At 37.9% G+C, this 576,716-nt stretch overlaps 1 protein-coding gene and 7 long non-coding RNA genes across 21 annotated transcripts, besides 9 other annotated features; 2 read left to right on the top strand and 6 right to left on the bottom strand.

The window, feature by feature from the left end:
- Nucleotides 53,437-53,975: an enhancer, noted in NCBI's record as "OCT4-NANOG hESC enhancer chr21:31387153-31387691 (GRCh37/hg19 assembly coordinates)". NCBI's record gives its function as "activates a minimal SCP1, AML or CMV promoter by ChIP-STARR-seq in naive H9 embryonic stem cells {active_cell/tissue: H9 hESC(naive)}" and the evidence as "EXISTENCE:reporter gene assay evidence [ECO:0000049][PMID:30033119]".
- On the top strand, nt 128,814-531,877 carry GRIK1 (glutamate ionotropic receptor kainate type subunit 1). Of its 13 annotated transcripts, NM_001330994.2 has the most exons (18): nt 128,814-129,427; nt 374,747-374,914; nt 378,825-379,082; nt 395,646-395,827; nt 413,947-414,000; nt 417,519-417,692; nt 425,841-425,984; nt 469,873-469,980; nt 472,240-472,284; nt 477,585-477,698; nt 479,768-479,971; nt 481,221-481,444; nt 487,267-487,385; nt 491,629-491,846; nt 506,961-507,186; nt 513,508-513,758; nt 530,926-531,012; nt 531,425-531,877. In NM_001330994.2, exons 1-18 carry the CDS (start codon nt 129,310-129,312, stop codon nt 531,578-531,580), a joined length of 2,850 nt encoding a protein of 949 aa, NP_001317923.1. In that variant the 5' UTR covers nt 128,814-129,309; the 3' UTR covers nt 531,581-531,877. The 13 variants fall into 13 exon arrangements, with proteins under 13 accessions (NP_001317923.1, NP_001317922.1, NP_001307545.1 ...); NM_001330993.2 differs by lacking the exon at nt 472,240-472,284; NM_001320616.2 differs by lacking the exon at nt 530,926-531,012.
- Nucleotides 129,027-129,528: an enhancer, noted in NCBI's record as "H3K4me1 hESC enhancer chr21:31311600-31312101 (GRCh37/hg19 assembly coordinates)". NCBI's record gives its function as "activates a minimal SCP1, AML or CMV promoter by ChIP-STARR-seq in primed H9 embryonic stem cells {active_cell/tissue: H9 hESC(primed)}" and the evidence as "EXISTENCE:reporter gene assay evidence [ECO:0000049][PMID:30033119]".
- Nucleotides 139,609-140,185: an enhancer, noted in NCBI's record as "OCT4-NANOG hESC enhancer chr21:31300943-31301519 (GRCh37/hg19 assembly coordinates)". NCBI's record gives its function as "activates a minimal SCP1, AML or CMV promoter by ChIP-STARR-seq in naive and primed H9 embryonic stem cells {active_cell/tissue: H9 hESC(naive and primed)}" and the evidence as "EXISTENCE:reporter gene assay evidence [ECO:0000049][PMID:30033119]".
- Nucleotides 235,062-235,262: a silencer, noted in NCBI's record as "peak4398 fragment used in MPRA reporter construct". NCBI's record gives its function as "represses an SCP1 promoter by STARR-seq MPRAs in K562 erythroleukemia cells {active_cell/tissue: K562}" and the evidence as "EXISTENCE:reporter gene assay evidence [ECO:0000049][PMID:32103011]".
- On the bottom strand, nt 304,804-320,635 carry GRIK1-AS1 (GRIK1 antisense RNA 1). The gene is made up of 5 exons (NR_027021.1): nt 320,510-320,635; nt 319,665-319,976; nt 309,800-309,979; nt 308,745-308,790; nt 304,804-305,232 (listed from the first exon to the last, which is right to left on the bottom strand). It is a non-coding gene; the product is annotated as a GRIK1 antisense RNA 1 (long non-coding RNA).
- Nucleotides 372,091-372,277: a silencer, noted in NCBI's record as "fragment chr21:31068852-31069038 (GRCh37/hg19 assembly coordinates)". NCBI's record gives its function as "represses an EF-1alpha promoter that drives an FKBP-Casp9 reporter gene in an ReSE screen in both phorbol 12-myristate 13-acetate-treated (for megakaryocytic differentiation) and untreated K562 erythroleukemia cells {active_cell/tissue: K562 | K562(+PMA)}" and the evidence as "EXISTENCE:reporter gene assay evidence [ECO:0000049][PMID:32094911]".
- GRIK1-AS3 (GRIK1 antisense RNA 3) lies at nt 410,980-411,404 on the bottom strand. Its single transcript, NR_199598.1, has one exon. It is a non-coding gene; the product is annotated as a GRIK1 antisense RNA 3 (long non-coding RNA).
- Nucleotides 411,634-411,783: an enhancer, noted in NCBI's record as "active region_18350". NCBI's record gives its function as "activates an Ori minimal core promoter by ATAC-STARR-seq in GM12878 lymphoblastoid cells {active_cell/tissue: GM12878}" and the evidence as "EXISTENCE:reporter gene assay evidence [ECO:0000049][PMID:35858748]".
- Nucleotides 417,390-418,589: an enhancer, noted in NCBI's record as "BRD4-independent group 4 enhancer chr21:31022541-31023740 (GRCh37/hg19 assembly coordinates)". NCBI's record gives its function as "activates an origin of replication core promoter dependent on BRD2, P300/CBP, MED14 and CDK7 cofactors, and independent of BRD4, by STARR-seq in HCT116 cells {active_cell/tissue: HCT116}" and the evidence as "EXISTENCE:reporter gene assay evidence [ECO:0000049][PMID:35650434]".
- Nucleotides 428,899-428,978: an enhancer, noted in NCBI's record as "active region_18349". NCBI's record gives its function as "activates an Ori minimal core promoter by ATAC-STARR-seq in GM12878 lymphoblastoid cells {active_cell/tissue: GM12878}" and the evidence as "EXISTENCE:reporter gene assay evidence [ECO:0000049][PMID:35858748]".
- GRIK1-AS2 (GRIK1 antisense RNA 2) lies at nt 438,063-472,770 on the bottom strand. Its single transcript, NR_033368.1, has 3 exons — nt 472,032-472,770; nt 471,116-471,240; nt 438,063-438,271 (listed from the first exon to the last, which is right to left on the bottom strand). It is a non-coding gene; the product is annotated as a GRIK1 antisense RNA 2 (long non-coding RNA).
- On the bottom strand, nt 491,481-507,160 carry LOC105372768 (uncharacterized). The gene is made up of 3 exons (XR_937647.3): nt 507,065-507,160; nt 506,902-506,977; nt 491,481-491,780 (listed from the first exon to the last, which is right to left on the bottom strand). It is a non-coding gene; the product is annotated as an uncharacterized LOC105372768 (long non-coding RNA).
- Nucleotides 494,455-494,655: a silencer, noted in NCBI's record as "peak4397 fragment used in MPRA reporter construct". NCBI's record gives its function as "represses an SCP1 promoter by STARR-seq MPRAs in K562 erythroleukemia cells {active_cell/tissue: K562}" and the evidence as "EXISTENCE:reporter gene assay evidence [ECO:0000049][PMID:32103011]".
- On the bottom strand, nt 508,469-513,513 carry LOC124905006 (uncharacterized). 2 transcript variants are annotated; one of them, XR_007067839.1, is made up of 3 exons: nt 511,919-513,513; nt 510,763-510,851; nt 508,469-508,981 (listed from the first exon to the last, which is right to left on the bottom strand). It is a non-coding gene; the product is annotated as an uncharacterized LOC124905006 (long non-coding RNA). The 2 variants fall into 2 exon arrangements; XR_007067838.1 differs by having other exon boundaries at nt 508,472-508,981; nt 510,763-511,779.
- Nucleotides 531,878-568,423: 36,546 nt separating the features above from the next.
- Nucleotides 568,424-572,763, bottom strand: BACH1-IT3 (BACH1 intronic transcript 3). Its single transcript, NR_146594.1, has 2 exons — nt 572,572-572,763; nt 568,424-568,637 (listed from the first exon to the last, which is right to left on the bottom strand). It is a non-coding gene; the product is annotated as a BACH1 intronic transcript 3 (long non-coding RNA).
- Nucleotides 572,764-572,888: 125 nt separating this feature from the next.
- LOC105372770 (uncharacterized) lies at nt 572,889-575,913 on the top strand. The gene is made up of 4 exons (XR_007067840.1): nt 572,889-572,975; nt 573,318-573,444; nt 573,540-573,636; nt 575,881-575,913. It is a non-coding gene; the product is annotated as an uncharacterized LOC105372770 (long non-coding RNA).
- Nucleotides 575,914-576,716: the final 803 nt, after the last annotated feature.

Below are 576,716 nucleotides of genomic sequence, written 5' to 3'. Positions count from 1 at the left end.
ATTTTTTATGTGACCATCTATAAGAAACCCTATTCTTCGTTGCATCTGTAAAGTGAAAGTGGCAAGTTCCTCTATGAGGTGAAGGTATAATGCCTCGTGCCTAGTTAAGCATTGCAAAGTATTTAAGTTGAGAATCAAGACTCAATTGTCTGATTTTCTGCCAATCCTGGGGATGTTATTGGGTCTGTTCTAAGCAGAACCTCATAGAAGAACTTAATTTAGTAGGAATTTATGTTTGTCTAATGATTTGCTGAAGTTATCCATCTACAATCTGATTCAAAACATCATTTCTTCCTAATTCAAGGAAGGGAAAGAAAAACAAATCTCTGCATCTATGAGGAAGTGACTCCCAGAGGCTATTGATTGTTATGCCAATGGCAGTTCCCCCCTTACTTATTCCTGATAATTTATAGGGAAAAAAATGTGCTTAAGGAAGTCATGCTCTTCCCCGCAACCCTAAGGATGAACCGTAATTGATGAAAGGAGGGACATGTGACAAAATTATAGACAGCTGCAAATAAAAAGTTGTCCACTAGAGCTTCTTACTTGATTGCTAATAGGCATAAGTTCCATTTATACTGTTGCCAATTAAATGCTGACTCCACTGGCCCTCTCACACACAGCAAATATTAACTCCAGACAAAATACCAAAAGGAATAGCCTGGAAGTCCCTGAAGTGTAAATAGAACAGGCAAAATCTGGAGGTAAATGGACACAGAGAAGAAGGAAACAACATTGTGTTAGCTCCAATTTTAGCCTTTAGCCTGCAAGCGTCAGTTACTATTGCCCATGGTGGCCAAAATTTCAATAGAAAATTCACAGAATTCCTGGCCTAAAGAACCAAAGGGCAGACTTCATGGCAACCTTAGCTTCTAGAATGTGAGGGAGATATCCAGGAAAGAAAAGAGGCATAGAGAACGGCAGACTCACATTTTGAGTATAAACTCTACCCAAATTTCCAGCTCATACCTAAACCACACATATGCACCTCATATTCAGAGGAATCCAGCTAAGAATAAAATAACTAAACTGAAATTTGACCTATTGCTGAAAAGACACAGCTTGCAGTTTGAGTCCAACAAAGTAAACTGAATACCAAAACAACAATAACAGCAAAAACAACAAAAACATTTTCTGGAGCAATATAAAAAGATCCAGAGCCTTCAAAATAATGTAAATCACAAATTCAGGACATGATCCAGAAGTGTGCAACATAAAAACAACGAGTAAAATGTCTACTTTCCAAAAGAAGAAACAATTAATATAGAACAATTCCAAGGTATCTCAGATATTGAATTGGCACGAAAAAAATGTTTGAATAGCTAGTATAACCAGTTCAATGAGATAAAGGAAATAAGTTTGTAATAAATGAATTAGCTGGGTGTGGTGGTGCACACCTGTAATCCCAGCTACTTGAGAGGCTGAAGCAGGATAATCACTTGAATCAGGGAGGCAGAGGTTGCAGTGAGCCAAGATCGTGCGACTGCACTCCAGCCTGGGCCACAGACTGAGTGAGACTTGATCTCAAAAATAAAATAAAATAAAATAAATGAAAGGATGGTAAATCTCAGCAGTGGAACAGAAAGTATTAAAAAATGAACCAAATAAAAAATTTAGAAATAAAATAGCCAATGTTTTAAGAAAAATACTAGATTTGCTGTATTTAAAAAGTTTTGAAGTCTAAAATTAAGTGAATTAAGATTTCATCTTAAGAAGGTAGGAAACAAAAGTAATTTCAAAGCAAGTGAAAGGTAGGAAATAACAAATAGCAAAAATCAATGAAATGAAAAAGAAATTTTAGAGAAAGCTAACAAAGGCAATTTTGATACTTTGTAAGATCAATACAATTAGAAACCTCTAGTTCTATTAATTTTTAAAAGTGGAATAAATAGAAATTACCAAAATCATTGACAAAAGAGGAGTAATTATTTCAGATCCTACCAACATTAAAAGGATTAAAAGAGAATATTAACATCAGCATTATACCAACAATTTTAATATCTATAATAAATGGCTAAACTCTTTGAAAAATAAAACTACAGAAACAACAAGAGATTTAAAATTCTCTAATTAGCCATATATCCAGTAATTAAATAAAATGGTTTAAATCAGTCTTCCCACAAAAAAATTATACACCCAGATGTTCCACTAAGTTATTATAAACCTTAAATGAGCAAGTGGCAATAATCTCACACTAACTCATTCAGAAAATGAAAGGAGGTCATATAAAGATTATTTTACTCCCACGCTCCTTCTCTCAGGCTTCTAGCAGGTGTACATAGGTGTGTTTTGGTGTTGAGTCCACCATCTTTCAAAGATGAGGGAGAATCTTAGAGAATGGGAGAGAAGTTGACCCTAAATCCCCACATCACTAAAACAAAATTATCCCAACCTGAAACTGCTTACTTCTGGACCTCTTATTTTGCATACATTAGTAAATCACAGTTCTTTAAGGCAAAATGTTATTTTGAACAAAATCATATTTTAGAAACACTTTTCTGTTGTTAAATATTACATAAATGCAGAAAGCTGCAAAAAACAAACCACTCAATGAATTATTATAAAATGATAACTGATATAACTACCACTCATCTCAGGAAATAAGAATATTGCAAGTCATCCCAAAGATATTCACATTTCTTCATCCAACTATGATCCCATTTGGTTAATCTCAAAGATTAACTACTAGCCTGACTTTTGTGGATATTACTTTCTTTATTGTTTTGCACTCAAATGCTATACATCTAAGTCAGACACAATAGTCTTGTTTGTCTTCGATTTTTCTTTAACTTATTGAAATTATTGCTGTTGTTATTTATTTTAAATGTTTTTTAACTTCTTCAAAATTTATTTGTTGACAAAATGGGATCCAAAGTTATTTTATGAAATGAAATATACTTAACATGGGAACTATAATATCGAGAGCTCATTTCCTTTCCCACTTCATATTTTAAGTTGAAATATATAGACACTTTAATAAATTACTATTTAAAAACATGGTAGTCTGGTACTGTTATTGTTTTGTTTTGTTTTGTAATTTTTGGAAAGAAAATGAGGCATCTTTTATTTGAAATACATATAAACAAGTTTGAGATTATGCTGAAGATCTGTTGTGGTTGCTAGTGATTTACAGGTCAGAACCACTGGAATGGTGATTAACCACCATCTGAATACCATAAGCATGAAGCCTAGTACCATAAGCACGAAGCCTAGTACCATAAGCATGAAGCCTAGTACCATAAGCATGAAACCTAGTACCATAAGCATGAAGCCTAATACCATAAGCATGAAACTGAATCAAAAGCATGAAGCCTAATACCATAAGCATGAAGCCTAGTACCATAAGCACGAAGCCTAGTACCATAAGCATGAAACCTAGTACCATAAGCATGAAGCCTAATACCATAAGCATGAAGCCTAGTACCATAAGTATGAAGCTTAATACCATAAGCATGAAGCCTAGTACCATAAGCATGAAGCCTAGTACCATAAGTATAAGCCTAATATCATAAGCATGAAGCTGAATCATAAGCATGAAGCCTAATACCATAAGCACGAAGCCTAGTACCATAAGCATGAAGCCCAATACTATAAGCATGAAGCCCAATACCATAAGCATGAAGCCCAATACCATAAGCACGAAGCCTAGTACCATAAGCATGAAACCTAGTACCATAAGCATGAAGCCTAATACCATTAGCATGAAGCTGAATCATAAACTTGAAGCCTAGTACCATAAGCATGAAGCTGAATCATAAGCATGAAGCCTAGCAAAGAAGAAATAACCCTTGAAGAACAGAAAACTTAAATGTATAGCTTTAAATATCTAGTTATTCTTGTTTCACAAATAGAATATAATATTTTACTTAACCTTGTACTGAGTTGAAGTCAGCAAGGTTAGTGTTAGGCAAAATGCTGCCAGTTGAAAACACTGCTGCATGCATGTTCATGTATATGTGGCATAAAATAGTGTTTCACTTGATACCACACACCTATGAGTAGAATAGTAACTTTTCTCTGAAAATTTGTAGCAGTTACAGATTTTTCTGGTGATAGTTTAATTGAAGGAAAGTTGGAAATCACTATTGAAATAAAGTTGTTCTAAAGTAACTTTTGACATTTTCTGTAAAACTAGTAATAACATGGGTTCCTGACTTAGAAATTTGAAGTAGGTATAGTACACCATTTAGGCTTTCTTAAATTATATTAACGTAATAAACTGACACTTGTTGAAAGTTATGTGGAAAATGTAAAAATTCAGTATCATCACCTGGCCAATTCTTATGGGGGAAAAAACTGAATTTCTAAATAGTCAAGTTTCTTCAAGATTGGAGTATAAATTGAGAACTGAATTTATGAAATCATCTATACCACTACTCATTTGACATCAACTCTGGGACTTCACTAGAACCATAGTAAGTACCCCCTAAAACACTGATGTTCTTATTGGCTACCTTCTCCACTTCTATTCTCTCCACTCGTATTGAGCAAGTACTCATTTTCTGTTACTCCTACATTCATATTCCAAATGAGAGGCCTTGCTTGGTTTTAGCACTCACCATCCCACATAAGGTACCCTACAAAGGTTTCACCTTTGGCCACTTCATAGATCATTGGCTAATGTTGAGTCAGTTGTCTATCCGTGGTTCAATTGGTTATAACCGGAGGGGTAAAACCATGTGGGACAGAATATGATGTTCTAGGATAAGAGGCTGGCTGGGCTGCTTTTCTCAGCATGACAATATCTGAACATCAGCTTCCCAGGGTACAGTTGTATTATTCATAATTATAGTCAGATTTTTCATTTTATAAAGTTAGGAAAGCCTTGGTTACTTGAAACCATGATTAATAACAGCTAAAACTTAAATTATGAGGAAATACTCTGGCTGTGAATTTCAAAATATATACTTCCCAGAGTTTTGATCTAAATGGTAAACTTTTACAAAAGCATGTGAGTGCTGCAACTCAGGGATCCATTAACATTTACAGATCCTTTATTAATTTTATAACATTTAAAAAAGCAAGAAGAAAAACTACCACTTATATAACAAAGATATTTTTATTTAACTATATATTACTAGGCCTACAAAAAGAACTCAATAAATATTTATATTAATAGTAAACAAATGAATGGCTAAATGAACAATTATGGCTTTCCACATTTATTATATTATTTAGTCATCACAACCATCATTCATTTATTGTTAAATATCCATTGAGTACCCATTATCTGCCAGACACTTTGGAATAGACATTATTATCGCTGACTTGTTGTTGTGATGTTATTATTATGAGGGTTTTTATCCAGATTTGCAAAGGAAACTAGGAATTAGAGAAATCTCAAAGCATGCAAATGGAAAAGCTGGAATTTTATTTCTCAAACATTGAATCAATTCCCAGAATTTAGAAATAACTCTCCAGTGTGGTAATAGACCAGTGCCTCTTTCAGCTCCAAGGTATTATACGTGCTCATGCTTGTCTTTGTAAGATAGTATCCTTCCCTCACTTACTTAGCCATCTTACTTGGTTCATTACTATTCATCATTTCAGGAAAGTCTTCTCTGCTTCTCAAATTAAGTCCCATGTTGTACAGTTTCATTGCATTCTAAAACTCTTCTTCAAAGCACTTATCATAAATGCCGTAACTAACTCATTTTTGCTTTTTATTTATTTTTCTCAAATTATCCTAGTATAATGTAGGCCCCATGAAGGCAAAAATCTATATGTGTCTTACTCCTAACACAGTGCCTGGAAAATTCTAGATGCCCAATAAGTAGATGTGAGTTGGGCAAATGAATGTGTTAGAAAGGACAGAAATTGAGAGGTCAAATGGATGAGTTCAAATATGATCTTGAGCAAATTGCTCAGTCCATCTGGGTCTCATTTCCTTTGCCTGTATATTCGGGGGAAAAAATGAAGTCTACCTGATTATGAGAAAAATACAGAGTTGAATTCTTGATACATAGTTGGTAGTCAGTGAATATTTTATTTTCTGTAATAGGAAGTGTAAGTTTATCCTGTTTTTACTACTGAGATACAAGACAACAGGACCATTTATTTTAACAAAGCTATGAAAATCATAAGCATGAAGCCTAGAAAAGAAGAAATAACCCTTGAAGAACAGAAAGCCTAAATGTATAGCTTTAAATATCTAGTTATTCTTGTTTCACAGATAGAAAATAATGTTTTACTTAACCTTGTACTGAGCTTTTAAAATGATAAAAATAGTCAAAACACAAAAGTAAGAGAATAAGATTGAATAAAGAAGGCATCCTCCAGTCCCCACCCAAGTGTAGCTCTTCTAATTAAAACCAAAATCAGAATTGTTTACTAACTCTTAATTTTCTAGAAACCAGCAATTGCTTCAGGCAATTGTGTGTGTGTGGCACACATGATTGGCGTTGGGTGGGGAGGGGGTGGAGGGGTGCCTTAGGAAATACATACATGATATGATAGCAGTGCTTCTCAAACCTCTTTTTATTTTATTTTATTTTATTTTATTTTATTTTATTTTATTTTATTTTTATTTTTGAGACAGAGTTTCACTCTCGTTCCCCAGGCTGGAGTGCAGTGGCTCAATCTAGCCTCACCACAACCTCCACCTCCCGGGTTCAAGTGATTCTCCTGACTCAGCCTCCTGAATAGCTGGGATTACAGGCATGTGCCACCACGCCCAGCTAATTTTGTATTTTTAGTAGAGTCGGGGTTTCTTCATGTTGGTCAGGCTGGTCTTGAACTCCCGAACTCAGGTGGTTCACTTGCCTTGGCCTCCCAAAGTGCTGGGATTACAAGCATGAACCACCGCACCCGGCCTTCAAACTTACATATGAAAGCCACCTGGGTATCTTGATAAAATGTAGATTCTGGTTCAGTAGGTCTTGATTTGGCCTAAGATTTTGCATTTCTAACAAGTTCCTAGGTGGTGTTGTTGCTGTTGCTTCACAGGCCGCACTTAGAATATTGAGTTATTAATAAATGAGCCATCTGAGGAAAATTTGGGGAAAAATAAGATTCTACCCCCTTTCATTAGAGTGGATGGAAACTAGCTAGAAGAACAAATGAACAAATGAAACTAGCTAGATGAGAAAGAGTGAGGTCCCAAAATTTATTTTGACCCTAACGCTTTGACAAGCGATTTTGAGAATGTGATATCCAAAATTACTACAAAAGAAGTCAAAAGTATATTTAGCTTTTTAAATTATTTACCTTGTTCTTGAGGTTGAATGTAAGAGTAATTCAAATTTAAAAGTATTCTAAATTCAATGCAGTTTGTTTCAACACACACTTGTTTGTGGATACTATGTGCAGAGGATTATGCTGAGCATTTGGGGGTTTGACTGTATAAATTATACATGGTCCTTGACCTCTTATACTTCACCAAGAGAGAAGCTCTCATAAATAACTCAGTCTCAAGGAAGACTGTGATAAATACTAAATCAGAGAGATAAACAAAGTAGCATATTATTATGGGAAAGAGAGATTCATGCGCCCTTGGGTTGGTTGGGATGAAGTTTCTCGGCAGAGGCAGAATTTGAATTGATCTTTGCAGGACAGGTAGATATACAAAAAAGGCCTTCTGGCTTAGAAGTGAGAGAACACAGGGTTTATTCAACAACAGTAGGTGAAGAGTAGCCCTCCCATGAAGACTGTGTGGCAGAGGAACCATACTCACTGGCAAGGCTGGAATAAAGGAGGAGCCACGTTGCATTTGCTTTCATTACCACATTGAAATAGCCAAACATCTTCCTGTAGTGAAATATATTTGTTCATTGACATGATTGAAAGATAAACTGTGCCAATACTGTGAAGAAGAGCTGAGAGACTAGGTTAATGATTGGCAGAATTAATAGAGAACCACACTGGCATGAAGAGGGGAAGATGTCAAAGTAAAAAGGAAGGAAGATAAAAAGAAAGTTTGTATAACATGACAGCTGTTACTTTTAGACTCTTTTTGAAGAAGTGACCTCATTTTGAAAATAGAACAAAAAGGCCGGGCGCGGTGGCTCACGCCTGTAATCTCAGCACTTTGGGAGGCTGAGACGGGCGGATCACGAGGTCAGGAGATCAAGACCATCCTGGCTAACCCGGTGAAACCCTGTCTCTACTAAAAATACAAAAAATTAGCCGGGCGTGGTGGTGGGCGCCTGTAGTCCCAGCTACACAGGAGGCTGAGGAAGGAGAATGGCGTGAACCTGGGAGGCAGAGCTTGCAGTGAGCCAAGATTGCACCACCACACTCCAGCCTGGGCGACAGTCAGACACTGTCTCAAAAAAAAAAAAAAGAAAAAAAAAAGAAAAGAAAATAGAACAAAAACCAGGAATTAAATATAAGAAGTGAGTTTTCAAATAGCGCTGTCAACTCGTTCTAGATCTCCATTTGCCCTGTGTGCAGCATTGCAGCTATCATCTCCCGGAAAGGAGGGATGAGACTTGCAACCAAGCAAATTAGAATCTTCAGAGGCCGAGATGTAATTCAAGTGGCTTTTCCTTGTTTACTCCAGACCCATTTCTGTTACAGCCTAAATAGATAGTTAAGCTCAAAATTAATTTCAGGCAAAACTTGCTTGCACAACACTGAGGTTCATTTCCTTGCTGTATGCAAGAGCAAAACAGCCACATGACACTTTTAGTGGGATTGTGTTTTGTTCCTTTGAAAGAGGATCAAAGGCTTTTAACATGTTCTAGCCATGGAGAACGATTATTCGTGGGTTATTAATGTCATTTGGGGCTTTTCTCTGATCAAAATAAAAAATAAAAAGAACTTTTTGGGGGGCGGAGGAGATGTTTTGTTTTAACGTTGAGGACATTAAAAGAATGTTATCTTATAAAACAGATTATTTTAAGGACAAAACAGAAGTAAACAGGACAATTTTGGTGGACCAGAAGACAGAGCAGTCTCTGCTGAGCCTCTGTGATCCTTCAGTTCCCCCATCCTGGCTATTTTCAAAATTATTTTACTCTTCTATACTTAAAGCATCAGACTTTTTTTCTTCGGTGACCTTTACTGTGGCCTACATCAAACAGTTTCTGTCAGAAACTACACTATCCTTCTAGGGTAATTCTGGGGAATCAATTAGGTAGACTATGAAGAGCTCCTTACACGTGGTAAATTCTGTATAAATTTTAGCTTACTTCTCTTGCTTTCAGAACATTAAGAGGTGAGTTTGGAGCTTAACACTTTCTAAGTACTGGTTAATCTCCCTAGAAAGGATTAGGCTAATATGAAGAATTACATGTGGCTGTGCTCATCAGATGTCTTGTGTAGATAACACTCTCACACTTTGATCACCTAATTTTATCTTAATACAGACTAATTTGTTAGATTTTTGTAGGAAAATCCGTATCTGGGAATGAAAATTAGCTTTCAACTAGCTTACTAGTGAAGTACAAAAGATTATTAAGCTGGAACAATTCACTCATTTTATAGATGAAAAAAATAATAAAACAAAAAATGTATAATTATACATAAGAAGAAATATAGTATTAAGCTTAGAAGGCATTAGTCTTAGTATATATATATATATTAAGTACAGGAATAACTAATTTTTTCAAACATACTGAATTAAAAATGTATTCTTTACTATGCAGCCATTAAAAAAAAACAAGATCATGGCTTCTGCAGGAATGTGAATGGAGCTGGAGGTCATTATCCTTAGCAAGTCAACACAGGAACAGGAAACCAGATACCACATGTTCTCACTTATGAGTAGGAGCCAAATGATAAGAACTTACGAACACAAACAAGGAAACTGGGGTGCACTTGAGAGGGAGGGTGGGAGGAAGGAGAGGAGCAGAAAAGAGGCCTCTTGAGTACTGGGCTTAATACCTGGGTGATGAAATAATCTGTACAACAAACCCCCATGACACACATTTACCTATGTAACAAACTTTCACAAGTACCTCCAAACCTAAACTAACAATAAATAAATAAATAAAATATGTATTCTTAGGTTTTAAAAGTGTAATTCCATAATTTTGTAGTTATTCTCATGGAATATGCCTATTCAATATAATACAGTTAAAAAAATATATGGGCAACAAAAAATGAAATTTTTTTAGAACCCTGTAGTTACAAAGTATTTTCAAAGGTGATTCAGATATTATCTCTCTAGGTGATTGGCAACGACATTTAATGAGCCATGTTTTAATAACAAAGTTGAATGTTACGATTATTTTCAAACAGTAATTTGGCTTCTAGAAAACATAAAAGAAGGAAGCTCATCAACTCAATGGTATGGTTTGCTGAATACTTTTCCTTTTCTTTTTTTTTTTTTTTTTAAGATGGAGTCTTGCTCTGTCACCCATGCTGGAGTGCAGTGGCATGACCTCGGCTCACTGCAACCTCTGCCTCCCGAGTTCAAGTGATTCTCCTGCCTCAGCCTCCTGAGTAGCTGAGATTACAGGTGTGTGCCATCATGCCCAGCTAATTTTTGTATTTTGAGTAGAGATGGGATTTCACTATGTTGGCCAGGCTGGTGTCGAACTCCTGACCTTAAGTGATCCACCCACCTCAGCCTCCCAAAGTGCTGGGATTACAGGCATGAACAACTGCGCCCAGCCGTTAGTCATAATTTTGTTCTTAGGCTTAAGGCATCATCTTGTATTAATGTAAGCAGTGGTTAGGGGGGACAAGAGACAATTTTTTTTTTTGGTGATAAGATCTTCCTTTGTCACTCAGGCTGGAGTGCAGTGGCGTGATCTCAGCTCACCGCAACCTCCGCCTCCGGAGTTCAAGCGATTCTCCTCCCTCAGCCTCTTAGTAGCTGGGATTACAGGCGCCCCCTATCAAGCCCGGCTAATTTTTGTATTTTTAGTAGAGATGGGGTTTCACCATGTTGGCCATGCTGGTCTTGAACTCCTGACCTCGTGATTCGCCTGCCTCGGCCTCCCAAAAGTGCTGGGATTACAGGCGTGAGCCACCAGCCTGGCCCACTTTTTCTTTTCATGAGGGATGGGATCAATATACTAAAGTGATGATTCTAAATGTCATTCGTTTTGCCTATTTTATAATTCAAGATATTACTTTGCTTCCCAGGTATTAGAAAATTTGGAATAAATTAATGAATAATGACAGACATGTTGGAAGTTACAATCTACAATATTTTTGCTCAAATGATATTTTCACCCAAAACACATTTTAGCATTCACATATTTGTTTTCTTTCACAGTTTGACTGGAAATCAAATGTCACATGGCCTCTTCCAGTTTTAATCTGTGGTTAACAACAACAACAACAACAAAATACCACATGAAGTGACTGCACTTACTTTATAAGAAAACTGCTTCATAGAAAATTGTTTAATATGTTCAAGAAGGGGAGAACCTTAATAACTATGACTTAGATTAATTAAACTTCGTATTTTTTTCCTTTTTGGTCTGATTTTTCTTGTGGCATAATTAATTTTTTCACTGGACACAACATGGTGCTTAACATGGTTTGGCTATGTCTCCACTCAAATCTTATCTTGAATTGTAGTTCCCGTAATTCCCACGAGTGGTGGGAGGGCCCTGGAGGAAGGTAATTGAATCATGAGGGCAGTTACCTCCATGCTGTTCTTGTGAGAGGGAGCAAGTTCTCACAAGATCTGATGGTTTTATAAGGGGCTTCTCCCTCCCCCAGCCTTCACTCTGCACTTCTCCTTGCTGCCACCATGTGAAGAAGGATGTGTTTGCTTCCCCTTCCACCATGATTGTAAGTTTCCTGAGGCCTCCCCTGCCATGCTGAACTGTAAGTCAATTAAACCTTTTTCCTTTATAAATTACCCAGTCTCAGGTATGTTTTTATTAGCAGTGTGAGAATGGACTAATGCAGTGCCCTCCAAGGAGTCTCTAGTCAGCTGGGTATTGTTAGATGGAGCCATCTGCTCAAACAAGCTCCATTTTAAAGTTCAAAATATATTGGATTTCTTGTAACACAAAGGATAAATGCTAAGCAAGATGGATATCCCATTCTCCATAATGTGATTATTCCACATTGCATCTCAGGTATCCCATAAGTATATATACCTACTATGTACCCACAAAAATTAAAAATAAAAAAGTTCAAAATATTGTAGCTATCATCATTTATTTCTTTTCTTACATGATATTGATTTTAAAGTTTATATAAACCCTGAGATTTTTCCTTTGGTAGTTAGTAGACTAGCTTTTCTTCCCTAATAATGTGGCTGCAGCCAAATGGAAAATAAGAATGTATCCCTCAGTACCAGATGGGATGGTTTTGATTATAAGCAATAAGAAAACCAAAAAGGAAATTTACTAAATCCCAAAGCAAAACAATTTAAGTTATAATGGCCCTGAGGTTATTTATTTCAGTGGCTTCATACACCATCAAGGATCAAGTTTCTTGCTGCATCTTAAGCTTTTTGAAATTGCTTCTCTCAAGAAACAATAGAGCCCCAGCTGTTATGTACAGCAAATCACAGATACTGGGCCTGGGAAAAGACCTAACTAAAAATAAATACAAACATGCCATTCTCTTCATGGTGACTTCATCACAGACTAGTTTATCTATGTAGAGGGTGGCTGCCACAGTTCAAGGTACAGGTAATGGACAAATCCAAAAGAAGAAGTCTACCTCAGCCAATGTCTTTCTATGAGCAAGGCCATCTTTCCCAGAAAATTCATAGCATATGTCCTTTATATCTCACTGGCCAGAGTTGAATCTTACACCATTTACTGACTGGCCTATGAATGGGATATTCACAATTACCTTACACCAGAAGTTCACAGTGTGGGGTCTGCAGATACCTGGGTGTCCTCAAAACCATTCGGGGTCTTGGCAAAATGAAAACTATTATTCTAATAATCCCATGATGTTATTTGCCCTTTTTGCTTTGTTGAGATTTCCAGCGATAGTGAAAAGGCAATGGTGAGTAAAATGCTTCACACCAATAAAACGACACCAAATTGCATAAGCAGTCACTGTGTTCTTCACTACCACGTGTTTTTTTTAATTAAATTAGGCAAATAATTTAAAAGGTTGCTTTACTAGAAAAGACCTGATAAAGCACTAAAAATTATTAATTTATTAAACTTTGTCCCTTGATTCTGTCTTTTTATTATTTTATGTGAAAAAATAGAAAATGTATAACAAAACACTTCTGTTGCACACCCAGGAATGGTGATTCTGTTTAGGAAAGCCCTTCTGCAATTCTTTCAGTTAGAAGCTGAATCATCTACTATTTTCCTAGACCATTATTTTTCCTTGAATGAAAAACTGATGGACAAATTATGTGATTCAAACTTAAGTATTTGGCACATATTTTCTCACAAATGAACGAATTGAGCCCATGACTTTGAGGAAAACAACTGACATTATTTTTGACAATGATAAAATATGAGCTTTCAAGTAAAAATTTGAATTTGGGAAAGCTTTTCTTCTGCCACCATGAGCTGGACAGCTTCCCAATACTAACAGACTTTTCTGATGAGATTGATGATGACATTAATGAATGTGATTTCTTTTCACATTGTAAATGAAATATGTCAACATTTGGAAGATCTATGTCACTCATTGAGCCAGTATTTTCCAAATGATGAATGCCTATTGTTATAAAATTATGAACAGGTAAAATATCCAATACAGTGCAAGAGATTTTAATGTAACCAAGACTGAAATGTTCATCGAGATGTTTGTGGCTTTCACAACACTATTGTTAGGAAATGGTCACTGGTTAAATTTTGGTGTTCTGTCAGATAAGAATACTATAATTTTTTTTTTTTTTTTGAGATTGAGTCTCGCTCTGTCACCCAGGCTAGAGTGCAGTGGCGCGACTTAGCTCACTGCAACCTCCACCTCCAGGGTTCATGCCATTTCCCTGTCTCAGCCTCCCAAGTAGCTGGGCGTATAGGTGCCCACCACCATGCCTGGCAAATTTTTGTATTTTTGGTAGAGACGGGGTTTCACTATGTTGGTCAGGCTGGTCTCGAACTCCTGACCTCGTAATCCCCCACCTTGGCCTCTCAAAGTGCTGGGATTACAGGATTACAGGCGTAAGCCACTTACCTGGCCAAGAATACTATAATTATATTAAAAAGCTATTGAACTGTTTCTCCCTTTCCAATAACATAACTGTATAGGCCACAGTTGAGGGGTTTCTTTTCATATTCTTCAACCCAAACTACACAATACAGCAGATTGAATGCAAGGTAGATACAAGAATCTAGCTATCCTCTATTAAGGCTGCCACTAAAGAGATTTGCAAAAATAGAAAACAATGCCACTTTTTTAGTGGGCAAAGCACATGAACAGACACTTTTCAAAAGAAGACATGCGTGTGACCAACAAACGTGAAAAAAACAGCTCAACATCACTGATCGTTAGAGAAATGCAAATCAAAACCACAATGAGACACCCTCTCACACCAGTCACAATGGCCGTTATTGAAAAGTCAAAAAATAACAGATGCTAGTGAGGTTGTAAAGAAAAAGGAACACTACTACACTGTTGGTGGGAGTGTAAATTAGTTCAACCATTGTGGAAGTCACTGTGGTGATTCATCAAAGACCTAACAACAGAAATACCATTCAACTCAGTGATCCCATTGCTGGGTATATACCCAAGGGAATATAAATCATTCTGTTATAAAGACACATGCTCATGTCTATTCATCACAACACTATTTACAATAGTAAAGATGTGGAATTAAATGCTCATCAATAATAGACTGGCTAAAGAAAATGTGGTACATGTACAACATGGAATACTATGTAGCCATAAATAAGAATGAGGTCACATCCTTTGCAGAGACATGGAAGGAACTAGAGGCCATTATCCTCAGCAAACTAACACAGAAACCAAAAAACCAAATACCACATGTTCTCACTTATAAGTGGGAGCTTAATGATGAGAACACATGGACACATAGAGGAAACAATACCCACTGGGTTCTATTGAAGGGTGGAAGGTAGTTAGAGAGAGAGGATCTGGAAAAATAACTAACGGGTACTAGGCTTAATACCTGGGTTATGAAATAATCTGTATAACACACACCCATGACACAAGTTTGCCTAACAAACCTGAGCAAGTACTACTGAACTTAAAATGAAAATTAAAAGGAAGAGAAAACAATGCCACTTTTTAAACTAATTGTATTTGTTTTGGAAAATATGTCAGTTTTTATAAAATGTTATTTATGTTAATGTAATAATGGCCTTATTTTTGTTATTAAATGTTTAATGAATATTTTCAACATTTCTGTTTTCGTTTCAAATATGTTAAATATTAGATATAATCTAAAAGCTGTTTGGGGAGTCCTCAGTTTTTGTGAGTGGCAAGGAGTCTTAGGACAAAGAGTTTGAGAATCTATGGTTTAGTCCAATCAGGACTCACTTATCTGTTCTGGAGACAAAGCAGCCTCTCCTGAGACCCATGACCACCTGGAGGAGGAAGGACCTGAAGACCAGGCACTGTTAGAAAGGTGGAAGATGGCAGAGAGGATGCTAGGAAGGCAATCTGCAGTGTTTTCTGAAATTCTCTAGAGTATCACAGCATTTCTTCTGTGATGTCTTGAATTGTTAATGAAATCAGTGGTTTTCAAACTGTGCTTTTTGGAGGTTTTTCAAATGAAGGATGTTGGCAGGTGGAAATCAGACAGAGTTTCACCCCCTACTGCTCCAATCAGAACCACTGTAAATGTATCTCTTTTACTTATTAGGCTTTCTCTGAAGATCTTATTTGAGAAATAGTTCTAAGGAAGAAAAATATTTGAATGCCACTGATTTAACATTTCTATTGTGAAAAATCTAAACTTTGGATATCTAAATTCACAAACTAGGTTAAACTTCTTAAAACTTAGATTACAGTATTATTCATTATTCACCATCATATGTAAAACATCAGAGCATGGTGCTTTATACTTAATAACAATGCTGGTTAATTTTAAATAACTTTTAAAGTTACCATTTTCCCCTGTTTTTGCAGGTCATCCCCCATACATTGATGAACTCTATAGCGGAGATCTTTGTGTCTTAGATATGGGGAAGGATGTTGTCTGGTCAGTACATATTAGAGGGTCATGATTTTTATAATGAAGTGGCTGTAAGTCATAATAGTTTAGGGAAGTATTTCTGGGATTTCTAATAACAATACTGATTTTGAGAAAACATTTAATATTAAAAGATATTTCCAAAGGCAGTAGGTAATTGCTCTCCACAAGTCCATGGAAGTGGACAACTATCTGTATTTCTATTCTCCAGTAAGACTCTTGAGACTTTACAAGGCCACTAGGAAGAGGTCAATGTAAAATTCACTTAAATTCTTTTCAGGCTGTTTGTGGGGGAGATGACTGTTACACTAGTCTACAGGGCAGGCATGCATTAAGGCAAAAATGCCTGTGCTAAACAAATTAGATAGAAACATTGCATTAGCCCTGACAACAAGGACCAATAATACATCAGGGTTGAATAATTCACTTCTGTGCTAAATTATTTTCTTGGCAACTTGGTAGGACTCAGAGCTTTTCCAAAACATGATTCTGAGTCTGCCCCCATCCTTTCCCATCTCCCTGCTTTTTTTTTAAACCACAGCAGATAGCCAGATAACAGGATATTGAACTCTTTTGCCACCAAATGCTCATGCTCACTATATTATTATTTTCTAAACACTCATTTCCAAAAAGAAAGTGACTTTCAGCTTTGTAAATCATGATATAGATGCTAGAGAGAGAATATCAGTTATTTTTTAAAAATTCTAAATATCCCTTGGGGTAGGGACAATCTTTATGTACTCCACAGCGCCTAGGATCTTCACATAGTTTACACTCATCATGTCTAATATTCAAATGCTACTTACTGCGAGCCAGGCACTATTCTCAGAATGTTACAAGATATTAACTCATTCTATTCTTACAACAGCCAAATTCGGCCTACTGCTTCATTTGCATTTTATGAATACAGAAGCTGAGGCTAGGTCATTTTTCCAGGTCACACAGTTAGGAAGGGGCAGAGCAGGGACTCAAAGCCAAGCATTTTGGCTCCAAAGTCCACTAAATTATACCACTTTGAGTTACGTTTAGGATGGAAGCCGTCTGGGATAGTAAAAGGAAAATAAGATTTTGCTTTTGGTTGGTTGTTGTTCTATGCAGCTCTCACTTAATTAATAAAGCTTCTTTTTGTCCTCTCACCTCAAATCAAAGAACTATGAGAGCTATTCACTAGATGAACATCTGGCCCATGGATTCCATTTCTGTGTCCCAAGACAACCTTGATTCTTACTTAGATTTGCAAAACATTATTAATCCACATGCATGGTAATGTTAAAAGAGCTCTGGGTACCAAGACTCTTTTACCTGATTTATACAGAGGATTGCTCTCTGAGTATATGCTTCAAAATGCTTTCAGTATATGCTTCAAAATGCATTCTCATGTTGACATGAGAATGGTCTAGTTTTAAATGTCCTGCTTTATGACTGTGACCACTCTCTGCTACACTGATCTTTTCCATGCTTCAATAATGCAGAGATACGTGACTTTTGTAGTGGGGGGATGAAGATATCCAGCCACCACATGATCCCTGTGAAACATCTCTAATATTGTCACCACCACCACAGATAAGTTGAGATAGCTCTGAATATATTTCTCTTTAATCATTTTATGTTCAGATTTATGCCAACATGTGAACGATTTCTAAAGATTACACCATGAAGTGTCAAAAATAGCACACAAGGACAATTTCCAAAGTTTCAAAAAATTGATTAAGATTTTCTACAATTATGGCTTACCCATATCTTGCAGCTTGCAAGGATCTCAGGTCACAAGTATGAGACTGATGGTAGAGAGGCCTGTGTTTTTATTCTAATTCTCCTGCTCCTTGGCATAATGACCTTGTGCTATTGACTTAATATTCCTTCCCTTTAGTTTCTTAACTATGAAAACATAACACTGCTTACCTCTCAGGGGCGATATGGGCATATAATGAGAACATGAACTTAGAGTATCTAAAATATATTGCATTCTATTCACATTATTCAATTTCTAAAAAGAAAAAAAAATACTACCCTTCTGATAGTATAATCTTTTCTCCATCGAGACCATGCGCTATGATGGTAGATTTCAAAGGCATGGAGGATACCAGATGTGAATTTATATTAATACTAATCCTCCTCTATTCCCATCCCGCATTTTCAAGGGTTAATTAACATCATTATAATTATAGACAGGTTAGCTATTATCTCATTTGCCAGCTGTGAAATGGAGAAAATATCACTTTATTTAGTCCTCAGACCTAGTTTGCTATCAGAGTCTTCTAGGAAATGTTTTCTTTTGAAAAATAGAGCTTTATCAAGATCTGCTAATTGGAGCATGTGGCATAGGGTCCAGGCATCTGTATTTTTATGTGTCCCCAGATGATTATGACATAGCCACACCTTCCACGGTCCTCTTGTTCCCAGACCAAACTGAGGGTTGGGCTGCTTATTCTCACGGCCCAATAACGAGATGCAGATGAACCGCAGAAGAGAGTTTTTATTTCGGTAACCTGGTACAGAGAGAAGGCCTGGAAAATATCGCCAGACCAACTCAAAATTACAATGTTTTCCAGAGCTCATATACCTTCTAAGCTATATGCCTATGTGTAAATGTGCATTCATCTAAAGACATAAGCGATTCACTTCTTTCCATGTATAACTGAGATCTGAGTCCTGAAGACCTTCCTCCGGAGCCTCAATAAATGTACTTAATCTAAATGGGTCCAGGTGCTGGGGTGATTACCCTTATCTTGTCTCCTGTTAAATCATGGAGCTTTGGGGAGTTCCTCCAGACCCCCAATAAACTTGTTTGTGGAGGCCTAGGGAGTGTCTTCAGACTCTCAATAAAATTTGTTTAACCCTAAATGGGTCCTGTTAAGAATTCCTTTGTTATCTTGTCATGCTTCAAGACCCACAAAAGACCTAGGCAAAACTCTTGGTGGGCTTTTGTCACATTCCACCCTTTGTATGAGCGCTCTGGCTCTTTCAGCTTTTAATATTTAACTTAACCACTCAGTGCTGAATCAGTTGTCATGGAGCCCCACGTTAGTGAGACCTGGCCTGCCACACTCAGAAATTCTTTACCTTAGATTTTTGCTACCAAGGGTTGTCTATAGACTAATAGCATCAGCAGCACCTGGGAGCTTAATAGAAATGCATAATCTCGCGGGGCATGGTGGCTCACTACTGTAATCCCAGCACTTTCGGGGGCCAAGGCGGGCAGATCACAAGGTCAGGAGTTTGAGGCTAGCCTGGCCAACATGGTGAAACCCCGTCTCTACTAAAAATACAAAAATTAGCTGGGCATGGTGGTGCGCACCTGTAGTCCCAGCTACTAGGGAGGCTGAGGCAGGAGAATCACTTGAACGTGGGAGGCGGAGGTTACAGTGAGCCAAGATCACATCACTGCACTCCAGCCTGGGCAACAGAGCAAGACTCCATCTCAAAAAAAAAAAAAAAAAAAAAAAGAGAGAATCTCAGGCCATCCCACCCTTGACCAACTCAATCAGAACCTGCATTATAACAAGATCCTCAGGGATTTGTGTGCATGTTAACGTCTGAGAGTAGTACTTTCGATTTTGTTCTCTGACTTTTCCCTCCACAATCCTCACCCTATGCAATTTATCTTGGATCTAAAAACCTCAGAAAAGTTGCCAAATCCTGACAACGAATCTTGATTCTATAGGTTTTTATTTTAAATACTATTTATTTATTTTTAGGCTTTACAGTATAGGTTCTTCTTTCTGTTACCAGAAAGGGGGTGCTGATCCAGACTCTAAGATGGGGTTCTTGCATCTCACACAAGGGAGAATTTGGGGCAAGTCCACAGAGTGAAGTGAAAGCAGGTTTATTAAGAAAGTAAAGAAATTTAAAAAATGGCTACTCCATAGGCAGAGCAGCCCCTAGGGTGGCTGGTTGGCTATTTTTACAGTTATTTCTTGATTATATACTAAAGAAGGGGTGGATTATTCCTGAGTATTCCAGGAAAGGAGTGGCAATTCCAACAAATGAAGGTTCCTCCCCTTTTTAGACCATATAGGGTAACTTTCCAATGTTGCCGTGGCATTTGCAAATTGTCATGGCACTGGGGAGGGTGTTTTTTAGCATGCTAATGTATTATGATTAGCATATAATGAGCAGTGAGGATGACTAGAGGTCACTTTCATTGCCATCTTGGTTTTGGTGGGTTTTGGCCAGCTTCTTTGCTGCATCCTGTTTTATCATCAAGGTCCTTATGACCTGAATCTTGTGCCAGCCTCCTATTTTATTTTGTGACTTAGAATACTAACCTCCTGGGAATGCAACCCAGTAGGTCTTAGCCTTATTTTACCCAGCTGCTATTCAAGATGGAGTCACTCTGGTTTCAATTGCCTCTGACTCTTCAAGTATAAGATCTTACTGTTATGGACTTGCCTGTACGGATTTTTCACTCCTCCACAGTTGAGCCTTTTAATACTTGCTATTCTGGAGGAGGAATTTATTGATATTCCTCTTGGAGTTAATATTCCAGTGTGTCATAGCAAACATGGGTGAGAAAGATGCGTTTTGATAGCTTAGTGAGTTGAAAGTGGCAGCAAAAATATATATATTTCAAAACAGTTAAACTGTCACTTTAAGAAACTCTAGATAGTGTGTCAAAGAGGAAAGCACTTTACAAAAGTAGTTTAGTATTAGATGCATATGTCTGTAATTTGATTTGCAGCAAGTGGAGAATGAAATGCTATGGAAAGAGTGTTTTCCTACACTTTGTATTTATCGCTAGTACATTAGTATTGATTATATTTGAGTCCTTAATTGAGTGAGGGATTTTCCTGCATCTACGGTCTAATTTCTATACTTTCCTAAGACACTCTGGAGTTCTCATGTAAATGCATATAAGAGATCTAAACCAACTATAATAAACAACAAAGTTCTTTCAGCTCTGACATATGCCTCTATCTTGATTCAACTGAAAGTTTACATACACTTCAATATCCAAGCTAGTGCAGGTATCCAGTCTAAAGATATTCATTCTTTCAAACACATTCTTTCAAACAGTTTCTTTTCAGTGGTGAATTTTGTGTAATTGAAGAATAAGGTGGCTACTTAACCATGTAATAAGCAAATACGTGGTATGCATTCTTAATAAAAAGTTATGGCTAGAGCACTGGAAACCAAATGCCTATGTGTGTTTTGTAAGAGGGGCGCCCTTTGGTACCTCTGGTAATCCCAGACCCAGGTAAGTATAGATCTAGATTGAAATCACTTCACATGTTTCATTTCACACACCACTTTCCTATAACCTCCTAAACTGTCCTTATTAAATTTGCCCTTGAAAAGAAAGGCTGCCTGTAAACACAAACAACTGAGAAATTAAATGGAGGGACAGGGTTTCGTTCATTATGCATGGCTAAATTGATTTTCTTCATCTGGAAATTGAGTATGCATATGTTTTCATTTAAAATGATGGGAGGCACTTTAGATCTCTAAGATTAGCAAGCACCTTAACACAGCTTCTTTCATTTGAAAAGTAAAAAGAAAAAAGAAAGATCATCTTGTGTTTGACAAGTGTCAAGTTCTGAATTTAAATGAGAGGTAGTTGGATATGATGGTTGACTTCGTATAAAAGAACTGCCGTACTAGAAAACCTGTGTTTTTAGATTTTGATGAGTTATCCAAAGCTGATGACCTTTCACATTAAAATTAACCTTGTTCCCTAGTAGCTTATTCCCATAGCCCTCAGCAACACCCTCCTACCCCTATTAATTTTGTTCTTATAGCACAACACTGACATCAAATGGTAAGTAAACTTAACCTCAAAGATTAATTTCCTCTCTCTTAAGTTATACTGGACCTTGCAGGCAATGAGATAATATTAAAACTCCACTTACTCTTGAGTGGCATTCATAAATTTTTTTGAGGGAAGGATATAAGGCATTAAAAAGAAACACAAAGTAATGGTGGAATAATGTTTTTACTAAATTCTAATTACTTCAGACACACACATACACATACACATACACATACACATACACATACATACCCATACACACAGACATAGATGTCTTTGGGGCTATTTTGCTCTTTTGTTAATTAATTTCAGAAATGGTGAATGTATTTTAAAAATGCCTCCAAAGATGTAGAGACTTGAAAATATGGTCTAGGTCTAGATATTTGTCAAACAAACCACGTGTCACACTATGAATTAAGCAGTACCCTGAATAGAATAAATGCCATATGTGTTTCAAACAGCTGGACATAAAATATCTGCAGACTTCATAATTGGTTTTTGTGTTTTGGCTTGATGCAGAGAATTTGCCAACCTGCAATAGCAGGATGATCAGCTACCAAGGAGACCACTTTGATTCTCCCTACCCCTCCAGATGCTGCTAGGAAAACTCAAATGGGAAGCACAGATGACTGAAAAATAACAGATGTGGAACAGGTCTTTCGGATGCTCAGTAAAAAAAATATGTGGTAAAACAAATATGTACTCTTTCTTCACTTTTTTCCTACATATTCAAAAAACTATAAGTCAATATTATTCACAAAGCAGTTAAATGTTTCTTATTTTTCCGTTTAGAAATGTATATAAAGACATAAGTAGTCTTTAATAGTTTTATTAAAACTATCAATTCCATTGCCCCAAAGTGATATTACATTTTTCAAAAAGACTTACAAAAACAAAATGTCCAAAGGCAATCTATCAAATGATAGTGATTTCTAACTCACTCAGCCATAGATAATTTTCACCTTTCACTCATTGGCTCTATTTAGGAAAATGATCTTCTTTATTAACATACTAGCTGGTTGCTCAAGAAGCATCAATGATAGTGATTAAAATAGCTGTTTTAGAAAGCTACCATCCAATCGTTATGGACCAAGATAAAGGCATAAAATGAAAGGAAAAGACACCCAAAATTACATCTAATAAGCAAAATTTTAATATTACATTTGCTTTGCAGGATAATCTTGCAAGATGATGATATAGCTCTTTGCTCCTAGTAGTTAGAGAGTTATCAAATAGTCATAGATTCTGGTATTATCAGAATCCATTCAAAATTAAGGGATAGTGGCTTCCACCAAAATTCTTTGGGTGTAATATAAAAGCTACGAAGGCAATTCTGTGCCAGAGTTTACTTCTACTCTGCAATATTCGCTAAAAAAAAAAAATAGGCATTCTTCTTCTATAATCAATCCTGGTTATCTTCAAATTAGAATATTGCCTGATTTGACATTTATAATGTTTGTTCTCTTACCAGGCAGGCCAGGAAAATTCTCATAAAGTCAGAAAAATACATAGAGTTTCTAAGATGACTGAAGAGTACATGTCTCATCCTTTCAATACTCACTTCCCTACTCCATTTCTTACCCCCTCACATCAGGCTACATTTATAGAAAAACAAAACTATTTTAATCATCTCTAGTTGGATTAAGGTTTGCTCATCTACTTTCTAGTAGTAGCTGTATACTGTAATATTTTACATAATAAAAACAATGTGTCCATTTTTTTCTGCCATCTTAATTCCAGCAAATCAAATCTTTTCTTAATATGTTATCTACCTGTTATTCTGACAAAACTCAGGTATTGTTATTTATCATCTCTGTACAGTCATCTCAAGCATTCACCTATTTGAATTTTTTTTTCAGTTTTATTTTTTTCTAGTTTAATGATGATGATGATGATGATGATTTTTAATAGAGAGGGGATCTCACCATGTTGCCCAGTCTGGTCTCGAGCTCCTGGTCTCAAGTGATCCTCATGCCTTGGCCTCTCAAAATGCTGGATTAGGTATGAGCCACCACTCCCGGCCTAAGCTTTGTTTTTTTAAAAGTTTTACTTGCTTCATTTAGTTTGGAAATGATCGAATAGGCATATGAGATATTCCAGGTGCTTCGCCTTCTTTTCAGGAGTCATGTCTGCTAGCAGTCCAAAGCCTTCCCTGAGAAAGCAGGTGGAATTGTCATGGATAAAACACTGGTCTATCTCAATCTCTTCCTTTTCACCTTCTGATTTCTAGAACATATAAATCTTCAATGTTTCCAAGAAATTAACTACATTTATAAGTATATATGTATCTTCTTGGTTTTAGTGGAGGACTCTGGGATAGATCTGTCCTCAAAGTCCACTGTGGAAAACAAACAATATGAAAAAAGTGGGAAATTAGAATATCACAGAAAGAAAGCCATTTGAGTGCCCTCTTGTGGAATAAAGCAGCACTGCAGCTATTGAAATTAGTGACTTAGTACTCTTAGGTTAAAATATTATTGGGAAAGTAAACAAAGAATGCTGAGACAAAAGAGAGAGGGAAAACAAGAAGGATGGGGGATGTTTATTTTAGGCAACTACTGAAAAATAGCAAGAAGGTTTGCAACTTCTATAATGGTCAATTTAAGGAAAAGGGGCAAAAAAGCATACTGGTTTATAATAAACACTATAAACTACATTATTTGCACTTTACTTCAAGATTATGATGTCACATAAGCCTTTGGCTACTGGTTCAAAAATTAGTTTACTCCTGATTAACCACTGTCAATAATAAATAAGGCTGGAGAGTATTTTCCTTTGTAAATTAGTGGTGATGGCCATTTCTATGGAAATGGAAAAATAATGAAGCTCTCCCTGCAGTGTGAATTGTCAAGCATATATATGAAATGCAGCTTACATAACAAAATGTAACTGCTAATAGAGAAGTCAAAATAAAGGTGAATTTAAGACAACTGGGAGTTTGTCTTGTTCCCAAGAAGACCATGCCATTTTTGGATATTACTAGGAAAGGTAAGGATAGTTGGTATGAGCTCAATGAATAACGTAAAAAATAAGAAACTAAAGCTATTATGGCATCACAGTGGAAATATGTATAGATTCCAAGAACCACTGAACCCTAATTAATGAAGCAGCTATGCTTATTCGATTAAGTGAGCTGAATATGGTCAATGAAAAGCGATAAATACAAGGAACTAAAGAGTTGGTAGACATACAAGGAACTCCAAAAATCCACTGCATAAAAGCAAAAAGGTCACTATAAAACTTTATCAAAATCAAGTATTTGGGAGCTGTGGAAATTATCCAAATGTTTGCAACACTATGAGCAGCTTTATTCAAGAAAAACAGCTTAATGTTATAAATAACAATGAGCTCTGTGAGGTTTGCACTTGCTCTATTCCTCTTTTCCTAATTCCATGAAAGCCCTAAAAACCAGAATCCTCACAATCATGGTAGCTAGGAAAAATAACAGTAACAGGGTGAGTGCGAGTTAGAATGAGCTTGAAGCTCCCAAAAGCCCTATCTCCAGAAAATCAACACTATTTTCACGCTTTTTGCAAAGGTTGCATTCATGGAGTTGGTCTATACTTGACCTGAGCTTGTTCAGTGAGAAAAGTTTTATCTGAGGGAATTTGTTTAAAAAAAAAATCCATCAGCAATTGCTTAACATTGCAGCTGCCTAATGCAGTGATGCCAACTGGGCAAAGAGGCTGGACAAAGATTCTCTGTATTCCTGGAAATCTCAAAGCCCATGCACAGGTGCCCAGGAAATCATGTGCATTAATCTCCCACCTCTGGCTGATCTTGAGGCTCTGAACAAGTAGAAAGTAAAAATCAAGATAAAATTGAAAACTGATAAAGATGAAAATGTGTTCAAACACACTGTCAGCATATTGGTGCCTCAGCAATGGGTAGTAAACAGATTGGTTCAAGGCATTTGGAAAAATTCTATCTAATAAAATTATCTGACCTCTATGCTGAGCAGAGACCTCAGGGGCTGCACATGACAAGGAATACAGACTTTATAGAATTAGTCCTGGAAAATGACTAAACAAACAAGCAGCAACAACAGACAACCTTGGGTAGGGAGAAAAATTCGATTTCTAGTGTTATCATTTTATAATATTAAAAATGTTCAGCTTTTAACATGATAAAAACTTGTATGTGACTGGCGAAAAAACCCCAGGAAACTATAGTCCATAAATGAGTTTTAAAAAACAGATAATAGAAACTAACTTGAAGAAGTCCAGCTTCTGAAATTGATAAATAAAATCTTTAAATCAGATAGTACATGTTCCAAAAACTGCACCTAAAGAATTAAAGGAATGTATGAGCATAATGTCTCACGAAAAAGAGAATATCAATAAAAAGGCAAAATATAAAAAAGAACTGAATAGAAATTCTTGAGTTGAAAAGTACAATAAAGGAAATGGAAAATTCATTGAAGGGTCTCAACAACATATGTGAGCCAGCAAAGAATCAACAAAAGTGAACATATGTCAGTTGAAATTGTCTGGTGGGAGGTACAGAAAAAAAAGAATGAAGAAAAATGAAAAGACCTTTTGAGAGCTGTGAAACCCCATCAATTTTACCAAAATATGCATAATAGAAATAGAAATTTCAGAAGGGAAACAGAGAGCAAACAAGGGACACAAAGAATATTTAAAGAAATAATGACCAAAAACATCCCAACTTTGATGAAAAATATTAATCTATCCATTCAATGAATTCAAATTGGATGAATTCAAATCCATACCTAGACACATCATAGTCAAACTGATGAAAGACAAAGAGACAATCTTGAAAGAAACAAGGCAAAACTGATTCATCACATACAAGGAATCCTCAATAAGATTCCTTAACTTCTTCCACTGATTTCTTCCCACAAATGATGGAGGCCAAAAGACAGTGGGATGACATATTGAAAGGGCAGACCCCAAAATCCTGTCAATCATAGCCAGCAAAGCTATCCTTCAAAAATGAATGGAAAATAAGACATTACCAGAAAAACAAAAACTGAGAATTTGCTGCAAGCAGTCCTACCCAATAAGAAGTATGAAAACGAGTCCTTCAGTCTGAAATAAAAAGAGATTAGATAGTAAATCTAAACTACATAAAGAAATAAATAGCACTGATGAAAGCAACTATATAAGTACATATAAAACAGTATAAATATATGTTTGTCCTTTCTCAGGAAATCATTAAGAAAATAACTAAAAATATAATTTTTTAAAAAACAGAATTTAAAAAGCATACCAGAAGATATCTTCTTAATATGAAGAAGGAAATAAGGAAAGAATGGAACAACACAAAATGACTTAAGACATGGAAATCAACTAACAATATGGAAGATGTAAATCCTGTCTTATCAGCATTGACATTAAATATTAATGAGTTAAATGCTCTCATCATAAGGCAAAAATTATCAGAAAGTATTGAAAAATTGTTACCCAACTATAGGTAGCTTGCGGGGTTGGGGGTTGTGCTATCACTGCCTGTTATGCTATCTCTTCTCCTTGCCCACTCCCACCGATTTATGTATTATTGTGGGTCATTGATGGTGGAGCTGAGGACTGACTGAGTCTTCCCTGCCACCTCCTGTATCCAGTTCTCCTGTAATTAATAATTTCTAGTGGACGCATCAAAGAAGTTGACACAAGAATGAAGTTGAATCCCTACCTCATACCTTCTACAAAAATTAGTTCAAAAATATTATAGAGCTAAGTATAAAAGCCAACAACTATAATACTCCTTAGAAGAAAAAATAGGCATAAATTTCTGTAACCTTGGGTTAGGTGATGGTCTCTTCAAGATGACACCAAAACCACAAGTGACAAAAGAGAAAAGTTGATATATATGAGAATTTATCTTTTTTTTTTTTTTTTTTTTTTTTTTTTTGTGAGATGGAGTCTCTGTCGCCCAGGCTGGAGTGCAGTGGTGCTCCTTGGCTCACTGCAAGCTCCACCTTTCATGTGCGTCCGTGTGAAGAGACCACCAAACAGGCTTTGTGTGAGCAACATGGCTGTTTATTTCACCTGGGTGCAGGCGGGCTGAGTCCGAAAAGAGAGTCAGTAAAGGGTGGTGGATTATCATTAGTTCTTATAGGTTTTGAGATAGATGGTGAAGTTAAGAGCAATGTTTTACGGGCAGGGGTGGATCTCACAAAGTACATTCTCAAGGGTGGGGAGAATTACAAAGAACCTTCTTAAGGGTGGGGGAGATTACAAAGTACATTGATCAGTTAGGGTGGGGCAGGAACAAATCACAATGGTGGATTGTCATCAGTTAAGGCTATTTTTACTTCTTTTGTGGATCTTCAGTTACTTCAGGCCATCTGGATGTATATGTGCAAGTCACAGGGGATGTGATGGCTTGGCTTGGGCTCAGAGGCCTGACACCACCTCCCGGGTTCATGCCATTCTCCTGCCTCAGCCTCCCGAGTAGCTGGGACTACAGACACCCACCACCACACCTGGCTAATTTTTTGTACTTTTAGTAGAGACGGGGTTTCACCATGTTAGCCAGGACGGTCTCAATCTCCTGACCTCACGATCTGCCCACCTCGGCCTCCCAAAGTGCTGGGATTACAGGTGTGAGCCACTGAGAATTTATCAAAACTAAAAGCATTGTGCTTTCAAGGACATTATCAAGAAAGAAAAATATAGCCCACAGAATTTGGAGAAGATATTTGAAAAAGATACATCTGATACAGGACTCGTATGTGGAATGTATGAAGAACTCTCACAGTTCAACAATTAAAAAAAAAACAATTTAGCAATAAGCCATTTACATCATTAATTATCCCTACCTAAATATGTATTGAAAGGTATAAGTTAACATTAATAACTCCAATTCTAAATCAACTACAAAAGATTCATTTCTAACTTTCCCCATTTCTGTATTTTTAATCTATTCCCAACAGTGAAAAACTGGCTTCTGTTTAACTTCTAATATCAATTTACTATAAGAATTGTCTTTGGATGTAACCAATCTACCATTGATCTGTCATATACCTCCCAACAGGTGTCCTCTGGTCCTTACTCACAATCTCGACAACTTGCTAGGGACCACTATTGGCTCCCAAAGTGGAAGGGATATGCCACCCTTAATTCAGCATTCGATACTCTGCCCAAGCTCCTAACTACAGCTGCCCCCACCTAGCTTTGACCTGCCCCCTACACTTCACCACCTGCTGCAACCTCTTTCTCAAATGTCCCCCTTACCACAATCAGGCTCAAACCACCCTGATTTAGCTTTAGCTGTTCCTCCTTCTGTGGACCAAGCTACTCTGTCCTCACCTTCCTGCAGATGCTCTCTTCTTTCCACTTCTGATTGGCCACCTTCATTACCACACCCTGCACCCCAACTTTCCACAGGTGCCCTTCTTGTCATACTCATATCCTGCATCCCCAACAGACTGCTGTGCCTTCCTTCATCCTCCTGTGTCAATGGCCATTGTGTTCATTCCCATGCAATGGCTTTTCCACTGAATATTGAAGAAGAATTGAAGGAAGAAAGAGAAGAATGAAAGAAGAAAAAAAGGGAGAAGGAGAAGAAAAGGAAAATGGGAGAAGGAGGGACAGATAAAGAGAGCTAGGGAGCAGGAAGGAAAAGAGGGAGGGGATCATTTGAAATCAATAAACGTTTATAGCAAAGTCCTCACCTGCCTTCCTCTTCTCCTTTTCCTTCCATCATTTCAGTCACAAGAAACCATCCTATGACACATGTATTTAGCTTCTTTATCGTGGTTGTCTGGAGGTATAATTAGCAAATTCAAGGAAGTAAATGTTTTTCTTACTTGCTATCAGATTTTATCCTTTAAAAAAGGACTTAAATGAAGGAACTTTACTGCAGCCCTGGGAACAGTAAGGGTGATATTCTGCAGCGAAGGGGCATTCTGAATCTTTCAAATGCACCACATGAGTCACTGCCTTTGTGCTTTCACATGAGAAGGGTGTTGCTGGGGGGCTCCATGTAACTCCAACCCAGCAAGAACGGGCTCTGTTTCTGTCTATGGGGGCTCTGACTTCTTTAAACTGAGCTTTCATCTAAAAATGAGGACTAATTTCTTTTTATAAGTTAAGAAAGTATCTCTGAGCATGTTGAGGAGAAAGTACACAGATAACAAAAATTAAGACTATCTAAAGTATTTGGGAAATCGAAAATTATCCAAATAAAAATGCAAAATAAAAATTCATTATGCTTGCCAAAAGAGAAAATATTAACTATTTTGTAAAAATAAATTGTCCCTTTCTTGTCTTTTTTCTGTAAGTTCTGTTGTAGATGGTCTAGGTTGCTTTTCTCCCATCTTCTTCTCTTTATTTTTATTTTATCATGGACTCTTACTCTCCCTCTCTGCTAAAGTTCTTCAGTCCTCCAAGGATCAGAGGGTGACAGAACTACAAGTGTTGCAACACCTAACAAGTGGAGAGAAAGATCAGCTAACATTATCTTGTTTCCAAATCATATTTGGGAATGAGCAAAAGCAGGTGATTCTGCTTCCTATAAAAGGAAAAAGAGGCCAAGTGCAGTGGCTCATGCCTGTAATCCCAGCACTTTGGGAGGTCATGGCAGGCGGATCATGAGGTCAGGAGATTGAGACCATCCTGGCTAACACGGTGAAACCCCGTCTCTACTAAAAATACAAAAAAATTAGCCGGGTGTGGTGGCAGGTGCCCATAGTCCCAGTTACTCGGGAGGCTGAGGCAGGAGAATTGCTTGAACCCAGGAGGCAGAGCTTGCAGTGAGCTGAGATCGCTCCACTGCACTCCAGCCTGGGCAACAGAGTGAGACTCCATCTCAAAAAAAAAAAAAAAAAAAAAAAAAAAAAAGGAAAAAGAAGGAAAATCCATCAATTTCATCAACCAGTTCAGTAACTGGTGTTTTTTGTCCTGCTTCCCTATCTTTGTATCCCTCATTTCTATGTGCTTGTGTCTTTGATTTTGTGAATGGTTAATGGGAGATAATTGGCATCTTTTGGTCCATGGGAGAGGATTGCCACAAATCATTTCTATTCACCTTTTGACCACAGGAGAGTTAATTAATGAAGCTTTGGGTGAGTAACACATGGAAAGGTTATTTTTGTGAAACACTTGAAAAAGATTTAGATATTGCAGACCTCAAATCAAAGTAAGCAACAAGACATTCAAATGCTGAACTGAATAAGGAAGTTGTTTATTAAAATGCATTTCAGCCTGTGATTTACTAAATCACCCATTCTTCTTCACTCCATGGACAAACAAGCTCCACTTGTCAATTATTCTACACTCACCAGAAGTCTGGAAAAGTCACCAAAAGCTTTCCTGGACATAATAGAGTTTGAATTTTGCTTAAAGTGTTGTTTTTCCAAGTGAAATAAATTGTTTTGATATCTCTCATATTTTCTGGGTCTAACTAATCTGACCAATATAACATGTGGCCTTGGTCTTAGAATTAAATTTAGAAGGACAGGATAAGGATACCAGTGGGAAATTCTAAGAGCTTCCTGAATAAAGACGAATGAAGAGATCTGAGTGGCTGCTGATAAGAAAGGAGAAGTGACCCACCTCATATTGCTTTAGAGCAGGCACCAGCAACACTTGGCCGCATACTGACGACCTGGTTTCACTAAATCAACCTGTGATCTGCTTTGAGAAAGAGTCATTAGAAAGACACTTTATTTCAACTTCTCTAATAATCATAGATATTAGTCCTCTAGTGGCTGAGAGGCAGCGACTAGTTTCCACTAAATACAGTTCAAAACTCTAAGATCTATATGGTGGGAGAATTGCAGATGGCATTTCCTGTATTCATCACACATTTCTGTATTTTTAAAATGTTTTTATTCTAGTATTTACATAAAATATATGACAGGCAGGAAAGTTAAAATCATTTATAGATAGCAGAAACATTCTGTAAACGTTTTAACATGTATTATATATACATATATAATATGTGTATATATACATTATAAATACATATATATTAATCCTCTAGCAAAAAAAAAAAAAAACAACACTGAGGCAGACTCAGGGCTGCTGGAAGCTCTGAAGGGAATCCAGATAGAGAAATGCTCAATTAAGGGCGGCAATCGTGAATACTGGATGAAAAGAGGAATAAAAAGACATTCTGCAATGTTATGGGCAGAGCTAGAATTTGATGAATGTTTTCTGAATTACGGAATGAGCAAGTGTAAGAACAGTGATGGTTGGGGTTCTGGATTATAAGGTGCTTTCTTACTTAGTTATCCGCTTGCTCTGAAGAATATGCAATGTGTATGACATGACAAAGGGTAGCACAAGGATTTAAATCAAAGGTATGCAAACTATGGCCCGTAAGCCTGTTTTTAAAAACAGTGTATTAAAAAAAAAAAATTAGCTGGGCGTGGTGGCGGGCGCCTGTAGTCCCAGCTACTCGGGAGGCTGAGGCAGGAGAATGACGTGAACCCGGGAGGTGGAGCTTGCAGTGAGCCGACATGGCGCCACTGCACTCCAGCCTGGGCGACAGAGCGAGATTCCGTCTCAAAAAAAAAAAAAAAAAAAAAAAAATTGTATTAAAACACATGCTCGTGTGTTCACATATTGTCTATGATTACATTTGTGTTCCAACAGCAGAGCTCGGTAGTGGTCCTAGAGAAAGCAAGACCCATTAAACCTAAAACACTTACTGTCTGGCCCTTTACAGAAAAAATTCTCGGATTTAAGTGGAGGTGATTGAGGCATCCCCAAACTCAGTATTATTAAAAACTCTACTTTAGAGACTTTTTCCCCAATAGTCAGAAGAAATAATATTCTCTCCATGTATTTTTTTACATTATCTTTTTTTTTGTGGTTAAATATTAACAAGAAATAACATGGGTGAATTTTCTTAAGAAATAGCATTTAGCATACTGTGATTTTTAACACATTAAACAGATTTTATAATGTTCTTAGGGGAGAACAAATATTCCAGATAAGGGACCAGAGCAATATAGACTGAACTAAGAAGTTACCCTAGTTATGAGCCCTTATATGAGTTCTGATTCATAGTTGTATGCTGGTGGCTTTCAGTGGAAAATACAATATAACACATTGTAAGAAATTGTGAAAGAATTAGCTTTTGTGCACAAAAAGAGAAGGCAGTTGAAGGCAAAGGGTCCTCCAGCTTTCCCTGAATCTGCAATTTACCCCCTTGCCCATGAGACACACTCACTACGTTGACATCCATTTCTTCTACTCAGGGGTTTGTAGATTTATTTGATGACATTAATTTTTTAAAGATTTTATGTTTTAGGGCAGTTTTGGGTTCACAGCAAAATTGAGCAGAAAGTACAGAGGGTTACTACCATGGACTCCTTCCTCCCCCTACCCCCCCAGCCTCCCTCACAATCAACATTCTGCACCAGAGTGCTACATTTATTGCAATCGATGAACCTACATTGATACATAATTATTACCTTAGGTCCATAGCTTACATTAGGGTTCACTTTAGGTGTTGTACAACCTATGAGTTTTAACAAATATGTAATAACATGTATCCACCAAGTTACTGTTTTTGTTTTCATTTATTAGACCTAGCACAGAGTGCAATGCCTGGTCTTTTAAGGCAGTTTAATCTTGCTAAGTTTTCAATTGTGTTTTTCCTTGTTTGTTTGTTTTGTTACTAAGTTCAAGAAAGGTGATTAATGAAGCTTTTGTTGAACACTTTCAGAGAATCCAGATTTTTTGTATGTGTTTGTTCAGTTAGAGAGTTCTTACATTACTAAGAAGAGGTGGACATTATCTTTTTTTTACATTTGGAAAAGGGAAGGGAAGGAGAGGGGAGGGGAGGGGAGAGAAAGGAAGTGGAGGGAAGGGAAAGAGGAAGGAAGGAAGGAAGGAGAAGGGAAGGGAGGGGAGGGGAGGAGAAGAGAGGAGAGGAGAGGAGAGGAGAGAAGAGGAGAGGAGAGGAGAGGAGAAAGGAGATAGGAGAGGAGAGGAGAAGGGAGAGGAGAGGAGAAAGGAGAGGAGAAAGGAGAGGAGAGGAGAGAAGAAAGGAGAGGAGAAGAGGAGGGAAGGAGGGAAGATTCTGTGACTCACAAAAATAAAGCAACTTGTTCAAAATTCTGCTACTAGTTTGTTGCAGAGTCCAGAGGCAAACAGAAATGTATCACCCCCAAATCCTCTTCTCTCTCAAATCTACCAAACTGGTGATGTATAGGACAGGGCTTCCCAGCCCTGGGGTACAGCAAATGAGAAACACTGCCCTAAAGAAGAAGATCTTATACTTAGATTCAAGCTTAGTCCCAGAGTGAAGGCTGCAGCCAATGAAAACTAATAAGCACTGTACAGTAAGATGGGGCCTGGCAGTGCCATAGTTGAGAGATGGGCAAAAGAGGCAGGGAGCCGAAGTTAGTGGTGGGATCTATCCTTCCATCCTGCTCAGCCCTAAAGACATGAAAGGTTGGGAATTCAAGACACTACCGCACAGCAGGAAGTGATATGGTCAGGCCTTACTGGAGAGGCAAAAGAAGCCACACATCAGGGGTATTCTCTCTTGACAACTGAGATTCAGATGAGGCAGTTGACAAGTGATTAGTTTCCTACTGCTGGCAAAACAAATCACCACAAACTCAGTGGCTTAAAAACAACACAAATTGATTAACTTATAGAAGTATGGTATTGATAACTATATAAGTATACTTCAGTTTCAAGGTGTTCCCTCTGGAGGCTGTCAGGGAAATCCCCTTTCTTTGCCTTTCCCAGTGAAAGTCTAGCTTTACGTCAGTATGTTCAACACCAAACCAGTTCAATTTCTAACCTGGTCCAATAACAGTTTCCTTGTTTGCCTAAGTGAGAATTCCTTGGTTACTTGCCTAAGAAATTTAAGTCTAACATTTAAGTCTAACCTGCTATACAAATGTTGAACTTGTTGGCAATATGGAGATCAAAATAGAAAGAAGGTGAATAAATATTGATAGCAGCAGGAGGCAAACAAATCCCTAGGTAGATAGGAGCAGGTCCCTGGTGAAACTCTACCTTCAAACCAAAGACAGTTTATAGCCTGAAAGTCAAGCTACAAGTCCCAAGTAAAGCCCTGGACCAGATTGAGAACCTCCCTTCCTGTTTGGTCCGCCCTCCTCTGATTGATCCTCACCTTTCACCTATTTTATATATATCTACCCCTCCCACATTTGGTTTTTTACAATGTCATGCCCATCTTTGAGTGGTGCCTTTGTTTTAGCCTTTTTTGTATACTCACACACCAATCAGCATGCACTCCCCCATTCTGAGCCTTGAAAGCCCTGGATGCAGCCACACTATGGGAAAGACCACCCGACTTTGGGTGGGGGACCACCCTTGCATCCCCTCCCCACTGAGAGCTGTTCCATCGCTCAGTAAAATTCTTCTCCCCCATCTTCACTTTTTGATTGTCACCATAACCTCATTCTTCTTGGAGGCGGGACAAGAACGTGGGAACTTCCAAACTCAGGTACGAGCTGCAAACTGAGCGCGGACCCCGCGGTGAGTGTAGGATGCGGACCAGCGTGCAAGCCAGGCATAGCCCAGAAGGCTGAGTGGACAGGGTGCCTCCTGTGGCAGGCCTGTTGTAGAGCAAGGCTTAGGTGGAGACATCGCTGGCCATGGAGGTCCTCAACTGGCAAAGTGGCTGAGAAAAATCCTGCATGAATATGAATGTAGAAATACACTGACATTATTTGAGACTCTTTCAAATACAGGTGATAAAATCCTACTCAAATCAGCATAAGCAAAAGACTCAATTATTGGTCCACAACAATAATTTGGGAAAGGATGTCAAAGAGAAAGGAAGCTATAGGAAGGCAGGTTTCAGGAATTCCCTAAGATTCTTGTACATCTCTGCTTGACTTTCCTCCGAGTTATTTATTTCTTCTGTTGCAATAGATCCTCTCCACAAAGTAAACGATATTACTGCTAACAGCCCCATCTTGGAATCCCCAGCAGAGAAAGAAATTTCAGTCTCAGGGAAGCCTTGGGATTGGCTTTTCTCAAGTCACATGATCACTGATTGGCACAAATGCTGTTGCCAGGAAGATGACATACATTGGGAAGATGGTGAGGCCAGGATCACCTCCTCCCCTGACCTACAGTGAGTGGTCAGGGCTAGAACCAGAGAACTTGGAAAGAGTTATCATGCCAATCAGAAAAAAATAACCAATTACTGACACAAGACGACACTATATCAGTTACTTTGTGGTTTAGAGGTGGAGAGGAGGGTAGCTATGTGTGTGCAAGTACATAAATATGTATCTATTTTTCTATCTTTATATCTATATCTATATTCATCTGTATATACATGCAGTATATATCTATGAAAATGTCATAATCCATGAATATATATACAGTGTATACACACACACACACACACACACACGCACATACACACATATATATATATATATATAAAGAGAGAGAGAGATTTACCAAATGAAAATTGTGGAGTTTTATTTTTTCCCTCACCTTTGCAACTAAGATATTTTAAGCTTGATTGATCATACTTCACTACATAGTTTTAGAGGTAGAAAAGAAGTACTAAGATAAGAACAAGCTAAATATCTTTCCAGGAAGGGGAGCAAATAAGGAAGAGGAAAGTTCTATTAGAAATGACCTTACATTCTGGCCGTGCGTGGTGGCTCACGACTATAATGCCAGCACTTTGGGAGGCCAAGGTGGGTGGATCGCCTGAGATCAGGAGTTCAAGACCAGCCTGGCCAACATAGTGAAACCCCGTTTCTACTAAAAATACAAAACATTAGCCGGGTGTGGTGGCAGGCACCTGTAATCCCAGGTACTTGGGAGACTGAGGCAGGAGAATCGCTTGAACCTGGGAGGCAGAGGTTGCAGTGAGCCGAGATCGCATGACTGCACTCCAGCCTGGGTGACAGAGTGAGACTCTGTGTCCAAAAAAAAAAAAGAAAGAAATGACCTTACATTTTACTATTTAGGACAGAGCATTGCAAGTCTATATCTAATGCTTTTCTATATTTCACAAATTCAGGTAAATGATACTAAAAAAAAAATTAAAGGGAGCAAATGGCTGTCAAATGGAGAGGCTGATAGATTGGAGAAGCTCTGCCTAAAAGCAGGGTCAAGGTGAGCCATGCTAACGTTCAGGCCCATGCTGAAGAAAATAAAAGTATAATTGTTAACCCCTCAGTGGGAAGCATATTTGGTTGAGAAATCTGGATGAAAGAAAGAATGAAGGTGTGAAAAATATCTCATCAAAGGAAGCAGCAGGAATGAATTAGAACAGACCTGGAGTCTAATATAAAGAACTCTTACTTACCAGGAAGCTCACTCCAGTATGCTTTGACCCCAGTTGCTCTTTAAGGAAAAAGAAATCCCTTTTATTGGTTGCTTCAGAACAAAGATTCTTCAGCTGAGAGACGGTTGGAGGTCTGCAAGGTGTCTGCCACAGGCTTCAGCACACACAAGCTGAAATCCATGAAAATCAAAGAGCCCTTGGAATTAGTATGGACACTGAATATATCATGATTCAGTTTGTGACATATGTTCTGTAACTGACACTCAGCAAGGGCTTCTCAAATTTTAATGTGCACACTAACCACTTGGGGATCTTGTTAAAATGCAGAATCTGATTCAGCAGGTCTAGGCTGAGGCCTGAGAATGTGCATTTGTAACAAGCTTCCAGGAGATGCCCTTGTTTCTACTTCCCCCATCACACTTGAATAGTAAAGACTCTAAATGGTTTCAGAAGTTCAATGGAGTTTGTAATAAATTTGAGTGCCATCTCCCCAATGTTCCAAACAGGTGTGCATCATAATTAAATGCCCAACATGGACATATCCCTGCCATCCAATGTCATGTGAATGACACTAAAATTTACTTTGAAGTGACATCTGATTATGATGGAAGGGGTTTTTGGAAATTGGAAAGATGGTCCTCAACTGAGTTAAGAAAGGCAACTCACATCCACATTCACATCAACAGAAGAAAGTTCTTAGATTAACTTCCTGGGCAGGAAATTACAAAGGCTAAAATGGCTAATGTCCAATGCAATGGGAGGCAAAAAGAACGGGGAGTGTGCCTGCTGCAGTGGTGCTCAGCCTTTCCGGACTTAACAATCATATTGGTAGCTTTAAAGATACTAATGCTCTGGCCCCACCCCACACAAACTTATTTAATTGGTCTGAAGTTAGCCTGAATATTAGAATTTCTAAAACACAAGCAGTTGATTCCCAGGTTCACCCAAGGGTAAGAATCACTGCTGGAAAACAGAAGTCCACATGAACACAATGGCTTCAAGCTGTATTAGCAAATTTTCCATTAGAGAAGATCTTCTCATGGACTATACTATGGTTTGAATATGTTCACCAAATTTTATGTGTTGGAGACTTATTCTGCAAATTCATACGTTGATTGGAGGTGGGGTCTTTGGGAGGTCGTTAGGATGAGATAAGGTCATCAGTGTGGAGCCTCCATGATGACACTGGTAGTTTTATGAGAAGAGGGAAACAGACTTGAGCTGACACACGTGCTCTTGCCCTGTTGACATGTGATGCCCTCCAGCATGTTACAATGCATCAAGAAGGCCCTCGCTGGGTGCCAGTACCGTGCTCTGCTCTTGAACTTTCTAACCTCCAGAACTGTGAGATATAAATTTCTTTTCTTTATAATTTGCCCAGTCAATTGTATTATGTTATAGCAACAGAAAATGTCTGAGACAGACTGCATTAAAATAAACGAAACCAAAGAATAAACATGATCAAATACCTCTTTACCACCTGCATTAGAATTGCTACCGGGCTAGTGGTTTTGGAACACTTCTTTTTGTTGTTGATGTTGTTATTTGGCTATATGATTGGCTGTTTAAGATAACAAAGTTGATTCTAACAAAGTGAGGACAAATTGTAATACATCGAGCATACCAATCACTGTAAGAATGGCAGAAATGTTAGAGGCAATAAGCCTCACTTTTTCCAACCTCCCTTCTATTCTTCTTCACTGACCATCATTTGCAACAACTTCATTCTGATTCATAGTGATATGAATTGGAAAGAATATATTGGGGTTTTATGTGTGGAAATTATTCAAAGAGAAGACAGGTCCTGGTTTTAGTAAGATTATGTAGCATATGTTCATTGGTGAAAACTGCCTAATAAAATAGCAGAAAAGGGCTAACACTCTTAAATATCACCTGGAATCTGAGATTGTCCTAGATAATAGTACCCACTAGAATATAAACTTCGTAAGGGCAGAGATTTTTGTTTTTATTCACGACAACACCCCCAGCACCTGGCACCATGCCTAACAACTAACATATATTTATTAAATGTAGAATAAATGAATAATAAGTAGGAAACATCTGTCTAAATGACAGCCCATATTACAGAGAAAACATAGGGACAGATAGGTTCTGACAACCAGAACTGATAATCTACAGACTTCACTGCAGTACAGCAGCTACTGGACACATGTGGCTATTGAATACTTGAAATGTGCCTAGTCTGAATTGAGATATGCTGTAAATATAAAATGTATATTGTATTTTGAAGACTTTGTACAAAAGTAGAATGTAAAACAACATCTCAGAAACTATTTTATTGACATTTTAAAATAGTATTTTGGGTATATTGGGTTAAATATTGTATTAAAATTAATTCCACCTGCTTCCTCTTACTTTTTTTAAATGTGGCTACTGAAAAATTTCATATTCCGTAATGTGTCTCACCTTCAGGATTCACATCCTATTTTTATTGTACAGTACTGATCTAGATTTCTCTTACGTATTTCAGGCTTCGTCTAATAGAGGGCATAAATCTCAACACAAGTCACAAATTACTTTTACTTCATAATTTTGAAATCTTGAAATAAAAGATAAGTTATTTTCTCTACATGTTTATCTACCTGTGTATTTTCTTCATGCATACTTACCTACTCTATATTCCTGTCTCCTCCACTATTTTGCAGGTCTCTGGGGAGTAAAGACTATTCATTTATTACTACTGTCCTAGTACCTAGAACACTGCCTTAGCTTCTGCTAGGCATCAAACATTTCTTAAATGGGTAAATGAATAAATATTCATTTTTATTGTTCATCTACCAAGAAAATTTTCTATGACTCATCAAACTATCACCAAATCATTCTTGGAGTGCCAAGAACCCAAGAAGTGAGTGGTCTTGTTTTTCCTCCCACCCTCCTCTCTCCCCATCCCTTACTTCCCCACCTTCCCCCAACATGCCCCTCTCCACTCTAAACACATATTCTTTTTTAGTAAATAGAGGAAGAGCGAGGAATAAGAAGCTGCTTTAAAAATTGCAGATGTCTGCCTTTGTCTTTTCTTCCTTGGTAGCCTTGGGGTAAAATGTTTGGCTACAAAAGAAACAATAAGAAACCTTAATTAGTTCTTTGAAATGCAAGCTCATCATAATTAACACCTGGAAACTGTTACAAAATGTCACTTGTAATACAAGAAGGTACACCAATTTGATTATCAGCATTTCTCCAAATTGGACCAATTAGTCCTTTCCCTAATTAATGGTATTTTATTTACCTTACAGTCAAACACTGATAATCAGTTTGGAACAAAAAGAAACATAATAGGCATGTATGAAAAACACGTGAGACATAAAATGAAATGTTTTTATGGGGGTAAAATTAAGCTACTACTATAGGATATTCCTGGTGTCATTCCTGTTAGCATTTTGACAAACAGCAGAAATTCTTACACATGTTGAAGGCGGAACACAGTGGCATGTGGTCCTTGAGATACAGGAAAAGATCATTCGTGTTTTGCATCCCTGAAGTGAGAGCCAGTCTACAGTCAGAATTAAGGCTTAATTTACAACCGAAATATAAAATGTTCCAGATTGGGTGACTTGACTTTTCCTTGAGGAAGATAGCGTTTTGATTGACTCTTAAGCATTTAAAATGTTTGGCACAAACCACGGAGCAAACCATTGCAGATGGAATCAAAATAGCCAATAAATCACTGAGAAAAGACAAGGTCTGCAGTGTGGGATTTCTCAACTGACTTTGCTTCAGGAAAAAAAAAAAAGGCAAATCAGCTGTGGAACTTTGCTCAGATCGCAGTTAGAATTTCCAATTTCAGCTTCAAAGATATGGACGGACTCCAGAAGATAAGATTCCAAGCTTCAAGAATAAAATTATGAATTGAGGAAAATGCTGTAATCATACCCATGCAGAACCATTGCCTGAAGTGTTTAAACCAACAAACAATGGGGAGGTTACTGTAATTTATTTTAACGCGTCCATCCCTACTTCTGGCTCCAGGCACACAGATACTTCCTTCTCCTATTCCTGACCTCCATATTAATTGCTTCTCTGTGTCGTAAGTCTTCAAGGTCCTGTTATCTGCTGGTTGACAGCTTGTTTAGATTAATCTGTATTAAAATCTTATCTCACAAGTAACCCTAAAATATTTTAATTGATGCCTTTGAGATACATGACTTAGCTGCACAGGTACAGAGAGTTAGATCTGCAGGTTTGACAATCCACAGTGTAAATATAACAGATCTCTCTGGAGCATGAGCCTTGTCTGAATGATGCACCCCTTCGGCAAAAGTGGCTGCTTTGATCCAGGTAGTGGTTTAGGTACTTGTCGTGCATCCGTAAAACACCAATGACTACCTTTGCCCTTTAAAGTTCAAGTGCAGTTGGGAGTAGGGAGAGAAGAAAATAAATACTAAACAGGCATTTGTTCAGAAATGCTTTCAATGTAAAACTTATTCAATAGAATGTAAAGTTTAGATTGAAAAAAATAAAGCTGAACATTTTTTAAAGGAATCTGTTTATTTGAAGTGGATTTACTTCAAATAAGAAGTATGGGGTGTGTGCAGAGGGGCTTATTACATAATCCCTTTCTTTTGCTTTCTGAAGTGTTTTTAGAGCATTTTTGAAGAACTAAATGAAAAGAAGTGACATTCTTGGTAGAAATTTCCAGCTGGGTCAGTGAGGCTGTGTCACCCTCTACAACTGTAGCCAGCAGCTTTGATTCACTGCCTAGTTTATGCAGTAGTCCCCCTCTGCAAGGTGGTATTTAGAATAATGCCTTAGTCCAAAGGGGTCAAGCATCCAAGATAAATAGCTAAAGGAAAATATACGTAAGTAGAGCAAGTAAACAGGCATAATCGGTTAAATTTTTTATCAGAAAAAATAGGGGCATTTATTCTTTTCTCAGAATCCTGTAACTTTCTTGCTGTGGCTTCAACCCAGCACCCTGACCTTCCTTACATTGAATGTAAAGTGTAGAATCTATTCATTTAAAACACGCTCTTCCTAAGTGCCAAAGGCACAAGGACCTACCCTCTTACTTACAGTGAGATGAAAAGAAAGTTGAGAGAGCAGCAGAGGTAGCATCTTGAAAGAAATCCAGCTTGGGTTTAAACCTTAGAAACCCCTGTGACTAGAGCTTGTTGGGTATTTCTTACAATTGTTGTCACTGCAACACTTTCTGTCTGTCTAATTAGAACTGGTCCACACTGATCCTTGAAATATCACCTAATGTTGTTACTCAGATGGAAGCTGAAATCTAAAAGATGCAAGAATTTCGAGCTGAGGTGGATGTACCATGAAACAGTGAAGCTTATGTTCCAGGACCCTTCCCTTCCACTAACCCTAGCCAGGACCTGGGAGAAGCCCGAGCAATGTGTTCTCAAGATCACAAGTCTTCGTATATTTTGCAAAAGTGAGATATGTTAACTGCAATTCCTTAAGTTTGTCAATTTTATTCAATTCCAACTCTGTTGTATTATACTTCCCCTTGTGGTTGATGACTTTGGAATAGTAATCAACATTTTCATAGTTACACAATATGAAATTAATGTAGAAATACATTTAGGTTAGTGGGATATATTTTTGTGATTGGCAATAAAGAGACAGACAAGAAAGGGGTCCCCCGGGAACCTCTGACTGGTTTGTGCACTGGGAGGAGGACGTACTGGGGTGGAGCTAAGGAAGTTCACCCCATTCGCCGCTGCGAAGAGCCTGGCCCCTCCTCTTCCTTGGTGGAATCTGGGATTCAATCTGTGAGGCAGGAAGCGTGTATAGCAGGACCCTCATTCTGCTGAGAGTCCCTGTTTCCCTTTTTGACCAAAAAGTTCCATTTTTCTCACCCTTTAAAGTGTTTGCAAGCCTAATATTTCATGGCTGTGTGACAAGGACCTAGCTCTTGGCTCAACTACGGAGAAAGTCCTACAACAATAACATACATGTACAGTTATGTGATTGCTAATTTACCCAGAACAGAAGATAAGTCGCTTCTGGGAACATTCCTGCTGTCCACTGTGCTGATTCTCTTAGCATTCCTTCATGAACATCAGAACCAGAAGGTGTATTGTGATATTAATATGTCCTCTGACACACACCAGTGGTAGTATGTCAGCAGTAGAGGAAAAATAAGATTTTGAAATATGCGTAGCCAGAAAGTAGGATGTGGGCAATTCTTCCGCATCAGAAATATAAAATTGTTAACTGTAAGATTTGTTTCTTGTTGGTATCTAGTCATAATAGAAGTTCTCTCCCATCAGAAATATTATTAACAAACATGGCGGCATATACAATTACAAATGCACCATACTTTGTTTTTCTTTTTTGAACAGAAAAGCAACACTAAAATTTGTCAGAGTCTCCATGTTTGTAAGATGTAAACCTATGGAATACTAAAAAATTCAAATATAGCTGTAAGTAGAATCACATGTTTTATGCATTCTAAGAGTTTTGAATTATGTTTCAGAATCTCTGATGCTTCTTGTCCTGGAAAAATCTGGTAGTTCCTGGTAAAATCTGTCACTAAGACAATAAAATTGGCCAAAGAAACAAGTGTTAGAGCGACAAAGCTATTAATTATGTAAATAATCAGCAGTGTAAGTTGTGTAAAAATGATGAGTACACAACTATGTAACCTAACACAAGCAGTGGCAATTTAAAATCATTTAAATTTCTCTTGTGTATGCTTTAACTTCAGATTAATTTTACATTTTTTCAGAACTGTTGATTATTATCTCAAAATTCAGATATGGCAGGAAGAAAATATCCTAATGGAAGCTAAAAACATAACCTGAAAGAAAAAAGACTGGGTGAAACTTCTACATATTAAAGATCCTTCATACATAAGTACTGAAGATTAAAAACTCTGGTCAAAATCATAATAACCAGTAATAGAATTACAGTAATCTAGAAAATATAGATAATGAAAATGACAAGAAGAAACAGGATAATTAGAAGAATCAGGGCACTATCAAACAGGAAAAAACATGCAGAAGATAAAATTCTTATGAAGTAAATCAGTTTGTATGGACATCAGACATTAGCGCATACATGAGATCAACAAGTGCCTTAATTTTGATGAATTCATTGACTTAAATAAGAACCATGCCTGTTACAATGAAGAATAATTTCATTCAACACTGTTTAAAGAAAGTCAGATGGATTTCAATAATATCAAACAGATCTATCACTCAAACAGAACTTATAATGGCCAGAAGAGATGTTTCTCAAACAAAAAATTAAGAAAATTAAAAATAGCTAAACTCATTTATGATAGCCTAATCTAACTGGAGGTTGCATATATTATTTTATTATTATTATTATTATTTTTTTAAGTCAGAGTCTCGCTCTGTGGCCCAGGCTGGAGTGCAATGGTTGTGATCTCAGCTCACCTCCCGAGTTCAAGCGATTCTCCTGCCTCAGCCTCCCAAGTAGCTGGAATTACAGGCATGCACCATCATGCCCAGCTAATTTTTGTATTTTTAGTAGAGATGGGGTTTCACCATGTTGGCCAGGCTGGTTATTTTATTTTTAAATCACTCTTAGCAAGACCAACATTACTTAATAATGCATATTTTTCTGGAAGAATATGTTGAAAGCCCTCGAGACTACTTCACAAAGACTAAGCAGGTTGTTTATTTGAATGTCATGTAAATAAATAAAAATGCACCAGGACAATGTATTAAACACATAATAAAAATAATGTTTCTTTCAATTGCTTTAAAAAATACTTATAATTAGTGTATTTTTAAGCAAAAGAAGTTCGTCCTTCAAAATTCTTTGTCACTAAGTTACAATCTTAGAATAATAAAATTCATGGTTAACTTCAAACTGATTGCTGAACTGATTTGTTTTTGCACAAGAACTTGGGAAAATATCAAAATGGATAAAATGTAACTGATTTGCCCACAAAAGTTGATCAAAATAACCGGAAATATCTGTAAAATGAAATAACAAATAAAATAAATAATCCAGACATCAAATATCACTTCATTGCTGTAGATTCCACCATAGATGCATGCTATGACTGATACATTATAACTGATAAATTACAGAATATTGATATGTATTGGGTGTTCTATTATAGCAGAAAACCAAGCAAGTGACTTTTACCTTTTTCACCATTGTAAGACCATGTATCTGTGATGTTATTCAACAAAATGAAATTAGTTCTAGAGAGATGTAACCAGCCATTGAACAACATTTTAAAGTTTGTAGAACATGATCTATGAAGAAAGACTTCCCTCACGTGATCTTTGAAGAAAGACCTGCCTGAAGTTGTTGACTACTTCATGTTTTGCAACATTTATATGTTTTTTCTCAAGAGATCTAACTGTAAAATATCCTTGCCAGATCCTTGGAGTCTTTTTTCTTTTCTTTTCTTTTCTTCTTCTTTTTTTTTTTTTTTTTTTTGGAGGCGGAGTCTTGCTCTGTCACCCAGGCTGGAGTGCAGGAGCGTATCTTGGCTCACTGCCACCTCCGCTTCCCGGGTTCCAGCGATTCTCCTGCCTCAGCCTCCGGAGTAGCTGGGATTACAGGCACCCACCATCACGCCTGGTTAATATTTGTATTTTTAGTAGTGACAGAATTTCACCATGTTAACCAGGCTGGTCTTGAACTCCTGATCTCAGGCAATCCGCCAGGCTTGGCCTCCCAAAGTGCTGGGATTACAGGCATGAGTCACCGTGCCCGGCCTCTTTGGAATCTTTTTGTGTGTGGTTGGTTGGCTGATCTTTCGTTTTGCTCTGTTTTTGAGTCTAAATATAATAAAATGGTCTACCCTTTAAGGAGTTGTTGTAAAACTTAAAGGACTCTAAATATGTTCTGGATATTTGAAAGAAAGGCTTGAACAAACCAAGATGCAAAAGTTTATTCAAAAGTTGATAAAGTTCGAATACATTCTTTGCATTTGGAAAGTTATATTGGAATATTTCAGTTAAAAAGTGTGAAACGACAGATCCTTGAATTGGATGCATATGAAAAGTACTTTCTTTTGTCTTTTAAAATTTCTTTATTAAAGCACTGGGGAAAACTCATATAACATGAATCCAATATGAAATGAAAGCAGTAAGATGATTAATGTAAATTATGTTGACATAAAGAAAAACCTGAGCAAAAAAAAATGCTCAGATCATATCAAAGAAGTATTAATCAAAGTAATTAGAAGTTTTAAACAGAAGTAATGAATAATTCTTGAATTGTTTGATAAGCCAGGTAATGATGATTGTGGATTTGACATGAAATGTTGACACGTCAATGTCAGTATAAAACTCTTAATATGCCACTGCAATGAGGACATTGATGATGAACTATTTCATGTATATCATTGATTCAAAACACTAGTCAACGCAGAAGAGTACCTGAAATCATATATCTCATATACGAAGAAAACTAGACTGAGCTTTTTGCAAATTTGATCAAAATTCAAAAAATTTAAATAATGTTTCCCATAACAAGTTGTTAAAGTGAAATAAAATTTTCTAATAAAAGCTGGGCATGGTGGCTACATTTGTAATCCCAGCACTTTGGGAGGCCTAGGCGGGAGGATAGCTTCAGGCCAGGAATTCAAGACCAGCCTGGCCAACACAGAGATCCCATCTCTACCAAAAAAATGAAAATAAAAATAAAACAAATTTCAATCAGTTGTGCTATGTGAAGCAAAATTGTCTTTCTATTCTTTCCATAGAAAATGATATGGCAAGATCATTGTCATATACAAAGAGAATCAAAAAATATAGTAGCCAGATTATGTAGAGAGAAAGTATTAAGCATGTGAGTTGGGAAATTAATTAATAAATCATATTCTGCTTATTGGGGAGGAAATTTGCTATATTTTTGGTAGTTAGTAGCTTTTTATATTTGTAATTTGTCATAATTTACTTTATTATTCTAAGAAAGCACTTAATTCTATTCATAATTTTGTATTACTTTTCTTAAAGAGATCTTCTCATACCATAAATTTTTAGGCTTTACAAAAACTTGGATCTTATCTCAATTCTGAGAACTTTGGGAGCCTTAGTCTATGTTTGGGCATTTCAGATTATTATCCATTTTAGTTCCAAACTACAGGGAAACAGTTTTCAGTACTGAAGGTTTTTCTCAAGGGTGTTTTACATGGTGTCTTAGTTCATTCAAGGTACTTTAACAAAAAAACCCACAGATGGAGGACTTATAAAAAACAGACACTTATTTCTTATAGTTGTGGAAGCTGGAAAGTGCAAGATCCAGGTGCCAACAGATTTGGTGTCTGGTGAGGGTCCCCTCTCTGGATAGACAGCTGTCTTCTCATTACAATCTCACATGGCAGAAGAGGCAAGGGACCTTTCTGGGATCTCTTTTACAAGCACACTAATTCCATTCAAGAGGACTCTGGCCTCTGGAACTAATCCCCTCTCAAAGACCCCACCTCTTAATATCATCACTTTGGGGGTTAGGATTTTAACACATGAATTTTGAGGGAACTCAGACATTCAGGCCATAGCACATGGGAAAATGTGGAAGTCACTAATTGACAGATCAATCACTTCTTCAAGGTATGACCATGATCCTTGCCGACCACCTTCCCACAGTGGGTCAAGAGAGGTCATGGTTTTCTTTAATAGGAAGTTTGTGATGTTTCCACTTGGATAGAAGCACTATTTTTAATCTGTATGGTCTGCTGAACCTCCGCCTCAATTATGAAATGCCTGCCTTTATTCTTTCCTTCTTTTATTGTGCATCAGCCACAGGGTTCCTGAGTTCTCTACCCCTAGGGCAAATGGCTATTATCAGTATGAGTGCAAAAATAACATGAAGATAAAGTTAGAAAGCAGTGAGAAGACTTTGAAACCCAAATCCTCATTCATTCACTCATGAATTCATTCACCCAACCAATAGATGTATGTTAAGAACCTATTATATTCTAGGTCTCATCTAGGACAGATGTGAGACAACCAAAAATAGTATCAAGTTTTTAATCCTTGATAATAACCAATAACTGTAGTAGTGTATGGTTTAAAACTGGCCTACTGTGACTGACTGGTGAAAGTAAAACCAGGAGTTCTTTTTTTTTTTTTTCCTGTTTCCCCTCTTTTCATTCACCTGCCTACTTCAGTCCTTCGGAGACCACTATGGCCAATGACTCAGAATGACAATGTGCTGGATTGTACTAAAGTCAACTTGGATAATCTTGAACAACACTTTCCAATTTCTGCTTCTCTCTTCTGTGCTGTTTTCCAGATATTGATCTTGGCTGCTGTCTCAGCTGAGTAACACCAATTCTGAGATCACCATAAAATTTTTGGCTACAGACCCAGAGGCAACAGTCATATAGAGGCAATAGCTTTCCACAGACCCATCCATGAGCTCCCTTTCTGCAGTTACACCGTGGGTGCCCTACACTCTTAAAATGCATTTCAGCATCTCCTCCAACTCATCCCCGGTTCAGCATTTCAGGAGGAATGGCTAGTGGCTTTTGTGTGATTCTCCAACTTTCCTTTCTGGACTTTCACTTAACTGCTTTGTTCACAACTGTGGAAAGTCCACCTCACATAATAGATCCATATCTCATAATACTCATATGGCTCTGCTTCCCTTACTGAATTCTAACTGACACAGTGACTTGTACCAGAAGTGGTTTCAGGAAAATAGAACCTTAAAGATGGGAATCTGGTATTGATTCTCTCATCTGACTAGATATAAATTTCCTTATTGCCATGGTGAATAAGACACTGGCAGTCTGTAGCATGCAGTGGCAAACAATACCTAAATTATCACCTGTAGGCATCTAAGGTCAGGAGCAAGTGTTCTTGGAGGACAAGATGCTGGGTGATCAAGTGGCTGCGGATATAAAATATTTTAGAAAAACTGAAGGATATAAAGACTGTGGGTTTTCTTGGCAGCTTTCAAATATGCTAGAGACCTAATGAAAAGAAGTTGATTAGCTCAGGACTTTAACTGTCTATATCAAGGTCCAATTATAAACCATGAAATGTCTATGGCTACCCTGAGAGAAATCCCCATTTCCTGGTGCTACAAAGTCAAGAATTCTCAACACTAACCTTATGGAATCTTATCTATTAAATTTGGAAAGAAGTGAGACCATTAAAAATACGGGAATAGGGTCATATAGGCAGTTTCTTATGAGTTTAGAGACCTTAACTCCCAATCTGATCAAGTCTCCTTTGCCAGTGAAAGCAATTTTTTCTTCCCTTTCTGATGAGATTAGCCTCTCCTTGTCTGAGAAACCTGTAATGCCTTGCCAGGAAACTTCCTTAATACCCACCCTCACCGCCTTTTAAATGTAACAGCTTTATTAAGTTATAATTCACATACTATACAATTCACCCATTTAAAGTGTATTTCAGTGGCTTTTAATATATTCACAGGATTCTGCCATCATCACCACAATCAATTTTAAAATATTTCCATGACCCCATCTCTTAGCTATCACTCCTCTGATCCCTCCCTCCCTACCATCCTGCCTCCAGCCCCAGCATTGGACAACTGCTACTATTCTATTTCCGGTCTTTATAGGTTTTCCAATTATGGACATTTGATATAAATTCGATAATGAGTATGTGATTCTTTTCGACTGAATTCTTTCACTCAGCATAATGTTTTCACGACTGTTTCATGTTGCAGCATGTATCAGTCCTTTGTTTCTTTTTGTTGCTGAATGGTATTGCACTTACAGATATATCTCATTTTGTGTACCCATTTTTGCTCAGTTAACAGCCATTTCAATTGTTTCAACATATTGGCTATCATGAATAATGTTGTTATAAATATTTGTGTGTACAAGTACTTATATTGACCTATATTTCCATTTCTCTTGGAAATCTAAGAGATTTATAATAATGTTATAAATATTTGCATACAAGTTTTGTATGGATCTATATTTCTATTTCTCTTGAAAATGTATATGCCTAGAAATGGAATCTAATTCTAATCTAATTCCACTTCTAAGTATATATATATATATACACACACACACATACACACATACATATATGCCCTATACATAATACCTTATGTGTATGTGTGTGTGTGTGTATATATATCCTATATAAAGAAAGAATATATATATATCTAGAATGTATCATATATATATTTGGAATTGCTGGGTCACATGTTATCCAAAGGCTCCAAGAGATGAGAATACTGGAGTGGGCTTATTGTGAGAACTGCTCACCCATACCCTAATCTTGTTCTGGAGGATATTTCAGAGGACACTATCTTCACCACAACCTTAGGAAATACACTGGGAAGGGAGCACCAGCCTCCTTGAAAAGCTGCGTGATAACTATTCTTTATAAGCCAGGAATAAGAGGATAAATTGCTTCTATCAAACTAAGCTTTCTAAATTCAATGGAGATAACAGATCTTGGAATAGCAGAGGCCAAGTATTCCTACTCAATTGCCAAGGCCAAGATGGACATGGTTAATGGGTTGAGAAACAAACCAAAGTCAGTAATCAGAATATAAATAAAAGAAAATATATGAAAGTGAGCTGATTAATGGAGTTTTGGCTTGGTTATATTTCTTAGTATGCCAAATGGGTCCCCAACTCAACCCATAATTATATCCCAGTTCTGGAATCACAGTGATGTGACTTATAAAAAATGTTAATCTTAGTTATCATTGTGTCCCCAAGAAGAAATTGTAGTCAGATTATTTAACATTTTGCTTAATCTGAACACATTAAAAACTATAGTTCTGGCCCGGCCTGGTGGCTCATGCCTATAATTCCAGCACTTTGGGAGGCCAAGGAGTTGGCACTCAGCCTGGCCAACACAGTGAAACCATGTCTCTACTAAAACTGGAAAAAATTAGCTGGGCATGGTGGCACATGCTTGTAATCCCAGACACTCAGGAGGCTGAGGCATGAGAATCTCTTGAACCCAGGAGACAGAGGTTGCAGTGAGCTGAGATCGCACCACTGCACTCTAGACTGGGTGACAAAGACTCTGTCTCAGAAACAAAACAAAAACTATAGATCTGAGGGAAAGAGGACTGATACAAATCACCACAATAGAGTTGTGATTTATTCCAAGTCTTGAGTCAGTTCACAGTTCCAGAGTCCCTTAAACAAAGAGGAAACTGGGTTGTCCTAAGGAAGGATCCTATGGTATCAACAAAATCAATCCTATGCTACAGATCTTGCCTCTCGTGTTCCCCAGTGTTACCTGCACACATTCAGCAGAGTGACTGTGCATGGTGGGTGGGGAGGGGGACAAAATAACTAGAGTTTTGGTGATATTGGCCATTGGCTCTGAACCACTAATTCTTAGAGACCTAAAATCTCATGGTAATCTGCCAATCAGAAAGGGAATGTATGGAAGTGAGCTGATTAATGGAGTTTTGGCTTAGTTATATTTCTCAGTGTGCCAAATGGGTCCCCAACTCAACCAATAGTTACATTCCAGTTCTGGAATGCATAGTTCAAATAGACATACTCAGCAACTGGTAGAATGGCCACACTGATTTCTTGACTTATAGAGTGAGAGCTATTAAGATTAGAAAGGCCAAGTGTTCCTGTAATCACAGCTACTCAGAGGCTGAGGCAGGAGAATCGTTTGAACCCGGGAGGCAGAGGTTGCAGTGAGCCGAGATCGCGCCATTGCTCTCCAGCCTGGGTGACAGGGCGATACTCCTTCTAAAAAAAAAAAAAAAAAAAAGCCAAGTGGAAGCCACTGGAACTGACTCTACGTAAAGCATAGTAAATTGAAAGCAATCCTGCATTACCGGGGAAATTTTCAAGATTCAGGCCACTATCAAGAACTTGAAAGATTCAGAGGTGATGATTCCTATGCCATCCCTATTCAACTGCCTGTTTGGCTTAGGCAGAAGACTGATGGATTATTCTTGTAGAATATGATATGTTATTCTAAATGCAATCAGGTGGTGATTTCGATGCAATTTTTCTTCCAGATCTGGTTTTGCTGATGGAGCGAATGAACATTTCCTCTGGCACCTGATAGGGACGTATTGATTTAATGAATGATTTTTCTGTTTGTAAGAGACCAATGGAACAGTTTGCTTCCTTCCAGCAGGATCAGCAATACACCATCACCATCCTACCTCAGCTATACTCTCTCCAGCCTTCTGTTACAGCCTGTTGTACAGGAATTCCCTTTCTCTTTCACTGGACATCACTCCAGTCCCTCACACTAGACGTATGAATAGACCTGTTGAACAAGAAGCCGCCATTTCACTGGACAGCTTGGCATACTTATTTGCCTAGATGCCTGCTTAGTTTGGCAGTGGCAAGAGGTACTAATTTTACAAGACTCTTATATCAGAACACATGTTTTAGTTACTAGGTTAAATCAAAAGTTTCTGACCACAGCTCAGTGAAAGTACATTCTTCCCTAGTGTTTTATTTTACCAATATATTTTACACTGGAGATGCCAGAAGTTTTACTCTGACCACAGATTTACCCAAAATTTCCTCTTCAGCTTCAATTTTAATCTCAATGTTTGGAAAGTTCAAGAGCTTGATAGGTATTTTAATGACATTTCTGGTCTGTCTGAACTGATTTTTTCCGTGAATAATAATATATCACAGTATGCCTGATCACCAAATCTTTATCAGAAAAAAAGCATCATTTTATTTAGATTTACTAGTAATATCTATTTCCATGCAAATTTAATAAACATTTTAGTTATAACCTACAGTTTGAAAACTCCTGTTATTTGTTTTTTTGCATTGAGTCTCCCAGTATTAAAGTATAATGATCTTTTATTATTGTAAAAGAAAATTGATAATTATGGTGAACACTGATGTTTGAATAAACTACATTGAATAAAGTACATTCAAATCATTAAATATGGGGAAAAATGATAGTTATTACACAACTTAAAAATGAATTAGTAAATAATCTTAAGAATAATATATTTATAATTTTTTATTTAAAAAATTTAAAGAAAGAAAACATTATTTTTGAGCTAATAAATATATAAAATTTAAATAATAATACAAGATAGATAAATAAAGACTAGGCTTAATCATATTCTCATTTTATAAACTTGCTATACTAGTATAGCAAGGTTAAATAATATAAACTTTAAGAACTCTTTATTTTAAAAATTATTTTATGCTATTTAAATCTTTAAACTTAGGAGTCCTATGGAATTTTTTTTACATTTCATGAAGATGAATTAGAAGCATAATATCACCTTTTCCATATATAAAATTTATAAGCAGAAAAATCCTCCAAAATGATACCTAAACATCTTCCGTAAGTCATCTTTTAAATAAATAGCACTAAGACTACAAAGAATGTAAAAATACGTGAAATACCAAAAATCCATTTTATGCTCACTGATCCAACTTCAGAAACCAGATTTCATAAAAGCAGTTTATAAAGATAATTCGTCATAGTTTAGAGTCTGTGGAGGCCAAGTTTTCAAACAGAAAGCTAGCCAACATTATTGTCATCAGCTGCCAATAATTCAGTAATTGAAAAATTGAAAACTATTTCTTTTACATTTTCCTAAGCTAATAATTATAGGCACAATGTTCTTCCTAAAAAAGTATCTTACTCTGCAAAGATCCCATTCAGAATTTTTCAGTATTTCAGATTAGCTCTTTGTCTTCTTGCTATGCAGTTTGCCTCTCCAAGCAGCAAGTGATGATGTCTGCATAAGGACAGTTATCTGCAATGATAAATACTAAAAGTTGTAGGTCAAGTCCATTGTGCTAACTTTTCTTCTGCTGGGGACACTGAGATTTCCTCCTGCATCACAAATATGTGCACTGTTAGAAGTACTGCTTTCCCTGAATTGAGGCCAACTCCACATATGCCTTTGCCTATGAATGCCACAGCAGGAGAGTTTATTGTCCTCCTTGGCTCTTGCTAGGAAAATAATCTCTTCTCCACCAAGTCTAGCATCAGAACTTGCTGCCATTGCAGAAAAGCCCTTTTCTCTTTTGGTTATTTTCTATCTGACAGTATTAAAAGTCCCCCTGGCTACATCTCTTGTTAATAAAAGTTGTCCATTGATTGCAAGCAAAAAATAAAAAATAAAGAAAGTTCACCAATAATTTGACCTTAATTTTTGAATGAGTTATATATATATGTTTGCATTTAATTTTATATTTAATAGTAACAGCATGCCTATGTTCATTCAACATTCATTAATTCAACAAGTTCATTGAACACCTGCTATGTACCAACCATACTCCTATTTGCAGTGAGACAGGTTTGCTTTTCTCCTTATGACAGATAAAGAAACAGAGTCAAGAAATCTCACAGAACTATTTATTCCAGAGCACAGACTACAACCCAAACTTGGGCCTTGCTTTTTTATCCAGTTCAATGGTCCCCGCCTTTTAATTCGAGTGTCTCAGCCCTTTGCATCTAACATAATTATTGATATCATTGGTTTAAGTTTGCCAGATTGCTATTTGTTTTCTATTTACTCTATTGGTTCCTCATTCCCTAGGCTTTTATTTACAATTTTTAAAAATATTGCTCTAGGGATTTAAATACACATCATTACCTTCTCCTATTTGACCTTAAATTATTATAGTACCACTCCACAGTGTAATTCAACACTTCGGACTTCAACAGTGTAATTTCTTTCTCCCATTACTCAATTTTAACATATTTTACTATGTAGTGACTCCACACTATGTTATGTTAAGTGTCAGCTGTCTTTCAAATAAATTAAGAAAAGGAGTAGTTGCTTACCCACATAATGAACATTTCCAGTGAACTTAATTTTTCCCTATAGATTAGAGTTGAGGTATACTTCTCACTTACCTTGAAGAACTTCATTTAGTGCTTTCTGTAATGCAGGTATGCTGTTATTTTGAGAAGCTCTTTCTCTGGACACAGGATGAAATTCTGTGATAAAATCTTTTTTCTTTCTTTTTATTGACAAATATTGTATTCCATCATCTTTCAGTTTCCATAATTTCTGGTGAGATGTTCATGATATCTCTTGTAATTGCTTTACTTTCATTTTCTTTTTTCCTCCTTTCAGGCTGTTTTTATGATAGATAGCCTCTTTTTGTTTAACTTCAGAGGTCGGACTACAATATTGCCCATTATACTTTTCTTTGTAGTTATCCAGATTGCTGGTTGATGTCTTTCTTACACATATGGGTTGATTATTTTTCACCAAGTTTAGAAAAATGTTGACTGTAATTTCTTTATATTTTCCTGCCCTTTCATCTCTTTTTCTATGACTCCAATTATACATATGTTTACTCATTTGATATGGTACCACAGGTCACTGATACACTGATCATTTTTTTAGTTTTCCGTTGTTGTTTCTCTGTGCTTTTGTTCATAGCATTTCTGTTGATCCACCTTCAAATGTACAACCCTTTGTTTAACAATGTTCAAGTTTCTGTTAAGATGTTTAATGAATATTTTTATTTCATTTACTATATTTTTAAATTTCCAAATTTTTGCTTGGCTAATTTTAGAGCTTTATTTTTTTCTAAAGATTCATCTCTTCTCTTGTTATATGCATGTTTTCCCATTAATAACTTAGCATGTTTGTGATGAATATTTTAAATTATTTGTCTGATGGTCTTAATACACAAGTTATATGTGTATTTCCTTCTATTAACTCTCTTAACTCTTGATTATGGGTGATATTTTTCAGCCTGTCCACTTTTCCAAGTTTTCTTGTATTCCAGATTTTTACCCGTTTGTATTGTCTTCCCAAAAAATTCAAGCCTTTCTCTCGGTATATTGGGAAAGGTCAGGGAATTCTCATTTAGATTTCTCTCAGGTATGAGTAGAAATGGTGCTTGACTACAATTTTAATTACATTAATTTCACTAATCTGCCACAGTTTTCACTGGATTAAGTTCTTAATGCTGCCACTGAGGGACTGAAGTCTGATTTTCTGGGCTTTTGATCTGAGAGGAGTTTCAGATGGTTTTGGTTCAATTTTTTAAGTGAATTCTTTTAAGGATATGAAACCCCTGAATGAGGTGTAAAGTCAGTAATCGTGGTAATCTTATGTTTTTGCTTTCCTTTCCATTCTAATTTTTAATGTGAACCCAGGTCCTTCTAAATTTGAATTGATATTTTTTCTTTTCTAAGTACATTTGTCTTTTAGTCTTCCTGTGATAATATGTACATTTTTATAAAATTTGCATTTTTAAGCATACATGTGGATTTAATTAAAAGTGAACTAGAATAGTTTCATCTTTTAAAGAAGGCAAAATTTTAAAATACACAAAGATCAATAAAGGTGTCATTATTCAAACTGCCAGAATACTTATTATGTCTAATCATACTGATGGAAAAGACAACCGGATACATCAAATACTAATAACTTTAGAGTAACAGCAGCAAAAAATTAATTACAATGTACCAAGATAATTACAAATAAAATAATCCATACATAAAAAATCAATCTTATATGAAAAAAATCCACTAAGAAAGACTGATTCAATTCATAAAAATCTAGGAATTTTTGTAATAGGTTATTTTGATAATGAACACTCCTCTAAAATTTAGTTACATGAGAGAAGAAAAAAGAATTAACACTAACGGAAATGTATATGCATTATTAAGATTTAGAGAAAGAACCTCACAAATATGAAGAAGAGATGAGTCTTGAATTTTGCACTAAAGTGGATGTGTCACCTCAGTCATTTAGAGAACTAAATCTGTCCTCAAGCTTCTGACTATAGAAGTATACATATTTGCCATGATTCAAAACCAGAAGAACTATGAATAGCAGTCACCACTTTTAAAATTTATCAAAACATGAGTAAATAAGTAGAAATCCAAAATATAATAATGGAGATTGCTTTCTCAAGATCTATTATAATTGAGAAGTTATTATTTGTCAATATGAGAAAATATAAATATTTACATAAGACCTTATTAACAGTGACTCCAACAATACTTAGCTTTTATACAGTGGATTATGTACTGAAATAGGTAGAATGCAGATGAAATCCTTTAGAATGATGATGTTCAAATTGGAGGCTATGCGGTCTTTTTGGGTCAAAAGGCATGTACTGACAATAATATAAGCACAGAGAGAGGTAGTAGCAATGTCATAATTAAGGGCTTAAACTCAGGAGTCAGACTGCCTGGGTTCAAATAAAGGCCGAATTATTATTTTTATTTTATTTTGTTTTGTTTTATTTTTTGGAGACAGTTTTTCACTCTGTTGCCCAGGCTGGAGTCTACGTAGTGGTGTGATCTCAGCTCACTGCAACCTTCATCTTCTGGGCTCAAACAATCCTCCCTCCTCAGCCTCACGAGTAGCTGGAACTACAGGCATGTGCTTCCACACCTGTCTAATATTTTGTATTTTTTCATAGAGTCAGGGTTTTGCCATGTTGCCCAGGCTGGTCTCCAACTCCTGGGCTTAAGTGATCCACCCACCTCAGCCTCTCAAAGTGCTAGGATTATAGGAGTGAGCCACCATGACCAGGATGTATTATTTAATGAATGTGTGATTTGGGCACATTGCCTATCTGAGCTTCAGTTTCCTCATTTGTAAGTTAAAGATCAACCTCACAGAGTTATATTCAAGATTAAATAAGTTAATCTAGTATATGCAAAGCATTAGAAATAATGCCTGCAATACAAGAGGCACTACATGTTAATTATTACTATTATTACTATACTATACCTAAATCCCATATATAGCAAAATACATTATAAAGAAAGTTCTATTGCTTGTATTTTTGGTAAGTTCCAAAATTTCTTTACTCCATGGAAAAATAGAACTATTATGTTTATTCTAGTCAGGTACCTGGAACAGACACAATCTTTTATTAATTTTTAAGGTACTTCTGTAAGAAGTAGGTAAGAATTGTGAGTTCTCCACTTAGACGTCAAACTTATAAAGGGATGAGAAAGTTTCAAAGACCATATTGTATTATCAATTAAAGAAGCCAATCAGTGATACACATCCTTTGCTTTGAATTTTTACATCTTTCCAAGTAGATACGTAAGGCCTAATTTTTGGGGTATTTTTTAAATTAACATATTGATCTCAGATGGAGTAAGAAACAGAAAGGCTAAGGAAAGCCCCATCCTTAAGGGATTATGGGCAGAGAACTGCAAGATGCCTAGAGTCAAAGAAGCTGGAATCTCTCCTCTAGGGATAAAGAAGTGGGAGGCTGGGACAAGCTAATTCATTCTGTCTTCCCTGATGAAGTTGTTCTCACCACTGCTCTGATAAGGGGAAAGGAAGAAGGGTTTTGTCCAACTTTTATAATTGTTGGTCAAATAAAACATACTCTCCTGGAGAATCTTTAAGCTACCTTCTTGTCTTCTATCAGTTCTTTATCCAAGTCAACGATCGATTTTTCTCAAGTCACCAAAATCCAACAGGGTCTCTAAACTTACAAGTTATCCCAATATACCATCCCTGCCCCCACGCCTCTGCCACCCAAGGCAACTCTTACTAATAGAAGCAAATTCTGGCAAAGCTAACAATGACATTCTTTTTCTTGACGAGAAACTGTGAGAAACCCCTTCCTGACCACCTCTTCAATAAACAGCTATACTAGTTTAAAATGCAACACATATTCTCTCATTTATATTATGTAATAGGGAAAATACATGAAGTCTTGGGCTACTGTAGCCCAACAGAAAAAGTGGGTTTTAATTTATGGTCCTTCACTTGGAATGTTAAAAAGTATCTCTACCAGCCATGAGCCTGCTTTCTGTATTTCAGTCTTAATAGGTAGATTTGGTATTGGTAGAAGAAAGCCTGCTTTTTCTTTTTCTTTTTTTTTTTTTTTTTGAGAAAGGCAAACACAGTACATAGCCTGAGCATGCATATAGAAATTACATCTCATATTTGAAAAGAAAAATCAAAAACACCAATGTTGGCCACATTTACCTAAGCAATGTAAACCATGAAATGGAATTTGAGAATGCACAAAGTTTAATTCGATGGCCATTGATACAGACTACTTTTTTTTTTTTTTGCCTAATTAGTGTAAATAACTTACAGTCACTCACTATGTGTTAGAGATCTTCCAGACCATTTTGACTCCCTCCGTGTTACTGTATGAAGGAGAGGAAGGGATGGAGAGATCATGAGGGCATCTGAGGGCAGAATATTATTGCATTCTGTGTTTTCTTCCTCCTTTAATGTAACAGAGTATGTACATGGCTTTCATTTTGAAATTATCAGTACCTGGGAAGGAGAATTGCTCATGTAGATAAAGAAAGGAGTCCTCATTATAGACATGATTACATATCATACAGAATGCCAGTCAGAGAAACAGTTAAAATCTCAGCAGACTAATAATATTTTACTTTTTTCCACCCCCCCCGCCACCCCAACAAATACTATGACTCCTATGGCAAACATCGTGTCAGTCTTCTCATTTGTAACAAAGTTTTTGACTATCAGTACAAAGCTCCCCTTCTCCCTCTTGGCCGTTTCCATCCTTAAAAAATACAGCAAGGTCTTCCTTATTTGACCGTCATGAGGTCTCACAAGTCATGAGTGTCAGAAGTCTCTTCATCCCTGCTGACTACAAATTCTTGGAAAAGATCTTGGGTTGCTTTCATATATAAAAAGAAAAGTAAAATTCAGATGTGTAAAGAAGAAATGGAAGAACTTGAAGTTGTCTGCATTTGAGATGTGCTTCTCTTTTTCCTGAAGTCAGTTGTCAATAAACAAGGACATCATTTTAAAGTTCTGGGTTTGAATTTTCCATAAGAGTATATAACATATTAAGAAACAGTAGTTGATGCTTTCAAACATTAGTTTAAAACAGAAAAAATGGAACTTGAATACCTAAGATTTTATGTTTTTTTAAAAAAATTGCATTGATGAGTTTTCAGTTAAGTCTACATTTTTGTGAGATACATATTAGTAATGATTAACATGCCCTCAAATATTTTTTACTACTCCATAACGGTAATGTCACTTTTAAGTTATTTTCTTCCAAAGTCCACAATAAGGACATTGGCATAGGTAGGGTTCAAACTGGCTTCCGCTTATATCAACCCTCCCACTGAAGAGAAAACTGAAGTCCTGTTTGATAGCTCAAGCTAGATAGAAAGAAATCATTTGTATTTCTTATGCTGGCTTTTTTCTTTTTCTTTTTTTTTTTTTTTTTTGAGACGCAGTCTCACTCTGTCCCCAGGCTGGATTATAGTAGCGCGATCTCGGCTCACTGCAACCTCCGCCTCCCGGGTTCAAGCAATTCCCCTGCCTCAGCCTCCCAAGTACCTGGGACTACAGGCAAGCACCACCACAACCAGCTAATTTTTTGTATTTTAGTAGGGACAGGGTTTCACCACGTTGGCCAGGATGGTCTCTATCTCCTGACCTTGTGATCCACCCGTCTCGGCCTCCCAAAGTGCTGGGATTACAGGCCTGAGCCACTGCGCCCGGCCTTATGCTGATATTTTATTCCCAATAATGTTCATATTTTATTGGACTTTCTGAACAGAAAGAAATTTAGTTTGTAGGAAACCCCAGTTTATAAAAGAATCTCCCTCTTGTCATTTGTGTCCTACTGAATTGTCACTCCCACCTCCACTCATTCTTTCCTTTTTAATATTAAGAACTAAAATCATAGTTAATTTTGAGTTTATTGCAAGCCATACAGAGCCCTGGGGATTCCTCTTATTTATGGATAAAAAACATGTGCCATGCTTGTGGCTGCACTGCGGGACTCATGCAGAGATTTACAAAGGAGAGCTTTGGTCAGCAGACACCACGGCAGAGATGAGGCAATTATCTCCACACCATGTGGGCAGGGACCACATTTCTTTTAAGTGGCTTGAACCACTAAGCTTTTTTTGATAACTGTTATGGAAAATAAAGTTCATTTCCCAAGGCCCTGAATACTCTGGTTTAGAGCATTCTAAAGTGACAGGTCACCCTCTCTGCCCAAGGAGCTCTGATAGAGAATCTTACAATGAAAAGGTCTTTCCAACATGTGGAAAACATGGAACTCTAGGAGTGGAAACACAACAAAATGGGAGTCAGACACGATAGGCTTAAAGATGAAAAAGAAGGCCAGAAGGTGTAAAATCCGTCTTCTGTAACCTAGATATAAAACTGTAATACATATGTACCATACAAGTCACAAAATTTTCTAAGCACAAGATGCCTCAGTGATATTGGCAGAAGTAACCTGTAGCTACCCACTGTCTTCATGTTACTATGGGGTTTAGCTAGCCATCTTATAGAGAAGCATCTCCATAAAATACAATAGTGGTTGGTGATTAAGAATTCAATCCAGGGCTAGACATTTTTGATGACTGACAGCTATAGTCTGAATGTTTGTGACCCACCCAACCCCAAATTCATGTTAAAATTTTAACCCTCAAGGTGAGAATATTAGGAGGTGGGACTTTTGGGAGGTGATAAGGTCATGACATTAGAGTGTTCATAAATGGGATTAGTGACCTTATAAAAGAGGCTCACTGGAGTTCATTTGCCCCTTCTACCGTGTGATGACACAGTCAGAAGGCACCATCTATGAGGCAGGAAGCAAGTTTTCACCAGACACCACATCTGCTGGTGCCTTGATGCTGAGCTTCTCAGTCTTCAGAACTGTGAGAAATTAATTTCTGTTGTTTATAAACCACCCCCTCTAGGTTTATGTTATAAACACCCCCCTCAAAGTGTTATAGCACCTTCAATAGACTAAGACAGTCACTGTGGGCAAGTACTTCACCTCTCTGATCGTCTCTTCCCCTTACATAGGGCTGTTGTCAGAGTAAATGCATCAATATGCATTAGCTCTTAGAAGAGGGTCTAGCATAGAGTAAGTGCTTAAGAACAATACATGTTATGCTATATATAGAACATCTATTATTATGCTTAACACTTCTACAACTCATTATTGTGATTTTTCTCCATATTTCTTATTTTTATTTTTAATTTAGACAGAGTTTCACTCTTGTCGCCCAGGCTGGAGTGCAGTGGTGTGATCTTGGCTCACTGCAACCTCTGCCTCCCTGGTTCAAGCGATTCTCCGGCCTCAGCTTCCCGAGTAGCTGGGATTACAGGTGCCTGCCACCACTCCTGGCTATTTTTTTTTTTGTATTTTTAGTAGAGATGAGGTTTCACCATGTTGGACAGGCTGGTCTCGAACTCTTGACTTGAGATGATCCACCTGCCTCGGACTCCCAAAGTGCTGGGATTACAGGTGTGAGCCACCGTGTCCGACCATATTTCTTATTATTCCTTTTTTCAGTATCCTTTCTGCATAGGTAAATAAGCTCAATCCCTGAATCTTTCAATAGATTCCAGCAATCTCAACTGCAGAGTACACTGTAGGCCTCTGTAAATACGTATTATTCAACCCCTAAATACATCTTTCTTCTTAGTCTCTGTTTTCAGCTGTTAGTGGTTTAGATGACCTTTTTCACTTTAAGGCTGAAAACCTTGCATCTCATTCCCTTGGTTAATGAGCATTTATAATTTAATGCAAGAAGAATTGAGAAACTAGGAACACCTCATGAATATTACAATGTGAATTTGGGATTTGAAGTCTAATTACATCATCTTATTTTTATATTGTTGTCTCAAATTATTCTACAGAGGGGAAGGAGAAATAATTTTTGAAGTTTAGACTCCATTTAGAAATTGTGGATTTGGCTTTAGGGATCAAATCTGAACTAATTGATTTGTGTGAACATTTGCCTTTAGTAAATTTCACTTCCAATTAATTTTAAATGATCTTATTTCAAGAATTTTTTAGACATCAAAGAACTTTTTAAAAAACTGATCATTAACACCTTTCAAAACCTTATGCTCTGGCTATGAATAGAGTCAGTATGATTGCTTTAAAGAGAAATACTTAATGAAGTACATTTTGGGTTTTAGAATGAACCTTAATGCCAACGGAGTTTGATCCCTGACAGATGCACTCGTGGCAGGGTTTGCCAACTCTGATTTAAAAACATCTCATCCTCAAAGAAGTAATCAGAGTTTAATCTTGTCTGTTTCCAGCTCTTCATATCAGAACTGATTTGGGGCCATTGGGGAGGAGATGCTGACCTTCTAACTGTAATCCAACTGCACGCAACTATTCTAAAGAAGATGAAAGCATTTTTCACCCCTTTGTTGTGTAATAAATACAGTCTTTATATTTTGTTGCATTTTAAGTTTGATTTTATAATGATCTGTGAAACAAAATTGTTTTCAATAAACAGACTTAGTTGTTGGTTACTTTCTTAAATATTCTGCATCAATCAAACTTACAAACCATTTTCCAGCACTTAAATGTGAGAGATAAATTAAGATAATTTTCTATATAACCCATTTTTTGGCTTATGAAGGATCATTTGAAATAAAAGAGGAGGAAGGAGAAGAAGATGAAGAGGAAGAATGGAAGGTGAGGGAAGGGAAGGAGCAAAAGAGCAACCAATACTTTTTTAGTATATAATAAATGTGTCTTTTTCTTCCCCATTCTCATTCCTTTCCATTATTATTATTTTTTGTTTATTTGTTAACTACTTCACCTGATAGACCTGTAGGGCATTGTGAAATGAAAATGAGTAATTAAAAAAAACAGAATAAAACAATGTTAAAGGATTGCATACATTTATGGAAGCAAAAGATTTTTTTAATGCTTCACAAATATGTTCCTTATTTTCAGAAAAGACCAGTCCAGAAAGGTAAATTTAAACTCTCTGGGGAATATGGTCACTTTCATACTCTGTAGGTGACTGATTCCCTCTTTTTTTTTAAATAAAACATTTTAAAATTACTTATTTTGTATTGAAAACTATCTCATTAGTAAAGCTACTCAATGTTTCAACACTACCTTATCTGAGATTTTGAAAAAAAAACCATAGACTATTTATAAATGTCACAAAGATATTCTTTGTTGAAATCTGTTCAACGGTGAGAATACAGTAATATTCCTGCAGAATATTGCTTTGGAGCACAATATTCACATCTCAATATATTTTGCAGTTGTAGTTGAGCATGACAGAAGATTTAGTGGTGTTAGAATATAGCATTGTCTGGTCTATTTTATTCATATCCACATGTGCCTATGTATGTACGTGTATGAAGAGAAAAGACAGCTGTTTATTATTTTATTTATCTTCATTGTTTCCTATGGGATTTTTCTTCTGCTATTTTGTTCTGATTTTATTGTAGCATGTTAGATTTCTAATATTAGCCATTGTTCTATTGCTAAATCAAATCAAAATACTTAATATGTATCAGGATGTGTCTGACTGAAAAATGTTGTAGCATATGTTCACATTTGACTGTAAACACTTTTTAGAAGAGGGGCTTTATCTTATTCACCACTATTCTTCGTGATCTGCACAGTGCCTGATACATGGAAAGTATTCAATACATATTTGTTAAATGTGTGGTTGAATGGATTAGGAATATAAATAAGAGTTTGTATACATGCAGCCTATGGCTGGATGAGTTTTATAATGTTTTTAAAAACTGAAACAACTTCTAAAATTCAGGGGATTTTACATTTAAAAAGTCAACTTTCTTGTTTATTTACTTATAATACAAACATCTGGCAACAATGAGCCTTGCATTTCTACAGAACAATAATTGACTGGAGCTGAGAAATGGCTGCTCCTTGGCACATTCTGCAGGTGGCAACAGCTGCTCCCATTGTTGCAGTGTAGGCGTACTGCATTACAGTTGGCTGATTTAGTCACTAAATTACCAACCTGACCACCATGGACATTTGGATCTGCAATCCCTTGTGTAAATGCATAAAAAGACAATTAACAGCAATAGTTACATAACTCCAAAAAAAAATGTAGGTTAAACTATCTAATAGGTCGTTTGATATGAACTAGATTTCAGACATTATAGACAAGGAGCCAACATGGAAAGACTTTGACAGAGTTAAATGTGACTTGAACTAACTCTTTATAATAGATACGATTGGACTAGAATCCCTTATGGAAGCATTTCCAGGCATGGGAAATGACGTGAGCAAAGGCATAGCATTTGGACAAAAGCTTTTCAATAAACATTCTACTGGGGATGCATATTCATTGAGAGATGTCACGAAAGAAAGGAAAAATGCTCGGCTGTAGTCAGAATGGGAAACTTCATAACGGTCAGTCTTAGGAATGGAAATTTAACACCTCAATAGTGGATGAGTTATAGGAAAGAGCATTATAAAATCATATTTAAAAAAATAAGTTGATTACAAAATTCAGATATGCACACAAATTACTCTTGTGAAGCTCTGGCAATGGTTGAAAAGACAGAAATATGCGGAAACTAAAAAATCGAAAATAGGTTGAACAATTGAGCTGTAATTTTGTTTTCCTCGTTAATTAGTGACTCACATAGTAGACATTTATGTATTCTTCTTATAAATAGAGAAGCGTCTTAGAAGTCTTAATAATGTGTCCTGAGAAGAGCATTGTTTTCAGTCTAGATAACAACAAAAAAGTTAAAACAAAAATAAAAGGTTTACTTTGCTAAATACATATAATCAGCACTTAGAGTTATTGAAAATCTTACACATGGGTGCTAACTTCCAAATTTATTTTTCACCCATACTGTCTTCACCATACTGGAATTACCAGAGGAAAGATCTGCAGCTACCTCAATTCCTGCCTCTTCAGAAGAAAGAATTCGACTGAGGAGTATAAGGCAGAAGAAGAGACCCAGGTGAGTTTCAGAGCAGGAGTGGAAGTTTATTTAAAAAGGCTTTAGAACAGGAAAGAAAGGAAGATATGCTTGGAAAAGACCCAAGCAGGCATGTGAAGGTTAAGTGTCTGAAGGTCAAGTGCCTCGTTTAACTGTGATTCTAGGACTTTATAGGCTCTCCTGTTTCCCATGATTCTTCCCTTAGGCTGGGCTGCCCACATGTGCACTGCCCTTCTTACCATTGGGAAGTGACAGCATGCAAGTGAGAGCCTCCCAAGTAACTGGGATTACATGTGTGTGCCACGCTTGGCTATTTTATTTATTTATTTATTTGGTGTTTTCAGTAGAGACAGGGTTTCACCATGTTGGCCAGACTGGTCTGGAACTTCTGACCTCAAGTAATTCACCCACCTCCGCCTCCCAGAGTGCTGGGATAACAGATGTGAGCCACCGTTCCTGGCCGCCATTTTGTCTCCTAATGCACATGACCAGGAAGTTGCTTCTCTCTGGCATCTCTGTTCAATTAAGACTTTTATGTTTATAGCTGTGGATTATCAGGAGACTGTCTTTCCCTGGAGCCTTTGTGCCGGCTGCTGAATTATTATTTTTGGAGAGACAGTGTGATAATTGTCAAACCATCACCTGACATTCCTAGTGGGTAGGGGAGAAGAGCCTTCTCCTCCCCCTGCTCATGCCTATCTACCTACCTGTAACAATGCATTGGGGAGTATAGACACAGACTACCATAACATTAATGTCAGTTCTTTAACTTATTTGTAGGATACAATAATTGCAGCATTTGTCTCTATTTGATTTTCTACATTTAAAAAATGATGGCACTCTTCTTTAAGTGCTGGGCATGAAATATTTAATATTATGTTCCATTGCTCATATTTACGATTATGCTGAACAAAAACAGTGTATGTGGTAAGGCAGCATTAGATGCAGTTTATCTTGGAGATGTTACTAATAAGCAGGTCCATTCTTCTTACAGAGAAATTATCCATCTTAGGTAATAACAAAGCTGTGTTTTAGTAAAACTTGTGGGGGAAAAATACTTAGAAGTGCATTGGTATCTCAGACATATCATTATTGTAAACAACTCGGTGCATATCTCATTTAATGACACATTATAATCGTCTATAGTTTTGTATCTTTCTGTTGAGGTCTGAACACAATGTCCTGTGCCAAAGTAGAGGCTATGTAAGCTTGGGGACCCCGGTCCTTCCATCCTAATGTTAGTATAATACAGTATTACTATCATTACCGTATCTTCATCTCCCTCTCTTTTCAGATCCCTCCCCAGTATAATCTTTTAATCTTCTTTTTTTAATTTGCTTCTATCTGCAATTTTCTATAATTCCAAAATAAGCCTAAGTAGACAACTTTATTCAGAGGGGCTTAGGAAATTACTTTGGATAACATTGCTTAAAAGGAAAAAAATGAAACAAATTCAATTATTTTGAAAAATTATTCCATATTTCTTATTTAAAGCATCTTAAGTATAAGAGAAAGTAAGTGAATGTATATTAGTCAATATCTAAGTTTAAATAGAAAACATTAAAATGGGAAATGTTAAAATAATTAAAATCAATATGATTTAGACCTATGCATTACATAATCTATTAATCTACTTTGAAATAGCCATTTTGTAACATATGGCTTTAATAATATACAGAAAAGTTCTCATGCATAAAACTAGCTGAGAAAATTTGAAATATGTGCTTTTATTCAGTAACTAGAGGAAAGAGAATGTGAACTTCCTGTACCACAACTTATTTTAGAAGATAAGTGGCACTTGGAGATTTATCACGTAAATGTGTTTAACAAAGATTTCACATTAAACACTCAGATGGAGTAATAGAAGTCTATTAGAAGATGATTATATGTTAATCATCTAAGTTTAAAAATCTTATCAAGTTTAAAATCCATTTCTTATCTAGGCCAATAAATTGCTGTTTTGAAAAGCAGGCCATTCTTCACTTTTTTTGTTCTCATTACTTCTTAAAATGTGTCGCATCAAGTGCTTCCTCAAAGACTTGGGATTTTTTTTAAAAAAAGGTAATCGTTACTTTTCACAAACTTTAAAATAAGTTCAAAGGGCACTCTGATAACATAATAGACTTTTCTATTTGAATGCATTTCATAAAATGTGGTCTTAAATTTACTGGAATTCGCTTATAGTAATGTCAATGAAGCAAAACCAATTTGATTTATTCAGTAAACATCCATTCAAATTAGAGAGAAACATTTGCTAAAGAAAATATCTTAAAGGTGTATATAAAAATAAGTTGAAAATAAAAACTTTCTCACTTTTTTATAAGACATTTTATATTTTTGAAAAATTGTGAGAATATTTTATAATACTATTTGAATCTGTATGAATGTATACAGAATAATGTGAAAAATTTTAAAGTATACTAATTATTCACATTTTCAAAACCAAAGCTTTTCTTTGTGCTCTTTTAAGGTTATGCAGGGGGATAGTTTTTATTCTCTAGTTTTGGTTAAATGGGCTTTATTTCTTTTTGTAACAATCCCCCATTTAAAATAAATGTCCAAGGCCTTCCAGGAAAATATCTCTAAAAGAAAAATCTGAGGGAGGCTTAAACAGCAGATTTCTAACCCTATCTTTTTTTTTTTTCACATAATTTGCTAAGCATTTATGCGGTTTTTCAGGGATGCTCATAAGAAAAAATCTTAATGCTATTTAAAGAAAAGTGAGAAGCATTTACATGGGATTGTGTGTTTTCTTTCTACAAATGGAAAAGCGTAAAAGACAGAAGTTATGTATAAAGCAATGATAATAAATAAAGACATTTTTATTGAGAGCTCTTCTTTGAAGGAATTGTTGTGTAGCTGTTAGTAGAAACATTGTATGGGATGTGAAAGGGTAAACAAAAATAAGCATAGGAGAGGAAAATTATCAGAAGAGGAAACAAGATAGACTTCTACAAGAAGAGAGATAAATAATGAAGAGCAAACCAAGAAAGGTAACGAATAAAATCAAAGAGAGAGAGAGGTAAATAATTCACTTTACACGCAAGAATAACAGAATAGGTCACCACAAAATAGAAACTAGGATACTTTCTAATATTTAAAAGAGAGGTTGGCAGAGGATGAAAAAGAAACAATGAAAGAAAGGCTGATAGCCAAAGTGGAAAGTTATATGTGTTTTGACCACAAAATAAAAAATCTGAGAATGTGCAGTGCTTATAATAGGGGAGAATATGAGTATCTCGGACAAAAGGCAGGAATGATGAGCAAAACTATTAGGAGGTGTGACAGAATGCTGTTGGGAAAAGACGTGAGTAAGTAAAAGTGGGCACAAGAGAGTAGATTAGACAGAGATAACCAAAGTATGCTTTCCTTACAGGTTAAATACTGCCAGTTATTACATTTTTAAAGGATATTAAACAATTTTCCATTTAAGAAGACGAGAAAAGAGAAATAGAATAGAATACGCATGCCACAATAGAAAATGCTAGATTAGATAGAGATAACCAAAGTATGCTTTCCTTACAGGTTAAATACTGCCAGTTATTACATTTTTAAAGGATTTTAAACAATTTTCCTTTTAAGAAGACAAGAAAAGAGAAATAGAATAGAATATGCATGTCACAAAGTCTGTACTTGGCTTACACAGCTTAACATACTATCCGATTCTTTACAAAAAAATGTTTGCCAATCCTTGGACTAGCAGTGAAGGAAGTGGTGTTAAAAGCAGATGAGAAATAAAGTAAGGTTGTCAGGACGTGATTGCAGTTGATGAGTAGTCAGACAATGATTAGATATATGTTGTTCAAATGATTTTTATCTTGTAGGAGAACATTAAACTGGCTGTTTTGCCTTTTGAAAATGCAAAAGAAAATGGCTCATGCATACTACACACAGTTGAAAGCAAAGTTTCTTCTAGAATTGAACATTTTTATAAAATAAGTAAATTCTAATTAAATTACCACACTTTCCTCCATAAATACCCTGCACATTAGAAAGGAGGGAAGGAGGGTGTGGTTTTGTTTTTGTTTTTGTTTTGCTAATGTTCCTTTCTTTAGTTTTTAAAATTTTAAACACATTTATTACCTACCTCATTGTTCTGGAAAAATCAATGAACTACACCATGCCATATAGGGCATCTAATTATTCCAAAGTTGACAAGTCTATATATAAAATCAACTCTTCAGATTCCCACATGGATAGGTGTGTGACACAATCCTAAAAGAGCTAGTTATTTGTGATACGTCATTTCTTTCTTATAAAGGTGATTGTACTTGCTTTATATAATCAATCACTTATACATTCTCTGTATTTACCATGAATGGTTCAATTTTGAAAACTAGTCTAAGAAGCTTGGATTAGGGTTGTGGGACACTTATCTTTTTAAAAGCCATGATTTGTAACGGTTGCCAAACTCTACAGTGGTAATACTTCTACTACAACCAATATCAGGCATAGTGTCCCTGAATATAAAGTTGGGAAAAGATTTGCACAATCACTTTTGCAACCCAATAGGAACCAGCCCAGCGCGGTACTGGTTTAAGGTCTTGATACTTTTTTAAGCATTGATTTAAAAAAATCTGAGCCTATTCCTAGAAAGCAGTGGTTTGGTCTTCTTGTTTTTGTCAGAATGGAGTCGTTTCTATGGGATCAATTTGCCCCACCATGATATAGGCTTGAGGCTAACTACGTTGTATGGAGAAATTGAGTTAAAATGTGAAATAGTTTCCAAAAGAAATTTCAGTTTTCTGAGATATTAGATTGGGAGTTGAACTTCAAACACAAATAGCAAGCTTACTACTGGTCATTTAGACCCTGACAAATGTGATCATTGCACTCAGTTATCAATTCCTGTAAAGTTTCTCTTTGATCTGAATGAATATGCTCATCATAAATATGAATTTTGTATGTTTCATAAATATTCCATATTAAATTGAATAGTTCACAATATTTACACTCAATTTCACGTGTAGTAGGGGAACAACTTCACAGCAACAAAGGGTTCCAATACATTTATGTTTTCTTAAAATATAAAAATAGATGACAGGCACCATTTTACTGAAATTTGAACAGTTTAAAGTGCCTGTGTTCAAACAAGAACAACATATGATAGTAACAGAGCTATTGATATACATGCCGGGTAACATTTTGGATATCAAAACGATAAGAGAAAAATGAATCTTTGCTGTAGACAGCTGAACAAGTTTCGGATATATGTGATTTCTTGTGCAGAAACCTTGTAATATCATGAAATTTCTGTATTTAAATAAGTTGTTAATAAAAACAGTGGAAGCATTATATGGCATATATATAATAGTTAATTCAAATTATCTTCGTGGAAGCATTATATGGCGTATATATAATAGTTATTTCAAATTATCTTAGTAAAAAAATCCTTTTGCCAATATCACATTATCATGCACATATAAACTTTTACATCCAATGAGAGAAATTAAAGACATAGTTACTGTCCAGGGATGAAAAATACACTTGACAGGGAATATTACAGTTCCATGGAATAACAAAACTACAAGGAAAGCACTGTATATTTCTGATATTCAAAGATCAGCTCTATTGTTGAGTAGTACATAGTGTAACTAGAAACATAATACAAATTGGGTAGTTGTTCACTGCAAAAGTGATGAATTTTCACTGATATCTTGTATGCCTCAAATGTTTTCAGAAGAGAGAAAACTTATGGTGATTATCTGAGCTACATGTCAGGCCTAACTAATTATTGGAATTACAATACAAAAATTACTTGAGTTATCTATACAGTAGTACCTGATGAAGTACAGAGATTTAGGAATGGCCGATGATTTAGTTCAAGGCTGAAGGCAAGAAAACACTGATACTCCAGTTGAAAGGCAGTCTGGCAGCAGGGATTATCCTTACTTGGAGGAGGGTCAGCCTTTTTGTTCTATGCAGGCTTTCAACTGATTGTATGTGGCCCACTCAGATGAGCAAGAGCAATCTTCTTTATTAAGTTTATCAGTGTAAATGGTAATCTCATCCAAAACACACAGACACACCACCCAGAATAATGTTTTACAAATATCTGGGAACTCTGTAATTTTATGTGTCAAGTTGGCACATAAAATTAACAATCATAAATATTATCTTTTTTGTATATTTCTGGATTCTGTTTGCTAAAATTTTGTTTAGACTTTCTATGTATATATTAATTGGCAATTAGTCTGGTTTCTCTACTTGTAGTGGAGTTGTCTGGTTTTGATAACAAGATGATGATGGCCTTATAAAATGAGTTGGGAATTCCCCCCTTATGTGCAGAATAACGATTATTCATAATTTAAATGTTTGGCAGAGTTCACCTGTGAATCTACCTGTGTCTGTCCTTTTCTTTGATAGCTTTAAAGTATGAATGTAAGTTTTTTTATTTATTTAGGGCCATTCAAGTTATCTATTGTATTCGTCAGAGTTCTCTAGAGGGACAGAACTAACAGGATAGATGTATACACAAAGGGGAGTTTATTAAGGAGCATTGACTCACAGGATCACAAGGTGAGGTCCCACATTGGCCGTCTGCAAGCTGAGGAGCAGAGAAGCCAGTCCAAGTCCCAAAGATGAAGAACTTGGAGTCTGATGTTCGAGGGCAGGAGTCATCCAGCAGAGGAGAAAGATGTAGTCTGGGAGGCTAAGCCAGTCTAGTTTTTTAGTGTTCTTCTGCCTGCTTTTATTCTGGCCATGCTGGCAGCTGATTAGATTGTGCCCACCCAGATTGAGGACGGGTCTGCCTTTCCCAGTCCACTGACTCAAATGTTAATCTCCTTTGGCAACACCCTCATAGTCACACCCAGGGACAATACTTTGCATCCTTCAATCCACTCAAGTTGACACTCAATATTAACTATCACATCTGTGTTTTAGACATGCTTTCCCTTTTTGTGTATTTCAAGGAATATGTCTGTTTTATCTAAGCTGTCAAATTTATTGGCATGAAGTCTATACTATTCCTGAACCTTTTTGAAACAGATACTAAGACAAAATTAAACATGCAAAACAGTAGAGGGGAAATGCCTGTGAGAGAAAATGTAGTAGGAGCCAGGAGAGCTTGGTTGCTTCTGCTTCCTGCTCCTTAGAATTCAGCTACTATGTAAAGAATGACTATCAGGTGAAAAGCCCATGCTATATGAAGAGTCCTCAGAAGATGAGATGCTACATGGATAAAGAGAGAAGGAGCCCAAGGCACCAGATATGTGAGTGAGTGGCAACAATTTGCAAGTGAACACTCTAGTAACCACCATTTGAGTGAGAGGAGAATTGTCAAGCCTAGCCCTTTCTGAGTTCCTTACCCACACAATTGCAAGCAAAATAATGTTGGAAAGAGTAAGGGTAATAGCTAGATAAGCAGCAATAAATAACTGAAGTAGGTGAAGCTAAAGAATAAGAGAAATTTCCAGTTCATCGGCCTAGAGGCCAAACACATCTCACCTCCAAAGTTGGAATATGAAGAGGAAGGTGATGGAGAAGCTGTTACCTCTTTGAGTCCATGTTAAGAGTTTGGTAACCTGGAGTCACACATGGTCACCAGGGCTATCAGCCAGGAAAAAAAAAAAAAAAGAGCTGGACACAAAGCATAGGAGAATAAAGACAAGCACTTTTGTGTCTGTCTGTCCGTGCATTTCATTATGGTCACCTTCAGAAAGTAATGGCTGCTTGTTTGCTCCCATCTTTCAAATTTTGCATGCAATCCTCTTTTGGACAACTCAAACATGGAACCATACAGGGAAGGAGTCCTTGGGAAACATTTTTCCCAACATAAAGAAGGTAAGATTATCTTATTAAGTTCCAAGATAAACAGTCTGCTGGGATTTGGGTTGGAATTATATAATTATATCTAAGATATATTCGGGAGGACTTGCATTGCTAAGACGTGCACTGCTTGCTATGCAATGAACACTTGCCTAAGACTTGCATATGCCTACTATGCCTGCTCTGCCATGAAGATTTCTGTGATTTTAAATTTTCTTATTAATGAGCATAGTAATATATTTTTCTCTCTGATCAGTATTTATAGTGGGAATTCCACCTGAAGATTCTAATGTTTGCTCATTTCAAAAACACCCAAAATACTCCTTTTATAATTTTCAAAGTTAGCCTCCTGGCTAATCTCTCCATTCTCTTTTCCTAGAATTTTTCTTAGTACATCTTGGAAACACTAAATTTATTCTTCATTTTTAATCAATCATTCAATAGGCTGTTTAATTTTATTGACAATTTAAAATTGATTCTTTCTATGTTGATATGTAGTTATTTCATGTCTTTTTTTCTTTATTTTTTCTTGTTCTCTTATAATGCTCACTTTTTGTTCATTGATTATCCTGAATGTGCTTATTTCAAAGTCTACGTCAAACTCTTCCAAAAAAGTCACTTTTATCTGGAGTGAATTCATATTTTGAGTTTTCATTTTGTTGGCTGCCATTCTTAGCGATAGATGTTCTTTGGCTCTCAGGGTCATTTTGAGACAGAAGTTTCAGGGTTTCTTCTTTTGTTTTTTCCTTTGGGCTCTCCCTGCCTTCTTGTTTTGGCTTCAGCTCTGTAGTGACATTGGTGATAAAAATAAGTCAGATCAATTCACTGTAGAAGACTCCTTTTTCCTTTCACTTCCCTGAGCCCAGAGGACTCTATAAACTCTGTCTAGCCAACAACATAGTTCCATTTCTTTCAGCCTCAGCTTCCTCTCAGAGGTAACTTAGGCCTCTCTACAACCTGACTTCAGGCCATGGTTTTGTTTCTGGTCTCCGTCTTGCATGAAATACTTGCAAGGGAACACTAACTACAGGAGCATAGGTCTCAACCACAACTACCTGCCTTGGATTTTGGAGCCCACCATGCCCATAGGTTCAGCCCAATCCCTATTCTGTGCATCTTATTGAAGATGCCAAATTGGTTCTTTAAATCGTCTTTGGTTTCATGGAAGAGAACACTTTCAAAAATGTGTCCTTCCTCTGAAATCCAGCATTTTTATTTATTCTACTGTACTGTTTCTTAGGCTTCAGATTACGGTTACATATATTGGATCAATTGAACAATTTGTCGCTGCAGGTCAAATTCTTCCATTGATTCTTTAATTGGACAGTTTGTTCCTGTAGATTCTTATCCTTTTGTATTTTGCTTTGATTTTTTTATATGGTCACTCATTATCAAGCAAAAGGGAGATTTATCTATATGAATGTTTGCCAATAATCAGAATGTGTGTGGGTTACCATAAACACTACTCTTTCTCTACTTGAATATGAATATGTTTTCATATTTCACTGTCTACCAAGCTTTTAAGCAATATGAAACCACTTGTGTAAAATGATATCTGACATAAGTGTTTGGGAAATTACAATATTTGGAATGCATTGTTGATGTCATTTTTTCTATCTTACTCCAAACAACAAATCTTTTCTTTTCAGAGTGATGCCTCCTATTCTGTTGCAGTCACTTTTTTCCTCCTAATACCTAATTCTTGTTTCTGGAACAGATTATTACAGGAATATGCTGCCTTCAAACTAATGTATAAAGAAAGGAACTATGGTGAGAGGAGAGGAGAAATACTCTGATTCCCACTCACAAAACAGCATCGATGTAGTCATGGTACCCTGACCAATTTTCCTACTCAAAGGAGAAACCAGGGGGAAGAGTAAAATGAGGATGATCGACTCTCGTGTTTTGCATTCACTTTCATTACCTTTAATTAATTGGGCAATGCCTTACCCTTGAATTCATTACAATTCCTCTAAAATCTTAGCAATAAGTGAATATACAACCCTAGTTTATGCTGCTATGTGGCTAGTGAGGGGAGCTCTTCAGGGATATCTTGAACAAGTCAGGATAGAATATGCCAGGCATCACTAGTCATTTTAAAATGAAAGAACCCACAGGATTAAAGCAGAAATGGACAGAGCTAGTGCACAGTGACTCACGATGTGAACAAGGTATTCTGAGGAGGGCATGAGTATAAAGCACAACAGGGACAGTAAACCAATTGCCTTAATGAGAAGGGAGGCTTCACTGCGCACTTCTATGTGCAGTCTTGTTTTTCTGCTTCTCTAAAAACCTTTCATTCTTTTCTTCCTTAATTGAATTTCTATTTACTTCAACTGGTTCCTCTGACATCTTGTTACACATACTACTTTGTGAGTAATGAAAAAATCTTTACAACACATCACAAGAATTTCAGCTTTGTATGTTTTTCATGCTTTGGTCTTTCACGGAAGTTTGAAGAAACTGCTCAATCTTTCTCATTAATTTAGTCAACATGTTTTATAATAAAAGACTGAGATGAATTGATGGTATTTGTAAGATAACCAACGCACTCTGCACGTGTATATTTTGAGTTTGTTTCTTTCCTTCTCCTTGACCTCCCAATTAAACTTGAAATTGTGTATTCTACCCCAGAATACAACGGTTTCCCTTAACACTTTTTAAATAATTTTATTTCCATTCCTAACTTACGTGCAGAGTAAGCAGTTTGCTATGTTTCCTAGAGAGTTGACAAAACTTGAAATCCTCTAAGTGCTGTCTTTATTTTGGCATTGATTCAAACAAAGGTCTACAGGGGCTGAAACATCAAATGCTTTCTGCCAATCTGCTATCTTTCATGTGACTTAAAAAAGTGGCTTCTAATTTTTTAACTTAATTTCTTCCATCATCTTCTTTGCCCATGTGGTTTTGATCATGTAAAGTTTGTAAAGAAGAATTGAACGTTAGCATCAATGGTGACATTGTGATCATAATGTGGTCTAGGTGAGCTTGCAATGTAGCTAGCAAGCGCAAGCTGCAAGGTAGGCTTACAGCAAACATACCAGGGTTTCTGGCCATTTTATTTTCTTTCTACTTTTGCTACTTATTAAAAAATCTTTCTGAGCTCCCTCAAGCTCTACTGTCTGGGACAATAACTTATGCAAAGACAAGAAATTGGCTTCTATTATAATAATAGGTATTTTTAAAAATTAACTTAAAACATATCTTTTACCTTGAAATATTTTCCATATGTGTGAACTCAGTGAAAAGTAAAAAAGTTTAAAAACTGATGCGTATCTATTGAGTTAAAACAGAAATGAAATATAGGAGGGGGCGAGTCCCAATGTAGAAAGGAAGTGGGTGGAGAATAGGAATAAATCTCTGCAGTGTCTTTTTCTTGTCTAGGTAGTGAGGTGTCTCAATTGCAGACTGGAGAAATATAGCACTCACTAACCCCAACTGAGTGGGTATTGCCCTTTTATTATCTCTCCTTTTAATTCCTAGGTTATTGCCCAACTGTGCCAAGAATTGGCATTTAGCCATATTGTGAGGGTATCAAACTTACAGATGCTTCAATGTTTTGCATTCCTTCATGTGAATGCTGTGGAGGAAAGGCCCAGTGTGGAGATACAGAGATGCTTCTTCTCTCCCTGCTTTCACTGCCTACAGTTCCCCTTGCCACACTACCTGTTCCCTGCCTTTCCTTGGAGCCTTTAGCCCCGCGTCTTTACTCCTACGAAAAGCGGGGGTGGGGCCAAGAGCGGGGCTTCTTCCACCCTCCTCAATGCTCTTTTGTCTACTTCTTGGCCTGCCTCCTCTCCGAAATGCTCAGAGGCAGTCTCACTTACCCTGAATGGATTTCCTTCTAAGTAAGTAATCCCATCCCCTTTTCAATGGCCTTCAGAAGTTCTTATAATAAGTTACCAAACACACAGAATGTAGACACCTAGGATCTAGTTTTTCTGCTAAAATATAATTTTTTTCCAGCTTTATTGCAGTATAATTGACAGTTAAGGTATATATTTAAAGTATACGACTTGATTTGATGTATGTATAATTGTGAAATAATCACCACACTCAAGGTGATTAATATATCCACCACTTCACATAGTTACTGTCTTTGCGGGTGTGTTTGTATAGTTCAAACACTTAAGATCTTTGCTGTTAGCAAATTACAAGTGATACAACACAATATTGTTAACTATAGTCACAGTGCTGTATGTCAGGTTTCAGACTTTACTTCCCCATTATTTCCATACATCCACCCAGCATCCCCTCCCCTACAGCATCTCCCAGGTTCTGGAAACCACCATTCAACTCTCCAGTTTCTAGAAATTTAACTTTTTTCGAATCCACATACAAGCATAATTTCTTCCAGGTTCATCCATGTTGTTGCAGATGGCATGATTTCCCTCTTCTTCCTTTTTTTTTGAGATAGTGTCTGGCTTTGTCACCCAGGCTGGAGTTCAGTGACACAATCACAGCTCACTGCAGCCTTGAACTTCCGGGTCCTTCTTTTTAAAGGCTGAATAATATTCCATTATATGCATGGAAGTGATGTATGCCACCCATGTATTACTTACTTAGAAGGAAAATCCTTCCCTTTATTTCTGGGGACTGGAACACAGAGCAGTAATTCAGCTACAATCATACAAAGAACCGCACTCAAGGAACAGGTGGAGGAACAAGACTGAAGGAAATTGGGTCCCTGGTTCTTCATTTAGCTGAGCTGCTCCTCCTGACCTGGCCTGCCAAACTATCACAACAGAAAAAAAAAAAATTTTATTTAAGCTATTGTGTTTGGAATTTCTCTTATTAAAGCAATTTATTTGTTGTTGTTCTTAGTTCAGAGATGAACTTTTGGTGTAACACCTCAATATTGCAGTGCCCTAGTTAGCAGGAAGAAGAAAAGGTCTAGAAAGTAGAGAGAATGTTACTTAGAATGAACATACCTAGGTTACCGTATCAAAAATCATCCCAATATAGCAAACTTGAAAGTAATTGAGGGTGAAGGGAAGGAATTTCTCAAGAGCAGACAATGAGGGTGACACTCATGTGACCAGGAAGAGAAAGAGGTGTTATTCAATCTACCATCTTGCAATACGGCAACCAGCAGTAGAATTGGCTGCTGCTCACCTACATATGCCCAAATTACTGATCATTTACTTTGCCTCTATGGTTACTTATCCTTTTTTTAAAAATTTTTGAAATAATTATAAATACATAAAAAGTTGCAAATAAATGTACATGGAGGTCCTGTGTGCTCTCACTCAGTCTTTTCCAGTGCTAACATCTTAAATAACTATAGTACAATACTGAAATGAGGAAATAGACACTGGTACAAGCCATAGAGTGAATTCATATTTCACAAGTTTATATATACACTCAGTTGTGCATGTATGTATGTGTGTGCCAAGCTCTATGCAATTTTCTGATGTTTCGCTTCATGTAACCAATGCCCCAATCAAGATATTTATCTGCATCTGAAACACCAAATTCTCTTACGTCACCTCTCTATAGATTCATTCACTTTCTCACCTCCCATCTCCAACTCCCAACAAACACTAATCTCTCCATCACTATAATTATCTTACTTCACAAATGTTGCATAAATGGAATTATGTAGTCTGTATCCTTCTGAGATTGGCTTCTTTTAACTCCACAAATTTCCTCAAGGCTTAGCCAAGTTGTTTATGTCAATAGTTTTCTCCTTGTACATGGCTGAATAATATTACATGATGCAATATCCTATAACTTACGTAACCATTCACCCATTGACAGATGTTTGAATTGTCTTTAGTGTGTGGCTACCATGAATAAAGCTGCTGTGAACACTATTATACAAGTTTCTTTATGAAGATAAGTTGTCATTTCACTTGGATATATGCCCAGGAGTACAACTTCTGGATCATGTAAGTTCATTTTTGTTTTAAAAGCAACTGCCAAACTATTTTCCAGAGTGGCTGTACATTTTACATTCTACTACCAACGTATAAGAGACACACTTTCTCTGCATAATTACCAAAATTTGGTGTGTCACTTTTTTGTTGTTAACTTTAGCCATTTTGATAGATGTGTGGTGATATCACATTGCTTTTCATTTGCACCTTCTTAATGACTAATGTTCTTGAATATTTTTTCGTATGCTTGTCATCTGTACATTCTCTTCAGTGAAATGTATTTTCAAGTCTTTTGCCTATGTTCTAATTGTTGAATGTTGAGTTTTGAGAGCTAACTGTATATTCTAGATACAAGTCCTTTGTTAGACACATGATTTGCAAATGTTTTATCCCAACCTGTAATGTGTTTTCCGTTCTCCTTAAAGAGTCTTTCTGAGAACAAAAGATTTTAATTTTGTTGAAGTCCAGTTGATTTTTTTATTTTTATGAATCTTACTTTTTGTGCTAAGTTTAAGAATTCATTGCCAATTCTAGGTTGCAAAGATTTTATCCTATTTCTGTTCCTAGAAGTTTTATAGTTTTATGTGTTATCTTTAAACCCATGAGACATTTTGAGTTAGTTTTTTATGACATACGAAGCATAGGTTAAGGTTCATGATTTTGCCTATAGATGTCCAGTGCTTTTACACCATTTACTAAAAAGGCTATCACTGTTTCATTGAATTTCTTCTGCTCCTTTGTCAAAAATTAATTGGACATATTTTTGTGGCTCTATTTCTGGGTTCTCTATTCTGTTTCACTGATCTATGAGTCTGTACTTCCACTGGTATCACATTGTTTTTGTTACTGTAGCTGTATAGTAAGCCTTACTATTAGGAAGTGTGATTTCTTCTACTTTATTCTTTTTTTTTACAAAAAACAATATTTTGGCTATTTTAGGTCATTTCCCTTTCTGTACCCATTTTATAATAATCTTGTTTATGTCTACAAAAATCCTTGCTGAAATTTTGGCAGGAACTGTGTTATACCTATATATGATTTTAAGAATTGATAACTTGTAGACATTCCTTATGAGGCTGAGAAAGTTCCCTCCTATTCCTGCTGCTCTGAGAGTTTTTAGCATAAATCAGTGTTGCATTTGTCAAATGCTTCTCGGGTGTTAATTGATATGATCATATGGATTTTCTAATTTAGCCTGTTGATACGGTGGGTTATATTGATTGATTTTCAAGTAATGGGCAAGACTTGAATAACTGGAATAAATTCTGGTCATAGTATATCATTGATCTTATATATTGTCAGGTTCAATTTACTAAAATGTTGTTGATGATTTTTGCATCTAAGTTCCTGTATGCATTTCTCTCTTTTGCATGTAATGTTTGTCTAGTTTTGGTATCGGGGTGACACTGTCTTCCTAGAATGAGTTAGAGAGTATCCCCTCTTCTTCCATTTTCTGGAAGAAATTGTGTAAATTTGGTGTCCATTCTTCTTTGGTAAAATTCTCTAGTGCAATCACCTGGAATTTCTTTTCCGGGATCTTGTAAATTACAAATTCAAATTATTTAATCAGTATGGGACTATTCTGGTTATCTTCATCTTGGTCGAGTTTGGTAATTTTTGTTTTTAAAACATTCTTTTATTTCATGTAAGTTGCTGAGTTGATGAATGAAAAGTTGTTCCTAGTATTCCCTTATCAGCCTTATGCAGCTTTGAGGGCTGCAGGATATGTAGAGATATTCCATTTTATTTCCGACAGTGGCAAAATATGTCTTATCTGCTGCTAGTTTTATCGATAACAGTAAAAGTTTATCAATTTTCTTCATTTATTCAAAGTTCCATCTTTTTGTTTCAGTTTATTTTGTTGTTTTTATCCTTTCAACTTTATGAATTTCTGCTCTTTATTTTTTTCTTCCTTCTGCTTCTTTCGGGTTTATTTTGCTCCTCTTGTTTTCTAGTTTCTTATTGATGTGAGACTTTTCCTCTTTTTTAATGTAAACATTTAGTAACATAGATTTCTGTTTCAGTACTGTTTTAGCTGTATTACATAAATATTGATATGTTATATGATTTTCATTCCTTTTTATGCATTTTTAAACATTTTTTGAGGTTTCCTCATTGGCTTGCAGATTATTTAAAAGTATGTTATTTAGTTTTCAAGTATTTGAAGATTTTTAAATTGTCTTTTAGGTGTTGAAATCTACCATGATTCCACTATGTTCAAAGAACATACTGTGTATCATTTCAAGTCTTTTTTATTGCCTAAGACTCAAAATATGCTCTATCTTGGTAAATGTATATAAGCAGTTGAAAATATTGTGTATATTTTTGCTGCTGTGTGAAGTGTTCCATAAATGTCAGTCGCAACTTGTTGATTAATGTTGGCCCCCAGTTCTTCAATATCCTTGCTGACTTTCTTTCTAGTGGTTTTAAAATTGCTAAGAGTTGGGTATTAAAGTCTCCAATTACAATTATAGATTTATCTTTATTTTGAAACTCTCTGGCTTGGTAAATACGCATTTGCAATTGCTATATTTTCTTGATGAATAAATTTTTTTAAATCACTATAGTGCAACATTTTGTCCACAGTACTTTTCTTTACTATGAGGCCTACTTTATCTGGTATTATATAGTAACTCTTGATTTCTCTATTAATGTTTGTATGATACATCTATTTTTATCATTTTACTTTCAACCTGCTTATGTTTGTTATTTTTAAATTAACTTTCTTGTAGACAACATACAGTTGTTTTTATCCACCTTATCAATCTCTGCTGTTTTAATTGGTATATTTATACCATTTACATTTAAGGTAATTAATTATTTGTTATATTAGGGCTTATGTTTGCTATGTTATTATTCGTTTTTTGTTTCTTCCCTCCATTTCTCACCCTTTTGTTTCTTTTCTTTCCTTCCTGTGGGTTCCTTGAACAATATTTTAGTGTTTCACTTTGATTTATTTATGTTTTTTAGTATATTGCTTTATGTAGCTTTCTCAGTGTTTTCCTATGTATAACCATATACACATATCATTATCATGGCCTATTTGTTTCAACATGTTACCACTTTGAGTGAAATGTAAAAACCTTATTTGCATTTAAATCTCTTTATCCTACTGACCGTTTATATGCAGTTTTCTTAATTATTTCTTCTACATACATTGGGGACCACATAAAGTTTTTGTCTATAAATTTTATGATAAAAGTTATAACTTTTATTTTAACCATGAAATATGACTAAAGAAATTCATGAGGAGGATAGTCTATTTACTTTTATTTTTACCTATAGCATTGTTTTTCTTTCTTTTCTGAAATTTCCATTCAGTCTTCTGTTATCACTTGCATTGTATTTGGAGATCTTCCATCAGCCATTCTTTAAAGGAAATGTTGCGGCTTTTGTGTAGTTTGGCTTGTGAGAGGGAATGGCACCCAAGCAGCTTTTTTCACTCTTGTAGCTCAGCAATCAGGAGCAAGAGTTACAGTGTTACAGAATTCCTTTGGTGCTGCTTCCTCAACTGGAAATCTCTGGGGCCACCATGACCTCTGCCTGGGGCGTATTTCGGGCCCACCAGGCTCACTCTGCCCACTCGGCCCAGCAGACTGGGCTCAACTGGTGTCGCAGCCCAGATCCTGCGCTCACCATAGGATCTGTGCTCAACCCATGGCTGGAGTGGGCATGCTGCAAGCAACCTCTGGGTTGGGCACTGGCGTCTAGATGAGAGAATCGTGGTGATGCCTGAAAACTTGGAGATGCCAGCAACCACGTAGCCCCAAGGGGTGTTATGGCTCTCGCCTAGGGATTCCCGAGGTCCAAGCCCCCAAGAAATGCTACAATTCTTGCTTGTTCCTGCCACCTGCAGCTTGGTGAACAGAGGCATGTCATAGCTCGCTTGTTCCCACCACCCACAGCTTGGCAAACAGGAGTATGTCACAGCTCATTTGGTCCTGATGCCCACAGCTTAGTGAATGGGGAGTTATATTATAGTTCTTTTTGCACCTGCCATGTGGCAGGTTCCAGGTTCTTGTACCATGACCAAGAAGAATGAAATACATGGACACCAGAGTGTGAACCAGGCAGAGAAGAATTTCATTGAGTGACAGAAAAGCTCTGGGCACAAGAGGGGACCCAAAGTGGGTAGCTCTCCGCTGTGAGAGGGAGCCCGAAAGCAGGTAGCTTTCAGTCTGTGTGGCTGAGTCCAGGGATTTTTATGGGCTCAGAATGGGGGAGTGCATGCTGATTGGTCCATGGGCAGGGCCTGGAAAAAGCACCATTCGATTGGCTAAAAGTTCTCAAGGAAGTTGTCACTCCAATCCTAGACTCTACCTAGAAATGGCAGCTCAGTTTTCAGGCTTCAGGCTATCTCTTCTTGAAGGTCAGATTTTACTGGGGACCCATCCCTGTCTGCCTAGGAGTTTGTTGGTCTTCTGCCACTATCAGTAGGTCTGTGTATTAGTTCATTCTCACATTGTTATAAGGAAATACCCAAGACTGGATAAGTGATAAAGGAAAGAGGTTTAATTGACTCACAGTTCTGCATGGCTGGGGAGGCTTCAAAAAGCTTACAATCATGGCAGAAGGCACCTCTTCACAAGGCAGTGGGACAGAGTGAGTGCCAGCAGGGGAAATGCCAGACGCTTATAAAACAATCAGATCCCATGAGAACTCACTCATTATCATGAGAAAAGCATGGGGGAAACCGCCCCCATCATTCCATTACCTTCCACTGGGTCCCTCCCATAACACATGGGGATTATGGGGATTACAATTCAAGATGAAATTTGGGTGGAGACACAGCTAAACCATATCAGTCAGCTACCAAGAAATTCTTAGTTTTCTTTTGCCTGAGACTATATATATTTCCTTTTCACTCCTGAAGGATATTTGCCCTTGATATAGAATTTAGGGTTGACAGTTATTTCCTTTCAGTGCTTGTAAATACTCCATTTTCTTCTCTGGCATCCAGAAGTAATTTCTCATCCGGTTTTAGATGAGAAATCTGTTGTTACTTATCGTGGTATTCCTTTGTAAGATATACTTCATTCCTTTGGCTGTTTCTAAAAAATTTTTTGCTTTTAGTTTTCAGAAGTTTAGTTATGATTTGTCTTGGGGTGGATTTTCTTGAATTATACTCTTTGGGGTTCACTCAGCTTCTTGATTCAGTGGGTTAATGTTTCTTACCAATTTGAAGAAAGTTTTAGCCTTTATTTCTCCAAATACCTCTTTATTTCCACACTTTTTCTCATTCCCTGAAATTTCAGTGATACAAAATATTAGATATTTTGTCATTGCCAATAGATATTCTATTTATTTTTACCATATATTTTATCTCTGTTTCTCAGATTTAATAAATTAGATTTTTCTTTCTCCAAGTTCTATCAGTCTTCTATCATATCCTATACTATTGAGTTAATCTGGCAAGTTTTGATTTAGGGTATGATATTTCTCAGTTCCGTAACCTGCATTTGGTTCTTTTTATAACTTTTATTTATTTATTTCCTGAAATATTCTATTTTTCATTTGTCTGTATTTTGTAATTTATTATAAAAATTTATAAATTTATTATAGTAATCCATAATTAATTATTAAAACATTTGTAAATGTAATTTCTTGTTGAATAAATTACATTTGTAAATTTGTAATTTCTTTTTGAAGCATTTTTATAACAATTGCTTTACATTCCTTTTCAGACAATTCCAGCATCTGGTTTGTTTTAGTATTAGCGTCAACTGATTGTCTTTTTATTCAAATTGTGATTTTCCTAGTTCTTGATATGACAAATGATTTTTAATTTTGTCCTGAACACTTATTATGCTAGAAGACTCTATTTTTTGTAAATTTTCTATTTTAGAAAGCATTCAGCCTTGTTTAGGTTTAGAGGGTAGGTTTGTGCCTAGTTCTGTGGGATTTAGTTCCCATGAGAGTTCAGTTTTCTGAGCCCTTGCAGTGCCATTCTGGTTTGCTTCATTCTTTTTGCATTGTCTTTCTTCCCACTCAATCCTTGATGGCGCTGAGGGGGACAGAATGTGCTTTCTGGGGCTGTCTGTTCTTTCTGGGCAATCTTGTGTGGGAAGCAGTAGTTGCTGGGCTTGGATCTTCTTAATCCACAAGTGAGACCAGAAAGTCACATAACTACTGCCAATACCGTGGGCAGATTAAAGTGCCCACCAGTGTCCTAATTGTAGGGCAGAGGCTGGGATAGTCCAGGGCTTTGCTGCTGCTGCTGCTGCTGCCAACAGATAGAATCACCCTTTATTCTCAGAGTAGGAGTTAGGGCTCCCTACTAGGGGTCTGCTGGACTTCCCATCTCCAATTCTTTTGGACAGAAAAAATGGCTTTTCTTGAATTCTTTTGTCTATGCCCATTGGTGGTTCCTGGTTGCGGGCCTCTTCAGTGCCTGGTCTGGAGGTGTATAGGAGATTGAAATAAAACCCAGGGAACTTACTGCAGTATCCTTCCTAAAGTACGGAGGTTTGCTGTCAGTTTGTCTTCTTATTTCCAGATCTCAGAGTCCTTTTATCATTATCTGTTGAACAATTTCCAGGTTGTTAGTCACATTTAAAGGAAAGGAGGAGAAAGAGTGAGTCTCTGCTTTCTTGTTTCTGAACCAGGAGCTCCTTGAGTAGCTGTTAATTTGGTGAACAGAGAGGAAATTTCTGGCGATTGAATTGATTTAAAAAGGGAGCATTTGGGAACCTTGTTATGATTATATACTTTCTGCCCTGAATTGGATTACATTTAAGGTTGAATGAGTCAAACTCTAAGTAGCAAAAGCACCTGGTTATTAAAAGCACTAAGTGATCAAATGGTGGCCATTTTCAGATAAAAGGAAAGGGTCTGGTGGATAGTACTTTTCTTGTGTTTATCTTACCTTTCTATTCCCTCTGTGATATAATTCCTCTCAAATATTGTTTCTCAACCAGGGTTAATATGGGGTCAAGTGAACATTTGGCAATGTATGGAGATATTTTTGGTTGTCAAAATAGGCAAATAGATGCCAGAGATGCTCCTACATATCCTACAGTGCACAGGATAGCCCCGTACAACGAGTCACTTGGCTTAAAATGGCAATAATGAGAAATCTTGCTTTAAAACTGTAAAAAAACGGTTAAGAAATCTTGCTTTAAAACTGTGTAAAATGATCGCATAACATTGGTAATTTCTTCATGATTACTACTTGGAAGAATCATAAACCTCAAGTGTGAGATATGTTTACAGGGACCAGATATGTAAGTTCTATTTGGAAGAATCATAAACCTCAAGTTCCATTGGAAGAATCATTGTTGAAGTTCTATTTGGAAGAATCATAAACCTCAAGTGTGAGATATGTTTACAGGGACCAGATATGTAATACTATTCCCATTCAGAATCTAAGGGAAACAAATCCTTCTTCAAGGCATTTTGCAAGAGTGATTTACATTGCAGTCAAATTTCACAAGTACTCTGTAGGATACAACTGCCATTTTATTATGTAAAGAAGCTTATTACTGAAATGCAACTAAGAAAATATGACAGGCAGATAAAACATATTTTAATGGATATGTGTTCACCAATGTTTGCTTTTAACTTTTGGCACTGATTAGGTAGCTTTCTATTAACGTCTCAGTAATGATAGTATTAGGGGCCTCCACCTCCAAAATTTAAAGAAATGTACAAAGCAGATGAAAGCACTCTGAGGCTACGGTTCAGTAATAACCAGCCATCTCACAAACCTTTCCCTTAAATGTAATGTAAGTCATTCAGTCTTTAAGAAATTAAACTGCAAAAAAATAAAAGGACAGTTTAACTTAAAGAAATCCTAATGAGAATTTGCTAACTATAAGATTCATTACCAACATACAAATCCCCATAATAAAAATAATTTCCCTTGCACATTCATAATTTTATTGCTTTGTTGAATAACATTTAAATATTTTAGACTTCATAAAGTTCCATTCATAGCCATTTAGGTTTATAAGAGCTGCTGTTCATATAAGGGAGAGTAATACAGATGCATCATTTCTATAAAATAATTTTAATTCTTTCATGTCTATAAATAAATTATAAAAATTTACTTCTTTTAAAATTCTTTTTGGAAGAATTACATATGTTTCAACAATGCATTAATGCAATTTAATGGATTCAGCTGTAAGCCTATGAATTTTAGTTCTTTAAAGCAGGAACATTTAGTTTCACCATGTCCCAGTTTCCTTTTTGCTTAAATATAAGAAATGGCAATCAACAAACTTCTGGGGATGATTCACAAAGCACCTTGACATTTTAATGGCACAGATTGCCATATAGCTTATTATTTGGTAGCACAAGAGCTAAGATGGAAATTAGAATTATGTGAGCACTGAGATAATTCAACATAAATTCCTGATTATGAGGTGCAAAAAAGAGAAAAAAAGTTTGCTCACCATTAGTGGCGTCACCCAGGGCTAGCCTGGCTGACAGCATAGAAGCAATAGCTCACTGCAGTCTGTCCCAGCTAAAACACACGTTCTAAATAAATACTGTGCTTGCTCTGTAAATTTGGCTTCAAGGTCCAACTCCTCTAATGTGCATTACTCCAGCCACCAAAGGAAACCTCAAATTAACATAAACTCTAAGTAAAAATTGTATGCAAGTTCAAAGCAAAGTGTTTTGTATTCACTTCTCCACTGGGTTAATTACTCTTAAGTGTCCCTGACAAATTCTAGAGCCTCTTCCAGCAACACAATAATCTTATCTAATTAAAAAGATGCAAAGTAGTTATGTGGCTATTAATGTGTCCTTTGCAGACTGCCTGGCAGGGTATCTTATGCCCTTGACTAGTATGTCATCCCCTCATGACAGTGGAATGGCACAGAGCATCACTGTTTTAGTCTGTTTAGACTAAGGACTAAATAACAAATATAATCAAGTAAATCAAATAAATAAAGCTCTTTTTATTTAAATACAAAATACTTGAGACTGGATAATAGATAAAGAGAAGAAATTTATTTTTCACAGACCTGGAGACTGAGAAGTCAAAAATGAAGGTACTAACAGGTTTGGGTTTCTCCAGAGGGCTGCTGTCTGCTTCCAAGATGGTACCTTGTTGCTATTTCCTCCAAAAGGGAGAAACGTTGTGTCCTCACATGGCAAAGGGCAGAAGAACAAGAGCTGAACATTGTGTGAAACCACTTTTATAAGGGCCTTAATCCTATTCACAAAGGAGGAGCCCACATGCCCTAATCACCTCTTAAAGGCCCCACCTTCTAACACTATCACATTGGCCATTAAGTTTCAACACCTGTATTTTGGAGGGGACACGTTCAAACCCTAGCAGTCACCTTAAGCCTCTGCTGGGGAAAGAGAAAGGAAAGATAGGTAGATTCTCTTTCCAGCTATCCTCTACACTCACATTCCTCCTTATTACCTTTGCCAATGAGGGTTTAAGGCAGTTGGATCACTGTTATTAGGTTGGTGCAAAAGTAATGGTGGTTTATGCCATTGAACATAATGGTAAAAACCGCTATTACTTTTGCACCTACCTAAAATATTTTCCCATACTTGCCCACTTTATCCCAACCAGAACAGAATGGGAAAGTCAAGTTCATTATAGAGTTTCTATAGCTGCCTCTTTTTTTTAAGGAAAATGATTTTGTTATTTACTGAGGTCAAAGGAGTTACAGAAATTCACAGTAAGGGAAGAACAAATCATTTTTGTTTTCACTTGGCTGAAGGGCAAAGCTTATGACTGTTGTTTAAAATTCTGTCCTATCCAATATACACAGCAATCTGTTTGCTACAAAAGCATTCATTCTTTACTTGATGGCCCACATGGTTACAGACCCCGATAAACTAAGGGGATAAACTGGGATTCCTATGTGTTACCTTAATACCCATTGTACTGCTCACTAGGTATTCCTATGGGCTGCCTAAAATATAAACACCCTTTCAAATAAAATTATCCCTATCCTGATGAATCCATTCACCCCAGGTTCAATGTGAAACAATCTTCGGCAAGTGAAAAAAATTCCCAAATTCAGAGAATGAAAATGAGCTTTATAATAAAAATACTGTTTTTGAGGCCAGAATAGTCACATTAATTATGCAACCAGTGCTACTTTGCTTAAATTACCTCAGCCTACGCATTTGAAGAGCCTTATTAAATAGTTATATCCCAGTATATTTAAAGAAAGAGAGCTTTATTCATTTGATTAAACTATTTTTATTATGTAGGATTGCAGTATAATAATCCTAAGTCTTCCTCTTCTCACATCTCCTTTCTTCTTCTTCCCCTCCCCAGCAAGATACATAGGAAGAAAACTAATATTACTTCAGCCACACAATCTTGCCAAAGCAAACTAAATACATGAAATTTCAGGAGAGCTAAAAAAAAAATAGTGTAGGAGAGAATCAGTATAGAATTGCCAACTGCTCCCTCACAAAATTCCTCATAAGTACTTCAGTCTTTGTGTATTTGTTTAAAGCAATTCCGGATACCATTCAAATACTTTCCCCTTGCAGTGTGAATTAATTTTAGCTGACAAAGTATAAGTTTCCACTCATCTCCAATTCTTATCAAGTAAGCAAGTTATACCTTCTTGAAGAAGAAACTGAAGCTACTTTGCATCCTCCTTTGGTAATTTTAATAAAAATAATTAGCTGTATGCCTTGGAACAAGTTCTTTTTGTGAGTCAAGGGCCTTCCTGTCCCTGTAAGGATAGTCACTCTAGTGCTCTGTTACTTGTATTAAAAGCAAAGAAAGTTAAAATCATATGCAAAGCTTAGCTAATATTTGGCTTTCATGAATCATTTTTTTCCAGTGGTATTTTGAAGCATAGTTATTACAATGTCACAAATTCCCTTGATGATCTTCTCAAGATGTGCCTGTGAGACATTCTCTGGCCTTTGAAGAACTAATTAAAATGGGGACTGAAGATGGCAGATCCTCCTTGGGCCTTCCTGGGTATAATCTGACATAGGAGACCAGGAAGTTATGTTAAAATTGGATGCACCCTACAAAGAGGCCAACACACCATCTTGACTATTCCCTATTAGGACACATCGATGTGAGGCTAATGAAACTCAAAGCAACGTGGTCTACTTCTATCGAGCATTTGATTAATCATAGGGTCATGTCAAAAACAATGCTAGTCTTAAGGATAAATATTAAAGCATTGTGTTTGAGGAGTCCACTTCCCTCTGTCTGTGTCTCTCTTTACATATATGCGTGTTTATATGTGTACGTGTATATATATATATATATATGAATGTGAATACTTCCGTATTGAAATATATTGTTTCCTACAGGAGCAAAATACCATTGTAGTATGTTAATATTTTAAATATGTCGTATAAGTTTTGAAACATAAATAAGATGATGAATTTTCTAGAATTCTGTATCATCAAAATGTTGACAATAAAATGAGTCCTAGGCATTTTTCTCTAGTGATTAATGAAATACCCTGAGTTAATTTAAGTCCCCTTTTGACATGCTACTCAAGAGACAAATAAGCAATATACTTTTTAAAAATCATTTAGTAAATTTTTAGCTTGATATTCTCCTAGTGATTGGCAGAGATTTGGACAATATCAACATTGTAGAATACAAAAATGAATGAATATTTAAGTATAAAGTACATTAGATAATTGTTTTTCAGCAGAGTGTCCTTTGAAATTGTTTTGAGTGCTTAAAGAGCTAATTTTAAAATCAATTAACTTAGCATTTTTTGAGTATACACTATGCATACTAACTCAACATAGGATGAAGGCTAAAAGCATGTATGCCAGCAGGGGTGTGAGGGACTGAGCCTCCGGTTCAGAAGGAAAACTATGTGACAGAAAATCAAGTTAACAAACTGGATTATTCTAGAATCCTTTTTGTAAAAGTTGTCCAGAGAACCCATTACTAAGTTATGTGTTTTGAATTAGACAATTCACTTCCATGTATTTTTCTTCCCAATGTATTAAGTTTTCCTCCCATTTTATTAAGTTGAAATATTACCACGAACACCCATTTACAATTCACCAAGACTCTCCAACTATTAACAGTTTGTCACATTTGCTTTATTTTTCTCTTTATCTCTCTCTGTGTCTCTCTCTCTTTACATATATGTGGGTTTGTGTGTGTGTGTATATATACATACGAATATGAATACTTCCTTATCAAAATATATCATTCCCTACAGAAGCAAAATATCATTGTCATATGTTAGAATATTTGAAATATATATTTGTTTTGAAATGTAGTCAAATTAATTATTTTTAGAATTGAAATGAAAATGTTGACAATTTAAATATTCCTAATTGTCCATCCCAATTTTTTTATATCTATTAACCAGTGCTCATGCATTGCCTTTAGTGGTTATGCTACTTTAGTTGCTTTTAATCTAAAATATTGTTTTACCTTTTTTGTGGCTGCTTATGATTCTGTTATCTTGAAGGTTAAGCCAGTCATTGTTTAGGATTTTTCTTATGTATACCTTGCGATCAATTTCAGATTTAACATTTGTGCCAGGATCTTTCATAACAGTATTTCTTATTGTGTCACATAGGAAGGCCCATAATGTCATGTTGTCTTATTATTGATAATGCTAATTTCGTTCACTAAAGTGGTGACCACTGGGTCTCTCCATAGAAAAAGTGTATTTACCCCTTTGTAATTGATAAATTATCTCTATAGTAATGTTTTGTGGCCATATGTTATTCTACTCCCTAAAAAGCTTCTGCCAAATGGGTAGCATTTATAGATGATTCTTGAATGTGCCAAATATTTTGGATTGCAAAATAATGATTTTAAAAATAGATCATATCTTGTATATTTATTAGCTGCTATTCTTTACCACCATGTCTTAATAACTAATAATTGAAAGATGTGTCGTCGTAAATCCAATGTGAATAATTTATTTCCACAACTTGCAATAAAATGTATAATAGAGGACTAAAAGGAAACTTAGAGAACATTTTGCTCATTGTACCTTCCAAAAAGAGTTGTGCATTAGATGGATAAATGACTTTTGTTTTTATGTTTGTCACCGGAGACACAATGAGGAGTAAAGCATGACCCATCCCTCGTCTCTGGATACTCAGATGTATATAGGGACACTTTACCTGTATTATTTTGATTTATCTTCAGAAAAACTCCACAAAATATATGTTATTGTCAAATGCTTAAAAATGAGAAAACTGAGGCAAAATGTTTAAGCAACTTGTCCAAGTTCAAACCATTAATAACTAGGAAAGATGTCTCCTAAATATAGTTTATACTTATCTCTTAACCATAACATTATAATGTATGGGTAACAGGGGCTTCTAACTGGTAAGGATTCTTCTAATGCAACAGAAAGGATAATTCCTAAAGATGCAATCCATATGTTGCTGAGTAAGTGACACTAGGTACCTTCTGAAATGAAAAATTTTGCAAGACCATCATTAGCAGCAACAGCAGCATAGCAAACATTTAATGAATGCCTATAATGTACTAGGAATTGTTGTAAGCTCTTTGTTTATCTTAGGAGTCAACTAGAAAATGATAAATGAAAAGCCCCAAAAGTATCAGCTGTGAGATAAACATAGGAATAGAGTAAGGAGTGGTAGAATAAGAAAAAATGTCCATGTAAATGTCTTCAGTTGTACCAAAGAGCAAAGGAACACTTTTATTGGCTGCTGCTGGAGCTCAGCGAGAAGTTTCAGTGGTGTGTTATTCTTCAGTGTGAGAGACTTTGCGACTGAGCTAGAGAGAAGTGGCTTACTAGTTACTGTGAATTCCATGTGTGTCCCCGGGTTTGACTGGCCTGGAGGAACTCCCATCATAGCCAGATATGTGAACTAGATGAAACCTACATAGCCACTTTGGCCAAGATTCTTGTTATGCAAATGAGCAAAATCAGAAAAGTTTATAATCTCAAAAGAGGTTGTTTTAACCAGGCTTATCTCTAGGTAGTCATTATATATTACACATGGAAACTTCCGTTTCCATCCTATGTGAAGTCACCGCATCTAAAAATGTGTGTGAATCTGTTGAATAGATTTCTATCCTGTGTTAAGTCATTCCTATTCTGAGAGCTTAGGAGAAAAATCTATCAAGTGTTTTGGAGTACTTTTTTTTTTTTGAGATGGAGTCTTGATCAGTCGTCCAGGCTGGAGTGCAATGGCACGATCACAGCTCACTGCTACTTCCGCCTCCCGGGATCAAGCGATTCTCCCGCCTCAGGCTCCAGAGTTACTGGGATTACAGGCACCCACCGTCATGCCTGGCTTACTTTTTTTTGTATTTTTATAGAGACGGGGTTTCACCATGTTGGCCAGGCTCGTCTTGAACTCCTGAACTCAGGTGATCCGCCCACCTCAGCCTCCCAAAGTGCTGGGATTACAGGCATGAGCCACAGTGCCCAGCCTGGAGTATTTTTAATATTTGATTTCCGTCTTGATTAACCTCAAGTTTATATTTTGTTATAATGAGTAAGATAAGAACACAAGTTTGTTTTTCCAGGTGGCTTCCGGTCGTAGTAATAAAAATGCCATTAATTGGACAGTGCATTTTTTTCTTGCTGATACAAAATATTGCTTTATTACACAGTAACATTCAAATGAATTTGTGCCTATTTCTGTATTTTATGTATATTTCCAATGACTGGTCTGCATCTTTGTAAAAGAGAAGAGCACAATTAATTATGGGATCATAATTATGGAATAATGGTTTAAGCTGCTGCACCCAATCCTCCACAGCCAATTCTCTTATTGACCAAAATATTTCTGGCTTTTAAAAACTTGTTTGGTTTTCCAGATGAACTTTAGATTCAACTTCAATAGTTTTAAAAATACTATGTTGATATTTTTATTGGGATCTTAATTTTTAAAAATATAATTTATTCTCCCATCAAAGAACATAACTTGACCTTTTATTTACCCTTTCTTTGTTTGTGTCTGTCAGTAGAAAAAATATTTTGTTATCTAGATCCTGTTAACATTTTTTGATATGATTATTTCTAAGTATTTTATTGTTGTTTTGCTGTTGTAAGAAGCAAATATAATTTCTAGTATATTTCCTAATTTGTTGTTGAAGATTTGGGCTATATTGATAATATGTTTTAAATAAAGAAGGATATAGTTTTTAAATTAACAATATTGAGAAAAGAATAGTGCCAATTTAACATTGAATGTCAATAACATATGTTCATTAGAAAGGTTTTGTTTGAACATTTTGTTCAATATTTACTAATAAGCTTTTCCATTTGTTTTTAATTTATTCAGCTTTTAATTTACATAGAATAATAACCACATTTTTGTGAAGTTTTGTAACTTTTAAAAAATGCATAGTGTTATGTCACCACCATCAAAATTAAGATGCAGAATAATTCCATTGTCACTAGAAATTTTTCAAGCTGCCCCTTTGTAGTCATCTCCTCTCCCTACTTGACCTCTAGCAACCATTAACCTGTTTTGAGCATTACGGTTACTTTTTCCAGAATGTCATATCAACTGAATAATATAGTGAGTGTAGCTTCTCTCACTAAGCATAATGCATTTGAGATTCATCCACGCTTCTGGGAGTATTAATAGTTCATTCGTTTTTGTTGTGCAGATGTGTTCCTTTGCATGGAGGTGACATAGTTTGTTTATCCACTCAACAGTTGACGCATATTCCAATTGTTTCCAGTTTTGAGAAATTGTAAATAAAACTACTATAAACACTTATGTACAAGGTTTTGTGTGAACTTCAGTTTTCATTTACCTTGGGTAAATACCTAGAAGTGAAATTGTTGGGTCATACAGTAAATGTATACAGTTGACCCTTGAACAACATGGGGGCTAGAGGTATGACCACTGCACAGTCAAAACTTTGTGTATAACTTTTGACTTCCCCAAAAATGTAACTTCTAATAGCCTACAGTTGACTGGAAGACTTATCAATAATGTAAACAGTTGATTAACCCATATTTTGTATATTATGTATATTGTATATTGTATTCTTACAATAAAGGAAGCTACAGAAAAGAAAATGTTAAGAAAATCATAAAGAAAGAGATAATATATTTACAAATCATTAAGTGGAAGAGGACCATCATAAAGGTCTTCATTCTCATTGTGTTCATATTTGGTAGACTATTGAGAAGGAGGAAGGGGAGGGATGGTCTGGCTGTTGTAGGGGGCAGAGGCAGAAGAAAATTTCACATGTTAGTCAACTTGTGCCATTCAAACCCATAGTGCTCAACGCTCAATTCTGTGTAACTTAATTGAAAACGGCCAAACTATCATTAAAATTTGCTGAATCATTTTGCATTCCCAACAATAAAGAATGAAAGTTTCAGGTTTTCTTTTTATTTGGTTTTCAGCAATTTGATTTTGATATGTGTCTGGTTCTGGTATTTTTTAACTTTACCCCTCTGAGTTTGCTAAGCTTCTCGAATTTACAAATGTGTATCCTTCATCACATCTGAGAAGCTTTCAGACATTTTTATTTAACATTTTTTCAACAATCTTTCTCCTCTTTATCTGAGACACCAATGACATGGCGCTAACTTACAACTTTTTATATTGTTCCACGGTTTCCTAACACTGTTAATTTTTCAGCCTTCTGCCTCTGTTCTTTAGATTAAATAATTTCTATTACTCTGTATTTGTGTTCAATGACTCATCCGTCTGTCACATCCATGCAGCTATTGAGTCTATACAGTGCTTATTTAAAATGTTATATTTTTTAGTTCTAAATTTTTCATGTGGATTTTAAAAAAATACATTTTACTTCTCTACCAAAATTTCCATGTTTTCATTCATTTCAAGGGTGATTACCTTTAAGTCATGGAACACTGTTATTATACTCACTGTTTTAAAGTCTTTATCTGATAATTCCAGTATTGGCTTCATCTTGGAATTGGCATCTTTTTGTTATCATTTCACTTGAGAATTGGTCACATATTCCTGGGACTTTTTTTAAGTTGAGTAATTTTAGACTGTATTTTTAATTTTGAAAATATGAAGTTGCGAGATGCTGGGTTCTATTAAAATTGTCCCATAAATGTCTGTTTTGTTTGCTTGTTTGTTGGTTGGTTGGTTGGTTGGTTTTAGGAGACAATCAATCCAGTTACTTTCAGACCATGTATCTGTCTCGCCTTCTGTGGTTGGTGGTTCTAATGTTAGTTCAATTTACAAGGTCAATGATAAGCTGTTTTCGTGTCTTCCAGGCATGTGTCACTGAGGAGTTAGTCTGGGCCTTAGGTGTTGGTTTCTATTGTAATTTAGTTCCCAAAGCCTTTTTTTTATGTTAGTTTGGGGCTGTACTACATACATGCAGTTCAGGGGTGAGCCTAATGTTTGTGCTTTTTTATACAGAGAATTGGGGGAGCCCCCTCTCCAGACTGTCTTCTCTGGGATTCTCATCACATGCTTTGGCCTCTAGGAACTCCCTTTTCCCCATCATCTGGAGAGAAATATAGTAGTTCTTTTAGAATTTTAGTCACCTAAGATTCTTCTGTGCATTTCCTCATGACTGGTCACTGTTATCAGGCAAAGCAATGAGGAAAAAAGACAGAAAATAATGGGTATTCCATCCTCACTCTTGGACTATGTGAGCCTGTTTTTCAGTCAGTCCTTCAGGCCAGAAACATGGTTTTGTTCTTGTTGTTGTTGTTTTCAGAATTTCAGTTGCCCATTAGAACAGGGTTAGGGGAGAAAAATGAGAAACAAGAAAATTTAATGGGATTCCTTCTACACCGTCCAGCTCGCAGGAATCCCTTTTTCTGGTCCTCTGGTTTCGCATGGAGTTTTTGCTGACTGCAACTCTTGCATAGTTCTATGACTAGAGATACCTCACGTACAAGATAGGAGATAAAAGAGCAGAAAGAAATGGAAAAATTACCCCAAAAAGGATATTCTTCAAGTTTTTACTTCCCCTTCCCCATGTGCCTTTTATTGCTTATTTCTCTGAGTCTTCAGATGTTACTTTTAATATTTTGTCCTGAGTTTTTAAGATAATCAGTGAAAGAGATAGGTTATAGTAAAATTACTTCATCTTGGCCAGCATCTAAACCCTCAGCCCATTTTTTAAAAGGTATGGTAAATTTTACACAGTCAATAATAATATATTGCTTATTTCAACATAACAGAGTAAATTCAAATGTCTCACCAAAAAGAAATAATAGGTACATGAGGTGATGAATATGTTTGTTAGCTTTATTTGATCATTCCACATTGTACACATATGTCAAAACATCACAGTGTATTTTATCAATATATATGATGATGATTTGTTCATCAAAAATAATATTGATCAATTATTAATACATAAAATAAAATGAAAAATAATTTTAGAAAGACAAAGTAAATTTTAGAAGAATTCAAGAGCACAGAAGAATGACAACCAACTAAAAAATAGTTTTCTGTTCCAATTACATAATACAGAGCACTGGAATATTTATCGATTATGGTTTTAACCACTGAGATGATCCAAAGCTTCTTTTTCTTTTTCAGAGAGAAAAAACAATTCGGTACCAAATGACTTTTACTTTCTACATTTGTGTTAAAGGGTGATAGCCTTCTTTTTGGGTGAAAATACAAGTTTTACTTTTAATGTTACACAGAAGAATGCAACTTTGTCTAACAAATATCTGGTATTTGAAGTGCATGGCTTTCTCTTTATTCAACAATTTAGAATACATGTACTAAAAGTTCTTCTCAGAATATGCATATATAAATTAATTACAATCTAGATTTTCTCTAACCTTCATTTGAGAAATCAGATATTTAAGAGCTACTCTAATGGCTGTATTAACTATGCCTTCTCCTAGATCCTAAAGCTCCATTAATGAATTAGAGTAGATGTGTAGAAGCCAAAGTGTACCTGAGCCATGTTGTCTCAACTGCTGCAAAAAAAGCTTTTACTTCATGTAAAGATATTTGGTACATGCATTATTTATTTGAACAGCATTTGTACCTTTGCTAAAACTAGAGTTGAAAGCATTAGCCTTTGAGTTGTCAAACGTTTCTTTTACATAAACATCACCTTCTTTGCCAAGATTAACTTCTTAGGAAAAATTATATCTCAGTAAATGAATATCCTCGATTTCTGTTGTTAGTCAAAAATATATACATATAAATATAAATATAAATACATATATAAAACAATGTGTTTCTCTGTCACCCTAGGTTCCTAAAGAATTATAAGGAAATTGAGTGCGCGATTGTGGTAATCTTTTCGTGTCAGGAACACTTTTACACGTTTACATCTTCGCCTTTTATGACCTCTATTCTGTTTTTGTTTTTGAAATCCACTTTATTGAGTAAAAATTTATACACAATAAAATAAACCCATTTTAAGTGTACACATTGATATTTTATGATAAATATATAAACCATGTAATCACAACCCAGATAGGTAACATTGATATTATCTCTGTAAATCCAAGAAAATTACCAAAGCAAGTCTTAATCACTTGAGGAGGTTTATTTGCCAAAGTTAAGGTCACACACCCAGGAGGCAGGTCTATGCCTTTCTCCGAAGATGATCTTGAGGGCTTCAGTATTTAAAGGGGAAACAGTGGATACTGAGGGAACAGAAATATTTTTAAAATGTGTCAGTAGACAATAAGACAAAACAGTTGCACCCTCTGGAGTCTTTGATCAGCCTTTCACTGAATATACAATTTTCATGAGAGAGGAGAGTAGAGGAAATAGTCACTCATGCCTTCATCTGGCTCAGTGAATTGGTAATTTTATGTAAGATAACTTAGATAATATGGCAGAGGAAGCAGTCAGATACTCATTTGTCTCAGGTGAGCAGAGGGATGACTTTGAGCTCTATCCTTTGTCCCGCCCTTGTGAAGGTAAACTATCAATTTATATTGCCAGGGTCAAATTCACAGAAATGCTTTAGGATAAAGATGTTGGAGCCCACAAAGAATTTCCATGTGGGAAAGTTGTGAGGGATATATGTAGCTTTTTACCTTTGTAGTCATATTATTTAGGAACCAAGTGGGAGGCAGGTTTGCATGACCCAGCTTTCCCCTTGACTTTACTCTTTGGCTTAGTGAGTTTGGGGTCCCAAGATTTATTTTCCTTTCATATGTCAAAAATTTTCTTTCTGAATCATTGCTTTGAATTATCCCACTTCAGGGACTAACACTGATCTTTTTAAATTTACTTTTGCCCATTTTAAAATTTGATTTACATAAAAATAGACAGTATATTTCTTTGTGTCTGGTTTCTTTTGCTTAGAATATTTTCTTCTTCAATTTCAACCACATTACTTTCACTTTTTAAAAGCTAAATGTCTGTAGTTATTCTTAAAAGTCTTCCCTTGTAGGTACAGTGTATTTTTTTTCCTTTGGCTGACATTTATTTATTTATTTATTTATTTATTTATTTATTTATTTATATTACTGGTTTTCAGAAATCTGATAAGATATGTCTTAGAGTGGTTTCCTTGATCTTTATCTTACTTGAGTTCATTAATCTTGACTGTATAGGGTTTTTTTTAGAGCTTATTTTTTAAAGAAAACTTTTGTCTATTCCCTCTTTAGAAATTATTCTTTTGACTACACATCATTGGATTCCAATCTTCTGTATGTTCTTGTCCCACAGGTCTTATTATGAAGGCTCTGTTAAACTTTTCTTTGGGGCTTTTTCTCTTGTGTGCTCCAGTTTGACTGGTTTTTATTGCTTGACTGGAAGTTCATTGATCTTTTCTTGGCCTTTAATCTTCTGTTAATCCCATCCAGCAAAATTTGCATTTCAGATTCTCCTTTAGAAATTACATTTGGTCTTCCCATTTTATTTTTTAAAACAAATTCCATTTCACTTCTTATTATGTCCATTTCACTTCTCATTTTGTCTTTCTTTACATTCTTGGCAGTTTGCCTGTTCTTATCTGATAGTATCATCATTCTTATCATTTCTGGGAATGTTTTATTACTAATTTTTCTCCTGATTATAAATTATATTTTCTGTTTCTTGGAATACCTAGAAAGTTGTATTCACTTCTGAACATTGTATATGTTAAATTGTTGAATGTCTACATTTTATTTTCTTCCTTCAAAGAATGTTAAATTTGATTTTGGTAAATTGCTTGTTTACCTTGATTATTTTAAAGCTTGTTTTTAAGCTTTATTAAGGTGGAGCTAAAAAATCCTTTCAGGCTAGGTATTACAACCAAGATGTTATGCTTCTGGAATTTCTACTGAATAACCTTGATAATCACTAAAATCACTGCAATCTGGCTGGTCAGAACTCACGCATCGTTGTCCTGTTTAAATTCTGGGATTTGATCACATTAAGGATCCCTGGTAATTCTTTGTCTGTTCTAATGGGGTTTCACTCCATGCATATGCAGATTAATATCTAGCCACAGACTCAAAGAAACTGAAGTGCTATGTAGATTTCTGAAATGCTCTGTAGATTTCTGTATAGCTCTCTTTTCTGAAGTGCTCTGCAGATTTCTCTATAGCTCTCTTCTCTGCTAGTCTGCCTGACAAATCCTAGCGGCATCAGCCCCCCAACACACTAAGTTTTGTCTTCTTTTCTTAGCCAGGATGCATACTTTGTTTGGGCTCTCCTCCTTGCACCCTGATGAAAAAGTGCCCCAGAGCAGAAAGTCAGGGTGATTGTAGTTATTATTCTTTTAGGAATAACAAAATAGAAGCCACTATCGCTATTTTAACTTTACAAAGTCTAAGATAATCAGAGGTTGTTTTTCAGGAATAATTTTATTATCCACACCTCAGCATTTATGGCCTTTGTCATATCTTTGAATAAGGCAGATACAGTCTAAATGCACCAAGAATAAGAAGACTGAGAACGGTCAAAATCCGGAAGTAGGTACTTCTATCAAATTAAACATCACAGGCGTTTCTACAAGTACATAGTCTTAAGTGATATGGTTTAAAAAGTACCATAAATCAGCAGGTATATTCTTTTGTGATGTGTTTATTTATCACATTATTTCATTAATAACTACATCTGCCTGCCCCCTGCCCCATGCCTACACACACAGAGAGGGATAATCTATAGTTAATATCACCCCAATCTGGAAGAAGAACTCTAGTTCACCACAGTTAAGAAGGAGGTAGGTTTGGTGACGTCTTCAATGGAATTCCCACAGGAAGTTTCATTTTCAGAGATATTTCACATAAATTTTAAGATACTCGTTAAAAACTCTTTGCTGACTCACTAATATTCTTGATAAAGATCCAGTTGTACAAATGGTAATGGGATGCCAATAGTGTTTGTTTAACTAGCTTCTTTTTGTCACTCAGAAATAAGCTTGAATCTGACTTTACCAAAAAGATCTTTTCAGAACTAGTCATTCTCTATAATGTCTTTTAAATTAAATTTTAATTGAACAATAGAACTTATTATCCATTTTTTGTTTACTTATTTATGTATAATTGCTACTCCTCAGTCCCCTTTCCATACCAAATGAAATGTGAAATACTGGAAGGCAAATCTTGTTCTTTTATGTATCCCTGGCACCCAGAACAGTCCCTGGCAAGAAGAGGGGGCTCAATAACTTTTTTTAAATTATTAAATAGATAAAAGATTCTCATCAGGGTGATAATACAGGAGATGATTTACATCTCATAGGCTACGTAATGAGGACCAGAGTAATGGCAATAATCTTTCTTTTTGCTATTGTATAATAATCACTACTACCTTTCTATTATCTTTTCAGTAGTCGTTGTGTGATTACACAAGAAAATTAATTATAACAATCAGTTATTGTTTGCTCTCATAAGTGATTATGACATTTCACTTTACAGTTTGGCCAGTGAGAATGATTGGGGTTCAGAAGATTCAGTTGTGGGTCTTAGAATAAATCCATCTAAGAAATCAGAAAACAGTATTTTGAGTAATGTGGGTTCAGAAAAGAAATCTGAGTACCACCAAGCATGTGCTCTCTTACTGTTCTAACACAAAGAAATGGAGCACAAAGGGAGAACATGGAGGGCATTAAGGAAGTGACTTTAATATGTGCTGAGAAGCAGGAAGTGAGGAAACATCAAGGAAGTCTCTTTTAACTCACTTGGCTCTATGCAGAATGTCAAGACTGGGATGAGACAAGGCAAGGTGTTGAAGGAAGACTAAGGAAAAAGGCAGAATCATATTTCTCAGAATCGAGCCAACTAAGTTTTTCCAGTTAAGTTTCAAGCCCACAGCAGCCTATTCCTCCAAAGTTGAGCTAGAATAATATGAGATGTTTTATGAACATGGACTTTACAATCAAATGATAACTTGTGCACTTGCTACCTGGATAGTTTTGAACCATTACTTTCATTTTTCAAACTGTAATTTCCTCATTCCTAAAATGAAGTGACATCTGCTTCAATAGATTATTAGGAAAATTAAGGATAATCAGTAAGAACTCAGCCCAGATCCTTGTTGTTCTTATGATTATTAACCCTCTCTCAGGCTATAGTCAGCCTCTGAAGCAGCCCTGAGCTAGACCATTTATTTGCATCATACGGGGCAGCAGTGAGGAGTTCAAGCTGCAGAGAACTGGGCATTCTCTGACATTCTTTGAACTATGTGCTCATTTAAAAACCCTAGAATGATTTTGGCTAAGACCTTCATGCTTTGTATAGAGAAAGTCCGATTTAGAGTGTGAACTCACACATTAGAGCTCTTTTGTTTTTCAATTACGGATCTGTGCCGTAGTTGCAGAAGTGATGTAACTGAAGATCATATAGTAAATACTGCTCATTAAAATAATTTGATATAAAATTGTTTCTCCATAGGATCATTTGAACTCAAGATTTTTAGGCATTGGCAAATCTTGAAAAGAAGTCTCTTACCAAGAGATATCATAGAGTGAATATTGAACTGTTTTGGTTTAGCACCAAGATTTTATTGTTCTTAAAGGTTGGATGTAAGTAATTATATTTTTCAAAATATTATGTTACTTTATTTCTTTCTCATTGGCTACTATTAAAGTGGTTAAAAGGTAGCTCTACTTCATGAAAAAAGTATCCTTTAAGCTAAAAACAGATTTAACTGAATTATTATTTAAATATATTTTGTTAAACAATGGTATAACACTAAACGTTTTCTTGCAGGGAATTTTATGGAAATTGAATTTTATATTGAAAACTAAGAATGTTTCCTGCATCACAATTTTTTATTTCAAATAATAGGGAGGAATAATTGACTTTAAATAATCCCATACTTTAAAGGAGAAAAAGAACAGCAATTAGTAAAGTCACCTGAATACTTGTTTAAAACGTCAAAATGATATTTCCAGAGAATATAACATCAAAAGTGAAGTTACCACTTTAAAAAAACACAAAGCACAATTAAAAGAAATGATGCACAGATTAAAAATAATAATAAAAGAGTACTTTCCCTTTATGTTTTGATTATATCTCCTGGCATGAAATAAAGATATTTGGTATCAAAGCTTGGGGGAAAACTATATAGTATGCATGTTAAAGTTGACTTAGGCTGATTACCTAATTTCTAAGCTTTATGATCATTAAAAACATTACCTTACGTGTTCGAATTGCAGCTATAGAAGTTAGTAGCAAATGACAGATTTGGTTAGTGCAACAATTCGGAAGCAATCCATGGGAGTTTTTTGGAGAACATGTCAAAGATGACCTCATTAGGATACATTTGGGAAGCCTGAATTTCCTTGGCCTTGAAACCCTCCCCAGTGAACTATACATGGGAAAGGGAGGACATAGTTTTAGCCACAAACGTTTTCTCAATAAGGACATCTTCAGTGTTTCTCCAAGTGGGTGTTTCAGCAGGTGTTGATGGAAACATGAATTTTCAGATACATTCAGCAGGGAGAAATGAGATATTTTGACTGAGATATATTATCCTGTCCTGCTTTGTAGCAAAAAGGCAGTAAAGTGTTTCTGCAGGGTCAACTAACAGAAAAGTCATCCGCTAGTAGCAGGGAAGGCATTCGTGCAGCAACATAAGAGTGGACAGAATGTGAATTAGTCTGAAGTCAAGGATTACAAAAGAAAAAAAAAAAAGCAGCAGTCCACAAAATGGCAAGCCTAGGGTCTTGTGTGCATGGTTCATGATACAGAAGGAGATATTACTAAAAATGATGGTTTCAGTACTAGTCAGAGAAAGTACAGAGTTATAAAGGTCTCATGCCAGAGGAGACCACCACACCTTAATTTACTTTTCTTAAAGAGAATCTGATAATTTCTAAATGGATTTTGAAAATTTCAAGAATGTGCTTCGAAATCACCTTCAATATTTGCAAAAAAATATCTAATATTGCAAGGGAGATCCTCTCTGATACAGATATTGTTTGTCAATACATAGCCACTGGTATAGAGCAAGGATCAGTAAGGCAGCTACAGGAAACTTGAACTGTGTGGATGATAGTGCCTGCTTTGGTCACCACCGTAAAACTCCATCACTGGCTGGTGTTTTCTCCCTTTTAATTTCCTTGGTTTCTCATTTACACCATGTTTTAGTTAGCTCTGGCTGACATAACAAATTATCATAGCCTGGGTGACTTAAACAGCAAACATTTATTTCTTACAGTTCGAGAGCCTGGGAAGTCCAAGATCAAGGTGCCAGCAGATTCAGTGTGTGGTGAGAGCTCTATTTCTGGTTTGAAGACAGCCAGCCACCTTCTTGCTGTATCCTCACATGGGAGAAAGAGAGACAGATTGTCTCTTTCATGTCTTTTCTTATGAAGGCACTAATCTCATTCATGAGGGCTCCCCTTTCATGGGCTAAATGTTTCCGAAAGGCCCCACCTCCAAATACCGTCACATTGGGACTTAATGTTTCAACAAATGAATTTGGGGTCTGAGGACAAAAACATTCAACCCATAGCACACTGCAGACATTTATTGAACATCTAACATATGCCAAGAGCTACGCTGGGGATTTGAATTTGAAAGATACCTTTCCCTATAGGACATTACAAAGGAAATTGGTAGAAAACGAAGTCATATTATAGCTCTCAAGAAGACAATACATTGTTATTTACTGACATAAGATGTAGAGAAAAAAACTGTTTAAAAAAGGAATGTCGTCTTGTAGTGAAATTGTGGTTTTACAGTTGATCCTATTTATTGCTTGTACTTAAGGAGCTTATTTACTATTCTAGTCTTTAATTATAATATTAGGGAAGTAAGCAAGATAGAGTCAAGAATGTTTCCTTGTTTTCTAGATCCTTAACACAATTAGTAAGGTAGCCTGTTCTTTCATTTGAGGAAACTCAAATCTCTTATAAAGCCTGATCTTTTATAATGTGGCATGTAATGTAGCTTTTGATTTGGTTTTGGTAGCATAGATCTAATTCAGAAGAATATTACTGAAATATGAGGGGGATAAACTGTTCTCTTTTAAAAAGACAGTGCCAAGGTGATTTGTGTAATTGAAATTCTATCTTTATAAGTACAGTTGTGCCATAAAATTCAGGCTAGCAGCCAGACTGTCAAACTTCTTACTAGTTTCATGAAAAAGAAGGTTTGCCCAATTCTTCACTGGTTCTCACACAAATAAAGCTGTTTTGGGAAACAGAATAAGAAATAGAAGATCTTTTATTTCAAAGCCCCTGTAAAAGACAAACAGAGGAAGAATGGTCAAATACAATACATAAAGACCAATACGGTAAAACAATCTGCTGTTATTTTATAAATGTTGGAAGATTTTTATGAGATATTTTGGATTGCTTTATTTAGAAATCAATTTTTAAAATCTTTAAGAAATATAAACTAATTTATTATAATTGGATTTTTATTTGTGACTTTGACAGCTTTAATGACTGTATATTATGGGTATGATTCTATACACAAGATCTTTCTAAAAAGCATATTGAAGTTCTTTCCTTTGCCAAGTGCAATTTGATTGTAAAGTGTCCAAGTCTTTTTATTTACCTTTTTTTTTTTTTTTTTTGGCCCATTCAATGCTTAATGCCATTTCTAGGAAAGAAAGAAAGCTTACAGATACAGAGTTTGCTGAATGGGCAATGAAAACAGTCTTTTTGAATTTTGACACATTTTTGCCTTTATTTTAAGATAAAAACAAGATGATTTAACTCTCAGTTACGTATTTTAATAATTATTTTTAGTGTGTTATAAAGTCAGGATTTTTTTCAGTTCTTTTAAAATAGAAGAATCAGAAGAACTAAAAATAGACCAATCTTAGTAGAATATTATATTTCATTTGGGAAAATTAATTTGCTACTAATTATGCCATAGGTTGAATCATTTCTCCAATAAAAAGATATGTTAAAGTCCTAAGCCTTTATAAAAAGGGTCATTAAAGATGCAGTTAGTTGCATTAAGATGAGGACATACTGGAGCACGGTGGACCCTTAACCCAGTATGATTGATGTTTTATCAGAAGAGGGGAGACATTCATGTTAAGATGCAGATGACACACACAGGAAACAGGGAAGTACAGGGTAGAAGAGGGCAGTTCCCCAGCAAAGGCCCCAACCCCAAGCCTGGAAACCCACGGCCCTAAATAGGAATAGACATTCCTATTTAGGCGGATTGGTGCAGCAGAGAAGGAGAGAAGGGAAGGAATGTCTGAACGTCAAGAGAAGCGCAGCTGGGGATAGTCCAAGAGATCAGCCACTGGATGGCCAAATTTCAGGGGAAGATCATCTTCCCATTCCATCCCTTTCCCAGCTCCCCATCCATCTCTCTGAGAGCCACCTCCACCACTCAATAAAACCTCTGCATTCACTATCCTTCAAGTCCGTGTGTGACCTGATTGTTCCTGGATGCCGGACAAGAACCTGGGTACTAAGAGGGCACTGAGCTGGTTAACACAAGTCGTCTGCAGATGGCAGAAATAAAAGAGCACTATTGGGAGTTGCCGGCACCCACCCTTAGATGTCACCGTGGGGTTGGAGCCCAAAAAGTGCTTGCCCAGGCTCCTGCACCTGCCCGTCTGTGTGCTTCCCCTCCCATAAGGGGTTTGAGCATGCGCAGCGGCTGAACAGACGAGCCACACCCGTGTCACATGTCCTGCGAGGGGGTCAGGGAACTCTCTTGTTGCACAAAGGCACTCAGACAGAAGGAGACAGCTGTGAAGATGGGGGCAGAGATTGGAATTAGGCTGCCCCAAGCCAAAGAATGCCTGGGACTAGCAGAAGCTTGATGACAAAAGGCAGAATCTTTCCCTACAGGCTCTGGAGGGAGCATGGCTCTGCTCGCACCTTGATTTTGGACTTCTAGCCTCCAGAACAATGAGAGAATACATTCCTGTTATTTTAAGCCACCCAGTTTGAGATAAATGACAGCAGCCTTAGGAAACTAATACAATGGCTATGGCAAACTTCCAAATTTTATTAATACAACTATTCAAGAAGCTATTTTTGGAGATCTGACATAACAGTCCAAGAACATACAGCCACCAGGTGTTGTTTCCTCTACCACCCTCAAGCAACTGTATGACTGGGATCCTTCTTTATCAAATAAGCAATTGTATGTCTATTCTTTGATTTTCTTTTGCGTTAGATGCAATCATACACATTTTTTCTTCCTTTACCTTTCTCTATACTTTTCTCCCTTTTCTGCTATTATCATTATTATCTCCATTGTCAAAAAATGAGTTTCATTTTTGTCAATTTTACATTAGACTGATAATTCCAAAACCATACGGTCATCATGATATTAGATGAAATTGATGGCAGATATAAGGATGTTAATTTCCCATCCTTACCACCAGAGTATTTGTGTTTGAATCCATAAACATGGAAATTATGTAGGTATAATCATTGCACTTTTGAGATTTAAAGCTCATCTTAAATTACTTTCAAAGCAATAAGATTTCCATTTGGTAGGGGGGAAAAAAAAAGCAACCTTTATAACCTTTATGCTGTTTTCTCAAATGTCTGCTACCAACAGTTCAACAATGTATTTAATGAGCTGTTCCATTATGCCCAGACTGGAAGCACGCATTAATCAACTCTGTGCTCCCTAACCTCCTTTGCTTGGTGAGGAGAATAAAGTTTCTTTGAGATAATTGCTGTGGCTTCAGGGGATAGAAACATCCCTGCCTATTGAGTAATGCATTAGCTAATATAAAGAACAAAGAGACCCCAAAATAAACGGTTTAAAGAAAACATCATTTTTTTTTGTTTGTTTGTTTGTTTTCTGATGCCACATATAAATTCTACAATAAGCCAGATACTTTCACAGGAGACTCCCCCAGTCTACGCAATCCTTTAGGGCCCAGTTTCTTTGCATATTTTTACTTTTTCACCTCCTTGAGCATTGTCCTTATCTGAAGGTTCAAAGCTATGTTCCATAAAAGGGGCAGAAGGACATGGAATAACATATGTTCAATTTTCTAAGACTCAGGAGCAGAATTAGTACCCACCATTTCTGTTCACATTCCACTGGCAATAATTTAGTTAATTGGTCAAACATAGCTTCAAGCGGGACTAAAAAATATAGTCTTTCTCCGGGTAACTGTATTCTAGTTACAACTCTTATCACAGAGGAAGGTGACAAAGGACTTCAATGAACAGTAGCGGTCTCTTCCAAAAAGATGCTATTAATATAAACTGGAATATGTGTTTGCTTCCAGTTAACATAGGATGTTGAACCTACAAAGTCATTTAAACAATTCTCAGTTATAAATATTTGCATTAAAGATGTCATGCTATTCTTTGTAGACACATTTAAGCATTCTTTAACCACTTTCAAAACAAAATTATATATTCAATTTTAAGATTAAATTAATTTTTATTTGAATGGATGTTGAAAAACAGTATGACAGATACATTATATATCATTTTATAAATTTGCTGAAAGGACCAAAACAAGAAATTCAAAGCCATGTCTGTGAATTTCCCAGAATGCCTCTTCTGAAATCAATAGAGAATGTTTAGGACTGCAAGAGAGAGAAGTTCTGTAATAATAGCTATCTTCTTGCCCCACACTGGCTAAGATGGAGAAAGGGTTTGGGAGAAAAGAGGCGGAAGAAAGAAAGAGAGAGAGAGAGGAAATCTCACATAACAAAATAAATTTATTAAAAAGTGGAAAGGTACAAGAGCAACAGGGAATCTAGAAAAACAAATTTAAAGGCTGTATAAAAAAATTTAATTTTTTGTGTAATAATTTATTTCCTCTCTTCACTCAGTGAATCTCCTTTTCAGTCCTAAAAATTAGAACCACTTTGGGTCAGTACATATGTTCTTTTCATGGTCCTTCAGTGTCCATGATTTTTATTCTCTCTTAGCTTAATAAAGCAGTTATTAGTAAGCATTGTAGATTAGAGCACCTATTATTCTGATGTTATTTCATTAAAGGAACTACTTCCTAAAATGTGTTTCATGCTCTATGTACATTTTGAAAATAAAATGAAATAGGATTGATTCAAAATTTGTTGGCTGTTGCTTTATGTGTGTGTTTTCTTGAGAATTATATTTCTAAGGGTACGCTAAGATGTCACAAAAGTAGAGCTGGAAATTGTTTTGCTCTAAAAGGATTAGAATTGCGTTTATGGTAGGTGCATTTCTCTGAGGCAAGGCAGAAAAAAATAAAAGCCATCATTTGGGCTTCCAAGTTCTCTCCTTGTATTTTCAGAGATCTCATATGAACTATTTCTCTGAGGCGTCATGGTATGTGAAACCATTTTCTGAGGTAAAATGAAAATACCCAAACTTTGGTCATAATAGGGCACTGAGGGACTTCAGGAAACTTAATCATCAAAGAGATTCAATTATGTTCTTTACACTGCATTTACTAAGACAAGGAAGAAGACTGTATTATTCCAGAAAATAAAGTTAACTGTACAATAGCAAACAAAAAAACGTTTCAGAATAACTCTTAACCTAAAAGTTAAGTTTGTCAGCACATCCTGTGGAAAAGTGTCTCCAGGCAGATCCCCTAAATCCTTCAGGTGTGATTTTAAATGGTTTGCACCTGAATTTCTTTGCCTGGGTGCTTCCTCTGGTCTCTTGAGCCCTTTCTGTTTACAGACTTAGCAGGCTGGAAGTGCCTAACTAGCCTCTGGGAGTAGCCCTCACTAGTAAGTATCCTGGCAGCCTCTCTCACATAATGGAACTTCCAAGCTGTGTTCTGTGCTTTTCTGAATTCCCTTGAGAGATTAAGCTGCTTTTATCCACAGTGGTGACTTGCTTGATAGCACACCATATCACCAGCCCACTTAACTTCACTGCTCTGCTTTCCTACTGATATGTCCTGGGATCCCACACTACTTATATTTCAATCCTTAACTGGGTCCTGTAGGAATGGAAACTAAGACCAGCCCCAGCCATTGAAAATCGCAATACAGCAATGTTTATTGTTCTGTTCCATAAAGAGCTCTATTTTCCTTAGCCCTGCATTGGCCTAGAATAATCATATACAATGATTAAACTATTGAGAGGAAAAGGTCCTTAAAAGGCAATGTATTAGTTCATTATCACAGTGCTGATAAAGACATACCCAAGACTGAGCAATTTACAAAAGAAAGAGGTATAACTGGACTCACAGTTCTGCGTGGCTGGGGAGGCCTCACAATCATGGTGGAAGGCAAGGAGGAGCAAGTCACGTCTTACATGGATGGTGGCAGGCAAAGAGAGAGTGTGTGCAGGGAAACTCCCTTTTTTTAAACCATCAGATCTCATGAGATCCATTCACTATCACCAGAACAGCACAGGAAATACCTGCCTCCATGATTCAGTCATCTCCCATCAGGTCCCTCCCACAACATGTAGGAATTATAGCAGCTACAGGATGAGATTTGGGTGGGGACACAGAGCCAAATCATATCAGGCATCTAACTCCCTTTACACATTTTATAGATGAGGAAACTGAGTCAGAGAGATAACTTGTCTTTCTTGAAGCCATGTGGCCCTGTTGTGAAGAACACGGGCTCAAGCAAGTTAGATTCCGTGGTTTGAATCCTGGCCCCAACAACTCATTAGCACTTATTAGCATATCTACTTAGCATTAGACAAGTGTGGAAGTAGGAAATGTAATTAAAGCATACAAAATAAGGAAGGAAATTTTTCTCGATCTCAAGTAAAATAAAACTGGATTAGCATAAGGCAGACAATCATAAAAAGAGAAGAGTTTTATATGTAGAGAGAAAAATACACAGATTGTTGATAATAGTGCATAAAAACAAACCTAAACACTAGAACATTAAATTCTGAGGAGCACAGTCTTATGAATTAAAAGACTTGATTTGAATCCTAGCTTTGGCTCTTATTGGCTACTAATTTTTGTCAGTTTGCTTAACTTTCCTGTAACTCCAACTAGTCATCTGAAAAAGGTGAGTAACGATTATAGTACCTCACAGGATTTCTGTGAAGATTTAAAGAGATAATGCATATAAAGTAACTGGTACATATTAAATTCAATAAAAATTAACTTTCAATATTATTATTGGCACAGTGGTAGTGATAAATTCCGAGTCCAAAACTCTCCTACCCTACCATGCTCTCCATCCCAAGACAGTAGTGGCACCACACACGAGTGGTGATAACTAACATTTAAATCCATATCTAAGCTGTAATTACCACAATAAATTAAAAACTTCCCTCTTTTCATTAGTATGTTAAAAATAATTTCTCTTTAAGCATTTTTTTTCTCATTTAATATGTGGTACAATACAATTTATTTGTAGCATTTTTTTTCCTTTTTGACACAGTGTAGAACTGTTTTATGTGGTGTTTCTTCTGCTTAATAAACTGAGCACCTTAATCTTAAGTTTATGTTCAATTAAGAGAATCAAAGCTGAAAAACCTGATGTGCAATTGCAATGCATAATTTACAATTTAAATTCACCATGCAGGTTCAGAATGTGATCATGATAAAACTTTTCTTCCTTAATAAAAAATGTCAATAAGCATTGTTGGTCAAAGGGTACAAAGTTTCAGATAGACAGCAGGAATACATTTGAGATCTATTGCACAGTAGGGTGACTGGAGTCAATCATAATGTATTGTATATTTCAAAATAACTAAGTACATTTTGATTGTCTCACCATAAAAATGATAAGCAAATGAGGTGATGGATATGTTAATTTGCTCAGTTTAATTATTTCAAATTATATGCATAAATCAACACATCACATGGTACCCCATAAATATATATAATTATGAGTTATCAATTTAAAAGAATATTAATAATAAAAACAATAATAAACTAGAAACAAATGTGAACTGGTGGGACATTAATATACACTGTTACACCCATATGGGATGATGCCATGTGGCCATTAAATCACTCAGTGGAATAATATTTGATATGAAAAGTGTTCTGGATAAATTTCTAAGTAGAAAAGTGTGCTACAAAATATTTTGAACAGGGCGACCATCGTCTTGAAATATGTCTGACCTGGAGAAAGACTAGAAGAAAATATCAACAGTGGTTATTCTTACCTGGCAGGGTTTTGGGTAATTTCCCTCTGTTCTTTTCTGTGTTTCCAAATTTTCTGAATTGCTAGCATATTCATTTTAGTAACTATTTAAATATATACTTTAATTTTAAAAATGTCAATAAGTAGGTAAGCAGTAATGAACAAAAATAAATTGTACAGCTATATCTATTCTTTACTCCTGGACTTGAATAATATTCTTGGTTCCTTACATTCATATTTGTTTTTAAAGTATCAGTTTTTTAACTTTCACTAAATGTTGTGAACATACTTCTCAAGCAAAATTTTGTAATTGAGACAAGGGAAGTTTAGAATGTTTCCTCTAATTGATCTTCCATACTCTTTTAATTAGAACAGGCTCAAGAGAGACATAAAAATAAAATTATTGATTCATCCGAAATTAAAAATTCCTCATTGTGTTCTCATCAAGAAATGTAACATAACTCTTGTTAACAATGATTTTCTAATTTTAATTACATTAAATTCTGCCTTCCTAAATTCCTGCTGTCATTCTAATTAAAGGGACATTTATCATTTTCTATGCAGTGGTCCTATTTTGGTACACTTGAACCATCTCCACATAATTTTTCAAAAGTTTTTTGCACTTTCAAGTAGGTGATGTTATTCTCTGCTAAAAGATTCATAAAATATTTCAAATGTCTTGCAGATGCTGTAGAAGACATATGTACTTTCTATGACACATAATCCAATTGAGAAAACTTTTAGATGTACATTGCTACTGAAAACAAAAAAAAAAAAACAACACACACAACACAGGTTAGTGCAACTAAGTGTTAATGTTTTAAAAATTCCCTGTGAACAGGTACTAAATTTCAAACATGTTCTCAGAAGGTGCAATATCACATGGGGATAAACACCATCAGGAAACTTTTCAGTAGTTTTTGCCCCTTCTTTGTTGCTAGGATATCACAAATTTTGTTCAATTTCTTATGAGTGCCCACTTTTTAAACTTGAGGATGTCATTGTGAGGATAACAGACTGGATATCCCACAGGACTGTGATTGCAAGTCTTCATTCAATTAGTATATTTTAAGCAATTGGCATTAGCAAAAAGTAAAATGTAAAAACAGGACATGTAATAAACGAATACAAACTAAGAAAAAAAAGGTCCCTGCTGTCAAGCAAAATCAAACTGGGTTAGTATAAGATGAACAATCAGAAACAGACGTGTTTTATAGAGAGCAAGAAAATATAGAGAGAAACAACAGTTCGCAAACACAAACCTAAACACGAGAACAGACATTCATTCATTGATACCTTCACAGCTTTACTTACAAAAAATACTTTTTCGGCACCTGACCTAGTCAAACCATAGGGTGGGTATTGGGAATACAAAGACTAATAAACTTTGATTAGCAGAATAAGGATATAATATGTATGGAATTAACTTAGCGTGATGAAGCATATGGTAAGTGTAAGCCAGAGACCAGAAATAAAATTAATTGATTTAGGGAATCTATAAGAGAGTTTTCTTCAACCTACGAAGTCCAGGGAAATTTTGTGAAAATAATTGTGATTTGAAAAATAATTAGCTGATGTCTAAATATAATTGTTTTCAGTCAATAAACATGTATTTCCTACCTAATATAAATAACCTAAGTTATGGCATTACAATTAAACACACACACACACACACACACACACAAACACACACACATCCTGGCTAACACGGTGAAACCCCGTCTCTACTAAAAATATACAAAAATTAGCCGGGCGTGGTGTTGGGTGCCTGTAGTCCCAACTACTCGGGAGGCTGAGGCAGGAGAATGGTGTGAACCCGGGAGGCGGAGCTTGCAGTGAGCTGAGATCGCGCCACTGCACTCCAGCCTGGGCGACAGAGCGAGACTCCGTCTCAAAAAGAAAAACAAACGAACAAACAAGAAGCAACAAAATCATGTCCCTGAAACGCTCAGTATCAAATAATAGAGGAGACTAATATATAATTAACAAGAATATGACGTGCTTAATAATAAAATTGAGATGTAAGTGTGGCATTATGCAATGAAACTACCCAAGGCCAAGACTGGCTTCCGAGCTTCATGTCTAAGAGGATGAAAGCTGCAAAGTTTTCACATTTCAGAAGATGGTGGTTAGAGAAGAAAAGTTTCTGTTTGATTGTTTTTTAAGAAAAGGAAAGGAAATAAATATTGTTATAGAGAGCTGAAACTTGGGGCAAGAGATAGATGCAAGGGTGATTTTAAAGACATATTAATATATAACATGCAATGTAACTTATTTCCTCTGTCTTTCCAAGGAGACTTCCAGAAAAATCTACAATGTTTTTCAAAATTATTGTCCGATTTGAATTTTTTTCCAGATGCCATGACATGTGTGTGGTGAGATAGGCTTCAGGTATGTGCTGGGTGAAAGTCATAGCCCTCAAGTGTCCAGAAACATTCAGGTGACAGTGTCCCCAATACATTTCAAGTCCAAAACCAAATGTTATCAGTTCCCTAATGTTGACTGTCCTTCTGTGTTCCAGCCTAGGACACTGACGCACACAGATGACCTAAGCCCAGAGCCTGCCCATGATCTTCGACTTCTCCTTTCTCCTCACCAGATCCAAACCAGTAAAGCTGCTTCCAGACAGCTTAACACCATATGTCTCTTCTGACTCTATTCACTGCTATTCCTACATGTGATCATATCCCCATCAATTTATTCTAGAATTACTGCCTTAGTCTCTTATCTCTATAACCCCAACCCCATCTTCCTCTCCAATCTGTTTTCCATACTGCAACAATAGTGAATTTATCAAAACATAAATTTGATCACACCAGATTTTGAAGAGCTGATGAGGGTAATAACCAAACCAGCAAGGTAGAAGAGGCCTGGAGACTATGGATAGAAAGTTACAAACAGAAGGATCTTAAACAACATTGATCTCAGCTCTTTCATTTAACAGAGGAAAAGTTTGGGGCACAACAGTTCAACAAAAAAGATTTGTCTGGAGGGATACAAAGGCATAGAACAAAGACATCTCATTATATCCTTGTTTCTTTTTCTTTTTTTTTCTTTTTTTTTTTTTTTTTTTGAGACAGAGTATCGCTCTGTCATCCAGGCTGAAGTGCAGTGGCGCGATCTTGGCTCACTGCAATCTCTGCCTCCAGGACTCAAGCGATTCTCCTGCTTGAGTATCACATTTCATGATGTCAGATGGAGAAGAAACACTGTAGGGAGATCCTCCCAGACAGAAAGAAATTCAGAAAAAGAGTCAAGGTGCAAAGAAGAATGTGATTTCCCAAAAGGCAAAAGGAGCTTTGTAAACTTTGTTTTGAAAAATCTCTCAGAGGACTTTGAGTCAATGTCTTATTTTATCCAAATTGGCTTTCACTTCTGTCACTATTATTAGAGCTGTTGAGTTTTGCCTGGAAGTGTTGTAGATCCTGTGGTTCCCACGTTTTCTCAAAAACAGAATCACCTGAAAATATTTCTGTGGTTGAGAAGTGCAGTGAATTTAGCTGGCTGTTTGAACACTTCTCTAATGTCATTGGCTTTTTGTTCTACCTTCCTGCTGGTTCTCATCACTCTTCTAATTCCAAATGTGGTTAAGAGAAAGAAAGGCAAAATAAAAGTCTATTTTTGAGCCAAATAACACCACCCATGACTAACTATATACTGTATTTGTGACTTTGGACATTTTTATCATTGCCAACTCCTTCGCCCACAAATTGCTACTACTAAATAAGAAACATCTCTTTTATATTCATATAGCCTAAATTAAACACATTGTTATCTATAATATGTATGTCTTACTGAATATTTGGAGATTCTCTCTTTTTTATTCTCTCCTTTTCTCTCTTTTCTTTTGTTGGAGGAAAATGGATGATAATAGTAAGTAAATAACAGCAATTTTCTTTTGGAGATTTTCATGCTACATCTCCCTAAAGCCATATGTGTAGACTGAGTATGGCTTGAAAATCAAATATGAATGAGGCAGGAATACCTAAAATTATAAGGTAGGACAAGGTTTCAGGAGTGTGACAGTGTGACAGAGAGAAATGGAAAACCAAGATTGTACTACCATGAACAAACAAAAAGGCTAAATTACTTGATATTTTTAATCCTACTTTATCTATAAATAATGTATGTATGTGATTTAAATAAGCTATTAATGATCTTAAGTTTTTGGTTCATTTAAAAAAACACATACATCATCTTAATTCCCCAGAAGGGACAGTCATCATATCTTGTTCAGAATGGAAGGAACATTTGGTAAATGCACAGATTGATAAATAAAACTCTAAGTTGGGAACCAGCATAGCACAGTTGGTGAAGGGAGCAGAGTAAATCTGCTTTGTGACTTACAACAAAAATATTGAAGTCTCTTAGTCACTCAGTTTCCTCTCACATCAACTAGCAAAAGTGTAATCTATTTCAAAAATTGTCTTGGCTGCTGGTTAAGGCTTGTGATGATATAACACAGATCTTATCTCTCAGATTTTATATCATTTGTGGTAGGGGGCTGAGCAAAAGGGTAAAGTCACATGTATCTGGATCTATATCTTGTTTCAATTATTTTATTCTTAATACTGGCATAACTATATAAGGCTATAAAGAGGAGCTGCTCTGATTCTGTAGCCACAGGCAGAAATGTAAGTGACATTATCAAGGTGACTTTCAGAGACCAAAGTTGGGGCCAGAGTACGTACTCAGATACTCCTTTGCCTACAGCTGGCTAGATTTCCATCTTTACTGCTGTCTTGGGTATGACAGCATGTCATGGAGGATTTTCTGTGGCATTGCTGGAGACTGTAAGCCACATTTTAACATTCTTTACTCTTCCATGGTGTGCACCAGATAGGAGCATATGGTTCCAAATGTCTGTGGCAGTCGGGTAGAGGACACAATAAAAAAAAGTTGTTTTATGTTGAGAATATAAAAAAGAGAGACAAATAATGCAATGAATTGGCCACTGGAAAGAAGGCAGCTTCAATGTTTTAAATTGCCTATTATGGTTGTTACAGAAGAAAAACAGAGAGAGTTAAAACATTGATAATGTCTACTGCTGTGAGGGGAAAAACTGTTCTCATTGATTATTGTAGAACTATTCAATGAGAAAAAAATCAATATTACTCTAAGATTGTCAAGTCATTTTACAGAATACAGGTACTTTGTAATAATATTTTACAAAAGATTGTCTTTTTTAGGATTTAAAAAGATAGAGAGTCAGTTGATAAACTGGTCTGGTTTCCTGTGTGAATTTTCAGCTCAATAATTTTACTGTGGTGGAAGGAAATTTGTTTACCTTGCCCTGGAATAAATATCCACCTAACCGGGCTCTTACTTGTTTTCTTCTCATTATGTAGCAAGCTTTTGGAGATCAGTTCATTTGCCCCAAATGTCTGAGCTGCACAGAAGTAATGCATTTCCATTTTTAAACACTTGGGATTCAGTGGGTTTTTTTGTTTTTATTTTTTAATGACTGAGGTCACCTACTCACCTATTCACAGGCAATTAGTACACAGATTTGGAGATACTTTTAAAATTTACTGGCCATGGGAAAACTCAGGCCACTTTAATCAAGTGATATCTTATAATATGCCTTACTTCTTAAAGAAGGAGATACATTAAATTCGTAAAGTAGGAAACAGTTTGCCTTAAAGAAAGAGATTATCAAATGCAATTCTTGTGACCTACGTTGCTGTGACCAGGACATTAAGAATAAGATTAATTACCCAGTCTTCAAAAATTGTAATTATCTAACAATTATGAGCTAGCTAAAAAAAGAACAGTGTAGGTGAAAAGTATAAAAAGGTTGAGAAATATCTAGGGTCTCCTCAGAAGCAGACACGCAGACGAGGATTTGAGTGTTGTTAGTTAATTTGAGAGACAATTCCAGGAAAGAATAGTAGAGGAGTAAGGATATGGGACAAGGAAGGAGAGGAAGCCAATAAAGATGCACCGACAAGCAAGTGATCACTCAGGCAACTGGAACTGAATCCCTTTGGGAAACCGGAAAAAGTATAGAACATACCTTGGAGTTTTCCCAATGGGTATTACTTCCAGTGACATTGACTCTCTAGCACTAAACGCAAACTTCCATAGTCAAAAAGAAAGGAAGGAAGGATGGGGGGAAGAGGGAAGGAGGGAAGGAAGGAAGGAAGGAAAGAAGGAGGAAGGGAGGGAGGGAAGGAGGGAGGGAGGGAAGGAGGGAGGGAGGGAAGGAAGGAGGGAAAGAGGGAGGCAGGGAAGAAAGAAAGAAAAGAGTCCTTAGGCAGAAAGTCCCAGCTGTATTCAGGAGGCCATGTTCACATATAGTGGAAACTGCTGAGAACATATGGATGGGGCATTGAGAGCATCTGCTAAAGCAATGTATTTATTTTAAAATTTAATTAATTTATTTATTTTTAAAGAGATAGGATCTCATTCTGTCACCCTCATAGCTCACTGCAACCTCAGACTCCTGGACTCAAGCAATCCTCCTGCCTCAGCCTCCTGAGTGGCTGGGACTAAAGGCATGCACCACTACTCATGGCTAAGTTATTAAAAACATTTTTTTTAGAGATGGAGTCTCTGCCTAGGCTTGTCTCAAATGCCTGACCTGTAATGATTCTTTCACCTCAGTCTCCCAGGTAGCTCGGACTACAGGCAGGCACCACCATGCATGGCTAATTAAAAAAAAATTTTTTTTAGAGAAGTCTCACTATGATGCCAGGCTGGTCTCAATCTCCCAACTGCTAGTGATCCTCCCACTTCAGCCTCCCAGGTAGTTGGGACTATAGGTGTAAGCCATCATGCTTGTCTTGCTATAACAATTTATATTAAAAGTTATAAAATAAGTGCTTCTGGATAAAGGTGGAGGATTGAACACTTTTCCCCCAGAAATCTCACAAAAATGACAATTAAAGTACAAGGAATGGGAAGATAATCAGAGAAGTGGAAACTTTCTTGGCCAACTGAAGAATTCTATATCTTAAAGTAGTACTGCCGAAAGGCAAGAATCAAGCTAATCTTCAGAGTAGAAAACTCATTGCTCAGAACTAGAAGCCTGGATCACATCAGGACCTGCAGCAAACAGAGAACTAGTATGAAAGGGCTTGCTGGAAAGCTCTTTAGGACACAATTGACTTCACGCTACTGGATAACATCCTCTCCCTATAACTTTCACATGAAACAGGGGCCATAGTCTCATGGAGTTGATGTTTGCCAGCTCTTTTCTTTCACTCGACTCCCAGAGGGCACCAGAAGAATCTTCTCTTGGGAATATAATCAGCCCAAGAAAAAACTCTTAAACATACTCTCAAACACATATATACTGACATCGGAGTTTTCCTGATGTCACTCCAGGTCCCTCTTTAGAAAACCTTAGAACCCCCTAAGTCCTGCTTATTGCATTCAGATCTTACAATCCACATTCCAGTTCCCTTTCCTTAAACATGAGCACACAACAAAGGGTTAAAGGACATTTAAGGAAGTTTTTCACCTTGAAAGTTGGAGACTAAAATACATGGAAAAAAAAAGGAACTTAAAAGCAAGAGACTATTTGGAGGAAAAGTCTCCCAATAATATCCTTAGAGAGTTAAAAAATAATGTTGCATCTATAAAACAAAAATAACACATTAAAAAGTCAGATGAAAAATAAATCAAAAACACAAGAGCATAAATGAAAAAAATCATAAAAGAATTGAACAATAAAGTTGAGAAAATATTCCAGAAAGTTATACAAGTTGACAAAGAGAGGAATTAACGCAATACATACAACACCGGAATAAATTGAATTTTAAAGAGAGCTATTTTAAGCACCTTTACTCAGGACGTTACTCAAGCATGTTCTGAGAGAAGGAGAGAGATAGAGATAGAAATAAAGACAGAGAGACATGGAGGCAAAAAGAAGGAGGAGAAGGAGTAGAAGAGGGAGAAGAAGGAGAAAAAGAAGGAGACAAGAACAAGAGTGGGGAGATGGGGATAGGACAGCAAAGTAAACTATAAACCCTGAACAGTGATTGAACCTAAAATTGTAGTATTTTAAAAAGAGGAGAGACTGGGCGTGGTAGTTCATGCCTATAGTCCGAGCACTTTGGGAGGCTGAAGTGGGAGGATCATTTGATCCCAGGCATTCAAGACCAGCCTGGGCAACATGGTGAAACCCCATCTCCATAAGAATATAAAAATTAGCCAGGCATAGCATTATGTACCTGTAGTCCCAGCTACTCAGGGGGCCGAGGAGGGAGGATCACTTCAGCCCCGGAGGTCCAGGCTGCAGTGAACAATGATTGTGCCACTACACTGTAGCCTGGGTGACAGAGTGAGACCCTCTCTCAAAAAAAAAAAAAGAGGAGAAAGAGAAAATCAATTTAATCAGATGAAGGTGTTAAAGAGTAAAATCATGTCAATATTATCTATTGACATAATGGAAGTCAGTAGATAATACCTCAAATTGATGAAGTCGACAAACACTATTTATGTATACGACGGAGAAACAGAAATATAAGATGCATAAATAGTGGACAAAATAGCTGAAAGAATTGGAGAGCAGGAGCTGGAGGAAGAGGGAGAAGTGGTACTGCTTCAGTATGTTTTTATTTAGTACTATTTAACTTTTAAAATGATATGCATGTATTGCTTTGATAAATAAAATATAATAATTTAAAAAACAGATGACATTTGCTGTATGAGATTACGAGGAGAGAAATTAAACCAGATGTAATAATTAGAAATTTGGCTAATTTACATGATTTAAATATGAAGGGGTTTAATGTGTTTTGTTGTCAGGAGCCTTAAATTGAAATTCCATAAGGAAGGGTAGGCTGAATAAAAATTAGAGCGTCGTAACGGTTGTGAGCTTCAATTTTAGCTTTTTAAAGGCAATTTCTAGCTCTCTAACTTTAAGTTTTCTGTGCATTTATTTAATCATTCCCTGAAATAATTTGAGCTTATAAGATTGCTGAAAATAATGATTAATGAAACACTATGTAAAAGCAAACTTTCATCAAACATTGACTACATTAGTGAAACACAGGAGACGTACCATGTTATACCTCCCTGCCTGAACTGAGATTTCTTTGTTATAGCTTACGGAATTCTTGACATTCTAAGCATTCAGATCTAATCAGTCTGCCAATACGAATTGAGTTCCTACTATGTGTCAGAAGTCGGGAGTGGCTCTGGACGTGCACAGAGCCACAGCATCGTATGCACGCACAAACCCCGCTCTCCTGGTTCTTGAAATCTAAAGGAGAGAGAGAAACATTAAACAAACGAATAAATAGTTAACATTAAAGATAAGTGGTGAGGAGGAAAAGTACAGCATGCCAAGAAGGAATAAACTGGGTTGACTTATTTTTCACTGTGGACCCAAGGAATGCCTCTCTGAGAAATGAGATACTCAGGAATAAATAATCCTTAACCAGGTAACCTGTGAGAAAAAGGATGCTTAAGGACTGAGAGCGGTTTAGGGAAATGTGCTGTCATGAGGAGTTGGGCATGACTGGGGAACAGAAGAGGACCGGTGGCCCTGAAGCCGAATGAGAAGGAAGAATTCTGGAGAAGTAGAGTGGGGAGGAACACCAGAAGCAAAAGCAAGGAGAAGCTGGTATTGTGGCCCAGGCTGGTGGGGAACTCCTCCTTGTGAAGCATGTAACTGGGTGGATGAATGATGGCAAATGAGTACAGGTGGAAAAGATGCATCTGGCTCCAAGGTTTTACATCAGTTTTAGAAGAAATTCTAAAATCCTCAGGGAGGCCTGTAAGGATCCCTAGGGACCTAGAATCTGCCCACGTTTCCCATCTCATCTGGTGCTACAGTCTCTCCAGCTCACAGCAGCCAAATACGCTTTAAGACCTTTTCTATCACTGGGAACTGCTTTCTGTAATAGAGCCTTCTCTCTGCCTGGAATGTTCTTCTCGTCCCCCTTGCAGTCACTCCCAAGTTCCCTTTAAGGCAATGTGTAAAGCTTCCTTCCTCTGAGCAGTCTTTCCTGAGCTCCTAATAGAAGCCAAGTTCCACTTTCAAAATCTCTTCTCACATCTATTAGCTTTTCTTCATGGAAACTACATTCTGTCCCTGTGCCTCAGTGTCCTTTTTTTGTAAAAGAGAAGAACTAATATGAGTAACCATCTCAAAGGGTCATGGGGACTTGGGACTGCAGGGCACTAAAAGTAGTGCCTGGTATATAGTAAGGGCTCTGTAAACATTAGCTATTATTTGAAGGAAGCTAGGCCCAAAAGAATATATTCACGCTAAGTCTCAAAACAGGCTTTTTATTTTTGAGACAGAGCTTTGCTCTGTCACACAGGCCAGAGTGCAGTGGCGCGATCTTGGCTTACTGCAACCTCCACCTCCTGGGTTCAAGCAATTCTCCTGCCTCAGCTTCCGGAGTAACTGGGATTACCAGGCACGTGCCACCACGCCCAGGTAATTTTTGTATTTTTAGTAGAGACAGGGTTTCACTATGTTGGCCAGGCTAGTCTCAAACTCCTGACCTCAAGCGATCCACCCACCAGGCATGAGCCACCATGCCCGGCCTATTTGCAGGACTATTTACATGATCATAAGCCCCATGAAGGCAAGAACAATACCTATTGGCTGGGCCTCTGATAACTAATGTAGTCCCTGAAACAAACGATAACAAATTAAAACATAAACTTCATGCTGTCACTTCTCTATTCAAAGCTTTCAGTGACTCCCATTTCATCCAGAAGAAAAGTCAGTCCTTATGCCAGCCCACAAGTCCTTAGCAGATGCATGCACCTGCTGCCTCTCTAATTTCACCTTTGCTACTCCTGTGTCACTCATGACTTTCCAACCACAGGAGAATTAACTGGAGTTGGTGGTTTTGCTACATTGTAAATGTACTAAATGGAATTAAATTGTTTGTTTTGAAAAGGTTAATTGCATGTTATGTGGATTTAATCTCAATTTGTTTTTTAAAAAGCTGGGGCTTTAGAACCATAGTGACCCAGCTCTAATTCTGTCACTCAGCTCTATCATTTCTGACATCTGCTTCACCTCTCTGCCTCAGTTTCTTTAGCTGTGATATGTGCATAACAGTAGTACTTACCTCTTAAGGTTGCTGTATTAGGTAAGTTAACGCCTGTAAAAATATGAAGAACAGCGTCTGGCATATAAAATAAATACAAATAGATGCTCATTATCTTAAGGAAAAGCTCATTCTATTTATAAACAAAGGAGAGCAAAAATATGAGCCATCCTTTTACAAAATTTCTACAATTTATATTGACTCTTAGGTCTGGAACAGGAAGTGGAGAATATGAGTCTAACCACTTCATGCTATGGTTGAGGCAGTTAAAGTCCGAGGAGGTGATGTGACTTCTCCAAGAGCAGTGAGCTGTAGTCAGTGGTCAGCCCAGGGCTGGCTCCCAATACCCTGAGTACTCAGCCTGGATCTTTCCTTCTTTAGCCTGTGATGAGTCCAACATATGTATGAAATTAGCTAAATACCAACTAGGTTCAGACCCTCCATGTGACTGAATTTCTTTAGAGTCTCAGGTTATTACAATAGGATGTGAAGGGATAAATAACAGAGATAGGTTTTCTTTTGTTTTTTTTTTTTTTTTTTTTTTTTTTTTAAGATTTCACTACAGCTGCTTTCCACAGTGCTTTGGCAGATAGACCAGTGTTAGTACAGAAATTACAGTAAAATTGTTAAGGTATGTGTAATGATAGCCACTTTGCTGAAAATGAAATTATAAAAGAAACCCCTACTCCATATAGCATTTTGCTGAAATCTGAAGAAGCACATGTAGTGTTATACTCTGGTTTTCCTAGACATGAACTCAGGATAACACTAAACATTAAGCTGATCAATGTAGGTGCTTTGAATGAAATTAAAAGAGAAATTAGTCTCCTTATTCAACTCAATCTTACAAATCTGCTGCTATAATTTATAGGTTGTACATCTTATGAGAGAGCATCACTCATTCATTTATTCATTCAGTGAGTAGTAATCAAGCTCCCTCTAAGCACCAGGCACAGTGTTACACACTAAGGTTTCAAGCAAACAGAACAGACAAAGAGTCCACTCTCAGAGAATTTGTAATAAAATAAATAAAACAAGTAGAGAGTTAATAATGACCAGGAGGGATCTAAGAAGGGCCTTGTGAAGAAAGCCAGTGGGAGGAGCTAATTTAGATCAAACAGACAGAATGGATAGAAAGAGGCAAATGAGAGAAGAGAGACAATTAAGAGTTTATTGTAATAGACCAGATGGAAGATGGAAGATCATGGTGATTTAGGCTAGTGCCGTGGCTCTCAATCAGGGGTAATTTTGTACATCGGAGGGCATTTATTTGACAATGTCTGCAGACATTTTTGTTGTCCCACCTTGGGAGGAGGATACTGCTGACATCTAGTGGAGAGAGCCCTGGGAAGTGGCTAAAAGTCCTACAAAGAACCGGACAACTGCCTTCATAAAAAATAATTTTCTAACCGAAAATATCAATAGTTTTGAGGTTGAGAAACCCCAGGCTAGTATGATATCAGTGGAGTATAGAGAAGCTGACTAAAGACATACTCTGGAGGTAAAGCCATTATAAAAATAAACTGATACGGGAGTAGGTGAAGAAGTAAGGAAAAAAATGAAGGGTGACCTCCTGATTTTCCAGTTTTAATGGCTGGGTGGAAGGTGGTGTTCATATTGAAATAAGAAAATTTGGGAGAGGATTCAGTGCGGGACAATGACATGGGACAGAATCAAGGATTTGAGATGTTGGCTCACTTAGAAATGGTCACTAAAATTGGCTGCATGAATCGGGAGGTTTGAGCAAAAGACAACATTTGGGAATCTTTGGCTAAAAGGTAGTATTTAACATCATAGAAATATATGATATGACCTAGCGAAAAAAGCATAAAGAAGTAGTCAAGAACTCAAGATTTAGACCCTACATCAGCTACACAGTCCCAGCAGGCTCTAAAAGCCACTTGATCTTTTGTTTTTGGTGCCATGAGTAACATTTTAAGTTTCCTCAACTATGCTCACAACATTTTGAAAAGACTGTATAACATTCGCATTCCCCAGGTTACTCTAAGCTATTTTTCTTTGTATCTGTTATCTCCTAAAAATTAAGTAATTTAAAATGGATTAGTATCTAAGTAATGCCACCAGCTCTCATAGGAAGCACAATGCTGCATGTCATTGTACTGTTTTATTGTTAACCACGGTGTATCAATTTAAGCTTAAGATTTGGGGAATGGGAAAAAGACGGCATGCATTCAATTAGACATGTTTATTCTTAAGAGGGCACTATGAGAAAATGTGAATCAAGAGTGATTACCAGAGTCATTTCGGGCAAAAAATAACTGGATGAATATATGTACAAAATACAGTCCTTCTAAAAAGCACAAAACAAATTAACAGCAGCTGCTGATCACTCATGAGTAACTCAACACCATGAGCCTGTGTACATGAGCAGTGGAGAGAAGCATTTTAACAAGGAAATAAATTTCAGTTTTAAGCTTTACAGAATTTTACAGATGATACAGAAACATAACTGCAGTGTGCCATTTAGTTTTCGAGAAACTTCCTTTAGGAAATCTCTCTAATATCTCTAATTATCAAAATGAACTGTTTCCTCATAAACCAGAGACAATACAGGTAAAAAGTAGCAAAACTCCTGAAATAGTATCAGAACAATTATGATTACCATATAATTAATTGGACCAGTGTTGTTGACTTCTTGCCCAAAAAACAAAATATTTCAGTCTCTGCAATCTGGGGCAGATTATTACTAGAAATATATGCATGGATTCCTTTAACCAGAAAAGTAATGACCACAAATAAACTAAAATATGCTGAGTAACAAGGACCTTGGGAAATTCTTCACATGCAGTAGCTCATATAATCCTCCAATGGCCCTGTAGTGTTATTATTATCCTCATTTTACAGATGAAGATATCAAGTCATAGAAAGTTTATTAGTTAGTATAGAGAAGCTTATGCTGCAGTAACAAATATCTCAAAATTGTAGTGGATTAAAACATAATGTTGAGCTGGGACTGATTTGTTAGCAGTGTGTTGCTGTTCTAGAAACATTCAGAGCAACTCCCTTACAAAAAATTACTCAGGGATTGAGGCTGCTTTCATCTTAACCTCTAGAACTTGTGGCTTTCAGAGTTACTCTGGCAGGGAAAGAGAGTCCTGGAAGTCATGCAGGATCTTTTTTCACTGTCTTCCTTTTCTCCTGGCAGCAGTGCACTTCCACTCATATTTTATTGGCCAAAAATGGTCACATGATTCCAACTAATTGAAAAGGTAGATTCCAACTAATTGAAAAGGTACAGGCTTTCATGAGCCAGAGAAAGGGAAAACTAGATATACGTAAGCACCAGCAATGGACTACAGGCAGACATAAAAATTTAACCAAAGCTAAAAACATAGACTTGGTAAAACCAGAATTTAAACCCAGTTTGTTCAAAAGCTGACTTAATTCTAGACCTTGGGTCTTCAAACTTTAGCCACTCACTATCTGCTATGTATTGGTCTTTGATGTACCCAGAGAAAATAGATGACTAAAAATGCTTACCACAGACCTTTAGGTTTAAAAATAAACCCTCTAACAGATTTACATTCATTCTCACTTTAAGAAATACTTACTAATCCCTTTTAAACCACTGATTCTTTGAGTTTTGAAGCATCACTTCCTGAAGAACCCCTTTCCAAACTCTTAAATGGGATTACACTACTTTTTTTCTTTACTTCCATAACACCATTTTGTAAAGCTCATCATACTTTAATGCCAATGAGTTCCAGAGTGGCAGCAATCATATCCCTCTGTGTCTCCAGAGATTGGCACAATACCTCACACAACGTGGGCTCTCAAAAAATATGCATAAATAAATGAATAGTTTGACTTTGCCTCTTTTCTGAAGCAGGTCATGCTACTGTTTTTCTTAATTTTTATTTGCACAGGAAGGGTCTCGCTATGTTTCCAAGGCTGGCCTCGAACTCCTGGTTTTAGGTCATCTTCCCTCCTCAACATCACCAAAGTGCTCCAATGTAAGCCAGCACACCCAGCCTTGCCGCTGTTTGATATTCTCTGGTCTTAAAAATGCTCCCCGAATGAGACAAAATTTACTCTTCTACAATTTCCCTCTGACAATCTTATTTTTCTTAGCTCTTCTCACATATCTAACACTGAATAAGGCTACTTTCTTTTAACACAAGAATTCTTCAAATGTCTGAAGATAACCAGCATGTGCTCCTAATTCCTCTTGGTTTCCTCAATCTTTCCACGCAAAAATGCATTCCTAAATCCCTATCAGTCCCTCTTCTTATCTGCAGACATGTTCTGCTTTGTTAACTCTCATCCCAAAGTGTCCAGAACCAAGCCTACTACTTGAGATATGAACTGACTAGCTTTCCACAGTGGAGTTCTAACCTCCCTTGGAGAATGAACATGCATTTTCCCCACCATAGGGTTTTTAGTGAAAAGTATAGTGTCTGACACCACAAACAAAATACTCAGTAGGTATTTGTTGAATAATGAATGAATTAATTAATTAATACACGAATGGACTTTAAGATATATTAGATTCCTTTTGCAATTGTTTCCCACTCTAGGCTCATATAACAACTGTGGACATACTTTTCATATGGATTTGGTCAGTTCTTCAAAATCTATTTACCAGTTAAAAAAAAGAGATGTTAATATAGACCTAGCAAACATATATATAGAACATTCCCCACAAAACTCGAAGGAAATTAATCCAACATAATCAAATGCTGATTTCCCTAGGGAAGTGTCCTTGTCCTTCTACAGAGAAACAGTCTCCAAACCTACATTGCTAAAATAGCCTATCTTTCAGTATTCAGACCTGACAGTTAAAAGAAATGAAGAAAAGTAGCGGCGCTGGAGGCTGCTTCTATCTCAGTGGCATGTGTAAATGGAAGCAATTTGCAAGAGATTATCTTGGGTCCAAATAGGAATGAAGCCACTATAATCTTGGAGTACTGAAGCTTTCTCATTCCTCTCCCCCTTCCCCTGTTCATCATCCTCGTCAGAGTCAAAACAGGAGCCCCGGTATTTTCCAAAATATTGGAGGTGATTTTCCATTAAATGATGGGACGAGTCATAGCTGGCTGTCTATAAGACCCCCTAACAGGTGCACACGGACATTACCAAGAAGGCTTCCTTGCCACTCACAGCGGACAGCAGAGGCTTTCTCTGCTCGGACCAATAGTTTAGATTTGATCTGTCTTGAGAATGCAACACTCGATCGACTTCCCAGCAGCAGAGCGCAAAGTTGAGGGAGAGAAAAAAGAGCGTGTGTGTGTGTGTGTGTGTCTGTGTGTGTGTCTGTGTGTCTGTGTGTGTGTGTGCGCGCGCGCGCGCGAGTATCTTGATCAGTGGGGTTGGGGCGGGCAGTAAATAAAGGGTGGGGCCAGCGAGGGGAGGAGGAAAGCAAAGATTCAGAGAAGCCGGAACGTGGCTCCGCTCCCAGTTAACCTGCTGGAGCTCATCAGGCTTGCTCAGAGCCCCTGCACCAACTCACCCTGTACCCTCTCTCCTTCTTCGTTAGTCTTCTTTCCCCCTTTTCCCTCCTCTGTCTGTGCCTATCCCCCGACTTTTGCATCTGACCAAAGGACGAATGAGGGAGACGTTCCTGCAGATCGGGGCAGCAACTTTCCTCAGCTGGTCTCTGGGCTCCGGGAGCCAGAGAGCGCTGATCCTCCGCGGTCTGCGGCCCATGGAAGAGGAGGAGGAGGAGCCGTGATGGGCTAGCGACAGCACTGAGGAGCCCCGAGAGAGCTCAGCCTTGCCAGCCAGCTCCGCGGTCCCACGCGGGTTCCCTCGAGCTCGCTCCGTGGGGAGCGCGCAGCGTGCTTGGAACCGGAGCATCCAGAGAGGATGAGGCGGGGACCCGGCCCAAGTTGGGTGCATCTCTCGGGCGTCCGGCAGCGGCTGTATCTCGGCATGAATTAAGAAGCTAGGAAGATGGAGCACGGCACACTCCTCGCCCAGCCCGGGCTCTGGACCAGGGACACCAGCTGGGCACTCCTCTATTTCCTCTGCTATATCCTCCCTCAGACCGCCCCGCAAGTACTCAGGATCGGTGAGTGAGCCCCAGGCTGCCTGCTCGGGAGACGTGGTCGGTCGCCGCACCAACGCGGGTGTAGCGGGTCCCGGGCGAGGCAGCGCGCGGCGGCGCAGGAGCCGGAGCTGGGGAAGGTGGAGGTCAGTGCTCATGGGAGGCTACACAAAAAAGGGGGAGCCGCGTCACTGCTTCCCTCCTGGAGGGTGCCGGCCTTCCCCGGGAGGTACAGTTGGCGGGTTTTTCAATCTGGGCTCCAGGAACGCGGGCTAGAGTGCGGGGATCCAGGTTCGCAGGGACCGGCACCCCTACTCTGGGCAAGGGATCGCGAGCCGCTGCAGCCACTTGAGTTGGGCGCAGAAATGAGCTCTCCCAGCCTCCTGGGTGGGCGTCTGGCAGTCCAGATCCGCAGTCCCGGTGCCTGGCAACCTGGGCTCTGGGCACTGGCAAGTATGCACGAATCTCAAGAATACAATACAGGGACCACTAGGGATGTGGGAATATCCTAGAGCCTGTTACCCCAGAGCCTCCAAGTTTTTATGCCTAAGTTGGATTCTTCCACATGGAGTCTGCCAACTCTGACGGGTTCCACTAGATTGGGGCAGAGTTCAGATCTGACTTCGAGCTGAAGATTCGAAGAGTGAGAAGGACGGTCAGTTAGCAACATCAGCAGACACTTAAGTTTCCCACTTGCTCCCTAATTTGCCCGCTTGCCTGCCACTGAGCAAGATCCAGTTCCCAGTCCAGGTAGCTTCCTAGGAGATTCAGGGCTCTGATCTCGAATGAGATAAAAAAGACACCGGAAAGCTGAATGTGGGCAGCCCAAAGATGACAAAACGCAAGGACAGTGGAAGGGGCGTGGACTGACAGCCATAAGTGTATAGCACCCACCACCAAGGTTTGGTCTGTGGCTGCATAGGGCAATTTCTGAACTTTGAGGGTTGACACAGCTCTTCGCCTTTTAAACTAAACCCAGTTATTGTTCGCTGAATCTCATTTGCCCTCCTCCTTTCCCAACCCATCGGGCTTCTTAGAGTCACGGTCACAGAGGGAGCCACAGGAGAAGCTGTGACATCACATGGGTCTCTTAGTTTCTCCCATCTTCCACTTTCAACCGCAAGAGTGAAGCCCTGATCTCTGAGGACTTCTAACTCCCCCTTTCCAGGAACTAACAGAATATGCCAGGAGCAGTGCCAGACACTGGCATAGTGACGCTTCCTGAGCAGTTGAAATTGCTCAGTTACTATACTAGCTCTGACCTACAATTAGTCAGCCCCTTTACAAAAATTCAGAACATACTAGGTTTTATTTTTTAATCACTGAACATGCCCACTAAAAGAAAAATAGAAATGTGCTACTTTGAGCTGCAGATATCAAATACTAACTTTTACTACACACATGTTTTTTCTAGACTATGGGTAATTTTAATGTGCATTGTATTGGATAGAGTCTTTTCTAAAATAGTTTCAAAGTATTTATTTTTTTAAAAAAAAACTTACTACTATACATAACTGAAATATCCTTTATCTGAGATAAGTTCTAGGTTTAACATCCTGGGTTTTTGGGAATGCAATCAACTCTACTCACCCTGGTCAAAAAAAAAAAATATTCTGAACAATACAAAGTAACTAATGAGCGTGTGTGTTATAATTTCCAATACTTATTAACTTAATTGGGGTTTTGCTTGTGTCTTTTACCTTTTGAAAGAGACAAATCTAGGGATGCTAGAAATGGCTGTGCTAGCCAATGTTCCTCATCCCTGTATAACAAATATAAGGTAGCATTTTCCTTTCCTATATCCCCCACATCTAAAGGAACTCAGGAGGAGAAGGGAAAAGGATGCTTTAAGACATATTTGTTCACAGATCTCAGTATTTTTCTAAGCTCCAAGCAATCACAATCATCTACGTAAAAGTAGTTTTCAAGGTGAAAACAAACAACATGATTCACTGACCTTACAAATATATGCAACAAGATAATGAGGTTTTCTTTTTTCTAAATGGGAGCCAAAATGCATAAAATAAAATGGCATGGCATGGCCTGGTGTTGTTTATGTGCAGTACAAATGTGTTACTCCTTCTGGCCTGGAGTGTCCTGTGGCTGACATGAGCACTGTTGCCCCGTATGCACCTAAGGACCAATGCACGCTTTTAAATGAGCAGTTTAGCACACTGTGGAAACCAGCTTTACCTCAGAGGAAACCTGTTTCTCTACAGTGACTTTCTTGTGTCAGTCAAGTGCAATATTGAATACAAAAAATTAACAAAAAGGGGTTGGGGACTAAGCCAAAGTTTATGTGTGTGTGTATGAGTGTGTGTAAGGAAAAAGAAAGGGGAGTTGTATTCTTTATTATATCCTGTCCCATTCTTCTTTCCAACAAACCATCACCCATCCAAGCAACCGACCGATCAACTAAACAATCAACCAACCAATAAAAAGGGTCTCTAGATTATTAACTGGCATGTTTTTTAGTGACTTAAAATATTCAAAGTAAAGTATAGCAAAATCGCTAGGCACTTAGTACTGGGTCCTCATATAGAGAAGGCACTCAAATGCTTGAATGAATTAATTACTGGTCTACTTTTCTTGTCAAAGTGTCTGCTTAAGCTTCAGCTTTGGAGAAAAGGATAAAAGCTAAGATAAAATTCATGCATACTGAATATTTGAGAGGGTATTGAGTTCACATAGACACGTGATTTGAGCATACACTGTGAATGTCTGTTGGAAAGTTTATAATCTTATGCAACAGTTAAGAGACAGAGAAGGTCGGTAGGATAGTGGTGCCCTTAACATTATTACTGCACTCAAGAAGTTTCCCAGCAGCTTGCATAGAAGAGAAATATAGCTGGTTGCTGGGAATTGTGTGGAGCTGCTGGAGTCATTCCTGCCTCTCTGTATACACCAGTGTATATCAACAACCAGTTAGTTGACATATGTAATTAGTTGGTCTGTGAGCTTCACAATCACAAATATCTTCCTTAATTGGGTGGCTGACTTATAACTAATGGTTAGAACAGGATCTAGGTAAACTTAGTAGACGTGGCCCACCACCATTAATTAAAAAAATATTCCAAGTGCATATGCAATTTTAGGACAGATGTGTAATATTTATAATAAGGATTGCAGAAAGACAGATAATATATTTGTGTGCATCATCTCAACACATACAATTATAGAGGTCATGGTGAAAATAGGATTAAGAATTGAGCAGTGGGCAGCCAGGCTTTCCGAAGCATGTTTTGGTGTCAGAAAGCATAGGTTTGATTCCCACGTCCGTGATTTACTAGATACATCAATGAGTGAGTGAGGGTTATTTAGTCTTACCAGGCCATTGCTGTTGCATCTGATAAATTGAATTAAAACTATTGCAAACCTCACAGTGTCATTGGTAAGAGCTCAATATGAAAGGGCTTTGAGTAATATCTGGATACATTTGTTTTATTATTATTATTGTTATGTTGTTTTTACTACTTTTTTTATTATTTACATTTTCTTCCTAAACAGGGTCTTAACAGTTGATTGGTGTATCTTTATAAGACCTTTAATATCTTTAAGCCTAAATCTCTTCATCTGTGAACTAGCAGTAATCATATCAGCCTTTCCTGTTTCACAAGGGAAGATGAAATACACTAATTTCTGTAATTTGCCAAAAAACCACCAAATAAATATGGTACTATTATGTAGTTAAGTACATCACATAAATAGAAATATTATGGAGATTTATATGAATAGTGTGGAAATCTATAGTGACAATATCATTGTTCACATGCTTTTATTTCCTTGAGAGAGGTCCAAATTTATTTTATGCCAATCATTACCTTGGCTGGAGCATCATTTTGGATATTTTAACCCAAAGATCCCCAAAGTTCCAAGTAATGTTTTTAGTTGTTCATATTTTTACATAAGTGTGTACAGACCCATGACTTTATTTTTAGGCACTTAGTTTTTTCATCATTTTAATATTCATTCTTCATTCAACAAATATTATTTGAGTTCTTACTTCCCTAGCATGAGCCAGACACACTTAGAAAATTGCAGGATGTACAACAGTGAATAAAATGGACAGCATCTGCCCCTTGAGGTTTGCATTCTGGCAATTGCAATCTATACTGCTGATGTTTTTCATCAGATTTTCCACGTGGACACATTAAAATTTTTTTCAAATACTATTCTTGAAGAGTTTTTAGTTAATGTTCTGCCACTGATCTATTACATCAGTTGCATAGTCAACTTGGAATAGGTTCTAGCTTCCAAGTGCATAGAGTGTGGAGAGTGGTGCATGATGCCAAACCTGGAAGAAACTCAGAGGAGAGTTGCCTGTGTTTAGGAAGACCTCTGTGGCTGGAGGTAGAGTCACTGAGAGAGGCACCTGTGTCTTCAAAATCATGTTGGTCCTAACATGAACTTGAAAACTCCAATGGGTGCTGGGAAAGTCTAAAGAGAAGGTATCTGATAGTGTGATATAAAAGGGAGTGCCTGACTAATATTAACATGTTGCTGAGAATGAGCAGATCTTTTCCCTTAACAATTTTACCTGTGTCATTCATCTTTGCATTTAATATTGATTTTATGGGCCTAATGTTAACATTACATAGACCTCAACTTCAGCTACTTTTCTTGTAAGGTTTGTGATCTCTGGTTTTCATTGAGATAGTGACTTTGCGTAAGTTCAGTTATTACTGGTAGAAATACCAGAAATTGAAACTAGCTATTCTGGTCTCAGGTTTTGAGCTCCTTCCATTAAATTATGCCATATTGTATATGGACTTATGTATGCCAAGTACACACAGTATAAGTGTGTGTTCAAACAATAAATAACACTTACTTTCAGTAATTTAGTTACCTGGAATAACTAAAAGCAAGAGTTCATTTCTCTTATATTTGATTTCAGCTTAGTATACACTGTATTTGTCCTAACATGAACTTGAAAACTCCAGTGGGCGCTGGAAAAATCTAGAGAGAAAGCATCTGATAGTGTTACATAAAAGGGAGTGCCTGACTAACGTTAACATGTTTCTGCAAATGAGCAGATCTTTCCCCTTTCACTGTGTGTACTAAGTGGAAATCGAATATAAGAAATTACCTCTTGCTCTTGGTTATCCAGGGTAACTAAATTACTTAAAAGTGAGTGTGATTTATATGTGAGGCAACTAGCAAAGAGAAAAACTGATATTATCAGTGGACTCTCCAGAATTTCTCTTTTGAAAGGGTTCAAATAATGCAATCAAGTTGGAGAGGAAGCCTCACTACCTACCTATGCCTAGCAAACACACTGTTTGTTGTTAGAGTGTACAATTAACTGGGATGGGTTTAGAGGAAGGATTGATGGAGATGGCGGTGGTGGTAATCTCTCAATCCTCTTTCGTTGTTTCACTGATAATTATCCATATAACATAGGAAATATTCTAAAATTTTCCAAAAGCTATTTAGACTAGAGGAAAGAGTAGTGGAGATCTCAATTCTGTTTTGTTGTTTCACTGATAATTATCCATATGTCATAGGATATATTATTTATGTTCTAAAATTTTCCAAAAGGTATTTAGACTAGAAGAAAGAGTAACGGAGGACTTCAGGGAGAAGGGGATTCATATTTCCAGCTGCCTTTTTCTAATTGACTGAAACTGAGAAGATTATTTAATTTGTTACCCTCCATTTTGTTATCTATAGAAGAGAAAATAATAATAACAAATTTATAGTTTATCATAAGGATGAAATATATCACATGTAAAATGCATGGCATACCTTCAGTCTTGAGGAAGATAACTCTCTCCCTCTCTCTCTCTCTCTATGTTAATGAACAGGGTGAGAGTTTTGTGCTCCACAATTACCTATTTGAGCAAGTAAGCATGGGGAAATGTTCTTACTTGAAGATTCATGAGGCACGTTTGTATAGTAAAGGCTTTTTGAAATTCTGCAGCAAAACAAACAAACAAACACTCTGTTTCTTTTGTCTAACCCAGTGTCTTTCACATTTTAATTATTGGAAGACCCTTATTTGAATCGTAGCTATTAATGTCCCACTCAACTCATGCTCCCCAGAGCACACTTGAGGCAACATGGGCCAGTAACACCACTGCAATTTCAGCACACACATCCAAAGTCACATGACCATACATCCTGCAGCTGCTTCATTCTAAGCCAGAGTCTGCCATTCCCAATTTCAGAACATTTTCTTAAAGGTTTAAGATTACCATGACACACGGTTACCTATGTAAAAACCTGCACATACTGCCCATGTACCCGGAACTTAACATAAAAATACAAATTAATAAAAAAAAACACTTAGTATGGTGGCAGATATTTTGCATGCTTAATAAATATTTTTTCTTTAAAAAAGGTATACTTAGATGTTTAATACTTATTGCCCTCTTTTATTTAGAAAATATTCTTAAAACCACATAATCTATTCTAAAGGTTTACCATTTTATTAGCATAAAATTTGATCTGGAGCCATTTTACTTTTCTTTTTCTCGTTTTTTTTTTTACACTAGACTTGCTTTTTAACATTGTTTTAAATTGAAAATTCATATTAGACTTAAAATATCTTTTCCAGGAATGTAATTTGTGGTAAATTAAAGGTCTATATTTACAATTTAACCTATTCTTTATTTTAAAATGCTTATCTGATTTTTTAAATGACAAATTTTCATGGCAACACAAAAGCATCCAAATTAAAAGGAATGTATTCCAACTAAATCAACTGTATTAATTTGTTATCTTGATTTACTACTGAGATCAAGTTGTATCAAATTGGAAACTCCCTACTTATTATACAGCACTGTCACTATTTTTCCAAGTAATTTATTTAAAATAATTAAATTAATTGTTTGAAATAATAAAGTAATTAGAAAAATAGTTAATCTTGGAGAGGAAAATTTTTAAAAAGGAAAGAAGTAAAAATATTTAATTTATAATCTCAGTTATGAACTACTGAAAACATTAAACTCTTTAGAATAACTTTCCCAAGTTACTTGGACAATATTTTACTTTTTTCTTATTAAAAACTTAGGAATCTTCTAAAGTACATAATGAAATCTAAGGTAAGATTAGTCACAAATTGAAATTAACAAGCAATGATATTGACTAAATAATAAGTAAACTACTGGCCACAAATTAATCTCATAGAAACACCTTCCACAGCTTGAAAAGATTTTCTTTTAGCTTTTAAAAATATTATTTGGCACATTTGTCAAGTAGAGCAGTTAAATTTGAAAGATTAGGCCATGTTGTGTCTTTTGATTAGTTGCCAGTTTACTAGTATCCTGGCAAAGCAAACATACAAAATAAAGCAATCATACAACAGCCTATCAACTGTATTGAAAATTTCTACTTATTAATGTTTCAAGAGAAGTGTGATAATGCAGATTTTTATATTAGAATTATGCCTGTGTGTTTTCATTTAACAAAAATCCAATGGTTAATTGTTATTATTACCATCAGTTATCATCAATTTGGAGACTAAGAGTTCACTACAACTTACTATTTCCCTTTAAAAATTCAAAAAAATATTAAAACATATTATTTTTTACACCAAACGAGTCAAAGAGCACAGACAATCTTAAGGCAAAACACCTATTTTATCTAATGATTGATTAAAACTCAACCTATACATGGGTTGGTACACACACACATGTATTTCCTTGCTCTGTCTGCTGAGAGGGCTTAGGAACAATGATACCCCAGTAACAATGAACACTCCTGGCACCTAGAGCTCCTCAGAAAAAATATATATTATTCTGGTGCTGGGAAGGGAGATACATAAGATGATTCTGGAGGATCTTATAGTGCTGGAAAGTAAAGAAATGCTCCCATGAGTGCATACTGATATAGATAAATGATTAAATAAATAAGTAGGGAGAATAGGCAAATCTGCTCAGCAGAAGAGCCAGGGGATCCAGGTTAGCATCAGCAGTGGTAGATTATGCTGCTAGTATTCACGCTTGATAACAGGTGATGCAAAGGGTATGTTACCTATCTGGTCTTCCTCCCCAAAGCCTAGAGCCCTACTCTACTAATGAGAAAATATCAGACAAATTCCAACAGAGTAGCATTCTGCAAAATAGCTGACCAATATTGACCAAAACCACCAAAGTCATGAAAAACAAGGAAAATCTGAAAAACTGTCACAACCAAGATAAGCCTAAGAAGATTAGTGAGAAAAATGTAATGTGCTATCCTGAATGCAATCCCGAAACAGCAACAAGAAAATGACATTAGGTAAAAACCAAGGACTCTGAATAAAGACTGACTTTACTTAATAATAATTCATTAATACTGGTTTATTAATTTTAACGCTGTACCATACTAACGTAATAATTTCAGGAGAAAGAAGATGTGGAGTACATGTGAACTTGGTACTGTATTCTCAGTTTTTCTGTAAACCTAAAGCTGTGCTAAGAAATAAAGTCTATATTTTAAAAAGATTCAACCCATGTCAAGGTTTCTTCTGTTACTGTTTCTACCTACTCTGCAGTACATAAAGATCTGCAACTGTATCAAGGGAAACAAAAAGGAAAAAGTCTCGTTCATTCCATACAACATGCTACATGGAGGGTTTTCTAAGAGTGTCCTTAAAGACAACAATATTTAATGTTGAAAAAATCATTGAAGAAATAAGCTTTATATAACAGTTGCTAATCTGATGGTCATACGTCTTCTTTAGAATTCTGCAAGGAGTTTGTAGAAAATCAGACATTAGTTGTTCCTATCCATTAGCATCTTGGTCTTCAACTATTATACTTTTTGTACTTAAATATAATTTACCGTTGAATATTGATGCAAGCATTGTAACATTCTGTCAGATGCTTTAAGTGCTGATGTCTTTAAATGAAAAGTCACAGGAAACTATTTTCACAGATTACTTTTCTTAGCAAAATTGTCTAAATATGCCTTTAAAAATCAATACTTAATTCCCAGAGGGGGAAAAAAACACTTCATAATGCAGATTGGGGAAAGGATGGTAAAAATCAAGTGTTCTTACTTTCTTTCATTGTGAGGACTCAATCATAACTTTTAAAGGTTTTCTTTTTTCCTAAATTTTAAACTTCTAAAATGTTGGATTACATACTTTAGTAATCCGTAAACAGATGTTGCATTCTGATGAACTGGCTGTGTTTATACTGTATGAGATGTTACTGTACTTTTTCTCCTAAAAATGGATTAATGAGATAGAGCCATTCTTCAAATCTAAAGGCAATATTTGCCTTTTGAATTCTGGGTAGCGCTGTTCCTTTTGTTCTTAGGAAAAATCTGAACCCTAAGGCTGTTTCCATGCATGTCCACTGAGTTGGCAAGAACCTTTATAAATGATTGTGAATCATCTAAATGTTCAACAGGAGAGAATGGTTAAGAAAATAACAGTATAATGTCATCCAGGTTTATTCATGTTGCAGCAAATGACAGGATTTCATTCTGTTTTGTGGCTGAATAGTATTCCATTGTGTATATTTACCACATTTTCTTTATCCATTCATCCGCTGATGGACACTTAGGTTGACTCTGCATCTTGGCTACTGTGGATAACGTGGCAATGAACTGAAGTGCAGATATCTCTTCAACATGCTTATTTCAATTCCCTTGGATATATACCTAGAAGTGTGATTGCTGGAGCATATGATAATTTTATTTTTAGTTTTTTAAGCAACCTACATACTGTTTTCCATAATGATTGTACTAATTTACATTCCTGCCAACAGCATGTAAGAGTTGCCTTTTCACCACATCCTCGCCAGCATTTGTTAATTTTCTTTTCTTGTCTTTTTTGATAATAGCCATTCTAACCATTCTAACTGAGGTGAGGTTACTTAAGAAATAAAGCATTCATTAAATATGATCCGTAAGAAGAAATAAGCAAAAAATGCACACAAAATAATATAGACCATAGTGTATGGTTTTACATACTTTGGATTGGGAATTTATACAGTTCATTCTTGCTTATACATGATAACTTTCAGTTAGTTCATGTGGAAAAGGGAAGTTTATTGGTTTTGTTAAGATGGTAGAATTGTGGGTGAAAGTTTTTTTTCACTTTTATTCCCATTAATGTGTTTTGTCCAGTTTAACAACGATTAGTTAAGGATAAGATTTTGTAGATTCTCGATTATTAAAGCAGACATTTGCCTGCAGATTGCCATAGTGAAAAGTGCACTGGAATGAGAGTACTTCCACTTCCGGTGGTTCTTAGCTTGGCCATGTCACATAACCTCCTAGTAAATCCAACCCTTTATCGGAGACTAGTGAGTGGTGAGCAGGTAATGGGTGCGTCTGCTGATCTCCATATCTGTAATCCCCTCTGCAGTATCTGCTTTATTTTATTGTCATTGGGATGAACTGATATGCTGCATGAAGATGTGCAGCTGTATTACATTTAACATTTATAGCCACAGCATCCAGTGTGTGGAACTTTGTTTGTTTCCCTGTAATTAATGTTAACTGGCACACATCAAAGTGAGGACCTTGATGTGGCCCCAGTGGGAGTTTCCTCGCTTTCTATTTCAAATGTAAATTATTTTGAATCTATTTTCTCTCTTCTCCCTACAGAGATAAAAGACATGAAAGGAGAGGCATTTGCTGTCATTCCTCCAGGACGTCCACTGGGGTGTAGCTTGTTCCACTAGGTCCTGGGTATCAGCCTCTAATGCACTGCATTCACTGCCCAAATCCCTGACTGAGCAGCCCCATGTGGCTCACTCTGCTGCTGCTCATCCTTCAAGACTCAGCGCATTTTCCATCTGGTCTCTCACTTAGCTGGTGCTTACCCAGCGCCTCTTTGGGGTGGAATTTGTGGCTCACACAGCAACACCCACTCCAAGTGACCTTCAAGTCCTGCTGGTTATCTCAGGCTCTTTCTGTCTAAGTATATCCTGCCTTCATCTTGGCTTTCCTGGTGGCACTTTGAATGGCCAATTGTACACTATGGTCCTCCACTCCCAGAGACCCACCTGCCTGTGGGCACAGGTTTTCTCCAGATCTAAGGGATTTTATTGTCCTCCTACCATGACTCCAGGTTTCCCAACTCGAAGGGGAAGAAAGATGGAGCTGAGTTCTTGTATTATCACATGTCTATCTCAGCCCTCAGGTTCAAGCTGTAAATACTGCTGTGGTATTTAAAGCAATGCTTTTAAAAATTAAAGCAGCAACGAAAGAAGCAACAAAAACAATAAACTTTTTAAATTTCAGTTTTCGGCTTTGCAACAGAAAGCCTAGGACATGGATGTCCAACCCTTTGAATGTGAGGATGTTTTTGCTTATCTGTGGTGGCAGATATGAAAATTATGCCCAAACTTTTTTCTTAGCTCATCAACTCTCCTTAGTGTTAATGTATTTTATGTATGGCCCAAGACAATTCATCGTCTTCCAGTGTGGCCCAGGGAAGCCAAAAGGTTGAACAACTGTGGCCTAGGATTTAGGACTAGTGTCTCTGTCTCTTTCTCTCTATGTCGTATATATATGTATATATGTATATGTGTGTATATATATGTATATGTGTGTGTATATGTATATTTTTGTTTGTTTGTTTGTTTTTGTTTTTTTTGAGACGGAGTCTTGCTCTGTCGCCCAGGCTGGAGTGCAGTGGTGCGATCTTGGCTCACTGCAACCTCCACCTCCCGGGTTCAAGTGATTCTCCTGCCTCAGCATCCTAAGTAGCTGGGACTACAGGCACATGCCACCACGCCTGGCTAATTTTTGTATTTTTAGTAGAGACGGGGTTTCACCATGTTGGCCAGGGTGGTCTCGATCTCCTGACCTCATGATCCACCTGCCTTGGCCTCCCAAAGTGCTGGGATTACAGGTGTGAGCCACCATGCCCAACCCATATTTTATATATTTGTATAAATAATATATAATATAATAAGTGTGTATATGGCTGCATTTATTACAGATTTTTCAATTTATATATATATTATAAGCATTGCATATACATATTATTAAGCATATTTATTGCATATATTATACACACTACAGCCCAAAATACTGAATATAAAACATATACTACATAGTATACATAAATTCACATATAACTATATACAAATACATATATAGTTGTGTATTATTTATTATAATTATCCTTTAGTTTATATATTACATATATATCATTACACACAGTACAACATATATTACATATCATATATAATATACGTGTATTCATAGATAAATTCATATTTATATAATAAGATTCCAATTTGCATTTTTCTCTGTCTTTTACCTATTCTACCTGGAGACAAATCATACATAAAGTTATTATTGCATTTCGAATAACTGGGCAAGGCAATGTCTGTGAGTGCTGGTGGTGTGGAGCGGGGAGGCATCAGGCCCACACAGACCATGCCAATTTGTTATGCTTTTAGGATGTTCTGAGGCTACATACAACTGAGTTTGAAATATCTGTTCTGCTTCTCATGAGAATATTCCTCTCGGTCAGATTGAACAACAGGGAACACATGCTATCATCCAGGCTCCAATTAACCTCGAAGGATTGATGATTTGCTACATCTGTGGGACATTTGTGAGAAAATAGGCAGTATGATATCACAAATAAAATTCCTTAGGGAAAAACATAATTTCATAGAAAACACAACAAAACTGTTATAAATAATTGTCCATTATTAGCTTAGCCTAAACAGTATACTCTTCTTGGAATAATAATGATAAATAAATTGTAAAGAGAAAGAAATCAGACCCAGAAATCTATTTGAACAAGCTGTAGAAGGCACATAGACTTAAATATATATGTGTATATATATATAATTTCTTATATGTATACAAAAAACTATATAAGATACATAAATAAATTAACAACAATAGTGTTCAACACGAGGCAGAGCCTTTAAAGATCCTAAAGTCCAACTTTTTCATTTCATAACTGAGAATACTAAGGCCCCAGAAGCTTAACTGAAATAAAGACTCAGTAAGCAAGCCACAATTCTTAACCTTCTTCTCAGTGCTGTTTTCTTGCAACTTTGTTTTTCTCATACAACTAATTTGAAAGGTGTTAAAAATCTATATTTGAATGAATGAGAAGTAGTAATCAACTAACAAAATTCATAAAAGCTTTAGAGTACAAAAAGCACTGGACTAATCACTGTGGTTTCTTTAAATCAGGGTGCCCGTTGTAGAGAATTTTGAGATGTGTCTTAAATGAGAGAGTGCACATGTGAAACGGAGGTGAGGCCAGAGGAATTATTATTGTAAATACTCAAATCTAGGGAAATTTTAACATCCAGGGAAAATATCAATAAAGAAATCTTAACAGAAATATGTTAAACTATACATACCTTGCAAGTTTTTTTTTTTTTTTTAGCTTTTTATGATCTAGGTATTTCTGATTAACTTATCCTACAGTTACTTGAGTGAGCAGGAATGTCTTCATCTCTAAAAGCACTCTTGGAAAAAAATAAAGTTAGCATTTACAAACGAGTGGTATATAGCTTAACAATTTAGAATAATTAGAGTCTACGGCCATTACAATTTGTATTATCCTAATTTAACTGGAAATATTTAAGTGAGTGTTATACTTTGGTTAGGCTAAGTACATGTGCATACAAGGGAAGAAGACTAAAGAGTGGTATCTGTCACTCACTTTTTGAGAACGTCATAAAAAATCAGGAAGGCAGCCCACCATTTGGGACTTTGAGATTCATAGTCTCACTCCTATATCAGATGCAAAAAGTGAGGTGGAATGTATTATTGATATGCTACTTAAAAAGACAAAATCGGTGAACAATTCCTGGAGAGTATGCTAAGTTTGCTGTACTATTCCTGAAGGCTGACCTGCCTTTTGTTTCATGTGAAGTAATCCTTCAAATCAACTTCTGGGTTTTGCAAAGTAACATTTGAGCTTTTCTTCTCCCTTCAGACTATGAAGTTTTAATTTATGTATTCACACCCTCTCTGTCATTTACTATTCATTTATTCATTCTTATATTTATAGCTTGTCTTATTCTAAAAATATTTTAAAGGCTTATAAAAATACATATATTATAATCTGATAAAATACATTAATGAGGATGGAGGTGAAGGTGAAGCAAGATTAAGGCAGGTGCGTTTCCCTGAAAAGATGCCAAAAGTGGACGAGAAAATTGTATCTGCGGCTGAATTGAGAAGGGAAACAGAACAAACTTCAGAGTTGGGAGGGTCTGGTTGCTTAAACAAATTATAGGTTTTTCAGGTTAAAAACCATGCAAGAAATTTATCCTGTGATCCTGATAAGGGGAAACAATGTGATGTTATAGATAGCATACCTACGATCAAATCAGTGGTGTGTTTCATACATTTGTTTCTTATGAAATGCTCAATACAACTCTATGACAAGGCATCACGTAGTAATAAGAACACTTCTACAAAACATCTTGGTATGGAACTGTCAAATAGTTTGGTTTGATCTAGACTTCAATTTATAGTATCTAGGGAAATGGATGGCTTGCACGTCACCTCATCATCATTCGTAATGATTGCTCCTTGAGTCTGAGCTTTTCCTGAAGGAGAGCAGCAGAAAGTTAGAGGGAAGGGGGGTTGTGATTAAATGTGCATTTCTACTTAGAGCCAGATCCATAAACATTAGAAGGTAAGAATGAGGTCCTTCTATGAAATTAAGAAACCCAAATAAGGTACCTTGTTAAATAGAAGACCACCTCACCTCTAAGAGGATGAGACGCCTGGAAGCAGAGCCAATGTTTTACTCAGAAAATTCTTGCAAATAGTTTTAAATAATGACAAGAGTCACTAAAAGGTGAAAAAAACAAAAAAGGTCGGGGGAGAATAAAATTTTTTGAGACATTAAGATTAAATACCATGTCTTTCAGGTAAATGCTAAGATAGGTAGGTTGGGAATTGCACATTGACCTCATATAGGAGCATCTGTAAACCAATAATGTGTTCAGTATAGTCTACCCACCATGGTGATTGGGTTTCAGAGCAGTTGTTCTTAACCTTTCTTACAGTAACCATAGAATAAAGCTCATGATGTCATGAGCTCAATGCTTCATAACTGCATATATATCTGTTCATCACTTCATCACAACCCTTCTTCCATCTAACCTTCTTTTTCTTTTTTTTCTTTTTTTTTTTTTTGAGCCAGTCTCACTGTGTTGCCCAGGCTGGAGTGCAGTGGCATGATCTCGGCTCACTGCAACGTCCACCTCCCGGGTTCAAGCAATTCTCTGCCTCAGTCTCCTGAGTAGCTGGGATTACAGGCGCCCGCCACCACGCCTGGCTAATTTTTGTATATTTAGTAGAGATGGCGTTTCACCACGTTGGCCAGGCTGGTCTTGAACTCCTGACCTCGTGATCCACTCATCTCGGCCTCCCAAAGTGCTGGGATTATAGGCATGAGCCACCGCGCCCGGCCTTAACCTTCTTTCATATATGAGTATATATCTCCCCACTGTTCAGATAATAATTTCCAATTTTTTGTACTCTTGTTTTCCTAAGATTTTGTATTTGGTACTTGCTTAACTATGTTTTTGTTGTTTTGTTTGTTATTAGAGTCTACTTTGCATATCTTGGTCTGGTCAGTAATAAAGCTTAAATCTTTTCTATCCCCTCTGAACCTTTCAGATACTCCTCTGTAATCCTAATCATCTCCTCTTAGAAAAGCCTATTTTATCTAACGGGACTATTGATTACATAAGGCTGAAGGGAAATAACTAAACGTTGTTTGTCAGTCTGTGTTCTGAACATCAAATTTGCCCACCTTTCTTTAGACTCCATATTTTAGAGTACTACCATGGGCTTAAGATGTAAGAACAAGCAAACAAAACCTGAAACATTGGCGTGTTTGGTTTAAGGTTTTGATCTTTGTCTGAGGTTCCTGAAAAGATGACTTTAACTTTTGTTCAATTTCTTGCCTTTTTTTCTGAGAGAAAGGAAACACTCGTTGTAACTCCATGGTATATTTCATTTCCAAACTCACACTTCTCTATTTTGAGTTCAAATTAAAGACTTCTGTCACATCTGTAAAATGCCATGCTGAGCTACAAATTGAGTTAATGATAGCTTCCTTCTACTTCATGTTTATTATTACAATGTTTTACTAGGTTTCTCTAGTTTTCTCTCTTTCAAACATTAATATGAATGTGGTACATTAGATATTATGCAGAAGTACAAATTCTCCTTTATAGCTGCCTGAGAAAAGCTTGCAACTGACATTTCGACTGAAAAGTAATATGCAGAAGTGAAAAAAGAACTTCTCTAGGGCCTTTTGAAGGAGGACAGTATCACCCTACAAGTCAATATGAGACCATCCAAATTAGCATTATATTTCATAAATCTATCTACAGCATAATTCATACTCAGTCAAAAGGAAATACAGCAAAATTCCCTGTGGAAAGACTCATTTTTGCATAACACATACACATACACATAAACACACACAAATGGCATAGAATTGTGTAAATCAGTACACAAGTCCTTTCGGGTCAAATAAAAAGAAAGAAGAAGGGTGATTGCTTTCTAGCTAGTGTAGACTTGAGAAAACCATTTTATGTTCTGCAGTCTGGTCTTATGCACCACTCCCATCTGAGATTCTTCCTGAGGAAATAAAACAGGTTCTGCAATTCTGTCTGTATCTTATCTCAAAAGTCTGCTAAAAAAAGTAACTTATTTAGAAGCATACAAATGCATGACCCAATAAAGAAAATGAAGTGTAAAAGGGCCGAGGAATACAACAGCAAAAGCTGTAAGTTTGAACTTTAGTCATTTTTAAGCAAAGTAACTGTTTTCATTTATTTTTAAATGATCATTTAAGTAAGTATACCTTTTGCCATACAAGAATTAAGAAAATTAGTTGAAAGTAAAGAAAAATGAAAAGTTCATTTAGGTTGCTTCCAATATAGATCATAATTTTTTTCTAAGATTGCTTCTTTCTGAGATTTGTAGTGTCCATCCAATGCTGTTAAATAATAAATCATTTCTGTATAATGACAAAATATATGTACATTTAATTATTAAAGGCTATGAAGAATAGAAAGGTATGCAGTTTTAAGATAATTATAAAATCAGTTTTCTTCTACCCACAGAAATTATTTTTTAACAGTGTTTGGCATTTATTGAAGAAATAAACAAATATATAGAAAACTTATTTTAAAAATAAAGATGTTAATGGTTTTATTGATTTACTTAAAAATTCAGATATTCTTTATTGGACATAAGTCATTTATTTGATACACAGGTTTATATACCATATCTTCACTGTTACTCCAAAGTAGAAGGTAGTTATATCTAATATAACCATTTTATTGATGTAGAAATTGAAGTCAGAGTTTATGAACAGAATCAGATTAATGGTGATCTTGCATGTAACCCAAGAGCGGAAAAAGGCATCTTGTGAACACATTGTCCAACTTAGTAGCTTGCATAATCTAGATTGGGATAATTGCTAATCCTTTCTTTCATCTACCTTTATTTACAAAACAATAGTATCACCCAGAAGGACTACTTTAGGATGCTATCAAAAGCAAAGGTAAATCTACTTACCTGCAAAATTATTCTTAGATTGTCTTAAAGTAATGAGCACCTAGTACCTAGGAAATGCAAGAAGTGTATTGTCAATGGTAATTTTTAAACCAAAATTTTCAGTTTACTACAACTAAATTTCCTCTAGAACCTTGTCCAATTCTATTTGTCAAGTTTTAGCGTACGTTAATTTGTATAGCAATATTAAAGTGAGCTTATGTGCAGAGAAACAAAACCAAATTCAAAAGACTTAATTAAAAACAAAGGGAACCTGAGTGAAATTTTAGATGTTAGAAGTCTGGCCTATATTTTTATTTATTTATTTGATTCGTGAAAACTCAACTTTTTCTTGAAACTTTTACTTGAGAACCAAATTCAAAAGACTTAATTAAAAACGAAGGGAACCTGAGTGAAATTCTAGATGTTATAAGTCTGGTGTATTTTTTTGTTTGTTTATTTGATTTATGAAAACTCAACTTTTACTACAGAATGATTACAGATTAAGATACTTTTTTAACCATGAGTAAAACCATTAAGAATGGCAACAATTTGAATTAATAATCTTAGTGGGCCTTGCAATGAGGACTAACATGCTGAACTGGTCTTTTCTACTGTGAAATATATTGGAAAAACCTTGCACTAGTATTTCAACAGCACCCTTTCCATTACACTTATATATTGATTTGAATCTGTCAAGGAACTCCTCTAGAACAGTTGTATGCAACTGCGAGTCATTTTTTTTTTCTTCCAGGGGACATTTGGCAATGTCTGAGGACATTTCTGTTTGTTTCTACTGTGGGAGTGGTGGAAGCTGCTACTGGCATTTAGTGGTTAGAGGTCAGGAGTGCTACTAGACATCATACAATGCACAGGGTAGCCTCCACAACAGGGAACTAACCAGCCCAGAATGCCAACAGTGCTGAGGTTGAATTTTAGGTTGGAGATTATGAACACAAACCTAGTGCAGGTTTAGTGTAGATGCTTTGGAAATCCTGCTCCAGAAGAAAATAAATAAAACCATCAATCATCTATTCTCAGATGGTATGAACGGAAGCCACATACCACGTTAGTGTTTTGCCATGAATCAGGAGGACTCATGGCAAAACACTTTTGATAACACTTCCCTTGCCCAGTGTGTATGGTGCCTCTTCTGAAAACATGTCCATCTGAAACACAAAACAGACACTACAGCAAGTTACAAAATCATGTATGCAAATGCACTTCACTCAATGGCTCTCCAAGCTTCATGAGTATCTGCTATAGGCAGGCCACTGGATACATATGAATGAGCAGGATAGACTGTCTGTTTTCATGGAGCTCATGGAAAGGCACACGGATGTGAATTAAATGATCACACAAATAAATATTTAATTCTAAACTACGACAAATATTATTAATGAGAGGGTCATGGTTCTATGAACTCCTGTAATGGGAAAAACCGACAAGGTTAAAGAAAGTCAAAGAAACTTTTGCAGGGTAAGAAGTTTGTGAGTTTATATCTGTAAAAGAAGTCATTCCTAGAAACTGACTTCAAGAAAAAGGAAAGGACTCCAACTAGGGGAACAGCATATGCAGACGTCCAAAGGTCAAAGGGCATGTGTGCTCAGTGACAATTTAGCTCTTTATTAATACCTTTTGTTAGACTGTGTGTGTACATATAGTAGCCCTTTCTAATAATGGGAAAATGAAACTATTCCTCAAGTTAAATTTACAATGTAGAACTAGTTATTTAACCAATAGCTATCTCCCCCAAAGATAAAATTTAAAACTTCTCTTTGAAGAAATAGAGAAATGAAGTAGAATGTTCTTATTATCCCCTGAGAGACTGTGAGCAAAGAAGCAGAGTAGGCAATTTCTGGGAAAAAAACATTCAAAATATTTCTCTTTGCCTAAATCTTCATTGATTCTTCTTCTATTCTGCCTCAGGGAGAGCCCTTGTTCCTGTAATGGTTTTTCTGAACCTCTCCCCTGCTCCCATTCCTTGTCAAAGAACACAGGGAATCAAAGAATGTCAGCCAGAAATGATTCAAAACTTAATTGGTTTATTTACAAATAAAAGAAATGGAGGAACAAAGAGGTCCTCACTGTTTAATATCAATTTTTAAAATAAGTACTATCCTGAAGCACGTTGGCCCCTTAAAAGGGACTGTTTTTAGCACATTAAACCTCTTCAAACCACTACGTAGGTTTATTCAACCTCATGCTTTGTAAAAGTACAGAAGTCATTTAAAAATATGGTTTTAATAATGAATCAAATGGCTGTTTCTATAATTAAATCTACTCTGTGTAGCTAGATAGACAGCAAACTCTGTTCTAGCAAACTCTTGGTTCTCCTGTAAGTCATTTAGGGAGTGCTACCTTTGCTCAGTGAAGAGTTAAGACAAAGAAAGCCTTGAATATGTTTCTCATATTCCCAAGCTCAAGAAAGTATAACCTATCCTGAACAAGTTATGTAGGTGTGTGTTTATGAACCGCCCTGAGATTCACTCTACTTACAGATTGCTGTAATACTTCTTGCAGAGAGCCTGGAATACATCCTCTGTGTGCATAGCCACTAATCTGAAATCACTCAAACCATGCTTCCGCCAACAAGAGACACTTTTCTGCAGTGACTATGATGGATATTCTCTGTTTGCCCCTCCAGATCCACTCTTCACCAGCCTCTTACCTCCGTGGACTTTTAGGAGTTGCATCACAAGTGTCTCTTGCCTTCAGGCTTCATATTGCTTTTGGCCAGTGCAAGACAACATCAGCTTGGAAGACAGGAACAGCTTGTGGCTTTGAGCTCCTTGACTCCCTTTCTATTGATTTCATGTGAGATGTTGTGGCTGAGTTCCTCCTCCAAGGGTCTTAGCTCATTTTGGGTGCCTCTCTCCTAAAGCTGCAGATGTCTCAGTGCCTCTTCTTCTTGACCCTTTACCCCTAGGATTGATACATTGCTGGTAGCTTAGAGCTGTTGCTAACTCTCAGTTATATCCCTTGCCTTCCCCTTCGCCTGTTGTACACTTATCACCTTCTCCAAATACTCTTACAGTCACCTTCTATGAATATGCCATCTGCTCTCTGCCAGAATGCTGACCTAGACAGAGGCTGGATGCAATTGGGGCTGAAATATCTCTTGACAAAACAATAAAATAATAAAGATAACATAAGTGTGCAACTTAGTTGGTGTATCAGGTATTTTCCACAATCATTTCAGTTAGGTTTTCTGTAATATACCAATTTAATAATGTGATATATGCATTGTTTCTGAACATTTATTTATTTGCTTTGCTTATTTTTCTGTTAGTTACCAGAGCATAGTATGCTTGGTAAATAAATATTGACACACACACATTTCACATTATTATGTGCTATGAAATATGCCAGAAATAGATGAGAATTGGTCGTTGCATTTAAAGATTTTCAATTTAGATAAAGGAGATATAACATATACTGGTGAATATTGAAATATTCAAGAGCCTGATTATGAACATTCTATACCTTTAAATCTCCGCTTCATATCTAAGTATGTGTAAGAACTGGGAAAATTGCACAGCCTCTCTTAGCATCAATTTTCTTGTCTGTAAAATGAGATTGGTTATGTCTACTTCGCTGGGCTTTTGAAAAGATTAGTTGAGCTTGTATATGAAAAGCGATTAGTACAGTGCTTGGGAATGTGGTTAATACTTAAGAAAAGTTAACTGCCATTATTAATGTTACTATTACTTCATTTGCATGTAATTATTTGAGATTCATAAATAAATTTGGATTTTTAAAATTTTCTTAGTAATTCTAAGTAGTAACTCCTGTCAACATTATGCCCATTTTTGAGTTGAGAGAATTTAGGAGTGAGAATAAATTATATAACCAGGTTCACATATCAAGTTTGTGACTAAACCATCACCATTTATCTATCATTTATCCATTAATCTATCTATTTATCCACTCATCTATTAGTTCATCTTTCTCTATATAATGCAGAGTTTGAATTAAAAATAATCTCTTAGTCAGGGGGGCATATTAAAGTGTGTGTGTTTTAAAGAAATCATATATTTTATTTTTTAACAGAAATTAGGTCTGTTTTGTCTGAATGGTTTGAGAAGGAAGACATGTTAAAAAGTGAAAAACATGTCTTTGGTTTCACTGATTTAACTAAAATATATAAATCACATATATAAGATGAAATACATCAGAAACTATGTATTTTGAGAACATTTCAACTATACAGTGAAAAAATGTAAATACTGGCTTAAAATATGTGGGGGTAGAACCTAGGTTTTTACAATTATTTTGGGGTCAAGTTAGAAAAAAATGCTTAGAGACCACTGTCCTCAACAATGACAGACCAATAGGGTTTTATACTCAGTTCAATGGAAAGCATTTGAAGAGTTTTAGATTGAAGAAGAGAACATTTCAATGTAAATGCTTTGCACCATAGTAGGCTTACAGCAAATCACTGTGGGATTAAATTGTGTCATTTCCTATGATCGTTCTCCTAACATCTGAATAAAAATAAAGGCACAGCATAAATTGTTATGTTTAAAATGTCAGTGATGCAGAGATTGGCATTCCTTTCTCCCTAATGCCGTAGTAAAATGGCAGCAGAAACAGTAAATACCAATGTGCAAACCTGACCAAGAAGTGAGACATGCTTAATTATTCATTTCTCTCAATTTCAGTCACAGGGCTTCATACCTCATCAAATTAGAGTAAAAAGCATATTTTAACGTTTGTCTGTTTTGCGGTGCCTGTCTTTTGTGAAAAATAAATGGCAAATCACCAAAAAGAATTTCTTCCTATCTTATGTTAAAATCCAGTCTTCATTTGGAAAGTATTTAGGTGTGCAAGCGCAAGCAAGCCAAGTGATATACTGAAAACGAAATGTCTTAAGTCTTGATGAGTTTGAACATAATGAGAAAAACATCAGAAGCATGTTGATTTCGAGAAAAACACATAAACGTCATTACTTTTTCTGGAGAGAATTGAGACTGTGATGTCTAATACCAGCTTAGTTTGTAGAATCTGTGTGTGTATGTATCTATAATGTTACATAAAAGATATATTCATGTATGTTTCATGTCATCAGTAAACAAATCTCTGTGAATACAGAAGTGTTATCCTCCTTTTAGTATGCAACTGCCTGCAATTATATCTATTTATTTTACAAGGCTGCAAACCAGGAACATTGGGTTTATGTGTATTAAACCCAGTGATATTTAAGACTTGAAATCATAATCCACTTTGGCTTTCTGAAGTGGAGACAGAGTTCTTACAAGAGATTTAGTCACAATAAGATGAATTACTATCAAGAGAACTGTTTGTTGCTTTGTCTCTACATAGTTGCTGTAGCTATTGCACTGTTTTTATTAAATAGACTCTTTTATTATCGATTATTATCTTTCTTTCCCTCCCTCCAAGCCCCTTTCAGTTAAATGTGTATGGATGGAAATTTAGAAGGTGTTATCCTCTATTTTTAAAGTAAATATAAGGATATTAAATGACTTGCTACATAGATTTCTTGATGCATTAATCTAGGTTATTAGCTTTCCTTACTAATGCTGCTGCTTCTTAAATTTTTTTTTACAGAAACAGGTTATTCTCTGGCTCCCACTTTGAGTTGTAATAGCAAAAATAACAAAAATAAGCTATCTTTTATTTAGTGTCTATTCTGTGCCCAGGGGTGTATGACATTGCATAAATAATCTCATTTCATTCTTACAACATTATAATATGGATATTAATATACTGAAACATATTTTTCCAATCTTGAACATTACTTTTCTGTGTAAATTTCAGTTTCAAGCATTCTGTGTAATTTTCTAAGTACTGCATTCATAGTAATGTTTCAAAGAAAAGAAACTAGATAACTGTAAGAAAATTGCAATAATAAACAGGAAATATAAGAACATATTTTATTAACTCAATTTGTAGTTCACCTTGGCCTTTTACAGAGTAGTTTTTGACTTTACTAAAATTATTTTTCAGTTTAGGACTGTTAAGGTGTGGGCTTGGAATATATCATGAGGTTTTAATGAGTGTTTTCTTTCTCTCTGAAAAGAGTAAGACATGCTAGAATGTTGAAAAATAATTTTCAGGATCCACAGATAAACAAAGAGGGGATCTGGATTAAACCACAATTTTGTGCTAGGTTTTTGGGCTGGGCACTTCATATATATGACACATTTAATTGTCACAGAGCCACTGGGGGTAACACTATTGCATTTCAGAAAGGTTAAGTAACTTGCTTATAAGCTTCTGTGGAACTGTACCATGATTTAAACTCAGGCAGAGACTCAGATCCTATGGTGGTGACATTTGTTTTTATTTCTGTTGTTGTTAACTTTACATCACAACATGTTCCCGCAGTAAACAGTGTCATAGGACAGCAGTACTCACACACCAAACCAGCCATCCTGAAATCCAGAGAAATTGTTCCCTTCCTGTGAGAGAAAGAGTTAGTGTTTGAAACTAGACTAGCAGGGCAGTATATGTGAAAATATACTAAAGCGTTGTGCCTATTACATGATAGGCACTCAATAAATAATTGATGAATGATTGGATGAATGAATTAATGATTTAGTTGTATCAAATTTAAATTTAACCGCTAGATAGTTGGTGTACGTTTAGAGCAACTGTGAATCTTAATTGCTTACAAGGTCTGGTTGGATATGCCAGATCAAGTTCTAGTGTATTCAGTCAGCTCTGAGCACTGGACACAGATAGGCTGATCCTCTATGGTTGCACATAAGGAAGGAAGGTGTGTGTTTGTGTGTGTGTGTGTGTGTGTCTGGATTCATGTATATAGCGTGGAAAAGAATTAACAGAATAGATGGATTGAAAATGAGCACATATACATGAAGAATTTTCTATCACTAAAGTCTTCATTAATTAATTGACAGTCATTTTTTGATGATACTTTTGGGTGCATCACCTATATTTCTTTAGAAATTATGTAAAAAACATATTTCATCCTTTTGGATTCTCTTACAATAAAAAATATAAATAATTCAAATGAAAGTGGCTTAACAATAGGGATTTATTTATTTGGCAAGTAATTTAAAGGCAGATGTGTCAGTGTGGTTTAATAATGCTCCCGTAACAAAGAACACCCTGATCTCAATGGCTTACAGCCACAAGGGCTTATTTTTTTTGCACCCACAAAACACTCAATACAAATTTACAGGGTTTCCTACAATGGGGACTTAAGGATCCAAGCAGATGTAGACTCTATCTCAACATGGCAGGGAAAGGATCTCAAAAGGTTCTGCCCCAAAGTGACACACATTGTGTTGGACAAAACAAGTTGTATGAGCATACTTGACTTCTAGGGAGATGGGGGAAGAGAAATGCAATGCTATCTTGTTCCCAAAAGGAAGGAAACTGGCCTGTTTGTGAAACAAGCCAATGAATACCATGGTTAGTAGGTCAGGATTGGCATAGCAGCTCAGTCAAGTCAGGGCTTGAAGTTGGCATTGCTGACATCTTCATGATGACTGCCATTGCCCCAAGTCTTAAGTTCTCACATGACTGCCCCATAGGGGCAGGAAGGAAATGGAGAAGGAGGAAGAATTTCTCTTCATGTGCCTTACTTCGGGAGCTTTCTCGGAAGTCCCAGCAGATCTTTCCTTCCATCTTGTCAGCTAGCACTGGTCACATAGTGTTCCCTAGAATAATTCCTCTCATGGAGGAATGAAGCTACTAGGCTTGGCTTAAACAGTGGTTCTCTACTGGCAATGATTTTGTACTCCCAATGCCTTCCCAGAGGACATTCAGCAATGTGTGGTGGCATTTTTTATTGTCACAACTTGGGGATGGGTGCTATTGCCATTTAGAAATAAGAGGCCAGGTATGCTGTTAAATGTCCTATAGTATGCAGGAAAACTCCCCACAATAAAGAATTATTTTACCTAAACTATCAATAGCCAAGATTGTGAAAACCTGCCATAAACTAAACAATATCCATCCCTTGAGCCCAGACACAGTGTGCCAGAACAAAATTTGAATTATTTTAGCAAAAGCAAAATACAAAAAGGCTGTTAGTGGTATAATCAGTAGTGTATATCCTAAGTACTGAATATGTATTTTCATTTGAATGACAGCTATCACCCATAAATTTTATGTATATGTGTAACTTGAAAAAGAAAATAGAGAAATAAAGAATAAAATGATATGAAAAACCAAGAAAAACCAATTGATATTCAGACTGCCATAAGATTTAATCACTTCTGATGATGCCTTAGTTGAAAGTCAGGGCAATTCTACATACAAATCTACAAATATATATATATATATATATATTTAGTGTTTCTTTAATTTAAATCTACTGTTTTCTTTTGACATTGTGTATTCTATATATCTCACCTTTTCTACACTGTTGTAAGGATACTCATATCCTATTCCAGGTCTTTACAGTTAGTCTTTTATCATGCTTAAGCATAAGAAATGTATGTTACTTTAAATATTAAAAATGGTTATTAGATTCAGGGACTAGATCTGGAAACAGCATAAAGTCGTGGATACTTTTTCTACCATATACTCTATTAAAAATGCTCTTTCTTCCCACTTACATAAAAGTACATAAGTATATGTAAGTAAAATTTTAAAAACAGAAATATATTGTGCTTTAACATGTGTCAAGTGCTTTACAGAGTTATCCATTTTTATTTCACAATAGTACATCAAGACAGGTTTTCATTACTTCAGTTCATAGATGAGGTGATGAAAACTTGAATGGTGAAGTCAGCTTCCACAGTCATACAGCTAGTTAGTGGCAGAGCTGGGGCTCGAACCCATCTTTCTCTCAAGTCCATGTTCTTGCCAAACTGCCAGGGCAACACAGGTGCTTTGGACTGGAATTCAATGTTGAAAGGACAGGAAAAATTGCTTTCATAAAGTAACCTCCATATATGGTGTCTTTCTGGCATAAAAATATCTTATTAAACACCCATGGCATGTATTAAGTACGTCATGTAATGAATATGTTATTATTAAGTATGTCTTGTAATGAAGAATGTTATTTCTGGATTCTTGTGCCATTGGCTAAGTGAACTTGATACTAATTATTTTAAACAAGTAAGTATATTTTGAATGTAAATGTATAGATAAGTAGCTATTACTTGATATTGCCTAAAATAAAACCTTCGGGAATGAACTCTTCACATACCCTCTCTAAGAAAATGTATCATCATCATCATCTCTCCTTTTGCTAATGGTTTTCAACCAGGTCTCAACCCCTGGAACAAATATACCCTGTGAGTCTACAATGAAAAATCATATTGAGATGTATTAAAATTCTGGATAAATATTTTTTATCACACTCTCTATATCCAGGGCTTTAGAATAAATATAACTTAATTTACAAAAATGTCACAAAAATAGTGCTCTGAATTCCCATATACCTTTTGAAAGAGGAAAGAAACCCAAAAAGTGGCTCAATAGTCAAAGACAGGTTTATTTTGGAGAATAAACCTGAGAGGGGCTTCTGGCCGATTTTTGGTTAGGAGTGCTCTTTCTTCCAGACTAAGAGTATTTACTGATGAGAGAGCTTGGAATGTTTCTGTGTAGGGGAGAAGTTTATGGTGGGGTTGGAATGTCTCTTGTCAGAGGAGAGGTTATCTTGGGGCTGACATCTCTCTGATCAGAGGGGAGGTTATCTAGCGGCTGGCATGTCTCTGGTCAGGGAGGGGTTTGGAATATTTATGGTTGGAGATGTTATTTGTGGTTTATGGTCATGCTGACCTTAGCCCTTAGGCTGATGCCCTTTGGATTTAGGCAGTTTTTGATCAAGGGGAATTTATAATGGCAGTGCTTGTGCAAGATGGCGATGCTCCTGCTCTGTCACCTTTAACTTAGGTTCACCAATTGCTATCATTTTACCATATCCACTTTATCATTTTCTCTCTTTCTTTCTCTCTGTGTATATGTGTGTTTGTGTGTATGTGTATTTCTTAGCTGAGGACATCACACCCCTTTAATTCTAAATACTTCAGTGTTATCAAAGAGCAAGAACATTCATTCAGCAATCACAATATAATGATATAAAATCAGTGTGTTAGTCTATTTGAGCTGCCATAACAAATGACCATAGACCAGGTAGCTGATAAACAACAGAAATTTATTTCTCTCAGTTCTAGAGGCTGGGAAGTCCAAGATCAAGGCTCAGGCAGAAACTGGTGTCTGGGAAGAGCCCACTTTCTGGTTCATAGATAGTCTTCTTTTCATTGCATCTTCCTATGATGGAGGAGGGAGGGAGTTCTCTGGGGCCCCTTTTATGAAGGCACTAATCTCACTCATTATGGGGCTGCCACTCTAATGACCTCACCTAAACCATATTACCTCCCAAAGGCCCCGCCTACCAGTACCATCCCACTGCGTGTTAGGGTTTCAACACATGAATTTTGAGGGAACACATTCAGTCTATAGCAATCAGAGTATGTAATATTAATATAACGATATCAACTTTATAGGTTTTACTCAGATTTCCTCAATTATCTCAATAACATAGTTTATAGCAATTTTCTCCCAGTCCAGGATCGTGGCTGCATAGTGTCACCATGCCTCTGAATCTTCCTCAATCTGAAACAGTTCCAAGGCCTTCAATGATTCATCGCAGTACCATTTTGAAGCATAAAATCAGCTGTTTTGTAGAATATTATTCAATGTAGATGTAATAAACATTTTGTCCCTATATTCACAAATAAATAGTAGTTGATGACACAGATTCTGAAGTCCTGTTGCCCGGTTTTGCCACTTTCTCTCTTTTTGAATTTGGGCAAGTTACTCAATCTCTCTATATTTAGGGTTTTTCTAACACATAAGGTAGCAGTAATAATAAAAAAGTAACTCCCATGTAAGAGTATTAGAAGGATTCACTGAGTTAGTATATGTCAAGCACAATACTTAACACACAGAAAGGCTTATCTGTATTTATTACAGCTGTTGTTATTGTTATTATTGATGACTAGTGCACTTAATATAGTTTTAAAATAATAATCAAAATAATGTGAAAGCCATATAGGATATTAATATTCTGCCAGTGTAGACTTATGATAAGCTGTTCCAAACTAACGAAGTCAGTCTTGTAAAAAAAAAAATCAATTGTCTTCTTTAATCATGCTTTCTCATAGGCAAGAGAAAAACAGCATTCTATATTACACTGTAGCCATGACCCTTCAGGATAAATAGATCGTGTAAAATTACTACAAGCATATGAAAAACTTCATGTGAAAATCAGTATAGGATGCAGTACAACATGTCCTATAATTAGTTAGAAAGGGCCTACGTAAGCCAGACATTTACACATCATAGCCACAAGAAAGGTTAATTTTTATTGAATTGAATATTTCCTAGTATGAAACCTGTGCCTCCTCTAGCTATTTAGACATCAATTTCCTATAATCCCAATTGAATTTGCTGTATTACACAGTATCACAAGGTCAAAGAAAAATCTACCATGACTTTGTTTGACAAGAGGAGAATATCAGTCATTACTTTCTCTCAGGTTAGTGAAACACTTGTACATTGCTAATTTCTGCCCTTCTCAGGCCTCTCAAATGACAGAAGTCAATTAAAGACTGTTTTTGCTTTACGGAGATTGACTTCCTGAGATATAAGTGTGAACAAGGCTAGATAGGAAGGATCCCCACGTGTTTAGACAAAACTAAGGGCAAAAAACAAGTTTATTACATGTCATGGAAGTTTAATTCTGAAGAATTTATTCGAAGGTCTTTTTAAGCAGTGGGTTGGAATGTCAACATTTTTAAAAACTTTTAAAATTATTTTAAAAATTTTTTGTGGGTACATAGTAAATGTATATATTCATGGGATATATGACATGTTTTGATACAGGCAATGTGAAATAAGCATATCACAGAGAATGGAGTTTCAATTCCCTCAAGCATTTATACTTTGAGTTACAAACAATGCAATTACTGAATGTCACCTTTAATGGAAAAGGTCTATTCAAGGTCATCATGCTTCTTGAGAGCATATTCAGACGAGGGTTCAGCTTGCCATTGTACAGTATTATATTGTCCATGTGTCTGTAATTAAATGTCTTTTAAAATTATTCATCCCTGAGTCTTCTGAGGGATAAAAGTTATACTCGTCATGTAATTATTTCAATAAAGATTTTTAAATGATAGCTCCATATTGCTGATTCCCAGACGCCCAGGCTCTCTCCGCTTCTCTGCGGATTCCTTGGTAAATGCCCATGTGATTTTTCAGAAAGTGATTTCTTGAGCACCTTGCCAACTGCTCAGGATTTTCAGGATTAAAGAACTAAACCACATCTGATTTGAAAGTAATCTGTCATTTATTTTTTTTCTAATTATTACTGCTTAGCTTAGGTTTCAACAATGTAAATGAAAGCTATTTTAGTTTGAATGTGTTAAAATGTGCTGAGTTTAAGTAACACATAGAAAGATATCAAACTCATGAGTATAGAGTTGCCTTATTTGAAGCCATATTTTAGTAACATTCTATTTAATTAAATATTCTATTAATTATTTTATTTAATATTCTATTTAATTAGTAGAACATAATGTAACATAATTACATATTAATGACCAGAGATCTCTCAGAAATTTTACTTATGTTTTGCTTGCATTAACTACTATAAAACCTCACAAAGGAGCCAATAATTTGATTAAATATTTTATAGGGCCATAAAGAAAAATGAGATGAAGCAGCCAGTAAAATGATTTTCTTGTTTTTAAGTCTTTAAACATTTATCTTTAGGGCCCTTAAAGATCCCTGTTAAATATTATATTTGCCATTTTCTGATTGTTAGATTTAAAAATTTCGTGGCTTGATTTATTAGAGTACAAATATTTTTTTCTAAAGTTGGATAGTTTGTTAAATAAAAATTTCTTTGAAAATGGGCATACAATGTGTAACAAACACGGGAAGATTTTAAAAATAAAACATAAATTTATTTTAAAAAGTGATGTGTTTAAAAATATTCTTACAAAGATTTTCAGTACTCAAAATTGAAAGTTTACTTAGTTTGTTCATATGGAAAATAATTCATCTACCAAAGCCATTTTGCAGAGGAAATACTTGAGAGGAAGGAAGCTTTTAGCACTTCATTGAATAATTTATGAACAGACCAACATTATATTAGTCAAATGAAATAAAGTGTCACTCTTAAAAGAGAAATCTTGTTCATTGTTGAAGTTTCTATACTCATTTGAGTAATGGAAAAATCGAGTTGTAATTGTTTATCTCTATTAAATAAATGGGTGAATAATACTGGTTACCTGTTTACTTGTAACACACTAGAAAAATATACTTTATTTTATATTACAATGAATCACATTGACCAGACATCATGAAATACAAATGCCTGAGATGCAGCTTGTCTCGACTAGTGAGGTAGCTTGATTTTGAAAATGTATGTTGGAGGCCTATTTTGAAGAATATGCCTGGTTAATTTTTTTGTTTGCTTCTGTGGAAGGAGTGAGTAGAAAACTCCTGAAGGTACGCTCTGCTGTTCGGCTTCCTTTCCACCGTGCTGAAGATTTGGCCAGCTCTAAGAAGAGCACCAGCAGGAAATTGGACCAAGGTAGATTCAGCCAACATGACACAGGATGAGATAGAAAATGGGGATTGACAAGGAGGAACAAGGGGAAAAAGGTCACAGTAGAAGATGGAAGATGGTGAAAAGTGGTTGATATCTAGGAAACTGAGTTATTAGAGAATTAGGGAAATTATAAAAATGATTATTTTCATATACATTTCTGTGTAAATAAAATTATAAGAGTAAGATTTGCATAACTCAACAGAAAAATTTCTGTTTTTCCTCTTTTTTTCGGCTATAGAAATTGGATAACAAATGTTAAAGCTTTTATAATGTATTTTTAAACCCTTAGAACAATGTCTGGTGTATAATAAGTGCCCAATAAATGTTAATTATTATTATATTTAACAAGACCAATGGGACCACTTGCTTGAACTTGTTTAATTTATAGATGAAGATTCTACATCCCTGAGAGATATTTTTAAAAATGAATAGAAGTCAGTTTTCACCAAAACAATAGTAAAACTTAAATAAAATTGTAGCTCTGTATTAATTTTAACTGTATTTTGTTGGTTTTTAACACAGAATGGACTGACATAGTTTCTAATGATAAAGTAAGAATTTAAAAGTTAGCACGATTATACACTAAATTGCTCTTTTTTGCACCTATGTTTTTTAATTCACTAGCATATTATGGACAGAATGAGACTCCTGTAGGCAGTAGTACCGGTAAAAATGAATCTTGTCCTTCAGCTTTCTGTTTTTGTCAGGTTTAGCTCTTATTTTCATTCATATAGAATGCCTTTTGATTATTTCTTTTTATACTAATAAATTTTAAAAACTAGAAATTCGTGATAACTTCTTAATTGATTAAAATGCGTTAGCTGAACTTAGATTCTTCTCAATCATTTCTCTTTACAATATAACTTATTTATGTTCACAGCTAGTAAAAATAATTATTACAAAATACATTGAAGGAGACTGTCAGACTATGATTCGGGGGACACGTCTGTCACCTCTTTGAATATATTAAGCATCTAATTATTATGTAATGAATCCAATACTTTTGTATGATCTAGAACATTGATTATTTTACAAAAATCTTGAAATTTTCTTGGTTTTCTTCTCAGTATGGCACACACTTGAGTTTTCAAAATTTGCAACATTAACCAAAAAACAAAAAGTAACAGGTAAAAGCATTGCAATTTTTAGGGACTCTGAATTTCATTTTTGATATTTATTCTTCCACTGAGGGAGATTGTATTGAATTCTTTTTTTTTTCTGTAAGAGTAGAAAAACAAAAACAAAAACAAAAAAAGCAGCAATGACCACATTCCATTGATACAAATTTAGAGGAAGTGAATTGAAGGTGCATGCTGTGTGCTTTGCAGAAACTTTAGATTTATTTGCTTTGGCTTTTTTTTTTTTATTTTTATTGATTCATCTCAAAGAGAGAAGCAAAAGATTTCAGGTCTGTAGTAAGTTACTTTTCACGAAAGCCCCAAATTTTATTGTTTGTTCAGTTTTAAATGCAATAAGCACCATATAGTATTGAATATGTTGCAATCAAAGTTTAACCCTTCATGTAGTTAGTCCTAAGGAATTATTTTATTCAGAAATAAAATTTACTAAAATGGAGTAAATGGGAGAAAACAGAGGAATGTGCTCCAAATAATTCAAGAACATGAGCCTATCAAATGTGACATCCAGAAATAAATAAATTTTGAAAAGATAATTGGTTCTAAATACTATTTTAACTCTTTTGTCTTAATTTTATTTCCCCTCCTGAATTATCCTTTTCTTCTTTTCTGTTTGTTGCCTTCAACTATTTCTTAAACCTCTTCAGCCTATAAACCAAAAGCTAGATGAATAGATGTAAAATGTAAAGCAAACATATAATAAAAATAAATAAGGCATTGAATATAACTCAGTAAACAGATGAAATAACAAGTGTCAATCTACCTTAAAAAACAATTAAATACTGCTCATAATGGAAAACAAAACAACTTAACAATTTTTGAAATAAAATATTTTATCAGTATGTTATATTTTTCTGAAGCTTGAAGTTTCTTAGATTGTACCTTAAAAATAATTCATAAAGAGGTTTTCTAACATTTAACTGGATCTGTAAAGGTATTTGATATAAAATATATAGCTTTCTCAGCTGTTTCTTTTAGCCATGTGAGGATTACATTTCATTAGAACAAAGCCTGGTTTTGTAGCATTCAGCAATAAGTTGTAGCACACAATGAAACTCAAATATATAAAATGAGCTGAAATTATTTTCCTTTTCTAACACCTTTTCAGTGAAATTCCATGCCATTAATGAGAAAAAGATTGAAAAAACGAATTGCTGTATTTCCTATCTAGCATATTTTTCAGCTGATAGTCCTCTATATTTCTTTGCTTCTTATAAAATCTGCTTCAAAAAAATTACACCACCCCAAAATGCATACACACACTCCACCGGGCAATAACAGATATTTAAAACAAACAAACAAACAAACAAAAAAAACAAGTTTTGGGCCAGGTGCGGTGGCTCACGCCTGTAATCCCAGCACTTTGGGAGGCCGAGGTCGGGAGATCACTTGAGGTCAGAAGTTCAAGTCCAGCCTGGCCAACATGGCAAAATCCCGTCTCTACTAAAAATACAAAAAATTAGCCGGGCGTAGTGGCGGGCGCCTGTAGTCCCAGCTACTTCGGAGGCTGAGGCAGGAGAATGGCGTGAACCTGGGAGGCGGAGCTTGCAGTGAGCCGAGATCCCTCCACTGCACTCCAGCCTGGGCGACAGAGCGAGACTCCGTCTCAAAAAAAAAAAAAAAAAAAAAAAAATACAAAATTTGCTGGGCATGATGGTGCGTGTTTGTAATCCCTGCTACTAGGGAGGTTGAGGCACGAGAATCACTTGAACCCAGGAGACGGAGGTTGCAGAGAGCCAAGATTGCACTGCTGCACTCCAGCCTGGGTGGAAGAGTGAAACTGTGTCTCAAATAAATTAATAAATAATATAAAAATTAAAATATATATAATATAAAAATTTTTAAAAATAAGTTTTGAAAAGCCCTTTGCTTGGGCCATTTTAACTGTCCATTTTATAGACCTTCTAGGACCCAGCCTTCCTCCTTCCTGGTGAATCTGGGAGAAGTCAGTGTAACTTAATATAACTTGCTCTTTAATACACAAAGGGGAGTGCTCTGTGTGGGTAACAGACGATTTCAGATTTGAATTCCCAAATACTTTGTCATGATCAAGTAAGGAAGGAGCCAAAATTTGGCCCCACTCAGTCAGCAAATAATCATGTTTCTAAATTGCTCTGAGCCATTGGCTTTGATCCAGGTTTAAAATGAGTTGGTTTAAATAATGGCACTCTGACCCTCTGATTCTAAATTTTCAGTATGTTTCACACTGCCTAGGATCATGAGACCGCTCGGAGGCTCAGAGAGGACCTCGTGTGGCCTGATAATTGCTGCAGCACGTATAGCGGTGTGACCCTTTGGAACTCTGAAGTCAGAGCATGTCGGTTAACCCAGAGTGTGGCCACATGAACGCTGTGGGAGGCAGGAGGAATTTTGAGATACCCTCCCCAGAGAAGGGCCTTGGGTAGCAGTCCTAACACAAAGGACTCCACTGAGAAGTGTTGATCTGTTAGAACAGAGCTGGGTACATGACAGTGTTCTGGCTCAGGTCAACACTTCCTGGTTCCAGCCCTTGGTAGGGTGCTTTCCATAGCTCTGCCACATGCTTCCGGGGAGTTCAGAAGGGCCCATCCTGGTCCCTGCACAAGTACATGTTTCAATCAGAACAGCTGATCGATAAAAAGAGACTAGCACATGTAAAATCATTGCAACCCCATGAAAGTGATTGCAGTAGGTCTGAGAAGCGTGAGTCATTGAGGGCTGAACAGTCAGAGAACACCCTGCACTGATCAGTCTATCCATTTGCTCCATAAACATTGCAGACTCATTCATTCTCTGGCTGGATTGTGTTAAGCTAAGAACACAAAAGTGAGCAAGACTCAGTCCCTGCTCTTGCTGATTTTACACAGTATTCATTCATACACTATATAGTCATAATAGTTCCAATTTCAGTTTTAAAAAAAAACAAATTTAGGTTATTTGAGTCCTTTTTTTTCCCAAAAAAAAGTGTCCACAATATTTTGAGTTTTCTTTTTTTAATGATTATTATACTTTAAGTTCTGGGATACATGTGCAGAACGTGCAGTTTTGTTACATAGGTATACACATGCCATGGTGGTTTGCGGCACCCATCGCCTGTCACCTACATTTGGTATTTCTTCTAATGCTAACCCTCCCCTAGCATCCCATTCCCCACAGGCCCTGGTGTGTGATGTTCCCCTCCCTGTGTCCATGTGTTCTCATTGTTCAACTCCCACTTATGAGTGAGAACATGCAGTGTTTGATTTTCTGATCTTGTGAGAGTTTGCTAAGAATGATGGTTTCCAGCTTCATCCATGTCCCTGCAAAGGAAATGAACTCATCCTTTTTTATGGCTGCATGGTATTCCATGGTGTATATGTGCCACATTTTCTTGATCCAGTTTATCATTGATAGACATTTGGGTTGGTTCCAAGTCTTTGCTATTGTAAATAGTGTTGCAATAAATATATGTGTGCATGTGTCTTTATCATAGAATAATTTATAATCCTTTGGGTATAGGCCCAGTATTGGGATTGCTGGGTCAAATGGTATTTCTAGTTCTAGATGATCGCCACACTGTTTTCCACAATGGTTGAACTAATTTACACTTCCACCAACAGTATAAAAGCGTTTCTATTTTTCCACAACCTCTCCAGCATCTGTTGTTTCCTGACTTTTTAATGATCACCATTCTAATTGGTGTGAGATGGTATCTCATTGTGGTTTTGATTTGCATTTCTCTAATGACCAGTGGTGATGAGCATTTTTTCATGTCTGTTGGCTGCATAAATGTCTTCTTTTGAGAAGTTTCTGTTCATATTCTTTGACCATTTTTTGATGAGGTTGTTTGCTTTTTTTCTTGTAAATTTGTTTAAGTTCTTTGTAGATTCTGGATATTAGCCCTTTGTCAGATGGATAGATTGAAAAAATTTTCTCCCATTCTGTAAGTTGCCTGTTCACTCTGATGATAATTTCTTTTGCTGTGCAGAAGCTCTTTAGTTTAATTAGATCCCATTTGTCAATTTTGGCTTTTGTTGCCATCACTTTTGGTGTTTTAGACATGAAGTCTTTGCCCATGCTTATATCCTGAATGATACTGCCCAGGTTTTCTTCTAGGATTTGTATGGTCCTAGGTCTTATGTTTAAGTCTTTGATCCATCTAGAGTTAATTTTTGCATAAGGTGTAAGGAAGGGGTCCAGTTTCAGTTTTCTGCATATGGCTAGCCAGTTTTCCCAATATCATTTATTAAATAGGAAATCTTTTCCCCATTGCTTGTATGTGTCAGGTTTGTCAAAGATCAGATGGTTGTATATGTGTGGTGTTATTTCTGAGGCCTCCATTCTGTTCCATTGGTCTATATATCTGTTTTGGTACCAGTACCATACTGTTTTGGTTACTGTAGCCTTGTAGTGTAGTTTGAAGTCAGGTAGTGTGATGCCTCCAGCTTTGTTCTTCTTGCCCAGGATTGTCTTGGCTATGTGGGCCCTTTTTTGGTTCCATATGAAGTTTAAAGTAGTTTTTTCCATTTCCAGTGGTAGCTTGATGGGGATAGCATTGAGTCTATAAATTACTTTGGACAGTAAGGCCATTTTCACGATATTGATTCTTCCTATCCATGAGCATGGAATGTTTCTCCATTTGTTTGTGTCCTCTCTTATTTACTTCAGTAGTGGTTTGTAGTTCTCCTTGAAGAGGTCCTTCACATCTCTTGTAAGTTGTATTCCTAGGTATTTGATTCTTTTAGTAGCAATTGTGAATGAGAGTTCACTCATGATTTGGCTCTCTGTCTGTTATTGGTGTATAAGAATGCTTGTGATTTTTGCACATTGATTTTGTATCCTGAGACTTTGCCAAAGTTGCTCATCAGCTTAAGGAGAATTTGGGCTGAGATGATGGGGTTTTCTAAATATAAAATCATGTCATCTGCAAACAGAGACAATTTGACTTCCTCTCTTCCTGTTTGAATACGCTTTATTGCTTTCTCTTGCCTGATTGCCCTGGCCAGAACTTCCAATACTACGCTGAATAGGAGTGGTAAGAGAGGACATCCTTGTCTTATGCCGGTTTTCAAAGGAAATGCTTCCAGGTTTTGCCCATTCAGTATGACATTGGCTGTGAGTTTGTCATAAATAGCTCTCAGTATTTTGAGATACATTCCACCAACACCTAGTTTATTGAGAGTTTTTAGCATGAAAGGCTGTTGAATTTTGTCAAAGGCTTTTTCTGCATCTATTGAGATAATCATGTGGTTTTTGTCTTTGGATCTGTTTATGTGATGGGTTACATTTATTAATTTGTGTATGTTGAACCAGCCTTGCATCCTAGGGATGAAGCTGACTTATTGTGGTGGATAAGCTTTTTGATGTGCTGCTGGATTGGTTTGCCAGTATTTTATTGAGGATTTTTGCATCGATGTTCATCAGGGTTATTGGCCTAAAATTCTCCTTTTTTTTCTTGTGTCTCTGCCAGGCTTTGGTATCAGAATGATGCTGGCCTCATAAAATGAGTTTGGGAGGATTCCCTCTTTTTTCTATTGATTGGAATAGTTTCAGAAGGAATGGTACCAGCTCCTCTTTGAACTTCTGGTAGAATTCGGCTGTGAATCCGTCTTGTCCTGGACTTTTTTTGGTTGGTAGGCTATTAATTATTGGCTCAATTTCAGAATCTGTTATTGGCCTTTTCAGAGATTCAACTTCTTCCTGGTTTAGTCTTGGGAGGGTGTATGTGTCCAGGAATTTATCCACTTCTTCTAGATTTTCTGGTTTATTTGTGTAGAGGTGTTTATAGTATTCTCTGGTGGTAGTTTGTATTTCTGTGGGATCGGTGGTGATATCCCCTTTATCATTTTTTATTGCATCTATTTGATTTTCCTCTCTTTTCTTCATTAGTTTTGCTAGCAGTCCATCTATTTTGTTGATCTTTTCAAAAAACCAGCTGCTGGATTGGTTGATTTTTTGAAGGGTATTTTGTGTCTCTATGTCCTTCAGTTCTGCTCTGATCTTAGTTATTTCTTGTCTTCTGCTAGCTTTTGTATTTGTTTGCTCTTGCTTCTCTAGTTTTTTAATTGTGATGTTAAGATGTCAATTTTAGATCTCTCCTGCTTTGTCCTGCTTTCTCTTGTGGGGATTTAGTGCTATAAATTTCCCTCTACACACTGCTTTAAATGTGTCCCAGAGATTCTGGTACGTTGTGTCTTTGTTCTCATTGGTTTCAAAGAACATCTTTATTTCTGCCTTCATTTCTTTATTTACCCAGTAGTCATTCAGGAGCAGGTTGTTCGGTTTCCATGTAGTTATGTGGTTTTGAGTGAGTTTCTTAATCCTGAGTTCTAATTTGATTGCACTGTGGTCTGAGAGACAGTTTGTTGTGATTTCTGTTCTTTTACATTTGCTGAGGAGTGCTTTGCTTCCAATTACGTGGTCAATTTTAGAATAAGTGTGATGTGGTGCTGAGAAGAATATATATTTTGCTGATTTGGGGTAGAGGGTTCTGTAGATGTCTATTAGGTCTGCTTGGTCCAGAGCTGAGTTCAAGTCCTGGATATCCTTGTTAATTTTCTGTCTCGTTGCTCTGTCTAATATTGACAGTGGAGTGTTAAAGTCTCCCATTATTATTGTGTGGGAGTCTAAGTCTCTTTGTATGTCTCTAAGAACTTGCTTTATGAAACTGGGTGCTCCTGTATTGGGTGCATATATATTTAGGGTAGTTAGCTCTTATTGAATAGATCCCTTTACCATTATGTAATGGCCTTGTCTCTTTTGATCTTTGTTGGTTTAGAGTCTGTTTTATCAGAGACCAGGATTGCAACCCTTGCTTTTTTTTTTTTTTTTTCTTGCTTTCCATTTGTTTGGTAGATCTTCCTTCATCCCTTTATTTCAAGCCTATGTGTGTCTTTGCAAGTGAGATGGGTCTCCTGAATACAGCACACCAATGGGTCTTGACTGTTTATCCAATTTGCCAGTCTGTGTCTTTTAATTGGGGCATTTAGCCCATTTACATTTAAGGTTAATATTCTTATGTGTGAATTTGATCCTGTCATTATGATGCTAGCTGGTTATTTTGCCCATTAATTGATGCAGTTTCTTCATAGCATTGATGGTCTTTACAATTTGGCATGTTTTTGCAGTGGCTGGTACCAGTTGTTCCTTTCCATATTTAGTGCTTCCTTCAGGAGCTCTTTTTCTTTTTATTTTCTTTTTTTTTTTTTTTTGAGACAGAGTCTCATAAGGCAGGCCTGGTGGTGACAAAATCTCTCAGCATTTGCCACTTTGAGTTTTCCTTACATAGAAAATGTATTTATCATGTGTTTTCTGTACCCAGCACAGTGCTTAATACATAGAAGGTAGTTAAGGAATCTTTGCTAACTAAAGGAATCAGTGTGTTTTTGTACTGAATATGTAATAAGCATTTAGTTGGGCATGTGTCTGAGACATTTGGGAAGGTAATTCTTCCTCAGCATGACCTGACGATTTCTGTCCCATCTCAGTTCAACTGAGTAAGTCCATCTGCATCATTTTCTTCTACTTCAGTCTGGGGCAGCCCTGGCACAAGGAGCATAGAGTACATGCCACCAAGATGTCCCCAAATCCTCCCTCTGGTCACCTGAAAATGACATCTCTATAATCAGTCCCCTTGAGGTTATTCTCTAAATTTTGTCCTAAGAGATTAAAAATAGAACTAGATTATCAGCTCTGGGAGTGGTTTATAAATATGTTTATTAAGTAATAGCAAAACATACCAAAAAAAAAAAAAGGTAAAGCAGCATGCCTTATCACTCTATAGATACTATACTTCCTTACATGACTATGACAAGAGACTGATCAGGACAGCAAGGCAAGAATGAAAAGACGCATGAAAAACTTTGAAGGACTGGATTTAAAACATCCATTAGGCCAGTCAGACAAACCTGCATAGGCATGGAAGGCAGCAATAATAGCCAAGCTTAGAAAGGATTATTGTACAAAAGTGTATCAGGAAATCCTAGGTGCTCCAGGACTGCATACTTACTCGAAGCTAAACTGTAGTAGGTCTTAAAAAACAATCAAAAGTAACAAAAAGCCCTGAATGACCTCAGACCTAATCACAAATTTAGGTGTTGTTAATGCTAGTCCTTCAGAGTAATTTCAGGACACTTTGAGCAATATTGTATATATTTAGCTGATTTCAAAATTTAATTCTCATTTCAATTTGGTAAATCATTTAAAAAGAAGGCCAGTTAAAAACTGACTTTTAGAGAAAGCCCAGATATGTTGTATTACAATAAGAATATGAAAAAAGCCATTAGATTATATAAGTAGATGTTTTCACAATTTTTTTTTTTTGAGACGGAGTTTCACTCTTGTTGCCCAGGCTGGAGTGCAATGACGTGATCTCGGCTCACTGCAACCTCCACCTCCCAGGTTCAAGCGATTCTCCTGCCTTAGCCTCCCGAATCTCATTGCCAACTATTATGTTAATTGAAATATATAAAATCTACTTTGAATACTTATTTGTGTACTCAAAATACCTTTGCCTGCTAATGTGCAATTTCATATGCATTTTTTCTCATAAAATTCTATAAGAAAAGTATGCTATCAGCATGATTTCTGAATCCACTAAAAAGCACACTATATTAAAGAACTATTAATTGTCTTTTTGTTAAGAAGCCTAATTATTGCATATGGTCTAATAACCCAGCAGGTATGCTATCTTTTTAGGTACGAAACCAAACATACTAATTTTTAAAGCAACGGGGAGATCTTTTTCCAGATGGAATCTTCTACTTTGGTTTCAGGTAACTAGATTGTCCTCTCATAGTCTAAGACCAAGCTTATTAGTCAGTGTCTCTGGCATGACTTACTGGATGCATTAGGGCTGAACTAACCCCCTCACCTGACCTGTGCCCATAGAACCTTTTGCCCTGTCATCCCTTCTGTCAGCCTTTCCTGGTGTATTTCCTCACCCACAATGTTAGGAGGGGACTTGTTCCCAGACTGTGTCGAGGGCATCGTAGCACTTAGGAATGTTGGCTGAGTGAATTGCACCACAATATCAGCTTCATGGGGCAGGGACTTTTGTTCTGCTGTTTGCAGCTGGTAGAATAAAGGTATCTGCTGCAGAAACAAGTAATTTAAAGTATAATTAGGTCTTTAGGAAAGAAAAGGGGAAAATTCTATTAATACCAGGATTCTTGTGATATTCACCCAAGAACAGATTATTAGAACATGTATGAGTGGTAGAATTAAGACTCAGTAGGCGAAGAAGCTAAAGACATGAAATTTAACTCGGCCTGGTAACTAGGGCAAGTTACTTTAATCCTTCTGATCATGTTTCCTCATCTCTAAAATATAACTGCAAATATTTCTCCTCCTCCTGGCTTTACACAATTGTTCAAGTCTATAAGATAAGATATGGCAGTTTTATTCAAATATATGTCAAAATGACTTTGTCAGTCTTGTTTTATATACTTGGCCCAATCACATATATCATTTGTGCTTCAGAACAGCTACAATGAAGTGGGAATTATTATGCTTGTGCTTTACAGCTAAAGATTCTAAAAATCAGAGATTAAATAACTTGCCCATGGTTTATGGCTGCCTGTGGCAGAACCCAGATTATAACCCAAAGCTTTTAAGATGTCACATTAATTCACTCCAAGTCCTGGACTAACGTTATTTTTTATAACCTGGACTCAAATTACTTCTGCAGCTTTTCAAATTTGTTTTGGGTTTAACATGAATGTAAAATTTTCTAATAATAAAGCTAAATCATTATTGAAATTGATTAAGCAATGAAGTGAGAAACAAGGGTAACTAATTATGTGCAAAGTGAGCCTGACCTATAGAGGAAAATACATGTTTGAAGGAAAGATCGCTACCAATTTCTTCATTTTCTCCAATTCCCCTTAGTTATATAATTGAATTCTCTGCCATGCTTTTCAAGATTTTAAGATAATATTTCAACGTCAGGATCATTCCATGTCAATTTCATTTGCAGGCATGCTTTACTGTCAGGATCAATGGTTCTTTGTAATTTCAACTTGAAATTCACTCTGCCTCTTGGTACCACCTGCCACCGAACTAGCTAAGCTTGGTTTTGACACAGTTCCCACTTTCTAAGTCATTAATAACACTTTGGAAATACCTTCATACTTGCTACAAATCACTCAGACAAAGGCATGAAAAATTATCAGGTCGAGATTGTGTGTATGTGCACACACACATGCACACAGGACTATATGAAGTATTGTGTAATCTGATTGTTTTAAATCCGCTTCTCATTCATTGTAAGGAAATTTGAGTTTTTTAGGTTAAGGGGGTAAAAGATTTTGCCTTTTGCCTCACCTTTTGGAACCCACAGACTCAGAGGCTGCAAGAGCTACAAAGTGCCCTTGACAATAAGCTCCTTTCTAAAAATGAGGGGAGTTTGGATGGGGTGAGGTGGGGTTGCTCACGTTTACAGAGCCACTGTGCTGAGTCCACTCTGCTTCCAGCCTCTCTCCAGCTCTGTAGTGTTGATTCCGAGGCAGCCACCACATCACCAATAGTGACCCAAGTAGCTAATCTTTACATAGAATTGGTCAGTTCATTCATTCTTTTATCTCTTAGGCTTCCTCTGTAGTAGAAGTCATAAGATAGTGAATACAGTGTATTTCCTGACTTCTAAAGATCCTGCAAAATATTAGCAAAATTCACAACCTTAACAGCTACTATGTGACAGATATGTGTTATATGTCAGATACTGTGATAAGCAATGTATATATAAAATTCATTCATTCAAAATACATTTTTTGAGTGCCTATATATTCTGGGCATTGTCCTAGATACTGGGGATATGGCAGGGAACAAGACAGACAAAATTCCCCATCTTCAAAGAACTTGTTTTCCTTTTTGGTACACAAACAAAAATAAGTAAAATATGTAGCATATTAAGTTGCAATAAATGCTAAGGGGAAAGAATGAAGCAGAGAAGGAAAATATTGCAGTGTGATACTGAAATTTTACCTAGGGTACCCAGGGGAAAAGCTCACGAGAAATTGAGTTTTTAATTGCATTTCAAATGACAAAACTACATCAAAAGCAATAATGTATCAGGAGAACAGTTTGCACACAATTCGCCTCACTGATACAACTTCCCTTTGGAGTGTATTTGCTTCCAGCCTTTGTCAATATGCATGCAGGTGTTCCATATTAGACTCAGCAGCATTTTCTTCTCTATTGTAGCTATAGGATAGAATATCAGTTTAGTGAAAATATTTGGAAAAAAGCGAGGGAGATAGCCATGCAGGTAGTTGTGGGGAGGGCACTCTGGGTAGAAAATATGTGCCTTGGTTATTTCAGGGACAACACAGAGGTCAGTGTGGCTGGAGCAAAGGAAACAAGGAGAGGAGATGAAAGTGCTACACTGAGTATGATGAGAAGTCAGTGGAAGCCTTCAAACCTTCACATTATCTACTGTCCTCTGAATTTCACGTATGTGAAAACCCGAGGCTAAGAGAAGGTAAACTGCTTTCCCCAGATCATTCAGCTAAGTGGCAAAGCTGAAATTTCAAAATCTTATACGTCTGATTCCAAAATCCATACTAATGATGATACTGTCCTGCATGTATTAAAGGAAGACCAATATGAAGACCTGAATACACTGCAACAAGTGCTATAGACAAAGTAAAATCAACTGCTGCGTGAATGTTCATTACATCTGGGAGGATGTGGCAAGATTTCTTGGAGGAGTTACTGTTCACCTTGGATCTTTTCGAGAGACATGGATGGGCTAAGGGCATTCCAGACACATGGTCAAGAAAAATATCCCTTTTGATTTTGTAACCATTAAAAAATCTTTATGTACAAATTGCTTTAATATTCTTGTAGTTGTTGTTTGCCTGTTTTTTCTTTCAAAAAGGCATTACAAAGGGGGAAAGTGCAATGAACTGTGAGTTAAAAGGTGTGATTCTCAAGGATTTTGACGAGATCTCCCTATCCACATGCCTCCTAGACATTCCTTCATTTGATCCGCAGGTTCGTTGAACTAGACATGCCCAGAAATACACTCATTCTCTTCATCTGTGAACCTACCCCTGGGTTTTCACTCCCAGTGAATGTTACCATCATCCACTGAGTTGACCACACTTGAAATCTCAAGGTCATTCTAGATTAGTTCTTTTTGCCTCCAAGTCAGCCTCTAACTCCAAGGCTTGTCAATATTCTTACTTAAATATCTGTTGAACCCATCCCTTTTCTGAGCCCCCTGCCACCACCACTATTAGATCCGTATCAATTCTCATGGATTAAGGAGGAAAAAGCATCTTAATTGAATATTTGCTTGCAGTCTTTTCCATTCATTTGTTCATTCTAAACATATTAAATGGCTACTTATAGATATTATGACAGATGTTGGGAATAGAAAGCCAGATGACTGCCTTCAAGGAATTTACCATCTGTCAGGAGAAGGGGAAATAGCCAAGTTAAACAGGTGAATATGTTGCAGTATCCATATACTCAAACAGAAGTGGATCCAGGGGGCACTCATCAATTTTTGGCAAAGAGAACCTAATCAGGCCATCCCGCCGATTAAAATCTTTTAATTGCATCTCATTGCTTTCAGGCTAAAGTGCACATAGTTGAGCAGTGTGTTTATAAGGCCTGTGATGGTTGATACTGAATGTCAACTTCATTGGATTGAAGGACGCAAAGTATTGTTTCTGGGCATGTCTGTGTGGGTGTCGCCAAAGGAGATTAACATTTGAGTCAGCGAACTAGGAAAGGCAGACCTATCCTCGGTCTGGGTGGGCACCATCTAATCAGCTGCCAGTGCAGCTAGAATAAAGCAGGCAGGAGAAGACAGAAGAACAGACTTGCTGAGTCTTCTGGCCTTCATCCTTCTCCCATGCTGGATGCTTCCTGCCCTTGAACATCAGACTCCAATTTCTTCAGCTTTTGGACTCTTGGACTGATACCAGTGGTTTTCCAGGGGCTCTTGGGCCTTTGACTACAGATTGAAGGCTGTACTGTTGGCTTCCCTACTTTTGAGGTTTTGGGACTTGGGCTGATCCACCACTGGCTTCCTCGTTCCTCAACTTGCAGATGGTCTCTCGTGGGACTTTACCTTATGATCATGAGAGTCAATTCTCCTTAATAAACTCCATCTCATATATACATATATCCAATTAGTTCTGTCCCTCTAGAGAACCCTGACTAATACAAGGCCCTTCTTCATCAATCCACTTTGTGACTACCCAGCCCTACCTCTCACTATTCCTCATGTGCAACCTACAACCAGCGGTACAAAACAACCACCGACTGTTGGATTTTCTCTAACCTAGCACCTGCCCTCTGTTTTGCTGATTTATTCTCTGTTCTGCAGGCTCCCAACACACACGCACTAATGCTTCACCTCCCTGAAGGGTTTGCTGACCACTCCTGCCACCTCTCAAGTGACTCTCCAATGACTCTCCTGTAATGACTGGATCCTGATTCACTCAGGCCTCTTTGAGCTCTAGGAGAGATGGGGCAACCTCCATGCTAGTACTTATCACACTGAATTGTAGTTGTTACTTTCCTTACATCATCTGCCTAGACTCTGAATTCTTGAGGGAAGGAGCTGTGTCTTTCTCTCTGTATATTCTACATCAATTCAGTGCCCAACACGCAAGCGGTACTAACCAAAAGCAATGAGAGTAATGACAATAACAGCCCTACATATAGTGAGCATTTATCCAGGCTGTTTGCTGAAGGTTAAGTCTGGTAAAACATACAAATATATTTTCTCATTTAAATGCTATATAAATATAGATTATACATACCCCACATTACAAAAGAAGGAACTGAGGCACAGAGGGATTAGGCAGCTTTTCCAAGTTTTCATTGCTTGTGAGTAGTAGAGTTGGGTATTAAACCCAAGCAGTCTGGCTCCAGATTGTACACCATTAGCTACCACACTATAGTGATTTGAAAAAGAATGTTTTATTCATAGTATAATAACTATTGCACCATACTTATCTCTATTTTGTAGATGAAGAAACCGAGAAAATCAAATGCCTTTTCTAAGGTTACCCAGATAATAAATAAAAAACCAGGATTCAAACCTAAGATGAATCTGACTCCAGAGCTTGTGCTAAAAGAATGAATGAATGTGTGAATGAAATCACTTCATCTCTTAAAGTCTCAATTTCCTAGTTTGAAAAGTAAAACAGTTAGACAAGATAATCTTTAAATTTCCATCCAATTTCAACAACTGTATTATTTTATATTATAATAAAAGTAGGAACTATAGGCGTGTGTCACCATGCCCAGCTAATTGTATCTTCAGTTGAGGTGGGGTTTCTCCATGTTAGCTCATGCTGGTCTCGAACTCCTGACCTCGGGTGATCCACCCGCCTAAGCCTCCCAAAGTGCTGGGATTACAGGCATAAGCCACTGTGTCCGGCCAAATTTAAATTCCCTCAGAATGTTTTGGAGGTGCTTCAATAACAAAACAAAACAAAAAATACTTTGCTGGAGTTCACATACAAATATGATACACTAAATAGCACAAAAAAGATTACATTTCAAGCAAAAAGAAAAAGGAAGAGCTTCTGTCATCACGTAACTCATCCTGATTTCTCTAAGGGCATAGAGACCTAAGGGCTTAAGGGAGCCTGGAGACCATTGCTCCAGCTTGTGGATCCTGTCCCAATAGCGTTTCTTCATCTTGGGTCGGTCCACTGACATCAGCAACTGATATGGGGTGGGTACGGCTGTGCCAGCCTTCCAGGCAGCCAGCTGCCCTGGCCTGCCAATCCATTCTTCACCCAGCAGCAGCACTCATCACTGCTGTTGTTTTAGTCACATCAATCACTTTCCCAATTCAGCTTTGTATCAAATCCAAGCTCCCAATTATAGGTTTCAAATTCCTCTCCCAATTATTCTTCCCTCCGCGTAAATAGAAACATCTCCTCACTGCCTGCTTTTGACACTGCTCTAGTGAACATGCTTGTTCCAAGGATTCACATGCCACCTCCTTCCTTTACCTCCTAGCTTCTCAAAGGTGTTGCTTTCTGCTTACAAAACTACTCAAAGTCACTTCCTCTGGCTAGCTTTTCCAAACCAACAACTCCAGACTTTGGTATTTCTAGTCTCTTTAGTATCTACTGAGAGGTTACTAATACAGGACACACATCTTACACCAGGTTACTCTCATTGCCTAATGGAAAGCCTGTGACTGAGGCAGAAGGAATCACTCTGAGTTGCAGCTCTGCAAATTATTCCAGCATCACCTTTATTCATCTATAAAGATGGAAATATTATTAATGCAAAGTCCTTTCATTATGAGAATCAAATACACTTTAATTCATTCATTTACTAATTAATGCTCAGATTGAGTACCTACGATATGTAGACACTGCTGTATAACAAGATATGTGTTCAGTAGATGAAATTAACAATCTCTTTGTGTGTGGACAATCAAAACTGTATTTGTACATTTTCCTCATTTAACTTTAGATGTTTCAATATTAATCATAGTTTTTAATACTTAGTATATAAATTTTTTTAACAGTAGAGAATAATCATCAACTGAAAAAATTTTTATATTTTCCATTTCAAAAGAAATAATAAAACCCTTTTTTCCCTATACCTAACCTCCCATTTACACTCAACCATCTGAAGGATCTGATATGGTAAAGATCAAACAGGTGTTCTAACGTTCCGACAAGCTCAATGCTTGCAAATTCTGCCAAAATCTACTGTTTTATAGTAAGAACAGATGGTCACAGATGAGCATTGCTTCAGCTATTGATGATGTTGAAGACAAATCTTTATCACAGAAAGGGAAGGAATGGAATTTTTAGACATAACCATTTTCTAGATGTAGAATGCATTATGCACGCCACACAGGCTATCATTGTGATTATAATGGAATGAAATCCAAATGTAAAAGCATGTTGATAAAGTACTTGGCTGCCTTCCTACACAGGGTATAGACTCATTCCCTTCTCCACGTTTGAATCATAACATAAAAATATTTTATGTATGATATTTGCGTGAGATTCTCGATGATACTGAATGATCGGATTCCTGCTAGAGATATTTCACTTTTTATGACAGATAAGTGTTTGGCATTTTCTTTGGCTTTTCCACACAAGGGATGATCAAACAGAATGAAAGAAGAATGAGTCTTATCAAATATCAAAATGATCTAAAAATGACTAGTTTCATTCTGACAGAACTTGTATCTTAATGTACCAAATAGTCCACTGAGGCATGAACATTCAATTAAGTTTTGAATTAAATATCAAAAAAAGATGTTATATCAGAGATTTTGTGTGGCTCAGTTTAAGATATTCTAGTCTCCTCAGTATTAGCTAATAGCTTCTTGATACAGATAATTTATAGGTGATGGTGATCTATGACACATACAAAAAACAGACCAACTGGTTTCTTTGATTTTCTTTTTCTGGCACTTCATTATATAAATGGGCTCTGTTTATCTCCAACTTTTCCATGCCACTTTGTGTAACAAGGGCATCTTTTTACAGTCTTATGTGTTTATGAGTGTGCGTGTCTATGTATGTGTGTTTCTCTGTATGTGTCACTTATATTGGGTTCCTGCCAAGTAGTCTTTGCTATAAATTTCTGGAGAACCTGATGACTTTGACCAGATTGGCACTTCCTGTTAAAATACTGAAGTCTTAATTCTGAAGCATTTCAGAAACATTTCATTGTGTTCTTTAATTATACTAGTATTATACAACATGTGTTATTATATCTTCAGAATGGAAGACAGATCTACAACTGTACTTACAATTACACAGACTTCAAAAATGTGGGCCTGATTTCTGCTGGTTGAGGGAGTCATTATTGGATGATTTCTTGATTCCTTGAGTATTGATGAAGAGACTGCACAATGAGCTTTAGGCAGAAAATTCAAAAACTTAAAGTCCCAGCAGAAAGCAAAACTAAAGCACTTGAAAAGAAGTTTCTGCCAAAAATCCTTTAAGAAAATTCAAAGTAAGTGAAAAATTGATTTATTTTACATATTGATTTTCTGTATTAGGTAGTTTCTATATGCACTTAAACTGGATTGTGATTTGTAAAAAGAAGTTTATCAGTTAAGCTTGAGAAACATAGTTTGTAATTAATCTAGAGCCTATGGTGTGTAGGACACTGAGGAAAATCAGAATATTTTGTGAATTTTGAAGTCTAATTGGGGAGGTAAATAATGCATAAAAATATTTATGATTAAACATTAAAGTATAATTCAGACAAACAGTATCACATGACTTATTGTCAAATGACAGATAAATCTTGAATTTAGGGTAGATACAATTACTCTGTCCCAGGAGATCTAGACATTTTCACAGATAAGGGTTGCATCGGTGTTTCAGAACAACTCTACAAAGGACACAGTTATTCAAAATAAATATTATTAATTTTTATAATTAAAACTTAGATGTATAAGAAACTTATACTTAGCTTTATCTTCCTTCTTTATGGATAATTCTATTTAATACATTTAAAAGTTACTTAAAATACAGGATGCCAAAATATAAAGTAAATTAGTCTTTAACTCACTTATTTGCTCTTTGCTGAAACACACTATTTTAAACTGAAGAAGAGGAGATAGCACAAGCCACAGAAAATTAGAGATGGTTTCTAAAATATGAGATGATTTTCCTTACTGGGCAGTAATTTAGATCCTGTAATGTATGTTACAAAGATTTTGTAGGATGAATAAAAGATTTATAGGGTGCAATGTCATTTAATATCATACTGTCAAATGCCTATAGTGTAGCAGGATATTTACTGGAATAGAAGAACAAGAGGTGGAGGAGAAAAAAAAAAGAAGGAGAAGGAAAAAATTGAAACGCAAAATGTTCAGGGATCAGTACAATTATAGATTTTCCTTGTGATTCTGGATTTATCCTGGATGGAGTGAACCACAGTAGGAGTATTTACTCTTGACTTATAATTAAAGGTTTCCCATATCTTTTAAAAGAACTCGGAGAATGGAAAGAAGGACAAATATGTTCTCCACCTTTTTTATGTTAAAAATGTGTATAAATATAACCTTTAAGAAAAAATACTTAACATATATTACTCTCATTGTATTCTAACTTTCCCATTTTTATTACCTTGTCCATGCATTTTATTCAGTTCAGTCATTATCTAAAATTTATTTGGTATTCTGTTGTCAAAAATGTCTGGTATACTTTTTAAAGAGTTGACCTACTTTGTTTCAAGTAAGAAGATTTTAGAAGTCCAATTTCCATATTCTAAGAGGTCCCTGCAAAGGTTTTTGCCCTTGAGAAGTCAACTTCCTCATAGCTATTTTGAGAAGAAGAAACTTTAACAGATTTGGTGCAGAAGATTTCAGGAGAAAGTTACAAAAAAACAGGATGGAATATTTTGTGTTGCCATTTATAAAAAGGGAAACCTTTCCATGATGGAAGGCCAGGACAACCACCTGTTCTTCAAAAGATAGTGGGGAGGGGGAAAAAAAAACTCCTCTAATCTAAAACGCCATCATAGTGGAGACCAGATGGTGGATTTCTTTGGTGAGTACAGCTATCTGGCCTTTAAAACCTGCTTCATTGTTGTTACAAGTGTGTATAAAAAGGCTTCAGGCTGTTGCAATGCTGCACATCAGTTGTCAATTATTGCATAGTTGACTGTTATTGGATTTAGAAATATTTGTGGCATTTGTTAGCTGTTGAGTCACAGCTTTCAGAAATAGACTAGTCTGTAATAAAACCTTAAGAAGGGAGGGGCTAGGCCGGGTGAATGGCTCACACCTGTAAGTGGTTCCCAACAGTTTGGGAGGCTGAGATGGGTGGATTTCTTGAGCCTAGGAGTTTGAGAACAGCCTGGTCAATATGGCAAAACACCATCTGTACAAAAAAGTACAAAAATTAGCTGGGCATGGTGGCATACATCTGTAGTCCCAGCTACTGAGGAGGCCTAGGGGTGAGGATCTCTTGAACCCAGGAGGTCAAGGCTGCAGTGAGCTGTGATCATGCCACTGCACTCCAGCCTTAGTGACAGAGGAGAAACTCTGTCTCAAAAATAGGAAGGAAGGAAGGAAGGAAAGAAAGAAGGAAGGAAGGAAGGAGAGAGAGAGAGAGAGAGAGAGAGAGAGAGAGAGAGAAAGAAAGAAAGGAAGAAAGAAAGAAAGAAAGAAAAAAGAAAGGAGGGAGGGAGGGAGGGAGGGGCTATAAAATGGAGACAAGGAGGCAAGGAGTGCAGGCTTCTCCCTCATTGATGTTCTTCCTAGTCCTTTGAGGTTGTTGGGGGAAGCAGGCCCCTCATTTCTAGCTTTTGGGGAGTTGGTTTTTACCATAGTTCACCTGATACTTCTAGTTGCCAATCTAGTATTTATTCTACCCTTTTTCCTGCAGACAGAAAGACAGAACCCTGATTTTGTTTGGGAAAGCATTATCCCTAGCTCTGGAGGGATACTCATTTTCCCAGTCTCCCTTGGATTGGCCATAGTGTACAGCTCTGGGCAATGAGATATAAGCATACTGGAAATTTCTTCCACATTCCCCTTCTCCTGCTGTGAACATAGATATGATTTCTGGAACAGCTGCATGAGATAACAAGCCTAAGGAAAAAAAATGCCAACACACTGAGGAAGGAAGAGGGAAAAGATTATAGTAACTTAGGTCCAGGCTGGCATTACTGAACAGCTGGACCCAAGCAAGCAACCCCTTACCTCTGACTTTCTTATTATATGAGAAAAAATTGCCTGAAATGTGTACAAGACACCTGGTGGTTATGTATGTTGTTATCAGTAGTCTAGCACAGTTCTGATACCCTTGCAATGGTAGATAGAGGTGTGCTAACATGATTGCTCAATATCTTGATCTACCCATGTCTGACATCACCAGGTGACTACTTAATGGAAGCAAAGGCTGTGATGAGTCCCTCAGAAGAGCTCAATGTTTCCTCTAAATAACTCAGATTGAAGTGGAATATGGGAGTCAGATTTATTGACTTGACCTGGATTGTTAGGTTAGAACTTCTGTACCCCCATATTCTTCCAAAGAAGTAAGTGACACTTATTTCATGTGAATTAAATTTTAAAATGCCTAAAATTTTTGGGATGCAACAAAAATGTGCAGTGTAGGCAATGACTTTGTAGTCTGAAAACTCATAACACTCTAGCTCATTCAGTGTCATGAAAGAGTTAATGTAACCTTCAAAGTTGTCTGATTTAGAATGAAAGTAGTTTCAGCTAGTCAGATAATCTTCCTCGATACTTATAAAACCACCATACAATTAGTATAAGTTGACATGCCTATGGTGAATAAAGTAAATGAGAAGAAAGACTAAAGGAATTTTAATGAGCTATGCCTTAATCATCCCCCCAAATAAATCTAATAAGGTGTCTCTCTTTAACTTTCACTGATGTTTTTTCTTCCCCTAATTGTTCCAGCTACCTATGTGTGGATATGTACATTTCTCTTTGAAAAAGGCTTAGTTGCCATTTCTCTCATAACTCACAGTTCTTCTCCTTTGTTTCTGAGTCTATGAGCACCTACCAGGATTTATGTTTACGGATGCACTCCGATATTTGGCTGTCAAATTTGCCTAGAGTTCTATTAACCTGGTGATAAGAAAGGATATAATAAGCCAGGCAACAGAGTTGAAAGGATCCATTGTAAGTAGGAAAAGAAAAGCCAAAAAAGCAAGTGTTTGGGGTCTTTTGAACTTACCCTTAAAGTTATTGTACACACAACAAGATACTTTTTTTTTAAGTACGAAGTTGTAATTCCCTACAGTGTCTTGTACATAGAATAGAAGTCATTCAATAGAAAACAAGTGAATGCCCTTCTCCTCCATCTTTATAATAAGTGTGTTGGAATGCTTTTCTTCCTGACAGAAGTGTGCTGGTGGGCCTTCCAGTGGTAGCCAACACAATGAACACACTGCAGTGTCAGCCCAGTTCTATATCTTCAAAACTGTTCCAATATTGGTATTCCTGGAAAATATGTGCAAAGAACAGAACAAAGTCAGCCTGAAAAAGAGGTGAAAGGAGTGAGGCAAAAGAGAGCATAGACTTTATATTTTTTTCTCTGGATGAAAGCAAAATGCATTAATATTAGTTATGATCCCTTGGAACTCACAGGCATTTTCTGTTTCAACTCAAGTTCTGTTCAGCTAATCTCATGTTATAAGTAAAGATTTGTTTCTTTTAAGTATCCAGCATCCATTTGACTCTTGTGTCATTTGGGAGGAAAGTGCCTTGTTTATTGAGCATTTTGCTGGTCAGCCTGAAACATTGGCAATAACACATTCTAAATCTATAGGAAGAGTGTTTCATAAAAAGGACTAGATTGACATCAAATAGGCCATGAGGGATTCATACATTGATCTTCCCCTGATGTTTCCTCTGAATTAGCTAAGACAGCTAGACTAACAATGGTTCTAATGGGAAAGATAAAGAAGACCAAATGGTGGAGAAGCAGCAATTTAAACGTTTAATTCTGATTTTCCTGTTTATATCAGTTATAAATTTAGATAATTGGAGGTATTCAAAGGAGAACAGCTCTGAATGCTTTTGATGGTTTATGGAAGGTCATTCACCTCCTAAGTTTTATTGCTTAACATGAGATGGCACAGCAGTCCTCCTTGTTAGAAAAATGTTGCTGACAGTGATGGGCATTTACAGCAGGCAGTCATCAGTACATTAACTCATGTAATCATTGATGCTATGATAGAAATTTTGGCAGTATTTGTCACTCATTCTACCTTTTCATTAATGTTTCCTTTGAAGCAAGTTTTCTAAGACAATATCTTTCACTAAAATTCTAAATGGCAAATAGGTGCTGTATTTAATCAAGGGCTAAATTCTATTCCTTCACTCCCACCAATTCTATATCACAAGATTTTTTTGCAGATCTCTAGGAAGGAATTTATTTTTCTTACGTTAAGAAAAAATAATTCCATCCATCTGAGTCCCACTGTAAACCAACTACAGCTAGGTCAGGGTTGTGGTATGAGAAGAGAACTTTTAATATGCCTATATTTAGTTAAAAACCATCTAGCAAAGGCTTAGAAGAAGAAGTTGAAGACTATTTAACCATACAACGTCCATTGCCCTGACATGAAACTCTGACATACATATGAACATTCATGAAAGCAAATCCACGGTCAACACAATAAATACCCTGATTTGATCATTATACAATATATGTATGTATTGAAACATCACATTATCACATTTTTGCTCAATAAATATGCATAATTACAATGTGTCCATTAAAAAGTAGTTTTTAAAATGCAGCTCATTCTCATTTACTCAAGGAGACCTAAAATATGGAGATTTTTCCAATAATGAAAATAATATTGAAATGTTTCATTTGGGATTAGAATCTTTTATGGAACAGTTTTGAGCAACATCGTCACCAAGTGAACCAGTATCTGTGTGATTTGGGAACTTTTTCTGGATAGCTCTGTGGGTGAACACTGGATGTCTGTTGAAGATTCCCTTCCAGCAATTAAGTAATCATAACTTTATGCATGTAGCTATAGTGAGAGATTAAAATTAAGAGGTTTAGTGTCAGTTTTAACTAGTCAAGTTACTTAATTTCTAAATCTCCGTTGTCTCGTCTTGAAGGTGGAGATAATAACTACTTTAAGTAAAGCATGTAGCACAATAGCTGATAATCTATGTTTTCAGTTATTACTAGTAATGCAATGTAGCTCAGAAATCCACAAACTTTATCTGTTAGGTTAGAAACATTGGCACCCACTTTCATGTTTTCTTATGTTTTACGTCATCAAATGGCAAACTGAGAGATGAACATGGCCATCAAGTAACTCTCTCCCTGACTTAGTAATTTCCTTTCTGTTTCCCTGTCCATAATACAAAGAGTCGGGGGTGGGAGTAGAGGGACGAAAGTCCTCATATGGAAAAAAATACAACCAACCTGTTCTTCCTCTTGACCATACTTAGAGAAATGGTAAGTAGACTCTGGTTAATTCAAAAACATTTTACGATAGGATAGTAAAATGAGATTTGTTTTAAAAATTACTCTGGAAAAAGGATTTATAATGGACAAATGTATATATTTAGAAGATTAGACCATATCTTGGCATCTGGCTTTGTGAACCATACATGTTGGAAAACTTAACCCTCTGCCTGTTCTTTCAACTTCCATTAAATATAATATGTTTGCTCATAGCAGCTTATCGAACAGTGATATGGGCAGGTAACAGAACCATACTACAAAGAAAAATTATTTAACAGTAGACAATGTGTTTCCCTGTATAAAATGGAGCAGCACATGGGAGTCAAGATTTCTGTCTACCTCCTTTCTTATCAATAGATTACATAAAGCATCCCCCCCTTCTTTTTAGGAAGAGTCAGAGTGGAAAAGGACTTCAATATCTCAGGCCTGAAGGAAACCTGTTGAAGCCTGTCGGGTTTTCTTTGATTGGTTTTCTCTTAGGTATTTTCTTTCTAATTATTCTGTGGTTTCACTGGTATTCACTGCAGAATATAGCTATTCTGTGCTGGGAGATTTTGAAATGTGTCTGTTCTAATTTTCTTGCAATGAGAAAAAAAAGAAAGTGGACTTTGAGAAAAAACACATAAATATTTTTAAATTTTAAACTATCATTGTAAACCAGTCTTTCCATTCCCATTCAGAATGTCACAGGATTATAGTCTGATTTCTTTATAACCTGATACCTGATAACACTGATGCCTTCCTGGGTGTCTTGAGTGTGTCTACAGAAGATCCTGATTTGGAAGGTCTAATAAGCTTTTATATTTCATTTTTATTTTTTCTATTTGGAAGGAAAATGTGCACCACTTGCTTTGTGGCAAACAGGGGACCTCAGAGGCTGATATTAAGAACTCTCTGCTTGTTAGTTATGACTTTCTTTCCTGAAACAACCAATAGTCAGTCTCGCTGAGTGACTTAATGAAGTAAAACCATTGCAAATCTATATACTTGAGAATTCTTTACTTGCTAAAGGTCAAATGTGAAGCCATTATTTTTATTTGACTCACCAGCCTCTATTGCACTTATTATCAGTTCTAATACTGTTTCATAGAACCACAAGAGTTTATAAAGTAAATTTAAATGGTTGCTGAAAGTTAGATAACTAGAAATATTTTGTAGAATATACAAATACATTTTCCTACTTCCCGATATCTGAAAACCACTAAATGGGTTAAGTTACCTTCCAAATATATTAAATACTGCTTCCAGATGAGCATGACATTGTTGAATTAGTATTGGATTGAGTCCCTCAGGTATTAGCAACAGACAAGCCACGATTCCATGAACACAGAACTATGTTAAAGCCTGAAGGAGGTAATGACTAAGGTTAAAGCTGGACTTCTGGTTTCAAGGACCTTGGGGGCTGGTTGGAAAGAAAAAGTAATTAGACATCAAGAAAGTAAAGCAAGTTGCAGCCCCTGGTTATTAGTATAAAAATAAATAAGGAAAAGAGAGCTCTGTATAGATCGTGGTAGATAGAGAATGCTTCATGGAGGAGGCCAATGTTCAGTTAAGACTTAAAGGATAAACAAGAATTTCATGTGTGGAGAAATAGAAACAAACTTTCCAGGCTCATTCAATTACTCATGCACTTTTGCCTAGCACTTATTTACCTAGGCCAGGGAATATGCATGTGAGATAATTCTCTGTTCCCAAGGACCCTCATTTCGGTTCTGTGAATTTGATAAGCTTTTTCCCTTTGTAAGTTCTTTGCGCATGATATTCCAACTACATTGCTTTGGATTCTTCCCCATCATGAGCTGCTTCTTCCAGGCGTCAAACCACACATTGGAGTGTCATTGTGAGAGCACAGAATTCAGAGGGAGACATCATGAGCAATTCTTACCCACCAGCCCTCCTTTCTTCCCACATTCTTCTCAATCGTGGAGTATTTCTACCACTAGAACCATTTCTTCAATGACAGAAGGAAAGGGAATAAACCAGAAGGAAATAGGCAATAGAAGGTTCTATATTAGTAAATGTTAAAACGTTTAAAAATACATTAAGTATGGGCCAAACTCTTTTAAAAGTCAAAAAAGGGGTACCTAGGAATAATATGGTAGTCATCAGGGAACCATGGAATTAATGGAATGTGGAGGATAGAAATGAAACCACAAAACTCATTTTCCAAACAGTAAAACCACCCAAAAGTCCCATCTCTTCCTAAACGGACAACAAATGCCTGTTATGGCCTTTTTTTGATGTCATTATTTATTGTTACTGTTGTTTGTTTGTTTGTTTAATTTGTCTCTGTTCTGATCTGTGAAGGCTTTGCCTCAGATACCTTTACCCCAACCATCTGTTCTCCTTTCTGTTCTACGAATCCCATGATGCCAAGGAGTATGTTTTATTAATTTTTGAATTCCTGCCTCCGAGCATAGTGAATAGAAAAAGCAAACAAATGGATGGTTGTTGGGAGAAAATGGAAATGTGTCAATTGTAAAAGATTGTCTTTTATTTTTTACAAATTAAATATTACATAGTATTTTGAATACCATTGTGGAGCACACTTTACTGCCAAAGATAGTAAATATAAAAAGTCTTTTATATCAAGGGATGATTCCAACACATGTAAGAGTACTGAGTTCCCACTCTAGCCAAAGGAGTCATGGTGCAGTAGAAGAAGAAAGGGACAGGGAATTGAAGAATCTTGTTCATATGCCAATTTCACCTCTATTAACCAGTCAACCTTCTACTCATGCCTTAACCACTTTAGACATTGGTTTCCTGATCTATAAAATGAGGGACCCAGTAAGGGATAAGCCATATTTTTATATGTAAACATTTCCAATAGAGTTCCAGATACATGTGTTAGATGAATCTGACCCTTGCATGGAATAAGACACTTATCTGCTGTGTGGTCTGGAGCAAGCGACTCAGCCTCTCTGATTCTTAATTCTTTAAAAACTGAGTATCTCCAAACTCTGGAGCCCATTTTATTTTGTTTTATTTTATTGAAATTTTATGAAAATAAAATACCATTTTTAATCCAGTTAAGTTAATCTTCAATAAGCATGATTACATATATACCCAACTGCATTTTAGAACCAATAGGAAGCTATCTAGCACTCAGATTAGGCAAATAAATTGGACATAAATTACAGGAGAAATAAGGCAAAGCTATACTAAGAGGGAAAGTGCTAGCAAAACTTACAAGTGGTTCAGAGTACTTTAAATCATTTTAATTAATTTTCATTCTACAAACATGTATTGATTATTTACAGTGTGCCAGGATCTATTCTGGGTTGTAATAACAAATCAGGATTAGGCTTTTCCACAGAAATTTAGTCTTGAGATTGTTGTGCTCCTGGGTGCTTCTCAAAACAAATTACATTGGTGTTGTTCAGTGGCACCCAACCTGGGGCACTACTAACCTCAGAGATCTTCACCTTATCACCTAGCCTTCCTGGACTTCCACCTATGCACTTATCAGATGATGGTCCCTTCCAGCTTAAGTGTTTTAAGAGGGACAGTGGGCAACACTGCTGTAGTCATAAACCCATGGTTGGGCCTGAGCTCATGCCCTGCTCCTGGGTCTACTATCAAGACATCCCTGAGCAGAAAGAGCCTGCAGCATTGTCCTGATTGCCACAAATCAGCATTAAATTAGGCATTTATCATATGTGAAAAGACACTCCATCTGCAGATCTCCACCATTGTGTAAAGTTGTCACAGACAATATGCTACTTGGCAATCTGCACATTTAACAACAAATGGGAAAGTTCAATAGCAACCAGAAATAAACTTGGGCTTTAGAATTTCATTTCTTAGATGTAGTTAGTGTTTGGCCAGTTCCCAGAACATTACCTTCCATTTATGAGAATGTAGAGCTAAGCAAATTCAAACCTAAAAACATCTTTTAACTTCCTATGTGAACAGGAAGGAAGAGAGAGGATGAATGTAATAAGATTCTCTGATCATAGGAAATTGGAATTTGCTATCTTGCCAGACCATTTTTCTTAATGCACATCTGAAGTTGGCAACATTTCCTTGGCAGAAAAATGAAATCATTCTGATTCAAAGAAACATGAAATGAGTTGGTAAAGATTTTTCTAATGACAGTGTAGGAAGTTTTATGCTGACAAATAAAAGGTAAATATACCTTTCCTGTCAATACTTAAGGGATATAAATGGTACACTGAATAATATAGACTTGAGGTTTTTTTGTGTTTAGCACCTCAATATTTGATTACATCAGAGGTGAATTAGTGCTATGTTTGAAATACAGTGAAGCGTGAGTAATTTATTTTTCTGATTAGGGTTATTATACAAATCGTATTCTGAAACTCTGTAGTCCCACCATAATATGAAGGCCCCCAGGGGCTTCAGGGAACTATTACTGTAACAATTGCATATGTAAACTCTTTTCACCACAAAATATTAAGAGGTTAAATGCTAATAGGCCTTTAAGATGGTTGGCTTGAGGTTTTCTTCATCTCCTGTTTGATGTTAAGCATTTGTTAAAAAAAAAATCAAAGAACTGGGGCTGTGTGAAGAGGTTGTTATTATCTTTCATCTCAGGGAAATAAGCAGAAGACAGTTGCAAAATTGCTTGGCCTTATTATCCTCTTTCTTTTTAATAAACTAGCTCCTTAAAGAGCTACCGTTTTTCCTAAAATGTCTTTAGATGGAAGATCGGGACTGCTAATTGTTCTACTAGTTTTAACTATAGGGGAAAAAAACAGCAATAACAAAGAAATCATGAATCAACGTTACAATTACCAGGTTTTAAGAGGATAAGTAAAACCCTGGAGCCAACTCTAAATACAACTAATTAAAACAAAAATAGGAAAGAAAATACTTTCTCTTAAAGTGGTCAGATATACTTAGGTACATTTAAATGCATACCTAGCTATCTAGTAGTTTCTTCCATGTATCTCGTGAACCTGAACAATTTGGTAGCCAGTGTAATACAAGTCCCTTCTGGATGCCTTTCACTAACTCTTCCCCTTTGACAGCTCCCTCTTTACTCTTTTGCTTCTCCTGGGTACCACAGTTGGCAGCTCTTTCTCTCTGTTGATCACTCTAACATAGATACCTCTATACCTGACTTCCCTAAGAACTCCAGACCACCAATTCCAACAGCATTTTTAGAAATTTCTAATAGCTTCCCCGCTATTGTTTCAAACCCATGTGCAGAGCTGAGCCCTCTGTCTTCTACTGAAAGTTGTTCCTTCTTCTATGCTGCCTAATTCCATTAACAGGATTGACAAGCTTAGACCCTCCTGCTCAGACCAGGATGTTTAGACTCATCTTTAACTCCTCTCTGTCCTGCTCCTCTTTCAACCATTGAGTGGCTGTCTTAGTTAATCGAGCTGCTATGACAAAGGACCATAAAACGAGTGACGTACAAACAATAGAAATGTATTTCTCATAGATTCAGAGGCTGGGAAGTCCAAGATCAAGGCGCTGGCAAATTTGGTGACTGGTGAGGGCCCATGACAAAGGACCATAAAAATCGGTGACTTATAAACAATAGAAATGTATTTCTCATAGATTCGGAGGCTGGGAAGTCCAAGATCAAGGTGCTGGCAGATTTGGTGACTGGTGAGGGTCCACTTCGTGCTTTGTAGGTGGCCTTCTTAGTCTTGATGTGTCTTCATGTGATGGAAGGATTGAGGGAGCTCTCTAGGGTCTTTTTTACAAAGACACTAATCTTATTCATAAGGCCTTCACCTTCATGACCTCATTACTTCCCAGAGACCCCACCTCCTAATAATATTACATTAGTGATTAAGATTTCAACGTATGAAACACAACCATTCAGTCTATAGCAGTGGCTAAATCCTGTTGCTTCCCCTTTGAAGTCTCTTCATTCCATCTTCTCCTTTGATTTCTTCCATTTTACTTTGACTGCTCCTTTCATCCCCATTCCAGATGAGGTGCTCCACCTGAAGGTTTCTTTGGTACCCTAGGCTTACTTCCATCATAGCACCATTCACATTGCACTCTAACCTCCTTTACATTCTTGTCTCCATCTCCTAGCAAAAGCATACAATAGGTGCTCAATAAATGCTTTTTGCGTTGACCTTCTGAGTCACCTCAACCTCACTTCCTTATTAACCCTTGCTGAGGCTATAGGTGACCTCTTTTGCCTGCTGTCTTCTACCTACAAACCAAGCAAATGCAGTCATTTAATCACTAGTCAGACCACTTTCCTCTTTTCCTACCAATTCCATTCTCTAAATTGTACTTTCTAATCTCTCCGCTCTCATTCATTTCAAGGAGAAATACCCTTACTTCAGCCTGTCTCTACAGAACTGCTATCTATTCCTAAGGACCTTTTTCAAATATTTTCTCCAAAAACTCTTCCCATAGTGCCTCCTAGGCATAATTAATCTCCCCACATTCCACCTATATTCAAAAGTGTTCTTTCCTACTTCTTTTATCGTGTTTTTTCATTGGTCTTGTATTCAAGCTATTTTGCCAGGACTGATTTTCTTACTCGATTGGGGAGCATGGAGAAGGTGACTTTCTCATCTCTCTGTCTCCCACATACACAAAAGGTACAAAGTGCTATGTGTTCAGTTACACTACTTTTACACTTGATTTCATGATTCTCAACTAACTGAGACACCGCCACAAAATAAAAAGCTTTAAGTTAGATTGAATACTATTTACTCCAATAATCATGTTAAGAATAAACTCTTGACATTTTAAACAATACTGACAACATAAAAGAATAATAGGGGTTATATCTGCTACCAAGTGTTTCCAGTATGATTCATTGCAAAGTTGTGAAAAGAATCTAACTCATGGTCTGTAATACAGCATGAGATACTTTGTGATCTGGGTAGCACTTAGTCTTAATAATTAAATTCTTAGTGATTTATATATTTCATTCTATAAAATTTAGTTAAGGAATTACTTGATACTCTAGCTTTCTTTTTGTGAACAATAGTAATATAATCGTTCTTATTTTGTCTAAAGCCTGTTATCCAAGATTTTGAGAATTAATGAGAAAATACTTTGAAACATTTCCTCATTAATCCTCCAAAGGCCACTCTGCAATAGATTTATATAAATGATTAATTAAGGATTAAAAGTCCTTCACAAAGAAGACTACATCTCTACACTATTCCTTGCCTAGCATCAATGAAAATTTAAAGTTATAAAATATAAAGGAGCTGTAAAATATTTTATTACTGCAGGCCCTAGAGGAGAAAGACAATACTGCTTTTTATTGTAAAAGCATAAATAAATATTGATCTTTGTCATGGCATATGGAGATACAGATTTCTAAAAGATCAGCCTTAGAAATATTTTAGCAAACTTTTATTCTAAATATAGTTGAAAGTATACTTTTCACCATACATCTTTTGAGCTGTCATTTTGTGTTTAAGCCTCTTATTTTTGGAACTCATTTTATTTACATCCTTTGAGCTAATGCTTGCTAATTTGCAGGTTATTAAGTAGATTGTAATTTATCAGGTAGAGTATATTTTTGGTTCAGTGATTCTTCTAGGAAGCATAGCTGATGAACCCTAATTATTTCCCAAAAGCCAAACGAATTGCCTAACTTTAGTTATTCAGTTTATGTATGTGGTAAAAGTTAAGAATTCTCCAAAATGTTCTAGATTCTGTAAAAAAATAAAGCACGCTTACAAGACTTTCCAAATCTGAGTCCAAAATGAACTCCAAAGAACATATTAGATGAAACTGCCTAAAAGCATAACTACGTGATTTAATAGCACTAGGATAACGTGGGTGTAATCCCAACAGATTACATTTCCCTGGGCGATGCAATGTGAATAGCAGCAACATGTATAGAAAAAGCAGCATAAAAATCATGCATGCTGAATATAATTTGCAAAAAAATGAATAAAATGATGAAAAATGTACACCAGTAGGGGGTAGATTCTGGTATCGTCAAAGCATCTGTGGAATCAAGATAATTACAGCATTCAGAACTTGGGACAATGAGACACAAATATATTCCTATAATTTCCTAAGAAATAATGTATTTGATGTAAAGAAAAAGAGAAGGGAAAGAGAGATTATTAGCTGCTACTGATTACTCAGTGCATGCCAGATATCACACTAAGCACTTTCAATAAGCTGTTATGAAATGGCCCAATGATCCTATGAGGTAGGTATTATTAACAATATTTTTATATTAAAAAAACTAGATCCAGATGTCTACCCAAAACCCAAGTACCTAGTAGTTAACAACAGCCAGGAAAGACACACACACACACACACACACACACACACATATCTATCTCCTCCCCTTGGGATTGTGTAATAAGAACAAACAAACAACCATTAGGTGTGACTCTGTGCCTAGTTGACAAAGGTGCCCTTTAAGAATTATATCACCATTTCATGAAACAGTGGGAGCTCACGTGCTTGCATTAAGTAGAGTGTTCAGGACAACCTGGACCTTCTAGAGGGCTGAGAGATCAGACAGATATTCCAGCTTTTCCAGCAGGGACTATCAAAATTTTTCATAAAGAAGACAATTATGAGCTAAAACAAAGAACCTCCAACATGAGGAGGTTTTTAGGAGTTAAAGCATGAGTTTTTGAGTCAGCCAGACTCCAAAATCCCGATGGATATTTCTGAGATTCAGTTTTCTTTTCTGCAAAGAGTACATCATAATTACTACCTTGAAAGGTTGTAAGCAGATTAAACTAAAATAAACATATGAAGGGCTCAGTATGGTATTTGGGTCATGGTGGGCTCTACATAAATTTCTTTAAAAAGAAGAGAAGGGGGAAAAAAGAGGAGAGGAGGAACTGCTGAGAGGCATTGTTTCCAGGTGCTTCCCTCAGTGGAAGCCCCTAAGGATACCAGGCGTAAATCATTGTGGTTGCTGAAGTCCGTAGGAAATGCTGTTGCAGCTGAGTGCAAAGGTATTGGGCTTTACCAACAGGGGTGACAACTAGTAAAAAATGGACCATTGCAAGCAGTGGAAAGAAATTGAAAACAAGACCACTTTGGAGCAAAATCCAGCTCTCCCTTATATCCTAGGATGAGACTCCTGACATTTAGGAAATGTGTAGTGATTATTGATTTCAATGCCTCACTGAATGAAGAAAGAGAGTAATCATTTCTACCAGGTTTCCTGGTAGAAATGATGCTCCAGGGACTCGGAGTGTTTTCTTGGGCCAATTACAGAGACACTAAACAGTAATCTTGTCCTCAGATGTCTAAGGTAGACAGGCTATAATTAGAAAGGAGTATTGATAAAGTGGTGCTGAGGTAAAAATAAATCTAGTCTTTGCAAGTCTAATTATTTTGGAGAAAATGAGAAAAAGAAATTGACAAAATAAATAATGTTTGCATACACACGCATACACACACACATATTAAAAAAAAAAAAACCCTGAAACTATTATATATGATCTCTGATGAAAAAATAACAAAATTAACACCATAAGCATTCTTAATAAATAGTCATTTTGGAAATCGTTTCTGAAACTTTGAAATAGGCTTTTAAAATGTAATCATGAATCAACATGGCTGATATGGTTCAAAAAATGTGGAACCCAGATGACCCACGGATAATCAGTCACTAAGTTCTCTCCATTTGGAGCTTTATTCTGTCTCTCACATTCAACCTCCCACTACTTTCTACCATCCCAGTTCTGGGTCTTCTCTCCACATACAGAATTACTGCATTTGTCTTCCAACTGGTTGTCCATACTCTATTCTCTCCCACCCAAATCATGTTATATTAATACATGCTCCTAAAACAGGGGTCCCAACCCCTGGGCCATAAACCAGTACGGGTCCTTGGCCTGTTAGGAACTGGGAAGCACAGCAGGAGGTGAGCGGCGGACGAACAAATGAAGCTTCATCTGTATTTATAGCCTCTCTCCATTGTTCGCATTTTGTTCTGATTGGTCATGGGGACAAACAGTTCAGCTAATCACGTATGAGACAAAGAATGGGAATTTGGAAGGTCTGCATCTGGCCTCGCCCTAGGTAACAAGGAAGTCATCCCCAAGCCTTATCTAAGTCATTATGGGGAAGGGTGGTTCATGCAGTAAGCCATTTCTAATAACAGAAACAATGGAGAGATTTCTTTCATCATTGCTGATATTGCTGATATCCAGGGGTACAGGGCTCGGGTAACATTTAACATGGCCACTTCCAATGGCTTTCCCGTTTACTCAGAGTAAACCCATTATTTTTCAGTGGTCGATAGCAGGGGTCCCCAAACAACGGGCCATGTGGCCTATTAGGAACTGGGCCTCAGTGAGTGGCAGGCGAGTGAGCGAATCTTCATCTGTATTTACAGTCAGTCCCCGTCACTCGCAGTATCGCCTGAGCTCCACCTCCTCTCAGATCAGCTGCGGCATTAGATTCTCATAGGAGAGGGAACCCTATTGTGAATTGGACATGTGAGGGATCTGGGTTGTGCGCCCCTCACGAGAATCTAATTAATAATGCCTGATGGTCTGAGGTGGAACAGTTTCATCCCGAAACAAGCCTCTGCCATCCGTGGAAAAATTGTCTTCCACGAAACTAGTCCCTGGTGCCAAAAAGGCGGGAGACCACTGTCCTAAAACGCAGATTTTAATATGGTCAGTTGGAAACTTTCCAATTTTTTACAGGATAAAATCTAAACTTGTTCTGACATTCAAGGCCCTTCAAAACAGGACCCAACATTTCTCAAAGGCAATAAACTAGATCAATATTTTCCAGTGTATATCCTGAGAAACACTGTCCTGCTAGATGCTTCATAATAAAAAAGGTCCTTGTGACCAATCATATTAGAAATGAAGAACAATATAATCATAAAAGAGCTAACATTTGTTAGGAATTTTCTTTGTGCCGGAAACCAAGAGCACTACACACATTATAATATTTAACCCTCACAGCTCTATGTGGTTGATTTACAGATAAGAAAACCAACCAAGACTTCGGAAAGGTAAGAAATATATCCAAGTTTACACCCCTGTTAAGTGTCAAAGCAGAGATCTGAGCCCTGGTATGCCAGACTGAGGGCTCTGAACTCTTAAACACAGAAATGCCCAATTACTTTTATGTGGGGTTCCAGGAGATTTTAACATATTAAAATCCCTGAGAAGTCCTGATGTGCAAAAGCTTTTGGAATGCTATTTAAACTAATTAAACGACTTCATTATAGGAAATGTACATCATGAGATGCCTTTTAATATCTCCACAAACCTGGGTTTCCAAATAGTCCATTTCAGGAAACAAACTATGAGATTTCTAAGGCTCTTTTTACCTCAAAGATTCTTTAATTCCTTTTTTCCTGTACTTCCAAATTCTCTCCTCAATGACTTTCAATTTATGTAAATAGTTAGTTACAAGTCCCTAAACATACTTTAGCTCTAACCTCATTTCTCATCCTCAGAAGCTGTCCACTTTCGTCTCAATCTTATTGGTACCTTCCATCTCCTCTCTGAAGCCTTTCCTAACTGGCCACAAATATATTGGGTTTGATATGGTTTGGCTGCATCCCCACCCAAATCTCAAATTGTAGCTCCTGTAATCACCATGTGTCATGGAAGGGACCCAGTGGGGGGTAATTGAGTGATGGGGGTGGGTCTTCCCATGCTGTTCTCATGATAATGAGTAAGTCTCATGAGATCTGATGGTTTTATAAAGGGGAGTTTCCCTGCACAAGCTTCTCTTTTGCCTGCCACCATATAAGACCGTGCCTTTCACATTCCATCATGATTGTGAGGCCTCCCCAGCTACGTGGAACTGTGAGTCCATCAAACCTCTTTTTTCTTAAAAATTACTCAGTTTTAAGTATATCTTTATCAGCAGTGTGAGAACAGACTAATACAGGGTTTATTCTTCCTCAGTGTTTCTGTGGCACCAGGCTGAGGCGACTTTGAGTTATATCCACATACAAAAGAGATGCTGTATAATTTGCGTGTTAAGAAGTCAGAGCAGGAGGCAGAGGCGGGCGGATCACAAGGTCAGGAGATCGAGACCATCCTGGCTAACATGATGAAACCCCGTCTCTACTAAAAAACACAAAAAATTAGCTGGCGTCATGGCGGGCTCCTGTAGTCCCAGCTACTCGGGAGGCTGAGGCAGGAGAATGGCGTGAACCCAGGAAGCGGAGCTTGCAGTGAGCCAAGATCGCACCACTGCACTCCAGCCTGGGCGACAGAGCGAGACTCCGTCTCAAAAAAAAAAAAAAAAAAAGAAGTGAGAGCGTGCATATTTTAATTAGCTTGATTTAGACAATCCACAATGTATACATATAGCAAAACATCATGTCGTACACCATTAATATTTACAGTTTTTATTTGTCATTTTAAACATATTGGCCCTTGGTTGGCATGGTGGCTCATGCCTGTAATCCCAGCACTTTGGGAGGCTGGGGTGGATGGATTGCTTGAGCTCAGGAGTTCAAGACCAGCCTGGGCAACAAGGCGAAACCCACTCTCTACAAAACATACAAAAATTAGCCAGGCATGCTGGAGCATGCCTGTTGTCCCAGCTACTTGGGAGGTTGAAGTGGGAGGATAGCTTGAGCCTGGGAGGTTGAGGCTGCAGTGAGCTGAGATCGTGTCACTGCACCCCAGCCTGAGTGACTGAGCAAGACCCTGTCTCAAAAAAAAAAAAAAAAAAAAATTAAAAAGATTGGCTTTTGGTAGTAGTCACTTTTCCTTATTTCTTCCAGTGTGCAGGTCTTGAGAAAACACAAGGACTTACGATTCAAAACTTTGAGTCCAGGGTCCTTTCTTTTTTTCCCTCCTTTACAACAGCATACATTGCCTTAAATCACCAGATACATATCCATATTTATGTCTCTTCCTGATTTTCACTGAAAGCTCCTTCGTGGTAGAGACCAGATCTTTCTGTTCCCGGTCCACTTACATAGTGAAAATTTTAGGTCGAACTCAGTCAGATTCTAGCTTTTCCATTTCTAAACTGTACATAAATAGCTACTTAAACAAGTTGTTTAATCTCTCTTAGACTCAGTTTCATCACATATAAAGTAAGTGGAGAATATGATACCTAATTCGTTGGGTTTGTGTAAGAATGAAGTGAATTAATACAGATAAAGGGGGCTTTGCAGGATGCTTCACAATTTTAAGTGTTCTATAAATGCTGGTTTTATTATTGTTGTTTTTGTAAATTGGCCACCTATCATGCTCCAGGCATTTTACTAGACCATGAAACCGAAGGACTAGGATGCAATCCCTGCCCTCTGGAAGCTTGTGTCTAGTTACAGAAGAGAAAGAATGCAAGTCAGGTGGACATGTGGGGCCAGCCTTATCCAGGGAGAGCAGAAGAGGGATTGCAGCAAAGCAGCAATCCTGCCCAGCCCTGAAGGACAGACCGGAGGTAGAAGTGCTTTCAGGCAGAGTCAGAAGCATTTGCAAGGCACCTTGATCTGTGACACGGCCAGAACTTGAGAGCTGCAAGTCAGTTCATGTGACTGAAATGTGATAGGTGAAGGGCAGGAGGTAAGCCGGTAAACTAGATCAGCCAGGTACCCAAAAGTTTACGTCTCAAAGGCATTTAACCGTGAGCCCATTGTTAGTGGGGTGGAAGGAGGCAGGTCAAAGAAGCATTTAAAGAATAGATGAATATGATCAGATTTATATTATAAATATAATTCTGGTTCTACTGTGGAGGTTGACAGAAAACTAGACTGGATTTAGGAAAAAGCTAAGTGAAGTATGAAGAAGCTCTGAATAGACAAACGATGGTCTATCAAATGGAAACTTACAGATCAGAGAAGATGCAATAGGTCTGAGTTGTGAAACAGAAATTTGCTGATTGCTTTAAAATGTATACAATGAAATGGCGTATTTTAACATAAAGTTATTAAATGTAATGTATTTAATAAAATATGTTATATGTATTATTTATAATAATTTAATAAAATTATTAAAATGTAAAACATTTTATTTAGTGTAAAATAAGTGTTCTATTGTTCATCTTCTAAACTGGCTAGATTTGTACAAAGTAAGTATAATGCTAACAAAGGAAAGATAAAGGCAATATAAACTGGCAATTGATATCGCAAATTGAAAATCTTGTTCCTGCTGTTGGGCCTAATCATTTCATTTTTAGTCATTTCTCTTGGGAAAATCATATAAAATGTTGCAATACTTATCTCAATTAAAAAAACAGAAATGTGTATTTCTAACAGAGGGAATGGATATGTACACAACATGATATATAAATGTAATCTAATATATGAAGAAATTTAATACACTATTATGTGTTTAAAACAGGGTTGCTAGGTAAAATACACAATGCTCAATTGCATTTGAATTTCAGATAAACAATGAGTAACTTTTTAGTATAAGCATGTCCCAAATATTATGAGGAACATAGGGCATAAACTAAACAATTATTCATTATTTATCTGAAATTGAAATGGATCCGGATGTTCTGTATGTTTATTTGCTCAACCTGACAGTCCTAGTTTTAAAGGATCTGCAAAAGTGCAGTTTACACTATATTACATAAAAATATATAAATTATACTCAGTTATGGGGGGAAATATGCCTTGAAAATAGATTGTGAGAAAATACAGTGTAATTAAGTTAGTGGTTACTAGCTGTGGAGGGTTTGAATATAGATTTTTTAATGTTTGTTTATGTTTTCCTACAATGGATATGAGTTATTTTTATTAGCAGAAAAAGATGTACATGTATTTTATATGTCCATATAGAACTCTATTCTGCTTTTAACATGGGCAGGGGTTTACACTTAAGAGTGCTATACGCTAGGATACACACTGCTTCCCAATTTACTACCAGACTCAAAACTTTCTCAAGTAACTCCTAGTTCCTATGGAATAAAAGACTCTGTTTTAATTTTCAGCTTAAATATCATGCCGGTAGTAAGAACTTATCCACACACTGTATCTCAGTTCTTCCCACCACCACAATCAATATCAATGCTTTCCTATTTCATTATTCCAGAGCAAACTCTTTTCTTCCATACCACTTAGCAGAGCTTCAGTTTTGTTGAAAGAAAGAGTAAATGAATAAAGGGGAGAAATGAGATCAGAAATATTGGATGGCATTTCTCACTAGGCTTAACCTGGTATGTATTTAGGTCCCGGTTGCATAATTTAATGGCCCTCCAGGACTGCCTTGGCAAGTACCAGGGTAGAAATATATGCTCCATAAAAATGGATATAAAGAAAAATAAAGACCAGTAAAAATATTTATTTGTAGAGAAACTTTAGTGGACTCAGGAGTCGGAAAAGGTCTGTGAAAACAACAAAACTGGAAGAAAAGATACCAAAGCATCTTATAGCTTCCAGAATTTTCCCCAAGTGAACGTCAATGTTTTCCCTTGAAAGGTGATTTCTGGGGGATCTTGCTGCCCACACAGGTGATGAAAACTGTATGCCAGGCTGTCTTGTTTAAGACATATTTACTTTTCATTTCACTGTATTTTAAATTTGATTTTATGGACTTACCATGGAAACCATCATTTAAAAACAAACAACAAACCTCTGTTTTTTCAGGCCTCATTTTGAGTAGAATATTGTTGGAATCCTATTAGAAAGCAGGTGTAATGTGGACGGATCTGTGGTGCATTCCTTTTCCCATATCTTCCTTCTTGAAACCTTTTCAAAGCTGTTTCCTGACAATGATAGCAAAAGAAGCAATGCATTACAGGTGAATAAAGGAAACAGAAACTAAGCTTAAAAAATAGAACAAAGTGAAGAAAAAAGAAAGACAGGCGAAGATGAGGAGGACCAGGCAGGAAAGAGATAGGAGGGCTGAAGAGAGGAGGAAGGGACAGAAACTCCTAGTGTGTACCTAAATTACCCCTAGAAAAGTGATCCTACAGCTTCATTATTGTATCATCAGGATTTCTAAAAAAGCCAGGAAGTAGGTGATGAAGGGAGAGAAAAAAGGTTTCAAGAAGAAGGGTATGGGAAAAAGAATGCATCACAGATCCATCCACATTATACCGCTTTGTAACAGGCTTCTAACAGGATTCTACTCAAAATGGGGCCTGAAAAGACAGAGGTTTGTTTGTTTTTAAATGACAGTTTCTAAGGTAAGTGCATAAAAACTTATTTAAAATACAGCAAAACAAAAAGTAAATATGTCTCAGACAAGAGAGCCTGGTATACAGTTGTCATCATCTGTGTGGTCAGCAACATTCCTCAGAAATCACCTTAAAGGAAAACATCGATGTTCACTGGGGAAAAATTCTGGAAGCTATACAATGCTTTGGTGTCTTTTCTTCCAGTTTTGTTGTTTTCACAGATCTTTTCAGATGCCTTTTCCCATACCTTCTTTTTTGAAACTTACTTTCTCTCCCGTCATCACCTACTTCCTAGCTCTTTCTTTCTCCTTCCCTTCCTTCCTTCCTTCCTTCCTTTCTTTCTGTCTTTTCTTTCTTTCTTTCTCTCCTTCTCTCCTCTTTTTCTCTCTTTTTCTCTCTCATTTTCTCTCTCTTTCTCTCTCTCTTTCTCTCTCTTTCTCTCTTTCTCTCTCTTTCTTTCTCTCTCTCTCTCTCTTTCTCTCTCTTTCTCTCTTTCTCTCTCTTTCTCTCTTTCCTTCCTTCTTTCTTTCTTTCTTTCTTTCATTCTTTCTTTCTTTCTTTCTTCTTTCGACATAGTTTCACTCTTATTGCCCAGGCTGGAGCGCAGTGGCATGATCTAGGCTCACTGCAACCTCTGCTTCTCGGGTTCAAGAGATTCTCCTGCCTCAGCTTCCCAAGTACCTGGGATTATAGGCATGCGCCACCATGCCTGGCTAATTCTGTATTTTTAGTAGAGATGGGGTTTCTCCATGTTGGTTAGGCTGGTCTTGAACTCCCGCCCTCAGGTGATTCAACTGCCTCAGTCTCCCAAAGTGCTGGGATTACAGGCATGAGCCACCGTGCCTGGCCCTTCGTAGCTTTTTCTGAAGTCGTGGTGATGGAATAATGAAGCTACAGATTCACTTTTCTAGGGGTAACTTAGGTACACACTAGGAGTTTCTGTCCCTTCCTCCTCTCTTCAGCCCTCCTATCCCTTTTCTGCCTGGTCCTCTTCATCTTCTCCTTTCTTTATTTTTCTTCACTTTGTTCTATTTTTTAAGCTTAGTTTATGTTTTCTTTATTCATCTGTCGTATCGCTTCTTTTGCTTTCATTGTGAAACAGCTTTATAGCTGTTGTCTCTAAGGATCTTTTATTCTAATTCACTAAAGCAGCTCCACACTAAGAGGCAAGCTAAGTGGTCTTCAATGCTTCTAAATTCTAACAGATTTAAAAGTCACTACCTGCACCCAGAAACAAGAGACATGGAGTGTTTTCCAAAAGGTTATTGAGCGTATACTAAAAATGTCATTAGACTTTTTGTTCCCAAATGTTTTGTATGTAATTTATTAATGATGACATAAAGGACAGAATACAAATCTATTGACCATCCACTGGGTTCAAACAAATATGTGAGGCTCACATGCTGAATGAATTAGACATTTGAAAGAGCCAAACTGAGTGCAGGACTCAAAAGGCCACGTAGATATTCAAGTGTACTTTGTTTGATGAAATTTGTTTTTCTCTACTCTATATATACCTAGAGTTTTTGTGACAAGAAATGTCAGAACCAATTTTGAATACAAAGCTCAAAATTTGTTTTCTTTTGCAAGAATAACACTTCAAAACATCATTTGAATTTTGTGTGCCATACTGTTATTTCAACATGCTTTTTAATGACATGCCGTAATCTTTGACGTCTTCATTATTTTGTACTTGCTCAGTTCATCAGAAGTGTCATCCCCACTTCTTTTGTTTTCACTTCCCAATTTTAGATCCAAAAGTCCCCCATCTTTACCCACCACTACCATGGCCAAGTTTCCAGACTGTGATTTATTGTTAATAATAAAAATAATGCTCATTGTGAAAATGTCAAACAGTAACTAATGGGCTAAATTGAAAAGTAGAAATTTTGTTTCTAACTTCCATTCCACATCCCAGAGGTAATAGCAGGTGCAGTTTCATGTGCTTCCTTTAAAAAAAAAATGAAAGCAATTAAAAACAATTAAACATGTAAAAATTCTGGCTTAGTGGCTCATACCTGTAATCTCAGCACTTTGGGAGGCTGAGGCAGGTGCAGATCACTTTAGCTTAGGAGTTCAAGACCCTGTCTCTACAAAAAATTACAAAAGTTAGCTGGGCTTGGTGGTGTGTACCTATACCACCTACTGTGTTTGCCTAGTCCCAGCTACTCCAGAGGCTGAGATGGGAGATTGATTGAACCTGGGAGGTTGAGGTTATAGTGAAAAGTGATTGTGCCACTGAATTTCAGCTTGGGCAACAGAAGGAGACCCTATCTTAAAAGAAAAAAAAAAAGTAAAAACTCTTTTGGTACTGATGATAAACATGGAATGTGCTCCCTTCTTAGCAGATGTCAGTCATCCTTGTTCTTCTAAATGACCACTGTCCAGGGCATTGCATGCAAGTACCCTGGTTTCTGTGCTTTATCTAACAAGCCTACCAAGACACATTAGGGCTGTGGCTTTTGCCATCGTCACAAACGATGGTGAAGATCTTTATACAAACATATTTGCACATTTGGGGGTCATGCCACACTATAGATTTGTGAAAACTGGAATGACTTGGTCAAAGAATATACGCATATTTTATTTTGAAAAATATTTCCAAGATTTGTTTCAAAGTTACTATGCATCTTTCACTTAATATTGGGACACACATTTCTTATGTCATTAATTCAAAAACTTCTATTGTTAATGAATGAATGGCATTTTCTCACATATATGCCCCATAATTTATGCAATCATATCCTCCTTTAAGTGATGTTTGAGGTTCCCAGTGTTTGCAAAATTAGTGCCCTTGCTGAAATCTGCTTGTCTTCATTGTGTTTACACATTTCATTGTGTTTACACATTTCATTGTGTTTACTGTGATAGAACTAGCAGAGCTGATTATTACTTCTCAAGTTGAAGCCCAGAATTTTACGTATTTATTCTAGTAAATGGTATAAAAGTGTTTTCATTTTTAAAAGGTCAGATTTAATGTATTTATGAACATTTTTAGGAAATATAGAATGCTAAATGAATAGAGGCCCAGAAAAGTTGTTTTTATTTGGAGTGGGATGTGAGAAATGTACCGTAAATAATCACAGTTATGTCTGAAATAAATTATAGTACATAAAATTTTGAATTGACAATAAACATGCTTTTTGAATCATGGTGCTACTATAACATTATGTCTAAAATATTATTTGACTCACCTACTGTAGGCAGGAGTTCAGAAAATTCTGCTTTGTAAAAATAGACACAAGGGAAAAAAGTCCTGTATACAGTAACCTGTGGAAGAATGCAGCAGGGAACTTACTTCCTGATCACTCTACCTTAGGGTTTATCAAGAGTGGCATCAGTGATATTCAGAGCTGGATAATGCTTCATTGTGGGACTGTTCTGAATGTTGTAGGATGCTTAGCAGCATTACTTGGCCTCTGTCCCTTAAATACCAGTAGCAACCCCAACCCAATCGTGACCATCAATAATGGCTTTAGACACTACCAGATTTCCTGTGTGGGCAAAATCTCCTTGGGTTGAGTAGAGCTTCCTGTATGGTAAAGTCCGTCAGGTCCCACACAGGCTGACAGAGCTTCTAGTTCCACATACTTAAGAACTGATGGACAACAAACGATGAACAGGCACTTACAGAAATTTCACATTAAAGACAAAGTGCATAATGAACAAAGAGAAGGAAAAAAATAAAATTAAGGCAATATAAGAAGCAGAAAAAAAGTTCAAACTACACTATTATAATATCTTCAGGGAGATGAGATTAGATAGAACATCCATCAAATAATAACACATTCTTTTTAAAATAAGAGAATAAGAAAGACCTGTTGGTTATTAAATTATGATGTTTGAAATAAAACTTAATAGAAGGGTTTAAAAGGTAAAATTGAGAATTCTCTCACAAATTCAAATAAAACGGAAAATACATAGAAAATGGAACTTTAAAGGTAAGATTTGAGTATTGATTTAAGAGGTCAAAATTCAGAGAAAGTAGGGTAGAAGAAATTTTTTAAGAGAATGAGACAGAGAGAGAGGAATTCCCTGCATGTAATGCTTGTAAAGCAGAATAACATCAGACTTTTTGTGGCCAAGAAAAGTAAAAAATAATGAAATTATGTCTTTGAAATTTTGACAGAAAATGATATTTAACTAAACATTTCTAATAAGCCTGGTTATCAATCAAGCATGAAGGCAAAATTAAGACCTGATCACAAACACAGTCTTCACAATATACCTCCAAGGCATCTTGTCTTGGAAAAAAAAAAAAATCTGTTAAATATACTTCACTGGAATGAGGGAGGATCCAAATAACAGAGAGTGGCCAGAGAATCTCCAAAATAATGATTAAAGGGAGGTTTCACGATATGGCAGACCTAGACAACAACGAATTCCTATTGGAACAGGAGGATGAAGGGATGTAAACATGAGGACTCCAAGGGAAAAAACCGAACTAATAAATTATTTAATGTGCTTGGCCTTATTGAGAAGAAGTATGTAATTCTGTAGGTGACTGAAGGGGAAGAATGTGTGATAGCTATCTGTACCAAACTAAACAAATGAGTAAAAGTATTACCTGCCTTAAAAAACACAGGGCTGCGCAAAAACATAAAATAGTTTATTACATTCCTCCACCGTGAACCATATTTAAAGAGTTGTAATCATGAAAATACTCATGGCTGATCTTTTAAAAATTGTGATAAAACAACATTGGAAGAATGACAGGAGTACAAGAAAAAGCAGGTCCGTGGTTTCTAAGTGAGCTAAATTCTCCTTTTGCATAATAGACAATGTCAAAAGAAGAAGAAAACCAGGACAACTAGTGTGAACATAATTTTTTAAAGTGTCTAAATGCCAAATGAAATATTAATAGCTAAAAGAGTTAAAAGCAGATGAGCTGGGGTTTGGGAATCTAGTAATCTGAAAGGTAAAATAGAAAACCTCTCTTTTTTTGTACAGTGAGCTTGTAGTTTTGTTTATTAACTCTATAGAGTACAAACTGATTTAAAAATCAAAGCAATTCTGGGCAACCACACATAAAAAGTTTTGGGGTGCTGTTGACACACGTGATATATGGTTTTTGGACCTCCACCCCTGACTTACTGAATCAGAATTTCTAGCAACGGATATCAAGAATCTGTATTTTTATAAAAGCTCTCCAATAGAAGCTTATCAAATTTATGTGTGGAAATCACACATATACTGTTCAGTTATTGAAGTATCAGAATATGATTTTCAAAAACAACATCAAAATAATTTTATGGTCCAGTATTTGTAGAATATTTGAGTACATGGATTCACAGACACATATACACACATAGATACACAGAGATAAATACACAGGTACTGTCAAGAGTTAATCCATTAAACTCAGAGAAATCAGAATCTTTATAAATCTTTATACAGTTGTCCATCAGTATTGGAATACTGCCAGCAGACCAAATATTGAGGTCTTTGTTGTCATAAAAATTTCACCTGCTGGGTAATTAGTTTTGTTCTGTGTTTAGCATAGCACATAAATCTTCAATTCCAGACCCTGGATAGTGGTAACATAAATATAAATAGTCTGCCTAGGGGGCATTTGACTGATCTGTCTTTACAAACAAGGGGTTCATTAAAAGCATATGACTTAGTTTCACTGAATGTTTGCTATTGCTTCCTCTCCTGTAGTGTTTTTTTGTTTCCTACAGTAAACCAAAGAACATAAGTTACACCTGCACAAAGCGATGATTTGGAGTCCAAGATGTCATGATAAATGAGGAAGGTTATAGGAGGATGAGCCATTGCACCCACACCTCATGATGGATGACTTTGGGGAGCTGGAGCGGATCTGTAGATACCCTGGATTTTGATCTTCAAACTAGGCTGGGTCATGGAGAGCTAATAATCCTGTTTTACTGTTGAATGACAAACAATAAATTAGACAATATACACTGATAGAAAGTTTTTAAATTTAATTTCTTTAAAAAGTCCACAATTAAAAATAACATATTTGATTATAAAATGTGAGGTACAAAATAGCCTACAACAAGAATTTGGTGGAGGAAAAAAGATGAAGAAAATATTTTCATATAAAAATAAGTGGCCAGGTGTGATGATTCATGCCTGTAATACCAGTAATTTGAAAGGTCAAGGCAAGAGGGTTGCTTGAGGCCAGGAGTTTGAGACCAGACTAGGCAACATAGGGAGACCCTATTGCCACAAAAAAATAAGACAATTAGCCAGGCCTGGTGGTGCACACCTGTAGTCCCAGCTACTGGGGAGGCTGAGGTGGGAGAATCACTTGAGTACAGGAGATCAAGGTTTCAGTGAGCCATGATCATGCCATTGCACCACAGCCTGGGCAAGACTCTATCTCTAAAAAACATAAATTAAATATAAGTAATAATTATAAGGGCAATATTACCTAGACAAAGACAATACAAAATTAAAAATTGAAAACATAACAAGGACTACAAAACAATATCTCTCAAAGATTTTGATGCAAAAATCCCCAACAAAATATTAGCAAGCTGAATCCAATAACATATTAAAAAGAATTATACAACATAATTAAATGGACTTATTCTAGGTATTTAAGGCTGGTTCAAGATTTACAAAGAAATTAATGCAATCCACCATATCAACAGGCAAAACAAGAAAAATGCATATAATCAAATACATTTATGCAGAAAATACATTTGGCAAAACCCAATATTCATTCATTAGAAAGATTCTCAGCAAGTTAGGAAAAGAAGGGAATGAGTTTGATTAAGAGTAAGTGCAGCCGGGCGTGTTGGCTCACACCTATAATCCCACACTTTGGGAGGCCGAAGAGGGCAGATCGCTTGAGTCCGGGAGTTTGAGACCAGCCTGGGCAATATGACAAAACCCTGTCTCTACAAAAAAAATACAAAAATCAGCCAGGCTTAGTGGCATGTGCCTGTAGTCCCAACTACTCAGGAGGCTGAGATAGGAGAATCACTTGAGCCCAGGTAGCAGAGTTGCAGTGAGCTGAGACTGCACTGCTGCACTCCAACCTGGGTGACAGAGTGAGACCCTGTCTCCAAAAGAAAAAAAAAGAGTAAGTACAAAAAGCTACAGTTATCATCTTAATGATGAAAGACTGAGTGATTTCCCCATAAGATTGGGAACGAAGAAAGACATTCTTTCTCATTTCTATCATTCAACATGAGGCTGAAAGTTCTTGCCACTGCAATAGGCAAATAAAAGAAATAGACAACCGGGAGATTGGAAGACATAAAACTATCTCTTATTTCCAGATGACATGATTGTCTTTGCAAAAAATTTCAATGACTCTACCACAAAAGTGAGTCACATACGTAATTTAAAATTTTCTAGTAGCCACTTTGAAAGAAGTTAAAAAAAAAAACCAGATGAAATGAATTTTATAATATATTCTGTTAACTCCATATATCCAAAATATTATCATTTCCAATATGTGATAGTTAAAATTAATGTTTTTCTATGTTTATACTCTCTTCAATATTCATATCTCCTATTTATATCATACTCAATCTGGACCAGCCACTGGCTCTTTCAAATGTTCAAAAGCCACATGAGGCTAGTGGCTACTGTATTGAAAACTATGGATCTAGATGTTCTTTTGCACTGCTTCTTTCACTCTACAATTTAAATTTTTTTAAATATATAAATATTTAAACGATGCAATAATTATCTAACTCTCCTCCAAATTACACTCATGTCTCAGCTACATGCTTTGCATTTAAAGCAACCACATTGCCAAAGGCGTTGTCAACAAATAATTGCAATCCAAAGGTCACAAATCCTACATACCCTCCTGGTGTGGCACATAGTTATCTTTGACCCATTTGTGGACATAATTTGTCCCTGTGGTTCAAGTCATTCAGGAAGGGAGCTCAGGTGAGGGCTTGCAGATCTAAGATGAGGACAGAGCTGGTGAGAGAGGCAGATGAGTTCCCTATTTGTCAAAATTTCTGTCTTCTGGACTCTACTTCCTCCCTGCAGGTGGGCATTCTTCCTTGCCCTTGTCTTGAGCCAAAAGACAGAGAGGCATCCAATTATGCTGTCACTCCCCCAGGTTGGCAGTAACAGCAGCAGGCTGTAACTCTGCCCAGGGCTCACAAGCTGCAGCTAGGAGGTTTCCAGCAGTCAAAAGGCTTAGAGTAGATAGCCTCTTATTTTCTCTGGAGTCCCCAAGAGGATCAGTTAGACACCAGGCATCTTACTCGTATGCTATTGGTCTCTTAACAAACCCTGGCCTAGAGTGAAAGTTAAAAGTCTTTGATTCTTATTCTTTCCTCCATGATGTGTCTTTATGAAACATCAAGTGAGGTCCCTTTATGCCCTGCACTTTCTTCCTTTGTAAATGAAGAGCAATATATAATAATCACTGGTATTTATTGAATAAACACAGTGTGCCAAGATGAGTCCTGAGTACTATAGATGGTTTCTCATTTACTTCTGCCTATAAACCATGAGTTACGTATCATTATTTCCACATTACATAAGATAGAACTAAGCTACTCAAAAGTTACAATACCTGCCTGGGCTCTCCCAGATAGAAAAGAGCAGAGGCAGAATTCAAACTTCATTTGTCTGACTACAAATTCCAAAACATGAAAGAGCATTCTCAGGCCTAGCAAGATAATAATGTGGTGCTTATCAGAGAAGAATCGGGAGCCCAGGTTAGCGTCCCCACCCAGTGCTGATAAATCAAAATCATCCTTTTCAGCCTCAGGACCCACCTTTGATGTCAACTGGCCAAGTGCATTACTGCTGGACTTGAAAGAAGCCTTGCAGTCTTACCTTCCCAGTGTGAGGAGACGGGAGTGCCCCCTACATTCAAGTACTTCTTGGAAATTTCTTAGCTGTTGACTATCATTCTGTGAGGCTAGAAGAGAGGGCAGTGGAACTGTCAGTAATTTAAAATACATTATTCCTATCAATAATGATTCTTGAGCCTTCTTACAATTTATTTTTTTTTGTTTTTTTATTTCATTTTATTTTATATATATATACTTTTTTATTATACTTTAAGTTCTAGGGTACATGTGCACAACGTGCAGGTTAGTTACATATATATACATGTGCCATGTTGGTGTGCTGCATCCATTAATTCGTCATTTACATTAGGTATATCTTCTAATGCTATCCCTCCCTCCTCCCCCCACCCCACAACAGGCCCCGGTGTGTGATGTTCCCCTTCCTGTGTCCAAGTGTTCTCATTGTTCAATTCCCACCTATGAGTGAGAACATGCGGTGTTTGGTTTTTCGTCCTTGCGATAGTTTGCTGAGAATGATGGTTTCCAGCTTCATCCATGTCCCTACAAAGGACATGAACTCATCATTTTTTATGGCTGCATAGTATTCGATGGTGTATATGTGAGTTCTGAAGTTTCTCAGGAAAGTGATACAACATAAATTCTACAAAAAAAATGTAGAATTTATGTTGTATCACTTTCCTGAGAAACTTCAGAACTGCCAAAGCTGTGGCTAGGATCCTTTGATCCTGTGGGGAGGTGTGCAAAGAAGTTGTGTGTTTGGCCCCTTGAGTATATGACTTCTGAGACTGCCAGGGTGGAGTGAAGGGCTTTTCTATGAAGTAAATCTTCTTCAAGGAGAATGAGATTTTGCACCAATGAAAAGCCAGACTCTGTCACTGAGCAGAGCTACAGGCATGGCTTGGCAGGAGTGGTATCATGAGCTAGCTGCTTCTCTTGTGCAGCCCCTTAGCTCCCGAAACAAACTCCTCTGAAGACTTTCATGCAATTGTTGTAAAAGGCAATGCTGTGAACTGCCCTGATATTTCACAACAGAGTAGTCCAGCTGCAACTGGGAGACCTGGGTATTTTTCTAGCACTGAGAGGAAATAAGAAATACCTGGGTCCCCATAGGAACAGCCGCCGGGGAGTCACTTCCTAAAGGAAGGAGAGCTGACAGAGGTGACTGATAATTGCTGTCATTAAGAGGTTCCAGGGAGACACTGGGAGCCCCTGACATAGGACCTGGTACTGCAGAAGAGATGAGGCAGAAGGACAACATGCACTGGGTTTCATGGGCAAACGTCACTATTGAAGAATCCAGCCTTCTCTGAGTGGAGAGAGGGTCATTCTTCATTGTCACCTTCTCAGAGAGAGCAGAGGAATTGTTATTCTATTACCTTTATTTTCTCTAAAAATTGAAAAATAGGCCAGGCACAGTGGCTCATGCCTGTAATCCCAGCACTCTGGGAGACCGAAGTGGGCAGATCACTTGGGGCCGGGAGTTCGAGACCAGCTGGCCAACATAGTGAAACCCTTCTCTACTAAAAACACAAGATTTAGCCAGGCGTGATAGCACTTGCCTGTAATCCCAGCTACTCGGCGGGGCTGAGGCAAGAGAATTGCTTGAGCCTGGGAGGCGGATGCTGCAGTGAGCCAAGATCGTGACACCGCACTCCAGACTGGGCAACAGAGCAAGATTCTGTCTTGAATAAATAAATAAAAATGGAAAAATTACTGCCTTCACAGGAGACTAGGGGGTGATGAAATTTAGTGGTTTGATGTTCGAGCTGAAGGTGGTTAAAGTCTTGACATGATAACTCAAATCTTAAATCCAGTAATGGCCAAGTTAGATCCAAAGAAAAACAATGTAAATATATAATCAGAGGATTATTATTTAGTTGTTAATTTAGAAATGAAGCAGCTTATTATCCTTTTAATATTAACATTAGTTGTTTGTTAAGTTTTCCATGTAAAGGGTTACCCTTTTCATAACAATGAAAATTATTTATTGTTGGGTAGAAGTCTTCTGGAAATAGCCAATGTCTAACAAAAAATTCTCAAAAATGCCTGCCAAAGGCTTTAAGTTGTTTCTATTGTGTTTTAACTCACTGTTTTCATTGTTATTTCCCAGACAGATCTAACATAAACTCCTTATACAAATGCCAAGTTTGTCACATTTATGCATTGTTGTAAGAAACATTTCTTAGTTACTTGGCGTGTAGCTATGTAACTGACTCCTGCATTCTCGCCAGACTGCAAGGGATTGCCAGGCTTGGAAGGCAGTGTGAAATCATGGGAAAGAACACAAATTTGAAGTCAGACAGGTCCATTGTGGGCATCCCAGCTCTGCCACTTACCGCTTTGCTCATTTCTATCGCACTATTTCATGCCACTATTTTTTCTTGCCTGGGCTACCATGATAGCTTTCGCATTGACCTCTCTGCTTCCACGTTACTTTGATGCTCACTCATTATCTACACCTGCACTAGTGTTTTACATTTGAAACTGAAACAAAGTTATATCCATATAACCCCTTGGATTAAACCCCTCCAATAACTTTCAATTTTACTTTGAATGATGAAATCTAAAATCCTTCCTGTGGATTTGCATCATCTGTCCCCCACCTTAGCTCTCTTACCTCATCTCATAATAATCTCCCTCTTAGTCCTCATCCCATCAATGCAGAGCTCCTGGCAGTTCCTCAAATATAACAAATTTATTCCAACCTCGGGGTCCTTAGGCTTCGACTTTGTGGTGCCTAAAATACTGCTCTCTCAGTGTTTATGTCTGCCACGTCTCCATCCTCCTGTTCTTTGTGCTGAGATTTCTGTAAGCTACCTGCCTCTCTCAGGCACTCTGCATCCTATCACTCTACATCATTTTCATCATAGCATTTATCATCATCTGAAAATAAATTATTGATAAGCCTTTTGATGATTGTCTAACTTTATTCACTGCAATGTAAGCCCCAGAAGAGCAAGAACTGTATCTGTATTTTCTCCTTCTATATCATCGGTGCTTAGACAGTGTCTGGTACTTAGGTGGGGCTAAGCAAATATTTCAGAATAGATGTGTGAACGATTTTCAGTTCAGCAAAAATGCAGCACTGGGATCAGCCTGATTTTGTGTGTGGCTTTTTATTTCACAGGTATTCATTGTGTGTTCACAACACACAAGGGGCATTGCAGTCATTTGAGAGACTTTGTAATTATCATGTGATCATGTCACATGCCATTTCTCTGTATTTCTCTTGACTCCTCAAAGTTTTCAACATAATTGGCTACTTCATTCTTTTGGCTGCTCTGGTGCTGTATGCTGATAATTTTCCACCTAAATCACTACCAGAACTTCTCATTCTCCTCTGCTGGTTCATCTTCCTCCACACAGTCTCTGGGGCCAGACCAGGGGCCTGGGGTCCTCTGCTTATCTCCCGCTATAGAGTCTCTCTGAATGACTCTCCCAGCCCCATGATACTAAACACCCACCACTGGGCTGACTTTCAATCCACAACTAGCTCCAACACTACTTGTACCCCAGAAATCTAGACATATATTCAAGGACCAGCTTGGAATCTCTACACTGATGTTTACGTATGAATCTGAAACAATATTTCCAAGATTAAGCTCTTGCTTTTCTCTCCAAATGTGTTTCCCCCCAATTCCAGTCTTCCATCCTTTACCAAACATTCCTCAAACCACCCAGTTGTTCAAGCCAAAACTTTAGGAGATAGCTGCTCTTGATTCTTCTTGAAAAAAAAATCTCTCCCATTTCATCTGTCAGAAAATCCTACCGATCGTGTCTCCAAAAACATCACCAATCAGTTAATTTTTTCACCTTCACCATCACCATCCTCTCATCTGGGTTGTTTATTTGGTTTCATAACCTTCTTACTTGTCTTGGGTTTCAAGTCTTTCCTATGCCTCTTTCCCCAGCTGATCTATTCTCAACCCCTATCCCTAATCTTCTAAGAACACAAACTAGAACATCCCACTAATCTGCTTAAAACCCTCCTTTGGCTGCTCATTACATACAAATAAAATTCAAATACCTTATCATGAGCTACAAGGCCCACCTGGCTTCTGCCTACTTCACTGGCAATATACTGTACTTGGTCTAAGATGCTGGGCTTATTTCTTATGTCAAGTTATATGCTGCCTTTGGTCTAGTTATTTCCTCTGCTGGAAATCTCTTCCTCATGCTCCTTCTTGACATTCAGATCTCAGCTTAAATATCACTCTTTAAAGATGGTATTTTTGGCTGGCCATCTGAAGTTGCAGACAGACTGTGTAGTACTTCCTGTATTTTAATTGTCTCTATAGACTTTATATGTAACCAATATTATTCTTTTTTATTTTACTACTTTAATTTGTGTCTCTTTCACTCCGTAATAAAATATCTCAATGGGCTAGGAATTAGCTTTTTCACCACTGCTTCCCTAGCCCTAAGGACAATGAGTGATATCTCACAGGGTTCCAATACATACTAGTTTGATAGTTTGAGACTACAAGATGACTGTCTATGATGTCAGATCTAGAGCCCAAGTTCAGGTCTTGAAAAGGCCCAAAGTGCCCTCAACAGCTCATGCCCTGGTTTGCAAAAGTGACTTAGTTCTCCAGCTAATGATTTACTTTTTGAATTCAAAAGTCAATTCTAAAAGTCCATTTTTAAGAGGCCTTTTTCTATGATGCAAATATCCCTGGATGAAGCATTACTAAACCATTCGCAACTTCACATGCATTACATCAGTTCAGCCAGCTAGTTTCTTAGAAAAATCTCAAATGATGACCCCTTGACTGTTTAACTTTGATCAAGGAAGAGTGAAAGAAATGATCAGAAGCCTGGGCCTTGCTGGGGAAGACAAACGAATGACATCACTCCCCGGATCCTTGAACCATCATGATCCTAGTTCCTGAGTGCAACTAAAGCAAATAGATGAGAAAACATCATTTCCACTATTTTATATATGATATTTCCTGACAGTCATTTATTCACTGTTTATAATGACCAAAGGGGCTTATATGATCTTCATGTGTGCCTCCATTCTCTGGGAATTTTGTCTACCTCATTCCCCCACCCAAGTCCATTCCAGGCATAGTAATTTCTTGTTTTTTTTTCTCATTATTTTTGGCAGGCTATTTCTTCAAGGCCTCTCTTCCCTCTACCTGGAAAGCTCATCTGCCAAGTGTTTGAAAGCTCACTCCCTGATATCATTTGGATATTTGTCCCCTCCAAATCTCATGTTGAAGTCTGATCCCAAATGTTGGAGGTGGGGCTTGGTGGGGGGGTGTTTGGGTCATGGGAACAAATATCTCATGAATAGCTTGGTGCTATCACCAAAGCAAAGAGTACATTCTTGCTCTATTAGTTTATGTGAGAGCTGGTTATTTAAAACAGCGCAGCCCCACTCGCTTCTCTCTCTCTCTTTCCTCCTCTCTTGCCATGTGATGCAGCTCCCCTTCCCCTTCTACCACAAGTGGAAGCTCCCTGAGACCCTCACCAGAAGGCATCATGCTTCTTGTACAGCCTGCAGAACCGTGAGCTAAATAAACTTATATAAATTACTCAGCATTAGGTATTCCTGTATAGCAACACAGATGGACTAGGCCGCTCACTACTGACTTCCTTCAGGCCTTTGCTCAGATGTCATGGGGGCAGTGAGGACAACCCTGGCCATCCTATTTAAAATTGTGACCCACCCATGCTGCTTACACAGCATCACCTATTCTTTTTACTGTTCTTCTAATTTTTGCCTTAAACTTATCTCCCTCTGACATGCTATATGTTTCCTTTATATGTTTGTTTATTGTCTTGCTTCTTCCACTAGTATGTAAACTTCAGGAAAGCAGGGGTTTTGGTCTGTGTTTCTTTCATCTATTTTCCCAATGCAGAATGGATATTTAATACACGTTGATTTGGTGAATGCTCCTGAAGAGTTTGCTATCAATATGCTAATAAATGGAGGAAATCAGACATTCCCATGAGTCATATGCAGTTGACTAGAGGAAAGCATAGTTGGCCTATTTTTCTCCAAAAAGCTAGATTGGGGAGATTAATTTATAAAAACACAGTAAGTAGAATTAGTAAATACTTTTACTACTGAAATGATTCTCCACTGGAGGCAATTTTGCCCCCAAGAGATATCTGAGTACTAAGAGATACTTGGCTTCCTAATAAACAGACTTTCAGAATTGACTTTTGAATTCAAAAGGTAGCTGGAGGACTAAGTCACTTAGTTCTTAGTCACATCAGAAGTCATTCTTGGCCAAGGGTGCTGCCACATATCCTACGATGTACGGAACAGTCAACAACAACAAAAAATCAGAACCAAAATGTCAATAGTGCTGAGGTTGAGAACCCCTGTACTGCTATGTAAATGTTAAGACTTTTCTTTCAAGTATTGAGCCTTTACTTACTTGAGAGGAAGCTTCATTATGGCACAAATGTCATAGTTACTTTCTTGGAATTGTGAGAGTGTTAAAGATAACATAAAATATTTTGCCAGTAGAGAATGAAGAAAAGTGGTTTACTTAAATTGTTCAGTGAGGCTACAATTCCTTTTATATAAAAGAATATTTTCACTACTTTTAGAATGACACAAAATAGTACTTTAAGAGTGAGAAGATATGTTGATTTTATGCAAATCTTAAAGCTTTGGGATATAAGATCAGAATGAATTACATTACCAAAAGGTTTTTATCTAGACACTCTACATAGTTTATTGATAAATTTGGTATATTTATCAGGGAAGCTTTATAACTTAAAGAAGCACTAAAATAAAAATATATCCCTACTGCAATTTCAAATCTAACTTTGAAATGTAGTAATTTGACACAAGTGCCAAGATGGAAAAAATTATTCCTCAAACTGACATAAGAAAATATTCTCCTATATCATAATGAAATAACATAACACTTTACTTTGTGTAAAGCATTCACCACTTGAAAAACATTTTGATAAATGTAAAGTTTCCTAAATGACTTGCATATTTATGTGGCTGTTCCTTCATTTGCTTCAGCTTTCAGGCCACATTTATTTACTGCCTACAATGTGCCCACTAGGAAGAAAATATCAGTAGTGCACTCGAGTATCTTCCAGTCTAGTAAGAGAGACAAGATGTACAGAGAATGGAGGTAGGAAGTGGAACTGATAAGGGGCCATTGAAGTTTAGCTGGAAGTTGCAGGATGAAGGAAGTCTGCAGAGTACATAGATTTTAGTCTGAATTTTGGGAAATGTATAGAATTTCTACAGGTAGGGGGCCTTCTTGGTAGGAGGAACAGTGGGTAGAGGTGCCCAAGTTACTCAGATGTGAATAGTAACAGTCACTATTTGCATTTAAGCGCAAGGAAAGTGAAAAGTGCTCTGTGGGAGAGAACTAACTATTTAAGTAGGGTCAGATTCCTAAATAATTTGAATGTCAAGCATCAAGGTAGAAGGAAGAAAGAAGTGACAAAGCAGCATTAAGGAAAATCCTTCAAGAACAAAAGAGATGTGAGCTGAGGCTGACATCAGAGACAACTGTGAACTTAGTGCTGACAATGGGAATGGAGGGGTGGGAAGAAATGTGAGAAACTGTGGAAGGAGAAATAGTCAGACTTGAAAATTTTTCCATAGAGGTAAGAAATCAGGGAGAAGGATCAAAGATGGCACTGATATGTCACATCTAAGTAAGTGAACGGAATGGTAGTGTCTTTAAGAGAAACCAGTATACCAGGAGTCAGTGCAGATTTGGGGAAACAGATAATATGTTTGATTCTAAACAACATGTATTGAAGACAGGACATTTCGTCCAAGGGGTGACATCAAGATTTATGTTGCAATTAGAGATCACCAGTTCAGAAGAGAAGTCAGTGCTAAAGACGCTCTTCTTGGAAATGTTTAAGTAGCTAAGAGAGTTGAGGCCATGAGGTAGACTAGTAGCCCTGGCTCTGGAATAGGTGCTGTACATGAATCTCCTCATAGCTCATGAAGTTAGTTATTAGATTCTGTTTTGCAGAAGAGGAACTGTGATCACACAGCTGGTAGGAGTCAGAACCAGGACTCAAGCTAAAGTCATTCAGACTCTGGCATTTCCACTGCATTATAGGGCTAGAAAAGGGAGCAAAGGTAAAGAACAGACTGAAAGTGAGATCCTAGAAGATGCCATGTTATGGGAAGAGGATGTTGTTCACATTTATTGATTTATATCTCCCTTTTGTCTATTATTGCCTTTGTAAACAATCTGTGTTGCTCAAAGATTGCTACTCTCTTGTCTCAAAAAAATCATTTCTAGGCCGGGGGATGTGGCTCATGCCTGTAATTCCAGCACTTTGGGAGGCCGAGGTGGGCGGATCACTTGAGGTCAGGAGTTCGAGACCAGCCTGGCCAACGTGGTGAAACCCTGACTCTACCAAAAATACAAAAGTTAGCTTGGTGTGGTGGCTCACGCTTGTAGTTCCAGCTACTCAAGAGGCTGAGGCAGGAGAATTGATTGGACCTGGGAGGCGGAGGTTGCAGTGAGCCAAGATCTTACCATTGTACTCCAGTCTGGGCAACAGAGAGAGACTCCATCTCAAGAAAAAAAAAAAAAGAAATCATTTCTAGTTGATTCATTTTCACAGACTGATCTGTAAAGCAAATAAGCTAAGAGTTTGTACAGACTGACAGTAATAAAAGGTAGGAATAATATTATTGGCATCTTGAATTCATTTGTGTTAATATCGTAAGTAAAAGTTTGCTCTAAAAGTCTGTTCTTCTAAAATATTAAATTTCCTGCTGAGATACTCTCTGGCTTTTATACAAACATTGTTACTTGTTAGTTACCTTGTAGTAGTTATACTATTTCCCCTGTTATACTGAAGATTCTTACTTCAAAATGAGCTGAAGATGTGACTTATGAGTTTACATAAAATGAAAAAAGTAGTTTTGGTTCTTAATAAAGAGAATTTATGTGCCTGGTACATTGCTAAGACTAAGGAACTGGCAGAGTCCAGATGGAGGCCAAGAATACAAGATGTTATGAGCACTAAACAAGGACTCCAAAATTACTTCCATCAATAACCTGTGGCATCTGCGACCACCTTATCCATTCCTGGGATTCGTTTTTTGTTCATTGTTGTGGTGGTGGTTGTCCTTGTTGCTTTGAATAGGAGTGGCCAGGGGAGAGGATATCTGAGATTGGGTACAGGGTGTGTATGCAGTTAGAACATTAGGGCGATAGCAGTATTATCTTTAATCTTGAACACCTTAGAAATGGATAACACCCAGAGCCACACATCGAAAAGATAGAGATTTTTTAAATACCCTTCAAACTGCTTAATTTGTAGTCCTAACAAAAAAAAATTTACATCTGCTGAATTATGTTCATATCTGTGAGATTTAAGAAATGCTACCCAGGATCTACATAAATGTTCCATTTATGGCAAAGAGAAGATGATTTTGTTTATGAAAAAGAGATAACAAATATTTGAGATAGTTTTTAAGGATCTTCTGTCAGCAAATGTTAATGCAGTAAGGAAGATATCATGATCCTTCTGAAAGTCAGCGAAACCGAACCAAAAAGGGATGACATAAACTTCACGGGCATATGCTATTTTAAGATTTGCACAGATTTCTGCACTCTAAAAAACGTGAGTTTCATGGGGGCTGTTTGTTCTCTCACTCCACACACATATGAGAGGGTGAGAGAGAGTATCTCCAGTAACAGGGGCCATCCACTGTTGGGTTCAGTCATTCTCTCTTAGAGGCACCAGAGGGCACCAGAGGGCATGAAGATCAGAGCAGCAAGCCGCTCTACACTCTGCATCTTTATGCTAGCTTCCACCATAATTAACACCTGCAGAATCCTGGGGTAGTTTTCTCACCATGCACTTGAAATGTGCCAGCTTTTAAGAACCCTTACCGGCACTCATCTCGAATTTAAGGCACACTCTCTCATTAGAGGTAAGCTGAGAAATTGGAGTCAAGGAGTTAAGCAGAGAGAAGGGGATAAGCACATGGACACATTGTCTTTGGTGGTTAAGAGGAACATTGCTAAAAACAAACGGCCTTTTATTGGCCTTTCCTCCTTCCTGACATCACTCTACACTTATCCTTAATGAAGTAGTACATAAGAACTGTGTCTGACGCTCTAAGGAAGGATGGGCGCAGGAAACAAAGTATAACAAAGGAGGCAACACTACAATGACTTAGAGGATTTAGTTTTTAAGAGCTTTTCCCCTATTGATGGATGCTCGACTGATTTTATCTCATCATCAACCTTGGAAGCTATTAGCAGAGGAAATTGCACTTACCATCTGTGATGTCCTGGCAATAACTTAATATTGTTCTGAAGGTTTAATTCAAATCGATTTAATTCAGCAAACATTTATTAATCTCATGAATGTTTGGCACCATACTAGAAGCTAAGGGATACCAAGATGAACAATGCAAAATGTTTTATTTTTACTTCAAAGGTTTTAAAACCTAATAAAATACAAGAAAAATATTAGGAAGTACAATACAGTCTGGGACATGAAAAGAAAAAGTATAAACAATATGCTTAATCATTCATTTATTCATTTAATAAATATTTTGGCAACTATTATATGCCAGGAACTATACTATGTGTGTTTGTAGACCTTGGTTAACAAAACAGATTTGGGTTCTGTTCTGCCTTCACAGAGTCAGTTTGGGAAATGACAGAGTGTTATGATAAAGAAACATTTGGCATGGGAGAAAGTTCCGAAAATCTATTTGAATAGGGTGGAATAAATGAACTTCCATAAGAGACGACATTTAAGAAGAATCAAGTCATCCTAAGGACTAGGAAAAACACATTTTACGTATACCAAACAGCTAAGGTGAAGATCGTGGAAAAAAAAAAAAATATATATATATATATATATATATACACACACAACTTGGTCTATTTAAGGAACCCAAAGAAGGCAAGCTGTAGTATATGTAATAAACGGTATGCAAATGCCAGGCTATATAGAGCCTTGTAGATGATATTAAGAACTGAAGAAAGAGAGAATACATCTAGCCACAGGGATCCACAAATCTTTACAAAGAAGGTTTCCATTTGAGAAGGATGAATAAGATTTTGACAAGCATGATAGTAGAAAGCAGGATTTCTGGATAAAAACAATGTTACGAGCTTAGACACAAAAGTGATAGTTTGTGTATGATTTAGACTCTAATAAGCATCAAGGTGTGAGTGGAGGATTCAATTGCACTAGGCAATTGAATTGTTTGCCATGAGGCCGGAAGCACAGGTTGGAAAACATAATGGAGAACTTGGACAAATTACTGGTTCATTAGGGGCATGAAGGGAAGTCACGGACATTATTAATGCCAGACAGTGATACTGTTGGCATTCCAGCTCAGATAGTCTAATTTAGCAGAAGCATGCATTGTACATTGGCGGGGACAGAAAGAGAATTTAGCATCTCTAGATATCCACATTGATGGCATTAAGGGTCTTAGGGTGGTAAAAGTGCAACTAGAAGCAGCGTACAGATAAAGTCGTTGCCAAGGCAAAGTCTGATTATTGGACTTGAATTGGCTGAGACGATCAAGTTAGAAAAAAACTTTTAATAATAATAATAATAATAACTTACGTTTAACCCTGGGTAACTGAGAGAGTATAAATGCTACTACTAGTTAATTAAGGCTAAGTAAAGCAATGGTGAATTTTATGTGTATACACATACACATGTGCATGTGTGTGTGTGAGAGAGAGAGAGAGGGAGAGAGAGAGAGAAAGAGAGAAACAATAGTGTTGCAACCTGAATAAACAAAACAAAGTAATTAGGCAGTATCACAGCAATACTGTTGAGAATGATTAGGTGTGTTCTTGAAAGCATGATCCAGCATCCCGATGCAACCAATGGAAAAGTGGAAGTCCAGCTGAGGATACAGAGAATGCAATGATAATTGTTTCAAAGATGTTTGACTTGATGTAGTAAAGAGACAACCAGCCATTGCAACAAAGATGCAGAGCCCAGAAATAGAAATGTGAGAAGATTATGCAGAGAAAAAATAGTTTCGTGTTTTTGTTTGTTTGTTTGTTTTTTGAGACAGAGTCTCACCCTGTTGCTGGAGTGCAATGGCCCAATCTTGGCTCACTGCACCCTCCACCTCCCAGGTTCAAGGGATTCTCCTGCCTCAGCTGCTAAGTAGCTTGGCTGACAGGTTCGCACTACCACGCCCAGCTAATTTTTGTATTTTTAGTAGAGACGGAAGTTTCACCATGTTGGCCAGGATGGTCTCGAACTCCTGACTTAGTGATCCACCCGCCTGGGCCTCCCAAAGTGCTGGGATTGCAGGCATGAGCCACTGCTCCTGGCCACAATAGTTAAAGTATAGAAACAGTGAAACTGCTGAGAAGTAACTTATAAAAGAAATAGAAGATGGCAGGAGAGAGGCAGGAAGGCAAAATAGAAAAATGATGGGAAGAAGAAGGAAAAGGACAATGAGAGTGAAGAAAAGAGCGGAGAGCTAAGAATTATACCTCTAGCAAGCCTTAAAATTATAAAGAAGAGGAAAATGGTTCATTAAAGGACAGAGAAATGGAGAAGATAAAGTATCAAAAAGGCAGAAAGAAGAAGAGCCAGTAAAATAAAGTGTTGAGAAGAGAGTAGGAGGTCGATTAAACAAGGTCAAGTTCACAATTTTATGCCATACTGTTACTCAAATATATATGAAATCTTGACATGTGTATTTGAATAAGGATGGGATATATAATACACATGCATACACATATACACACATACATACATATACATATGAAAACTGGATGGAGAAAAAATTTTATAATGAAGGAAACAAACGAACAAAAAAACACAAGAAAATAATTAAAACTTGAAACCAAAAACTATAAAGAATATTTGCCAACTACTGTCAAATCTGAACCAAAATCAAACAGGATAACAAAAAGAAAAAGCATACCTTCTCCCTTCTCATTCTTTAAGCAGAGTGCAGATTTTCCTCTACAAAATGTGTCATAATACTGCAAAGTCCTGCTATGAAGTTTTGAGTAAAGGAGGAATATATAAGATAAATCACAGAAAAACAATATGGATGTCCTTAGTGCATCTCAGAACAGCTCAACAGAATGACGGGACAAATGCATGAAGAAGCATTTCTTTCTTTCTTTCTTTCTTTCTTTCTTTCTTTCTTTCTTTCTTTCTTTCTTTCTCTCTCTCTTTCCTTCTTTCCTTCTTTCCTTCTTTATTTTTTTCTTTCTTTCTCTTTCTTCTTTCTTTTTTTTTTTTTGACTGAGTTTCTCTCTTGTTGCCCAAGCTGGAGTGTAATGGTGTGATCTCGGCTCACTGCAACCTCCGCCTCCCGGCTTCAAGCGATTCTCCTGCCTCAGCCTCCCGAGTAGCTGGGATTACAGGCATGCGCCACGCGCCCGGCTAATTTTGTATTTTAGTAGAGAAGGGGTTTCTCCCTGTTAGTCAGGCCGGTCTCGAACTCCCAACCTCAGGTGATCTGCCCCTCTCGACCTCCCAAAGTTCTGAGATTACAGGCGTGAGCCACTGCACCCGGTCAAGAAGCATTTCTATTCTGTGTCTTCCATTTTCTATTTGGCCAGTGGGGAGGAGGATCCAGGGCGCAAAGGAGGCTGAGGAAAAAAACAGGAAGTAGTGACCATACAGCATACAACCAAAGGGCCCGTGAATCCACAGACTTCTGAGCCCTACCTTTTTGGAAGGCAAAAACAAGATGTTCCCCTGTGACAAAGCATGTAACAGGGTGAGTGAGAGGGTTTTCAGGCCACATGCTGAATCAAGGCTGCAGTCTCTTGCCACTCACTTCCTACTTTGCTTCCCCTCCACACCCAATTCTTCAACAAACTACTAATTCCATAGAAAAATGAAAAATAATCTCAAAGGATCCAATATGGAACATGGGTGTAGATAGTGCCAGGAAATTTAAAGGGAAAAAGAAAAATAAACAAAGAGCAAATGAGAACAAGTACTCCAAGAGGAAACCAAAAATTACGTTAGACAAATAACTTTATTTTCTCAAATAAATTGTAGACAAGATGGTTTCCTGAAGGAAGAAGCAGGGATGATGTCAATGATAAAGGCATGCAAATGAGAAATAAGAAAAAAACAAGGAAGGGAGTTAATATAATTAACAAAGAAATGAGAGTAATATAAACATTTGAGAGAAAGAAAGCCACATTTGAGTAACCAACGCAGGATTAACAGAAATAAAAACCACAGAAACATGACAGACAGGCTTGAAATATCTCACAAAACAAAATAGAAAAGAATGAGGATTTTCAAATGACCATAAATATGGTAATAGCATTGGTAAAATGGCAATAATGTGTTTTACCATAAATGTGGTAAAAGACATAAATATGGCAAAAGACGTTTGGCATTTTTTTTCTTAATCAGTATTCCTGAAAAAGAGAACTCAACAAATAAAGGAGAAAAAATAATTCCAAGAATATAAAGAAAAAAAAAGTGTTTCCTAAAATAAACCAATAGTGATTCTAGATAGGCACCCATTGTTTCTGGAAAAATTTTAACATTGCAATCATCATAAACATATTCTAGTGAAGTTATTTAATTTTAAAGATAAGGAAAATATCTCACATGAGCATGCAGGAAGGAATAATATAAATATCCTTTGATTTCTCTTTCTGCACATCTCATATCAAACAGTGGACAGTCTTATAAATTTTGAAAGCAAGAAAAAGAATGTTATACTCTCCTGAATTCCCCTTCTGGTATAGACAAGTGTTCTGGAACAAAACGAAATTTTCCTGGAAGAATTACATGATAAGAATATCCAGAAGAAAAAAAGATACTTGTAAATAAAGAATAGAGCCAAGATCAATCAACTATGAAAAGTATTTATATAAATGCTATAAACTTAAATGATGTAAAAATAATGACGTACTATAACTCGCCAAAACAGAAAAGTAGCAAAGTAAATGAAGTGAGAATATATGTGAGGGTATTGAATGGTTTTACGGAGTGAGGAGTCCAGGAATATAGTCTAAAGTTGAAATCTGCAGTAAAAATCCATAATGTGTCTAATATTCGTGTTTTTGTTATATTTTCCTTAAATCAGAAGGGATTTGCAGTAGTTGATTAGCTTGCCTTGAAGAAACATTTACTTACATTTCAACAATTCCTGTAGTTTCACTTCAGCATCTCTTTCCTTAATTCATCTAAAATTAAATGTAATAGCTTTATTGAAGAAGAGAAGTATAAGACAAATCAGCAGTCAAAACTTGGGGCTTGAGGCCTTTCTTTACTGGCGTATGTAGACCCCAGCTGAGAGTTTAATTTTGACCCTCAGGTGTTAGTGCTGCTAGGTGTTAGCTGACGTCAGATATTTGGTAGCACTGATTGAACAGTCTAAGAACTGCAGGAATATACATGTTGCATTCAAAGGTAAAACAAATCAAGGCTCTATATCTGCAAAGGTTTTTTTTTTAAATCATATTCATAGGAAATAAAATAAAATTAAGCCAAAGGAAAAAAAATGCAATGACAAAGATATCTATTACAGCAAACATCAAATTAAGACCAATAAACCACTGAGTGCATACTCTGGAGACATTGTGCCTTTCCAAATGGCGTAATGAGAGTGTGAGTACAACTCACGCTGTCACTCTCCTGTCAGAAAATGACAGTTGCCTGTATCAGTTCTACTCCCAGAGCACTGACTATCACAGAGTGAAAACTTGGATGTGACAGCACCAACTTTCTGCCCTCCAAGTAGGAGTCTGTGGGGACTGAACCAGTCCAGAGGAAGAATCATCGCTCTAGAAGGAGTGAGTGTGTAAATTTAAATCATCAGCAAAGCAGAACCTGGTTACTGAAGGCAGGAGAGCTGGTTCCAAATTATCTCCCTCAGTTAGTCCCCCTCCCCAACTCTGACAAATGAATTAATTTACAGGTCCATTTCTGCTAAGTTAAAATGCATCTATCTTCTCCTGGGATTTTCTTCTTCCATAGAAATGGAGTTTTCTCTCTCCCCAGTGTCGGCTGAAGCTTTCAACAGAAACCAAAATTCTAAAATAAGAAATCCTTTAAAATATCAGATCCACATCTCCTTCACCTAAGAAAAATATATAAGGCCTTTTACATTTAAAAAAAAATCTTACTTTCAACAAATTTCAAAATATTGGCACAGTTGGAGTTATGTAACCATCAATCAGCAGTGTCATATCTGTGTAATGTTTCATATCTCAAAACATCCATTTGCTCTTCGTTGTAGATCAGATGTTAGCTCTACTTTTTGAGAAAATTACACACTAAAAACAAAAATAAATGAACAAAAGCAAACAAACAAACATTGTAAGTCCTCAAAAGGCCAAGTTACAATGTGAGCAGAATTGGGTTGAACTCAGAGGTCCTGATTCAAATTCTAGGTATGTGTCACTGTCTTGCACTGCAATAGTCATTACCTGGGATCTCTGGAGGGCATTAGCAACCATCATTCACCAATCCAACAAGTTTTTAAAATATGGTACTTTGACAACGTGAGCCTACTGACAAGAACCTGCCCACGGAATCATTCTCATGTTCTGTGGATATTTATTAAGCCCTACTGAACATATACCATTCATGAGGCTAGGGAGTTCAGAACTGAGAACACAGATGGAAAAAAAAGAAGGTAAACAAATAATTGGATTGTAGAGTCAGAAATATATAATAGGAAACATACTCAAATATCCTTTACTATATATACCTTATTGCTGCACTATTCTGCAATCAGTCATTAAATGCAACATATGATCTCTGGAAAGGAAGCCTATAGGGGTATTAAACTGTGAGTGTTGCTGGAAATGTTCTTCACAGAGTGCAAAAAATCATCAACATTCGTGCTGTATTGAATGCCAACATATTAAGATTTCCTCCAGGTAGCAAACTGTAAAGCTAAAGTTTTTGATAAAATAATGACATAAAAAGTTAATGTCGACTTGTCTGCCAGATAGTTTGAAGATATAACTGCCTGAGTTTTGCTTTTCTTTTGTTGATTAGAATGACAAGAGTAATGAATTTTCACCATTGGAATTGACCGTCCTACATGAGAAAAGATATTTGAAAATCTAAGTACCAAGAACATACTGCTCTGCCAAATAATGAATGCATGTTCTTTCGTCTGAAGTTAACAATCTTAAATTAACTCCAAAATATGAGGACAAAAACTTTTGAAAATTTCTAGTAAGCCTTCAGAATTTGAAGTGTGCTGACCCACATCTAGTACAGAGATCTTTTCTTCGCTTCCTTTTATTTCTCCATTTCTAATTTCACTCCATGTTCCTAAGAATGAACATAAGCATCCTCTTGCAACAAATGTTTTATTTTCCATTCTCAGTATAGTTGCAAATCACTATGAAAATAAACAGAAACGGGGAGATGAACTGTATTACATTTCTGGTTGTCTTTTCTAACCATCAACCCAAACCAAAAAAAAATACATAATCTTTTGAATATTCACTTTAAAAAGCAAAGAATAACCTGAGTGATTCAAAACGGCGTATTTATCAAGATTATTTATAATTGGCTTTGTAATGCATTACGTATTTTTGGCAGATCACACTAGTGAGTTTGCTGAGGCAAAGCACATAGAAAAAAGGGATCATCTAGAGATTTAGAATATTCTGTAATAATTCACCCAGAAAAAAATAAACATTTGATCATACAAGACAGAGTCAACAATTAAGTCAAAGAAGAGTTGCACGTGAGAAACAGTCAAATGTATTTATAGAGATTTGAGTGTTGCTTATTTTGTAGCTGGGTGAAGGTAGGCATTTGAGATGAGGCAACTGATTCAAGCAAACAGAAACCATTGTTTCCGGAAAATGCTTCCAAGAGGGAGGGGCAAAGAGAGAAAGCAGTTGTAGAGGAAATAGGAAATTTGTCAAAACTATAAACAAAAAACAGTATATACCTTGTCCATTCTTTTGCAACAATGATGACATGATTCTCCAATAGACAGTGGCATATAGTGAAGCCTGACTTGTCAGAGGTCAGATATATTCAATAACATATTTTGGCTTAACTTTTCAATCATTTATGTTCCTTTGTGATGTTGACTATATGTGGATCAGCTGACGGCTAAAGATGGAATCATTATTCTAATTTCAAAGAAAATGGGGCAAAAGAGTGAATAGGGAAGATCACACTTATTAGCACTATTGGAAGAATAACTACTTAACTTCTTAGAATGTATCAGAAGTATTATTCTCAAATTAGAAGCAGTCTGACATCCTCAGATGGAGATTAAAATAATTATAAAGTGTTCAAAAATCTCTGCCATGGGATCTAAATTTGCAGTGTTTGCCAAACAGAAAGAAGCCATAGACAAGCTTAGACAATTTTGATGCAGACTTTACAAATTTAGAAGCATTCAGTTGCTTAACTTGGCTTATTTTTGCTGAATTCAATAAAGACATATTGATTTTCTATTGACAGTGGGAAAGTTATTATAGCTATCATCATCAATTTAAATATTACTCACTGTCCAATTTACGGTAGTGTGTGTGTACACTATACAATATCATAAAAATTAAAATGTGTTTAATATAGCTTTCTTATTTGCTAGTATAAGTAAATTTTTAAAATAAGAAAAGCTAAATATTACATATGGTTTTTCTAGATGGTTAAACAATGCCAGACCATCCAGTGTAAAGTTCAGTTCAGTCAACTATTGTAATCATCCAGTTGCTAAGCCATGTCTAATTTCCATTTATTTTTCAAGCCAAATCTCCATGTTTTGGCTCCATGTTTATGTTTTTTTCCCAGCTGTTGTGTGTATTTTGTAAAATTGTGTCTATCAGGTAGGTGGGTTTGGTTGCTATTTTCTATAGTGTATTATTTTTGGATTCAGCCTTAAGCTTTCTTGTTCTGCATTGAGAGTTATGTTGATATTTCAGCAAGAGACTACCAGAAAAAGTCATTAATTGTTCAGACACAGTGTAAAAAAATATTATGAGCCAAAACAATTATTGAATTTATTTTGCAGGAAACCATTGTCTCACCACTTTTAGCCCTTAGTCAAACTTGATCCACCCTCTGAAAGGCTGTTTTAAAATAATTGTTTCTATAGGTTAAGTATTGATTTCTCAAGCCTGCAATAGGCACCCTCTTAGAAAGGGTATTTCAGGGATTCCAGTGGGATAAATAGCTACAGTTGTGCCTCATCCTCCCCTTGATTTCAAAGATTCTCAAAAATTATGTGTAAAAAAAAATATGAAAGACAAAGCTATTTATAGACTATGAAACTTAAATTGTCCCTTCTGATGCATTGCTAGAAATATGAAATGGCAAATGGTGATTTTTAGAATAATCTGCAAGACAAAAGTTTTAATATTCCTGAACACTTTGAGACTTCAGATCCCCTTTCCTAAAATCATGTTTGTATTGCTGGTGAGGCATATATTCCAATCTTATTTTTTTCTTATTTTTCAAAACTCTGAGTTAAAATAAAAAATAAGACTGGGATGAAAACATTTTCCCCAAATTACAGAATCATCTAATTTCAAGGCTTAAAAAGGACATTGACTCATCAAGTGCAACATTATATTCCTATTTTTCAATTCCCACTCCACACCATCTGGAAGTCCATCCCCAACTTCAAGGAAAAGGAAGTCCATACTTGAGCATCACTGACCATTAAAATAGTTCGTGATAATGTCAGAATCTGTCTTCTTTGAGTTTCCACCAATTTGCCGTCATTCAAGCCCTTGAAACTGTATAGAATAGTCTACCTTCCTTCCACATAAAAACCTTTCACACTACTGAGGTCAACTATCACCTTCTCCACCACCAGCGAGATTAGTGTTCTTGATACCAGATATTCCCAATTTCATCCACTATTCCTTATAAGATATCAGGATGAGTTCTATCTTTGTTGCCTTTCTCATAAATTTACCCTAAATTCTTCTAGAACTGCAAAACCCACAAAGTATTGTCTTACTCCAGATATGGTCTGAACAAATAAGTGGGACTATCACTTTCTGCATATTAGAGTAGGATTTTTGCATTTGTCCCCATAACATCTCAATAGTGATTCCACCTAAATTTACTATCAGCTCAAATCCCTAAGTCATACACATGCTACCAAGTCTCACTTTTTCCCTTTTGTAACTGTCTTATATTTTTTAATCCAAGAATGGGATCTCACAATTATCATTGAAATTCTAGACTATCAATATAGTCTACCAAAAATTTTATATTCTAATTCTTTCATTCCATGTTATCTGTTAGTTTTACAAATATTTTGAGTAACTTTATGGACAAAGCCTTTACTCAAATTACAACTAGAAATTCCCTGGCCAGGCATGGTGGCTCATGCCTGTAATCCCAGCACTTTGGGAAGCCAAGGAGGGTGGATCACTTGAGGTCAGGAGTTTGAGACAAGCCTGGCCAACATAATGAAACCCTGTCTCTACTAGAAATACAAAAATTAGCCAAGCATGGTGGCATGTGCTTGTAGTCCCAGCTACATGGAAGGCTGAGGCAGGAGAATCGCTTGAACCTGGGAGGCGGAGGTTGTGGTGAGCCAAGATCGCACCACTGCACTCTGGCCTGGGCAACAGAGTGAGACTCTGCCTCAAAAAAAAGAAAAGAAAAGAAAAGAAATCCCTATAGTATGATATTTATTCATTAATTTGTACTCTTCAAGTATAGTAGCTTACTTCGTTTAATAATTTGCCTAAATTCCTTTTTTTTCCATCTTGTCCACCAAATAGTGAAAAGGTATGTCAGATTCCTTCATACAATTTAAGCACCACCAAATAAATTTCTGTGATCTGTGAGGTTAGTAACTTGTGACAAAGAAAGTGATGAATCTTGTTTTCATGTTTTCTTTTTTCAGGCAAACCATGCTAGATCTTTGTAACTGTTATTTTATTACAAGAGATTACAGGACATTCTTTAATAATTTTAGAGTCTCTGCTGTAATCAGTATCAAACTCAGAGCTTTGGCTTGTAAAATCCACGTTATTTTGCTGAAAACTAGATAGTGATTTGCCCTTCACCAGTCTTCTATTATTTGCTGTGATTTCTCTTAGACCTACTAGTTCTGCTGTTTCTGAAGTCTTGCAGGCAGGCAATATCTTTGAGTTCAACCCAGTTAAACTAGGAGCCAGAACTCCCGGAGAGCAGCAGAAGAGTGAGTAGGGGCAGGAGTCACTTACAACTTCTTAATCCATCATGGATTTCAGTTCCCACTTACTAATAACTGTTTCACCTTTTGAGTTTTTTTCAGTACAAACAAGATGGAAGCTAAATGGCCAATGAGGAATCTTTTTTTTTTCTGTGATATCCGTCTTCATTGAAGTTCTTCAGAGAGCTTTAGTACTCTTCATAGTTTAAAATACAAAACTATCTTCTTGGTTGTCCAATTCAGTTTCTGCAGCCCCCAGTTGGTTAGAACTTTGACTTCCAGCACTCCTCCTATGGGCTTCTATGATACTATATTCGCTACTGAATCAAGGGCTGATTCCTCTTATCCTATTATGGACCCAATGAGCTTTTAATGCAGAAATTCTTTGAATGGGTCTTTTGCAAACCTGCTTATTAATTTAAGAAGTTTCCTCTTTTCTCCTTTATTGAAATCATTTAGAAACATATAGATAAAATTTCACTTTTAACTTTTTGAACCATCTTCCTCTTCAGATTCTTAGTGTATAATCAAACCTATTCCCTTTCCAAAATTATGAAATTTGCATTTCTACTTAGAATACTGGAAGGTGGATTTTAGTTTTCCCAGAAATATAAAGTTTCTTGGGGCAAAATATAGAATACTGGGGGCTTCTCCACACTCGGGGCTTTGGAAGCCACACTGTATAAGACTATTGTGTGTTTTTACCCAAGTACCACTAATGTGGAACAGTGGCACTGTTTACTAAACGGTAAGTTTTTTATATTCTAAATCTTATGATCACAGTGGGTCTGCTTTAAGTTTGATATATTTATAAACAAATGTATTTTCTTCTGGTTTATTCTTCATATATTCTAAAATATTTAGATTTAAATATGAACTATATGCTCATAAGCTTGGCTGACTCTAGCAAAAAGTAGTCTTCTATAGGAAAATTGTCTTTGTTTCCCAGACTTCTCTTTGCTGTCATTCCCCCCCATTGGTGGTTGCCTAGTCCTCCTATTCTTCAGTTTCTCAGTGCTCTCATAGTCCTGCCTCCTGTGACTCTAACTCAATATAATCACATATTTATTATATTCACAATGAGTTATAAATATCTAGAAGTTGTTCTTCCCTGGACATAACTATGTTAAGAAGCATCAGATGCTGCTAAAGGCTTTCGGAAGAGAAATGAGGAAGTTCATTGTCAATCACTCATTTATTCTTTTACTCAATAAACACTTGTAGAGCCTCCCCTATGTGCCAAAACGGTGTCAGGAAACACAAGATCATTGCAGATGAAGTTCCTGAACTCTAACAACTCTCCTTGTAGGAGAGAGAGATACCAGAAAATATAAGGGGTGTGAAAACCAGAAAAGATTAATTTTGAATTACAATTTCAGCTTAGCTATCCAAAAAACGATTACATCCCATTCAGAAAAGCATGTGAAAAGGGTATGAACTAGCATTTCAGATTTTGAAGACTGCATCAGGGTGTACTTACGGTGAAGGGTCCCAAGTGCCAAAGCAGCTAGAGAAAAAGCAGGTGCTGGATCATGAGGGACTTTATGCCTAAGGTGAGAGTTGGACTTTATCTCTAAAACTGTGGGCAATATCTAAAGCATAATTTTCTTGGCTCCTAGAGACAAAATGTAGGTGGCTTCTTCTTTCCTCTCAGCCCCCATTTTAATAGAAGAGAATTTTGAAAGAAGATAACTAAGCTTTATACTTCTACACTATCAATGAAATTACATTTTTTAGCATTAAGAAAGGTATGGACACGTTAGAATTTAATGTAATATTTGTCTGATTTCTCATGATGTGAGATTTGTGGGCTTATGATAGTGTCTGTGTAAATATATATATATATGCAACATTACACATGTATATGTGTGCATTATCTATTAAATATATACTTATCAAAATATCCAACTTTCATGTTTATAAACTTATAATTCACAGGCAACAATGGCAAATCAGAGTGGATCTTATTTTTAATCTGCCTAGCAGAAAATTTATTTAGTATATGTTTTACTATAATTATCCTAATAATTGTTCCACTGTACATAGGGACTTTTCCCAGAGTTGAGTAAATTGGTTAGGAAATAAAAGGAGCTATACTGCATAAAAATAACCTAAAATTAACATCTGCAAATAAGCCAGGGGACGTGTGTCTGTCTCTGTGTATCATAAGCATTTCTAGAGACTGATCATCTGACTTAGTACTTTTACATAGCTATCCTTTCCCTACTTGGCCCCAAGAGAATGTTATTTCTCATGATTGGTTTATCCATTGTATTAAAACAGAAAGAAATAATACAATTTTCTCTTAAATTTCCCAGTGCCTCAGTTCAATTTCCTGCTGGTAGATTTCTGCTTTCTTTTTATATCTAAGAAATTATACTCTTTACTTTACAAAGGACAGTGCACTGACCGACTGAAATGAATGTGCTTGTAATAGAACAGTGGGCAGCAGCCTGCCAGGCTTGGTGAAGAGTGCAGCCTGCTATTGCTTTCCAAGGAACAGTTTCTCCCACAGCTTTCTTTCACCAAAGTGTGTCTATTGCCATCAAGTCAGAAAGGAATGAATATTTGCGTGGTTGGGGAAAACAAACCTGCTGTTGAGGAACAGGTTACTTTAAGCCGGAATTATCTAATCAGACTGTACCAAAATCACCAAGCAATTGCTAGCTCTGGACTTAGCTTTTATAAAGCAACGACAAAATGAGTTAATAAGTTAAAAAAAATAGAGGAAATAATCATTATTGCCCATTGGGTTATTCTGAAATATGGCTTCTTCAGCAAACAACAGGGCAAAAGTATATTATCTGTGTTTAGGGCCCAAGACCAGATGGATTTATAGGATATAAAATATAGCCTTAAAGATCCCGAGAGGTTTGAAGCCCCAGAATTCCTCCCTGCACTGACTGTTTTAATACCCTAAAATGTCCTCAACAAATGATCAGTTGTTTGGAGATGTGCATTATGGGATTGTGGGATTCAGAGGCTCTAGCAAACTCTTGAAACAACTGTGTTTTCCACAAGGTTTTGATGAGTGGATTTGATGAACAGTCTCAGAGCAATATAAAAGCATGTGAGAAACAAAGAAAAAAGACCAGAGACAAAGAAACAAGACCAGTTATGTTAGGACTTTAACCCAGAGCTAGTGCTCCTGGGGCCACGCCTCTCAAAAAACTTCTGCCATTTCCCACTTTTCCGACCTGCCCCAGGCAGAGGATCTAGCCACCAGCAGAAGAACTAAGTGAGCAGATTAATGCCAGGGGATGCTGCTGGGTGCTGCAGGCTAGTAGGGTAGGTAAGTCCCCATGAAATTTCAGAAAGATTTGTAGGAGGCTTACAAAAGTACACAAAATACAAACACTGTTGAGTTGCAAGTGAATCAAATCAAGAAAGAAAAATAATATTGAGTTAAGTGCGGTCCAGAAGAAGCCTAAACAGAGGACATTAGCATGTGTGGATTGCTACCTGGAGCATTAGTGATCAGAAAGAGCATAGTAGAAACGCTATGCCCACAGGAAGACTGAGTGTGAAAATCAGAAGAGCCAAACCTGTGCTAAAGACCAGAGAAAGAGAAAGTAAGACAAGAGTGAGAATAATAATGATACAAAAAACCCTCCAGTACTAATAATTAATATTAATTAATATTGAATAAATAAAATAATATTCAATTGTAATATTGAATAAATAAAATAATATTCAATATTAATATTGAATAAATAAAATCATTAATATTGGATGAATATTAATTAATATTAATAATATTAATACTAATGCCAGAAATGTGCTAAGCAATTAATATATGTTAACTCATTAAACACTTTCAAGAACTATGATGTATAATTTTTATTGCTATGTTATATATTAGAAAGCTGAGAGGTGAAGAAGTTTCGGGGTAGAGTATGCTGCCAGAGCCATGATTTGAATCCAGCTCTGCCAGAATTCAAGGCCCATGCTCTTTATCACTCTTAGACAGCCAAGTAGGAAGTGAAGGCCAAGTAAACAGAAGAATGACCAAGAAGTGAAGAACAAAGTGGGGGGTGAAGGAAGCAGATCCATCAGTTTCTCTAGTATATTTTCACTGATGGTTAGTAGTGGTAATGGGTTATAGTGCAGAAGAATAATCTCTTCTATTATCTCGATAACCATCATTTTACATATATAATATATATGTAATACATAAATATATATATTTTTATATATATATAAGAATATTGCCACTTCTGTTTAATAGTTTTCAAAAAATAAATTTCCTTCCAAGTTCCTATTTTGGGAGAAATTAATGTATTTGCAACCGAGGGTAGTAAAAATGATCAAATTATTGTTCTAAAAAAATACTAAAACTGCAAAAATACTTGGTCCTCAAAATTTAGGATAATACTATCTGATTTCCCTAATGTATCTCTCTTTCAATTCATTCACTTCTTTCTTCAATAAACCTACCTTAAGAGTTTACTATGTGATAGGTTTGCAATAAACCCTTTGTAATGCAAAAGACTAATACATTTGTATACAATTATATAAAGCACTTTACTTGAAATTAATTTTATACATAAAATTGTATTTATGTGTATGTTATGTATATGTTCAAATCAGGGCTGCCATAAATGCCATGGAGAAGTTCATGGTGCTGTGAAAGCATGGAGATTCTCCATATTCATGGCAGTTAAGAAATGGTTTCCAAGGGGAGTGGTGTGTGCTGTGAAATCTGAAGGATGCCTGGGAGCCACCTTGTTGAGAGAGTGTGTGTGTGGTGTGTGTATGGGTAGGGGGTGATATGGTTTGGATTTGTGTTCCTGCTCAAATCTCATGTTGAAGGAAGGGCCTGGTGGCAGGTGATTGGATCATGGAGGTAGACTTCCCCTTTGCTGTTCTGATGACAGTGAGTGAGTTCTCATGAGATATGCTTGTTTATAAATGTGTAGCACCTACCCTCCATCTCTTTTCCTCCTTCTCCAGCCATGTAAGATGAGCTGCTTCCCCTTTACCTTCTACCACAATTGTATGGTTCCTGAGGCCTCTCTAGCTATGCTTCCTTTACAGCATGCAAAACTGTGAGTCAGTTAAACCTCTTTTCTTTATAGGTTACCCAGTCTCAGATGGTTCTTTACAGCAATGAGATAACTGACTAATACAGAAAATTGGTACTGGGAGTGGGGCATTCTTATAAAGATACCCAAAAATGTGGAGGTGACTTTGGAACTGGGTAATGAGCAGAGGTTGGAAAAAAGTGGAAGGCTTAAAAGAAAACAGGAATATGAGGGAAAGTTTGGAACTTCCTAGAGACTTGTTGAATTATTGTGACCAAAATGCTGATAGTAATATCATCAATGAAGTCTAGGCTGAAAAGGTCTTAGATGGAGATGAGGAACTTATCAGGAAGTAAAGCAAAGGTCACTTTTCTTATGCATTAGCAAAGAAGTTGGAGGCATTGTGCCCCTACCCTAGAGATCTATGGAACTTTGAACCAGAGAGTGATGATTTAGGATATCTGGCAGAAGAAATTTCTAAGCAGTAAAATGTTCAAGAAGTGACCTGGCTGCTTCTAGCAACCTATGTTTGTCTTTGTGAGCAAATAAGTGATCTGGAACTGGAACTTATATTTTAAAGGGAAGCAGAGTATAAAAGTGGAAAATTTGTAGCCCAGCCATGTGGTAGAAAAGAAAAACCCATTTTCTGGGAATGAATCCAGGCGAGTTGCAGAAATTTGCATAACTAAAAAGAAGTCAAAGTTAATGGCCAAGACAATGGGAAAAAATGCCTTGAAGGAAGCATCTCCTCCTGTCACAGGCCCAGAGGGCTGGGAGAGAAGAATGGTTTTGCAGGCTGGGCCCAGGGCCCTACTGTCTTGTAAAACCTCACAACGCTGTTCCCTGCATCCCAGCAGCTCCAGCTCCAGCCATGGCTAAAAGGACCCCAGATACACCTCAGGCTACTGCTCCAGAGTGTACAACCCATAAGATTTGATGGCTTCCATGTGCTGTTAAGCCTGTGGCTGTGCAGAGGGCAAGAGTTGAGACTTGAGAGCCTCTGCCTAGATTTCAGAGGGTGTATGGAAATGCCTGGATGTCTAGGCAGAAGCCTGCTACAGTGACGGAGCCCTCATGGAGAACTTCTACTAGGGCAATGTAGAGGAAAAATGTGGGATTGCAGCCCATACACAGAGTCCCCACCAGGGCAATACCTAGTGGAGCTATGAGAAGAGGGCCACTGTCCTCCAGACCTCGGAATGGTAGATCCACTGACAGCTTGCATTATACACCTGGAAAAGCCACAGGCACTCAACACCAGTCCAGGAAAGCAGCTGAGGGGGATGCACCCTGCAGATCCATAGGGGTGGAGATGCCCAAGGCCATGAAAGCCCACCCCATGCATCAGTGTGGCCTGGATGTGAGACATGGAGTCAAAGAAGATTATTTTGGAGCTTTAAGATTTAACCACTCCCTTGCTGGGTTTTGGACTTGAATGAGGCCTGTAGCCCTTTTGTTTCAGCTGATTTCTCACATTTGGAATGTGTGTGTATACCCAATGCCTGTACCCACCATTGTATCTTGGAAGTAACTAACTTGTTTTTCACTTTACAGGCTCATAGGTGAAAGGGACTTACCTTGTCCCAGATGAGATTTTGGACTGTAGATTTTTGAGGTAATGTTGAAATGAGTTAAGACTTTGGGGAACTGTTGGGATGGGATGATTGTATTTTGCAGTGTGAGAAGGACATGAGATGTTGGAGGGGCTGGGGGCAGAATGGTATGTTTTTATTTGTGTCCCTGCCCAAATCTCATGTTGAATTTTTATCCTTGGTGTTGGAGGAGGGGTCTGGTGGGTGGTGTTTTGATCATGGGGGCTGATTTCCAAACCCTTGATGTTCCTATCATAGTAAGTTCTCATGAGATCTGGTTGTTTAAAAGTGTGTAGCACCTCCCCCTTCACTCTCCTCCTTCTCTTCTGGCCATGTAAGATGTTCCTGCTTCCCCTTTGCCTTCCGCCATGATTGAAAGTTTCCTGAGGCTTCCCCAGCCATGCTTTCTGTTGAACCATGAGTCAATTAAGCCTTTTTTCTTTATAAATTACCCAGTCTCAGGTAGTTCTTTATAGCAATGTGAGAATGGACGAATACAGGGGGTAGATAGAATATTTCTGCCAGAAGGCATAGCGTATGCAAAAGTTCTTTAGTGGGTGGGAGCAGAGAGCATTTGGGGAACTGAAGGAAGCCAATGGGACTGAAAGATGGGAATGGTGGGAGTCAAAGCTGCAGAAGTAAAGAAGAGCCCAACCAGACAGTACCAAGTGGGCTGCTCAAACATTTCTGCCTTTTCTCACTCCTTATTTATGAAGGTTGGGCACAAACATTTGTCTCTAGCTCTATTATGTGTTTCAGCAAAATCTACCGAAACTGCTTCAGTATCCAATATTTTTATCTTTTGTAATAAATGGTAGTAATAGAATGCTACAGTACACACCTTAAATGAGCAGATTTTCACCATAAGCATTTTTAAAATGTCCATATAGACAAGGTGGAATGTTGCTTTTCTGCTTGTGTTTTAAAATATCCCCTCCCAACTGAATGATTATGGTGACCTTTGTTTGTGATTTAGCTTCAAATTAATATCATTAATATATTTTTGTCATTGTTGCACTATTTCATCACCTTGAATTCTTACATTTTCATCTTTATTGGAATCTCTATGTTCATCAGACACATTGGCCAGTAGCATAAATAATCATGTTCTGATCAGTATTTACAAACTTGTAATATCTGAAATTTATGAACTGAAATTATTTCTATAGCAGTAAATTTTATGAATTTTATTCATTAAATGTATGTTTACCTTGCACTTATTATGTGAAAGATTGTAAAACTTCCTAGGACACAATGAAAATAAACTTTAAGGAGATATACTAGGTTAAATACATGCTGTGGTTATAAGACTCTGAGCTTCATGGAGCAAGCACTCTATCTATCCTGCTCATCACTCTACTTCCAGTACCTCACAATCTATATGGCACAAAGCAGTTCCTCAATGAACAGTTATTTGAATAAACAGAACAGAAATTAAAGGAAGAAGTGGAATGGATCTATCACATTTTCTTTAAATCCAGGATTGGTTCTGATTTTATTTCTGCTCCTTTGTTTTGTATAAGAATATGTGTGTGAGTGTGTGTGTGTGTGTGTGTGTGTGTGTGTGTGTGTGTGTGTGTGTGTGTGTGTGGGGAGGTGGGTGGGTGTGTATCTAATGCTTAATCAAGAGTTTATTTCCCATGAAAAACACAAACAACACACAGACACACAGACACTCTCACACACATACAAACATACACACAATGATAATTAATTCAGAACAGTGTTCTTGATTCATACATTTCCATGGTTGGAAAGATCCTATGTGTAGATTTTCCAAGCCAGTGCTTTGCAATCATTGCCAGCAAAGTACCCTATTTTAGAACATATGGTGTCAGATTTCACAAAATGATTCATATTTCCTAGGCCTTGTGTGAAAGTAGGTGTTTCTATTTGGGAATTACTGCTTAAACAATGACTATTTTGACAAGAAGCAACACATTTTTTTTTTCTTCCAGCACATCTCTTGCTTAGGTGGAAGCTGGAGAACCAATTACTAGTGTGATTATCCTAAGTGTATTCTTACATGTTTTCTTCTCTGTGAAAATGTTTCTATTCTTTCTGATTATAAATGTTACTGGATGTGATGTGTGAATCAATCCTATCTGTGCAGACACAGCAGAATGAAAGGTATAATGATGTAGGAGTGAAGTGTCAATGAATAATTCATATCTGACAGCATGTAGCATTGGATTCTATCAGGCAACATTCCATGGCAGAGAGGTCCTCAAAGGCTTCTTAAATTCATCTGCATCAGCTCATTGTGTTTCTGCTCGGGTGGCAGAATCGATCATTTAGAATGAGGGAAATGATACTGAGTGGCACTGCTTGCTAACACAGATAGAAAAATATGTAGCTATTTTTGTCACCATCAAACATTAATTCAACAAATGTTCATTGAGCTCTTGCTTGGTTCTCATAGGGTGTTCAAAGTTGGAGGATCCACGGAGTATAACACATTCTCTGACTCCACAGAGCTTATCACCATTACTATAGATACATAAAATATTACACCTGACTATGATTCATGTTATGAAGACGTCCAAAGTTAGCTGAGATACATTCCCTTTGCTTCAAGAAGAATTTGAAGAGTGTAATACATGAAGAATATACTTCCATATAATGGTCCAGAAACAGGTTCCTTTTAAAAGTGATGAATATGAGCAAGCCTTTTTCTTATTAGAGTCTTAGAGAGGTCACTGCAGCATGTGGTGAGATATTTACTAATGCATGCCGTTTTTACCTAGGAAACAACTTTCTATGAAATGTAAACACAGCTGTGGAGTTTAATTCAGGATCCTCATCCTTCTTGTATTAAGCTACATTGGAAAGGCGTTCAAATCAGCCTTAAAAAAGAGAATCAGTTGACTTCATGGCAGTAGACCCCTGAAATTTTGGAAACCAGATTTTTAAGACTATTACAGTTAGAAGAGCTGAGTTAAAAGGTTTGCTTTGGAGTAAAACTGGTTTGGTTTGAATATCGCTCTGTTATGTGACCTTGAACAAGTTTTCAGCATTACTGAACTAATTCCTCATCTGTAAATGGGGCTAATATTTGAACACCTATCAATAGGTGGTATAAGAACTAAAGAAAATAGGAGGCTGGATGTGATGCCTCATTCCTGAAATCCTAGCACTTTTGAAGGCCAAGCAAGAGGATTGCTTGAAGCCAGAGGTTTGAGACCATTCTGGGCAACATAGTGAGGCTCTGTCTCTGAAAATTTTTTTAATTAGCTGGGTGTGGTAGTGTGCAGCTACAGTCCCTGCTACTTGGGAGGCTAAGATGGGAGGACTGCTTGAGCCCAGGAGGTCAAGCATGCAATAAACCAAGATCCTGCCACTGCACTCTAGCCTGAGTGACAGAGTGAGACCCTGTCTCAAACAAACAAATAATAAAAAGAACTAAGGAAAATACATAATATAAAGTGCTTTCACCATTCCTGCATTTTATAGTGTCAAATAATATCAAGGCTCCTAGGAAAGTCTCTATTCATTTATAATATTAAATTTCATTTAGCAACATGTAAATCTACTTAAAACATAGGCTTATCTACACCCAAATCAATTACTAAGGTTTTTCGGTATAAATGATTTAGGGTTTGTGGCAGTCTGTTATGTAAGTGACTTCTAGTAAACCATGCCTCCTGGTAATCATGCCCTTCCTTGTGTAGTGCCCTCCTCTTGAATATGGGCAGCCTCCCTGACCAATAGAAGGAAGCAGAATATGCACTGTGCCAATTCCAGGACTAAGCTTTAAAAAAGTCTGGTAGCTTCTGCTTTTGTTGTCTAGAAAGCCCCGAGCCACCATGTGAGAAAGTCTATTACCTTAATAGAGACACCCTGTGTTTCATTAGACACACACCCACACACACACACACACACACACAGAGAGAGACAGAGAGAGAGAGAGAGAGAGAGAGAGATCCTAACTATATTATAGAAAGACATGAGCTCAAAAAACTCAGTGGCCCAGCCAATTCAAGCCTCTAACTGACCCATCAGCTAAATAAAGCCACACAAGTAACCACTGGCAAGACCAGCAGAAGAACCATCCAGCAGAACCTAGCCCAAATTGAGAATAGTAAGCAAACAAAATAGTTTTTTGTTTGTTTGTTTAAAGACGCTAAGTTTTGGGGTGTTTACTTGAACAGCAATGGGTAACGGAATCAGGGTTATTTCCCTTTCTTTCATTCCCCCTTTCTACCAGACACATTTTTTAGATTTTTTCTCATATGTCCTCCTTTCACTAATCACCATTTGGTAGATCCATTAAAGTCTTTTTACGTTGATCTAAAATGTAACTCTTGAGTCATTTACGACAGTTATGACATGTGTTAATCAAAATAGGATTTGGGGAAACCTGAGATGTCCACCCTACTTGCTGCAATGGCTGAACATTATATCAAATCTGGACTTATGAGTGCCATACAGCTTCATAAACATTGAAGCACCTAACATTTTTCATGCTTTTGCAACTTACTATGACTTGCCGTTGACTCATCATGGCCTGAGCATTTAAAAATATTATGAAATATATTTGAATTCATAAAACTCTCATTTTCCATTAATCTGTTCTTCTATTAGGTTTTAATATTACTTAAAATTGCAAGAATAATTTTTGTCTAGGGCCTGAGTTCAAAATACCACCTGCTTTAAAATGTGTGGTATTTTCAGAATTAAAATAGCAATGTATATCTCTTCAACTTGATTCTCACTGCATTTCTTTATTAAGTTAGGCTTTTCTGATAATAATTAACCAGTTAAGCAGCCCTAAATATAATTAATTTTTTAATTGAAGATGAGTTTGAACAAATTGAAAAGTTTATCAAAATGGGTGATTTTTTAGCCTCATGATCTAGCTGAATCACTTTATCACAATAACATGCTTTTGCACAAAGACTACTTAATGTGTTTTTGAAATAAACGCATGTGGTCCCATGAGAGTATCTTTGATCTCAGACATGTTGGTACCATGTAGAAGACTTTGAATTTGTTGCTTAGGTTTATAATACAAGCAAGTGATTCTTCTATTGATACTTTGAAAATATTGTCTACTCTGATTGGAGGAATAATTAATTTAAGTCCCTCTATCCCTGAGTAACCCTCTGTTAGTGTTCTCTGGAGAATAAGAATCAATAAATTTCTCTCTCTCTCTCCATATACATATGTGTATGTGAATTCATATGTGTATATATATTTATATACGTTCATACTATACATATACATATGTATTCACACACACACACACACATGCTATGTAAAATTGGCTCATCAATCATGGGGGCTGGCAAGCCCAAAATCTGCAGGGTGGCCTGGCAAGTTAGAGACAGAGGGAAGACCCACTGTTTCCTTTTAAATCTGAAGGCCATCTGCTGCAGAATTCCTTCTTGCTCAAGGGGGTCAGTCTTTTTTCTATTCAGGCCTTCAATGGATTGCAAGAGGTTCATCCACTTTATAGAGAATAATCTGCTTTACTCAAAGTCCATGGATTTAAATGTCAATCTTATCTGAAAACAACCTCATGGGAACATCAGTATATTGTTTGACCACATATCTGGGCACTGAGGCCAAGCCCAGTTGACACATAAAAGTAACCCTCATACCCACCTTGAGATCTGAGCCAATTGAGAGAGAGTCTCAGGTATCAAATAGATGGAGATTAACAGTAGTGGTGTTTGAGTAGAGGCCATGGCTTGGAAACGTGATCAAATGGACTTCCTGCTACTCAACCTTCCCCATAGTAATGACCAATATACAGATCGTCACCCAGGAATTTTGTTATGAGGAAGAGAGAAAAGTGTGTGCAGAGGGCAGGAAGAAAGCCCAAGCTCTGTGCATTACACTTTTCTCAGTCTCATTATCCCATGTCACTACCTTCCTTTGGAGAAGAGTGCCTGTGGAGGCACAGAGGAGGCTCCAAGTTACTTGTTACATTATTCTAAAAGAAGCAGAAATTCCTTTTAAACAAGACCAGGCAGGTTTGTGTGGGGAGAGAGAGGATCACTCCCTAAAATAGCATTCAAATACGATTTTTCAGAACAATTCTGGTTTCTAAACAATCATCGTGATCCAGAATCTGACTGCCTGTGCATTACAGACTTAAAAATTATGTAAAGGATAGTATTTGGCAGTAATTTAGAAAACATATTTCTCAAAGTTTTCTATTTAGACCAGTACTCCTTTTCTCTAAGAATAATGTGAGATTTTGATCATTTGTACAGCTTTCATATTTTTCTTTTATGTAATCTCTTAAAATGATTCACAGAAACTTAAAAATCCTACTAGCAAAATAGCCCATCATGATCAAATGTAGCTGCATTACCCTTTTTAACCAGAAAGCCAGTAAAACATCATTTACATAGTATTAACATATTCATGTGTTATTCAAAGATATATCATCTAAAAGAGTGCACAAATACTCAGAATATTTTTCTCTCTAGCATCACAGATATCAAGATTCTGTAAATTTTTTGATGAGTTTGTTTCTTGTTAATATAAGCTATGTTTTCAGTTGTATTAAGAAAAAATAATCTTGCTTTCTTTACATCATCACTAACTTCTAAATCACCCAAGTCATACTCTCAATATCATAATGCACTATTGTTTTAAAACTTAGAAATACAGCATAAAGTCTTCCCCCATCCTGCTTTTTAAAGCCTTTGCTCTTGCCACTATAAACTTCAGTTTTCTAAAAAAAGAAATTGTAACTTTTAAACAAGAATCCAAGAAACACACAACATCCTTTTTACTTCTTTGATGATTCCTCATTTAGGAACCGAATTATTCTTTAATCATCCCTTAAATGATAAGTGTCTCTGGCTCTAATCTTTAATCATTTATTAAAATAATTAATTCTTCCCACAATAATATATTAAACATTTTCCTATAATTGGATATATTAATTTCTAGTTGCCTTTAAAATATACCTATCATCAGACCACGTCTCACCATCAACATCACTCAAGTCACCATCACTCCTCACTAGAGCAATTGCAATCTCCCTGATCCTATGTTTTTGACCTTGCCCCTTTGTATCTATTCTCCACAGCGAAGTCAGTGGGATGCTGTTAAAGTCGACCGGCTGTTCTTTGTCTTCTTATGACCCTCCATAGTATTGCCATTAAACTAAAAATAAGGCGAAATCCTTACCATGACCTAGCAGTCCCTGAACCATCTCGATTCTCGTCCTCTGAATTCACGTGCAATGACTTCTCGCCACATTCACTGCAGTCTTTTCAACTTACTTGCAGTTCTTTTAACCTGACCACATGCTCCTGCATCAAGGTTTTTTCTCCCCCAGAAAGCCCACCCTTTTGTTTACTGAGCTCCCTGTGCAAGTAACATCTGACCAGAGATGCCTTTTCTGAATATTCTGTCTAAAAAGCACCTCCTTGCCCACTTCCCATACAATGATCCTTCTTTTCGTCCTTATCACCATCTGACTTTTTTTATATGTTTAACTTTTCATTGGTATTTTTGTCTCCCCTAGTGAAATGTAAGCTTCATGAAAAGAGGTTGCTTGTCTATTTGTATACTATGATAACCCCTGAATGTGAAACAGTGCCGGAGGTGTGGGAGACACTCACAAAAATGTTTTCAGTGAATGAATGGTAAACAGAAAATGTCTTAGAGGCCCCATCTTACTTTGGAATAAAAGTATATAAATAAATAATGATGAGATGGTAAAACAAATATGTTTATCGTGTATGGAGGATATATTTATATATTTATAGTGTATAATTAGATATATTAATTTCCAGTTGTCTTTAAAATATATCCAGCATCAGACCACGTCTCACCATCACCATCACCCAAGTCACCACCACCCCTCACCAGAGAAATTGCAATTCCCCTGATTCTGTGCTTTTGACCTTGCCCCATTATATCTGTTCTCCACAGAGAAGTTAGTGGGATCCTGTTAGACTCCTTGTTCTTTGTCTTCTTATGACCCTCCATGGTATTCCCATTAAACTAAAAATACTACTTTATTCCAAAGTAAGATGCAGCCACTAAGACTATATAAATATATATTCAAGAAGAAATGTATTCTGCTTGGGAGAGCTGAAAGAAGCTTTGAAAAGCCAAAGGAGTTTGAGTTAACAGATACACAAAAGATTTTTAAGCAAGAAATAGCACAGGTTAAAACAAAACAGTATAGGTCAATGTACAGAGAGATAAAAGATATCTTGCACCTTCAGAAAATCTTTAAATCTTACAGCATGGTTGGAATATATTCAGATCAGCCTTATTTGTAAGAGTACTCCTTGGTCAAGTTGTCTAAAATTTTCCTCCTTCTACATTCTTTCCTCCACTTATGATCAAAAAAATAATTATTTCCAAAACTGATGGTTCTTATGGTTTTTCATATCCAGTTTCAAGAAACATGAGCTTCAAATTTGTATGGTGTTATACTAAGCTACATTTATGTATATTTACATTATATTTTATGTATTATATGTAAGAATATATAGCTTATTTACATTCGTTATTTTGATTTGTAAATAAATTTGTTGTAATAAATACATAGCTCTATAAAGGTCAAATTAAAAATCTCCCCTCATACTATCTTTACTCTTACCCTGCCAAGGTAACTAAAGTTAATACATCAGTGTTGTTTCTGTCCTTCTATATGTATATATACATGCATATATATTTATACCTATTATCATAAAAATTATGTAGTTACAGACATATTTATATACATATTTAAATACACATATTCTACCAATATTGGAGTAAATAATTGTCTCTCATGTTCGCATATTTTATTTCATTTTTCTTTCATAGTACACCTGCAAATTAGCTGGAGCTAACCCTATCTTATTGGCAAGGAAACTAGCAGTGATGTTGAAGCACCTTATCCAGGATCACACATGAAGTGGCAGATTCAGGTTTTACAATGTCAAGTTCCATGCCCTTTTCTGAGGTCCCAGCCCCTTCTCATCCTGCCATTTTGCGATATTTTAGAACAAGTGCAACTTAGTGATGTACTTGATACCTGGTCATTGCATCAGGAAAGATTAGATTAGGCTGAGTGTGATTGAAAACCCAAATAGTAGCAAGCTAGTAAAAATAGAGGCTTATTTCTCTTGCATATAAAAGAAGTCTAGATCGAGGATGTCTTGGTGCCCTATGTTGAAGAGCTTAGTTTTCTTTGATCTCTCTGCTGTATTGTGTGTGGTTTTATTCTATAGGTGACGTGGTCCAAGGTAACTGCTGGAACTCCAGAAAGTCCATCCATATATTAACCCACAAGAAAGAGGAGATTATCTTCTTTTATAGATAATTCCTAGAAGATGTGCATGTAACATTTACTTATTTCTCATTGGCCAGAACTTGTCACATGGAAACAGCTTGTTGCAAGGGGTTGTGGATGAGGGGCCGTCTATTCTGAGCAGTCATAAGTCCATCTAAAAAATTATGGGTTTTGTTTTCAAAAAAGAAAATAAGCATGGGTACATTGGAACAAAGTAGAATTGTCTGCTAAAGTCATGAAACAGCTTTGGGCTATGCTTATTAGACAGAATATTACTTAACACAACAACATCCATGCTACTACAATATTCAAGGGTCAGGAAACTACATCCCATAAGCCAAATTTGTTCTGTCCCCAGTTTTTGTAAATAAAGTTTTATTGAAATACAACCATGCCCATTTTGTTTACATATTGTCTATGGTTGCCTTAGCACTATTGCAGAGTGGAATGGTTGCATTAGTGACTGTATGGCCCAGAGACTCTACAATATATGCTATGCAACCATTTACAGAAACACTTTCCTGATGCCTTCACTTGATCAGTAGGCTGAAGTTTTAAAAATAGACTCAAATTTTAAAAACTACCTCCCCTCAAAAGAATCCCAATACATGTACAGTTGACCTTTGAACAACACAAGTTTGAACTAGGTTGGTCCACTTATATGCAAATATTTTTTCAATATATTGGTAAATTTTTGGAGATTTGTGAGAATTTGGAAAAGCTTACAGAAGAATTGCATAGCCTACAAGTATTTTAACAATTAATAAAAAGTTGTGTGTCATGAGTACATAAAATGTATGATAAAATAGATACTAGTCTATTTTATCACTTACAACCATAAACTATATACAAATCTATTATAAAAAGTTAAAATTTATAAAAACTTACACAACCACTTACAGACCATACATGGCACCATTTGCAATAGCGAGAAATGTAAACAAATATAAAGATGCAGATTATAACTCTTGTACATACTATACTACGGTAATAATTTTGTAGCCACCTCCTTCCTATTGCAGGGAACTTAAGTGTTACGAATATCTGCTTAAAACATGGTGTGACACTAATATCTCCCCATGAGGATTCCTGTCTTCAGTAAATTGTGAACCTCAGTAAAAAGTGACCTCTCATGGTTCTCATGTGTTTTTCATCCTGTTTAGTGCAATACTGTAAACCTTTAATAACAGCATGGGACCCATACAGAGTGCCACTGGTGATGCTGGAAGTGCTCCAAAGAAGCAGAAAAATGTCACAACACTACAAGAAAAAGTTGAATTGCTTGATATGTGCCATAGACTGAGGCCTGCAACTGCAGTTGCAGACAATTCATCTTATAAACAGACAATGTAAACTTACAGCACAGGTACATATAGTCCAATATTGTAAATGTATTTTTCTCATGGTTTTCTTCACATTTTTTGGCTTACTTTATTGAAAGAATACAGTATCTAATACATAGAATATACAAAATCTGTGTTAATCAATCATTTATATTATGGGCAAGGCCTTTGGTCAACAGTAGGCTGTTAGGAGTTAAGTTTTGGGGAAATGAACAGTTATACATGGATTTTTTTTTTTTTTTACTGTGTGTTGGGAGGGTTGGTGCTCCTAACAGTTTTGTGGGTCTCAACTTTATAGGATATTGCTCAGGAGTTTCAAGTGAGTAGATATGTTGGTATTTACAAACACTGTGGGCTTAGGAATTATGGTTATTATTCTCCCAGTATCCAAATCCTGGCACATTGCTTACTAGTTGGGTAAACTTGGGTAAGGTTTTTGACCTCCCTGTGCCTCAGTTTGCCGTCTGTAAAATTAGGATACAAATCCTGATTGCCTAGTAATAAATCAATTAACGTATGTATGTCACTTAAATCAGTGCCTAGTGCATAATAAATTTTAATAATCATACCTATTATTATTCTCCCCTTTTCAAAAATGAGGATGGCTTTAATTTAATTAGCACTAGGAGGGAGAACTATAGTCCCATAGAGTCTAAAATTTTCCTACAAGCAAATAGGATAAAGTAGTGTAACAGCAATGCTCATCACTCTCTTGCAGTGATTTTCCTGCAGCCCTAATTAGCCACACATCTCACGCCCATGATTTCTGGTCATGTACTCTTTTTTCCTCCCCATTCTGCTACCTATTTTTGCCAGCGTATCTTTACAATTTTCATCAGAAAGAGAATTCTAAATATAATTTCCCAGGAAACTTCTCAGGTTTCCATTCATTCTTCATTATCATTGAAAAGAATAGTACATCAAATGCTGCTGATAGGTCAAGAAAGATAAATACTGAGAAATGACCACTGGATTTACTACCACAGGTGCCCATGGTGATCTTGATAAAAACAGTAACAGAGAAATGATGAGGGTGAAAATCTAATTGGTTTGGAAGTGAGAGCAGGAAGAAAAAAATGGAAACAGTGAGAGTAGACACTTTTTCAAGGATTAACTGGATAATAAATGTTGTGTCCCATGGGGACCCACATATGTGTGCAAATGATTGATTACTACATAGTTAATGATCTTCTATCTGTCACATGGCAAGCACTCTGTATGGCAGTTGCAGTTGCTGTTAATTTTTTTTTTTCAAAAGCTCCAGGAAAAGACAGCTTTCTTTGGTCACATCTTTCAAAGTCTTTATATATTTAATGTTAAAAAACAGAACGCCTAGCCTCTGCTTCAGACTCATCTTAGTCTCAGTGTGTAAGCTACTATTTGAACAAAGATCAGCAATCCAGTTTGAGGGCTTGATGGGGTGAAAGTGCAGTGGGGGTGGGAGAATGTTGCAGGCGGTCCCTGTCATCTGGGTCAGGGTCTCATACGGAAACTTGATCCCTTGACCTTGCTTGCTCTATTCTAAAATCTGAATTCTTCTCGTAGCTTTTATTTCAAATAGTCTTGACTGCTCCTTTCGAACCTCTGTCCTCACAATTGCTGTTAGATTTTCTCTGGGGGAGGAGGAATTATGATGACCTTATAGAAGTTAGTTTTATACCCTCCACTGGCATCCATGCTGACAACCTATACATTGTTCCAGGGTTGAATGCAATTTGATTGGAAATAACCTCAACAGTGAACTTGAAATATCACGCTATCAAATAAAAATAGAAAGAAGAAAATCTAAAGTCTCTTTCTCTCTCACACACACACACACAGACACACAAGCACACAACATAGAAACCATGCTGGTAGCCCTAGAATTTGTCCTTTCTGATTTTTAATTTGGCTCTGTTTTTGAAGTAAACAAGTGTCTATCATAAATACTGTGAAATTTATGGTAGGATTTTACTCCCTTGTATCACAAGCCATGAGTGCTTCTAAGCAGCCAGCCTTTATGCATAAACTGCAGTGTGTGAGAGCTTCAAGCTTATTTGAAATGGAAGTGGTGTTTGGTGAGATGGGAAGAAGGGATGTATTTTAAACTAATAAATAATCATCATCCATGCCTACTTGGAAAATAGCTTTCTTGTCGAATAGTATTTCAATATATAGTATCTTGAAATAAGACTGCCATTAATAATGTAAGCATAGCTTGCCATATAAATCCTGCAAATATGTACATACATGAGGCCTAAATTACTCTCTGGGGCCACCTTTTTCTGCTTAAATTACCTTTAGGAGGAACCCATTTAGGTGATATTAGGGCCAGTTAAGGAGAGGGATAATAACCATAGTAGACCTAGCTTTTCTACTTGCTGACATCCCTGCTATGCCAGGCTAGTGAACAAATGCTCCTGGCCATATTCCACATTCATAGGTCAGTTTTCTTAGTGACTAGTGAAGACACAGAATTAAGATGAGGTCAGATTCATCCTAACTGTGACCTACACCACAGAAGAGACTCCTAAACAAACCTACTGTGTCACTGTGGGTTCTGTATCTGAATTTCAATCAGGAGGAACAAATCTGTCAGAATCCTTGTGTGTGCCAGTGGTATTACGCTGACCTTTGAATTACAAATAGATACTGAGAAAGAAATCCCAGGAGCAGGCAATATCCATTAAATAACAATTATGAAAAGCTGTTTGCCTTTTGGAATAGCTTTTCCCATAATGAGGATATGAGCAAGCTGGGAGGCTGGGGAGTGGTGGGACTCAAGTAGGGTTTCTAATTCTGAATTATTCATTTCTCAAATGGAGAGAAATCGTCAAAGCTGGGATAGGAAGAGAAAGTCAAGGAGGCCCAGAAGCCTTTCTTAAGGCCAGGATTTATGTAGAAAGGGCCATGGAGACAGGGCTAAGAATCTAGAAGAGTTAGACTAAAAATCTGGCTCCTTTCCTTCGTGAGAATGTACATCATTTGGGATTGATTCAGTGTGATTTTTGATATGTCTGAGTCACCTAAGTAAATTCTGTTTCTCAAAAGGTTTGCTCCCAGAAATTTTTTTTGTCTGTCAACATTTATTATTTACTTTGGATTTGGCCAGACAATATAATGTGCGTTGTTTTACATGGTTGAAATATATGGAATGGCTGGGATTCACCCATATTTCACTTTAAAGTCAACATAGGGTTTTCCCTAAATTTCCATCCTTAGAATGCAGTACACCATGTTGTCTAAGACTCCAGACTTTGGAGTTAAATGGTCCTGAGTTGAATACCTAACTGATCCCTAATAAGTTATGTAGCAAATTATTCAACAATTTTTACTCTGTCACTCATCTGCCAAATAGGAATAATCGTGCCTAACCCATAGGAATAGGGAGAGGACAAAATGAGGGAGTATGTTTAATGCGTAGCCAACTAAATATTGGGTTGGGTATGCATTAAGCGTATTTTCTCATATTGGGCACATAACAGGTTCTGTATAAATGACTCTGTATTTATTATTCAACTTTTGCTGCAGCAACAAACAACCCTTAAATACCAGCGATTTGCAAAAGCAAACATTAATTTATTGATCCCATTTCATGGTGGCTGCAGGTCTGCTGTGATTTTGCCAGGTTTGGCTTGGTCCAGTTGGTTTCCACATGACCCCTATGAATGTGTAACCATTCTCTAGGGTGCGCTGCTGGCATAGAGGAAGACAGCAGCTCGAGAAAGGGGCAATACCAAGATGACTCAGGTGTCTTCTTAGAAGCAGTGTATTGTCACTACCTGCCATTGATCAAAAAGTCACATGGCCAAGCCCAGCACTATTGAAACAGTAAAGTATGTTCTACCTCTTGCAAGGCAGTGAATGGTTAGGAACAATAATGCATTATACATACTAACAATTTACTATTATTAAGTAATGATCATGAAATCACAAAATTTTAATTTGTTTTCGCTTTTGATGGTAATGGGGATTTAAAAGACGCTGTACTTTAATCAATTTCAATATCTATAATTTTTCACTCTATAATTATTTTTTCTTTTATGAGTAGTTTTATGTACTCATGAACTTTTATTCATGCAACATCTTATAATACAGTTATTACTCTTTTGATGCACAAATTGTACCAAATCTGACCAGATAGAGTTGCTTTAAGTTGGCTCCTGTGCCCTTCCAATGTGTCCCCATTCTTCTTTGAGCATTTCTTTACTCTGGCACAAGCTGTGTCCAGATTATCATTTTTTTATTGATACGTAATAAGTGTGAATATTTGGTGGGGTACATCTGATATTTTGATGCATGCATGCAATACGTAATGATCAAATCAGCATATTTAGAATATCTATCACATCAAACTTTATTGTTTCTTTGTGTTGGTAACATTTCATATTTTCTAACTATTTTGAAATATACAGTACATTGTTGTTAACTATAGTCACCCTACTCTGCTATCAAACACTAGAACTTACTCTTTCTATTCAACTGTATGTTTGTACCCATTAATCAACCTCTCTTCATTCCACACTTCCCTTCCCAGTCTCTGGTAACTCTCATTCTACTCTCTTTGTCTATGGGATTGACTTTCTTAGCTCCCACATATAAGTGAGAACATGCAATGTTTGACTTTCTGTGCTTGGCTTATTTTACTTAACATAATGACCTCCAGTTCTATCCATGTTGCTGCAAATGACAGGATTTCATTCTTTATTTATGGCTGAATAGTATTACACTGTGTATATATACCACATTTTATTTACCCATTAATCTGTTGTTGGACACTGAGGGTTGATTCCATATCTTGGTTATTGTGAATAGTGCTGCAATAAACTAGGAAGTGCAGGTGACATGCTGATTTCCTTTCCTTTGGATAAATACCTGGTAGTGAGATTGATGGATTGTGTGGTATTTTTATTTTTAATTTGTTGAGAAATCGCTATACTGTTTTCTATAATGGTTATGCTAATTTGCATTCCCACCAACAGTGTATAAAAATTCCCCTTTCTCCTCATCCTCATCAGTATTTGCTATTTTTTGTCTTTTTGATGATAGCCATTCTAATTGCAGTAAGATGATATCTCATTGTGGTTTTGATTAGTATTTTCCTAATAATTAATTATGTTGATTATATTTTTCATATACCTGTTGGCCGTTTGTCTGTCTTCTTTTGAGAAATATCTATTCGTATCCTTTGCCCACATTTTAATGGGATTATTTTGGGCTTTTTTGGTGTTGAGTCATCTTCCTTGTGTATTCTGGATACAGTCCTTTGTCAGATGAATAGTTGGCAGGTATTTTTTCCCATCAATAGATTGTCTCTTCACTCTGTTGATTATTTCCTTTACTGTGCAGTTTTTTTGTTTAATATGGTCTCATTTGTCTACTTTTGTTTTTGTTGTCATTGCTTTTGCAATCTTAGCCATAATATTTTTGCCTAGACCAGTGTCCTGGATTGTTTCCTCTATGTTTTCTTCTAGTAGTTTTATAGTTTCATGTCTTATATTTAAGTCATTAATCTAGTCTGAATTTATTTTTGCATATGGTGTAATTTTCACTCTCTATTGACCGGTGATAGTTGTTGAGTATTTTTAATTGTGCTCATAGCTATAATCATCATCATAATTCAGAATTACTTATGATAGAGTGATAAAGACATTCTTTTTATAAATGCATTCTTTTTATATGAGCTCTTTTAATAATAGTATTTTAGAGTGGAGAAAGGAAAAATTTATATATTATCTTTCTTTAGTCAGTGGGAAATCTTATTCTAGAAGAAAAATGATGCTGCAGGCAGAATAGCGAATAATGTTATTAGACTAATTCACCCCACTCCCAGTATCCTGCCACCTCCCTAGTCATAGTTTCCTTGAATAATCAAAACAGCCGTCATCAACTGAGTACTTACAAGGTGACAGACACTGTGCTAAGCACTTTACAGGGGGCTTACCCCTTATTTGAGCAATACTTTATGAGATATCCACTACAAATATCTCTAATACACACATGAGAAAGTTGAAACTTGGAGAAGTTAGGTGACTTCCCTAAAGTCATGCAGTTAGGAAAGGACTGGATAAGACTCCAGAGCTTCCATGAGTCTCAGACACTGCACTACCTCCAGTGGAAATACAAAATAATCTTATGTACTCTTTTTACAATAGTATGTAAAAGTGGAGAAGCAAAAAAGTGCATTGACTTTATTATTACATAGTACTTAAGTTAAGAGTAGATAAGCCAGAAGAGTGGACAGCCAAAATGCATTGGCCACTTATTGGGAACAAGGCATTATTTCCATGCATTAACTCATTTAATACTCAAAACAAGCTTATAAAATGGATGTGATGATTATCACCATTTTACAGGTCCAGAGAGGTAAAGTGACCAGGTCAAGATTGCACAGGCGGGTAAGTGATGGAAGCTAGCTTTGAAACAAGACTTTCTGGTGTCAGAATTTCAGAATTTACACTCTTAGGCTCTACACATCCTTGCCTTTATAAAAAAATTTGAAAACTTAACCTCAAAATGCCCACACTCACTCTACACCCTAATGCATACCTGTACATCCTCCAGGTTTACCACTATTTCAAACCTGTCTCACATCCAAAGGATTTAAAGATGAATTTCTGTGCAACTTATTTTCTCTCTTTGCCTCCCAAGTTATTCCCATCCTGTCACCATAACAACCCCAAACCTGTAATACATAGTCGGAATCGTTATCGAGAGAGGCAGAAGGAAGAAGCATTTGATGTATCTCTTCAGGGGTCCTCTCTGACAACTTTATCTCCTCCTAGTGAACTTTGGGCATCCTGTGATCTACGATGCTGCCAATTAGGCTGTAAATGGTGCAGCTGCCTCTGTGCACTCCTGGCTCGTGGGAACAGTAGGATATCTCTTCTCCATATGCATGCTCACCAAGCACCCAGCATCGCAAATCAGACGAAGAGGAACATCTAAGTTACATAAGAAATGTATTGAGTAAACAGGAAGAAATGTGGAATGCATCTGCCTATCTCTCCTTTGTCATGAAGAGACCAAAAACTGCTGCAAGCAAAAGGGGAAATAGAAAGTTTCTTGGGAGCTGGGCACGGTGACTCACGGCTGTAATCCCAGCACTTTGGGAGGCCGAGGCAGGTGGATCATCTGAGGTCAGGAGTTTGAGACCAGCCTGGCCAACATGGTGAAATGCCATCTCAGCAAAAAAAAAAATAATAATTATTATTATTATTATTATTTTATATATATATATTAGCCAGGTGTGGTGGCACGCACCTGTAATCCCAGCTACTCAGGAGGCTGAGGCAGGAGAATCACTTGAACCTGGGAGGCAGAGGTTGCAGTGAGCCAAGATCATGCCACTGCACTCCAGCCTAGGCAATAAGAGTGAAATTCCATCTCAAAAAAAAAAAAAAAAAAGAATGTTTCTTGGGGTCTAACCCGTGGCCTCAGTGTTTAGTACGTAGTGGATGGACAAGACACTTCACTTCTGTGGATCTCAGTTTCTTCAGCTGGAACTGAGATGATTATGAATCTGGTTTGCATTACAGTATTATGTAAGGAGATCAAATCAAACACTCAGAGGAAAAACCTGGCATACAAATCATATGCATTTGTGCTCCAGGAAGGAATTGCTACCTTGGTGTAAGATATATTAATATGTAAACTATATTGAATGTCCCATTCTTTAGACACAGTGGCTTCAGACACATTTTATATTTTTTAATGCTACACACTCATGTTTATCTTAATGTCTGTAATACTCAGCAATACCAAATTTAGAAATTTAATGTTCTATATTGATACAAAAAATGTGTGTGAAACCTGGTTTCTTAAGAAAACACACAAGTGCATTGTCACTCTCTGTGATAATGATTGGATTTTCCCAGAGATTTCTCAATCTCTGCTTTCTCTTGTGCTCCTAAGAGGACTCATCTAATTAGGTGGTAATTTAACTTAGGTTTTGATAGTACAAAAATATGACTGAACCAACACTTAGTTTGGGTAAAGTGCCAAATGCTCCCTCTTATGGCAAGCCTTAATTCTTGGGGGCTTTGCTTTCAGGGTTTAGTAACACCTCAGTCCAAATTATTGTTAAGTCAATATTTACAATGCTTCAGGTTTGTGAGATCAGCAATTCCACAATGCCTGTTGTCACCAAATCTTGGCAGCACCTCCTTGAATATTGCAAACATTTACATGCGTGTGCCAGGCATGTGAAAAGAGGAGTATTGCATGCTCTGAGAGAGCTGCCTAGAGAATCCTATACCCAAGGTTGTTGCAGATGTCCACAGTACTGTACTCACTGAACCAATGCTAATGCACAGAAAAGGCTGCAACGTCTCCTGTACCCAGAATATCTTATCTTCCTACGTACAATTTTTTCTCTTAGCATTAAAAAACCCTATTCATTATGTTTGTATACTCGGTTGCAAAGAATGAAATGCTTAAAGGAGATGTCAAATGCATCAACCGAAATATTGCCCCAGGTTTCTTGCGTTTGGAAAATTTAGCACACTGATCTAGGCAGACCTTTTAATGAGACACAAGGGGACTGACTGACATCTTTTCTGAGCTGACCCAGCCTGGCCGGCTTGTTTTGGAATCAGAGTAGCATATTCACTCATCTGTGTATTTCCTAGTGGCTTCACAATGAGCTAGTGCTGGATGCTTGATGCTAGTTGTTATATCTCCTAAGAATCCAAAGGTAATTAAAGTGTTCACAAAGGAATAGAACACAAGTTTGGAACCCTGATCTGGGCACACTTGCATTCTCAACATGGGGTCTTTGAGACAGATGTTAGAACATGTAGCTATCACTATTGGAAGTAACTCATTACCAGTGAAATTCAAAAAATACAGTTTGAGGTCAAGGTTTTTAAAAAAAGAACAAATGGCAAAGGATTCAAGGATATTCTTCTGCTATTACTGCCATTCATTTATGTTCATATATGCTTTCTTGAATAAGAGAGTGAAGGGCAGAGTTAGAGGTATTTGGCTGGTAATCTAATCAGCATAATTAGAACATCCCCACCACAGCACCATGCCTGTCTTTCTTATTCATTCATGATTTCCCAAATGCATGAAGAACTCTATTATGTGCCTGGTGCTACTCCAGAGATTGAGGTTACAGTAGAGAGTAAGACAGGCAAATCCCTATAAAGTTTATTTTATATTGGGAAAATTTGAAAAAGATTAATTGAAATTATACACACGTACATATATATTCACACACAGACACACACATAGGTGTCAATTTCACATGAAGGTAACTGACCTGTAGAAATAAATCAGGTGAGAGGTAAAGAATGACTTGGGGTTGATGAACCATTTTAAAAGGGATCGTTTTGGAGAGTTCTCCAGGGAGATGACATTTCAGCAGAGACCTGATATAGTAAGAAAACAAGTCATCTGAAAATAGAGGAAAAGAGGTTTCCAGGTAAGGAGGAATGCAAATAGAAAAGCCGAGAGGCTGGAACACGCTTGACACCCCGGAGAAGCAAGAAGGCCAGCATGGCTTCAGCAGAAGGCAGGAGAAGGCATCTAGACTATAATGAAGGTGGAAGATAAGCAGGCAGGTTAAAGCTTTTGATTTTATTCTCACTGAGGATAGGAAGTCACGGGAGGATTTTGAGTGAGGATGAGCAAGATTCCTGTGTTCCATTATGAACAGTTCAGCACTGGCATGACAGCAGGGCATCACACAAATGGACTGGACTCCTGCATGTGTGTCCTAAAGAAGGAGAGAGGTAGAGAACCACTGCTTTAGGAAACTCCACTAAACATACTTGAATCAGAAGGGAGGACAGAGTAGACAAAAATAGTTTTTTTCTTTGGGCCCATTTACTATTTGCTAGGCTGTACTTAAAATCTACTTATAGTTAGAGAGAATAAAGCAATTCACTAAATAGCACTGTATTTGTATGCCCACAATATAATGAAAATGTGATCCCTAAAAGGAAACAGACATGGCATAAATATCAATATGCTCATTAACGAGTTATTACGGACAGAGTGCACACATGAGTGAAAATATAATTTAAACTTTGGTTTTCTGACCTTGTCTAATGCCTTGAAAGCAAGGGATAATTCAACCAATTGCACATTACTCTCCTCTTGTCCAGCTTCCCCTCCATGAAACTAAGGCTTGATTTAGTTTCCAAAGAATCTAATTTCACCAAGAATGCGATGGAATGCCTCTAATGACGCCCTCCACTTACACTTTCACTCGGAGCCAGCAGCAGCGAGCACCACCAGATTATTATGAAGCTGAATGAAATAGAGGCATTCATCAGAGCTAAATAAAAATAAACAGTTGAAATTGCCTGTCAGTCTCAGGGGGAACATGAAGGGTTGTTTAAAGATATCTTCCCTTTTAATAAGAAATTTTATTACTTTGGGGGTGTGTTATGTTCTCATTCTCAGAGTAATCCAGCTGCCACATCACCTTTGTTGTTATCTGAACCTGTAGCTCTGGTGCTGTGAGCTGTTGTTATGCACAAGCATGAAAATAGATGCTTGATGAACATTTCAAGGTGGTGGGGCTGAAACCAGGCATCACGGCAGAATTTTGAATCAGCTATTGCTACTTCTCTGTCTTCATTGCTTTCTCTCTAGGCTCTCCTATTACACCAATGCTGTGTTAAATTCCTGAGATTACCAGCTCCCTGGGTTTCTCTTTCTTGGATTTAATAAGTGAAAAAAAGAAAATATAAATTTAAAAGGGTAAGGTGATTGTGTTTCCATAGATTGACACGCTTGGCAAAACAAGATCAGCTGAGTTTAAAGAAGGAAAATGGGAACTATACAGGCATACCTCATCTTATTGAGCTTCACTTTACTGTACTTTGCAGATATTGCATTTCTTACAAATTGAAGGTTTTGGGCACGCCTGCATTGAGCAACCTATCGGCACCATTTTTCCAACACAATGTGCTCACTTTGTATCTCTGTATCACATTTCGGTAATTCTTGAAATATTTCAGTTTGTTACGGTGATCTGTGAATCTGTGATTACTGATTTTTTTTTTTTTTTTAAGACAGAGTCTCACTCTGTCACCCAGGTTGGAGTGCAGTGGCAAGATCTCTGCTCACTGCAAACTCCACCTCTTGAGTTCCAGCGATTCTCCTGCCTCAGCCTCCTGAGTAGCTGGGATTCCAGGTGCCCGCTGCCATGCCCAGCTAATTTTGTATTTTTAGTAGAGATGGGGTTTCACCATGTTGGCAATACTGGTCTGGAACTCCTGACCTCAAGTGATCCACCCATCTCAGCCTTCCAAAGTGCTGGGATTACAGGCATGACCCACCGTGCCCAGCTGTGATTAGTAATCTTTGATGTTACTGTTGTAATTGTTTTGAGGCACCAATATGAGACAGCTAACTTAATTGATAAATGTTGTGTGTGGTCTGACTGCTCCACTGACCGGCTGTTCCTCCATTTCTCTTCATCTCCTCGGGCCTCCCTATTTCTTGAGACACAATATTGAAATTAGACTAATTAGTAACCCTACAATGGCCTCTAGGTGTTTAAGTGAAAGGAAGAGTTATACATCTCTTACTTAAAATCAAGAGCTAGAAATTATTAAGCTTAGTGAGGAAGACATGGCAAAAGCCGAGACAGGCGGAAAGCTAGGCCTCTTGCACCAATTAGTCAAGTTGTGAATGCAAGAGAAAAGTTCGTGATGGAAGTGAAAAGGGCTACCCCAGTGAACACACAAATGATAAGAAAGCAAAACAGCCTTATTGCTGATATAAAGAAAGTTTTAGTGGTCTGGATAGAAGCTCAAACCAGCCGCAAGAGCCTCTTAAGCCAAAGCCTAATCCACAGCAAGGTCATCAATAACGAGGCAAAACCCTCCACCAGCAAAAAGATTACAACTTGCTGAAGGCTCAGGTGACAGTTAGCATTTTTAAGCAATAAAGCATTTTTAAATCAAGGTATGTACTTTTCTTTTAGAAGTAATGCTGTTGCACACTTAGACTACAGTAGAGTGTAAACATAATTTTCATAGGCACTGACTGGAAAACCGAAAAATTTGCATGACTTGCTTTACTGCAATATTCACTTTATTGCAGTGGTCTGAACCGACCCCACAATATTTCCAAGGTATACATGTCTTAAGTAATTATGTCTGATTACAGTCTTAACCTGGAGCAGCATCATTGCTTTTAAATATTAGATAAAATTACAATGCTTTTCATTATAATTGCTTCTTCCCACTTTTCATGATGCTTCTGTAAAGTGCATTGAAAGGGAAATACTTAAAGGAAAAACAACACATATTTGATAAACTAGGATAATTAAGAAAAGTTTGACTTGAGGGAAAAAATTGTCAAGGATGGAGAGAAAAGCCAATTATTAAATAGAAACACAACTGAGAATGCAATCCTTAGCCAATCATCTGAGATTCAAAAAGTGTATCAGCCTCCTTGAGCCTGGAAAAGCCTTGATTTTCTTTGTGTGTTTCAAGTATATTTCTTTGCCATATTTTTGTTCCCTCACAAACATGGGGGGCTAAGGAAAATTATAAACTACATTTTGAACTGCAGGGGGCATTGGAAGGGCTGGCCAACTCTCTGAAAGCTGAGAATCAGAAAGACAGATTTTCAAAAGGAATTATGCATAAGTGGTATGTATTACAAGCACACAATTCCCTTTAGTGCTTCTGGAAAGAGCCAAAGCATGAAGGAGGAACACTGGCATTGAATGCTGCTAGAACTTCAAAAAGAAATTGGCCTTGCTTTATGTAATTCTTATTCATCTGTAATATAAAAACAACCCATCTTCTGTTAACAGGTCCTTTCTTTGAATGTCCTGGTAATTACTCTAATATATATAGCATATCAGATTGGCAATGGAATAATCTCCCACAAAGCCTGGTTCATGGTGACAAGTTACAGTCTTGATGATGCCAGTTGGTATGTATTCAGAAACTGTGTATTGTATTAGGCTTGTGAGCCAGAGGCAAGCCCACTCACTACAGCTCTTGCCAACTGTTGATTTATTTCCAGCTATTCGGTGTTGGAGCAGATCACTGGAACTCACCAATGAGTCCTGCTCTTGTGCCTGAGAGCCAAAACTGCAAGGGTTGGAGAGTGCAATTAATCCATCTGTGGCTTTCCTCAGGGCCTCACCAATTCTTGTCAGTCACTTCAGACCCGACTTGAAAACAAAACTTCCCTCCCTTATTCTGGAAATTTCTATGAAAATGGTAATCTGGGCTCTTCTGCCTTCCCTTTTTCATCCATCATTCTCAGTAGGAAATCTTCAAATCCAGTGGAGAATAGGCCAATCCTGAGTGTTCAGTGATCTGTTATTTTCCTCATTCAAGGAATTTAACATGTCCTCTTTGTAAAGTTACCCTGCACTTCACCAAGCCCCTCAATGAGAAGACCTCAGGTATACCAGTGCATATCACCATGGAAACTGAGCCTCCAGATGGAGGAAAGCTGACTTCCACAGACAAGGCTATCAGGAATCCACAACTCAACCTTGACACCCGCTGCTTGTACTGATGCTCTGAACTCATCTTGGAAAATTAATAAAAATTACAAACTCATGAGAGAAAAATAGTGGCTGGGTCTGGTTCTATGAAGCATCTGAAGAGCTGAGGTAATAAACAACTAATTGCTTTGTTGTATATAAATATGTATCAACAAATTTGTTCTTGAATTTTCTGCTTTGTTGCTATGTTTTTTTATAATTATAGATTTTAAAAATTATTCTTTAAAGAATGTCACCATAGAGCAGATCCTCTATCTTAGAATAAGAACCTTTCTGAGATCAACTATGCAGGCCACTTGACTGGCTATATGAAGGAAGGATTACATGAGCAAGACAGAGATACAAGCAACCTGACCCTATGGAAACATCTGTAAGAGGAAGAATGTAGCATGTAAGCCTCCTCCAGAATGACCGTCCTCACTTGCCTTCCTGGTTCCATCACAACCCAAGTTACAGTTGCTTAGAAGGACACAAGAATCAGACCAAAGTTGTACTGCCACCAAGAATGTGTACCTGCAGTTACATGTCTCTTTCTCACACCCCACAGCCGCCACAGGGAAGGGGCAGTTTGTTGGCATGCCATCAGGATCCTTCATACATCATTGGCTCTCCATAAATACAGTTAATTACCAGGTCATGAACAATAGCTTTTAAAAGAAGCTTTAACTCATCCCTTGAAGAATTGTTGAGACAGACTTAAGACATCATGCTGATTGTGAACACACTGTTCTGCTGTGTTCAAACCCTGCTGAAATGCCCTCAAGAGCCGGAAGGCTGGGAGGATTGAGACCTGTATCTGAATCAAGTCGTATGGAAAAGGGATTGAAGATGGGGCTTAATGAGAAAAGACAAGGGCTACCTATATAAAGTTCAGTATATTAAAACACATTTGCTTTCATTGGTCATGTCCAACAATAATAGCAGATATTTTTTGTAAAACTTCTAAAAACCTTTATGGATAGACATAACTAAGAATAGACAAAACTATGGATAGACATAATTATGAATGTCGTCATTGTTCTTAACTTTTATTTCACTGAAGAATTATTATAATAAGCCCTATATAAACAAAGATCCTGTGTGGTTTGTTTATTGTTACATATCTTCAGTGCCCAGCGCAAGGTAAGTACTCAGTATATGAATTAATTAATGCTAGACTCTACAATAACTTAATAGAGGGCTATGGGATGGTTGCCTAAACAAATGTCTTAAAAGGCCCCTACCTAGTGATTGATCAATATGGATGATACTCCCTTAGTATTGATATTTAAATAATATGGAATTACCTACATTTAGAGTTGATAAGGCAAGAGAGGGTCAAATGACATTACGTTTTAAAATCATTTTCAGTGGGAAAATAATGCCAAAATGATTATCATAAACCTGCTAATCTAAGTATTTCCGTAATCGCAGAGGAATGATTCTGAATCTGTCAACTTATTGTAGGGTTTTGTATTGAGAGAAAAAAAAAAGCTTTGTAACTTAATTGGATAATTGGTTTGTTATTGGCTGACTGATTCGCTGGTTTTTGAATGACCTGGATGGATCACCCAATTACACCAAGAAAGTCAATCTAAATTAAAATATCAATGTCAATGAAAAGTTCAATTAATATGATAGCAGATTATAGATTCATTTTGTGTAAAATTTTGATGCAACAGAATTATAATTTTATAAGCATAAATACTATTCATAATATAGTGGGATACCTTATAAAATAAATGCATACAGTAAATGTAAGACTGTTTATTGGTGTCACAGCACAATTTTATTATTTACTCTAGATTATTATAAAATTTTATAGTCGACTTGTGTTTTCATGTCATGTTTTTTATTACTCTGTGATTTATAGCATGTTTGGTTTCTTATATGGCAACACAACTCCTAGTTATTAATAGTGTCCCTGTGGAGAAATGCTGATTTATGATGCAGAGATTTCACCAAATTTCCAGGTATATATTTTAGCAACAATCAGTGACTACCTATATCAGTGATCACAGGTTTCCCTTGCCAACTCTGGTCTCTTGACTGTGGTTACCTCAAACACTGATGAGAAGGAAAGCTGGCTCAGTAGGAGCACCATAATGGCTGACTAGCAATGTCTGCTATAGGTGTCAGGTGGGGAGAATTGGCACCCTGTGCATTAGTACTCTCCTATATACACTAACCAACACACAATAAGCAAATATGTGTGTTGGTGATTGCTTTATTGACTGGAATTAATTTAGCTTTATAAAGTACCTAATTCTCACCCCACTCACTCTAGTGGAGTTGTTTATCCACTAGAAGAAAACAATTTCTTCTTAGTCTTCAAAATTTAAAAGGCAGGTAAATTACACTGCATTTGATTTGAAAATTAGCTTAACCCCTAAAGGAGATTTATTGGCTAATAACACTGGAAGTTCATGGTGAATCAGATTTCAGGGCCAGTTTGATCAGTGGCCCAATGATGTCATAAAGGACCTAGTGGCTTCGGTTACTCTTCCCTGCCTTCTGCACTATCAGCTTCCTGCTGAACCTGTTACCCATAGTGATAAAGTGGCTGCAGCAGTTCCAGGCTTTATAACCACATATCACATGATTTGTGAATGAGTGAGCAAAGCCTGCTCTAGCATTCTAACAACTAGGCTGAGATTTGCCCTTTTTGGCTCTCTTAGGTCTAATAACTGTGGCTGCAGGGGGTGGAGGGGTGGTTTGTGCCCATTCATACTCAGAGTGGGCTTAGCTTCCCATGAAGTTCATAAGCTGCATATCCCCACAAAATCTAGAAACTCATGAGAAAGGAAAAGGAAAAACAAATAGAGGCTGGTTAGGCAAACAAAGTTGTCCACTCCATCACATCAGCTTGCCTTTAAGAGGTGAAGTTAGTCTCAGAACTTCAGCCTTCTAATATGTAAAATGGGGATAATAATAGTTGATAAGACTATTATGAGGGCAAAATGAAGTCATATGAAAGTTTAGGATAGTGCCTGGTCTATGGTAAATACTATACAAGTTTGCTATTAGTATTTTTAATGACACTTATGTATAACTAACTTCCCACAGATACCTTTCTTTTTACACACACAAACTGGCATTTGCATGCAAGAATAATAGCAGGGGAAAGTTCCCCAAACATTAGCCGTTCATATTTTTATAACTTTTTAAAAGTAGCAAATGATAACATAGAATGTGTCATTTCTCTCTTTAAAGAAAGCTTTACAATTAAACTGAAAATAATTTGCCCTACTATCATACAGTGCAAAAAACATTAGCCTCAACATCCTGATATTACCATTTGCTGACTTTATAATTAGATTCAGCTTCTTCTATATTCATTGTATTCAAATAAGATTGCACTTAGTGAGGCAAGTTTAGCGTTTTGTCTTCATTTTTTTTTTTAATTGGAGTTGAAAATGGACCATGCTCTATTGTCAAATTAAAGAAATCTCTTTCAAGCACACAAATCTTTCTTAGGAAGCACTTTGGTGCAAGCATTTTCAAGCCAGGTATGGAAACTAGACATGCTGATGGGGAAGGAGAGTGGCAAATCTTTAGAATCTCTTTTTCTCTGATGAAAATTTGGCTTAAAAAATTTCTCCCTTGCCTTGGTTGATGTTTTAGACACTTTTCTTTGATTACGTATGAGCGAGATGTAGGTTAGGGGAAAAATGGATATATGGGGGAGTTATTATCAAGATAAAGAGGTAGATCTCACATTCAAAGAAAAAGCTGAGCTGGTTTTGGAATAACTGAAACGATGGGGTCAAGACATCTAATGCCATTATGAGCTTCTGTCCATCCTCCAACCCTTTGCCTTAGTGTATCAGGTTTATTCTCCCAGACCAGGTTTATCTACTTGATGCTGGACACATAGCTACAGTCAGCTCTTTTCCTTCTCCTTACATTCCATGATAGAAGAGAAAAGGATCTCTTCCTTACAGACCCCAACTAGAAATAATTCCAAGAAATGAGTCAATGGGATCATCCTCGATCATGTGTACAGACTTACAGGTAGGAATGGGGTCTATTGCTTGGATAAAGCAATGGAGGAAGGATGCTGAGCTTAGGAAAATAATAGCCATCTTAGCTGGGAAAAAAAAACATATTTTTTTTCCTCACTTACCAATTTTGTGAGTCAGTAAGCCAATTGTGGATTTGCACAGAGCTGAACCATGTATTCACAGAGTTAGGAAGTTAGCTAGCCCATCCTCCACAACTCTTCAGAGTGCACATGGGGCCATTTACTTAGTGAAAGCCCTGCTATAAAGAAGAGCCACCAGGGTTTCTCTCACCAGCTTATACCCAAAATTGTCTTTGAAGTTCAGAGCCCCAGCCCAGAAAATTCTCTCAACACAACACATGGCATTCTCCTGCATTCTATTGACACTTTTCTGAATCCTGTTCCAGGATAAGAGGCAGGAAATGTAAAGAATGTAATGGTGACATGTTCATTTGCTTATGTGGTGCATATAATTGCTGATTACTTTGGCACTTAGATGTATGCGTTAACATTTAGCTTGTGAAAGATGAATAAATTAACCCTGCAGCAACCATAACTATGGCATTTGCTTACTTATTAAAATGCTTTTTTTGCATTTTACAAAATTATTTTTAAAAATAAATAAAGTTGGAATTTAGGAACAAATCTCACATAGAAGAACATGGAACAGCCGGGAGGATGGAGTTATGGTTACTTTACATCTGACCACCAGATTGTCTATTAAGGGATAGTTATCCACTCATCAAATTCAGATCGTAAATATCCACATCTCATCAAGCATTAGAGTGTGAAAAAAAACTACAGCATTATGTAATAAAATTTCACTGTCTGCTTGAGGTCTTTGATAATAATCAATTAATAAGAAACCTTCATATCTATAGGACTGTGCTGGACACTATGACTGTCAGCACATTTCAGCCATGCATCCAGCGTTATATAGTGCCTCCCTCAAGGAACATGCAACGTATTGTGAGTCATATAGCATACTAGTGGAAGATCCGGGATCAAATTCTAAGTTGTAATTTTGGAAACAAGTCAGTATATACTTTATGTGAGCTAGATTGGTCAAGACACATTTCTTGGCAGACAGAGGGTTCAAAATGGATCGCAGATGATGGATAGTCAAGGAGAGATTCTTTCGGGTTTCTGTTTTTATGATTGGTATAGACATGGAGGCTTGAAATTGCATTTCAGTCAGTGTGAATAGCCTGAACCAAACTACAGAGATCATCTTAGAAGCTGTATGGGATGCAGAGAGCGTGATGCACAGTGAATCAATTTGGAGGACAGAATGGAGGATGATGAGATCCAGACAAAAAGATTTTCATTTGGTGCAACAGTTTGCTGGGCAGGAAAGTAACAAGAGCAATATTTTTTTTGAAAATAAGTTATTCTACTGTGTGTTGGAGGTGGGAAGAGGCAGAGAGAGAGACAGAGAAAGAGAGAGAGACTGAAAGAGGGAGAGGGTGAAAGTCAATTTGATTGTCAAGAGTCAAAAGTAACAAACCTGAGGCTTACCGAAGGCATTTTGTAATAAAGCCTTAAGTTAAGGTAGTCAGAGACATAAAGAGTAAGGAAGGTCATAAATATATTTTCTAAAAAGATTAATAGCAGGGCTTGACATTTAGATGTAAGAAAAACTGAGAGCTCTGACTCCACAATTTTTGAATTCAGAGACAATTGAGAATTCAGATCTTTCTAGTCATGTTGGGGCACCTTCTAGTGCCTTCCATGTGTCTGGCAGTTGAGGGGAGCTTTTTCCTCTCAGTTTCAGCATAACTGGAAAACTCAGCTTCTGAAATGGTTCCATCCATTTTTGCCTCAGGGAGAAATAAATGCCAAGATATGAATGAGAAATTTCTTGCACCTCTGAATTTCCATCTCCCAGCTTCTTTTTTGCTGTTTGCTTTGTTTCACAAAGTCTGATAAAGTGAGACATAATGGATGCTTATCTCTACAAAAGAAAAAAAGAAAAGAAAAAAAAGAGAGTGGGTAGAGTCGTCAAAGAATTGCCTTATGAAATAAAGTCCAGTAGAATCCTAGGTTATAATTATCACTGGGCTATAATTGTAGAAGAACAGTATTTCTTTAACCAATAATTTTTGAATTGAGAATTGTTTTATAAAGAGTTTATGTTCTTATATACATATAGTTTTCAATATCTGCGTATGTGAAAATTAATTGAAAATATGTCCACAGAGTTGCAGAACTTCACAGCCCTATATCTTCATGCTGTCTTCTTGTAAAACATGCTGAATCTTTTTTTACTAATTTCCGTAAAATAATTTTACTGAAAATAGTTCCAGTTAGTACACACTGGTAGTCAGTCAAAATGATGATCCAGGTTTCACAAACCTTGAAGTTTGGGGCTTTTTTCCACATTTCAAGCTTCAGCAAATTAGTGAAGTCTGAATTCAGTTTGGGTATTTGATTTAAGCCCCTGATCAATAGCCTGACTAAAAATAATTAACTGTGACTTTTCCACTTTTTGGACCGTGTCAGCTAAATTTAAAAAGAGGTAAGTACTATTTATTAAGTTGGTGCAAAAGTAATTGCGGTTTTTACCATTAAAAGTAATGGTAAAAACCGCAATTACTTTTGTACCCACCTAATAGAAGAGTAAGTCAAAAAATAGCCTGCGTGTATGGGAGGCCAGTGTAGAAGAAATGGTCAACTTAAAAGCATTCCAAAGAGTCACTACTCCTGGCTCTAAGCTCATTTCTGTCCCTAGTCAACCATGTGGTCTTCAACAAGGTACTCAACACCAGTCTGTCTTGATTTCTTCACTTGTAAAATGAGAGCATTAAAAGTTAAATGATCCACCATCGGATCTCTTGTAATATTATTTTCAGTGAGATCATGGCCCTTGTTTTGTAAACCAGTTGCTGGCTTTGGAGTTGTGATGAGGCAAAATCAAAGCAATTACCGCCCTTTGCCCTCTCCCATCAGCTGCCTCACCCTGTCCTCAGGCACTCAGGTATAGACCATGGATCCTCTTTCTCCCTCCTCCGACTTGTCTACATACAGGGTCTTACCATTTTTTGTTCATACTTGTGTGACAGTGTTCATCTTCCAATATACAAAGTATCTTTGTGGTATAGACCATGTCTTATACTTTCTTGTGTTTTCTACACAATCTACTATAGTGTTAGGTGCACAGAAGGTATTCATCAAAAGCCTAATGCGTGAACGGGTTGGTTTGTTTCATTAACTTTATTTTCATTTGAAGAGTTTTTGGTTTATTGAGCCAACAGAAATTCCAACAAGAATTCATCAAGTACAATAAAGAAACAATTGACCATTAGGAAATGTTAAGAACACATTCCCTTTTTAAAGTTGCAAGACCTGGGTACATACTCTCGCTATAGTCCATTCTGTCATATATGTGTGAATACAATAATGCTGACTTGTAATGCTTGCTTAATAAAGGTGTCTTCTTTTTAAAAGCTTTTAGAGTGGGGAAAATGGGCCAGTATGGGTTTGTAAGAATGCATACACATGGTGGAGAAAAGTTGTTTTCCTTTCGATTTGTAAAATCACTTTCTACTGTTCTCAGAGATAAGCCCTGACACATAAGAAAGGAAATGCCTGGTAGCATTGAATTGTTGCATGCCTAGAGGGAGCAGCTAAAGGGCCAGTGCTTTGGGCTATGTAGGCTTTAAGAAAGCCAGATCGTGTATTTCATTTTTGTGATCCAGATAACTTATAAGGGATTTGCTGTCATGTACCCACAGAAAAAGGAACTGTCTAAATTCTCATGCCATGGCATAAGAGAACGATGTACTTTGCAAGCTGTTATGACCCTAGGAGACTCCTCAGTACAACAATCTCATTTGCAGAAGAAGTTCGGAGAAGCCTCTTATGATTAAATAAATTTTATTATTTTCCACTTAACAAAATTCATTCACACTTTACTGTAGAGCCAATAATGGTTTAACCTTAAAATGACCTCTTTAGTAATACCATAAGTGGAATTTCTACTTGAATATAAATGTTGTCTGTTTAAAAAAACTGGCTGGGCACTGTGGGTCATGCCTATAATCCCAGCACTTTGGGAGGGAGGCTAAGGCAGGTGGATCACTTGGGGTCAGGAGTTCAAGACCAGCCTAGCCGACATAGTGAAATCCTGTCTCTACTAAAAATACAAAAATTAGTCGGGCATGGTGGTGCATGCCTGTAGTCCCAGCTACCTGGGAGGTTAACGCAAGAGAATCGCTGGAACCCAGGAGGCAGAGGTTGCACTGAGGCAAGATTGTGCCACTGCACTCCAGCCTGGGCGACAGAGTGAGACTCCATCTCAAAAAACAAACAAACAAACAAAAAACAAATGAAAACAAACAAACAAACAAAAACACCTGGGCTCTGGGGCTCTGGAGTGAGATACAGCTGGGTTTAAATCTGAGGTTGGCCTTTACTGGCTGTGTGTCCCTGGACAGGTCACCTAATGTCTTTAAACATTTGTTTACATGTTAAGTGGAAGATATTCTACTCTCTACCTTAAGTGAGACATTCCGTGAATAGCATAACAGCGCCATGTGGTTTTACATATGGTAAGTGTCCATGTCAGTCTAAATGTCTTAAAACGGTTGCAATTCTTTTCCAGTTCTTCTAATTATAAAATTAAGCAAGACAGATTTTTAAATATAATGCTTTGATGGCACATTAAAGGTTGAAATGTCCAAGACGGAAGATGTGATTGTTTCCATGTAACTGATATGAGGAAAAGGGTTGATAACCTTTATTTTGGATGATGAGGTTTAGCCTGGGATTGCTGGCATTCTTGGAATGTGACAATTCCAGGCAATGTTTACAGTTCTCAGGTGTTCTCTGAGATAGTATTATCTGGAGGTAATCTTTTGTTGATTGTCAGTAGGGACAAATGGAATTAATTTAGCATCGATCTCTCTCAGCCTCTCTCCAATCTTCACTCCTACCTCCACCAAACACAGCATCTAACCAAACCAACCACCAAGTAAAGCAAGCCAGCCAGGTGATGTCTTCGGACTATATAGTGTCATTTTTAACCCACCAATGTTTAAGGAGAATTAATATACAGAGTCCCTAGAATTTGTCAGCACGTTAATACTGCTTTGAGCAACCCAAAGAGGCTTTGGACATGCCGAGGAGTATTTGGAGACAGGAATTGAGAGGAAAGTGGACTTTGAAAAGTGTTTCTTTTAATGTTCTTTGAAATCACTCTAAAATTCTTTGAGAAATGCAGGTAATGAATGAAGGATTTTTAAAAGGCACTGTGGTAGTTGTCTTGCTTTTCTTTCTTCAATTTAATGTGATACAATGTTAAGACTGGAATTCACTTGGAGTTCTCATATTTATTCAAATTGCAGAATTTTAGGGAAAAATTTGAACAACTAAATCATCTTAGGGCTCTAAGCTATATAGTTGTAAGAAAAAGAACTTGTGTGTTTAAAGTTATGCTAAACTACTTAGCACTACTTACATTAAAGTAATGAACGATAATCCTGGAGTACGTAGTAGAGTTAAATTTTATCCATCCTATTGTTAGCTTTTTCAGTGAGGTCACCAATAAAACCTAAATTGAGAATCTGGTAAGTCATTACTTCCCATTCGCCTAAGAATTTTTAGCAGCAGTATCCTTGGATGTTCAGAGGATAGACCTAATAAAGCTTATTATCAGGTTGGATCAATGCAAGACAGACAGCCAAGTATATTATAAAAGACAGTAGATAGAAAGGATCTTTAATAAATAAAGTCAATTTCTTCCAGTCGGTATTCAGGACTCATCATGTTGAGTAGATGCCACCTATTCTCTATAATTTGTTTTAGAAGTACTCTGGGGACTTACATATGAGTACAAAACAAAAGAAGAAAACATACTCATTGGGACTAAAAACCAACAAACTGAAAAACAGACTTTATTTGTTTTTCATCACTGAAGAAAGAGCTGAATTTCATGAAGAGTGTAGGATGCAGTATCTACTCAGAGGAGGCAATAATAAAGGGATGATTGGGCATTGCAGGAGGAAACCTCATCTAGTGGGAGAAAACGTTGTACTTTTTTGATAAAAGAAATCTAGGCGGGACATTGTTAAAGAAAAATGACAAGCTCAGGCATTGTGTTGCTCTTCATGTAGAACTCTACAACTTTTAAATGGAACTGTTCTTTTCAAGGTGATCAAAAATTAGTGAAGAATTTTGCCTACTATCCTTGCAAATTCAACATTTTTATTATATTGACAAATGCAACTAATTACATATATGTCATAGATTAACTATAAATAAATTACGAGGCTGTGTGATGGAATTATTTTGTCCAGGCAGGAATTTGTGAATGGGTGAAAACTGAGAGGGTGCATATATAATACACAGCTTCCCCGTATACATTGGCTTCAATGTCTCTACATCTCTCCACTCCAGGAATAGATTTGTAGTATAATCAACTAGAAACAGAAGCCAAATATCACTGTTCATGGCAGCCTGTCACATCAGGAATTCATTTGTACACATGACAACTCCTCCATCTCAGAACCGTGGGTGAGAAAGGCCTGATTGGCAGCAATTATTCTCTGGCCACTGATGCTTTCTGCGTGGCTTCCTCAGACCTTCCTCCCATGCACAAAGACATAAAGTATACCAGAAACATTTTTCACACAGGCTTAAGAAAATGATTGCAGCCTTTCCCCACATAGTACAAAAGGTCAGTGTATCTCTGAGCTTCATTCCTCTTTTTTTTGCAGGTAAGGACACTGTCTTGCTGGCAGCTTGATAGCCGCTACCTGATTTCCTGATAATAGGAAAGTTTCACCTTCTGCTATGGCTATTTAAAATGTTTACTTTTGTACTAACGCATTAGAAACCAACTAAATTCTGTGGGTTTTTCTTTTTTTTTTTTCTGTTGTTTGTTTGTTTGTTTGCTTTTGAGACAGAGTCTCCCTCTGTCACCCAGGCTGGAGGGCAGTGGTGTGATCTCAGCTCACTGAAACCTCTTCCTCCCCAGTTCAAGTGATTCTCCTACTTCAGCTTCTCGAGTAGCTGGGATAACAGACATGCACCACCACACCCAACTAGTTTTTGTATTTTTAGTAGAGATGGGGTTTCACCATGTTGGCCAGGCTGGTCTCGAACTTTTGGCCTCAAGTGATCTGCTCACCTCGGCCTCCCAAAGTGCTGGGATTACAGGTGTGAGCTACCTCACCCATCCCAAATTCTGTTTTAATGTTGGTTTAGATGTAGCTTTGTTAACTATGTATAATAATGGAAACCAAGAAAAAAACAGATACGCTGCACTTCTTATAATAGAGATCAGATCAATTGCTGAGTGCCTAAAGTTACAAAATAGCTTACATAATATTTTATATGATACGCAATAGAATATATAATGTATAATATATTATACAGATATAATTTCTGTAATTAAAATTATATAATCTCAATGGTGAAAATTAACAATTAAAATATAACAATAAACTTGACCTGTATCAGTTATCATTAAATTGATTGGGGCAGTTTAGGTCTTTCTCCAAATTTTACTTTGGTCTCCATTCATTAAATGGACATTAACTAGGGACTTCAAAGACCCAAGAACCACACTCAGCCTTGGGGATAGAATGAAGACTAAGAGATGATGACTGCTGTCAGCATTAATTTCTTCCACATTATTTAGCCCACTAAGAATGAGATATAATTCAAATTTCTGAAACTTGTAGATGTGTGGACACATTTTCATAAACTTTCTTAATAAATAGGCCTGCAATGACAAAATGCACACAAAATTTTGAATATGTAATAACTGAGTCCTATCCTTTATTTCAAGAGACAAAGCTAAGAATTAGAAACATAAACAAATTGTGTCCATCTTAAGGGTGATAATGTACAAATGTGGCCATTTCCAGTAGTCATGGAGTAGGCAAATGAATTGAAGAAGTATGATTTTGACAACCCTGGACAGCATTAGAAGCTCATTGTCCAAATATGAGACAAGTTAGACAGACTTACAAGCAGAAAAAAAGAAAAAGTTGATAGCCTCACTATCAAAAGAAAAGATTCATGATATGCAACTCTCTTGCTAGCAAGTAAAAAAGAGGAAATACATTAAATTATTAGAAAATGTTAAAAGTAATGAGCCTTTATCTGTTCACAGAGTCATCAAAAGTTATTTCTGTGTAGGAAGTGTCAAGTAGCATGGATAAAGAGTATTCGGGAAATTCTTTAGTTGTGGTCTTGAAGACTGTTGAAATTATTAGCATCTGAGAAACTATTATAAAAAAAGTTTACATTAATTCAGGTGGAGCAATATGGGGCAATAGGATAAGAAAGGAGTAATAATATTGGTCTAATGTGTGGAGAAAATGAGAATACTTGATGAAGATATCACAGGTTACCCAGAGAGGCTTGAAGACCAGCTGCTGGGAGATCAGGAACCTGAGCAGCAAGGATAGCTCAAAGGGAAGTCATTTTACATGGTGTGAACTGGTGTAAAAGATCAGGGAAAAATAGAAATCATAGATAATTAACCAATCTTAAAATAGAGCAGACTGGGCACGGTGGCTCATGCCTGTAATCCTAGCATTTTCAGAGGCCAAGGCAGGCGGAACACCTGAGGTCAAGAATTCAAGACCAGCCTGGCCAACATGGTGAAACCCCATCTCTACTAAAAATACAAAAATTAGCCGGGCGTGGTGGCAGGTGCCTGTAATCCCAGCTACTGAGGAGGCTGAGGCAGGACAATCACTTGAACCTGGGAGGCAGAGGTTGCAGTGAGCCAAGATTGCACCACTGCACTCCAGCCTGGGTGACAGAGGGAGACTCCATCTCAAAAAAAAAAAAAAAAAAAAAAAAATTTAGAGCAAAGCATCAGGAAGCTTGGGAGCTTCCTGAGTGACAGCCAGGGTGACCTTACATTCTGTTTGCCCAGGACATCTCTGATTTACATCTGTTTTACCAGCACTCAAAAATGCTGTCATTTGGGATGATAAATTATATGATCATACTTCCAGGAGAGTAAATGGAGTGAATGAAGAGGAAGCCTCTTTCACTAGTTGTCTCTGGACAAAATCCCAGTTGGAATTATTACCAATAATGAGTTAGTTACTCAGAGACATATTTCTATTTCCCCAACTTTCTCTTTACCATGAAAAACAAACTGTACAATAACACAAAAGCCCAAGAAACCCAACTACATTATTCTGTACCTGGAAAAATCAGTACATAAAAAGAAAACAGTTTCTAACACATAATATATGCAACTGCCTAGGTACTATTCAGAAAGCAGGTCCCATGTACTGGTTAACTCACAGATCCACAAGGAACGAGGTACATTTTGCTTCCATTTACTTTTAACCATGATGATGATGTTTCATAGCTTGACAATTATAGAACTATAATAGCTGACTGTAAACCCAAAGTAACTTCCTCAAGTAGTATTTTAAGGTTGTGAAAATATTTGCTGGGCTTTTAAAAGTGAGATAATGTTTCTCTAACACAGTGACATGTACAGATCTGGATTTTAGTGAGATGTGCTACTGAGTCAGTTATTTAAAATCGATATTTAAAAATATACGTTTTTCTCCATTAATTTAATAATTGATGATTTCTATGCACTAAATTGTTAGGGAATTACAGGCTGTTTTTAAAGAAATTGCTTTCATATGTGGTCATTTCATTTGATCATTATGAAATGTCTGGAATATTAGGGGAAAAACAAGTTATAATTATCTTATCAAACAAAATCCTATTTTTGGTAAAATTAAATGACTAATCGGGGTCACTTTTTGAAGTAAAATCAGGTTTTTGTTGTTGGACTATGAAAACACAGTCCTTTTATTCTCATGAGGTCTTTTTAAAACATTTTGTACATAAATTTGCATTTCAAGCTTTATGTCATTATTATAAAAAATAATTGTCATAATTTGGACAGAGCCATGCTGAAATGGACCTTTGTGTCTTCCACGAGGGCAAAGTTTGTGAAGAAGGTTAACAAAGTGCGTGGAATGCTTCCTAAAAACACACCCACTTGGCAGACAAACAATTACATGTGAATTATAAATACATTTTTAAAGCAAATCTGTGGAGCACCGCTATAAGCAAAATTTTCTGAGCCTTTATTTAATGTATTTATTTGAAATCAATGATTTTCAAACTTATTCTATAATTCAGCTAATTTGCTGGTCTTCTAGTAGCCCTTTCTAGTTAACCTGAATTATTTAGCTAGCCGGTGATGGTCACATTATTAGGATATTTCTCTTCTAGTAGGGGAAGGCAGCTTTCCTTTCTGTCTTTCTCTGCCATGCTCTTTAACCAACAGAGAGAGGAATAAACAGGAAGGGGGAGAAGGAGGAGGAGAAGGAAAAGGCAGAGAGGGGAAAAGGAAAAGGGGAAGGGGCAGGGTAGGGGGTGGGAGAGAGAGACAAAGAGAGAGAGAGAGCATGCACTCCACTGAATATACTCAAGAGCCATAACTTGTAGCAGGGCTGTTACATATGGAAGCAGCTAGGCACTATGGGACTTGGGGGAGCAACATTCCTGTGGACTATACTGTGAGAGATTAATGCACGGGGTTGTCCAAGGCTATGGCCCTAAACATTACACACACAAAAAAATGTTCCTATCAAGAATATCCACAAGCAATAGCCTCATGTTCATGTTATCTGGCTTAGTCTCGTAGACACCCTATATTGCCTTGCATGCTAGGTCCCAGTCAACAATGTAGTGTGTGTGCATATTAGAGAAGAATTTTCCTCCATCCTCCTCCTGAATATGTTTTTTTCTGGGCCATTTACATGAACCAGCTTTCATTCACAGCCTGCGTATGAGGGAGAGGATCAGATTTGCTCACGTGCAATGAAGGTGCATTAATTGACACAGGGTAGTAGAAAATAGTGACATTAAATAGTTTTGATTGCACTAAGTGCTACTGAGACAAAAGTGGAAATTATTCTTCCCGTATTCTGAGGAAGCTAATTAAAAATAAAAAAGCAGATATTCTTTCTTTCCCCAGTAAAACAATTACTCTTCGTGCTATACATTTACATTTGGTAAGAGCTGCTAATGAGGTTGTTTACGTTTGTACTGTCACTTTCATACTAAGTCGCATCATGAATAGGAATAGGTGTACCTTGCAACTTGCACCATCACCTAGCAGTGAGTCCACACCATGCCTTCGGAACTCCATGCATCATGTTGCACTGAGCAAAGCAAAGGAAATATTTCAGAGCAGGCATATTTAATTAACCATAGTGGACATTTTGGTTGTAGTTAAATCATAATTATCACCACCAGCTGCTCAAATTTTGTCCATTCAGCATACATTTATGGAGTGCCTACTGCGTACTTGGGATGAAACTTGCTTTTGACAATGCTCTAGGATTTCTCATGTTGAGAAGTCTGTGCCTTTCAGGAAATTACCTCATAACGATGGGAATGGCAAACCAGTGCCCTGAGAGAGTAAATGCACCTTCAGGAAGTAATTTTCTCACCTCACCCACAAGACATTTCAAATAATGGTAATCATGAGCACTTTCCTAACACTGAATTCATAATTCCATCTGTGTCATATAATCATGGCAACCATGGGGATCCTTTTCTTCTTTTACAGATGGAACAAAGGGAAAGCACCTCTTATTCCAGTAAATTCAAAAGCTGAACTTATCTAAGCTATATACATATGTGTGTATATATATCCACACATATACATATACACATACATATACACATATACACAATACATAGACATATATACTATTTATTAATATATACTATATACACACACACATAACAGTCAGTTTCCAATTTACAAATGGGTTAAACTCCAAAATTGATATGGTAAGTATTTCATTAAACTCTAAAACCCACTTTTTTATCAAAAATTCTAACGTACAAAAATTATGTTGTTAAATCAGCATATAAAGCAAACATTCTTATTTGCACCTGCAGTCCTCTCCATCAATACATGTGTAAATATTTGTTATATTTATAGTATCATGAATACATAGGCCCACAGAAAGCTCATATTCAGAAATTAGTTTATTTAAGAGTTTTCTGCTTAAAATATTTCAACAAATATATGCAAATTTCATCTTGGTTCTTCCTCTCTACAGTAATCTCCATCCTCTCCTTTATCAGGCCCTCCAACTCCTTAGTAGTCAGCATTTCTCTAGGGCTTTCAACTGCTTTTACTAGACTATTAGAAAGCCATCATTGACCAATTGCCTGCCCACCTTAAGAATAAATTTTCCTTCTTTGCCAAGGCTGAGAATCCAGTAAAAGTCTTGAGGCTTGCTTTTCATACAGTTCAACATCATGCGTGGACTATTTCAGGCCCATTGAACTACCTAAACTATACTATTTAAATTCCCCCCCCACTTCCCTTCTCCTTCTTCTTCTTTGTCTCTCCCTGCTTCATGTATGTGGATAGCTGAATCCAAAGGGTCCTTGCTGGAACTCAACAGCAATCATAGTACTAAACCACAGGAACGACTCCACTCTTATAAAGCACTGTTCTTTCTCCAGGCTTCAGTGCCCCCAAACCCTTTTCCCTCCTTTTTTTTTCCTCCTCTTCTCCTGGGAATGCAGGAAAAGACAATTCTAATCGGGAGATATCTCCAGCATCAGTATATCACAGATTTGTCTGGCTTTCCATCACACTGAGGATAAATTTCTCGTCCCTTACCACATCTTGCGAAGTCCCATGGGCTCTGGTCCAGCATTTCTCTTTGACCAGAGCTCACACCATACTCCAGATCCAGCTTCAGATCCAGCCACAGTGATCTGCTTTCTGTTCCTGGATGATGCCCAACTCTTGGTCTCTGAGGACTTTTGCACTAACTGTTCCAACCACTTCTCAGCATCAGTGTCACCTACTCAGACCACCCAATTTAAAGTTGGCCCCCTCTCCTTCCCAAGCATCTTTCTATTACCCTGTTTACTTTTTTCCCACCACCATCAGTGCCTCTTTTAAACTGATTTGTTATTTAGAATCCATCACCCCACCTGGAATGTAAATTCCGTGAAGCAATGAGCCTTCATTCACTGTGGTATCCTAGAATCTGGAATAGGATTTAGAAAAGGGGCACCAACCAAACATTCATTGTAAATAGGTGAATAAGGTGAATCTACTAGGCAGGGCATGGTGCCTCATCCCTGTAATCCCAGCACTCTGGGAGGCCAAGGTGGGTGGATCACTTGAGCCCAGGAGTTCAGGACAAGCCTGACTGACATAGTGAGACCTCATCTCTACAAAAAATACAAAAATACAGGCATGGTGGTGCACGCCTGTAGCCCCACTCACTTTGGAGGCTGAGGTGGGAGAGTCACCTGAGCCTGGAAGTTCGAGGCTGCAGTGAGCTGTGATTGCACTGCTGCATTTCAGACTGGGTGACAGCAAGACCCTGTCTCAAAAAAAAAAAAGAAAGAAAGAAAGAAACTACGAAACTGGGCATTCATTATGATTAACATCTTAACCTGTATCATTTATTGGGCCTTCTTACTGGTAATATGTATCTCAAATATAATAAAAGGGGACTTGGCCAGGCGAGGTGGCTCACACTTGTAATCCCAGCACTTTGGGAGGCCGAGGTGGGCAGATCATGAGGTGAAGATATTGAGACCATCCTGGCCAACATGGTGAAACCCCGTCTCTACCAAAAATACAAAAATTGCTGGGAGTGGTGGCGCATGCCTGTAGTCCCAGCTATTTTGAAGGCTGAGGCAGGAGAATCGCTTGAACCTGGGAGGTGGAGTTCGAAGTGAGCCGAGATCATGCCACTGCCCTCCAGTCTGGTGATACAGCGAGACTCCACCACAAATAAATAAATAAATAGATAAATAAATAAATATTAAAGGAGACTTACGTGAACATGTCACTCAGTTTAACTTTCCCTCTAGCAACCTTCATTTATTCATGAGCTTCACAAAGATTTGATTTGTGAGCATTGAATACAGCTTATGGGCATGATCAATTCTTACTAAAACTTTATAGGCATTTTACAAATACCCTTTTAAAGTTCACAACACGGAAATAAACACTGGTTTCCCCATTACCTTTCTTGTTTCTCTACAGGTTTCTACTGCTTTTCTCCATGCAGCAATCAACCCAAAGCCTTTATTCATAAACTCCATTATCCATATCTCTCCTACATTCAAAACCTGTAGCAAATAAAAAACAAATCTGGACTTAAGAAAATAGAGACTTTATTTGAAAGGACTTTTGCAATAACAGGGTTACTGCGATAAGGGAAGGGGTACTATTGCAATAGGGAAAATGCTTACTCCGTGAGGTATGAAAGCAATTCAAAGGTCAGGCAGAAAAGAGCTTTTCTTTTACAGAAAGGAGTAAGCCAACCTGGAAGGAGCCAGGTATGGGGGAGTGGGGAGAGCAGATGGCTTGATCGGACAGTTAAACAGGAGACATCTTTCTTTGTAGATGATTTTCAGGAGGGATTATTATGACTCCAATACTTGCTTAACCTAAGAAGTGAGTCAATTTCAGGGTCCTGTGGTGAAGAGTGAAACTTAATTGAAGTTTGGTTAAGTCAAATTAACAAGCATTTTGTTCTGATTGGTCAGTGGGGACCAATAGTTCAGCTAATCGTGTATGAGACAAAGAATGGGAATTTGGAAGGTCTGCATCTGGCCTTGCCCTAGGTAAACAAGGAAGTCATTCCCAACCCTTATCTAAGTCATATGGGGAAGGGTGGTTCTTGCAGTAAGCCATTTCTAATAAGACAAAGAGTACAGGGATTTCTTTCATCATTGCTGATATTAAGGAGCACAGGTCTCAGGTAAGGTTTAACATAGCCACTTCCAATGGCTTTCCAGTTCATTTGAAGTAAACCCATTATTTTCAGTGGTCTGTAACAGAGGTCCCCAACCAATGGGCCATGTGGCCTGTTAGGAACTGGGCCACACACCAGCAGGGGAGCCGTGAGTGAGTGAGTGAAACTTCATCTGTATTACAGCCACTCCCCATTCTCACATTACCACCTGAGCTCTGCCTCCTGTTAGATCAGCAGCGGGATTAGATTCTCATAAGAGTGTGAACCCTATTATGAATTGTGCATGTGAGGGATCTAGGCTACAGGCTCCTGTAAGAATCTACTGCCTGATGATCTGTCACTGTCTCCCATCACCCTCAGATGAGACTGTCTAGTTGCAGGAAAACAAGCTCAAGGCTTTCACTGATTTCTGCATTATGGTAAGCTGCGTAATTATTTCATGATATATTACAACGTAATAATAATAGAAATAAAGTGCACAATAAATGTAATGCACTTGAATCATCCTGAAACCATTCCCCACTCTCCTTGGTCCATGCAAAAATTATCTTCCACAAAACTAGTCCCTGGTGCCAAAAGGGCTGGGGACCATTGGTCTATAAGACACCATGTGATCTGACTTCCACCCACTCTCTGAGTCATTTCCATCCCATCTCAACTGTGCTCACTGGCCTCCTTAGGTTCCATTCTAGGATTCTATGTTCCTGCTCAAAGACTTCTGGGCTTGCTCATCCTCTGCCTGAATGCTTTCTCCCAGATACCACATGGCGTTGGGTATCTGCAAATGTCTTTTCGCAATGCCCGTCTTGACCACCTTGTATAATAACACAATCACTCTCATAACAATTCGCCCTTCCAAGCTCCTCATCCTGCTTCATTTCACTCTGTGGGACTTATCACAATCTGACATGTTGTATAGATTTGGAATTGTTTTGTCATCTTTCACCGTTCATTGAAATGTGAGCTCTAGAAAGATATAGACTGTCTCTTTGATTTACTGCTATACTTTTATCTTTATCACCTATAACTGTTTGTTAGATTATCGAAGAAGCAAACAAATGATTACATAAATGAACAAATGAATGAATAGAAGTAATTATATTGTCTCAAATTGAGAAACTTCGTACAAAGATTCTTCGACCGTGCCTAAGAAGTTATTTCTCTTGGGAGATCAGGATAAACGAGGAACAAAATGAGGGACACTAAAATAGGAAGCCATAAAACCCTGTTGTCAATTTCCAGCACTAGAAATTACCAAAGAAATGCATAACTTATTAAAATTTAAATGAAGTCACTAGCAAGATTGATAAATGTTCCTGGCGTTCTACCAAAAAATGTCTGTTGCATCACACTGGAATGGACCTAACCTATGAAGAATCGTGGTGCGTCTATAGGCTAAAGATGAAAATGTCAAGGATATCTCTAAATACTGTTCGTTGGAAAATCCAAAAGGAGGAAATAGTAATTAATTATATTAGGATAAATATATGATTTGTCTTCGAAATCTAAATAGACTGGATTAATCAAATGTCACAGTGGCATTTCTAATAATGATTGTGCTGTGCAAAGTCCATTAGTGAGCTATACTTGCCAAGAGAAAAGTTACAGAGAATCAATTAAATAAACAAAATTATCTTCCCCTCTCCCTCTCCTCCAGATAGTCTATGAATCTTACCATTTTGGGTGGTGCCTGGATCCTTTGAAAATTAGGAAAACATTTATATAAGATGCTCTCCCTTGAGCCCCCAAATCACTCCATGATGTTTAACACTGTAGAGTTATCTAATATCTTTGAAAAGGAGAGACTTTAAATGATAAGAGCAAATTAAAAATGGCTTAGTATGTCAGAAAGGACATGGCATTCTAACACTAAGTCCTCTGTATTAATAAATGCACCTGTCATGTTCCCAGGATTAATGAGAAATATGTTGGCAGGATTCATTTGAACAGCGAATTTGCCTGGTTATACTTACAGATCATCTTAAAATCGCCTGCTTGAGCACAGACAATGACATCGTAAATATGTATTTGAAACTAAATTTAAATTTGAGAGAAGCAATATCCATTCATTAAAGAGGAAGAAACAAATGCATTACAATGAATCTCAGATAAATGAAAAAGCCTGACTCTAGAGCTATGAAAGGGTTTAGTGACCCTTAGTGTGAGTGTGAAGATATTCTTATTCAAAGCAAGGCTATCCATCAATGAATTCTTTCAGAGACACTCTTATCTGAAGGCTTACTGGGGATAGGTTTAATTCCTATATACTGAGTCTCTTAGAACTGAGAAATCTCAAGTTAAAATGGATCAAATGCAGGATTTTGTTGTAGGGTGCCCTAAATGGGAAGGCTGGGCTGGCGAGTGCTTTGAGGAAGCTTCCTGATTTTATCCTCCATGTGCTACAGTCATCAATGTCTTGCCCAAGACTTTCTGGTTTCACAGGAAATTTATTAACTGTGGCAATACCAGAGAGACTTTTCTGTGTACATTTCTTTAACAAAAAGCAAACTGGTGAAAGAAGCTGGACAGACACCAAGAAGGATATAGGGATGATTTCATTTACATGAAGTTCAGGGATAGGCAAAATATAACTACAGTAATAGAATTTAGAATAGGGGTGTAGAGGGTCGAAGGTGGCCCTCAAAAAGATAGGTCCATATCCTAATCCCCCAGAAACTGAGAATGTGACCTTATTTGGAAAAAGGGCTTCTGCAGATATAATTAAGCTAAAAATCTTGAGATGACATTAATCTTGCATTTTCCAAATAAGCTGTAAATCCAATGACTAGTGTCCATGTAAGATACACTGAGGCTGGGCGCTGTGGCTCACGCGGGTATTCCCAACACTTTGGGAGGCTGAGGCGGGCGGATCACAGGGTCAAGAGATCGAGACCATCCTGGCCAACATGGGGAAACCCCATCTCTACTAAAAATACAAAAAGTAGCTGGGCATGGTGGTGTGTGCCTGTAATCCCAGCTACTCCGGAGGCTGAGACAAGAGAATCGCTTGAACCCAGAGAGTCAGAGGTTGCAGTGAGCGGAGATCGCCACTGCACTCCAGCCTGGTGACAGAGCGAGACTCCGTCTCAAAACAACAACACCAAAACACACAGAGGAGAGACACAGAGGGAAGGAGAAGACAAAGGCAGAGATTGGGGTAATGCTGCCACAGTCCAGCAATGCCTGGAGCTACCAGAAACTGACAGAGGCAATATAGGCTTGTCCCCTAGCCCATTCTTTCACTGTGGCAGCATCTCTCCAATCTCTCAGAGGGATAAAGCCTTGGGAATGGATGCTTTAATTTTGGACTTCTGGCCTTCAGAACTGTGAGAGAATACGTTTCTGTTATATTAAGCCACCAAGTTTCTGTTCATTCGCTACAGCAGCCACGGGAATCTATGCCCAGGGAACAAAAAGCTGTCACATAAGGAACACGCACTTTCTGCGCTTTGCCATGTGTATGATACCAAAAAGTATATGAACAAAAATGAAGTAATGGGTTTTTCGGGGGCTTTTTTTTTTTTTTTTTTTTTTTGAGACAGTCTCACTCTGTCGCCCAGGCTGGAGTGCAGTGATGCAATCTTGGCCCACTGCAACCTCTGCCTCCCAGGTTCAAGGGATTCTCCTGCCTCAACCTCCCGAGTAGCTGGGATTACAGGCTCACACCACCATGATCAGGTAATTTTTTGTATTTTTTGTAGAGATGGGGTTTCACCACTTTGGCCAGGCTAGCTCAAAAATCCTGACCTCAGGTGAACCACCCGCCTCAGCCTCCCAAAATTCTGGGATTACGGCATGAGCCACCACACTCAGCCTGAAGTAGCGTTTTTAAAAGTCAAAATAAATCCTCAAAGTTCAACTTAAGCATGGCATTAGGCTGATATCTTCTTGTAGCAGTGAGTATTTATAAAACGATTTTTATAAAATGGTGATACTTCTGATTTTTTGTGAGGAAAGCTTTTTAAAAATATAATCACACATTTTAAAATGCACCAGAAAAACTAGGTATTGGAGGGAACCATTTCTGAATTGTTTATGAATTGACTAATCACCCTGGGTTTGTTTTGTTTTGCTGCAACTTCAATAATAATTATTAAAACCTAAGTCAAATTATGATTTTTCCTGAGTAGGATTTATTTTATGACTTGATGTTTCTGTTTGCCTACATGGAGCTTTTCAGCTGCAAAATACCCCTTGAGATAACATCAGACAGCTTGGGCAACTCCCTGATTTATAAGTGTATTTATTTATTAATTCATTCATTCATTTCTATTACACCTTAATTTACTAAACTAAAATGTATCTTAACTTGTGTGAACTCAGAGTTGAAACTCACGAATTTTCAAACATTTAAGGCATTATTAGAAATAATCCATTTGATGTATGGGATAGTATTAATTAAACAATGGTAAGTCTATAGTTAATTTTATTTTTATTTCTGTAAACACATCTTTTATTAAAAACAAAGAGATTTTCTGTGTATGTCATACATACTTTAAATAGAAGTGTCTCAGAGCTTATAAATCTCCAAATTTAACCAAAGAAGAAAAAGAAGTTGTTATATAATGTGATATTTTTTTAAAAAAAAACCTAGACAAAGATTAAATACTACCCCAAACAACACCCACTGTATGTATATGGGGGATGGAGGGTTGTCATTCTGATCCCTTGTTGGTAGAAATGAAAATTAGCACAACCTTTATAAAGAGTGATTTGTCAATATTATTATCTGTCAGAAAACCAAACGCATTTACCCTTTGACCCAGTAATCACACTTCTAGGAAATATTCTTCACATGTACTCAAGGTACAAAATAAGCTTGTACAAGGTTATTGATTCTAGTATTTTTTAACAGCAAAAGTTTAGGAAAACTTAAACATCCATCAACGTGAGACTATTCAAATATGGAACAACTGAAAAAGCTTCTTTTATATTGACATAGTGTGATTTACTGTTAAGCTTCACAAAAGGTAAGATACGTAACAATCCCTATAATATACTATTTTTAAAAAACAACAGTCCTGTAGTCCCAGCTACTCAGGAGGCTGAGGCAGGAGAATGGCGTGAACCCGGGAGGCACAGCTTGCAGTGAGCCAAGGTCACGCCACTGAGCACTCCAGCCTGGGCGACAGAGCGAGACTCCGTCTAAAAAAAACAAAGAGCAAAAAAACAACAGTCGGGGCTCAGTTTGTTCATAGGGCTGATTGATATGGTAATAGTAAAAGAAACGTTTTTCTGTGTATCCTTTGGACTCTTTAGAATTTTGAGTCATGTGATTGTTTTATGTTTTCAAAGTCAATAAAGTTAAAATTATAAGAAAGATAGCCTAAGTAATAAATGTGTGGAAATGAATAGAGAATTTTTTAATGGACCTAAGTATACATAAAATATAGTATAAGATAAATGCAGCATTATGTGTAAAACAACAAACCAGTCAATAAAAGGGGCTGGAAAAATATAAGCCAGAACCCTATGTTACTGATCTCACTGAGTTCATTTGATATGGATTGAAAAATTTTAATGCTAAAAAATAAAACCATATAAGGACTATAATAAAATAGTTACCAAATATGCTTATAATATGTGGAGTAAATAAAACTAAAAATACAGGAAAACTGAAACATAAGGGAAAAGACTAACCTGTCGATTACATCAAAATATGTATATGCACAGTGAAATAAAATTTTAAAGCAAACAAAAAAACCTGCAAAATATATGACAGACAAAATATTAATGTTTATTCAGCAAACATTTATTGAGCAGCTACTAAGTACTAGAAAATGGGAAATAGAGATCCACATCAATGGTACTATTTTTGCCCTGATGGAGGTCTTACAAATAACAATAATACAAATATTGTAATAGAAAAATATTTGCAAAAGACAAAAACAGGAAATTTACAGGAAGAAGGTCAATAAATACTGTATATTTTAAATATTTAACTTTAATAAAATCAAAGAATAAAAATAAAAAATCTAATATCAGATTATTGGAGATGGATAAATTAAGCATTGTTCAAGAATGGGAAGAAATGGATACTTTAATGTGTTGTGTTGGGGGCTATATAATGGTACAGTCTTTTTGTAGGGAAATGACACTGCACATCAAGAATTAAAATGTGCATGAATTTTGCTGGAACAATTTCACACCTACGATTTTACACCAAGATGAAAAATGATCAAGTGAATACAAATGTTCATGAGTAGGGATGTTCATTGCAGCATTGTTTACATAGTGAAAAACCAAAACCAAGCCTCCGTGTGTAATACTGAAGGGTTGATAAAATGAAGCAAAGTAAAAGGAAATTCCCTGAAGTTATTAAAAGGGAGATGAATTAGATATATTCATTAACTGAGAAAGACATCCATGTCATCGTTAGGAAAAACTAGTTTCAAATCTGAGTAGTATCCATGGGGAAATCTTTGCCCGTTTTATGTGAAATAAGTAATTCAAATCTACAAGACAAACAGGTTCAATGGGTAATCCAGGCCCCTGTCTCTCTGCCTGTAACAGGCAGGCACAGAATCAATCAGAGTAAGCCTGTGGACCAAAGAGAATCCTAGACCTCATGATACTCCATCTTGGGGGTGCTGACCACCCCTTGCCCTTCTGAAAAATCAAGAATCTGTGAAGTGTTTGGCGCACTTAGTTAAATATAAACTTTCTCCATGACTCAGCAATTCCATTCCTGACATATGTCCCAAAGAAAGGGAACATTACCGAAAAAAGTGGCCTGTAATCCCAACACTTTGGGAGGCCAAGGAGGGCAGATCACAAGGTCAGGAGATCGAGACCATCCTGGCTAACACGGTGAAACCCTGTCTCTACTAAAAATACAAAAAATTAGCCAGGCTTGGTGGCGGGCGCCTGCAGTCCCAGCTGCTCGGGAGGCTGAGGCAGGAGAATGGCGTGAACCCGGGAGGCAGAGCTTGCAGTGAGCCGAGATCGCGCCACTGCACTCCAGCCTGGGCGACACAGCGAGACTCCGTCTCAGAAAAAAAAAAAAAAAAGGTGTTGCAGTGTTGTATACGGGACAGTGAGTTGGCAGTACCCAAATGCCCATCACTAAGGAATGAGTAGAGGATGGAACCAGGGCACAATAGGCAGCTTTTAGAAACAGTAGGTTAGGCCGGGCGCGGTGGCTCACGCCTGTAATCCCAGCACTTTGGGAGGCCGAGGCGGGTGGATCATGAGGTCAGGAGATCGAGACCATCCTGGCTAACAAGGTGAAACCCCGTCTCTACTAAAAATACAAAAAATTAGCCGGGCGCGGTGGCGGGCGCCTGTAGTCCCAGCTACTGGGGAGGCTGAGGCAGGAGAATGGCGTGAACCCGGGAAGCGGAGCTTGCAGTGAGCCGAGATTGCGCCACTGCAGTCCGCAGTCCGGCCTGGGCGACAGAGCGAGACTCCGTCTCAAAAAAAAAAAAAAAAAAAAAAAAGAAACAGTAGGTTAGGTGCACATGTAAGAACAGGGATAGTGCTGAGAAAAAAAAAAATCAGAAAGATATCTGTAAAACAACAAAATTTATGTAAGTTTAAAAGTGCATACAACAACTATAGACATTTAAAGATATACATTAAATCCATTGAATGTTCACCAGCTTGGGGTGGGGAAGAGAGTAATGAGAGTGGGAAATACAATGGCATACACATAGGTACGTATTTATAAAGAGGGATATTGCATGGGCTAATGATGATAGTAGGCCATGAAAGTTATATAATTAACTCCTTGTTCCTGGAAAATAAAAAATGGAAGGAAGGAATTAAGGTGGGATGGAAGAAAGGAAGAAATGCAGTGTGGGAGGGAAGGAGGTTTTAGGAAAGGAGAAAGAAAGGAAAAAAGGAAGGAGCATGTTGCAAAGAAGTATAAAGTTGCAAAGAAGCACAGATAGGTATGATTCCATTTATATAAAATTTTGTGTATATATCTGTGAAAAGGGTTTGTGTATACGTGTGTGCATGTGTGTACATAAAAGAGATGTCTTAAAGAATACTCATTAAAATGAGCATTTTAATGCTCACCTATGTCACCCCTGGGAGTGAGATTTTAGATGGGTTTTACTTTTCTTAATACTTCTTTTGTATTGCTTGGCTATTCCAGATGGGAATGTGTTATATCTATAATCTGAGGTTGAGGGGTTGGTATAATTTTGGGTTGTGGGTGGAAATAAATCATCCAGGAATAGCAGATCCTCTCTCTTGCTCTCCTGACATGTCTTTCATATAAACATTGTCTCTAATCATTTTTACTCACCCTTCAATGTGTCAAATGTAAAGCAGGTGTGGCAGAAGCAATAGTGATTTAGTTACAAAATATTGAAATATACTATAAAGATGGACAGGAAATCCATAAGGTGCTTCTTCTGCAATTAAGAACAATATCTAATCATCAGAAACAAGTTTGCTGGCTTGAAATCAAGTGATAAAATGATGCTGAGCCACAAGAGATTCTTGCCCTAATTCCCCTAAAGCTGCTCGTTCTCCTGTTTGCTTTGATTGAACGGCTTCTGTTTCTATTGTCGCAGGCAGGGATACCTAGCAAATTCTCCGCTACTTCAGGCAGGTTTACCCTAGCTAAGTGAAATGAAATCTTAAGCAACCTCTGGGGTACTTGTTGGCTTTAATAATTCAAGTGATAGCACCCACTTTCTTTTCAGAATATATATGCCTTCCTAAACTGTCTCATGCACTGAATTTTTCTATTTTACCATCTTTGTAAATATTCCAATAATGTTATTACAAAATAATGGATAACTATGTCCAAGATGGGTAAATTTAGCTTAAATCCAAAATATATAAATCTTAGTGGTTCCTTGTAATCTCATGGACATGGCTGAAAAGGGGAACGTGGTTCAAAATAATAGTCCCCATAAGTACCTTTCAGGAAATTCCAACTAACACTTACTAATTTCAGAGTAAGTAGATACTAGCTGGCATCCAATTAGCTACAGTATTTACATATTCTATCTCACTGAATCCACCTAATTAAGAGGTAGTATCTATTTATGAGATAGGTATAATTAGCCCCGTTCTACAGATGAGTAAATTTAAGGTCATAGAAGTTAGATAACTTGACCAAGACCACAAAGCTAATAAAGAAGTGCCCAACCTGCAGTTCAGATTTAATTATTTCATAGTATTTAGTGTTCCAAGAAGAAAATCCAGGCATGAGGGTTTTTTTTCTTTGCACTTGTATTTTGCAGGTCACAGTCATATAAGTAATTAGCCTTCACCAATCTCACTATCTACATTTTGTCAGCTAGATACCTCCAGCAAAAGTTGTTCCATGAGAATGTAACTTTTTATAAGACCACATCTTTAAAACGATATTATCACATAGTAAATTAGTGGAATTTTTGGAGCCTAGCTAATGTTGCTCAGCCATTGATTCCCTAAGTTGTTTGGGAGAGAAGACATTGAGTAGAGAATACTCCTTTGGGCTCATACTATATATTCATGGCCATAAAGCCTCCCCTTATATAGTTTATTACTTACCTCTTCAATTGACCTAAAGTCCACTTTTTGTGGGTGGTAAAGATAATTATGTCAGAAATGACACATTAACTTTAGTTGGGATCACACACACACACACACACACACACCATAAAAGGGCAAAACAAAGCTATTGTTCTATTATATTGTCTTAATTATAATAGAAATAAACTTGAATGTCACTGAAAATCATAAGCTCCCTTACACACATAAGCCTCCAAACACATGCACACACACACGTGCACACACACACACACACACACACACACTCACTCACTGACCTCCAAAATATTTTATTCATGGCAAAGAAGAAATGGTTTTTCTGTCTGACTTATCACAGGCATTTCATGCAGAGTCAAAGAAATGTGACATATTTTTCTGAGGATAAAGTACAAAAATGGTTGTCGCTTTGGGGATTAAAAGCAAATATGTCACCTTTGTAAAAGTAATTCTCAATGAATTAGAAAAACAGAACATTTCTGTTTCTTTTCAGATACTCATCCTTAAGCTGAGCTTGCCCTGTGCTCAGCTGGGTAGCCTATCTGTGAGATCACCATGTACTCAGACCAAATAGGAAGACTTATTTTCTTGGGGGCATTATCTCACAATTCGAAATAGAAGATTTCAAGGAAGAGGACCTTAAAATATTTTCCCAAATCATTTTGAATTAGTATAATTCCCTTTTTTTCGAAAAGCCCTCTGGTTAAGAGTAAGAGTGTTAGAGGAATAACTCAGGAAGGACCAGAAGCCAATGATCTCTTAGAAGTGGTCAAGCCAGCAAGTGCTTCATTGAAGTTGGGACTCTGGGTCAAGGATTTCCATCTGTGAGGTCATATCTGTTTCAGAATAACTTATTCACCCACCAGTAACTGACCCGAAAAACTAGAGATTAATTTTTGTCACATTTTTATTGGTGTGGGGAGCACAGAGCAATGGCCAACAGATTGCATTCTTGATAGGGCATGTGTAGAGTAAAACCCTATTAAAACATGGTTGGTTGTTGGATGGATTTGTTCCATCCTAAGTCAAATAATTTCCTTTGAAGCTTAAGTACACAGAGAAAAGTTCTGATAAGAGACAGCATATGAAGCAGACATTAGTCCTGTCCATCAAACATCTTTCATGAAGGAGTCCCAGCATACACACGAAACAATAAACTGCTCTTAGGAAGCACTGAGTCGCCGCAAGGAACTGCGCTAGAATCTTGCTTTAAATATTTCCCAGAAACCACTTATATTAAATCTTAATTTTATTTTGCAAAAATTGGAAAAATGAGAAAACAACAAATCGGCTTTATCCTGTGCTTTGGTTCTAGCATGGTGGCAGTATAGCATCACCTTGGTTTTCTCTCTCATCTTACAGACATTAAGAGCATATAACACAAAATACATAACACAAAGTTGTGTGCTTAGAGATCTGTGCTTTTCTTCAGCTGGGACAAAACATGTATACTAAATTGAGAAGACAGGAGGTAGGAGAACTGCACGCTAGGTTCTATATTAAGTTTTTTACCCACAACCACATTTAACCCTCACAGTGTCCCTATGATTCAGATACGTTTTTATTCTTATTGATGAAGAAGCTGAAGTTCAAGGACATTAGATAGTCTGCTGCAGTTCCCACAGCCTGCATATCACTGACCCAAATTCTTTGTGTTGCGTCATGGTGAAGGGCTCCATCCTCTAGCTCTCTAAACCTAAATTAGAGGTATCATCCTTGACTCTTCCCTCACTTGACCCATTGCCACTCAATTAGTCGTCAAGTTCTGTGGATTCGTTTTTCTTTCTTTTTTTTCTTTCTGTTCGTTCTGTCACCAGGACTGCTGAAACAGCCTCTAGTCCGACAGTCACCTGCATTAACGTTCCAAAATGAGGATCAGATCGTGTTATCCCTGTACTTAACGTCCTTCAGCGTGCTGCCATTGGCCTTAGAATGAGGTACAAACTTCTTGATATGGTTTTCAGTATCACCAGATATTCGTTCCCTGCTTGCCACCTCACCTATGTCCTTAACACTCTATGCTCCAAACACAATTAGACCTTTTTCAATTTTTCAAATGCTTTCTTGACTTGGGCCTTTTCAATGCTGTTATCCATACCCCAAACCCTCTCCAATTACCTTTTCTCTCTGTCCACACATCCTTCTAGTCCTGGGAAAATTTTCACATCCTTGGAAAGCCTTCATGGTTTTCACATAGCAGTAGTTCTGAAATTGCAGTCCCTTGACTAATAGCCTAAGCAACGACTGGGACCTTGTTAATGATTAATATAAATTCTAGAGCCCTATCCCTAACCCATTGAACCAGGATCTCTAGGGTGGTAACTAAAGTGTATGTTTTAGCAAGTACTTCAGGTGATTCTGGTTCTGGTTGAAGTTTGACCCACTTCCCTCTAGGTGAACCCCAATCCTCACGAGAGTCACCCAGTACTGACACCTCAAGCTCATCTCCAGAATTTATATTAATCTCCAGAGATTTTGAGTTACTTGGTCTAGGGTGGGGCCTGAGAATTGGATTCTTGTTACTTATGTTTTTAAGTTTCCCAATATGACTCTAATGTACAGTCAGGGATGAGATCTTCTTCCTTAGGCTAATTTAGGACCAGTCTTGTACTTCCCTTTCTTGATACTTGATCCCTTTATTTTCTTCTGGTATTGTCTGACATCCTCGGTAGACAGAGTTTATGAGGGTAAAAACTGTATCTGAACAGTTCAAGCACAGTCCCAGAACAATAATTCAGATGTAGTAGTCACTCAATTAAAATGTATTGAAAAAAATACATGTTGAATGGATATCTACCTAAGATCCCTGGCAAAAGATTACTGGCTAACATGACCTCAACCACCCCTGCAAAGAGGTTTTCATTGAAAAGTCCACATTTGCTTGTTTAGGTCATCACTAAATCACTAACAACCCCTTCTAAACTTTAGACTCTTTCACTTTTATCAACAGGGAGTTAAAATATTAAAAATATCATCCTCCTTGTCACCGTTAATAAATACCATCCACTTGTTCCACACTGGAAACTACATGTAGTTCCTATCTCTCCATTTTTCTTCTCTCATTTTAATTGGGGTGCTACAGAGATGTGTAGACTTAAATTTCAACTCCATAAATAAAAATTGAGCAATATGCCTTCATGGAGACTATTTTCTACAAATCTTTTCATTGTATATCTTAACTTTATAGCTATTCAAATTATATGCTGATTACACGAGAAGTGTTTTGTTGATACAAACTCAATATTCACCTTATTCAATCCAAGTATTTGACCAAGTATGTTAAGGTTTCAGCTACAGTTTCTTATGAGGGTATGTAATAAAGTAAAGAATAAAAAGGTAAATCATTGATATGGTTTGGCAGTGTCCCCACTCAAAATCTCATCTTGAATTGCAATCCCCATAATCCTCATAATCCCATGTGTGGAGGGAGGGACCTCGTGGGAGGTAATTGAATCATTGAGGCAATTTCCCCTATGCTATATTCATGACAGTGAGAGAGTTCTCACAATATCTGGTGGTTTTAAAAGTGTTTGGTAGTTCCTTCTGCATTCATTCTCCTTCCTGCCACCTTGTAAAGAAGGTGCGTTGCTTCCCTTCACCTTCCGCCATGATTGTAGGTTTCCTGAGGCCTCTCCAGCCATGCTGAACCTTGAGTCAATTAAACATCTTTCCTTTATAAATTACCCAGTCTCGGGCAGTTCTTTATAGCAGTATGAAAACTGACTAATACAAAGTAAGTATAAAACTACTAAAGGGAGGTTTAGCGCCTTTAAATCTAAAAAGGAAGTCTGTTCATACAGTAGTAGAAGTGAAGAAGGAATGCTAAGAAGAACAGGTTTTGGGGAGAAGTTCTAAAATGCAAATTTCCACTGAAGAAAGAGAAAGGTAAAAAAATGACTTAGTAGAGAGCAACTGATCACCATGGTAACAGCAAAATAGCACACAGTTGGAAAGGGCTCACCATGGAGCAGAGTCAGGAGACCTGGCCTTTCCTGTTGCCCTTTTTTTCCTTTCTGGTTTGGAAGAAGGGAAGTTCAAGTTGTGAGGGCTGGCAGGGAAATACCACCAGCAAGGTGAGCCTCCCTGGACTGTACCAGGAGTGCAGAAGCCTGTCCAGGCTGGTTGCTGCTCTTACCTCCTCAGCTGAGCAACTGAGCTCCTTGGTAGCTGGAGAGAGGAAGCAGAGAAAGGTGCTTCTCTGTACTCTAGTACTACAAGTCTATAAGTCCAACAATACCAGGATTCCAAACTCCTTGATTCTTCAATGGTTTAAGGCCATCTATTGACAAAGCAACTATTGGTGGACTTTTTTTTTTTTTTTTTTTTTTTGAGACAGAGGCTCACTCTGTCGCCCAGGCTGGAGTGCAGTGGCGCAATCTCTGCTCACTGCAACCTCAGCCTCCTGAGTAGCTGGGATTACAGGTGCATGCCGGCTAATTTTTGTATTTTCAGTAGAGACGGGGTTTCGCCAGGTTGGTCAGGCTGGTCTCAAACTCCTGACCTCGTGATCTGCCAGCCTTGGCCTCCCAGAGTGCTGGGATTACAGGCGTGAGCTACCATGCCTGGCTGAGTTTTGGTGGATGTTTTTAGCAGTAAAAGCAAAGAATCAACTAACCCCAGGATAGTATATGAGGAGCAGGACCAGCTACTTAATTCAGAGGCCCAGTGCAAAGTGAAAATGTGGATCCCCTTGTTTCAAAAATTATTAAGAAGTTCAAGACAGCAACAGCAGGGCATGAAACCAAGCTCAGCGTCCTCCGATGTGCAAGCCCCATGCAACTGCACAGGTCTCACATCCATAAAGCCAGCCAGATCAGAAACCTCAACTTAGAAAAAGAGGGAGATAAAGAAACAGCACTTGATGCAGTGGCTCACGCCTGTAATCCCAACACTTTGTGAGGCCGAGGCAGGTGGATCACAAGGTCAGGAGATTGAGACCAGCCTGGCCAATATGGTAAAACCCTGTCTCCACTAAAAATACAAAAATTAGCCAGTCATGGTAGCAGGTGCCTGTAGTCCCAGCTATCCAGAAGGTTGAGGCAGGAGAATAGCTTGAACCTGGGAGGTGGAGGTTGCAGTGAGCCGAGATCGTGCCACTGCACTCCAGCCTGAGTGACAGAGTGAGACTCCGTCTCAGAAAAAAAAAAAAAAAAAAAAAGAGCAAAATAAAGAAACAGCACTTGATTCTCTACACTGATCTTCAACAGATGTCTGGTTTCCTTTACCTCTGTTCCAACTGTGATATACTCTCATAATAAATCTGCATCTTGAATTTAAAGTTCTACTTTCCTAACAGTCTGAATTTGCTTAAGTTGTTGAATAATATGTTGAAGTTGTATTCATATGGTTAGTGAAAGAAAAGTAGGTTGCTGGTTTGTAAGCCAAGGGGACAAAAGTGCTTTCTGTTGATGAACCGAGAAACCAATGGATATAAGGATATTATAATTCTCTGCAAGGATATTATAATTCTCTGCAGAATAAGAAATTGAAGGGTACAGTAGGGAAGGAAGATGAATGCCTTGCCAGTAGAGCTTATATTCAGGATATAAATCCACCGAGTAGCAGAAAATATTAGTTCCTTATCTTTGTATGCTAAATCCAGCATAGAGATATGGTCTGGCTACATATAGCCTAAAAATAAAAGTTGGATTGAGTGAATGAGTAAACACTTTTTTCAGACGGGAAAGGGATGGACAAGACTTGAGAAGGTGTGTTGTTTTGCTATTATTTTAAGTTGAATGAATGTAGTTTAAATTGCCTTAGTTTATGACAGATTTTTCCACAAAATACATGCAAGCCCCTGTGAATATGTTACAAATGTGCTGAGATGTTGATGTCAACCCCCTCATCCCTTTGCCCTGTACACATTTTTATCATTTTCTAGATAAGCTATGCTATCTGATGAGCTATGCTGTACACATTTTTATCGTTTTCTAGATGAGCTATGGTGTACGAGAGGTTGTTATGCACCGACTCTGACTTGTAGAGATATATAGGAATCCAAGCGGGATGATCTAGTTACTGCCTATGTTTGATGAAGTAGGCTGTGCTCCTTTGTAGAGTGTGATAAAGAAGGCAGAAGGAAACATTTCACGACTCTGCCTTGGAGAAAGACAGGTAGACATATGTCAAGAAGAATTGCCCACATGGCTCCAGTAGACAAGCAGAAAACTTGGAAATACCAAAGGTGGATGCCGATTACCTAACATAGGTGAAGAAGGGAAGCCAACCCTGTCACTGAACATTTGTCAGTGCTTATTTTGAAATACTATTTTCAGAATATACTGCCATGGGCCAAAATGAGTTGAAGCCTAGAGAAAATACAGCCCTCTGTGTCCTGTGCATTTATCTTCTCCCAGTCCTCTCGCTTGCAGAATGTTCAGAAGAAGGACTTACACTGATACAAAGCAGACGAGAGCCCTGTTCCTTACTGCTTTGTTTTTATATAACTAATACAAAAAGATATTATCATAAAAGTTTATAAAGCATCTGTTCTCCAGAATTTCTGTTGAGGAATTTAAATTCTTGCACCCATCTATAAGTTACATGGACTCCTTATCAGCCTCCTCTCCCTCAACATCACCACCATCATCATCATTAACAGCATTTGTTCATTGCCCCTGTATTACTAAATGGAGCAATACAGGTTAAAAAATTTTCCAATCATTAGAAATTTTAATTGAGGACATTAACATTGACACAGAAGAATATAGGAAATACATAGTAACAAAGTTCAATGAAAACTTAAAATTTTTCTGAAACATGATATTTATCATATGCGTAATTAACCCAACATAACCATTAAGTGGTGAAGAAAATGGGCCCATCTACTTTGCAAACTGCTTCTGCCTAATTTGTTGATGGCTCTTTGCACAATTTTAGTATTTGAACCTTTTAAGGATCTCTTTTTTGGGTTTCACATACGCAAATTTACAAACTGGTTTTAAACAGTGCTCTATTTTAATGAGGAAAATTTTAGAACTGCAATTAGTTTTTGTTCAAAAAAGGGTGGGGGGGATGACAAATAGTTAATTGAGTTCCTCTCCAAAAGGATATGAAAGATAAAACTTTGTCCTTGATTACATAGAAGACTATGTCTTTGTAGTTTAAAACATTTTGCTATTGATTTTTGGTTCTGTTGAAATAGTATGTAAGAAATGGTTTACACTAGTGTATTGGAAAGTTAGAAATTAGCTTCAAGAGGGCAGGAAACGGTTGTCCCTGAGTGTTGATGCTGTTGTAGACAAATAACACACTTTCAAAAACTATTTTTATCTAAAGTCATTTTTTCATAGTATAACTCAAAAAGGGCAGCAAACACTTCTTAAATATGAGTTACAGCCTTCTTCAATAATGAACAAAAATTGTATTCAGTTGATTTTCTTACCTATGGACCAAGACGTATTTCAATAAAAAACAGCCAAGAGTGTTTAAACATTTCCATTTCGAAAGATTCAATGAAGTGAAAAAAAATGTGCCTGTAAAAAGAACCAGATCTTCCAAAAGGAATTAATTTGTTTTTGAATAATGCACTGATCTTTTGAAAATGGCAAGTTCCAACGAATAAACTATGAGATTGGTATCATAACTCCAGGAATGGTATTCAAACAACTGGGGGACTTGGCATCAACTAAAAAGAATGGATCTGGCTGTCCCAGAGCTGCTTGCTGAGTGTTCATCTTTTATTTGGTAGAACTAGAGGAATACAGTGACCTTACAGGAGGGACTAGGGGGCGGGCATAGTGATAGGAGTGGGAGGAGCTCCCAGAGTCTTAAGACAGCAGCTATTTGCCAGCTGGCAATACAGCAGTATTTTCAATATTTTCACTACTGGTATAGCCAAAAGGTGCTTACTGGGTGATGTCAACTTCTGATTCTCAACAAGGGAATGTCACTTACTCATCAGTGATATCCAGCCCACACTGGCTTGGGTTTGTGCAGCCAATCAGATCAACATTTTCCCATCAGCGTGACATCAAGCGTATGAACACCTTTCCCATGAGCCAGGTACCAACCATTACTAGTATTTGTTATAGAAGGAAAAACTGAAGTCCAAGAATAACATTTCACTGGCCAGCATGCCCTCTGCTTCTACCAAGACTTCAGCTAGTCCTAAATGCAAGAGCATGGAGATCACATACTCTACTGATCTTGAAACAAAAATCAATTATCATCAAATGAAAATAAAAGTAAACGTAATTAGTACCTTGTTTTCCCCCACAAAGCTTATATTTTATTTCTCTTACTCCATTAGACATCGGGGCCTTCTTATTTATTAACAGTAGTGAATCCCTGCTCTACCAAATATATGTATAAAGTTCTCTGGGAGAAAACGGAATGAGTAGCTGTTTTTAGGGCAGCCATAGTATGAGTTTTGGAACTACATAATTCAGATAAAATAAAATGTTGACATGGTTTTTCATTTAAACACTGCAACTATCAGAGTCACTATGGGTACTGGATTTATTAAAACCTCAAATGTTTAAAAACTGTTGGCATGATTGTATGCATATTTTGATAGAGTTACATGTAGAAGCATGTTAATAAAATATCAGAACCAATTATAATAGAAACCACATTTAATTAAAATTTCCTAATACAACCATATTCACTACATTATTTTTACCTTTGGTGTCATTAATTCCCTCCTGACTCATCCCACTTACTAATTTAGAAGACTTAATAATAAGAACATCACTGTTTTCTGTTTCATACTGAAATAAGGTGACACTAATTGCTAAAATTTTTATCAACCACTACTGAGGACCTAGGCAAGTGAATATTTTGCCTCTATGAATTTCTCATGAAAGCATTTTGAGACCAGCGTTTTAAAGACTATTATTTCAAAAACAATGTCTGCACAAGCCATGAACAAATGCTGAAATAAGATATTTTTATTAGATGTTCTTGTTGAAGCAAGTTGGAACAAGAAGTGGTAGGAAGATATTTATCTGTTTGCACAAAAACAGTAAACTAGATTTATTTGAGTAATACATTTATCAAAATCCTGTTGGGAGTATATGGGTTTGGGTATTCAAAAAATGGATGTGAGTCTCTCTGCTTTCCAGCCTGCCTGGTCACCTTCCTGCCTGGAGACAGTGGTGGCTACATGTGCATGTTTTATATATCTGAATATTAGCAGTCATTTGTCCCAATCCCACAAGTGCTGACAAGGGTCATTGTTGGAGTCATCGGCACCCCTGCACCCTCTCACTTTGTTACGCTGATGTTAGAAATGTCACATATGGAAGGAAGCAGAGCATCAGACCCAGACGTGGGCACTACTGGAGAAGCAGATTGGGGCATTTACTAACATATAGGGCCTTCAGGCATTTAACTCGATGAAGCTGAGCACGATGGGTGACACAATCTGTTTCCAATTCCGGATGAAGTATTCATATATACTTGGACCATAAATTTAAAACGCGAGTTGTCTAGCCATTCCAGAAAAGTCACAAAGCAGTGTTTGTATCAGTTGAAAGAAGAACTATGCAGTTACTGATAGAGAAGATCTCCCCGCATCCAGAAGATCAGGGAAGGACTATAGAATAGCACTCGTGGGAATTTATCTGGACGTTGAAAGATATGTAGGGTGAACTACTATAAAAAACAACATCATACTCACATCTTTGTCACTCATCTATTTATTCCAAAAACTCAAAAATTCAGTGAACACTGTATTAGCTTCCTAAGACTGCCATAACAAAGTACCATAACCTGGGTGGCTTAGAAAACCAGAAATTTATTATCCTGCAGTTTTGAAGGCTAGAAGGCTGAAATCAAGATGTTAGCAGGGTTGGTTGCTCCTGAGGGCCGTAAGGGAGAATCTGTCCCCGGTCTCCCTCCTAGCTTCTAGAAGCCTCAGGTATTCCTTGGCTTGTGTATCAGGGATCCCCAGTCCCACAGGGGCATAGACCGGTACCGGTCCATGGCCTGTTAGGAACCGCTCACAACAGGAGATGAGTGGCCAGCGGGTAAGTGAGCATTACCACCTGAGCTCCGCCTCTTGTCAGATCAGCGGGGACATTAGATTCTCTTAGGAGCGCAAACCCTATTGTGAACTGCGCATGGGAGGGATGTAGGTTGCACACTCCTTATGAGAATCTAATACCTGATGATCTAAGGTGGAACCGTTTCATCCCAAAACCAGCTCCCACCACCCCTCACCTCCAGTCCTTGGAAAAATTATCTTCCAGGAAACCGGTTTCTCATGCCAAAAAGGTTGGGGACTGCAGTTGTAGATGAATTCTCCCTGTGTCTTCACATCATCTTCTCTCTGTACGCGTCTGTCTCTGTGTCAAAATGTCCCCTTTTTATAAAGACTCCTGTTGTATGGCATTAGGGCCCATCCTAGTGACCTCGTTTTAATTTGATTCCCTCTATAAATACCTTGTCTCCTAATAAAGTCATGTTCTCAGGTTCTGATTACAAGGTGTCTTTTTTTGCTTGTCACAATTCTACCTATAACAAACACCTACTAGTAGCCAGGCACTATATGAGCCACTCACAAATGGCACAGTTTCTGCCCTCATGGTGCTTAGTAATCTAGCAAATATAATAATCATTAAGAAAAAAAATTTAAAGAACAACAATAATTGATTGATTGTTACCTCTATGCTTAAGACTACGCTAAATGCTTTAAAAGCATTTTCTCATTTAATCCTCAAAGCAACATTTTGAAGTAAACACGGTATTCACTATCATTAGAAACAGCTTGGTGGAAAGTTATATTTGACTTGAGTGTGAAGAATAGACTTGCAATTCTTCAGTCAAAGAAGAAGACACATCAGGAAAACTGCGTAAGTTGAGGACAGAAAATGTGTGTATGGTGAACAGAACGAGCTCAAATCTGGTTTTAGGAGACTGAAATAGACAACTCTTCAGCATGGTCTGTCTGGCTGCCTCTCTCTTCCTCCCCGGGCTCCTCCGATCTGCAGCATGGGGTTCAGGTGGCATCCCCCCTGCACATATGCCCATGCAACCCAGAGGCGGAGGACATTAACACCCATGGTGCCATTCTTAACCGATGGGAGTGAAAACGGATACATCATGCTTCCTCTTTTTGTGCCCTGGGTGGACAGTTCTGAGACACCATTCAGAAGGCTCTCAGAAGGTCCCTGCAGAATCAAGCACCAGGTATTTATAGTGGTGGACAGCTCAGTAATGCATCGTTGTATCGTCTTTCTCTCCTTTTCTATTTTACTCTCCTGTCCTGTATTTCTCCCCAGAATTCCCATCTCAAAAGACTCGCACAAAAGCCTTGGCCTCAGGTTCCACTTTTAAGGGACTAAGATCATTGGCATCAGATTTTATTATCCCAGATCAGAGATGAAAACAACTGACTCATCAGTGTCTTTTTCAAAGCCAAGAAGCTGTAGGCATACCCAGAATTAGCACCCAAGTCTCTTAGCACTCAAGTCTCTTGGCTTCCTGAAGAACATCTTCCCCATAAAGGAGGTCATCCAGCCTAAAAACTCTCGATAATCATTTTCCCGTATAAACACCTTCAAGCACCTTGCATGAGGGAAAGCACTTTTTGCTCCTTTCTACACCGTCACCTCCAGCACGGAAGATTGGTAGCTGGGACCCCATTGCCAGCGCTTAAAAATAGTTTTATCTGGAGTGAAGCCAAAAAGGCAAGTCATGGAAGTAAAATACAAATGTTCTGTCTCTTATTGTCTTTCCATTACATGGAATACATACACACACACACACACACACACACACACACACACACACATGAATTTCAGCTGAGGAGAACACACACACACAAACACACACACACACACACATACATACAAATTTCAGCTGAGGAGAAATTAACTTGAACCAAAATGAAAGAGAAGAGGAGTAGGGACTTCTGACTCAAAGGCAAGTCTACTTCAATTGCCTGTCACTACCAGATTAAAAGTTGAAGCACAAGAGCCTTTTGAGACCTCTAAAATTGTTCTCTGATTGCTGGAGACTTTCCTACTGTAGAGAAATAAATATATTAATGGGGTACTTCTTCCTCCCACAATGTCCAAAGTCCTGTGTTTTAAAAAATTTATGTTATAGAATATTTTTATATTGCAGTTCTTTTTTTTTTTCCATCTTTCTCCTGAGCAAACCTTTTTTTATATGAAGGTCACAACAACTTCCATAATGCAGACAGGTTGTATTCTCTTAATTGTTCTAAAAGCCACATACATATGAGCAAATTGCTGTCTAGATTAATTATAGAAAATGTTCAAAAGAATTCCATTATTATTGCAGATCCCATTAAGAGGCTGTAATGTATAGATAATAATTCTGTTTACTACAATCGACATCCATACACATCCTGGAAATATCCAGAAAAAGACATACAGGATATTTTAAAACACACACATTGTCCCATTCCTTTATTTGACCATTTCCCCTGATTTTATGATGCATTAATATTCAGTGGTTTTGTGATTTTTCTCATTTTCTTTCTCCCTTTTCCATGGGCACCATTCTACCCCTCCTTCGGATGAAGTATGTGCCAGTCACACAGCCCCACAGAGAAAGTTGCTGTCTAGCTAGCTTGGGAATTTCTACACTTAGGCAGACTCAGGAAAGTGCTAGGAGAAGGTGGGTCCTACAAAGTGCACTCCTATTTTACTACTAAATGAGTTAAGACCCCAGAATCTTCAGTCTTTGGGAAACAATCCCATAACAGAGCCTTTCATGCAATTGAAGAGCTTCTTTCATAAAGAGAGACAGACGGAAGAAACATCAAAGAAAATACTCTGCATTATAACCTCAAGAAGATTTAGAAGAGGGAAGCCATTTCAAAGAGACTGTTTTCAAAGTACATGCGGCCCTGGGGGAGAAGAGCAACTTCACTTATTCTTCTCCCTTATACAAACAAGTTTTCAGAGAAGTCCCTCTGATGAAGTATATCGTACTATGCTCACGAACAGCTGTCTCTATGTGTGAGAAAGAATATTTAGAAACAGGTAGCTATTTACTCTAGCAATGCTACTGTGTGCTAGTGAGTCATGGATGCAACAATGCTGGTTTTGATTTTGTCTGTGGAATAAAATCCAAAACTTGGTGTTATCAAAAGCTTTGCAGGCCTCTCAACCAGGTCTTATGTATTTTCTGGCTTGAAGAGATGGGAGTCAGACCTCTATCTCAGGATTCCTCAACCTCAACAGAAGGATCAGATTATTCTTCATTGTGGGGGGCTGCCCTGTGCATTGCAGAATGTTTAGCAACACCCTGGCCTCTACCCACTGGAAGCCAGTAGCACCTACTCAATCGTAACAATCAAAAATGTCTTCAGATAATGCCAAAATGTAGCTAGGGGTGGAGACAATAAAATCGTCTGTGATTCAGAACTACTGTTTTATATTAAGAACATCATGCTTGGAAGGATTTTGTTTTAAGGCCTGTGGCTGAGTGTAGGATATGCCAAGAACATACTGAGTTGTCTAAAGAAGAACTTTCTGGCCAGGCACGGTGGCTCATGCCTGTAATCCCAGCACTTTTGGAGGCCAAGGCGGCCGGATCACGAAGTCAGGAGATCGAGACCAACCTGGCCAACACGGTAAAACCGTCTCTACTAAAAATACAAAAAATTAGCCGGGCGTGGTGGCGGGCGCCTGTAGTCCCAGCTACTCGGGAGGCTGAGGCAGGAGAATGGCGTGAACCCGGGAGGTGGAACTTGCAATGAGCCGAGATCGCGCCACTGCACTCCAGCCTGGGTGACAGAGCGAGATTCTGTCTCAAAAAAAAAAAAGAAGAATTTTCTTAGATAAAATTTAAGCTGACAAGAACAGTAGTAAAGAAATATTGAAGGGAAGTGCAGAAGCATTGCTCCTGGCTCTCACAGGTGGACAACATGCAGGTGGACAATATAACCCAGTTTGCTGTATTTGTCAGAGGGAGGGATTCTTATTCTGCTCTACTTCCTCCCTCTTAGTCCCCATTCGAAGCAGGATTAACTGTCCCCTGGCATATGGTGGTTCAGGGTCAGCCAAAGAGCATTCTTTCCCTAAAGGCCCTCTCAGTAACTATTGGGAAAAGCCATCTTATATAGCCAATTTAGGGCTAGAAAGAAAAGAATTTTACAGAGTTTGCAGTTGAATGACAGAAGACAGAAGGAATGCAATAACTTAAATAAATCTGTAGCCATGTCTGTGGAGCACGGAGGAATCCATTAGGGTATAAGGTAGCAAGGAGACCTCTCAAGGTGGAAAAATAAAAATAAAAAAGATTAGAAGGAAATTGCAAAGTGAAGAAATGAGCCTTTCTCATTACTTGAAAGCATAATCTCTACTCATAAAAGCAAGCAGAAAAAAGAGACATATTAGATTTTCTTATAAAATAAAAGTAGGAGGGACAAAAATGCTGCACACTCAAGTGTGGTGTGTGCACAGTGCTCAAGTAACTTAGAAAGAAATAAAGGTCTTTGACTTCTTGGCACTATATTAGACTATTCCTCTGTTCTTCTAAGAGCATGTGGCTCTGCCAGAGGCAGGAGCTATAAGAAGGGAGACAGAAATGCAAAGAGGTCATGATCTTTTAAAGGAAATATATCTCACTATTTTTTCTCCATTTGAAAATCATGTTTTATTTCAACCTATTCGATTTATATTTTCAAGTCAATAATAATGTATAAAACATCTAAAAGGGCTTGGAATGCATTTTATAAATAGTCTGGGAATTGAAGACTGAAAGCCCTAAGTTTTCTGAATTCACTATTTTAATATCTCTAAGTTCCAGTATCTAGCTTGTTAAGGATAAGGTGAAGTTTATTCACGTTTATAATATATTTAATTTTTGCATCCAAACTATCAAAAGGAAGTTCACAATGCTTTTAATTCTGATGCTTTTGTGAGGAGCAGGTACCTTTCTGATTTCTGCTACTGTGTAGGTATCTAGAAATCAGTTATCTTATGATCTTATGATGTGTTTATTTGTTTATGAAGATATAGCCATCAGCATTGATTGTGTGGCTTCACTACTGACCTTGCCTAGGGGAATTTGGACATCAAACTTTGGATTTAAAAATTATTTCTGTGGAGGTTAATTAGCTTTTTGTTAGTGGTGTTTCCTTTGAATGACATTCAGGGGAAATAGGAGAGTCTGAGCTGACACAAAATTTTAGATGACTTTGCAATAGGGAAATTACTTTTTTATGGATGTGGGTACACTAATGCTGTTAACTAACACTAATTAACTCTGCCTAGAGACAGTCCCAGCATCTGTATGAAATTAGTATGGTTCTGTCCTACAAAATCCACACTGCTAAGGGAGGAAATAAATAAAGGTTTCTGAACATCCGTGGAAAAATAAAGTGTTTTCTGTGGCACTAGTAAACTGAAAGTAGTATTTAATCCTAGATAATGTTTTCACCTCCCATGCTTCTGTCCCCATCCTACCAACTTGTGAAAAAATAGGAGTCCAAGTGTCTTGTTCTTCCAGTTTCCAGGCACCCAATGTGGTCCTCTCAATAAGTCTCTGCATCATCTTCAGTCTCTGACTGAGCTCCCAGCAGTTCCATGTTTTCCCCCATTCTATCCTCCCTCCAATTATGTTTCCGAATGTGTACACATCTGCTTAAGAAAGCAAAAGAATCTAAAAGTAATTGGTGTCTTTCTTGGAAAATTAACTCATTTATTTAACCAGCATTTTATTCAGTACTTGGATGTGTCCAGGAAATACATGAGCTTTGGAACATCTCTTTCTGAATCAGCAGCTTCCACACTGAGAGAGTATGCCAGAGTGAAACCTAGCAACTGCCAGGAACTAAATTTAAATCAAATTGTGTATAACTTAATCACAAGATTACGTGTTATATTTCCTCAATTGTATTAACAACAGTCATTCTAAGGCAATGTTTCACTGTCACGGGAGGCTGGAGCCCAGCATGCCCTCCTGTTCCAGTTTCCTTATTCTTGCCTTGGTTTGGGAGCTCGGAATCTCGATCACCTGAAGACCACTCTACTGGAGCATCAGGAGCATATTTGGCTCTTGTTCTATCATCAGAGTCAGCCACCCTCCTGGCTCTGATACCCTAAGGGCAGGAGAAAGGGAAGGACAAAAGTCAAAAGACAGGACCATGATGTAAACTCTAATACTAACCCCAGCCCACCCACTCCTCAAATAATTTGACCACCATTGGACAGAGCTGCAATACACTGAAGGCTTTATGCCTTCTTGTGACGCTTAGTCCCTGTATTAGTCCATTTTCATGTAAAGAATGCCTGAATGGGGTAATTTATGAAGAAAAGAGGTTTAATGAACTCACAATTTCATATGGCTGGGGAAGCCTCAGGAAACTTACAATCATGGCAGAAGGCAAAGGGGAAGCAGGCATCTTCTTCACAGGGGAGCAGGAAGGAGAATGAAAGCTGGAGGAACTACCAAACACTTATAAAACCATCAGATCTTGTGAAAACTCCTGCATTATCATGAGAACAGCATGGGGGAACCACCCCCATGATCCAGTCACTTCCCACCAGATCCCTCCCTCAACACATGGAGATTACAATTCAAGATGAGATTTAGGTGGGGACACAGAGTCAAACCATATCAGTCCCCTTAGCAGACAGAAACCTGGCACTACTTTGGAGGAGAAAAGCTGGCTTACTTTCAGAAGGCAAATTTCAAGCTAGAAACCTGGAGGAATGGGAGAAGAATCTGGCTTTACATCGTTTTCTCATTAATCAGAATCTTAGGACTTCAGAAGATAATCTCAGCTGTCTGTGTGACATATCCAGTATTTCATTTCAAGTACTACATTGAACACGTTGACAGGAATTTATTCATTTTGAAATGTAAACAAATGACACCTAAAGAAAATTAGGGCTGGCTGGTTTGATGAGAAAAGCATGACTCTGCAGTCTAAAGGTGACTTTGTAGAGGCTCCCAATTTGAATACAGGGTGGTCCTGTCCTCCTGGTGCTACAGCTCTAGAATTCTTAATGCACAGACAGAAGTTGCCAAAAGTGAGTGAAGAGAAACTCACATATTGTCTTCTTTTCTCTTGTATAATCAAAGAAATGCAAGCATGAGCCCCTGAAAAGTTATTTACCTCTTTTCCTATTATAGTTGGAATTCTAGTGAAATTAGAATAGCAATTATCACTTAAATAGCTGTAATAATTGAAGACTAGGATGAATAAGTTGTAAGTGGCCTGCTTACCTTCAAATGTAATTCCTCACAATTTGCAGAATGAGACAGTGAACCTAGTGTTTCCTTTATGATAAATTAATCATTTTAAAAATGAGAGAAAATGCTATGATTTTAAAACTTAGCATGTCTTATTTTTAAGTTAGTGTTTCAGGTGATCTCAGAATGTTATTCATAATGGCACCTTACGATGATGATGCCTTCCTGGAAAGACATGCAGACTGACATTTAGATCAGTCATTTCCAAAGACAGAATATCTGTTAACTAGAGAAATCCTGTCCCCTGAACTAGGATAGAGCATTGCATGAAGGAAACTGTGAACATTGAAAATCTCCAAGTTTCAAAAATTGCCATGTGGAAAAAATACTGTACTGCACAGCTTTACTTTATTTTGTGCGATAGAAACGTTTCTTGCCAGGTGCAGTGGCTCATGCCTGTAATCCCAGCACTTGGGAGGCCAAGGCAGGTGGATCACCTGAGGTAGGGAGTTCAAGACCAGCCTGGCCAACAGGGTGAAACCCTGTCTCTACTAAAAATACAAAAAATTAGCCAGGCATGGTAGTGGGCACCTGTAATCCCAGCTACTCAGGAGGCTGAGGCAGAGAATTGCTTGAACCTGGGAGGTGGAGGTTGCAGTGAGCTGAGATCACGCCATTTCACTCCAGCCTGGGCAACAAGAGCTAAACTGTGAGAAAAAAAAAAAAAGAACGAAAGAAAGAGAAAGAAGGAAGGAAGGAAAGAAAGAGAGAAAGAAAAGAAGAGAAGAAAGAAAGAAACATTTTTAAAATTCTAACTGTAATTGTAAAGGCATAAATAGAATCTGATTTAAAAGACTTAATTGAATTTCACACACAGTGAATCCTTGTGAAATATAAGAACTTTTTCTAAAAAATATTTATCTTAATATATAGCATGATTTGCTTTTTTTTCATTTCAGAATTGGTTTTCTTGTTGAAAGTTATACAGTAATATTCGATCTTTTCTTCAACATATTAATTAGATTTCTACTTAAGCTAAATGGCAGGACTGTTTTCAGTACCTCAAAGAGAGCAAGGGTATTTTGCTGCATTCACTTTCTGGAACTCTGCTGCACTTGGCCTGTGGTCTTTCTGTCAAGCTGGTTGTGATAGCAAGGGATGCTGAATGCGTTCATGAGTTCGAGAACCTGGGTTCTGAGCTGGAAGTCCACATCAGAGCGTGCGCTAAGTGCAAGTGCAATGAGTCAGAAGCTAATGAAAAGGGTCCAAAGTGTGCAGGCAACAGGGGCACTGTGGCTCCTAGGGGCATTTGCCAGCTTGGCAAAGTGCTTATCGGAGAAATGAGGAGTTTCTGACAACTTGGGCTAGTCACAGGCTTCATGGTGAAACTTATTATCATCAACAGCAAGCCCACAATAGATTACCGAGGACAGGGTATTGCCCTTGTGATCAGCAAGTATCACACAGGAAAGGTAAATGTTGTTGTAAAACTAAAAAAGTAAGCCCACAAAATTTTGGAAATTCTTCCTTTGCAGTCCCCAAACATAATCCTTTGGAATCTGTCTGGAAAGTCTTTTCCATCTGAATTACTAAAAGCCCTTCTAAGAGAAATTTGAATCTTGGCGTTGTATGAGCTGTGAATCACTGACAGACATCTACAGATCTACAGAGGTACAGTTTTCTGTCTGTGCTTATATCTACAGCTTTAACTGTATAAAGTGACTCAATCTAAGCCACTAGCTCTTGAGACACCTCTGCAAGATCGTGTATAAACAAGACCTACTAGAATTACTCTCAATGACTTTCAAATTCGGTACTGTTTTATTGTAGAAAGCTGTTACAGAGAATTAAAATCTCCGAGGCATCTTCGCATACCACGGTGCCACCCATGGAGTGATGATTGCTCTTAAAGGCTAATTTGATTATGTGCCACCATTAATGGTGAAATGGGAACGTTTGAAAACACTGTTAGATTCCAGTACAACAATTTCCCTCCCTACCCGCCAAGCTTACTTGTATTTAAGTTGCAGAAAACATCCAGTGTTTCTTATTTAAAGGCCTGGCACTCTCTTGGCTTATATGTTGAGGCACATGCCTGAGTCACACTTTGTGTCTGATGTGCAATGAGGTCCCCTTGGAAATTGCCACCTTTACTCTCTTGCCACTTTGTCTCCACCAATGAGGGTTTCCCAGCCCAGCGCATATACTCTGACGACCAGGCCACAAACAAGAGCATGTTGGAGGTGAAAAGAGGATGAGGCTCTAGAACAGTGTCAGACATTTGCAACACTGTATATGCTTAGAATAGGCAGTCAACATGTTAGGAAGAAACAGGTAAGGCTTTGGAGTCAGAAAAACCGGATTCAAATCTCCCACAGGCCAATCACTTAATTTCTTAGGTCTCAGATTTCTCACCTATAAACAGAAGAACAAATCTTTCTCATAAAGGAAGCTGTAAGAACTGGAACAGAAACAGAATAAAGATTATTATGGACAACCAATAAATGGTAGCAATCTTTATTACTATCATTACAGAAAGGTTTGTACAGCTGCTCAAAATTATGGTTTGGGGCTCATTGAAATTAGAAAATTCTGTAGAGAAAATGTCCTTATTGAGATAGCCTAGGACAAACCAATCTTAGCATCTATCACTGCCTACCTTCCAGGGAGGAGTAGACAGCAGAGGGAAGAGAGATCAGCTTTGTATAATGGACAAATCAAAGATAAACCAGATAGAGCTAACGAAATGCATTCTACCTAAAATTAAACCCAATATTCTATAACTCTCTACTAATGTTACAGTGTCTACATTGTCTTCCTTTGTTCTGGTTTCTGACTTCTGTTCTCCCTCTCCACATCTTCCTTCCATTCTCTTTCTGATCATGTCTATGCATCTGTCAAGTTTATCTGCTGATAGTATAATCTATGATTCCAAAGACTTAAGAAGGATGTAAATAAATACTGCTGTGCCAGGCACTATATTCACCAGGTGTTTCATATAAATTAGTTTAACTAACCCTAACAACAACCTTGAAAACATAGCATTAGAAAATAAGGGAACTGGGCAGGGCGTGGTGTCTCACGCCTGTAATCCCAGCACTTTAGGAGGCCGAGGCGGGCGGATCACGAGATCAGGAGACTTGAGACCATCCTGGCTAACATGGTGAAACCCCGTCTCTACTAAAAATACAAAAAATTAGCCGGGCATGGTGGCGGGTGCCTGTAGTCCCAGCTACTCGGGAGGCTGAGGCAGGAGAATGGCGTGAACCTGGGAGGTGGAGCTTACAGTGAGCCAAGATTGTGTCACTGCACTCTGGTCTGGGGGCAGAGTGAGACTCAATCTCAAAAAAAAAAGAAAAGAAAAAGAAAAGAAAAGAAGGGAACTGAAGCTGTTTTCCAATTAAGAAGATTTCTGAAGGTCTCACAGAGGGGAGCTTCTGAAGCCAGAAACTTAATCGGGACTTACCTACCTCCTGTGCAGTGCTGGTGCTGAGTGACTCGCTTAGCTGAAACCCCTAAATTAGAGCTCCATGCTTTGTTTTGTTCTGTGTCCTGGTTGTTTCTCTGAGCTCCTTGTGCATCCAGAGACAGCAGATCAAAGGCATCCCTTTTGCTGCATCCTCCATAGCTCTGAGACAGGCCTGAAGAACCTGAAGAGAATGTTGGACTAGAAGAGGGTCCATTATCTCACTAAACGCACACTAATGACCTAAAAAGAGGCTTTGAGATTATCCTTTCATAATTTTGCTCAGTGTTCTAGGACTATGTAAGCAAATACAGGCTTCTTTGACTGGAAGTAAATTAGTCTAATGATGTTTTGTGGCAATCCCTTCCAACAACGTCAAAATAATCTGTTTGTCATGACTTGACCTTATTTTGTTATAATCCCTGTGATATGGTTTGGCTGTGTGCCCACCCAAATCTCATCTTGAATTGCAACTCCCATAATTCCCATATGTCGGGGGAGGGACCCAATGGAGGTAATTGAATTTTGGGGGCAGGTCTTTCCCGTGCTGTTCTCATGATAGTAAGTCTCATAAGAGCTGATGGTTTTATAAAGGGGAGTTCCTCTATACAAGCTCTCTTACCCACCACCATGGAAGACGTGACTTTGCTCCTCATTCACCTTCTGCCATGGTTGTGAGGGCTCCCCATCCATGTGGAACTGTGAGTCCATTAAACCTCTTTTCTTTATAAATTACCCAGTCTCGAGTATGTCTTTATTAACAGCGCGAGAACAGACTAACACACCCTGTGGCAGAGACTTGATGTTATTTCCCAAATCTTAGTTTGTTTTCCTCTTTGGCATGCAATGAGACTATATTTCACGGTTTTCCTTGCATTTAGGTGGGCATGGATGACTAAATTCTGGCCAATGGAATGTGGCTCCAGTAGCTGAAAGGTGGAAGATCTCTAACATGGAACATGCTACCCCTTCCCACCTTCATGACCTTCACTGTTCTCTGATTAGAGCAAAAGATAAATTTCTATTATCTCAAGCTAAGATCTGAGAAATACTTGTCATAGATAGCCTACGCTGTCTAATGCAATCTATTTCAAGAATATAAAGCAGCATCCCTCAACTGGGAGTAATTTTGCCAATTAGGGATATGGAAATGTCTGGACACACTTAAGATTACAACTGAGGAAGGGGTAGTATTGGCATTAATGGGTAGAGGCCAGGAATGTTGCTAAAAATTCAAAAACATAGGACTGTCTTCCACAGTATAAAATTTTTCAACCCAAAATATCATTAATGCAGAAGTTGAAAAACCCTGCTTAAAGTTAAGTCCTCTGGGGGAAAAATTGATTATCTGGTACACACTCGATAAGCTCTTGATTGACTGGCTTCTTTGAGAAAGAACTTAAAAAAATAATGCTATCCTCATGCCGACAATCTTTTAAGCAGGTATTTATTAGGAAAAAATTTAGTCATAGAAGAAGTCACTGTTTGTGTTTCAAATTTTCTATATATAGGAAATTGTGCTAGTTAATTAAATTGGCAGATTTAGTAAAACAAACATCTTTTATTCACAGAAGTAGTGTAGTTTACTTAATTGATGCACTTAAATCTGGAGGTTGGCCATTATAATATTAGCACTATGTGAGAAATATGTATGCTGTTTACCAAAATAGTTAATCTGAGAAGTTGAAGGAAACCTTCTACCCTGATTTTGGAGCTCCTGCTTTGTCTGCAGGGATTTACCAATTAGAACAATGTATGTGATGGGAATTGAAATGAGGCCACCAACCCCTTTTAAATGTGATATTGGAACAGTCCCTGGTTGGGAAATATACATTTCAGTCACTGGTTCGCATTTCTTTTTTTTTAAATTTTTTAATTTATTTTTATTTTTTATATTGAGATGGAGTCTCAATCTTGTTGCCCAGGCTGGAGTGCAATGGTGCGATCTTGGCTCACTGCAACCTCTGCCTCCCAGGTTCAAGCAAGTCTCCTGCCTCAGCCTTCCAAGTAGCTGGGATTACAGGCACCTGCCACCACACCCAGCTAATTTTTTGTATGTTTTTAGTAGAGATGGGGTTTCACCATGTTGGCCAGGCTGGTCTGCAATTCCTGAGCTCAGACGATCCGCCCACCTCGGCCTCCCAAAGTGCTGGGATTACAGGTGTGAGCCACCGCGCCCGGCCACTGGTTTGTATTTCAAGTGGCAAACTAAAACGAACAAATATGATAGAATTTTCTAGTTTATTTTTTTTATTTTTTTAAACTGTTGTGTTTCATGTCTTTGCTAATCATTTCTAGTTTTTTTTGTTTTTTTGTTTTTTGTTTTTTGTTTTTAATAGTAAGGATTTCCTCTGTCTTGAATGCCAGGAAACAAGTTATTTCCATCCTGGTATTCATTGGATATTTGTAAGATCTTTATTCTTTTGTGGGATCAGGGAGAGGATGGGCACCCAGGCGTGAACCTGAGAAATTTCTACTGGGTTTTTCTGGAGCTCCTCACTGTAACGTGGCATTGTCCCCAAGGCCAGCTCTTCTTCCATGTGATTTTGCTACTCACACACGCAGCAATTACCATGTGGCATTAGCTGACCGTGCTGGGCGCAGCATTATTATTGTCATTATTTTTTCTTTTTTGAGATGGAGTCTCGCTCTGTTGCCCAGGCTGGAGTGCAGTGGCACCATCTCGGCTCACTGCAAGCTCTGCCTCCCCGGTTCACGCCATTCTCCTGCCTCAGCCTCCCGAGTAGCTGGGGCTGCAGGCGCCCGCCACTACACCACACAAATTTTTTGTATTTTTAGTAGAGACGGGGTTTCACCGTGTTAGCCAGGTTGAACTCGATCTCCTGACTTTGTGATCCGCCCGCCTCGGCCTCCCAAAGTGCTGGGATTACAGGCGTGAGCCACCGCGCCCGGCCCGTTTATTTTAAATATCACATCCTCGTAATAAAAATTTCCCTCAATGTTCTTTGAGGCATCCACTTAAATAACTCAAAAATGTTTTTTGCATTCTTTAAGAGGTTTTTATAAGCCAGACAACCTTAATAACCATGGCCTCAATCACAGACAGTAAAAATATGCTTTGCATTTCTCTTCTAACCCTAATACCTAAGCCAGCTCCTGGTAAAATGTTATCCGAACCTTTTTACTCAATTCATGACAGGTTTTTGGGATATATTCTACTTTCCAGGCACTGAGTTAAATTCTGGAGACCAGAAGACCAAGACGTTGTCCCTACACTGACATTTTATCTAATAGTCCTGTTTTCAGATTCCTTGCCCTAAGCTCTTCCTATTTTTTGATTTCTCTCCTCCAGTTCTCATTCCATATCAGAGGGCTCCTGTGGATGCTCCATGCTCTACGGGATTGCACTCTTCCACCTGCCTCCCATCTCTCCATGTAAAGAGGCACCCAAAGGAGCTTCCACTCTATTGACTCTCTGGAGCGATGTTTTGCGGTGGCCGCTATGACTTTACCACATTCCAGGACAAGCAATTTAAACCTCATGCCTCAGATCCCCCACCTGGAATGTGAGAATGATAGTGGTATTCACCTGTTAGGGTTACCATGAAGATGAAATAAGTGAATGCCTGTTAGTTAACTATTAAGAACAGTGCCTGGCACATGATAAATGGTGTTCCATGTTGATGTTGATGCTGATGTTCTCATCCCTAAGTTCTCCCTTTCCCTTTTCAGCCAGGGCAATTAATCTGCCTTATGCCTGATTTCCTCAAGGCTAGGCTTTCTAAGTGTGGGATGATCATGCTTCAAATAAATGAATCCATATTAATATACTAACAGGAAAAGACTTGAGAACTTCCAGGCACACTTTCTTTCTCCTCTAGTTTAAAGGAGGTGAGCAGAAGACAAATATTTGTTTTTATCCATCACTACAATCTGATAGAAATATAGAATTTGTGTATTCAAATATGAACCCTCAAATTTGGATTATACAGAAAATAACATTTTAAGATTCTTACTTGTATTAGTCAGCATTCCATGAAAGAAACATATAACCAAGATAGATAGATAATAGCTAGCTAGGTAGCTAGCTAGATAGATTTAGATATATAGATAGAGTACAAAGAATTGGCCTACATGACTGTGGAGACTAGATAAGTCTGAAATCGATAGGGCAGGCCATTAAAAAAGAGAGAATGGAGACTCCCAGGCTGAAGCTGATGCTGCAGTCCACAGGGAGAATTTCCTGTCCCCCAGGTAAACCTCAGTTCTACCTTTACATCCTTTCAACTGGTTGAATCAGGCCCACCCAGATTATGGAAAATAATCTGCTTTACTGAAAGTGAACAGATTGCAGATGCTAACAAGGTCTACAAAATACCTTGCCAGCAACACCCAGGTTAGTGCTTAATTGAATGACTGGGTACTGTCGCCTGGTCAAGTTGACACATTGAAATGACAATCACACCCCTCTGTGTCAGATGTGTGATTTTGTATTTATTCCTCACAGAAATCCCAGGGCGAGGATTACTCCTCATTTCGTAAGTGAGGAAATTATGCTTTCATGATCTGAAATACTGTGTAACTCAACTAAATAGTAGGAACCAGGATTTGAACACGTGATTATTTGGCTCTAAAACCTGTTTTACATGCATTTTCTATAGGAAGTTTAGTTTTTCCTTCCATATTCTTGATCTCCTGCTTGGGACCTCAGTCTTTGTAGGCATGACGCATATGTGTAAGCATCGATCTCCAAGTACATAAAGCCACCCACACATGAGTTATTTTGGACTTTCCTATTGTTGTATTTATTTATTTTTCTGTTTAACTTCATTAGTATGGAAAAATCCAAGTTCACTAACTGCATTTGTTCCAGCTGTAATCTGTCTTCATTGCTGATTGGTATTTTACTATGCAGGAGAGGTTAGAATATTTTACTATGCAGAGTAATTTACACACAGAGTTGTCACCGTATCAAAGCCAAGTTTCAAACACCCAAGACTGGTCCGCATACTGCAGTTTTGGTAATGAGTCTGCCTGCCTAGTAAAGGATACCTAACTTTGAAGGATTTTTCTCCTTAAGAAAAAGGATCCCAATACCTCTTACTGGATCATAGAGATTTCCATATGTTCAGATCCAGGTAGTTTTGCTCAACGTACATATGATCTACATAACTATATATTATATATATATTATACAAGGGCACAGAACATCCAATAATCCAATTGCACACACCATTACCTCTTCTGAGGCACACAGACTTTTCCCTTAGATCTTCATACTGTTTACCTAAAAATATTTCATACACCTGTACATGAAATCAAAGACTGCTTTCTTTAATAAAGCAAAGGGATGATTTTAAAGGTAACTTTTAAAAATAGCCTGCCAGTATCTGCTTTTATACTCTAGAACAGAGTGAGTGATTTGTTTTCTGTTTCTTGTTCCCATTTCTCTTTCTTGCCCTAAAGGGAGTTGGTAAAATTTTCTGTGGTTTCACAGGGACAATTTTATGGTAGCTAACAGTAATATGAAGCCCATCTATGCCAGAGGGCTTTGCTACACTGGCCCCATCTGCGGAGAGTCCAACATTGATTCTGTCACAGGCTTCTGTCTTGAGCATCCAATTTGCCTCTAAGATATTTCAGCGTGTGGAGAGTTGTTTTCTTGACAGGCAGCCAAGGAAGCCAAGTATGTGATTCATTTTCCCAGAGAGAAAAAGAAAATCTTCCCATTAATTACCTCTCACCTATTTGTACAATGCAGATGAAGGGTTTGTTTCTCAATCAAATTATATTTTATTATACATGAAGAAGAGACTATCCTTTGTTTCATCGCACTAGATAATTTATTTTATAAAATTGTTATTAACTATTAATAATTGTTATTACACAGTGGGCCAATATTCTTTTCCACTAAACATGGATGAAGTAAGACAGCTTGCAAACTCAAAACACACACACATGCATGCATGCACTCACCAGAAAAAGAGCTCTTGCCTCTGGCATGATATCATCTGACAAGAGCATAGGGTGCTGTGCATATTATTTTTCAGGTTCTCCAAATAGGAACTAGAGCAGCCTGTCATATCAAATCTGAACTTGTCCAGCATTTCTAAGCAGAGTCCTCCACTCCCACCTTCTCCAATCATTTAAGAAATCTCCTTTCCTGGTACTGTTCAATAACAGATGCACTACTTACATATACTTTTTATTTTTTTGGAGGCAGGGCCTCACTCTGTCATCCAAAGTTGGAGTGCAGTGGCACGATCCTAGTTCACTGTAGCCTTGAACTCCTGGGCTCAAGGAATCTTCCTGCCTCGGCCTCCCAAGAAGTTGGCACTACAGGCACATGCCACCACACTCACTAATTTTTTATTTTTTTAATTTTTTTTTGTAGAGATATGAGTCTCACTATGTTACTCAGGCTGGTCTCAAACTCCTGGCCTCCAGTGATCCTCCCACCTCGGCCTCTCAAAATGTTGATATTACAGGTGTGAGCCACTGTGCCTGGCCATATTTTTTCTTTGAATTTACTTTGTACAATATTGTTAAGCTCCTTTTTCTGGCCATTTGGTCTCATCCAAGAAATAGTAAGCTTCTTGCAAAGAAGAAGCAGACGTTCTCTTTTGAGTATTTTCACACATCCTTCATGCTCACAGCATATAATCAAAGAATACAATTTTTTGTAAGACCTCAACAAAATTAAGTTCCTTGTTCTTATAGTTAAATTAGGGGGAAGTGACTGAACAGGAAAGCTACTGTTAAGGATATCATTCCTGGACCAAGTGCTTAGACACATACTAATGAAAGCAAGTCCCAGCCCATTCTAGCTCTGACCTTATCTCATGGAAGTTACCAAATCACTATCTACAGAAGCGTTAAAAGTCCAAGGAGATCAAAAGTATATAAGAGCTGTTTCAGAAAAACCAGCATCTTCTTGAACCAGAGGGAAACTTTGGAGACGTCATGAATTTCTCAGAAGAGCCCTAGCTCTAGAGACTATTATCTCTTGCCAGTACTAAAAAGGCTTAGCATTTTAATTCAGATTTTCTATACTGAGACAACATATGCTAACCATATTTGGAAGCAATTAAAATGGTGACACCCACTGCCATGCGCACATGTCCTCATTAACTTTGTGAATGTGTTACAGGCAGGTAGGAAAGACAGCTAGCGTCTCGAAAGAAAACCCCCGTAAGTGGAATTGGAATGGCAAATAATGGGAACAATCATAATGCAAATGTACATTAGAAGGTCATTAACAAACTGGTCAGATTACTTGCAACCTATGTAAAAATCAGATGTACCAGTACCCACCAGGACATATGCAGATTCCCTCCCATTGTAGTAAAAACCATCTTGAGTGTAACAGATTGACTGGGTGTGTCAGGCTGAGAGGCATTAGCAAAGCTGCTGTGTGCATGGAAGAAATAAAGAAGGACTTATGGAGCATGCAATTGCAAGTTCTCCCTGGGCCCAGGACTACATCATTAAGAGATGGCTCCATAATAACACACGCTCACTCCCCATTCCCATCCACAGAAATAAAGTCATGGTAAACCTTTAGCAGCAAGAGCAACCTTGAAGGGGAAAAGTGGACCAAGAGGCAGCTAAAGGAAGGTGATCTGGAAAAAAGGTCCAGTGCCACCATTATTACCAGATGAAAGGGAGGTAAGCTAAGGACAGAAATGTGCAAAAGGCTGCAGTAGGGGTGGTGTGAGGCAGCTTTCTTGCCAACTAATCTTATTTAAAACCTATCTATCTTATTTGATATATCTTATTAGGTATATCAAATAAGATATATCAAATATAATCAAATGTTGTATCTGTCAGGCCTCTGAGCCCAAGCTAAGCCATCATATCCCCTGTGACCTGCACGTATACATCCAGATGGCCTGAAGTAACTGAAGAATCACAAAAGAAGTGAAAATGGCTGGTCCATGCCTTAGCTGATGACATTACCTTGTGAAATTCCTTCTCCTGGCTCATCCTGGCTCAAAAGGTCCCCCACTGAGCACCTTGTGACCCCTGTCCCTGCCTGCCAGCGAACAACCCCCTTTGACTGTAATTTTCCACTATCCACCCAAATCTTATAAAACGGCCCCACCCCTATCTCCCTTCGCTGACTCTTTTCGGACTCAGTCCGCCTGCACCCAGGTGATTAAAAAGCTTTATTGCTCACACAAAGCCTGTTTGGTGGTCTCTTCACACGGACGAGAGTGAAAATATCAAACCTATCTTATTAGATACATCAATTTGATATCTAATAATATATCAAACCTCTCTTATTTGATATATCAGTATCACAGGTTTTCTTTTTTCTTCTGAGAATCTATAAGAGAGCCTGACTCTTCAACGGTCTCCAAATTTTGCTTCTCTCAATTCTTCTCTCTCCTTCTCTCCTCTATTGACCCTCATCAGAAAATCAAGGAGAGATTGGACCATACTGCTTGGCGTCCTACCTTTACAAGAAAATCTGCCTCAGCAATCAGTAGTTCAAGACAAATGTGGTGCCACATTTTGTCTATACACCCCTGCTAGGTCCCCAAATGTCAGCGTGATTCTGAGTCTCAAATCTTTGTAGTTCCAGGTAAAATTGCTACATCTTTTCTCCCTACCAGATGCCTCCTGTCGTCACTGTTGACCCAGAGCTCTGGCTCAGGGTGATGTTTCTACCCTGTGGTTGGCTTGTCTTTCCTTTAGAATGCATCCAGAGTTGGAGTTGGCAAATGTAGAGTAGGTACATATTCAGAAAGAAAGCAAGACAGCAAGGAAGGAAGGAATAAAGGAATGAGGGAGGGAGGGAGGGAGGGAGGGAGGAAGGGAAGGAAGGGAGGGAGAGAAGGAAGGGAGAGAAGGAACTAAAAATAGGGTGACTAGTTTAGGTATGATTGTACATATTTTAATTGCCGCAAAAAGATGCTTCCCTCTCCTCAATTAATTCTTCTACCCTGATTCCTCATTGTATATGAAATGCCATCATTAAAAAAATAGTTTGTTGGTTCTTGTCCCTACAACTAATACTACTAATACTCTTCTATAACAACTACTACTAATATTCATGAAATATATAAATAAATAAAAATAAATAGTAAAAATAATAAAGACTTCACAATTTAGATTACGTACTTTTGATATTAAATAGAAATTTACACTTTTCATAAACAGACTGTCTTTTTAACTTCATTGCAATATGCGGACTAGGTTTTATTATACAGATAAGAAATTGAGACTCAGAGGAGTTAAATAATTTAATGAAATTCACACAGATAATAAATTTTATAGTTGAAATATATAAGCAGTTCTTCTGACTTTAAAATATGATCCTTCCCACCCCCATATATCAAGTTGCATGTTTTTGCTTGCTGCCTTTTAAAAAGTAGAAATAATCCTCGGTCAAATGCTGCACATGAATTCACATTAAAGTGTCTGCACTCTCCTGCTGATAAAGACCCAAATGTGGCAGAAATGGTACAGAAGAGGAGGCAGCTTGGGATTTGGCAGTCTTGTGAAGATTCAGCCATGGCTATAAACAAGGGTATGTGGAATCCAATGGGAGCCTTCTTAACTACCACATCCCAAAGAAGTAACAGAGAGCTCAAGCCCTTCAGCCCATTTCACAGATGGAGATGCTGAGGCCAAGGCTATTAGACACGTCCACTATGCTACGTTAGATCGGTGACAAAGCTGATTCTCCTGACTTCCAGTCTAGTGAGCTTTCTATCATCCAGTCCTGTCCCTATGTGATCAGCTGCATAAATTCTGAGTAAAACAACTGACTATATTGTTCAATATCCACTGTAACATGCAACTTGCTCATCAGAAAGTTAAGGCTAACTTTTTCCCCAACAGGAAAGTCAGAAACAAATCATTTTTAGTAATAATGAAGCTCTGTTAGAAGTACCACTCACCTTAAAAATATGTTTAGGAATTATTAATATACTCTCAGCATTCTGATTTTCCTGGCTTTCTGAAGCTAAGATGTTGCAGGAGAGCCTTCGTGGCTTTGATCACAGGCAATCAAAGAGGACTTTGTGTAGCTTCCAGGGACACGCTGTTGCTGGAAAAGTCGGAGCTCTGCTATGCAAAAGAAACTGCTACAGAAATCCCCTTCATTCTTAACTCCAGATCGAATTAGGATCAGAAGGCTCTTGTTCGCTGCCCAGGAGTCTGTGGTTTTAATTTTCTTATCTGCATTTTTCTTTCCTGCCCGTTCCAGGTAGCTGTCACAAAAAATATGAAAAGGGTGTTAATTTGTTGATCGTTCTTTGCTGCTTCTCACTTTCATGTTTACAGCAAGGAGAAGAGCAATTGTTTCTACCAGTAGCTTTAGTATTTTGAGTTCTCATGTGTGTAATAACTATCTTGGTAGGCCCAGAACACACAATCTCATCCAATTTTGAAATTTGGATTTTATGCCAGATGGATTATTTCAGTACGGATTACAAATGCTTATACTATTCTGCCTAGCAGAGTTTGGGTCATAAAAATCATTAAATGTAAAACATTGCACAAAGTTGCCCAAATTGTCATGTCTCTGGCCAAATTTGTGGAAATAAAAGGAGCCATGCATTTGGGTTATTTCTACAGTTTGGAAACTTTGACTCTTATCTTCTCTTAAGCTACTCAGGAAATTTCCAGACTCTAAAATCTGAGAGGAATTGTTCAGACAGACAAAGGTGGTCCAGAATGGAGACTTTCCTGATGCCAAGGATGGCAGGACCCGTGAGTGTCCACTTCACCCCTGTGATCCTACCTCTCGTGAGGCTTTACTGATGACCTTGGCTTCCTCTTTGATGAAACTTTTGGTGGCTGAGCCTCTTGAAACTGACTTGGACAAGCTTGGACAAACAACCTTCTTTTGAATCAACAGAGTGTAACTGAAATACCGTTGGAAAATTCAAACAATACTCTGATTAATGCCAGGGAGAAACAATATGTAAATAAACCCAAGAACTTAAATGAATACTTAAGAAACATACACCTTGCTTTCACAGTGTTAGCTGGAACTCAGGAAAGGGGTGTTGGAAAAAGTGGAGGTGGCATGTCTCTTTTATTTTATTGTTTGAGATGAAACGGGATTAAGCATGTTTAAATTCTAAGGGAGAAAAAGGTTGCTGTAAATTGTGACTTTAAAAAGACTGACATTAAATCACAGAATATTTCTTCAGTGGGCTACTGAAATTTATGTCTGTAATCACTACTCATGCTTTCTATTCTTTTTTCTTTGAGATGGAGTCATGCTCTGTCGCCAGGCTGAAGTGCAGTGGTGCAATCTCTGCTCACTGCCAGCTCTGCCTCCCAGGTTCAAGCGATTCTCCTGCCTCAGCCTCCCGAGTAGCTGGAACTACAGGCACGTGCCACCACGCCCAGCTAATTTTTGTATTTTTAGTAGAGACGGGGTTTCACCATATTGGCCAGGATGGTCTCGATCTCCTGACCTCGTGATCCACCTGCCTCAGCCTACCAAAGTGCTGGGATTATAGGTGTGAGCCACCCGGCCTGGCCCATGCTTTCTATTCTTTCTTCAACAACTGATACTATCTTTCTTCAACCAACTGATACTTTCTGCCTTCGCCTCTTCTCAGGGTCTGCCTTGTTTACCTTAACCCCTGCAGGAAGCCAGATCACAATTGGAGATTTCCTTCCTGATCATGTAAAGAGAACACAACAAGGATTTGGGAGATTAATCTGATGTGTAAGAGCTAGACATATCCTACTCAAAAGGATGCTCTTACTCCCTAGCCAGGACCATGCATAAATGGCATGCCCATATTGCTCTGAGACTTTCTTTTCCCTTATCTTCCCATGGCTGTGCAGACATCAGTTGAGACTATATTCTTTCTTAGTACTCTAATACATTCAGGCAGGTTACAATCAAGTCTTGCAGTCCTGGGAGCTCTTTTGTCTATTTAAGGTAACTGTGATTCTCTACTTTTATTTATTATTTGTTTGGCTCATAGTTTAGCTCTCAGGGAACAATTTTATTTTCATTATTCCTAAGTTCTTGGGAGACACCTTATGGTATCCAACAAAGACTAACAACACCATGCAGCAGTGCAAATTCACTCTAAGTAAACCGATGAAAAATAGACCTTTAATCTGATTGAGGTGTAGAAAATGGCTACCTAAAAGTGATACTTTTTCCTTTTGATTATTTTGTATGGCAGTACCTTGAGTAGGGAAAAAATGTTTTCTTTTTCTCTGTGTGTAAAAATCACCAAAAGTTACTTTGAACATCAAAAGAACACCACTTTAAATTGCATTTCTGGTTGTTCCCTTCAATTGGCAATTCTCTGGTTTATATTTGTGTGTCATCTCTTTTAATGTCCTCTCTAAACCTGTTGCTCAATGATTCATTAAAATTGATAACACCCTACTTCAGATCAGCCAAGTCCTTTCACTTGAACTTTTTCTCATAGTCACTTTACAATTACAATCATTGAGTAAAATCTTAACTCTCTTGAGTGAACATTTATGATTTTCTGAATTAGCCGGAATGATATCAATACATGTGTTAGTGTGCACATGTGTGTAGACAGAGAAAATGAGAGAGAAAGAAACAGGGAGACCACTGAAGGAAGGTTATCCTCTGTATTTTATTCCCACAGTTCTTTGTTCAAATTGTGATTAAATCACTTATCAGATCATGCAATGATGTCACTATCTGTATTTGTCCTTGCCCTTACACTGTTTTACCCAGCTTTGTGTTTCAAGGGCTTGGCACATAGGCAGAAATTTCAAAGTTGTTTAACAAATGTTTGATAAAGTAATTAATTTCAAATCAGGGCCCAAGTGTGGTACCCAATCCATGTTCTAGTGTAGAGAGATGTTAAAATTAACCATGCAACCTAACATAACAGTCAGCACACAGAAGTGCAAAATAGTTCCAAGAATAATTGTGCTATGTGTAGCTCTTCTCTTTTCTCGATTTTTATTTTTTTTTTATTTTTGAAACGGAGTCCCGCTCTGTCACCCAGGCTGGAGTGCAGTGGCGCGATCTTGGCTCACTGCAAGCTCTGCCTCCCAGGTTCATGCCATTCTCCTGCCTCAGCCTCCCGAGTAGCTGGGACTACAGGCGCCCGCCACCACACCTGGCTAATTTTTTTGTATTTTTAGTAGAGAAGGGGTTTCACTGTGTTAGCCAGGATGGTCTCGATCTCCTGACCTCGTGATCCCCCCGCCTTGGCCTCCCAAAATGCTGGGATTACAGGCATGAGCCACCATGCCCGGACTCTCTTTTCTCAATTTTAAGAAATACAAAGTTTAAAAATGTTGCTTTGATTGGCTAATTTACCATACAATATTTTGTGTTTCATGGACCCACTTTTCATTTCATAACTGTCAAGGACGCACAAAATACCAGATTCAGGCTAAATGCCAGGAATTAAAGTCAGAACAAGTTTGAAATGAAAATAATAATAATAATTGGTAAGTAACCAGGCAGCATGACATAAGTATTCATTGAGGGAATCAGAGGCCCTGGATTTTAACCCTGTACTCTTTCTACCTGTGGGATCTAAGTCAAGTGTATTAGTTGTCTATTGCTAGCAATCTATTGCTAAGTTATCTATCAGTTACCCAAAGTTATCTGCCTTTTCTCCAAAATGCAGCAGCTTAATACAACACAAATTTATTATCTCACAGTTTCTGAGTGAGGAATCTGGGCATAGCTTAACTGAGCCCTCTTTCTTGAGGTCTCTCACAAAGCTACAATCATACACAAGAGTAAAGTCTCATCTGCAGTTTCAACAGCAGAGGCATCTACTTCTGAGTTTACTCGTGCAGTTGTTGACAGTATTCAAGTCTTGAGGATCGTTGGACTGAGGATCTCGGTTGCAGTTAGCCAGAGGGCACCCCCAGTCCCTTGCCATATGAGCCTTTCCAACATACTCTCTTGTTTTATCAAAGGGTACAAGCTCAGAAAGCATTAGAGAGACTCTGCCACCAAGATACATGTCACAGTCCTCTATAATCAAATCACAGAAGTGACATTTAACCACTTTCTCTGTATTCTGTTGTCTAGGAGAAAGTTACTAGCCCCACTTTCAAGGGAAGGGGACTACACAAGACTGTGAATGCCAGAAGGTGGGGATCATTGGAGGCCACCCTAAAGACTGCCCGTCACAACAAGTGACTACGTTTCTCTAAGCCGACTTTCCTCTTCTGTAAAATACAGGTCAAAGTGTCTCCTACCTCATGGGATTGATGTGGAAATCAAATAGTACATTTAAGCCCTGAGCATATAGTGAGTGCTCAGTAAATGTTAGGCATCATTAGGTAATTACAACACACCACAAAATGTCCTATGCTGTCCTTATCCCAAGGACTATAGGAGTACATGGAAAGAACAGATAACAAGATCTTGAAAAATATAGACCAAATTTTCAGAACAAGTGAAGTCTATCCTGAGACCTGAATGAAGGAGAGCTGTAATCAGATGAAGAATAAGAAGCAAGACAATAGAATTCCAGGGAGGAAAAAAAAAAAAAAACCTAGCTGAGAGAGAGCAGTAGTGCCAGCTAGCTTGACAACTAGGAAGGATTTCTTGCCCCCTCTCCTCAGAATGTCTGCTTTGAAAAGTGGAACAAAGACAGAAGTGATGTTGGAGGTGTGCAAATGTGCATATGCATGCGTCAACTCCACCACAAGGACACATGGTACACAGGACTCCACCTGATGGAAGTTGGTTGGCCTTTAATAAATACAGAAATCTCTAGAGAGTGGGAAAGAGAAGGATGAAAGTGGGAAAAGGAGTCAGAATTGTCATCTCTAGATGAAAAAGTTTTCTAAGTTTCCAGGGATGCCTCCTCTGGGAGTGAGATGCCACCTGGCTCCCAGCTCCTCTCAACCAGTAGGTCCCTGGACCAGGAAGAGGCAGACCCCCAGAAGAACTCCCTTGGCTCATCCATCCTCAAGAATTTTATTTTTATAACTTATAACTTATGTACACGAATTTCTATTTTTTTAACTTCTATTTTAAGTTCAGGGGTACAAGTGCAGGTTGATTACATAGGTAAACTTGTGTCATGGGGGTTTGTTGTACAGATTATTTCATCACCCAGGTGGTAAGCCTAGTACCCATTAGTTATTCTTCTTGATCTTCTCCCTTCTACCACCCTCTGTCCAGTGAAAGGTCCCAGTGTGTGTTATTCCTCAAGAATTTTATGACACCGTTTAAATTTCCCAATTCTAACACTGGCCAAATTTGATATTAGCCTGAAATTCATTTCATAGCTTCCATATTTTGAGGTAATTATATTAATTTTCACTTGATTTATGTTTTCCTTTGAATCACTGATACATTTAGATTGCTCAAAATAAAACAAAATATTATTTCTTTTATATATATATTTTTTTCTGAGATGGAGTCTCACTCTATCACCCACGCTAGAGTGCAGTGGCTCCATCTCAGCTCACTGCAACATTTGCCTCCCGGGTTCAAGTGATTCTCCTACCTCAGCCTCCAGAGTAGCTAGGACTACAGGTGCATGCTACCACGCCCAGCTAATTTTGTATTTTTAGTACAGACGGAGTTTCACTATGTTGGCCAGGCTAGTCTCGAACTCCTAACCTCAGGTGATCCACCTGCCTAGGCCTCCCAAAGTGCTGGGATTACAGGAGTGAGCCACTGTGCCCAGCCTAAATATTATTTTAAAGTACACGCTGAAGAGCCACTTTCCCACTCCCATGTCTGTCCACCCTCTTCCAAAGCATAAATGGTAACCACTTTAACTTCTCTCCAACTTTTTTCTTTGATTTTCTCCCAACATTTTATTTTGAAATTTTTTAAAGCATGAGAAAAGTTGCAAGAATTCTATAAACACCCATATGCCCTTCAGTGAGCCATCACTTGACACCATTCTGCCACATTTGCTTCATCTCTCTCTGTATGTATACATTTACATGTATTTATTTGGGAGTTAGGTACAGAAATTCTGATACTTTACCCCTATGATTGAATCCTCCTAAAGAAACATGCAGAAATATCTAAGAACACCTTGAAAAAAAAAAAGAAGTGAGGAAGGGACTAGCCCCATCCAGCGTGAAACCATCCTGTAAAGGCTCTATAATTAAAACAGTGATACTAGAGCATACCTAGACAGACATACCAGAGAAACAGCATAGAATACGCAGAAACAGACTCAAGCCTGTTTGTGGAAATTTAGAAGCAATTAAGGTGCCATCTCAAAGCAATGAGAAAAAAATGTTCTTTTTAATAAATGGTGTGGAGGAAACTGGATAGCTATTTGGAAAAATGTAACCTCAGATTCACTATGTTCATAAAATACACTCCAAATGTGCAAAACATGAAACCATACAAGTACTAGAAGAAACCGTGAGTAAATTTCTTTAGAATCTAAGTTCAAGAAAATCCAAGTACAATTTCAAAAACTGATAAATTTGACTGTATACATGATTTTAAAACATCACATGGCAAAAAATAAAATGTGTACAAGAAATTCATCCATGAAACCACTTTTAGTCCATATGTTTACTGAACCACGCAGTGAGGTTTATTATTCAGCATTGATTAATGTTCCGTGAGTTCAGACGGAGCTAGGCTCTTTTCTCTGAGATTGCCTTTAAAGATGGGTTGAGTGACTCAGTAATATACAGTGTTGTTCTGGGTCCAGGAAATGGATGTTGTACTTGAAGGATCTGCTCACTTTGTCTCCAATCCAAGTATTTAACATCCTTCTATGTTTGTGTGGTTCTCTCTCTTTCTACTTAATTTTGCATTTAATGTATTTCTAATAAAAACATGAGACTCAATTAAAGACACTCAGTTTGAGTTTGGAAGCATCAGAAGACAGAAATGCTTTTTTTTCTGATTCCTTTTGAACAACAGAAATAAATTGAACTCAATCATGTTTGCATGAATGATTCTATTTTTGTTTAAGGAAATCTTGCATCCAAAGACTTTGCAGAATTAGATAAATTCCTTGTCAGAGTTTTGCAACTAATTTATTTTTATTTGAAGGCATATGGTTAAGAGTCTTTCCTTGACAAAATACCATGAAATTAATTTTGATGTATCACTGTAAATGAGGCCATTGTACCTTCTCCATGATTAAATATTCACAAACATCACCCAGAGCTTTCAAAAGGACTCTGTTTCCTTCTCTCAGCAAAGGCCTGGCAAGTAACAACAGTCCATTTCCTAGTGATGAGTAAATGCAAGAAAATATGTAAAGATCCAAGAATTTGTCAAATGAAACAACGGCAATCAATTTTCTACCACTCGACCTGTGGAAACATGTAAAGTCCCCAATGAGATTTTACACTATAAACATAACTGTTGGATAACTTAAAATATGGCAGTTTAATAAAAATGGTCATGTTCCAACAGATCATTCAACCAGCAAGCTCTGAAACCTTCTATATATAAATTCATATATCAAGATGTATCCTTCAAGAAATATGTGTCTTCTAGTAGGAATGTAGGCTGTTGAAATTTAAATAAGTTATTTTTTATCAATATGATTTTGAAATGGTTCTAGAATTCCAAAGGTAGAAATAGGAAAGTCTGTTTTCTTTATTGCAATTTTTAAAAATTTGCTTCTTGGCTGATAAGATACTAAATAGCAGCTACATTCACAATGATTTCAGAAATGCCCCCCACCATCACCCACATTTACTCACAGTTTGTTCCCTTTTAAAATGTGACGATTGCTGTTTTGCAGTGACAAAAAAAATGTATTGATGTTCTAATTTAAAAAAAACATAAATTAACCTGTCAATGATTGAACATCATTAAAAGAGCTGATCAATATAATAAAAATCAGGTCTCCAGTTTCAAGTCATGGCATGAGAGAGCCATTTAATGTCCTAGGAACTCAATTGCCTAAATTGTGCAGAGCAAAGTTTTAAAAGGTTGCAAATTGTCTTAAGGACAAGAAAAGCACCAGAAAGGATAGTTTGGAGGAACATTGAGTAAGCCTTCCAAGAAGGCCCTGGCAAAGGGGCAATGGAAGAGACTGGGATTAACCAGGTGTCTGAGGATTGAGTACACATCGCCCTGGTAGTACAGAAAGGCTTTCTGAGAGAAACAAGAGCAGTAAGGTGTTTAAGGGAGTTGGTTTCTACATCTTCAGCTTCCGTAGTCATCTTCCCTAAAATCTATCTTCTTGAGAAAGTAGAATATTTCAGCTATCTACTTGGTGAATTGCCCTTCCCTCCCTTAGCAAAGAAAAGGCCAACCTCTCAACCCCCTGAGTCGTCTGCAGTGCCTTGTCACGGGTATAATGACTCCCCTGTGATTGGTAACCATGGTTCCCATGTAACAAATCTTTTAGCAGGTTGAGCACTTTCAAATATTTTCCTATCAAACATTAAAGGAGTAACTAATTGAATTGGCTAATAGATTGTTAAAGATACTCTTTGATGACAGTTTGCTGTTTGATTTTGGCATGTGGCACTGAAGAGTTTCAAAGACATTGCTCTGGCAGAAGTCTCTCCATTCCCACCTCCTTATTTCTCTGAACAAGATTTCTGAGCTGCCTCATGGGGTGGTTGTGAGGATTTCAGTTAATTAATAGGCCAGGCACGATGGCTCACGCCTGAAATCCCAGCACTTTGGGAGACCGAGGCGGGCAGATCATGAGGTCAGGAGATTGAGACCATCCTGGCCACCATGGTGAAACCCCATCTCCACTAAAAATACAAAAATTAGTTGGGTGTGGTGGCATGTACCTGTAGTCCCAACTACTCGGGAGGCTGAGGCAGAAGAATCGCTTGAACCCTGGAGGCAGAGGTTGCAGTCAGCCGAGATTGTGCCACTGCACTCCAGCCTGGTGACAGAGGGAGACTCTGTCTCAAAAAAAAAAAAAAGAAAAGGAAAATAAGGGCAGCATGAGGAGCAGTGGCTGCCATGTGATAAGGACCATGTGGGGGATTGATGCTATTATTACTCATACTATCGTTGGTTTATGTTGCTTGATGAATCGTGTACTAATAAACAATGTAATAGTCACTTAATCCAGAAGAAGTTTTTTCAATTGAAATCATTTTGGTCACAGAAAACTAAAATTAATGCATATTATAAACAGTGTGTTTGTGTATGTGTGTGCATGTGTGTGCATGTGCATGTGTGTTGCACAACATATGACAGTTATCTATAAAACATCTCCAAATCATAAAAACACTTTATGGTAAAATTATGGTGGAAGAAGTTCAAAGAGAAAGGTGATAATATAAAAAGAGTGAAAAACAACTTAGTGTGTATTTTTAAATGGATGTTGGTGGAAATCAAATCACACTGGCGTTTATATTCTACTGCATATTTTAATTGAGTAAAATAATTACTTTTAAATGCCAATATTTTGAGGATGTTGGAAATTATATATTTGGCAGTATTTAAAATCACTATAAAATTTGTTTACATATTGTTCAAAATTACTTTTTTGGGGAGAAAAGAACAAAAATGTCTGAAGACCTCTGCTTTGTACCATATAAAATGAATGCACGATGTTCCTTTACTCTTCCTAATCTTCATACTACTGTCAGAGTAACCAGCTAACTGCCCTGGCTTGGTCTTATCTCTCCCTAGACTTCTTCAATTCTACACTGCCTTTTGGATTTTAGGAAAAATCTAAACTCTTCAGTGCAGTTTACAAGCCCTACAAATATTCTCCCACATCCCTTTCCTGTCTCTACTTCTGTAATTTTGCATGACTTCAACTTCTATCCACACAGAACCACTGGTTATGGGAACTATCCTTGGTCTCTCCCCCTCCCTTATTCCGTTTCCTCTCCCTAGAATGTCTTCTGTTTCTCATCACATTCAGATCTCTGTTTAAATGTCATCTTGCCAGAGAGACCTACCTGGACCATCCTATCTAAAATAGGAGTCTGTCTCCATCACTCTTAACCCCCTCATTCCGCTTTATTTGTAATCACAGCACTTTTCACTGCCTGTCATTATATTATATTTTTAATGTCCTTTTTCTCCAATGTACTATAATTTTCATGAAGGCAGCAACTAGGTCTACCTTTTTCACTCCTGTACCCCTATTGCCTCAAAACCATTCTGGCACATTGTAGACAGCCAATAAATATTTTAAATGAATGCATACATAAATAAGAAAATGTCTAATTTGATTTTTGTGTCCCCAGCACAGTTTAATTTCGCAATAAATGTGTACTGACTTGAAGACATTACAAAAGGCTGCATTATTGTTTCCAAGAGCAATATCTAGTTTCTTTATCTGAAGATATTTTAGTAAATGACAAGTGGTTTTTGTTTCTAAAAGAAGCAAAATAAAGAATAAGAACTTTACTAGATAATCAAGTTCCTTTTACATTCTATGACTTTATGATAATTCAAGATAGATAGATGCATTAAAAATAATCACCTTGTACAGTCTGTGAATTCATATTCTCTGAAATATAGTTCCTCCACAGAAACCACTTGGAGATGCTACCATATCTGAGAGAAAAAGAAAAAGTCGTTGCTTTGTTTTCAAATTAATCATTTATTGTTTCCATACAATTTATTTTCTTCAGTGTCTTAAGCACAAAGGATCATTTCTGCTTTTACCCTTTCAAGTTTCATTTCTGTGGGATATTTAACAATGCAAGAGACTTGCAAAAGAAGTCAACTCTCTCCAAGTGACTGCAAAAAGATTTGAAATCCATCCTCTTGGTATGATGGAGGTAACACCTCAAAAACTGTTTGCTTCTTCTGAATGTAGTTTGGAATCTTCTCAAAGGTGGGAAGATGGTTGTAATTATTAAAGATGGCTTTATAAGAGAAATGCATGCATATACACATATGAGTGTTCGTGAGCACACATATACACACCCCACACAAACAGATAAAGTGGGAGAATTAGGAGCACAAGTGAGTCACTATCAGCAAAATTTCCCAAGTGGGAAACCTCACTGAAGTCAGTTCATCCAAACCTCTCTGTCTGCCCAGTGCAACGCACTTCCATTCAGTTCTGTGCTGCCTCCTGACCTGCCTTTGTAGACTAGCTTCTTGAGCTGTCTCTATGGTTGCTCTCAGCCATTTCTAAATAATCCACTCTGGTAGTGTGGGGGAGATTTGCTTCCTATAATCAAATAAATGGAGTTTTTCAAGGAGCAGAATAGTTCACAAAAAAATCAATAGCGTATAAATAAAGTTGCCTTCATGGGAGATAAACAAATACATGTGCTCACCCTCAAAGTCATGTTATGGGATGTAAAATACTTCCCAGACTTGTGTCTCAGATGGTGATCGCATCTGACAGGAATATTTGTTCATTGCATCAATGCTAAAGTAATTTTATTTCATGTTTCCAGAGTGGAGGGTAGAAAACCTTCACGTGACCTCCATCCTTGGCACCTGCCATGAAATGGTAAAAGCCAACTTGAATTAAAGGCTTGGGTTGCCCCAGATGGGCCGGCAAAGCCTTCTTTAATGTGTTAGCATGAGATTTGAAGTGAGTATATGAGAAGAAAAGCTAAAAACCCAACTAAAACATTAGTTATTCCCAAGGTTTGGATATGGATGTGGGAAAAGAAGGCTCTAACTGATGTGCTAAAAACAGTTTTCTCTTTCACGTCTCCTTCTGGAATGTGCCCCTTTTATTTTGTCATTCTTGGCTCGGCTCCCCACTTTTCAAGCCTCCTCAGTCGTTTCATTCTGCCTGAGTATTTCCTTTCCAATATTTTGGCTGAATGTTCAGCTTTGTAAGCAGAAATGCAAAGTGAGCGCTTTGAAACATTACCCAATAAAATCCAATTTTAAACAGTTAGAGCTACAACTTCCCCCATCCTCTGGGAAATGAGCCTACAGTTTCTTTGTGCTTCAAGCAGAAATGTTAGAGCCAGAATTACTGCCCAGGCCAGAGTCTCGCCAAGACCATCAGATAAGCCACCTGGGCAAGGTCTTACAGGCCACACTTAAAAGGGGACTTCTTGGAAACATCAAGCTGTCTTTGGAAATTGTTAAGCATAGGTGACTTTCATATTGTGGGTAAAACATAAATGGAGAATACATCTAGAAGTATGAACATACTTATTCTCTGAAAAAAAACTCACATTTTCTTAAGTGATCTTTAAGAAATAATTGTTAATAATGAAAATGTCGGGTTGAGCATGGTTGTTCACGCCTGTAATCCCAGCACTCTGGGAGGCCGAGGTGGGTGGATTACCTGAGGTCAGGAGTTTGAGACCAGCCTGACCAACATGGTGAAACCCCGTCTCTACTAAAAAATACAAAAATCAGTCAGCCATGGTGGTGGGCGCCTGTAATCCCAGCTACTTGGGAGACTGAGGCAGGAGAATTGCTTGAACCCAGGAGGCAGAGGTTGCAGTGATCCAAAATCACACCATTGCACTCCAGCCTGGGCGACAGAGCAAGACTCCATCTCAAAAAAAAAAAAAGAAAAGGAAAGAAAAAGAAAAAGAAAATGTGAAGACCAAAACAAGCATTGTTAAAGTCTAAAGTAAACTTTCCCTTTCATAAAAATGCCCACTTAATAAATATTTAAATGAATTTATGAAACATATCCTTAAGGTTAATAATACTAATTTTCAGGACCAGGTACAGTGGCTCATGCCTGTAATCCCAGCACTTTGGGAGGCTGAGGAGGAAGGATCACTTGAAGTCAGGAGTTCCAAACCAGCCTGGCCACCACAGTGACACCTTGTCTCTACAAATATAAAAAAAGTTAGCCAGGTGGTAGCATGCACCTGTGGTCCCAGCTACTTGGGAGGCTGAAGTTGGAGAATCAGTTGAGTCCAGTTGAGTCCAGTTGAGTGGAGGCTGCTGTGAGCTGTGATTGTACCACTGCACTCCAGCCTAGGCAGCAAAGAGAAACTCTATCTCAAAAATAATCATAATCATAATCATAATCATAATAACAATACCAGTTTTCAGACAGTATCTGATTTTTATAACTCTTTCTGAGGAGATCAATACTACAATGCCTGCTTCACAGGTAATGAAACTGAGGCCTAAAGGAAATAGGCTGTTTACAAATATTCTATGAGCACAGTCACTACAATGAGTTTTAATTGCTTTCTATGTCTTTAGACCTAATTTTGTCTTGGGGTCGTGCTAGGGAAAAACATTTGACTTGATTTCTTTTTATATTTCACTTAATATTCTTTATATGTTATGACCTTGCTTAACTTCTTTCACTTATTCCCTTTTCTTTAGTATTGGCAATGTACCAATCTCTTCAAATATGTTTTCAATTTTTTTTTTTTTTTTTTTTGAGACGGAGTCTCACTCTGTCGCCCAGGCTGGAGTGCAGTGGCGCGATCAGCCTCCCAAGTAGCTGGGACTACAGGTGCATGCTACCATGCCCGGCTAATTTTTGTAATTTTAATAGAGACGGGGTTTTGCCATATTGGTCAGGCTGGTCTCAAACTCTTGACCTTAGGTGATCCACCCGCCTCGACCTCCCAAAGTGCTGGGATTACAGTCCTGAGCAACCGTGCCCAGCCGATGTTTTCAACTTTTGGTTACACACAGACTCACCCTGCATACAAGTATGATATGGTTACTTAGTCATATCCATGTGTCCCCAAGAGAAGAGAATAGCATATATAAGTTGTTCCAAACCACTAGAAGATTTGGGGTGCAATGAGGAAGACATTAAAGACATAAAATTATATCTGTCAATAGGATGAAATTAGGACTGTCACCAGCTCATATTGTGCCTTTGTGAGAATTAGAAAGCGGTACCCCTCTGAATGAACACAGCCTCACTTTATGAGTTGGACTTGACACCTTCTTGCCACTGAACCACCCTCATGCTGAGAGAAACAGTGATGGAATTCACCTAAAGTGAACACAGTTCAGAGTCAATTCTAATAAGGATCCATGCATGAATTTAATGAATATTTATCAGTTATCTATGTCAGATAGTTTTTTAGGCTCTGGAGATCCACGATGAATAAAGCAAAGTCCTTTCTTTCATGAAATCTATGTTCTTGTTGGGGAGATGGAAAATTAACATGGTAGGTTCTGAACCATGCTATGAAGAGCAATGAGATGTAGAGTATGGGGAAAGAAAACAGGCAGTCTAGAGTTTTTGAGTGTGCTCTGACTTGGATAGGCAGGGAGGTCTCTTTGAGAAAGTAACATTAGGTTGGAGAGCAGGCAATTTAAGGAGTGTGCAAGTTGGAGGTCCCTGCATGCCAGGCCAAGAAAGCAAAGTACAAAATGCACTGAGGCAGGTTCTCTGATGTGTGAGAAGAATCCCAAGAAGGCAAAACAGATGAGAGCAAAATGGTGGGGAATTAGTAGGAAACAGAATGCAGAGGTCATTAGAGCTATGTCAAAGAGGCAATGGTGACAAGAATGTTGAGTTCAATTCTGAGTAAGAAAGGAAGACAATAAAGAACTTTGATAAAAGGAGGCTGGGCTCAGTGGCTCATGCCTGTAATCCAAGAAATTTGGGAGGCCCAGGGGGGTGGATCTCTTGAGCCCAAGAGTTCAAGACTAGTTTGGGCAACATGGTGAAACCCTATCCCTGCAAAAACAAAAAAATTAGCCAGGCATGGTGTCACGTGGCTATAGTCCCAACTACCCAGGAGGCTGAGGTGGGAGGATCACTGGAGTCGAGGCTGCAGTGAGCTGTGATTGTGCCACTGCACTCCACCCTGGGCAAGAGAGTAAGACTCTGTCTCAAAAAGAAAAGAAAAGAAAAGAAAAGAAAAGAAAAGAAAAGAAAAGAAAAGAAAAGAAAAGAAAAGAAAAGAAAAGAAAAGTGCTATGATCCAGTATATCCATTAAAAGGATCACTCTGTCTGTAGTGTGGGAAGTGGACCAATGGGCCAAAGTGCGAGCCAGAAGGACAGAGTGGAGGCTAAGCCATAATTCTAGAAAGGAAGGCCAGTAGCCTGGATGGAGTGGTAGTGATGGAGGTGCTTGGAAGTGGGGCATTTTTATTTATAAGCCTCTTCAGATTAAATAAGCCTCTTCAGATTAGGCCAATAATGTTCTGGAGCAAGTTTGTATTGGCTCACAAGAGCCAACTGTTAAATTTTCAGGAATGTTGCAAGCCTATTGTTAAACACAGCCATTATGAAAAAATTGAATTACACAAACTTACAATTAAATATCTTATATTAAAATAAAAGTAAATATTAAAAATACATAGTAAATATAATAGTAAAACTAATTATTTCACTGTATTTTACTATTACCTATGCCTTACAGTTTTACATCTACTATATCCATATACTAAAAATGTCATACAATGATGTGCTACTGTGCATCTCTTTTAACTGCACTGAGTGACATTATGTTAGTAAATGGTAACTGGCAATCATGGGAATATTTACCCCTTGTAAATCTACATCTATAAACGCTAACAGAGGTTCATGTGATTGTCGAGCAAAACAATCCTTTTCCTCAAAATGAAACATTTTCTTCATCACTTAAGAAAGTGATGAAGAAATGTTAATAATTCAGATTTAACTTAAAAGTGCACCATGTCAAGTGCTGAAGCTAAAAGAGGTTTTAGTTTAATGAATATAATTTGCATAAGAATGGGAAAGTTTTAAAGTAGCCCACAAATTTAATTACAACAATTTTTTTGAAAAAAAAATTAGGGGATTAGGATGCAACTTTATTTATAAAACTATGTTCAAATTTCAACTATAAGCTGGATACAGATATACAAATTTAGCAAAAATCAGGAAAAAATGTTCATATAGCTAGAATATAGCAAGACTCAATTGGCTATATAGAATTTATGATAAATAGCATTGTGTATTTTATTATTATTTATAAGTTATTGGTATACATTCTAATATCAGTAAAATTTATATATAAACACACATAGAGTTTTGAGAGCTGGTTCTTAAATATTTAACCAGCTCTGGATAAGGCTCTCCTATGTTGGTATTTAGAATTTGAAAATTATTTACACAAACCATCCATGGTAAATCAAAGCATAGAAAAATCTCGAAATATATGGCAGATATTCATTTAGTAGTAGCAAGGCCCCAAGGAACAGCACTGCAAAAGCATCTCCCTCAGTCAAAATGTAACCGCCTGTAGAAGTAAAACATAAATTTCACTCATATTTTTATATAAATTAAGTTCAATGCCACATGCTACTTAAATGAAAATACTTCTAAATCTAAACCATTAAACATAATACCATTTTCCGTGGCATTTTTTCACATTTGTCTTGTTCATCATGAAAATTAACCACAGATATTGCTGGTTAAATAGTTGCCATTTTGATCTTCTGAGGCTTACAGTCACACAGAACTAGGATGTAGTTAAAGGAATATATTAATCTCACGGAAATTCAGATCCCATTTGTTTTCATCCAAAATCGAGTGAGGCAAATAAACTAACCCTATTCCACTACTAGCATATCCACAAATACATCTCCAATGGATAGAAGTTATTCTCTCCCAATCCTCTGAGAACTTTTTTCCTTATTTAAATATATCATTGATATCCGTGGGGTAAAGTCAATGGCATATCTCTCTTAAAGTGATATTTATGATATTTAACATTTAACAACTTAAAACTTCTCTATCTTAATACAACTCAAAAATTAATCTACTGGCCAACTCAAAGACAGATTGTTAATAATCATGATTGCAATCTACTTAAGTTGCCCATTTAGGATGCATCACTTGAAGAAAATCAACAGTTAATTAGCTATTATTGTTAGCCCCAAATTACAGTTGCCAGCGCCAGTGGTTGGGGAAAAACAGTGACTGCAGCAATGGAAGGTGGATAATGTGTGCCATTATCAATTTGACACTAAAAATAGTGTTGCCTTCAGCCCCTATGTTTGAAGGTGCTGATGGGTTTTGTACCTTTCTCCCAAACTTCCATGCCTATCCCCCAAAGCCTGGATTCTTCACATCTGGAAGAGAAACTTTCCCAGGATGCAGAACTGGGAGTTTCAGGCAAACTGGGATACTTTATTACCCTACTTTAGGTAGAAATCCAAACGCAGTTTAAATTACAACGGTCGTTCAAAGAGTTCATGGAAAGTGCTTATTATGAGAAAGAATTACGCAAGGATTTCAATTGTTTGCACCAAAATAAACTCACATTAACTTATTATAACAAATATGAACACAATCTAGTTTGAGTCACTAAGAAGGAGAAGACATCTGTTTGAAAAGAGCTCCTATATGAGTAACATAAATTCTGCTAAAATTGAAGGAAGAACAAACATCAAATTTATGATGGAGCTTAGGTGGAAGAATGATGAAAATCACTGATGCTTTACAAGAAGTTTATGGGACAATGCCCCAAAGAAATAAGCAGTTTACAAATGGATAACTCATTTTAAGATGGTATGAGATGATGTTGAAGATGAAGCCTCTAGCGGTAGAGCATCCACATCAATTTGTAAGGAAAAAATTCATCTGGTTCGTGTTCTAATTGATGGTGATCAACAATTAACAGCAGAAACAATAGCCAACACCACAGACATCTCAATTTGTTCAGCTTACACATTTCCGATTTAAAAATTAAAATGGAGCAAATTTTCCAGTTGATGGGTGCCAAAACTGTTGTGCCCAGATCAGCTATAGACAAGAATAGAGCTCTCAATGGAAATTTTAAGCAAGTGGTATCAAGATCTTGAAGCATTTATTTGAAGAATTTAATAGGAGATGAAACATGGCTTCACCAGTATGATCCTGAAGACAAAGCATAATCAAAGCAATGGCTACCAAGAGGTGGATGTGGTCAAGTCAAAGTAAAAGCAAACTGCTCAAGAGCTAAGGTTATGGCAACAGTTTTTTGGGGATGCTGAAGGCATTTTGCTTGTCAATTTTCTGGAGGGCCAAAATGATAACATCTGCTTATTATGAGAGTGTTTCAAGAAAGTTGGCCAAAGTTTTCGCAGAAAAGCACCTGGGAAAACATCACCAGAGAGTCCTCCTCCACTATGACAGTGCTCCTGCTCATTCCTCTCATCAAACAAGGGCAATTTTGTGAAAGTTTTGATGGGAAACCATCAGGCATCCACCTTACAGTCCTCATTTGCCTCCTTCTAACTTCTTTTTGTTTCCTAATCTTAAAGAATCTTTAAGGGGAACCCATTTTTCTTCAGCTAGTAATGAGAAAAAGAATGCATTGACATGGTTAAATTCCCAGGAATCTCAGTTCTTTAGAGATAGACTAAATGGCTGCTATCACTGCTTACAAAACTGTCTTAAACTTGTTGAATGATATGATGAGAAATAAGGTTTATATTTTTATTTTATCTTTTAATTTCATTTTTAATGAATTTTTTGAAGTTCCCTCATGTCCCATAGGACAAAAGTGTAGGCTAAAGATACCGTGGCTATGAATGTCATGATGGTAAATGAAATCACAAAAGAATTGTGAATAGAAAGAGAGAATGGTAAAATAAATAAATGAGCAAACAAACCCAGGAAATATCAATATTATGGAGCAGGCTGAGGAAGAGAAGCTAATAAAACTAGAAGAAATTAGAGGATAAAAAGAGAGCCAGGAAACAGCTATGCAAGTTCAGCTAAGTTCTGTCTTGCAAATACATCCCATAGCTATATCTGTGAGCAGATGAAATTTCCCTTGGATTGATGTAATCGGCTATTTGAAATCTTATCTGCAGTTTCTCAGAAATTTTCACTCTGAAGAGCTCATTTACATTGAAAACTATTCTTCAGAATATTGAGACACATAAATACTTTGGTTTAAAAAGAATTCCTGTGCCATTCCTGAGATATTTTGATTGGTGTTAAGATTTCCTCTGCTTATCCTGTTTTGCATGCATATTCTAAAATACCTACCTCTCAGAAGGGAATTCAACAGATAAAATTTCCTTCTGAGTGGTGGTATTATTTAAAAAAATACAATAATTATTATAAGTAGTTCATTTGTGCTGTAGAAAGTGAAAAAATAAATTTATACCGCAATTATGTACTTTGTAGAATTGAACAGTTCCTTCAGGTACGGACTGGCCAACTAGGGATTTAAGCACTGTTTACAAATTACTGGGCGAACTGCCATAACTCAGAAATTCTGCTTTTCTGGAAAAGGGGACCACATTTAAAGTAATAAAACCATTGGGAAAATGTAGTGATTATGACATGTTTGCTATAATAGTGTCGAAGTCATGCATCTTGGCATTTGCTTTCTTCTTTCAATCCAGGGAGAGATTAGAAGTTGAAAATCGGTATTAAACCATCTTAATTGTTTTCATGGGCATCCAGAGCATGTAAAAACAGCCAAAACTGCTCTTCAGAATCCTCAGACTCAAAATCACTTTTTAAGTTTAGGATGAAAACTCAATTCAAAATATACAGATCCACCCTCTTACATATAGGTAACATCTCCAGAAACTATCTTTCTCTACTACAGTTACAGACATGAAAAATACCTTCAAGTGGTGAAAACTGAAAAAGCTCAGGCCCTTTAGGATAAATGAAGTTTCAGGACACTCACTAGATCTTATGACTACCTAACCCATTGTTCTTACATCACAGCCTATATAATTTATTTATTCTGTTGCCTATTTATTTCCCTGTCTACCCTGGTAGAATGTAAGCTCACCTGGCAAGGATTTTGCCTGTTGTTCACTGATCATCTGAAGAGGTGCCTGTAGGTGTTCAATCATTTGTTGCAGAAATGATACTGAATATGACAAACACCACAGCATGACTAGTGGTCTGACTAATGTCCTTCCTAAATGAAAGGCCCTGAGCAGTGGATTTTGGGGGAAAACAATAGGGCAGGCTTCCAAAGGGTGCCACTGCTGCCAAGATTCTCCACCTCCTACCTTCCTTTTTTTGACTTTTCTGCTGACTAGGGCTTCTTCCGGCATGAAATAATAAGAAATGCCCAGCCTCAACCATTCACCAAACTTCCTTCTTTCCTCAGCACTCAAGAAACCTCTAGACTCGATGGCCAGAGAAACTGGAAAGGACTTGAAGCCCAGGGTTACAAAAAGTGGTATTTCCAACACATTATGAGTCAAGGAAGCTTTGGGGAATGGGATGAGGATTGATTAGGTCCCCAATCACAATCACTCATCTTACTCCTTGGGGAAAAAAACCTCTGAGTTCCAACTAATCAAAATCCAGATGACAACTTGGAAAGCCACACATTCAATGCATTCATGAGTTGGAACCTACTTATATGGTATCGCCTCTTCTTTCACATCATGCTAATCAAGTTTTCCTATTCTTCTTCCCTGTCCATGCTACTTAAAACTGCAAACTATCTCTTACTTAATCCTTCTAGTTTTCTCTTTGATTTCTTGTTACCAGCTGCCATCTCTTAGGTCAGATGCATATTTTATGTATTTATTCTGTTTATTGTTTTATCTTCCCTTGTTCTGCTAGACTACAGCTCTATGAAGGCAAGGAATGTATCGGTTTTTGTTCACCTTTGTATCCCTAGGGCCCAGAGCAGTGCCTAGCACATGGTGAACGTCCATCAGTTATTTGTTGACTGAAGAAATGTATAATCTAATTGACACACTGCATTCTCCACTTATAAGCTATTATGATACAACCCTTCATCCACACTGTGATGTAATGATTTATAGCAGTGAAATATGATCGACAGTGCTAACTCTCACATCCTCATTCTTATAGCACTTGCTCATGGGTCTCATCCACCACCTGCATCCCTTGGCCCTTCACTCATCTCTTCACTGAGTCCATTGTATTCTTACTTTGTTCCTTATTCGACCTAGGCCCTATCCCCCTTCACGTCAAGTTTCCTCTCACCAATTCACTGAGCCTTGCTGACCTTGGCCTTCTATCACATATTCCCTGCAGTTTCCCAAACCTAAATAATTGAATCCATCCTGCACATGAGTAGCCAATCACCACCAGAGAAAATATAATTGTGTGGATGCTATTACAATAGTATGGTTTTGAACTTCAGCTTGAACCTCAGTGCTGCTTGGCAAGGTTTATACAATGGTTAATTTTATATGACAACTTGATTGAGCTAAGGAATACCTGGGTAGCTGATAAACCATTATTTCTGGGTGTTCCTGGAGAAGATGAGCATTTGAATCAGTAGATGAGTAAAGAAGACTGCTCTCCTCAATGTGGGTGGGCTTCATCTCACCCATTGAGGGCCTAAACAAAACAAAATGGTAGAGGGAGGGCGGATCTGCTGTCTGCTTGAGTTGAGACATCCCTCTTCTCAGCAGTGCTCCCAGTTCTTAGACCTTTGGACTCAGACTGGCTTTTCCGGGGCTCCGCTTACAGGCGGCAGATTATGGGACATAATCAGATTATGGGCAGATGATGGAGGCTAAAAACAGCCTCCATAACTGTGTGAACCAATCCCTCATCATAAATTTATTTCATTCTATCTATTTATATCCCATTGATTCTGTGTCTTTGAAGAACCCTGACTAATACAGTTGGTCACTGACATGTTCTCTGTCCAGTTTTCTACTTCCCTACATGGACAGTTCCGGACATTTACACTTCAAGCCTCTTACAAGAGAGAATAGAAACTATTATGTGTGAATTCCCTTAACTTTCGCCTGCTCCCGTTTATAAACCTATCTCTCCTCATACTCATGCAGTTAGGTCTTCTCTGCATTCCCACCATGGGTGGCCTGGCCCTCTCCTCAGATACTGGCCATATGAACCTCATAGGATAAGAGCAAAGGTGTGGTTTCTACTGCAGACAGCACAGAATGGAAAGGATTCTAAAGCAATTGTCAATATACAGTACCATTATATCAAGTTTTATAAAGAAAATTCTATTATTTCTATGTCTAACTCATCATCCTCGAAAAACAATGTGATAAACAAAACACTCCAAATTTCTCATTGTAATTGAATAGTTTATATAAATCCCTAAAAATATGTTCCTATCCTTTGCTCCACTTCTAAAAATTGACTCCAAGGCCAAGCACGGTAGCTCATGCCTGTAATCCCAGCACTTTGGAAGGCTGAGGCAGATGGATCACCTGAGCTCAGGAGCTTGAGACCAGCCTGGGCAACATGATGAGACCCCATCTCTACCGAAAATACAAAAAATTTTTCTTGCATGCCTGTGCTCCTAACTACTCGGAATCTGAGGTGGAAGGATCGCTTGAGCCTGGAAAGAAGAGGTTTCAGTGAGCTGAGATCAAGATCGCACCACTGCACTGCAACCTGGGTGACAGAGTGAGACCCTGTCTCAGAAAAAATAAAAAATATATATAAATAAAAATAAATATAAAAATTGACCCCAAAATAATACAGTAGACAGATTTAGATTATATGAACATTAAGATTATTGTTTATAATTTTCTGATATTAGAAGTAAAGCTTTTATATACATATGTATATACCTATATATGTGTCTACATGTACCAATAACAATTGTAAACAATAATTTAAATGTTTGTACATAAGAAGGATTAAATAAATTATAGTCAATTTATATAATAGGGTTTTATGTAACCATTAAATAGTATGTTAGATATTTAATGATATAAAAATGATTACAATGTTGTTTTATGAATAATAAATTATATAAAACTATATAGAGAGCTTAACAATGTTTTGAAAATATACACTCAAAAGAAATACTCCAAAATATTAAGCAGAGTTATGTCTTTGTGATGGAATTATAGGGGATTTTAAGTTTGTTCTTTGTGTACGATATTATTCACATAAGCGTAATAACAAATGACATTTTAAAAGTACATGTTGAAGCTCACATATTTTGACTTTCTAAATTAGAAGGGGTGTGTGTGTGCATGTTTAATATATAATTAGGCATAAAAGTCACTTTGGCTTGTTGATGTCAGGCAAATTGTATTTCATCTATGAGAAAAAAACCAGAGTGCTTTTACAAAACCCTAAAAATACATCAAGAATGCTGACAAAGAGTTAAATATTCTGGCCTTGAAACTATCCTCATTTTCCTAAAATACATTTCTTAAATATTCATTTCCTTCTGCTCACATAAAGACTGATAAATCTCATTCAGTCCTAATTGCATTGGTTTGATGATCAAAACAGGCATTTCCTCTTCCTCATGACAGGAGGGGGTTTTTTAAGCAGACCAAGCACAAAAGCCTTTTCTGCTAATTTCCCCATTTTGACATGAGTGAATACTATCTGTCTTTCCACCTGAACCAGATCTCATTCTAATGGGCATTAAAATCCCTTTTGAAAATGTATTAATGCTCTAGTTGTAAGATACCTTTGGGAACGTGCTGAAGTGTAAAGTCTGAAAAATCAGAAATCCACCCTTGTTTTGCGTGTGGGAGGCAGACGAGACAATCATTTATTGCGGAGAGAAAAGGTATGCTCTATTGGCCTTTACAAAAGCTGTAATTTTATTTTGAAGTCCTCAAGTTTTGTTCTCCTGGTTTATGGTTTTATGCTAAAATTATGGCTTTGTAATAGGTTGTGAGGCATACTTTATGCACTCTCATAATTATAAGCTATTACAGTTCATTCTTTGTATCAGGATGGTTTTATGGACGTTTAAATGAAGTTTCCGACAATGAAGCTATGGTTCTAATAGGACTACATTATGGCTACACCTGGTCGTATGCAGTCTCTTGGATTTTCTACCATGAACTATTGGGAAGAGGAGGGTGGGATTTCAAACAGCTGCTTGCCTCACACTGAGCTCTAGCACGATATGTGGATTTATCAATCCATTTGTATTTAAATAATGTATATGCTTGTTCCCTCACTGAGCCACAAAGCCATCAAAGAGAAAGATCATCCTAGTGATTTTATATTCTTTTTGCCAAGGAAGACACCTGAAAGTTTAAAAACATAAAACACAGTGAGTCACTTGTCCTTTTCCCCAACGAGGAAGATAAGAATTGGCAGGTTGTTGCTTACTCTCCAATGTTTACTTACTAGCAATGATCTGTTAGCATGTGCCAAGGGTCATTTCTCACGGCATTTATATTTACTATGGTTTTGGTTATTTCTTACTGAAATGCTGTTGAAGATGGTGACCTTGTTCGCAATCGCTTGCAGTTGAGCATTCAATGAGAACACACTTCTCCAGCTGGAGGGAGCGTTGACTGAGTGGACTCTCAGAAAAGGTGTAATTAATAATTTTAAACATCCCATGTGGCAGTAGAGTTTCTTTTTTTTTTTTTTTTTTTAGGTGGCAAAGGGACCAAGGTTTCAGTAGCTTTCTGAAGGAATTCGACTAAAGTCAATGATAAAAATATGAAAGTGAAATTAAGCACGACTGAGTGTCAAATTCCCACGTTAAATGACCTCCAAGAAAAGGAAGAAACTCCAATTAAGATAACAAAATAAAACATACGCTAAGAAAAGATTACATGCTCCCACAAAGCAAGGATGTGAGAAGCGGCACTTAGGGCTCCTGTAGCCCCTTAATTCAGGCTCTATTATGCCCACGAATTAGAGGACATATGCTCTTCTATCAAATTGTTCCACACCACTGGGGAAAGTATTTATTTCATCACTGTGAGCTAAGTATCTTTAAATCATTGCTGTGCAAATGCAGCCTCCAAAGAAAATTTAATGTATTCTTTAAAAAGAAGTCAACAGTATCATAAAACGTCTCTCCCATATTTAGTTGTAGAATCCGTTTGGCTTCCCTCTTTAAGACTCCCAGTTCTTGCATATTTTAACACTTCTATAAAGCTGTAAATAGGGGTATTGCAGGCTATTTTCACTCAATGCTTTAGAATTCACTAATGAAGATGAGAGTGAGGATTTCCAAATATAGGAACAGCCCTCAGTGGATGAAGAAATGAATCCTGCCAGATTGATAGTTGCCCAACAATCGTATCTCAGACACCTGACCTAACTCTCGCCTACAACATAGGAAGGGCCAGTGATGTAGGTCTTTTTCCCCACAGGGAATTATTTCATTCTCATCTTCCACATCATAAAAATGAATCAGTTGCAAAATTTGGGACATTCAAACAACCATTTGACTGATGTCACGCTAAAGGAATTATCTGGTTAATTACTTGGCCACGAGGATCGATTTTGTAGTTGTGGTTGTATTCATATTAAAGCTGTCTTCTTCTACATATACATAGCCCAAGTGGATCTTATAAAAATTATATATGTACATCTCCAAAAGAGGGCACAACATTTCAAACCAATTAGGCATAATATTCCTGGGCTAATGTTCTTGTTGATTACATTGGTTCATGAATGGAAAGTGCAGGATAAGACCTATGGAACAGCTGTGATTTCCCCAATATTTGCTTGAATTTACACATCAGTGAAATCAGGAGTAATACTAAGAAAGAAAGGGCAGTTAGTTTCTTTGCTTAGAGCTGCTTGTGTTAGCTTTAGAAAGTATAGATAGAGTAAAAACAATATTGGAGTTCCAAAAAAAAAAGAATGAGTAAAAATGTACTCCTGTACTTCAGGAATGCAATAACTCCATTATTCATCATCAGGAAGATTTCTAAAGGCTGGTCCATTGTTCCATATGCATTAATTGTGACTACACTTAGAAAATTGCCTAATATTAGAAAAACTGCACTCTAAAATAGGTTTCCCAATATCTCTGATATGAATCAACTGGAAGTGTATTAAAACAAGACAAAGCAAATTTCTAACTTCTTCACTTGGAAATCCTGACAATCTGTTTATCTATTTGTTTCAATAAGCTCTCCTTTCCCTCATGTTCTGTGATTCCTCTCATGAGAGAAATTTGGGAGCAATTACTCTAAAACTACTCGGAAGATAAATATAGCTCAATAGCTTACTAAATCTGTAAAGCATGATGAAAGCTTGAATGATAAAAATGTGCTTTTAAAAATAGTTGTAATAATTATAACAGTTAAGATTCAATTCCAGATGCCTTTATAATGAGAAATAAATTCCAATAGCTAATACTTTTAATTATTTGCTGGAAAACAGTATTCTCAAATTTTAAATTAAAGAAATGAATTAGAATTTATCTATTTCTTCATTTAAAGGAGAGCATTTCCAAACTATAAATTTTAGCTAGTAATAATTTTTTTTGGTAGAAACAGGGTCTCCCTGTGTTGCCCAGGCTGGTCTTGAACTCCTGGGCTCAAGTCAATCCTCTTGGCCTCCCAAAGTGCTGGGATTACAGGTATGTCAGCTACTGTGTTGGACCCAAATATTTTTCAGTATCTTTTTATCCAGTAATAAGTGTTACTTGAAGAAAACTTAAAATTGAGATAGACATAAACAGTAAATTACAAATCTTCTATGATCAAATTTCCTAAAATTAACTGCTACGAACATTTTATTCAATATATTTCTAAACTTTTTTAAGACATAGAATCTTGATTTTAGTTTCTTAAATCTCAATTCAATCTCTTTGCTTTGCCTTCTTATGTGGTTGTAGCGTAGGAAAGAACACAATGGCAAATAGCAGAATAGATTTGTGGGAAATGGATAGGAAATTAATAATATTTTTGTTTTCTGATTCTCCATATAATTTGTATATAATGTATGTTACAGCACGTATTTTCATTTTTCAAATCTTTCAACTACCACCTAATCTTAGTTTACAATGGCTAAAAAAGAAAATAAAAGTATTAGTTTGGGAGTTTTTTTTTTTTTTTTACTTTTATTTATTTACTTTTTTTTGAGACAGAGTCTCTCTCAGTCACCCAGGCTGGAGTGCAGTGGCACGATCTCAGCTCACTGCAAGCTCTGCCTCCCGGGTTCACACCATTCTCCTGCCTCACCCACCTGAGTAGCTGGGACTACAGGCGCCCACCACCACACCTGGCTAATTTTTTGTATTTTTAGTAGAGATGGGGTTTCATCGTGTTAGCCAGGATGGTCTCGATCTCCTGACCCTGTGATCTGCCCATCTCAGCCTCCCAAAGTGCTTTTTTAAATTTTTTAGTTTTTATGATAATACCCTCCAACCAGGCTGTTGTTTAGAAGAAAGTGACCACAAATCTGCTGTGAGTCATCTCTGCCTTGATCAATGTCCTTCTTCTAATTAGAGCATCCATTATCAGTGAGGACCACAGGGAAGGCAGCATATCTCAGGGTATGTTATTATGACAGAGGTAAGCATACTCAAGCTCTTCCAAGGTCAGAGATTTATTTTAATAAGACCTAATTTTCAAAGGGCCTTATGAGAAACCCAAATTGCTTAGGAAATAAGAATTTTCTTCCTTTCATCGACAGGAAATACATTGTTAATAATTTTATTGTGGAAAAATTCTTTCTCCAAATGCCTTGTACCCATGAGTGTCATGCAACCCTGAGCTTTGTCTATTGCATTCCTTGGAACTGAACAACAGTAGTTCAGGAGGAAGGCATGGACATTTAGAGGTAACGAGATGCAGGAGAGGCTATTGAAGGGTAGATGGAAGGGGCACCAAACCAAGACTTAAACATTGTATAGTTTTTCTAGACTTCAATAAGTAGAGTTTCTTTCTCACTGCAGTCAGAGATTTTACAGGCTGTTAATCCTGGGACACCCTGCTTCTAAGGTAGTTTTTTGTTTGCTTGTGTATTTTAAACTTGGGGAACATAATATCTGCCTATTTCCTACCTCTTCTTCTTCCTTTATTTTTTTTTTTTGGTATGTATTCTCCTGCTACTCTCATTCATTCTCTTTCTATTGTCCATTGATTGCTTTTTAGTCACTTGCATTTTTTTTTCATTTTGCCCATTGTCGATTCAGCTTCCTAAGGCCCTTTTCATGAAAGGAGGATTTACAGATCTCCCCGCTATAGCCCTGCACCACTGTGGGTGTAACCTGCTGTGAACTTTTAAGAGAAAGCGGCTGGTCTCTCACTGCGATCTTTCTCTGCCCTTTTCATCCACAATGTTCCCCAAAGCTTTGACTTTTATCATGTGGTTATCTAATAAATGTCTGTAAAGTTATGTAGAAAAGGGAAAACCTTCCATCTATCCTCGGAGGGTTCAATAACTGAGTCTATGAAACAAACTGACAACAAGCACATCAACAGGAAAAAAGATATGCAAATTTTTACATGCTCAAGGACACCATAGGAAAGAAAAGTGAGTGCTCAATAACACTGTGAGCTCAAGCAGCTTATACACCTTCTTCATAGGGGAGAGGGGAGGGGGATGTAAGCAACTTAGGGGGAGAGTAAATGATTTTGGGGAAAGAGGAATGAGCCCTCGGAAGAATAGGTGATAGCCTGAGACAAAGTCTGTCTGGGAGTGGGGTCAACTTCCAGTCTCCTCTCCGGTGATAGGAGTTTAATCTTACCTGGTTAATGAGATTCTCAGGGAGAGGATTCTAGAATATTGCATTCCTTTTGGAGTATCTATCAAAGGAGGCTCTTTGTGGTGACATTTCCTGAACTCTTTCAGTTTTATCTGCTTGTGTAAAATAAAGGTGCATAGCTTCATAATAAGGATGGAAACCTTGTAATGTTAACGGAGTGTGAATTGTAACAACATTTCTGGGGTGCGTGTGTGTACGCTTAGGAAGCACTCAGTAATCTCTCATGGAGGTGATCGAAGCTGAGTAAGAGTGTTCCAGCAGGCGAAGTAGAAGAGGTGACTGCTGTAAACCGAAGCTCCATGAGCCGGCCAGCTATTCCAGATGCTGCTTGGGAGTTTCAGCCCTTTCTCAGTTGGATGAGCTCCATATGCCATTGAGATGTATACATACACACATATACACACACGCAGCATACACACACACACACACATATACACACACATGCAACTGGTTGCTCTATCACTTAACTTCAAACGAACAAGCTAAATCTAGTGCCTGGTAGAGAGGGGCTATACCCCAAGGACATATTAGCTGGCACAGGCACTTAGAGGTAGCAAGATTTTTCTGAATCAGAGATAGGCTGATAGGCTACATCTGGTACTAACTTGTAAATAAGAAAATGTGTTCATAGATGCAAACAGCATAGAATAAAGTAAGTCATATTTTATAAAGACAGTGGAACAATAAAATAAAATAATAATCTGAGAAATATGTGCACACAGTTTTAAAAAACACGATGGTCTAACAATAGTGATTCATGTGACTCAGGGATTGTGGAGCCATGGCAAGGGCTTTATTTATTATCTGGATAAATAATGTTCTTCTTTTATCATGTAAAAGCATGATCAGAAGAAATCTAATTAGAAATTAGAACGTTCAAATTTTAATGAAGTCTTGAGCAGCTTGGATCCTTTTCCTACTTAAAAGTATTTTTAAAATGAAAGAAAGGAAAATTCAGAAATGACTTTATTGTGATTAGCTTTTAACCTGTATTTCTGAAATATGCTATAGTCTGTGAAATGTATTATGTAAGTGAATCAAGATAAATAGTCTTTTTCCTTTAATAAAGGGGAGAGGGCCAAATTGCATAGGAGCCTTGAAACATGAATTATGCCAACTGGTCCTTTGGGAAATATCTCTCAATTAGAAAGCTTAATTCAAACTGATCCCCTTGGGAAACAGTGAGTCTCATTGCTTAATATGCATAATGGGATTTTTATATTGTACAGAAGCTGTTGTCAAAGAGGATAGAGACATGCTGCAGAGCTTTTAAAGCTGAGATGCCTGGCAGGGGATGATGACCATGCTGGCTGGAGAAAAAAAAAATCATCTCTGTGAGCCCATGTTTCTTTCTTCTTTCTTTGAAGCTTAGTTGAATATTTGAAACCTATATGTTTTAAATTCTTCTCAAGGAATTTAGCCCTAATTTTACAGAGTTATATTTTTTACAAAGAAATGTAGAAACTGATGAAGATAAAGGAACAAGCTCTGCTCTGTAAGGCTGAAAAGTTACTTTATTGATGGAAAATCCCAGAAGTTTTAGGATCTTGCCTTATCAATTGCTTTTACAATTGACTCAGAGAATGATTCCTCAAGTCTTGGGTGGGTGATAGCTGAAGATAGAAAAATTTGTAAAGTATACTATCACTAAGGAAAAAAATTTCATCTAGATAAAAGTATTTTTTCTAGATAAAAATACCAGATAAAAATACTAGATAAATATTTTTTCTAGATAAAATTATATATAAAGTAGTACATATATATAAAAAAGCTTTTATCTAGATAACTTTCAATGGCAAAACTGCAATTACTTTTGCACCAATCATATATATATATATATATATGTATATACACACACACACCTTTCTACTGTAACTACTGGCTCAAGGACATGAATTCTGTGCATTTCTGTATCTCCAAAGTCAAATCTATTTTGACCAGAACAGAAGTTGAAGCAAAGTGCAAATGCAATAGAAATGTCACTATGATTTTTGCACATTGTAACTTTTAAAGAAACAGTTTCACAACTTCTCCCTTCAGAACACTAAAGGGTGTCTTTGAGCAGTAAGAGCTGAGCTAAGGAGTGCAAAGGCACTGAGCACTAGAATGCCCCATAACAGAGGGTTTCTGATTATGCACATCAGCTCTTCTTTTCTCAAAGCAAACTCTGACAAGTCACCCACTTTGGCTCTATGTCTTGGCGGTAAACATGTGATCATGCTTTGCCATTGTCAAGGGCTCCTGTGCACCTGCCGCTTTCCAAGCTCTGACCTATGAATAATAAATGTATTGCTTAAGCAAATATTTCTTGCAATATGCAAGGCCTATGACATCTCTTTGAATCACTGTTGAAACCAGGAAATGAAGCTGAGACCCTGATTCATCCTGTCTCTCACCATCCCATTATTAACAATGTCATAAAGCAACAGCAAATCTGGTTCATACCTTTTGATACATTCTCATGATGTATTTTCCAAGGAAACCAGGTTTGTGAGTTTGTGTTTTAGACGCATATGAGTGTTTATGAGGCTTCTAGTTACTCCATTTTTTTTGGTAAGTGGATAAATAATAAATGAAAACAAGTGTTTTGTAACCATACTGACTCAATTCCAATCCAGACTCTTACATTTGCCAACTATGTGACAGAAGGAAAGCTGCTTAACATCTCAGAGCCTCAGTTTGCTCTTCTAAAAAATTAGGCTTATAGTATCTGTATTAGTCCATTATCATGCTGCTATGAAGAAATAACCAAGACTGAGTAATTTATAAAAAAGAGATTTAATTGACTTATAGTTTAGCATGGCTCAGGAGGCCTCAGGAAACTTACAATTATGGTGGAAGGGGCAGCAAACACATCCTTCTTCACATGGTGGCAGGAAGGAGAAGTACCAAGCAAAGGGGGAAATGTCCCTTATAAAACCATCAGATCTTGTGAGAACTCACTCACTAACATGATAACAGCATAGGGTAACCACCCCCATGATTCAATTATCTCCCACTGGGCCCCTCCCACAATACAAGGTAATTATGGGAACTAAAATTCGAGATGAGATTTGAGTGGGGACACAGCCAAACCATGTCATTCAGCCCTTTGCCCCTCCCAAATCTCATGTTCTCACATTTCAAAACATGATCATGCCTTTCCAACAGTCCCCCAAAGTCTTAGCTCATTCTGGCATTAACCCAAAAGTCCAAGTCCAAAGTCTTATCTGAAACAAGGCAAGTCCCTTCCAACTATGAGCCTGTGAAATCAAAAGCAAGTTAGTTGTTTCCTAGGTACAATTGGGGGTGTAGACATTGGGTAAATATACCAAATGAAAGAAATTGGCCAAAACAAAGGGGCCACAGGCCCCAAGCAAGTCCAAACTCCAATAAGGCAGTCATTAAACCTAAAAGTTCCAAAATGATCCCCTTTGACTCCTTGTTGCACATCTAGGTCATGCTGATGTAAAAGGTGGGCTCTCACAGCCTTGGATAACTTGCCCCTCTGGCTTTGCATGGTACAGTCCCCCTCCCAGCTGCTTTCATGGCTGGTGTTGAATGCCTGTGCCTTTTCCAGGCACATGGTGCAAGCTGTTGGTGGATCTATCATCCTGGGGTCTGGAGGATGGTGGCCCCCTTCTCACCTTTACTAGGGAGTGCTACAGTGGGGACTCTGTGTGGGGGCTCCAACCCTGTATTTCCCTTCCACACTGCCCTAGCAGAGATTCTCCATGAGGGGTCCACCCCTAGAATAGACTTCTGCCTGGATATCCAGACATTTTCATACATCCTCTGAAATCTAGGTGAAGGTTCCCAAACCTTCATTCTTGACATCTGTGCACCTACAGCCTCAACAACCTGTGTAAGCCACCAAGGCTTGGGGCTTGCACCCTCTGAAGCCATGACGTGAGCTGCACTTGGGCCCCTTTTAGCCACAGCTGAAACTGAAGCAGCTGGGACAGAGGGCACTATGTCCTGAGGCTGTACAGAGCGGGAGACCACAAAACCATTTCTCCCTCCTAGGCCTCCAGGCCTATGATGGGAGGGGCTACTGTGAAGGTCTCTGGCATGCCCTGGAGGCATTTTCCCCATTGTCTTGGTGATTAACATTCAGCTCCTCATTACTGATTCAAATTTCTGCAGTGGACTTGAATTTCTCTCCAGAAAATGAGTTTTTCTTTTCCATTGCATTGTCAGGCTACAAATTTTTCAAACTTTTATGCTCTGCTTCCTCTTGAGTGCTTTGCCACTTAGAAATTTTTTCTACCAGATACCCAAAACAATCTCTCTCAAGTTCAAAGTTCCATAGATCTCTAGGGCAGGAGCAAAATGCTGTCTCTTTGCTAGAGTATAGCAAGGATCACCTTTGTTCCAGTTCTCAAGAAGTTCCGCATCTCCACTTGTGACCAAGTCAGCCTGGACTTCATTGCCCACATTACTATCAGCATTTTGGTCAAAGCCATGCAACAAGTCTCTAGGAAGTTCCAAATTTTCCCACATCCTCCTGTCTCTGAGCCCTCTAAGTCTCTAGGAAGTTTCTAACTTTCCTACATTTTCCTGTTGTTTTCTAAGCCCTCCACACTGTTCCATTCTCTGCCTGTTATCCAGTCCCAAAGTTGCTTCCACATTTTTGGATATCTTTATAGCAGCACCCCACTGTGCCAGTACAAGTTTACTGCATTAATTCATTCTCATGCTGCCATGAAGAAATACCTGAGATGGGTAATTTATAATGAAAAGAGGTTTAATTGACTCACAGTGCAGCATGGTTGGGGAGGCCTCAGGAAACTTACAATCATGGTGGAAGGGGAAGCAAACATGTCCTTCTTCACATGGAGGCAGAAAGGAGAAGTGCCAAGCAAAGGGGGAAGAGTCCCTTATAAAACCATCAGATCTCATGAGAACCCATTCACTATCATGAGAACAGCTTAGGGGTAACCACCCCCATGATTCAATTATCTCCCACCTGGTCCCTCCCACCACACATAGGGATTATGGGAACTACAATTCATGATGAGATATGGGTGGGGACATAGCCAAACCATATCAACATCTATCTTGTAAAGTAATGTATTGTAAGGATTATAATAAGATAATACTACATTTAAAGAACTTAACATTGTGCTTGACATTTATAGAGTACCAGTTTATATTTTTAGAAATATTTTTAGTGCCTAAGCTACTCTTAGGTAGAAAGGGGTGTGTTGGGAAGCATTTGTAATTTTTCTACTTCACTATAGAAGTAGAATACGACATTCTAGATGGTCCAACATACATTGATGAGAAGGCTACTCTGTGATGTGACTATGGCCCTAACTCTCTAAGTCTAGTTCTTGGTAGGGTCAGCATTAGGGGGAGGCAAGCGATGTGAGCTACATGCAAGTGCAGTGTTGGATCCTGACTTCACTCACAATTGAGATATTTTGTTTCCCACACATTTTTGCATTAATTTGATTTAAATATTACATTAAAATATTACTTATCTTGGTTACTAAATATTTTGGCACAAGTTTAAATTGTACATCCAAGGTAAATGCCTCCTTGCCTCATCCTAGTCCCAGCCCTGGCCTCCTGTCTCTCCTCCTAGTACATTTAGAATGGTGTAAGCCCCTTTCCACCTTGAGCTGCCTTGCGTCAGCAGATTATGATAGTCCTAGGGGAAACTGCTAACTCATCAGACTGACCACCGGCAGTCACTAGTGAATCCCCATGTGCTATGAAGTTGAGGGCAATTGTAGCTCAAATTATGGTGCATAGTGTGAGCCAGTGTAACTCACACACATTCCTGAACAACCCTGAATTATGTAGCAATGGGAAGGGACTTCAACCCAATCCTATAGGGCATTTATGAGAGATAGGTTGGTTAGTGATCTTCAGTTCCCCAGATCATTTAAGAGTTCATCCAATATCATGCTACAATTCACTACTGCTTATCCTATGGGGAGCTGGACTCTGAATTCTAATGAAAATAATGAACTATCAACTAAATTCCATTCTGAAAGATTAGGTATTGGAAGAATATTGACACAATGCTTACAAAATGCTTTCAATCATTTAGCGTTATCATAACTCTGATTGCCCTCATTTAGTGTTATCATCCCCATTTAGTAAGTTAAAAAAATTGAGGAACAAAGAGATTGATTGATTTATAAAGAATCTCAAGGGAAATTAGAATCAAAGCTATAAAAAAGTATTTACAGCTAGAGGTAATTTTACAGCTGGGTTTTGGAATCCTTTCCCCAGCCCTTGCAATGACATTGCCTGAGGTGCTCTCTGATTTGCATCTTAGAAAGAATAAAACTTATCGCAGTGCATTCAGGCGGCACTACCCAGTCCTGCCTGGGTAGGCAGACTACTGGGTAGGTAGATATCCACCTACTCTTGGTGAAGCCAAAGATGTTCATACTGGTCAGGTTACAGGGTGACCTACTGTCCTGGTTTCAGCACCAAATGTCCTGCATCCCTGGAAAGCCACCCAGTCCCAGGTCAGTAACCCTCATTGCTAACCAGAACTGTCCTCCACATTGAAAATACACATTGTATTTCTTTTCTTGTTGCTTTTCCTGGTTAATATCTTTTTTGGGTGATTCACACAAATTACACTTTTTTAGTTTTATTATAGCATTTGATATTAAGATCCATCATTACCCTTAGTTAATCCTTTGGACTTAAGAGACACAACCTTAGATATACCAAAGACAATCATGGGAAGAGTGTGTAAAGAGCAAACTGTACCCCACTTGTCTGAAAAAAAAACCACAAAATATAATAGAGCAAAAATTTAAAGATACTCTAAACATATATTATGGAATTATAACTATAGAATAACCTGCTTAAAATACAGATTAGATCATGTTAATATTCTAGGAAAATCTCTGAGCTATTTCCCCACTGCTTCTCGCCCATTGAAACATACACTCATTTATTCATCCAGTTCATAAACATTAATTGATCACCTCATATATGCTATGCAGTATACAGTTGCTGAGACTATAAAGACAAGACAGTTCAGGCTTATAGCTCAGCAAGGGAGACTAATGTAAACAAATTAGTGCAATAAAAATTAAGAGGTGCTACACCAAAGACTGTACAGCTGAAGCAAAAAAAAACAAATGGCAGAGGAAAAGTTCAGCTGTATTTCCAGAAATATCTGTCCCAAATTAGTCAATGTGTTCCAGATTTCAAAGATCTTTTCTAGTGTTTTGCCTAGAATGTACTTTCTCCATTTGTGCCGTCTCAAAATTTCACACATCCTTCATAGCCAAGCTTAAAGAGTTTAGGAAGTGTATCTTAACCCCCAATCAAGATTTACTATTCAATTTGTCTAAAATTCCACAATTAGAGTTTATTTTATTATGGCATATTTATTAATGTATTTATGGTCCGTTACCCATTTCAAAAAACAAAGATTGTTTCCACATGCCATGCCTCAAGATAAATTCCAAATGCATTACAGCACTAAATATTTTTAAATCTGTGGAAAATAATAATATTAGGCAATATTTCTCTGATCTTAGAGCAGAGAATAATTTTATAGGCATTACAAGAATGAAAAAAATACAGAAAAATAAAATATCAATTACAACTATGGTTGTATTTAACAAAAATCCAAATCAAATTAGTTTAAACTAAATAGAGAATGTATTATATGGATATTAAGAAGCAAGGACAAGGATGTGGCTGGACCCTAGAAATAACAAGAAGGAGAGACCTGAATCCCATTAAGAATTTTTTTTTTAGATCTCTGCTGCTCTCTGCATCTCCTTCACTCTTATCACTGGATATAGCTCCCTCTATTTCTCTAATCAATATGATGAAAGGCAGTGTGCCGACAGCTGCTGAGCTTTAAGTCTGATGGCTTGGGTACCTGAAGAGAGACAGACGAATTTACTGCTGGTCCTCATACAAAAGTCCAGCAAGAGAAACATTAGCACATGTTGAAACACTCAGCTGTCAACATAGCATCACAAGGCAACTCTTATCTCAATGTGAACAATGGTATAGAAGCATGAGTGGGAAGAAAAAAAAAAAGTTTCCAAAAAGTGGTGGAGTAAATCTCTTCACTATGAGAAGATAGATTGAATTACATAAAACTATAAAAGTGTCATGATCAGAAAAAGAGGTCAAAAGAAGTTACAAGACATTACAAACTAGAAAAAGTATCTGCAACTGTAATTGGAAGATAGTTTCTTTCCTTAATGTATAAGTGCAAAAGAAGATAAATATAAATATTCAAAATGGGCAAGGCAAAGACTTCAGAACTAACAAAGAAGCAATCCAACGAAATACAATAAAATCATTGTGGAAAAACGTTCAGCTACATTAATAATCAATGTAATATGAATTTAAATAGCCATCAATTGCAAAGTTTATTCCTCAGAAGTTGATTTTTTTTATTTACAATACTTGGAAATTTAGAGAAATGAGTACTTTCATACACTCGTGGTAGGCATGTAAGTTGATGCAATATTTCTAGAAGACAATTAGGTGATACGCATCAAGATCCTTAAAAAGGAACATATTCTTCATAATATGTTATAATTTTATATAAAAGAACTAAGGAAATAAAGAGATGTACCAATACCATTTTATTCACAAGAATTTATTCATTGAAACGTTATTTTTATAGCAAAAAATTGGAAATGAATATAATGTCTGGCAATAGAGTTACCTAAATAAACTTTTGTGTTTTTAGGTGGAATATTGTACATCACTAAAATTATATTTGAGTAAATATTAAATAACATGGAAAATGCCATTAAGAAAAAAACACAAAATACAACATTTTATATGCAGTATGATTCCAGGACCTATATATATGTGTGTGTGTGTGTGTGTGTGTGTGTGTGTGTGTGTGTGTATGTATGTATACATATACTTATATACGTATACACACACACATATTTATAAATACACATAGCAAAAAAGGATTGGAAGAAAATACACCCAAATCTTGATATCAGTAACTCTCTAGGTACTAGAATTGTAGATGATTTTTTTCTCCTTTTTTCTTTATTTTCAAAAAAGAAAAATTTCACAAGTTTTCTTTTTATTTTCAGTAACATACTTGAGCTACTTTGTTTTTCATTAGAAAAAAATTACAAAATCTTTAAACTTTTGAAGTTTAAAAATACGTCTAACTTTTGAGTCAATGAGGAAATAATGTGTGCATTTAAAAATATCTGTAAAATAAAAATGTAAATACCCACAATAAAATGTGTGAAATAAGCCAGAGTTACATAGAGCAGTAAACCTACAAACCCAATGCTTTAACAAATTTTTTTAAAGTGTAAATACATTGGTACATTTCAACAGCTAAAATGACAGAAAGTATAGATTGCATGGAAGCAGAGACCCATAAAAGTCACATTGATACTATTTTCTGCTAATCTCTCAAAAAGACAAACAGATTCCTTGGTGTCTATTGTAAGGGAAGGGGTTACTGATTCCTCATACTAGATATTTATCTTGTTATTGTCTGGAAAAATACAGTCATGTCTATATTCTGGAAAAATGCATTCTTAGGCAATTTTGTCATGCAAACATCATAGCTTATTACACATGTAGGCTATATGGTATAGCCTACTGCTCCTAGGCTGCAAACCTGTGCAGTATGCTACTGTGCTGAATACTTTTAGCAACTGTAACACAATGGTATTTATATATCCAAATATAGAAAAGGTACAATAAAAATATGGCATTATAATCCTATAGGATAACCTTCATATATACAGTCTATCATTGACCAAAATAATCGTTATATGATGTGTGACTGTAATATGAAAATGAATATGCTTGATGTTCTACCTCATGTTTTAAGAAGTTTTGAGTTAAAAAAACACTGAAATAACTATATAATAGCTTAAGCATTTAATTCAAGTAGTTAGAAATATATCAAGAAATATTAAATATGAGTAAATAAGGAGAAACTCAAAACAAGAATCAAAACCAAATAAGTGAATTAAAAATCAAAATAGGAAGGCGACAATCCAAGAATGGGTTACTCTTTAAATTTTAAAGCAGATAAAACTGCTGGAAGGAAAGAAGAAAGGGAAGGAGGGTGGTTGGTGGGAGGAGGGAGAGAGGGAGGGAGGGAGAGAAAAGGAAGGAAGGAAGGAAGGAAGGAAGGAAGGAAGGAAGGAAGGAAGGAAGGAGGGAGGGAGGGAGGGAGGGACGGACGGAGGGAGGGAAAGGCAAAAGTTGAAATAAGAAAAATATAACAATAATGGTAGCATAACAATTTAAATTCCAATGATAATTGTTATATAATATGATTTAAATAAGTATATGAAAAATAATTAAAAATAGTCATTGAAATAGATAATAGTCTAAAATAAATAATAATTAAAATTGTGTCATTGAAATAGGTAACAGTCTAAAACAAATTCTTGACATCTACTCAAAAATATCAATAACTAAGGAAAAATGTTTTTCATTTTATCGAAGAACTCTTGACAGAAGCATTCAGAGCTACACAGTCACACTGATTAGTTTTTTTAAGCTGAATGGAATTTCTACACTTTTCCAGGACAGGATAGAAAACTATCCTTTACATTTTATTAAGCTTAGATAACCTAATGACAAAATTGACAAGGCCAATACACAAAATAAGAAAACTTATATACAAATCTAATTTATTAATAAGTGCAAAATGCTACATAAAATATCAACAAATCACATTCAGCAACATATTGAAAGAAAAACTCTCACTGATCAAATACAACTTATCCCAGAATTGCCAGGATGAGTTAATATAAAGAATAGTATTCATATGAAATAACTTATTAGAAGGGCAAATTGAACTCTGAAAAATATTTAATAAAATTCAATGCATATTGAGATATGAGTATAAATAATATTTATTTTAATTTGCATTTATTGTATTATATTAAATTAATAATATAGCATTTATTTCAATCTGCCTTCCAAACCATAAATAATGGTTTAATAGTACAGGCTTTTCTATTTAAATTAAGAACAAAATAAGATGACCCATTCTCATTTTCTTACTCTGAAAATTCTAACCAATGCAATAAGCAAAACAGAAATAATGAATATTTGAAGAGTATTACATTATGAGAAAACTCAAAATAATAAAGAGGAAATTAAAGTATTTCATAATGTGAGAAGGTGAGCCAATGTAAATAGACACACACATAAAATCAAGTTAATAACAAAAAAAATTATAAAAGATCAAACTCAACTGTGAAAAAAACCTGCAAAATACCTAGGAAAAAATATTGTATGATTTGTTTTTGAAAACTATAAAATAAAGCTAATAAATATAAATATCCTGATATAAATATAAATGTGCCCATGTTCTTAGATATGAAGATGGAATTTAAAAAAATATTTCCCCATATATTTATAAGTTTAATGATATTCTCAACAAAATTCCAATGAATAAGCAAATCTTTTCAAGATTACCTGAGGTCAGGAGTTCGAGACCAGCCTGGCCAACATGGTGAAACCCCATCTCTACTAAAAACACAAAAATTAGCCGGGCATGGTGGCGGGCACCTGTAATCCCAGCTACTTGGGATGCTGAGACAGGAGAATTGCTTGAGCCCGGGAGACGGAGGTTTCAGTGAGTTGAGATTGCACCACGGCACTCCAATCTGGGCAACAGAGCTAGACTCTGTCTCAAAAAAAAAAAAAAAAAAAAGAAGAAGAGTAAATGGATCCTATAGAAAGTGTCATTTATTTACCAGCAAGTTTTAGAACCAGTATTAACACAATGTGATGCTACTATACAGATGGATCAATGGAACAGAAGAGTCCAGAAATTAAATTATATGACAATTATTATGTCACAAAGGTGGTATAACAGATCAGTAAGAAATTATAGACATATATGTGTGTAGGTGTATGCATATATATAAAATTATAAACAGCATGTGGTATACAGTTATATATTGCATATATAATTGTACTAGCTTTTCTTCTAATACCACACGTCAAGATATTTCAAATGGATTAAATGAACTAAATTATGAAAACACAAAAATCTTGTTAAAAACCCAATAGCAATTATATTTATCAATTATGTGGGCAGAGGAGAAATTTTGAATTCCAACAGTCCCACATAGGCTAGATTCTGTTACTGTAACAAATAATTCTTCCAAAAAAAATAAAAATTAAAAAATTTTAAAAAGAGGATTAAAATTGAGGCTTAAAAGATGGATTTTTGCTGAAATGGCTGTAGTGAGTCTGTTGCAGGCTCTGCTCCAACGTCCCAGGCTGAAAGAGCAGTCACTGGGCAGAGGGAAACAGAAGAGAGGTGTGGGAATTCTCTCACTAGCAATGAAGTCCTCTGTCCAGGAAGTGACACCAGAGACTTCTGCTCACAAGTCATGGAACAGAGCCAGTCACACAGCCCCAACCAACCCCATGTTAGGTACAATCCACGCATGTATTCCGAAGGGAAAGAACCGGAAATAGTAACAACTACTATGAATGCTTCATGTTTCAGGAAAAAATTAATGTATTTGTAATTATAAATGTAAACATTTCTCTGCCCAAAAATCTAATCAACATTAAAGCTAAATAATAAACTGAGAAAACATTTGCAATAAAAAATACTGACCATTTTATATCATTATGAGTAAGAAAGTAATGATATCTCAGGATATAAAAAAGGCAAAAGACAGGAGGAACAAGTGATTTAAAATTACAGAGGTATAAATAGGTAGCAAATAAGTTTTAAAATTAAACTACTCAGTAATCAAACGGATGCAACTTGAAGCAATAATAAATATTTTCTATAATACATTGACCTAAAATCATACAGATTCTGAGGGAGGTTGCAATTCAGTTGGGCATTTCTACATGGTGGATGGATGCACATATAAATTGCTCAGCCTTCACTTCTGCAGGTCCCTGTAGCATTACATAATAAAAGCCTAAACTGTTTATACCTTATGTTTCGTAATTACAAGACATTTTACTCTCTCCAAGTAAAAACACGAAAAGTGCTTAATGTCAATCATAATAGAATGTATAACAGTGAAGAACTGACAACAACTTACCCAAAAAAGTGGGGTGGATTAAGAAAACTGTGACATATCCAGACAATGAAATATTAAATAGCCATTGAAAAGGTGGATTATGTTCAGGAAGAGGTACCTATGTGAAAATGACAGGAGAAAATAGGATAGAGTCAGGCCAGGCGCGGTGGTTTACGCCTGTAATCCCAGCACTTTGGGAGGCCGAGGCAGCTCAGGAGCTAAGAGACCAGCCTGGCCAACATGGTGAAACCCTGTCTCTACTAAAAATACAAAATTAGCTGGGTGTGGTGGCGAACGCCTGTAGGCCCAACTACTCGGGAGGCTGAGGCAGGAGAATCACTGGAACCCAGGAGGCAGAGGTTGCAGTGAGCTGAGGTAGTGCCATTGCACTCCAGCCTTTGCAATATGAGTGAAACACTGTCTCAAAAGAAAGAAAGAAGGAAACAAACAAAGAGAAAGAGAGAGGGAGGGAGGGAGGGAGGGAGGGAGGGAGGGAGGGAGGGAGGAAGGGAAAGAAAGAAAGAAAGCCGGATAGAGTCATCTTAACTATTTCAGAGAAAATTCAGGTATGTGTAGGAAAAGAATAGAAGGAAATTCACCAAACTGTTAATAGTGATTGTTTCACAGTGTTATGGTTGTGTCTTGTTTTTTCCCCTTTCTTTCAATGTATTACCCAATTTATAGTTGTATGTGTGCTTTTAAAATAAAATTATTTAGAATAAAAAATGTCTCCACACACATCAGACACACCAGAAAGTAAAATGCCTGGAATAGCCCGGGCGCGGTGGCTCACGCCTGTAATCCCAGCACTTCGGGAGGCCGAGGAGGGCGGATCACGAGGTCAGGAGATCAGGACCATCCTGCCTAACATGGTGAAACCCTGTCTCTACTAAAAATACAAAACATTAGCAGGGCGCGGTGGCGGGCACCTGTAGTCCAAGCTACTTTGGAGGCCGAGGCAGGAGAATGGCGTGAACCCGGGAGGCGGAGCTTGCAGTGAGCTGAGATCTCACCACTGCACTCCAGCCTGGGCAACAGAGCGAGACTCCGCCTCAAAAAAAAAAATGCCTTGAATATCCATTGTGGGAGTTCACAGAGTGCAGCACATTTAAAAATACGTGCATTGAGCAGTCAAGTGGACTTTCAGATGTTACTACTTTAAAAATAAATGGTGTGTATTTCCAAAAGTTCTTATTTGAGGCATTCCTAACACAGATCCCTCTGTGATATGATGTTTAACTGTCCTTTATTTTCAATCAACCAGAAGCTTTCTTGGATATCTGTATTAGTCAAGCTTATCTCTCTTCATCTGGGACCTAACTACTTCACAAAGAAATTTTCTCTGAGAAATAACTTTCATCGAACTCATTCATTATTCATGTCAATGCAGACTCTCAGTTCATTTTAAAGTGTTGGATCTTAGAATGAAACTGAGAGCAATCTAGGAAGGTATTAGTAACAGAACTACCTTCTGTATTCTGGGGTAACTTATGAACAATAGTAAATACAGAGTTTCAATCAGACACTTTAAAGGAAAAGTGTCGTGGTAAATGTGTAAATGCTTGCATCTGAGATGCTGTCAGCTTTTTAGATGTTCTACAGCACTGTTGTTGCCTAGTGTGTATCATTTTGTACAATTATTTAAATCAGTAAATGAAAAAGTTATTAAAAGGATGGATTTTTTAAATTTTCAAATGCTGAAACAGAAATATACAGAGATGTTTTAAAAACCAAATGGAAAATATTAAGGAAGAAAAAGAAGAGGCCACGCATGGTGGCTCATGCCTGTAATCCCAGCGCTTTGGGAGGCCGAGGCGGACAGATCATCTGAGGTCAGGAGTTTGAGACCAGCCTGGCCAACATGGCAAAACCCCATCTCCACTAAAAATACAAAAACTAGCCGGGTGTGGTGGCACACGCCTGTAGTACCAGCTACTCAGGAGGCTGAGGCAGGAGAATCGCTTGAACCCGGGAGCCAGAGGTTGCAGCGAGCCGAGACTGCATCACTGCAATGCAGCCTGGGTGACAGAGCAAAACTCCATCTCACAAAAAAAAAAAAAAAAGAAAAGAAAAGAAAGAAAAAAATATAGCAAATGCATTTTAAATATTTACATTAAATGTCATGGACATGCACCTTACCTGCAACATATCTGTGAGATACGATTGATTAAAAGATGCTGTTTTTCATAGACATACAGACCATCTTAATGCTTAGGTATTTTTGTAAATGAAAAGATGAGGTAAGATTTGATAGTATAAATCTGATATGAATTAGATACAAAGTAGTGTCATAATTAGAGGTTTTATTTCTGATCAAGAACCTGATGTCTAACTTTTCATTAAAATTAGCACAAGAACAATATTTAAGACTGCAAATTATTTTAGTCAGTCCCAAAGAGAGTAGATCTACAGATCAAACTTTTCAAAAAGTGTTTCTTAAGACAACAATTCCACTGCATGTCACGGTTACAAGGAAAACTGTCCTATCATCAAATGAATTTGGGGGATACTGAGTTAAACACTCAAATTGTTTTCTTTGCTGCAGGACTTCTGAGAGACAAATGTCATTGTGTAGTGTGAATTTTTAAGAAGGATGAAATGAAGCAGTGCCTCCCAAGCATATTTGACCACTAAACTCTCTATGTATAAGATCTCATGGGCAACATATACGCACACACATCGGTATATACTGCTCTGTGGGAGCTGTGAGCCTCCATTTATTTTGGCTTCAAACATCAGTTCTAATCTTTAACAGCAATATCTTCTTCTCAGCAAGAAATTTCAGGTTGAGAAACAACAGAAATACAGAAGAAGAAAACTAGAAAATTGGGATGCAACACATAATATAGCTTCCCTGGAACCACAGGTTGTGAACTTGTCTTATTCCATTCATTTAATTAATAAGGAGATAAATAGAATCATGAGCTCTTCAGCATGAATATGAGTCATTTAAATGAGATGTTAAAAGCTAAAACTATAACTGCTGTCAAGAGACATTAAAGTGATCACAGAGTTTCATAAGAATAAAAGTTTGGCATGAATTTTTGGCAATATTCCTGGTTCTTGCCTGAAATCTGCTGTTGAACAGGAGATGAGCCATACCTTCATGATGTTAAGGGGCTGGCAGCCTGATGAAAAGTATGCTTTGAAAGTGCTTGGGGACAATGGGCCGTGATTGTTGGGAGAGAGTGAGAAATCACTGCTAAAAAGGCAGTAATGGAAAAAGTCAGGCAGTCTCACTACAGACCTCAATAACCACCCTCCATCTTTCCTACGTATCTCAAAGGCCTCTCTCTTGGCAGAACAAACTACTTTGTGAGGCATAGTGTTAAGGCACAAGAAGGAGAGTAAGTTCAACTGAAGGACCATTTACTGGGGACAACATACTATGACCAAATCATTGCATTTAGCTCTGAAGGAGAAGGCACATTTCAATAAACATCTGTCCTGATCTTCAAGGAACAGGCAGAGCAGGATGTAGGCTTATTTTACACCAAAATAAATTCCTTGAAATATGTAGTAGATTTTATGGTTACCAAAAGAAAGGGAGAGTTCACCTCTGGCTGGAGGAATCAGGAAAGATTCCACATAGGAGGAGACAAAAAGCAGGCTTTTTGCTTTATTGATAGAATAATTGACTACTATACCTACTTTCTTTTTCTGTACTCTACACCAGTAATGCAGTATATCCCAAAAGACTGGAAGCTCTGCTGAGGGCAGGAACCAAGCATCTTTCATCTTTGTATTTTCCACTCCTCCTAGCATAGTCTTAGATATTAATAGATGTCTAATAATGTTTTATGAGTTAAACTGAGTGTTGAATAACACTGGAATAAGAGTAACTTTGGCTTTGGGTAATTTATAGTGCAACTCAAATTTATGAAGGAAAATTACTAATAGTATTTACTAAACTGCCCATAATCCACGGCCTTTCTCTTACTAGCTACCCTCTGAAGTACATCCATAATTCCTTGCTCCATATTTTCTTATCCCTCAAAGGCCATTCCTAGTGAATTAATGCAAATCTCTTTAAGGCATCAAAGAGTGAGTCTGGATGTGGTTATTGTCTCAACGGTGACATCAAACCCCATTCTCCCCCTCTAAAGGATACTAATACCTGAAGACACTTATAGCAGACTGAATTAGAGCCAGTTTCCAGTTGAAGCTGTCCTTGTCCTTAACCACAGCTCTGTTCTTGGCTGGGACTTTCTGAAAGGTAAAAATCCAATCTCTTCTGTCCATTCACTTTCCATCAGGTCAAGAAACACCTGCTTCCCATCCAAATCCATCTAGCATGGGATCTTTACCAAGAATGTTTTGAGCTCCAAAGATAAAACAAAAATACGAAAGCTGAGTGAGGAAGACAGCATTTATCTAAGGGAATCTTAGAATTTAAATCTGTAGCCTTGGAATTAAAGGTGCAGTAAATATAGGCCTATAGTAAATTGCTTATGATGTAATCAACTAGAATTATGGATGTGGCAATAGAGAGGCTATAGAATATTGTATATTTAAGGAGCAGCTATCAGCAAAGGAATAGATCAAATTGCCATCTTGTTTTCTGTTGATAGCTTCTGGAATGGTTATTATTCCACAGGAATGCAAAACAGGAGTCAACACTACAAACGCTTTCCATGTCTTGATTGTCAGCTAATGGTTTTACCTTTCTTCCTGGATGACCTCACAGATTGTCACAACAGGCACACAGAAGTTAGTTAAGGGAGCAAGCGAGCTTTGTTAGAATACATATAGTATCTTGGCCCTGTCACATTCAGAATAGGAAAATATCATAAACATAAAAACTCAATGTGTTGTACAGTACAACTATGTGCCATATTTGCAAAATCATGCTAGAGAGTTAAAAATTGCTATTTGAAGAACTGAATAAAATAACATTTCACAAACAGGAAAGAAATACAGTAATTAAAAGTGACCAATATGAAAACTTTCTGAAGACAATTGAGATGCTGCATTAGTTTCCTGTGTCTATCATCACAAATTACCACCAACAGTGGCTTAAAACGACAGAAGTTTACTCTCTCACAGATCCCCAGAGGCCAGAAGTCTGAAATCTGGGTATTGGCAGGGTCTTATTTTCTCTGAAGGCTCTGGGAGAAATTCATTTATTTGCTTCCTCCAGCTTCTGGTGGCTTCAGTCATTCCTTGGCTTCTGGCTGCATCACTCCAGTCTCTGTCTGTTTTTGTTTGTTTTCTTGTTTGTTTTTTGAGATGGAGTCTCATTCTGTCACCCAGGCTGGAGTGCAGTGGTGCGATCTCGGCTCACTGCAACCTCCGCCTCTCAAGTTCAAGCGATTCTCCTGCCTCAGCTTCCTGAGTGGCTGGGATTACAGGTGCGTGCCACCATGCTTGGCTAATTTTTGTATTTTAATAGAGATGGGATTTTGCCATGTTGACCAGTCTGGTCTCAAACTCCTGACCTCAAGTGACCCATCTGCCTCTTTAAATCTACACTTACTCCTGGGTGATGCCATTCAGTCTCATGGCTTTAAATGCCACCTTTATGGTGGTGACTCCCAAATTTCTATCTCTAGGCCCAACCTCTCTGCCATAAGATCCAGATTGATATATCTAACTTCACAGCTGGCCTCTCCACTTGGACTTTTTTTTAAAAAAAACTTCCATTTTAAGTTCAGGGGTACATGCACAGTTTTGTACATAGGTAAATATGTGTCATGGTGGGTTGCTGTGCAGATAATTTCATCACCCAAGTATTAAGCCTAGTACCCATTAGTTATTTTTCTTGATCCTCTCCCTCCTCCCACCCTTTGTCCTCCAATAGGCCCCAATGTGTGTTGTTCCCCTCTATGTGTCCATGTGTTCCCATCATTTGGCTCCCACTTATACATGAGAACACGTGGTCTTTGGTTTTCTGTTCCTGCATCAGTTTGCTAAGGATGATGGCTTCACTTGGACTTCTAATAGGCACCACAAAAGAATCATGTCCCAAGTCAAGTACCTCCTGCATCGTTCCTCGTCTTGGTCAATGGCAATTTCAAGCCAAAAACCTGATGTTATCCTCAACTCCCTTCCTCTTACTTATGCATCATCAGCAAATCCTGCCGAAGTCCTTCAGATTTTATCTAGAATTCAACCACTTTTTGTCACATCCCAATTCCACTAATTTGTACAAAGCCATCATCATCTCTCACCTGGATTACTGAAATAGACTCTTACGGCAAGAGTGTTATTGCAACATCTCCAAGGGCAGATCTCCCTGTGCTTTGTTCTTGCCCTTCTCCTCCCTTCAGTCTATTCTTAATACAAAAGTCAGCTTGATTCTCTTGAAATATGTCATATCATTTCACTCCTCTGCTCAAAGATGGCCAGTGGTTTCCCATCTCACCCAGAACAAAACCACAGCCCTGTGATGGCCCTTAAGGCCCTCTGTGATCTGCTCCAATCCACCCATCACTTCTCTGAGCTCGTCTTCTACCAGTCCAAGCCCAGCTCACCCGACTTCAGCCTCACTCTTCCTCAAAAATAGCATCAGGCTGCTCCCACCTTAGACATTATATTTCCCCTGGCTGTAACGCTCTTCTCCCAGTATCTTCAGAGTGGTTTTCTCATTATCTTTAGGCTTTTGCTCAAAAGTGCCCTCCCAGTAAGCACTTTTCTCACCTCTCACTCTGACATGTCAATGCCTGTCTTCCTGTTCATGACCAATTCCCCTTCTAAAATAAAAGCTCCAAAAGTCAGATGCGTATCTGTTGCTCACTGGCACATCCCAGTGCCTCACACAGTATCTGTCTAGGCATCTTACAAATAAATGAGGAAATAAATGAACAAATCATTGGATGAGCGAGTTATTCAGTAGAATCATGGACATAATATATATAACCATGAATTGAAGTAGAACAACAACAACAACTAAATATAGGTGGATTTTAATTCTATTGCATTTCTGAAATGGTTATCGTTGGAATATATTTACCATTACAAGGTAAGTTGAGTCAGAACAATATATTCCTTTGAGAGGAATAAGATAGAAAACCATTATTTTCCTGTGTTTTTTTTGTTTGTTTTTTCCATCATTAAATGAGATGGATTCTCTGCCACAATGAAACATTGTCTGAAATTCCTTTTGGGAAGAAGAGGGTAAATTTAATACTTTCACTAATCTCTCAGCACAGGCTTAATCTAGAGACAGATGGAATCAGTAGGCAGCAGTGGAATTGCCTCCCTTTAAGGTTCTTACCCACAACAATGGCTTGATTTCCACCATGTTACACTGAGTTGATTCGGATAGCTCCCTGTTCCATGGAAACAGTGATTGAAAAGCAGGTTAGGAAGTATCCTTGGAACCTAAAAAAAAAGTCAATCAGTGAGACCTAGAGCCAGGCATGGTTTTTTTCATATTAAGATTGCTGAATTCCACCCCTTTGACATTCTGATTCTCTCCATATAATGTGGGATTAAGGGAAAGTTTGGAAGCCATTGCCGTGGGTTTACCTTGGGTGTCTTCACGAATAGCACATTATTGACCTTAGCCTTCTCTAAGTGTTACCCTTTGCCTACAATGATTATGTTGTTGACCCAGCAGTTGTAGAGTTGTGATTCAGAACAATTCTCCTGTAAGTCTAGATGGAATTATGTGGCACAACCCAACATCCTTCATGGCAACCCTTCATTGCACCCATCATCCCCCCTTAAAGGCCACCTGCCAGGTGTACAGGATGTTGCCAGCTGTGGCTTCCATCTGTGTTTAGGTAGTCACAAAACACAACTGCCTACGTCCTCGCTGCACTTCACTGGTTCAAGAGTCTACCCAAAACAGACAGAAATGCTCCTGTGGTGACGGAACTCTGCTGTCTAAACCAAGATTTCAAGTGAATTCCTCTTGGCTTATCTTAAATTACTGCGCTGTAAAGTCAGAATCTTGTTAGAAGAGAATATTACTTGAATATATGTGAGTTCCTTTAAAATTATTTTCAATTTCAAAGCCCTTGGGAGAAAAAAAAGAAGATGTTGGCTGGGCACGGTGGCTCACGCCTGTAATCCCAACACTTTGGGAGGCCAAGGTGGGCAGATTACCTGAGGTCAGGAGTTCAAGACCAGCCTGACCAACATGCCGAAACCCTCTCTGTACTAAAAATACAAAAATTAGCTGGGTGTGGTGGTGCTTGCCTGTAATCCCAGCTACTAGGGAGGCTGAGGCAGGAGAATTTCTTGAACCCGGGAGCTGGAGGTTGCAGTGAGCCGAGATTGCGCCAATGCACTCCAGCCTGGGTGACAGTGCGAGACTCCATCTCAAAAAAAAAAAAAAGATGCTGATAAATGTACTAGTCTATGCTAGGTTTGCTGTAAAAACAAACACAAAAAAACAAACAAACAAAAAAGACCATAGACTGGGTGGCTTAAACAACAGACACTTAATTTCTCTCAGTTCTGGAGGCTGGAAGTCCAAGATGGAGGTGTCGGCAGGTTTGGTTTCTCCAGAGGCCTCTCTCCATGGCTTGCAGATGGCCTCCTTCTTGCTTGGCCCTCACATGGCCTTTCCTCTGTGTGCACAAGTCCCTGGTATATCTGTGTGTCCAGATTTTCCCTTCTTATAAGGCCCAGTCAGAGTGGTTTAAGGCCTACCCTAGCCGCCTCATTGCAACCTAGTCACTGTTTTAAAGACACTATTTCTAAATACAGTCACATTTTGAGGATCCAGAGGTGAGGCCTGCAACATATAAATTTGAGGGAGGATGCAATTCAGTCCATAACAGTGACTTACCAAGAAAGCAAGTCGCTTCTGAGTTTCAAAGCTACTCCAGAATGTAGGCACAGGCATTATTGTCTCATACCCTTTGTTTAGTGACCATATGTGGCACCTTGTCTCAGGTGAGGGAACACAGAGTATGAAGGACAGACCAGTTTAGCATCAGCATTATTTGTACCAACATCTATGCTTCCCAGAAAAGTACAGTGGGAGCAATCAGGACAAAGTCCTCATAGGTAAATCCTAAATACGAACGTGTATTAATAAAAAAAGCATTAATTTTTCAGAATTCTTATCTATTCTGGTGTTTACAAGCAGTATGATTTTACCCTTATCATTTTAAATGGCACAAATATTCACATAAGACAGACTCATTACTCAAAGAAAAAGCCCAACTTCTTTCACTTTCCAACCCTTTGCTTCGACAATGGTGGGTGAGGTGGAGAAGAGGCTGGGGAGGTGGATATTAAGCATGCACCTTGACCGTTGATCAAGCTTCCTAATGATGATCAGACAAAGGATTACTGCCCAACCATTTCCAGTCTATAAAGACTGGCAGGTGATCTGTACTGACTCAAACTGATCTACGACATAGACATGATAAAAAAATAGTTTAACAATACTTCTCATGCTTCAGGTACACACGAGCAATGAAAGAGAACATGGACAACCCAGGCCTGCCGATTTTGAGGTTTCTCACCCTCCTGTGTTCCATCTGTCATGCACTACTTCTCTCAAGAATTATAGCAGAATGAAAAAGCTTGTTCTTCATCCTGAGCTCTCAGTCCTGCCTTCTCCCTTCACCCACTGCCCTGGCTTGGGAAATTTCAAAAATACAAGGGGAGGGGACAACTTTGCCTCTCTTCCTTGAGCCTAAGCTAGATTTTTATTTCAATTTCCTAACCCTTCCATGGTCCACATCATTGTTAGGAGTAGAAGTCAGCTAAGCTCAAATGAGAGACAGAGAGAGGAAGAGGAACAGAGGGATGAAAAAGGTAGGGATTTCTCATCTCAAACCAATGGGCCTCCAAATGAATGAGGCCAGAGGTTCACAACATGAAGACCCCTAAAGCCTTCAGACGTCTCATTGACAGCTCACACTCACAATTATTATACAAAAGAAGTAAAAAGGGAGGAAGGGAGGAATGGAGGAAGGGAGGGAGACAGAGAGAGAGAAAGAAAGGGAGAAGGAAAGAAAGAAGGAAAGAAAGAAAGAGAAAGAAAGAAAGAGACAGAGAGAAAGAAAGAAAGGAAGAAAGAAAAAAGAAAGAAAGAAAGAAAGAGAGAGAGAGAGAAAGAAAGAAAGAAAAGAGAAAGGAAAGGAAAAGAAAGGAAAAAAAGAGAGGGAAAGAGAGAACAAGAAGGAGAGAAGGAAAGACCGAAGGAGGAAATTATGCAAGGGCCCCAACGTGTGTGCCCCTTTATTCTGCTTATTAAAGACTCTACATCTCGTTTTGTTGTATCTGAAGCTATGGGGAGGAGAAGGAGGGAGGAAGTGGCTGATCGTTAAACAGTCTGCCCACATGTGAGGTAATGGTCTGGCTCCTATTAATAACTTTCTCCTGTTTCTGTCAGATCTCACTTTTTTGGTACATCTCCAGCTTTCTATTTACCTCATACCACAGTAGATTTTTCGCATTTATCCGCAACCCTCTCTTGAAGAAAGAGAGTGTGATGGGGTCTTGAGCTAATGACACCATTCATAATGCCTGTTTGATGAAAAAATGAAAAAAAAATTGCTCTGAAAGTGACAAAACAGTTCACCTACACACTACCCAAGCACATAATGAAAACACTTGTAATTCCCTTAAACCCAGGTTCATTTGGCTTTATGTGATAGACAACTACATAGCAAAAGAATAATTTTGAGGCAAGTAGTCAGTTCACCAGTTGGTGCCAACTCCTCTTTTTATTTCCATTATCCAGGTACGATAATAAAAAAAACTTATTTCTAGGGAATTTTTGAGTTTTCAGGGCACTTTGATTACATTTTCTCATTTGCTTTATAGAGCAATTCTCCAAGGGAAGCAAGACAACACTATTAGCTCACATGTATGAGACAAAGAACAACAGAAATAACTTGATGAAATGAAAACATTTACATTTTTTGGACATTCAGACAACTGAGTCAGTCCCAGACAAGACTGTGATTTTGAATAAGCAGGATGTAATGTGTAATCTTCTTGTTCACTTTTTCATTTATAAAAATGGAAAAAAACCCTCCTGCCTTGAATGTTATAAAGTGTAATTAAACATATGTAAAAGAGCTATTTCATAATAATTTTCTTTCTGATACTTAAAAATCCTTCTCAAAGAGGAAGTAGGTAGATCAGGTTTCAAAATTCAGAATTTCTGTTTCCTATTCAGGTATTTGTTTCCTCCAAGCAGCCTACCCTGCACAGATTAATGGTGCTCACATCCATGCCAGTGATTGACTTTTCCCCTAAATACCTGCAGCCTGAACGTCCTAAAGATGCCTTGGTCTCCCCAAGGATGCTGATTCTGAGTAAGACACAGTCTCTCTACATGCGGGCTCTCCCTGTGGGGCTGAGGAGACAGACAAGTAAACAAGTCATTGTTCATAATCACTGTGGAAGCCCTATCGCCAGGCAGCCCTCTGTATGGGTCACCTAGATGGTGGCAGTAAGACGGACTTATGTCCACCTTCTGGTGACCAAGTGTCTTTTGCATCATCTTGTCACCTCACTGTTGAGCATCCACCAACAGTTCTGAGAGAAACTGAAAATCAACTCCAGAGTCTCTCCCTACCATTGTCTGACAAAAGTAAAACACAAAATTCACTTGAACAGCAACATTTTTCCTTACGTTCATTTCAAATAAAGGTCTTAAATGGCTCCTTAGGTAAAGGTTAACATTACCAAATAACTCTGTCATGTAATTTTCCTTCTTTTAATTTCAGTTTTTGTGGGTACATAGTAGGTGTATTGTCATACAATTTTCAACTATGATTTCTCAGAAACCAGGGAAATTATCTATACCTGAATGTCCCATATTATCAGTCTACAAAAGCCCGAAATATTTCCAAAAGGAGCCAAAATAATTCACTATAAACCATCTTAGCTTTCACAACCCAACACTGTAGTTAGTTATTTAATAAAGTCATTTCAGCAGGAACATTACAGATGTGTATTTGTTTATTGCATTTTTTTCAAAGTAGGATCAGGGTAATTTCTTTGAATTACAGTCTGTCCATTGGAGTTCCCTTTCTAACAAAAAATGCACATAAATGACGCGCATGATGCGTATTTGTGATTTTCGTTTCAGACTTTTTCTATATTCTTTTTTTTCCCCCTTTGAATGGAGAGAGAACTGAGAGCACTTGTAAATCAACCTAGCATAGACAAGTTAGGTAAAACCTACAACTGACTTTTGGTAAGGGATCACTCAATCCTGAGAGTAGATAAAAAATAGCAGCCTGGGCCAGGCACGGTGGCTCATGCCTGTAATCCCATCACTTTGGGAGGCTGAGGCAGGCAGATCACGAAGTCAGGAGTTTGAGACCAGCCTGGCCAATATGGTGAATCTCCATATCTACTAAAAATACAAAAATTAGCCAGTCATGGTGGTGCATGCCTGTAATCCCAGCTACTCAGGTAGCTGAGGCAGGAGAATTGCTTGAACCTGGGAGGCGGAGGTTGCAATGAGCCAAGATTGCACCACTGCCCTCCAGCCTGGGCAACAGAGCAAGACTCCATCTCAAAATATATATATATAGATAGATAGATAGATAGATAGATAGATAGATAGATAGATATTGATATAGATATAGATATGTCAGCCTGCAAGTTACAAGTGTTTAGCATTCCATGAGCATCAGTTAACATGTACTTTCAAAAGAAATGAGGAGTATTGGTCAATCAAGGAGTAACTTAAATGGAGATGGGTTAAGAAAGCTTCCACTGTAGGCCCTGTGTCTATTAATAATCCTAGGACGTCTCTCAGAAAACATCTAAGAACTGTACAGTTAACAACACTTACATTGTTTCTGTCAAACATCAATGTCTCAAGCAAAATCAGAGCTCATTCTCTGATGAGGCTTTAAGCACTAACATTTTGTACTGTTACTTGCAGTGAGATCCTCATGTTTAAGACACCAGAGCCTACCTAGAACATGTGCACTTGCTCAGTGAAGGGACATATTTCTTCAGTTACCTGATGCAGGTTTGCTTTGGACTAAACAGTTTCTAAAAACAAAAAGGAAAAGAAAGAAAGAAAAAAAGAAAAGAAAGAAAAAAAACCAGTTCTTTGAATATTCTCATGCACTTTGGAAAGTACTAGAATATGATCTCAGAATTCTGAGCCATGAAGCACAAAAAAGGACATTTTTATCTTGAAAAATCTAACAGTATGTATGTGTCATTTTGATCCCATCAACTCTGCATGATCCCCTTAGAGTCTGGAATGTAGGCTTCTGAATAGAAAGATCTTCATTCTAAAGAAGAATGGTCCTACAAGGATACAGCTCAAATTATGTTTAGATCGAGCATGGTGCAATTCTTGTCCACATCACAGAAAATCGTCCTCTGCCATATTATCAGTTACACTTTTATACCACTAAATGTTTGGAACACATTTGCCATCTGAGAGATGGTATACAGTCCAACACTGGATTTAAAATCTTAAGCATACATATGCAGTTAGTCCTATTTATCTGCATGTGGCACATGCTGATAAACTTCACTTTTAGCCCGGGATTTAGGATCTGCTCTATTACTCTATTTATCATTTGGGGTCTCTTATTTGTATATGTACATTCTTCTTTTTACTGGCCGGGTGTGGTGGCTCATGCTTGTAATCCCAGAACTTTGGGAGGTCGAGGCGGGTGGATCACCTGAGGTCAGGAGTTCGAGACCAGCCTGGCCAACATGGGGAAACCCCATCTCTACTAATAATATAATAATTAGCCGGGCATGGTAGTGCACACATGCAGTCCTAGCTACTCGGGAGGCTGAGGCAGGAGAATCGCTTGAACCCAGAGGCGGAGGTTGCAGTGAGCTGAGATCGTGCCATTGCACTCCAGTCTGGGTGACAGAGCGAGACTCCGTCTCAAAAAAAAAAAAAAAAAAAAAAAAATTACATGTGAACCATGTGACTAACGCTTCTCATGCATCTCTTTTGCTTCTGCAGGAGGGATTTTTGAAACAGTGGAAAATGAGCCTGTTAATGTTGAAGAATTAGCTTTCAAGTTTGCAGTCACCAGCATTAACAGAAACCGAACCCTGATGCCTAACACCACATTAACCTATGACATCCAGAGAATTAACCTTTTTGATAGTTTTGAAGCCTCGCGGAGAGGTAACTATTTTCCCACTTTTAAAAGCTTCTTTGGGTGATATGTCTGCTCTCCAAGTCACCTTCTTTTTGCTACCTGCCCTCTTTTAAAGCGGGCATCTTTGTGCAAATGGGTCGCGGGAAATCTGGGTCTTCGATGTCACTGATCAGTGTAATCTGAACTAACCTAATGGACGTTGCTGAGCACTGTTTTCTGGGCCTTTCTGATGAGCTTACCCTTCAGTGCCCTCCACTCTATGATTAACTAGCTCAGCTGTGAATGGAAAATGTCAAGCTTGATCTGTTTTTCCTTCCTGAAGCTGAGATACCACCATGAAATCGTGCGGTGCAGTCAAATAAAACATTATGGAAGGTCAATCCACTGAGCATGTGGAAATGCCCAGGACACACATAACTCACACCCTGAATTTTAACAGGTTGTAAACTACTGAGTTTACCTAGCATCCTCTCAACTTTTTTTTACTCTTTTCCACAAAATCATAGAAATATGAAGATTAAACCTGTGAGAGCAATGTCTACATCCGATCCTCTTTTTCTTCTGAACTGAAGCCAAGTGCCTAGCCTAAAAAGTAATCTAATTCATATGTTGGCTGCAAGGTTTCTCTCATGGAAAGATTCATTCGGAATTGTGGGGCTTGCTTAGACATCTTCTAGACAATATTAGGACAAGTCTTTGAAGTAAGATCACATAGTTGAGGGTTGGCTTCTAACAGGGACACTATCTAGTCACTAAATAAATGTGTTTATGTGGAAACAAAGGCTACTCATCACCCCAGATTGGGGGGGTTCTTTGCCTCAGAGAGGAATCCTTGCCTACTAAATACACACAAATAAGGAAACACAATGAACACCATGTTTATGCTGATTTCCAGGTTACTAAATGCTGGTTGTTTCCATGTAGAATTAATCTAGTTAGATCATAGGTTGTGTCCACCTGATACAGCCTCCTGCAAGAATTCTAGTGTTCTTTGCAAACAAAATATAAAACTTATTTTCTTAGGAGCACAGATAAAAAATTAACAACATAGCAGGGCGCAGTGGCTCATGCCGGTAATCCCAGCACTTTGGGTGGCCGAGGCAGGTGGATCACGAGGTCAGGAGATCGAGACCATTCTGTCTAACATGGTGAAACCCTGTCTCTACTAAAAATACAAAAAAAAGTAGCCGGGCATGGTGGCAGGTGCCTGTGGTCCCAGCTACCACAGGCTGAGGCAGGAGAATAGTGTGAACCCGGGAAGTAGAGCCTGAAGTAAGCCAAGATTGCACCACTGCACTCCAGCCTGGGTGACAGAGCGAGACTCCGTCTCAAAAACAAAACAAAAAACATTAACAACATAATATTTTTATATCTATGGCCTGACTTAAGTATAAAGATATTTTCTTTTTAAAAATGGGTAGACTTTGAGATATCATATGGGTCAAAATTGTCTATGGACAAATAATAAAACTATATACTTATACAGCATTTTAAAGTTTCCAAGCTATCCTCACATAAATTATCTCTATAATGTAGAGATAGATCTATCACTTTTCTTTCTCTCATCGCTCTCTCTTACACACATACACCTATGCAAACAGACACTAACACTCCTACACATTGTGGAGCAAATACTGTAGAAAGCCAACCACATTTAGCAATGGAACTCTAGCCACATAAAAATCGAAAGCTTTCCTGTGGTCTGAAGTACCTGGCTTACTTGTCAGTTAAACACCCCCAGAGCTTCTTAAAACTGGTAATTTGCTGGCAAACAGAATTCAAAAGGATTGATTTTCTGTCAAATAATATTAGTACCGCAGAGCTAACTATTAACAGGAATCTCAATCCATTGCTTATGCTGGATAGAACAACACTATCCAGCTCCACATGCTGGAGTTCACACACTCCCATACTCTCCTTTTATCTGGCTAAATAATGAAAACCTAACCAGAAAATAAGCTTCTGAAGACAATGACAGTTTACACTTCCAGCACATAATGGACAAAACTGTACATCTTCGTAGTTAATGCAGTAGTTCACTACCAAAGAGCAGAGTAGCAGAAAGTTTTTCTTGTAAACATTTGCTGTTCCTTAGATACCTGCAATATGGCTGTCAAAGTTGTATCAGTTATTCTGTCTGAATTAAGTCAGGTAACTACAGAGCCATATCATTTTTCAAACTATTTTTATTTGTAGAATGATATTAATATTCAATACAATTTTATGTATTAATTTAGCTAATTTGATATTTAATTATCTGATGACCGTTCTAAATTTGCAGAATTAAAATATAAATTTGAAAGTGTGTTTAAGCTCTTATTTAATTCCTACCAACATAAGATTAATAGGCACTATTTTACATGGTTGTAGAGGGCAAACTGCCCCAACCTTTCCGGAAGGGAATTTGGTTAATATGTTTCAAGTGACTTCAAACTATCTATACCCCTTAATTATAACTGGTAACTTAACTTCTGGAAATCTACTCTTAGAAAGTAGCACAAGATTCAGAGAAAAATATAAGAGCTAAGGTAAGTGCTATAATATTATTTATAATAGCCAAAAATTAGGAGCAGCTTAAATGTTTTGGGGGATGTTTGTTTGTTTGCTTTTTGAAACAGAGTCTCGCTCTGTCACCCCAGCTGGAGTTCTGTGGTGCTATCTCAGTTCACTGCAATCTCTGCCTCCCGGGTTCAAGCAATTCTCGTGCCTCAGCCACCCAAGTAGTTGGGACGACAGGTGCACACCAACACACCTGGCTAATTTTTGTATTTTTATTAGAGATGGGGTTTCACCATGATGGCCAGGCAGGTCTCGAACTCCTGACCTCAAGTGATCTGCCTGTCTCAGCCTCCCAAAGTGCTGGGATTACAGGCATGAGCCAAATGTTTAATATTATAGGAATGCTTAAATAAGGGATGACACACCTATGAAATGGTCTATTCTACAGACACTAAAAATATGCTTTAGGAGAATTTGTAAGGACTTGAAAAAAAGACATGCTATAGTGTTAAAGAAAGTAATATGTCAAACTGTATTTATATAATGATTCTAATTTTCCCAAATATTAATAGATATTATTCCAAAATGATAGGATGAATCCCAGAGCCTTTTTATCCCTAATTTTAAATATTCTAAATTCTCTCAGTGAGTGCTTATATTCTTATAATGAGAAAAATACATTTATGTTACAACTAAATTTTTCAGTAGATATTGACTTGATGTATTTAGGCTACCTGTCAGCTGACCCTGGGGTAGAAAGAGGCCTGATGTTGAGCTAAAGCTCCTGTCCAGTGGCCATGACTCTCTTCATTGTCTATGAAATGAGTGGGTTGGACAAAATGTCTTCTGAGATCCCTTTAAGCTATGCTATTTCATTATTTGAAAATTAATTAGACAGCAGCACTGCTTATGAACATTCTTTAGCAGTATTTCATTTACCTGGAACTTCTTTCTGAGTTTTGGAAAGATAGGAGCTAAAGCACTTTGTAGTTACCGAGAGGTTCTACATTAATTTTATAACCACATTAATATTTTCAATGCCACCCTGCTGCATGACAGAACTTAATTCATACAACACTCATTTGGCAAAGGGCTTGTTGGTAACTAGGAGTGCTTTCAGGTAACACCATACCAAGCAAGGGATTTAGACTCCATCTGATTAAAGGTAATAAAGTGAGACCAGCAGGGAGTTGGCCTTGTTGGTATATTGCTAATCAGTTCTAAGTTTACATCTATCAGTACATTAGCAGCTCAAGAAAGTTGGAAGTTGGACCAACCGTATTTCCTCAATATGCAGACAGGGATTGTAAAAGATTTTTCAATAGTTGCATTAAAAAGAGGAATCATGAAAGAAAAAATTAAATTCATAGAACTCTCTTTTTCTCTCCCCCTTTCCCTGCCCTCCCTCCCCATCCTCTCCTTGTCCTTGGGCATCAGCATGTGACCAGCTGGCTCTTGGTGTGGCTGCTCTCTTTGGCCCTTCCCATAGCTCCTCCGTCAGTGCTGTGCAGTCTATTTGCAATGCTCTCGAAGTTCCACACATACAGACCCGCTGGAAACACCCCTCGGTGGACAACAAAGATTTGTTTTACATCAACCTTTACCCAGATTATGCAGCTATCAGCAGGGCGATCCTGGATCTGGTCCTCTATTACAACTGGAAAACAGTGACAGTGGTGTATGAAGACAGCACAGGTATGGGACTCACACAAGACCTCACCCGACCATGTCTGCTCTGAACAAACAGAACGAAAGTATCAAATAGTCATTAAACTCATCAGATGGAGCATAAAAATGCTCTTTTATATAAAGCTAACTGAATATTCTGAAGTAATTTAATAATGCATGTGTATATAATTCACATTTCTTTTTGTTTGTTGATCCTTTCTAACGATCCTTTTATCATCAAATATATGGGAACTTTTTTTTAAAAGAAATATCATCTTATCAGTATATGTTATAATCCAATCACAATATTAAACATGTATTTTCATTTTTCCAGCTCTAATAAGACTATGACCACAATTGAAAATGACCATGGAATATGATTCCAACTTGATAAGTAGCTATGTAAATGTTTAGAAAAGTTTCTAACGTAAGTTAACAAAGAGGAATTCATTTAGAGGTTGTACCAATAGAGTGGATTATGTCATGGGAAAGGGACTATGAATCCCCATTGATGAGTGCTTAATAAAGCTTGCTCCATGTGCTTGTTCAGGGTGCAGGATGGAAATATGCCTGCTTGGAGTCCAGTCCTCATCAGCCACTATCTCTGACCCGCCCCCATTTGAACTTTCTTTTACTGGCACCACCCCCCTCTGCTTTCTGCTTATTGTCCAGAATTTTTCAAAAATTCAGGCCCCTTTTTATTTAAAGTCAGGCAGTGACCCTCCATTGTCCACATAATAAAGTTGAATTTCTTCTAATTCAAAACTCTTCATCATCCAGCCATTTTCATTTTCATTAACTCAGGCACTAGCTTCCCTCACTGCCTGTACTCTCACATGAGTTATGATGAAGAATCTATCATTTCTTCAATATCCCCATGTTCTCCTGACTCCTGTTTTCTGAGGCTGGCACCTCACTTTGGATGATCCTTTGCACGACCTTCACGGTGGTGAACTCCCTCATTCTCCACGACCGCACGCAAATTTCCCTCTTCCTTAAAGCTCTCTGAGACCACCAGAGGGTTCACTAGCACTTTGGAAGCAAAAGCACTGAATCCCAAGTTATATTTCAAATATCTGTTTACATGTCTGTAAGACTGGAAATTTCTAAGCATCCTAATTTTATCTTATTTATGTTTATAATCTGCTACCTGTCGTAAACCTGACATAGAGGAAACAGTTTAGTAATTCCACATGGATAGAATAATACCATTGATTGTCTGAATTTTTTTTCTCCAAGAGTTGAAATGAGTTGCTTTCCTTGATCTACACATTTTGTAATAAGATTATGAAAATTACAAGTGAAAGTTAGTAAAGTGAAACAGTGTCAAACTTTGCAATACGGTTTCGCTTTTCACTGCCCCTTTCGCCAAGCACTAGCAGTTACTATTCCTCAAAGGATGAATATGTGCCTCCTCTTTGATGTTAAACTCTGGTTCCATTTTATATAGTCAGATAAAAGTGACGAGTGTGGTTGGAAATATGCACTTATGTATTTTCTTGTGCCTCATCTCATTTTAGAAAGAATTGAAGATTCTAAGTGAGTGGGTATATATTTTATAAGTATTGTATTCGAAACAGTCCCATCAAGAAGAATAAGCTACAAGCAGCCATATTTTTAGAACTTTACCTGCTTGCTGTGAAGGAATAAATCATTATCTAATCAAATCCACACGCATACTTTAAAGGGCTTTGAAAAAGAATATCATGTTTTAAACATAAGTGTGGTTAGATCTTGCATGTTGCCTACTTTTGCTAAACATGAAATTTTGTGAGCTCATAAAATCAAGCTATAGCTCATTATGTTGTGAACTCTGTAGTATAATCATCTCTCACCATTTCTACAGCAAAGCTGGACCATCTAAAAGGAAAACATACCAATGAATAATATTGAAACTCGTGGATTTAATTTAAGAAAGAGTTCAACTAAAGACGTAGGCATTGTAGATTTCAAATTGTATTTAGACAAAATATAATTAGTAAGTAAATGACAGAAAACTTGATATTCTAACCACTCTCTGATGTCAGGTGAGCCACACATATGTGACATCCATTTTTCAAAGCAAACACCAAACTATCATTTCCATCATCTTCTACAAGAAACTGAAATGTCCTTTTCATCTTTGTCAAGTTCACCTGTGCTCAGTGACTCAATAGATACTTGTTGAAATTTACAATCCAAAATGATTTCGTATGTCGCCCATTGAGAGATGATTCAAGTTAAAATGATTTTTGCCCACAAAGACATTAAAAATGTAAATGAATAATCAATTGAGCCATTAAATTGGAACCCAGAGAATAAACAGGCCAACTGAGATCAATAAAAGCACAAGCCTTGTGACTGTGAGTGGGTTTTATACTGCTTGACTCAGGGTTCTTGCCTTTAGTAATTATCACACCATAAAAAGGAGGAAACTTAGTAAACCTAAAGGAAAAGAAAGGACTTAGGTGTGCTTAGCACCCGCCCCTACACCAGAATTAAGTACCCATTAAAGAGCACTTTATTGGGATTTGTTTAGGAGTTTGTTAAATAGCCTGAAGCCAACACAGATGTCGCGGGACCAAATGGCCCATTACTCCCATTGAAGTCAATGGGAGCAGTGTGCACGTCTCTAAGGACAAAATTCAATTCGCTAAATACTAGCAAGCAGAATTCTGTCCTCTAGAAGATAAAATGTCGAAAGACTCTGGAGAACTCTTAGGAGGAGCAAAGTTTCGTCTCGCCTCGTCTCTCTTCTCTCTCTTTCCTGGATGTCCTTCCCGTTAGTCACCTACTTGTCGCTGATTCCCACATCCAGAGGTGACCCCAGGCAATGAGAAATTGCTGCCCATTGACCTCCCCTCATGATTCATTAGACCCTGGTGGAAACCTGGCTATCACTTCACATACAGCAAAAAGAGCTGAGAAGCTGAGCCTCAACTGCAGTGTGTGGCATATTCAGCAGTTTCTGCCTTCTCAAAGCCAATCTCAGGGAAATGCACCCACAGCGATTCCTGGAGAGCAGGGATCAGCAAACTTTTTCTGTGAAGAGCCAAGTGCTGAGGCTTTATGGCCATGGGGGTCTTGGTCAAAACCACTCCACTCTGACAAAGTAGCAAGCAAGCACACGGACAATATGTAAACGAATGGACCCAGTGTGTTCCAATAAACCTTTATTTGCAAAAATACATGCTGGGCTAGGTTTGGCCTTTTGGCCCTATTTCACCTCTGCTATAGCCTTAAAAGATAAGACAACTGAGCTAAAAACTAAGATTGTAATTTTGTACACATATGAAGTGGGTTCAGCTCACATCCAAAACTCCTTCGTTTTGGTTTCTGGGTTTTCATGCCCTTCTTTCCTCCTCACTGGCCCTCCTGGCTTCCTCATCAATACGTGTCAGTCCTTTGTCTCATTATCTCTGTGGGATTTGCCAGGTGATATTCTGGTTCATTGGATAAACAAATTTTCAAAGAAGTGTTGGGGGAACAGATACCTTTCCTCACCCATCATAACAATCACAACTGACATTCCTATAACAAAAGACAGGTTAACAAGAGAAAATCATAGCAAATTTGTTTAACCAAAGTTTTACATGACTCAGGAGGCTTCAAAAATGAAGACCAAAGACCTAGGGAAAACTGTCTATTTCTATGCTTAGATTCCATGAAGAATGAACAACATGTGGAAATGTGATTGGACAAAAGGGTAGAATCAGTGGTAATAGGCTGAGGGGGAAAGCCCAGCAAGGCCTGTGTGTTCGGATTCTTCTTAGCCTCTCTGTGCAGTGTTCCTTCCTCCTGAGCATGGGTCAGGGCCCCTATGAAATAAGAGTCTTCAAGGGAAAAGAGAATCTTTCTAGATTTTATATCTTGCTTTTGGGGAGAGGAGTTCTAGCTTCTATGCTCCACTTAGGGAAGTGAAATTCTACTTTCTATGACTCACGTCAGTGGATTAAGAGGGGTAGGATACCGGGGGTCAGGAGAAAGTCAGAAAGACCTTGTTTCTGAGAACTTTCCAGTCTTTTTCAGTTCAAAGTAGTCAGCATGCCAAGGTGCCATATTTTGGGGTGTCATGTTCTGAGCCCCAACAGTGTTAATGGCTAATAATGACTTAAAATGCTGTTTCTTACTTTAAACTAATCATAGCACATTTTAGGTTTGGCTCTCTTAAAAGACAACAAAAGCATTGAATATTGCATGCCACAGAGAGTGGGATTTCAAAGTGTTTTCTTATGCTTGGTTAGGCGATTACCTACGCAGTCAGCATAGAGAGCAAATAAGCAAGTGCTAATTCAAATTTCAGTGGCAAAACATTAAAAAAAAACAAAAAAAACTCCTATTCTGCTTAGCTTTTATTTTGTGAATGATTAAGAAAAACCTACTTTATAGTTTTGCCTGTCTCTCTTCTCTACTTTAACTTGTCCTTAACTAAACTGGCCCAAAGTTTATATTCATTTGGTTCAGGTGATATTTTCTGAAATATTGGGGAAAATAGTCAAGACAGCACATATTTGCATACTCTGTACTATGGCTGCCTTTTCCTGAGATCTAAATGGCTTCTGCAATACGTTGTTTGAAAGTTTTATTTTTATATAGTTTTTTAAAAAAGATTGCTTTGTTTAGAAAATGTTAAAATGAAGAAAAGTGTAAGGACATAAACAAAAATATCCAGAAAACCTATCACAGATAGTGTCTTAGTGTATATTATTTTAGATATTAGATAGGCAGGCAGGCAGGCAGACAGACAAGGAGATAAACAGGTAGGTAGATAGATAAATAGATACATACATAATAGATAGATAATAGATCATGATAGGTAGATGATAGATATTAATAGACAGATGATAGGTAGATGATAGACAATAGGTAGATAAATGATGAATGATTAATAGAGGACAGATACATGATAGAAAATAGATCATGATAGGTAGATACTAGGTTGGTGCAAAAGTAATTGCGTTTTTGCAGCCGGGTGTGGTGGCTCACGCCTATAATCCCAGCACTTTGGAAGGCCAAGGCAGGTGGATCACAAGGTCAGGAGATCGAGACCATCCTGGCTAACACGGTGAAACCTCGTCTCTACTAAAAATACAAAAAAAAATTAGCCTGGCGTGGTGGCGGGCGCCTGTAGTCCCAACTACTCGGGAGGCTGAGGCAGGAGAATGGCATGAACCCAGGAGGCGGAGCTTGCAGTGCGCCAAGATCGCACCACTGCACTCCAGCCTGGGCGTCTGAGCAAAGACTCCATCTCAAAAAAAAAAAGTAATTGCGTTTTTGCTATTAAAAGTAGTGGCAAAAACTGCAATTATTTTTGCACCAACCTAATAGCTGATAGGTAAATGATAGATTAGATAGATATATAAATAAGTAGATGATAGATTAGATAGATGATAGGTAGATGATCAATTAGATAGATAGTTGATAAATAGTGAATATAGTTGACAGCTAAATAGATATATGATAAACGGTAGATAGATGATAGATAGATAGATAGATAGATAGATAGATAGATAGATAGATAGAGATGATAGATTCCCTTGTTTCATAGACATTTACTGCCAGACATTATCCTAAGTAATGGGGATAAACCACACACAAAAATATCTGACTTCATGGAATCCACAGTCTGTTTCTCTAATGAACAAAATATATAGTAAATATTTAGTAGATAGACAGTAGAAAATGTTATGAAGGAAAATAAAGCATCAAACAGTATTCGGGAGACCGACAGTAGAGATGAGGTATACAGTTTTATGTAAGGATACCAGGGAAGTGCTCTAGAAAATAACGTTTGAGTAAAAATTTAAAGAGGATAAAAAACAAATCATGTAGATACCTGGGGGAGAGCATTTCAGACATCAGGCAGAGGGAACAGCCAGTGCAAAGGCCCTGACAAAATAACTATTTCCTGGTAGCACTGTGCTGAACCCCATCATTAAGTATTTCATATCATGGAGGCTTTGCATATGTAAATAGCTAAAGGACAATATTTAATAATTTCAACTTTTGGTTTAGATTAAAGGGTACATATGAAGGTCGTTGCATGGGTATATTGCATGATGTTGAGGTTTGGAGTATGAATGATCCTGTCACCCATGCAGTGAGTGAGCACAGGTACCAATAGGTACTTTTTCAGCCCTTGCCTCCCTCCTCTAGTAGTCGCCAGTGTCTGTTCTTCCCATCTTTATGTCCACGTGTACCCAATGTTTAGCTTTCACTTATAAGTAAGATCATGGGTATTTGGTTTTCTGTTCCTGTGTTAATTCACTTAGGATAACGGCCTCCAGCTGCAACCATGTTGCTGCAAAGGACATGAGCTTATTCTTTTTTATAGCTGCATAGTATTCTGTGGTGTGTATGTACCATATTTTCTTTATCCAATCCACCACTGATGGGCATCTAGGTTGATTCCATGCCTTTGCTATTGTGAATAGTGCTGTAATGAACATATGAGTGTGTGGGTTTTTTGGAAGAATGATTTTCTTTTGGATATATACCCAGTAATGGGATTCCTGGGCCAAATGGCAGTCCTGTTTTAGGTTCTTTGAGAAATCTCCAAACTGCTTCCCACAGTGGCTGAACTAATTTAAACTCCCACCAACAGTGTATAAGTGTTCCCTTTTCACCACAGCCTCACCAACATCTGTGTCTTTTGACTTTTTAATAATAGCCATTGTGACTGGTGTGAGATGGTGTCTTGTAGTTTTCATCTGCATTTCTCTGATGATCTGTCATGATGAGCATTTTTTCATATGCTCGTTGGCCACTTGCGTGTCTTCTTTTGAGAAGTGTCTGTTCACGTCTTTTGCCCACTTTTTAATGGGGTTATTTGGTTTTTTTTTGTTTGTTGATGTAAGTTCTTTATAGATTCTGAATATGAGACATTTGTTGGATGCATAGTTTGCACACATTTTCTCCCATTCTGTGGGTTGTCTGTTTACTCTGTTGATAATTTCTCTTGCTGTGCAGAAGCTCTTTAGTTTAATTGGGTCCCACTTGTCAATGTTTGTTTTTGTTGCAATTTCTCTTGAGAACTTAGTCATGACTTCTTTACCAAAAACAATGTACAGACTGGTATTCCTTAGGTTTTCTTCCAAAATTTTTGTAGTTTGAGGTCTTACACTTAAATCTTTAATTCATCTTGAGTTAATGTTTGTATATAGTGAAAGACAGGGGTCCTGTTTTATTCTTCTACATATGGCTAGCAAGTTATCTCAGCATTATTTATTGAGTAGGGAGAAGGATAATACCTTGAATTCTTATTATAGACACCATTAAGCTAAATATTTAGACCAAAAAAAATGTAAGCAAAAGAAAACAGGGTGCTTCAAATAGGAACTTTCCTGTTCTAAAATTTACCTATGGATAGGCCCGCCTCCCAAAATTCACAACGACGCCAGCCCTTACTTCATTATAAATATGTGGATATTGAGAACATTCATGTACAGAATACATGAGTAAGTCTAAAAGAACTAAAATGTTTAGGCTGCAAAAGAAAAACATAAGGACATAGAAGTTAATGGCTACTGAACACTGAGTCTAAAGGGTGATGGAATAGAAGAAGCTTTAGCTAGTCCTCTGGGCTTTCATGGACAAAGTGGGTGAAGGATTGAGGGAAGCAACTTTAGCATCACTGAAAGAATGAACTTTTAATCACCAGATCTCTCAAGAGATGAATTGCATTTCTCTCCAAAATATTTAACACCCTGACCCAGAAGAGTTCAAGCCCAGGCTTGGAAAACCCTGTCATAGGCAGGTCCTGATATAAGGATTCCTGTAGTACCCAAGAGGTTACCCTGGCACCTAAAGTTGCTCCCAACTTTGGATAAATTGCTTTTCTAAAACACAAATTGCCACTGCACTGTCCCATCGTGATGCCACCCTGGTAGATCATCTGTTTCTTCATCTTCACTAATGCTGTCAGAGTCTGTCATTCCACAAATATTTATTGGATATGCCAATAAATATTGGTACCAGGCATTGTTCTAAGCATATGGAATACATTAGTGAATAAAACAGATAGAACCCACTGACTTCAAGGAGCTTAGGTTCTATGGGAATAATAAACCATTTTTTCATTCAATATAAAATGATTATAATTGTTGAACGGTGGTGAGTCTGTGGAAGAAAGAAAAAGTAGAGCAGATTGAAGGGAATCTGGAAGCCAGAAATGTGGTTTGCAGAATTAAAGGTCATGTCACATTGCACAGATGAGGCTTGAGCAAAGGCTGCAAGGAGCTGAGGAAGTGAACCACGTTCTGTGAGAGAGAAGGCGGTTCTAGTCAGACAGAACAGCTAATGTCTCAGGTGAGAGTGTGCCTGGTACCTCAGAGCAACAGCAAGGAGGCCAGGGTGGATGGATCAGAGTAAGAGGGGAGGGGAGATAGAAGAGACGGTCAGAGAGGAGGGCCTTGTAGGTCATGCAAGACTTTGTAAACCATTGGAAGAGCTTGTGCTCTGCCTGGAATGGGAAGCCGTGGAAGAGTTTTGAGCAGAGGGTGGATAAGATCAGAGTAACATTCTGCAGTAGTCTCTACTCATCCTAAGGGGATACATTCCAAGACCTCCAGTGGATGCCTGAAACCACGGATAGTACTGAACCCTATATGTACTATGTTTACTTTTTTCTTTTACTTTATTTTTGAGACGGAGTCTTTCTCTGTCATCCAGGCTGGAGTGCAGTGGTGCGATCTCGGCTCACTGCAACCTCCACCACCTGTGTTCAAGCAATTATTCTGCTTCAGCCTCCCCAGTAGCTGGGATTACAGGCACTCACTACCACGCCCGGCTAATTTTTGTATTTTTGGTAGAGACTGGGTTTCACTATGTCGGTCAGGCTGGTCCCGAACTCCTGACCTCGTGATCCACCTGCCTCGGCCTCCCAAAGTGCTGGGATTACAGGCATGAGCCACCACGCCCAGCCTGCTATGTTTATTTCTATATATACATACCTAAGCACTTCTTCTATATTTGTCTGTATAGCACTTGTATGAATAATACCATGATAAAGTTTAATTTATAAGTTAGGCACAGTAAGAGACTAACAACAACAATGATGAAATGATTCACGTCCCATGTGGACAGAGCAGGATGGTACAAGACTTCATCATGCTATTCAGAAGGGCATGCAATTGAAAACTTATGAATTGTTTATTTCTGGAATTTTCCATGTAATACTTTTACACCACGACTGACCGTGGTTCGCTAAAACCATGGAAAGCAAAACCTCAGATAAGGAGGGCCTACTCTTGAAGAATAGTAGGAGTAAAAGAATCACTGTACACTCTACAGAGGCAAAGGTAGAAATATGGCAACCTGCCAGATGGCTCCTATAGAAACCCAGGGAAGAGATGGAGGCAATACAGTAGAAGAGTAAGATACGCTCAGGTTCTGGAAACATTTTTAATGTAGAGCTGGCATAATATCTGAGAGGATATTTGAATGTGTTCCCCATTTGAAAGTTTTTATTATATATGATCATGTCCTCTTTCCTTTATCTCCATTTGTGTGGTGACATTGGGCTATGTTTGAATGATTGCTCAAACATTGTAGGGTCTTTGAGGGAACTGTACAAAAATCATCATGGATATTCTCAACTGCATGCATTTTATCTATTAGTTTCACTACTACTTTAAGATGTCTTTTTGAGTATCCAGCACAACCTTTGGGTCTGTATGACACTTATTTTGATTTAAGGAACTCAATGACCTAAGAAACTTGGGACACCTCAGGTTGCCTCAAGATATTAACCTGTTTGGAAGATAGCGAGCATATTCCCTCCTATGGCAAACTCCTCTGAAATATCAAAGTTTGGCTCAGTGTTTCAATTAAATCAAATGTCAAGAAAAACACTTTGTATTCCTTAGACACAAGACAAATGCCATATGTTAAGTTTATTTTTAAATGGAGGATAAAAACAGGAAGACCGTGTTCCAGTCTGAGAAAATATTGATGCCATGGTGTTGGTGAGGCAGGTTACGGTTTAATTCATACCTGTAGATCAAAGAATCAAAAATTAACTCAAAATGCTAATAATATCCTGAGGGAGTAGAGGTTAGGAAAGAAAGAAGAGAGAAATAAAAGATTGATCTTTTTGTCCTGAGCCAAAGGATGGAGTTGTCATTACCTGAAACAGGTTATAGGTGGAACTAGTTTGAGGAAATAAGAATGATATCAGAAATTGAGTCATTAATATGTTAAGTTTGAGTTTCAGATATCTATTAGACATCTGAATAAGGGTAAGAACAGGCAGTTAATACCTGAGTCTAGAGTCTAGAAAATGGATCTGGGCTGGAGACACAAATTTGAGTGGCCTCAGCCTATAGATAGGACGGGATGAGTACATCAAGGAAATGAGCACCAGACAGATGCCTCTAGCCCTGAATTTATAACACATCAACCTTGAGAAGTTTATCTTTGTTTACCTTAAGTCATTTTTCTCAACACATCACAGCCATGAGATTTCTAAAATGCAGCCTGCAGTGAAGAGTTAGTTGTTAGTCATCACATCAAATATAGTCTCCGAGCTTTACTGTAAGGATTAATTTGAAATGAGAATAGCATCCCTAACAGTGGCAGTGATTGAAAAAAACAATCAACCCTGGGAGAAAACATACATGAAATGAAAATCGCAATAATAACAATAACTAAATTCTTGAGTGCTGACTATGTGCACTGTCCTAAATAGATGATTAACTCATTTAATGTGCTCAACCAGCCTGTGAGTAAGTGAAATATCTGCTCTTATAGCTGTATTTAAGTAATGACTTAGTTTTTAAAAACTCTATCTGTCATAGTTCCTTCCATTTTCCCATAGAAAACAGAAATAATATACTCTTCTAGAACTAAGAATCTTGACAGAAGCCTGAAGTTTGGACTCAAAGAAAATCAACACTTTGGCATGAGTAGTCAAGCTAAAATGCAAGATGTGCTATACACAGTCAGTGCCAAATAAGTGACTCTTTTCACCTTCTGTCATCACCACTCACCCCACTGTGTCATTATGACCACTTGTGATAGCTAAAACTCTTCTGCTATGTGCTCTCCCACCATTCCACTGAAATAACCCAACGATGGAACATTCTTTACACTCAATATCAAAAAAAATGATAAATTACAGTTTCTTTTTTTCTCTGTACTCACTTTTTTCTACCCTTCATATCTCCCACCTCGGTTCTTTGACCAGAACCTTACTTAAATATTCAGAACTATGCCCAGGAAACCAATATTTAGATATTCCAGGCCAGGCATATTCTTTTTAGCTACTGTTGAAACTTAACGAGAATTCAGCACCAACATATACTGGTGGAGCTGAGTGCAATACACTTTCTTGAATACTTAGACTAGATTCTTCTATAAGCTCCTTTGTAACCAAGGTACACAATTTTTCTTTTGGGAAGACTCCCACTTGCCTTCTCTGTTGCACTTCTGAAAAACGCTATGTATGAAGATCTGCACTTTAAAAGCATTGTGTTTCCCCAGGTAATTCGCTCACATACCCGTTTTCATTTTTTAGTTTTGATTTTTCCTCCGCTCTGGAGGATGCACAGATCCCCTTAAGAATCGTATTAGATTTGGGTACATTAATATACCCACAAGTTTATGAAATGCCATTTTGCATATTTCCAAGTTCAAATAGAGAAGAAATTAACATTTAAAATTTGCAACCTGATCTTTGGGTCCCAGTGGTTTATAACATTCATGCTTATGGCATCAAACTCACTGATGGTTTAACAAACAGGAAATTGGATTAAGACTCAAGAAAACCTAGGTACTTTTCTTTTGAACCGAGACTCATTAAAGATAGCTAAAGCTATCCAGCAATGGATTGGACTGCGGTGTAAGGTAGAGAATTTCTCACACTGAGAGGTGTTCAGCAGTGGCTGTGTAGAGGGGACTCATGCATCAAAAGGAGTTTGACCTGAAGGTCTCTTCCAATTCCTGCTATTTGTGACCCATTTTCAGGGCCGATCCAAACAATTAACCTCACCATGCCTCCCTTTCCTCACTGTAAAATAGCACTGACACCTATTCACCTCAGAGGTATATTCTAAGGTTTATTTCGCTATTTATAAGGCATGGAGCAGACTTCATAAAAAGGGGCAATCTAAATAGCAAAGTTTGTTATTACTTAAAAGGAAGGCATAGGAAATCTTCAATGCTCACTGGAAATAGCAGAGGTTTTTTTTTTTTCCTCCTCCATATGCTCCACCTGTTGCCTGAGTTACCCAATGTGCATGCAAATCAGCATTTTTTTCTGTGTCACATCTGAGTGCACCGAGTAGACAGGCGGCCAAAGCAAGTGTTTAGAATTGGCCATTTGGATATTTTTGAAAGTTGTATCTATATGCAGAGCTTAGCTCAAATTCATGTGAAAAAAAACAGCCTTCTTTCTGTAAAGCGTTTATTCAACCAAAGTTGCATTTCCAATTTCATTCTTGGGGATAGAAGTGGAAGAAGCTTTTATGATATGATTTTATATCTGTATGTTTTGTCTTTTTATTTAGAAAGATTTGAACTTAGAGAAAAGTTGCAGGACATGTACAATAAACTCCTGTACACCCTTCACCTAGATTCATCATTTATTATCATTTGGCCTCATTTGCTGTAATGCTCTATCATTCTCTTAATATAGAAACACCTACAACAATAAAAATTATACTAAGTAGTAGCACTGTTGAACCATTTGAAAGTAAGCTGCAGATATCTTGACCTTTTTCCCCATAAGTACATTAGCATGAATTTCCTAGGAAGGACCTTTCTCGTTATAACCACACTAAGATTATCAAGTACAGGAAACTTAGCAATAACGTAATAATGTTATCTAAACATATAGAAATATATATTTGCTAATATTATTATTGGCAAAATAATAATATATGTTTGCTAGTTGTCCCAGGATCACTCATGGCATTCAGTTGTCAAATCCCTTTCATCTCCTTTGATTCAGACAATTCAGCCTTCTTTTGCCATATATGACATTGACATTTTTAAAGAGTCCAGGTCAGTTTTATTGTTGAATGTCCCTCTATTGGGTTTGTCTGGTTCTCTCTTGCCTACGTTTTATTTTTAAATTCTCTCCATCTCAGTGGGCTAGAAAAAAATTCACGTTATCAGCATTACATGCACCTTCACCATTCACTGCAACTGGGGTTCTGGCAGGGTTGGGTCACTCCATCAGGGCTGGCATCCACACGAGAGAGGATTAGCAAAGCTAGGTGTTGTGCCTAAATCAATGTCCTTTTTCTGAAGCAATTATATGTTTAGCAAACGACTTTTAACTACTCATTACAAAGAAATGACTGATGGATTGCTGCAAAATGCAAATATAAGGGAAAGCTTCCTCTAAATTTTGTCTACTGTGCTTTTTGAATTGTAAATTCTCCATCATTTGCTAATGAAGGCAGAAAGGCTTTTCTTAAGCAAACAATTGCTTCAGGAAGAGAAATAAAAAACTCACTCCCTCCCTGTTCTTTGTTCTTCCCCCAGTTTCCATCCCTAATCTTTAAATCTGCTGATCCTCCCCCTTTCTGAAGCCAGTTTACCTATATACTGGCAAAAGGAGAAAAATAGGAGTTTAACAGTAAGCTTTTTGTAAAAGATAAATTTATTCCAATTAGAAACTAGTCTTTTGGACTGAATTGTTCTCCTATTTCCTCTATTGGTATTAAAATATACCTTCTTTTATGAAACAACTGTAAAAGTTGATGGTCATATTTGGGGGTGTGTGTTTATTAACGGCCTAGTGTGCCAAATAAGGATTTAATATTGTGTGCTGGTCTAGAAATGTTCTTTCTCTGTTACTTATATAGCTATGTATTAATATAGTTAATTAGTCAGTTAATTAGTTTTTCATTCAGCCAGTTGACAAGAAATCCTAAAGTTGGGAGGGGCCACTGATTTGGAGGAAAGAGCCCTAAATTTGGTATCAGAAGGTGGATTTGGCCTTAATCCCGGGTTCTGCCACTTATTAGCTATATAACCTTGAGCAAGTTACTCCAGCCTCCAGCAGTCTTAGCTCATAATCTGTAAAATTAAGTGGTAATTGATGCCTCATCTACCTCAAGAGAGTTGACAGGACAAAATTATCCTACAGGCTGTGAGGACTTTGAAGCAGGTTGTGTTGTCTTGCATCCCCAGGGCTTAGCATGAAGCTTGGCATCTAATGAGCATCCAGCAAATGTTTTCCCATAAAAATAAATGAAAGAAGTGAGAAAATATATGTCAACTTTAAATCCTATAAATATGTAAGTCATCATGATAGAAAGATGTGACATTCTATTCAACACAGAAAAAGAGAGCAGTTCATTGAAGCACACAAAATGCACTTTTTAAATGTTTTCCCAATGTTATTTAGAGACCACATTAAACTGTCCCTTGTGGTCATGGTCATGAAAAAAAAAAATCTATGTGATTGCAAAGCAGGTGGGTGGTAACAGAAAACAGGAGAGAAACTCAGGCAGCCTGGAGTCTCTATTTTTTCCCCATCTCATCAACAAGTCCTAAGCCATATCTGTTCCCTCAGCACCAACAATTTGTATTTATAAGGCAGGATGGTGACGTCAAAAGATTAAGTGTTGGATTCACAAACAGCAATTTTAATCCAGGATTCTTCTTAACTATCTTTGTAAGTTACTTAACTACTCTGGGCCCTGAATTCCTCATTTAAATAATAATAGTAATAATGGTTACATCATAGGATTATTTCAAAGATTAACACATATTACAAATAACAAATATACGAACCCACGTTCTATATTTTGTTTCATTTTTAATGCTCCTCAGTAGTTCATGACGTGGCTGTGGAAGTGAGAAGACAAGCAGGTGATTATAAGTACCTGAGGGACTTCAGTTGACTGATTTGAAAAGGAGCAAGAATCCAGGAAGCCTACTATTCTAGCAATTCAATCTTTGTGTAAAAAGAGAAAAGATTCATGTGTTAGTCCATTTTCACACAGCTATAAGGAACTACCTGAGACTGAGTAATTTATAACGAAAAGAGGTTTAATTGACTCATATTTCCACATGGCTGGGGAGGCCTCAGGAAATTTACAATCATGGCAGAAGGTAAACAGGAAGGAAGAAATGTCATACATGTTGGCAGAAGAGAGAGAGAGAGCAAGGGGGGAAGTGCCACACTTTTTTAAACCATCAGATCTCATGAGAATTCACTCACTACCACAAGAACAGCCTGGGGGATATCCGCCCTCATGATCCAATCACCTCCCACCAAGTTCCCCCCCGACACATGGGGATTACAATTCGGGATAAGATTTGAGTGGGGACACAGAGCCAAGCCATATCAGATAATGAGCACTAAATCTTGATAAGGTTCTACAGCAACCACCCTCCCATTCTACTACTCCTACACATTTAACTCTGAAGTTCAATATCATTATAAATTTATTGTACATCAGAATCAAACCTAACTATGGTGGTAGAGAAACCTTTCCTCATCTGAGCCACACACACACACACACACACACACAAATGTAACTTCTGGTAAAAAAAAAAATAGCTACATAAATAAAACAAGAAAAAGAAAAATGTGACTTTGACAGTAGCTGGAATACATGCTGAATCTTGCACAGAGCATATCACAATTTTCATCTGAATACTCATGAAACTTAATATTCCCTACTGATTACCTAAAGCTGACAAATCCTGAAGGTACAGAACTGCATACTAAAAAAAAAAAACAACAAAAAAAAAAACTCAATTTTTCCGTATGATGGAAGTTCTTGAGTGAGAGCCAAGGTGCAGCGTAGTGAGCACCTGCTAACATTAGGGAACATAAGAGGGAGCCTTTTACACAGCGGCTTTCCTTGTCCTAGTAAAGCATGTCTATTAGGAAACAGTGCAGATCAGTACATCCACACCTGTGGTAAATCAAACATTCTCCATCAAGTTAGTTGGACGTATATGTTTTGTTGCAATAACCAATAGGGAATTTTTTTTTAAATTCTGTTTCTGCTTTTATGATCTTAATTTCTAAAAATTCTATGGTCTTTTTAAAAAATCAAGTAGGATTTTCCAAGTTAACATTCAAATATATTAGCAAGAAAATGTAATGAGCATGAGCCATTTACAAATAGTTTATATGGCATGAACTGAAAGATTATATAAAGCAACCCAATTAATTAGCTGGTTAAGGGTATGTTATATATAAATACTTAATAAAAGGCTTACAGAAGTTTATAGCCTAGACAAATCTCCATATTCTATCGGCTTTGTAAGTGAGCAGGTGTGATCTATTTCATCGAACACTTTTGGAAACTTCAACCAACTTTTTGTTTACCAAGTTTTACAGTTGCAGGCTTGATTTGTTAAAGATGGGAGGTGTTTGCTGAAAGCTGGAAAGGACAATTGCATTCTAAATAAATTTAAAATGCTCCTGGGAAAATTATGCTTCCAAGCCACACACACCCACAAAGGGAAAATGGTATAATCCACCACAGGAAGATGAGTGACAAATGGGAAGTCAGGAGTGTAACCTTTAGGAAGGTGGCCACTGGGTATGTTTTGGAGTTGAAACGAGTTTAACTAAATGGCAATAAACAATACTCTGTCGACAGAACAGTCTCCATTGCATGATTGCATGTCATTTTCTAGGTCTAATTCGTCTACAAGAGCTCATCAAAGCTCCCTCCAGATATAATATTAAAATCAAAATCCGCCAGCTGCCCTCTGGGAATAAAGATGCCAAGCCTTTACTCAAGGAGATGAAGAAAGGCAAGGAGTTCTATGTGATATTTGATTGTTCACATGAAACAGCCGCTGAAATCCTTAAGCAGGTAAGAGGGCTAGGGAGGAGGTGGAGGTGTGGGATAAATGTTATTTTCTATTTTTCAAAAATGCCATCTAGTTTTCACTTAATGCAGCATAATAAAACTGCAGCAGTCCCGTTTATGCTAAAGATTATAATTTTCAGAGCCCTTTTAAACAGGCAAGGGGCTCAGAGAGTTCATGGGGCTTCATTGAAGCCATAATGTGAGTGTTTAGTTGTAAATGTGTGTTTCTATGGGTGGACCGAGTGGTATGTGACTCCTACCAGCTGAAGATGAGAGAAGGACATCATTTTGAGGTGATTAAACATCTCTCTCTCTCTCTCTCTTATGTCTCTTGAAAAGACTGTGCCAGATTTCATTTCCACAATGCCTGACTTGTCCTAAATACATCTTCCTCATGGCAAGACCTTTTTGTCAAACATGCAGGATTGCAAACACAATAAAAAAGGTATACAGGGACAGTTACAGAAAAGATGCCTCTTTCTTCTAATTTGTTCTAGACAATAAACTGCTATGTGTTAGTCTCCACAGATAATGTGGATAGAAATATTTGGTAAATTGTGAAATCCTATATAAATGAAGACATGAGTAATGTTCAAAAAAAAAGAATAATAACAACAGAATAATAATTTCTGAGCACTTGGTCTTAAGTTTAAGAAAGTAAATTCATTGGGAAGCCAAGGCAGGCAGGATCACCTGAGGTTAGGAGTTTGAGACCAGCCTGACCAACATGGAGAAACCCCATCTCTACTAAAAATATGAAATTAGCCGGGCATGGTGGTGCATGCCTGTAATACCAGCTACTCAAGAGGCTGAGGCAGGAGAATCGCTTGAACCCAGGAGGCAGAGGTTGCAGTGAGACGAGATCACACCATTGCACTCCAGCCTGGGCCATAAGAGCAAAACTTCATCTCAAAAAAAAAAAAAAAAAAGTAAATTCAGAATTAGAAACAAAGCGCAGACTGGTGCTTCTCACCCCAGAGTGATTTTGCCCTCTGGAAACTTAGAGCAATGTCTGAAGACATTTTGGGGGGTCATATTTGGAACAGGGCACTCTACTGGCAACTAGTGGGTACTGCTAAACATCTTGTAATACACATCTGGAAAGGCTAGTGAGACGTTTAAAATAGAAGCATTAATAAAAGATCAGATGATTGAATTTGGGAGAAAGAAAAAATATCCAGGTTATATTTATGTGGTCTGCCGGCCATCTCTTTATATTTAAGTCATTATTGTGGCATAGGCAAAGTTTTTATCTAAAATAACACAAGCTGTATTGCACTCCTTTGTTTAAAGGTCTGGGGTTGCTATGTTGTTGATTGGTAAGGGCCAGTAATTTCATAAGTAGATAAACCCCTTCGCAGGAATGCAGAACTGTGGAATTTTGAATCACTAGGAAGAGCTCTCTTCAAATAATCATCTGGCCTGACTCTCTGGTGCTCCATCTCACACTTGCAGAGCACCTCCATGCAGCCATTGAGTTCAGAATTGAGTTTTTACTTGCACTGAACATCAGCAGTCAAAAAAGTTGACCAAATGTTTCTATTATGTGCTGGATGATTAGAGTAAAAAAAAAAAAAAAAATTCTATTTAAAGTTGGAGTTGGGAGGTTAAGGTGGGAGGATCACTTGAGGTCAGGAGTTCGAGACCAGCCTGGCCAACATGGTGAAACCCTGTCTCTACTAAAAATACAAAAAAATTAGCCAGGTGTGGTGGTGGGCACCTGTAATCCCAGCTACATGGGAGGCTGAGGCAGGAGAATCACTTGAACCTGGGAGGTGGAGGTTGCAGCGAGCCAAGATTATGCCACTGTACTCCAGCCTGGGCAACAGAGTGAGACTCTGTCCCCAAAAAATAATAAAATAAAATAAAATAAAGTTGGGAACACAAAGTTGCATTTGAAAGCAATCACAGACATCACCATATCTAATTCTCACACTTTGCAAGATATAAAATGATATTGCCAGAGTCATACATCCAGTGCTTTCTCCACCATGAGATGCTGTCACTCCTGCTAGGCAGAAGAGTATCCATTGCTTAATTCTACGTTATAGTTACATTAACAAATCTTTAGATATTAAAATTTCCTCTCAATAAAGCAAGTAAGCATGTGGCAGTAGTGTCAACAACTGAAGAACTTTAAAGGTAAGTAAATGCAATCAGTAATCCTTTATCATAAGGCTTCATTTAAGAATGTTAATACAGTTCATTAAAGGGTGTAATGAAGTGTGTGGGTCAGAACTGAGAAAAACACCCAGATTTATGTGTAGCCCTCAAAAGGCAAAGAAGCATCCCTTCCCAGGGGCCTGTTGTAACAGAGGCTGAGGACTTCTGTTACATTTAAGAGAATGATTTGCTGATGAGACTTCTCTTTGCTAGATACTCATTTGTCTCACATAACTGGCCACATCTCTCCCAAAGGCAGGTCTGGAATAGGCAAGAACAGTGTATGGTGGCGGCAGGGAAGGGCTGCTAGATTTTCTCTTCTATTTCACTAAATTTGGACTTGAAGTTCCTTTGATAGAAGTAGCTCTTTCCTAGTAGCCTGGGGATTACATCATTCAAAGGACAATTAAAACAAAAACAAAAGCAAAATATCCAAGAATGGCACTCTCAAGAAATGTCTAGCTGGTACAGCGGGGAGTAGGATTAGTTCAGCTTTGTACCAACCACTGACACAGACATTTTTCTCTCTATCCTCTCTCTTATCATGTTTTGGCCTATGTTTGCTTTTCCTAATCATTTTAGTGTTAAGAGTGGCTGTGAGGCTTGGAGGAAGACACTAAAGAGATGGCTTATCCAGTTTTCGTTCTAGACTAATAATCTGCAAATATTTTGGAGATAAGAACCCTTTTTTAAAGGTCCTATCATGAAATTCCTACCGTATTGCATGTAAAAGGGCAATTGCGCTTTTTGGAATAACTACAGAGGACTCAGGTCAGCTTAATGGGGCTTCATTGGAACCTCCAGAGGCTGCTGTGCTTGAAACGGGATATTGGAGACATCAGAACTTTTCTGTTCTGGTCAAAGTAAGGCCCAAGCACTCTATGTGATCCAGCTTAACTTGCTCCATTTGCCCTGGAGAAAAAACTGTAGAAAGAGACTTGTCTGCTAAGAGATTCCCTAGGGAGGCTGAGGACTCAGGAGTTCTGGGTCCTGATTCTGGCTGCCATTCCACTAATCCTTCTACCCAAGGAAAGGAAAGGAAGGAGACTTACCTCTTTTACTGAGGGTCCTAAGAGGTGCCAACAAAGGTGTGTGGCATCCTACATGATCATAGCATCAATCTCAAACAACCCCCTGAGGTGAGTTTCTTATTCTCACTTTCGAGGTGAGGCAACTGACGCTCAGACAGGATAAGTGACCCATATAAGGTCATTCTCTGAGCCTGGCTAGGCTGCCATGTGGTCTCCAGACTGCCTGATCTCAGAGCCTGTGTGCTCACTTTACTCTGAAGGGCCCCCAAGCAGAATGGATGACTATTCTGAAGTAGGCTTTCAGAAATGTCTGGAAAAAACACAGCCATATGCTGCTGGTCTTCTTTAGATAAGATCAGTATTAATAGCTTTTACTTTTCTGGTAGCTGAAATCACTGCCAAGAACATTTCTCTGCCAGGTCAATGTGGTACCCTCTTTATGTGCGTTTTCCATCATTGTCCTGCATTTCCCTGCACCTTTATCATATTTTCTCACCTTTTAATGATTCTTCAGAAAAGAAGAAATCAAAGGCACTTTAAAGATATTTAACATTTATCTAAAAGCAAAAATTGGGGAAAAGTCTATAGTTATTCTTGGGCATGCTAATTACTCCAGCAAAGTAATTATTTCTATTCATATTGAACAAGTACTATATGATGAAAATCTGAGAAGTTATTTCCCCAAAATTCATTTGAAATTTGAATGTCAAGACTTGATTAGGCTACAGAAGATAGGGCTTTCATATGAACTTTCTTCATGAATTTCTACAGTTGGAAAATTTCCATAAACCAGAAGGTCGCATGTGTCCTCTCCCCAACTTACCCACCCACCACCTCGCAGCAGGGTCCTGATGCTTTGAAAAGATGCTGCTCTCTCCTTAACCTGCCTTCAATGTGGAAACCATTGCTCCTCCTCACTCTCATTTCCCCAAGTCCAACTACTCTTTCGCCGACTCTTCGCTGTTTATCCTTCATATACACCCTCATTCATACTGAGTGTGATTTTACTGAGGGAGTGGCTGAAAGGAGGTGAATTTAAAGAATGAAGCAAAGGGCAAGAAAGCTCTACCTATGGAATTCTCAACTTGTACCTAGCAGGATGCTGGGTGCTAAGCAACCATCTCATTTAAGTGACCAAATAACTTTTAATATGATTGGCATTATTCCTCTTTTGCAATTGAAAATTGAAGCCAATTTTATCTACCATATACTGAGCATACACTTAAATAGAAAACACCAAGGCCGCATGACCTGACCTGGCCTCTTTCTCCTCTTGCTGGCCTCCAGTATCCGATGCTCCATTTCAGAGGCATCCTTTCTGGCCACGTGACACAGCCTTTTCTCCCCACATCATAGCCTTTGCACTTGCGGTTGCCAAATCCTGGAACATTCTAAATTCCCAGTCATTCCCACCTAAGTCTTCATGAATATCTCTTAAGAGATAAAAGAGAGGAAGCTCCCTTCTCATTCTCTATATCCCTTCACTCTACTTAGTTTGCTCTATCACCACAATAAAAATCATAGTGAATTAAGACATTTACTCATGTGTTGTCCATATCCTTTACTACACTGTAAGTTCCAAGAGGACAGAAGCCTTCTTTGTCCTTTTCCCCCAAATCCCTAGCACCTACTACATTTGACACACAACGAGTGTTCAGTACAGCTCTGTTGAATGAATAAATGAACCAAACGAATGAATGAGCCAAGAACTGTTCTAGATTCTTTCAGTAAATCATCCCCAAAGTCATATTTTCTTCTACCCCACTGAGTCTGCTATACTCTCATCTCTGCCAAGCACATTTGGGTGAGTTGCTCCTCCGTGCCTGTTACCTGAAAGAAAGGCTTTGTTCAACTATGAAATCCTATACTATTAAGAAACCGTAATGCATTTGAGCCTGTGATTTCACTTCCTGAAAATAAATTTGGCTCTTTGGAGAACTGCCTAGTCACTTTTAAATCTATAGTAGGATTGAGTGAGCAAATCGCTATTTCAGGCACCCATTCCTAATGGTTCTCTGATGAAAAGCAAGATGGCACTGTCTTGCTCCATTCAATGGGAAGCTCCCTGGGGGCTGGGCCAATTTCCTGAGCTGGAGAATGGCCAGCAGGTGAGCATGAACATGCTGTTTCCCACTCAGAAAACCTGCCCTCTCCTTTACATGAACAAATTGAGGGAGATTTTTTCTCCCACAACACTAGTGGCAATGAATATTTAGCTATAATTGAGCCATTAGTCTGCATAAAACATTTAGCACCAAAATAGTTTGTACAGCTATATTGCATTTTCTCCTGTCAACATTTGCATGCTTTTGCTTTTTTCTCCACCCCCAACCCACTTTTTTTTTAAATCTCTTTCAATTAACATAAAAACAAGGCAAAGAAGAAAATGGCTTTTTGTTTGTTTGTTTAATGCCTGGTCTTCCTCTGCTAGAAAGTGCAATGACAATGCTAGTTAATCAAATAATTTTGTGCATTGATTCTCTCCTCATATATGTTGTGCTCAGTGGCTGTAATGATGGCAAACAGAGATGCTTAAATTGGTTTCATCCCTTGTTTAGATAAGACAGAAGCAACCATCAGCTGTGATCTCTCACTATAGAAAACATCAAGTCAAGCATGGCACACTATGCTAAGGGATGGTAAACATGTGCCCACTAAGTCAGATCTATAAGTCAATCATTTTTTTCATCATAAATACATAGAAAAGGCCGAAGACCTCAGGGGCCATTTTATACTGAACACGTACCGTATGCTGGCACTGTGCTAAGCAGCTTAAATGCATCAGTCATTTAATTTTTATGAGAACATTCTGGATAGAAGAAACTGACAGAGCCCAGAGAGATTTTGTAACTTGCCCAAGGTCACAAAGCTAGCAAGTGGCAGGTCTGGGATTTAAAACTTATCTGAGGCTTTGAAAGGAAAAAAAATGTAACCTCTTCTGCTACTGTTGTGTACAACAAGATGTCAACTGATTCTCGTCTTATTGCAACCTGAAACGTATTTTAGTTAAGCCTTGCACTTCTTGAACGAAGGTGTTTCATTTTATTCTCAAACATCTAATCATGTCTAGCTTTACACAATTCCTTAAGAAATGTGAATTGTATCAAATGTCCAATGGCCCAGTAGAGAATGTGGTAGGGATATCATAGAGAAATTTATTTTTTTATTCAATACTTATTTGTTGAGCACTGATTGAAGGTGTTGGAGATACAACAGTGGAAGCAACAACAAGAATAAAAACCCAAATCTCTGCCCGATTAAGGCAAAAAGAGACCTTGAAAATGAATGTAACAAGTGTAAAATTATCCAGTGCTTGCAAATTGGCCTAATACCATCAAGTTACTTTCTTTTTTTAATTAATAAACTTTATTTATTTATTATTTTATTTGAGACAGAGTTTTGCTCTTGTTGCCCAGGCTGGAGTGCAATGGCATGATCTCGGCTCACTGCAACCTCCACCTCCCAGGTTCAAGCGATTCTCCTGCCTCAGCCTCCCAAGCAACTGAGATTACAAGCATGCACCACAACGCCCAGCTAATGTTGTATTTTTAGTAGAGATGGGGTTTCTCTATGTTGGTCAGGCTGGTCTCAAACTCCCGACCTCAGGTGATCCGCCTGCCTTGGCCTCCCAAAGTGCTGGGATTACAGGCGTGAGCCACCAAGCCTGGCTTATTTATTTATTTTTCACTTTTGTTTTCAGTTCAGGGGTACATGTGCAGGTTTTTTATATAGGTATGTTCCTGCCAGTGAGGGACTGTGATTAGAATCTTAGACTGAAAGTTGGGAGACCCATTTGCAAATTCTGCTTTTTCCCTAACAGAAAAAAATAACTACCATTTATCTGGTATTTACTGCATGCATAATATGCTACGTGTTTGACTGGAATGATTTCTTTTTATCCTCTCAAAATAGTCTTTGTCATAGATGAGGAAAATGAGGCTTCAGGTCACACACTCAGTGACAGGTCTGGAATTTCAGATCAGAGTATGATGTTCACATCACCCATGTTGCTCACATCCTGTAAACAGGCAACTTTGAGAAATTCTGTTGATGCCTCTTCAACTCAGTCACCTCATCTGTAAACAAAATTATCAAAGCTTGCTAATATTTCCATCAGCTCTGAGCTTCCATGCATACACGTGACCAAGAATCCTCTTACTAGCGTTTAGATATAAAGAACTTGCTTGTACTTAGTAGGCTTTCAAAGAAATGGGAAATTAATTAAGCAGTTCATTCTTTCTTAAAGTTTCTCCAGTCCTTTGATAGTCTTTGAGCCAGTTAATTGATAAGTTCATTACTTTGGATAAATCCTGACAATGTAATGATGATGAATCTCAATTTATACTAATTTGATGATAATTTGTAGTATGTTATATAATTACTTTGGCGGTACATTCTCATCGTAATTATGTTTCTCTCAGGCTGATATTAAAATCTATTTATATTCCCTGAACACATAGTTAGTTTTAGTTGTACGGAGCGGTTCATAGTTACGAGTATATTATTAAATGTATACAAGAATTAATTGACCTTTGTGGATAACCAACAATTTACTAAAGGTGTGTGCAATTTGCCCATATTCTTAGTGTCCAGGATATCCATTTGAGGATTCTCAAAGGCCTCCAAAAAGTCAGTTTAAGAAAGGACTTAGATTTGCTTCAACCTGAATTGGGAAGCGAGAAAAACCATATATGCATATGCTTCAAAAATGCTCTAATGCTTAATCCCGGTTATATCAACTTTTGACTATAGTAGGAGATAAGAAAAATTTTCCTTGCAGTGGAAGCAGGGGAACTTTAGAAGAAACTGTTAAAAGTATTTGAAGATATGTATGTCAGGGCACATCTTAAGCCTATTGGATCAACAAACTTCAGCTTTATTCAAAATTGTAGGAAGGTGCATGCTCTTGGGTGTGCCTTTTTTGTGGAAAGGGGTTTGTAGTGTCCGTCAGATTTTCTAAAGAAGCCTGCATACTAAAGTGGTTTAAAAATTACTTTGCTAGGTTAACCTTATCTACTTCCTCAATACTTCATAAATGCAAGATCTTATCAAAAGGATCCTTCCTTCCTACTTTTCCCATGACTGTTAGCCAAATCCTCTCTGCTATAAGGGTAATCCTATGAAATGTAACTTTCATCATTTATCCAGCCAAATTATGTGCCAGATTTTTTTTTTTGGCCCGTAGAGTTCTATGTGCCAAAGAATCTTCTAGGGTGAAATGGGAATTACAATATCATTAAAAACTCTAATGTGTTAGACGAGATCATTATTTAGTGAAGGTTCAGGTGATTCATTATTTTCCACTTCTCTAAAAAGGGAATGTATTAGTACATATGTCACATTATTTGAGAAAATTTAAATGTGACAATGTATTAAATATAAGGCATTAAGCTCAGCACCAATATATAAAATATTCCACTTAGAGATTATCATTGTCATTAGTAGCAGTAGTCTTTTGTGTAGGCAAAACTACAGGTGTGATACAATTCTTAGAACTGGCTTCCCAATTCCAACTCTGTATCACGACATCACTCCCTGCTCTACATCATAACAATGATTTCCAAGATTCCTCTCAGCCTAACATACCAAGTCTCCCTGAGATCTCACCTAATGTAATTACATTTCCATGCTAGAATTAACACTTTGCATCCTCTTTGTTCTTCCCCCAACCAACCAGTTTCTCCTGCTCTGTCCCTTTCTTGGTAACTAGAAATTTCATCCAATTACTGCAGCCAGAAACCAAGAAATCCACCTTACTTGCTCTCACCTTTCACATTCATTAGTTAGCAAACAGTGGAGATTCTGCCCTCGGAATATGTTTCAGATTCAATCTCCTTTTCTCTATCTCTCATCATCTTCCTTCTCCACTAATATAATTGATCTCTCTGCCACAAGTTCCTTTCCCCTCCTATTTCCTAACCATCCTCTGCATAGTCTAAAACACTATTCATTCTGAGTAAAACATCTGATTTTATACCTCCATGTTTGAAATTGCTGAGTGCCACCCTCTCCACCCTGGATGTTGCATTAAGAATAAAGGACACATTTCTTAGCAGGCCATGCAGAGCTCTCCACATCTGTCCCCACTGTCATTATAACATGTATTGCAAAAATATCTATTATGTCTAATATACCCTTTTAGCCAAAAAAAATCTGTTACAAATTTTAGAAACTATCCTTTCTTACTCCATTAAGGAGATTAAAGTTCTTTCCAAATGTGACCTAAAGGGATTCAAAATCACAAGAAAAGCTGTATCTAATTAATTCTAATATCTCCAGGGATGTCATAATAGGAGATCAAGGTAGGTCTGAATTCTTACAGAAGAAGAACTGTGAGTTAAGCACCTCCTAGTCCCTGGAACATCATCCAAGGGCCTTTCACAGCTGAGTCCAGCATTTATACAGGAGGCTCCCTCACGGGTAGACAGGAAACTTAACAAACTCTGGCAGGTGGATTGATGCATCCTACTTAAGATAAAGCTTTGACTCCTGTGGTTCTAACTTTGGTCTTAAATAACCATATGCTTTTATTTGGGATCTCAAACTCCAGCAGAATTTTGTGCAAATTATTAATTTTCCTGCCACTTGCACCTCCTATTATCAATTAAGAAATTAATAAAGTCCTAAGATCCCAAGATTGAAATCAAACCTGGGTTCAAATACTATAACTATGCTTTATCTCTAAAATCTATAAATTAGGAATAACACTTCCTCTCCAATTAAATGTCAATAACCTATTACTGTAGTGAACATCGTGTTGTGGCACTCAGCAAGCAGTCGCTGTGAATATTATTGTTGTAGCTTAAAAATATGAGCTTGGTTAATATAAATCAGTGGTTCTCAGCACTGGCTGTACATAAGTATCACCTGGGGAGTTTTTAGTAACTATCAATGCCTGAAACATATCCCAGACAAAATAAATCAGAATATTTAGGAATGAGGCTCAGGCATTGGTATTTTGGAGAAGTTTCTTGGTGGTTCTAATAATATACTAAGAAACACTGATATAAATTATTTTTTAAGCCTGATAGTTTTCAGATAAATTAACAAAGTCAAGTCACCCAAAAAGCTGAAGATCAGGCCCCAGACTCATGAAGACTTTACTGGGCAATAGAGATCTCGTGAGACCAGCAAGATCACCATTTAATGGCTGCACCCCTGTCTCTCCTTCAAAAGGTGACTTTCAAGCAAATTTGAGGTATAGTTTTCATTAACATCATTATCAAAGAAGCTTGTTGCAAAAAGATTACACTGAATCATCTGGGGTAGATAATAATTCAAAATATTCTGTTACCTTCCAGCTTCTAGATTTTGTTCAATAATTTGCTGTTAAAATTTGTTTCCTCCGTATTCTCTCTTACATATCATCTTTCCACCAATTTTCCCTAGATGTTGCAGAGAGGTTATTTTTTAGTTTCATGTAATTGCCCCAAAAGTTCCATTCTCTCCTGTTTACCAGATTGCCTATTTCATTCTGCCATGGGAAAACTTCTTTTCCTGCTCTGTTCTCAACAGTCTGCACTCCTTAAATAGCATAATCTCATCTGTTGTGCACCTGGGTGATGCAATCTGGCTCTTCTAGTAGGATCATCTTCCAAGCTAAACTAAACCCCAATGATTTGCACTCCTTTTATTAATATCTATTAGTATGAGCTTCCTTTCTCCTGCAGACCATACCTCTAAGGAGAGAAGCTTATAAAGGAGTTAACACTGAGAAGAACTTCCAAATAGTACAGTTATTTAATTCATCAACTCTTTGTGGAATATCTTTTGCTTTTCTTTAGTTTAACTTGGAGGTAGGAGAAAAAGGGGCTGGATTTATACATCATATAGCACAGTTTTCAAATCCAAGGAAAAACCCTAGACTTGTGGTTAGCTTATCACCTGTGTACATGCATGTGGTTAACACGTGTAAGTGAATGGAGGGAAACAGAGGAACTTAGCAAGTTGTCAACCTCAAATGAAAAAAGTCAATTTTTCCTCTTGATACATGTTTTTGACGTTACCAAAGCTGGAGTAATGTACCAATCACTGGAGTTAGGGTTACAGCGATTTCATATGCCATAATCACAGAAAGATGAGAAAATGAGATGTATTGGTTTTCTATTGCTGTTTAAGCCAAATTTAGTGGCTTTAACAATATATTTGTTTACAGTTACAGAAATCAGAGATCTAAAATCATGTTGTTAGCAGGTCTGCTTTCCTTTTGGAAACTTCTGGGGAAAATCCAACTTCTTGCCTTTTCTTACTCACAGAGGCCGTCCTCATTCCTTGTCTTGTGGCCCCGCATCACACTCCATCTTTCTCTCTCCTTCTATTTACGCATTCCCATTTACACCTTCTCTGCCTTAAGACCCTGCTGTTTTCATTGTGACTACATTGGGCCTACCTAGATAATTCAGAGAAATCTCCCCATCTCAAAATCTTTCATTTATTCACATCTGTAAAATCCATCTCCAGGTAAAGGAACATATTCCATTGGTTCTGGAATTAGGACGTAGACATCTTTAGAGAACCATTATTTGGTCCCCTCCATAAGTAGATGGATATCTTTCTGTATATCAGGATTTTTCTGGTGTCAAATGCTATTTTCTGTATATTCCACTATTACTTTTGTAGATGTAAGCTATAATCATTCAATGTGGCATGAATGTACTTTCTATAGCAATAAACACTGGTCTAAAGACTGTCTTATATCCATCTTGTTCTACTGATGACCACCATTAAAAATTGCATGGCCAAAGAGGCATCTGGCTCAGAGGATAGTATAGATGCAGCCTAAAATATTACAGTTAGCAAATAAAAAAGAGCTACACACTGAAGCTCAAACTTTCATCTTAAAATTGCTGCTCGGAGACTTGATATCATTCACCTGGTTTTCTGAAGACTCCTGTGCCAAAAATACCTTATTTCTATCTTGAGGTAAAACCATTATTTTAGCCACATTGCATGTTCACACATTTGGAAGTTATTCACTTGAAATTATTGATTACAAACCATGTCTGGTGGTTTAGAATTTATCCTGATATTGAGAAAGGCTATAAAAAGAGAAATACACTTCGGCTTAGTCAGTATAAACTTCCAAGATACCTATTTTTCAATGGAAAAAAAGCAGTAATAAAAAACCATATAAATATTACAAGAACACCTCAAAGTTGCTCAGTAGCACTCCAGGTTCCATTTTGAGTTTCTGTTACCACAATAGTAGCAGCAGACCAATTATGTGTGGCATATGGATTTCCCTTAGTGATGGTTGCTGAGAATTTGTGGAGAGGAATTTTTCATTGCTGTCTCCATAGCTCTGCATTGCCTTCCAGGAAATGATCAGACTGAAATATGGTCCAGGCTTCTTAAGATAACTCCATGTGTGGTTGGAAGATTCTGAGCCAAAGACTTTCCCTGTATTTTGTAGAATGACTCTGTCAACAACCACAGCCATTAGACCCCTATGAGCTACGTCCTGGTCATCTTTACCTAGACTTCATTGAGGACTCACAAGACAAACTAAAATATGGCCTTGGTGCTGCTCAGGCCGTACATGATAACTTCACCCATCAAGATCTAAGAGATCATCATTGCCAAGAACAACTAGGCTAGACTAAGAAGGTCAATACTACTGTGAACAAGGTCATGAGTGTTCTGTGGCAAAAACTCCAGAAAGCAGCTGGACCAATGTGGGATCACTGCTGTCAATGAGCAATGACTGTGTCCCAGGATATATTGATAACAGTTAACAGTAGGGCCTTAGAATTGTCCTTTCAAGAGGCAGCTGGCAGTGAGGGTTTTTTGTTGTTGTTGTTGTTGGGTTTTTTTTGTTTTGTTTTGTTTTGAAACAGAGTTTCACTCTTGTTGCCCAGGCTGGAGTGCAATGGCCTGATCTCGGCTCACCACAATCTCCGCCTACCAGGTTCAAGTGATTCTCCTGCCTCAGCCTCCCGAGTAGCTGGGATTACAGGCACGCACCACCACTGCCGACTAATTTTTTGTATTTTTAGTAGAGACGGGGTTTCTCCTTGTTGGTCAGGCTGATCTTGAACTCCCGACCTCAGGTGATCCGTCCAACTCGGCCTCCCAAAGTGCTGGGATTACAAGCGTGAGCCACCGCGCCTGGCCGGCATTGAGTTTTTATTCTGCCTTCTGATGACCCATTTACTGCAAATAAAATAAAGCAGTAATTATTTTTTAGCTACTGGAACAATGGAATAGTCTTGTGGCATTTCCATGTACAGTAGCATGATACGGAGAAAGCATTTACAATAGGTACAAGACACTCCCCCGCTGCTGATTTAAGGATTATGTTATCTAGATGGAATGGAATTTCATAAGTATGCAGGAGCTTAAGTCTTTTGGTATTGATGTCTTTTGAGTTCTTATAATTAATTCTGTAACAATGTAGATTAGAATTAACTAACAATGGTGATCATTAGAGGTAGGGGGGGAAAACTGTTTTGTTGGAAACTTTTTTTCATTACTCTAACCCAACTCAGCTACATCAGATCTGAAGAATTCCACTCGTTTATATGGGGAAAAATTATTTGACTTGTCCCAATCATGATTATTTGTTTATTTGTAATATCTTTATTCTATAAAGAATTGGAGCTGCCTGGAAAAATATATTTGAAACAAACTAATAAATGTTTTTAAAAGGGAGGGGAATTGGCACAAAGGAGAAAACTAGATAACAAAAACATAAAGCTGGATGACATTAGCACATGAAAAATGTATGCCCTGTGCTCCTGACTAATTGCCAATGGAAGACCCGTAATTTTGACCCTAAACCTCCTAGCAATCAAAACAAAGTTGTAAACAAGATCATTTACATGACTTGCAGTATTCATGTAACAGAAAAATGTATTTATTCAAAAATGAACAGCTTGTTCTGGCACTGATAACAATGCTAGTGATATTAGGGAACTGAGATCTCTGGAGAGTGACATATGTCAGAATCACCTCCACTTCATTGGCTAGAACCAGCACATACCCCCACCCAAGCCCAAGGGACTAGGAAATGCAATCCTAGTATGTACCCTTTGAGTTGGAAAACTGGAAAAACAGTACTAATGACGTCCACACTAGTAATCTTCCAAAATCAATAGATATTCCACACCCTGCCTATTTTAGATACATAATGTTAACAAAAGGGCTGGGTTGTTTTTAACTGTCAATCTAAGTCAATGATATAATGTCAAAAGTTGTTTAACAAGATTAATTCCATTAAGAAATGAGACTTGGCCAGGTGCAGTGGCTCACGCCTGTGATCCCAGCACTTAGGGAGACCAAGACAGGAGGATCACTTGAGGTCAGGAGTTTGAACCAGCGTGGCCAACATGGTAAAACCCCATCTCTACTAAAAATATAAAAATTAGCCAGGCATGGCGGTACGTGCCTGTAATCCCAGCTACTCAGGAGGCTGAGACAAGAGAATCGCTTGAACTCAGGAGGCAGAGGTTGCAGGGAGCCGAGATTGTACCAGTGCGCTATAGCCTGGGGCGACAGAATGAGACTCTTTCAAAAATAAATAAAAATAAAAAAAAGAAATGGGCCTTATTAGAAGAACATATTAGTGGAAGCAATTCGGAGGAATATGCTATCCATATGAACAGTATTGATATCTGCCTTTATTACATTTTAGTGTGTGTGACATGAAGTGTTTTCTGCCAAAAAAAAAAATTAATTGTGACAATTAAGTAAAGCCAGAGATGGTTCCTAGCAATACCGCCCTAATAAAGTATACATACTGCCTAGGTCAGCACCATTTGGTCAGTTCGGCAGACAAGTACTGTATCAAAATTCAAAGTCATTCTCAGGAAAAAGTAAGTTCTGCAAAGAACTATTAGAAAACTCCCTATATCGTGATTACACTTTTTATTTTTAAAACTGACATTTATTTTGATGTGACATTTTCTTAATCCCTTAATGACTTTTAGTTGAAATACCAACATGCAGAGAGAAAATCAAAATGGGAATGCAATCGTTTTATTTACAAAGTATGCGACAATTAGACGACAGGGCTACTGGTCTCAGCTGCTTAAAGACCATCACAAGAACAACTGCTTTAAAAGCACCGCCTTTGGTGCTGTTGACTTTGTTGTTCTTATCAAGATGTTTTTCATTCACCTGGGTGAGTGTCCACAAAGTTGACAGGCCAATGATCAATGACTGGACTCGTTTCTTAATTTCCATTTCTAGTAAATTCAAGGGAAGAACCAGGAGGCACTAATGCAAGCAATTAGCTAGGAAAAGGAACGGGAATTTTTCTACTACAGCAAATAAAATGTGTACCTGGAGGACCCCAGGGTTCTTTTTGCAATAACAGCTGTCCTGTTGGCTGTTTATTCGCTGCATTTTAATATCTCTTTCCTAACGCTGAGAGGCATGTCAAATGAATATTTACCTCCAGGAATTTTAAAATACAATAATAAAAATAATCAGTTAAATGGTTGTTTAAAAAAATGCTTATCTCTTAACAGGGGATCCAAAGCCTCCATAATGAAATTTAAAAAGAAAAATTTTACCCAAGTGAAAAGCTATAAACTCAAATGCCTTTGTGTTCTATTTTCAGTTTCAGAAACAAAATTTTAAACCTTAGCATTCAGCCCTATATCCTCACATGAAACCTGCCCAGTTCCCTTTCAAGAGGTAATCTTGGCTGCAATTACACTATCTAATGACCAAAGTGAAAAATAGGATTTCTGACTGACCCTGGCAGGCCAGCTCTTTATGCTCGAATGATATAAGAGAACAGCTAACAAGACCTCACCATGCATGGCCTTAAATGTTATTGATGGCACTAAAGCAAGTCTACCCTTGAAAAAAAACATCCTTTAGTGTGCCTGGTCTTGTTGTCACCGTAGGAGTGACTTATATCCTGTGGGCTGATGATTCATGGAGTTTCCTGTCATTTGTCTTAAGTTCATGACATTGCAATTTCACTAAATATTCCTCTGGTTTTCGTGTTAGTAGAGACGTTGTTGAGAAGTGTAGGACTGGTGTTCATGCAGTTATGTGCTGTCATCTAATACCCTCTTTATTTCTTATTCCCTTTCACGTAAAATCATTCTAGTTCACATATCTTAGGCACCTTCCAGAACCGCTGATAACTTGCAATGTCTTTCCCCAGACCTTTTCAATCCATCTCTTCAACTGAAGATCTGAAAGTCTTTGTTATTTAATGCAAAGGTACATGTTTTCCATAGAGCAGTGATTTTCAGACACAGCTGTGAAATGCAGAAATCAAGGCTACACTCTCAGAAATCCCAATTCAGGATGTCCCTGTGATGGTGTCTAAGAGTCTTTGATATAAAAACTTCCAGAGGGAATTTTTACTTGCATCCAGAATTGACCAGAGTTGTGCGGAAAACTACCTTGGAAATGTGATTTCTAAGTCTTCTCTCTTCATTTCTTTTTTTTTTTTTTTTTTTTTTTTTTTTTTTTTTTGAGTCTCGCTCTGGCCCCCAGGCTGGAGTGCAGTGGCGCGATCTTGGCTCACTGTAAGCTCCGCCCCCGGGTTCACGCCGTTCTCCTGCCTCAGCCTCCTGAGTAGCTGGGATTACAGGCACCCGCCACCACGCCTGGCTAATTTTGTGTATTTTTAGTAGAGACGGGGTTTCACCGTGTTAACCAGGATGGTCTCTATCTCCTGACCTCATGATCCGCCCGCCTCATCCTCCCAAAGTGCTGGATTACAGGCGTGAGCCACCGCACCCGGCCTTCTCTCTTCATTTCTATGCAAAGACAAAAAAAATAAAAATAAAAAAAGCACCCAAATAGTTATTTTGGTAATCTATCCCAAGGAAAGGAATATCCTTATTCATATTTAGAAAGAATTGTCTCCAAACCATTTGCATCTTCTTCTCAGTTGACACCATTTCCGGGACTCCAAAAGTAAGATCACAGTTCAATGAACGTAGAACCCCTGTCCTTCCTATCCACCTCCTTTTTTCCTTCTTCCACGAAGTAAAAACAATATACACGCTCACAGAATGTCCGGAACTATTACGATCCCAAGTAGTTATTTGAGAACCAGCATGAAGAAACAGTGTGAAATTGGTGTCAGAATAGTCCCTATCCTTTTATCTGTAAATGAATCCTCTCTTCCCCTTCTCATGGAAAAGGGGGAGAGAGAAAGGTTTCAGAGATATACTCATTCATAAACCTTCATTTAAACATATCTACATACCAGTATTGACAATTCAACATTTAATGAGTTCTACTCATAATGAGGGTGGCATTATGCTAAGTCGTAAGTAGGGAGATCAATGAAATACATATTTCTAAGTATGAGATGGCTCAGACACTTAGGCAGTGGGAAAGACAAAACCCTGTGCATTATGGACAACTCCAAATACAAAATTTGTTTAGTACAAACTATTTTTTTTTTTTTGAGACGGAGTTTCCCTCTTGTTGCCCAGGCTGGAGTGCAATGGTACAGTCTGGGCTCACTGCAACCTCCGCCTCCCAGGTTCAAGCGATTCTCCCGCCTCAGCCTCCCGAGTAGCTGGGATTACAGGCATGCGCCATCACGCCCAGCTAATTTTGTATTTTTAGTAGAGACAGGATTTCTCTATGATGGTCAGGCTGGTCTCGAACTCCTGACCTCATGTGATCCACCTGCCTCGGTCTCCCAAAGTGCTGGGATTAAAGGCTTGTGCCACTGCACCTGGCCCAAACTATTTTTAAATTTGATCATCAAACCCATTACTTCGATGTAGGTCAAGCAGTGTGTAATGGAAATAGTGTTGGCTGGAGGTCAGTTGGCTTGCTCCACACCAGCCACTCATTGGCCTCAGGTTTCTGATCTGCTGAGTTTGTGGATTTCCAAAGTCCCTTCCTGTTCTATGTTTCCAAGCATTTGCAGTCACCCTAGAAATTATCCCATTCTTATTATAATTCTGTTCCTGATTCTTTCCCCTTATTTCTCTTTTGCAGATTCTGTTCATGGGCATGATGACCGAGTACTATCACTACTTTTTCACAACCCTGGTAAGTGCATCTGGGAGAAATGTATTCCACATGGTAGGAAACGTCTTCACACAGTTATTTCAGAGTCGGCCTCACCAGTGTCAAAGGCAGGATATTGTCATGGAGACTTGCCTTACTTTCCTAAGAATCCTCTAAATCCAGCAATGCTGAGCAGCAGGCTTTTTTTCTTTCTTTCTTTCTCTTTCTTTCTTTCTTTCCTTCTTTCTTTTTCTTTTAACTAGTATCAATGCATGTGCATTCAGAGAGGGATTAAAATGAAAATTCCATTAAATAGAAACTATTAAAGTAAAAACTATTCATAAAAAACATCATCTACAATTTTTATATACATTAGAAGGTGTATCCAAGTGTGTCTGGCATTCATTGATTTGATGTGGCTTTGCTGCCTGTGTCCAGTAGATAGCTGGGTTAGCCAGGGGTTACCTGTCAGATGTCTGAAAAACCTTCAGAAAGGGGAGTTTTGGAGATGCTCTGCACATTGAACATTTTGCCTCATTAAGAAAAATCATGGTCCTAAGCCTTAGAAATCTAAAAGAAACCATAGGACATCTTAAATTTTGAGAGACTATCTGATCATGGAGAATGATTTAGGGTATTTAACACATCAAAATGATGTGATAATTTTCATTCAGTCAATTTCAGAAATCAGTGACAGCCCCCACCTCCCCACCTACACACTCACACATTCCACTTCCTTACATGAGAAGAAAAACAGAATCAAGCTCGTTTTCTAATCTGTAAGAGTATATTAGCTAAATTTGACCTGGATTCTGGGGGGGTCAGTAACAGTGCCATTTTAGCAAATTCAGCTGACAAGCTAGTGAGTAGGGGAATTCAAAGAATTTAGAATAAGGACCCGAAGTAGTAAATTCTATTTCTGACTCAAATGTCTTTGAGAGTGCAGAGGACATCATGAAATGAATGCTTTGGGACAGTTGTCAAAATCATTACTGCTACTGAGCATAGGGTGGAAGTGGGTACAGGGTAGAAATTCCTGAACTAAGGTTTGCATAGTCTTCCCATAGGGTGGAAGTGGGTACAGGGTAGAAATTCCTGAACTAAGGTTTGCATAGTCTTCCCATTTGCCTCTTACTGTTTCTTGATCATGTCATCCTTGAGAACAGCTGAGGGAAAACTTGAGAACTGCAAAGTGTCTTACTCTGCTTACAAATATGGTTCTTCCCATCACGAAGAACACCTGAGGGTTACTCAAGGTGACATGGCCATCTGCCTCGGAACTTTCTACCTCCTCCAGCTGTGAACACCCTGGAAGAGCTGGTGTGGGAGAAATTTGAGAAGGAATACGAATAATGGAACCTACCAAGGCTAGGAGACCATAGAGGATGAATAAATGTGCACTTTTATTCCTCTTCACCCCTAACACTCATTCTGCATGCACAAGGGGATGTAGCAAATCGGATTTTAGACTTCTGACATTCTTTGTTGCGTGGAAACCCTAAATTGTAGGACAACCTAATTTTGCACATGTTTAATGTATGTCATTTTAGCATGTTAAATCTATGTACTATGAATCTCTAAGAGGGTTCATGTGTATTCTGGCAGTTTCTGTCTTACCTCCTGAGACTGGACTTAACTGTCTTTCTATTCACTGAGTGTGCTACCGGACTCATTTTTGCCTGGGTCCTCTTCTTTAACTTTGCTTCTTTCATCCTTTTCCTCTGATTTTATCTGCATTCTGTCCTGGTTGGCTTTTATATTCTTACCATTCTTGCCCATGAGTATTAATAAAAGTTAAAGAAAAAAATAGTTACTTAGTGTTAAGGAAAAAAATATGCAATGCTTTAAAAGGCAGTATTGTACACTTTTCTGATACTGATCTCGGAGCACAGAGCTGTGCTCTTACAGTTCTACTGCCTCATCCAAATATATCTTGGGAAAGAGAGAGTTCATCAAAAGAATAAATTTGTATGCATCTTCCGCAAATGCAAATTGCGAAGTGTTTCTGAAGCTGCTGCTTTTCAGTACCTGTAATCATCAGGATAATGTCCTGTCTTGCAATGCACTTTCAGAAAGCGGTTGCATTGTTAAGAAACTTTTATGGAAGTATTTTTCCTGTTAAATGTTATCTTGAAAGTTGAGTTTCTTCTGAAATGTGATATATTTTAATGATGTATTTTTAAATCTAGTCTTTTCATATAAGAAAAAAGTTGAAATTATTACATAACCCTGTCTTAAATGTGAATCAATTTAGAAACTTCTGGTTTACACTCAGCCTCATCTGTAATAGAAAACACCAGGATGAGTTCAACTTTTTTTCCTGAAACATTGTCTGCAAGGGAATGGGTTCCCTTATTAAGATGTTCTTGCATCCATGTAACCTTGTGCTCTAGTATGTCCTCTGAAGAGCATCCTTTGGTACCTATTCTGAGCCTATGTTCAGCGAACATTCTTCATGCCCTCGTTGTATGAGATATGAGTTCTTTTCAACAAGCCAGGAGATGATTTTTTTTCGGCCAGGAGTGATTTTCCTGCCAAATGCATATGCAGTTTTCAAATTTCACTTTGTGGCAAGACCTGGAACAGCCTGGGGTGCAAGATTTGGTGGAGAAGAGTGGGTACTGCCAGTGGTTCATTCTTGTTCTGATCACATCACCACTCAGAACCTCAGTTTCTTCATCTGTAAAATAAAAGCATTGAACCAAATGGAAATAAATATTCTTCAAAATACCCCAAAGGCTATGAACTGGGAACAGAATTCTTAGCTTTTTAGAATGTTACATCCTGTGCCCAAGGACATACTAATTATCAGCAGCCAAATTCCTCCTCTTGACTTATCTAAACTCTAACAGTACTGCAAAAATAAAACAGATGAAAATGAAAACTGATTACTGCCCTAGAATTTTTAGGGCAGCATGTTAATGAAAAACAATGGGAAAAATGTTCTTTTATTGAAATAGTGTGGTACGGCTGCCATTTTGTTTTAATCTATAGCAGCTCCCCTTTATCCAATGGGTATATGTTCTGAGACCTCCAATAGATGCCTGAAATCTAGTATGGTGCCAAACCCCATATAGATTATGTTTTTCCTATATATACAAACCTAGGATAAAGATTAATTGATAAATTAGGCACAATACTCTTGCAGACTGGAACCATTATGAAGTATAAGGGTGACTTAACAAAGCACTTCCATACCACGATACTCTACCTCATAACTGAGACAGCTATTAACTGACTGATGAGCAGGTGGCATCTGTAGTATGGAGACTCTGGACAAATAATTCATGTCCCAGGCAGGACAGCATGGGACAGCTCAAGATTTCCTCATGCTACTCAGAGTGGTGTGCAATTTTAAAATTATGAATTGCTTATTTCTGAAGTTTTCCATTTAACATGTTCCAACTGTGGTTGACCGCAGGTAACTGAAACCATGAACCACAAAACCACAGATAAAAGGTATCATTGTATTAGTTGGTGCTACAATCATTAATATTCTTTTGTATAAAAAATGAAAATTCTAATTATTTTCCACTGTTATCCTTTTTGATACTATGCAGGACTTATTTGCTTTGGATCTGGAACTCTATAGGTACAGTGGCGTAAACATGACCGGGTTTCGGCTGCTTAACATTGACAACCCTCACGTGTCATCCATCATTGAGAAGTGGTCCATGGAGAGACTGCAGGCCCCACCCAGGCCCGAGACTGGCCTTTTGGATGGCATGATGACAGTAAGTCATTTTCAAATAAAATCATTTGCAAGAATATTTGAATGCCTTCGGGGTTAAGATCTCACGTATCTTTAAAATATTAGAGAAAAGTGTTACAGTGGGTGCCTTGACTTGCAGTAGAGAAGAAAGAGTTTGCTTTTTAGGTAATTTGAAAGGCTGTGACTGGCTACTAGCAAAAACTGCTACTTTTAGCTTCCTGGATGTACTTGCCCCAGATAAAAAACTTGACAAGAGTAATCACCATTATCAGCCAAACCAGTGCAAGGACAAGTGAAGAGCATTTTATTCTAGGAATGTGGCTGTGGGGAAGGTGGCTGGTGGGGGAAGAGGAGGAACAACCTACCTGTGAGTTTTGCAGAACCGATTTGTGTTCCTCACTTCTGCCACATTTCAGCAAGCAAAGCCAGTGTGGAAAAATGTCGGATTTACAAACAGTCGGTGTATTCAGCTCTTCCTGTCCTGGATGCGTATAGGTTCACCTCTGCAGAACTGACAGTGTTTAACACCAGCCATATGTCGCTCTTGAAGCAGATGCCAGACCTGCCTCCTGACAAGTCAGAGATACTCTGCTGAACAGATACATTGCGAACTGCCTCATCAGAGAGCTTCTCCCTAACATCATTTGTCTCTTGTCAAATGCACCTACCTTCACTATATTTCTCTAATGAAGCTCCCTGGGTGCTGAAGAAAATAGCAGGAAATAATTTTTTAAAATGCTTCCTATATGGGAGCCATCTAAGGGGAAAGATATTGTGGAATGCAGGCAGGTAATAGCATTTTAAAATGGCATAGTATTTTATTATCCATTCCTATCATCGGGAGACGCACTCTCGCTTTTAAGATGCAATTTACCCAACATCTCACAGAGAACTTGGGATTTTTTTCCCCTTTTTCTTATGAGGAACAAATGAAAGTGAAGAACTAAATGAATGAATTAAGTGGTTCTGGATGATTCTATGTTCAGGCTCCCTAACTGTTTTTCAAACCTGAAATAACTTTTAAAATATTCAAAGTGAACTGAGAGATAATGATGGAAAGCATCTTGGTACAAATGAGCCCTGGGATGATTTGAAACATTTCTTTGAATAGGAGCAAGTAGAGAATATCCAGGGAAATATTATATTTCTGAAAGGGAGAGGGAACACCAGAGACAGAGGGAGAAGCACGCTAATAGATCGGTTTTTCTCTTCTTCCTCTTGGGTTTATAATTTCAATGAGTTCAAATATGGTTCGAAATCCTCTGCCCACTTTTCCAATGAAGTTTCAATCACAGGATGAGATCTCAAATCATTTTTACCTGTGTTTGGTATATACCACTAAAAGAGTTACAGTTTGAAGCTATGTTAACACAGACTGTGGACTTATGCCAAACATTAAATATTCATCACAAGTATGGCTTAATTTACAAAGAAAAAAAGTCTGTGTGTTCAATTATACTGAGCTGACAAAACAGTTTGTACATATTGACTGAAATGAGGAAGATCGTTGAACAAAGGAGACAGACCTACGCAATTCATGTGGAATCAGGCCGAGCGTGAGGTGAAGCTGCTATCCCAGGGCAGCAGCTGGTGTCCTGAGCTAACGGTAATCCCCTGGGCAGGAAGTGTGATAAGGTTGAGTCCCAGTGGATGGAAGAGGTCCTGGTCTGCCTGAAGATTTTTACTGTCATCCCAACTAAGAGAGGGGTTTCTAGACTGTGTTCTTACAGTTATTATTATAATTAACTATATAAAGGAAAGTGGGGATTTACCAGAGCAGAAGAGGGTAGCTCACTAAGGTGCTGCAAAAGTGGGTAGAGTAACTATTGAATATATCAGGTCGTGTCAATACTAATTTTTTAAAAAGTGATAGGATGCAGGCCCCAGTATGAGTTGTATCCAACAGTCATGCAGATAATAACTTTGAAATTATGTGAAGCGTAACATTTACCTTTTTTTATCCAAAGAGTCTGCTTTGCACTTGACTGTTTTCTTTCTGTTTCTCCTGGATGTGGCTACTTTGGGAATGTGGAAACTGTGTCATGGGAGGTGAAGGGCATTGAAGGGCACGAAAGGACCTCCGTTTGATCAATAGCTAAGCCAAGAGAGCAAACTTATGACCCCAAACCCAGGCCCAAAGCTAACAAATCTTTGCTGTCAAGTTGCCTCTATTTAAACTCTTTCTTCTCTACGTTAAAGATAAAAAGTCCTTTGGTTTCAGTTTCATTGGGTCCACATCGCAGACCCTGCCCTTCATTCATTCTTGCACATCAAGCACTTGCTGTCCCCCTGCCTTGAAGTCTCACTTATCCAGGCTACAAAATGCCACTTCACCAGACAGAGCCTCCATGAATCACCATCTAGTACAGTAGCCCCCTCCCTGGTTTTTCTCTCTTTCTTCTTACCTGTTTTTGTTTTCTTCATAGCCCTTATGACCTGACGTGTTATATTTTGATTCGTTTGTTCAGTACCTTCCCTACAAGAATAGACACTTCATAAAAGTGTCTTTTATGAAAAAGAGGCTTTGTGATTTTGTGCTTTGCTTTCTCCCCAGCACTAGAAAAGGCCCAGTGCGAAGTACACCGTCAATAAATATGTATTTAATAAAGAAATTAATGTGCTAAATAAATAAGAATTAAGCTTCTACTAAAACTGAAGATGTTAAATGAAAAATATTTAGGCAGCCTTGAAATAGTCCCATAAAAGTGCAGAGAGTTCCTATAAACAAGATATATGTGAATGTGCATGATTAGTAAAATAGAGATTACTTTAAAATAATAGTGTTTTTTTAAAATTAGTCACAGACTGGCCACTCTTAATATTTAAATAATGCTACTACTATAATAGAATTGAATTCTCTGAAATCATATGCTTCATTCCACTATTCTTCAAGGTGAATTTCTCTGTAGCTGTTTATAGTCATATTGGTATGTGGTGCATACATACATGGATGAATATAGGAATTAGAAAAAAGCATAAGGAAAATGCATGTGTTTTGATTTCCCATTCAATTGTCTATTTTTCTCTCTAATATTTCTAACTATTAAGCATTTCCTAGAATTTCATACACTAAAAATCCTCAAAAATATGATTATATCAAAACATTCAAACCTGAAAATAGAGAAATCAGTCATGCCTATATCCAAAAAGTCTTGACACCAGACTTAAGAACAATAGAATTAATTAAAGAAAAAAATTTAGTTTAAAAATTAGGTTAAAATTAAGTTACTAAGAAAATTGTTACTGAGTCAACGGAGTTGAAAAACAGTAAAACTCGTTATTAAAAAATATCTTGAGAAAAAGAAAGAGTGTTTTATCAACTGAAGTGGTAATTGACAGAATTAACAGAAGTTTGGAGTGATTTTTATAAAATCTACTTTGTTCTCTTTTATAATGTTTACATTTTTCTCAGCAATTGGGCTGATTCGACCTTTCAGCTTTTGGATAGACTGGGATAATACAGAATGGTTCATTCTCAAATGGGTCCTTCTCAGTGGACCAAAATTGTGTATGAGTCAACACTGCACAGGAGTCAGGGGAACAACCAAACATTGATCTGACATCTGCCTTTCCAGTTCTTCATATCCACTCACAACATAAACTTACGTCAGAGCCTTATCCTGCTCTCTTGCCTGTAAACATTTCCCTTAATCATGACCCACAGGGAAGACGTCATAGAGTTCCCACTTTGTACATCCACTGCTACTCCAGCGATGAAAGAAAACAGGCAGCTGGATTCAGTACAGAAAGCAAAATCTTCCGAGATAATGAAAGCCTAGGGTTAAGTCCTGGTTATGTCTCCTAACTAAGTGACCTGAACAAGTCATTTAACCTCTCTTAGTTTGTCTGCTCATCCATAAATCTGTACAATAACACCTTACAGTGTTACTCTACAGATTAAATTAGATCACATATGCAAAACCTCTAGTACATAGAATTGAATTTACTTGATGATACCTGATGTTTTGCCCATTTGTAGTCAATAAAAGAACAAGAGGCTGGGCACGGTGGCTCACACCTGTAATCCCAACACTTTGGGAAGCCGAGCCAGGCAGATCACAAGGTCAGGAGTTCGAGACCAGCCTGGCCAACATGGTGAAACTTTGTCTCTACTAAAAATACAAAAATTAGCTGGGCGTGGTGGCAGGCGCCTGTAATCCCAGCTACTCAGGAGGCTGAAGCAGGAGAATCGCTTGAACCAGGGAGGCAGAGGTTGCAGTGAGCCAAGATTGTGCCACTGCACTCTAGCCTGGGCAATAAGAGCAAGACTCCTTCTAAAAAAAAAAAAAGGAAAGAAAGAACAAGAGATATTCTGAAATATCATGGCAGAATCCATGTATTTCCAAGAAACACATTCCTTAGCTTGCACATATAGCCCAAGATGGAATCTTATCTGGGACCTATATGACCCTGTGTGATCAACCCATTTGATCTCTGAATATTAGGTCTCTCTTCAGCACCCCAATCTCCTCCAGCTTTTTCCAACAACAATTATACACCATCCAGGCAGCTAAGTATGGGGACTTTCTAAGGCCATATAGTGTCGTCAGTCCTTGTCTCTAAGATGAGGTGGCATCTGACTGGCTTATGTTCAGAGTCCTCAAGACCATCTTCAGATTTGATGACTTGCTAGCAGGACTCACAGAACTCAGAAAAGCTGTTATACTCACAATGACAGATTTATAGCAACAGACGATAGAGTAAAATCAGCGAAGGAAAAAGTGACAGAGAGTCCACACAGAAAAAGCATGAACTTCCAAGTATCCTCTCCCAATAGAGTTGCATGAACAGCACTTAATCCTCAGCAATGATCTATGACAACTAGAAAGTATTGCCAACCAGGGAAGCTCACCCAAGCCTTGGGGTCCAGGTTTTTTATTGGGATGATGGGTCACATAGGCATGGAGCTCCCATACAGCTGGCCTTAGTTACTTAGTAACCAGCCTTTTGGGAGATCAAATTGATACAGCATGGCCCAGAGACCTAGGCCAGCAAAAATAGGCATTCATCATAAATCATGTTTTTAGCATAAACTATCTGACATTGCCCAGGACCCAAAGAATACAATGACACTCTTATTGGGATATTCCAAGGAGTTAAAAGTTATCTCTCAAGAGCCAGTCAAGGGGCCAATCTTCTCTTTGGAATGTGCAAGGTCTGAGTACCCTAAGCCTAGTGAGTTAATACTTTACTGCAAATTGTAATAACCAAAGCATTGTGTACTGAGGAGAAGTATGCTTTCAATGTGCTTATTTCATGGTTCAGATTGTGGTAAAAAGATTTTCTTAGGGTCATTGAGCAATGTGATTTCATCCAGGCTTTAGATATACATAAAATGTGAACAGAAACACATTTGGAAGAAGAAAATTTGAACACAGGCCAGTTTCTATTACATTACCTATTACCTAAAATGATGACAGTCATTCAGTAAGCAGGCCTCGAGCACAAAACTGAAAGGGGGAGGAAAATCAGTGGTAGTTTATTAGTGCTATAATATAGTTAATGTAAACATTTTCTCCATCTAAGAAAACATTGTATTTCAAGGGGTAGCATATTTTTTCGAACAAATAGTTTTCTTCTTTGGGTTGAAGGGCACAAATTAGACCTATAATTTTGAATCATTTTATTGCCTTTCCCAATATGGAGCCCGCCTTGAGAAAGAATGCCCATCCTTTCTAAACTAAGTTTATGGAAAAGTCAGATTATTAGAATTCCAGTCCTTATACTTCTCTATCAAATTGGTCATTCAGCGAATTAATGAAAACACATACGAATTTTCAAAAAAGTATATCCTATTGATAAGAAACAGTCCAAGTCACTGTAGCATGTGGCTATGGTCATGAGGTGAAATCTGAGTTTGCATCACGAATTAGAATTCTCACTCTTTCCCTTAATGTCTACAAAATTTTAGGCAAGTTATTCTACCTCTCTACAAGCCTCAATTTCCCTGTCTGTATACCTATTTCAAAAGTTTAATTTCAGTAATTAAAAAAGATGACATATGTAAAATGCTTATAGTGCCTGGCACATAGTAAATTATCAGTGAATATTAACCTTTATTGAACTATTATTGTGACTATTAAATCATCAGACCAATAACTTGGTGTAGAAGCAGCACAGCTTTATGGTTAACGGCATATACTCTAGCACCAACTTTGTGGGTTTGAATATTGCCTGTCCCCCCATGAGTTTGGGGATCCCATTTAACATCTTTTTTCTTTATCTGTAAAAGAATAAAGGTTATAGTGAAAATTTAATGTTTGCAAGGGATTTAGAACAGCATGCGACATATCATAAGTGCTCAATAAATGTCAGCTATTGCTGTTGACTGCATTTCCAAAAGTCTCAATCTGCCAGTAGCTTACTTTCCTCCAATTAAACAGAATTAGTACAGCAAAGTGGTAAAGATCATGGGTGCTAGAATCAGGCAGGTGCAGGCTCAAACCCTGGCAATGAAATTGATTACAGAGTAGCCTTATACCGGTCAATTTCCATGAGCCTTAGTTTTCTCATCTACAAAGTGGATAGTGTAAGTCCTGAACTGAAATGATCAAAACATTTTTAAGCATTATAAATTACTGCCACCACCAATCCAACGTCAGTATGTCAATTACATAAGCATGAATGAAATGCTTTTTCTTAAAACTATATCTTAAAACCTTGCAATTCTACAGTTCTCACAAAAATAAATGTCATTTTAAGGAATTGAGTAGTATTAACTTCGTCAGTGAACATGTTTAAACAACTTTTCTGTGTCAGGAACCATGTTAGTCACCAAAGCTAACTTAAATTTGAGCAGTTTCTGCCTTCAAAAAACCAATATTCTTAACAAGATACAGACATAAAGATCCATGACCATGAATAGATGGAAAATACAATGATAAAGATTGAACAGAATAATAATGATTCAAAGTAGAGGTATTCCGTGACCTCAAAGACTGATAAAATTGTGAGATATAGTAACCCCTGTCCTCACTTTCTACCTCCACCAAGACATGAGCAATCAATGCATAGTATATGTTGAATGAATCAACCAATTTTGGAAAACCATATGATAATTTTCATTCTATGACCTAGATTCTAGGTTTAACTCTGAAAATGATTAGCTATGTATATAATCCCTATTACTCTCCAGAAATAATAAGCAGAAGTAGTGACATCTCTGGGATTTCTCACTATGATTGTGTATGTGGTGTGTGTGTGGCTGTGCATGTGTGTGTGTGTGTGTGCATGTGTGTGCCCCTCCACAAATATCCTACCTCGAAGTGAGTTTTCTCACATAATAAATAGCTTTATCTCTTCTGCTTATTTTGAAGACTTGTTGAGAATTTCAAATGAGCTAATGTATTTGAAGTTGCAATGAAACCCTCAAGTGAAATGCAAGGGTATTATAAGATTTTATCCCTAAAGGAAACCACAGGGAAGCATATTTTATAAAATGCTGTATTATGTAAAATTGTGCAAGTGAGAGGAATTTCATGAGGAAGGGAAGAACGAGATGCCCAACCCCCTAAAAGGAATGACCGACTTGTTTCAATCTCTCTCAAGAAAGCACATGCTGGCAAGAGGAGGCATGTTCTGAGCAAGCTGCACTTGTCTGCCCTTCAGAGGGTCTCCCAAAACTTGCCGTTGAGTTTCATTCCATGACTATGAACTTCTTAACTCTGCTAAATGAAAGTGACCAACACCAGTATCCTTATCTGGAAATCACCTGTTAGTGATTGTAGCAGTTTCTTTCTACCAAATATAAACCAGTAAGTAGATAGATAAATAGATATAGACAAATGCTGAGAAACAAATCTGATATTGCAACTTTGAGCTTTAGTAGCTTCTAGCTCAAGGTAGTTGATCTTAACACCATGCTTAACATGGAGGACACTTCGCAAAATATTTGTTCCTTGAATCAAGTCTTTTGTGGCTGATCTGGGTTGCTTTATTTTTTTTTAAAGAACTTGAAACGAAGCAGAGTTATAACTTCAATTTACTCCAAAGTGTGAGGTATTATTTTGGAGAAAAATAGCTATTGGAGAGTGAAAACTACCTAGCTGAAGAGTAAATGGCCTTTGAGATCAGACAGATAAGAGCTATGGAAGCAGGGAGAGTGATTATGCAAGTAAAGGAAGGTAAGCAAAAGTGGAATTTAAGATGCGGTGTGTGTTTTCCTCCACAGACTGAAGCGGCTCTGATGTACGATGCTGTGTACATGGTGGCCATTGCCTCGCACCGGGCATCCCAGCTGACCGTCAGCTCCCTGCAGTGCCATAGACATAAGCCATGGCGCCTCGGACCCAGATTTATGAACCTGATCAAAGAGGCAAGTGATGCTCCCTCACAGCCCAGGGGCCCTTCTGAGCACTGTTGGGCTTGCCCATTTGGTATGGTCCTCCCCACAGGGTTCTGCTGGCATGATGCCCCTAAGAGAGAGGAAGCCATCATCAACCAGTCTGCTCAGATTTCAGTGTCAAAAGTTTGTCCAGAAGGACTAGCAGGAATTTTCCATTGTGATGCTGAGAAGTTCAGTGACGCTACCAGATACCAACACTTACTCTCCTTCATGCCAGCCATGGCCATAGCTCCTGCTGGCTCTCCACACATGTCCATAAGGGCATATGGGTGTTTCTTCCATGTCCCACTGAGTCAAGGGGAGAGTTGATCCATTACTGAAGGGTACCAGAGATAGTTCCAGCATTATCAGTCCACAATCCCAGTGGCCTCCTAAAGCTCAGGCTGTACAGGACTGAGTGGAAGGACCTCTTTAATTATATAGTGACTATTTTGTCATTTATCAGCTAACTGGAAAAGTTTATTCCCATTCAAAACCTACTGAGCACATAAAAGATTTTTGAGAGTATGGGGTATTTGCAGGGATAGATATCTTCACTGATGTCCTGGGATCCTGGACTGTCCTCCACCTTTTCTTTTCTCTGAGGCAGTTTGACTCCTTGTCACAAGGCCCTGTTCTAAGCCCCGTGACTCCTTATCGATATGTACACTGCATGATCATCCATTCCACCACGAACCTCAGGGTGTGTCTGGACTTGATGATAAGAAATAAGGCTCTTTGGAGTAGCTAGGCCTGAGTATGCGCAATGCTCTGAGATGCTATTCTAATATTTCTCTATGGGATACAGACATTTAGTTCTCAAGTGAAGAGTATTTTTTTCCTTTCTGTACTGGAGAAGGATGGAAATATAGTGTAAAGAAGAGGGAGGGCACAGGAGAATACCCAGCTAAGAGTAAGGAAAGACACCTGCTTTGGACTCGTGTCTCTGCTGGTCTCTTCCATGCCTGCACACCCTCTCTCAGTCTGTTCAATGCAACTAAAGGCTGACTCTGATCCATGAGGGTGAGGATAAAGCAGGCGGGATGTATAAGGATTAAGTACCTAGGCTACAAATCTAGGTTGCTTGCAAGCCCAGGATGAGGGTGCAATTTAAGGAAACATTCATTCTTGGGTGAGTATTCTATACTTGCACAAGATTAAGAGGAAATTCTCGCTTAAATTTTGTACCCTGAGCACCTCTCTTACTTTATCCTAGTCCTGGCAGTGACTGCATGGGTTTAAATCTTAGTTCCACTAACACTGATGAGCAATATAACCTGGGCAAGTCTATTGGTCCATTTTCATGCTGCTGATAAAGACATACCTGAGACTGGGTAATTTATAAAGAAAAAGAGGTTTAATGGACTCACAGTTCCACGTGGCTGAGGAGGCCTCACAATCATGGCGGAAAGTGAAAGGCATGTCTACATGGTGGCAGGCAAGAGAAAACTTGTGCAGGGAAAATCCCATTTATAAAACCATCAGATTTCATGAGACTTATTCGCTATCACGAGAACAGCATGGGAAGACTTGCCTCCATGATTCAATTACCTGCTACTGGGTCCCTCCCACAACACATGGGAATTGTGGGAGCTACAATTCGAGATGAGATTTGGGTGGGGACACACCAAAACCATATCAGCAAGTTACTTACACTTCTTGTCTCTCAGTTTTCTTATCTATAAGATGGGTATAGTATCATCTACCCCACAGCATGACTGTAAGGATAAAGAATTAGGCAAATGCTTGTGAAGAATAGTTCAGAAACCTAGTAAGCATCTGAAATACTATTCTCTTGCCATTGGAAGGCACCACTAAGAATAGCCTCATTCAGTTTACTGAAGATGATACCAGGAATTTCAAACTGGCAACAACAACAACAACAACAAAGACATCACAAATAGGCATGAAACAAAATACCTTTTCTGACAGCTACATAACTCTGACACACTGTGCCTAATAGAAAAACATCACACCACCTCCTTTTCCCTGCAGTGATCATGGTTGTGTCCTGAATCGCCATCCTGATTACCTTGATCTTTAACAAGAAAACAGCTGGTTTTCTTTTATCTCCTAGAAGTTCAAGGAGAGGCAGAAGTGACATGAAAGCTTGGGATCAAACACTCAAGAGCCCCCAAGACACCTTATCACTTGTACTTAAGTCGCATAAGAAGGTGAAATTACCAAGCCACATTTAGGCATATTTAAAGAAATAATGAGCTCCAAGATGAGGGACCACACTGAAAATAAGAAGGCATTTTATATTCATTCACTCCAAAGAAGCAAATCTCTCATTTTTAATCTCCACAGTTAGGGGTTACAGGAAGGGAGGGGGGAATGAATCAGAAACCATTGTCAACATTGTGCTCATCCTCTTTTGTCTCCTGAGTCAGGATGTCATATGCTACCTTTGGCAGGGTGTAGGTACCTACAGAGAAGATGGAATGGGGTAACCAGAAGCAATGCCTCAGCCTGCTGGAGGACTGGCACTGAGGAAATTCTGAGACAACCTAAAACATGCAAAAGAGAAAGTGCACGTGTTTTTTCAGATGAGTGCATAACTGAACAAAATTTTGCAAGTATCAGGTTTCATTAGGAAACATGAAATAAGGAACTTGGTCCCCAAATTTCCCCCGCTGCTTCTTTTTTTTTTTTAAGTTATTCTCACTTTGTAAAGAAGTTCCAAAACTAGAGTCAGAAAAAAAAAAATGAAAAGAAGCAAGTCAGCAGATTGAATTTATGGGGTGAAGACCAAATTCATCACAGGAGGTAAACTTCCTGAGCAGAGGTTGTTGCATGTGCGGTAATTTCTGATAACTCCACACACTGTTGGGAATCAGTAAGCTTTTCAGACACATGTTTCCAGCTCACTGCCTTTCAGTGTATGGGGCTGACTAGATAAAGGGGAAGAGTTAAAGAACATATGAAACATGATAGAGTATGTTACTATGTTAGCTCTCCGAGCATTTGCTAAACAAATGCATGCTAGGAGATTATACATTCCCACTCAACAAGCATTACTGGAACTCCACTACATAAGTAATATTAACTTGGCATCTTAAGGGATAACACCCTTGAAAAGTAGAAGAGGTGGCTTCTGCCACCTAGTAATGTAAATTCTACATGGCAGAGGATTGACACGCTTCATTAAAGCTTTTTCTTATACCTCAGGATAAAACATACACTCTTCAGCAGGATATACAGGCTCATGATCTTGTTCCTGATCCCTTTGCCAGCTCTCTCATCTCCTGCTCCATCTGCAGCACCTGCTGAACCTACTGTGGCTCCCTTGAATATGCAATATGCTCCTACCAAATTATTTTAACTCTGATTGCAATGCCGTGCTCCTCTGGGTCATGCTTTACGTCTCAACTCAAGCACTAGCTCCTATCTGCAGGACCCTGACTCACAGATGTAGGCTTTGTACCTCCATTACAACTGTGGGTATGCTATTGTGTTTGTTTCCACGTCTATCTCCAAGCTATGCGTTTTCAGTCTCAATTCCCTAGTTCTTGCACAATGCTGGACATAGAATAAGCACCCAATAAATACATGCCAAACAAGTGAATGAATTGATGAATGAATTAATGAATGAATTAGCAAAGGAACCGAAGAACACACACAATCTATAAGCATGTGCAGTGCTTCAGGACACACTGTGTTCATAAAAATCATATCCAGAAACAATTCAATAAGACAGAGTCAGGAGCTGGACTAGACCTGTCCACCAGGGCCATAGGTTTCGATAGGAGAGTGAGGCAGGGATTTAGGGAAAGACCAACCTATTTAACTCTGGTGCTGGGAACACAGATTCTGAGATTTCATCACACTTTGCTGTCAGTGTGAACTTAGTCAAGTCATTTAGCTTGTTTCTCAGTTCCTCCTTCTATAACATGGGTAATAAAATGCCCACACCATAAGTTTGTAGGGATTACATATTTTATATGTATAGCCTAGCAAAATATTTGTCATGTAGTGATTGTTTAATGAAGGATAGCTACCATCAAATGAAAGGTTCTGTTAAAAAATGAAAAACAGTTTTCCATTTTCAAGAAAAGGAAGTCTATTGGAGTAAGATTGCAGTTAGATTAACACCTTTTCTTGAAATGAACTTACAGAAAAAATGTACATGTATAATTCAGTCCACTGTATCCTCCTTTGAACTAGTTTTACCTGCTTGTTTTCTCATGCATAAATATTTATGTTTCTTTGACATATTTATGTGAGGATTATGTTTTTAATATTCTAACATCACAAAGTAGCCTTTTGTTTCTGTATTGCACTTTACGGGTAATTGTTATTTTGCCACCTCTTTGTACAACTGATATGGTTTGGCTTTGTGTCCCCACTCAAATCTCATCTCGAATTCATATCCTCACGTGTGGAGTGGGGTACCCATAATCTCCAAGTGTTGAAGGAGGGAGGTGATTGGATCATGGGGGCGTTTCCCCCATGCTGTTCTTGTGATAGTGACTGAGTTCTCAAGAGATCTGACGGTTTTAGAAGGGGCTCTTCCCCTTTCGCTTTCTCCTCTCTCTCCTGCTGCCATGTAAGACATACCTACTTCCCCTTCCGCCATGATTGTAAGTTTCCTGAGGCCTCCCCAGCCATGCAGAACTGTGAGTGAGTCAATTAAACCTCTTTCCTTTATTTAAAAAAAAAATGTCTACCATGTAAGGTAGTGGTCAGGAAAAATAAGGCAACACCTAGGAAACATTAAGTATATTGCCAAACATATTATAAGCACTGCATGTTTCTTATTACTGTTATTGGTGTCATCATTATTATTATTGGAGTCATCATTATTATTATTGGAGTCTAGGATAAAGTAGCAGTTGTTTGCAAAATGGAAGACAGTACCTAGTGGTGGAAAACCGAAAGTTCCATGGAGACAGGCATGCAGCATGCAGTAGGCCAACTGCAACGAAGCCAGGAAATGAGGACTTTCAATCATAGACCACACACATGATTGTTCAAGAAAGGTGAAAAGACATTAGGCAAAAATTCACCTCAACCAAGGCTGAGTTTCTTGGTTCGTTTGGGCTGCTGTGACAAAATACCATAAACCAGGTGTCAAATAACAGCAGAAACTTACTAGTCATAGTTCTGCAGGCTGGGAAGTCCACTATCAAGGTGCTAGCAGAATCCGTTGTCTGGTGAAGGCTGGCTTCCTAGTTCATAGACAGCTGTCTTGCACTTTGTCCTCACATGGTGAAAGGGGCAAGGAATCTCTCAAGGGCCTCTTTTATAAGGGCACTAGTGCCATCCATTCACCTCCCAAAGCCCCCACCTCCTATTACCATTGTCTTGAGGGTTAGAATTTCAGCACATGAATTTTAGGGGTAAACAAACATTTGAACTACAGCATGAGCTACCAGAATACCATAGCAAGCTGCTTCTCAGGTCAGTCTGGGAAATGGTAGCTGAATGTAGGGGCCGAGGAAGCCAAGAATTACGCTGTGTCCAGATTAGGTTCCAGCTGGATATAGGACAATCAGTGGAGCAGCTGTGGTAGCAGCAAGCACTGAAGCATCTGGAAAGAAGAAGGTTTCTAATCAGGGGTGCTGGGAAGAACAGTGAACAGAGTACAGAACCGGGAATCAGAGATCTTACGTTACATCAGTTGTCCTTAGTTATTTTCTGGGTCACAGTGCTTCTATTAAAACTGATTTAAACATAAATCCATTGTCCCCCAAAATGCAAACACATTTGTCTATAATCTCAGTGGCCTTAAAGACACCCTGGCTTCCCTAAAACCCACATTCAAGGTGCCTGAATTGAGTTTTAGAGTAGAATTTGGTTGAAAGGGCATTCCAGTATAATGAATGGCAAATGTATAAATGAAGCATAAGGAATCCTGTTGGGCCCAGATGGAGTGATCCTATGTGGAAGCAGTGAAAAATATGTTTAAGTAAATGTGGAAAGACAATTGGAAGTTGTCTGCTAAAATTCAAATTTGACTGATAATTGATATAAAAAAAAAGCCACTGTTTTTGAGGCAGAGACAAAACGAAGTTTCAGATAGTTTATCTTGGTAGCTATGTATAGGTATGATTGAAGCAGGTAAACCAACAAAGATTAATGTGGACAGAATTGCAGATGTCTTGGTTTAGAAGTGATCACCATTCATAAAGAGCTGAAAGGGAAACAGATTTATTCAAGAGAAATATGCAAGTGTTTATTTGAGTACAACCCTAACTTTTCCCCTAAGTTTAAATTCATCCAGTCACCTCCCTTCTGGAAATTTCCACTTGGTGATTCTGCTGCTACCTCCATATCAACAAATTCTCCATCAGGATATATTATTTTTTTGCCTGTTAAATCTATTATTGTTAAAATAGCTCCACTGTCAGATAACGACAATGCAACTGGTATATCAAACAAACACAACTACTGAAACAGCAAAGCCAATTCTATTTTTAATCTCCCCTCCTACTTAAAATTATTCAGTAGAATGATCTGGGCAAATCTCATGACTTTTTTGTTGACTTAAGGTAATGACAGTCCTAGAGCTTCCTTATGTTAAAGCACAGCCTCAACTTCATGATTAGAATATCCAGTCTAAGATATTAATCAAAAGTCCAAGTTGATTTAACATCAAATACCTCCCCTCTCTGAGACTGATCCTTCTGGAAGACTAGTGACATGACGGAGGGGGGATGAATGCCTTCTCCTCTTTCTCCTTTCCCTGTTTACTTCCTCCCAACTCCTGTGGCTGTTGTGCCTTCTACTAGGCTCAAAAATAAACAGGACAGATCTCGCTGGGCTGGGCTGCTCTGTGCTTTCTGGGCTTAGCAGACAGTTTAAGATGGTGTCCCTGGTAGGCCTGGGAGATTTCTGAAGCTAATTCTTTTTCTTGAAGCATTTCCTTTTGACTCTATGAGTTCCTGTTTGACCGTCTCTTCTGAAGTTTCTTTTACTCATTGGGTGATGGATTCCTATTTCAGTGGAAGCTTGCACTGTTTCCTCAGCCTCTTGACATCCAGCAGTACACCTCATGCTCTCTCTGCTGAAGCCTCCTGACCCCTTTAGACAGTCCCATTGACTATAACCCAGGACATTCCCACAAAGTATGCTGGATTTAAATCTGGTGCACAGGAAACACTCACTTATTCCTTTCCTGGAAATTCTGGGGTTGTCTCTAATCCCAATGCAACCAACTTCTCCCTGTCAGCCAAAAAACCAATTGGTCAACTCTGGTTAGCACTCTTTTGTCACTCGGGAGTCACATCACAGTCTGTAGTCCACTTTGCCTTTCTCACATTTATATCAGTCACTGGTCTTCTGCGTCTTCAGCTGCAGTGAACCTATTTCAGACTTCTCTTGAGTGACCCCCTGGAAGCTCTATTCACCAGGAGTGGTGTTAGAAAGTGGCATCCCAAAGACAAGACTGGGCAGTGTGGACACACAGAGAGACAACAGCTGTCCCCAGAGAAGTCTCTTCAGCAATCACCTCTACCACTCTCGTGACCTCTTTTATGTATGCTTGATTTCGTAGTTGGGCCCACAAGATCTAGAACCATCTCTGGAGAACACTTCCTTTATACTTATGTATTGGGAACACTGAGGGTGTCTGTCTCCCACTCTGGTGTCCTGATACCCATTTTACTAGTACCTGAGTGAAAGCATTACAGTACGATGGAGCCTGCCACTCAAACCATAGCTCTACAGGTTATCTAAGACCTCATCCCCTCAGTACACTCATCTGATTAAGTCCTGTCAACTGTCTGTCAGAGATATTTTTTCTCAACCTTCTTTGCCCACTGCCCTCATCATTTTTCACCTGGACTGTTAAAATAGCCTCCAACTAGGCTCTGTATCTTTAATCTCAGCCCTTTTGTAACTATTGTCCACATATAAGCAAAGTGATATACATAAATGTGCAGTAGGTATTCTACCCTTTACGAACACAAACTTGCTCATAGCTTCCTGTGTCCACCATCCAGTTCCATACAGAGTGGAGACAGATGGCTTTTTGTTTTCCTGACTAAACCTGCCTAATAACACCCTTTTTGTCATATACCTTTCAGCCTGCCTGCAAAGCCCTACCTCCCATTTTTCACTTAGACCAACTCTTAGAATTTCTTTTCTCTAGAAAGCCTTTCCTGAACCTCTGCTGGAGGGTGTATCCTGCTTTCAACTCCGTAGCTCTGATATATCTTTATGTTAGCACTTAACATGCTTCACTCAGCACCGTAAGATCTTTCTGTGGGACAGAAAGTCAATTTATCTTTGTGTCCTCAGAGCACCGTGCCTGTACACGGCAGGCATTTTAAAAGATGCTTATTGAACTGAAGCCAGAAAGTTAAATTCTAGCAAATTCTTAACACATTTTGCTAAACTAATACTCAATTTTAAACTATATAAATAGTTCCTAATTGATCTGCTCCAAAATAAATTTACTGCATAAGAATGAAAAATTATTTCTAAATATCAGTGCTTATGGGATGTCACTGAGAGGTATATGAAATATGGGCAGTTTTCTGCCACTGCTTTGCTATGAAAAATGTAATTTATGGTTCTATTTTGATGAAATGGAGATTATACATTTGAATATATAAACCTAATATTTGAATTCAAGCTTTTAAAAATCAAAGAGTAAAAAATAAAATTATTCATTTAGGCACCTACCTGTGCTTAATATTTGTTTGGATTTTTACTTAGTAGGTCACTATGGAGTGGGGTTTTTGTTTGTTTGGTTGGTTGGTTGGCTGATTTTGTATGGGATCTGGGTAAAAAATTACAGTATTGAAAATAAAAAAGTCCCTGGTGAAACGTAAGCTCTGACATATTTTTATCCTACTGTGTCTTCACTGAGTAACACTTCCCATTAATGCATGCCATTTGATCTCGATTGCCAGGACAAGCTGTTTCTTAGTTTAATTAGATGACATTGGGTCTGGCAGCAACCTCAATCAAATTTCTACTCTTCAGAAAAAATTTCCATTTCTATTTCTCATTCTGCACCTCTTGAAAGTTAGCTGCATTCTGACCCCTCATTCTTCAGCATCCCTAGCTAGTCTTCACTGTGTAAAAGAAAGCCATAAATCCCAGCAGCCCCTCACATTTAGGATATTTAGACCTAAGGAAGAGTGGGTTTTTAGGTCCTTCCCTCAATTCCCTGTACAACTCTGGATGGATAAAATAGATTAGTTTCTAAAGGTTCATCGTTTATATTTTTACCAATTACATAGGTTTTGTCTTATATATAAACATCTTAGTTTGTTTGCATTATAATAGCACAGCACCTGAGACTGGCTAATTTATAAAGAACAGAAATTTATTTATTTATTTATTTATTTTTATTTTATTTTATTTTAGAGACAGAGTCTCACTCTGTCACCAAGCTGGAGTGCAGTGGTGCGATCTTGGTTCACTGCAATCTCTGCCTCCCAGTTTCAAGCGATTCTCCTGCCTCAGCCTCCGAGCAGCTGGGACTACAGGCGTGCGCCACCACGCCTGGCTAATTTTTGTATTTTTAATAGAGATGGGGTTTCACCATGTTGGCCAGGATAATCTCCAGCTCTTGACTTCATGATCTGCCCACCTCAGCTCCTAAAGTGCTGAGATTACAGGCGTAAGCCACGTGCCCAGCCAGAAATTTATTTCTTACAGTTCTGGAGGCTGAGAAGTCCCAGATAAAGGTAATAGCATCCAGTCTCTGGCGAGGGCTTTCTTGCTGTGTTTCCACATGGTGGAAAAGCAAAATGGCAAAAAGGGCCTAGCTAATTCCCTCCAGCCCCTTTATAAGATTCCTAACGCCATTCATTAAGGCTCCAGCCTCATGACTTAATCCTTTCCTAAAGGCCCCACCTCTTAATACTGTGGCATTGGAGATTAAGTTTCTACATGAATTTTCAAGGAGACAAAAGCCTTTGAACCACAGCAATAACTAAAGCACTAAGACACCTATTCCTGAAATAGTCAATCAGTGGCTGGGTGAACAGTCTCCAACAAGAAATGTTGCAAGGGAGTGTTGGCCTCAGATGAAGGTTTCTGCCAAACTCTTCTTAGTTTATATGATTCTAAATAACATTGATATTTATAAAATAGCATCAGGGACTCATGTCAATTATTCTTGTTTTCCCATTCAACTACTAATGTCCTGGTTCTACCCCACATTGATTAAAGAATTTGCTTTTATACAGTCTGTGATATATGTGTGTATGTATGTGTACACAGGTGCACACATGTTTAATTTACTTAGATGAATATCATTTTACACATATATATATACATATTTATGGAGGGAAGTGAGGATATACATGTTTTGTGAGACCGTGTGTGTGTGTGTGTGTGTGTGTATTTGTGTCTGTATCTATTTCTTTAACAGTGTGCTTTCGCAATTATCTCAAGGTTTGAATTATATCTAAGTTGGTACATATTATTTATCCAGTTCATTCATTTTTCACTAAAATCTAGTATTCTATAATTAATCCATTCCAAAAGTATTTACTGAATACCTAGTATGTGGCAGACACTCTTTTAGACACCAAGAATGCAATCAGGAGCAAAGAAAAGTCCTCACTCTCATGAAACTTATACTCTAGTCAGGGAAATCAGACAAGGATCATTGAAAAAACAAAGCTCAGAAGAGGGAAGGGCATACCATACAATGCCCTTAAGAGGGAAATGGGCATTGCTATATTATAAAACTTCTCACAGATAACATGGAACTTGAATAAATCTCTGAAAGAAAATAGGGAGCAAAGCATGCAAATATTAAGAAGATGAAAGATCCAAGTAGAGGGAACAACTTATGCATTGAATACACATCAGTGTACTTGTCCAATCCCTTCTGCATGGATATTTTGGCTGCCTCTTTTTTTTTTCCTGCACATTCACACAATGCTTCATTACTTAATTACTTAAATTGAACATTTAAGTAATAGGCTCTCATGCACAAATCCAAGATTTGCTCTAGAGAAGCACTGTTGCATTGTCCAATAAAAAGATAATGTGAGTTGCATATATATTAGAGTTTTTAGTAGCCACATTGAAAGTAAAAGACAGGTGGAATTAATTTTAATAACTTATTTTATTTAACCCAGTATATCCAAAATATTAGCATTTCATAATGTCATCAATATTCAAATTATTAATGAGCAATTGTACTTTTTTTCATAAGTCTTTTTAATCCACTGTGTCTTTTACACTTATGGTACATCTCAGTTCTGACTAGCCACATTTCAAGTGCTCAACAGCCACCTCCAGCTACCATAATGAACAGCTGTCTTAGCTTGGGCTGCTATAACAAAATCCTTTAGACTGGGTGGCTTAAACAAAAGGCATTTATTTCTCATAGTTCTGGAGGCTAAAAAGTCCATGATCAAAGTGCCATCATGGTCAAGTTCCAGTGAGGGCCCTCTTCTTGGCTTGTAGATGGTTATCTTTCCATTGTATTCTCACATAATAAAGAGAAGCAGCACTGCTGTATGTCTCTTCTTACAAGGACACTCATCCCACCATGGGGACTCTACCTCATGACCTCATCTAAGCCTAATTTTCATCTAAAGACCTCACCTGCTAGTACCATCACATTGGGGGTTATGGCTTCAACATATAAATGTGGGGGTACACAATTATTCAATCTGTAACAACAACCCAGCTTGAGACCATACACCTAGAAGTAGGACTGCTGCTTGTATGCATTTTTAGCTTTACCAGCATAATAGTTTCCTATTGCTGCATAAAAACTTACCACGAACTGGCTAGGTGCAGTAGCTCAGGCCTGTAATCCCAGCGCTTTGGGAGACTGAGGTGGTCAGATCACTTGAGTTCAGGAGTTCTAGACCAGCCTGAGCAACATGGTGAAACCCCCTCTCTACAAAAAATAAAAAAACAAACAAAAAAAATTAGCTGGGCATAGTAGTGCATGCCTGTGGTCCTAGCTACTCAAGAGGGTGGGAGGATCACTTGAACCCGGGAGGCAGAGGTTGCAAACAGCCATGATCTCGCCACTGCACTCCAGCCTAGGTGACAGAGAGAGAACAAGAGAGCCTGTCTCAAAAACAAAAACAAAAAACAAAACAAAACAAAACAAAAACACACACACACACACAAACTAGGGATGTTAAAACAACAATCATTTATTATCTCAGTTTCTGTAGATGAGAAGTCTGGACAAATTTGCTGTGTTCTCTGCTCAGGGTCCACGAAGCTGAGAAGGGTGTTGGCTGGGGCTGCTGCAGTCTCATTCTAGGTTCAAGGTCCTCTTCCAAGCTCACGTAGTTGTTGGAAGAATTCACTTTTTGCAGACATTATTGGCAGCTTGTTCCCTTAAGACCAGAAGAGAGCAAATCTCTGTTTTCTAAATCCCTTTTTATTAAAGAACTATTTTGATTAGGTCAGCCCTCCCCTGCAGGATAATCGTACTTTTTATTAAGTCAAAGTCAATTGATTACAGATACCTAATTGCATCGCAAAACATTCCTTTCCCTTTGCCATAATCAATAGAATGACACCCACCATATTCTCAGGTCCCACTCACACTCAAGGGGAGGGAATTACAAAGGGCATAGGTCACAGAGGTTCATCTCAGAATTCTGCCTACCACAACTATATAGTGTCAAATTTCTCCATACTATATTTTTCTGTTGCTTCATGGAGATCCCTGGCTTTATGTTCCCTCCATTTTATTTATCTATCTACCTCCTATTGGCTTCTCTTTCTTTTCAAAACCGTCTAGAATACTACCTTTTCAGGAATACCCTTAATTCCTTTTCACCTCATTTTCTGCTACACCCACATAAGAAAAGTCTAATGCTGTGTCAGTACTATAGTGTGCCTTCTCTTTCCCGATGCCCAGGCAAGGATGTATCTCAAAAAATCATCCATCCTTGCAGTTCCACCTCATGGCAAATCCACGGTGTCCAACAGTAGCTAGGCTCCTAGGGCCACCTCTCAATCCTTTTACTTGTGTCTACTCATCTCTTCCATTCCCCTCGGCAATTTATTATTTCACTGGGCCACAATTCAAACTTTACTACCTTCATTCTCAACTTACTGCCAACTTATGTGAGAAAATTGGCCAGGCGCGGTGGCTCACGCCTGTAATCCCAGCACTTTGGGAGGCCGAGGCAGGCAGATCACAAGGTCAGGAGATCGAGACCATCCTGGCTAACACGGTGAAACCCTGTCTCTACTGAAAACACAAAAAATTAGCCGGGCGTGGTGGCGGGCGCCTCTAGTCCCAGCTACTCCGGATGCTGAGGCAGGAGAATCGCTTGAACCTGGGAGGCGGAGTTTGCAGTGAGCTGAGATCCGCCACTGCACTCCAGCCTGGGTGACAGAGCAAGACTCTGTCTCAAAAAAAAAAAGAAAGAAAGAAAATTGAACTTAGTAGGTGTGAACACCTTCAATTTCCAACAACCCATTTAGCAAACTTTTTTCATGCCCATTCTCTTTCTCCAAAATCACAGGATGAGACATTGTGCCTTTTCCTCAGTGTCTACTTGTGCTGCTGTCCATCTTTTTTCCTCTGCTAAGAATGCCCTTTCTGCCACTCCCTCTTCTTCTATGTTGGACTAAACCCAACAGCTCAGCTCAGGCATCACATTTTCCAGAAAGCTTTTGCAAATAGCACACACACACACACACACACACACACACACACACACACATTTCTCCTTTCCTCATTTATCCAAAACTACACTGTGTATATCTTCACCATTGCATTTTTATCATTGTACTATAAATACATTTCTATGTGTCTACCTCTCCAGTACGCATTGCATTTCTTGGAAACAAGAACTGTTAAATTCATTTTATTCACTTAGTACCTAGCTCTCTTCCTGCATATAGTAGGGGCTCAATAAATCTTGGTGACTAAATAAATAAATATTTCTTTAAATATAATATCTCACTCAACCAGACTAACTAGAGCAAGACATGAATTCAACCCATGTGGAATCCATTGTTCATCTTCATAGATAAACCATCCATAAATAACATATTGTTTACCTATAATGATAGGCATCTGGGCAACAAAGACAATTATATGATTAATATGATCAAAGTAATTTGAGTAATTTGAGACTGACTAATCTGATTTTTGGGTTTTATTGACCACATTATCTAGCTAATTAGACAAGAGCCCCATTCCCACCCACTTCACCTATATGAATGTCTCAGGTTTGTGATCCTGCCCATTTAGTTGATTTGCATGTACAGAAGCCAATTTATTCCATTTCAGAAAACAAGCCACCACATGAACCAGAGCCAAACAAAACTAGCTTTTTGTAAAAGAAAACCCAGGTGTGTATTCTAAGATAAATCCTTAGGAAATAAAAACCAGTTTACCCAGAGTACATGGCATAGACATAGTTAAAGTCAGCAGATTTAGAGTTGGAAATCAAATATTGGCAAGAAAAGCTATTATATTTTTAAATTATGCAGTGATCCATGCAAGCTGTTATTGCAAGATAATGGGTTATAAACAGCACACATAATAGTTAAAATAATTATATATTGAACAGATGAACATATGATAAATGCATCATTTCAGTTCCTGAAATAGCTGACATCCTAGGAAGTTGTGTGGTCTAAAGGTTATGTTTATCATTTCTTCCTTTGCTTAATGTTTATTTTCATCACCATTATTGTGTATACTTCAGATTTGTTTTTAAATAACTTTTCTGAGAACTGACTTAAAATTGTGGGTGACCTGACATGGATTACATTGCTTAGATGAAGGGTGAATTTCAGATATTTGTCATTGTACAGTACTCTGTGGACCTGAGAAAGACAGTAATTGTACAGTTATTCCATCAGGGCTATGTTTATACAATAGATACTGAGTGAGCCTTCTTTAATTAAAAACAAATGAAATAATGCCATGATGAATTGCATCTAAGTCTTCTATTCAAAAGTCAGGACTAAGTATAAACAAATTTTTGAAATCCATAAAATGCCTTCTCTGTTCTCTTTTCCTTTTGCTATATTCCCCAAGGGTACCTTGGCCTCTTGATCTTACTCTCAGAAATTCTATACTAAAGTGTTAACAAAAGGAAAGTTTGTTAACCAAATGAATGATTACCTTAATTAATGAGTTATTAATTCATGTTTAAAGGTGTCACTCCTCTCCTGCACATTCACAGGCCAATAGGGAATTCCTAAACTTGGAAAGCCTTCAAAATTCAAAGAAAAATCTCATAAGAGTTGAACTGAGGTGTAAGAACTGATTTGGGAATGCACAGGAATTGAGTCTGACTGCCCCTTCAGTTCCACCACCAAAGAGGTGAAATCATGTGACCTGCTCAAGGCCATGTGTACCAACCCAAATCTTCCATGGAGAGAAAAAGGGACAATGGGGTGATGGTGTGGGGCACGGGAATCTCTTTCTCCCACATTGTAATCCTGTCACCTTTCCTCAGTGTCATTGCCAGCAGAAAGCAGATCCTGATTCCCTAGGTCTTGGTACCTTCCCTCTACTTTTCTCTCATGACTTAAATGTGTGTAACTTTTGGAAGTGCTGCTTTATTCAATTATGCCTTCCACAAATATTTTGGATATCTACCAAATGCTAGTAATGGAATTCAAACGTAAGTAAAATACTTTCCACCATCAAAAAGTTAACAACTAATTGGGAAAGAGAGTGCTAACATGAATAACTGACATAATACATAGTTATTATATATAAGTACATAATAAATGTTTGCAATACAAATAGTTAAGATAATAGCTAGCATAGTTACTGTAATACAAGAACCTGATAAACTATGCTACAGAGGTAACAAGTAGTCCTCTACAGGAACCCAGAGGGTTTATTTAAACCATATTTTCCTGTCTTAAAATATTTTCATCACATAACTCAAATTTTTTACCCTTTGAATTTGTGTAGTAAGTGTTGGAATAGGCCCTCTTACAACTGCAAAACTCCTGAAATGTGATTTGATCACCATTTCAACATGCAACATTTGTTTTCAAATACTGCATTGCTAATGGAACCCATTCTTCAGGCATCCAGGGCAAAAAGGAAGACTCCTTGCCAGAGGTTCATATTGAAAATATGCTGGGTGATTCATTTAGTATAACTGATTGTTCTTCACAATTTCCAGGCTAGAAATAGTGTGCTCATCAACACATACAAAAACCAATGGTGCTAAACATTGACATCCACCAGTAAAATTATGACTGGAGTGCATGAATCAATTAGCAAAAACTAGAGAGAGAATTGTCAAACAGTGCCCTATTAATACAAGTTCTATTTGAAATACAAATAAAAGGAGAAGTGATGCTGGAAGCCCAGCATCAAGGTGTCACCAAGTTTGGTTTTTTCTGAGACCTCTCTCCCTGACTTGAGATGGCCACCTTCTTGCTGTGTCCTCCCCTGGTGTTTTCTTCATGTGTTCATCTCTGGCAATGTTTCTTCTTATAAAGACACCGTTCACCCTGGATGTTACGATTTGAATGTGTCCCCCAGAGTTCATGTGTTGGAAACTTAATCCCCAATGCAACAGCGTTAAGTGGTGGGACCTTCAGCAGGTGATTAAAGCATGGGACTCTGCCCTCATGAATGGATTACTGCTGTTATCCATACCTGATAAAAGAATGAGTTTGGTCCCCCGTCTCTCATGTGCATGCATTCTCTGATGCTCTTTTGCCCTTCCACGTTCCACCATGAGATGACTTAGCAAAAAGGCCCTCACCAGATGCTGGCACCTTAATGTTAGACCTCCCAGCCTCCAAGCCTGTGATAAACAAATTTCTTTTTAAAAATAAATTAGTCTGTGGTATTTTGTTACAGCAATACAAATGGACTAAGATATTGGATTAGGGCCCTATTTTTATGACCTCATTTAACCCTAATTACCTCTATAAAGGCCCTGTCTCCAAATATAGTCACATTCTAAGCTGCTGGGGGTTAGGGCTTCAACATACAAATTTGGGGGGACACAACTTTGCCCATAACTTTACTCATATTCACTCTTCAGGGGTACAACCATTTAATTAAAGGACAAATAGTCATGCATAACATTCACTAGGATGACTCTGAAACATTCACTTTGCAATCAATATTGAGCAAGATATACTATGTGCTGGAAGTGCTGGCAGGAATTGTACTAATAAGACAAGAGAGACATGGTCCCTAACTTTGAGGAAGCAGAGTTCAACATGAAGAGAGACATGAAAGCAAATATGTGCATTACATATTTGCATACATTTGGTCACATTATAACAGATATGGGGGAGTGCTTGTCAGGGACAATAGAGTTCTTCCACCTCAGTACTTAAGTTACTTTAAAACCTTCTCAGAGGACATGAGGGTTGGCCTCAGCTTTGGAGGATGAATTGGAGAGTGGCAGGCAGCATGGTGGGGAAGAACACTCCACTCTTGGGAACTGGTTGGCGGCTGAATGAAGTATGGTAAGAGGTTAAATGGTATCAGCAGAGGCCAGATAATCAAGGGCCTTCTATGCTCTACTAAGGATCCAGAACAATTCTGTGGGCCAGAGATTCTCACAATTAAGTGTGCACCAAATCACCTGACAAAACCTCTGAAAATGAATTACTTCTCACATTCACTTCCCAGAAACTTAGATGATCTTATGCAAGTTTGAGAAAGATTGCATTTTAGGCATTAAGATAAAGTTAATTATGTTGCCCGTCCTCTACCCCTGTATAATTCAATATAACCAATGGCGTGAGGTATATATTACGATGTGCTTTATATTGCATTATTCACAAGTAAAGCTTCATAACAATCCACAGTACGGAAGATATTAATAGACACATCAATTAACTTAAGGCAAAATAAACATGGCCTCGTGCCCTCCACATGTCAGACTACATAAGGATCTAACAGAGCAACACAGACCTGCTATGAGCTCACCCTGAGGAACAGGAGGTAGTGAGAAGGGAAGAAGAAAGGCCTGGATCAAACTGTTCTTTCTCCCTAATTTCCAGAACAGCAGGAGAGTCAGAGACGTGAGCTGGAGAGTGGATGGGTCTTGCAGAGAAGGAGGGCAAGCCCTCTCCACTAACCTCACACCATTCCTTCTTGGTCCTCCGTAAGCCAAAGCACAGGTTTAGCCCCCAGCCTGGGCTTTAGTCATCTACATTATTAAAATTACAAACTAGTGATTTAAACTTCAAGCTAATTACAACTTGAAAATAATACTTGAATACTGACTTCCTCTATGTGCAGCTTAAGAAGAATCACTCAGAGAAACAGAGGAAAACATTCATTGTTGGCTTTTACTTAAATAGATGATTCTAAGGTTTGCCTTGGAAATTCAGGTTTTGACAAAAGTTATAACTTGAGCTGACCTTTTGGTTATAAATGTTAGAGATTTTCTACTCATTTCTTTTTTTTATTGATTCCATATTAAATACAGCTTTAAAATTTAAGTGGCATGATTAATAAGAGTAAAGGCAATGCCTTTAAAAAATGACTTCTAAAAAATGCCTTTTTCCTCCCTTCTAAATATCTTATACCATTTTTAAATATTCTGCAATGGAAAACAGGCTGGTACTAACATCTAATTACCTAAATCTAGATTCACTCAAGTAGTCTAGTCATGATTTATAACCCAAAAAAGGTTCTAATCAAGGAATGACAGCATTTGTGTTTAAAATTCTTCAGAATAAGAAAGGGAAAAATAAACATTTTTCTGCATCAATACATGTCATGAGTGTAGTCACTGCCAAATATTTTAGAGGACAATTTCAATAATTGCAAGGGATTTAATTTTAAAGGAATAATGAAGATCTTAAGTGTGACAAACTGTTCACTTAATTTTGAACCTCTACTAAGTTTGCTCTGTTCAATGCATTACACATTTTCTTTTCATTACACTATTTTTAGAAATAAAATCATAGCATCATTATACACAAAAAACACGTTCAGCCAAAGATGGCAATTATCCACATTATGTCAACAAGATTTGCCAACAAAACATTTCAAAAATAAAGACAATAAATGAAATTCTCTCTATGAAAGATTACTTTGGCATTAGACAATTATTCTGCAAGTGTTTAGTTGGAGAATCCACACTTTATACTTAGTGAATAGCATGTTGACTCTTATATAGGGTCAAACACCTACTACATTATACCAGTGCTTTCTATTCATTCTATTTTATTTATTTCAGTATGAACTTTTGAAATTAATTATAGCTTATGAAAAACTCAAGCTAAACAATATTCATTTTGAGAGTTATTGAGGTTATTCATGAAATAAGGGTATTTTTAAGCTGGATTTATACATTGAGCAATTAAAGATAAAAACGAAGAAGTAAAGGAAGATAAAATAAACACAAATAACAAAGTCTTTGGAATGAGACAACCTAAGTTAAGCTTGGGTTTCTCATTAACTTATGGTGTCATCTTGGCCTGAAATTCAGCTTCCTATTGATTTTTTTTTTTAAGGAGATTTTTCAAAAGCCTGTCTTGCAGGGTTTGGGTCATAACTAACTGATATGGTTTGGCTGTGTCCCCACCCAAATCTCGAATTATAGTTTCCATAATTCCCATGTGTCATGGGAAGGACCCTGTGAGAGGTAATTGAATCATGAGGGTGGGTCTTTCCCATGCTGTTCTTGTGATAGTGAATAAGTCTCATGAGATCTCATGGTTTTATAGAGGGATTCCCCTGCACATGCTCTCGCTCTTGCCTGCTGCCATATAAGATGTTCCTTTGCTCTTTCTTCATTTTCTGCCATGATTGTGAGGCTTCCCCAGCCATGTGGAACTGCGAGACCATTAAACCTCTTTACTTTATAAATTACCCAATCTCAGGTATGTTTTTATTAGCAGGATGAGAACAGACTGATACAATAACTGAGATGATATATAGTCTGATAGGCAGTCAATTTGTTACCTTCCATCATCCTCCTTCTTATGATCTTATAGTAAGTTTCCACATTGTCTTGAAGATATTATAATTATTACCATGAATAGACAAAGAAACAGCAAATTTGCCAGTTGGGAATAAAATTTTAGTAAATTATGGATTCACATATCATAAGATATAGTAGAGGTCAGTTTCCCTAGAGGGACAGCCTAAGATGGGGAATCTTGTGCAAGTGACCTATTGAGGAAGCGCTCTCAGGAGAAATGAGTAATGGAGTAAGGAAGGTTGGATAAGACAGAGGAAGAAACTAGGAGAAATCAAATATTAGCCATATCCCACAGGGGACCTTTAGAACATAAATTTTCATCCAAATGTGCATGGTCCCCCTAGGAGGCTAGCATACCCCAGTAGTACTCATTCATTGGCTATTGGTCATCACCCTTCTGGGAATTTGGGACAGGATCTCCCTGGCATCTCAGAACCAGCAGGCTCTTGTAGACCAGGGATAACCAACACTGCCTGTAGCTAGGGCATGAATGTACCAAGCTGGTGGAGGAGAATTTGACAGGACACCAATAGTGACTACTATAGGTAGGAGAAGAAACACTGATTTCAACCATGTAGATTTTATTCTAAAGCATGTCTTCCAACGTAGAGTACTCCCAACTTAAACAAGACCAGAATAGCAATTCAGCTTTTCAAAACAAAATACAAGAACAACTACTTTTTAAAAAGGTTTACTATAGGATTCTTTGAGCAAGAAAATATTCTTAGAGGCCGGGCGTGGTGGCTCAAGCCTGTAATCCCAGCACTTTGGGAGGCTGAGACGGGTGGATCACCTGAGGTCAGGAGTTTGAGACCAGCCTGACAAATATGATGAAACCCCTTCTCTACTAAAAATACAAAAATTAGCCAGGTGTGGTGGCATGCACCTGTAATCCCAGCTACTCAGGAGGCTGAGACAGGAGAATCACTTGAACCTGGGAGGCAGTGGTTGTAGTGAGCTAAGATCGTGCCATTGCACTCCAGCCTGGGCAACAAGAGCGAAACTCCAACTCAAAAAAAAAAAAGAAAAAAGAAGTTATTCTTAGAACACCTCACATATGATTTTATTTATAAATAATTGATTTGCCTACAAATTTAAGGAATTAGAGAATCCATGTGACCTTCTCCAGTAGTGCTATGATCCTGGGAACCTACCAAGTGTAAAGTGGATGTTGTATCTATACTGTGGGGCACTATATTTTACTGATTCTGAAATTAGTACACCCTGACTGATACTTTGAGGCTACTTACTGGGAAAAAAGACCATTTCATACCAGTCTTGTCCTAGAAGTAGGGTAATAAATGATTCTGGTTTTCACCTGGGACTGAGAGTATCTCCCCTGGACATGGGACCTTCCATTTTAAAATCTAGATAATACTGGGCAAATCAGAACTAGATGATCACACTATGTGGAATTTATAGCAAGAGGGTTCACTATTACTACAAAGTAAGAAATTAGCAAATTTGGATCTTTAGCTTGGGACTATATAGATGCATAATTTGCCCATCTGCATTTTGAATTGAGAATGAAACAAAGAGTTTTAGGTTTTAGATCGTCTTCCCCACACACACACACACACACCCCTCAGGCCCAATGAATATTTATATCAATTTTCTAGTTACATAGCAGGATTTCTGTCAGGTGCCACATTTGAGTGTTCTTAGGAAGAAACTGAAAATTCCTACCAGTTCCTATGTGTCATCCCTGACTTCTCTCAACAGGTGTATGAGCAAAGATTTATGATTCAGAAATGATTTTTTAATGTACTGTTATTACTTTCTGTTTCTGACAATTGAGAAACTAGAATTTTGTCTTCTCTTAATTTGAAGGCTGGCTTTCTTCTTTTTAAAATTTAGGAAGGCACATTGTTGGCTAAATTAATTCACAATTGGGTTTAGTCAGTGTCCTCCAAAGCTTATGGTTATGTAGTGCCAAGAAAGAATACTCCAAATTTTAAATTATTTTCCTAGAGCAATATAAGATATATATTTTTTTTCCAAATTCTGTATATGTAGAATTATATAAATAATATATACAGAGAGCATATATAGAATATAGAATTAATTACATATATGATATATATCACACATTGCTCTAGGAAATAATATATATAACTACATATGATATATATTTTATGACTATAATATATTATTACTATATATATATATCTATATATATATAGATATATATATCTATATATATATGACTTTCATACCATTTATGTAACTTAGACTAGAGAAGAAGGTAAAACACATCCTGGTTTTCACTTAACTTCAGTGTCTTTCCCCAAAACATCACCTCACAGCTTTTTTTTTTTCCTTTGGTCCAAGGCAAATTGCTGGTATCTCAGCCTCAGAGAAAATCACAAGTGAGATTTAACTTCAGAAAAGTCCAGCTTATCCTAAAGAGAATGAAAATAGGTGACGATCTCTCTGGAAGCAAGTCTAACGAAGTGCTTTGCCCTCAAAGGGTACAGCATGTCCTCTATTTCAATGAAGTTTAAAGAAAGGCCATGGTGGAAACAAGCCATTTCTTTCAACAAATTGCTTGATTGGCTGCCAATTCTGATTTTATTCTTGCCTTGTAACCTTTCACATGAGATGCCCTCATCCCAGTAAAACTGCTGTAAACCTTGCATGAAATCACCTAGTGATTTGCTGCAAGAAAAAGTCCACTCAGGCAAGAAATACCTGTTACGTCTCAGTTAATATCCAACATTTGAAAACTGCAGAGCTGATACTTGCTTTTACCTGCTGGCCAATTCAAGATGGTCTGGGTCCCTGTCAACATTTAAGCTAGTATGCATGCAGTTACACATCCTAAATTACTTGGCGAATAACTTCTTAACATCATAGGCTTTATACTAGCCTTATACACGCACATCTTTATAAGGAGCCAAGCTTTGCAGATGACACAGCATCTCTAAGGATAGAGGTTGAATCCAATCACTGCACTTAATGGAAATCTCTCAGGAGTAAAGAGAACCGTGACTATCTTTGGTCATCCTTTGATGCTTAGATATGAATAATATTTAGCTCTCATCCTCACAACATTCCTGCACTGTAGATTTTTATATTCCTGCTTGACAAATGGCAAAATAGACCTCAGTTGGTTTGATCAACTTGTCCCTGGTAAAGGTGCAGGTAGATTTGAATCTGGGGCTGTGGGAAACCAAAATCCATGCTGCTTCTGTTGCTGCTTCTGTTCTACCATCATGCCTCCATTAAAGAAATATGTTCAGTGTGTTTAACTGAGAAATTCACCAAGTGGTACAGTATGATCATTGAATATGAGTTTTTCCTTTTCTTAGGTCCTAATTTTATTTTACTTTTCAATTTTTTATTTCCATAAGTTTTAGGGGAACAGGTGGTATTTGGTTACATAAGTAAGTTATTTAGTGGTGATTTGTGAGATTTTGGTCACCCATCACTCAAATAGTATACACGGAACCCAATTTGTAGTATTTTACCGCTCACCCCCTTCCCACTCTTTTCCCCCTGAGTCACCAAAGTCCGTTGAATCATTATTTTTTTTTCTTTTTTGAGACAGTCTCACTGTCATTCAGGCTGGAGTGCAGTGGCACAATCTCGGCTCACTGCAGCCCCTGCCTCTTGGGTTCAAGCAATTCTCCTGCCTCAGCCTCCTGAGTAGCTGGGCCTACAGGTGCACGCTGCCAGACCCGGCTAATTTTTCTATTTTTAGCAGAGACGAGGTTTCACTATGTTGGCCAGGATGGTCTTGATCTCCTGACCTCGTGATCTGCCCGCTTTGGCCTCCCAAAGTGCTGGGACTACAGGCGTGAGGCATCGTGCCCAACCCATTGTATCATTCTTTTTTTTTTTTTTTTTTTTGACGGAGTCTCGCTCTGTTGCCCAGGCTGGAGTGCAGTGGCACAATCTCGGCTCACTGCAAGCTCCGCCTCCTGGGTTCACGCTTTTCTCCTGCCTCAGCCTCCCGAGTAGCTGGGACTACAAGCGCCCACCACCACACCTGGCTAATTTTTGTATTTTTAGTAGAGACGGGGTTTCACCTTGTTAGCCAGGATTGTCTTGATCTCCTGACCTCGTGATCTGCCCACCTCGGCCTCCCAAAGTGCTGGGATTACAGTCGTGAGCCACCGCACCCGGCCCCTTGTATCATTCTTATGGCTTTGCATATTCAGAGCTTAGCTCCCATTTATGAGTGAGAACATACATTGTTTGGTTTTCTATTCCTAAGTTACTTCACTTTAGAATAATGAGTCTCCAGTCTCATCCAGGTTGCTGTGAACGCCATTAATTCATTCCTTTTTATGGCTGAGTAGTATTCCATTGTGCATATATATATCACACTTTCTTTATTCACTCGTTGATTGATGGGCATTTGAGTTCCTTCCATATTTTTGCAATTGTGAATTTGTGCTGCTATAAACATGCATGTGCAGGTATCTTTTTTGTTTCATGACTTATTTTCCTCTGGGTAGATATACAGTAGTCGGCTTGCTGGATCAAGTGGTAGTTCTGCTTTTAGTTCTTTAAGGAATCGCCACGCTGTTTTCCATAGTGGTTGTACTAGTTTACGTTCCCACCAGCAGTGTAGAAGTGTTCCCTTTACATTGCATCCACACCACCATCTACTTTTTTAAATTTTTTTTATTATGGCCATTCTTGCGGGAGTAAGGTGGTATCGCATTGTGGTTTGGATTTGCATTCATGAAGCCCGAATGCCCTGCCCTCAGTGAATCAAAAGTTAATCAGGAGAAGCAGACAAGTAAGCAATCGATTTCATGCAGCCATGTGTACATTAATAGGGATAATTGCAGGAAACTATGGGAACCCTAGGAAGAATGCTAACCCTGTCTCTGAAGTTTAGGTAAGGCTTCTTGGAGGAAGAAATATCAAAGATGAAAGGTGAAGGACAATTAGAGATTATCAAGGTGACACTAAGGGACACTAGGTCATCCTAAGCCTTTCAGTCAGGGTCAATGTGATAAACTGGAACTGAGAGATTAATGAGAATAAGTAGTATCACATGTCAAATGCCACAGAACAATGGAAAGGATATGCAAATGCAAATGAGCATGGAGCAATAAAGAATAAACAGACTTTAAATAAACATATTCTAAATCAAATAAGCCATTGCAAATCCTCAACACTGGTCTATACAATAGCAGCCCAGAAGGCCCTTCAGCATGCCGTTTGGCCTGAAATGCATTAAGGATGCAGAGGAAAATATTTGAATCTGATGTCACACTCCAGGCCTCTGTCAATGTGACATTTTTAAAATACTAAGCAAAATATTGATGGCAGATATAAAATGGTCTCTATTCCCTATGCTAATGAATTGACCATTAAATGGAAATAAGCAGCCTGTTTTAATGTTTAGATGCAAGCGCTTCTGAAAACACTCCTGTCTTGGCACTGGGCCCGGGTACCTGGGGGATGTATGGCGGTTGGGTGGAAGTCCTGTTAGAGGTGACAGCATCAGCACATAACATGCATCTTTTAAGAGCATCACTTTATTAACTTTTTGATTGTTGAGCTCCCACTACACACGGTTTCCAAAATCATTTATATTCAGTACTGATTGCTCAAACTTGCACACGGGAACAATCCATGGCAAGAACTTAAATGGCAACAAGATTGGTGTAAAAAATGTGACACAAGACAAAGAGACTGACTTTCTGCAGCAGCGTTATTGAAGGATGAGGCTTAACACCGTAAAAGAACTAAATTCACTTGCTGCATTCTCTGCACCAAAAGGCAGCAACTCTTCGATTGCTCCCAGGATGTGTGTTTCCTTCTCTGGAAGGTGTTTTATGTTTCTTTTTAATGCCTTGGTAATGACACTATTAAAAATTAAATTGGAAATGTATTTTGATTAATATACTTTCAAGGGAGTTTGCTAATTAGAGATCTGCAAAGCCCATCTTTTATCACTGGTTTTTACTTATTATAAAATGTTTTATACAATGATGGCTGATAGCAAATTTTGCTCCACACCAAGAGAGAGAATGAAACTAAGCTGGATCTAAATGAGAACAAGCCCAACCTATTCTAATTAACATGATTCCATTGAACTGTAATGTTATTGAAACAACTGACTTTTACCATTTCAACTTAATTATTCTACAATAGGCAGAATGTATGTTGCTTCATGCTTAAAGCAATTTTGAAAGCGACATCTTTGAAGTATGGCATCAAGCAGTTTTTTTTCTCACTCACAGTTTGTGAATATTGTTTTAAAACATCATTAAGTCAAATAACCATAGTCTAATTAAGTCTTTTGTAGTTTTGAGGCGGTTTCATGAAATGCCACGGGATTTATTTGACTCTTTTCCTCACTTGACTGAAAGTTCTTGAGAGGCTGAGTGAATTGAAGCCCCAGAATCCTCAGCCTGAGGAAATAAATGCTGAAAAGTATTTGAGTTGAAGTAGTATTGCTTAATGTGATGATAGAAACACGAAACTGAAGGGCTTGCTCAGCAATTCTGCTAAAATATCACGATATTACTTAGGCAAGCCCTATTCCTGTCTTTGTGCTCAGATGGGCACAGCTGCAAAAGGATTAGTTAAGAAGTTGTAAGTAAATGAGCACTTGGAATTTAAATGATAAAAGCCTGTCAAAGAATGATAAAGGACCCCTAGAGCTGAAAGAAAAAGTACATTACTATTTTTTTTAAATCTAAACGTATTTGCTTGATGGACAAGAGAGTACCGTATCCCTCAAGAGATGGGTTCAGTCAGTCTCCTGTGTCTGAAAATAGTTGAGCTAGCAGAAGAGGCCAAAAAGGAGACTTTGTTCCATGTTAGAAGAGTCTCTAAGCACTACAGTCTAACTGATTCACTAGAGAACAGGACATACTTCTTTGGCCATTTTTCTGATTTAACTTTCGAAAGTGCAGTGTTAGCTTTCAAAGAGGTCCAGGATGGGTTCCCAAGGCTGTTGGGTGCTGGATTCAGCCCTTGTTGGGAATTGGGGCAAATTTCCAGGCCAAATAGAGGAAAGAATAGAACAGGTGTACTGTTAGTGATTGCTTTGCTCAAAATCTTTAGGTTATAGAAGACTTGGGAGCCCTGTGGGGTAAACTGATTTTCCCAGAGTCACTGAAGTCTTGTTACTTGCAGGAAATCCAAAGTTACGGGAGACTGAGGTTGGGCAAAATGAGGTTATATTGTGAGCCAGGTGAAACCGCAAAAGCCTTTGACGTTGGAAAATTTGACAGAGAAGGGCTCATGTTTCAAAATAATTTCTGATTAAAGTATATCATTTTTGCATCTTCTGAAATTATAGCAGTATTACATATATCTTGGAAGATCTTCGGAATTCAGCTTAATTAGCTATATTAAGTATCATCTATTCCTGTTAGTTGTAAAAGGAATAGTGGGGCCAGGCGCCGTGGCTCATGCCTGTAATCCCAGCACTTTGGGAGGCCAAAGCAGGTGGATCACCTGAGGTCAGGAGTTCAAGACCAGCCTGGCCAACATGGTAAAACCCTGTCTCTACAAAAATACAAAAATTAGCCAGGCATGATGGCAGGTGCCTGTAATCCCAGCTACTTGGGAGGCTGAGGAAGGAGAATCACTTGAACCTGGGAGGCAGAAGTTACAGTGAGCAGAGATTGTGCCATTGCACTCCAGCCTGAGAGAGAGCAAGACTCTGTATCAAAAAAAGAAAGAAAGAAAGAAAAAAAGGAATAGTGGGCCATGAAGGCAAATGGTGAATGCACACTACACCTGCTCTTAAGGAAGCCATCATCATCTGGAGGAAAATGCACACAACAAACTGTAATACAAGACTGCTATGATGTGGGTTATAATATGATATATTAATAAATAAAATACTAGTAAACCCCAAAGAAAAAAACTATGCATTCCATCCAAAAGGGTTCGGAACAGCTTCGGAGAGGAGGTGACATTTGAATTGACCTTGATAGATTCTATCGCTCATTCAACAAGAACTTAGTTAGGATGTACTAGTTCTGCGAACCGTCCTTATTTGTTGGGATATATTAGTGTACACAAGAGATACCCATCCCTGCCTTTGTGATGCTCGCTTTCTATCAAGTAAGGTTTCTAAAAATTTACTGGGGGAGAGAATTTTTAGGGAGAGAGAGTACTGGGAACAAATTCGTGAATTATTATGTGCACAAAGTCTGGGGAAGCATCTACATAGTTGGAACACAAAGTTTATGTGTAGTAGCTATTGGGGCAGAACATGGCAGTAGATGGAGGTGGAAAGCACAGCAGGGAAAAGTCATAAATAGTATATTAGAAAGGTGGGGGCTGGGCGCGGTGGCTCATGCCTGTAATCCCAACACTTTGGGAGGCCGAGGCAGGCAGATCACCTGAGGTCGAGAGTTTGAGACCAGCCTGACCAACATGGAGAAACCCCATCTCTACTAAAAATACAAAATTAGCTGGATGTAGTGTTGCATGCCCGTAACCCCAGCTACTTGGGAGGCTGAGACCAGAGAATCGCTTGAACCCGGGAGGCAGAGGTTGCGGTGAGCTGAGATGGTGCCATTGCACTCCAGCCTGGGCAACAAGGGCGAAACTCCGTCCCAAAAAAAAAAAAAAAAAAAAAAAAAAAAGAGGGATTTTATTCTCCAGGCAATTAAAAATTTTGTTCCAGGAAAGTGCTCTTATGAAGAATCTGAAACACAAAGCAAGTTATAACTACTGTTTATTGTTGCCATGCTGAAACACTGGAAAATGCACAGAGATCAGCGTAAATGCCTCCAGGACTGACGGGATGCAGGAGGTCCTGGGCCATGGGTACAGCCCTGGTACTTACAGGCCTCCTTCAGATCCATATTAATGTATGAGCTTTGGATTGCTATGGTTGTGCCAGGGAATCTATCACCAGGCTAGTGCTCCATTTAGGAAACGATGGGGGAAAAAAACTTGGTTTGAGGCCATGCTAGGGGTTGTTATCTAAATCCCCAGAGAATGACCTATGAGGATATGGTGACCCCAAGAATAATTATAACAACTAGGATCTTTGGGGGCAAACCTATTTTTTTCAGGGCAAGCAGTCTTTGAAAAGACTCAGCAGATCTCCCTTGCCTACAATATATTAAAAACCATTTTCCCATAGCAATCTGTATTTTGCCTGAAAATCCTCTAGATTATAGGGTTATGGGATCCAATAAGTACATGCCCAACCATATGATGAGAGCATTTCAACATTCCAATAACTATACTGAAATAAACAAATATGCAGTTTGTCAGACCTTGTTTATCATCAATGACTAACTCAATGTTTTCATCTTCTCCTAAAAACTACATTGGCCATACTAGCCACAGCTCACTTTCCCAATTTTATAAGACTTTTATTAGTGTTACTATTTACCTATTAATTTCCTGTATATGGGTGGTGGATGGATAGATAGATAGATAAATACCTTAATCATCAGAGTAAACTTCTTCAGAACTGTAATCAGACCCCAAGCTTAATAACTGGCTTGAAGTTGTCTGGTGGGATTGGTCAGCAAACATGAGTATCAGACAAAGATCTATGGAGCTGACAAGCTTTGAGCCCTTTTCCAGTGATTCTTATGGTGTAGTGTGAGGATCTTCTTTTTTAAAGCTAACTAAAGTACTTATTTAAAAACAGTGTTCCAATGATTTTGTGCTCATTTAAAATGTAAAAACCACTGCACTATATTATTGATGACATAGGAGGGCAGTTGGTTTTTCACTGACAAGCAGCATAAAAGAAATTCCTGAGATAGGGCAGGGTTCATTGCAAACTGCTCTATGAGTAATCACGTATCTGTAAGGGAGTTGAGGAGATCTTAAGTAGGTCAAGATCATAAGGGAACTGGATTTTTGTTAGGCTTCCACTCGGACAGTCCTGTGTTAGATGCTTTGAAGCACTATCTCTTTTCATTTTCACAACGACTAGATAAAGACTATTAATTTTTGCAAATGAAGCTTGAGGAAGTTAAGCAACTTGCAAAGAGGCACCCAGCTACTCAAAGATAGAGCCAAGATTCAAGCCCCAGTCATTTGATTCCAAAGTCATTCTCCAAATATGTCATGCTCAGACTTTAAAACTTGATAGCAATTAAAATGCTATTTAAGTAGCATTTTAAATTACTATTGTTATGCTGAAAGTGTCTTGTTTACAATGTCAGGTTTATGACTAAAATTTGTTTGTAAACAATATGTGAAAATCAATGCATAGCCTATTAGCGGTATTTTTAAAATTGTAAATGCAATGTGATTCTTTTTGGTGAGGCCAATAGAAACATATTAATTTACTGTTTATATTAAATTATCCTGTTTTATCTCAATCTTTCTGTTTTCCATACAGCTTTTCAAATCACAAAGTAATTCTATCATGGATTGCCGTGTGATGTGTTTTATAAAAGCCAAGCATCATTGATATCTCAGAATACTAGAAAAGGAGATATTTTGAGTTGGTGAGAAATGAATGCACTGACAATGTACTGAAGGGAAGAGAATGTAGGGCATATTCAAGAAGTTTCAATGTGGGGAGAGTTGTGTGACTAGAGGTAAAGGACTTTAAAACATGCTTTACTGTCTCACAGTTAAATCTGAAGTCAGCAAAAGTCACCCACACTTATGGTAATGTGGTAACTCTATGAGCAGAAACACACAAGTAATCCAAAACAGAAATCCTAGAAGGTAAAACCGTCCTGGGACCCATTTAATCCAGTGGTCAACAAACAGAATGGGACAGGCAATGAAGGTCTGTGAAAGGCATTGCTAGCAAGAAGATTAGAGGTGTTTCAACAAACTAGCCAAAGGTCAAGGGTTCATTTTCTAGAAATCCCTTTTACTCTAAACCCTGATGGCAAATAGAACGCTATGTGTCAATTCCAGTTGGCCTGAGACCCCTTGCAAAGAGGACTGCACAAAAAACGCTGAAGGCTTATTTTGTTTCTACTCCTGCAGACAGCCCATTCTAGCCTTGTGACATTGACTTGCAGGAGAAGCTGCTCCATGCTAGGTGAACCAGAGAAACTGAGAAATAGGATCCTGGAAGCCAGAGCAGAGGCTCTTTGTCTTTGTAAATGGAACCCAGCAGATCCAAGAGGGATCCACTTGGGCAACTCACACTTCAAACATGCCACTAAATGAGTGAGAAATCAGGATTTTAGTGATGATAGAAAATTTTTAAATTATTTCTCCTTTTATTTTGGGCTTGAGAATGTTTTCTCCTTATGACCCATATAAAGTCTAGAGTTAGGATGTAAAATGGAGAAATAAGCCCACATGCTTTCATTTCTTTCACATCATCTCATTGATGGAAATGCAGTTTGGTGAAGAAAAAGAACATGAGATAGACTGGTTCTGAACCCCTCTGGGTACATCTTACTAACTTTAGGATCTCTTTCCTCTCAATAAACTGGGGACCATCCTACTTACCTTATCTAGATGCTGTAAGGACCAAATGTGATTACATTTATGCCACTTTGCATTTGTCAGTATATAATTTTATAAAGTTATCAACACGACTCTCATGCAAACATAATGTAAGCATGTGCCAAAAATACACTTAACTCCTTAATGAAGGAACCATCTGGATGGTAAATCTAGTTCAAAAAAGAATCACAGAAAGAGTGGTTATATAGTCCAACAGGAGAAGCTAATGGAAATGAATATCTGAGTTAAAGACAAAATTGATTATTGTTCAACAAGCAATAAAACCATAACCTTTGAGGTCATCTTCTGTACTAGACTTGCATCAGTTAGGTCTCTGTTGAACAAAAAATATCTAAGTCCACATGTAATTTCATAGTCTTGACCTTAGACAATAGAAAATAGTAAAACAAACAAAAGTACAATCCTCTAGAGGATTAAATCATCCTTGGGTGGACCTGTTAGGCAATGATCCCATGTGACTTTGAAACGAAATACAGTCGTTGTTCTTTTGTTTTATTTCCAAGTTTTAGATAATTTTCTCAGCAGTTCCCTATTGTGTCATAAATAATTTCCAAAGATTATTCATATTACCAAAAGTCTGATGTCATTGTGCTTAGACCTGATTAATTTACATGGGGGCAGTGCAAGATGTTCATTGACCATGGAAGCCTCTGGATATGGGTAGCAAATTCAGAGCTGCTGTTTCAAGCAGCTACTAAGGACAGAAAATTAACTTCTGTAAGAAAATTTCAAAAGAAATCTCTCATTGCATTTTCAGAATCCTTTCTCCAGAATTTTTTTTTTCTCTTACTGGCTTTTTTATTCCAAGGTGTTTGAGTTTCCTATTGCTTTTTAGGTGAATTACCACAAGCATTGTCGTTCAAAGCAACACAAATTAATTCTCCTACTGCTTTGGCAGTCAGAACTCTAACACAAGTCTCATTGGGCTAAAGTCAAGATGTTGGTAAGGCCGATTCTTTCTGGATGCTGTAGAGGGAAATCAGTTCCCTTGCCTTTCACAAGGTCCAGGGATTCCTGTAATCCTTGGCTTATGGACCCTTTCCTCCATCCTCAAAGCCAGCAATCTTTCAATTGAAAGTAGCATCTTTCAATTTTTCAGTCTCTTTCTCTCTGTCTTCTATTTCTGTCATCACATCATCTTCTGTCTCTCTGACCCTTCCTGGGTCCCTTTTATAAGGACCCTGTGGTTACATTAGGCCCACCCAGATAATCCGGGATGATCTCCCCACTTTAAGATCCTTAACTTGATCCCATCTGTGTAGCTTCTGTTGCTACCTTCTAGGTTCCAGTGATTAGAACATGGACAATGGGGAAAAGCATGACATTTATTCACCCTACCACACAAAGGTAAGAAACTCCATTCAAGAAATGCATCTGCACAATATTCCTATAGCACCTAGACATTTTGGTGAATTTCTCTGAGTGCCCAACATCTGATAGATTTCCTGGTCTACTAGAAAATTGTCTTCCTTTTTACCTGTAAGTTTATGATCGTATAAATCATAGAACAAATAACAGACCAGTTTCCAGAGAGGGCTTTCTGAATCCTGGTTCCACATTTGAAGTACAGCACTTTTTCCTTAATGGTGGGTTTGCTACACCTGATTAAATAAGATCTGTATTATTTGTAATAAACCAGATACATTCCTGGCATATTAGTCAGGATTCTCCAGAGAAACAAAACCAATAGGAGAGAGAGAGACAGAGAAAGAGAGAGGGAATATGATTTATTTTGAGGAATTGGCTCATTCAATTATGGTGACAGAGAAGTCCCATGACCTGCCATTTGCAAACTGGAGACCCAGAAAAGCAGATGGTGTAATTCAGTCTGAGTCCGAAGATCTAAGAACCAGGGGAGCTGATGGTATAACTCCCAGTATGAGGGTAGTAGAAGATGAGATGAGATGGCCTAGTTCAACAATAAAGCAGAAAAAAAGAAGCAACTTCCTCTTTCCTTCACCTTTCATTCTTCTTAGACCCTCAACAGATTGGACTGGATGATGCCCAACCACAGCGGAGAGAGCAATCTTCTTTATTGGGCCCCCCAATTCAAATGCTCATCTCATCTGGAAACACTCTCACAGACACACCCAGAAACAACGTTTAATGTGGGCCCATCACCCAGTCAAATTGACACATAATGTGAACCATCACACCTGGTGTGACCTTATTTACACAGCCAATTTATTCAACTATAGCCTGGTTATAAAAAGGACAAATTTGTATTGATTTTATACAAATAACCACATTGCCATAAAAGCTAGTAAGTTGTCTGTGAATTCTGAGTGGTCAGGGAGAATAAGGTGCCATATAAAGAATGTGTCATTTATAGGTTACCAAAGAGAGAGTTAAAGAGATCAGGAAGAGAATGAATCTTTTTATTCTTTTAATAAGATATGTAAAGCTATATCTTATTAAAAGATAATATATTATTATCTTATTATTTAATAATACCTTTTTATCTTATTTATTATTATTTAATAATATCTTATTAAAAGACCATATCTTATTAAAAGAATAAAAGAAATGACCCAGGTATCCCAAGATATCTTATAATAAGATATTAAAGCCATATAACCACAATTAGATTCCCCTCAGCAGTTCACTTAATCCTACTTGTCTTATAACTAGTGGATGTTGGATCAACACCTGGTTTTCAAAGGTCTTCTGCTCCTGGACTATTAAAAAGAGTCCTGAAAATCCTGATTCCATCCTCTAGTACAGTTAGTCATCTAAGTGACACCTTAATATCCAAAGTCTATACCAATGACTGTTTGAAGTGCCAATAGGTTAAGAGTATTTTTTGGCACCATGTTTCCATGAGGCTCTGATACTGCCATTCTCTGACAAAGGCTATTTCCAGACTGTAGTTTATAGCAAAACCTTCAGAAAAACATGAGAGTAAAGCAGAAACCACGTGTTGATGATGGGAATGAAAGTGTCTGAGACGATGACATAGAAGGTAAGTGATAATTTATCTTCTTGTTAAGAGCAGGCTAAATATTCCATTTTAAAAGAGAGAAAATAAAACTATAGTGTTACATTAATGCAGTATTTGGCAGAAAAAAAGATTCACAAAACTTAAAATATCTATCTTATTAATGAACCAATTAAAGCTGGGTAAACTTCGCCAAAATTTTAACACATTTCCTTGTTTTTATTCAGACTCATTACGTGCATATATTATACTCCGAGGTAAATAAAATTCTGTTTCCTCCAACCTTCTATACTCCACACACACTCATGCTTTGCCATTCACTATACTGTTTCATACTTTGGAACATATTTTCTTTTCACTTTGTAAACAAAAATATACCCCATTACCTTATACACATGAGCTTGCATAAAACAACCCCCTAGAGACACATACATTCTTTGAACATCATCTTCAAAGTGGCAAAACCAAAATGCTCATTAACATGACTCTAAGTTACAGTTTCTCTGTAACATATAGAAATAATAAGACGTATATAGACATTTATAGGTATAAGCAGACATACACACACTAATGGTAATCATCATGCCAATATTATCTCTTAATGAGAAGCAACCCAGATATCCCAAGATTATCCACCAGTTAACTTCTTGATTTTACATTAGCTCACGATCTGAAACGTAATAGAAACATGGAAATTCCATGTCAACTGATACCTTATAAAGTGTAAAAACTGTTTATATAAAAATTTTGCCAAAATTCTAACTCAACATAATTACATATAATTTTAAATCTTCATTTTAAACATTATGTGTCAATGCTATCTTGTCTCATTGGTAAACCAGTATAAGAAGTTTTAAGGAGTTCAGATTAACTAGCCTCTTTTCAGGAAACCAAAAACAAATCTGTAAAACAAAAAAGTACATCAGAACTCTATAATTCAGAGTGATAATATTAAGGGAGAGATATGTAATGCTATTTAAGCTAATTTTTAAAAAAATCAATTAAATGTGGTCAAATATGCACTTTGGTTACATGAACTTGCATTTTTACATACAAGCAATTTCTGTGAACTTTTTCAAGGGTAGCAATACAATGTATTTAAACTTCAGTTTCTCTGCAACATGAGAATCCTGAGAATATTGATATAAGTAATCAAATCTATAAATAATAAAAACAGAAAATCCTTATTTCACAAGGTTTTATTCATACACAATGAGGTGAAAAGGCTTTTTTTTTTTTTTAATTTCCAGAGATAGGCAGCTATTGAGGGTTGCAGTTTTGGTTCTATAACCTTAGCCATGTCTTGAAAGGAAACATAGAACACAATAACTCAGGAGGACAGAAAGGTTGGTTGTCATTTCCAGTGAACCTGAGACATAATCTTGCTCAGACAAAAGAAAAGTGCTAAGAAACCAGGTTTTCAGTCATCTCTCACCCTGCAAAGAGTTAGATTACCTGCATCTAGCTGATAGATCACCATATGATGAGAACGAAGTGCCAGGTTCACAATTATTCCTGCCACCAAAGGAAAACTTAACAGCCACATGCAGATCAGATACACAAGACACTAGTATCCCCGTGACTGTGTTCATGAGACTTGCCTAGCAGTCAAATACCCACTACTTCATATACTCAGCTATGACCCAAACGAGGAGACACAAAATGCTCTTCTCAGTAGGCAGTGAAAGTGGCACAGTGGTCTGAGACCAAATACAGGTGCCTGCACCCAGTTGTGGAGGAGAAATGACTGAAGCTGTGAGTTAGGTAAGGCACTTCTCGACTGACGGACTTGGCCAAAACTCAGAATCAAAACACATAATCACAAGACAAGACAAGACAAGACAAGAAACAACAGAGACAGAGAGTCAGCAGAAGTAAAGTTTGTTGCTACTTAGGGTTTGCTCTAGGACTGGAGTGTTGTGTTTTGGGTTTTTTTGTTTTTTTTGTTTTGTTTTGTTTTGTTTTGTTTTGTTTTTAAAAAAAGATGTTTCTGAGCTTAAATGGCCCATAACATTGGCTCTGGCAGGTGAGTGTACTTGGGCACCATCGTAGGACCATTTCCAATTTTAAGCCAGTTATATATGTGACTCTAGCACAAACATAAGAAAGCAAGTATTGAAGATGTGTCTAACTGAGGGAACCAGCAGGATGATAAAGCTTGCTGTAAAAAGACGGAGAGGCACGGTGGTTCTAGAGGCCACCAGGGAAGTCAAAGCATCAGGATAAATAGCTGATGCATGTGGGGCTTAACACCTAGCTGATGGGTGGATATGTGTGGCAAACCACCACACGTTTACCTGTGTAAAAAACCGGCATATCCTGCGCATGCACCCCAGAACTTAAAATAAAATAAAATAAAATAAAAAGCTGGCCAATGTCCGATAGGTCAATACAATTATAATTTTTCAGGTTATCTTTTCTATTAGATGGAAATCATTTACATCTCTGCCACATACAAATCCTATAAATTAACATGTAATTTCACAGAATCTGCATCTTAAACAACAGTAAATTTAAAAATAAAGAGACACCTCTTTAGAGAATCAAATCACCCTTGGATGAGGCTATTGTACTATGGCCACCATGACAAAGAAGGTCACACAATCTTTTTTTTTTTTTTTTGCTTCATTTTCAAGTTTTTATAAGTTTTATTAAAAAATAGAATAGTCACTTAAAAACAATTTTTTTCTTCACCTTGATCTAGCAAGGAAAGTTAACCTTGAGTTTGCCATGAGCCTTCCATACACAATGTTCTCAGAAGAAAACATAGTTTCCAATATATAAGTGAAGAATAAGAAGTCTCTCTCAATAGGAAACAATTTATTCAGTATGGCAAAGGACAATGGCTATGTCAAGGAAAATTCTAGGAAGGGAGGATTTACATTCTTTTACATATTTAAATTCCTTTTCAACAGATGCTGGCGAGGTTGCCGAGAAAAAGGGATGCTTTCACACTGTTGGTGGGAGTGTAAATTAGTTCATCCATTGTGGAAAACACTATGGCAATTCCTCAAAGACCTAAACACAGAAATACCTTTTGACCCAGCAATCCCATCACTGGGCATATACCCAAAGGATTATAAATCATTCTATTATAAAGATACATGCACACTTATGTTCATTGCAGCATGATTCACAATAGCAAAGACATGGAACCAACCCAATTGCCCATCAATGATAGACTGAAAAAAGAAAATGTGGTATATATACACCATGGAATACTACGCAGCCATAAAAAGGAACAAGATCATGTCCTTTGCAGGGACATGGATGGAGTTGGAAGCTGTTATCCTCAGCAAACTCATGCAGGAACAGAAACCCAAACACCGCATGTGCTCACTTATAAGTGGGAGTTGAATGATGAGAATACATGGACACATGGAGGGGAACAAAACACACTAGGGCCTGTCAGAGATGCGGACAGGGGAGGGAGAGCATCAGGAAGAACAGCTAATGGATGCTGGGCTTAATACTTAGGCGATGGGATGATCTGTGAAGCAAAACACCATGGCACACGTTTACCTGTGTAACAAACCTGCATATCCGCACATGTACCCCTGATCTTAACACAAAAGTTGAAGAAAAAAAAATTCCCTTTCAGAAAAAATAAATAAGTAAAAGAAATCATTTTAACTAATGACATTAAGAGTTGATTATCATAAGAGCCCAGAGTTAGGTGCTAGCCCCTTACTTCCCTAATAATAAAATATGTGCATTTAATTTGGACAATAAATATCTTGAGAAAGAATATACAAATAAGATATTCATGAAACCTTTTATTTTTCTTCTTTTACCTCTTGATTCCTGTCTCTTGATTATCAGATAATGTGTCCAATAAGAGGAATGAGGAAAACTCACAATATTTGATTTAGTTGCTATTAAGCAGTGGTAGACATGAAGATCTGATGCAGGGTAGAAAATAAAGCTCTTTCCTAAAATAGGGACAATAGTTTAAGTATTGTTTTCTGTTTTAAGTATACTATAATTGTCCCCTCTGCAAATGCTTCTACATAAGGCAAGCACATGGTAATTATGGATAATATAATTATATATCATTATCTAAATTGTATATGCTTCAGCCCTGTCCCAGAAAAATGGATTCCTCATGGATCCTATTTATCACATCCAGGAATTAGTCATTGCATATTCACCCTAATCAATAGTGTATTGATGATTAATAAATGCTTATCAACAATGAGTTTGCAGAAAAACAAAGAACATATACAGAAATGCAGCTAATCTAGGGGATGAGAGGCAGGAAGACATGGGTAATTGTGCCAGTAAGGGAAATTTGACGTTGAAGGTCAAAGATATTTCCTTTCAGTGAAGAACCACACAGGGAGTCTATGTAGATATTTGAGGCAGAGAAGGAAGCATTGTTAAAACATGAAAAGGGAACTTTTTTGCCACTTGGATGAGCAGGAGAAAAAGCGAGAAGTGGGAATTACTCTGCAGCCGTGATTGGAACACTAAGTTCAAGAATAAAATCAATGCAAGAGAATCCAAACAAACGGACACAATAGTCACACTTAGGGAATGAAATTGGATTTCTGATCTGGGTTTTAAGACCCCGCTATAAGCCATATGCTCCCCTAAGAGATAAATGCTACCAATTCTGTACATTTTCAGAGACCCCTGTAAATTCTGGACAATGTACCAAATTGACTCACAACATGAACCCCATAAAGGAAAAGTTGCCTCTAGAAAAAACCTTTCTGAAAATCCTATAGAATTTAATGAAGATAACTACATCCTTTCAAACAGGTCAGGAGGACAGTTGGAACAGTACCTTGTTTAGAGGCATGAAGAAGGGGCCTGAAAACTGACTTAATTCAAACCCCTAACACAGTGGAGATTTCCACTCAACCAAAGCATTACACAAATTGTTCTCAGCTCTCAGACAGATATTGTAAGCCTAACACAGCAGCTTATTTCATGGCTCTCGTTTAACCCATCAATCCACAAAGCCAGCCTTTGGCTTGCAAAATAAGAAAGAATGACCAGAGTACAAAAACTAGAATTGAGGTGTGACGGGGAGAAAAAGGAGAATGCAATGCCAAGAGGTGTACCTAAATAGACACAAGAGGACACCTCCTACTTGTATTCATTGCTGATAGTTTTTGTCCCATTGCAGAGACATGATTACCTGGATCTCAGCCGGTGTGGCAATAGGTGTTACTACTGACCATAAAGATATGCCATTCAATTTTAAAGCTAGTGCCAGTGTTTGGTATTATGGTCTCCCTTGGCAATAAACTCTAGAGACTAGGTACTAGGATCTGAAGAAGTATTTCTTTTTATGTGTTACAGTACTTGGGCAACATCTAGTTTGCCATCGAGACAGCTTAGAGGAAAAAGTTGGAGCCTTTTCTTGTCCACATATCATTCCCTACCATTGATTTAACTTCCAGCACTATCAGTGGTAAAGTATCCTTTTGTCATAATATCCACTCTATCTGAATGGTAGCCAGAAAATATGCTTTGGCCAATTATACTGGTTCCTTACATTTAAGCTGATTTCTTAACATACTCTTTATGAAATTCTGTCTATCCTGCTGTGGAACTATTTTCATTAATATTTAAAGGTGTGCCAGTTGGTGGGACAGGGAAATGGAGGAATTGTGCTATCCCTGTGTTCATATTTGGGCATATGAATATGACTGTATACATTTTGTTCTATGAGAACTACCCACTAACCAACACACTGCTTACAATATTGACCTTCTCCAAGTCATTCTCCTCAATTATAAAAGAGATATCAAATGATCTCCCTATAATGCACATCTGACCATGGCAACACATGTTTAAAACACCCCCATGATTCCCCAAAAGTCTACTGAGCAATGTCTAAGCAAACTAGCATGCTTCATAACGCCTTTATAAACAGACTACTTGCCTTCCTAGGCTCATTTCGCATCATTTCTTACTTTGCATTAGTGTCTCATGGCAAACTTATAATTTATTCTTTATTTCATGTTTTTACCCAGCACATGAATCTTTGCTTGGTGGACTTATCCTTTGTGAGCTCAGGCATTCTTGCCTTCAGGAATCTTTTGCTGACTCTTTCCCTGCAGTTGGGATAAGTGCTTCTTCTCCATACTTCTCTCCTCAATATTCTATGCAAATCTTTATCCTCAAACCTAAAGTGCTTTATGGAAATCCGTTAATGTGTTTGTTCCTACTAAACTGTAAACTTCTAGGGGCTGTATTCTCAGCATACTTCCCTGCACAGAGAAGATATTCAATAAATGGATATTTTCCAAATGAATTAATAGTGAAAACATAATTGAACCAAATTCTGTAGTCTTTTCTCCCCAGCCAGATAGTAATATGTTTTACATTGAAATTTGAGTATAACAACTGTGTTTTATGTTTTATATAGCCCAGCTTCCAGATCATAGGTGCTTCATGAATCACTTTCATTAAACCCCTCTATGGTATCTTGCCTATGATTGTAGAATTCCAGAGCTAAAGCTCGTTTTATGCAAAATCTTCACTTACTGTGCATTTCTCTGTGGCCTAAAAAAGGGACAAAATGACTCAACCAAGGCCGCAAAACTTGATAGTGGCTTAAAGACTAAATTTGGTTTCTTGACTCCCAATCAAAGATATTTCGCTATTTTTAGATGGAATTATGAGTTGAGAAATTATGGGTTAAAAGAGAGAAACGAGTGACAGAAGACAGAAAAGTAAAAACACAAATTAATAAAATTTTGTTTTGGAACAAATTAGAGCGAGAAAAAAATTAAAGTGCCTAAGGGCTATGCCATTTTGTTAAATACTAAAGAGAACACAATTTAGTAAGATAATTAGGTTTGACTGACAAGCTTCCAATCCAATTGAGGATATAAGGATTTCCAAACTGAAAGTGTAAAGGTAAGTGGTAATAAGTACAAAATCACATGTGAAAACACAAGCAATACTGGTCAGAGGGGTGTATAAGCTGGGAGGCCTGTGCCTCAAAGAGGAGAATAGTGACTGTGGACCAAAATAGCACAATAAGCCAATCTTGAAGGCTGGATAGGAGATGGAGAGGCTGAGTGGAGGCTGCAGGCTGGGATGAATAGCACAGAGGCTGGAGAGCCCAGGCCTGTTCCAGCTGGGGCTGTGCATAGGGGAGCGGTGGTAGGAAATTCTGGAGACGTAGCTTAGGCAAAATTTTCAAAGACCTCTGTATTATCCAGAATTCTCCAGAGAAACAGAACAATAGGATATATATACAAAGAGGTTTACTATGAGAAATTGGCACACCAACATGGAGGCTGAGAAGTCCCACATTCTACCATCTGCAAACTAGAGACCCTGGAAAGCTGGCTGGTGTAAGTCTAGTCTGAGTCTAAAGGCCTGAGAACGAAGAGCATCGATGATGTAATCTCCTGTTCTCAAGAACAGGTGAAGGCCGCTGTTTCAGCTGTCAGTCAGGCAGAGAGTAAATGCTCTCTTCCTCTGCCTTTTTGTTCTTTTCAGGCTCTACATGAATTGAATGGTACCCACTCACGTGGAGAGGGCTGTCTGCCTTGCTCAGTCCACCATTTCAAATGCTAATCTTTTTTGGAAACACCCTCACAGACACACCCAGAAATAATGTTTGACTAGATATTTGGGCATCGTGTGGCCTAGGCAAGTTGACACACAAAATTAACCATCACAACCTCCAACGTAAAGTCAAGGTTTAGACTAATTTGTAGGTAGAATGAATCCATTATGTACTTTATGTGCTGGTGAAAATTGCATAAATACGAAAATTTACTTGGGGACCGTGAATCTGGTCGTGATTTGTAAAATGAAATACAGCACAGCCAAGTAAAGGCTAAACGTGAGATAGTAATAGCCAAACTCTAGAATTATGAAAGTGGGAAAAGTGAGAGACAGTTATAAAAACAATAAATGTTAAAAATTAAAACGCCTCAAGTTCAGTAGCTTGCCTGAAGTTACACTGCAGATATTCAGCCCTAGAGGTATGGAAAATTCACTGCATTGCTCTGCCTCTTGGCCAAATGGGTAAATACATTCAACATATATACGTGGCGCAAATAACTGCAAATACAGTGTAATTCTTCAGAATCTTCCCATTTTATGCATGTCTAATGAATTTGGTAAAGTCAAGAGGGAGAAAAACAGCTAAGTGGATACAAAGATCTGAGTTTTCCTTTATCCCTATTTGTAAGTGAAACTCAAATCAACAAGGTTGCCAAAAATCACCTAATGATTGAAGCTGAAGACTCTCCCAAGGGCCACCGCTTTTTATTTAATAAAACCACCAGAGATACCCAATGTGAGTTCTGTGAAAGGCAGACTATTGTGAATTTTTTGTTATTTGAAATGATGTTGATATGTAGGGTAGGAAGAAGACCGGCACCCTCAAAAGTTACCCATGTCCTCATCCCTGGAACCTGTAAATGTTAATTTATATAGCAAAAAGGCCTTTGCATAGGTGATTAAGGATTTTTGAGATGGGGAAATTATCCAGGTGAGTTCTATTTAGATTGTATTTACAATCACAAGTGTCTTTATAAGACAGAAGCAGAAGGAGTTTTTTTGTTTTTGTTTTTGTTTTAGACGGAGTCTTGCTCTGTCGCCAGGCTGGAGTGCAATGGCATAATCTCGGCTCACTGCAACCTCTGCCTCTGGGGTTCAAGCGATTCTCCTGACTCAGCCTCCCGAGTAGCTGGGATTACAAGCATGCGCCACCACGCCTGGCTAATATTTTGTATTTTTAGTAGAGATGGGGTTTCACCGTGTTAGCCAGGATGGTCTCGATCTCCGCCCACCTCGGCATCCCGAAGTGCTGGGATTACAGGCGCAAGCCACTGCGCCCGACCCTTTTTGTTTGTTTGTTTGTTTGTTTGTGACAGAGTCTTGCTCTGTTGCCCAGGCTCCTGGAGCGCAGTGGAAGGATCTCGGCTCACCACAACCTCCACCTTGCAGAGGGAGCTTTTATGCAGACAGCAGGGGAGGAGGAAATGTGACCACTGAGGCAGAGATTGGAGTGATGCAACCACAAGAGAAGGAGAAATGCCAGAAGCCACCAGAAGCAGAAGGAGGCAAAGAATAGGGTCTTCCCTCGAGCCTCCAGAGAGAGCACGGTCCCGCTGACACATTAATTCCACCCAGTTAACACTGATTTTGGATTTCAGGCCTCCATAACCTTGAGAAAATAAATTTCTGTTGTTTTGAGCACCCACGTTTGTGATTACTTGCTACAGCAGCCACGGGAAATTATAATGCCCAAATGGTGCAAACACGCTAAGTCATAAACAGCCTAAAAACTGCAATACATCATTGGACTATATTAGTCTATATTCTTTTCACAGAGAAAGAAAAAGCAGGGACTCACTTCCACTCAGCCATATCTCAAAGGGAATTTGGATTGACCTTGGAAAACAGAATATTGTGATTTCTCAGATTTTGTGTATTCCGTGTGCAGACTGTTTTACGGCAATTCTTTCCATACTGTCCATTTAGGTAGCCACGATGACAGGTTTGACTGGGTTAGGATGTTAGAATTGACAGAATAAATGAGTGCTAATAAAAAGACGATGTGTTCTGCTATCTTGTCGCTGAACCAATGCAATGGTTTATAACAGCATGATGAAAACAAATAATTGGATACTGTGATGAATTTGAGGTATTATAATTTTGATGGTCTCAGGAATTATGATAAATGTTTAACAATAACAGCCACATTTCTTCTTGTCCACAGGCCCGGTGGGATGGCTTGACTGGGCATATCACCTTTAATAAAACCAATGGCTTGAGGAAGGATTTTGATCTGGACATTATTAGTCTCAAAGAGGAAGGAACTGAAAAGGTAACCTCCTTAACAATAAATAAATAAAATAACAAATGAACATTGTTCAGGCATTTTTACTAAATTGCAAAGACAAGTAGGTGAATGATGAAGTGATTCTCTAAGCATGTTCTTTTACATCCAGTTTTTTATCTCTCTTTCTTTTTTCTGCAGATAGAAGTTGATGTGCTAGATTCTTAAATTTCATGTCTTAGTAATAGCAGTACTAACTAGTGTTTCTATTGTGCTTCATTTACATAGCAAGTGTGATTATATTATTACATATATAACCCTAGAGTTGGGTGTCATTAGGCCCATGTCTTAAAGCTTTTAACAAATTGAGTTTAGACTTGGAAAAGCAGAAGCTATCAATGGTTTATCGATGGAATGGCATCCAAGGGTTACCCAGAAATTAATTTTAATTGCACATTTTATTCCATTTTGAGATTGGTGACAGACAGAATAAAGTAGGATAGAAGAGACTTACTGGAGCAAATTAACTTTGCATTCTTAATTTTAGGACAAATGCCAAAAAACTGTATTTTAATGTTGGGTTCTCATTTTAGGATTATTTTAGTTGTAATTCTGAATCTCTCCATGTTTAAAGTTCTACTTTAGTTATTATTTAGAGTAATTCCAATGTAAACTATTTGGTTAAATAATAATGATAAAAGAATTTGGCTCCTCAATATATTTTACTATGCCAATTTTAATATTCATGACTATACGTCAGAATTAACACTTACAGTTTGAAGATTTTGCACTGACAATCTTATAGAAAAACAATTGAAACCCCCAAAGCAATCACCTCAACAGAAAACTCTATAATCTGACATTTTTTTTCCCACTATAGTGAATAAGACAGTGTGCTTAATGTAAGAGTGGCTTTGGGAACAATCGATTGCTTGATTAATTAGATTAGTTGGGTTGATTTTTTAAAATGAGGTAAGGTTTTCATTTCCGTTTTCTTGCTTTTGTTAACCAGGACACATTTTTTTTGCAGGTGCTAACTACCCCTCCCCCTCAAAAAAACATTAATGGAAACAAAGATCATTTAGGCTGAATGTATTAGAAGGTGACCACCAGTGTGAAATATTTGAGGAAAATAATTTGTTTGCAGTTTTGAGAGTACACATTATACATGCAGGTTACTCACTTCAAAAATGTCTCTCCCATCTTCTGGCTTCCTCTTCACTCTGATTTGCCCCTCTGTTGGTCTGACATGCCCTGATAGAGCACAGGGCATCCAGCCAGTCTCCACGATGGTGCATGGGATGTTGGCTGGAGGGAACAAAAGAAAAAAAATACTTGTTATGATCTAAAAGCCTATAATTTTTTTAAGAAAATGTCTGCTTCTCGAAGCATGAGTCTTTCCCCAACTCTGTTCTCCTCTTATGTATAGCACTGAAGGGGGAAGAAAAGCTGTTAAGGAAACATCTTTTTGGCTAGGTGAATGATGAAATAGATGGAGCTATTGTTATGCTTTCACAGCTATCTATACACCGTAATATTATGCACATTGCATTGGTGTTTTTCCATCAAAGGCAAAATCAAATTAGATGAAAGTGTTTTGTGTTGGTTTCTTATCTCTTCATTGTTTGCAATAACTTTTCTTTCTTCAGGTGTCTTGGGCTCAATTCCTGAGAAGGCTGATTGGGCCTTAAGGCAATGAGGGAAGCCAACACATCTCTCTCAGGAGCCGAGGGAGGAAATGCCCAATCTTTTTATGTCAGCCTCTCTTGGAGTCAATAGGGAAAATTATTAGAAAAATCCCATTCTCACTTTCACTCAAATTTCTACTGCCCAGAAACCCATAATCAAAGAACAAGTCATCAAGCATACTTCTTCTTTATATGTGTGTGTCTGTGTGTGTGTGTGTTTGTGTGTGTGTGTGTGTATTGATTGATTTGCTGGTTGGTTGGTTAATTGATTGATTTTAGTTACCAATGCCTTAAAAGGGTCTTCTTAAGGAACAATGAAGACCCTTAATACTGCAGCATACCTGTATACATTGAAAAGCACTTTAAGGCATTTCTTGGTGTGTGAAAGGAAAAGTAAAAATTGAGTCTTACCACCAGGTAACTTCTGTGAGACCCAAGTCTTGATTCGTCTCTTTGCTGTACCTATTGTCAGGCTTTATATTGAATTAAGATGCAAATTCCAAACAATGGGTGGGAACTGTAACACTCTAAGCACTCACACACCATGATTCCTTCTGGGTTTCACGCTCCATTTTAATTAAGTGCTGTTTTTATTTTATTTTTCTCTCTGAAAACCAAGGCTGCTGGCGAAGTGTCTAAACACTTGTATAAAGTGTGGAAGAAGGTTTGTACTCTGACAACAACTGCAGGAAACCTGGGGGTGGGATGGGGAATGTCATTGGAAAGGCCTGTGCCCTTCCAATGTTACCAGACCTGTAGCTCTCCAATTGCAGTTTAGAAGGGAAGTTCCATGTAAAGAGAGAGGAGTGATTGAATATGTTATCTCTCTCAACAACATCACCTGTGAATTGAAAACAGGTTTGCAGTGGATTAAATAATTATGGATTAAATATTTCCCCCAAGATTATTTTTGTTTCTCCCAGGCAGGATCAGTCCTTGTTAGGATTGAAAGCAGGCAACTGTAACAGAAGGAGACACTGACCTATTTATATTCCTTCTCAAATCACTAAATATTTTCCTTAAGGGGGATAAAAATCACAATAGATTTGATCCATGAGACTAGTCAGATAGGCTACAGCCTCAGAAGGCTAGGACACCTCCTGTAATGTCACCACCACAAAATATGAACCATTTTCAGAAATTTCCTTTTCTCATGAGCTATCTTTTGTTTTGTGTGATATCTTCATCAGAGTATACTGTCTTGCAATTTGTTTTAGAGCCACAGTTCTAAAGAGGACACAAACGTTAGGGACCTTGGAAAGGAAATGAGATTATCTTGTGAATTATAACACCCACTATTTTATAGTTTATTATACAGTGCCATGTTGCCAATGAATGTGCATAGATTTATGTAAGCAAATATGAGACATTAAAAACATTTGGATCAGAGAAATGTCCCCGTGGTAAGCAAACATTTTCTTTCATCTCTTCTCTCTCTTTCTCTTCCTCCTCTCCTTCCTTCCCTCTCTGTCTCTCTCTCTCTAAAACTACTTGGTAAAAAAAATCTATGGACTGATGAATGGACCTTAAATTGCTTCAGGTTGTTCAACTTGAACAGTTTTGTCAGGTTCACTTTCATCTTTCAAATTATCAGCTATGTCACAGAAAGTGTACACAAGTTTCTCCCTGTAGCCAAAAACCTTGTCCCCCTCTTAGTAGTACTCAGTGATGAATTCAAAAATTTTTTCTTTTTAAGTTTTCAAAGCATAGGTTTAAAAGCCTTGTTTTAATCTTCAGTGAACAAGGCTACTAAGTGCATGTAGAAGGCGATCTGGTTTCCTCACTAAAATTTTACTGGTAAATAGATGAACCTAACCGGCACCCAGAAAAAGAAAAAAAAAAAAAAAAACCTATTACACTAATCCATCTTGAGACTCTGGGCACTTTGAATTAATCTAATACAAATGTCCCAGGGAATGGAATCCAAGCTTTGAAATTATATAAAGGGGAGGGGGGATGTCCTCTATTTGTCACTAAACTGCAAGAGCCACACACACTCCCGAGGGTTGTAACTTTCTGATCTTGATCCTCCATGCCTTCATGCCTCTTCCCTCCTGGTAGCCCATCATGTTCCACATTGTAAGTTGTATATACTGTGGTGTGCTGTTTTGTGTTATAACTCCGTCAAAAATTCACGGTAACCTGAGTTCTAGCACAGGCGACCCACTCAGACCCAACAAACACATTGCACTTTTTCCAGAAGTCTCCAACTTAAACAAAAATTCACCTTCATCATATTGAAATCCCAAAAGCTTTCCTCGTACTCTGACTTATTTTAGAATAGTATTATTCACCCAAAATTCTTTCCAAAAGAGGAAGGTAGCAATCTTTACAACATCCCTCACTAAAATATTTGTTATATAAGGTTCGTAATACAGGAAACACATATACCTTTATCTTTGCCCTAGATACCTGATTATTTCCCTCAGCCACTTTAGATGTTGAGTTTACATGAATCACTGTCTAGGTTTAGAAGATAGATACTAGTGGCTCTCTGAATACCCTTTTTATTGCATCGCTTTTTAAAAAAAGTTTGCTTAATGTCATTTGGGCACTCATTTTCAAATGCTTTTCTCAGTTGTCCTAGATAACACATGGCTGCTCCCTTGTGCCAGCTTACAAAGTGAAAGAAATCAGGGCCAGGTAATTTAGATATTGAGTGCTCCTCCCCACAAGTAACTGATCCACCCTCCACTACTTCTCACTGGTAAATGACTACTGTCTGCTTTCACTGTGAAGCTTGAAAACTGAGGTTCCGCTCCCTGGAGGCACTCCTCCTAGTTCGTAGAACAGTACTGAAATGTCAAATGTCCAGGCATCTTCTTAACTGTACCTCTGTCTCCAGCACACATGAATCATGAGATCTGACTTCTTTAAAGGGAGACATTCATTTCCTGAGAACATATTCATTTACTTCAAGTAACAGATAAAGCCACATGACTACTTGGGTTTAAAAGACACAGGTACACACATGCGTGCACATACACACACACACACACACACATACACAGTTCTGTTTTGCTGATTACAGGTTTGGAAACAGAAGACTGAGGTCACTCAGCATATATATACTGTACATTTCCCAGGAATAGCCTGACCTTTACTATATTTTGATACTCTTCTAGTCTACATTTAAAGGACCTTCTGTAGGTCCCTCTGTAGAGACAATAGGGGAAAAAATGGTCACCCTTTTCTCATTTTAAGAAGGAAAGTTTAAACTGAATAGGACTTGGGACTTAGTTGATTGGATTGGCAGCAGCAATGATCTCTTAGCTTCTGCACTTTTAGTGCAGATAGCAAAGGAAAGAAAAACCAGACATCAAGCTGTGGGGTGTATTTGTCTACAAGTTCAAGTTTTATTTTACAAGAGAGTGATATTGCTAGGCTATTGAACACTGTCAGTTTCAAATATTACGGTAGTTCCTCCAACACTCACATACTTGACATTAATAGAAATAAGATTTAAAGAGACCACATCCTATCACTTAATCAAGTGGCTAAAAACAGTTATTTTCTCCACCCTTCAATACTTACTTAATTAAAAATTAGATTCCCTTCTCCTCAGTGTCTAAGTGAAGGTTTAATTAGAAGTACAGTCAGGGCCCAATTTACACACACTCTTCATGGAGCTAGGAGTCAATTGTTCACAACCTAAAGCACAGCCTTGGATGAAAATCAATAGACAGGTATATTTAGCCAGAGTTACATTTCCTAGAAGCAAGGGTCCCTGCCTCAGAAGAAGGGATGGAGATTGAGAAGAAAAAGAAGAAAATGCTGTCCACTTTTCCTGAGTCTAAAGCCAGATTAAGAAACCTAAAGATTCTTCAACCATTAGACGTATAATGTGCATTCTAGGTGATATTTATCACACTAGATCCTGGAAACGTTGGATGGTTATTAAGAGTACAGCTTACAACCCAATAGACACTTCTTTTCAGGCAGGACCACAATATTTTCAAATGCAAAAACTATCCCATTCCCCCATTTACCTATACCTGTCTCTTTATTTCTCCAGTCAACTAACCCTCATTAAGTATAGGAAATAAAACTGAAATTAAAATAGTTCACACTGATGTGTGAACGTGTAATAGTCCTTGAAACTTTTTCAAAGCATTGATGTCTCTAAAAGGGATATTTGTCAAGCTAAATGAATTTCCAGCTGCTAAATATAGGCAATAAATCAGAGTCAAGAAATAGAAAAGCAAAGGAGGATGGAGCCTAACACTCCTGTCTGTCTTCCCATTAGAGGAACATATTTAGGGACCAAGCATAGCTCCACCCTGTCCATCTCAGAGCGGGTCCAAGTGTTCATGTTCCTAAACTGCCACTTGTCATAGCTCTTTTACCTTATCAGAATCTGAATTTTTAAAAAAATGAGTCCAGATTCCTTCATGACAGGGTAAGGTTGAAGAAATGACTGAGGCAGCCATTTCAATGTCCTTTCTTGTTACTATGTGTGCAGGTCTTAACAACATGCACCAACACTTCCACATACATCATCTGATTATTTGATCTTCTCATTATTCCTGTGAAATACTTTATAGGTAAAGAATCAACTGAAGCTCAGAAAGTTTAGAATCTCATTCAAGGACACACAGCAACAAGGTCTTCCTGGCTCTAAAACATACTTGCAAGCCACCATGTGAGGCTGGCAGTAAATGCCTACAGAAAGATAGGCATTTACAAAATAGCTCAAAATCCCCAAGGCTCCTCTTCTGGGTTCCCACAGAGGCTGAATGAATCAATACACTTCTACACCACCTCACAACCCAGGAGTGACTTGGCCACTGGAGAAAATTGTGGATCATTATTTTTAAAAAGAGTAATGGGCTTTACTGAATGCCAGTTGCCATGGTTGGTTTTGTGACAGTAAAATCAGTGACCAGTAAAAGTGAGCATCCTCACTGAAGGAGTTCACGATCAAGTGGACAGACAAGACAGGTAAACAGATAAATAATAACAGAAGACGCTAGCTGCTGTGACAGAGATATGAACAGAGTCCTGCTAGGGCTCACAAGCACTCTTTGCCCAGCTTTGGCTCCTCAAAGAAGATAGGCCCTGAATTTAGTCTACTTCTCATGCACATGACATGTTTTCTTTCATTTATCTTTCTCTTTTTAAAGAAAAAATTACTTTATTTTTTCAGTGTCTCGCTCTGTCACCCAGGCTGAAGTGCAGTGGTGCAATCACGGCTCACTGCAATCTTGACTTCCTGAACCCAAGCCATCCTCCCATCTCAACCTCCTGAGTAGCTGAGACTGCAGGCGTGCACCATCATGCCTGGCTAATTTTTTTTAATTTTTTGTATAGATCGGGTCTCACTCTGTTGCCCAGGCTGGCCTTGAACACCTGGTCTCAAGAGATCCTCCCACCTTGGCCTTCCAAAGCACTGGGATTACAGGCATGAGTCTCGGCACCCCACTATCTTTCCCTTTTAGATGCTGGGTCTCTCCACCATTCACCCTGCCCCTTCACCCCATTATTCATAAATTTTAAATAAACTAGTGATACTACTTTGGCAGCCTAAGGTTTCTATCAGTAGAATGTAAGCTCCACAAGGGAAGAAACTCTTGTATATTTTATTCATTGTTATGTCCTCAGATGCCTAGAGCAGTGCCTGGCACATAAATAGATGCTCAGCAAATATATATATAGGAAGAAAAATCTGATATTCATTTAAGAATTCTTATATATTTTTTCATTTATAAAAGAAAATGAGTTTACTAAATGAAAAAGAAAAAGACCTCCACCTACCCTGCCCCCAATAGCACAGATATATCCTATTTTGTCTACACATTCATTCCTCTGTTGTTTCATTTCCCCACGTTTAGTAGCTTCCACTGTGATGCCCCAGTGTCCCAAACTGTGAGCTTTTGTGCCCATTCCTGGTAGAGAAGGGGCCTCTCTTTGGTGTAAATGCCACACTGACAGCCAGCAGCCTCTGATGTACTGTGTTCTGTGTAGATTGGGATTTGGAATTCCAACAGTGGGCTTAACATGACGGACAGCAACAAAGACAAGTCCAGCAATATCACTGATTCATTGGCCAACAGAACACTCATTGTCACCACCATTCTGGTAAGTTGACTTCATGGAATTGAGGGTGTCTTATCCAGGCTCCTGCCTTAGACTTCGAAGCATTCCTCAACTGTCTTTTTCATGCCAACGCTTCTGTCTGCAAATGTCTATTTTTAACTAGGACACTAAAAGCCTGTGTTTGTACATACTTACAGGAAGATTGAATTAGACGCTTCCAACGTTGTTCTGAAGATCTCCCACCTCTAATCCATTGCCAGTCCTGCTCAGCCCCACTCTCTGTCCCCTCCCAGCTGGTCTCCCTTGCTCTCTGGCTGCTAGTTGGTTTCAACCATGTGGAGACCCTAGCAAGAGACTAGGGAAGTGGGGGAAGAGGTGGGGGAAGAGAGGCAAGAGAAGCTCTTCTGTTCCCTCCCAACTGCTACTAGTAGTTTTTTCAGAACCTCTGACTTTCTACAACCATAGCTTCTGCCCATCAGTGGCACTGTTTTTAGGGTCCAGCTGCACTGAGCTTCAGGAGTATTCTTTCCTCCCTCCTGCCTCAGCCCTGGGTGGTGCAGGTTTCCTGAAGAGGCTGTTGCCTGTGTGTCTATGACTTGCCACCAAATCAGACCCCCACCTCCCTTGGCTCCCTTTGCTCTGCTCACACTTCTGTACACAGCTCCTTTACTAACTGTTCTTGAAAGTCCTGCCTCCTATTAGTGCCCTGGTCATGCCCCATCCAGCCACTGTACAGCTACCGGTTGCTTATTTTCCGCTTTTTCCTTTCTCCAGGGAGTTGGGCAGGAGTAGCCTTCCCTGAAATCCTTGCTTGCAGACATCCTGCCTTACACCAGTCCATAATGTCAAATCAATTTATTGTTGATATTATTAACTTGTGAGAATTGTTCATCCAAAGGAAAAACTGGTTTGCTCTTCTGGTTACTACTTTCTCTATGACTGTCTTATGAAAACACAGGGTTCTCTACTGTGTTTGAATGACCCCATTATCAGTTTGAGGATAAACCTAAATATAAAGAATATGTCTGTAGTATAGCAACTATTATATTTTATAAAACCAAATGAGGATTCATTTAGTCAAATGAGAATTAACAAGGTTATAGATGCATGGTAGTAGGGAAGTGTCCATTATTTATAGGAGAGGGGACTGATGATGCACGTATATAAGCAGAGAATGACCAGATGTGAGATTTGAGGTGATTTCAAAAAAGAAAATGGGAAAGATGATAAAAGAAGAAATAGAAATGGCCTTTGGAATAGGCTACCCTGAAGGAAACCAATCAAAATATATAAATCATAAGTGAATAGTGAAATTCAGATGAAATTTAGATAAAGAAATGAGAATAGTCATAGATAGGAAATGCAAAGAATGAAAGGAAATAGTTGGTGATGTAGATTTCTCTGTCATGAGGTTCTTAGATAAAAGCCAGGTCCGGGCTTGGTGGCTCACACCGGTAGTCCCAGCACTTTGTGAGGTGTGAGGGTGGATCACGAGGTCAGGAGATCGAGACCATCCTGGACCAACATGGTGAAACCCCGTCTCTACTAAAAAAAAATACAAAAAAATAGTCAGGCGTGGTGGCAGGCGCCTGTAGTCCCAGCTGCTCAAGAAGCTGAGAAAGGAGAAAGGCTTGAACCCGGGAGGTGGAGCTTGCAGTGAGCTGAGATCTCCCCACTGCACTCCAGGCTGGGTGACAGAGTGAGATTCCGTCAGAAAAAAAAAAAAAAAGCCAGAAGGGTCATACAAAAAAAAGCTTAGGTATTGGCACAGCAGGTGGCCAGGCATGTGGGCCCCCATTTCCCTTTGCGCCTTCCTTCTTCTCAGACCCAACATTTAACAGTGACTGTGTATCCATCACACCATTCCCGCACAGCCCCACCCTCCACAGCGGAAGGAAAAGCTCCCATCGAAAGACGCAGAAGGGAAAGAAACAATAATATAGGAAGTGTTTTGTATTTATAGAGGACATAGGCAGGCAGATGAGTGAATGACTTCAGTACTCTCAGCTCTTCAAAATCATTATCAAACATTTCACATCTTCAAGCTGCTGATAGGGTAAACTCTTCCTTTCATTATAACAGGGTTTTCATATTTGGTTTGTTTCATTTAGGAAGAACCCTATGTTATGTACAGGAAATCTGATAAGCCTCTATATGGAAATGACAGATTTGAAGGATATTGCCTAGACCTGTTGAAAGAATTGTCAAACATCCTGGGTTTCATTTATGATGTTAAACTAGTTCCCGATGGCAAATATGGGGCCCAGAATGACAAAGGGGAGTGGAACGGGATGGTTAAAGAACTCATAGATCACGTAAGTAACAATATTTCTAACATATCTGAAAATATGCATAAGAGAAAGTAAGAGAGGAAAAAATGATGTCAGAAGAAATGTTTCCTTTTTTTGAATCGTAACAATTTTTTTAAGAAGCAAAGTAAAACAGCCTGGAAATGGAGTTTGCTTACTTAGAAGGGCAAGTAAAGATAAAAATTAATGATAAAAATATATGGTGCATTAGTTTGTTTTTACACTGCTATAAAGAACTTCCTGAGACTGGGAAATTTATAAAGGAGAGATTTAATTGACACAGTTCCTCATGGCTGGAGAGGCCTCAGGAAACTTACAATCATGGCAGAAGACACTTCATCACAGGGTGGCAGGTGAGAGAATGCGTGAAAGCAGGGGAGATGCTAGACACTTATAAAATCATCAGCTCTCATGAGACTCACTCATAATCACCAGATCCCAATACCCCATGATCCAGTTACTTCCACCTGGTCCCACCCTTGACACATGGGGATTATTACAATTCAAGGTGAGATTTAGGTGGGGACACAGAACCAAACCATATTATATGGATCCTTCTTTCATACTGAACATAAACTTGAGTGATTCTTAAATTAAGAATTTTACACTTTGGGAGTCTGAGGCAGGCGGATCACAAGGTCAGGAGATCGAGACCATCCTGGTTAACACAGTGAAACCCCGCCTCTACTAAAAATACAAAAAATTAGCCAGGCGTGGTGGTGGGCGCCTGTAGTCCCAGCTACTCGGTAGGCTGAGGCAGGAGAATGGCATGAACCTGGGAGGTGGATCTTGCAGTGAGCCGAGATTGCACCACTGCACTCTAGCCTGGGCGACAGAGTGAGACTCCGCCTCACAAAAAAAAAAAAAAAAAAAAAAAAAAGAATTTTAAAGTTTTCAGCTCAGAGCAAAATCTCATCATGTCAATTAATAGTACAACCAAGTTGCTCATTCCTTCTTTTTCTCACATGCCCTTTTTAAAGGCATCTTCCTGCATTTTTGTCTTTAGTTCCAGAATGATGGATATATATTTGTGTATGTATATGTGTGTTTTATACTTTCTGGTTTCTCTTTGCTGATACTGTTTCATAAACATAACTGTATAAATTGGCTTTTTTTTATTAGAACCAACCATCACAGGAGCTTCATGAATGAGAAGCATTTAGAGTTGAGAATAAGAATCAGGAGTACCCAGGAAAAGTCTAGACATTTGCAAAGAAACTAGACTAAGCTGACAATTTTGGACTTGCTTTTGCAGAGGGCTGACCTGGCAGTGGCTCCTCTTACCATCACCTACGTGCGGGAGAAAGTCATTGACTTCTCCAAACCCTTCATGACCCTAGGCATCAGCATTCTCTACCGGAAGCCCAATGGTACCAATCCAGGCGTTTTCTCCTTCCTCAACCCCCTGTCTCCAGATATTTGGATGTATGTGCTCTTAGCCTGCTTGGGAGTCAGCTGTGTACTCTTTGTGATTGCAAGGTAAGTTTGAGAATCACTGAATTCACAAGAGGTGTAGGTCAGTCTCAGATTTCTGTATGTCCCAGAGGCAGACAAAAATTAGGAACTTTAAAGTGTACTTTTAGTTTTGCCTAGTGTTCTATTCTTGGAAGGTTTCCATATAAAAGCCGTTCTGTAAATGAATGTTTTCTAATTATTTATAAAGTTACTTTTAAAAGAGAGGAAGATAATTTTTAATATTAGTTTAACTTTATCCCTATTTCAAGCAACATAAAATGGTTATTTAGCCATTTTCCTTGATTTATAACAAAAGTAATGGCTCAAATGATGTGTAAAATGTTTCCATAGGAATTGTAAAATGGTCTCAAGATATTTGACCCCTAGAATATTTGGATAAGCAAAACATAAAAAAGTCAGCAAAGAATTATCATAGCAAATAAAAAACAGTGGAGTAAAAAGATTGTGAAACCCTTAGGAATGAAGAAAAATACTTTAAAAGTTCTATTAAATTTATTTTTAAAGGCATGAGAAAGTTAAAGAGAATTCTAGAAATAATGCTGAAAGGAAAGATTGCTTACATACAGAGCCTGGAGGCATGAAACCTTTGTGCTATCATTAAGATGATTCAATTGAGGTTTTACTTTTCGAGATTTAACTCTGTATTTAACCATTTTGCTCTACACAGTTCCTTAAAGGATTTTTATACCTTTCAATAGATCATATATTCTGAATACTTTTGATGCTAAATTTGAAACAGTTATTTTATCTTTCTGTTGGCTTAAACATTTGCTGTCCCTAGATAAACCATGTAAAAAATAATTGCTTTTGTATGTCCCTACTTGTTTTCAATCTTTTTCACCTTTCAACAAAACTCAGTGAACTTTTTCCCTAATCAATTTTTGTTTTCCCTCCAGGAATTTCTAAGAGAAATATTTCTTCATGCTAGCTCTTTGTCATTGTCCACTGTCTGGTTTTGATTAATGCCAGGTAACTCTTTCCCTGGTGTAATTATAAAGAAAGCTTGGGAAAATAACACAGGCTGGAAAGGTTTTAAAGATCCACAAGGCAGACATACTCAAACTGAATCAACATGTGCTCTCACATGTGGGTATTTATACATTCAATATGAAATGAATGTTTTGATGTTCTCTAGGCCTTATAAACTGTACCCTTACCAAAGCTCAGATTTTATACTTTTACTGACCAAAGCTCTCTTTAAATATGCCTTACTTCAGAAAATAAAATATTGACAGTATGTATATAGTGATATTATCCTTTGTATTTTAATACTCTAAATCAGTGGTTCTCAACCAGGAGGGATTTTGTCCCCCAGGGAACATTTGGAAATGTCTACAAACATTTTTTTAGTTGTCATGGCCGGTAGTAGGGAGTGCTATTGGTATCAAGTGGACGGAGTCCAGGGATGCTGCCAAACATCTTATGGTGTACAGGACAGGTACCCCCCAAAAGAATTATTCACTCCAAAATGTCAATAGCACCAAGGTTGAGAAACCATGCTCGAAACAATTAAAGAAGATATTGCTTTGGGTATAAAATTTTTAAAAATAAATTGTTTACCTTTGGAGGTATTTTTCATTAGTGACTCCTCAGTGAAGTTAATATTGCCTCGGAATGGTCATTTAATAAATGACTATCCTAAGGTGAAGCACCTTCTAATAAGTAATCTTGTGTTTACTTGTTGCATACCTCTGCCCGGAGGCCCACACCTGTTGGGTGATACTAGGACTGATGGAGCAATTCATGCAGCCCAGGGCAACAGTAGTTTCCATATTTCGCAGGGCAAAAGTGAGTTTCCATATTTTGCAGTCTGAGGCTCTGTCTAGGCAGTGATGTTGATGAGTAGAACAGGCAAGGTGAGGTTGATGAGCAAATACATTGTTTATTACATGACTTGACCAAAGCCAGTAGGAGAAGAAACGCCAGCAGCATCCAAAAGTTCTCACAAGCACACAGGCTGAAAGTACCCTTTACACTTAACTCCAACTGTGCGCTTAAATCTCCTTATGTATGTCATCAGAGTATGTCAGAATGGCACGCCATTCAATAGTTTTCCCCTCTTTGTCTATTCTTCCATAAGCTCTTGGTGACCCAGACCTCCATATTTTTGGACTTCATTCAGTTTATTTCTATTAAGATAACAGTACCCCCACTACCACCATCAATGCAATCCATTCAGTAGTTCTACTCACCGAGAGTATCATTTATAAGCCAGTCCTCCCTTATTTAGCTTATTCTTCTTGTCTCCTCTTCCACTGCCTTCTTGCCCTTGTCTTGGTTCACACGTGGAGGTGTTATACATCCAGTGCAAACTTGGAAACAGTATAGTGACGAAATACAGAAAATAACTCCCTCCAGGGCACAAGTGTACTGTCATGAAGATTCTACTTTCAACTACATTTACCTTCTCTACACCTTAGAATCCATCCCTGCTTCTGCTTCATAAAGCCACTAAATATATATTTAGACTTGATTCCCAAAAACAAAATTCTGGTTGAGTAGATGTACCAAGTCACCTTTACTTCCTACCATCATAGTTTGAGACCATGAACTCCGTCACTCTGTACCCTCAGTTACCACCTTAGTGGTTTGCATTCCAAGTTAGGGAAGTGGACATGAAAAACAGTAAATTTCATAATTATCTATAGCTCTAGAGAGACTTTGGAATTTATGTTGTGAATTGTATTCTCTTATGTTCTTTTAAAGGGGAAAAATAAAGCCCCATCACTGCATTTAAGCAAATGCCTTCACTAGATAGATGCCTAAAAATTATTTGTTGAACTGAATTAAATTTATAAAGATGTAGACATCGGTGGGACAAACTAAGGAAAACAATATTTAATTACTATGACTTTTAATTAAGTGTGTATGTCAGGGTTTTTGTTTTGTGGTTGACAATGTTTCCACTTTTTGAAAAATATTTAACTTCAATAAATTATGTCCATCATAAACAATTTAAATAGATCAAATATCCAGATAGAATGTCTGCTTACATTTTATCATTTATGTTCGTCTTCTTAAAAATGGACATTTTTAAAGTTGGCATTTGGCAAAAAAAAATCTAGAAAACCCTTGAAAGTAAATTCTATGGTTACAATACAAACCCCACCATTATATTACAAGTTCAATAGAGCATTCTCCCTTGAAAGATGAATGGATTTTTCTCTCCTCAATGCAGCCTACTGTGCATTCTCAGCCACAAAAATTAGTCCCTTAATTAGAAAACTTCAGTGTGAGCTTGTTTTATATCTTCAAGTGTAAGCCAGGCAGAAACAAACATAAACCCAAAGTGAACTTTCACATTTCAACATAAGGCTACTCTTCTATATGCAAGTTTTGTCACAGGTTTTAAGCATGTTTCTTCCCTTCTCTATCATATTAGTAAAGATGAGTATTGATTTCTTGAGAGTCATTTGGGGATAGCAGTTTCGGATTATCTTTGGTGTAGGTCATATATTAATCTTTTCACCAGACTTCCTAATACTGACACTGCTGTCACACTGGCTATCTTTAAGCAGGTGTTAGGAATTCTAAGCTGAAATGTCTACATCCAGGCAACAGGTAGGTCTATTGCCTTATAAAAAGCCAGTGTCTTACAGCACAGCATCATGTCACTGTTTAATATTCACCAGACCACATGCTCCACAAATCACTCAGAATCCCAGAGAGAAAGACCTAAAATATCTCTGCAGAGCAGGCAGAATCACATTGCTGTTTAGACAGTTTTTCTTTTTGCCACACAAAAATTAGATTAATTGCTCTCTTATAAGTGCAAAGTATGAAACAAGACCAAGTTAAAAGCAGCATTCCAAAGAGGGAAGTGATGAGCTCATCGATGGGAGCATATCTGGGAGAGAAATGTCAGAATATTGAAGGGGGCTGGTGGTTGCCAAGTCTTACGGTCTGTTTGAAAAAATAAAACCCCTTCTCTTGAATACATTAGGCTCTTAATTTATTTCAATTAATATTTTTAAATTATTGTACAAGTGACAATGATAGTGTTTAAGTAACGGGATCTTTACTCTGCATGCTGTTTCCATTAATAGGTTCATTAATATTGGTATTCATTTCTTCAGCTCAGCAAACTACTATGGCTATAAGAGTGTGCAAATTCAAAACTTAATTATATTGTTGAAACATTAATTAAAATGTGTTGGCATGGCATTGTCAATTAAAGCTATATTCATCAGCTTCATAGGAACCTGCATGGTGTACCCTGCAGCTGTGGAGAAGCTGCAGTAATGAGTCGGATTCCATTATGCTGGCATAAACTACGAGACTGTTATCCCAGTCCCCCTAAGACTCAATGAGGAGGCACTGAACACTTTCCGGAAGGTGTCTGGAGGTTTAGAAAATGGTTTTTCATGAGGAGGAATTGTCTGCTCATTTCCTTGTGCTGGATTCACAGCATGCCCTGCTTTTCATATAGATAATGTATTCACCTCAAGCCCGGTTCTCCCCAGTGTGTCAGCAACCCGCCATTGTTTACTGCTGAAACTGTATGGCTGGAGAGCATTCTCTGTGTTCTCATGGGCTTTATGGTGTTTTTAACATTACTCTAACACTCCTGCTTGCATTGAAAAGACCCAATGGCAAATGGCTAATCTTCCAGTGCTAAAAATTACTGCATTTTAAATTATTTGCAGATCACTTCGTTGAGCTTCTGCTAATGTCTTTTTGGAAAAATAAGTACCACTTGGCAAGATAGTCCTCAAAAGTAACCACAGAGCAGAGACCTCCTTTGGGCTACATAGGTCAGACAGATGCTTAAAAAAATAGAGAAAGAACAAAAAATATATTTGGTTCCACAGATTTTTATTTTAAGTACACCCTCAGAGATATCTGGATTCCCTCCTCTTCACAAATAAGGAAATTGAGGCAATAGAGGTTGAGTGAATTTTTCAAAGTCGACTTCCCACACTACTATACTAGTTGTTTTTCCAGAAACGTTTACTGCCCATAGCGCACCACCTTGCAGGTAGACCTATAATAATGCTATAGAAAACATACCACTTACCGAACCAGGGTTGCTGATTAAGTGACCACAGGCCATGGTTCTGAAAACAAATTTAAAACAAATCAAAAGGAAATTATGAATTTGAAATTCTGCAGTGAGGCATGCTATGTAGTTAATACTAATGTGTACCACTAGGCCTGGACCAGTATAATTCCAAATGTATGCCTTGTCTCTTCCTTTAGGATCATGATTTTTCCCCGTGGACTATTCGAAAAACATCTAATACACTCCAAATTCAGCTCTACATTTTGTTCACTAATTTGTTCAGCCTTGCAATCCCTTTCATGCATTACAAAATCGCTAGACCACCACTTAGACTCCTTCTAACCATCTGTCCATACAAACCCCTTGAAGGCAAGTCACCCCTCTTTTTTGTGTCTCCCACAGGACCTAACGACACAATATCTTGACATTGTAGTTACTATGCAACAAGTGTGTGTCACATTCGTCGCTACTTGGTGGGGTAAATACTTGGGATGAGTGAACCTTTCTTTACAGTTCATCTAGTTGTTCAGTAATATGGAAATGAATGAAAACTCAGAAGAATTCAGTAGACATAGAGCTGAGGAGTACAATTCCAGCTGACCAATTTGCCTATAAATAAGAAGTCTGGTAAATATTAACGTCTCAAGGCTCTTTGCACTTTGCCCACCAAAGCTGTAAGTTTATGACTATGGCCTTTACTCTTTTGGTTTGAAGCTTTTGTGATTAATTGTTGGGTTTTCTGCATTGCTCAGCAGGTTTTGGTTTTGCTGGTGTCCTGTGTGTTTCTCTGATATTTACAGACTGTTTCTGTTAACTACCACAGGTTTACACCCTACGAGTGGTATAACCCCCACCCATGCAACCCTGACTCAGACGTGGTGGAAAACAATTTTACTTTACTAAATAGTTTCTGGTTTGGAGTTGGAGCTCTCATGCAGCAAGGTACACCGGTTGCCTATCTTTGTCACACGCATCCCACAGTGTGCTGACAGGCTTTCATGCTGGTAAACTCCACCATGAAGCTAGAGGGTAGGATGAAACACCATCTCAGGAACTTAAGAAAATAGCAACGGACTTTCTAGCCGGTTTTGAAGATGAAGCAAAACCAATGACCTATATGGAACTCCCTTGCTATATATCTAAAATAGCACTTCTATCAAGCAATAAATACAAATTTTCCTGTGGGTAGCAAAAGATAAGGTACCTTAGAAATCGTTTACAAATTTGCATAGATGGAGATGTTGGTCTTCTCCTTCTCAGCCATAACTCCACGAGTCAGCAGTTTAAAGGAGCGGGATCTAAATCCTTTGGAGATTAAATTCACTGAGATTCTTCCAATTGCCAACCTTACCTAGGACTTCCACCTAATTACTACTCTGGCAAACCCTACTGAGATTCATTTCAGCCTCCCAGTAACTTTTCACAATCTCCCTCAATTGGTAACCATAGCAACAATAAACTGTAGGAGTTGGGGAAATAAAATTTGGCCATAGAAATGTAATATATTTTATACATTTCCTATGAATTCGGGGATTCTGCTTTTGTAGTGGGGGAAGGGGGAGCTATTTTAACCTTTGGAAGAACTCCATTTCTTTTGTGATTTTTTTTTTCAGCTTCAATGTCAGGCATATGGTATAGAAAATTTTTCCAGGATTAAATGCACTAATATAAGAAAATCATAAGTCACAGAAACTGTTGTGTTCGGAATATATGTTCATTTGACAATAAGCTGCAAAATACATTGGCAAAGGAAAATTCCACTGGGATATACATTAAACATGTTTGCTACTTGGGGGTGAACCCTAAGGTTTCTCATTAGGGAATTGCTATAACACTTGAAATATTTATCTTTTGGATCTTCAAATTAGAGAGAGAGAGACTGTGGAAATACCAAATTATAATACTGAAATAGTAAATAGTTGAAGAAAGTGGGAAAATCCTAGTTACGCAATTAAGTATGGTTTGTGTGGGCACTGCTAAATAAGTATAGATGCCATCTGATTTACTAGAAGTAATTTGCATAAATTTAGAGCATAGCACAGAGGTATAAATCCTGCAGGAAACCCCATATACTACTTTACCCATGTATTTAATTTTTAGGATATTTATCTTGTGAGCAATTACTTTCAGAGTGAAGGAGACCCCTGCTCCTTCCCTATAGCTTGTCTTCTCTGACATTAGAAAATATATACATATATATATATATGTATGTGTATATATATATGTATATATATGTGTGTATATGTGTATATATGTATATATACACACATATATATACACACACATATACATATATATACACATATATATATACATATATACATATATACACATATATACATATATACACATATATATACATATATATACATATATATACACACATATATATATATATATACACACACACATATATATACTTTTAGGTTTCACAGAGCATGCATGCAGCTGGCCTGTGCAGGTATATGACTGTGACTGCCTTCTGTCATTGAGTGCACCCACCCCCGGAATTTATCTTTCATCTTTTACCTGTTTGGAGTTTACCATCATCCACAGCACACTGTGGGATGCAGTGTCTGTTAGTTACCACTACCTTGGGTACATGACAGTCAGCCCCAACCAGACTCTGCTTGTCATTCAAGAAGTTTACAAACATTTGTCAGGTGCAACAAATCTTTCCAGATACAAACTTGAGGTACTTGTGACTGTTAGTGCATCTGTCTCTAGCACGTGGCGTTGAACCAGGTAGTTATCCTCTGTTGCTCTCTCTTGTTAGCAGAAGCTTGTCACTGTACTCAATTGGAAAACATTTTGTTGAATTTTTTTTAAATGTGATGATCAGACTTTCTCTTTTCTACAGAGCGTGAGCAAAGTCTGGATCAGGATTGGCTGTCATGTCTGCCGTAAAAGGCACTAAAGAGACTTCAGCAAGTATTGTCTCTCATCCCAAATATTTTCTAGTAATGTTTTACTCAACTTTTAATGTTTGTATAATTTCATCCTCTAGAGTACTAAACTTACACAAATCATCTCTACTTGAAAGAAGCCATTTCTAAATAATTCTAACTAACATGGAGAATTACAAAATTCACAAAAATTAGATAAAAATAGAAAACATGAAGAAACATTGAGAAGTCTAATTGATGCCATCTAACAAGGGTTTAAAATGTAATCTCAATACGTTTCTATTAACATTTTTATTAAGTTTCTAAGGTAACTTTATCCAAAAGTTTAAATATGCATTCTAAAGTGTGAAAGATGTGAATTAGTATTATTACATGTCAACAGCCTGTTGTTCACCTGTCTGTCCACTCTTAATGCCATATAATACATAATTATACAAATATACAAATAAGTGAAAACCTTATGTTTTCATATGCAACCAAATAATGAAAGAATAAATTTACAGCAGAAAATCTGCACCCATAAGCTAAGAAAAATATATCTATTAATTGTTATTTATTTCCTATGGCTATTTTATGAAATAAATGGTATTTTAATGATAACCAACTAAAGAGCTAAAATAATATTACATTGCCACAAGACTGCTAGATCAATTAAGTACAAAGATATGAAACAACCTTGGGCATTAAACACACACACACCCACAGGCATATAAATCCCATTAAACCACAATATTAAAACAACAGCAGCAAACCATTCCACTAAATCCTTGGAGGCAATTTAATGGAAAACTATTATAAGTCTGTGTAATATTACCCACTCAAATTCAAACAAACGACAGAAGGAAACACAAATCGCTGTCAAACCATTTCCCTCATTAAAAGGGAATAAAACACAAAGATACGTAATAGCATTAGGAGAATATATCCGTTAATTCAAAGCCCAGAAACTCTGGCGACCTTGATCTGATTATCACTGGCCTTGAGCTGGCTGTGATTTCCTGAGCCGTATTTGCATCTGTTTATAGATTAAACCTTAGCACAAATTCATTTATTGGTAGACTGGTGAACTCCAATTTTCCTTTCCATCTTAAGCCATTATTAACGACAGAGCTTCAACACACCCTATCAGTATAGTAAAGGGATCCTATAGACCAGACAGCTGACCTACTGTACTTCACTCTTCGGGATTTTTAATTTAGGGTGTTTTTCTTTCACTTTTTATCTGGTCAGATAAACTCTGTCATGCCTTCAGGTTCATGGAGGATATGCTAAGTACAGAACCAATGGCAAATTTCAGGCAGATGAACAAGCCAAAATCCACTTGTGAATCAGTACAACTGGAGTGAACTCTAATTGTACTTCTCATTTATTCTAATTCTGCTGCTGAGTTTGAGCAAAATTGAACTAGACCGTTTTCAAGATGTTTGTCTTTTATGACAGTAAACTTAGCTCATAAACCCTTTCTTTTAGAGAGGAAGGTTTCCTTGGAAAACACATTAAGTGCCTCTATTTTATCATTTAAACATAATTTCAAATCATCTGAATGACATCTAAAATGTATATTCTTACCAGGAAAGTCTTCTTTCACCTAAGGAACAGCCTGTCTTTGAAGTGTAGTTAAGAAACAGCATTTTATTGAAGTACAAAATTATGCGTTGCAGAGAATGTGTTTTTTTAGCCAAATAAAAATCTACAGTAGAAAAAAGAATTGTAGCTTTTAAGGTAACATAAGACAATAAAAACTAATTCATCCACTGTCAAGTATGGCTGCATCTTATTTTATTTGTAAAATCCCAATGTTTTATTAAAGTATATGTGATAAATGGCATGTTAATATTTTACAAGTAGCTCTCATTCTTTAACCTTAAATAAAAATGTTAGCATTTCAAATATTTTCATAGTTATACAAAGACGCAGAATATTTTACTTCACACTATAAGATGCATTTAGACAGTAATAAAAGGCAAAAAGTCTTGGGGTTGACTTTTCAATTCTAAGCAACTAAACTAACTAAATTTTAGACATGGAATGCCTCCAGGTTAAAACTGTTTTAATACCATCAGCTACTGATAAATTATAGTTAAAGCAATAGTAGTGATTAATGATTTGAAAATAATCCTTAAGATTTTGCTCCATTTTCTATAAAATGCATTTATTTCATCTACCTACAAGACGGTAAGTCTTTTACAGGTTGATCTTCCTAGAATAGTGTCGAACTGTACATCTTCCCTTTCCTTCTGACTGTGTTTAACACCCTTACTCTGATGATACCATCACAGGATCAGAGCTGATGCCCAAAGCTCTATCGACCAGAATAGTTGGAGGGATATGGTGGTTTTTCACCCTAATCATCATTTCATCCTACACGGCCAATCTGGCTGCCTTCTTGACAGTAGAGAGAATGGAATCCCCCATAGATTCGGCAGATGATCTGGCAAAGCAAACCAAGATAGAATATGGGGCGGTTAGAGATGGATCAACAATGACCTTCTTCAAGGTAAGAAGCTGACAAAGTGTTCTCAGTGATTATCTGATACTTGTGGTAGAGTATAAAAGAATCTGTCGAAAAAAAAAAGAAAAAGAAAAAAGAAAAAAAGATGTTGGGTAATTTTTTTAATGAAATAAAATTTATAATTACATAATCCCATTATAAGGAATCCTTGAAGCCCCAGTCAGCATAAAGCAGTTTCTTTGGTCCCCAACTAGGTGTCATTTACTCCACCCCAATTTAGTGTACTCAGATCCATAGATCAATATCTTCAATATCCTCTCTTGCCTTTACACCAGAAAAAAAAAATCTGAATACAATCTAACCACTCATTAATTAATCACTCATTTATAGAACCCATAAAATAAAGGTTCCTTAATCAAGAATTCTGGTAACCAGAATACTTGAATATCATTATTTTGTTCTTTCGGTCCTGTACTTGATGAGATAGAAACAGATGACAAGAAAACGTGTTGATATTGGAATTTAGTTAGAGAATTAAGAACAAAAAAATCCCAGGAGACTCTGGTCTAATACTGAGTCCGCATTGATGAAGGACAGTGTTCCCAGCCATGCCTGAAGCTTTTCAAAATGTCTTCGGAGGCACCGCAGGAGAATTAAGTTGGATGAGTTTAGTTTTAGTGTCAAGGGCATTTCATTGTTGAGGTCTTTTTAATTACTTACCCATAGTAATGAAACTGATTTCTGCCTCGCTTTTGGAGGAAGCCTTAGTACTTTTATTATCAAATCTCAAATACTCTAATTCCAGTGAAAAATAGATTTTAATAGATCCAATAGGTGTAAAGATCATGAAGTTCAACTCTTCACTCTACTTATGAAAAGAACAAAACCTTCAGAAGCTAAATTACCTGCTCCAAGTCAAATACCTAGTCTATAACAGAGAAGGGGCTAAAGTTTTTTTTGGGAAAAAAAAAAGTATTAATGGTGGTAAATGTGCATGTGAATAAAAGGAAAACAACAGTTGTAAACAAAATAATCTCTAAAAACACCCTTGTCAAAGATTCATATTCAGATTACCAAAAATGGAGTTGTCACCTCAGCATTGAGTGGACTGTTTGGGGTTTTTTGTTTGTTTGTTTCTTTTGGGGGGCAGCTGTTTTTTTGTTTTGTTTTTTGTTTTGAGATGGAGTCTCGCTCTGTCGCCCAGGCTGGAGTCCAGTGGCGCGATCTTGGCTCGCTGCAACCTCCACCCTCCGGGTTCAAATGATTCTCCTGCCTCAGCCTCCCAAGTAGCTGGGACGACAGGTGCCTGCCACCACACCTGGCTAATTTTTGTATTTTTAGTAGAGACAGGGTTTCACCATATTGGCCAGGCTGGTCTTGAACTCCTGACCTTGTGATCTGCCTGCCTCAGCCTCCCAAAGTCCTGGAATTGCAAGCGTGAGCCACTACGCTCAGCCAGGGGTATTTTTTTTTAAATAATCTTTTCCTTTCTATTATTTCCATTGAGTTCAAAATGAACTCTTTTTCTTCTTTCATTCTTATTTCCTTTTTAAACATTGTTTATAGATTTAGGAGGTATAAGTTGCATTTTGTTAGATGGATATAGGGCTTTTAGGGTTTCCATCACCCAAATAACATACGTTGTACCAATTAAGTAATTTCTCATCTGTCAGCCCTGCCACCCTCCCACCCTTCTGAGTCTCCAATGTCTATTATTTTTTGAGTGGACTGTTTGACTTGTGAAAAATACCAGCTTAGAAACAAAAACTAAGGTTAGGAAAAAAAAGTACACATTTCTTTGTATAACACTATTGGTTCACAAAAATAGGAATTAACTATACAATAAGTTATAATGTTTAATAACAATAATAAATAAAAAGGTATTGTTTTAAAAGTTAACTATATCTAGAGTTTTATCAAGAAGCAAAGTAATGGAAAAAGTAGGACTTACTTTTCTTCTGTGTTAAAAAAGATTTTTAAACACTTTTTATTTTAAGAAGTGTATCATTTATTTAGGCCGGGCGCGGTGGCTCACGCTTGTAATCCCAGCACTTTGGGAGGCCGAGGCGGGCGGATCACGAGGTCAGGAGATCGAGACCATCCTGGCTAACACGGTGAAACCCCGTCTCTACTAAAAAAAAAAATACAAAAATATTAGCCGGGCGTGATGGCGGGCGCCTGTAGTCCCAGCTACTCGGGAGGCTGAGGCAGGAGAATGGCGTGAACCCGGGAGGCGGAGCTTGCAGTGAGCCGAGATTGCGCCACTGCACTCCCGCCTGGGCCACAGAGCGAGACTCCGTCTCAAAAAAAAAAAAAAAAAAAAAAGAAGTGTATCATTTATTTAATGTATGTGTAAAGCATGGTGATTGTTTCTTCTTTGGACAGTGATGTTCTAAAGACAAATGACATTACGGCTTTGCAAGCTGCAGAAAGTATTTTCCTAAAATCAATAGTGTGAAGAGACACAAGATACCCCAAGCTAGTGATTCATCATGGTCCTTGTCAGAAACAAGGAAGGTCACTTGCAAGGCTCACAGGACAGAGGGGCACTGGCAAGATAGAATTTGGTATATCTGAAAAAATATCTGAAATGATTTATCTCATTCAGCAATATCAAAGAGTTTTAAAGTACTGGGAAATGGGCTAGCAGAAGGCAGAGAAGATTCTACTTCCTTCAAGATGTTCAGCACAAATGTAAGGGAAAGAGGCTGTGCCGTTCTTTGAAAAAGCAATAGACCTGACTTTGCCACTGTACACAGGATCTATGCACAGGCTGTGGATCCCTTATCTGAAATGTTTCAGACCAGATGTTTTTAGAATTTTGGATATTTTCAGGTTTTAGAATGTTTGCACATACATAATGAGAAAACCTGGGGATGGGACCCAAGTCTAAACAAAATTTATTTATTCATCATATATACCTTATGCATATAGCCTAAAGGTAAGTTTATACAGTATTTTAAATAATTTCGTACATGAAAAAAGTTTTGACTGCAACCCATGCCATGAGGTCAAGTGTGGAACTTTCCACATGGGACAACATGTCAGTGCTCAAAAAGTTTCAGATTTGGGATTTTTCAGAATAGAGATGCTCAACCCAGATTTACAAAGTGTCCTTTAAATGACAAAGTGTCACTTTTTTTTTTTTTTTTTTTCCAGACGGAGTCTTGCTCTGTCGCCCAGGCTGGGTGGAGTGCAGTGGCGCAGTCTTGGCTCACTGCAACCTCCTCCTCCCGGGTTCAAGCGATTCTCCTGCCTCAGCCCCCCGAGTAGCTGGGATTACAGGTGCATGCTACCATGCCTGGCTAATTTTTTTATTTTAATAGAGTTGGGGTTTCACCATGTTGGCCAGGCTGGTCTCAAACTCCTGACCTCAAGTGATCCACCTGTCTCGGCCTCCCAAAGTGCTGGAATTACAGGCGTGAGCCACTGCGCCCGGCCCCTTAAGTTCACTTTGATCTTTTCTGTCTCAAACTCCTGACCTCAAGTGATCCACCTGTCTCGGCCTCCCAAAGTGCTGGAATTACAGGTGTGAGCCACTGCGCCCAGCCCCTTAAGCTCACTTTGATCTTTTCTTTCTCATGCCCCTCTTTAAGTATAAAAAGAGCGGGTTCTCCTTTTTCCTGGCAGGACCCTGAATGACTACATTACGACATGTTTGGATAATGCACTTCCACTGAACAGGTACATGCTATGTTCACAACTGCTGCTCCCTGAGCATTTTCTGAGAAGGCTCCTGCTTTCTCCCTGGTCCTGAAAATGAGGCATCAATGCAAGCATTCTCTCAGGTCACCAGGAAAATGATGAAACAATAAGCACCTCAGAGAGGAAGAATGTGATGATAGTACAAACAGCATCAATAAAAATAGCAGTACGCCCTGTGCACTAGCCCTTACCTGTGTTACCTCATTTTATCTTTAAAAAAGACCAGTTGAGCACCAGGCGCTGTGGCTCACACCTGCAATCCCAGCACTTTGGGAGGCCGAGGCTGGTGGATCACCTGAGGTCAGGAGTTCAAGACCAGCCTGACCAACATGGAGAAACCCCGTCCCTACTAAAAATACAAAAATATTAGCCCGGCGTGGTGGCACATGCCTGTAATCCCAGCTACTCGGGAGGCTGAGGCAGGGGAATTGCTTGAACCAGGGAGGCTGAGGTTGCAGTGAGCCGAGATCGCACCATTGCATTCCAGCCTGGGCAACAAGAGCAAAACTCCGTCTCAAAAAAGAAGAAGAAAAAAAAAAGACCAATTGAGCTAAATACCAATATTATCCCTATTAATGAGGAAAATGAGGCACAGACAGGCTAGATAATTTACCCCAAAGTTACAAAGCTAGCAATGGAAGAGCCAAGATTCAGCAAAATTCAGAGAGTTCTAGAAAGTCAGTTCCATGAGAGTAGAAACTCGGTCTTCTTTGTATGACATTAAGTCACCAGAATCTAAAAGAGTGCCCAGCCGTATAGTAGGCATTCAGAAAACTATGTTTTCAATAAGTGAAAAAGTAAACTCTGGGAGAGGTGGATTTCTATCAGAGAGAGGGAGGGAGAGTGAATGAAGGAGCAAAGGAAGGAAGCCGAGAGGGAAAGAGGGAGGGAGAGAGGTGGATGGATACATAGGGACCCACACAAGAAGAGACACTGTTGCCAAGTTCCTCATTTTACAAGCTAGCTTGTGGCCCAGCAACCCAGTTTACCGAGAAGAAATGTATTTGCAGAAGGAGAACAAGGACTAAATCCGATTTAGTTTTCCCCTCGAGGATGGTAAGCTGTCAGAAAGCGTCAGAGGGATGTACACTCAGGTTCTTAAGCTGGATTATTCCACAAGGGAAAGAAAAGTTTCGGCTTTTTTGCTCTCGGGGTAGTTCCGCCCTAAATCACTGAGTGACAGCAGGTACAGTCACAAGGACTCAGTCCTGACCTGGCTCCACATGAACATGTTTCACCTCTGCTGTGCCATCAGGGTCTCCCTCCTCCAGCCCTTTCTCTGTCAGTTAAAGACAATAACCTCTCTTGAGCTGTAGAATGAATAAGGAAACTACCTTTGCCTAATCTAACCTGGAGCATCCTGATCAGTTTTTGGAGCACAAGTCATTTGCTAAGATGGGTCCTGTCTCCACTCAATCACAAGGAAACTTCTAATGAGAAACGTTTTCTCATCACAAACAGTGTAATTTCAAGTGTTTTTCTTCTCAGAAAAGCAGTATTCCTCTGGCAGTACCCAAATGATAAAAACTGGTCTTTTTACTTTCAAGTTGATTTAAAATCATTTTATAGCCAAAGAATGGCCAGTTGCAGGGAGGAAAGGGATTCAGACATTTTCAAGATCCATGATCAAACAAAATACTCGAATGCCTCACATTTGGTCGCTAGGCCACAAGCAAGGGATGTGCTTAGTGAAGTTTGTCCTTGAAATGTGTGCCCAGAAGTTGCTCGCTAAAATTTCATTCAAAATCCGTTGACTTTTTCTCCTAGACTTGGCTATTCTTGCAGACAGCATGACACTCTACATTTTAGATCTGATGTATTTGGTTCTCAACAAGAAGAAAACCAAAATTTAGTTTTTTAAAATAGCTCAGGTGAGATTCCACTATCTACCACCTGAGCTCATATAAGGCTGAGGGAACTAAGTGGAATTTTTTTTTTCTTTTTTTTTTAATGGAGTCTTGCTCTGTCGCCCAGGCTGTAGTACAATGGCGTGATCTTGGCTCACTGCAACCTCTGCCTCCTGAGTTCAAGCAATTCTCTGCCTCAGCCTCCTGAGTAGCTGGGATAACAGGCACCCGCCACCATGCCCAGTTAATATTTTGTGTGTGTGTGTTTTTAGTAGAGACAGGGTGTTTCACCATCTCAGCCAGGCTGGTCTTGAACTGACCTCGTGATCCACCCGCCTCAGCCTCCCAAAGCGCTGGTATTACTGGCATGAGCCACTGCGCCCAGTGGAAATTTTTTAAACAAATGCTAGCTCAAGCTAAGACGTGACTGAGACGGGGAGGCAGTGGCAGTTTTCCTTCAGGGTCATTCATATATGGAGCAACATTGCTCATCAAGGACTGTATTTACACAAGAGAATAGGATTAAATCATAAATTCAATTCCACATATTCTTGTGAAACTTTAATGGACATCCTGAGATTCTACCTCACTTTGTCCATCAAAAAAAAAAAAAGCAACTCTAAGTTTCGATCACTCAGCTAATGATGCTTATTAAGGCTTATGTTGTCACAAGATCATCAACACTCTGGAACTTACAGTTCAATCACTATGGGAAATACAATAGCCTATTTGGTCAAAGGGTCTCAGGCACCCCAAGACCAATTAGCTGGCCAAGGTTAAAGGGAGGCAGAACATTTATCAAGTGTTCAGGTACTGTTGGAGATGTTTTGGGAAATTCTTCTCTGAATATGAGGCGATCGGCATCAAATTAATTAATGGCCTATGTTTATGGGTCAGTGTATTAATAATTCAGAACTTCAACAGACTCTATTTAAGAGAATTTTTTTTTTTTTTTGAGATGGAGTCTCACCCTGTCGCCCATGCTGGAGTGCAATGGTGCGATCTTGGCTCACTGTGACCTCCGCCTCCCAGGTTCAAATGATTCTCCTGCCTCAGCCTCCTGAGTAGCTGGGATTACAGGCGCCTGCCACCACGCCCAGCTATATTTTTTTATTTTTAGTAGAGACAGGGTTTCACCATGTTGAACAGGCTTGTCTTGAACTCCTGACCTTGTAATCCACCGGCTTCGGCCTCCAAAAGTACTGGGATTACAGGCGTGAGCCACCATGCCCAGACTATTTAAGAGAATTTTTAATAAAATCCCTCTCATTTCTGCTTGACATAATACTAATTAATAATCCAGATTTAACTCTATTGGTTTCTCTGTTCTCTGCTGATGAAATTATTTGGTCCTTTCAATTGTTTCTCAAGTCTGAACAGTACAGGATTTCCTTCGCTCCCAACTCCCTGGGACCACCACCAGCATCTTAGGAGATGCAAAGATCAGTCAGTTCATAGCCAAGCTCTATGGACACAACTTGCATTCAGCTTTCCTAGGGGCTACATGACCTATTTCCATCTTTTATATCCAAGACAACTGACAAGATGACAACAATGACAGCCAATTCCAACTTTTCCTTTCAGAAATAGTATGCTAAGATTCTGGTTTTCTCTCCCACAGGAAGTCAGAAATGTACAACGGCTCTGTTCTTCTTGTTGGAATTCTATTAATTACCTTATGAAACAATAAGATAGTCCAAACTGTGGTCTCACAGTGATAGTGTAGAAAGTCACATTTTTTTTCCCCAGATGAAGAAAGAATAGTCATGATAATGTCTAAGAACCGTATGCAGCCTAAAAGAATGGATTTCCCAATGATCCTTGTGAACCATCATCCAAGGAGGATAATGCTTTTAGCCCATGGATCAGAGAATGGGAATACCAGCTAGTCTTCTTCTCAAGAAATATGACCAACATCTTATGCTGGGATATAAAGTAAAACCTACAGGAAAGTGTTTTTGTTGGAGATCTGGACCCAGAGAGCCTGGGTTCTACTACATATAAGTTATGTAGACCTTGGCAAGTAACTTAAACTCTCTGTACCTTGATTTCCCAGTCTATAAATTGAGGATGACTTCTAACTCAAAATTATTTTGAGGATTTAATGACTTAGTAGAGGTAATATGTTTATACTACCACTTAGTACACTGTAAGCAATAAAAACATTAGATATTATTGTAACTATCACTTATAACATCATCACCATAATTATTCAACCCTTACCTCTAGCTATTAGTCCTATTTTTTCAGTCTCTCTAGATTTATAAATATTTTGGTTTGGTCTCTGTTCAGCTTCCTTACTGTCAGTCATCTCTGCAGTGTCTGCCTTCTGCTAAAGGACAGAAAAGTCCAGAAGAAGTGTCAGTGCCCAAGATCTCAAAGATTTTTGGAGGCCTGGCCAGACAGCAACCCTAGGCCTTGGAGGCCCTTCTTGAGCACATACATTGCATATGCCGAAGCACTTACCAGATGGTAGGTAGGCAAAAGATGGTAAGGCTGCCCTTAGAATGCAGACAAGAAACAGAGTGAGGCAATTCAGTTTAATTCAGTTTAATTCAGCTCAATTGATATTTTTGCAGGGTCCTCAATATGGTCAGTACTGAGGTTAGCACTTAAGAGGGAAAAAGGTATAAAATCATGAGCAAGACATGAAGATCTGAATAGCAATACAGAGACAAGAGGTATGAATACCTGTTAAATACAACACAACATGTGGTTGCATTGTGCAGACAGGAAGTAGTGGCAGAATTTCTTGTGAGCCAAATTAGCTATGAAGTATTCATGTAAGAAATACTTCTCAGTAGAAGCTTGCCTTGTAACAAATCACTATCCTCCCAGACTCAAGCCAGAGGATTACACAGATTAAATTGTGATTCAGTCTAAAATGACTTGGATAAAATAGGTTTTAAAACATCATAAAAGACTTGTCATTTCTGGCTTTCATGGTCTAGGGACTTTGGACCAGCTGTGGGAACAAGGGATTCTCTAACCTTTATCATCTCTTTCCAGGGAGTGGTTAGGTGCTGTCACCAACCCAAAAGACATTTCAGAGAAGTTACTGGGCACTGCACCAGTGGAAATGAAGCAATGAGCCATTGTAGGGAGACAGATTTCAGACAGTTATAACCATTTCAGGAAGCAGAAGATGAAAGCCATTTCTCAAATACTCTGCATAGGAAGGCACTCTTCACATAAGAGTTCCTAGCTTATGTTGGAAAAATCCAGCTAATTTTACCATCAGTGTCAGAAATGTTAGGTCTCTGTAGGTTAAAAGTGTATTTGTTTGGGAAGAAATCTATGAGGTCAATTCAACCTTTTTCAAAGGCTGGAAGATTGCCTGTAATAGACCAATCTTTAACTCTAGACAGGAGAAAAACATGAAAAATATTTTAGCAAATCTGTTTAAATCCCGCTGAGGGAATTTTCTAAAGGGAATCCATAAATTTTTTAAATGTTGGAGAGTCTGCAAATGTCATAACTTTTCATCAAATCAAGATAAAGACATAATCAACTGCAGTGTTCATATTATACACATTTGGAAGGCAGAGGTCCTAACTATACTATAAATATTTTCTTCTGATCATCTTCCTTCAAAGCGATTTTTGTAAATTAAATCATATTTTCAAAATAGCATGAGAATTTATTATTTAATGAAATAATATATTAATCATGTCTAAAAGAAATGGTTGTTTTTAAGGCAACTATTCACCTCTGATGTACCTATTTCGCAAGTATGAAGTTCTACATAGCCAATGTCTATGTCTTTGGTTAATTTTTAAGGGTTGTCTTAAATCAGGATTTGCCTAAAGTAAAATTAAATTGGAGATCTTAAAATATAATTGTTTGTGATATTTCATTTGTTCTATATGCATATATTTACATTTATAAGATCACTTTTGATAAGATAAAAAGATCAAATATCAATAACTTATTTCTAATGTATATTTCAGTGTGTAGAGTAAAAACATACATAAACACAGATCGATATATAAAATCATCAGCCATATTAGTGTGAAGTAGAATTGCATGATTACTGATTCTACTGAAAAATGAGATTATACATCCTAACTGTGAAAGTCTTATAAAAACTGGTGGAAGAAATAATGTGATAAATAATAGTTATCTCAATAAAAAAGAAACATTAGAGGGATATTTTATAAAATGGAGTCCATCAGGCTTAAGACCACACTACACCCTAGAATTTGCACATATTTTATTTACATTGTGTGATGGAAATCCTGTAACTAAAAACAGTGAAACTATATGAAAAGCAAAATACTGTTAAAGGAAAGGAAACAATATAAACAAGTCACATTTTTTCCAGGTTCTAACTGTTGCACTTCCTAAAACACTGTCTAAATTCTTGTCTAAACAAGTGTAAGCTATTAAAAGTCAGGTAAATAGTTTCTGTACATTATATGATGAGTACAACAGCTCTGGCTATAATAGAAAGATCCCACAGCTACTTGTTTCGATTATTTCTTTAGAAAATTTGTTAATTCTGTGGAAACATTAGCTGTGGAAACATTAGCCAAGCCTTGAGTTTGCTGCTCTGTGTATTAAGAGATAGTTCATTCCCTGTTGTTTAAGAACACAGACCCTGGAACCAGATTACTGGGATCAAATCCTGGTTTCCTCATTTCTTCATGTGCTGTTCTATTTCCTCATCTATAAAAGAGAAATAATAATGGTACGTCTTTCATATGATTACCGTGAAGATTCGATTAATCAATATATGCAAAGTTCTTAAAATAGTGCTTGCTACACAGTAAATAAACACTGCATATGTTGGTTGCTGTTACTATTTTCAATAAGTAATTTTTAATGCCTGCAAACATTATAAACTATTTCCCAGTGAGTGTTTAACTTGAATGTATTATAGGGGGAAAAAAGAAATAAATAATGTTCATCAAACATTGATGCAGTAACACTCCCTTATAACAGATTTGAGATGAAAAATGCTATTCTTTGCCAACAATGTTTCATCAGCATGAGGATAGCCACATAATCAGATTTAAACAGATAAAATGCATTTATCTAAACAGATGCCTCTCAGGATTAAAAAGAAAAAATCCTGGGTGATTTCAGATTTAATAAATGAGGCTTTTTCAGTTTTAGCAACTTTTGCTAAGAAGCTCAGAAGACATTCCAAATATTCTAATTAACTTTTGACATATCTAGTGAAATAAGAGGCAACCACTATTTCTGTTTTTGGAACATATATTATTTAGAGTGATTTAGGAGACTGGTTGACATTATATGTGATTTAGAAGTACAAAAACACCCAGGCTGTCATTTTAACACTTTGCCTGGTCTTTTAATATGTATGATAATTTTTCATGAAGTATAATCCTATTTTTAAGAATTACTAAGATTTGAGACTCAACCATGAAAAAAAGTCTGCTGAAAGGAATACATGTAATTTACTCCCAACATTCTACTTTTTTATCTAACAAAAAATAAACATTACTGAGCGTGGCATGCAGCGGACAGAACTCTGCAGTAAAGAAGAAAGAGCCCTCAATTCTGTGCTGTCTCTTCCACTAACCCTCTGCCACCTTCTGTGTGTCATTTGCTGTCCCTGACCTCAGGACCTGCATATGTGATAGGAAGGGGTTGGTCTAGAGAGTAGAACGTGGTGGTTGAAGCATCTCCTTATGTGAAACTCGTCTAAGCATGACATACTCCTTGCAGTTGCCTAGTGATAGAAAACTCACTATACCGGCTGGGCATGGTGGCTCATGCCTATAATCCCAGCACTTTGGGAGGCCGAGGCAGGTGGATCACATGAGGTCAGCAGTTCGAGACCAGCCTGGCCAACATGGTGAAACCCTGTCTTTACTAAAAATACAAAAAATTAGCTGGGCATGGTAGCAGGTGCCTGTAATCCCAGCTACTCAGGAGGCTGAGGCCGGAGAATCATTTGAACCCACGAGTCAGAGGTTGTAGTGAGCCGAGATCGTGCCATTGCACTCTAACCTGGGGAACAAGAGTGAAACAACGTCTCAAAAAATAAAAAAGAAAGCTCACTACACCTTTAAGGTGCTGAAGCTGTCTGCAGATATTTCTACCTATTAAAAAAAGTTATTCCTTAGCCACATTTTGGGTCTTCCTGCAAACTCTAATTTCCCTAGCATCCCAAGTAGCCTAGAACTCTAACTGTGAAACACAATAAAGCCCCACAACAGCAAACTTTTTAAACGACGAAAGAGAGCTCTAAATAACAGCAAAATGCTGCTCTTCTTGCTCCCATTATGTTTACTATTACTGTGCTCTAGTGAGAATAGCAAGGGGTCAAAGGAATTTATAACACTTCCTATACCTTCAACTTACCAAGTCCCCTACCAAGTAACAGTTTTCTGTCAGAGAGAAAGTTCTGCCCTCCCTGCTCAAAGGTGTCCATGCCAACTAGACTTCCCCTGTAGCTCCCTGGGAGAGGTCAGGCCTAGAACAACCTTCTACTCCAAGAAGGAAGATGTGGATGTTGTTGAATTTAAATCCATTATCTCTGTTCCATAGAGCCATGCTACTCAAAGTGTAGTGTGAAGAGTGTGCTGGCTCAGGAAACATTTTGTTACTAAGCTGTGACAAGGAGAAGAATACTGAGAGTAAGCGTTTAGAAATGTTGCAGCTGTTGAATACTGAGGTTGCACTAAACTCATGACCTCTCTTACCCGTGGATTAGACCACCTGCATACTGTTGAATACTCACAGAGTGAGTCACAGGTGGTATGACCTACATATTCGTCCCATGCAGGAGGACCAAAGCTAGGTCTGCCATAGATTGAAAATAATGAAGTCCTTCACTTCAGATAGTTTAGGTTTAGAGTTGAATCGTGTCATCCTTTCCCATATCCTTCAATTCCCCAGATGAAATGAAGGACTCCCCACACTTTCTCCATTTACCGTGGATGAACTAAACATTGACTTTGTTTTTGACTTCCATAAACCACAAATTCAGTTTTCTAACAATTTACAACACTCGTTTTAATAAAATATAAATGTGGTGCGGCCGGGCGCGGTGGCTCACGCCTGTAATCCCAGCACTTTGGGAGGCCGAGGCGGGCGGATCACGAGGTCAGGAGATCGAGACCATCCCGGCTAAAACGGTGAAACCCCGTCTCTACTAAAAATACAAAAAATTAGCCGGGTGTAGTGGCGGGCGCCTGTAGTCCCAGCTACTTGGGAGGCTGAGGCAGGAGAATGGCGTGAACCCGGGAGGCGGAGCTTGCAGTGAGCCGAGATTGCGCCACTGCACTCCAGCCTGGGCGACAGAGCGAGACTCCGTCTCAAAAAAAATAAATAAATAAATAAATGTGGTGAAAAAATTTAATGTTTCATAAAATTTTTCTATGTGAAGGTTGATTCCTATTTCATATTAATATGTAACTAACTAGCAACCCACCTCAGGGAATAATGAGTCCATGAATAAAAGCTATATTTTCACATGTAGATCAAATGAGATTAAAATCATTCTCAAAAGCATTTTGGCAATATAGACATCCACCTCCCCCAAATCAGCATGGTACAGTGGAAAGAGCATTGAATTAGATATTAGGTGTGCTGGAGTCCAGAATTAGCTCTGGTATTAACTTGCTTTGTGACTTTTTGAAGTCTCAAAGCCTTCCGTACTAAAACTTCCTCCTCTGTGACAGTAGCAGTTTGTATGAGCCGATCTCTAAAGTCTCTGACAACTTTAAATTTTATACTTCAAAGAAAATTATTTTCCCTTAAGGTAGTTTCCTGATGGAAGAATAATTTTCGCAGCTGTGCATTTACTGCCACAAGATAGACTGACCTTTCTGCGCTTGTATGAGTAGCTCTTTTACTATAAGTTTAGCATTATCAGACTTTGCAAGGCTGAAATCACACAACAAATGAAGCAGTAAACCTGACCCCCAAAACACGCCTTTGTTATGGGGACATGAGCTGCAGCTTGCAGATATCTCCGGGGCTGTGGCATAACTCACAGGGGCCCAATATGACACAATGGGTTCCACAAAATACCAATATCTATAAGGTACTGTTTATTGAATTGTTATTTGTCTCACAAGACCTTTCTCAGGGGGATTTTCAATGCCTAACAATCTGAAATAAAGCCATCTGTCCTCCCCTAACTCATAAACCCTACAGTATTAACCCAGGTCCTAAATAGAGGTTGGAATTGAGTGGCCCCCAGGAACACCTGGGCATGAATAACCGTGATAGAGTTGACTCCGCAGGTATTCCATTTTTTGCTTATGGCCCAAAACCATGTTTTAAGCTTTCCTGAACTACGGAGATGGTGCATCCTGTGCCTGCCAAGGGATTTGTCTAATGTGTGCGAGCACTATATATAACTGTGATAACTGGGGTTAGCTTAAAAATACCAATAATTCCCATAATGTTTTTCATCTCTGAAATAAGTGGAGAATGCTGATGCAAATGAAGAAAAATTAAAAAAAAAAATTGGAACTGTATGGAAATTACAGAGTAAAATGCAAAATGTCTAATCATAGATCACTATTCAAAAGAATGGAAAATTCATATTTAAGTAATATGAAAATTTAGGCAGTATACTTTAGCAAAAAAAGATAATGAAGCAGTGGTACATATGTATATGTGCATATATTACATAACATATATAATTTATTACTGAATCTATCAAAAAGCTGAAGAATATGAGAAAAGACAAATATATTAATAGAACACTTTGAAATGAGATATTCAGTCCCCATTATCTAAAATATGATTACAATTAAAATTATACACATAAAAAGGCATATAAATACAGTATGAAGATTTTTCTTCTTTTTTTTTTTGAGACAGAGTCTCGCTGTTTTTGCCCAAGCTGAAGTGCAATGGCACGATCTTGGCTCACTGCAACCTCCACCTCCCGGGTTCAAGCGATTCTCCTGCCTCAGCCTCCTGAGTAGCTGGGATTACAGGCACATGCCACGACACCTGGCTAATTGTATTTTTTCAGTAGAGACAGGGTTTCACCATGTTGGTCAAGCTGGTCTCGAACTCCTAACCTTTATGTGATCTGCCCACCTCGGCCTCCCAAAGTGCTGGGATTACAGGTGTGAGCCACCAGGCCTGGCTGAAGATTTTTCTTATCTAAATTTTAATTTGAAAAGAGCATTTACATTCTGGGTTTTCTAGAAAAGAGAAGAGTGAATGACAGTTCTCTCACAAATAAAGCAGAGGAAGTCAGTGGTTTACTCCAGGGCTCTCCCCAGCAGAAGAATGCTAGATCAAGGATTGAAACTTATACACCTGGAAACAGCAAAACAATACCTGCTGGAGTTGAGTGATTGAAAGGAAAATGCATGAAATGAACAGAGTCCTGGAGTGAGCTAGTCACCCCTTAGCCCAGTGGGCCACAATGGCTTATAGATCAAGGTCTCCATGTAATAGCTGCCTCCGTGCAAATGCTGTCCAATAGTGAGTGAACTGGGCTCTTCTCAGCTACAAAAGTGAAGCCTTGAGATCATCAATCTTGACTCCCCCACCTGTGGAGAAAGTATCCTCCCTATCATTATTTGAACCATTGGGACTTTGAATACCTTTAGGTCGTATTTTTCCAGCCCTCTTCTGCTGGTGAGTGTGTTTTCTTTCCCTCCAGAAATCAAAAATCTCCACCTATGAGAAGATGTGGGCTTTCATGAGCAGCAGGCAGCAGACCGCCCTGGTAAGAAACAGTGATGAGGGGATCCAGAGAGTGCTCACCACAGACTACGCGCTGCTGATGGAGTCCACCAGCATTGAGTATGTGACGCAGAGAAACTGCAACCTCACTCAGATCGGGGGCCTCATTGACTCCAAAGGTTACGGAGTGGGAACACCTATTGGTAAGACGGGTAGACATGAACCAAGACTGAGATACAGAATGTCAGTTACCAGTATAGAAGGCAATGGGCTCAGAGTTCTTTATTCCAAATTCTGAGAAGGCCTACAATGCCATTAGTGAACTAATAATGTAAACATCCATATAGATCAGAGACATAGTCTGAATTACAGATTCCCAGATATTTAACTTAATATACTTTTAACCAGTGTGTCTTTCAAGTTTTACCAACACATGTTTAAGAATATATAGATTTTATTATTTCACCCCAAATATCTTAAAGAGAATATATTTCTAATTAATCCTCTTCACATTGTTTCCTTCAATACCCATATATGCCTATATAATGTATCTGCCTTAAATTAGAATAGAAGAAAGTTGATTCTGCATATGGACAGCAAAAGTGAGAGGGCTAGTGTTCCATAATGATAGATGAAAAAGCAAGGCTATATCAGTCAAAAGAAAAAGGATAAAGATTAAATTATAAGTCTGATGTGCTCAGGCAATGTTACATTCAATCAATGCCAACTATGTAAAATCTTCAAATTCCTTAGTTCCATGCTATTGCTCTCCTAGGAATATTATTGCCTAGGTATATAGACCCATATAGCAATGCATTCTTGTACGTCTATAGGAGACATGAATAGAATTTAAGGGGTAATTAGTGATTTCCTTTCCATAGAAAACTCCCTCTCTATTTTTTCCCTCTCTATAGAAAACTGTATCATGGCCAGGCGCGATGGCTCACGCCTGTAATCCCAGCACTTTGGCAGACCAAGGCAGGCAGATCACGAGGTCAGGAGATCGAGACTATCCTGGCCAACATGGTGAAACCCCGTCTCTACTAAAAATACAAAAATTAGCTGGCTGTGGTGCCATGTGCCTATAGTCCCAGCTACTCAGGAGGCTGAGGCAGGAGAATCATTTGAACCCGGGAGGTGGAGGTTGCAGTGAGCTGAGATGGTGCCACTGTACTCCAGCCTGGGCAACAGAGCGAGACTCCATCTCAAAAAAAGAAAGAAGGAAGGAAGGAGAGAAAGAAAGAAAGAGAGAAAGAAAGAAAGAAAGAAAGAAAGAAAGAAAGAAAGAAAGAAAGAAAGAAAGAAAGGAAGGAAGGAAGGAAGGAAGGAAAGAAAGAAAGAAAGGGAGAGAGAGAAAGGAAAGGAAGGAAAGAAAGGGAGAAAGAAAAAGAAAGAAAGAAAGAAAGAAAGAAAGAAAGAAAGAAAGGAAGGAAGGAAGGAAGGAAGGAAGGAAGGAAGGAAGAAAGAAAAAGAAAGAAAGAAAGAAAGAAAGAAAGAAAGAAAGAAAGAAAGAAAGAAAGAAAGAAAGAAAGAAAGAAAGAAAGAAAACTGTATCATATAAGGTCCTGGTATAGTGGGAACCTGCTCTTCCCAAGTGAGCCCTTGGTAATTTGTTAGTAAGCATTCCAAAGGAGAAGAATCAGGGACTGTCTAGACTACTGGGCAAGTCCAGAAATCATAGCTAACAGTCAAGCCATATCGTTAAGGACCCCAGGTAGGTTTGATTTGCTTGTTGGTATTAGTATTTTTGTCATTTGAAAGGGATGATCCAATATGACTCTCCACATCATGCAGGGATCACAAACTAAAATGCTTACAGAGGCCAAGCAGATACCATAAGTGAGCAAAGCATGCTTGTGCCAGGAGGTAGTAGGGAACGGTGGCAATTATGGAAAATTACAGACCACATGACATACCTAAAAGAGACAGCTGCCTTTCAAGTCAGAGAGTTGTAGACATGTAGGAATTTGAGAACAAGATTGTGGAATATTCCATTTTCTAAGAAAATAAAAAAAATCCAGATTTTAGGTGAATTGTCCTAATGTTTTTATTTAGCAACAAATTCATTAAAAAAGAAAAAGCTGCATTTTATATATTCAACTTTTAATTAATATGAATATAACTAATCAGATAAAGTTCAACTATCTTCCATATTTACCATGAATACACAGCCAATGTGACTTCCTGCTAACTACCTGGTGTTAGAAATATGTGCTATGGAGAAATTAACTTTATTATTATTGTTATCATTTATGTCCTCCAAATAACTTTCCTGCAGAATGATTGGGCTAGAAGATTTACAGCTACCTTCTTGCTTCTTTATTTCCAATAACTTCTACTGATGAAAATACTAATATCGCTAGTGAAGTGTATATTTTGCCCCAAGTGGTAAGCTCTCCTATAATTTAGTCAACATGTTTTCCAAGAGGCTCAGGGAATCATTTGGCACTGGCTAACAGGATATTATACCTCTTTTTGACTTTCAAAACAATGTCCTATTGCCCCAAGCAAGCTTCACCACCTCATTTTAGATAATAAAAGTGGGAGAAGTTAGATGCTATTTTTTATATCTCATCACTGCTGATTTTAGTTAAACGGGCCATAGATCAGATGAGAACACCAAGAGTAGGTACCTTTGCCTGAATTTTTGCAGAATCAAGACCCTCGTAGAGGAGTAACTATAGTTCCTTAATAGAACCATCTCTAGACTAAATTATAAAGTCAAAAACTGTGCTTTTATCATTCTATCTCCCACCTCATAACCCTACCCCACCACATTTCAACACCCCTTTTTGGCACCAAAATTCCTGTCTGTTAACAATGATTTAAAATAACAATGTGTATCATCTCTCCTAAGAACGTTTGAACTTTAACATGAGACTTTTAATTGACATTCCTTCTACAGCATGGAATATAACTTGAAAGCTAAAATTTCTGATAGTACAGTGAGTGACGCAGGGCTGGAGGTAGGAGGGAACAATGCATTTCTTCCTACCACTTTCCTAAATGAATGCAGCACTTTGAAAATCGCTACCTGCTTTCCTGCGAATGAAGCTGACCTAGTGTTGAGTACCATTAATATTAAATATACATATAATACAAAAAAATATATATATAAATATACATATAATACAGAGAGATCCAAAGGTACCCATTCAGTCTCCTTTTGGCCAACCTCACCCAAGTTCCAAAGTTGAAAAGCCTTCCCCACTTCCTAGATGAAAAGAAATACACTCCAGGAATTTTTCACAGTTGTTGTAAACCTGTCATGCTTTTAAACCAAAAACAATGAAGGAATAATTGGAACAGATGGCAGACCTCATGGAGAATACATCCATTGAGAATACAGCTGTTGGAAAAATTTGTGAGATGTTTCTTTTATGATGAATTGACTCTTTACAAAAGATTAGTTGCTATTCAGGAAGATATGTGTGTGTGTGTGTGTGTGTGAAATATATATATGAAATATATATATATATATTTCAAGTGACATAATAACTTCCAATGTCATTTACTTCATTTAAGCAACAACAACAAAAACTTAAGTTAAAATATATTCAGATATTAAAAATTATCTGTACACTTCTAGTCTTGCCCTGACTAACTCCCTTATGGCTGCAAGCTCTGTCCCATAATCAAAGATTGGCAGAGTCACAACACAAAATTGAAGACTTTGCTTCTTAGAGACACTCAGGACAACAGCTCTGGAAATGTACCTCCTGAGAGATTTAAAGTAAAACTCTGAGAGAATAAGAGCATTTAAGGTTTGAACAGCTTACCAGGAGGCTGAAAATTATCTTTCTCAGAGACCAACTTTAAACAGAGATCAGATTTTCATCTGTCTGAAATGTTTTAGGTATTGCGCAGCCTGGAGGCAGAAGGAAAGCATCAGTCAACATTTACTGAGCACCCACTGTGTATGCTCCTAGGATTATTACTGCAACAACTAACATAAGAATCATTCTTACACTCTTCAAAGCACTTTCATGTACATTAAAGCAAAGTGCTCTTGGTTCACTTAATTGCTCACCTGCTATGGGTATATCAATGGTGCTAATTTTTACACTAGCCATTATTCTGAGGATATTTAAGCAAACAGCCAATATCTTTTAATTTTGTTTTCAATATCCATTTTTTTCACCAAAAATTCATACTCTTGATAAGCCATAATTTCACTCCAAAGCATTTTGCTCTTCTTTTAAACTTGCTTTTGAATGCTGACGATTATTTCAGGAAGTCTTACAAGGAAAACTGATAACAAATGACACAAATGTTAACCTTCTGTTTTTCTAACTTAACCATGCCATAGGACATAAGGCTTATGTAGGGGTGGGAGTAATGGTTGGGAACACTGTCGTGAAAACAACACTGAAAAGTAAGAAGTCAGGAAACTTGAGTTTGATTCTTGGCTGTGCCAGCAACTATCAGTTTCACTCATACTTTCAGTTCCTAAATTTCTTCCATTCTAAAATGGAATGTGTACTGAACTGTAAGTGGACTGGACTGTATCATTCCTAAGATTTCTTCTAGTCCTAAGATGCCTCATTTATCAATGTGCTTCCACCAAGAAAAACTTTAACATTTGCAAATAGAGAAAACCAGGGTGTACTACTTTTCTACTGAGTAGAAGAAATGCTAACAAGAGTTCTTCACATTCAAGGACAGATTAATTGAAAGAATCTTACTTTGCCTCTTCCTTTGCATTGATTAACCAAAATCCAGTATTGAGAAGCTATGTCTACAGGTAGATGTTGGCACTTTCCAACCCTTACATAATTAAAAGTTCAGTGGCATTACTAGGAGATAGAGAATAAATAATATTAATAAAGTCCTTGCAAATTTTCCAAACCTACCTGAATTTTGTAGGATATTTGAATTATTCAAAACCTACTCTTAAGTTTATCTTAATAGGTGCATTAATCAGTATGTACTAACCAACATCTGCAAATTTTCAGTGGCTTACACATTCAATGTTAATTTCTTGATCTTGCCACAGTCCAGTGCGGATTGAAAGAGAGGCTCTGCTTTCTTTCAATCCTTCTATTCAAAGTTCCTTCTATTCAAGTTCCTTCTATTTTGTGGTTCCATCATTCCTAGTGACTTGAAATCCTTTCCTTCTTGCTATATATTTGGAAAAAGAGAGAGAGCCAAAGATCATGTTGGGAAGACATCATCTTAGTTCCTATTGGCTAGAAACCAGTCACATAACCACACTGAACTGTAAGGGAGGTGGGAAATGTCTAGTTACTCCCCCTCAGAAGAAGAAATGGCACTGCTGGTCATCCAGCCAAGCCCAGTCACAATATGAGACAACAAAGAGCCTAGAAAAAAGTAAGGTCTAAATAACTGCTAACTTAAAAAATGTAACCACAATATCGATAAATTTGGAAAGTAGAAATGGAGACTTCATTTCTTCATAATTAAAGGGTGACAATCTGCAAGGTGGTCATCCCGTAGGCTGGAAAACATGTGTCCAACCAAGATCAAAGACAGGCACTTTGAAAAAAGAGGGGTTGGGGCAAGAGCTTTATGCCGAATGGGTTGGCTAAACATACATATTAAACTGGTTACAGGCGGAGCTATGAATATTTATGAAGATGATCCTGACACATGCATATTGAACAAAAATGCATGTAACATACAATCCTTGTCCACTTCGGGGTAGAGACTTAACATTTAATGGTTTTATAATTAGGTTCTATACGTCAAAATGTCTTGCAGGACACAATGGCATGCAAGGGTACACTCTCTTTAATCCAACCAGAACCAGTCTAAGGTCGGTGGTCTTCTTCTCTGGAGAAAGTTACTGAAATCAGGATCTTGTTTAATGAAAGGTATATCTGGTGGAACAGGGGCTGGAAGTCAGTGTCTAAGAGTTGGATGAGCTGTAGTTGTTTTAATATTGCTTATCTTGAGGCCAGTGCTTGTTTACCTCCTTGAGAAAAAGAAAAGCCTTGTAGCAGTTGGAGCATAGTTTATTTTTTAAGTCCAAGGCTGTGTGACTTAACCCTTGTCTGGCATGGCCTTCAGTTCTGTTTATAATTTGATATCTTATTGCCACAAATAGACTGCTCTGTCTGACCTCCCATTCCGGTATGGCTGCAAACTAAGTTCTTAAGCTTTTTCTGGGGTCCCTTTGGTTACAAAAGAGGGTCGTTCAGTCAATGGGGGCTTAGAATTTTATTTTTAGCTTACACAGTGAAATCTCTTGACATGTGAAAAGACTCATAATGATCTCACCAGAAACAAAGACATGTCATAGAATTCCTAGCTTTGCTTCTCCTTATTTAAAAGGAGCAAACAATCGGGGCCAAAGTTAATCTCAACATGTCAGCTATCTTCTTTCCAATTATATAGTGCCTTCAAAATATAGGAGTGAACTTTCCTGTCCTTTGCAAGTCAATTTGTGGATTGGGGTCTCACAACAGCCGTAACATAGTTATGACAAAGATGATAATTAAGAATACTTCTGGATGTCTTCTTCAACATTTTGGTGACCAATATCCAGATGGTTTTACTTCCAGGTTCTCCTTACCGGGATAAAATTACTATTGCTATTCTTCAACTCCAAGAAGAAGGGAAGCTGCATATGATGAAAGAGAAGTGGTGGCGTGGGAATGGCTGCCCCGAGGAAGACAACAAAGAAGCCAGTGCCCTGGGAGTGGAAAATATTGGAGGCATCTTCATTGTTCTGGCTGCCGGACTGGTCCTTTCTGTATTTGTAGCTATTGGAGAATTCATATACAAATCACGGAAGAATAATGATATTGAACAGGTGAGTCATCTCTTTCTAGGACTGGTTAGTTTATAGTTTGCATTATCTGTCTTAAGTTTGGGGGTTTTTAAGGATGTTTGCTCTTTTTCAGTCTATTGAATTAGATGCCCAGAAGAGCCATTTTTGAGTTAGAGCAGAGAGCTATTGAATCCCTGCCAGGTGCTGTGGGCACTGCAGGTCCATCATTTATTAACGACAAGGAAGGGGCTTATACACTAAATCCAATTAGCATTATTTGGAAAGACAGTGCAGAAATTCCAAACTCAGTTAATTTTTGAACTGTTGTTTGCTCGTAAGATAGAAACCCTAGATGGAAAAAGGCAAAAATAAATCCAAAATTGGAAAAGATATAAAAAGATATTTAACAGAAATGTTACCAGCCCTTAAGTATAGATTCTGAGCACATGTACTAATGCAAAACAATTTATATAAATATGTAAAAGTCATACTACGAAATTGAACACTTCTATCAAAGTAAGATTTGTAAAAGGATATATCACCTCAAATTTTTTTTTGCCAGGAATGTCATAAACAATACAAAATGAAAATGCAATGTATATGAGACTTTATTTTTCTAAATTGTGTTTGGGATTATAGGACAACTTTAGTAGTTGACCATTTTTGCCTACTACTTTTATTTCTGAAGGAAATCACACCATTTTTGAAGGAAATCAACTTACACTCTTTTGAAAAGGCTGATTGTGATTTAAGATAATTCCTTCATAACCATGCTAGAATAAACAAAATATAAAGTTTATGGTCATCATAGTGAATCAGGCTCTGCTTTGAATTTTTAAATATTGTTAGAATTTTAAGACTATGACTATTAATGACAGAGCCAGTTTAATGCTCTCCTGTCATCTTGAAATTCTAAATAATTTTTGAACAAAGTGTCCCATATTTTCATTTCGCACTGGACCCTGCAAATTATGTGGCTGGTTCTGATTAATAATCTGATAATAGATCCACTTTCTTTAAGTGGAAGCCCTCCTTAAGGGCCCAAAACTGGGGATGATTCATTATAACCTGGTTTCACATGAAAATCTTCCCCAGAATTACAAGGCAACTATGACAACAATGAACACCCCTTTCCAAAGCTCTTGTTATAAGAAGCTGTTTCTTTAATTCAAAGGGAGAATGAACTGATCTGCTTTAACTTTCAATTTGCTCTTGAGGTGTCTTGTTTTATGCAACTAATTTGGAAAATAAAAGCTTGTATATATGATGCTTTAATGTGCTTTTCATAGTTGCCAGCTTCATGTGATGTAAATTTTCATTTAAACATTCATTCTTGCTTCTGATTTATTCATTTTTCTATATTTTTTTCTCATTTCTTTTGCATGCAAGGCTTTTTGTTTCTTTTATGGACTGCAATGTAAGCAAACCCATCCAACCAACTCCACTTCTGGAACTACTTTATCTACGGATTTAGAATGTGGTAAATTAATTCGAGAGGAGAGAGGGATTCGAAAACAGTCCTCAGTTCATACTGTGTAATCAGTTTAAAAAAAAAAAAAAAGATGTGCCCAGTAGAAAATGTTTTTGCTAATTGGTGTTGTTGATATTTGTATTTGCTAAGCATAAATAGCCACAATTCTCTATTCCTTTAGGATAGCAAAACTCATGTATTCTAGACATTGAAATGAATACACTGGAAAGATACTTGCACTGTATGTTGAAGCAGGGGCATATTAGGGGTATAAAGACTTCTAGAAATGTGTATTTACAGGAATCTTCTCTGTCCCACTCATCATCTTAGTTCTATCTTCATGCATTAAAAATAAGTAACTCTTCCTTCATGAAAAAGGAGATTCAGACTTTCAACAGGGCAAAGCATGGAAACACGATGCTAATTCTATGGACTTCTTTTCATCTTTGTGAACTTTGTTCCCTCCTCTTTTCTTCTCCCTGTCTCATATATTGTGTAGATCTGCGTATTTTCAAACTACCCAAAACCCTTACCTTTTCAACAGTACACACATAACTCCATAACAATGTTAATTTTTAATTGAAACTGATTCCACGATTTAAAATGTATTATTTACACAAAGACTCAAAAGTGTCTTAGCATTTAAAGATTTAAAAACCGTGATCCACAGAAAGAAAACTAAACTTGAAACCTCTGGTGTCACAGAAGAGCACTAGCTATGTTGAACATCACTCATGGAAACAGAACACAGTCAAGAATAATTCCTGGGCAGAAATTCATTAACCTCAAACTCTCAAATAACATTTACTTGTAGAATTTAACAGTCTTCTGTAGGTTCTGAGTCTCTAAGGAATGGTGATATTTTTCAAGCTATATAGTACTTCTTTGAAGATCCCAGCAAAGTCCTAAGCTATGTACTAATTCATTTCTATTTACCACTCACTTTGCATTGATGAACATCTTTCTACGAGATGTTATTTCACTTCCTTCCCACTTACCCTAGATAGAGGGGTTGTTCTTGGAACAATCTTTTCTGAACATCACCATTTTCACAGTTATTTCTTTGGATCCATCATTATTATTAATTCATTTAAAGTATTCTGGGGAAACGGGCAAGAAGGAAAAAATAAAGGAAAGAATGTCCATACACATTAGTTACAGATCTCTGTAGATTCATTTTCCATCTGCATTCAAAGTGCTGTAAATAATTTCCATGCTAACTCAACCAGGTGACATAAAAAACCTCTTGCACATTTAATTTGTTGTGACAGAGAATATCTGATGATTCCTCACTAGTGAATAAGAGAGTTGAAGGTGTGTTTCATCTTTTCTAAATATGGGATCAGTTGGTCTTTATTCTTTTCTTAATGGGATTATCTTTTGACATATCAAGAAATCCCCTAAAGCACTTCCTTGAAGTAGAGATATGCCATCTGTGCAATCATACAGCATTTTACCTTCTCTTTGCTTAGCTTTAAATGGCTCCCAGTTTTGGAAGCCACAGGCTTCTCCAATCAACTGTATATTTCTCCAGTAAAGCATATTCAGGAAAGTTGACTAGTTGATTCTTATCCTGATTGTTTCTCAGCTTTGCTTCCTTCTTTAAAGAAATGTACTCAGAAGAAAATATCATAAATTACACTAACATTGTTTTATTATTATTAAACTAGAAGCAACATACTATTTGTCCCAGGTCAGAGTTCACATTTTCATAATCAATAGAATCAGATGTTGGGATGAATATGACATTATTCTTAGTTTCATATTTCATGGATTCAGTATATAGAAACCACAAATTTCCTAAGTTTACTCTCCCAAAGACAATTTAATAAACCAAAAATGCTACCAAAAGAGTTCAAGTGTGATTGATGAAGTATTGACAATCAAAATTAACAATAACTGACAAAACTTAACTTTCTGCAGAGACTATTACTTAAAAGTGTAATTCAGAGATTTGGATAAAGAAATGATCTCTTTCAAAAGTTAATATTTCTATACTACTTTAGACTGTATACTACCTAATTCTGACATTTATGTATTATTTTATAGTTTTCAAAATGTTTTCACATACATTACATTTGATCCTTTCAACAATTTAAATTCAGCTTTACTAACAGAGAAGTAGATATCCATCATCGACCTGTAGTTATAGATTTTAGAAGCAGAAGAAAATTTTCTAAAACAGCCAAACTTAGATTCAGGTTCTAGCAGAGCCACATGCTGAATGACTGCAGGCAAGTTACCAAACTTCTCAGTCTCAATTTCTTAATATGTAGCAGTGGGACAAAATTTCTGGAACACAAAGTTTTGTAGGGGTGTTTTTCAAAATGTGTTCAATTGGCAAATGTTTCTCAAATAGAATTTTCATAGTTAAATAACCCATAGAGCGTCACTCTAAATGTTCCTTTACTACATGCTATCTCAGTGTGCGTCACAAGTTTTTGCGCATTGAGAATTTTCAACAAAGTAGAAAAGTATTCAGCACTTCTGAAGCCTATTAGATTGCAGATTTTTTTCCCCACAGCATCTTGACAGACCAGTGTTCCACAGATCATCCTCAAGGGAACACAGGTATGATCATGTGAATCTCATCCCATAATAGTGTACAAGACATCTTGCATTGTGCTTGGCACATAGTAGCCACTCAATAAATAATTATGTATTCTTTAGAGTAAATTTCTAAGCCTCAATTTTCTTACTTGTAAAATGAAGGTAATATTATGGACTTTATACATTTACTATGATAATTAAATAAAATCATGGCATAGAAAATGAAATAATTAATAAAAGTCCTGTTAATATATATCCGTTAACAACTGTTGGTACCTTCTGGAGAAACTAAGTATTGTTCTCTGGTCACATGGGCAGTAACTAAAATTTATCAAGCATCTTAAAATGGAATCTGGTTTAGAAAATTGGTTTTCTAATTTAGAGGCTCAAGCTCTATCTCTAAGAGCAGTTTTTCTTGTACAAGCATTACAAATCAATGGCAGAGGTCACTGCACTCGAAAGAAGGACCCAAACTGGTAATATGTGAAGATCTATAGTAGAAGCTCTGGACCTCGTCTCTAGAAATTCTAATTTAATTAGTTGGGGCATGACAATGGTAATTTTTTCAGATGCCCAGTTGATTTTAATGTGCTGGAAACGCTGAGAACCACTAAGCTAAAGCACAAACTTATGTACATAATTAGAACTCAATAAATCATTGCTGTTGATTGCTTGATTGATTGCAGAGGTAGAGCCACTAATCCTATGCAGTATGTACAACACATGTTTGGCATTCAATCTGACAGACCCTTTCCACTTAGAATTCAGGAAAAACCTGCACAGCTTTGAGGTGGAAATTTTATGATATTCAATTGATATCATGATTAGTTTTAAAACTATAGAGCTAGATCAACTCAGAATTATCAAGTAGACAGTTTATTGCTCTCTCTGTACCCTTCCTTCCTGGAGAAATCTCAAGTACTTACTTTCTTCACACTTTTTTTTTTTTTTTTTTTTTTTTTTTTGAGATGGAGTCTTTCTCTGTCGCCCAGGCTGGAGTGCAGTCACGCCATCTTGGCTCACTGCAACCTCTGCCTCCTGGGTTCAAGCAATTCTCTTGCCTCAGCCTCCTGAGTAGCTGGGATTGCAGGCGTGCACCATCACGCCTGGCTAATTTTTGTATTTTTAGTAGAGACAGGAGTTTCGCCATGTTGGCCAAGCTGGTCTCAAACTCCTGACCTCAGGTGATCCACCCGCCTCGGCCCCCCAAAGTGCTGAGATTACAGCCATAAGCCTCCGCGCCCAGCCCACACTCTTCTCTTTCTCCCTTTATACTGATTCTCAACCAGTTCTTGCCATCATGTCAATGGATGCTAAGACCACAGTGACCCGACCAGGAACCACTGCATTTCAAGCGAACTGTAGAACAAAAGACTTGAATATGAAAGGAAAACAATTTTTTTTTCAAGCTTTATGTTTACATTATTAGTTCTCCTACTTTGGTGTAAATCAGAACCACCTGGGGAAATTATCCAAACTGCTGTTTACAGGCTCTACCTCTCGACCTTTCTCCTCAGTAGGAAGAGTCCAGGAATCTGCATTTACAATGAAGCCTGAAAGTGAATGACTAAAACTAGTTGTATACATTAGTTTTCATAAAAATTAGCTTGAACGTAGCAGTTTTTTCCCAAATTAAGTCACATACATGATTCCTTCTTAAAAGGATCTCCAATACAAGGGTGTTTTTATTTTTATTTTTTTAAATAGCTTTTCTTACATTTTTTTCCCCAACAATCCTAACGGTAGTTGCATTATTTAAAAGTAGATAGTAAACATGAGTTTTTATTAAAACTAGCTTGAATATAGTGGTTTTACTAGTTTTATTTCAGATTAGCTGTTGAGCATGAGTTTTTGTTAAATAATAACAGATTGTCTGTGGATTATACTTTGAAAAATACTGTTTAAGCTTAGCAGAGAGCAGGGAGGCATTAAAAGATTGAACAAGTGGCTGGTAGTGGTGGCTCACACCTGTAAGCCCAGGAGTTCAAGACCAGCCTGGGCAACATGGTGGGACCTCATCTCTATAAATCAATAAACAAACAAACAAAGACTGAACAAATGCATCAACAGCAATGAAACATAGTGTTGTCCAATTTGTTTCCTAATAAGTTTGCTTCTAACCTAATGAAATAAGGGAAAAAAATTAAGCTTTATATTTTACTTTGTTTTAAACTAAAATTATAAATTGAATTATTTTAGAGAGTTTTTCAAGCAAAATTGGAGCTATTTAAGGAATACATGGTGGGTAGGAATCTTGCCGTTGGGAAAATCAGCTGGATCATATGATTATAAACCTATCCAAGGAAAATTATTTCCAAATACCTCACTGCATTTGACTGATATTATATTATGTTCTGTATGAGCCATCTGTGGCAATGCAGTACTACAATGAATCCCAATTAGTTTCCAAGCACATGACCCTTATACCACAAGGTCTATTTCCTAGTAAGCAATTTAGAGAGTCTGAACAGCCTTTAACAGCAAAAGGAAAGCAAAGCAGTCTTACTTATTAGACTATTTTCTGAACATCTAACAGTGCCAAATGGTATTATTAATTAACTCTTGTAGATAATAAAAAAAAATTCTGCTTGATGCTGCAGTTTTAACTTGCCTTTAGGAAACATCTCATTATGCTTCTCACAGTTATGGAATTTTATGTCCATATGCACAAGCATTTTAAAATCATTTTTGCTTTTTCTAAGAAAATCATTTTTGCTTTTTCTAAGAAAATCAAATTTTCTAAGAATTTCTAATTGCAAAGATATGAACATCCTTGTGATAGAAAGTCAACATTACAAATGCAGTGTGTGAATTTGAAACCCTGCAGAATTTGAACTTTGTTGTTGTCAGCCCAAATACGGCTAATGGCCCAAAGTACACAACAATGTGTGTCCATGTTGCAATGCATACATCCAGATAAGACACAAAAATGAGTAAGACCTGGATGATGGAATAAAGTTACTGTATTTCCCCCTAGCAACTAAAATATTTTAATTTAACTTGACCAGAATTGTCTTTCTCCCCAGTTTTTCAACTGGAGGGTTTAGACTTAAAATATTCAAATATTCTGATTTTTCAACCTAAGACATGAAAGCAGTCCTGATCAGTTTACCAGCCACAAAAACCAAGAAATTACTGTCATTTGATAACCCACTCAACCTTGGTATTTATCTTTCCTCGGTGTTCCTTGGCATATTATCAGATGCTTCCAAGAGTCTTCAGTTCTATTTCTCTGGAGTCGGATCAACTTATTTAGCAAGTGATTTGCAAAAGTCTCTTTAATTAGGTTATTTTTGTAATCGTGCAAAGAGGTTTTCCTTTGCCTGAAAACTCAAACATTCATTAATTATTAGAAAAGCCAGGAAGCAATTAACATCAATTTAGAAATAACGTTTCTAATATACAAGTTGATGTTGTCTTATCAACCAAACGAACTCTGAACGATGGGCATGGCCCAATAGACAGGTGACTTGGGAATCACATGCCAAGAACTCAGGTTTCCACACTGCTGCTAAAGGGCTGTGTGTCTTTGGGCAAGTCATTTTACTTCCCTCAACCTCAGTTTCTTCATCTGTGGAATGAGGAGGTTGCATTTGAAGTTCTCTGCCAACCACAATATTGTTTGACTCTAGTAGAAAATGGGAAGGAAATAAAAACAAAAAACATAGAAGCAGTGATAAAAAGAGATTTTTGTTTCTACATTTCTTTATATGGTTATGTGTCTCTCTTGGACACATGAAATTCTTATTGCCATCAGAATGACTGTGTCCTGCCAGTACTTCAAGGCAGAAAGGCCTCCCCTGGATATAGAGAAAATGGCCCCACTAGCCATCATGACATCAAGAAGCAAGAAGGTTCCCATCTAATGAATCATAAGCAAATCATTACAGACAGAGTGAATTTTACAGAAGTAGAATTGTTCTTGACCTTAATGAGCCTACAGACCAGGTAAAACAAGACAAAAAAGAGATACGTACCTAGGAAGCTATTTGAAGCTGTAGAAATGAATACACATTCACAATTCACAAAAGAGGATGATAAATGAGACTGGACCTCATAGGAAGACTCTCTCTATTCTGTAAGTGTAACTTAGTGTTTCTTCTAAAGACAGACAAGGAGAAATAAAGAGGACAGAGTGCATTTATTTTCTATTGTTTTTATCCCTACCCTTCTTCCTACCATCAAGTATGGGAGTTTTTATATGAACTGTTCTCAAACTAAAAATGAGTTAAACTTTTAGCTTTTGAGATGTTAAGTAGTCCTTGCAGATTTGTAGCACAGAGAAAAATCTTGGAAACCATGGTTTTTAATTGCAAGATCCAGATGTTTCATTGAATATGTAAGTTGTTATAATTCAAAAAAGTTTATCTATAATTGGCCAGAGCCAAAACCCAAAAGGCTAAGGTTGGAGAAACAGAGATAATGATATTTTACTACCTGATTTACCTACCCCAGACCAGATTCTGACCATTAGGAAAGAGAAAATTGGAGGAAAGTCACAAAGGTTAGATACTACCTTAATCTCTGTGAGGAGGCTATTCCTAAACCACTTACCATCTCTGAGCCAAGTTCACACTTGGGAGGATGAAGAAGAATAGAAACCACAGAAAAATTAAAAGGGAATCCTGGACAGAAAATGCCATTTTTACTTCACAGGGTGAAGGGCCAGGAGGTGATAAGACTTGTAGAGACATTTTGTATGCCACTGTCTCCGGAATGGCAGAATAACAGCGTGTAGGCAGTGAAGCTATGGAATGTTTCATACATAGTGTCTTCCTCAATCTCAGAGAATGCAGGGAAAACAGCCAAAAATCCATGGCTCTTCTCACCCAAGAGGCATGTGTGGAAGGGCTGAGAGAACCAGTGGACTGGAAGACTTGAGGTTAGAGCGGGAAAGACACAGGGTGTGTGGATGTGACACTGGGACCATGGTCATCTCAGAGGGCACAGCAGAGACAGAAATCAGTGTTCATGACCTAGTAGGATGTCACATCCCCATGGAAGACAAAAGGACAGAGGGTGGCCTTGGACTAGCTGATCCTGGGCCCTCTAGACACTTCTCCTTATCCCAGCTGACCCTTGGAAAGAAGAGAAGAGAGAAGGGATGTGGAGAGAGGCTTGCATTAACTAAAACATTAACCAAAAGAAAGCATTTTAAACCAAAAGTGAATTAATTACCTTGAGTTGATAAGACACACTAGCAGATGGGGAACCTCTAAGCTAAGGTGAGTTCTATTTTTTTAAATAGTATCACATAATTTGTTTGCAAATCCAAGTTTGTAGCTTGAGAAAAATGCATTCCCACTACCATAGGCATAAACTGGTACCCCGAAAACTATGCATGTAGTGCATACGTGCACTGTGGACAACTAACACCCTACACATCACGGTCAGTTTAGCTTAAAGGTAGGGCCCTGAAAGCTATGCGTGTAGTGCATACGTGCACTGTGGACAACTAACACCCTACACATCACGATCAGTTTAGCTTAAAGGTAGTGCCATTCCCTGTAGAGAAAGGGCATGCAAAGAATTTCTTGGAAGTTTATTTTATGGCCCTAATTCAGCCTCTGAAATGCAATAAAACAAAAACAAAAAACAAAAAAATCAAGCGTTTTCCATGAGGTGAGGGAAAGCCAATCCATGCAGAATCCTCTCAGGCCTTCAGTGCAGGAAGCCAGAGGGAAGCTAGAGGGCCAAGGCACAAAGCCACACTGGCCTCTGACAGTGACTCTGAAGAGGAGAAAGGCACTGTGTGGTTTGGATTGAAGGACAAACCCACATTTCTGCCACTTTTAAGCAAGAAGAGCTGCTTACTTCCAGGTATACAAGGCCCACTGGAAGCTTATCCTCACTGCAGGAATATCTCTCTGTTCTCTGCTCATAGCACTGGACTGGGCCATGTTTCATGCTCCCTTTTATACCATCAGCTATTCATGTGTCCTTTCTAGGGCAGGAAAATGTTTTAGCTGCTCTGGAGCACCCTTGGGAGGCCATGGGAGTCTCAGAGGACAGTTTCAGGCTGGCCTGATGGCATACCCCACTGACACTTCTCTGCTCCATTAACTGCCTCTTCTGAATGCCTGAGACAGAGACTGGGCTATGGTTTCCCTGTGTTCTCAGGTCCCCACACCTATCAGGCTGCATGGGAGTTTGCCCCCAGAGAAGGCAGAGGAGGTGCCCCTCCTCAGATCTCCCTTGGCATCTAGGCTTTGGTCAAGATTCTCACATCACCTGATTGAACTTTTCTCCTTGAGAGCAGCTACGAGACAACCCTTTCTTTACACTCCATCCTCAGTCCTATAGGCTGAGTCCTGAAGCCTCTAAGCTTGATATTTAATGTCAAACTTTTACAATTCAAAGTACCTGCCTTTTCCTTGTTTCAAACACCTGACTGTTGTAATTAATAGCTTCAAAGACTGCAGCGTCTTCTACAGATCCACAAAAGTCCATTTAAAAAGCTCAAAGCTCCAAATTTGAGTCTTTTTTCTTTCTATATCATCCCTACCCTGAAGATAATGCATATAAAAGCACTTGCTGTAACTTGAAAAGTGAGAAAAAGGACTGGGATTCAGAAGAACTGGAAAAAAGCACACAGAGTAATATCAAAATATTACAGGGCCTCAATGTTAACTCCACTTTTCAAAGTTTTCCATGACATTATCCCTAACGTTAGCGGAGGATGAACTTACACATCCCCTACTTGTCAGGAATGTGCACTGGGTAGCCCTGCGTGGCCACCCCATGTGCAAAATTTTTTAAGGATCATTTTTTAAAATTAAGAATCCCTATGGATTGTGCATGCCATTTAAAAATAGACTATTTTTCTGTTGAGAGAATAAGGTTTCTAAATGAAATCTTTAAATAAAGATGAACAACAGGAGGAAGACACTTGTGTATCTGATGTCATGGAGTAACCCTGTGACCCTCATAGGTATATTTTTATGGTTTAAAGAGCTCATTTAGGAGAACAAGGAATTCTAGGGCATGCGTTCATGCAAACAGAGAAACTTAAATCTAGGATCTGAGATGGTAAGGATGTTGGCATCAGGTCCCAGGTGTGGGAACAAAAATTAAATAGAGCAGAAGAGACAACATGGAGGTAATGAAAACATGACATTAGCAAACACGGGAAAAAGGAGTTCATGAAGTCTACATGCTGTAGCCAAAGGAAAGGAAGACAGGGGCTTTCGAGAGTCATTTCCCATGGGGAGCCAGTTTAAAGCTTTAAAGTTGCAAGAAAACGGGCCAGGCAAGACGTGGCTGCTGGGTCACAGGTGGAGATTAGTATGGGCGACCACACTTGTACATTTTATTTCAGTGGCTAGACTTCCTTCACCCCAACATTCTTTACACGGACCCAGGAGATGAGAATCAGCTTTCTCATTAGCTCTCAGGCACAAATCAACATAACCACTATTCTAAAAGCTAATATGGTGATCAACACTCAACCTCTAGGATTCACTTTTTTTAAATTCCAAGGATGGGTGCATAAAAGATGGCCCATGGGTTGTGAATGCGCTCAGAAAATGGATCAAACCACAGGAAATGCTGCCCAAATCCTCAGTTCTGGAATGCAAAAACTTCCCACAAGGGTAGTACACATAAAACTACTCCAAAAATCTCCTTCCACCTGCCTTCACATAATTAGTGAGAGATGATTAAAGCCTGACCTCTGCTCTTAGATCATTAATTCTCTTGGAAGGGAGTGAAATCTGTGGACAGATAGGTGACCAGACTGTACAAGTCTCTATGTTGCAAATCCCTAAATACAATTCTTCTGTTCCTATTCCTTAAAAACTTTCCTGACTGTATCCTCAAACCATCCTAGGTTTGCTCCTACACTAGAGCTTAGAGTTAAAAAATGTTAAGGAAGTGAAGTTTTTGTCTTTCTTTAAAAAATATAATCATTGAGACACTGGCTCCACAGAACTACAGCAGGAATTTGACCAAGACAAAAAAAAATAGTAATAATAATCCCATTATTTTTCAGGAAACTATTTCTTTAATAGTCTACATTTTACTGAAATTGTCTTTATAAAAATACTCCAAATCATAGCTTGCTTTCAACTTATGGTAGGTCTATACATAAAATGCAAGGTTTTACATCTATACAATGACAATAATATCCTCTTTCTTCCTTTTTCCTACATCCTTTTTCTTCCATGTGTAATGTGAAAATTTATCAGACTGTGTCACAGAGCACTTCAAGTGCCTTTGAATAAGGAGCCTATTAAAGGGAGAAACCTATACAAAATGTAAGATTTGTATTGTATTATTGGCTAGGCCAGAGCTTCTGAAAAATAATTCCTCAGAAAAATCCTCAAGGGTATAAGCATCCAAAGCAGTTCTCTGAAATGTTTACCTATACCTACCAATGAATGAAAGATGTGAATGTATAAATGCTAAATCTACAATGAGAAATCAATCTGACATTCACAATCTGATGTCAAGTTTGCAACCAGTATGAAAGTCAATTCCATATAGTCTAGTTTTTTGAATACTGCAAACTCAAATCCAATTCTTGCCCAGAGCTTTATCTATAACTTAAAAAAATTGTTATTTTCCCCTGAATCATTCTTCGTGAGGCAGAGTATTTTAGGTACAAAACAAATAGAACTTTATTAGTCCCTCCCACCCCATCCAGGGCAACATTTGCAACGGAAGGATAAAGGTGTAAAGAGAAGATATAATTTATATTCAGGCTCACACAAGCTTCAAGAAATCAAACATTTGAGGTTAATTCAAAGGAGGTGCCATGAAGCCAGCAATTAAAAAAGAAACAAACCAAAAGGGAAGGTAAAAGAAAGCAAAGAAGACAGAATATGAAAGAAAAGGGGGTCCTTAGGGACACACCACAAGCATGGAGGGATCAGAGTAGAGAAATAACTTTCTGCAAAACTGAAATAAACAAGCAAATCTCTCTCCTTCTAAAGCCAAGAGTTTTAGTTGAAGTTTCTATTTCAATCTCTACTAGACTAACTTGTGTTTCTCCATTTCCTTTCCTCTAAAGGAAAGGTCACACACACACACACACACACACTCTACATTATTTTTGGATAATGTCAGAAACAGCATAAATGGCAAGAACATACTTTATTACTATAAATTCATTTGTAAATGAATTTTTCTATCAGACATTATTATAAAGGTTCATTTATTAATAGATGGTTCATAAGCACAGAGATGGAATTTTTAAATTGCCGGGGACTGTGGTGAGCTTTTATTTCCTTCTGATGTTGGAGTGCCTATGTATAAAGCACAATACAAGTTGTCATAATGCCTACAACTACATAGACACAGAAACATGGACTGGGCAAAAGAAGTGGTAATAGGCATTGAAAATTTATGTTTTAACACCTATGGGAACTATTTTAACTAAAACACTAGTATAAGCAACTCAAAGGAATTGCTGCACAGATGTGCATCAGATGGCTCAAATTAAAGAACCATCAACCTTTTCATTGTATCTCTCCCACAAAAAAAAAAAAAAAAAAAAAGACCGTGAGTGCAATGAATGGCATAGAGTTAAAATATATACTATGGTATATAAAACTTTATTTTAAAGAAAGAGCATACTTAAAATATGCCACCCATTGGACTGTTTTGCATATAACAGTACATTGAATTATCATAATAGTTCTATGAAAATGATTCTACTATTGTCTCACTTTATACATAAGGAAACTGAGTCCAAGAGAAAATAAATACCTTGCCCGGTGTAACCTGGCTACTAGGAAGTATAGCTGAAATTAAAACTCATTCTGATACCAGGCACCAATTCTAAACTGTAATTAAAAGTCACTTGTAGGCCGGACACGGTGGCTTACGCCTGTAATCCCAGCACTTTGCAAGGCCAAGGGGGGTGGATCATGAGGTCAGGAGATCAAGACCATCCCGGCCAACGTGGTGAAACCACATCTCTACTAAAAATACAAAAATTAGCCGCGTGTGGTGGCGCGCACCTGTAGTCCCAGCTACTCGGGAGGCTGAGGCAGGAGAATCGCTTGAACACAGGAGACAGAAGTTGCAGTGAGCCAAGTTGGCACCACTGCACTCCAGCCTGGTGACAGAGTGAGACTCTGTCAAAAAAAAAAAAAAAAAATCAAGTGCAAGTGTAGATTTATTAGAAATGTGAACTCCATCACATTTTTAATCCAGGCCCCAGATCCAGGCTACTGGAGGACTTTCCAGTATGCAAAGTACCAGAAAATACTACCTGAGTATCCCGCCTCCTTTTGCAGTACGTCTTGAGTAAGGCAGCTAGCTGAATGCCATTATGTTTGATACTTTCTCATGAAAGTAGGATTTAGGAATTTAAACCAACATACTTTAAAATAATGTTTCTATGGCTCTGTGAATATGAAAAACCCAAGCCTACAAACAGAAGTTTTAGAAAGCTACAGTCATTTTGGTCCCAGTTCAGAAGCTCAATCTTTATATGTATCCTTAATTCTGAGATCATAAAAGGCAAATTAATTAATGAATATGAGCCCCTCCCAAGCCACTCTGGGCTGAAAGATGACCTTCACAATTTCATTTCCTGTGGATCCAAGAATGTGTGGTTTACTCAAGCTCATGGCTGGGAGAGGCCTTAAAGGTCACCTTTCCTTGTGACTACAGCAAAAACTTGGAGGCAGAAAGGTCAGCCCCAATATCTTGCCATTTTCTTTTCAACAGTCAGAGACAAAGTGAGAATCAAAAAGAAATCATTGTTTGCAACCAAAGACCAAGAAAGCCGCCCACTGATAAAACTATGTTTATATTTGCTCTCACACAAGCAGCAAGAAATAAATACTTGGAGTTAGTCAAGAGTAAAGATGTTTGTTGTACTTTAAGGCAGTCTAAAATCTGGGGGAGGAGTTCCTTTTTTGAAAAAATAAACTTAGTTGAAACAGATTGTCAGGTAATATCTATGACCACTCTTCTACCCAAAATAGGGAAAAGAGGTTTCAATGAGACCTTCCTCTGTGTGTGTCAAGTCACAGTCAGAGATTCATTTGGGCGATTTCAATGTAAAATGAAGTGACATGCCTAAAATCAAATGCTTGAGAGTTCAAGTAAAGCAGAAAGATTGGAATTTCTTAACATAATGGTTTTTGGGAAAATTCACAAAAAGCTATCTATAGTGATAAAAAATATTTTTAAAAGGTAATGTGTAGATGATTTCTCATGAAAGCTCTTGGTTTGGGCAGTCCAGATATACTGAGTTCAAATGCAAGCTCTTTTTCTTGGGTAAGTTACTTAATGTCTCCAATAGTAAATTTCCCCATCTATATAAAGGGTATAATATGTAATAAAGTTTGCAAACTTCTTGACACTCTTTTCTTTCCTCCTTTCGTTCCTTCCATTTTAATGCCAAAAATATTTCTTCCATTGAAATAAATTTCTGAGCAAAGTTTGCAAAACTCTGATACAATACTATATATCACAATTACACTATAAAATATTAATTTGCTCTTAGTAGCAACACACAAGCTTTATATGGTGTAATGTTAACAAATTATTATATTTCATTCATGATATACAGACATGATGTTTTGACTTACAATTTTTTGACTTTGCAGTGGAACGGAAGTGATACACAGACTAGACAAACCATACTTTAAGTGCCCATACAACCATTCTGTGTTTTACTTTCAGCACGGTATTCAATAAACAAATTATATGACAGAGTCAACACTGTATTATAAAATGGGCTGGATAGATAATTTTGCCCAACTGTAGGCTAGTGTAAGTGTTCCATGTGTGTATAAGGTAAGCTAGGCTAAACTGTAAGTTAGGTGTATTAAATGCAATTTCTCCTTAATATCTTCAGCATACATTGTGTGTATTGAGACACAACCCCATAGTAAGTGAGAAGCATCTGTACTTGCTATAACATTTTTTAAGTATAGTTCATAAAAAACTTTCTGACGTTTTTCTTTGTGTGGCATGACACCCCTCCCAATTCACTGAAGCCACAACTTACTGTTTGAAAGAAAATTAGCACACATGACATGAGTTTTTATGTTTCTGTATTACAGGAAAATGGAAGTGAAATTCAAATCCTATAAACACTTATGCTTAAAAGAGATAAAAAGTTTTATTCAAAGAACCAGTTTTTTAAGAGACATACATCTGATAGGCCAATAGTTTACACCTAGAACCTAAATTCTAGGCCTGGTTTTGAAATCAAGTAGAAAAAATTTAAAAATAGAAAAATTAAAACTACTACTTCTCTAAACTACATCAAGTTATTTTTGGAACAAAACGAACATTTTCAAATACACATGTTGCATGCTGATACACAAGAAACACACTAGATGTTTAGTACTTTGCAAACATAGAACACAAATTTCTTCCCGTAAGGCAGTTACAACTTAGACACATTACCTGGTGGCACACTGTCATTTGACTTTCAACCATATCCATTTTGTGTGCTAAGGTTAAAAAAGTATGCTTGCACTTCTATAACCTTTACCAAAGGCTATGGTTTTTAGAGGATTTTTTTTTTATTGTGATAAAAACACTTGAGATCTAACCGCTTAAAAATGTCTAAGTGTTCAAGACGATATTAACTATAGGCACAATGTTGTACAGAAGATCTCCAGAACTTATTTATCTTGCATAATTGAAACCTTATATCCCCTTGAGCAGCAACTGCCCCCATTTCCCTTCCTCCCAGCCTTTGGCAACTACCATTCTCCTCTCTGTTTTCATGACTTTGACTATTTTAGATGTTTCATATAAGTGGAATCATGCTGCCTTTGTCCTCCTGTGCTGGCTCATATCACTAGAGGATGTTTTAAGAGTGACCTCATCAAAAAGAAAACTACTTTTTAGAAATTTCTCTAACCAGGACATTATAGAAATTTCTCTGAGCAGGAATTTTTCACTCAAAGGTCTTATCTTGGCTAGAAAAATGACAGCAAATTATGTTTTATTGGTCCATTTATGTACTATGCATGTGAACAGATATAGCATAATTGCAATGCAGATTATATATATTGTCTGTATATGTAGAACATTTTTTAATCATAATTCCGTTTTCCATTTTCTTTTGTATTATGCCATCGTTTTTGCTGTGAAGTTCAGTACCACATTATTTTTCATTTCGACCACAGCTGCATCATTGCTGCTGCCAGAATCTCTGTTTTTTGGAGAAAATGTACAATTTAAAATTGTTTTTTTTTCTTTTTTTTTTATCAGAAAGGAAAGTCATCAAGAATTAGATTTTATTTTAGGAACAAAGTAAGGTTTCATGGGAGAAAAAAACAAAGCCTTGGTGTAGAGAAGGTTTGTTCATTTTCTATAGCATTACTGAAGTGTCCGTATGCCTTGATAATCCTATCAATGTTTGGATCATCTCAGTGGGGGAAATGACTTAATTTAACTCTATTTTGGTGTCTCAGCAAAGGTAAGTTATCTATTTTGAGAGCCCTGAGTTTGCTTTAACTGGGTAGTTTTATACTACTGCATTTGTGAATGAAATCCCAAAGTTTGCCCAGCTAACTTGCCATCTCAGTTTCCCCGATTAGAAAAGGTGGGTGGCCAGCGGGTGGAGGAGGAGGTGATGGGAACTGGCCAATTGTGACAGAGCTGCCTTCAAGCCAATATCTTGTGTTCATAAATACCTAGGCAAGAGGCAGGTCAACGGCACATGCGATAGGCTTAATTAAGCTGATGGTCTGTATCTCATGTTCCCTAGTGTCTCTCTTTCAACGCTATCATGGAAGAACTGGGAATCTCACTGAAGAATCAGAAAAAAATAAAGAAAAAGTCAAGAACTAAGGGGAAATCTTCCTTCACAAGTATCCTTACTTGTCATCAGAGACGAACTCAGAGAAAAGAGACTGTGGCGTGATCCAAGGAAACGCCTGTAGGAAGAAAAAGGATGCATTCCCTACAGATTTTTGGAGAAAGGATTTCTGAGGAGTGTGTGATGTGTTTCCATATATCTATATCCATAACTCTGATTATGAATACAGATATAAGAAATACAAAAGTTTAAAAAGCTCACATAGATATGACTTGGGAAGTGACACCAGTTCTTTTAAAATAAATTTGTATGCTCAATTATTTTGCATTTTTTCTTTTTCCCCAATAAATTGTTGTGTGTGCTTTCTAAATAATAATAAAACAACAGGGTTTTTTTCCAGAACAAGTTGAGCTTGGTTTGTTCCCCATTACTTGCTCCCATTGGCAAAGGTGTGTTTGCTGTATGTCGTCAGTTGTGCAGTTTGCTATTTTGAAAATTCTTCTTATTGGTTTAGACAAACATAGTCATTTTGGGCTGAGTTTTAAAAATTACTTTTAGTTTATACCAAGTTACCTAGTTACTATGTGAACCAATTTATCTTTGTGTTCTAAAGTCTAATTTTATAAATAGTTTAAATGATACTCAGAACATTAGTGAAGTGCGCTGGAAAAGGATACCAGAAAGCAAAAATACATTCAAAAAGTAAAGGTGTTCGCCACATTCTAGGCACCATTCTAGGTTCTGGGGGTCCCATACTGAAGAAAACAGATATGGTCCCTGTATTAGTTCATTTTCATGCTGCTGACAGACATACCCAAGACTGGGTAATTTATAAAGAAAAAGAGGTTTAATGGACTCACTGTTCCATATGGCTGGGGAGGCTTCACAATCATGGCAGAAGGTGAAAGGCACATCTTACATGGTGGCAGGCAAGAGAGAATGAGAGCCAAGCAAAACAGGAAACCCCTTATAAAACCATCAGATCTCATGAGAATTATTCACTACCACAAGAATAGTATGGAGGAAACCGCCGCCATGATTCAATTATCTCCCGCCAAATTCCTCCTACAACACGTGGGAATTATGGGAGCTAAAATTCAAGATGAGATTTAGGTGGGGACACAGCCAAACCATATCAGTCCCTGTTCTCACATAATTAATTATAAAACAAAGATGAAAAACAGTATATTACTCAAAGCAGGATTAGAACTTCCTCAGAGGAAGTCCAAAACTGAAGGAGCCCTCAGAAGTATTTAACCTGGGGCTGGGTCAAGAAGGGCTTCCTGGAGAAGGGAATAGCTAACTGAAGATTTGCAGGTTCACTCAGATATTATCAGGTGAAAGGAGCCAGGCTGAGGACGCGGCATATTAGAAGGCATGGAAATAAGAGAGAATAGGGCTATTATGTTAGAGGAAAAATGAGTTTGGTGTAGCTAAAATATAAAATGCAAGTAAGTCCAATAGGCCTGATAGGTAGCAGTCACTCTGGCTGAGGGTAGAGGAAGAATTGAAGGAAAGAAGACCAGAAGGGAGACTAGAGGGAGGTCACCCAAAATATTCTTTCAGTAACTGCACCAGACCAAAAGCAGAGAGACCACCAGATGAAGGAGGTAATTTTGAAGCACAATCCGAACAGCCATGGATTCAGAAAGTGGTCTCAAAGGAAAATTCCAGGATTCAGGGAGGTGGGAGGAGAGCTTAACTGGAAAATTGAGGTGGCATTCATTGTGTTGGGAAATAATGGAAAGAAATAGGTATTAGTCAGTATTTCATACAACTGGTTGGTTTCTTCAGGATTATTCTACATCTCTAGGAAACTTAATCTAGTCCTTCAAAGTACAAAAATATTTTCAGACATGAAAGGGAAAAATAATGATCTTAAAAATGGCAATAACAATAACAGATATTGGACAAAGGTTTTGCTTGATTGTAATCAATATTCAGATTTCATATCAATCAGAATTTTTATTGACAACAAATAGAAGAAAATCGTTCATTAAAATGCATTAGAAGACTTAAATTAAACATTTATAAATTGGAGTATGATGAATCTGACCAGCTAAAGATGGTCTAGAATGATAACATATCAGAAGGAGGAAATACAAAGTTTATTCACTTCACTAAAAATTATATCCAAGGCATTCTATTTTACATTTTCTAATATTTTTCTCCCATTTTTAAATTTTTCTCTTATTTTAGAAAATATTACTCTATCTTTTCACATACTATTACAGAAATTTGTGAGAAAAGAAGTACATCAACCTCTAATATCTAAAATATATAGTATATCAATCTGGTTTATGGATATTTTAAGATCCACCAGCCTCTTTCGTCTTCACTTATACATAACTAAATTTTCATTCAATACATATAACACTTGCTATAAATAACTTCATTAAAAATATATTGAAAAACTGTAGAACAGGACTTTTTTAATGTCAACTATTAAATGTAATGCATAATCACCTTCCTTTCTCCCTGATATTTTCATTCTGAAAGTACATTTGACACATACAAATGTACCTACGTTTCTGTGTGCATCTTTGTGTTTTAGGGTGAAGAAGAGAGTAAGCTAATGAGTTCAGAGGAGAGAAGAAAGTGTAGAGTATCTGGAACCCAGTCCAGAAAAATTCCTGGTAACAACCATTAACCTTGGAGATTTTCATCCCTTTCACTAAAGAACAGTGACTCATACAGAGTTATGTAGAAATCAATGGCGAAGTTAATTAAAAACTAGATTTAACATTTCTTCCTTCAGCAATTTCTTAGTGCTAAAAGAAAAAGATTGCCCAGGTGAGATATTCAGGGAAACAAATGGAGGTCAGCTGTTTTGAAAGATGATGTTCACAGTTAAGATTTATTCTCCTTTCAGATTTCGAATCTGGGCTTCATCTTTATTGTAGGAGAAAAGGCAAGACCCCACAGAGTTGGAGATATAGTGCAGGGCTCAAAGTTTTTTATTCTTAGCCTAAAAGAAGCTGCAGGAAGACAGAAATAAGGAGAAAGTAGCTTAAAGAAAACTAGATGAAGATAAAATAGAACTAACTAGCTTTTTCCCCCTCTATCTCAGCAGCTATGGCTTTAATTTAACCCTTTGCCTTCAACAAAAGGACTACATGGGTTCTTAGTCAAGAATCTGCTGAAATTGTTGTTTCAAAGAAGGAATAATGTAAAGGGTAACAGCATCAGCTCAGGGAAAGGTAGCTCTGGGAGCTATCCTTGTAGTGGGATTTTTAAAGAAACATAAAATCTACCTTTTCTAAAATGTATGGCCCACCAGATGTTCCCCAACATCAGAGAGGCCATGGTTGAGTAAAAATTGGAGCATTGACTGAAGGAAGCCCAAGTGACAATCTGCTTAGTTGATGCCTCCAGCCTAGAAGAATGAGAAGAGAACAAGCATTAACTGGTCAAGGATGTCCAAAGGAAAAAGTGACAAATGTATGCAGGGCTAGAGCAAGCAAGGTAATGGAATGTCCGGAGAAAGCTCCTATGGATGTGTGGAAGAAGTAATGAAGGGAGAGGCTGGGACCTCAAAGGTACACTAAGTTCTCAGTTTTGTTCAGGTCTAGTTCTGTATAGGAAGGGGAACTTTTTCTGGTTAGACTGTATTTTTAAAATAATGACAGTGTGGAAGAAAGAAACAGAGGGAAATAGGAACAGTAAATCCACCAGAGTGGAGACAGACCTCCTGTGTTTACAAGTAATAACTCAAAGTCCCATAAGCCTTGGGAGTGAAATGACCAGCATTAAACCATCCTGACATGTGAACATCTAGAAATCCAGAAACAAGCAGGCTGGCTTTGTAGGTGAGTGCACTCTTAGTCATGTCACAGGTGCACTGGAGAGACTTGTGTTTAAGATTTACCCACAAAATATCCAATTAGAGAAGCTTCTTCCATTTTAGAGAGACTGCTTGGTAAATGGAGACTTCAAAATGGATTTGTGTGCAGGTATTGTCTGATGTGTTTGTTTGTTTGTTTACAGTTGTATCCTTCTTCCTTCTTTTCCCTCCCCATTTCCCATCCATTTTTCTTTTTTGGGAGAGTAACCAGACATTCTAGTTTGCCCAGAACATTAGGCATTAAGCCTGAAATCAAGGTCTATAGGTTAAACACTATTTTCTCTCACAAAAGTGTCCTGATTTGGACAATAAATCATAAGACATTTTACTCATTAGTCCCTAGCTTTCTCTTCTTGGCAGCCACAGAGTTCTACTAATAAAGTTGAAACCTTCACTGATGAAAAAATAGGGGTCCAATCCAAAGGAGCCAACAGAAGGCAAGGGACCTCCACCCTGCATCACAGTAATCAGGATGACCCCGAGGAGTCAGACCAACCTTGACATTTCATCTGGACTTTATGAGAAATATATACATATATAAAAATGTATATGTATCTTCTATATACAAAAAGAGAAAATACATTGCCTTAGTCTCATTTGGGATACACTCTCAGTAAATTATCAAGCTCACATCATCAGGTAACATTAACAACTGTAATTTCAGCTATCATTTAACAAGGATGTACTAAATCCAAGTGCTTTGCGTGTCCTTCACATTTGCTCATGTAATGCTCATAGAAACCCTAAGGTAAATATTATATTTTTAAAAACTGAGGTTCCGAGAGGTTAGATAGCTTGTCCAAGATCACTTAACTATAAAGTGGCGAATGGTACAACACTACCCCCTGCCCCGCCACAGCATCAAAACCAGACCCCACTCCCTACTAACCCTTAGAGACCAAGTAGCATTGACCAAACCTATGGAGACCCTGGGCATACATGATCTCGAGTGTCCTCTCAGCCTCAGTGTATGAGGCTGGCACTCTGCATTATCATCTGCATTACACAAAAAGAAACTGCAAGAGAAGACATTAGTAGCTAACCCAAGGACAGACTGCCTGTTGGTTAAAGAACAAGATTCTGACTTCAATCTGTCAGAGTCCAGAGCACGGGTTCTTAACTAAGGCATGTTACAATATTTTTTTTGTTTTAATGCAAATTTTGACTCAATTTTAAAAGAACTATCCATAGGGTAATTAGTTGCCTACCACCATCACTTAGTAAAATAGATGGAGAGATAGCCATCAGTGTTTCCTCGATACAATATTTAAGCATACCAGTGCATTGCCAAGGTGCTTAAGTAGGAAAATGTCATTTCTAACCTTAATATTTAATAAAATAAAGTGCCCACCACTTAGTCTTCGGAATAGTTGTGCTATTGATTTATTACTTCTCATTCCTAAAGTGAGCCATTCAAGTCATATGGATGTCATGATGTGATAATTCCAGTGAGTGTCTCAAACTTTACTGTTTCCAACGGTCTCATAGGAGACTATTATATTGTAAACTTCCAGCTGATTATAAACTTCTAGAAGGGTTAATCCAAATATTCCTTTTAAATTCCAATCACTCTATATAAATTGTTCATCCTCTTGCATACAGTACACAATAAATGCAGACTTACTGAATAAAGAATGGACAACCCCTTAAGCAAGTGCCACACAGACACCTGCCACAGATTTTGAACAAAATATAGTCCCTGCCTTTGATAATATTAGAATTAAATAGGTAACGTTTCAAATCTGATGCTTTGTTGAGACACTTGATTTTTATAGACCATGATTGTGGATGTCATTGAGTTTTCCTCAGATTTGCATCTCCATCTGCCCACAGGAAATACATACTGGTAAATTCTCCAGTCAGAGACCAGGAAAGTCTAGCAATTTCTGGAAAAGAAAGCACACACACACAAAACATAAAGATTTTCAGGTAACCAACATTAGAGAGAATTTGGAATGCATTCATAATGTCTTCAGTACTTGTGGATTTCTCATTAAGCTACTTTCAGAACATCTCTGAAGAGGCAGCTGTTTGTGTTGTCTTCATGATGAATTCTGTATCTAGAGCAGCAAATTAAAATGAGATCATTTTTAATAAAGCCATGCCAAGATTTAAAAGTAATTTGGTGGCATTAAGCATAATAAACCAAATTACAGTGATAAAAGAAACATTTTCATTAAAGTTCTAAAAAAATGACACTCAAAACTCCAATGTAGGGATAAGAACTGAGTCTTCATTGTCTCAAGGGAACCAAAATAACAAATGACAGCTAGAATGTTGAGCTAATCATAACAAATATATAATTCATTTTGACCTTTTCATAACATCCCAACAAATATAGTGATTCATAAGCATGCATGTTGCAAATGAAATTAATTGCAAGGGTATTTTTCACTGAAATGTTTAATGATCTCATCATACAGATTTCCTGGATGATTTCCTTCTAACTTCCTTCTGAGAATTAGAGGCCATGCAACAGGTTAATTTTATCGAACCAGAACAATCCATTATCTCCATGTGTACCTGGCTCATGTTTTCCCATTTTTGTGGAAGTTTCATCTTTCCTCCCCTCCCTTCCCACCTCCATCTCTCCAGATCCAAACTTGACTTAAAGACCCAACATCAAATGCCACTGACTGTATGAAACTTTCCCTGATTTTTTCCCATGTCTCTTCAGTGATCTTTATCTGACTTTAGATGGTTTGATATTAAAGTTATTTGGTTTATGTTGGCAACTGGTATAAGCCTCTTGTTTCACATCTAAATCAGCCTTTCCACCACCACTCCCAGTGACTGGTTCACACGATGCAAGATGTTATACCTGCACAAGTGTGTCCAACCAAGGCCATTAAATTACCTCCCAAATATAAACCTTCAACCCTCTCCTCTCCCATTCTGAAATTTTCCTGAAGAGAACTTGGATTTATATTTTCCCTCACTATCTCCCTCTTTATATTTTTCAAATCTGATTTTTCTCCCAAAATACGTAACAAACTTTGCAAGTTCCCAGACACTCACAAACAAATCAGATCTTCCAAGCAAGGATCCATGTCTGAGGAGATTCTGTTAAGGTGGAAGTGTCTGTATTTGCCTTGGATATCTCAGAAGTCATTCGTGAAATAAAAGATAGAAGTCTCACTCATACCTTAAAATCATATAACATGTTAGCACAGTACCTATGCACTCACAAAATGCATTTACTCAAAAATTCAGGACTAATAAACTAAAAAAGAAGAAGAAGAAGAAAGGAAGAAAGGAAGGAGGAATGGAGAGAAGGGAAGAAGAGTGGGTTCCTAGGATGAGTTAAGGAGCAGCTAGCTCCACATTTATAAGAGTGATAGACTGGCATGTAGACATGGGTGGATCTGTTGCCACTGAGAAGGAAAAAGGAGGGGCTTATGCTGTAACCTGAAGGAAATAGATTGGGACTGTGTTGGATCCTCCTGACAGTAGTGATAAAATGTTAACATCAGTTATCAAAGGTTACTAATGCTGCCTCCTTGAAAGGATTACAGGGGTTCTTATTTGTCTAAGATGGTTAAAATATTGTGCCTCTTTAAGATAAAAAGATGAGCTGTAAGAACTACCAAGCACCTAGCCAGTTTTATTGCAAGGTAGCTTCGAGTATCCCACTTTCTAAACAATGCACAAAACACACAGCCAGGTTCATCTTTCAGGTCTACATCACTGCAACCATGCTCCTGCTGCCCTTTCCTACTCCCCAGCCCACAAAAGCAGAGATTTACCAAGGGCCAAGCATGAGAGTCCTTCCACATTATCCACCTATCGGAGAGTGGTGGCTTTTCCCTATGGAGGAGGGAAGGATGTACTCCCAACCACCATCACTAATCACATTCAGGGAGCTCCAAGCAAATTTGTCTAAGAGAATATGAGGTGTTCAAGCAGGAAAGATGAGCATTTTACTCCCCCATCAGATGCTCCTGCAGCAAACTAGCTGAGATGACCCCATACCCATGATTCTTCAGCATGGGGACACATGGGGACAGTTTTGCTATGTGCACAGAATGAACAGCTTAATCAGAGGAAAGAGCTGGGGCTCGTCATGAATATCTTCTTTCAAACTACCATTTTTACAAGTGCATTATTCTTCACTTCAGATCTTCCAAATGACACATTATTACCCTTAATCACAGGATCAAGAGAAGCGACAGTGGCATTTTCCACCTCACATGTATTGAGAATGAGATTGTGGCCCTGTGACAACAGGTTTTCCATTCCTGAGCTGCGCTCTAAAAATCTTCAATCCAAATCACATTGCTTTTATGGTTAAAAATTATTTATGCAGCTATGAATCATGAAAAGGTGGTAATTTCGCTAAGCCAAGGATAAATAGATTCTTTCTTTTACTGAGAGTATAACTAGAACACTGAAGAGTTTTAGTGAGAACAGGGGAAATCTATTTATGATCAAAATAGTATTAAAGCTCTGTTTTTCCATGGGTAAGATTTGGTGTCAACTCTATAGCTGACTGTCTAAAAGAGTTCCAAGGTCATCAGCTCAGCTTACTTTGGTGGTTCTCTGAGACTTTTAAAGGAACTGGACAGGAGATAGATACTTCAGAAGCTGGCTGGAGCACTGCAGAATGTTTGTTGGTCTTCAGGTGAGATTTTTGACTTTATTTCTCCCCATGAGATTCTTTAAGGTTGGCTAGACCACTTCAATCTTTCTTTCAAGAGTCAAAAGTAATTCTGGAATCTGGGTTTTATTCTTTCATTAACTCATTTTTTTAACTTTAGGCAAATCATACGATTTTCTCACCTGAACATCATGGCAAGAACCCACTGTCACAGTCAATGGGGCAATGGAGGCAGTGTTATGAAGACCTATTCCCTGAGTGGAGGGTAGGTCCAAGGGTAGCAACAATGGGGATCTGTCACTAGCCCTAAGCACAAAGGAGCAAGAGGAAGGGACAAATACTAGAATCTTCAGGCTCCCTTAAAAAAAAGGGCCACCCAACAGGAGCTATGGCCTGAAGTAGAGAAATTCATTCATTGGAAACATGAGGTCCTGATGAGATGAAGCTCATGGAACCATGAATTTTACTTGATATGGTTTGGCTCTGTGTCCTCACCCAAATCTCATGTTGAATTATAATCCCCAGTGTAGGGGGAGGAACCTGGGGGAGGTAACTGGATCATGGGGACAGATTTCTCTCTTGCTGTTCTCATGATAGTGAGTGAATTCTCACAAGACATGGTTGTTTAAAAGTGTGTAAGGGTGGGTGCAGTGGCTCACACCTGTAACCCCAGCATTTTGGGAAGCCAAGGTGGGTGGATCACCTAAGGTCAGGAGTTTGAGACCAGCCTGGCCAACATGGCAAAACCCTGCCTCTACTAAAAATGCAAAAATTAGCCAGATGTGGTGGCGTGCACCTGTAGTCTCAGCTACTTAGGGGGCTGAGACACAAGAATTGCTTGAACCTGGGAGGCAGAGGCTGCAGTGAGCCAAGATTCTGCCACTCCACTCCAGCCTGGGCAACAGAGCAAGACTCCATCTCAAAAAAATAGTGTGTAGCACTTACCCCTTTACTCTCTCTCTCCCACCCTACCATGTGAAGAAGGTGCTTGCTTCCCCTTCACCCTTCCACCATGATTGCAAGTTTCCTGAGGCTTCCCCAACCATGTGTTCTATACAAATTCTGGAACTGTGAGTCAATTAGACCTCTTTTCTTCATGGGTTACAAAGTCTTGTGTGGTTACTTGCAGCAGTGTGAGAACGAGCTAATATAGAAAATTGGTACCAGAGAAGTAGGGCATTGCTAAAAGATATCTGAATATATGGAAGCAACTTGGGAACTGGGTAATGGGTAATGGGCAGAGAATGGGTAATGGGTAATGGGCAGAGAATGCAACAGTTTGCAGGGGTCAGAAGAAGACAGGAAGATGAGGGAAAGTTTGGAACTTTCCTAGAGATTTGTTGGATGGTTTTGAACAAAATGCTGATAGTGATATGGACAATGAAGTACAGGCTGAGGAGGTCTCAGAGGAAGATGAGGAACTTATTGGGAGCTGGAGTAAAAGTCACTCTTGCTATGCTTTAGCAAAGAGACTTGGCATTGTGCCCCTGCTCTGGGGATCTGTTAAACTTTGAGCTTGACAGAGATGATTTAGGGTATCCGGCAGAAGAAATTTCTAAGCAGCAGTGTTTAAGATGTGGCCTGGCTGTCTCTAGAAGCCTATGCTCATCTGCATAAACAAAGAAAATTTATATTTAAAAGGGAAGCAGAGCATAAAATTTTGGAAAATTAGCAGCCCAGCCGTGTGGCAGACAATAAAAACTCATTTTGTAGGAAAGAACTCAAGCTGGCTGCAGAAATTTGCATAAGTGAAAAGGAGCTGAATGTTAATAGCCAAGAAAATGGGGGAAATGCTTCCAGGACATTTCAGAGACCTTTGCAGTAGCCCCTCCTATCACAGGCCTGGAGGCCTATAAGGGAAAAATAATTCTGTGGGCCAGGCCCAGGACACCCCTGCTCTATGCAGCCTCAGGACATGGTGTCCTTCATCCTAGCTACTCCAGTTCCAGCCATGGCTAAAAGGGGCCAAAGTACACCTCAGGCTGTGTACTTCAGAGGGTGCAAGCCCCAAGTCTTGGCAACTTCCACATGGTGTTGGGCCTGCAGGTGCACAAAAGGCAAGAGCTGAAGTTTGAGAGCCTCCGACTAGATTTCAGAGAATGTATGGAAATGCTTGGATGTCCAGGCAGAAGTCTGCACAGTGGTGTAGCCCTCATGGAGAACTTCTACTAGGGTAGTGTAGAGGGAAAATATGGGTTTGGATCCTTCACACAGAGTCTCCACTGGGGCACTGCCTAGTGGAGCTGTGACAAGGGGGCCACTGTCCTCCAGACCCCAGAATGGTAGATTCATCAACAGCTTTCACTGTGTGCCTGGAAAAGCCACGGGTACTCAACACCAGCCTGTAAAAGCAGGCATAGGGGCTGTACCCTGCAGAACCACAGGGGCGGAGCTGCCTAAGGCCTTGGGAGCCCAACCCTTTCACCAGTGTGTCCTGGGTGTCAGACGTGGAGTCAAAGGAGATTATTTTAGAGCTTTAAGATTTAATGACTGCCCTGCTGGCTTTGGGAATTGCATGGGGCCTGTAGCCTCTTTGTTTTAGCTAATTTCTCCCTTTTGGAAAGGGAGCATTTACCCAGTACATGTACCCCCATTTTATGTTGAAATTAACTAAATTGTTTTTTATTTTACATCCTCATAGGCAGAAGGAACTTCCCTTGTCTCAGATGACATTTTGGACTTGTACTTTGGAGTTAATGCTGGAATGAGTTAAGACTTTGGGAGACTGTTGGAAAGGCATAATTGGCTTTGAAATGTGAGAAAGACATGAGATTGGGAGGGACCAGGGGTAAAATGATATGATTTGGCTCTGTGTCCCCACCCAAATCTCATGTTGATTTGTAATCCCCAGTGTTGAGGGAGGGGCCTGGTGGGAGGTGATTGGATCATGGGGGTGGATTTCCCCCTTGCTTCTCATGATAGTGACTTCCCATGAGATCTGGTTGTTTAAAAGTATGTACAATTTCCCCCTTCACTCCCTCTCTCCTGCTTTGCCATGTGAAAAAGGTACTTGCTTCCCCTTTGCCCTTCTGCCATGATTGTATGTTTCCTGAGGGCACTCCAGCCATGCTTCCTGTACAGGCTGCTGTACTGTGAGTCAATTAAACCTCTTTTGTTTATAAATTACCCAGTATCAGGTAGTTCTTTATAGCAGTGTGAAAATGAACTAACACATCACTCTTTTCCAAGTCTCTGACCTCTGGTCATGCCCCATATTGGCTTAATCCAACCAGAACCCATATTTGGCTCACTGGTCAAGGAAGTCCAGTGATTCTGACTCTAAATGTCAACCACCTAGAACAAATTGGAAAATTGATATGGAGGTGCAAACAAAGAACTAAAATTCTTCTTTTATAATAGGATTTATGTGGATCCATAAGTAATAAATACTATTCAAAGCTACAATGTCATCAAAGTGAAATTCAATATGTCTTCTGATATCTACTTTAATACATGTGGAGTCTCTGATGTTATAGTTTGCTTCTGGGAGAGAGAAGAGGAGTAAAATAAAATCAACAGGGGGAATTCTAGAAGGGGAAGGAGAAGAAACTAAGTTCAAGGTTCAGAATTTGAAATTAAATAGAACTGGGATGAGTCTCTGCTCAGCAGCTTACTACACATGTGAGCTTGAATAAGTTTCTTTACTTCTCTCTGGACCTCAGTTTTCTCATATCATCAGTGAGACTATCAAGGGTACATATGTCATGCCTGACAAAATATTACTTTTTTATTATTACTATTATTACTATTAAGTCAGAAGTCAATACAAAGAGAAAGCAACACCTCCAGGGACTCTCTAGCTTGTTTCAAAATAAAATCATAGCGAAACAATGGGCACCCATGAGGTTCCCTTATGTTGCTCACAATTAAAATACAATATTCAGTGGTCAAAGGACCTGCACACTAAAGAATCATATAAAATGATGTTTCTCCAAGCTCTCATAGGGATGCCTCATGTTCAATGTCATCTTTAAATTGCAACACACCTTTTTGGAGGACATCAAAGCCAAATAAGCTGTGACCTACTTCCAAAGAGCAGGAAGGTTTTGTCCTAAGCTTATAGTATCCTGAAAGCCCCAAAATATACCAATATGTGGAGTGTATCTGGTCCTATCAACAAGTCTCCATCCAGGGTCCTGCCATGAAATACATGACACACTAAGGAATTAATAAAGAGGGTTTATTAAAATAACTATTGACAGAAGTAAAGGCAAGATTTAGGCAAACCAGTAAGGGCTGGCACTAACATCAAAATGATAACATTAACAACATGGCATTAACAACAAAAATGATAACTTTCTGAGGTAATGCATTTGTTAATTAGCTAAACTTAGCCATTCCACAATGTATATGTTTCAAAACATAGATTTCATATATGATAAATACACTTTGTATGTTAATTAAAAAATATTTAAAAATAAAAATAGATGATGTGGTCGAATCACATCATCTTATGGTATTTAACATCCATAAGCCAGAAGGGGCAGCTAGAATGAATGATGTTTCCATAAAATACCCACCAAATAGAAGTTGTGGCTATCAGTAGAAGAACACAGCCTCTGTTGACACCACTTTAAGATGGGAAGGGGGAGTGGTATGGAACATTATGCAATTAGACTTCCCACTGGACAAACCCAACTAGAAGCCACAGGGCCAGAGAACGTCAGTGAGTGGAACATTCTGAGAGGTCAGGTTTCTTCCAATATACAAAAAGCAAGGCAAGAAAATACACAAAATGAATTGCAGGGATTATAAAGAATCACTACCACAAGCTCTGTGATATCACATAAAAACTAAGACCACATGCAAAATTATTCATAAGAAGATGTAAGCCACATTCAGACCCAGAGGATTATTGCCCATTCTTGAGAGAACACCAATGAATAAAAATGCCCAACATGTTTTAATAGAACTTGTTGAATCACTTGGCCAAAAAGCAGAAAGGATGTCATAATGTTCTGCCTCTTTAGCAGATATTTCAAAATATTCTGGGCTGGGCTTCAATGCTATTCCAGAGTCCAAGCTCACACCAGGTCTTACAGCTGATCCATGTCTCTTTTATTCCCTACTAAAGTAATTAAGAGATATATGACTTGAAGCTGAGCCCAAACTCTCTTCAGCCAGTTGGCACCATAACTGGAAGAACTACTCATTGTTTATATTGTACAATAGACACAAGAGTAATACCCATGGCTTTTGTGGGACTTCAACAAATAGTCCCTCCCTGAAAACGCTGACAATAGAGGGTCCATTGGTGTGGCTAGTATTGGTCTCTGGCTTTTTTTTCTATTCAGCCCACCTGGTATCTGAATACAGTTTTTCTGGAAAAGCATCTTATTGTTGCAGCTACCCGAACTAAAATGTTGGTAAGCCTGTCTTTTCATGTCAGTAATTTAAGTGACTTTTTTCCCTCTTCTTACTTCTCTGAATTTTTCAAAATGTTCATTATTTAAAAATGAAAAAATAATTTTTATTAAAAACTGAGTCTTAATGTTTCAAAAACTTGCAAAAGCAGTTTATGTAAGTGCCTAGAAACTTTATATGGAGAGAGATGGAGGATAAAACAGAAGATTGAAATTAATTATGGCCCTCTTTTTGTAGGCCTAATTTTCAGTGGTTCTGCATTCAGTGGCAAGAACACTTGCATTATCTTTGAGGGTCGTAATATATCATGAACAAACTGGGTGTATCTCAGGAATGCAAGGAGTTTTCAAGTGCAAAGTGGGCCAGTATAATAGCACATTTGCAGACTTAAGAAAAAAAGATGTATTGTTATCTCAAGGAAAATAAAAGTACTGAATAAAGTCCTATTTCTATTCTAATATTTTGAAAGTCTCTGATGTGAGGAAAATCAAAAGAAACTCCCCTTAACATAATAAAGATTAAATACTAAAATCTAAAGACACCAAACATTATGCATATAAGAATTTTAATTGTATTTTCTATAGGAAGGAGAACAAAACAAGGATATTCATTAATAGAGCTACTATTTAGTCTAGCACTAGAGAGAAGGAATTATTATAAAAAAGAGAGCATTTATAAGGATTATGGAGATAAAATGTTATTATTTCTATGTGTTGTGATCATCTACCCAGACAAATCAACAGTCTCAATAGACTATTGAAACTAATGAGAGTTTATCATGGTTGCCAGATATGCAGCCAACCCAACTACAAAAATCAATAGCATTGCTCTACACCAACAATAACTACTTGGAATATGTAATATAAACAGGATCTTATTAATAATAACAATAAAAACTATAAACTGTCTTAAAACTAAGTTAACCAAAAACTCACAAGAACATAATCAATCCCATTTTAAAATGCTAATAAAGGACAAGGTGAGTTGACTAGGTAAAGACAAAGTCCAAGCTCCGGGGTGAAACGACTATATTATAACGATGTATTGGTCTCCAAATTAATCTACAAATCGAACAGCAACCGAGTCAAAATTATAGTGGTATTTCTTTAACAAACTGGATCAACATACTCCAATACCTACATAAAAGAATAAAAGCCCACATGTAGCTAAACCAGCTGTCTTAGTCCTTTTAGTGTTGCTGTAACAGAATACCCGAGACTGGGTAATTTATTTAAAAAAAAAAAAAAAAAAAAAAAAAAAAAGGGTTATTTGGCTCATGATTCTGGTGGCTGGAAGTCCCAAGAGCATGGCACTGGCATCTAGTATCAGCTTCTGGTGAAGGCCTTGTACTGAATGAGTCAAGTGGAAAGGTGAGCAGGCATGTGCAAAGACACCAAACACAAGGAGCAGCCTTGCTTTATAACAATCCGTTCTTGGGGAACTAATCCATTCCTGCAAGAACAAGAACTCATTCACTCCTGAGAGATGACAGTAGTCTATTCATGAGGGTTCCACCCCCATTACTCAAATACCTCACACTGGGCCTGGCTTCCCAACACTGCTGCATTGAGGATTAAGCCTCAATGTGAATTTTGGTGGGAACAACCATATTCAAACCATAGCACCAATCTTTCAAAAGAAGAGGAAAGAGGAAACCTAATGTACCTGATATTGACATATCTCAGAGGCACAGAAAGGTAAATCAGAATAGTATTGGCAAAAAAAAAAAAAAAAAAGACAAATTAAACATAGGGCAAAATAGAGCTCAGAGACAGATGCACAAATATGTGGGAAGTTAATATATGAAAAGGCTAGAACCATAAATTAGTGAATACAGGGCAGATGGTTCAATAGATGATGCAGTCATAAATGTTCTAACCACAAAAATGATAACTTTCTGAGGTAACGCATATCTTAATTATCTAAACTTAGGCATTCCACAATGTATATATGTTTCAAAACATAGATTTTGTATATGATAAATACTGCTTTATATGTTAATTTTTTAAAAATATTTAAAAACAAAAATAGATGATGTGGTCAAAAATGATTTTTTATGTGGAGAAAATAAAATTGACTCCCTACTCAACAACACTCCGAGAACAGACTCCCGCCTGAGCCCAAGAGTTTGAGGCCAGTCTGGGCAATACAATGAGATCCTGTAAACAAACAAACAGGGCTGGGCATGGTGGCTCACACCTGTAATCCCAACACTTTGGGAGGCCGAGGAGGGCGGATCACGAGGTCAGGAGTTCAAGACCAGCCTGGCCAACATAGTGAAACCTCGTCTCTACTAAAAATACAAAAAAAAAAAAAAAAATTAGCTGGGTGTGGTGGTGGGTGCCTGTAGTCCCAGCTACTGTGGAGGCTGAGGCAGGAGAATTGCTTGAACCTGGGAGGCAGAGGTTGCAGTGACCCAAGATCATGCCACAGCACTCCAGTCTGGGCAACACAGCGAGACTCTGCCTAAAAAAAAAATTTAAAAAAAAGATGAAGTAGACTCTCAGTGTCAAAGGTGTGACCCATAGGGCCGGAAGAAGTTTTTAATAAGCATTTAGAATGAGCATAAATACATCAATTCAATTTCAGCAATATTCTTCAACTCAAGGAAAGGACAAGAACCACAATGAAAAAGTGAGCAAAGAATATTGCTAGACAATTTATAGAAGTGAAAATCCAAGGGTTTATAAGAGCATATGAAAAGATGTTCAAAATCAATAGCCACTGGAAAAAATGTAAATTACAACAGCAATGATATATTTCTTTACACACCTTAGTCTTCCAAAAAAAGAAAGCTGAAGCATGAAGTGTAGACAAAGATGTGAGGATAGAGGCATCCTCATACATTGGTGGTAAGTACAGATGGTATTGCCAATCCAGAGTACAACTAGCACCGCTTAGTCTAAATTAGTCTGTGCATGTCCTACGGTGCAGCAATTCCACTCCTGGGTGTAGAAACTAAAGACATGGTCACACAGATCCACAGAGTGTACAAAACGGGATGTTCCCTGCAGCATTATTTTTGATGGAGGGAACTAGAGGCAATCTGGCTATGAATTTCTGACACAGGACATACATATGGAAGAAACTGCTGGCTCCTCACCAAGCTTTTTTCCTCTTCCTCCAGAATATGCACAAAAAGCATATTTCTTAGCATCGCCTTGAGATTAGCTATAAATCCATGACTACATTCCAAAAAAACAAAAGAATGTTTGGCTGGAATGCAGTAGACTAATTTACAGGCTTTGCCAAAAAGAACCCTCTCCAGTGCAAATGTCCCTGCTCTTTCCTCCTGCCCAATGGCTTGAATGGAGATAAGCCCTGGAGCAGCCTTGGGATGCACGTGATGAAACTGCAGTACCACAAGATGGAAAGAGCCTGGGTCCCTAAATTATAGGGTGGAGGGGACCTCTATGTTCTGAACTATTAATTTTGTTTCAACTTTATTAACTGATTAGATGGTTTGATAAGCCCCTGAAATTCGAAAGGTTTAGCAATTGTGTATTAAGTCATACCTTAACTAATATAAGAGATACAATATGGTGGATAAACACCATGAAGTATTGTGAAGAAATTAAAGGTAATAACTTGTGTATATATATATATATATATATATATATATATATATATATATATATATATATATATTTTATTTTATATATATATAAAATCACGGTTAGATCTTAAATATGTAGTGCTTAGTGGAAAAAAGTGAGGAACAATACTATGTATCTTAATTTTAAAATACATGCATACCACCCTGTTCTTTCCTGTTTCTCCTTCATGCAATTTGGAAAGCAAATGTGAAGACTAGGGTTTGGGCTGCTCTCTTGGACTTTGAGAATGGAAACCAAGACTAGAGACAGCAGCGTACATCCTGACGAGGAGTTCCTAATGACATGATGGAATCATCAGGCCACATTTGAAATTATGTTATATGAAAAAAATAACTATCTTGTTTGTTAATTTACCTTCACGTAAAACCATACACATTTTTCAGGAAGGCACACAAGAAAAGGTTACACATTAAACATGGTATAACGTTGGCCTACAGAGGGAGAAAGAAGAGAAGAATGATGGCAGGTTTGGGATAAAAGGAAATCAAAAAGTGTGTGATTGAATGACTGAATAGATTTAGAAAGTGGCATGCGTAGCCCAATAGTGATAGTGTAATATGAAGTGAGGACTATGATCAATTGCATACCCAGTTCCTAAAAGAACGAAAGGGGCTAAAGAAATGCACAAACGACGTTGATAACAACAACCATCACTCTAACTTTTCATCTCTAATTCAGGCGTAGGTCTCAAAAAAAGAATTTGATGCATTTACCATTGCCCCGCAATTGATTCTTCTCAAATGCTGCTCAACCCCACAGAATTTAGGTCAACGTAAAGGAATTTGTATAAGGTCCCAGTAGGAAGGCCACTCAGGAGCTAAGGTGGAGCAAGAATCAAAGAGCCAGAAGGAGATCACTTCTGCTGCCTGAAGAAATTCCCCTTAAACTATTACAAAGAAAATGCTAACCAGCCCACAATCACACCTTGAAATGGGCTGACGTATCAATTCCAAACTGCTGACAAGAAGCATGGCAGTTCTTTGCCAAGGAGCCTAAGACTTTTGTCTTGTGAATGAAAATAGGTACCGGGGCACCGCTGAACTAATGTATGCAGTTGTGTGAATTAATCCTGCACTCCATACTGCAGAAGAAAACAAAACAAATCAGAGACGCCAGAGCATACACATTCTCACACACCTAGTCCCAAGCAGCACTAAATTACCTAAAAGTGTCTCAATTAAGGAGAATTACCACCACCTTTAAAACTGCAATCATAGCTATTATGTATCATCGGGCTGAAATCAGTTCCCTGGGAGATGTCCTGATTAAGCGAATTTCCCAATTAAGCTCATCCCTGTTGAGTGGAGCATACAATTCTGATTAGATTTCTAATTTATATGGGAGGCTTTATATTATGTAGAAAGGGAAAAGAGGAGTTGAGGAAAATCCTCAACCTCCAAAATGTCTCCCTGTCTGTGCAATTTTTCCCTCCAGCAATAAACCTCCCATCTCTGAGGAATGAAAGTAGTTACTAGCCAAAGTCCTTCTAAATCTCTTAAATAAAATACGAATTGTCCCTTGTAGAGCCACATGTGTCCTTCAAGAACTGTCAGAAACATCACAATTGTCCTCTTGTGGGATAACCCCTTTCACACATCAGCAGCAGACAGAGGAACACAGAGGAAAAGCATGGCTCAGTGTCCAGAATGGGACATGTGCAGTCTTTCATACCCTTTAAAAAACCTTTTGCAGTGTACCTTGCAGCAAACTCAAATGAGGAAATAAATGCATGAGAACTGAATGGATAGATGAATAAATGACTAGCATCACTGACCATCAGGGCCAGATATAAAGTTAAAGCATATCACCATTACACTCACTGATAACACAAAGCCACAAAATCAGGAGAAATATTGGTCTCAAAACTTCCCTGAGGCTGGGTGTGGTGGCGTATTCCTGTAATCCCGGCACTTTGGGAGGCTAAGGCAGGTAAATTACTAGGGTCCAGGAGTTTGAGACCAGCCTGGGCAACATGGTGAAACCCCATCTCTACAAAAAAATATATAAAAATTAGCCAGGCATAGTGACACACATCTGTAGTCCCAGCTACTTGGGGGTATGGATTGAGGCCCAGAGGTCAAGGCTGTAGTGAGCCATGATCACGCCACTGCACTCCAGAATGGCCAGAATAGGCAACAGAGTAAGACCCTGTCTCCAAACAAACAAACAAAAAAACTTCACCAAAAACCTGAAATTTTAAAACATACTTGACTTTATTATTGGCCAAATTACTTGAACACAGCATCAAATGAAATTACAAACCTCATAAATGCTCCCTCAAAATAGTGTTTTACAGAACTTGCTGGACAGGCTTAAATATGGTCCTATGAGGAGATAGCAACTACTATGGCATTGAAACTGGCACCTAATCTTTTCAAGCTTTACTTCCCTCATCTGCAAAATGTATTATTGGACTTAAGTCAGTTCCCAGGGAAATGTTCAGAACAAATAATTTCAGAGGTGATGTCCAACCATCACATCCTGTAGGTCAGAAGAAACCAACTATAGAGGGAAAAGCAAAGTCTTCGGAGTTGGAATTCTCACTCTCCCATTTACTAGTTACAGGACATGAGCAAGTCACTTGAACCCTCCAAGGTTTACTTTCCTTCTCTAAAATCCAACTCTTAGGGCTGGGATCACTTTTTTTGAAGGAACACACACAAAGAGCAAGGCCCATTTCAGAGGCTCCCCAAATCTGTTTGTTCATCTCTAAGATGAGAGTAATTACAACTATTCCATAGAGTTTTGCGAAGATTTAGCTCAGTAACATAAGTAGAACCTCCTTTTGACTGTACTATATTCAACAGGGTAGAAGCAGAAACTAACTCTATTCTTTCTTACCACTAAATGGAAAAGTGCTAATCACTCCCCATTTTCCATCATTGCATGATAACTTAGGGCAGGTCTCAGAGTTGTTCAGGGGATTTCTGGGTATTTGAACAATTCGTTTTTGCATCCAGTCCAATCTAAAGTGACATTTGTCTCTTATCCAATTAGAACTTTTCCCCTTCCCCAGCTTGGGTTGCAAATTCTGCACTGCAACAGTCCTTTCCCTTGACTCTACTTTGCTCTTCCTCTCCTTCCCCATCACTATGTTATTTCTGGAGACCTCAAATAAGATGCAGAAGGGAGAGGCAGCAGCAGACAGCTAAGGGAACAAAGGTCTATCTTGACAGGTGCTGCTTTTATCAGGTGTGGGTGCTCACTTGTGAGCAGATGCCCAAAGGCTGACTTTTTCTAGCAGGAAATTTTAATGAATTCTTCAGAGTTCCCTCTGTAGGAAGCTCCTGTACTCTGCTGTGCTCTGATTTGGGAGATACCTTCTCTGGCTGACTGCTTTTGACTCCTTTATAGGCCCTACTTCAAGGCACATCCAGGAAGGTTTGTCACCTGGGGTTGCCTCTACTTGGAAGAAGCTTCTCCTGGCCCAGCTACCATCCAATGCATCTGTAGTGGATGCTGCAATGTGTCACCCACACCCTCCTTTCAAGACTGAATGATTTATTTCCCCAGATGGTGGGACTACTGCTGGCACTCACCTCTCAGGAATTCATCAATAACCACCTTGAGTGAGGACAGATTCCTTGCCTTAGGTCACCATGGGCGGCCTGCCTCCAATGACCAGCCAAAGTGAGTACAAAAGACCAGCTCCTTTGCCCCAACTTGGGACAACTCTGAAGGGCCATTTCAGCTTCAGAGCTCCTGATGGCATCAGTTGAGGACTTCACTTGGACTGTATCACAGCTACTTTGTCTCTCTGGCCAATTCTCCCTTCTTCTCTTCCCTTCTACAAGAGTTGATCCCAAGAATGCTTCCTAATAAACTGCCCACTACTCTTCATTTTATAGTGCGCTTCCCAAAGAACCTGACCTACAACAAGACCCACTTAAACAGTGGGAAAATGTGGCATCTTTTCTCCACTATACATATCTGTGTAGCCCCAACAAGCCTCTGACCTTTAGACTTCTCCAGAATGATTTAGAGGTCAATGTCTATGTCTCCAAAACTCTGGCAGATACAAGCAATTCTTTCCCAACAACTAACTAGCCAATATCTGTCTGGAAATACCATGGAGCAGGTCCACAAGTTTTTATAGTTCAAAGCATGTGTGTGGTGGACTTGTGGGGAGATATATATTCTCCCTTCACTGCTAGATATCCCAAATCTCTACAAATGGCCTCTTTCTTAGCCTTGACCACCAGGAAATAAAGCTTGAAGTAGAGGGTGTATGTGCTATAAAGGTATCCAAGCTTAAGGAATGGGAGTGAAGAGTGAGGGAGAAGGAGAAGAAAGCAAGTAAGAAAGGAGTAGGAGATGTGTGACTGACCTGGACGTCACTAAATGTGACTGATTGCACACCTTGTTGGGATTGTGGCTGAAAGCTGTAATAAACACTGCATCCACATCTCGGGATTATTTTTTTGTTAGCCAAGAAAAAGAGAAGAATTTATCTATTGGTTTCCTCCCCTCAATGGCTAAAGTTCTCTTCTACGAAACAATAACTTCCCTACACTTCCAATTTGAAATGTGTGAGCACCAAGCAGGGGCCCTGAGGTTGGATTTAATGTTAGAATTCTTTGCCATCTGGAAAGGATAAGAAGCAGGTTTATTTTTAAATTCAATAAGCCTGAATCTTTTATTTGTCTTCTGAATTTTGATTGAAAATAAACATCACTTATAACTAATTTATCACTATCTTTATCTTACCATATACAGCTAAAATAAATAAGTTGATTTATATTCTTCCCATGTGAAAAATACACTCATGTCCTTTTAAGACCTCTAAGATATTCTCAGAAGTCTCACCTATTATGGCATTCAGCTCAAGCTCAAGGTTCAAGATCCCATCATTTTAGTCATGTCCAGGGGTAAGTGAGTCTCCTGGGGTGTATTTCCTCAGAAGCGGCACATTGAGTACGGTTTCTCTCAGTATGAATATCTGTGAACTAAAGAGACAAATTCTCAACTCCTTCATCCCATATTCCACATACAATGGTGATATATGCATAGGATATTCCAACAGACACATTCAAAAGAAGGAAAATGGGATATGCACAACAAACACTGATCCATAGCAATTTTGAAATCTAGCTGGGCTTACATTGCCAATTTACTGGTTAGAATTCAGTTTATTGCCTTGAAATGATTCTCATTGCTCTTTGTTGTGCCTTTTTTGTTCTTGGTTCTCACTTCTGGTTCACCCATCCTTTCCCATAAGAAAGTATTGGCATTTCCAATTGAGGAGATTCCTTAGTCTGCTTTCTGTTCACAATAATTGGGGAGTGTCAAGCCCTTTCTATATTTTGTACTGTTTCTGCCACTTTTAGTCCAAGCTGCCGATGTTTCTACCATTGAAACGCTCTTTAAGTTCTGTGGGTAGCCTACGATTGTGTTATCACTCATACCATTAGACAAAAGCCACAAACATAAATCTCCTCAAGATGAGCCCCTTTAGACCTCAGGTTACCTGTAGGACTTTGTGGGAAATACCCTTAAGATTTTTTGTAAGCTCTGTTTTTGATTAGAGAAGATCTAATAGGCACTGCCTTAAGACCTTAGAAGCCTTTTGTATGTCTGAGAGATTCTCTGATGCATTATGTTAGAAGGGATTTAAAGTCCCACCCTGGAAATAATCTTTGGTCTGAAGCTGTGTCTTAATTTTAGAATCATTTGCCTTCTGGAGAAGACAAAAACCAATTTTATTTTCAAATCTGTAAGCCCCACCTCTTTCATTTATCCTCCAATTTTTTGCAATTGGTAGCTCCACCCTGTCCTCCTAATGCACATGCAGACCCTTAGACTCCATACTGCTTCATTCCCCTTATTGTGCATGTGTCAGGGGACAGAATTTTCCAATTGTCCAATTGTAGCCCATTTCTTTTTATCCTCAATTTATTATACACAGCCAAAAGAAACAAGTTGGTGCTTTTAATATTCCACCTGAAAATCTACTTGGCCAAATCTTCCAGCTCATTGGATTCATTAGGCAAAAGTGTTTCCAAACTTTTCACCACTATGTAACAAGGGTCTCCTTTCCTCCAGCTTCCAGCAACACTTTTGTCAATGTCCTTTAATCCATTACTGAAAGTCTCTTTGAGGGCCATCAAACTTCTGCTGTTAGCCTCTTCACACATGCTATTATAGCATCCCACTCATGGTACCAAAACCTATTCTGGTTATCTATTGCTGAGTAACAATAATTACACCAAAACAATGGCCAAAAATAATAATAATCATCTATTTTGTTTACAAATCTGGGAATTGACTGGACTCAGCTAGGCAATTCTCACTCAGGATCTATCACGTGGTTTAAATCAGACAGTGGCTGGGGCTGACCTCATCTTGAAACCTTCTTCACACATGCCTAACACCAGTACTGGGAAGACTCAAACAGCTGGGATAGGAGCATCTGGGCATCCCTCATGAGAAAGGACTCTCTATCTCTCTCTCTCTCTATTTTTCTCTCTCTCATCTCTTTATTTCTCTCTCTCTCTCTCTCTCTCTCTCTGTGGTGTGTGTGTGTGTGTGTGTGTGTGTGTGTGTGTAATCCCAAAACCCATTTTCATGTTCAATACTCTGCTACAGTGACTCACAGAATTCACCAGAGCTGTTGTATGTACAGTTATGGTATTTGACAGCAAAAAGATACAGATTAAAATCAGCAATGGAAAAAGGTGGTTAGGGAAGAGTCTAGGAGACACCAAGGGAAAGTTTCCAGTTGCCTTCTCCCAGTGGAGTCATTGAGATAGCACGTAATTTTTCCAGGAATGATATATGGCAATATTCACAAAGTATTGCCAACAAGGGAAGCTCACTCAAACTTTGGTGGCCAAGGTTTGACCAAGTGTTTTCACTGAGGATTACACTGGCATGGCTGACCACCCCCATGCTTGACCTCAGCTCTTCAGCCCCTCCAGAGGTCAAGCTGATACCACAGCCCAAAGTCTGCTACCATTATTCACATTATTATTAACTATCTGGCATGGCCCAAAGTTTCAGGTAAATAAAAACACTCCAGGGGCTGAACAAGGGCCAAACCTTCTTCGAAATGTGAAGAGTTTGAACAATTACCCCTGCGGAGTTAATTCTTTCCACGTTACCTAAGAATGGCCAGACTACAAATATGGTGGCAGAAGACTCCCAGAACTAGAGTCACAGGAGAAACCATAGCAGCCATGTGGCATCATCTAGCCAAGGCCTAGAAGTCAGTCAGGCAGCATAACTCTGCTTCATTCTATTCATCAAGCCGATCACAAAGGCTGCCCATGTTCCGGGGATTGGTTCATAGACTCCACTTCATGATGGCAGAACTATCAAAGCATTTATGGATAGATTTTTTAAACCACCACAGATGGTGGCCAGTACTCACCCACAAAGTAACAGGAAAAGTTCTTTGTGTCTTTCCTATTAATAAGAATTATTTTTCTTTTTGCCTCAACCTAAAGAGAAAGCACCTTCAAGTAAAAAGAAATAAACACAGAGAATTCTTTAATCAAGGCAAAAATATAAAGTCTAGGCTCAAACATAAAGACTTCTCTTGGCCTTAAGGAGAAGCTTTTTTGAGCAACTTAGAGGCTGCTGCCTGCTGTGAAGGAGGTGACCACGGGACCCCAGAGCCCCCCACGAGGGCCAGAAGTCATGCTGGTCCCTTTCACCAGATTTGCCTGGAGGAACTGCATCTGTTCTTAAAACCTACTCGCTAGACTCCCTTTCTTCTTTTTTTCTGTTTTTTTTTTCCTCCTACTTCAAACCCCATATCTACAAGTTTGTATGAACACCCTTCTTAAATCCTCTTAAAGAAACAATATCTATGTAGCAAACCTGATAGATGTCTTTGAAAAATATACCTCTTTCTACATGGCACAGGCAGTGACATTTACAACCTTGTTATTTTCTCTCATGAAAAAAAAATTTTTTTTTAATTGAGACAGAGTCTCACTCTGTCACCCAGGCTGAAGTGCAGTGCCACGATCTTGGCTCACTGCAACCTCCGTCTCCTGGGTTCAAGGGATTCTCCTGCCTCAGCCTCTCATGTAGCTGGGACTACAGGCACATGCCACCATGCCCAGCCAATTTTTGTATTTTCAGTAGAGATGGGGTTTCACCATGTGGGCCAGGCTGGTCTCGAACTCCTGACCTCAGGTGATCTGCTCCCCTCAGCCTCCCAAAGTGCTGGGATTACAGGCGTGAGCCACTGCACCTGGCTTCCTCTCATGAGAAATTGATTTTTAACTTATTGCTTTCAACACTTTTTCATTTAGCCTGCCACATTAATAGCAGACTTTTAGAAATCAAATCTTCTTTTATAAATGAACCCAAATCTCTCCGAAGGCAGAAAAATTCTTGGTCTCAGAAAAAAAAAAAAAAAAAAAAAAAAAACATGGAATTGCCAATCCACTGAGCCTGTTGCCTAGCTCCAGCGTGGGTTCCAACCTCTTTCCATAAGGGGGAATTTCTGCAGGTGGTCTGTGATTCAAAGAATAAAAGCTCAACTGTTCAGGGAAACATCCTGCTCATTCACATCCAGCTCCTGACTGGAGAGCAGTAGCACAACTGTGCCAAGGAAAAACCAGTCTACAGAAATGCGTATCCAAGTCACAAAGCCAGAACGTGGTGAATCATTAGGAATCCCTTGCAGATGTCTCTCTTGCAAGGCATTTCCAAATGCAGCCACCTAACAATGAAAGGCACGACAATCTTGGCCTGAAATCCTGCTGAAATCCAGATCATCATCTTGGAGAAGAGCATTAGCCATGGTCATCATGGTTTAGAAAGTCCTCCTAGGTAGTTACTTTGCATTCCTGGGAACCTGGTCAAACTTTCTTTCAAAGTGAACAGGTGCAGAGTATGTAAAAGGGAGACTATAGAGCCAAGGGAGTTATTTTTCTAGGTTTCCGATAAATGTGGCCTTATTTGCAGCACAAAGAACACTGTCGATGGTTAAAACACAAAATGATTTTGAAGTTTAATTTAAATTTCACCCTCCTGGCTATTTGTGTTTGTATTTCACTTCACTTGAACAATAAAGTAGCTTGGATGGTTTGGGGCATGCGGTTAAGCCTTTTAATTTCCTGGCCCTCATGCACTGCTGCTCACATGGCAGGGTGGCTGCCCTTAGCACAGAAGCAGAATTTTTAAATTGTTCATTGATATCTTTGGCCTAACATCAATACAATGTTTTGTGCACACGTCCTGTTGTCATATCCATCCAAACCAAACTTTGATGACGTCTAGGTCCCTCGATACTGTAGCAACTGCTCTTACATCCTGTTAACCACCCCGTGACAACCTGTAGGCAGGAATTCCTCAAAGATATGGCCCACATCTTAAACAGAATGAAAGGGAGCACTGGAGAAATTCTAAATCCTTCCACACTTCTGAATAAATTATTTCTTTGCTGATGATAGAACTCAGCATCTCAGGAAAATATTTTCCAAACAGTAGAAAAGTTATTTGAAGTGTTCTGAGACTCCGTTTCCTTTTCCTTTTCAGTGGGCTGGGAGTCTTTTATCAACAAGAGTAGCTTCTTTGGAAGTAGATCTTTGTAATCAGGAGGCAACTGTGCCATTAATTTACCAGGGTATGAATCAGCCTAAGCATGTCCACCTTTTCTTTGCCATTTGATTGTGTGTTCTTTCATACTGTGATTCATCTCCAGACCAAGCTTCTTTGTTCTCCCTTATTTTCAAATTAGCACAGCTTAGAGCCAGGATGATGGAAGATTCAGTGCTGAGAGAAAGAAGACCCATTTCCCAAGAGTAGTATCTTCAAATGCAGACATTCACACAGTTGCTTTTTATCATTATTTGGGTCAAAAGTGCATGACATATGGAAAAACAACAGAGGACATACTATCTCTATGTTTTTTAGATGGCACCCAATTTCATCATGTAATTTTGGAGAAGAATTTATAGGTAAAAAACACTTATGGAGCTCTGGCCACCATTCTGATATAAGTGCACTACAGCAGCAAAGATTAATAAGTATTCGCTCTCACTCTTCAAGGAATTTACATTCTGGCAGGGAAAATGGAGAAGGCAGAAATATACACAAATAATAGAGTTGGGTGAAAATAAAGGGAGGAGCAAGAGGGAGGAGTCTGGGAGCAGGTGGATGTTAAAGAGTCTAACCAGGATCTGGAGGCTGACAGCAAACTAGATGGAAGAGGAGCTATTTTAAAACTGAATCTCAGCAGTTTATTTTAGAGTCATTGATGGATTTGAAGATAGAAGATGAGACAGGATCAGGGGCAAGACATTAAATACACCTGGCCCTCCCAACAGGATAATGTCATGCCAGCCTACCTCACTTTGCCCTCAAGCCATCATCCAGGAACAGGTTACAAAATTTGAAGATTACCAGGTCAGAGAGCAGCAGACTACAGTCCACTACCAGTGTTTGCTAAGAATGGTTTATACATTTCACATTTAAACGTTTATAAGTGGTTGAAAATATCAAAAGAATATCTCATGACACTTGCAAACTATATGAGATTCAGTGTCGATAAATAAAGTTTCACTGGAGCATAGCCACACCGACATCTTTGCATATCGTTCCTATCTGTCAGTGTGACATGACAGCAGAGTTGAGTAGTTGCAATGCAGGTTGTTTAGCCCGGAAAGCCTAAAATATTTACGGTGTCACTCTACAGAAGTTTGCACAACCCTGCTCTAAATGGTATAGTCTGTGAATGTCCTTGCATAACTTACAAAGAGTTGCTGGCAGAAAATAAAGGTAATTCTTATTATATATGTTGAAACCCAACAGCAAATAAATCACAATGACTATCCCACACATTGACTCCTTTTTACTTCCTGTGCAATAAGACAAAATTGGCTAAAATGTCACTAGTCTCTGAAATAATAAATGCTATCATTCAGATAGTGGAAGGTGATTGCTTTCCATCTTCCCAACAAAAGAAGCCAGGAAAATGAGACTTAAGTCAGTAAGAACTTAAGATACATCAAAAGAAGAATGTCCACACTGATAGGAAGAAACTGACACCTGGGGATGAAAGAAGGTTGCCATCCATTTTCTCTGCATTACTACAACTTCCTGCCTCTCCAGCTCAGAGCATAAAATAAGGTCTCATTACCTAGAATAGTCAAATAAATTTGGTTCCAAACATTAAGCATGAGACTTTCTGTTGCCTGTGACTTCTGAGCAGGGTTCTGGATGCAGGACAAAGATGAGGAGGACTCCCCACTAATTTGCCTTGATGCTGCCTACAGAGCTTGTCAGGCCTTCTAATGAGACTGAAATTGATGCTCCTTGATGCAGCCTCCTCGGTGCCTGCCTCCTGGTTTGACTGCACGTCAGCAAACTCCAACAAAGGGATGCAGAAGCCAGTCAGCCTCAGTCTGATGTGAACATTGCCACTTACTATATGGCTGATGGAAGGCTGATTAATGGCCCTCAAAGGGATCCATGTCTTAATCACCAGACCTTGCGAATGTCACATTATAGACAAAAGGGACTTTCCAGATCTGATTAAGGGGACATAACTTGAGATAGGAGAGATTATCCTGGGTTACCTCGGCAGGTCCTACATGTAATCACAAGTGTCTTTATAAAAGAGAGGCAGAGAGAGATAGAATTACAACAGAAGGAGGCAATGTAATAACTGAAGCAAGACACTTCCCCACTGGCTTTGAAGCTGAAAGGAGGGGTCATAAGCCAAGCAACACAAAGAATGCAGCTCTAGAATGATGAGGACACATGGACACAAGGTGGGGGACAACACACACTGGGGCCTGTTGAGGGTGGGGGGATGGGGGAGGGAGAGCATCAGGAATAATAGCTAATGGATGCTGGGCTTAATACCTAGGTGACGGGATGAACTGTGCAGCAAATCACCAAGGCACACGCTTACCTATGTAACAAACCTGCACATCCTGCACATGTACCCCTAAACTTAAAATATTTTTAAAATATTTCACTGCAACCTCCGCCTCCCGGGTTCAAGAGATTCTCCTGCCTCAGCCTCCTAAATAGCTGGGATTACAGGTGCCCGCCACCATGACTGGCTAATTTTTTGTATTTTTAGTAGAGACGGGGTTTCACTATGTTGGCCAGGCTGGTCTCGAATGCCTGACCTTGTGATCCACCCACCTCGGCCTCCCAAACTGCAGGGATTACAGGTGTGAGCCAACACACCTGGCCAATAAATTCTTATATAGGGAAGCAGTGGGAGTAGGAGAAGGCAAGGGAGGCACTCTCCTTAGGCATAAAATTTAAGCAGATGTGAAAAACTCAGTAACAAAGGCAGTATGTGAGTGCACATTTTTTTTAAATCACAGTGCAAAAAATGTTACTGAACAAAATATCAAAATTATAAATAAAGACAGGAATAATGTAACTGATTTTTCCTTTTGTCTCAGACTCCAACACTGCTCAACATGGCACTTTCAGTGATTTTGTTGTTACTTTAAATTTTGCTACTTTGCTCACCATAGACTTTTTGTATTAATTTCTATTTTTTAATATTGCATCAAAATCATATTTTTCTTGATGACTGAGTTTTTGGAATCCCCTTTCATGTTGCATCTGAGGCCTCACTGAACCCCACAAGGAGTATTGTGCCCAGCACACACCAAGTACTTCAACGAATTTTAGCTCTTACTCCTACCCACATCTCCCAAGACCTCCACCAGGCTGTCCAAGAAGTCCAGCCTCATAATCACATAGCAGCAATAAGGGCAGATTTCTCTAATCAGATGAGGCCAGCCCAATCCATTCCATTTTTATCATGGGGAACCTAATTCTCTGGCTAGCACCAGTGAATGCCAATCACGTCTATTCACTTTTGCTACAGCATGATTCATCAGTCTTAGAGGCTAGATCCTTAAACTAGGTTGAGGCTTTTCAACTGAGGCAAAGACGAGGAGAGAGGAAAGATATCTTGAATTCACAACTCCTTCATGATTTTCTGATATTAGTCAGTGTGACAAGTAATAATAACAAGAGATAACATTTCCTGAGTGCTTAGCACACTGTTAAGGGCTTTATGAAACCAAGATTCTGGGAAGTTGGTACTACCATTTACTTCCGTTTTATTGTCAATGAAAATGAGACTTAAAGAGGTTAAATAATCCACCACTGCAGAATGAAACACTAAAGTTGATTTTTCTAGGTGTCTACATGTGCTCATTGGCCCCTCAGCTCTAAGAATTCTTCTTTTAGCCTTTTTCCAACTCTGCCCCTTTGCCCAAGGGTCTGGCTCTTTCATTAATTCCTGCAGGGCTGTGTTAAGACTTCTATTTTTCTTAACCAAACTCTATAGTTACAGTAAGGATAAAAGACCTTGTTTTCATCCCAGTAACCCCTTCTCATTAATTCAAACCACCACCTCCCTTTGCCAGACCAGTAACTGGAAGAATCTAGGAAACATAGGGTCCATCAGAGCATTTTTAGTACATCCCCTGCTTTCACTTTCTGGGAGAGGCTGATCAGTTTCCTTGATCTCCCACTCCATTTTCTCCGAGTTCTACAGCAATGTCTTTAGCCTGAACACAAACGCAGACACTTGGGCTCCCACTCAGTGAAAAATAGCAAGAAATTCCCAACATTCCCAGCGGTAGTTCAACATTCTGTAAACACTTGGCCTCGGTGTCGAAGCATTGTTCACCTTGAGAGTGAACGGGTTCAAACATGGCACCTCTGAGACACTTTGTCACAACCCTCCTCACTTTCATTTTGCACCTGCCACTTTCACCCAGGTGCAATTGGCCTCAGCCATGCATCGAAGACCTCTTCCCAAGGCTGGAGTAACAATGTCGAGAACACTCTCAGTGTTGGATACTTTATTATTTCTACCACGGGATGAACAGCCTTTAAGGAGATTGGTCACAATATACTGACCTATGCACAAATGATCAGACTTGGAGCCATGAAGCTATTCTTATGCCCAAGAAACCTGGTCACATTAGGCTGTTCACTCCTCCTGCTCTAGAGCCCCAGATAAGGGGCTTTCCACATAGTGCCCTGTCCTAACATCTTAATAAAAATAAGAGAGTCATTAAAAACTCTTGGGAAGTTGCATACGTGTTCTCTTACCTCCTCTACAGGAAATGAGCTGAATCACGACCACCAAATTCAACCATTGAAAAGAATACACACGCTTTAAAAATTTTTCTGTACTTCATCTTATTTTGGTTGTTTTTGTTTTTGTTGTTTGTTTGTTTGTTTTGAGACAGAGTTTCACTTTTGTTGCCCAGGCTGTAGTGCAGTGGCACACTCGGCTCACTGCAACCTCTGCCTCCCAGGTTCAAGTGATTCTCCCACCTCAGCCTCTTAAGTAGCTGGGATTACAGGTGCGCACCACCATGCTAGCTAATTTTTTTTTTTTTTTTTCTTTAGCAGAGACAGGTTTTCACCATGTTGGCCAGGCTGGTCTCGAATTCCTGACCTCAGATGATCCACCCTCCTCAGCTTCCCAAAGTGCTGGGATTACAGGAGTGAACCACCATGCTTGGCTGGTTGTTTTTTGTTTTGTTTTGTGTGGTTTTTCTTCGTTTTTTTTTTTGTTTGTTTTCTTTTTTTTCTTTTTGAGCTTATATTCTCCTGGGATTTCAAAAATATAACCTCAGGATATCTCTTCTCCCTTACCTTCCATACTTGTTACTATGTTTATGTTGGTGGGGTGACTTACTTGGTGCTGAAGTGTTGGGGTGACAAGGGCAGGGGAAGTCTCTGTGTCCCTAGCGGTGAATCCATCCAAGAGGCTTCAAGATGGCTGTCACTCTTATCCACAGAGCTTCATTTAGGCTTGATGACTCAGGCTCTCTGCTGGTTCCCTGCCATACCTGAAGGCACAGAACTCATTCCATTGCTTGCTGTGGTTGGCTGGTAACTAGCAATTTCTGTTATCTATCTGTGGGCTACTTGTCTGGCCTTACATTACAGCCATTCTCTCTCTGGGAGCTTCTGCCTCATCAGGGCACCCTTCTCTCTCTGGCCCCACAAATCAATGTAGTGTTTTGCATTTTTCCTACTGTGGACTATGCCCCAAAACCATTGTTCTAATCACTACAATCATTACTAACCATCTGGGTTCTTCATTTTCCCAGAATGGGAACTGTAAGGCCAATATTTTGTCATGTGAGTGGCTACAGAGAAGGCTACCGTCCTGCTGTCAGTGTCCATGTTCCCCATTCCTTCGTGATATGTGTGACAAATTGCAAAGATAGCTGCAATTCCTCACCCTTTCCTGCCCATTTGCAATGTGTCTTCATAGCTCCTCCCATCAAAGTGAAAGGTTTTTCTCCACTCGAATCTGGGGTGCCCTTGAGACTTTCTTTGGTCAATAGAAAGTGGCAGAACTGATGCAGTGCCTGTTGGGATACAGGCCTGAGGGAGCGTTGCACATCTGCCCACTCTTGAAATCTTGCAGCCACCATGTGAAGAAGCCAAGGTTAGCTCGCTGGATGATGGAGGCACAGGACCACGTTTCCTCATGGCCCCAGCCAACTCCTAGACAATCCCTAGGCATAGGAGGGAGGCCATGAACTGTAATGAAGACCCACGAGCTAGCTCAGACACAGTCAACTAAGGCTGTCTCAGTTCAGCAGAACTCGGGCAACGGTAAATAATGTTTGTGTTATGCACTCCATTTGGGAGCAGTTGGTCCTACAGAAAAGCTAACTGATAATCCTCATAACATTTTGTCTTTGCCTCAAATCCTCTGGAATTACCTAAGGCATTACACTTTTGAAACACTTACCTCTTCGTCTCTCCCCTTAGGCAATAAGCCAGGCGCCAATAATCTGACTGAATTACAGGCAGTGGAAGTTAAAAGATGAAATAAATTGAGAAAAAATAAGCAAACAAAACTTATCACACCTCAAGTATTTTGCTAAATACACTCTACCTGCCAGGGATTTAGGGCCACAGATTGTGAGAGTCCATCATTTTCAGTCTCATTACAGTTTTCTTCTATAGCCCAAAGCATCTACAATTTGTTGAATTCCTATTCTTCTGTGTGCACAGTCATGTAATCTGGTTATAGACACAGCCTCAGATATCAGTGAGTTTTGATCCTGAGTTACCATTCGATGAAATTTGGAAAGCTACTCCTCCCCCAATATTTCCAAGGAGGACTCACATTGGCTGACCTAATCCAGCAGGTCTTTGGGGGTTAATTTTGTCAGGAAATGCCAGTATCCCAAATCCCTATTAATGCCTGCTGATTTTGACCCATAGTTCTCCCCTCCAAAAACACACAGATACACACACACACACCACATACTTCCAGTATTACCCAGACTCTGTGCACTTCCGAGTCAATATTTTTTACTCTGGTGGTTGGTCATACCAGCTTCTAGCATCACCATACCTTGAGCCCAGAACCAAATCTTCCCCACTAATATTCTTCAAGCCTGGACATAGTTTTCTCTCTTAACTCTCCAGAAAAACAAGAAAAGACGTAAAAGGAAGCCTCGGGAACCCCCAGGGTATTCACTCCCTTATAGGAAATGGCTCAATCCCAGCCCCTACATTCAACCATTCGTGGAATAGCTTTCTTTATTTTTAGTCCACAACTTAATTTTTTGAGCTGCTCAAAAAACAAAACCAAAAAAACAGTGTAGACTGTTCAACCATTCATAGTCCCATGTGGGAGACAATAAGTAAAATAAGCTAATGGAAGGAGGAGACAACTTCTAAAAGTCACCTTTACAACATAGCCCAGATAAAAAATACTCAATTTACATGAGCAAACAGCAGAATCTGGATGGCAACAGATGGAAATGTCAAGGTTTCCTCCTAAGAATCATAGATAACTACTAGTCTTCCATTTACAGAGCTTAAACGACCCCTTTAAAGAAGACATTCAGCTTCGAAAGATTGTAGGTTATTTTCTACAGGAACTTAAATTACCGGTAACTTCCACCCTAAAAAGGCAATTCTCTGTCTATATATTTGAAAATGTTATTTCTTCTTCCCCAGGCACCCCACTATGGAGTTTATTTTTTCTCAGTCTTTGAATGTAAGATGCAGTTGTTTTTGCCTGGAATGACTGAAGGGTTATTCTGCCTTTGAGCTATATATTAATTATTTCATTCTCTGGTTCCATAATTCTGTGCCACACATAAAATATTGTCAGTGTTGACTTGTCACTGAAGAGGACAGCCCTACCAATTATAGAGAGAAGTAGTTCTCAGTCTCTTCACTTCTCCGTTTCCTCATTGAGAAGCAGAAAGTGAGAAATAATTGCTAAAAAAGTCCCGCAGAGGCAGTGTGGGACATACCTAGGACTTGAGAGTGGCACCATTATGATTCTTTTTTTTGAGACAGAGTCTCGCTCTGTTGCCCAGGCTGGAGTGCAGTGGCACGATCTCGGCTCACTGCAAGCTCTGCCTCCCAGGTTCACGCCATTCTCCTGCCTCAACCTCCCGAGTAGCTACTACAGGCATGCATCACCATGCCCAGCTCATTTGTGTATTTTTTGTATTTTCAGTAGAGACAGGGTTTCACCATGTTGGCCAAGCTGGTCTCCAACTCCCGACTTCAGGTGATCCACCCACCTCGGCCTCCCAAAGTGCTGGGATTACAGATGTCAGCCACCATGCCCAGCCACCATTATGATTCTTTATGGTTCTTACCCACTAAACAAAATTGCCTTCTTTCCTTGAACATGAAAGGGACAGAGCACCTTTGGGAAGGTTTATCTTCTTCCAGTCTCTTCAGAAAATAACACCTCACATTTCTCCTACTCCTAATCTTCAGTAAGTGATGATGAGCCATTGTCCCTGCTACAACAAATTGCTACTTTAAAAAATTTACTTTCAAATTTAGACAGTTTCCACAAAGAAAGAACATTTTCATGCTAGATGCCTGATCTCCCAGAACACTATGCCCTTTTAGTGGAAAGGAAACCCAGCTGGTGTTCTAGAGAACAGAATCTTCACTGGCTCTGGTTGTTAAATTGCAAATCAAAATAAAATAAAAGATCTATATAAATAGGCATTACAAATGACTAATGAACAGAGCCTAAAGGCAAGATACATCAATAGCTTGGGAAATGCCCAAGTTTCTGCTTTTCAGCGTTGTTGGAAATACTATTAAGGACATTATGTTTCATTTTGCTTTCATCATTTGCTTAATAAAAATGCATGGTATGACATTCCCATTTATTTTTCTACTCTGAGAACATTAAGTCAAAAGCATCTCCAGTTTCACCCATCACCTAAAGAGTTATTTATCTGTGACTTTTGAATATGGCATTACATGTTTTTATACATTATAGCATCATCCTTGCAAAATGTGCCCAAAAATATGACTCTAGGTTAAACAAATAATAATAGTCATCAGGGAAAAATGAACTGGTGCTAGGCGAGGAAGGAAAAGATCATCTCAAGCTGAGTCCTCAAAAGAAATGTGAAGCTAATGAGGCAGATATGTGCCAAGGGGGTGGGGGAAGCCACAAATGACAAGTGTGACAGAGAATATTTCTGTGTCAGTAGGATCTTTTCAGAGAAAGAAAGGGAAATAAGAAAAGTTTCAAACTTAGAGCCAATCCCAGCACTTTGGGAGGCTGAGGTGGGCGGATCACAAGGTCAGGAGATCGAGACCAGCCTGGCCAACATGGTGAAACCCCGTTTCTACTAAAACTACAAAAATTAGCTGGGTGTGGTGGCACACGCCTGTAATCCCAGCTACTCGGGAGGCTGAGGAAGGAGAATTGCTTGAACTCCGGAGGTGGAGGTTGCAGTGAGCCGAGATGGTGCCACTGCACTCCAGCCTGGGCGACAGAGTGAGTCTCTGTCTCAAAAAAAAAAAAACAAAAACAAAAACAAAAAAAACCTAAGAGCCACATCTTTTTATGCATAATGAAGAACCAAAAAACGTGTTTTCATAGGAGAAATATTGATAATAAAATAAAAATTTTAAATGGATAATGTGGCAAAGATAGGACGCCAAGCAAAGGTTATCCTGGACACACAGAACATTTTAAGCAGCCTACTCCCATTCTCTCCTCAGCATGACTGTCAGTCTGCATAGAGTGACCTGAGAATTGAACCCAACAGATGCCTTGTGGCTTCTTGCAAAAGAGTCTTTCATTATCTTTGCCTGTGATCTCTCTTCATATGGTAAAATCTATAATGGGTCAATATCATTCCATTCACCATGACAGCATCTTGGGCTCCTCTCCATAAGGAAAGATGGGATTGGTGGCTTTGTGGCTGACCCTTTATCGCAAGGATGTATCATGTGCTTCCTATGTAAAATGGGAAGAATTTTACCAATTACATGAATTATTATTACTGTAACCTCTCCCCATTTACCCCACTAAAGTCTTCTTTGCTTGGTAGTACATTAAGAGCCAGAATGTGATAACCTCTGCCCAGCTCCCTTGCTATGAAAGGGCACTAAAATACTCAGGTCTGACTCTACTTTTTCTCAGCCTATCTGGGTTGGTCATTTTTATTCCTTCCATCCTACTTACCCATGTCATACTCTGGATATTTGAAAGAACTTCTGATCATGAATGATGGAGAGATATTGTAGAACCTAAAATGGGCTGCCAATTTTTTCATTTCACAAGTATTTATTGAGAACTTCCTTTGTGCCTGGAATTGTGTTCGGGGCTGGAGACATAAACCTGAGGGCTCAGGCAGCTCACTCTCAGGTGGAAGAGGCATCCTGGCTATAAATTATTGTGATAACAATGTGTTGGGTGCTTTTGGAGTTGTGAACTGTAGGCACCGCCTTCTCAGAGCTTCCAGAAAACAGCAGAGGGAGCTACAAAGTTTGGACAGAGTGGTCACGGGTCTATCCAAACTTCCCTAGTCCGCTATAGTGACCCCTATTCTGTGCTCTTCATTGTTTTCTTTGAAGAGCGCCCAGGCTCCCACCATCTGGAGGAGCAATAGGGGATGCCATGGCGCAGAGCTGCCCAGGCTGCCCTGCCTGCGGCCTGCTCTCTGCTGCCCCTGCAGGGCCTGCGGTAAATGGGCTCATTTATTCCCAGAAACATTTTCTTGAACCTAACAATATCCTCCATCATTTAAAAAGCAATTCCTGAATTCCCAGCTGCCACAGGAGGGCAGCAGAGACAGTAACCCTGAGCCAGAATCTCTCTACAGGGGCCCTGTGGCTCCCCACATCAGCCATGGGTGTGTGCTGACTTTTTTGCCTCGGGTATGGACAGGAGGTCGTTGAGAAGGGACCAAGCCAATTTCATTCCTCCCCAAGGGGAAGCATTTTTCTGAACCCCACTAGCACCCTCTCTTTGGGCCCACAGATCTTTTGCTTATCTCTTCTAAAAAGTGAAAGCATTAAAAAAAGAGAGAGAGAAAGACAGAGAGAGAGAGAACCCCACCACACCAGTGTTTCCTGTTTTTTCAACTTAACAAGCCAATTGTTTCTGTGTCTCTTTCCCGCTTGAAAAAAAGAATAAAGAATACACCCAAGGTTGCAGACAGGGTGGGGTTGGAGGAGGCCAGCCTTCAGGGAGAGTACTGAGCACCTATGGGGGAATGTGTCCCCAGTTCAGAAAGGTTTTCCCTCAGTCTTCGGCCATTCATGGCAGCCCTTGAGGAAAGACTCCCCTTGAGGAAAGACCCCCATAGACCAAGCTGGTTAGCCAGACACTGCGGCTCTTTCTTCATTTTTTCCTGGTTGGTACCAGCCCAAGGAACACAGACCCTAGTGTTACCTTCGCAATGTGCTCCCTATGTCCCAGGCAATTCATTAGCGTATTGGTTAGCAGGAATTTTTGCTCAGTAGCACATTAGAAAAGACCATGGAATATTGTTATTTCTAAAATTATTTTCTATTTTTCTTTTTTTTTCCTTTTTAATATTTTTTTATCTCTTCCTCCAATCAATCCCTCAAATTCCACCACCATCCACATTCTCCCGGGCTCCTGACAATTATGTTTAGCCCAACTCTAACCACAGGCTTCAGAGGCTGTTTCCTCCTGATTTTCCAAATGAGGCAAAATTGGAACCTCATTTTTGTGAGCTTCAAGCTCACAACCAGCAGCAACTCAGCGCATGCTTCTGCACACATGATGTGGACGTGCTTTTAATCTTTCTTGTACCTTTATAAGCAGATCCTCCCAGGCTTCTGCAGTGTAGGAGAACGGATATGGTTTTATTAAAAATAGTGTCTCAATTTCAATAGCTCTAAGTTCCCACCTGCTTGATGGCAGTGCTGAAGGGAGCCCCTCAGAGCCTCCTCTGCTATTCCAGGCATTCCAGGGTGGCTTTGCAGGACAGCAAGGAGGAAATCTGCTCCTGGACTTTGATTTCAACCTCATCTGCTGTCCACTGCCTGTACCACAGAAGGCACCTTGATGAGATATTGCTCCATGGCTTTCAGATCCTCTGAGAGAATAGGGGTCATGGATCTCTCCACTACAACTTTGGGTACTATTTGGTAGCCACCCCAAGGTCACAGGCCGCCTCAATAATACTAGGATCATGGTCGCAGTCACCTTTTCCACTTAAGCCCTGAAGTTGCTCTGTTCATGCTGGATTCGCAAGTCCTTAGGCTTCTGACTTAACCTACTCCCTTACTAGGGTTGAGAATTGGCTCTGCCATACTCTAGAAAGGGAGTAGGACACAAGTGCCCCCACTCCTTCCGTACCCTTATTTATTCTCTTCTTTCTCTTTTCTCCAGTTGCCTTTGTCCCTACAATGGGATGAATGGTGTCTTCTCAAAAGATATATCCAAAGCAATGTAAGTGCTGATCAATAGACAAATGAATAAAGAAAATGCGGTGCATATACCCAATGGAGTACTATTCAGTCATAAAAAAATGAGATCCTATCACTCATAACAACATAGATGGAACTGGAGGTCATTATGTTAAATGAAATAAGCCAGGCGTAGAAAGACAAACTTCGAATGTTCTCACTTATTTGTGAGAGCTAAAAATTTTTTTTAAATTGATCTCATAGAGATAGAGAGTAGAATGATGGTTACCAGAGACTGGCAAGGGTAGCTGGGGTAAGGAGTGGGGATGGTTAATGGGTATAAAAATATAATTAGATAGAACGAATAAGATCTAGTATTTGATAGTACCACAGGCTAACTACAGTCAACAATATTTTACTGTACATTTGAAAATAACTAAGTATAATTGGATTGTCTGTAACACAAAGAAAGGACAAATGCTTGAGGCAATGGATACCCTATTTACTCGGATGTGATTGTTACACATTGCATACCTGTATCAAAATATCTCATATACCATATATATATATATATATATATATACACACACATACTATGTACACACAAACATTAAAAATAAATAATTTTTAAAGATATATCCAATTGCTAACCTCCAGTACACATGAATGTGACCATATGAAAATAGGTCTTTTGTAGGTCTTCACAGATATAGTTAAGGATCTTAGAATGAGATCATCCTGGATTTCAGTTGCACCCTAAATCCAATGACTGGTGTCCTTACAAGAGAAAGGAGAAAGAGATTCTAGACACAGGAAGGAAGAAGGCCATAGGAAGATGGAGACAGAGATTAGAGCAATGCTGAAGATGAAGACAGAGATTGGAGTGATGCTACCACAAGCAAGAAACACCAGGAGCCATCAGAAGCTGGAGGGGGCAAGGAAAGATTCTCCCCTAGAGCCCTCAGAGGGAGTGTGGCCCTGCAGACACCTTGATTTAGGACTTCTCACTTCCAGAACCATGAGAGAATGCATTTCTGTTGTTTTAAGCCATCAAGCTTATGGTAGTATGTGGCAGTCCTATTCTCTCAGAGGGTGTGAAAGCAATACCTCATCACGATGCCTTCTTCATGACAGGCAATGGACAGCAGGCGAGGTTGAAATCATAGTCCAGGAGCAAATTTCTTCCTTGCTGTCCTGCAAGGCCACCTTGGAATGCCTGGAATAGCAGAGGAGGTTTTGAGGGGCTCCCTTTAGTGCCGCCATCAAGCAGGTGGGAACGTAGAGCTATTGAAATGTAGACGCTAATTTCAACAAAACCTCATAAAAATATAGCTGTCATCCTACTCCTGAAGCCCCAACCTGTCCTTCTACTTATTTCAGTGAAAAAAATTAAAACTCAGGCAAATAGAAACTGAAGTAAAAGATGCCTCCTAACCCCTCTAGGCACGAACAACTGAGTCCTAGCTGAGCACAGTCCTGGGTTCGTCTGGTGTCTTTTCCTTGAAGACCATTTTGTTGACACTCCTTAAACTTAAACACTAGATTTCTTAGGGTTCTTCCAGCTAATCTTATAGACACTAGTTAGACAACATGTGAATGGACTTAAAATTAATACACTTTAACTCTACCACTCACTTTGCAACTCAATGCACTCTCCCCTGCCCACCAACAAGCAAAACAAGCCATCCATAAGTTGAGAATTGCAGAACCTACAGTTCCTGTAATTTATGTCTAACTGCCCAAGATAAGGATTATTAGGTCTTTCCAGACTTCCTCACTCAGTATTCTAGTTGACAGCAGGCCTCTGTTCTCAGGCCACTCTCTGGAACAAACACATATTTGAATTCCTTCCAACCAACCAAACAAACAAACAAAAATAATAACGTTCTGTCTCTCCACCATGTTCCTCCCTGAAGAAGGAATAGATACTATTACTCTCTCCCCCTTGCCATACATAAGAGGCAGTCTTCTTGAAAGAGAAATAATCTTTGGGGACTATGGTTAAAAGCATCCATTTTGGCCTTAGACAGACCTATGTAAAGTCCTGGCTCCATAATTGAGCATGTTATTCTCTCCAGGTCTTGCTTCTTTCTTAACTAAAAGGGGAAGAGCCCCACAGTTATACTACAAGAACACAGTGAGATGAGGCAGTTGTAGAACTAAGTAAACAGAAAGGACTGTAGAGGATAAAATGGTAACGAGTCTCTGTACAGCCCAGGAAAAGGATAAGAAGGAAGGGTTTGGAGTTAAAGCAAACTCATGAAGGACTCCTAGACCTCTAGATGCGCCAACAAGGGACTGTTGCTCAGGCATCAGGAATCAACAGAAGGTGACTGAACAGCCACTGACACAGGCCCTACCCGTAGCTTCTACATCCCTCTTCCATCACAGCACAAGCACACAGAACCCTAATTGGTAGTGCCAGAGACGCAGCAGGTACTCAGAGATGGCTTACTTCCTGCATCCAGAAAGCTGAGCACATGGTGTCCAAGGGCAGGGGAGATGTATCCATGACTAGATGTTCAGCGTATTTGGGAGAGAACCCAAGGGGGCACATTCAGAGTAGGCTACTATAACAGGAAGACTGCTCCTTAAAGCAGACCACACCCTGACGTCTCCTGGGTGGTGATGAGTGGGTTTGTATATGTGGGCTCCCTAGGAATTCTCAGTGTCCATATACAGTCCACAGTCATCATATTGATATAATTAGGTGCCCTATGTGAGATTACTCTTTTCGTCTTTAGCAACAGCAATTTTAGCATCTTTTTATGTGGACAGGGACAAAACATCACCTTGGGTCAGATCTCAAGAAGGCCCTTTGGGTTTCACAGATGAATGACAGGCAACCCCAGAGCACATCATTTGCCTCTCAGTCTGCCAAGAGAGACCTCTAGCTATGCTTGATGTATGTAAAATATATTCTTTTATGTTAATTACGCTTTCACATATAACACAGTGTTATTTAAAAGATGTGTAGTTTACATGTATTGATATTTCTAGACAGGTATAGAAAAGAGGAGATGGAATTTGTGATACACTATGAAATGGATCACCAAGGGAAAATTTTCACAAATAGAATGGATTGCGGTTCCTGAAGGTAGTAATTCTTGCCTACTTGCTTCATGGGCTTGTTAAGAGAATGAAAATCAAAATGAGATCAGACAAATGAAAACACGATCAAGATTTCAGAAATTGAAAATAACACTATCATTATTATTTTTAATTAAAGTCCTTTATATGGGAATTACATACTTGAGCTGCAAACTCGGTGACCTGGCCCTCAGGTGCACAGAAAAGTTCTGATTAAAATTTTAATAACCATCTTATTACAGGTAGAAGGTTTCTCAACAGTGAAATAACAAACGGCCATGGTAGTTGGATTCTACTATTCCCAGGCTTCCCCATTCTAGGCCCTGTTCCCCCAAAACACTTTCAACACAAACACATTCACACACACACACACCCATACACTTCACAGGTGTCCAGGGGCATCCTTCTGTCTTATGAGAGCAGCCCTCAAGATAATGCCTTGGTGAGTTTAGAATATTTTTGTTTGTTTGTTTGTTTGGTTTGGTTTGGTTTTTTGAGACAGAGCTTCTCTCTTGTTGCCCAGGCTGGGGTGCAATGGCGCGATCACAGCTCATTGCAACCTCCGCCTCCTGGGTTCAAGTGATTCTCCTGCCTCAGCCTCCCAAGTAGCTGAGATTACAGGCACCCACCACCATGCCCACCTAATTTTTTTGTATTTTAGTAGAGACGGGGTTTCACCATGTTGGTCAGGCTGGTCTCAAACTCCTGACCTCAGGTAATCCACCCGCCTCAGCCTCCCAAAGGAGTTTAGAATCTTTACAACAAGAAAAGAGAAACCTTTTTGTCTTCTTCTTAGAATCTCTTTGAATAAATTTTTGAAAGTATTCTAGTATTCTTTAATCTGTTTCTCAAACTAGCACAGATCATCCTATTTTACCTTTTCTTTCAATTGATTTCTTTAAAAAAAAAGCCCCCCCCCACAAAAATATTCATGATTGATGAAAAAAGGCACCATGATACGGTTGTTGTGCATGGACCTGCCTGTCAGCAATGACCACAGCTCACCTGAGAGTAAGATTACAAAATCACAAACAGAAAATGACTTTTATAATCAGCCTCCAAAGCTAATGCCCAATATATGGTACTTTCTGCTAAAGCTCCTGGAAATCTTCCCACATGCTCTACATCTGCATTTGCAGACCCTCTACCAGGAGCTAAATTTATCCTCTGTTTAGTGTTTTATTGGATTTAAAAGAGCTAAACAGAGAGTTTTAAATCTAGGGGGGATATTTGATGAAATAAAAACTGGTGAAAACAAGGACAACTGGTGAAAAATGGACAAGAGGGTTTTACAGATCCTCCATCTTCCTAAATGTCCATCCCTTCCAGACTTCTCCCCTCAATTCTTGTGCACCTACTCTGAACTCAACATGTGTCAGATACTGAGGGCATATGGAAATATGATAAACCAGATTTCCATACTTTAGGGAACTTAGAATCTATTTGAAGAAGTAAGACTAGCACAGGAACAATTAGTTCTCAAAATATATCAGTTAGATGAAGAATTTGGTGAATTTTAAGTGCCTTAAAATATCACCAAAAGGAAGCTCAGTGTGAACTCCCAGAGTAATCTGGCAAAGTACAAGATGAAGTGAGGGACATCAGATGAGTCTTGAAAATTGGGAAGCAGCCCGGGCACAGTGGCTCAGGCCTGTAATCCCAGCACTCTGGGAGGCCGAGGCGGACGGATCACCTGAGGTCAGGAGTTCGAGACCAGCCTGGCCAACATGGAGAAACCCTGTCTTTACTAAAAATACAGAAATTAGCTGGGCGTGGTGGTGGTAGCCTGTAATTCCAGCTACACGGGAGGCTGAGGCAGGAAGAATTTCTTGAACCCAGAAGGCAGAGGTTGCAGTGAGCCAAGATTGTGCCACTGCACTCCAGCCAGGAGTCTAATTATTAGGAGTCTAATTATTAGGCCATTGCAAGTCATCTGGGAGAGAAGCAGTGGTAGCATGGAGTAAGATTGTGGCAGTGGGAACAAAAACAAGTGGATGTATGGCAGAGCTGTCTAGAAGGCAAAGCCAACAACAGTGGTGTTTGGCTGCAAGAGAAAGAGAGGGAATGGTCAAGGGTGACAACCCAGATGATTGACAAGTGGGAGGATGGTGATTACCAATCCCTGAAACAAGAGCGAGGGCAACAGAGTGAGGCTCTGTCTAAATAAATAAATAAATAAAGTACTGTTATAACTGTAAGTTTATTTCAAATTCTAAGGTGATAACTATTTTATTTCCATTTTAAATTTCAGGTACCAAGCATTAAAAAAAGTTTTGTGACTTAACCAAGATCACAGCTAGTTCTTGCCAATGGGACCCAGGTCTCCTGACAACTAGACAAACTCATTCCACTAGACCTTACTGACTTGCAGTAATTTTTTTGCCCTAAAATGGAAATTCTTATTTTGGCATTCATTCAACTGAAGAGATATATAGATATACAGGTGGCCTTATATTTAAGTGCAGGATGCTCCACTGTCTTTTCCAAAACTCAAGCAATATTTCTCATTTCCTTTATTTATTTATTTTATTTATTTATTTATTCTTTCATTCATTTCACAGATGTATTGAGCTACTGCTACATGCCTGACCTGGTTCTAATTTCTGGGGATAGAAATGATCCTTTCTTAACAGAACTGGCATTAAACAAATAATTACAATTCCTACCAAGTGGGAAAATACAGGATCCGATAGGGAGTAAACAAAGGGAGTTCAGAAAAGTCCTATCAGGAAAGTCACCTTTAAGATGTAAAGATGCCCAGTAGTTAAGTGATAAATAGGGACACCTATGTTTCTGCAAGACAACACAGCATGTTCAGGAAACTGAAGGAAGACTTGATGGCTACACCAAGTGAACAAAAAGCAGAGCATTTGAAGAAGGTGGACAGTTTTGTGGGGCAGGAATACTGAGTGTCCCACACTGCTAATTGCCATGGAGGTCAGGAGATGTATGATCAGAATTGAGTTTTCAAAGAAAAATTACTCTACTTCTGCATGGTCTCCTTTACAGAAGGGAGTGGGTTAAAATGGTCACCAGGAGTCTAATTATTAGGCCATTGCAAGTCATCTGGGAGAGAAGCAGTGGTAG

Source organism: Homo sapiens, chromosome 21 (assembly GCF_000001405.40).
Source record: "Homo sapiens chromosome 21, GRCh38.p14 Primary Assembly".
NCBI lineage: Eukaryota > Metazoa > Chordata > Mammalia > Primates > Hominidae > Homo > Homo sapiens.
This window is presented reverse-complemented; position numbering and strand designations above follow the sequence as displayed.

Excerpts from the sequence above, each read along its gene's own strand:
- GRIK1 (NM_001330994.2), top strand. The coding sequence starts at position 129,310 with ATGGAGCACGGCACACTCCTCGCCCAGCCCGGGCTCTGGACCAGGGAC. Across the intron at positions 379,083-395,645 it reads GGTGTATGAAGACAGCACAG|GTCTAATTCGTCTACAAGAG; the intron begins GTATGGGACTCA and ends GTCATTTTCTAG. Across the intron at positions 513,759-530,925 it reads AGAATAATGATATTGAACAG|AAAGGAAAGTCATCAAGAAT; the intron begins GTGAGTCATCTC and ends TTTTTTTATCAG.